Source organism: Vipera ursinii, assembly GCF_947247035.1.
Source record: "Vipera ursinii genome assembly, chromosome: W".
NCBI lineage: Eukaryota > Metazoa > Chordata > Lepidosauria > Squamata > Viperidae > Vipera > Vipera ursinii.
Window position 1 is genome coordinate 33,326,413 of NC_139522.1, and position 576,716 is coordinate 33,903,128.

Sequence of the window (576,716 nt, forward strand, 5' to 3'; positions counted from 1 at the left end):
CCTGAAGCAACGCAGAACGGACCGTGGTGGCTGGACGACAGGACCCAGCGACGATGGTGACGGCTTCTGCACCTGGCCCTGCGACCTCGGCGGAACCTGACTGGAGTCTCCTACGGCCCGCACACGGCGTTGGCAGACCCGTAAGGCCACATCCAGCTCGACCACGACCCGCAGCCACTCTTGGAGCCTAGGAGCGATTCCCCGGACGATACAAGCCCGTAGAAGATAATCGTCCAGTCCGGCCCGGAATTGGTGAACCAACATCCTCTCTGGCCAGGAACTGAGCCTGCCGGCCACTTCACGGAATTCCTGCACATAGGCTGTAGCTGGACGGCCATTCTGCCGCAGGCCAACGATTTCTGCCTCCGCTCGGTGCGTGCGCGTCACATCCTCGAACCGTGTACGCAGAGCTTCGAGGAGAAGACCGACGTCCCCCAGTTCACGGGCACGGTCACCGTAGAGGTTCGCCACCCAAGCCGCTGCCTCCCCTTGCAATGCCGTAGTGACGGCCATCACCATCCCCCACTGGGATGTATATAAAGGACCGTACTGGTCGAGATGGTGGATAGCTTGTCCGAGGAACAGGGCCAAACGATCAGGGTTGCCGTCAAAGGTCACGGGCAGCGGTGGTGGGCCCCAAACGGCAGGCCCTCCCCAAGGACCCGCCGGACCTCCCAGCCTCTGTGCAACCCCTGGTTGTTGCCACCCCAGCGCTCCTGCTGGTACAGCACCCCCCCTTGTTCCACCAGGTCCCGGAAGCCCCACGTCAGGAGCAGCCGCCGGGACCGGCGGTGGAAGGCCTGGGACCTGCGGGGTACCAGGAACCTGTGGGGCCCGAAAGCGGGGACTCGCCAAACAGAACCGGGTTTGGCTCCTGCGCTCTGGGTCGGTCCTGGTTTGTGTCCATCTACCGGTCTCCAGGTCGGTATCTGTAGGGGTCCACGGCCGAGGTTCTCCAAAATGGTCCCTCAGGACATCCATCGTGTAACTGCCAGGAGCCGTGGTGTAGCTCCACTCCTCTCCGCCTTCATCAGTGGCACGACGCTCTCTCCACTCCCAGAGGGACCCCTTCCCTCTAGACGGTTGGTTTTGTCCAGCCACTGGCTGACTCAAAACAGGGCTGAGCCACCATTCCCCAGGCTTCTCCTGGACAGCTGGTTCCGAGGCCTCAGCCCCCTTTGGCGCTGGTCCAAGGTCCCGGATCTTAGGGCGAACCACAGGTGGGGCCTCTGCCAATTCCCCCACCTCAAGGGGCACAGCAACCCCAGCTGGCTCCTCCTCTCCTGCCACAGGCACACCACCCTGGGTCCCCTCAGCCATGGCAGCAGGCGAAATGCAGAGCCCAACAGAAGGAGTGCTGTGCTAAATGAACGCTGACTTACTGTCAACTCCTCGTCTTCGCCGGTTCAACAAGCACACGGGAAAAACCACGACGAAGTACGGATGACTGGAAAGAGTACCTTTAATAGCAGGATCTCTAAACATGAATAAAGTCAGCGTTGGGAACCACTCGTCCCAACGCTTCTTTTAAATGTTTTTACTAATTGGGTAATAGCCCCACCCGTCAGCCCCACCCGTCAGCCCCACCCTCCTCTACGCAGACCAGCATCTGCGTAAAACTCCACCCCTCTATCCTATCGCCCCACGCCCCGCTTCCGCCTCTGGCGCCGAAGTCCATACTGCGCGTAGGAAGGTGTAAGTGCAATATCTCCCCCTCTCACCCCCTGGAATCCCTAACGTGCTCCCCTCCACCAACCCGGTGTTTCGGCTCACGCCCGTGTCAGGCCGCCGCACAGCTGTTATGGCTGGCGTGGCTTCCCCATGCGTGACGAGGCCCGCTGCCGGCCGCTGATCAACCGTGGGAGCAGGCGCGGCCACGGTGGTGATGCCCGGGATCGTCAGTAGCCGCCAAGCAGCTGACCGAAATGTTGCGGCCGGAGCTTTCCGCGACCGCGGATCAGCTGGTAGGAGCCGAGCAGCTGTCGGGCGCGGCATCGGCTGTGGCTGCGGGCTGCGAGCGGCGACCGGAACTCCCTCCCGGCGAGCATGTCGAGCCCGAGGGGCTCGACAGATGCTATCTAACCCACATTTTTCTATCTTATCAAGTAGTAGGTTGTGATCTACTTTATCAAATGCCTTACTGAAATCCAAGTAAATTAAATCTACAGCATTCCTCTGGTCCACTAGTTTTGTCACTTGGTCAAAGAATGCAATAAGATTTGTCTGGCATGATCTGTTTTTGACAAACCCATGTTGGCTTTTAGTGATAACTTTGTTCGCATCAAGGTGTTCGCTGATTTGTTGTTTATCTTTTCCAGAATCTTCCCAGGTATTGAGGTCAGGCTGATAGGTCTGTAGTTTCCTGGAACTATTTTTTTCCCCTTTTGTGAAGATGGGAACTACATCAGCTGTCTTCCAGTCCTCTGGTAGTCCCCCAGTGCTCCAGGATCTTTGAACAATATAGTTCAGTGGTTCTGAGATCACGTCTGCCAGTTCCTTGAGAACTTTGGGGTGTAATCCATCTGGTCCTGGTGATTTGAACTCGTCTAGACTGGACAGGTGCTCACTTACCATTTTCTTGCCTATCTTAACTTGTGTTTCTATTCTGTTTTTTATGGCACTGGTTTTGGTAGGTTGGACTGTTTTTTCCCTTTGTGTAAAGACAGATGCAAAAACCGAGTTAAATAGTTCTGCTTTCTCCCTGTTGCTTGTCACCTTCTTGCCATTTCCCCCACTAATGGGCCAATCATTTCCTTAACTTTTCTCTTGTTTTTTATATGTTGAAACTTTTTTTGTTATTTTTGACTTTGGTTGCAAGCCTTAGATCATTTTGAGCCTTAGCTTCCCTCACTTCATCTTTGCAGGCACGGGCTGTTTGCTGATATTCTGCCTTGGTTATGTGCCCCTCTTTCCACTTCTTATACTTGTCCTTTTTATCTTTCAATTTATCACAGAGTTCTTTATGCAGCCATGCTGGTTTCTTTTGGGAGCTGTCAGTGAGGACTGCCTGTAAAACTTCAAGAGGAGGGGATTCATTATGCAGGCTATGCATGCTTACTAAAAAAATATGTCCTGATATGGACAACAATGCTCACTCCCAAATGTGCATTATAGTGAGTAAGGATCAATCAGAATAGAGCTGGAAGGAACCTTGGAGATCTTCTAGTCAGTGTTGGGATTCAAATAATTTAACAACTGGTTCTCTGCAGAATTTCCCCCCCCTGCACGGAGCGCTCTGCCGCTGCTTCCCCCCAGGATAGAGAGCTCTGCCACTGCTGCTTCCCCCCAACCCCCCCGACAGAGCATTCCACAGCCACCGCTGCTTCCACCCCAGGATGGAAAGCTCCACCACCGCCGCTGATTCCCCCCAACCCCTCCCAGATGGAGCACTCCACTGCTGCCACTGCTTCCCCCTCCAGGACAGAGCGCTCTGCTGCCACTGCTGCTTCCCCATCCAGGACAGAACACTCTGCTGCTTCCCCCTCTAGGACGGAGAGCTCCGCTGCCACTGCTGCTTCCACCACCACCCCAATAAGGCAGGCACACACGAGCAAGCAGCACATCCGGGTCTTATTGTTTGAGAGCAATCCCGCTGCTGCGCCTCCACTTTGTTCAACTCGAATGGAGCCGAGGCACCCAAGCTGCTGGCGGCCGCTTGAGTGGGGAGGACAAGGAGGAGAAGAGCGGTGAGGGTTTGTGCCAGCTGTCCGGCCAGGCGAGGAGTAAGTAAGCCGGGTGATGGTGGCTGGCTGGCTGGCTGGGGAGGGGGGATCATGGCCACTCAGGGGGGATCTGCCAAGCCTCATGGCAGTGGCATTGGCGGGCATGATGTGGCTCGGCTAAAAGCGGCCGCAAAACAAGTGGGGTGACATGGGACAGATCCCCCATCACCTGCCCACCCACCCTCTTCCCTTTCATTCTCCTTCCAAGCCCTCTTTGCAGCTCTACCCACATAGCTACTGAAGCGCCAGGTGGAGCACTGGAGCTGGAAAGCCCCTGCTTTTCAGCTCTGTCACATTTCTCTGCCGCCGCAGAACTGGAGAGCTTGCCCTACCCACCACCGCTCAGATGCCCTCAGTTCCCAAACCATTTCTTTTCTAACCTTCTTTCCAGCTCTGACGCGGTCCTCTGCCGCCATGGGCAGTCCCACAAACAAAAGAAGTTTGTGGGACAAAAAAAAGTTCAATCAATGAATTCCAACTTCTCATGAAAAAAAAAAGATCTCGCAAAGTTGGAATTGATTGATTGGTGGCAGAGGACTGCGTCAGAGCTTGAGAGCTTGCCCCACTCACCACCGCCCAGATGCCCTCCCTTCCCAAAGCATTTCTATGCTAACCTTGTCCCACAAACAAAAGACATTTGCCAAAGTGGGCTGCAATATGTGCTGCAATGGAGAGACCAGAAGTGGGGCAGCCAGCGTGAGGGAAGGAGGAGTGGAGAGAAGAGGAAAAGCAGCTGAGTGAGAAGAGGCACCAAAAACAACAGAGTCCATGTTCCAACCTGCCACATGCTTGTCCCGCGTTAGCTATGCTCTCCATGGCTAACATTCGTGGCATTTCCACCAACCAATAGCCATGCCACCTCTTGGGAGGGAACTGAAAAAAGTGGAGTCTGTGTGTGCACTCGCCCTGTGTCCGCCATGCTCTACACAGCTGACCTGAGGTGTGGAGAGCATGGCTGAGGCGGAGTGAGCGTGTAGCAGGCACACACACAGACTCTGCCATTTTTGGCAGTGCTTCAGTGCCTGACCGGCCGGGACAGCTCCACTCCTCACTCAGCCTCTCTCATCTTTTTAAGTGGGAGAACTTGCACAATTGGTGGCTGACTAAATACTTTTTTGTCCCACTGTATCTTAATTGTTTTAACATTCAATCTTTTAGACAATCAATGACCTAATAAATTTTTCTCAATTTTAATTTTCCACTAATATTTAAATTTAACATTTAATATTTATCATTTCCAAATTTTAAATGACCCCAATTCCTATCACAATTCCTCCCAAAGCCTGGTGTTCAGGATACACATCTTATCTATGTAGGTTCCGCCATCTACATCAACAAATTAATAATACAAGCTAATATTCTTATTTTCTAATAATTCTCAAATATCTTAAAATCTTAAATTTAATAACCAATTTTTTTTATTTCCACATTTAGTATTTCCTCTTTCTTCCTCTCTGTATCTACTATCTCATATTTACGACTAATAGGGTTTTTTTAACTATTAATATTCCAATTTAATTTTTAGTGTTTATACTTCTAAATTTTACTTAACCAAAATTTTCTTTATCTCAACTTATAACAGTATCTTGTATTCGAATCCTAATTCGATCAATGACCCCCTAGTAAATTTTTCCCAATTTTAATTTTCCCTTAATATTTAAATTTAACATTTATCATTTCCAGATTTTTAATTGACCCCAATTTCTTTATCACACTTCATCTCAAAGTCTAATATTCAGGATACATATCTTATATATAGATTCTCACCATCTACATCACGGGTCGGCAACCCATGGCTCCGGAGCCACATGCGGCTCTTTCAGCCATCTCCTGCAGCTCCCAGTCCTCCGCCATGTGCAGTCCCCCCCAAAAAAGTTCAACCAATCAATTCAAACTTCTCATGAAAAAAAAACTCGCGAAGTTTGAATTGATTGGTTGAACTTCTTTGGTTTGTGGGACTGCCCACAAACCTCTTTTCTTCTTCGGACTCCACATGGCAGCAGCGGAGGAAGAGACTGGAGGACTGCTGGAAAGGTGAGTGGGCCCATTTTCCATCTGCTGCGCCTTCCTCGGGCTCCCCTCCTCTGAACACACTGCTGCCGTGTTGCCCGACTCTCTCCCCACCCCACTCTTTTGCGGCAGGGCCATTCGACCGTTTTTCCGTCTGCTGTGCCTTCCTCAGGCTCCCCTCCTCTGAACACAATGCTGCCATCTCGCCCGACTCTCTCCTGACCTCACTGGGCGAAATAGTGGAGGAAGGCAGCCCGAGGAAGGCTCAGCAGGTGGAAAAAGGGCTGGATGGCCCTGCTGCGAAAGAGTGGGGTGGGGATGGAGTTGGGTGAGATGGCAGCAGCCCTTTTTCAACCTGCTGCACCTTCCTCGGGCTCCCCTCCTCCAAAAACACTGCTGCCATCTCTCATGCCTTTCATTATTTTTCATGATGATGAGGGAATTGCAGGAAAAAGAGAGGGCCAACGAGCTCGAGGCTTGCAGGAGGGAAGAGCCGCACGATTGGATGGCTGGAGAGAAGCTGAGCAGGCAAACTTAAACAATGAAAGCAGAGTCCTTTCTGGCTTCTGCGCCGGTGCTGCTACCCTCTTCGCAGTGGTGGCAGCGGTGGCATCGCCTTCCATGCCGGTCCCATTGCAAGCTAGGTGTGCCCCGGCATGCTCACAGGAAGGACAGGAAAAAGGGGATGGGCTGTGCCGGTGTTGGGGTGGGGGGAGGAATAAGGTTTAACTGTAAAGGATCCATTTATTATTTATGAGGACAATCAAGCTGCGATAAAGATGGCAAATAATGCTGCAGTTAGAACAAGATCTAAACATACTGATCTTCGTTATCTAAATGTATGACAATGTGTTAAGGATAAATTAATACAGCTAGAGTATTGCCCATCTGATGTAAATATTGCAGACCATTTTACAAAGGTCCAAAGTGCTGTGAAACACAATAATAATTGTGAAAGAATGTGCATAAGATTGTAAATGTTATAAATTATCCTACCCAAAGGGGAGAATGTTAGGCATATGATGATAGCCTACATATTGGGTTGGAAATGTATAAACCATGATGATGTTGTAACTTTAAGAAGGTAATTGATCCATGGGCGTGTGAGGTTGCTCATGGCCATAAGAGGGAGCTAGAAATGTAGATTCTCTCTCTCACTGGATCTCTCTGAATATCTGAATTTGCTGATTGCTCTATTATTGCTTTTTTGCTCTGTATCTGCATAACTGTGTTTTTGACCTCTGGACTGGTAAGAAGACTTTGTATTAGGATTTGTACTTGGACTGTTATTTTTGTGTATGACCTGGACTGATTATTTTTGACTGTGCATTTTTGTTTTTACACCACCTTAAAGTAAACTACTTTCTATTTTCACAACTCAGTGTATCTTGTGGTTACTGTGATCTCTTACTGCTCTCAATACCCTTCCTTGTCTGTGCAATTCCTTGGTAGCACAAGGAGACCTCTGCACAACAATTCCTAACAGGACCTCCCACACATTCCCCTTTTAAACAGCAGTCTCATTGCCTTCTCCAGAGTTGCCTCATTGCTTTCCTTTGCTCAGGTCTGCTAGATTGCCTCCTGCTCCTAGCATCCCTGAACAGAGCCAGCTGTGGATCGTCTTTTTCCAAATTTTCATGCTCACACAGCTGGGTCTGAGGAGGAACAAGATGGGAGGGGCCTGGCTGAGAGTTCTGCGGTGCATCAGAACCTTCCTCTGACACCAAAGGCTCTCCAAACCCCTCCTCGTTCTTCCTCTTCAGAATTGTCCGACTCAGCTGCCGAAACCACAGGCTGACGCTGAATCACAACAGGTGAGGGGAATACCTGCCCCACTTGTTCCGTGGCCTCATGGCAGCGGCATTATGCAGGAGGAGGCAAATGGCCAGTTTTGGCATGGTGCAGCTGTTTTCCGCCTTGCGGATTGCACCCAATGCCACTGCAATGCGGCTCGGCCAAAAGTGGACATGGAACAAGTGGGTCAGGTTCCCCCCTCACCTGCCCATTCAGTTACAGCTTTGGTGGCTCTGTAGGCAGAGCTGTGAAGTTCTCTGACAGAGAAGAGAACTTCACATCTCTGCCTACAGAGCCACCAAAGCAGCAGGTGCTGGGGCCGGGCTGGGCCCAAATTTGCCCTCCCCAGGCTGTCCCCCAAATGGCAAGGGACCGGCCCCCACTGCCCCAGCCCTGGCCCACCTCAACCCAGCTGTGCACGCTCCCGGTGCACAAACAGGAAACAGCAAGCACTCAGGTGCTGGTGGTTTGCAGCAGCAGCTGCAGCTCATTTGCCTCACCCCGCCCCGACCAACCCCTCCCAGCCTCGCCTGTCACACCCGGCCATTTCCTGCTTTGCCAGGCCTCTCCTCGTCCAGCTCTGCTGCACTGCACCTTTCCTCGCTTAGGCCTTGGCATTCTGTAAGCCTACCACCCCAGGGCATGCCCGGCCTGTGGGATGAAAGGCATGGAGATGGGAGTGTGCAGTGGCACAAGCCGAGCATCGGCCGGCTCCCATTCACCCTCTCCACCATGTTGTAGGGCCAGAGAGGGGAATGCAGCAGTCATGCAGAGCCGCAGCCTGGAACTGCTGGCGGCTGACAACATGTGGTGGCTGGATAGAAAAGGTGAGAAGGAGGAGAAAGCAGGAAGTGTTTCTCTTTCTGTGTGTGTGTGTGTGTGTGTGTGTGTGTGTGAGAGAGAGAGAGAGAGAGAGAGAGAGAGAGAGAGAGAGAGAGAGAGAGAGAGAGAGAGAGAGAGAGAGAGAGGAGGGGAAAAGGAGGAGGAGGAAGCCGAAGTGTTACAAAAAAGGGGAGCCTCCCCCTTTATTCCTCCTTTCTTTTTTTCTAACCTCCTCCCACTCCATTCAGATGCAGCTGGAGGAAAAGGGGGAGAAAGCAGGGGGAGGTTTTGTGTGTGAGGGAGAGAGAGAAAGAGAGATTGAGCTAGCAGGGAAGCGAAAGTGTGGGGAAAGGAAAGCGTTGCAGAGTAAGCAAACTTACAAAAAGGGGCTCTCTCTCTCTCTGTCACACACACACACAAAAACACACACCACACACTGTGTCGGGGAGGTGGTGTGCAGGCAGGCGAGAGAGCAAACTCGCAGATGGGCTTTGTGGTCTATTCTTGCCACCTCCCCTCCCTAAAATCATAGAACTCTTTGGATTGAAGGTAAGAGGAATTGGCATGAGTTGAAATTAAAAGGCCGAGTCAACTCCCCCCCACACCAATTATTTTGTTGGAGACGTGGAAAGTGTTTCTTGCTTCTACTTCCTCTCATGTGCTCTTTTATAATTTAATCCAGCCTTACCCAAACTAATGTCTTTTGGGTGTCATGGGCCACAGTTCCCATAATCCTGTGGTTATGCTGGCTAGAAATGCAATGCCTTATTTTCTCAGCAGTATGCACCTAGGAGGCAGTAGGTCTGTGGGATTTAGATGTATTTAAACATTTGTTTCTTCTGCCTAATTTATTAAATCAACACCTAATTCGAAATTAAATGTTTCTGAGAAATCCAGGGTGGTTTACAAAAAAACTCTCAAAGACAGCTATTGTAAAGCATCACCAGCACTGCTTAAAACAATATTAGAAGTGTGTATTTTAAGAAAGAAAATTTTTAGTAGTAATTTACTTAGTGCTGTTTGACCATAAAATGTGGTGTTGTTCTACATATGCCTGGCTGAACAGTGTTTGGAGTTGCCTCTAAACGGGTGAGGGATGCACTGTTCATATTTTCCTTGGAAGAAAGTTCTGTAATTGGGGTGCTGTCTCTGAGAAGGCTCTGCTCATGGCCACTGTTCTATAAACCAAACCAGGGGGACCAACTGGTCTAAATGGATGGTAAACATAGATGATTAGGGGGCTGGAGGCTAAAACATATGACAAATGTTTGTGGGAATTGGGTGTGCCTAGCTTAGTGAAAAGGACTAGGGGTGGTGACATGATAGCAATGTTCTAATATTTGATGGCTACCACAGAGAAGAAGGGGTCAACCTATTTTTCAAAGCATCAGAAGGCAATAATAGATGGAAACTAATAAAGAAGAAAAGCAGCCTGGAACTAAGGACTTGTGAAAACAACCAGTGAAAAGGCTTGCCTTCAGAAGTTGTGGATGCTCCATCACTGGAGGCATTTAAGTAGAGATTGGATATTCCATTGTTTGGAATGGTATATGTAATGTATTGGGCTTGCTTGTTAACACCACGTGGTAACGGCTGGTAGGTTGCTAGAGCAGGGAGCTAGCTAACGGCTCCCAGCATCTCAGACAACCCGTTTCCAGCACTGCCATTGGTTGCCCCTAGGCGGCTATAGGTAGCTTCAAACCTATTGGCCGCCGCCTAGGAGCCAGGGTATAAATTGCTGCATCTGCAGCCCTGTTCTCTAGTTCAGATCCTGCAACCTATAAACCATGATCTTTGCTGAACTCACTCGCCTAGTCCATATTCCTTTGCAATGAACACAGTACACAACACTGGCAACGAGGGTGGGATCCTGTTTCTCCCTCGGAGCTGAAAGTCACTAGGGGAGAGGCAGCGCACGCCTGGCGGGAAAAGCAATTTCCCCCCCCCCTTATGGTCGGCTAGCTAAGTCACGCTAGCGACCACGCGCTCAGAGGACCAGTCCCTGAGCAATGGAGAGGCAGGATTTGGAGACGCAGAAGCCAGCCGTGAAGACCAGCACAATGCCTAAGGTCGGAAGGCTGCGAGAATTTAACATCAGGCAACCAGAAGAATGGCCCTTGTACCTGTCCGAGGTCGAAAACTACCTTCGGGCAAACCAGGTCGCAGAGGACGGACTGAAGGCTGCCACACTGCTCTGTGTGTGCAGCCCAGCGACATTCGATCTTGCGGACAACCTGTTCGCGCCCACACCATTGGAATCCGTCTCCTATGCCGAACTGAAGAAGAAGCTTGGAGAACATTTCCAACCAAAGATGTCGGTGATTGCATGGTGCTACGCCTTTGAACAATGAATACAGCGACCTGGAGAGACTGCATCCGAGTACATTGTGGCCTTGAGGCAGGCCGCACGCCTGTGCCAATTTTCAAACCTCAAAGAGCGACTGCGAGACCGGCTCATCTGTGGCCTCCGCGACCAAGAGCTGCAACAGAAACTATTCGCCAGAGAGGTCCTATCATTTGCGGATGCCCAGCAAGATTTCATGGCAGATGAAGCTGCCTGAGGAGCCGTCCGAGCTATCTGGCCCGCCAAAAAGACGCAATGAGAAGAAGCCGTCCACCACAAGCACGCAGAACTCACTGAGACACAGAAGAAGACGCTGAAGTCGACAAACTGCACAGACAGCCTGACCAACAGCACCGCAGCAGCAAGCAACAAGAGACTACACACAAAGCAGATCCCTTGCCTAGATGTCCAGTTTGTGGCAGCTGCCACCAACGCTCAGACTGCAGGTTCCGGACAGCCACGTGCCAGGCCTGCAGAAAAACTGGCCACATCGCATACGTTTGCAGAGGTCGCCAGAGGGACCGGCCATCGAATTGCCAGTCAGAAGATCCAACCAGTAGAGGTACTGGGGCCCCGGGGCCGTTCAGCGTGGGGTTTTGCTCAAGCTGTAGAAGTGTCTGCCGTACCGGGGCCCAACGCCCCCTTAAACCCAAGTATAGACTCCAGGTGGAGCTGCTAGGGGTCCCCTGTAAGATGGAGCTGGACACAGGCTCCGCCATTTCCATTATTTCTCTGGACACATTTAATTCCGTGTGCAGTCGCAGTAGGAGATGGGCCAAGCTGAGGCCCTCTGACATACTTTTAACAGATTTCCAGAATGCAAAAGTTGTAGTCAAGGGTGAAGCCACCTTGGCTGTTAAATTTAAAGGGTTTTCAGGGCACCTGGATGTTGTTGTAGTAGGGGGTCAGAGAACGAGCCTAATTGGGCTCGATTGGTTTGATGCACTAGGCATCCAAGTAACCGGTATCAACCGGACACAAGTCGCGAGTCTAGCGTCAGTTTGCGAGGACTTCGCGGACATATTTGATTCAGCCCTAGGAACTTACACGGGCCTGCCAATAGCATTTAAACTAGACCCAAATGTGGTTCCCATCAGGATTAAGCCTCGCAGGGTCCCCTTTGCCCTCAAGCACAAAATAGACACAGAACTAGACAAGCTTGTGGAACAGGGCGTGTTGCAACCAGTAGATGGTGGGGAGTGAGAAACTCCTATTGTAACACCACTTAAAGCCAATGGGGAAGTCAGAATATGCGCAGACTACAAATGCACAATTAACCGGGCCCTTAAACAGCACACATACCCAGTCCCAGTGGTGAGCCACATCCTGGCATCTTTGCAGGGTGGCACCACTTTTGAAAAATTAGATTTGGCGCAGGCCTATCAGCAACTACCTGTTGATGAGGCCACAGCCTCAGCACAGACAATTGTGACCCACAGGGGGGCTTTCAGAGTAAAGCACTTGCAATTTGGGGTCAGTGTAACCCCGGGCATTTTTCAGGGAATCATGGAACGCACACTCAAAGGCATCCCAGGGGTTTGCCCCTATTTTGATGATGTGCTTATTGCCGGAGAATCCACAGAAGTGCTAGCAAGGAAGCTCAGAGCCATCCTGCAGAGGCTGCATGAAGCAGGCCTGAAACTAAAAAAGAGCAAATGCAGTATTGGGGTTCCCTCGACTGAATTTTTGGGTTTTCTCATTGATGCTAATGGCATCCACCCAGCTGAGTCCAAAGTCAAGGCCATTCAGATGGCACCTAGCCCTAAAACAAAAGGAGAGCTGCAAGCATTCTTGGGCCTCCTCAATTTCTACCACATGTTCCTTCCTAACAAGGCCACAGTGGCAGAGCCACTTCACAGGCTCTTAGATAAAAAAGCTTCTTGGAAGTGGACCAGCATTCACGAAAAAAGTTTTCAGGAGTTAAAGGCACTTCTGTCGGTCAGTTCCACTATCACTCATTTCAGGGAGTCTAAACCAGTCTGTTTAGCATGTGACGCATCCCCATATGGGGTGGGGGCAGTCTTGAGTCACTTAGAGAAAGATGGAACCCAGGTTCCCATTGCATTTTATTCGAGGACGCTGTCCTCTGCTGAGCGTAACTATGCTCAAATTGACAAAGAGGCATTGGCCATTGTAGCTGGAGTTAAAAATTCCATAACTACTTATATGGCAGGGACTTCACGGTCTTCACAGACCACAAACCATTATTGGGGTTATTCACCACAGACAAACAGACACCCCACATATTGTCCCCTAGAATGCTGACATGGTCTATTTTTTTTATCGGCTTACACGTTTAAGCTGATTCACAAACCCGGCAAAGAAATGGGCCATGCAGACAGCCTGAGTAGGCTTCCACTGCCACAGATTGAACCAGATCCGGAGCCAGCGGCCAGCATATTATCCATTCAGGATTTGCCAGAGTTTCCTCTCCACGCTGGGGACATAGCTGCAGAAACAACAGCTGATAAGACACTAAGGAGAGTGCTTTCTTGGGTGCACACAGGGTGGCTAGATAAGAGGTCCTGAATTTCAGAGTTATTTTACTAGAAGACACAAGCTATCAGCTCACAAGGGTTGTATCCTATGGGTAAACAGGGTCATAGTCCCCACCTCACTAAGAGACAGGGTCTTGCAATCACTGCATGAAGGTCATCCGGGTATTGTCCGTATGAAAGCTTTAGCTAGAAGCTACTTGTGGCCAGGTTTAGACAAGGCCATTGAAGCCCAGGTGCATGGATGTTACACATGCCAGCAATCAAGGCCTGAAATGCCACACGCTCCAATTCACAGGTGGGAGGAGACTCACACTCCCTGGTCTAGAATTCACATAGACTTCGCTGGGCCCTTTCAGGGACAGCTCTTACTTATAGTGGTTGACAGCCACTCTAAATGGCTTGAAGTAATTCCAGTTGCTAACATGACTACTGCTAGGACCATCCAGGTGCTTAGGAAACTCTTTGCCACACATGGGCTACCAGATGTCTTAGTATCTGACAATGAAGCCCAATTTACAGCGGCAGAATTTCAGGCATTCCTGAGAGCAAACCTCATCAGGCATGCAATGTCGGCCCCATTTCACCCTTCTTCTAATGGTCAAGCCGAACAGATGGTCTGGACCACAAAAAAGTCACTGAAGCGTATAGTGACTGGGGACTGGCATCACAGATTGGCAGATTTTTTACTTTGCCAGCATTCCACGCCCTGCACGGCTACAAGGAAAAGCCCAGTAGAGCTGTGCTGGGGGAGGCGACTGATCACGAAACTGGACAGGTTGCATCCAGATAGGGTGGCAGCAGAAGCTTCATACCCAAAACCCCCGAGGGGGCTGCAAGTGGGTGATGGGGTGTGGGCCAGGAACTATGGGGATGGGAATTTGTGGGTGCCTGGAAAAATTACTAAAACATCAGGCCCCCTCTCTTACGAAGTGGGGATGGAGGGCGGGCAAGTTGTTCGGCGCCACATTGATCAGCTTAGGAAGCATTTCCCAGAATGGCCACGAAGCAAGAACTTCATCACAAGTCCTTACCAAGGTCCACAAACCGGCAGCCAAGCCACCCCATGCATAGACTATGAAGGCTCACACAGACCAAGCAATGAGGAGTTGGCCATAGAGGAGGGGAGACTGGACGTGCAACATGGGTCCCCTGATGGAGAAAGGCAACCTGATGGCTACAGCCGCTGTGCTAACTCTGCTGAACAAACTGACTCTGGGGTGGGCCAACCTGGAAAGGCCAGACAGAGAGCACCAAGCCACTCCGAATCACTTGAACTAAAAGACACTGGTCTACCCAGCCTGGCGGGCAAGCTGGTAGGCCAGGACATGCCTGGGTCCCCCAGGCGTTCCACAAGGCCACGCAAACCTCCTGCTTATCTGAAAGATTTTGTTCTGTAATAATAAAGCTATAATGTTGTATGTACCTTGTATTTAATGCTGACCTACGAGATTGTAATGGACAATGGAGCTATAATGTTGTAAGTACTTTATTGTGCTGCTAAGTGGAACCTATTCTCACCAATGTTAAGTCTTTGTAAAGTGTATTGCTGTAATTACTTTCTATTGTTGCTATCGTGTTGTTTGTTCTAAGTGGGGAGAGGTATAATGTATTGGGCTTGCTTGTTAACACCATGTGGTAACAGCTGGTAGGTTGCTAGAGCAGGGAGCTAGCTAACGGCTCCCAGCATCTCAGACAACCCGTCTCCAGCGCTGCCATTGGTTGCCCCTAGGCGGCAATAGGTTGCTTCAAACCTATTGGCTGCCGTCTAGGGGCCAGGGTATAAATTGCTGCATCTGCAGCCCTGCTCTCTAGTTCAGATCCGGCAAGCAATAAACCATGACCTTTGCTGAACTCACTCGCCTCATCCTCATTCCTGCGCAACGAACCCAGTACACAACAGTATACGTCCCCTGCTTGAGCAGGGGCTTGGACAAAAAACCTCAAAGGTTTCTTCCAACTCTCTTACACTTTGAGAGAAGCAATGCCAACCTCTCCCCCTCCCCTCGTCCCTTCCTGGGCACAGAGGGAGGGAGGGAAGGAAGGAAGGAGGGGAGGGAAACAGGAAGAAAGAAAGGGAAGGAAAGAAGGAAGGAGATGGGAATGAAAAGGAGGGAGGGAGGGGAGGGTAGGTTTTCATTGTTGTGAGCATTTCTGTTGAAGATTGGCAGGTGGGGTGGGGGGAGTTTGGTTTTTATTCCCCCCCATCTGCTGGGTGGTTGCAGCAGGTTTTGGTCACTTCACATGACCCTGGCACACTGTGACCATCATAAATATGAATCAGTCGCCAAGCATCTGAATGTAAATCACAAGACCCTGGAGATGCTGCAACTTTCCAGCTGCTCGGCACTTCTTCTGGGCTCAGCAGACGTGCCGGGATCAGTGCCGCTTTCCAGCTGATCTGCGCTACTTCAGGGCTCAGCAGAAGCACCAGGATCAGCCCCAAGCTCCAGCTGGAGCCTGGCGCTGATCCTGGCACTTCCACTCAGCCCTGACAGCTCCAAAGAAGCGCCAATCAGCTGGAAAGCGGCACTGATCTTGGAGCTTCCACTGAGCCCTGATAGCCCTGCAGCTCCAGCCACCTCTCATTCAGGCTTGTGCGGTGCTGCCACCAGTTCAGCTCATTCCCCTCCCCCACTACCACTTTTCTAGGATGGCCGCGTACCACCTGCCAGGTGTCAATGTACCACAGGTGGTACCCATACCACTGGTTGAAAAGCCCTGCCTTAAGAATAGGCAGGAAACCTTCTCCCATCTTCTCTCCACCCAAAATGGCCCTCAGGCATAGCTTAGGGAAACTATATCTCATTCAAAAGGATTTAATGTTGCCCATTCATAAAATCAGACTCCTATTCAGAAGATACTGTATAACAAAGCAATATCCAAAAGGACAGGCCAGTTAGATAAAGGACTGAAACTGATCACTCGGGCTAGGGCCAAATTATAAAAACAAAAACACTTATACCTACATTTCCCTTAGCCCTCAAGGATCAGCCACAACATCATACAGAACAAAAGAAAAACCTGCAACAGCAATTAGAGCAGGGGTCATCACTTTTATAAAAGGGCTCTTTTATGACTTGTGGACTTCAACTCCCAGAATTCCTCAGCATGCTGGCTGAGGAATTCTGGGAGTTGAAGTCCACAAGTGTCCTAGCACTCGCCCCGGTCCCATCTCCCCCTCTGCCGGAGACCCTCAGATCCACCTCAGTCCTGACCAGGCCCTCGATAAGAGTGATGTCGAGCTGACCACACCCACCCAGTAGGTCATGCCCATGCCATCCGCACCCACCCAGTAGGCCACACCTACCCAGTGGGCCATGCCCACCCAATGGGCCATGCCCATCCGGCACCCGATGATAAATAAGTGGGGTTTGGGTTGCACTTTGGGCATTCTGTCGTGATTCAGGGTCAGCCTGTGGGTTCGGCAGTTGGGTCGGACGACTCAGAGGAGGAGGAGGGGGGTGTTGAAGACCTTGCTGAGGGGGTTGAAGATCTTGCTGATGAGAGCCCTCAGCCAGGCCCCTCCCACTTGGTCACCATGGAGACCCAGCTGTGTGAGCCTGACAGCGTGGATGAAGATGACCCACAGCTGGCCCTGTTCAAGGATGCCCGACGCAGGAGGCAGTCAAGTAGGAGTAAACAGAGGAAGGCAATGGGGCTCCTCAGAAGGAGGCAGAGAGAAGCCATGCCCTGAACTCTATATAAGGGGAATGTGTGGGAGGGCTGGTTTGCTGAAGGCAACCGCTTGGATAGTTCCTGTTTCTTAAAGCTCCTGTTTCTTGGTTCGTGTCTTGTTTGTTTTTGTAGCTATAAATTTGGTAGGCGTAATTCCAGCCTCTTGCCTTCTTGGAAAAGGGGTTGTCCCTGCCTTTTCTGCAGGGCCGGTAGCAGGCTGGTACAGAACACATTCAGTCTCTAAAAGGTTCGTCATCACTGCACTAGGCCAATCAGATATGAACTAAATCATATCCCTGATGAATACACAGTAGAGGTGACAAATAGATTTAAGGAATTAGATTTGATAGAGTGCCTGAAGAACTATGGACGGAGGTTCACAACATTGTACAAGAGGTAGCAACTAAAACCATCCCAAATAAAAAAAAATGCAAGAAAGCAAAATGGCTTTCTGAGGAAGCTTTGCAAATAGCTGAGAAAAGAAGGGAAGCGAAAGGCAAGGCAGAAAGAGAAACATACACCCAATTGAATGCAGAATTCCAGAAAATAGCTAGAAGAGATAAGAATGCCTTCTTAAATGAACAGTACAAAGAAATAGAAGAAAACAATAGAATAGGGAGGACCAGAGATCTCTTCAAGAAAACTGGAGATATGAAGGGAACATTTCATACAAAGATGGGCATGATAAAGGACCAAAATGGCAGGGACCTAAGAGAGGCAGAAGAGATTTAATTTAATTTAATTTAATTTAATTTAATTTAATTTAATTTAATTTAATTTAATTTAATTTAATTTAATTTAATTTAATTTAATTTAATTTAATTTAATTTAATTTAATTTAATTTAATAATTTAATTTGTATACCGCTAGTACTAGTAGCGCCAGAAAGAATGAAGCGACTGGGCCAAAGCCGAAAGGACGCTCAGCTGTGGATATGTCTGGTGGTGAAAGGAAAGTCCGATGCTGTAAAGATTCTTTCTCCATAGGAACCTGGAATGTAAGATCCATGAATCAAGGAAAGCTGGACGTGGTCAAACAAGAGATGACAAGACTAAACATCGACATCTTAGGTATCAGCGAACTAAAATGGACAGGAATGGGTGAATTTAATTCAGATGACCATCAGGTATACTACTGTGGGTAAGAATCCCTCAGAAGAAATGGAGTAGCCTTCATAGTCAATAAAAAAGTAGGAAAAGCAATACTGGGATACAACCCTCAAAATGACAGAATGATCTCAGTTCGAATCCAAGGCAAACCATTCAATTGTTCTGAACCAGCCCTCTTCTGGCCTTGTAGTAAGGCAAACCCCTATTCAGAAAGAAGAGTCTGGAGAGCGTCCAAGGCTAAAAGGCATCTGCCAAGATTTAATTACGCAGTTAACAAAAACACAAGAGCTTGTCTTCTCAAGCGGAAAAGTTGCTTTCAGCAACCAGCCCCTCCCCAAACACTCCTTTTATAGAGAGCTCAGGGCGTGGTCTCCCTGTGCCTCCTCCCGAGGAGTCCCACAGCCTTTCTTTGTTTGTTCCTGCTCGACTGCCTCCTGCGTCGGGCGTCCTTGAACAGGGCCAGCTGTGGGTCATCTTCCTCCGCACTCTCGGGCTCACGCAGCTGAGAAGAGGTTCCCGGCTGAGGGCTCTGCAAAGCCTCCAAACCATCATCAGCCGGTTCGTTTCCCTCCCCCTCATCTGAGTCATCCGATACATCGGAGCCGGCTGTCGGACCCACAGGCTGGCCCTGAGTCACAACACTATCCCGCACCGCAGGGCCCTTCCCCCGGGTCTGCCGATCCGGATGCGGTCGGGATGGGAACTGTTCGTGAAAAGCAGTCACCATCACGAGGTCCTGATGGGGGAGGTTCCGCTTGGCGAAGTGGACAAGCCGGTTGTTCGGGGACCAACAAGGACCGATGGAAGACGGGGTGCACGCGCAGGGAACGTGGCAGAGTTAAACGAAAGGCGACCGGGTTGATGACGGCCTCGACTGGGAACGGTCCAAGGTAACGGTGGTCCAGCTTCCTCGCCGGCCAAGTGGATGGTAGGTTTCTGGTGGACAGCCAGACCCGATCCCCCACCGATAATGGAGGCGTATCCCTTCTCGACCGATCGGCGAACCTCTTGTAGTCGGCCTTGGCCTTCTCCAGCTGCCGTCGCACCAACCGATGGATCGCCTGTAATTCCGCCATGAATTCGTTCGCTGCCGGCTCCGGTGAGTCCACGGGAGAAAGGGGGAAAAACCTGGGGTGATAACCCACGTTGGCCAAGAACGGTGTCATCTACGTGGAGGTGTGCTGCGAGTTGTTAAAGGCAAACTCGGCTATGGCCAAATAGTCCACCCAATTGTCCTGCTGCAGGTTAACATAGCAGCGCAGATACTGCTCTAAGATGCCGATGACCTTCTCGGTACCCCCGTCGGTCTGAGGATGATGCGCGGACGAGAGGCAAACCTTAATGTCCAACGCCCGCATCAACTCCTGCCAGAAGCGGGCTGTAAACTGGGCCCCCCTATCGGAGACGACCCTATCGGGAAGGCCGTGCAGCCGGAACACCTGTTGGATGAACATGCGACTAGTGGCGCGAGCTGACGGTAAGCCGCGACAGGGGATGGAGTGCGCCATCTTGGTCAACATGTCCACCACCACAAACACTGTCGTGAAGCCGGAGGATGGGGGTAGATCCGTCAGAAAGTCCATGGACACAGCCCCCCAGGGTCTCTTGGGCGTTGGCAAAGGCTGCAGTAAACCAGGCGGGGCCCCTGTCGCTGACTTGGCCTGCCTGCATGGGACGCAGGAGGTGACATAAGACTGGACATCGTGTCGGACTCGGGGCCACCAGAAGGTACGGGAGACCAGGTTCAGAGTCTTGAACAGGCCAAAATGCCCCGCAGCCGGGTTATCATGACATTGGCTGAGGACGAGTCCCCTGAGTGGCCCTCCTGGAACATAGAGCCGGTCACGATAATACAGGAGTCCATCCGTGACCGACCAAGGCGAATCTGGCCCCACCTCTTCCTTCCGCTGAGCCACCCACGCCTCCTGCTGCTGCGCCTCCCGGATCCGAGCCCGTATATCCACCGGCTCCCGCACCGCAGCAAAAGACTCGACGGGGATCACTGTCCTGGGCGGAAGCTTGTCTTCCACTCGGGTGTACTCGGGCTTCCTGGACAGAGCATCCGCTCTCTGGTTGTGCCCGCTTGGTATGTACCGCACCCGGAAGTCAAACCTCGCAAAGAAGAGGGACCACCGGATCTGGCGTTGGTTCAAATTCCGAGCGGTCTGCAGGCTTTCCAGATTCTTGTGGTCCGTCCGGACCTCGATTTGATGCCGCGCCCCCTCCAGATGATGCCTCCAAGCCTCGAACGCCGCCTTGATGGCCAGCAGCTCCTTCTCCCAGATGGTATAGTTGCGCTCCGAGGGGTTCAATTTCCGAGAGTGATACGCGCAAGGGAAAAGGGTACCGTTGGGCGTCGCTGCCTGGAGTAACACGGCCCCAATGGCAATGTCGGAGGCGTCCGCCTCCACGACAAATGGCCGTTGCGGGTCAGGATGCTTCAAGATGGGCTCCTTCATGAAGGCGTCCTTCAAAGCTTGGAACGCCTGTTGTTCGGGGGCGTTCCACTGGAACCGAGTCTTCTTCTGCAGGAGCCGGGTAAGGGGGGCTGTCAAGGCAGCAAAGCCAGGAATGAATGTTCGATAGTAGTTGGCAAATCCAAGAAGTCGCTGAACATCCTTCACGCGACGTGGGGGTTGCCAACTCTGCAACGACTCAACTTTACTCGGTTCATGGCGATGCCCTCAGGAGAAATGCGGTGACCCAAGAAATCGATGGTCACCTGGTAAAACTGGCACTTCTCCAACTTGGCAAACAGCCGATGTTTCTGGAGGCGCTGCAGGACCTGACAGAGATGCTGATGATGCGCTTCACGCGACGGGGAGTAAATCAGGATGTCGTCCAGGTAAATCACGACAAACTGGTCCAACAGATCTCGAAAGATGTCGTTCATAAAATGCTGAAACACAGCGGGGGCGTTGGTCAGGCCAAACGGCATCACCGTGTACTCGAAATGTCCATAGCGAGTACCAAACGCCGTCTTCCACTCATCACCCGGCCGAACCCTGACGAGGTTGTAAGCTCCACGCAGGTCCAGTTTCGTGAAGATCTTAGCCTCCCGGAGTCGGTCCAAGAGCTCGGGGATGAGGGGCAGCAGGTAGCGGTTACGCACCGTGATGGCGTTGAGTTTCCGGTAGTCACAGCAGAGCCGTAACTCGCCCGACTTCTTTTTGACGAAGAGCACGGGCGCAGACACTGGCGAGGATGAGGGCCGGATGAAACCACGAGCCAAATTCTTTGTCAGGAAGTCCCGCAATGCAGCCAACTCGGGCTCCGACATGGAATACAAACGCCCCACTGGGAGAGGCGCATCAGGAACTAGATCAATGGAACAGTCATAGGGCCTGTGCGGGGGTAATTGGTCCGCCTCTGACTCGCTGAACACATCAGCAAAGTCGGACAGTTCGGGAGGCAAAGAAACTCCTGAGGAGCCCTCCACCTGGCCGGCACAGATATGACGGGTGTGGTCCACGCACTGCAAACTTGGGAAGGTGACCAAGTTCTGAGACCAATAGATCTGTGGATCATGCGCCCGGAGCCACGCCAGTCCCAGGACCACGGGGAAGTGCAGATCCGAAGTGATGTAGAACTGAATGGCCTCCACATGGGAACTGATAGCCATACTCACTGGTTGCGTGGCGGCCGTAATAGGCCCGGACAGGAGCACTCGACCATCAATAGTCTCCACTAGCATGGGCGGATCCACCGGACACTGAGGAACAGCCCATTTGGCCACGAAGGCTGAGTCCATAAAGTTAGTGGTAGCCCCAGAGTCAATTAAGGCATGGACCGGAATCCCCTCTGGCTTGCCAGGAAGGATCAGTCGTGCCTCCAAAATCAAATGCCGTGGAGGTTCACAGGCACCATCGGAATGGCGTCGCTCGGCATGGTCGTGGTGGGTCGTCCGATCTATCACACCGACTAGATCGGTCTCGGGCCGTTTCCCGACAGCAAAGCAGGGGACCTTCTCGGGGCCGGCTTGGTCACTGATGCCCGCTGACGCTTCTTTGGACAAGAAGCAGCCAAATGTCCAGGGTCCCCACAGTAAAAACACAACCCCTCCGATCGTCGTCTGTCCATTTCCGTCACCGATAGACGGGACCTGGCGGCACCCAGCTCCATTGGCTCCTCCCTCTGGACTGGGGGCTCACGCACAACAGGGGCAGCAGGGGTCTGTGCGGTGGCACGGCGACTCTTTCGCTGCTGCAGCCGGGCATCGATCCGCAGACAAAGATGGATCAGCCCATTCACATCTGAGGGAATGTCCACGCGGGCCAGCTCATCCAACATCTCCTCTGACAAGCCATCCTGAAAGGCATCCACAAGCGCAGCCTCATTCCAGGCGGAATCCTGGCTAAGCAGCCGGAAATCGCTGATATAGGCCTGTAGAGGGCGCTGACCCTGCCTCAAAGCTTTCAGGCGTCGGGTGGCAGTCTGCGCCTTAATCGGGTCCTCGTACATGAGGCGCATATGGTCACAAAACCCCCCAAAGTTATCCAACAAAGGGCTAGGCTGTGCCAACAGAGGCGTGCCCCAACGAGCTGCATCTCCCGACAGAAGGCTCAACACGAATCCCACCTTATCTCGGTCAGTGGGGAAATCAGCTGCTCTCACGCTGATAAAAAGCTGGCATTGTCCCAAGAAGGCAGGAAACAGTTCTGGAGTACCAGCAAATTTATCCGGCATAGCTATCTGACATTTCCTCCTGGGTGGGGGTGCAGCATGTACCTGAGCTTGCAGTTGAGCCACCTGAGCTGCCAGCAAAGTGAGTTGCTGGGTGAGCTGGGCATTCTCGGCAAGAAGCTGCTCCATCGTAGTAATAAGGGGTGGGGGGCTGAAAGCAAACTGTTCTGAACCAGCCCTCTTCTGGCCTTGTAGTAAGGCAAACCCCTATTCAGAAAGAAGAGTCTGGAGAGCGTCCAAGGCTAAAAGGCATCTGCCAAGATTTAATTACGCAGTTAACAAAAACACAAGAGCTTGTCTTCTCAAGCGGAAAAGTTGCTTTCAGCAACCAGCCCCTCCCCAAACACTCCTTTTATAGAGAGCTCAGGGCGTGGTCTCCCTGTGCCTCCTCCCGAGGAGTCCCACAGCCTTTCTTTGTTTGTTCCTGCTCGACTGCCTCCTGCGTCGGGCGTCCTTGAACAGGGCCAGCTGTGGGTCATCTTCCTCCGCACTCTCGGGCTCACGCAGCTGAGAAGAGGTCCCCGGCTGAGGGCTCTGCAAAGCCTCCAAACCATCATCAGCCGGTTCGTTTCCCTCCCCCTCATCTGAGTCATCCGATACATCGGAGCCGGCTGTCGGACCCACAGGCTGGCCCTGAGTCACAACATCAATATCACAGTAGTCCAAGTCTATGCCCCAACCACCAGTGCTGAAGAGGATGAAATTGACCGGTTCTATGAAGCCCTACAGCACCTTATAGAACTAACACCCAAAAATGATGTCCTTATCATCATGGGAGATTGGAATGCTAAAGTAGGAAGCCAAAAGATAACTGGAATAACAGGCAAGTTTGGCCTTGGAGTACAAAATGAAGCAGGGCACAGGCTGATAGAATTTTGTCAAGAGAATACGATGGTCATAGTAAACACTCTTTTCCAACAACCCAAGAGACGGCTTTACACATGGACATCACCAGACGGTCAACACAGAAATCAGATTGACTATATCAGGGGTCGGCAACCTCGGCTCTTTTATGACTCGTGGACTTCAACTCCCAGAATTCCTGTGCTGAGCTATGCTGGCTCAGGAATTCTGGGAGTTGAAGTCCACGAGTCATAAAAGAGCCGAGGTTGCCGACCCCTGGACTATATGCTCTGCAGCCAAAGATGGAGAAGCTCTATACAGTCAGTAAAAACAAGACTAGGAGCTGACTGTGGCTCAGACCATGAGCTTCTTGTTGCAAAGTTTAGGCTTAAATTAAAGAAAGTAGGGAAAAGTGCTAGGCCAGTCAGGTATGAATTAAATCATATCCCTGTTGAATATACAGTAGAGGTGACAAATAGATTTAAGGAATTAGATCTGATAGACAGAGTGCCTGAAGAACTATGGACAGAGGTTCGCAACATTGTACAACAGGTAGCAACCAAAACCATCCCAAAGAAAAAGAAATGCAAGAAAGCAAAATGGCTGTCTGAGGAAGCTTTGCAAATAGCTGAGGAAAGGAGGGAAGCGAAAGGCAAGGGAGAAAAAGAAAGATACGCCCAATTGAATGCTGAATTCCAAAGAATAGCTAGAAGAGATAAGAATGCCTTCTTAAATGAACAATGCAAAGAAATAGAAAAAAACAATAGAATAGGGAGGACCAGAGATCTTTTCAAGAAAATTGGAGAGATGAAGGGAACGTTTCATGCAAAAATGGGCATGATAAAGGACCAAAATGGCAGGGACCTATCAGAGGCAGAAGAGATTAAGAAGAGGTGGCAAAATTACACAGAAGAACTATACAAGAATGAGCTTAACGTCCCTGATAATCACAATGAGGTGGTCACTGAGCTCGAGCCAGACATCCTAGAATGTGAAGTGAAGTGGGCCTTAGAAAAGCTGAGCAACAACAAAGCTAGTGGAGGTGACAGTATTCCAGCTGAGCTATTCAAAATCTTAAAAGACGATGCAGTAAAAGTGCTACACTCAATTTGCCAGCAAATTTGGAAAACTCAACAGTGGCCACAGGATTGGAAAAGATCAGTTTACATTCCAATTCCAAAGAAAGGCAGTGACAAAGAATGTTCAAACTATCGCACCATTGCACTCATTTCTCATGCTAGTAAAGCTATGCTTAAAATTCTACAAGCTAGACTCCAGCAGTATGTGGATCGAGAACTACCAGAAGTACAGGCAGGATTTCGAAGAGGCAGAGGAACTAGAGATCAAATTGCCAACATACGCTGGATCATGGAGAAAGCTAGAGAGTTCCAGAAAAACATCTACTTCTGCTTCATTGACTATGCTAAAGCCTTTGGTTGTGTGGATCATAACAAACTCTGGCAAGTCCTTAAAGAGATGGGCATACCAGACCATCTTATTTGTCTCTTGAGAAACCTATATGCAGGCCAAGAAGCAACAGTGAGAACTGGACACGGAACCACTGATTGGTTCAAAATTGGGAAAGGAGTCCGGCAAGGCTGTATACTGTCGCCTTGCCTATTTAACTTATATGCAGAGCACATCATGAGAAAGGCAGGGCTAGATGAATCAAAAGTTGGAATTATGATTGCCGGAAGAAACATCAACAACCTAAGATATGCAGATGATACCACTCTAATGGCAGAAAGTGAAGAGGAACTAAAGAGCCTCTTTTTGCGAGTGAAGAAGGAGAGTGCAAAACTTGGGTTGAAACTAAACATTAAGAAAACCAAGATCATGGCATCTGGCCCTCTCAATTCCTGGCAAATAGATGGGGAAGAAATGGAGGTAGTGACAGATTTTATTTTCCTGGGCTCCAAGATCACTGCAGATGGGGACTGCAGCCAAGAAATTAAAAGACGCTTGCTCCTGGGGAAGAAAGCCATGGCAAATCTAGACAGCACACTAAAAAGCAGAGACATCACCCTGTCAACAAAAGTGCGTATAGTCAAGGCTATGGTCTTCCCAGTTGCAATGTATGGCAGTGAAAGCTGGACCATAAGAAAGGCTGAGCGCCAAAGAATTGAAGCCTTTGAACTCTGGTGCTGGAGAAGACTCCTGCGAGTCCCTTGGACTGCAAGGTGATCAAACCGGTCAGTCCTACAGGAGATCAACCCTGACTGCTCTTTAGAAGGCCAGATCCTGAAGCTAAAACTCAAATACTTTGGCCATCTAATGAGAAGGAAGGACTCACTGGAGAAGAGCCTAATGCTGGGAAAGATTGAGGGCAAGAGAAGAAGGGGACGACAGAGAATGAGGTGGCTGGATGGAGTCACTGAAGCAGTAGGCGTGAGCTTAAATGGACTCCAGAAGATGGTAGAGGACAGTAAGGCCTGGAGGAACATTGTCCATAGGGTCGCGATGGGTCGGACACGACTTCTCAACTAACAACAACAACATACCGCCCTTCTCCCGAAGGACTCCGGGCGGTGAACAGGGCAATACATAATAAAAAACAGGATACAAAAATTAAAATGTGATTAAACAACTATGCCCATAGTAATTGATACATATTAAAAATTAAAAGTAATTATAAAAAACCCAACCCCATCCCGTCAGACCAGGCCAGCTTGTTCAAAAAAGAAGGTTTTGAGATCGCGCCGGAAGGAGCGAAGGTCGGGGGCCATCCAGAGCTCGACCGGTAAGCGGTTCCATAGGTCTGGCGCGCCCACAGAGAACGCTCTCCCCCTGGGGGCCACCAATCGGCATTCTTTGATCAGAGGCACCCTGAGGAGGCCCTCTCTGTGGGAGCGCACTGGACGGAGGGAAGTTGACGCCGGCCTCAGGTGTTGCCGTAGGTAATCCAGATTATGAAGAGGTGGGAAAACTACACAGAAAAACTATACAAGAACGAGCTTAAGGTCCCAGATAACCACGATTGGGTGGTCACTGACCCCGAGCCAGACATCCTAGAACAGTGATGGCAAACCATTTAGAGACCGAGTGCCAAAACTGCAACCCAAAACCCACTTATGTATTGTCAGGTGCCGGGTGGGCGTCGCCCACTGGCTCGGTGTGGCACATTGGGTGGGTGTAGCCCATTGGGTGGGTGTGGCTGCGGTGGTAACAGCAGACTGGATGGGACTAAAAAGTTCAATCAATGAATTCCAACTTTGCGAGATCTTTTTTTCCCCCGCAACAAGTTGAAATTGATTGATTGATTGAACCTTTTTTGCACATGGTGGCAGAGGCCTAAAGCAAAAAGGTTTTATAAAACCCAGCTGAAGGCCTAGGACTGGGGCAACGGCGCGCGTGCCCGCAGAGAGGACTCTGTGTGTCACCTGTGGCACGCGTGCCATAGGTTCGCCACCACGGTCCTAGAATGTGAAGTGAAATGCTCCTTAGGAAATCTGAGCAACAACAAAGCTAGTGGAGGTGACAGTATTCCAGCTGAGATATTCAAAATCTTAAAAGACGATGTAGTAAAAGTGCTACACTCAATTTGCCAGCAATTTTGGAAAACTCAACAGTGGCCACAGGATTGGAAAAGGTCAGTTTACATTCCAATTCCAAAGAAAGGCAATGCCAAAGAATGTTCAAACTATCACATCATTGCACTCATTTCACATGCTAGTAAAGTTATGCTTAAAATCCTACAAGCTAGACTCCAGCAGTATGTGGATCGAGAACTACCAGAAGTACAGGCAGGATTTCAAAGAGGCAGAGGAACTAGAGATCAAATTGCCAACATACGCTGAATCATGGAGAAAGCTAAGGAGTTCCAGAAAAACATCAACAACCTAAGATATGCAGATGATACCACTCTAATGGCAGAAAGTGAAGAGGAACTAAAGAGCCTCTTGTTGCGGGTGAAGGAAGAGAGTGCAAAAGTTAGGTTGAAACTTAACATTAAGAAAAGCAAGATCATGGCATATGGCCCTCTCAATTTCTGGCAAATAGATGGGGAAGAAATGGAGGTAGTGACAGATTTTATTTTCCTGGGCTCCAAGATCACCGCAGATGGGGACTACAGCCAAGAAATAAAAAGACGCTTGCTCCTGGGGAGGAAAGTAATGGCAAATCTAGACAGCACACTAAAAAGCAGAGACATCACCCTGCCAACAAAAGTGTGTATAGTCAAGGCCATGGTGTTCCCAGCTGCAATGTATGGCTGTGAAAGTTGGACCATAAGAAAGGCTGAGTGCCAAAGAATTGAGGCCTTTGAACTATGATGCTGGAGAAAACTCCTGCGAGTCCCTTGGACTGCAAGGCATTCAAACCATTCAGTCCTAGAGGAGATCAACCCTGACTGCTCTTTAGAAGGCCACATCCTGAAGTTGAAACTCAAATACTTTGGCCACCTAATGAGAAGGAAGGACTTACTGGAGAAGAGCCTAATGCTGGGAAAGATTGAGGGCAATAGAAGAAAGGGGCGACAGAGAATGAGGTGGCTGGATGGAGTCACTGAAGTAGTAGGCGTGAGCTTAAATGGACTCCAGAAGATGGTAGAGGACAGGAAGGCCTGGAGGAACATTGTCTATGGGGTCGCGATGAGTCGGACATGACTTTGCAAGTAATAACAACAAACCTGCATTTGCACAACCAACCTACTTTCCTTCCCCTCTCTTTCCTTACATCTCACCCCAATTTAAATCCTATATTAGTGTAGACACTCTATCCATCTGATGAAGTGAGTATGGAAAATTATTCTTTTTAATTAAAATCTGTTTGTTGGAAAAGGTGCTACCTGATTTTTTTATTCTAATACTGAATATTTCAGTTTTAAAAGGCAGGGATCCAGTAGCATTTCATTTATTCTTTCTGTTATATCTTCAGTTCTTTAGGCATTAAGCGATACGAAGTGTTGAAACAGCAAACAAGTTTATTAACTCAGAACAGAAGCAGCCTAATGCTGCGCAGCTATTTATACGGTTAGCCTCTAGGCGGCAACCAACAGGTTTAAAGTAACAGTTTCCCATCCAGAACCTAATTATCAGCCTGGAAACAGCAAGTCTGGCTTTCAGTAACAGCAACCGTTACCCAACACAGAAATCTAGGTCGGACATTAAGCAAGTGATCAGACATTAAGCAAATGATTTAAAATAGTTATGGCCAATACATTACACCCCTTCCCCATAGATAGCTCAAACTCTCAATTGTTTGACATAATCTTTCAGATAGTTAGGCAGCCTTCTTGACCATTCAGAACGTCTAGGGGTTACAGGGATCTACTGGTCAACCTGCTTGCCTGCCAGGCTGGGTAGACCAGGACTCTGAGGTTCAGTGGAGTCGGGGTGACTTGAGTCCCTTTGGCTGGCCAGTCCCGGTCGGCCCAAACCAAAGTCCAATGGTGCAGCAAAGTCTGCAGGGCTGTCTCTCAGCTCAGTATGCTGGTCCAGTTCAGTGGGTACAGTTTGTGTGTCCGGAGGAGACTCTTCTACAGCCATTTCCCCATTTCCTAGAGGGAGAGTTGTAAGAGCGTGCAAGCCCCTCTGTAGGACCGCCGACACGCAGGGCCTGTGTGGGGCCCTCTTGAGAGTCATGTGCCAGCGGCTGGTCCGTTAGCCTCCAACACAGCTGGCCAATGTGCCGGCAAATGACTCGCCCATCTTCCAGGACCACCTCGTAAGAGAGTGGTCCTGACACCTTAACAACCACTGCTGCCACCCACAAAGCCCCTTGCCCATGATTCCTGGGTCCAAACCCAGTCACCAACTTGCAAACTTCTTGGTGCCTTTGCCTGGGCAGTGTCTGAGTTGACTCTGTCAGAGTGTAGCCTGTCCAGTTTGGTGATCAGGAGTAGGAAATTGGCCAGAATGTGGTGCAATCCCCTGTGACGATCCATTTCAGGGATTCCTTGGTTGTGCAGACCATGTGTTCCACTTGACCATTCGATGCTGGCTGAAAGGGAGCCAACGTGGCGTGCCTTATGAGATTTCCCCTGAGGAAGGTCTGGAATTCTGAAGCGGTGAACTAAGGCCCATTGTCTGAGACTAAGACGTCTGGAAGCCCATGTGTTGCAAATATTCTGCACAGTTCCTGGATGGTCCTGGCAGTAGTCATAGTGGGAACTGGTGCAACCTCTAACCATTTACAGTGGCTATCGACCACTATTAAAAACAGCTGTCCTTGAAAGGGCCTGGCAAAATCGATGTGGATTCTTGACCACGGTGTGTAAGTGTCCTCCCATCGGTGGACAAGGGCCTGCGGCATCTCCGGTCTGGATTGTTGGCATGTGTAGCAACCATGTACTTGGGCCTCAATAGCTTTATCTAGCCCTGGTCACCAAAGGTAGCTCCTCGCCAGTGCCTTCATCCAGACTATTCCCGGATGGCCTTCATGCAGAGACTCAAGAATTCTGGGTCTTAAAGAGCTGGGGACTATGACCCTACTTCCCCAAAGAATGCACCCTTTATGAGCTGAAAGCTCATCTTGTTGTGATTCAGGGCCAGCCTGTGGGTCTGGCAGCCGGCTCGGATGTCTCGGATGACTCAGATGATGGGGAGGAGGAGGGTGTTGAAGACGAACTTGCTGATGATGGCTTGGAGGCTTCGCAGAGCCCCCAGCCAGGGCCCTCTTCTCAGCTGCGCGAGCCCGAGAGTGCGGAGGATGATGACCCACAGCTGGCCCTGTTCAAGGACGCCCGACGCAGGAGGCAGTCAAGCAGGAACAAGCAGAGAAAGGCTGTGGGACTCCTCGGGAGGAGGCACAGGGAGGCCACGCCCTGAACTCTAAATAAAAGGAGTGTTTGGGGAAGGGCTGGTTGCTGAAAGCAACCGTTCCGTTTGAGGATTCTAGTTCCAGTGTTTTGTTTCTTGATCTGTTGTTTGTGTAATAAATCTTGGCAGACGCTTTCCAGCCTCAGACGCTCTCCAGTCTCTACTGTTTATACAGGGGTTGCCTTTCTGCAAGGCCGGTAGCAGGCTGGTTCAGAACAGTTTGCTTTCAGCCTCCCACCCCTTACTACTAAGATGGAGCAGCTACGTGCCGAGAATGCTCAGCTCACTCAGCAACTCACTTTGCTGGCAGCTCAGGTGGCTCAACTGCAAGCTCAGGTACATGCTGCACCCCCACCCAGGAGGAAATGTCAGATAGCAATGCCGGATAAATTTGCTGGCAATCCAGAACTGTTTCCTGCCTTCCTGGGACAATGCCAGCTTTTTATCAGCGTGAGAGCAGCTGATTTCCCCACTGACCGGGATAAGGTGGGATTCGTGTTAAGCCTTCTTTCGGGGGATGCAGCTCGTTGGGGCACGCCTCTGCTGGCACAACCTAGCCCTTTGTTGGATAACTTTGTGGGGTTTTGTGACCATATGCGCTTAATGTACGAGGACCCAATTAAGACGCAGACTGCCACCCGACGCCTGAAAGCTCTGAGGCAGGATCAACGCCCCCTACAGGCCTATATCAGCGATTTCCAGCTGCTTAGCCAGGATTCCGCCTGGAATGAGGCTGCGCTCGTGGATGCCTTCCAGGATGGATTGTCGGAGGAGATGTTGGATGAGCTGGCCCGCGTGGACATTCCCTCAGACCTGAATGGGCTGATCCATCTTTGCCTGCGGATTGATGCCCGGCTGCAGCAGCGAAAGAGTCGCCGTGCCACCCCACAGACCCCTGCCGCCCCTGTTGTGCGTGAGCCCCCAGTCCAAAGGGAGGAGCCGATGGAGCTGGGTGCCGCCAGGTCTCGTCTATCGGTGACGGAAATGGACAGACGACGATCGGGGGGGTTGTGTTTTTACTGTGGGGACCCTGGACATTTGGCTGCTTCTTGCCCAAAGAAGCGTCAGCGGGCATCAGTGACCAAGCCTGCACCGAGAAAGTCCCCTACTTTGCTGTCGGGAAACGCCCCGAGCCCGATGTAGACGGTGTGATAGATCGGGCGACCCCCAACAACCACACCGAGCGACGCCGTTCCGATGGTGCCTGTGAACCTCCACGGCATTTGATTTTGGAGGCACGTCTGATCCTTCCTGGCAAGTCAGAGGGGATTCCAGTCCATGCCTTAATTGACTCTGGGGCTACCACAAACTTTATGGACTCGGCCTTTGTGGCCAAATGGGCTGTTCCCCAGTGTCCGGTGGATCCGCCCATGTTAGTGGAGACTATCGATGGTCGAGTGCTCCTGTCCGGGCCTATTACGGCCGCCACGCAACCAGTGTGTATGGCCATCAGTTCCCATGTGGAGGCCATCCAGTTCTACATCACTTCGGATCTGCACTTCCCCGTGGTCTTGGGACTGGCGTGGCTCCGGGCGCATGATCCACAGATCTATTGGTCTCAGAACTTGGTCACCTTTCCAAGCTTGCAGTGCGTGGACCACTCCCGCCATATCTGTGCCCGCCAGGTGGAGGGTTCCCCAGGGGTTTCCTTGCCTCCCGAACTGTCCGACTTTGCTGATGTGTTCAGCGAGTCAGAGGCGGATCAATTACCCCCGCACAGGCCCTATGACTGCTCCATTGATTTAGTCCCTGATGCGCCTCTCCCAGTGGGGCGTTTGTACTCCATGTCGGAGCCCGAGTTGGCTGCATTGCGGGACTTCCTGGAAAAGAATTTGGCTCGCGGTTTCATCCGGCCCTCGTCCTCGCCAGTGTCTGCACCCGTGCTCTTTGTCAAAAAGAAGTCGGGCGAGTTCCGACTTTGCTGTGACTACCGGAAACTCAACGCCATCACGGTGCGCAACCGTTACCCGCTGCCCCTCATCCCCGAGCTCTTGGACCGACTCCGGGAGGCTAAGATCTTCACGAAACTGGACCTGCGTGGAGCTTACAACCTCGTCAGAGTTCGGCCGGGTGATGAGTGGAAGACGGCGTTTGGTACTCGCTATGGGCATTTTGAGTACACGGTGATGCCGTTTGGCCTGACCAACGCCCCCGCTGTGTTTCAGCATTTTATGAACGACATCTTTCAGGATCTGTTGGACCAGTTTGTCGTGATCTACCTGGACGACATCCTGATCTACTCCCCGTCGCGTGAAGTGCATCATCAGCATCTCCGTCAGGTCCTGCAGCGCCTCCGTGAACATCGGCTGTTTGCCAAGTTGGAGAAGTGCCAGTTCTACCAGGTGACCATCGATTTCCTGGGTCACCGCATTTCTCCTGAGGGCATCGCCATGGAGCCGAGTAAAGTTGAGTCGTTGCAGAGTTGGCAACCCCCGCATCGCGTGAAGGATGTTCAGCGACTTCTTGGATTTGCCAACTACTATCGAACATTCATCCCTGGCTTTGCCGCCTTGACAGCCCCCCTCACCCGGCTCCTGCAGAAGAAGACTCGGTTCCAGTGGAACGCACCAGAACAACAGGCGTTCCAGGCTTTGAAGGACGCCTTCATGAAGGAGCCCATCTTGTAGCATCCTGACCCGCAACGGCCGTTTGTCGTGGAGGCGGACGCCTCCGACATTGCCATTGGGGCCGTGTTACTCCAGGCAACGACGCCCAGCGGTACCCTTTTCCCTTGCGCGTATCACTCTCGGAAATTGAACCCCTCGGAGCGCAACTATACCATCTGGGAGAAGGAGCTGCTGGCCATCAAGGCGGCGTTCGAGGCTTGGAGACATCATCTGGAGGGGGCGCGGCATCAAATCGAGGTCCGGACGGACCACAAGAATCTGGAAAGGCTGCAGACCGCTCGGAATTTGAACCAACGCCAGATCCGGTGGTCCCTTTTGTTTGTGAGGTTTGACTTCCGGGTTCGGTACATACCAAGCGGGCACAATCAAAGAGCGGATGCTCTGTCCAGGAAGCCCGAATATACCCGAGTGGAAGACAAGCTTCTGCCCAGGACAGTGATCCCCGTCGAGTCTTTTGCTGCGGTGCGGGAGCCGGTTGATATACGGGCTCGGATCCGGGAGGCGCAGCAGCAGGAGGCGTGGGTGGCTCAGCGGAAGGAGGAGGTGGGGCCAGACTCGCCTTGGACGGTCACGGATGGACTCTTGTATTATCGTGACCGGCTCTATGTTCCGGGAGGGCCACTCAGGGGACTCGTCCTCAGCCAGTGTCATGATAACCCGGCAGCGGGGCATTTTGGCCTGTTTAAGACTCTGAACCTGGTCTCCCGTACCTTCTGGTGGCCCCGAGTCCGACACGACGTCCAGTCTTATGTCACCTCCTGCATCCCATGCAGGCAGGCTAAGTCAGCGACAGGGGCCCCGCCTGGTTTACTGCAGCCTTTGCCAACACCCAAGAGACCCTGGGGGGCTGTGTCCATGGACTTTCTGACGGATTTACCCCCATCCTCCGGCTTCACGACAGTGTTTGTGGTGGTGGACATGCTGACCAAGATGGCGCACTTCATCCCCTGTCGCGGCTTACCGTCAGCTCGCGCCACTAGTCGCATGTTCATCCAACAGGTGTTTCGGCTGCACGGCCTCCCCGATAGAGTCGTCTCCGATAGGGGGGCCCAGTTTACAGCCCGCTTCTGGCAGGAGTTGATGCGTGCGTTGGACATTAAGGTTTGCCTCTCGTCCGCGCATCATCCTCAAACTGACGGGGGTACCGAGAAGGTCATCGGTATCCTGGAGCAGTATTTGCGCTGCTACGTCAACCTGCAGCAGGACAATTGGGTGGACTATCTGGCCATAGCCGAGTTTGCGTTTAACAACTCGCAGCACACCTCCACGCAGATGACACCGTTCTTGGCCAATGTGGGTTATCACCCCAGGTTTTTCCCCCTTTCTCCCGTGGACTCACCGGAGCCGGCGGCGAACGACTTCATGGCGGAGTTACAGGCGATCCATAGATTGGTGCGACGGCAGCTGGAGAAGGCCAAGGCCGACTACAAGAGGTTTGCCGATCGGTCGAGAAGGGATACGCCTCCACTATCGGTGGGGGATCGGGTCTGGCTGTCCACCAGGAACCTACCGTCCACACGGCCGGCGAGGAAGCTGGACCACCGTTACCTTGGACCGTTCCCAGTCGAAGCTGTCATCAATCCGGTCGCCTATCGTTTAACTCTGCCACGTTCCCTGCGCGTGCACCCAGTCTTCCATCGGTCCCTGTTGGTCCCCGAACAACCGGCTTGTCCACTCCGCCAAGCGGAACCTCCCCCATCAGGACCTCGTGATGGAGGCAGCACCCCCGAGTACGAGGTCGCCAGCATCAGGGATTCCCGTTGGTTGAAAGGTCATTTCCAGTACCTGATCGAGTGGAAAGGGTACGGGCCGGAGGACTTCACATGGGAAGACGCGACCGCCGTTCATGCCCCTGCGTTGGTGACTGCTTTTCACGAACAATTCCCATCCCGACCGCATCCGGATCGGCAGACCCGGGGGAAGGGCCCTGCGGTGCGGGATAGTGTTGTGATTCAGGGCCAGCCTGTGGGTCCGGCAGCCGGCTCGGATGTCTCGGATGACTCAGATGAGGGGGAGGAGGAGGGTGTTGAAGACGAACTTGCTGATGATGGCTTGGAGGCTTCGCAGAGCCCCCAGCCAGGGCCCTCTTCTCAGCTGCGCGAGCCCGAGAGTGCGGAGGATGATGACCCACAGCTGGCCCTGTTCAAGGACGCCCGACGCAGGAGGCAGTCAAGCAGGAACAAGCAGAGAAAGGCTGTGGGACTCCTCGGGAGGAGGCACAGGTAGGCCATGCCCTGAACTCTAAATAAAAGGAGTGTTTGGGGAAGGGCTGGTTGCTGAAAGCAACCGTTCTGTTTGAGGATTCTAGTTCCAGTGTTTTGTTTCTTGATCTGTTGTTTGTGTAATAAATCTTGGCAGACGCTTTCCAGCCTCAGACGCTCTCCAGTCTCTACTGTTTATACAGGGGTTGCCTTTCTGCAAGGCCGGTAGCAGGCTGGTTCAGAACACATCTCTCCTCATGCAGAAACTCTGAAATTCTGGCCCTGGACATTTGTCCAATCATCCTGTGTGTACCCAATTTAACATGCGGCTAAGCATTTTGTCAGCTGCTGTCTCAGCAGCTACGTCTTCAGCATGGAAACTCTGGCAAATCCTGTATAGCCAGGATGCGTGTATAGCCAGGATGCGTGCAGTTGTCTTTAGCCAAGTTTTGCCCAGATGTATCGCCAATTGTTGTGAGAGAACTGTTATGGCTTTATATCTGTTGCCAGCTCGGGTGAGAGTAGAGCTGGCTTGGCTGGCTTGGCTTGGCTTGGCTTGGACGGGCTTGGCTTAATGGATTTTTATGTTTTGCCGCCCTGACTTGACAAGGTCAACAATATTCTTTTTTTTTATTTTATTGAAAAGTTTTACAGTACATTTTATCTTTAACAATCCCCCTCCCCCCACCCCTACCTAACCCTCCCTATCCGTCCCCCCCCTTCCCCCCTCCCCCCCGACTTCCCAGAGCTAAGTACAAGGTATAAAAACAAAGAACAATCATAAACATCCATATGCTAACAACAATAAACTATTAATTCTATCGCCCTCTAGCTCATATGAAATGACTACAAGCAATACTAATATTACATATAAAAAGAAAAAAAAGAAAAGAAAACTTATTCAAATGCTAAATGAAACTTTTTAGTCCCATATTTGTTCTGGATATAATCAATCCACTTTTTCCACTCCATAATATAACGTTCCTGCGAATGATCTTTCAAGTAAGCCGAAATCTTTGCCATTTCCGCCAGGTCAGAAACCTTTAGAGTCCATTCTTCTATAGTCGGCAGTTCCTCCTTTTTCCAATATTGACCTATTAAGAGTCTTGCTGCTGTGATTAAGTTCAACATCAACTTAATGTCCACAACAGTAGCATCTGTAATTATGCCCAATAAAAAGAATTGTGGACAAAACTTTATCCTTTGCTTGAAGATCTTCTGCATATTCCACCAAATTTTTATCCAAAAAGCCTTAACCTTTTTGCAGGTCCACCATATATGAAAATACGTTGCATCTTCGCCACCACACCTCCAACATTTAGGTTGATAATTCGGATACATACTTGCAAGCTTTTTAGGATCTAAATGCCATCTATAAAACATTTTAAAAAAGTTCTCTCTTAGGTTTTGGGCTTGCGTAAATTTTACGTTCCTCACCCAAATCTTTTCCCACGTGTCCATTGTAATAACTTCTTGAATATTCTGGGCCCATTTTATCATACAGTCTTTAACAAGTTCTGTTTCTGAGTCAATATCTATCAATGCAAGATAAATCCGTTTGATATGTGCTGGACCCTGATTTCTAATTTGCTTTATCAAATTTTCATCAGTCATTGAGAAACCAATTTTCTGATCTTCTTTCCACCTGGCACGTAATTGAGTATATTGAAACCAAGTTTGGACGATCTTCTCATCTCGCAAGAGATTGTACGGCTCAAACACCAGACGTTCCTTTCCAAACTTAAGATCTCCTTATACGTAGTCACATCGTGTTTGAAGCCAACATTTATGTTTTCTATTGCATGTTTCGGGATTGCCCACAACGGCATCTTGTAGTCTAACTTATGTCTATACTTCTTCCAAACTCTCAACAATGCCTGTCTTAAAATATGCACTTTAAACACATTATCTACCTTCTTATCATACAACAAATATGCATGCCAGCCAAATAACAAGTCGTGGCCCTCAAGATTTAATAATCTCCCTTGTGTCAAATTAATCCAGTCACTTATTCCTGACAACGCAGCAGCTTCATAATATAATTTAAAATTAGGCATTTTAAGACCACCTCTTTCACGAGTATCCTGCATAATCTTAAGTTTAACTCGTGGCCTTTTCCCTGCCCACACAAATTTATTGATACCCCGTTGCCATTCTTCCAAATTAGTCTTTTTTAAGGACCGGTATCATTTGAAATGAAAATAAAAATTTAGGCAGGACATTCATTTTCACTGCTGCAATTCTTCCCAGCAAAGACAATTGCAGTTTTTCCCAGCTCTCCAATTCTTTTTGAATTTTTCCCCATAACTTTTCATAATTATTTTTATATAACTTTGCATTGGAGGGTGACAAATACACCCCCAAATATTTAACCCTTTTAACAATCTCAAATCCAGTTAAGCCTTCTAAAAGGGCCTTTTGCGGTGCTGTCATATTTTTGGCCAAAATTTTTGTTTTTTGTACGTTAACCTTAAATCCAGAAACCTTCCCATATTGCATTATTATCTCCATCAGGTCCACAACAGAGTTTTCTGGCTGGGTCACCGTAACAACCAGATCGTCTGCAAACGCCCTCAATCTATAATCCTGATCTCTAATTTCAATACCCTTAATTTTTTCCGAGTTCCGTATTTTTATCAATAATATCTCCAATGTTAAAACAAATAACAAAGGTGATAACGGACACCCTTGTCTTGTGCCCTTCTAAATATTGCATACTTCAATCAGGCTATTGTTAACTATTATTCAGGCAGTTTGTTTTTGATATAATGCCCTAATTGGTTGTAAAAATTTATCCCCAAAATTCATTTTATCTAAAACTTTCATCAGAAATTGCCAATCCAATTGATCAAAAGCTTTTTCAGCATCTAAAAAAATTAGCGCCGCAGGGATCTGGTTGTTCCTTTCCAAAAACTCCACCACATCAACTATATGCCTCACATTATTTTTCATTTGTCTACCACTAATAAACCCAGTTTGATCCCCATGAATCATCTGTTGCAGAACCCTCATCAATCTGTTAGCTAACACCTTAGCAAATATCTTGTAGTCTGTATTTAAAAGTGATATTGGTCTGTAGTTTTTTACTTGAGTAGCATCTTGATCTTCCTTCGGAATCAAAGAGATAAAAGCAGTTCTCCAAGACGGAGGCACCCTTCCCCCCCCCCCTCTGAATTGTCTGAAACAATTCCCTTAATGGCTTTATCAACTCCAATTGTAAATTTTTGTAGTAGACCGCGGTCAGACCATCCGTACCTGGCGCTTTGTCCACCTTCAATTCCTAAATTGCTAAAAGAATTTCTTCTTCTGTTATCAATTGATTAATCTCCTCCTTTTGTTCTTGTGTAAGAACCGGGATGCTAGCATTCTTCAAATATACATCAATATCTGTTTCATTAATCTTCTCCTTAACATATAATTTGGAATAAAAATCCACAAAGGCTTCCTTGATAAGATCCTGTTGAAACACAACCTTTCCTTTGTATTCAATTTTATCTATACTAGAAGCCCTTTGTTTTTTCCTTAACCTGTAGGCTAACCACCTACCTGGTTTATTGGCATTGCAAAAAGTATTATGCCTAGCAAACCGTAGGTTAGTTGCCACCTGATCAGCCATCAACTTATCAAATTGTTCTCTTAGCAGGTTAATGACCTCCTTAATCTTCACATCCGATGGATTCAAAATTAGGGCCTTTTCTTTTTCCCTGATTTCATTCTCCAGTTCTTTCCTTCTGGCTTCCAAATTACGTCTATATTTATTATTCATATATATTAACACCCCTCTCATATAGGCTTTGCTAGCATCCCAAACCATGTCCATAGAGGTATCCTTATTCATATTAATTTCAAAAAAATCCTTCATCTGCTTTTTACATTCTTCCACATTTCTCTGATTTCTAAACAAATTCTCATTTACGCGCCAGAAGCGCCTATCTCTATTGTCCTTATTGATCTCTAACCAGACTGGACTATGGTCAGATATAGTTCTTGCACAAATCTTTATCTTCTTAGTCCTAGAAAAAAAATCATTAGTCAATAATATAAAATCAATCCTAGAAAAAGATTGATGTCTATCAGAAAAAAAAGTATAATCCTTTTCATGTAAGTGTGTATCTCGCCAAATGTCTCGCAATTCCAGGTCGTCATTCATTTCAAAAAAAGCTTTAGGCAATCTAGCATGACTCGGGGAACGCTTAAAGAAACCAGCTTTATCCAGCTGTACATCCAAGACACCATTCCAATCTCCCATAAAAATAAAAGATTTATAATCCAACTGGGTAATCTTTGTATGTAGTAAACTAAAAAAATCAGTTTGTTGTTGATTAGGAGCATACAGTCCAACTAAAAGCGTTTTTTTGCCTTCTAACAACAAATCTATCATAACATATCTTCCTTGTTTGTCTACTTCAATTAGTTCCGCTGTCAGAGTACTCTTGACATAGATAACCACTCCATTTTTCTTATTCATTGCAGAAGCAATAAATTGCGTGCCCAGCCTTGAGTTCAACAAATACTTTTGGTCCATAACCCTAATATGCATTTCTTGCAAACAAATAACATCAGTCTTAAATTGTTTTAAATATTGAAAAACTTTCTTTCTCTTCTGTGGTGAATTTAATCCATTAACATTCCAGGTTAGGAACTTAGTCGCCATTCTTGGCCTCCCGAAGCTTCTGGAGCACGTCTGCCAGGACCCCTTTAACTTCCTTAGGCCACGCCCCTCCCACAGCTTCACTGTAAGTACGCTTTGGAGGTTCCATAACTTTCTGCTGATCTTGCTCTTGCTCTTGTCTCACTCGTCTTAAGGCGGCACGCGTTATCCTCTGCTCTCCAACAGCTGCCGATAAAACTGTAATTTGATCCCCTCCAGCACCGTTCTCCTCTATCTGTATTCCTTCAGCATCTTGAGGCTTTCCCTCGCCATTTCCCTTTACAGATTCCAGAAGTGGTAGAGGGGTTGCTTTTAAAACTTTACTGTAAAAATCACGTGCCTGAGTCACTGTAACCAGACGATATCTTTTACCTTCGTGCATCACCACCATGCCCACTGGAATCTCCCATCTAAACTTGATGTCACATTTCTTAAGTTCCTGTGCTAGAAAGGCAAAATCTTTCCTTCTCCTTAAGATCTTTGGAGGAATCTCTTTTAAGACCAGAACTTCTTGCTCAGCAACCACAAACTTAGTATCATAAGCAACTTGAATAACTTCATCCCTAATTGCTCTCTTTGTAAAGTAAACCACCACATCTCTAGGTAGCTTCCTCTGCCTTGCAATCCATGAGTTCACATGAAAGATTTTACTTCCCTCAATTTCAACTGCTGACTGACCCAGTACCACTTCCAAAGCCTCAGAGACCTGCTGCTTTAAATCTTCTTTAGGATTCTCTTTCAAGCCCCTGATTCTGATAGCAAACTCCATCTGATGGTACTGGACGAGGCTCAAGTCTCCATCCATTTTATCCCTTATATTTTCATTCTCTAGTACTTTTGCTTCTAATATAGAATTCTTTTGACTAAGATCCTCCACTTTTTCATCCAAGCGTTGCACACATACAGCCACACCTTCAATTGTAGACAAGATGTCTGCCCTCATGATCTTGACTTCCGGTGACGGCGCGGCGCCGAAGACAGCCTCTCCGGGCTGCCCGCGGCTCAGCTGAGTTATTTTCGCCCGAAACAGCGCCGATCAGCTGTTCGGGCGAATTTGAAGCCCCCTCCTCGGGAGAAGAGGAGGGGGTGAGCTCCCAGGTAGGGGTAGAGTTCTCCAGGGCCGCCTGAGCTTATGGCTTGGGCGGCTGAAGGATTGAACTCCCCCGTAGCCTGGGCTGCTCCCAGCTGGCCAGCGCCTCTGCTCCTGATTTCTTGGAGCAGAGCCAGGCGTCTGCGACCACCCCTGCCTGAAGGAATGACTATGGATTAAAGGAGCAGGCAGAGCGATACAAGAGGAAAAGGTGAAGAGGATTATTATATTTTACTCTCCAGCTTGATGGACTTTTTTGGATTATAAATCTGAAGTGAAAGTGCGTCACAATTGGTAAAAGATGGCGGCTAAACCACCCCCTAAAACTCTTCGGAGTGCTGGAACTTCGCCGGTGCAACAATCATTATTGCAGGCGCTGCATCCTCCTGATGTATTGACATCAAAGGACTTACAAGATGCTCTTGAAAAACACACCCAGGTAATTTTGGAATCAATTAATGATAGATTTGCACAGATGGAGGAGAAATTGGAGAAATTGGAGGAGAGAATGGAGGAGAGGATGGAACAGAAGTTTAGAGTGATGAAGGTAGACATCTTGTCTTCAGTGTGTAAAGTGGCTCGTTGTGTGGAAGAATTGGAGGAAAAGCTAGAAGATTTGACTCAAAAGAATGCTATATTAGAAGCAAAAGTATTGGAGAATGAAGATAAAATGGAAAAGGAACTGAGTCTTGCTCAATATTACCAGATGCAGTTTGCCATTAGAATTAGAGGCTTAAAGGAGAATATTAAGGAAGATCTAAAGCAGCTGGTTTCTGAGGCTTTCGAAGTAGTATTGAAACAGCCAGCATCTGAAATAAAAGGAGGCATGGATAAAGTGTTTCGTGTGAATTCATGGATTGCTGGACAGAGAAAGTTGCCTAGAGATGTGGTGGTATATTTTGCAAAAAGGGAAACTAGAGATGAAGTTATACGAGCTGCTTATGATACTAAAGTTGTGATTGCTAATCAAGAAGTTTTGGTCTTAAAAGAAATTCCTCCAAAGATTTTAAGGAGAAGGAAGGATTTTACATTTCTTGTGCAAGAGCTCAAGCAACGAGATATAAGGTTCAGATGGGAGATCCCAGTTGGGTTGATGGTGACGCACGAAGGTAAAAGGTACCGTCTGGTTACTGTGATGCAAGCGCGTGATTTCTACAATAATGTTTTAAATGAAACGCCATTAACACTTCTGGAAGCTGAAAAGGGATCTGGAGAAGGAGTGCATCAAGAGGCTGAAGATGGTCAGATAGAAGACAACGGTGTTGGAGGAGATCAAGATATAACCTCGTTGGATGATCCTATAGAACAGAGGGTGACGCGTGCTGCTGCAAAACGATCTAAGAAGAGAAAATAGCAGAATTTGCAGAAGTCTATGGAATTTCTATGACGTATTTATAGTCAAGTATGGGAGGTGGGAAAAGGTTGGGGTGTAGACGCAATATATTTTTATATGTGGTGGTTTTGTGGAAAGGGTGAGGTTTTTTGGATTAAAGTTTGGTGGAATATACAGAAGATTCTCAAATGGAGGTTAAAGTTTTGTTCGCAATTTTTTTTTTTGTTTGGAATAATTATAGATGTGGCACTGGAAGAGGAACGGCCGATTATAAAAGAGTTGACTTTAAAGTTTTCTGATTTGGTTGAGGTGGTGAAGATTTTGGTTAATTTGAAAGATTATCTGTAAGAACGTTATATCATGGAATGGACAAAATGGATGGAGTCTATTTAGGATAAGTATAGGGTTGGGAAGTATTATGTAGTATTTGAATAACTCTTTTTTCCTTTTTTTTCTTTTTCTTTTTCTCTTTCTATCTTGGGTTTTTTTTTTCCTTTTTTTTGTTTTTAATATATATTTAATACTATTAAGGTTTGTTTTATCCTATATAAGCTAGAGAGTGTCTCTTTTTTATTTTAGTTTTTTATATATATTTAATATTGCTAAGGTTTGTTTTATCCTATATAAGCTAGAGAGTGATGGATTTTAGAATTTATAGTTGTTAGTATATGGTTGTTTATGTTTGCTTTTTTTTATATATACCTTGTATTTAGCTCTGGGAAGTCGGGGGGGAGGGGGGGAGGGGGGGAGGGAGTGGGGGGAGGAGGGAGGGGGGGAGGGGGGGAGGTAGGGGGGGAGGAGGGAGGGGGAAGGGGGGTTTTTTAAAGGAAAATTGTATCTTAAAACTTTTCAATAAAAAAAAAAAGATGTCTGCCCTCATTGCTTTAAACTTTTCTTCCATCTTCTCCTCCAGTTTCTCCTCCAGCTTTTCCATCATATCTGACATTAATTGTGAATGCTTTTCGAAGGCATCCTGTAAATCCTTAAGCGTCAATGCCGGAGCAGGTGCAGGAGGAAGCAGAGCTTGCAATGAAGTCTGTTGCACCGGGGAAGCCCCTGCACTCCGAAGAACTTTGGAGGCTTTTGTCGCCATCTTCCCCCACTTTCACTTGCTGCGCACTTTCACTTTAAAGCCATAAAATCCATTGAGCTAGAGAGTAAAGATAAGAGTCCACTTCACCTTGACCTCCTGTACCGCTCTGCCTGCGTCTTCATACTCAAGAGTCTTTCCTTCTGGCAGGGGTGGTTGCTAACGCTTGGCTCTGCTCCAAAAATCACGGAGCAGAGACGCTGCGCAGCCCGGAGCAAACCCAGGCTTCGGGGGGCTCAATCCTTCAACCACCCAAACTTAAAGCTCAGGCGGCCCCGGAGAGCTCAACCCCTACCTGGGGCCTCACCCCCTCCTCTTCTCCCGGGGAGGGGGCTTCCGAATCACCAAAACAGCTGATCGACGCTGTGTCAAATCCTCGTCTTCGCCGGATCACAAGCACACGAGAAAAACCACGACGAAGTACGGATGACTGGAAAGAGTACCTTTAATAGCAGGATCTCTAAACATGAATAAAGTCAGCGTTGGGAATCACTCGTCCCAACGCTCCTTTTATACATCTTTACTAATTGGGTAATAGTCCCACCCGACAACCCCACCCGTCAGCCCCACCTTCCTCTACGCAAACCAGCAGCTGCGTAAAACTCCACCCCTTCATCCTGTCGCCCCACGCCCCGCTTCCGCCTCTGGCGCCAAAGTCCATACAGCGCGTAAGAAGGTGTAAGTACAATATCTCCCCCCCTCACCCCCTGGAATCCCTAACGTGCTCCCCTCCACCAACCCGGTGTCTTGGCCCACACCCGTTTCAAGCCGCCGCACAGCTGTTACGGCTGGCGTGACTTCCCCATGCGTAGCAAGGCCCGCTGCCGGCCGCCGATCAGCCATGCGAGCAGGCGCAGCCTTGGTGTTGACGCCCGGGGTCCTCGTTAGCCTCCGATTAGCCGGTCGAGCCGCCCGCCGATCAGCCGTGTGAGCAGGCGCGGCCCGGGTGTTGACGGCCGGGGTCTTCGCTAGCCGCCGAGCAGCTGTTTGAGCCGGCCGCCGATCAGCTGTAAGAGCAGGGGCGGCTCCGGCGATGTCAGCCGAGGCTCCTGGTAGCCGCCAAGCAGCTGATCGGACTGTTGCGGCCGGAGCTTCCCTCGGCCGCGGAGCAGCTGTGTGAGCCGGCCACCGATCAGCTGTGAGAGAGACAGGGGCGGCTCCGACAATGTCGGCCGAGGTTCCTGGTAGCCGCCAAGCAGCTGACAGGCGCGGCTTCGGCTGTGGCTGCGGGCTGCGGGCGGCGACCGGAACTCCCTCCCGGCGAGCATGTCGAGCCCGAGGGGCTCGACACGCTGTTTTCAGTGATTCAACAAAGCTGCGGAGCGGACAGCCCGGAGATGGCTGTCTTCAGCGTCGCATCACCACCGGAAGAAGGTCAACAATATTCTTTAACATCTTTATTCTAACTTTATTCTAACTACCTAGCTGCCTACAAATAGCCCAAAGTGGACCGCTGGATTTATTTAATTATTATTAAACGCCTTAGTTACCCTAGTACCGTTCTGTTCGCCCTCAGGGGTGCCCCCCCATCCTGGGTGCGACCTGCCTCATTTTCCACTCTGCCTCTTGATGAAGGGCCCGATTGTTGGGACCCTGAGAGATGGCTGGGCAGGAACAGGGGCCTCAGGTATAAATTTAATAAGAGGCCCCTGGTTACTTTTCTAGTTAAATTTTTTGTGGGGTTAGGGAGAGGGGAGGGTCATGGTTGGTTGGAAATGGGGGGTAATCCACCAACCTTTGTTCAGGCCAGGCCTGGGACAGATCGCGTAGGGGGGGAGCCGGGGTTAGTTGCCTCCGGAGCTCCGGAGCGGGTCGTGGGATTACCTATTCCCACGACATTAGGGAATGGCAGCAGGTGTATGAACAGAGGGCCGTATCGATATCCGGGAGGGCATCCCCGCTATCTACAAGCAGTGAAGCGCTCCGACCCTCTGTCTTCACCCCAAGGCCCCGGTAGCAAGGATGTGCAGCCACCTGAGCTCCGGCTGGTGTACCTGAACGCCAGGTCCGTCGTTAATAAGGCTCCTCTCGTCCGGGATCTGGTCGAGGGTGAGCATGCGGACCTGGCTTGCATCACGGAGACCTGGTTGGGCCCAGAGGGTGGTATCCCCCTGGTTGATCTTTGCCCACCAGGCTTCCGGGTGCTACACCGGCCTTGGACTCAGGGTAGGGGTGGGGGAGTGGCTGTGGTTATGAGGGAGACCTTATGTCCGCAGGAGGCCACCGTTCTTCAGATAGTCGGGTGTGAATCTCTCTTACTGAGGTGTGGTCCTAGGGCGCAGTTGGGCTTGCTGCTGGTGTACCTTTCGCCTAGTCGTGCAGCAGCAGCCCTGCCTGAGCTTCTCGATATCCTCTCGGGGCTGGTGATTGAGTTCCCCTGGGAGGATCATCCGAGTTAGCTCGGGAGTTCATGGCTTCCATGATGGCCATGGACCTGACGCAAGTAATTCATGGACCGACTCATGTGGGAGGTCACACCCTGGATTTGGTTTTTCTATCTGGACGGTGGTTAGATGATCTTGGTGGGGGCTCCCCAATTGTTATGCCCCTGTCATGGACCGATCATCATCTCCTGCGGCTGATCTTCCGTTTTGCCACTCCCCACCGTGGGTGTGTTGAGCCAACTAGATGGTTCCGCCCCAGGCGTTTAATGGACCCTGAGAGGTTCCAGGCAGCGCTGGGCTCCCCACCTGCCTCCTCTGCTCACAGCTCGGCAGATGCCTTAGTGGAAGCCTGGGAAAGGACGGCCACGGAGGCACTTGACCGAGTTGTACCCTTGCGGCCCCTGACCCGGCACAGATCCCAGTGGGCTCCATGGTTCTCCGCGGAGCTCCGGGAGATGAAGCGTCGGAGACGGGGCCTAGAGAGCGGTTGGAGGTCCAGCCGATCTGAATCTGACCGATTGCGACTAAGAACCCATATTAGGTCTTATCTCGCAGCGATAAGGGTGGCGAGGTCTAATTACTTCGCTACTCTTATCGCATCCGCAGATAATTGCCCGGCCACCCTGTTTAGGGTGACCCGCTCCCTCCTTAATCAGGAGGTGAGTGAGGAACCCTTGCAGGGTCGTGCCGAGGAGTTTAGTCAACATCTGTTGGACAAAATCGCTCGGATTCGGACCGGTTTGGACTCCGACTGGGCAGAGTCTGACAATCAGGACACGGGTGGTCTTGTCAATGTTATCTGGGAGGAGTTCGATCCTGTGACTCCGGAGGAAGTGGACAGGATTATGGGGAGGCTGAGCTCCACCACATGTTTATTGGACCCGTGCCCTTCCTGGCTGGCTTATGCAGCCCGGGAGGGGACACGAGGCTGGTTCCAGGCGGTTATATCTGCCTCTTTGAGTGAGGGTAGTTTCCCCGCCGCCTTGAAGGAGGCGGTGGTGAGACCTCTCCTCAAGAAGCCTGCCTTGGACCCAGCTGTGTTAAATAACTTTCATCCGGTCTCCAACCTTCGCTTTCTTGCGAAGGTTGTTGAGAGTGTGGTGGCGCATCAGCTCCCTCTGGTTCTGGATGAAGCGGATTATCTAGACCCATACCAATCGGGCTTCAGGCCCGGGTACAGCACGGAGACGGCATTGGTCGCTCTGGTGAATGATGTCTAGAGGGCTCGGGACAGGGGATATTCCTCTGTCCTAGTCCTATTAGACCTCTCAGCGGCTTTCGATACCATCGACCATGGTATCTTGCTGCGGCGTCTCAGGGGATTGGGAGTGGGAGGCATGGTTCTTCAGTGGTTTTCCTCCTATCTCCTGGGACGTTCGCAGTCGGTGTTGGCAGGGGGGCAGAGGTCGACCGCGAGGCCTCTCACTTGTGGAGTCCCTCAGGGGTCGGTCCTCTCGCCTCTCCTGTTCAACATCTACATGAAACCGCTGGGTGAGATCATTCGTGGTTTTGGAGTTGGGTATCATCAGTATGCTGATGATACCCAGCTTTTCATTTCGACCCCAAACCACCCCAGTGATGCCCTCGACGTGATGTCCCGCTGCCTGGAGGCGGTTCGGGTCTGGATGGGGAGGAACAGGCTTCGACTCAACCCTGACAAGACTGAGTGGCTGTGCGTACCGGCATCTCGGGATATTCAGGATATCCCGTCTCTTTCTATGGGGGGTGAGTTATTACCCCCCGTAGATAGGGCTCGCAACTTGGGAGTCCTCCTAGACTCACAGCTTTCTTTAGAAGACCATATAGTAGCTGTGACTAGGGGAGCCTTCGCCCAGGTCCGCCTTGTGCGCCAGTTGCGGCTCTATTTAGACCGGGATGCCTTACGTACGGTCACTCACGCGCTCGTGACCTCTCGTCTGGACTACTGCAACGCTCTCTACATGGGGCTGCCCTTGAAGACCACTCGGAGGCTCCAACTGGTACAGAATGCAGCCGCGAGAGTTGTGTTGGGAGTTTCCCGACACTACCATGTTACACCTCTGCTCCGCGAGCTGCACTGGCTTCCAGTTGTCTTCCGGGTGAGATTCAAGGTGTTGGTAATGACCTACAAAGCCCTACATGGCATGGGTCCGGAATACCTTGGGGAGCACCTGCGGCCGGCGTCAACTTCCCTCCGTCCAGTACGCTCCCACAGAGAGGGCCTCCTCAGGGTGCCACCAGTCAAAGAATGCCGACTGGTGGCCCCCAGGGGGAGGGCGTTCTCTGTGGGCGCACCGGATTTATGGAACCATCTTCCGGTTGAGCTCCGGATGGCGCCTGACCTCCGCTCCTTCTGGCACGATCTAAAAACTTACCTCTTCGAACAAGCTGGCCTGGCCTGATGGGATGGGGTTGGGTTTTATTAATGTGTTTTAACCTACTTTTTAAATGTGTTTTAACTTATTGTAAGAGTTGTGGGCATTTTGTTTAATCTTTTTTAATTTTTGTATTTTGTCTTTTAACATGTACTGCCCTGTTCACTGCCCTGAGTCCTTCGGGAGAAGGGCGGTATACAAATAAATAAATAAATAAATAAATAAATAAATAAATAAATAAATAAATATGGTTCCACGTGTGGCAGGGGCAATCTTCTAAGGCCGTCTGCATGGCCCATTCCTTTGCCCAGTTTGTGAATCAGCCTGTAGCTGTAGGCTGAAAGGAATATAGACCACCTCAGCATTCGAGGAGACAGAATCTGAGGTGTTTGCTTGTTCATGGTGAACAACCCTAGAAGTGGCTTGTGGTCCGTAAAGACCGTGAAGTGGCGGTCATACAAATAGTCATGGAACTTTTTAACTCTGGCCACAATGGCCAAGGCCTCCTTGTCAATCTGTGTGTAATTGCACTCTGCAGATGACAGGGTCCTCGAATAGTAGGCGATGGGAGACTTTTCCCATCAGCCGACAAATGGCTCAACACAGCCCCAACCCCATATGGGGATGTATCACACGCGATGCAGACTGGCAGCTTCTCGTTAAAATGAGTGATTACAGAGTTCGAGGACAGCAGTGATTTGACTGCCTGGAAACTTCTTTCGTGGACACTGGTCCACTGCCACTGAGCCTTGTTGTCTAAGAGCCGGTGTAACGGCTCTGCCACTGCGGCCTTATGGGGGAGGAATGCATGATAAAAATTAAGAAGGCCCAAGAAGGCCTGAAGCTCTCCCTTGGACTTTGGGCTTGGGGCCTGCTGAATCGCTTTCAGCTTTGAGTCCACTGGATGAATGTTGTCGGCATCGATGCGGAACCCAAGGAACTCAGTTGACTCTATCCCAATCTTGCACTTTTCTTTTTTAAATTTAAGTCCCACTGTGCGGAACCACTGAAGGATGGCTCTACGACGTTCAGCCAGAACCTCTACAGATTCCCCGGCAATGAGAACATCATCAAAGTAGGGGCAGACTCCTGGAATGCCCTTGAGCGTACGCTCCATGACTCCCTGGAAAATCTGTGGGGCTACACTCACCCCAAACTGTAGGCGCTTGACCTTGAAGGCCCCCCCGATGGGTGACTATGGTTTGGGTGACTGCCGTGGCCTCATCCACCGGCAGCTGTTGGTAGGCCTGCGCCAAATCTAACTTGGCGAACACGCGGCCTCCTTGCAATGATGCCAAAATATGGCTGACAACTGGCACCGGGTACATGTGCTGTTGAAGTGCCCAGTTAACGGTACACTTATAGTCAGCACATATGTGTACTTCTCCATTGGCCTTAAGTGGTGTTACTATGGGGGTCTCCCACACCCCACTGTCTACGGGCTGCAATACCCCCTGACTGACCAGCTTGTCCAGCTCTGCGTTGATTTTGGGTTTTAAAGCGAAAGGCACTCAATGAGGCTTGATCCATATTGGCGCTACCAGGGGATCAAGCTTGAAGGGTATCAGAAGACCCTTGTACTCCCCTAGGCTTGAACTGAAAACATCCGCGAACTCTTGGCAGACTGAAGACAAGTCTTCCGCTTGTGTTCGGTGAATGCCGGTTACTTGAATGCCCAATGCATCAAAACAATTGAGCCCTATGAGGCTCGTGCGTTGGCCTTCCACCACTACAACATCTAGAGGACCTGCAAACTCCTTTAAATTCACCAGAAGTGTGTCTTCGCCCTTGACCGCCACTCGGGAGTCTGTGAGCAGTACATTAGATGGCCGAAGTTTGACCCATCTGTTGCTGTGGTTACAAATGTGCCTGAATGTCCCTATGGAGATGATGGACATGGCTGAGCCTGTGTCCAGTTCCATTTTGCATGGAACTCCCTGAAGCTTGACCTGAAGTCAAAGCTTCTGTTTAAGCGGGCAATGGGCACCAGTGCGGAACACGCTCCTTCAGCTGGAGCAGAACCCTACTCGGTGTTGCCCCGGGGCCCCGATATCTCTCCTGACTGGGTCTTCTTGTGGACAGTCCCTCTGGTGACCTCGGCAGATGGTGGCAATGTGGCCTGGTTTGCCACAGGCCCGGCACATGGCTGTTCAGAATCGGCATTCCGTGCGTTGATGGCGGCCTCCGCAGCCCATGCACCTAAGGAACGGAACTGCCTTCTCAGCTGACCGCAGTCCCTTCTCCTCGTGTTTCTGTAGCTTGTCTACTTCGTAGTCTGAGTTGGTGTCTTCCATCCGTTCGGCGTCCTCGTGATGGACAGCTTCGGTGCTTGAAGTGCTTTTGGAGGGCTGCAGTGCTTTAACGGCCCCTCCGGCGGCCTCCTTCAAGGCCTCCTGTAGCGAGAGAGTCTCCTTGGCGAACAGTTTTTGTTGGAGCTCTCGGTTCTGGAGTCTGCAGACCAAACAGTCTCTTAGTCTCTCCTACAAATCTGCGAATTTGCAGAGATGGGACACTTGATGAAGAGTGGTGATGAATTCTGTGGCCGTCTCGCTGGGCTGTTGCTCCCGCTGCTCAAAAGCGTGCCACCATGCTATGACGGATAATTTGGGCTCGAAGTGGTCTCGGAGCTTTTTCTTCAAGTCTGCGTAGGTGACGGACTCGAGCGGCATCGGTGCGACCAGGTTCTCAGCAATGTCGAAGGTGGTGGGGCCGCACACGCAGAGGAGGGTCGCGGCCTTCAGCCCGTCTTCGCTGACCTGGTTGGCGCAGAGGTAATTCTTGATGCGGGAAATGTAGGACACCCATCTCTCCGGGTGTGTGACATCAAACTCTTCGAGTTTCCCCACTTTTGCCATGGTGAGTTGCTTGCGTTTCTTGTTGCTTGCGTTGCCTTGTGCTGCTGGCTTCTGCGGAGGCCCTAGGATGGATCCTTCGGGTGAGGTGGTCACCAGCATGTCTTGCTGGCAGACTGAGGGGGGGGAACATGGTCCCTGCCAGGCTCTGTGCTGGCCTCACCCCCTAGTGACTTCAGACTCTCACGATGGAGCAGCACATCCCACCTTTGTCACCACTGTTATATCTTCTTTAGGTATTAAGTGAGACAAAGTGTTGAAACAGCAAACAAGTTTATTAAGTCAGAACAGAAGCAGCCCTAATGGCTTCTGTGCAGCTATTTATATGGTTAGCCTCTAAGAGGCGACCAATAGGTTTAAAGTAACAGTTTCCCACCCAGAACCTAATTATCAGCCTGAAGACAGCAAGTCTGGCTTTCAGTAACAGCAACGTTACCTAACACAGAAATCTATGTCAGACATTAAGCAAGTGATCAGACATTAAGCAAGTGATTTAAAACAGTTATGGCCAATACATTACACATTCATTCATTCATTCATTCAGTTTCTATAGGCACCCATCTCAGTCAATGACTCTGGGTGGCTTACAATTCAATATATATAACAATTCTATATATATGCCCCAGTCGATCATATTCTCTCTAGTCACGTCGCATCCACCTGCGTGCTTTTAGATTCCAGCGCCTCTTCTCCCGTTATTGCCTCCCCTTCCTGTTCCACTCGTATCTGGATGTTTATTGTTGTCAAATTGCCCTCCAGTTTATCTCGTCTTGTGGCTCTTGTCAGCTGTTGTGTACTTGCATATGGTAATGTTCTTCCCATCGTATGCATCACCCTATTGTCACTTAGCTTTTGAGCGAGTTGTGTTGATGTTTCCTCCTTTGCACTTGTTTTAATTCCTTGCTGTCGCATGAGTAGGTAACTTTGATCTTGTCTATCCCCCTCCCTCCTATGCGTGGGCGGTGGATCCTGGTCTTGAGTTGTTTAGTCATCTCCCCGATGTAATTACAGTGGCAGTCATTACATTTAACCCTATAGGATCTATGAGCATAAATTGGCCATTAGACAACACGAGTAACATTCACAGGTGTGGACCCATATGGCCAGCAACAACAACTCATTTGATCTTGCAGGAGCAGAGGCCATTGCCCAGGATACTTCCAAAGGTGGCCAATTACTCAAAGAGGCCTGGCTATCACACGAACATTCAATCAACCGCCACATAGACTTACTGCCGGCTTACCAGGCACTAAGAAAATATGAGCAACAATGCAAGAACTCACAATGAGTACAAAGAGCACCACCCATGCATAAGAGGGAGAGCTTCTGGCCCCCACCATCCCACACTTTTTGGCTGACAGGATCTGCAGCATGCTTATTCTGTTAGACCTGGGTGGATGGGTAGAGACTCTTTGAAAAAAGCGGTCCTGGGATTTCCTAGGACAGGGCTTTTCAACCTTTTCACCCAATGTACCACTTTTAGGATAAGGCAATATCCGAGTACCACCAGTCGCCCAGCAAGATGTCAAAAACTTGACCAAAAAAAAAAAAATAAAAGGAAAAAAGATAAAATACAAGTAGTCCTCGACTTACAATAATTAGCTTAGTGACTGTTTGAAGTGACAACGGCACTGAAAAAGTGACTTATGACCATTTTTCTCACTTATGACTGTTGCAGCATCCCCAGGGTTATGTGATTTACATTCGGATGCTTGGCAACTGATTCATACTTATGACGTTCTGTGTCCCAGGGTCATGTGATCAACTTTTGCAACTTTTTGACAAGTGAAGTCAATGGCTGGGGGGGATCGTGGCCAGCTCATCACTCAAGTTGCATGGTGCCTATGGGGGAGGGGAATCCGTGGGTCTCTGGTGGATGGGGGGTGGGGGGTGGGACTGCGGTGGGTACCTTCCTTCCCTCCCTCTCCCATTGTCCCTACATTTCTTCCTTTCCTCCCTCTTTGTCCCTTCCTTCCCTCCCTCTCTCCCACTGTCCCTTTCTTCTTTCTTCCTTCCTTCCCTCCCTCTTTGTCCCTTCCTTCCTTCCTCCATCCCTCCCTTCCCTCTTTGTCCCTTCCCTCCTTCCCTCCCATTGTCCCTCCATTCCTTCCTTCCCTCCCTCCCTCCCGCCCTCTTTGTCCCTTCGTTTTGCAAGCAGGAAATCTTGCACAAGAATTGCAGCCGGGGATATCTCTCTCTCTCTCTCTCTCTCTCTCTCTCTCTCTCTCTCTCTCTCTCTCACACACACACACACACACACACACACACCACTTTGCATGACTCACGCCTCAAGGGGGATTCCACTTCTTGCTTTTCCTGTTTGCAAAATGGGCTTCAATTGAGCTACGCTCTGACTTTGGGCGCCGTTCCTTGGGAATCTTCTTTCCCCACCCCAAAAAGTAGGGCTTTTACTTGCTTTTTGCGCTGTGAAAGGGTAAGTCGTGCAAAGTGCGGCAGTGTGAAAAGCAAGTAAAAGCCCTGCTTTTTGGGTTGGGGAGAGAGAATTCCCAAGGAACGGTACCCAAAGTCAGAGCGCAGCTCAATTGAAGCCCGTTTTGCAAAGGGGAAAAGCGAGAACTGGAATCCCCTTGAGGGGTGAATCGTGCAAAGCGTGGTGGTGCAAAAAGTGAGTAAAAGCAAAAGTCATGGGAACTGGTGCCCCCCCGGGACTGGCCGCCCTCCTCCCAGTGGGCAAAGGCAGTGAGGGGAGACCCCCTCACCGTGCTCCTCCCGCTTCGGCAAGACCCCCGCTTGCTCTCCCACCCTGCACGTAGACCTGCCACCTCGGCTTTCTCTGCAGGCACCAATCCCACCCCGGGAAAGGCTCTTACTGGAAAAATCTCCCCTCGAAACCGAGCAGGGTCACTGCTGCCTCCTTTGGGCATCCCTCCACAGCTGGAGTGCGTGGCTGCCCCCGCGGAGTGTCCCGGGCGTGGCACGGAAAGGGTTAACGCCCCGCAAAGACTCTCCACATGTTCCAGGCGCCCCAGGTGAACACGGAACTCCACTGACAGAAAGGGGGGTGGGCCCCCGATGCTCCCCCCTGAGATGAAGGGAAGCGGGGTGCCTGTGACGAGGAGACCAAAGTGGGGGGGCGGAGGAAGCTTGTTGCTTTCTCAGCTGACAGGCAGGCTGGTTGGGTGGTCCAACCTGCTGCAGCCTTCCCGGGACCCCAGCCGCAGGGACCCATGTCTCATGCCCCTGCTTTCCTGAACACGGCACGCTGGGGGCAGGCATGCACACCGTCCTGGGTGAAGGCCACTTTCTGGGGCCCTGCCGGCCAGCAGACACACTTCCCCCGCAACCCCGCTCCTTGCCATGGTCGCTCCTTCGGCCCTGGGGAGTGTCCTCCAGGAGGAAATAAAGTCACGCCCATGCACTGGCCTTGCTGCGTTAACCTCGTGCGCCCGGGAGGTGCTTTGGAGAACAGCTTACTTGTAAAGTAAGAAGAGGGGGGAAGGGTGACACAGATCCCACACGAGAAGAAATCAATCAGGTTGCTGCACAATGAGTCCCTGGGGCAGGCGGGGCCTCGCTCTGCACCTGAGCTCTTTGCGTGCCCTTGGTAGGGTTGCTTCAGGCCGCAGCCAAGCAGCATGTTTTCTGCAGGGTAAGTGAGCTGGGAAGGAGCGGAGCAGGGGCGGAGGCGGGGGGGAGGAAGGCGACGCTGGGTACCACCAGCAAGGTGCTCGCGTACCACCAGTGGTACGCGTACCACCAGTTGAAAAACCCTGTCCTAGGAGACATCATGTTTTCCATTTTCTTGAAGTCAGAGACATATGAGATGTCAACAATAGCTCCAGAAATGATGTGGATAAAGGCTTTTAGAAGCTAGGTAAAGAAACCTTGAAACCTTGTATCAAACAAAGAATCCTGCTTTTCCACCTGGATTTGTAAGTTATTAATATTAGGTTTTTGATAGACGAGACTATTTGTAGCTCAGAGTTGAACGGTGGGGTCCTTGGTGCTCTCTGACAGAGGTTGTTTTCTTGCAGACATTTTATTGCCAAACTAGGTAACATCATCAGTGTTGATAAGGAGTGGGGTTTGCTCTAATTTTATATTCTAGTGGCTTGCCCTGTCAGTGTTGGTGGGAGTGGTCTTGGTGGTTGCTTGATACGGCTGTTGTTTACAGTTAGCTTGTTTGGCAGTTCCCTGATTGGGGTATTGTTTGCTTCTTCATTGTTGGTTTAATGTTAATCTTGGTGTTAATGTTATTCTCTGCTCATCTGGGTGTTGATTGCTGGTGAGCAGGTGTTTGGATCTTTGTTTCCTTTCTGACTTTTTGATTGTCTCTTTTGAATGGTATGTAGATGCTGTTTATACCTATGTGCCTGTTGATGGCCGATTTGTCAGAATGCCAGGCTTCCAGGAATTCTCTACAATTTTTGGACTTGCCTTGGTCTAGGATGGTCACAGTTTCCCAGTTAAAACTATGGTTAAGTCTGTCCATGTGTTGTGAAATTAAGGAAAGTTCATCATGTCTTCTGACTGCTAGTTGCTGTTCATGGATGCACTCTGCCAGTCTTCTGCCTATTTGCCCTACACAGTGGCTGCATGTTGTTGATGACTCTTGTTTTTTTTCTTCTGGGGCTGCTGGGTCTTTTGGTTTATTTAGGATGTTTTGGAGGGCTTTAGTTGGTTTGTGTGCTATGGTGATGCCATGTGGTTGTAATAGTCTGTTGGTGTTTTCTGAGATGTTTTTGATGTATGGCAATGTTATCCTTTACAAAGCTTGTGTCGGTTGTGCTATATTGGGTTGAGTGGTCAGGCACTTTTTGATGAAGTTGCACTGATATCCATTTTGTTGGAAGATGTTGTATAGATGATCTATTTCCTTATTCTGATGTTCAGAGTTGCTGCAGTGTTTTTGTGCTTATCTGAATAGTGTTCTTACACAGCTTCTCATGTGGGAGGTTGGGTTGTTACTTTGGTAGTGGAGCACTTGATTGGTGTGGGTGGTTTTTTTTGATAGACTTGTCTTTCTAGTTTGCCATTGCTGTCTCTGCTGACTAGGATATCCAAGAAGGGTAGCATGTTGTTGTTTTCTTCTTCCCTTGTGAATTTAATTCTTTTGAAGATGTTGTTAATGGCTTTGTATGTATTCTCTAGTGGGTCCTTTTTATTATGGTGAAGGTTTCATCTACATATTGGATTCATATTTTGGGTTGTATGCTTGGGAGTGCTATCAATTCCAGGCATTGCACTATAGCCACCTCTATGAGTCCTGAAAGCAGTAATCCCATGGGTCTTCCTTTGATTTGTTGATATGTTTGTCCATCAAATTTAAAATATGTGGTTAGGCAGAGATTGGTAAGATCCATGATTCTGGGTGTTTCAATCTTGGTGCATTTTGTTAGGCTGGGTGTGCTGTGGAGCAGTGCTGTCATGGATTCTTTGGATAGTTCTGGATCTATGGATGTGAAAAGGGCTGTAATATCAAATGAGACCATGGTTTCATCTTCATCTATTGTCACATCTTTGATTCTTTGGAGGCACTATAGTGGGGAATTGATGGAGTATTTGCTTCCCCCTGTGAGGTGCCCAAGCTTTTTTGTTCATTCTTTTGCTATGTTGTAGGTAGGGGTCCTTGGTAATGATACAGTTGGATGGAGAGGTATGTCTGGCTTGTGTGTTTGGGGGCGACATAGAAGCATGGGAGGATGGGTCCACTGCTTCTCATAGGCCAATGTTCTTCTTGGGTAATTTGGACTTTCCTGGTGAGGTCAGTGAGACTTCTCTTGATCCAGTTGTCTAGTTTCTGTATTGTGTTAGTGTTCACTGGGATGTAAGTTTCTTTGTCTTCTAGTAATTCTTTTGCTTTTTGTATATATTATGATCTTTCCATTATAACTGTGGTTCAGCCTTTGTCTCCTGGTAGGATGATGATAGCCTGGCCCTTTTTTTAGATTTTTGACGGCTGCTCTGTCCTCTGCTTTGAGTTGGTTTTGCTCTTGTCTTCTTCTGGTCTGTGGTATGATGGTTTGTCTGATGTTTTCTTGGATCTCTGTGGGAAGTCTTATGGTTTTTTAAAATAATATTTTATTAATTTTCTATTATTACACTTCATTAGTGCTTAATGAACAACGTGTTGTCTGGGTTGATTTGTTTTGCTTAGTAATACAAGTTAAGTTCTTACTCTCTGTCCCGTTTTTCCAGCCATTGATAAAATAAGTTCCATGTTTGAAAATACAGTATTCTGTATCTTCTTTTTCTTTGATCCTCAATGTAAATCTGTCCATGTCAGCACAGTCCAGTATTTTCTTGATTATCTCTTCGTCCAATGGTGTTTCTTCATTTTTCCAGTGCTGAGCAAATACAATCCTCGCAGCTGTTAATACATGTAATGTTAAATATACACTTTGTTTAACAACTTTTTCTGGAATTATACCTAATAAAAAAGGTTCATGTTTAAAGTCTATATTTTTCCCTAACATTTTTTCTAACCAAGTATGTATTTTTGTCCAAATTTGTTTTGCTTTAATACATGTCCACCACAGGTGATAGTATGTACCAGGTTTTTTTATTACATTTCCAACATTTACTAGACATCTTTTTAAACATTTTTGCTAATCTGGCAGGTGGTAAGTACCATCTATAAAACATTTTATATAAGTTTTCTTTATACGAAGTTGCCATTGTCAGTTTATACTGTAGTTTCTTTCCCACAGATTTTGCCATTTCTCTTATTCTATATTGTATCCAAAAATTTTCGCCCATATTATCATTGTTTCTTTCACTTGTTCGTCTTCCATTTTCAAATTCAATAAAAAGTTATACAATTTCTTAATCAGTTTTTCATCAGCAACATCTGATCAAACATTGTCTAGTCTTTATAGAAACCATATATTTTTGCATCTTTATCATATCTTGATTGCATTTGCAGTCGAGGCCACCATGATAAGTCAATACCCTGATCTTCCAACTCTTGTTTAGATTTTAATTTCCCATCTGTATTCAGAATATCCTTATATGTTAAGATTTTCTCAGATTTAACTAAGTTTGGGTGTACAAATGCTTCCATCATTGATAGCCATCCTGGGATTTTTGTATAGATTTTGGTTTTATCTTTTCTCATACGGATAATAATGCATTTCTTATATAGTGGTTTTGGAAATATCTATGGATTTTATTCTTTTCATACCATAGAAATGTATGCCATCCAAGTTGCAAGTCATGTCCTTCTAAATATAATAATCTTTTATTTCTGAGGGTTATCCATTCTTTTAGCCATGTTATAGCACATGCTTGGTAGAATAAGACCCAATCCGGTAATCCAAATCCTCTGTTTTATTTAGCTTCTTGTAGCATTTTCCGTTTCATTCTAGCTTTCCTTCCTTGCCAAATGAATTTCAAGATCAGTGTATTCAGATCATCAAAAAGCTTTTTCTCTATTTTTATAGGTACTATTTGGAATAGAAAGAGGAGTTTTGGTAAAATATTCATTTTCATGGTAGCTATTCTTCCTAACACTGATAGTTGTAAATTTTTCCATTTTTCCAAATCTAATTTTATTTGATTTAGCAATTTTATATAATTATCTTCTTTTATCATTGCACATTTTGCTGTTAAATATATTCCCATATGTTTAACTTTCTTAACTATTTGTAAGTGTATTTTTTCTGACAGTTGTTGGGTTTTTTTTTTATTATCTGTAAGGTTTTTAACTATAACTTTGGTTTTTTTCTCTGTTTATCTTCAATCCTGCTACTTCTCCAAATTCTTTTATCCTTTTCAATAGTTTAGACGTTTTCTCTAATGATTCTTGTAAAATTAATACCAGGTCATCCGCAAATGCTTGTAGTTTAGCTTTCATGTTTTATTCCATTCCTTTAATTTCTGGATCTTGTCTGATATTTCTATTGAGAACTTCCAAAGTTGGTATAAATAACAGTGGAGATAGTGGACATCCTTGTCTTGTGCCTTTCTTTATGTTAAAGTTCTCTGTATAGTCCCCATTGACAATTACTTTTGCTGTTTATCGTATATTGTCTGTATAATTTTTTCTTCAAAGCCCATGCAATTTAATTGTTGTATCATAAATTGCCAACTTACATTGTCAAAGGCTTTTTGAGCATCTAAGAAAATTAGTGCCATTTGTTTTCCTGGGTGCATTTCATAGTATTCCAATGTATCTAAAATAATCCTTAAGTTGTTTTTTATTTGCCTCTTTGGTAAAAATCCATTTTGATATGGATGAATAAATTCAATCAAAAATCTTTTCAGTCTCTCTGCTATTATTGAAGCAAAGATTTTGTAATCCACATTTAGTAGTGATATTGGTCGATAATTCTTTTATCTGTGTCAAATCTGAGTCCTCCTATAGTATTAAAGTAATATTTGCTTCTGTCCATGTGTTTGGTAGTTTGGCCTCTAATAATACCTCATTGCAAACTTCTTTCATTGGTGAGCTTAATATATCTTGTAAACATTTATAGAACTCTGTTGGTAGCCTGTCTGGTCCCGGAGTTTTGTCATTTTTTGTTTTTTATAGCTTCCATCAGTTCCATCATTGTAATTTTTTCATTTAGCATATTTTAAAAGTTCTCTTGGATTTTTGGTAAATTAGCATTTTTCATATATTGTATTGTTTTTCCCCAAGAGATTTCTTCCATATCATATAGTTTTTCATAAAATTCTTTAACTATTTTTGTACTGTCATTTTGAAATTGTAAACCACCCTTCTCATCTTGCAATTTGTTTATCAATTTCCTCTCTCTTTCTTTTTTCAGTTTATAAGCCAGCCATCTTCCCAGCTTATTTGCATTTTCAAAAAAGTTTTGTTTTGCCCTTTTAATTTGTTGAGGCAATTCTTCTGACTCTATTAAGTTTAATTTGTGTTTTTTTGTCTCCATTTGTCTTTTCACAGCTTTCTTTTGCGGATATATTTGTAATTCTGACTCCAGTTTCTTAAATTTTTCCCTCAACATTGTACATTGTTGTTGTTTTTTCTTTGTTCTTTTTAGCCATATACGTTATAGGTAATCCTCTAAAATATGCTTTGGCTGTATCCCATACATTCTGGATTGATGTCTCTTCTTTTTTGTTTTCTTTAAAAAAGAATTCCATTTCCTTTATTGCTATTTCCAAAAATTGTTTCTCTTTTAATAGGGATTGGTTCAATGTCCATCTTAAGGCTTCCATCAAGTCCAGCTTAGTGAAGTATTGTGTAGTGGGTTCTGGACCACATGGAAGACAGCAGGCAGATGAGTACAGCAACAGCTCTTTATTGTGGGTAGTACTGTATTGAACAAAGGGGGTTACCTGTGCCCCTTATATACCTTGCCAGGTACGTTCTCGGCCAATCTGTTCATCTGAATCTCCCGCCAAAAACTAACCAGCCAATACGTTAACAGTACAGCACCACCTGGTGGTATTTACTGAGCTGCTGCTAAAACCCCATACATAACACCCCTTCCCCCTTAAACGAACAAACAATATATTTAATACAAAACATCATGCGTAATATTTTCCTGCAGTTACAATGGTTAATGGCAAACCATGACTTGACTCTAGGCCTGTCCCCCCCTCAAGATTGTACATAGTCTGTGAGATAGGCAGATGGCCTGTGAGCCCTGGATGACCGCCTCAGAGTTTGCCATTCATCCGGGACAGCAGAGTCAGTGGTTGAGTCCTGGCTCAGTGTTCCTGGTTGACCCATCCCCGGGTCAGCCCTTGCAACCACGCTGTCGTGATGGTCCTGGGCCTGTTGTTGTTGTTGGGGTTGATCGATCTGTGACCTTTCAGGAACCCGCTTCCTGATTTGATCTATGTGTCGTCTGATCTGACGGTCCCCTTCCACCCCTACAATGTAGGACAAGGGCCCAGTTCTGTCAACCACCACCCCCGGAATCCATGCATGTCCCGGCCCATAGTTCCTTGCCCAAACCAGGTCATTGGTGAGATGTTCTCTAGAGGGCTTGGGTTGCTCAGTCTCTGCAGCCACTCTGGTGATGAGGCGCCTGCCCCAACGAAGTTCCGCTGGGCTCTTCCCCGTGGCTGTGCAAGGTGTGGTGTGTTGTGCTAACAGGAATTGTGCCAACCTTTGATGCCAGTCGCCACTGTTGATGCACCTCAATGCATCCTTGGTTGTTCGTACCATGCGTTCTGCTAATCCGTTGGTCGACGGGTGGAAAGGCGCAGCTATGACATGCCTAATCAAGTTGGCCCTGGTGAATGCCTGGAATTCAGCAGAGGTGAATTGAGGCCCATTGTCTGAGACCAATACGTCAGGGAGGCCATGTGTGGCAAAGAGCCCCCTGAGCACTTGGATAGTTTTGGCCGTAGTCATGCTATTGACTGGTATCACCTCTAGCCATTTGGAATGGCTGTCTACCACCACTAGGAACAGCTGTCCTTGGAAAGGACCAGTGTAATCAATGTGGACTCTGGACCAGGGTGTGTGTGTAGCCTCCCATTTGTGTACAGGTGCATGGGGCATCTCTGGTCTGGACCTTTGACAGTCATGGCAACTATTAACCTTTTCCTTTATGGCCTTATCTAGACCTGGCCACCACAGGTAGCTCCTAGCTAACGCTTTCATCCTGACTATTCCTGGGTGTCCTTCGTGTAGTGACTTTATGACTTTGTTTCTCAGTGTCTCGGGAATAATGACCCTACTTCCCCACAAAAGGCATCCCTTGTGAGCAGACAGTTCGTGTCTTCTATTGAAGTAAACCTGGAATTCCGGGCCTGGACTCTTTTCTTGCCACACCGTGACTACCCAAGTCTGAACTCTGGTCAGGATTCTGTCTGCTGTTGTTTCAACGGCTATGTCTTTTGCACTCAGGTAGGTCCTGGATGGTCAGTATTTGGGCTGCAGGCGCCGGATCAGGTTCTGAATTTGCTAAGGGTAACCTGCTTAACCCGTCTGCATGGCCCCTATCTTTACCTGGTTTGTGAACCAGTTTGTAAGTGTATGCAGATAGGAATATGGACCATCTGAGCATCCTAGGCGACAGAATTTGAGGGGTTTGTTTGTCTGTTGTGAACAACCCCAATAAAGGCTTATGATCCTTAAATATGGTGAAATCCCTGCCATAGAGGTAGTCATGGAATTTTTTTACCCCGGCCACTATAGCCATGGCTTCCTTGTCAATCTGGGCGTAATTCCTTTCTACCCCTGACAACATACAGGAGTAGTATGCAATGGGCACCTGTTCCCCATTCTCCTCTACGTGGCTCAGTACTGCGCCGACTCCATAGGGAGATGCATCACAAGCAATGCAAATGGGCTTTGACTCTATGAAGTGGGTGACAGAGGAATTACTAGCTAGTAGTTCCTTTAGGTTTTTAAAACTCTTGTCATGGACCTTGGTCCAGTTCCATGCAGCTTGCTTGTCTAGAAGCCTGTGCAGAGGCTCAGCTATGGCTGCTTTGTGTGGGAGGAATGAATGGTAAAAATTCAGGAGCCCCAGGAATGCTTGCAGTTCCCCCTTGTTTTGGGGGGTAGGGGCCATTTTGATTGCCCTTACCTTGGATTCTGGCGGGTGGATTCCCTTGGCATCAATCCTGAACCCTAGGAATTCTGTGGATGCCACCCCAATGCTACACTTGTCTTTTTTGAGTTTGAGCCCTGCAGAGCGGAACCTACTTAAAACAGCCTGCAGTCTTTCAGCCAATACCTCCTCAGAGCTTCCAGCGATGACGACATCATCAAAGTAAGGGCACGCTCCCAGAATGCCCTTCAGAGTCTTCTCCATCATCTCCTGAAAAATTCCTGGAGCTACAGAGACACTGAACTGCAAACGGTTAACTCTGAAAGCTCTTCTGTGCGTTACTATGGTTTGAGCATCTGCCGTCTCCTTGGTAACCGGGAGCTGTTGGTACACCTGCGCGAAATTCCAGCTTCACAAAGATGGTGCCACCCTGGAGAGAGGCGAGGACGTGGCTGACCGTCAGAACCGGGTAAGCGTGCAGATTGAGGGCCTGGTTCACCGAGCACTTATAGTCAGCACAGATCCTCACCTCCCTGTTAGCCTTTAGTGGGGTAACTATAGGGGTATCACACTCTCCCCCTTCTACTGGCTCTAACACCCCTTGCTCCACTAGCCTTTCTAATTCGTTCTCAATTTTGTGTTTGAGAGTGAAGGGAACTCTCCGGGGTTTAATTCTAACAGGCATGATGTTGGGGTTCAGTTTAAATTTAATGGGTGGCCCGGTGTACCTTCCTAACTTGCCATCAAATACGTCTGCAAATGTTTTGCAGACGGATTCAAGGCTCTTGGCCTGGATGCTATGGATCCCAGAGATCCCTATGCCCAGAGCCCCAAACCAGTCCAGCCCCACTAGGCTAGTCCTCTGGCCCTCAACTACTAGGACATCCAAGTGCCCACAGAACTCCCTGAACCCCAACAGGGTGGCCTCTCCCTTAATTTTAACAGGTGCATTTTGAAAATCAGTTAATTTAAGATTGGTCAGTCTTAATTGTGCCCACCGCTTGCTCTGGCCGCACACTTGTTTAAACATCTTGTAAGAAATTATAGAGACAGCAGACCCTGAGTCGAGCTCCATCTTGCAAGGCACACCTTGCAAATGGACCTCTAATTTAATTTTGGGGGTGAGCAACCAATGGACCCCAGTGTGCGATATGGCTCTCAGACTCACGAAGGAATTGGAGGTGGTGACTAGGGGTTTTGTTCTGTACCAGCCTGCTACCGGCCCTGAAGAAAAGGCAGGGACAAACCCTTTTACAAGAAGGCAAGAGGCTGGAATTACGCCTGCCAAAATTATTACTACAAAAACAAACGGAACAAGACAAACCAAGAAACAGGAGCTTTAAGAAACAGGAACTTATCCGAGCGGTTGCCTTCAGCAAACCAGCCCTCCCAGACATTCCCCTTATATAGAGTTCAGGGCGTGGCTTCTCTCTGCCTCCTTCCGAGAAGCCCCATTGCCTTCCTCTGTTTACTCCTAATTGACTGCCTCCTGCGTCGGGCGTCCTTGAACAGGTCCAGCTGTGGGTCATCTTCATCCACGCTGTCAGGCTCACACAGCTGGGTCTCCGTGGTGACCAAGTGGGAGGGGCCTGGCTGAGGGCTATCATCAGCAAGATCTTCAACCCCCTCAGCAAGGTCTTCAACACCCCCCTCCTCCTCCTCTGAGTCGTCCGACCCAACTGCCGAACCCACAGGCTGACCCTGAATCACAACACTATCCCACACCGCAGGGCCCTTCCCCCGGGTCTGCCGATCCGGATGCGGTCGGGATGGAAATTGTTCATGAAAAGCGGTCACCAACGCAGGGGCATGAACGGCGGTCGCGTCTTCCCAGGTGAAGTCCTCTGGTCCGTAACTGTTGTGACTCAGGGCCAGCCTGTGGGTCCGACAGCCGGGTCCGATGTATCGGAGGACTCAGATGTGGGGGAGGAGGGAAACGAACCGGCTGATGATGATTTGGAGACTTTGCAGAGTCCTCAGCCGGGAACCTCTTCTCAGCTGTGTGAGCCCGAGAGTGCGGAGGATGATGACCCACAGCTGGCCCTGTTCAAGGACGCCCGACGCAGGAGGCAGACGAGCAGGGACAAACAAAGAAAGGCTATGGGACTCCTCGGGAGGAGGCACAGGGAGACCACGCCCTGAGCTCTCTATAAAAGAAGTGTTTGGGGAGGGGCTGGTTGCTGAAAGCAACTTTTCCGTTTGAGAAGTCAAGCTCTTGTATTCTTGTAACAGTGTAATTAAAACTTGGCAGGAGCCTTTTGGTCTTGGACGCTTTCCAGACTCTTCTTTTGATTAGGGGTGCGAGAAGAGGGCTGGTTCAGAACAGTTTGCTTTCAGCCACCCACCCCTTAATACTACGATGGAGCAGCTTCTTGCCAAGAATGCCCAGCTCAACCAGCAACTCACCTTGCTGGCCACTCAGGTGGCACAACTGCAGGCTCAGGTACATGCTGCCCCCCCACCCAGGAGGAAATGTCAGATAGCTATGCCGGATAAATTTGCTGGTAAACCAGAACTGTTTCCTGCCTTCCTGGGACAATGCCAGCTTTATATCAGCGTGAGAGCAGCTGATTTCCCCACTGACCGAGATAAGGTGGGATTCGTATTGAGCCTTCTGTCGGGAGATGCAGCTCGTTGGGGCACGCCTCTGTTGGCACAGCCTAGCCCTTTGTTGGATAACTTTGGGGGGTTTTGTGACCATATGCGCCTCATGTACGAGGACCCGATTAAGGCGCAGACGGCCACCCGACGCCTGAAAGCTTTGAGGCAGGGTCAGCGCCCTCTACAGGCCTATATCAGCGATTTCCGGCTGCTTAGCCAGGATTCCGCCTGGAATGAGGCTGCGCTCGTGGATGCCTTTCAGGATGGCTTGTCAGAGGAGATGTTGGATGAGCTGGCCCGCGTGGACATTCCCTCAGACCTGAATGGGCTGATCCATCTTTGTCTGCGGATCGATGCCCGGCTGCAGCAGCGTAAGAGTCGCCGTGCCACCCCACAGACCCCTGCCGCCCCTGTTGTGCGTGAGCCCCCAGTCCAGAGGGAGGAGCCAATGGAGCTGGGTGCCGCCAGGTCCCGTCTATTGGTGACGGAAATGGACAGACGACGATCGGAGGGGTTGTGTTTTTACTGTGGGGACCCTGGACATTTGGCTGCTTCTTGCCCGAAGAAGCGTCAGCGGGCGTCAGTGACCAAGCCTGCCCCGAGAAAGTCCCCTGCTTTGCTATCGGGAAACGGCCCGAGCCCGATCTAGACGGTGTGAAAGATCGGGCGACCCACAACATCCACACCGAGCGACGTTGTTCCGACGGTGCCTGTGAACCTCCACGGCATTTGATTTTGGAGGCACGACTGATCCTTCCTGGCAAGCCAGAGGGGATTCCGGTCCATGCCTTAATTGACTCTGGGGCTACCACTAACTTTATGGATTCGGCCTTTGTGGCCAAATGGGCTGTTCCCCAGTGTCCAGTGGATCCGCCCATGCTTGTGGAGACCATCGATGGTCGAGTGCTCCTGTCCGGGCCTATCACGGCCGCCACGCAACCCGTGTGTATGGCCATCAGTACCCATGTGGAGGCCATTCAGTTCTACGTCACTTCGGATCTGCACTTCCCCGTGGTCTTGGGACTGGCGTGGCTCCGGGCGCATGATCCACAGATCTATTGGTCTCAGAACTTGGTCACCTTCCCAAGTTTGCAGTGCGTGGACCACACCCGCCATATCTGTGCCGGCCAGGTGGAGGGTTCCCCAGGGGTTTCCTTGCCTCCCGAACTGTCCGACTTTGCTGACGTGTTCAGCGAGTCAGAGGCGGACCAATTACCCCCGCACAGGCCCTACGACTGCTCCATTGACCTAGTCCCTGATGCGCCTCTCCCAGTGGGGCGTTTGTACTCCATGTCGGAGCCCGAGTTGGCTGCATTGCGGGACTTCCTGACGAAGAACTTGGCTCGTGGTTTCATCCGGCCCTCGTCCTCGCCAGTGTCTGCGCCCGTGCTCTTCGTCAAAAAGAAGTCGGGCGAGTTACGGCTTTGCTGTGACTACCGGAAACTCAACGCTATCACGGTGCGTAACCGCTACCCGCTGCCCCTCATCCCCGAGCTCTTGGACCGACTCCGGGAGGCTAAGATCTTCACGAAACTGGACCTGCGTGGAGCTTACAACCTCGTCAGGGTTCGGCCGGGTGATGAGTGGAAGACGGCGTTTGGTACTCGCTATGGACATTTCGAGTACACGGTGATGCCGTTTGGCCTGACCAACGCCCCCGCTGTGTTTCAGCATTTTATGAATGACATCTTTCGGGATCTGTTGGACCAGTTTGTTGTGATTTACCTGGACGACATCCTGATTTACTCCCCGTCGCGTGAAGCGCATCATCAGCATCTCCGTCAGGTCCTGCAGCGCCTCCGGAAACATCGGCTGTTTGCCAAGTTGGAGAAGTGCCAGTTCTACCAGGTGACCATTGATTTCTTGGGTCACCGCATTTCTCCTGAGGGCATCGCCATGGAACCGAGTAAAGTTGAGTCGTTGCAGAGTTGGCAACCCCCGCGTCGCGTGAAGGATATTCAGCGACTTCTTGGATTTGCCAACTACTATCGGACATTCATCCCTGGCTTTGCTGCCTTGACAGCCCCCCTCACCCGGCTCCTGCAGAAGAAGACTCGGTTCCAGTGGAACGCCCCCGAACAACAGGCGTTCCAAGCTTTGAAGGACGCCTTCATGAAGGAGCCCATCTTGAAGCATCCTGACCCGCAACGGCCGTTTGTCGTGGAGGCGGACGCCTCCGACATTGCCATTGGGGCCGTGTTACTCCAGGCAGCGACGCCCAACGGTACCCTTTTCCCTTGCGCGTATCACTCACGGAAATTGAATCCCTCGGAGCGCAACTATACCATCTGGGAGAAGGAGCTGCTGGCCATCAAGGCGGCGTTCGAGGCTTGGAGGCATCATCTGGAGGGGGCGCGGCATCAAATCGAGGTCCGGACGGACCACAAGAATCTGGAAAGCCTGCAGACCGCTCGGAATTTGAACCAACGCCAGATCCGGTGGTCCCTCTTCTTTGCGAGGTTTGACTTCCGGGTGCGGTACATACCAAGCGGGCACAACCAGAGAGCGGATGCTCTGTCCAGGAAGACAAGCTTCCGCCCAGGACCGTGATCCCCGTCGAGTCTTTTGCTGCGGTGCGGGAGCCGGTGGATATACGGGCTCGGATCCGGGAGGCGCAGCAGCAGGAGGCGTGGGTGGCTCAGCGGAAGGAAGAGGTGGGGCCAGATTCGCCTTGGTCGGTCACGGATGGACTCCTGTATTATCGTGACCGGCTCTATGTTCCAGGAGGGCCACTCAGGGGACTCGTCCTCAGCCAATGTCATGATAACCCGGCTGCGGGGCATTTTGGCCTGTTCAAGACTCTGAACCTGGTCTCCCGTACATTCTGGTGGCCCCGAGTCCGACACGATGTCCAGTCTTATGTCACCTCCTGCGTCCCATGCAGGCAGGCCAAGTCAGCGACAGGGGCCCCGCCTGGTTTACTGCAGCCTTTGCCAACGCCCAAGAGACCCTGGGGGGCTGTGTCCATGGACTTTCTGACGGATCTACCCCCATCCTCCGGCTTCACGACAGTGTTTGTGGTGGTGGACATGTTGACCAAGATGGCGCACTTCATCCCCTGTCGCGGCTTACCGTCAGCTCGCGCCACTAGTCGCATGTTCATCCAACAGGTGTTCCGGCTGCACGGCCTTCCCGATAGAGTCGTCTCCGATAGGGGGGCCCAGTTTACAGCCCGCTTCTGGCAGGAGTTGATGCGGGCGTTGGACATTAAGGTTTGCCTCTCGTCCGCGCATCATCCTCAGACCGACGGGGGTACCGAGAAGGTCATCGGCATTTTGGAGCAGTATCTGCGCTGCTACGTTAACCTGCAGCAGGACAATTGGGTGGACTATTTGGCCATAGCCGAGTTTGCCTTTAACAACTCGCAGCACACCTCCACGCAGATGACACCGTTCTTGGCCAATGTGGGTTATCACCCTCGGTTTTTCCCCCTTTCTCCCGTGGACTCACCGGAGCCGGCAGCGAACAAATTCATGGCGGAGTTACAGGCGATCCATCGGTTGGTGCGACGGCAGCTGGAGAAGGCCAAGGCCGACTACAAGAGGTTCGCCGATCGGTCGAGAAGGGATACGCCTCCATTATCGGTGGGGGATCGGGTCTGGCTGTCCACCAGGAACCTACCATCCACTCGGCCGGCGAGGAAGCTGGACCACCGTTACCTTGGACCGTTCCCAGTCGAGGCCGTCATCAACCCGGTCGCCTATCGTTTAACTCTGCCACGTTCCCTGCGCGTGCACCCCGTCTTCCATCGGTCCTTGTTGGTCCCCGAACAACCGGCTTGTCCACTTCGCCAAGCGGAACCTCCCCCATCAGGACCTCGTGATGGCGACAGCACCCCCGAGTACGAGGTCGCCAGCATCAGGGATTCCCGCTGGCTGAAAGGTCGCTTCCAGTACCTGATCGAGTGGAAAGGGTACGGGCCGGAGGACTTCACATGGGAAGACGCGACCGCCGCTCATGCCCCTGCGTTGGTGACTGCGTTTCACGAACAGTTCCCATCCCGACCGCATCCGGATCGGCAGACCCGGGGGAAGGGCCCTGCGGTGCGGGATAGTGTTGTGACTCAGGGCCAGCCTGTGGGTCCGACAGCCGGGTCCGATGTATCGGAGGACTCAGATGTGGGGGAGGAGGGAAACGAACCGGCTGATGATGATTTGGAGACTTTGCAGAGTCCTCAGCCGGGAACCTCTTCTCAGCTGTGTGAGCCCGAGAGTGCGGAGGATGATGACCCACAGCTGGCCCTGTTCAAGGACGCCCGATGCAGGAGGCAGACGAGCAGGGACAAAGAAAGGCTATGGGACTCCTCGGGAGGAGGCACAGGGAGACCACGCCCTGAGCTCTCTATAAAAGAAGTGTTTGGGGAGGGGCTGGTTGCTGAAAGCAACTTTTCCGTTTGAGAAGTCAAGCTCTTGTATTCTTGTAACAGTGTAATTAAAACTTGGCAGGAGCCTTTTGGTCTTGGACGCTTTCCAGACTCTTCTTTTGATTAGGGGTGCGAGAAGAGGGCTGGTTCAGAACAGTAACCTTTCCATTCAATCAGGAACTGGAAACGACCTTTCAGCCAACGGGAATCCCTGATGCTGGTGACCTCGTACTCGGGGGTGCTGCCTCCATCACGAGGTCCTGATGGGGGAGGTTCCGCTCGGCGGAGTGGACAGGCCGGTTGCTCGGGGACCAACAGAGACCGATGAAAGACTGGGTGCACGCGCAGGGAACGTGGCAGAGTTAAGCGATAGGCGACCAAATTGATGACAACCTCGACTGTGATCTAACTTTCTCACCGGCCATGTTGACGGTAGGTTCCTGGTGGACAACCAGACCCGATCTCCCACCGATAGTGGAGGCGTATCCCGTCTTGACCGGTCAGCAAACCTTTTGTAATCGGCCTTGGCCTTCTCTAACTGACGTCGCACCAATTGATGGATCGCCTGTAACTCTGCCATGAAGTCGTTCGCTGCCGGCTCCGGTGAGTCCACGGGAGAAAGGGGGAAAAACCGGGGGTGATATCCCACATTGGCCAAGAACGGTGTCATCTGTGTGGAGGTGTGCTGCGAATTGTTAAATGCAAACTCAGCTATGGCCAGATAGTCCACCCAATTGTTTTGCTGCAGATTGACGTAGCAGCGCAGATATTGTTCCAGGATACCGATAACCTTCTCGGTTCCCCTGTCAGTTTGAGGATGATGCGCGGACGAGAGGCAAATCTTGATATCCAACGCATGCATCAACTCCTGCCAGAAGCGGGCTGTAAACTGGGCCCCCCTATCAGAGACGACTCTATCAGGGAGGCCGTGCAGCCGAAACACCTGCTGAATGAACATACGACTAGTGGCGCGGGCTGACGGTAAGCTGCGACAGGGGATGAAGTGCGCCATCTTGGTCAGCATGTCCACCACCACATACACTGTTGTAAAACCAGAGGATGGGGGTAAATCCGTCAGAAAGTCCATGGACACAGCCCCCCAGGGTCTTTTGGGTGTCGGCAAAAGCTGCAGTAATCCAGGCAGGGCCCCTGTCGTTGACTTGGCCTGCCTGCATGGGATGCAGGAGGTAACATAGGACTGGACTTCGTGTCGGACTCGGGGCCACCAGAAGGTACGGGAGACCAGGTTCAGGGTCTTGAACAGGCCAAAATGCCCTGCCGCCGGGTTATCGTGACACTGGCTGAGGATGAGTCCCCTGAGTGGCCCTCCCGGAACGTAGAGCCGGTCACGATAATACAAGAGTCCATCCGTGACCGTCCAAGGAGAATACCGCCCCACCTCCTCCTTCCGCTGAGCCACCCACACCTCCTGCTGCTGTGCCTCCCGGATCCGAGCCCGTATATCAACCGGCTCCCGCACCACAGCAAAAGACTCGACGGGGATCACTGTCCTGGGCAGAAGCTTGTCTTCCGCTCGGGAATATTCGGGCTTCCTGGACAGAGCATCCGCTCTTTGTGCCCGCTAGGTATGTACCGAACCCGGAAGTCAAACCTTGCAAAGAAAAGAGACCACCGGATCTGGCGTTGGTTCAAATTCCGAGCGGTCTGCTGGCTTTCCAAATTCTTATGGTCCGTCCAGACCTCGATTTGATGCCACGCTCCCTCCAGATGATGCCTCCAGGCCTTGAACGCCACTTTGATGGCCAGCAGCTCCTTCTCCCAGATTGTATAATTGCGCTCCGAAGGGTTCAGTTTTCGTGAATGGTACGCGCAAGGGAAGAGGGTACCGCTGGGCGTTGTTGCCTGGAGGAACACTGCCCCAATGGCAATGTCTGAGGCATCCGCCTCCACACCCAACAGCCGTTGCAGGTCAGGATGCTTCAAGATGGGCTCCTTCATGAAGGCTTCCTTCAAAGTCTGGAAAGCCTGTTGTTCTGGAGCGTTCCACTGGAACCGAGTCTTCTTCTGCAGGAGCCGGGTGAGGGGGGCTGTCAAGGCAGCAAACACAGGGATGAAAGTTTGGTAATAGTTGGCGAACCCAAGATGTCGCTGAACATCCTTCACGCAACGCGGGGGTTGGCAACTCTGCAAAGATTCAACCTTACTCGGCTCCATGGCGATGCCCTCAGGAGAAATGCGGTGACCCAGGAAATCGATGGTCACCCGGTAGAACTGGCACTTCTCCAACTTGGCAAACAGCCGATGTTCTCGGAGTCGCTGCAGGACCTGATGGAGATGCTGATGGTGCACCTCACGCAACGGGGAGTAGATCAGGATGTCATCCAAGTAGATCACAACAAACTGATCCAACAAATCCCGGAAAATGTCGTTCATGAAATGCTGAAACACAGCGGGGGCATTGGTCAGGCCAAACGGCATCACCGTGTACTCGAAATGTCCATAGCGAGTACGAAACGCCGTCTTCCACTCATCACCTGGCCGAACCCTGACGAGGTTGTAAGCTCCACGCAGGTCCAGTTTCGTGAAGATCTTAGCCTCCCGGAGTCGGTCCAAGAGTTCGGGGATGAGGGGCAGCGGGTAACGATTGCGCACCGTGATGGCGTTGAGTTTCCTATAATCGCAGCACAACCGCAATTCGCCCGACTTCTTTTTGACGAAGAGCACGGGTGCAGACACTGGCGAGGACGAGGGCCGGATGAAACCGCGAGCCAAATTCTTCTCCAGAAAGTCCCGCAATGCAGCCGACTCGGGGTCCGACATGGAGTACAAACGCCCCACTGGGAGAGGCGCATCAGGGACTAAATCAATGGGGCAGTCCTAGGGCCTGTGCAGGGGTAATTGATCCGCCTCTGTCTCGCTGAACACATCAGCAAAGTCGGACAGTTTGGGAGGCAAGGAAACCCCTCGGGAACCCTCCACCTGGCCGGCACAGATATGGCAGGAATGGTCCACGCACTGCAAGCTTGGGAAGGTGACCAAGTTCTGTGACCAATAGATCTGTGGGTCATGCGCCCGGAGCCACGCCAGTCCCAAGACCACGAGGAAATGCAGATCTGAAGTGATATAGAACTGGATGGCCTCCACATGGGAACTGATGGCCATACATAATGGTTGCGTGGCGGTCATAATTGGCCCAGACAGGAGCACTCGACCATCGATAGTCTCCACTAACATGGGCGGATCCACCGGGCACTGGGGAACAGCCCATTTGGCCACAAATGCTGAGTCCATAAAATTTGTGGTGGCCCCAGAGTCAATTAAGGCATGGACTAGAATCCCCTCTGGCTTGCCAGGAAGGATCAGATGTGCCTCCAATATCAGATGCCGTGGAGGTCCACAGGCAGCATCTGAAATACGTTGCTCAGTGTTTTTGTGGGACGCCCGATCTATCACACCGTCTACATCGGGCTCGGGGTGCTTCCCAACAGAAAAGTAGGGGACTTTCTTGGGGCAGACTCGGTCACTGATGCCCACTGTCGCTTCTTTGGGCAAAAAGCAGCCAAATGCCCAGGGTCCCCGCAGTAAAAACACAACCCCCCAGATCGTCGTCTATTCATTTCAGTCACCGATAGACGAGACCTGGCGGCACCCAGCTCCATTGGCTCCTCCCTTTGAACTGGGGGCTCACGCACAACAGGGGCTGCAGGGGTCTGTGGGGTGGCACGGTGACTCCTTCGCTGCTGCAACCGAGCATCGATCCGCAGGCAGAGATGGATCAGCCCATTCAGGTCTGAGGGAATATCCACACGGGCCAGCTCATCCAACATCTCCTCTGACAATCCATCCTGGAAGGCATCCACAAGCGCAGCCTCATTCCAGGCGGAATCCTGGCTAAGCAGCCGAAAATCGCTGATATAGCCCTGTAGGGGGCATTGACCCTGCCTCAGAGCTTTCAGGCGTCGAGTAGCAGTCTGCATCTTTATAGGGTCCTCATACATCAGACGCATATGACCACAAAACCCCACAAAGTTGTCCAACAATGGGCTAGGTTGAGCCAGCAGAGGCGTGCCCCAACGAGCTGCATCACCCGAAAGAAGGCTTAACACAAACCCCACCTTATCCCGGTCAGTGGGGAAATCAGCTGCTCTCACGCTGATAAAGAGCTGGCATTGTCCCAGGAAAGCAGGAAACAGTTCTGGAGTGCCTGTAAATTTATCCGGCATCGCAACTTGGCATTTTCTCCTGGGTGGGGGTGATGGTGGGGGTGCAGCATGAACCTGAGCTTGCAGTTGAGCCACCTGAGCTGCCAGCAAAGTGAGTTGCTGGGTGAGCTGGGCATTCTCAGCATGTAGGTGCTCCATAATAGTAGTAAGGGGTGGGTTGGCTGAAGGCAAACTGTTCTGTACCAGCCTGCTACCGGCCCTGCAGAAAAGGGAGGGACAACCCATTTTACAAGAAGGCAAGAGGCTGGAATTACGCCTGCCAAATTTATTACTACAAAAAAAAACGGAACAAGACAAACCAAGAAACAGGAGCTTTAAGAAACAGGAACTATCCAAGCGGTTGCCTTCAGCAAACGAGCCCTCCCACACATTCCCCTTATATAGAGTTCAGGGCGTGGCTTCTCTCTGCCTCCTTCCGAGAAGCCCCATTGCCTTCCTCTGTTTACTCCTAATTGACTGCCTCCTGCGTCGGGCGTCCTTGAACAGGGCCAGCTGTGGGTCATCTTCATCCATGCTGTCAGGCTCACACAGCTGGGTCTCTGTGGTGACCAAGTGGGAGGGGCCTGGCTGAGGGCTCTCATCAGCAAGATCTTCAACCCCCTCAGCAAGGTCTTCAACACCCCCCTCCTCCTCCTCTGAGTCGTCCGACCCAACTGCCGAACCCACAGGCTGACCCTGAATCACAACAGGTTTCCCGGTGCCTTTCGGTGATGCATCCTCGTCCCAGGAACGACTCCGACAGACCACTGCGATGTGGCCTGTTTTTCCGCAGACCCGGCACTTAGCCGAGCGGAATCTGCAGGCCACCCTCGCATGGTTTCCTCCACAGCCGGCACACTTGGGACTGGTCGCTCCGCCTCCAGAGGTAGTTTCGGTGCCGTTCCCTCTGGTGTATTCTTGCGATGGCGTTGGTCGCCGATGGGCCCCTTGGTCTCCGCGGTGTTGGATTTGTTGATTGTCCGGCCTCCAGTGTACCGCGTCAATTTCAGCTGCTTCATCTTCGTCTGCTCCGACTGATCCCCCAGAGCTGCTGCTGGGTCGGTGTGTGTTCTGTCCTGAGCCACTGGCCACCTCATATGCCAGGACCTCGTCCAGAACCTCTTGCAGGCTCATTGTAGGCTTCGCGGGCAATTTCTGTCGCAGCCGCTGCTCACTTAGACCAAAAACAATCCGGTCGCGAAGCCTCTCTTCTAAATTGGAAAACTTACAGAGACGGGCGGCCTGTCGCACGGCCGCTATAAAGTCGGCCGTCGGTTCGCCAGGTAACTGGATCCGCTGGATGAACCGGAAGCACCAGAACATTTCGGACCTCCGTGGCATGAAGTGCTTGTTTAGTTTGGCTGTGAGATCGCTATAGGAAACGGTTCCGATAGCTGTCGGTGAGCACAACCCGACGGCTATATTGTAGACGGCAGGCCCGCTGATGCACAGCAGGGCTGCCGCTTTCAAATGGTCTTCACTGATCCGGTTGATCAGCAGGTATCCTTTGACCTGGCCCAGGTGCCATTCCCAGCGTTTGGAATGGCTGACGTCAAATTCGCGGATCTGACCAAGTTTTGCCATGCTGTGTCCAGTCCTGTGGATGCTGCTTTGGTAGAAGGGAAGCAGAGAAAAATACTCTTTTCCTCCGTTCCTAGTGACTTTAGCCAGTGATTTCAGCTAGTAATTTCAGCTCTGAGTGAAGCAACATCCCATCCTCATCGCCCCTATTGTGTAGTGGGTTCTGGACCACATGGAAGACAGCAGGCAGATGAGCACAGCAACAGCTCTTTATTGTGGGTAGGACTGTACTGAACAAAGGGGGTTATCTGTTCCCCTTATATACCTTGCCAGGCATGCTCTCAGCCAATCCGTTCATCTGAATCTCCCGCCGAAAACTAACCAGCCAATACGGTAATGGTACAGCGCCACCTGGTGGTATTTACTGAGCTGCTGCTAAAACCCCATACATAACATGAAGATCTTCCCTTTGGATAGGTAACCCTCATGAGGGGGAGGGGATGCATATTCTTCATGCAGATACAATTCAGCCCCCAGTAATCAACAGACAATCTGAGAGACCCGTCTTTTCCTTGAAGAGCACAGGGGCAGCCATGCTTTATTTCACTGGCTTGATATATCCCCTGGCTAAGTTCTTGTCTATAAACCCCCAAAGTTCCTCTACCTCCTTCAGCGTCATGGAATACATTTTCAGCTTGGGTAATTTAGCCCTTGGCAAGATCTCAATAGCACACTCTGTGGGGCGGTGGAGTGGGGGTATGTCTGATTCCTTCTCACGGAATGCCTCTGCTAGGTCGCAGTATTCAAAAGGAACGAGTGGCTCTAAATCCTCACTTCCCTTTAGTGTATTCAGTGACTCTGCTTTCACTTTCTTAATTCCTAATCATGTCTGGCATTCGGTGCTTTTGCTGGCTTCTGCTGGCTAGCCGCTTTCTTCCTCATTTGCCACTTGTTGCTGTACCAGTCTACTGATGGAGTCCATTTCTTCAACCAGGCTAGTCCCAGGATTATGGTCTCAAGTAATTCCAGGAGCCACAATAAAAGAGATAGTCTCTACGTGGGTCCCAGCCCTAAGATTCACTGGCTCTGTTAGGCAAGTTGCTGGTGCAACGTGGGAGGAGACTGGATGGGCAATGGTTTCATAGCCCCCATCCTGAGTCCTGTGATCACTGCTCTCGGTGAGGTGGCTCCCCAGACTTCCAGCCCACTGAACCTCTCCCTCAGCTGCTCCATTGATGCTCGATGTGTCCCTGGGTTGGAGCACTCTCTCATGAGAAGAGAAGATGCTCTGATGCAATTGCCCCCACCCTTGCATTCCATCCCACCTTCCCACTTTTCTTTGTCAAGCTGCAAGCGAAGCAGAATATAGGTGAAAGTGCAAATCAGTCTTGACTGTGGCAGGTGGTAGCATGGCCGTTGATTTTTGTGTTGCTACAATCAAACTGGTGCTGTTTGGAGTTGTTGTGGGTAGAGATTAAGGATTTGGAATCGTGGCATTTGACTGCCAGCCGATGTTCATGGATCCTGGTTTTTAATTGACATGAAGTTTGTCCCACATAGAATTGGTTGCAATTGTTACAGTTGATTTTGTAGATTACATTGTTTCTTTCATCCTTCTGTATCTTGTCTTTGGTTCTGGATAATTCCTGCGGAGTGTGGCTGTGGATTTGTGGGCTATTGCTATTCCTAGAGGTTGGAGAATTCTGGTTGTCATTTCTGACACCCCTTTTGTGTATGGTAGGGTTAGTTTTGGGTTGGTGGTTGGCTGTCTGGTGTGGTTTGGGTGCAGTGTGTTGGAATATGAAGTTTTGGAGATAGCCATTATGAAGAAAGACCTCAAGCAGCCATTTCTCTTCCACTTTTCTTAGTGTTGTGGTGCTGCAGTGTGTCCTGGCCCTTCTGAAGAAGATCTGGACACAGCTTCTTTTGTGTGTGGTGGGGTGGAAAAATCAGGTCCCAGGGTCCACCAAATCAATACCAGGCAGGGAAGCATGTTTCTGTAATGGTAGAGATAACAGGCCTTGCTGTACCCCCTTAAAGATAGTATGCCTTGAATCCGGCTGCTGTTTGGGACCTTACTCCCAATTAGCAAGGCTTTGTTCACCGTCACAGTACAGGGCACAAAAATTGACATTGTAGTGTTGAAAATTGAAATGGTTTCTTTCATAAACTCCACTAAAGGTGGCATTGTCCAGAAATCCAATCACTAATTGTAACTGGCCCATAAATAAGTTTTCCTGATTACACACAAGTATGCCTGCAGGAATGCTGTAAACCTTCATCCCCACTTGGTCAATTGGGCATTTAGCATTGGAGGTGAGCAAGGCTTCTGTGTGACCCAAATGTATTCCTGTTGAAACTTTTACATGTTTTACAAAGAGAGATGCCAACAGGAGTAACACTTGTCATTCTCGTTGCCGACCTTCATCAGGCAGAACTCATTTCTGCTTCTTGTGAGTTTGACTTTCACATCAACACTTGTTCTGTTCCAGCCTACTACCGGCCCTGCAGAAAAGGCAGAGACAACCCCTTTACAAAAGGCAAAAGGCTGGAAGTAAGCAAGGCTGGAAGTAAGCCTGCCAAATTTATTTACACAAAATAGATCCAAAACTGAGCAAACTGAGCAAAACAAAATACGAACCACTAAAACAGAAGCTATTCAAACAGTTGCCTTCAGCAACCAGCCCTCCCACACATTCCCCTTTTAAACAGTTTCAAGGCGTGGCTTCTCTCTGCCTCCTTCCGAGGTGCCCCATTGCCTTCCTCTGTTTACTCCTACTTGACTGCCTCCTGCTTCGGGCGTCCTTGAACAAGGCCAGCTGTGGGTCATCTTCCTCCAAGCTGTCAGGCTCACACAGCTGGGTCTGAGTAATAACCAGATGGGAGGGGCCTGGCTGAGAGCTCTGCGATGCCTCAGAACTGTCCTCTGCAGGCTCTCCAAACCCCTCCTCCTGCTCCTCCTCTGAATCATCCGACCCAACTGCTGAACCCACAGGCTGACACTGAATCACAACAACACTGTTAATAAATAGTTTGTCTTGAAAAAAAATGCTATGCAGAGGTCCAAGCAGGTCCCATTTACAACTACAAGTCTGAACATGCTCTCTGGCTGTTCATGTCACAAACATGCATGGTATGAATGGCACACATGTGCTTCCCTGCACTGACAAGTCTGAACAGGCCCCTTTAAGCATGCTTATCACAAATAGGTAAAGGTAAAGTTTCCCCCACACATGCGTGCTAGTCGTTTCCGACTCTAGGGGCTGGTGCTCATCTCCGTTTCAAAGCCGAAAAGCCAGTGCTTGTCCGAGGACGTCTCCGTGGTCATGTGGCCGGCATGACTAGACGCCAAAGGCTGTTACCTTCCCACCGTAGTGGTCCCTATTTTTCTACTTACATTTTTACGTGCTTTCAAACTGCTAGGTTGGCAGAAGCTGGGACGAGTAACAGGCGCTCACTCTGTTACTGCTATGCAGCCATTTTATGTTTAAGCACCCACCCTAATAAGCCTCATTATTTTATTCGTAATACATTCTTGTGGAAGTGACATCATTGATTGATAGCCATGATAAGCTCCACAAAAAAAAGTATGTACTTATACTACTACATCACCTCCTTCAGGGCCCTGACAGGATGTGGGGGCTTATGTGGACATGGAGAAAACTAACGCCTAGACTATTGTAATGCTCTCTACATGGGGCTTCCCTTGAAGACTACTCGGAGGCTCCAACTGGTACAGAATGCGGCCGCGAGAGTTGTCTTGGGAGTTTCCCGGTACTCCCATGTTACACCTTTGCTCTGCGAGCTGCATTGATTACCAGTTGTCTTCCGGGTGAGGTTCAAGGTCTTGGTTATGATCTTTAAGTCCTTACATGGCATGGGATACCTTGAGGACCACCTGCTGCCGGCGTCAACTCCTGTTGTGACTCAGGGCCAGCCTGTGGGTCCGACAGCCGGCTCCGATGTATCGGATGACTCAGATGAGGGGGAGGGAAACGAACCGGCTGATGATGGTTTGGAGGCTTTGCAGAGCCCTCAGCCGGGAACCTCTTCTCAGCTGCGTGAGCCCGAGAGTGCGGAGGAAGATGACCCACAGCTGGCCCTGTTCAAGGACGCCCGACGCAGGAGGCAGTCGAGCAGGAACAAAGAAAGGCTGTGGGACTCCTCGGGAGGAGGCACAGGGAGACCACGCCCTGAGCTCTCTATAAAAGGAGTGTTTGGGGAGGGGCTGGTTGCTGAAAGCAACTTTTCCGCTTGAGAAGACAAGCTCTTGTGTTTTTGTTAACTGCGTAATTAAATCTTGGCAGATGCCTTTTAGCCTTGGATGCTCTCCAGTCTCTTCTTTCTGAATAGGGGTTTGCCTTACTACAAGGCCAGAAGAGGGCTGGTTCAGAACAGTTTGCTTTCAGCCACCCACCCCTTAATACTACGATGGAGCAGCTTGTTGCCGAGAATGCCCAGCTCACCCAGCAACTCACTTTGCTGGCAGCTCAGGTGGCTCAACTGCACGCTCAGGTACATGCTGCACCCCCACCCAGGAGGAAATGTCAGATAGCTATGCCGGATAAATTTGCTGGTACTCCAGAACTGTTTCCTTCCTTCTTGGGACAATGCCAGCTTTTTATCAGCGTGAGAGCAGCTGATTTCCCCACTGACCGAGATAAGGTGGGATTCGTGTTGAGCCTTCTGTCGGGAGATGCAGCTCGTTGGGGCACGCCTCTGTTGGCACAGCCTAGCCCTTTGTTGGATAACTTTGGGGGGTTTTGTGACCATATGCGCCTCATGTACGAGGACCCGATTAAGGCGCAGACTGCCACCCGACGCCTGAAAGCTTTGAGGCAGGGTCAGCGCCCTCTACAGGCCTATATCAGCGATTTCCAGCGGCTTAGCCAGGATTCCGCCTGGAATGAGGCTGCGCTCGTGGATGCCTTTCAGGATGGCTTGTCAGAGGAGATGTTGGATGAGCTGGCCCGCGTGGACATTCCCTCAGATCTGAATGGGCTGATCCATCTTTGTCTGCGGATCGATGCCCGGCTGCAGCAGCGAAAGAGTCGCCGTGCCACCCCACAGACCCCTGCCGCCCCTGTTGTGCGTGAGCCCCCAGTCCAGAGGGAGGAGCCAATGGAGTTGGGTGCCGCCAGGTCCCGTCTATCGGTGACGGAAATGGACAGACAACGATCGGAGGGGTTGTGTTTTTACTGTGGGGACCCTGGACATTTGGCTGCTTCTTGTCCAAAGAAGCGTCAGCGGGCATCAGTGACCAAGCCGGCCCCGAGAAAGTCCTCTGCTTTGCTGTCGGGAAACGGCCCGAGCCCGATCTAGTCGGTGTGATAGATCGGACGACCCACCATGACCACGCCGAGCGACGCCATTCCGATGGTGCCTGTGAACCTCCACGGCATTTGATTTTGGAGGCACGACTGATCCTTCCTGGCAAGCCAGAGGGGATTCCGGTCCATGCCTTAATTGACTCTGGGGCTACCACTAACTTTATGGACTCGGCCTTCGTGGCCAAATGGGCTGTTCCTCAGTGTCCGGTGGATCCGCCCATGCTAGTGGAGACTATTGATGGTCGAGTGCTCCTGTCCGGGCCTATTACGGCCGCCACGCAACCAGTGAGTATGGCTATCAGTTCCCATGTGGAGGCCATTCAGTTCTACATTACTTCGGATCTGCACTTCCCCGTGGTCCTGGGACTGGCGTGGCTCCGGGCGCATGATCCACAGATCTATTGGTCTCAGAACTTGGTCACCTTCCCAAGTTTGCAGTGCGTGGACCACACCCGCCATATCTGTGCCGGCCAGGTGGAGGGCTCCCCAGGAGTTTCTTTGCCTCCCGAACTGTCCGACTTTGCTGATGTGTTCAGCGAGTCAGAGGCGGACCAATTACCCCCGCACAGGCACTATGACTGTTCCATTGATCTAGTTCCTGATGCGCCTCTCCCAGTGGGGCGTTTGTATTCCATGTCGGAGCCCGAGTTGGCTGCATTGCGGGACTTCCTGACAAAGAATTTGGCTCGTGGTTTCATCCGGCCCTCGTCCTCGCCAGTGTCTGCGCCCGTGCTCTTCGTCAAAAAGAAGTCGGGCGAGTTACGACTCTGCTGTGACTACCGGAAACTCAACGCCATCACGGTGCGTAACCGCTACCCGCTGCCCCTCATCCCCGAGCTCTTGGACCGACTCCGGGAGGCTAAGATCTTCACGAAACTGGACCTGCGTGGAGCTTACAACCTCGTCAGGGTTCGGCCGGGTGATGAGTGGAAGACGGCGTTTGGTACTCGCTATGGACATTTCGAGTACACGGTGATGCCGTTTGGCCTGACCAACGCCCCCGCTGTGTTTCAGCATTTTATGAACGACATCTTTCGAGATCTGTTGGACCAGTTTGTCGTGATTTACCTGGACGACATCCTGATTTACTCCCCGTCGCGTGAAGCGCATCATCAGCATCTCCGTCAGGTCCTGCAGCGCCTCCGGAAACATCGGCTGTTCGCCAAGTTGGAGAAGTGCCAGTTTTACCAGGAGACCATCGATTTCTTGGGTCACCGCATTTCTCCTGAGGGCATCGCCATGGAACCGAGTAAAGTTGAGTCGTTGCAGAGTTGGCAACCCCCACGTCGCGTGAAGGATGTTCAGCGACTTCTTGGATTTGCCAACTACTATCGAACATTCATTCCTGGCTTTGCTGCCTTGACAGCCCCCCTTACCCGGCTCCTGCAGAAGAAGACTCGGTTCCAGTGGAACGCCCCCGAACAACAGGCGTTCCAAGCTTTGAAGGACGCCTTCATGAAGGAGCCCATCTTGAAGCATCCTGACCCGCAACGGCCATTTGTCGTGGAGGCGGACGCCTCCGACATTGCCATTGGGGCCGTGTTACTCCAGGCAGCGACGCCCAACGGTACCCTTTTCCCTTGCGCGTATCACTCTCGGAAATTGAACCCCTCGGAGCGCAACTATACCATCTGGGAGAAGGAGCTGCTGGCCATCAAGGTGGCGTTCGAGGCTTGGAGGCATCATCTGGAGGGGGCGCGGCATCAAATCGAGGTCCGGACGGACCACAAGAATCTGGAAAGCCTGCAGACCGCTCGGAATTTGAACCAACGCCAGATCCGGTGGTCCCTCTTCTTTCCGAGGTTTGACTTCCGGGTGCGGTACATACCAAGCGGGCACAACCAGAGAGCGGATGCTCTGTCCAGGAAGCCCGAGTACACCCGAGTGGAAGACAAGCTTCCGCCCAGGACAGTGATCCCCGTCGAGTCTTTTGCTGCGGTGCGGGAGCCGGTGGATATACGGGCTCAGATCCGGGAGGCGCAGCAGCAGGAGGCGTGGGTGGCTCAGCGGAAGGAAGAGGTGGGGCCAGATTCGCCTTGGTCGGTCACGGATGGACTCCTGTATTATCGTGACCGGCTCTATGTTCCAGGAGGGCCACTCAGGGGACTCGTCCTCAGCCAATGTCATGATAACCCGGCTGCGGGGCATTTTGGCCTGTTCAAGACTCTGAACCTGGTCTCCCGTACCTTCTGGTGGCCCCGAGTCCGACACGATGTCCAGTCTTATGTCACCTCCTGCGTCCCATGCAGGCAGGCCAAGTCAGCGACAGGGGCCCCGCCTGGTTTACTGCAGCCTTTGCCAACGCCCAAGAGACCCTGGGGGGCTGTGTCCATGGACTTTCTGACGGATCTACCCCCATCCTCCGGCTTCACGACAGTGTTTGTGGTGGTGGACATGTTGACCAAGATGGCGCACTTCATCCCCTGTCGCGGCTTACCGTCAGCTCGCGCCACTAGTCGCATGTTCATCCAACAGGTGTTCCGGCTGCACGGCCTTCCCGATAGGGTCGTCTCCGATAGGGGGGCCCAGTTTACAGCCCGCTTCTGGCAGGAGTTGATGCGGGCGTTGGACATTAAGGTTTGCCTCTCGTCTGCGCATCATCCTCAGACCGACGGGGGTACCGAGAAGGTCATCGGCATCTTAGAGCAGTATCTGCGCTGCTATGTTAACCTGCAGCAGGACAATTGGGTGGACTATTTGGCCATAGCCGAGTTTGCCTTTAACAACTCGCAGCACACCTCCACGCAGATGACACCGTTCTTGGCCAACGTGGGTTATCACCCCAGGTTTTTCCCCCTTTCTCCCGTGGACTCACCGGAGCCAGCAGCGAACGAATTCATGGCGGAATTACAGGCGATCCATCGGTTGGTGCGACGGCAGCTGGAGAAGGCCAAGGCCGACTACAAGAGGTTCGCCGATCGGTCGAGAAGGGATACGCCTCCATTATCGGTGGGGGATCGGGTCTGGCTGTCCACCAGAAACCTACCATCCACTCGGCCGGCGAGGAAGCTGGACCACCGTTACCTTGGACCGTTCCCAGTCGAGGCCGTCATCAACCCGGTCGCCTATCGTTTAACTCTGCCACGTTCCCTGCGCGTGCACCCCGTCTTCCATCGGTCCTTGTTGGTCCCCGAACAACCGGCTTGTCCACTTCGCCAAGCGGAACCTCCCCCATCAGGACCTCGTGATGGCGACAGCACCCCCGAGTACGAGGTCGCCAGCATCAGGGATTCCCGCTGGCTGAAAGGTCGCTTCCAGTACCTGATCGAGTGGAAAGGGTACGGGCCGGAGGACTTCACATGGGAAGACGCGACCGCCGTTCATGCCCCTGCGTTGGTGACTGCTTTTCACGAACAGTTCCCATCCTGACCACATCCGGATCGGCAGACCCGGGGGAAGGGCCCTGCGGTGCGGGATAGTGTTGTGACTCAGGGCCAGCCTGTGGGTCCGACAGCCGGCTCCGATGTATCGGATGACTCAGATGAGGGGGAGGGAAACGAACCGGCTGATGATGGTTTGGAGGCTTTGCAGAGCCCTCAGCCGGGAACCTCTTCTCAGCTGCGTGAGCCCGAGAGTGCGGAGGAAGATGACCCACAGCTGGCCCTGTTCAAGGACGCCCGACGCAGGAGGCAGTCGAGCAGGAACAAACAAAGAAAGGCTGTGGGACTCCTCGGGAGGAGGCACAGGGAGACCACGCCCTGAGCTCTCTATAAAAGGAGTGTTTGGGGAGGGGCTGGTTGCTGAAAGCAACTTTTCCGCTTGAGAAGACAAGCTCTTGTGTTTTTGTTAACTGCGTAATTAAATCTTGGCAGATGCCTTTTAGCCTTGGATGCTCTCCAGTCTCTTCTTTCTGAATAGGGGTTTGCCTTACTACAAGGCCAGAAGAGGGCTGGTTCAGAACAACTCCCCTCCGCCCTGTGCGTGCCCACAGAGAGGGCCTCCTCAGGGTGCCTCCGGTCAGGGAATGTCGACTGGTGGCCCCCAGGGGGAGGGCCTTCTCTGTGGGTGCTCCGGCACTATGGAACCAACTGCTGGTTGAGCTCCGGATGGCATCGGACCTCCGATCCTTCCGTCGCGGGTTGAAGACCCACTTGTTTGAGTTAGCTGGTCTGGCCTGAAGGGGAATATGGGTTTTTAATTGGTTTTATTATTTTATTATTGCTGTATTTTAATTGGGCATGGTTTAATTCTCTTTTAATTTTTGTATAGCTATTTATATATGCCCTGTGAACCGCCCTGAGTCCCTAGGGAGAAGGGCGGTATAGAAATCCAATAAATGAATGAATGAAATGAATGATTTCTGAATATATTCTCCTTACATAGCCAAGCAGTGGAATATGTCTAGGGTAGAATGTGTGAGAAAAAAGTGGAGATTAATTTCAGCATTCTGTGATCTAAGGGAATGGGCTGTAGTGGTTATTTTGCTCCAAAGGAGCAGCTGATGAGCATCTGCCACATATGACAATTTTTTAGACTGGTTCTTACTGGGTGATCTGAGCACCATGTACGTGTGCATGTATAATATATGTGTAGGTGTATACATGCACATGCTCACACCTATGAACACAGACACACGCAAAACAATTTTAGTATGGTAAAACATTAAAATGTACTTTTGATTTCTGTGATAAATTTAATTTAATTTAATTTAATAATTTAATTTGTATACCGCCCTTCTCCCGAAGGACTCAGGGCGGTGAACAGGGCAATACATAATAAAAACCAGGATACAAAAATTAAAAAGTAATTAAACTACAATGCCTGTAATAAATTAATACATATTAAAAGTTAAAACCGATTATAAAACCCAGCCCCAACCCATCAGACCAGGCCAGCTTGTTCAAAAAGAAAAGTTTTGAGATCGCGCCGAAAAAAGCGAAGGTCGGGGGCCCTTCAGAGCTCAACCGGCAAGCGGTTTCAAAGGTCTGGCGCGCCCACAGAGAACGCCCTCCCCCTGGGGGCCACCAATCAACATTCCTTGATCGGAGGCACCCTGAGGGTGCTCCCACCTCTGTGGGAGCGCACTGGACGGAAGGAAGTTGACGCCGGCCGCAGGTGTTGCCGTAGGTAATCCGGACCCATGCCATGTAGGGCTTTGTAAGTCATCACTAACACCTTGAACCTCACCCAGAGAGCAACCGGCAGCCAATGCAGCTCGCGGAGCAAAGGTGTAGCATGGGAGTATCGGGAAGCTCCCAGCACAACTCGCGCGGCTGCATTCTGCACCAGTTGGAGTCTCCGAGTGGACTTCAAGGGCAGCCCAATGTAGAGAGCATTACAGTAGTCTAGACGAGACGTCAAGAGCGCATGAGTGACTGTACGCAAGGCATCCCGGTCTAGATAGGGTCGCAACTGGCGCACCAGGCGAACCTGGGCAAAGGCCCCCCTAGTCACAGCTCCAATATGCTCTTCTAAAGAGAGCTGTGAATCTAGAAGGACCGCCAAGTTGCGCGCCCTATCTACGGGGGGTAATAGCTCACCCCCCATGGCCAGAGATGGAATAATCGGAATTTCCTGGGATGCCGGAACGAACAGCCACTCAGTCTTGTCAGGGTTGAGTCAAAGCCTGTTCTTCCCCATCCAGACCTGGACCGCCTCCAGGCAACGGGACATCACGTCGAGGGCATCACTGGGGTGGTTTGGGGTCGAAATAAAAAGCTGGGTATCATCAGCGTACTGATGATAACCAACTCCAAAACCACGAATGATCTCACCCAGAGGCTTCATGTAGATGTTGAACAGGAGAGGCGAGAGGACCGATCCTTGAGGAACTCCACAAACAAGGGGCCTCAAGGTCGACCTCTGCCCTCCTGCCAACACCGACTGCGAACGCCCCAGGAGGTAGGAGGAGAACCACCGTAAAACGATGCCTCCCATTCCCAACCCCCTGAGGCGCCGCAGCAGGATACCATGGTCGATGGTATCGAAAGCCGCTGAGAGGTCTAAAAGGACTAGGACAGAGGAACAGCCCCTGTCCCGCGCCTGCCAGAGATCATTCACCAGCGCGACCAATGCCGTCTCCGTGCTGTACCCGGGCCTGAAGCCCGATTGGTATGGGTCTAGATAATCAGCTTCCTCCAGGAACAGAGGGAGCTGATGCGCCACCACGCTCTCAACAACCTTCGCAAGAAAGCGAAGGTTGGAGACCGGACGAAAGTTTTTTAATACAGCTGGGTCCAGGGCAGGCTTCTTGAGGAGAGGTCTCACCACCGCCTCCTTCAAGGCGGCGGGAAAACTACCCTCCCTCAGAGAAGCAGTTATCACTGCCTGGAGCCAGCCTCGTGTCCCGTCCCGGGCTGCATAAATCCTGGTTGAGGTTACCAGATGTTCAGCAAAAGGAAGACATGTCCTCCTTTTTTGTCCTCATGTTCTTTGTCCAGCAGGCATAGCCTTAAAATCAAATATTGTTCAGCTTTTCAAGTATTTTTTGTCATTTAAACTTAAGTTCATTGTGAACTTGTTAATTATCAGCTTCTTTCTTTCCCACATCTGTCAACAGACTCAACAGCCTAGATTTACATTATTTATTTCCAGATTCCAGCAATTGACTTCAATCCATCCTCTTCTATGGTCCATGATTACTGTATGGTCTATGTCTATACACTGACTCAAAGCATACTTTTAGAATAGTGCACACTATTGTACAATAGCATATAGTTTATGAATAACATATTATTCAATTTATATAAAGGTTTATTCTTTATAAAAACTGCCTAGAGTTAGTATTTTAAAGTATAATTATGAACCAAAGTGTAGCCATGTTTAACCAAAGCATGAACTCTGTTACACACATAGCTTCTAGATGAAAAGCAGGCAAAAACAAAAACAAAAACAAGGGAAGACATAAATCCTTTATAACTGCAATTATCCAGTTTGGGTAGCAGTTCACCTTGTAGATAAACCTACATCCTTAGTTAGCAGTGTTAAGTCGTGGGCTCTTGGGTGCAGGAAGGAAGACATGAGGCTGATTACAAGATAACACATACATTATTCTTGCTAGAACTGTACCGAAACTTGAGCTGCAACCAGCCACAATATATAGTCTAGCCCCTAGGTGGCAGCCAATAGGTTTGAACCCACTCTTGCCACCTGGGGCTAACCAATTGCAGGACCGGAGACAGCTAGTCTGGGTTGCTGGAGAGCCGTTAGCTGCTCCAGCAACGCACGTGGTGTAACACCACAAGCCCAATACATAACACCCCTCCCCCCTTAGTTCAGACTATGACAACCATGACTTAGTCTTGACAGCTGTCAAGACTTATTAATCAACTCATATACAACTGTAGTGATAATAATAAAAATAATAAATAATAATAATAATTTCACTGTGGCTACAATGAGATTAAACAACGTCTAATGAACAGGCTTACACTGCAGTAATGGCAGTTTCACAATGCACAAGTTTCTGTAGTTAGTGGTACAGGTTTTACAACACTATACATCACTTTATTTTACAATGTAATCTGTGAGGTATGCAGGAGGCTTGCATGGCCTAGAGGAACGTCTTGGAGTTCCCATCCCTTTGTGGCCTACCAGCTTACCCAGTGGGCTGGGTAGACCCATGTCCCTTTGTGCTCCAGTGTTAAGGGGAATCAAAATGCTCTGGCTGGCCTCACCAGGTTGACCCACCCCAAAGTCAGTCTGTTCTGCAGAGTAGGCACAGCAGTTGCTGAGGTTCGGCTGGCTCGCTTGGTCAGGGGTTCCATGTTGCACTCCCGTGCTCCCTGATTCTTCCTCAGATTCCACCTCCGCTGAGAAGGAAAAACCCTGGTGGTTCCAGTGATGGCTGGCTTGGCCGCAGGTTTGAGGACCTTGGGAGGGACCTATGATGCAGTCCTCACTTAGTGGCCATTCTGGAAACCTTTTCCTGAGTTGATCAATATGCCTTCTGACAACTCGCCCTCCCTCCAACCCCACATCATAAGATAGGGGTCCGGATGCCTTGGTTATTTGACCAGGAACCCATAAATTCCCTTGACCATAGTTCCTGGCCCAAAACCAATCGCCCATGTGCAGCCCCCTCAGAAGCTTTGGTCGAGAGGTTTCTGCTGCCACTCTGTCTGGATGCAACCTGTCCAGTTTAGTAATTAAATGCCTCCCCCAACGTAGTTCTGCAAGACTTTTACCTGTAGCAGTGCAGGGTGTAGAATGCTGGCAGAGTAAAAAAATCTGCCAATCTGTGATGCCAGTCACCTGTGACAATGCACTTGAGTGCCTCCTTCATTGTCCTTGTTAGATGTTTTGTGCCAGCTATGGCAGTTCCCCAAAAGGGTCATCAGATGGGAGCAAAGAGGCTTCTTTGCTCCCACTGGTGGGTCAGGGGTCCCCGGCCCCTGCAGCCCCATTGGCGAGAGAGTTTTATGGTTAGGGAGGGGCTGAGACCCCCATAAATACCTCTGCTCAAGGGGCTGCTCTTTGTTCTATTCTAGTCTAGCTATGCTTGCTTGCTCTTTTTGTTCTCTCTCCTGCTAACTTATAATCCAGGCATGGAGGCCTCCATGCCAGGAAACTCTTTCTATTTACTTTATCGTTAAATAAAGCTTTGAATGATTGCATCTCTGCGTGATGCCTTTTTACTTGGAAGCACCTTAACGATCCATCGACCTCGTGAGACCATCTCACAAGTTGGAAGCAAGAGGATGGTTTAAGGCAACGTTTCCAAATCACGCAAGATGCCTGGAGGTTCAAAGAACCCATTTGAAACGGATTGCAGGAGGTCCCCGATTGTGACAAGGAGTCTTCAATCAAAGAGGGCAGCCCTGCCTCCAGCCCCTGACGCAAGCTCCGCTCCAGGTGAGAGCACAGATGCAGCGCCAGGGACCCCTTCGCACGCCTCCCTACATCTGCAAGCCACAGAGGGAAGCATGGAAGGCTTGCAGTCTACCCAAAACTGCCCAGACGCAGCAGAAACGGCCCGGGCCCAAGCCAAGCGCCGCGTGGGCCAGATGACTGAACAGGAACACGAGGAGTTGCTCTTAACACTCCTTACAGCACAAAGGACGCCACAAACCCCTCCACGAGGGATACCAGCGCAGAGGGCCTCTGGACGCCGGGTAAGTCCTCCCCCAGCGCCCACGAGGCCCCCCAACATGGCGCCGGCCACCCTGAGTGACCCTGCAACCCCGGAGCTTTTGGCGCAAAATTTCCCGCCAAACTCTAATCTGCAACGTCCGCCCCCAACCGGAAACAAGATGGCGGCCCCCAGGACACCCACATGGTCTAATAAAGATAGGCCTCAACCAAGCCTGGAGGCCCAGCAATCTGTAGCATCCAGCCGAAGTGGCACGGAAACTGCCTGGTCTTCCCCACCGGAAAGCCTCAAGGCCTGTGATGCCCCCAATGCCTGCCCAGCCGAGACTGCTGTAGCAGAGATTGGAGCAACTATCCGAACCCTGTTTGCAGCTCTGGAGGCCAAAACGACCGCAGCCTTAACATCGAGGGTAGCCAGCCTCCCTAGTTACCCTCCAAGGCCTCCAACCCTCTTCCCGGGGCCTAACTGCCGGGAGGCGTCTGGCTTGGAGCCTCCCAGCTGCATCCTGCAACCCCAGAGGGCCCCCAGTGAACCCCCGGGGCCTCCAACCTTCTCTTCGCCAACCAGCGATGGGCTTTTCAAGGCAATCCACTGCATCTCTGGGCCATCCCTGCCCCATCTTGCAATCCTCGCCCCCCGGTGAGTGTTCCAGTGCCGGGGGGCTTCAGGAGGAATCTTCAAGGTTCCTGCGGCCTTCAGCCCCTTTTCAAATCCAAATGCCGGCCGGCAGTCCTGGGCACCGCCCTCCCCCGGATCACATGTTTTCCGAGCATGCCCAGTCGGGGCCATTCAGCCCTGAGCAGGGGCAATCCAAAAATCAGAGAAAAATACCACCAACTGCCACCAGAGGGATCCCTCTTCCATTCACCTCAATGGACAGCTCTCAGATGTATGCAAATGAGCATAGCACTAAGAAGAACTCTCTTTCATCTGCCTCTCCCCTCCCAAATGATTTTGAAAAACTGCAACTTGGGGGGGGGGAGAATTACAACAGTTGGAATAGAGATGTGCAGGTATGTCTATTAAAGGATGGGACTCTAGAGATGGTTCTGAATCCTCCACCTCTTCCCTGGGAACCCCGAGAAGAGTGGTATCATAGACAAGCATACACCACTCTGCTGAGCTCACTGGATGGCAACTTGTTCCCTAGCATTCCAGATGGGCTCACAGCTGGTGAAGTTTGGCGGTTATTATACAATTTATTCAACAGCGACAGCATCGGTTCGATCACCAGACTCACAACTGAGTTTTACACAACCAGACTCAGATTTGGTGCTAACATGGCCGAACACCTAGGAAAATTAAAATGGCTCAGGGCAGAACTGATGTCCAGAAACTACCTTGTACCTGAGGAGAACATGGTCGCTGTCATTCTGGCTTCCCTGGACAAAAATTGGAGCAATTTCATTGTCTCACTGGAGGGGACCAGGAAGGAAGCCATGACTCTGTCCTACCTCGCAGGCAGGCTCATTGAAGAAGATAGAAGGCGAAGAGATGCAGGAGAATACGCCAGAGTCACCACTCAGCGAGCCAGAAGGGGGCACCACAACTCAGAGCAGGTTAATGCTCTACTTAAGTGTTTCATCTGTGGCTCTGAGGGACATCTGAAGAAAGACTGCCCCCATCACCAACAAGGCCCCAAGCGCGGTCCCAATCAAGGAAGGGGCAAGGGGCAAGGAAGGGGGCGTGGCGGGGGCAGAGGTAGTGCCAAGGGCAATTTTGTGCATATTTGTTCTCTCACCCCCACCACAAAGGCTGACAGCCCCACTGACTTATGGTTACTGGACTCTGGAGCTTCATCTCACATTACCAATATGAGTCAAGGGTTTAAAAGGTTAAAGAAAATTAACTCATCTGTCGAGGTGGCCAATGATGATAAGGCTTTAGTTGTTGGGGAGGGCACTGTCTCTGTACCCGGGCTGGGAAAGGTTGAAGGGGTATTGCATGCTCCCTCCATTGCCAACAACCTATTAAGCATTATCAAATTATGTGACGATGACAGGGTGGAAGTTTTATTTCGCAAAAGGGGAGGTCATGTCACCCGGAACAAGAGGGTCATTGGAAATATTGCCATCATAAATGGTTTGCCATACTTCTCCCCTGAGAACCCACCCACCTCAGAAGGGGCCTGCGCACGGAATGATAGAAAGCCCCCACAGCCAGCCCCAAGGCTGTTTAAGGAGCGCAAGGCTGAAGCGGTCGCACCCAAGCCACCTCAGCCAGCCCCAAGGCTTTCCAAGGGCAGTGTGGACAAGAAACCCGAACCTCAGCAGTCACCTACAGCACCGTTCAAGGCAACCAGAGCCAAGAGGGTGTCAGTGGGGAAGCCGCTCCACGATAAGTGTGCCAATGTCTTACACCGAAGATTAGGTCATGCGAGCTTCCCTGTAGTTAAAAAGATGGGAGAGTTTGCTGAGGGAGTCCAGCTCAAGGATTGTGAGGTGTTCCTGGACTGTGCCATTTGCAAGAAGACAAAGAGGAAGGTTGCTCCCATCCCTAAGGTGTCACTGCGTAAGGCCCAATACCCGTATCAACTAGTACATGTTGATTTGGTTGGGCCGTTCACACCATCCCTAGGGAAAAGACAGTATTTTCTCACTGCCGTTGATGATTTTTCACGGTACGGCCACGTGTATACCCTCACAGAAAAATCCGAAGCCTCTGACGCCATAAAGTCACTGTACAACTTTGTAGAGACCCAGTACAAGACCAAGATCGCACAACTGCAGAGCGATTGCGGGGCTGAGTTCATGTCCCAAGGACACACCAACCACGACATCACCTGAGACGACCACATACCCTGCCACCGACGAAAGTGAGGAACAAGACGAAGATGTCATCCTACCTGGATCAGATGGGGAGGATGAGCTGTCCAGTCCCATGGGGAAGACACGCCGTCTTCACCCCCAGCAACGCCTCAGAGACCCGCGGAAGAAAAGGGTGGTGAGTGGCAGAAGGTAAGGGGGTCAAAGCGGTCCAACAAAGGGATCCCGCCAAAGAGAACTGACATTGGGCACATCGCGTCCGTCAACAGTGTTGTGGTCACCCCAAAATCCTTCTCTGACATCCAGGAGCTGCCCATTGAAGAACAGGAGAAATGGCACCTCGCGATGGAGAGGGAAATGGCAAGCCTCAAAAGATTCAAGGTCTTCACCCCCCAGCAACCACCAAAGGAGAGGAAAGTCATTGGCACAAGGTGGGTTTACAAGGCCAAACCACTTGCCAATGGCCTCTACCTGTATAAGGCCCGTTTGGTAGCTCAGGGTTCGCTCAGCGCTACATGGAGGACTACGGGGAGACCTACTCTCCAACCATCCGGGCAGAGAGCGTCAAAGCCACCCTCATAACTGCAGCTGCTCTGGGGGAGGAAGTCTTTCAATTCGACATCCAGACGGCTTACGTCCATGCCAACCTGGACCGGCAGATCTACATGAGGGCCCCTCCTGGCTACCAACAGGAAGGGGGAAATACATGGTTACTCCACAAAGGGTTATATGGCCTCAAGCAGTCGGGAAAACTATGGTCTGACTGCCTTAGAAAAAGTTTAGAACGAGTTGGTTTCACTGCATCCCATGCAGATGAATGTGTTTTCACACGCAACTCCAAGGGTACCACAGAACGGGTGTTAGTTTATGTGGACGACCTACTATATGTAGGGCCTGACAAGGAAGGGTGTGATGAATTTGCCAAGGCCCTGGAGGAAAAGTTTACCCTGAAGTCTTTGGGGCGGGTTGACAAGTACTTGGGTGTGCACATCTTGGCCACTAAGGGGGGGTTCGCCCTATCTCAGAAAGAAAAGATAGAGGAGTTATTGGCCAAATGCAAAATGGCAGAATCTAACCCAACGCGTAGCCCGATACAAAGTGACTATTACAATCACACTCACAAGGACGGTCCTGAGTTCACAGATAATACGCTTTACAGATCTGTGATCGGCTCCTTGCTATATATCAGCAATTGGAGCAGGCCTGACATAGCTTTAGCTGTGAATCTACTGTCCAGGCATGTGGAACACCGAAAGGAATTCCACTGGACTGCTGTTAAAAGGGTACTTAGGTACCTCAGGGGCACGACCGATGCTCTCCTTGTGCTGGAACCAGAGAAGGGGAAGACGGCCCAGCTCTCCGCATACTCAGACGCAGACTGGGCTGGCGACACCAAGAGTAGATGGAGCACCTCTGGTTTCCTCATATTGCTAAATGGCTGTCCTATCCATTGGCATGTTAGGCAGCAAAAATGTGTTTCTTGCTCCACGGCCGAGGCTGAATATGCCAGCCTGTCAGACACGGCCAATGATTTGATTTGGTTCGATGCTCTGATAACGAGCATCTGGGCATCTCCTCCTCTGCCCATCCAAATTCAAGAGGATAATACAGTCGCAATTGCAATCTCGGGGGCATATGCAGTGGGCTCTAGGTCCCGCCACATAGACATACGCTATAAAAATGTCAGGCAACGTGCCAAAGAGGGCTTTATACATGTTGAACATTGTAACACAACTGACCAGATAGCTGATCTGTTCACCAAACCTGTTCCCATTGACCGGCACAACCTTCTGTGTAAGCGTTTGTGTTTGGTCTTCTGAACGTGTTTATGCATGTCTATGACACCTGCTCGCCCCCTCACACACATTCACTGGTCCCTGTCATTGGCTGGCAAGAAGGGAAATTGTTAGATGTTTTGTGCCAGCTATGGCAGTTCCCCAAAAGGGTCATCAGATGGGAGCAAAGAGGCTTCTTTGCTCCCACTGGTGGGTCAGGGGTCCCCGGCCCCTGCAGCCCCATTGGCGAGAGAGTTTTATGGTTAGGGAGGGGCTGAGACCCCCCATAAATACCTCTGCTCAAGGGGCTGCTCTTTGTTCTATTCTAGTCTAGCTATGCTTGCTTGCTCTTTTTGTTCTCTCTCCTGCTAGCTTATAATCCAGGCATGGAGGCCTCCATGCCAGGAAACTCTATTTACTTTATCGTTAAATAAAGCTTTGAATGATTGCATCTCTGCGTGATGCCTTTTTACTTGGAAGCACCTTAACAATCCATCGACCTCGTGAGACCATCTCACAGTCCTCACCATGCGTTCAGCTTGACCATTAGAAGATGGATGAAAGGGTGCAGACGTTGCATGTCTGATGAGATTAGCTCTAAGAAAAGCCTGAAACTCAGCAGCAGTGAATTGGGCCCCATTGTCAGAAACTAAGACATCAGGCAACCCATGTGTTGCAAAGAGTTTTCTCAGCACCTGGATGGTCCTAGCAGTAGTCATGTTAGGAACTGGAATTACTTCCAGCCATTTTGAGTGGCTATCCACTACTATCAGGGAAAGCTGCCCCTGAAAAGGCCCAGTGTAGTCTATGTGAATCCTAGACCAGGGAGTGTGCGTTTCCTCCCACCTGTGAACTGGGGCCTGTTGCATTTCAGGCCTCGATTGCTGGCATGTATAACAACCATGGACGTGACCCTCGATGGCCTTATCAAGGCCAAGCCACCAAAGGTAGCTTCTAGCTAAGGCTTTCATTCTGACAATGCCTGGATGACCTTCATGTAAGGAGTGTAAGACCCTGTCTCTTAGGGAAGTAGGAATTATGACTCTGTCCCCCCATAAAATGCAACCTTTATGTGCAGACAACTCATGTCTCCTGACAAAAAAACTTTGAAACTCAAGAGACTGGACTTTTTTCCAACCAGCTCAAGTATACCCATGACAACACTCTACTAAGTATTTTATCTGTGGCAGTTTCAGCAGCAATGTTCCCTGCATGGAGGGGAAACTCAGGTATGTCCCGTATGGACAGTATTCTAGCAGCAGGAGCTGGATCTCGATCCATTAGTGGCAGCGGTAGTCCGCTGAGACCATCAGCATGGCCCATTTCCTTCCCTGGTTTGTGAATTAGTTTAAAATTATATACAGACAGAAAAATAGACCATCTCAACATTCTTGAAGATAGTATGTGGGGGGTTTGTTTGTCTGTTGTGAACAGTCCCAACAGAGGGTTGTGGTCAGTGTAGACAGTGAAATCCCTGCCATATAAGTAATCATGAAATTATTTAATTCCAGCAACTATGGCTGTCAAGGTATAAATCACCTTAGTAGAGGGCGAAGGACCGTGCTTCAGAGGATGCATGATGTGCATGAAGGAAGGAAATAAAACACGACGCATAATCTTACTAAATACCTTTTCATTACAAAAACTAAATATATATTATAAAGAGAGCTAGCTGACTACATCCTAACATAACAGACAGTAACAGCAAAGTGAAAGACAATAAAAGAATAACTGTGAGAAACTTTTTCTAGGCATGCGCACAAAACAGTCTGAAACCATAACATAGCTGGACATATGAGAGTCACTATGGTTACATGATAAGATATCACCACAGGTGCAGAGAGCAGGGGAAATGTACAGTTAGAAATAAACTTTTCTGACGAACTAAAAAAACGTGCAGTGACATTCCCCTTCTTTCGTCAGCAAAGTGAAGACTCAGGTAAGGCACATCTTCTCACGCAGATACTCATGCTGGACCATAGGTAGTGGTTTGTTCAACATATCAGCAATTTGATCACGTGTAGGCACATACTGTAATGTCACAAAACCTTGTTTAACCAGTTGCCTTATGTTTTGATATCGGATGTCAATGTGTCTGGACCTTGAACCTGTAAAACGTGTTTCAGAAATATAAACCACAGATTCATTATCTTCCACCACAGTGATCGGTCGAATCGGATGTGTCTAGATATCTGTGACTAAAGCATCAAACCAGGTTAAAGAATTGCATGCATCAGACACAAAAGCATACTCAGCTTCTGTGTAGGAACAAGAAACAAAATTCTGTTTACGCACATGCCAGTAAACAGGACATCCATTTAAGAACATCATGTAACCTGAAGTACTTTTCCGTGACTTCTTATCACTTGCCCAATCTGAATCTGCATAACAACATAACTCTGCATAATCAGTATGTGTTGGTTCCAACAACTTCATGTCTTTTGTGTGTTTTAGATACCTCAATAACTTCTTTTTTTATAGAAAAGTTTTTCAATACATTTTATCTTTAACAAAACAACCCCTCCCCACCCCCAACCCCCCTTCCCAACCCAAGCCTCCCCCCTCCCCTTCCCCCCTCCCCGACTTCCCAGAGCTAAATACAAGGTATAAAAGTAAAAAACAATCATAAACTACCATATGCTAACAACAATAAACTATTAGGTCTATCACACTTTAGCTCTTATAAAATGACTACAAGCAATATACAGGTCACATCAATACTTATTCAAATGCTAAATGAAACTTTTTAGTCCCATATTTATTCTGGATGTAATCAATCCATTTTTTCCACTCCACGATATATCGTTGTTGCGAATGGTCTTTCAAATACGCCGAGATCTTTGCCATTTCCGCCAGGTTAGAAACTTTTAAAGTCCATTCCTCTATAGTCGGCAGTTCTTCCTTCTTCCAGTATTGCCCTACTAAAAGTCTTGCTGCCGTAATTAAGTTCAACATCAACTTAGTGTCCACAACAGTAGTATTAGTAATAATGCCCAGTAAAAACAATTGCGGACAAAACTTTATCCTTTTCTTAAATATCTTCTGCATATTCCACCAGATTTTAATCCAAAATGCTTTAACCTTTTTACAGGTCCACTATATGTGAAAATACGTTGCGTCTTCGCCACCACACCTCCAACATTTAGGCTGGTAATTCGGATACATACTTGCTAACTTTTTGGGATCTAAATGCCACCTATAAAACATTTTATAAAAATTCTCTCTTAGATTTTGGGCTTGCGTAAATTTTACGTTTCTCACCCAGATCTTTTCCCAAGTATCCATTGTAATAATTTCTTGAATATTCTGAGCCCACTTTATCATGCAATCTTTAACAAGTTCTGTTTCTGAATCAATTTCTATCAATGCAAGATATATCCGTTTGATATGTGCTGGACCCTGATTACTAATTTGCTTTACCAAATTTTCATCAGTCATTGAAAAACCAATTTTCTGGTCTTCTTTCCACCTGGCCTGTAGTTGCCCATACTGAAACCAGGTTTGAACAATCTTTTCTCCTCGTAAAAAGTTATACGGCTTCAAACGCCATACATTCCTCTCCAAACTTAAAATTTCCTTATATGTAGTCACATCATGTTTAAACCCAACATTTATGTTTTCTATTGCGTGTTTCGGTATTGCCCATAAAGGTATCTTATAATTTAACTTATATCTATACTTTTTCCAAACTCGCAACAAAGCATGTCTTAAAATATGCACCTTAAACACATTATCTACCTTCTTATCATACAATAAATATGCATGCCAACCAAATAACAAATCATGACCTTCAAGATTTAATAATCTCCCTTGTGTTAAGTTAATCCAATAACTTATCGCTGACAATGCAGCAGCTTCATAGTATAATTTAAGGTTGGGCATTTTAAGACCACCTCTTTCACGCGTATCCTGCATAATCTTAAATTTAACTCGTGGCCTTTTCCCTGCCCAAACAAATTTATTAATACCCTTTTGCCATTCCTCCAAGTTTGAATCCTTTTTAAGAATAGGTATCATTTGAAATAAAAATAGAAATTTCGGCAAAACATTCATTTTCACTGCTGCAATTCTTTCCAATAATGACAACTGTAATTTTTTCCAGTTGTCCAATTCTTTTTGAACTTTACCCCATAGCTTTTCATAATTATTTTTATATAACTTTGCATTTGAGGGTGACAAATATACCCCCAAATATTTAACCCTTTTGACAATTTCAAATCCAGTTAACCCTTCTAAAACAGCCTTTTGTATTACTGTCATGTTTTTAGACAGCATTTTAGTTTTTTGTATATTAACCTTGAATCCAGAAACTTTCCCATATTGCATTATTATCTCCATCAATTCTACAACAGAATTTTCTGGCTGGGTCACCGTAACAACCAGATCGTCTGCAAACGCCCTCAATCTATAATCCTGGTCTCTAATTTGAATACCCTTAATTTTTTCCGAATTCCGTATTTTTATCAATAATATCTCCAATGTTAAAACAAATAATAAAGGTGATAACGGACACCCCTGCCTTGTGCCCTTTTCAATATTGCATACTTCAGTCACACTGTTATTTACTATTTTACGGGCTGTTTGCTTTTGATATAATGCCCTAATTGGTTGTAAAATTTATCCCCAAAATTCATTTTATCTAATACTTTCATCAAGAATTGCCAATCCAATTGATCAAAGGCTTTTTCAGCGTCCAAAAAAATCAGCGCTGCAGGGATCTGGTTGTTTCTTTCCAGAAATTCCAACAAGTCAACTATATGCCTCACGTTATTTTTCATTTGTCTACCGCTTATAAACCCAGTTTGATCACCATGAATTACCTGTTGCAGTACCCTCATTAGTCTGGTAGCTAAGACCTTAGCAAATATCTTGTAGTCTATATTCAAAAGTGATATTGGTCTATAGTTTCTTGCTTGAGTGACATCCTGATCTTCCTTCGGAATCAAAGAAATGAAAGCAGTTTTCCAAGACGGAGGCACCCCTCCTCCCCTTTGAATTGTCTGAAACAATTCCCTTAATGGCTTTATCATCTCAGACTGTAAATTTTTATAATACACAGCAGTCAATCCATCCGTGCCTGGCGCTTTACCCACTTTCAATTGTTTAATTGCTAAAAGAATTTCTTCTTCAGTTATCAATTGATTCATCTCTTCCTTTTGTTCTTGTGTAAGAACCAGAATACTAGCATTCCTCAAATATACATCAATATCTGCTTCTTTAATCTTATCTCTAGCATATAATTTAGAATAAAAATCAACAAAGGTTTCCTTAATAAGTTTCTGTTGATACACAACCTTACCCTTATGTTCTATTTTGTCTATATTAGAAGCCCTTTGCTTCTTCCTTAGCATATAAGCTAACCATCTACCTGGTTTATTGGCATTACAAAAAGTATTATGTCTAGCAAATCGTAAATTAGTTGCCACCTGATCAGCCATTAACTTATCAAACTGTCCCCTTAATAAATTAATAACCTCTTTAATCTTTGCATCCGATGGATTCAAAATTAGGACCTTTTCTTTTTCCCTAATTTCATTCTCTAATTCTTTCCTCCTAAATTCCAAATTACGTCTATATTTATTATTCATATATATTAACACACCTCTCATATAAGCCTTACTAGCATCCCAAACCATCTCCATAGAAGTATCCTTATTCATATTAGTTTCAAAAAAACCTTCATCTGTTTTTTACATTCTTCCACATTTTCCTGATTTCTAAACAGGTTCTCATTTAGATGCCAGGAGCGCCTATCTCTGTTGTCCTTATCAATCTCTAGCCAGACTGGACTATGATCAGACATAGTTCTTGGACAAATCTTTATCTTCTTAATCCTAGAAAAGAAATCATTAGTGATTAATATAAAGTCAATCCTAGAAAAAGATTGATGTCTATCAGAAAAAAAGTATAATCCTTTTCTTGTAAATTTCTTTCTCTCCAGATATCTCGCAGCTCCAAATCATCCTTCATCTCAAAAAAGGATTTAGGCAATTTAGCATGACTTGGAGTACTTTTAAAAGAACCACTCTTGTCCATTTGTACATCCAAGACACCATTCCAGTCTCCCATAAAAATAAAAGATTTGTAATCCAACTGAGTGATCTTGCTGTGTAATAAACTATAAAAGTCTGCTTGTTGTTGATTAGGAGCATATAATCCAACCAAAAGCGTTTTTTGCCTTCTATTAACAAATCTACTATAACATATCTTCCTTGTTTATCTGCTTCAATTAACTCCGCTGTCATAGTATTCTTGACATAAATAACCACCCCATTCTTCTTATTCATTGCAGAGGCAATAAATTGTGTGCCCAGTCTTGAATTTAATAAGTACTTTTGGTCCATAACTCTAATTTGTGTTTCTTGTAAGCAAATAACATCAGTCTTAAATTGTTTTAAATATTGAAAGATTTTCTTTCTCTTCTGTGGTGAATTTAAACCATTGACATTCCAAGTTAGAAGCTTAGTCGCCATCCTTAGCGACCCGAAGCTTTTGGAGCGCGTCTTCCAGGATCCCCTTAATATTCTTAGGCCGCACCCCTCCCACAGCTTCGCTATAGGTACGCTTTGGAGGTTCCATAACTTTCTGCTGGTCTTGTTCTTGCTCGCGTCTCATTCGTTTCAAAGCAGCACACGTCATCCTCTGGTCTCTTGCTTCTTCCGATGATACTGAAATTTGATCCACTCCTGTAGCTTTCTCATCTGTCTGCGTTGTTTCTTCAGCACCTTGAGGCTTTCCCTCGCCATTCTTCTTTGTAGATTCCAAAAGTGGTATGGGGGTTGCTTTTAACACATTACTATAAAAATCACGTGCCTGCAGCACTGTAATAAGACGATGTCTCGTGCCTTCATACATCACCACCATACCCACTGGTATCTCCCATCTAAACTTGATATCACGTCGCCTGAGCTCTTGTGCTAAAAAAGCAAACTCCTTTCTTCTCCTTAAAATTCTTGGAGGGATCTCTTTTAAAACCAGGACTTCTTGCTCAGCAATTACAAGCTTAGTGTTGTAAGAAGCTTGGATAACTTCATTCCTGATTGCTCTCTTTGTAAAATAAACAACCACATCTCTGGGTAATTTCCTTTGTCTTGCAATCCACGAATTGACACGAAAGATTTTATCTATGTCTCCCACAATTCCATCCGCTGGCCATCCCAGCACCCCTTCCAGAGCCTCAGAGACTATTTCCTTCAAATTTTCTTTAGGATTCTCTTTTAAGCCTCTGATTCTAACAGCGAACTCCATCTCGTGGTACTGCACCAAGGTCAAGTAACTGTCAATTTTATCCACCACATTCTCAGTCTCTAACATTTTTGCATCTAATTTGATATTATTTTGGCTGAGATCTTCCACTCTTTCATCCAAGCGTTCGATACATATAGCCATGTCTTGAAATGCAAGCAAGATGTCCGCCCTTATTTCTGTTAACTTCTCATCCAGCTTTTCATCCATAATTTCAGCTAGTTTTTCTGTTAGCTTCTCATCCAGCTTTTCATCTATAATCTCAGCTATTTGCTGTGAATGCTTTTCCAAAGCATCTTGCAAATCTTTAACTGTCAGGGCTGGCATAGGTGCAGGTGCAGGGGGTAATAAAGCTTGCAACGAAGACTGCTGCACCGGGGAAGCCCCCGCGCTTCTAAGAACTTTGGAAGATTTAGCCGCCATTTTCCCCCACTATTACTTGCTACGCACTTTCACTTTCAAAGTCTGCAAAGTCCATTGAGCTAAAGATCAAAAGTCCACTTTCAAATTAATCTCCTGTATTGCTCTGCCTGCATCCCTCGTTCTCCAAAGTCCTTTCCTGCTGGCAGGGATGGTTGCGAACGCCTTGTTCTGCTCCTAAAAGCACGGAGCAGAAACGGTGCACAGCCCGGAGCAAACCCAGGCTTCGGGGGGGCTCGATCCTTCAGCCGCCAGAACTTTAAGCTCTGACGGCCCCGGAGAGCTCAACCCCTACCTGGGTACTCACCCACTCCTCTTCTCCCAAGGAGGGGGCTTCCGAACCGCCGAAACAGCTGATCGGCGCTGTTTTCAGTGATTCTACAAAGCCGCGGAGCGGACAGCCTGGGAATGGCTGTCTTCGGTGACGCCTTGCCACCCGGAAGTCCTATACCTCAATAACTTCTTAACACATGTCCAATGAAACTGTTTTGCCTTACCTACATGTCGCAATAAAAGATTAACGCTAAGTGCAATGTCGGGTCTAGTCCAACTACTAATAAACAGCAGTGACCCAATGACTGAGCGATATAGTGTTTGATCTTTGAACTCAGGACTTGGTTCATGTGCCAAATTGTGAAAATCGGTTTGCATGGGTATACTCACAGGCTTAGCGTCCTCCATGTTGCAGTGATGTAACAGTTGTTCAATCTTCTCTTCTTGTGTGAGACTAAACCCCTTCTGAGTTTTGACAACTTGAACACCTAAATAAGTGTTAATACATCCTAAAGACTTCAATGTGAAAAACTTTTGTAACGCTTTAGCAAAAACCTCACTCATCTGCTTATTTGGACCAATATAAACAATATCATCGACATAAACAAGAATTATACATATTACTGGATCTTGTAGTAAACATGCATTCATCTGTTTCGGACTTAATAAAGCCCATTGAATTTAGTTTGTCAGAAAGACATAAGTACCACATTCAACCAGACTGTTTCATACCATAAAGACTTTTGTGTAGAAACCAGGTATCCCCTTCTTGCTGTTGAAAACCTGGAGCACCTCTCATGTAGATGTCTTCATCTAGATCAGCATGTAGATAAACCGTTTCAACATCAAACTGGAAAACTTCTAGGCCAAGGATAGTTGCAGTGGCTAAGGCGATTTTCACACTCTCAGTCCGCACTGTGGGTGAGTATGTATTTGTATAGTCCTCAGGATAATGTTGAGCGAAACCCTGGGCTACAAGTCTAACCTTGTACAACGACTCACCATTCGGTTTCTTTTTGATCCTGTAGACCCATCGAGTACCAATAACTTTCTTGTTTGCTGGAGGGCTTGCAGGCGTAAACACTAGAAGTTTCTTTAGACTGTCCATTTCAGCCTGCATTGCCTCAAACCATTTATCTTGCTCTGATTCAGGAAGATGTTTGATCTGTGTGAACTTCTCAGGTGGAAGTGTAACATTACAAATCAAAGGTACAGGTGTTTTTGTTACTTGCCACAAATAACGTTTTGGAGGGATTCCCTTTGTGGACTGTCGCGTCGAGCGACCGATCAGGGTTCCGGCCTCAACTCTTAGAGCCCCGTAACAGGGGTGAGAATTTAGAGGGACCCTCGCAAGGGTGAACACCTTGAATATGGAAGGATTTTGCCCTTTGCCACCGACCCAGTGTGCCGGACGTTCCGACGGTCACACTTGGGAACTGCGATAGCGCAGGAACAGGATCCTAGGACAAACTGAGGCACCAACACAAGTTTGTTCAAGGTGAGAGAGCACAGAGTGCCCGGGGTGGATGGTGTTGCCCCCCAAACAGCTTTGCACAGCACTCTTTTATTGAGCAGTTTCATCAGGGAGGGGGAAGTACACACATGAGGAAGCAACATATGGAAGGTCATAGGAAAACATAGCTCATTGTATACAACTGCTAATGAAGAGGGCAAAGGTCATCACAGGAAACAATAAAGCATAACTTATCGTATACAAATGCTAACAGAGAAGACAAGGGTTATCACAGGAAGGCATAACTTGAGGCAAGGACAATTACAGGAGACAGGAAGCCATATCTTGAGGCAAGGGCAATTACAGGAGACAAGTCTTGTTATATACAATTGTAAATGGAGGAGGCAGAGGTATACAATTGTAAATGGAGGAGGCAGAGGTTTATCACTAGAGACAGGAATGCAGACAGGAGACAAGTCTTGTTATATACAATTGTAAATGGAGGAGGCAGAGGTTTATCACTAGAGACAGGAATGCAGAACTTTATAACTTTCAATATAGAAGGCAAAAAGGTCTTTGGGAGTCTAGGATAACTACAACTCCTCCTTTTCTGTTTTTTAAGGCCAATTACTGAGAAGGCCCCTCAATGTAGTCCAGAACTTTCTCTTCTAGGACACTTACGCGGGAAAAAGAGAAATCCTTCGATACCTCCTGTGCCGGCGCCAGTGTTCCTTTCAAAGAGTGTTGGTGTGAGGGTTCATCAGAGGTAAATTCTAAAAGAGGATGTTTGTATTCACTGTCAACAGTGTGTTTCATCAACAGAATGTCATCGCTAATGCTGCTCAGCCTTCGTTGTAGAAAATCTAAAAGTTTACCCATAACACATGGGCCAATTGCACATGCAAGTAATAATAAAATTAAAGGACCAGCTATGGCTGAGAAAAGGGTGGTCAGCCAGGGAGAGAAGTTAAACATTCCTTGATACCAAGTATAATGCTGGGAGCGTTCCTCTTCTCTGTCTTTCAATCGTTTGTTTAATTCTGCCATGGAGTCAAGCACAATACCTGAGTTATCAGTGTAAAAGCAACATTCTTCTTTCAAAGCTACACATAGGCCTCCATTCTTCAAGAAAAGCAAATCCAAGCCTCTTCTATTCTGTAAAACAACTTCAGATAGTGAGGTGAGAGAATTTTGGAGAACAACCATAGACTGTTCGATTCGTTTGAGGTCTGCATCAATTTCAATACTTAGCTTGCGGATGTTTTGGTCACCCAGGACCATACCTGCAATACCTGTTGTTGCACCAGTGGCTCCCAGGCCTAAGAGAATGGCTAAGGTCATAGTGGTGATTACCTCGCGCTTAGCTCGAAGAAAATATTGGGGTGGTTCCATACGGGAGATAAAGTCATTATCAGAAAAGACAGACATTTTTGGGAGAAGGTAAACCTGGATACAAAAGGCTTTTTGTGTGTGTAATATGTCTCCACTGACACATGCAGTGGCACCAGTGGAGCAGGCCCAGATGGATCCATTGGAAGGAATGAAGAACTGACCCTTAAGTCGTTTGGAAAGATCTGCTGTTGTAGAGTGAGTATACATTGTAGACCACCCCTCAGCTCCATAAGGAAGACCTGTCCTTTCATTTGGTAAAAATATCATACAAGATATATAAGCGTCAGATGAGGCATTAATACAATAGTGGGAGTAATTAGAAGGTACATATAATTTGGGAAACCAGGAGCCAAGTAATTCCTGAAAGTTGAAACCATTTCAAGTTTGGACAGGAACATGAGCTACAGAGTTCACATAGATGATGATGGTAGACTCGTTGTTAACAACAGGTTGTTCCTTCTGGGTCCATGCGATGGGCAAAAACAGTGTGAAAAGAGTCATTTTTGACTGGAACCAATGTCAAAGGTGTGAGCCATTGTAAAGAACGGGATGGGATAGCTGGTGAAGTGGAGGCACAATGAAATGCTGCAGGCTGAGTAGGTGGCAAAACTTTGACGTCTGGGGTAAGCTTTCAGATGGAATTGTGTTTTAGTGGCATCAGTCAGTGGTGTTAAAGCTGAAAAAAGTCACAAACCATGCTGTCACAAACCATGCTGTCATCTTTAATGGGTTCTGCAGTTGTGTTTGTGGAGGCATGATACGGACGAACGTGGTGACCGGGGATCCACAGCACTTTGTCTGGCAGTTGGGCAGCTGCGTAGCCTCTTCCCCAAGTGAGAAGGTCTGCAGGGCCTTTCCAAGTTAGGTCTGGAAGTTGGCGATACCACACTTTGGGTTTAGGCTGATCTGCAACTGGAGATGAAAAATGCTGCTCTGCAGCTGTGGTTAAGGGATAGCCAGTCAAGTTGGAAAAGTTTTTAGAGTGTAGAGGCAAAGATTAAGAGTTTCTTGCACTGCTGGGAGGTTGGGGTTTCGTTTTCCCCCGTTCTGATTTTTATAACGATCTAAAGCATGTTTCAAGGTTTGGTTAGCCCTTTCCACCAAGGCTTGGCCTTGGCTATTATATGGAATTCCGAATTTGTGTGTTATTTGCCAATGATGACAAAATTCTGCCATGGCTTGACTGCTATAAGCAGGGCCATTATCTGTTTTGAGTTCTTTTGGACATCCCAGCACTGCAAAGGTCCGAATACAATGATTAATGACATGTTTGGTGGCTTCTCCCCTTTGGGGGGTAGCCATGACGAATCCTGAAAAAGTATCAATTGAAACATGCAAATACTTCCATGGGGCAAATGGTGCATATTGTGTGACATCCATTTGCCAAATTTGGCAAGGCTCCAATCCCCTTGGATTTACACCCATAGGAATTGCAGTTGCTTGTTTGCTGCATGTTGAGCACTGCTGGCGAATTGCAATTGCTTCTGCAGCGGTGATGCCAAACTGCCTCTGCAAAGCTTTGGAATTTTGATGGAAATATGAATGACTTTCCCAGGGGGTGAGGGGTTGCAAAGAACAGGCTGAAGGTCCGGAGGCAGCCTGATCTGCAACATTGTTTCCCTCTTGCAAAAAACCTGGAAAAGGCTGATGACTATGAATGTGAGCAACAAAAATAGGATGTTGGTGTTCAGAAAGCAAATTTTGCAAGGTTAAAAAAAGTTGTAACAAATCTGGTTGAATGGATGGGGATAAATAAGATCCATAAATCACTTGAATTGTGTGATAAACATAAAAGCTATCCACAATAAGATTCAAAGGTTGAAAGGAAAAAAGTTGACAAGCCAAAATTGAAGCAGCCAGTTCAGCTTTTTGAGCTGACCGCTGGGGTGTTGTTTGCTTGGTTATCCAGTGACCATTTTCCAACCAGGCACAGGCGCCACACTCCTTGCTCCCATCTGCAAAAACTGTAACAGCCGAATGTAGGGGGTGAGGAGACAAGGGTGACAACCAGTTAATGGGTACAGTGCGAACAATTTGCAAACGATAATCGGGTGGTGGGTGGCAAGAAACCTTGCCATGCCAATCAGCTAAGGAAAATTGCAATTCACTCGAGGTCTGAAAAAATGATTCCCAAATTTGCAAAGACATAGGCACAAAAAGAGTGTCTATCTCCAGCCCAATCAAGGCTTTCGTTCGGTGACGAATTTTAAAAATCAATTGAGCCAATTGTGCTTCTCTGGTTAAAACAGAAACTTTGGGCGTATGGGATAAATGAATCCACTCCAAAAGTTTCAATTGGTTAGCACATTAAACAATAGCAGCAGTAAATAGTCCAGGCGTGACTCCCATCATGCAACATCCACCTCTCACTTTCTTCTACTTCCCATGTTTCTCCCTATCCATATTTCTATAGTACATTCTTGTTCCTTCAGCATTCTAAGGCTTGTGTTAAGGCATACAATTCATGCATGCAATTCACAAATCTGTGCAAACCAACTTAAAAACCACTTTTCTGTTTCTCCCTTCTATTATCCATTCATTCACTGCCCTTCTGCCACTCTGGCCTAACTTCTGTCTTTTCTGCTTCCACAGCTTCTATCAACTTTTGCATGAGCCAACTGTTTCCCTTAGCTATTAATCAATCCTCTACATTTCTCTTCTCCAAAAGTATTGAAGATTCAATGATCATATTTGGAGTCAGTGTATATGTTCCTCCTTTCCTGTATTAACAATCTCAGAGCCTGTTGTAAGGCATAAAATCCACAGGTTAGTGCTGATTAAGGGAGGGAAATTCTCCCAGATATCACCTTCCATCAATGTGTCCTGCACACAGACACAAAAACATCAAAAACAAAAAAAAAACAAAAACAAAAAACAACTCCACAAAAAGATCAGAGTAATTTCTTTTGGGTGATGTATAACTAAAACTCAAAGATTTCCAAAAACTTGTCCAACAAATAATCTCTCCTCTTACGAGTAAAAAAAAATTGCAAGCTGAAACTGCAAGAGTGGGCATCAAGTTTCACATCTACCTCCCTTTCTCAGACTGGAATTCTAAGCAGAGAAAAAAAAAATGGTTAAAATGACCGCCCCCCCCCCTCTTCTGCTGTCTCTCCCTTTCTCACTCTTAAAGTAACACAGCAGGGTTGGGGGGGAGTGAGTAAAAGAAACTTTACAAAAATCTCACCACTAAAAAAAATAGTTTGCTCTCCTTTACATGCATTTTCCATAAATTCTCTCACACATCCTCCATGGCTTTTACAACAATAAAATCTGCAATTTACTGTTCCTTTCACAGCCTGGGACGGGGTGGGGGGTGGTAGGTGGGTTTGAGGGCTAACACACTCACATTTACATATCAGCAAATTAACTCATTCACTTACATTCTGACTGCTTGCATAAACAATTTCACATACAAAAATTCCATTTCATACTTTCTCCAGACAAACCATACATTGTTAAATAAGGCCTTTTTGTTTGGTGTTATCAGAGAGGATTTTGACCCTCTTCCAAGTCTTGGAAATAACACAGAACAACACAGACAGACATATATACACAGATACTATTAAAACAACATTTATTTAGACATATGGCTTGTCCTACAAGAGGTGAGAAAAATCATGAGTTGATTCCAACCGAACATGGTTTCTATAGGGCCCTTTAACCATCTCCTATTTTTCTCACCATTCCAAGTCCAAGCTTAATGTTCCAAATGTCCATATATATATATAAAACAAAACAAAACAAAACACACATATCAATTTGGGGTTTTAGGCCAAAACAATAATCCAAAGAGCTAGATTAAAAGAAAAAGATGAATTGCAGGACCCCCTCCACCCGGGGCTAAATTTAAAGGATAAAGAGATGTTTCTTCAGGACATTCCATCAGAAAAACAGATGAAGTAAGAAGATTTGTTAATTGGCCTCCTGGCAATAAGGTTGGAGAAGAGGAGGCTAGGAATTCAGATGACGATGAAGAATGTAAGGAAGGTTTGTCAGAAGATGTTGTAGATGGTGCGGAAGGATAGGGTGGGGGGGCTTCAGATGAAGGCGGAAGATCAGAAGAGTGATCAAGAGGTTTTAGAGGTAGAAGATGTCAGATGGCAAAAGTTTTAATGCTGCCATCACTGCTTGCCATGCGGACAAAATGTCAGCAGGCGCCCTGGGATGACTGTGAAGATATTTACCTAGCTTTTCCCAGGTTATAACAGACAAAGTGCCTGATTCCGGATAAACCGGAACAAGGAGCACAACCCCCGGGCGTTTTGCAGAGCGTTCCCGGGCTTCTCGGCAAGCTGTGGAGTCAACACCAGGGGGAAGCGGCCAGACGGAGGGGGACAGCGCCATCGATGTGAACGTGGAGTATTACGAGCATGGTGATAGGCCAGAGGAGGGCCCCATGGTAAGTGCTCCGGTTAGCCCATTTTCAGTCCCGGTTATGTTAACAAACCCCGCCACGGGGGAGGTGATGGAGTTTAAGGCTTTAATTGATTCGGGTAGCACGAGGTGTCTCATTAGCCGGAAGGTGGTGGCCAAACTGGGTGTTGGGGTGGTACGGCTGAGGAATCCAATACGTTTCCAGCAGGTGGATGGGTCTCTTCTGGGGGGGGTGCCTATCACCCATGTCACAGAACTCGTGCAGCTGGATTTGGGGGAGCACTGGGAACGGTTGCGGTTCATCGTGGTGCCCTCCATGACGGAGGAGGTGATTCTGGGGCTAACGTGGCTAGACAAGTGGGGGCCGACCATCTGGTGGGAGGGGGTTGTCGACACCTGCGTTTAGGGGTTGGGCCACAGCCCCCTGATCATGAGCAGCCAGGCACGACTGGCCCACCAGGGAAGCCGGAGGAGAGTTGCAGGGCTGGGACAGAGGTACGCGTGCCACCAGAGTACACTGAATACCTCGAGGTTTTCAGTGAGCAAGAATGCGATCTCCTGCCTCCCCATCGACCGACGGACTGCGCGATTGAGCTGGAGCCGGGGGTCAAACTTCCTAAGCCCCGGATGTATGCCATGACCCCGCGGGAGATGACAGAATTCCGGAGTTATATCGACAAGAATCTTGCACGGGGGTTCATACAACCAGCTCGTTCGCGGATGGCAGCACCAGTTCTTTTTAGGGAGAAGAAGGACGGGGGGCTGCGTCTTTGTGTGGACTACTGGGGGGTCAACGCAGTGTGTGTTGAACATTTATATCCACTGCCCTTGATGAAAGACATGTTGTCCCACCTGGCTAAGGGGAGGGTGTTTACCCGCTTGGACTTACGCGAAGCCTATTATCGGGTGCGTATTAAGAGAGGAGACGAGTGGAAAACGGCGTTTAACTGCCCATTGGGCAGCTACCAATTCCGTGTAATGCCATTCGGACTCCAGGGGGCCCCCGCCGTGTTTATGCAACTAATAAATCAAGTTTTGCATGAACATTTATATAGGGGGGTGCTCGTATATCTTGACGACATCCTTATATATACGGAGACATTGGACCAACACGTTGCCCTTGTACGCCAAGTTCTGCGGAAACTCCTAGAGGCACGGTTGTATGTGAAATTATCAAAATGTGAATTTCACGCGTCTCGACTGGACTACTTGGGCTATCGGGTCTCGGCGGCCGGGATTGCAATGGATCCAAAGAAAGTGGAGGCTATATTGCAGTGGCAAGCTCCGGGGACCAGACAACAGCTACAGAGCTTCCTGGGGTTTGCCAATTTTTACCGCCAATTCATACCATCTTTTGCTGCAGTAGCTCTTCCATTAACAGACTTGCTAAAAACCAAGAAGTTAGCGGTGAAACCACGGCCAGGGTTGCGCGTAATGTGGACTATAGAATGCCAACCGGCCTTCGAGACCTTGAAAGGTTTGTTCACCCAAGAGCCCATACTTTTGCATCCCGACCCAGCAGCGCCATACGTTGTGCAAGCAGATGCTAGTGACGTGGCGGTCGGAGCTGTTCTATTGCAACACAACAGTAAAGGCGCATTGCAACCTTGTGCTTATGCATCCAAAAAGCTATCGACCACCGAACGCGCCTGGGCTATCTGGGAAAAGGAGGCCTACGCCGTTCGGTGGGCACTGGAGACGTGGCGGCATCTCCTAGAGGGGGCAGAAAAGCCCTTCGAAGTATGGACGGACCACAGGAACTTAGAAGCCCTACAAACCCCACGTAAGTTGGCCCCTAAGCATGTGCGGTGGGCCCTGTATTTCAGGCGGTTCAGGTTTACCCTGAAATACGTTCCAGGGGGGAAGAATTTCCTGGCGGATGCCCTCTCGCGGCTTCCGCAGTATGACAACCAGCGGGAGGAGGTGGTGCAAGCTCTTATCCCTCCTCTCGGCCCAGAGATGGTGCGGGCTGTACAGAACATGGGTGTGGATGACCTTGTACAACAGCTGAAAAAAGCTCTGGAAGAAGATGACTGGCTACAGCAGCACCCGCGGCTCCTAACCCAACGGGATGACCTGGCCTGGTATGGGAGTAAGATGTATGTGCCGCAAACCCTGCGAGAGACTGTGCTTTATAGGTGTCATGATGCCAAGCAGGCCGGCCACCTCGGGTTCCTGAAAACCCTGCACCTAGCTAGACGTCAGTTCTGGTGGCCCGGGATGAGGCGGCAGATCAAAGATTATGTCCAGCGTTGCCGCACGTGTGCTATGGCCAAACCCCAGCCCGGGAAGCCAGCGGGGCTTTTACAGATGGTGGCGGACCCTAACCGGCCATGGCAGGACATCGGGATGGATTTCATCGTGGACCTACCAGAGAGCCGGGGGTACACTGTTATCTGGACTGTGGTTGATCTGTTTTCTAAACAGGCCCATTTTGTTCCATTGAGGGGCTTGCTCTCGGCCCGGCGTCTGGCCTGGCTATTCATTACCCACGTGTACCGCTTACACGGGGCGCCTAGACGCATTATGTCGGACCGAGGAGTGCAGTTTACCGCCAGGTTTTGGCGTGAATTCCTCCAGTTCATCGGGTCATCCCAAGGGTTGAGTTCGGGGTACCATCCTTGCACGAACGGTGCTGCTGAACGGGCCAATGTGGCAGTGGAGCAATACCTACGCAGTTATGTCTCGTACCAGCAGGCAGATTGGGCTGACCTACTGGCGTTTGCAGAAATCGGCCATAACAACGCGGTGCACAGTAGCACTGGTCTCCCACCGTACACAGTGGTGTCTGGCTACGACTTCCCTCCTGTTCCCGAGTGCGACCAGGGATCGGCTTCCCCTTGTCAACCCCAGGAGTGGATGCTACAAATCAGAAAGGCATGGGCAGCAACCAAGGAGGCCCTGAACAAGCAAGCCAGTATCGTAAAGGCCCAAGCAGACAAGAAGCGCCAACCGTTCTATACCCCAGGGGTTGGGGACTGGGTGTACTTATCTACAAAATACCTGAGGTTACAAATACCTAGTAAGAAGCTGGGCCCTAAGTATATAGGCCCCTTCCAGGTCACCCACATTATCAACCCGGTCACGGTGCACCTTCGGCTGCCTAAATTCCTGGGCAAAGTGCATCCCGTGTTCCACGGCAGCTTGCTAAAACCAGCCCCCGTTCCTGTCCGGGGGGAGCCAGTAGGGCCGGGGCCCGTGGGTGATGGGCAATATGAGGTACAAGAGGTCCTAGACTCCAGGATGCGGAGAGGGTGACTGCAATACCTGGTGCTGTGGAAGGGATACCCGATTACTGAGGCATCCTGGGTGGCGGAATCAAACGTTCAGGCCCCTAGATTGGTTAAGGCGTTCCACCAGAAGCACCGTGGTAAACCCTTGGGAGGGGGTCGAGGGGAAACTGCTGCTCTCCTTAGTGCTTGTATGACTTCTATATCTTGCCTTCCAGGAGGAGCCTTGGTAGGAGGGGCCGACTGTCAAGCCCGAAGGGGTCGACTGTCGAGCCCGACATACTTACCGGGAGAGGGATTCAGCCGCAGCCCGCAGCCCTCAGCAACAGCAGCGGCCATGCCCAAATTCATCAGCTGTCCGGCGGGTGAGCAGCCGCGCGACGCCGAGAGCTCAGCCGCTCCCAAGCTCACCAGCTGCTCGTCGGGTGAGCAGCCGCGCGACGCCGAGAGCTCAGCCACTCCCAAGCTCACCAGCTGCTCGGCGGGCGAGCAGCCGTGCGACGCCGAGAGCCCAGCCGCTCCCACACTCACCAGCTGTACGGCGGGCGAGCAGCCGCGCGACGCCGAGAGCCCAGCTGTGCCCACGCCATCCAGCTGTCCGGCGGGCGAGCGCCGGACCCGCGGGCGTGCTGCAATCTGAGAGGCGGCTGAGGGCGGTCGTGAGTGGCTGCAGGGAGGCTACGCCAGGGCACCCAGCCGGGAGACAGTCCGCGCCGGCACAGTCAGCTGACAGGCGGGCAGAAACTGTTACCGGGGCCCGTATTGTTCAAGCAGCTGAGAGGCGGCCGGGGATGCCCACTGATGGTCGCGCAGTTCGGTCAGCTGAGCGACGGCCCAGAACAGCTACGGACGCCCGCGGAAGCAGCACATTTTCTGGAGCTGACGATGGCCTGGCGGTTGTGGCTATGGGCGATGGTCTTACAGACCCGGTGGCTGTTACTGTGGGCACGCCGGCAGCGATGCGGGGTGCTGAACAGCTGCGCTCGGACTTTGGGGGCTGCCAGGGGGTCATGGGTGTGGCGCGGGGAGACGCAGTGGTGGCGGGGAGCACGCTCAGGATGTTAGGAGGGGGGTGGGCTTGTACTTACCTTCACGCTGGGAAGCACGGTGCCGGTGGAGGGAGCTGGGCGTGGGTTGAAGGAGTAGGGGGGTGGAGTATTTACGCAGGCCAGGCGGATGCTGGTCTGCACAGGGGAGGGGTGGGGCCTAGGGGTGGGGCTGCTACCTAATTACAGGTATGGAATAAAAGGTGCGTTGAGGGCGTGTGGCTCTCAACGCTGACTTTATTAATGCTTGGAGATCCTGACATTAAAGGTGCTCTCTGCAGTCATCCGTACTTCGTCGTGGTTTTTCCTGAGTGCCTGTTATTCCCGGCGGAGACGAGGGTTTGACATCTCTTTCCTACAGGATAGACCATGGTGCTATTGTATTTTTGAACAAAATTAGCATTCTGCACTATATTAAAAAGTTCGTCCCTATGACCTGAAGAAACTTTGGAAAGTGGGGAGCCCATTACTCACGATTAGAAGCCTTCTCCGAGGTGCGTGGTAACAGGAGTGCAGGCAGTACACCCCTGGGCAGGAGTCGTACTGTGGAGTTGAAGCCGCGATCCCGGACGAGCCCCCAGTTGTCGCGTCGAGCGACCGATCAGGGTTCCGGCCTCAACTCTTAGAGCCCCGTAACAGGGGTGAGAATTTAGAGGGACCCTCGCAAGGGTGAACACCTTGAATATGGAAGGATTTTGCCCTTTGTCACCGACCCAGTGTGCCGGACGTTCCGACGGTCACACTTGGGAACTGCGATAGCGCAGGAACAGGATCCTAGGACAAACTGAGGCACCAACACAAGTTTGTTCAAGGTGAGAGAGCACAGAGTGCCCGGGGTGGATGGTGTTGCCCCCCGAACAGCTTTGCACAGCACTCTTTTATTGAGCAGTTTCATCAGGGAGGGGGAAGTACACACATGAGGAAGCAACATATGGAAGGTCATAGGAAAACATAGCTCATTGCATACAACTGCTAATGAAGAGGGCAAAGGTCATCACAGGAAACAATAAAGCATAACTTATCGTATACAAATGCTAACAGAGAAGACAAGGGTTATCACAGGAAGGCATAACTTGAGGCAAGGACAATTACAGGAGACAGGAAGCCATATCTTGAGGCAAGGGCAATTACAGGAGACAAGTCTTGTTATATACAATTGTAAATGGAGGAGGCAGAGGTATACAATTGTAAATGGAGGAGGCAGAGGTTTATCACTAGAGACAGGAATGCAGACAGGAGACAAGTCTTGTTATATACAATTGTAAATGGAGGAGGCAGAGGTTTATCACTAGAGACAGGAATGCAGAACTTTATAACTTTCAATATAGAAGGCAAAAAGGTCTTTGGGAGTCTAGGATAACTACAGTGGACCTCTTGGAACGTCTCGGAACAACCGTCCATTCTTCTTCTGTGTCGTCCTCGTCTTCATCATGGTTGCCACCGGCAGCATCGGCGGCTTGCGAACAGTAGGTTGAGAAGAACTCGTGGGAGGGACAACCTCCTGTGGATCTTGATCATCAGGTTGCGTGGCATCAGCAGCATTATCTCTAGGAAAATAAACTCCAGGATCGTTAGAATGAATCCTGGACCAGTCAGCGTCTTCCTCAAAAGTAGCAGATTGTGAAACCACAATAACATGATGAGAGTCAATGTATTTGCTCCATTTTGAATTATCATCAATACCCATAAATCTCATGCTTTTTGCTGCAGGACCCGCTTTCTTTCTTTGGGCCAAGGGAATATTCACCATAGCGTATGAACCAAAAATATGGAGATGTGAGAGATCAGGCTTGTGTCCATACAACATGAAATAAGGGGTCTGATTTATCACACTACTCCAAGTACGGTTGATGATATGGTTAGCATATTTGATAGCTTCACCCCAGTATGAAAGACCAAGGTTGGCATCTTCAAGAAGGCAACGCATCATGGTTTGCAAAACCCCATTTCTGCGTTCTGCCACTCCATTTTCAGCTGGAGTATAAGGAGCAGATGTCTGATGTACTATCCCATTCTCACGCATCCAGTCCTGGAAACACTGAGACATGAATTCAGCACCATGATCACTCTGGATTCTGGCAATGTTGACCTCGAATTCGGTATGGAGAAGACTAGCAAAGTCTTTAAAGATCTTTTCTTTCATAGGATATACATATCCATATCTAGAATAATTATCAACTATTGTCAAGAAATATCTTTTACCACCAAGTGTTGGTGCAAAAGGACCCACTATGTCAGTGTGTACCAAATCAAAAATGCGTGTTGACAGACGTGTAGCGTGTTTTGGAATTGCTGCTGCTTTGGATTTGGCTTTCTTGCAGACAGCACAGTCCAAGAACACCTTACACCCCTTTAGATCCAAACCTCTTGCGAACTCTGGCATCTTCAGAACATAGAAACTGGCATGACCCAATCTTCTATGCCACTTATGGATACACCTGGAATGCAAAGGTTTACCTGTTAGTGAATTCTCAACATTTTTATTAGGAACCCCAGGCTTGTCATGAGCAACCTGTGTCTTTTTGTATTTTTATTATCTTGTGGAACCTTTGGAGTAGCAACAGGATCTCTCTCTGTGGCATCTCTCTCTGGGCCTGTGCTTTTTGGAACGTGTATACTTGACTGCTCTTGCTGCTTAGACTTTGGTTTTATGTAATAAACACCACCAATCACCATGGTTTCAGCAACAATATCTCCATCTTTAACTATATAACTTGCTTTTTCAACATGATGGACCTGAAAATGAGAAAACCTAGACAAGTGACTCTGACTAAGCAAATTACTACTGGCAGACGGAACGTAGTACACATCAGGAATGAGAGCACAGAGCTCTTCAATATAAACAGTTCCTTTTCCCATGACCTGAACAGGATGATCTCAAAAAGAGTGAAGTTCACGAAGGTCAGGTTCAGGCTCGTGCATCTCTGTGTAAAGCTCTTTTCTGTAGGTAACATGTAATGCTGCTCCACTGTCCAAAGTCCAAAGAAGTCGTCTGTCGTACTCTGGTTGAGACTGTGGATCGTTGGTCACAACCAATGTGACAAGTGGAGCTTGTGGATCATGCCTGGAACCATGACCATGACCTTGTCATCCGCCTCTACCTATGCCTCCTCTGGAATCTGTTCCTCTGGGCTGGTACGTGACGGGTCCTGGAACTCTTTGGGGACAATCCCGGGTGGCGTGTCCCACACAATTGCAGATGTAGCATCTTGGCATCCTTGGAACGTAGGCCCTTCCACGGAAGGCACGCCTCACTGGAGCTCTTGATGCTGGTGGTTCCCTTAAATGTGGCGCAGCTTGCATAAGTGCCTCTTCTTCGGTTAAAATTCTGCATACATGATCCACTGTGTGTTGAGCAATAGGCACTTGATTAATCTTGGAAATAGCATCTTTCCACTCATGATTCAAAGAATTGATGATAATGCTGATCATTTGAAAATCATCAATAGGATAGCCTTTTTCACCCAGTTCTTTTCTAATTCCTTTCATTTTAGTCAAATGTGCTCCAATATGTTCACCAGGTTTTAATCTGGAACCATGGAACTCAGACAAAAGTAAACATGTAGACTCAATTGATGTAGGCCGATAACATGTCTCTAACTGAGTCCAAATTTGTTGGGCAGTTGCATCTTGTGAAAACGTGAGCTGCAATTCAGTGTCCATTGACATCAATAATGTTGTGCATGCTCTATTATCCATGTCCCATATGTCAGGAGTCCATGGCTGGGCAGGAGGATTAAACACCATCATGTGAGTACCTTCTCTGCGTAGCAAAAGTCCAACCTCACTGACCCATGCCCTGTAATTCTGTCCTGACTTCTTTAATTTTGAGTCACCAGCCAGTGGTACAATAGAAGGTGTTTGATGAGGAATATACAATTGAGGTACTGGCTGTGCAGGTTGTGCTATCCGACCATAACCTGCAGGGGGCACCAGTGGCGTCTGTGCCTGGACATGCAGCAGTTGCATTGAAGCTGCCGGTAGTCTTGGTGCTGGCTGTGACTGTCTTTGAGCTGCTATTCCACCCTGGCCAGCAGGAGGCGCTGGCGCTGGGGCTGGTGCATTAGCATAACCTGCAGATGACACTGGCCTTCACATATGAGAACCTAGTGGCAATTGCGTGTGGGCTAAATATGGCTGTGCTCTGTCAGGTAGAGAGACTTGCATAGAAGCAATATTAACAGGAGAAGCAATAGTAACAGGAATCCTAGCACCATCAGGGGCTGGAGCCTCAGATAACGGCAGAAATCTTGCATCTCTGAGCAAAGATTCCTGCATGGACAATTGCGAGAGTGAGAGCTCCAATTCATGTCTTAATGCAGCTTCACCAGTAGATGGTGCTATAACATTTGCTTCAGGCATCACTGTGGGTCTGTATGTCCTTTGGGACAGCCCATAATCATGTGACATAGGAGCCTCCAGTTCCCATTCGTCTGGCATGACACTCAATGATGGGCGTGACTTTGGCTTTCGGAAAGAAGGAGGCAATATGGCTTCTTCTTGTGGGTGTGGCAATATGGCCGGTTCTTGCTCATAACTCCTCTCATATTGCTGAACCATTGATACATATTCCTTTGCCTGCTGCAAACGCTTTTCAAAAACCTTAATTTGTTCACAGTAGCCTTGCATAGCCCTATCTCGCATAGTTTGCTTGGGGCTTGAAGGAGCAGAAGGAATTTTCTTCGGCTTAACTTTAGGTTTCGCTCCAAGCCCTTGAAATTCATCTTGAACCCCTGGAGTGTGAACATTTTCAAGAGCAGCTGCCAGGGAGCTTGGAATAGTAGAAAAAGGAGTGACTGATCTTGCATCGTCGACAGGAGCAGGTGCGTCTTCTCCAAGGCGTGTGGCTGAAGCGATCGGAGTTTGTAAAGTTGAAGGGAGATGCCCCACAGACAGGCTCCTAGCCTCCCTTTTCATCTGTGGCTTCCTTCCTGACATGTTTCAGCAGTTAATCACTGCCGCCTCGCTAGAACTAACTAACTTATAACAGCCGCAGAAACATGCATCTCTAAAAACATAAATCAAACCATCCTCGATACCAAATGTCAAGGTGTAAATCACCTTAGTAGAGGGCGAAGGACCGGGCTTCAGAGGATGCATGATGTGCATGAAGGAAGGAAACAAAACGCGACGCATAACCTTACTAAATACCTTTTCATTACAAAAACTAAATATATATTATAAAGAGAGCTAGCTGACTACATCCTAACATAACAGACAGTAACAGCAAAGTGAAAGACAATAAAAGAATAACTGTGAGAAACTTTTTCTAGGCATGCGCACAAAACAGTCTGAAACCATAACATAGCTGGACATATGAGAGTCACTATGGTTACATGATAAGATATCACCAGAGGTGCAGAGAGCAGGGGAAATGTACAGTTAGAAATGAACTTTTCTGACAAACTAAAAAAAACGTGCAGTGACAATGGCCAGGGCCTGTCAATCTAGGCATAGTTGCGCTCAGCAGAGGACAAAGTCCTTGATTAAAATGCTATAGGAACCTGTTTCCCATTTTTCTCTTAGTGGCTTAAGACCGCCCCCACCCCATAAGGAGATGCATCACATGCAAGACATACAGGTTTAGACTCTATGTAATGAGTTACAGTGGAGTTTTCAGACAGCAGTGCTTTCAAGTCCTGGAAAGTTTTTTCATGTAAATTAGTCCATTTCCAAGGAGCTTTTTTGTGAAGTAGCCTGTGGAGGGGCTCTGCTATTGCTGCCTTATGCGGTAGGAATGTATGATAAAAATTTAGGAGACCCAAAAATGCTTGAAGCTCTACTTTTGATTTGGGCCTAGGAGCCGTCTTAATGGCCTTCACTTTAGAATCAGTGGGGTGACTGCCGTTAGCATCAATTCGGAACCCCAAGAATTCTGTTGATGAAACCTCAATACTACACTTGTTCTTTTTTAATTTGAGGCCTGCTTTGCGAAGCCTCTGCAAAACAGCCCTGAGCCTTCTGGCCAACACTTCTGTGGATTCCCCTGCAATAAGAACATCATCGAAATACGCCCTGGATGCCCTTAAGTGTACGTTCCATAATTCCTTGGAAAATACCCAGTGCAACACTGACTCCGAAGTGTAAGCGTTTAACTTTGAACGCCCCTCTGTGAGTCATGATTGTTTGAGCCATGGCTGTGGCCTCGTCAACCGGCAATTGCTGATAGGCCTGTGCTAAATCAAGTTTAGCAAAAATGGTTCCCCCTTGCAAGGAGGGTAAAATATGGTTCACTACAGGAACCAGGTAAGCGTGTTGCTTGAGGGCCTTATTTAATGTGCATTTATAATCAGCACAAATGCGAACTTCCCCGTTGGACTTCAGTGGGGTGACAATAGGAGTTTCCCACTCCCCCCCATCAACAGGCTGTAACACGCCCTGTTCTACAAGCTTATCGATTTCGGAATCAATTTTGTGCTTTAAGGCAAAGGGGGCCTTGCGAGGTTTAACTCTAATTGGAACAACGTTAGGATCTAACTTAAAAGAAATAGGCAGCCCTGTGTATGTCCCCAGGGTTGAATCAAAAACATCCGTGTATTCTTTGCATACTGCCATGAGGTCTGCAATTTGTGTCTGGTTTATGCCAGTAATCTGAATACCTAAGACATCAAACCAATCAAGTCCAATAAGACTCGTTCTTTGGCCCCCTACTACTATTACATCCAGGTGCCCCAAAAACCCTTTAAATTTTACCAATAATGTGGCTTCACCCTTAACTTTAACGTGAGTGTTCTGAAAATCCGTTAAAATGATATCTGAGGGTCTTAGTTTAGCCCAATTGTTACTGTGCCTACACATGAAGTTAAATGTGTCTTGAAAAATGATTGAGACTGCAGAGCCGGAGTCCAATTCCATCTTACATGGAACTACTTGTAGCTCTACCAAGAGCTTAAGTTTGGGTTTGAGGGGGCGTCGAGCCCCGGTGCGGCATACGCTTCTACAGCTTCTGCAGAATCCCACACTAACTGGACCCTGGGCCCCAGTACCTCTCCTAGTTGGTTCTTCCGACTGGTGTTTGGGTTGCCGGTCTCTCTGGCGGGCTCTGCAAACCACCGCAATGTGGCCTGTTCTTCCGCAAGCTCTACACATGGCCGAGCGAAATCTGCAATTGGCGCGAAGATGGCTGCCTCCGCACCCCTTACATCTTGGTAAGAGAACTGCCTTGTAACCATCCTCTCGCTGGTGGTTGTTGCGGTTTTGTGCATTGGATTGCCTTTGAAGTCTGTTGATCTCAGGTTCTTCTTCTGACGATTCTCCGGCGCATTTGGCGACCTCTAGATGGACCGATTCTTCGACCTTTGAAGGTTTGGTAGGCTGAACAGTCTGCACTGCGCCCCCGGTGGCTTCATCTGCCATCACCTCATCCTGTGCCTTGGAAAAAGTTAAGTTGGGTCTAGCAAACAGTCGCTGCTGAAGTGTTCTATCCTGAAGGCCACAGATGAGCCGGTCTCTTATTCGTTCTTCTACGTTTGAGAACTTGCAAAGGCGTGTGGCCTGTCTTAGGCCCGCAATAAACTCCGAAGCTGTCTCCCCGGGTAGCTGCACTCTCTGGTCGAATTTGAATCGCCACGCCATCTCCGACATCTTGGGCTGGAAGTGCCCGGTTAGCTTCTTCTTAAGGTCTGCGAATGAGACTGCTTCGATGGGTGTCGGCACGAAGTGATTCTCTGCTAGGTCGAAAGTTGCTGGGCCGCACACACAAAGTAATGTGGTGGCCGTCAGGCCTTCCTCCACAATTTGATTTGCTCTCAGATAGTTTTCTACTTGCAAAAGGTAAGATGGCCATTCTTCCGGATGCTTCACGTCAAACTCTCTTAATTTGCCGACCTTCCGCATTCTCCCTTCAGATTCCTGCAATCTTCGGATCCTGCTTCTAGGTTCAGGGAATGTGTCCACTGAGCACGCGGCCGCTAGTGTGGCTTACTAGCCGGCCTGGGGGGGGAAAATGCCTCTTCCCTCCAGCGTGTGCTGCTGACCCCTCGTTGACTTCAGCTCTTAATTGGAGAAGCAGGATCCCACCTTCGTCACCACTGTTAAGTCGTGGGCTCTTGGGTGCAGGAAGACATGAGGCTGATTACAAGATAACACATACTTTATTCTTGCTAGAACTGTACCGAAACTTGGGCGGCAACCAGCCACAATATATAGTTTAGCCCCTAGGCGGCAGGCAATAGGTTTGAACCCACTCTTGCCGCCTGGGGCTAACCAATTGCAGGACCGGAGACAGCTAGTCTGGGTTGCTGGAGAGCCGTTAGCTGCTCCAGCAATGCACTTGGTGTAACACCACAAGCCCAATACATAACAAGCAGGATGTTACAAATCATGCCACAGACAAGGGAGGGAAGATAAGACAGGAACAAAAGGGGTTTTTGATCTAATAATTGGAGCGTTTGGTAATTGTAATGGTTGCTAGGCGGTCGGAAAGCATGTGACCAATTCAAACCTATCAATTGGGTTTCAATTGGAAGGATGTGGCATAATTCTACGGGACAAGGTATAAAAACCTATGCAAAAATTGATTCAAGTATGGACTCTGGGATTTGCAATTACCAAGAGATCCACCAGCTTTTGCAAAAGCTTTAATAAAACTTGTTTTGTTTTCCAACACCCTTGGAGTTGAATTTTTCTTCCTCACACTAGCATGTTGCTTAAAATTAAACATTTTATTACATTCCAAATATTACCAATACATGTGTTTCAGGATAATAAAATATGCTCACTTTTCACCCTTCTTTTAAGCATTTTTTATTTTAGTCAAAACATTAAAATACAAACTCCAAAAAAAGGAAAAAAATACAAAAAAAAGACTACACCAAAAAAGTGCACAAACAAAACAAAACAGACATACACATAAATTGTCCCCCCCCAGTTGAATACTGAAAAATATATTTCAAAGTTAATAACTCCTCTCCCCTTGTGAAGCAGGCACACAATTTGTAAATTTCTACAACACTACCCAACCCACTTAGCCTGACATCTATCTGGCACATGAAAACAGTTAACAGGTAAAACCAAAAGCTAAATTAAACTTCTAAACCCTCTGTTAACAATCTATTTATTGTATTTCACTTGCAGAAAGTCCACAACAGCTTCTGTAAGTCACAACAATCATTGTCTCTGGTCTGTCCAGGATCAACTATCCTCAATTGATTCTAAAATAGTAAGACTTTTCCTTAAAATATTTTTTGAAAGAATCAGTTAGAGTCCATCTTTCAAGCCAGGAAAAGAAGACATGAGGGAAGCTGCTGGAGAGGAGGTTCTGGTTTATTTCCCAATAACAGCAACAAAGTGTGTTCTTGGGGGCAGCTGGCAAACGGATTGTGAGTCAGTGGATTTTTATATGTTTCTGAGTTCTTTGTTATCAACATGTTGGTGTATGTGTGCGTATGTGTTCCTTCCATGTCCTCTGGACTGGAGACAATACTCTAATTCAGGGGTCTTCAAACTTGGCCCCTTTATGACTTGTGGACTTCAACTCCCAGAATTCCTCAGCCAGCATGCTGAGGAATTCTGGGAGTTGAAGTCCACAAGTCATAAAAGGGCCAGGTTTGAAGACCCCTGCTCTAATTGCTGTTGCAGGTTTTTCTTTTGTTCTGTATGATTTTGTGGCTGATCCTTGAGGGCTAAGGGAAATGTAGGTATAAGTGTTTTTGTTTTTCTAATTTGGCCCTAGCCCAAGTGATCAGTTTCAATCCTTTATCTAACTGGCCTGTCCTTTTGGATATTGCTTTGTTATACAGTATCTTCTGAATAGGAGTCTGATTTTATGAATGGGCAACATTAAATCCTTTTGAATGAGACATAGTTTCCCTAAGCCAGACATGTCAAACACAAGGCCAGGGGGCCGGATCCGGCCCGCGAAGTGGTTTCATGCGGCCCGTGAAGCTACCCTGGAAACAGTGAGGGAACAGCCCCCACTGCCTTGGCCCTGGCCCAGAGACCCTCCTTCTGCCAGAGACCCTCAGATCTGTCCCACTCCTGCCCAGGCCCCCATAGGCACCCTTGATGCGAACGATGTAGAGCTGGACATGCCCACCCACTAGGCCATACGCACTCTAGCCATGCCCACCCAGTAGGCCACGCCCACCCAGACCATACCCACCCGGCCCCCTGAGGGCAACCGCAATGCTGATGCGGCCCTCAATGAAATTGAGTTTGACACCCCTGCCCTAAGCTATGCCTGAGGGCTGTTTTGGGTGGAGAGAAGATGGGAGAAGGTTTTCTGCCGATTCTGAAGTCAGTGCTTTTCAACCAGTGGTATGGGTACCACCTGTGGTACATTGGCACCTGGCAGGTGGTACGTGGCCATCCTAGAAAAGTGGTAGCAGGGGAGGGGAATGAGCTGAACCGGTGGGAATGTTCCTATCCTTTTGGGGAATGTTGAACGGAAAATCATCAGGTCCAGTTCCAAGCCAGGAGTAACCAAAATGGAGGCTGAGATGCTGGGAATAAAATGGAGGCTGCTTAGAAAAGAAGGTTGCTGTTTATTTAGTTGCCAGAAACTTCAGTGACACAGCAAGTTTCTGGGGTGGCTGACAAAATGGAGTTGGTAGCGGAGAGTTTTTATACCTTCTTGGGCTTTGTATTTGAGGTTGTTCCTGTGCAATGTACTTTGACCTGAGCTTCAGTGTGCCCTTTTGGTATTCTAATGGTGGTGGGTTAATCCTATTATGTCCTAAACGTCATGTTCCTGTCCTTGGAGTCTTTGTTTTTCTAATCCCCTCAGTTCCAGCCTTCCTGCTCCAGTTTTCTTCAATGAATTACCAAATCTGCATTTCTAAAAGCTGGTTTCTGCTTGGGGAAGGAGACTGGGGGCTGGTTTCTCCATTATTCCTTTGCGGAAATATTCTGCCTTTTTAAATATTCCCCCAAATATTTCCTTCTCTAGGAGGGTGGGTGGGTGCTGACTTCCAACAGGAGATTCTCCTTGGGGAAATATTTTATTCTAGGGAGGGGGTTCCATTTACATATTAAATGGGAACTTTTCTAACAATTGGTATTGTTGTTGTTGTTAGCTGCGAAGTCGTGTCCGACCCATCGTGACCCTATGGACAACGTTCCGCCAGGCCTTCCTGTCCTCTACCATCTTCTGGAGTCCATTTAAGCTCACGCCTACTGCTTCAGTGACTCCATCCAGCCACCTCATTTTCTGTCGTCCCCTTCTTCTATTGCCCTCCATCTTTCCCAGTATTATTATTTTTATGTAATCTGTAGCTTTGGAGTGTTTTGTTGTGTATGGCTGATTTTTTTATGAATTCTGATTGGCCAGGAAGTATTGATTTATTAAAATATCTATTCTTTGACCACAAGAGGGAGCTAAGAAGATGAAGAAATATGGACTGAATCAGATTGCCAGAGCAGTGTTTGAGAAGTACTTAAATAGTCCTCTCCTGTTGTGATTCAGGGTCTGCCTGTGGGTTCGGCAGTTGGGTCGGACGACTCAGAGGAGGAGGAGGAGGGGGGTGTTGAAGAGCTTGATGAGAGTCCTCAGCCAGGCCCCTCTCATCTGGTCACGATGCAGACCCAGCTGTGTGAGCCTGACAGCGTGGATGAAGATGACCCACAGCTGGCCCTGTTCAAGGACGCCCGACGCAGGAGGCAGTCAATCAGGAGTAAACAGAGGAAGGCAATGGGGCTCCTCGGAAGGAGGCAGAGAGAAGCCACGTCCTGAACTGTATTTAAGGGGGAATGCGTGGGAGGGCTGGTTTGCTGAAGGCAACCGCTTGAAAAGCTCCTGTTTCTTGGTTTGTGTCTTGTTCTATTTGTTTTTGTAGCAATAAATTTGGCAGGCGTAATTCCAGCCTCTTGCCTTCTTGTAAAAGGGGTTGTCCCTGCCTTTTCTGCAGGGCCGGTAGCAGGCTGGTACAGAACATCAACCATGAATGGATAGATTTTTGTTTTCCTGCCAACAAACAGCTGATTTTGCCACCAAAGCTGGTTATTTGGTGGCTTTGCAGCCCATTTTTTGAAGGGGACACTAGGAAGGTCCCAAGACAACCTTCAGATGATCATGCAGATGGAGAAGAGGGGGGCTGGATGCCTGTAATTCTCAGTAAAGAGAAATTGGAAGGTCTGGTCTCTTGACACCTTTTCTCTTCAGCTGTTCATCTTTTTTAAGCACGTCTGGGTTTTAGTTGCACTTTTTGAAATTTTACAATCTATTGATTTATGAATAGTTGACTTCTGACCTATTTTATAACCCCTTGCTGGCATTTTACAACTTTTTTTGCTTTTTTATTATTTACCATTAAATTCAAAATTATTTTTTTTAACTATAAGGAAGTTGTGGTGTGTTTTACGCAGGATTATACTGCCTTTGAGACCTCTCTCCTCTCATGGACCCAATCACTCCCCATGGTTTACAGAGGAGTTGAGAGAGTTGAAATGGGAGAAGAGACATCTAGAGCAGGGCTTTTGAACCTTTTCAGCCATTGTACCACTTTTAGGATATGGCAACATCCGAGTACCACCAGTCTCCTGGCAAGGTGTCAAAAACTTGATGACCAAAAAAAAAAAGAAAAAGGAAAAAGTGATAAAGTACAGGTAGTCCTCGATTTACAACAGTTCGCTTAGTGACTGTTCAAAGTTACAATGGCACTGAAAAAAGTGGCCCCCAAGCCACAGCCGAGCAAGACACCTGCCTGCCTGCCCAGCGCGCTCTTCCTCCTATCCAAGGTTTTCATTGTTGTGAGAATTTCTGTTGAGGATTGGCAGCGGGGGTGGGGGTGGGTTGGTTTTTATTTCCCCCCATCTGCTGGGTGGTTGCAGCAGGTTTTGGTCACTTCACATGACCCTGGGACAGTGTGGCCGTCATAAATATGAATCAGTTGCCAAGCATCTGAATGTAAATCACAAGACCCTGGATATACTGCAACATTCCAGCTGAACGGTGCTTTTTCTGGGCTCAGCAGACGCGCTGGGATCAGTGTCACTTTCCAGCTGATCTGTGCTTCTTCAGGGCTCAGCAGCAGCAGCAGGATCAGCCCCAAGCTCCAGCTGGAGCCTGGCGCTGATCCTGGGACTTCCACTGAGCCTTGACAGCCCCGAAAAAGCACCAATCAGCTGGAAAGCAGCACTGATCCTGGCGCTTCTGCTGGAAAGCAGCACTGATCCTGGCGCTTCCGCTGAGCCCTGATAGCCCTGCAGCTCCAGCCATCTCTTGTTCAGGCTTGTGTGGTGCTGCCACCCGTTCAGCTCATTCCCCTCCCCCACTACCAGTTTTCTAGGATGGTCGCGTACCACCTGACAGGTGCCAATGTACCACAGGTGGTACCCGTACCACTGGTTGAAAAGTCCTGATCTAGAGCATTGCTGGTACTCAACAAAGGATGAACTCAACTGAACACATGTGATAGCTTCTATTAAGGCCTACTTTGTAGCAATAAGGGTGGCAAAGTGCCAGTACTTCTCCGCCCTTATTTCATTTGCAGATTGCCACCACACAGTCCTGTTTTGGGTGACCCATGCCCTCTTGGGTAAAGGAGGAGCTGAAAACATACTACAGCAATGTACAGAGGAATTTGCAGACCATCTGATTGATAAAATTGCTCGGATTTCTTCCTAGGATGCTGGCTTTGTCATAGGTCCAGAGGAGATGCTTGGGGAGGAGTCTCGCCCAGTTATCTGGGTATGGTTTGATCCTGTTGGTCCTGAAGAAGTGGGCAGGGTCTTCAGAACAGTGAGCTTGGCCACCTGCTCTTTAGATACATGCCCCTCCTGGCTTGTTAAAATGGTCTGATATCATGTGAGTGGGTCCTGGCAGTGGTTAATTCTTCTTTAAATGAAGGGATTGTTCCTTTATCTCTTTAAGAGGAGTTGCTTCATCCACTCAAGAAGCCATTGCTGGAGTTATGACGGCGCCTCAAAAACTTACTTACAGTGAAGCAGTGGGAGGAGCGCGACCAAAGAGAGTGCAGGTGATTTTGGAAGAGGCGCTCCAAAAGCTTCAGGTCGCAAAAGATGGCGACAAAGCTTCTAACCTGGAATGTTAATGGTCTAAATTCACCACATAAGAGAAAGAAAGTATTTCAATATCTAAAGCAATTTAAGAACGATGTTATTTGTCTACAAGAAACACATATTAGAGCTACGGATCAAAAGTATTTGTTAAACTCGAGGTTGGGTACACAGTTTATTGCTTCTGCGACTGATAAGAAAAATGGAGTGGTTATTTATGTTAAGAATACTTTGACAGCGACTTTAATTGAAGCAGATAAACAAGGAAGATATGTTATGATTGAACTATTAATAGAAGGCAAGAAAACGCTTTTGGTTGGATTATATGCTCCTAATCAACAACAAGGAGATTTTTACAATTTATTACATAGCAAGATCATCCAGTGGGATTATAAATCTTGTATTTTTATGGGAGATTGGAATGGTGTTTTGAATGTACAAATGGACAAGGGAGGTCTTTTTAAAAGCATCCCAAGTCATGCTAAACTGCCTAAATCTTTTTTTGAAATGAAGGATGACCTGGAACTGAGAGATGTTTGGAGAGAAAGGAATTTGCAAGAAAAAGACTTTACTTTTTTTTCTGATAGGCATCAATCTTTCTCTAGGATTGATTTTGTATTAATTACTAATGATTTTTTTTCTAGGATTAAGAAGATCAAGATTTGTCCAAGAACTATATCTGATCATAGCCCAGTATGGTTAGAGATAGAAAAAGATGATAGAGATAGACGGTCTTGGCGTTTAAATGAAAATTTGTTTAGATACCTTATGTAATATCAGTATTGCTTGTAGTCATTTTATATGAGCTAGAGTGCGATAGACTTAATAGTTTATTGTTGTTAGCACATGGATGTTTATGATTGTTCTTTGTTTTTATACCTTGTACTTAGCTCTGGGAAGTCGGGGGGGAGGGGGGAATGGGGGGAGGGATAGGGAGGGTTAGGTAGGGGTGGGTGGAGGGAGGGGGGATGTTAAAGATAAAATGTACTGTAAAACTTTTCAATAAAAAAAAAGAAAATTTGTTTAGATACCAGGAAAATGTGGAAGAATGTAAAAAACAGATGAAGGAATCTTTTAAAATTAATATGCATAAAGGTACTTCTATTGAGATGGTTTGGGATGCAAGTAAAGCTTATATGAGAGGTGTATTAATATATTTGAACAATAAACATAGACATAAATTGGAATTTAGGAGGAAAGAATTAGAGGATGAAATTAAGGAAAAAGAAAAGGCTTTAATTCTGAATCCATCTGATGGGAAGATTAAAGAGGTAATTACTTTATTAAGGGGTCAGTTTGATAAGTTAATAGCAGATCAAGTGGCAACTAATTTACGGTATGCTAGACATAATACTTTTTGTAATGCTAATAAACCAGGTAGATGGCTAGCTTATTTGTTAAGGAAGAAGCAAAGGGCTTCTAATATAGATAGAATAGAGTATAAGGGTAAAGTAGTGTACCAGCAAAGTCTTATTAAAAAGACTTTTGCTGATTTTTATTCTAAGTTGTATGCTAGAGATAAGATTAGAGATGTAGATATAGATGATTATTTGATAAAAGCTAAGATTCCTGTTCTTACGCAAGAACAAAAAGAAGGGATGAATCAATTGTTAACTGATGAAGAAATTCTTTTAGCAATCAAACAATTAAAAGTGGGTAAAGCCCCGGGTACTGACGGTTTGACTGCCGTGTATTATAAAAATTTACAGTTAGAAATGGTGAAACCTTTAAGGGAATTGTTTAAGACAATTCAAATGGGAGGAGGGGTACCTCCATCTTGGAAGACTGCTTTTATTTCATTGATTCCGAAGGAAGATCAGGATGCTACTCAAGCTAAAAATTATAGGCCAATATCGCTTTTGAATACTGATTACAAGATATTTGCAAAATTTTTAGCTAATAGATTAATGAGGGTATTACAACAAGTGATTCATGGTGATCAAACTGGATTTATAAGTGGTAGACAAATGAAGAATAACGTGAGACATATTGTAGATTTATTGGAATTTTTGGAAAGAAACAATCAGATCCCCGCAGCTTTGATCTTTTTGGATGCTGAAAAAGCCTTTGATCAATTGGATTGGCAATTTTTGATCAAAGTACTAGAGAAAAGGGAATTTGGGGACAAATTTCTACAACCAATTAGGGCAATATATCAAAAGCAAACAGCCCGTATAATAGTCAATAATAGTTTGACTGAACTATGTAATATTGAAAAGGGCACAAGGCAGGGGTGCCCGTTGTCACCTGTATTATTTGTTTTAACATTGGAAATATTACTGATTAAAATACGTGACTTGGGAAAAATTAGGGGAATTCAAATAAGAGATCAGGATTATAGATTGAGGGCGTTTGCAGATGATTTGGTTGTTACAGTAACTCAGCCGGATTATTCAGCTGTAGAATTGATGGAGATAATAATGCTATATGGGAAAGTTTCTGGATTTAAGATCAACATACAAAAAACTAAAATATTGTCTAAAAATATGACAGTATCACAAAAGGCTGTTTTAGAAGAGCTAACGGGATTTGAAATAATTAAAAAGATTAAATATTTGGGGATATATTTGTCAGCCTCAAATGTGAAGTTATATAAAAATAATTATGAAATGTTTTGGGGAAAAATACAAAAAGAATTAGATAGTTGGAAAAAATTACAATTATCCTTATTGGGAAGAATTGCAGCAGTCAAAATGAATGTTTTGCCAAAATTTCTATTTTTATTTCAAATTTATTTATTTATTTATTTATTTATTTATTAAATTTGTATACCGCCCTTCTCCCGAAGGACTCAGGGCGGTGAACAGGGCAATACATATCAAAAACAAGATACAAAAATTAAAAACGATTAAACAAAATGCCCATGAATAAGTTAAAACACATTAAAAGTAGGTTAGAACACATTAATAAAACCCAACCCCATCCCATCAGGCCAGGCCAGCTTGTTCGAAAAGGTAGGTTTTGAGATCGCGCCGGAAGGAGCGGAGGTCAGGCACCAACCGGAGCTCAACCGGAAGATGGTTCCATAAATCCGGCGTGCCCACAGAGAACGCCCTCCCCCTGGGGGCCACCAGTCGGCATTCTTTGACTGGTGGCACCCTGAGGAGGCCCTCTCTGTGGGAGCGTACTGGGCGGAGGGAAGTTGACGCCGGCCGCAGGTGCTCCCCAAGGTATTCCGGACCCATGCCATGTAGGGCTTTGTAGGTCATTACCAACACCTTGAATCTCACCCAGAAGACAACTGGAAGCCAATGCAGCTCACGGAGCAGAGGTGTAACATGGGAGTGTCGGGAAACTCCCAACAAAACTCTCGCGCCCACATTCTGTACCAGCTGGAGCCTCCGAGTGATCTTCAAGGGTAGCCCCATGTAGAGAGCGTTGCAGTAGTCCAGACGAGAGGTCACGAGGGCGTGAGTGACCGTACATAAGGCATCCCGGTCTAGATAGGGCCGCAACTGGCGCACCAGGCGAACCTGGGCGAAGGCCCCCCTAGTCACAGCTACTATATGGTCTTCTAGAGAAAGCTGTGAATCTAGGAGGACTCCCAAGTTGCGAGCCCTATCTACGGGGGGGTAATAACTCACCCCCCATAGAGAGAGATGGGATATCCTGAATATCCCGAGATGCCGGTACACACAGCCACTCGGTCTTGTCAGGGTTGAGTCGAAGCCTGTTCCTCCCCATCCAGACCCGAACCGCCTCCAGGCAGCGGGACATCATGTCGAGGGCATCACTGGGGTGGTTTGGGGTCGAAATGAAAAGCTGGGTATCATCAGCATACTGATGATACCCAACTCCAAAACCACGAATGATCTCACCCAGCGGTTTCATGTAGATGTTGAACAGGAGAGGCGAGAGGACCGACTCCTGAGGGACTCCACAAGCGAGAGGCCTCGCGGTCGACCTCTGCCCCCCTGCCAACACCGACTGCGAACGTCCCAGGAGATAGGAGGAGAACCACTGAAGAACCGTGCCTCCCACTCCCAATCCCCTGAGACGCCGCAGCAAGATACCATGGTCGATGGTATCGAAAGCCGCTAAGAGGTCTAATAGGACTAGGACAGAGGAATATCCCGTCCTGAGCCCTCCAGAGATCATTCACCAGAGCGACCAATGCCGTCTCCATGCTGTACCCGGGCCTGAAACCCGATTGGTACGGGTCTAGATAATCCGCTTCATCCAGAACCAGAGGGAGCTGATGCGCCACCACACTCTCAACAACCTTCGCAAGAAAGCGAAGGTTGGAGACCGGACGAAAGTTATTTAACACAGCTGGGTCCAAGGCAGGCTTCTTGAGGAGAGGTCTCACCACCGCCTCCTTCAAGGCGGCGGGGAAACTACCCTCACTCAAAGAGGCAGATATAACCGCCTGGAACCAGCCTCGTGTCCCCTCCCGGGCTGCATAAGCCAGCCAGGAAGGGCACGGGTCCAATAAACATGTGGTGGAGCTCAGCCTCCCCATAATCCTGTCCACTTCCTCCGGAGTCACAGGATCGAACTCCTCCCAGATAACATTGACAACACCGCCCGTGTCCTGATCGTCAGACTCTGCCCAGTCGGAGTCCAAACCGGTCCGAATCTGAGCGATTTTGTCCGACAGATGTTGACTAAACTCCTCGGCACGACCCTGCAAGGGTTCCTCACTCACCTCCTGATTAAGGAGGGAGCGGGTCACCCTAAACAGGGCGGCCGGGCGATTATCTGCGGACGCGATAAGGGTAGCGAAGTAATTAGACCTCGCCACCCTTATTGCTGTGAGATAAGACCTAATATGGATTCTTAGTCGCAATCGGTCGGATTCAGATCGGCTGGACCTCCAACCGCTCTCCACGCCCCGTCTCCGACGCTTCATCTCCCGGAGCTCCGTGGAGAACCATGGAGCCCACTGGGATCTGCGCCGGGTCAGGGGTCGCAAGGGTACAACTCGGTCAAGTGCCTCCGTGGCCCTCCTTTCCCAGGCTTCCACTAAGGCATCTGCCGAGCTGTGAGCAGAGGAGGCAGGTGGGGACCCCAGCGCTGCCTGGGACCTCTCAGGGTCCATTAAGCGCCTGGGGCGGAACCATCTAGTTGGCTCAACACACCCACGGTGGGGAGTGGCAAAACGGAAGACCAGCCGCAGGAGATGATGATCGGTCCATGACAGGGGCATAACAATTGGGGAGCCCCCACCAAGATCATCTAACCACCGTCCAGATAGAAAAACCAAATCCAGGGTGTGACCTCCCACATGAGTCGGTCCATGAATTACTTGCGTCAGGTCCATGGCCGTCATGGAAGCCATGAACTCCCGAGCTAACTCGGATGATCCTCCCAGGGATGGTAGATTGAAGTCACCCAAAACCATGAGTTTGGGGAACTCAATCACCAGCCCCGAGAGGATATCGAGAAGCTCAGGCAGGGCTGCTGCTGCACGACTAGGCGAAAGGTACACCAGCAGCAAGCCCAACTGCGCCCTAGGACCACACCTCAGTAAGAGAGATTCACACCCGACTATCTGAAGAACGGTGGCCTCCTGCGGACATAAGGTCTCCCTCATAACCACAGCCACTCCCCCACCCCTACCCTGAGTCTGAGGCCGGTGTAGCACCCGGAAGCCTGGTGGGCAAAGATCAACCAGGGGGATACCACCCTCTGGGCCCAACCAGGTCTCCGTGATGCAAGCCAGGTCCGCATGCTCACCCTCGACCAGATCCCGGACGAGAGGAGCCTTATTAACGGCGGACCTGGCATTCAGGTACACCAGCCGGAGCTCAGGTGGCTGCACATCCTTGCTCCCGGGGCCTTGGGGTGAAGACAGAGGGTCGGAGCGCCTCACCGCTTGTAGATAGCGGGGATGCCCTCCCGGATATCAATACGGCCCTCTGTTCATACACCTGCTGCCATTCCCTAACGTTGTGGGAATAGGTAATCCCACGACCCGCTCCGGAGCTCCAGAGGCAACTAAACCTGGCTCCCCCCTTACGCGATCTGTCCCAGGCCTGGCCTGAACAACGGTTGGTGGATTACCCCCCATTTCCAACCAACCACGACCCTCCCCCCTCCCTAACCCCACAAAAAATTTTGCTAAAAAAGTAACCAGGGGCCTCTTATTAAATTTAAACCTGAGGTCCCTGTTCCTGCCCAGCCATCTCTCAGGGTCCCAACAATCGGGCCCTTCATCAAGAGGCAGAGTAGAAAATGAGGCAGGTCGCACCCAGGATGGGGGGGCACCTCTGAGGGCAAACAGAATGGTACTAGGGTAACTAAGGCGCTTAATAATAATTAAATAAATCCAGCGGTCCACATTGGGCTATTTGTAGGCAGCTATGTAGTTAGAATAAAGTTAGAATAGAGATGTTAAAGAATATTGTTGACCTTGTCAAGTCAGGGCGGCAAAACATAAAAAACCATTAAGCCAAGCCCGTCCAAGCCAGTCCAAGCCAAGCCAAGCCAAGCCAGCCAAGCCAGCTCTACTCTCACCCGAGCTGGCAACAGATATAAAGCCATGACAGTTCTCTCACAACAAATGGCGATACATCTGGGCAAAACTTGGCTGAAGACAACCGGGATAAATCCACTTCAGCTGATCTCTCACATCAGAGGGTGGATTGATAGTTAATTGTTCTGCCCTCTCACTGCAGACAAGTCCCAGATCTGTCAGGGCCAATTCTTGGCCAACAATAACTCTTAAAGTTTCAGCTGATGCTCCATAAGCAAGAGAGAGAGGGGGTGCCGGTCGGCTGCTCCGAAGCATCAGAGTTGGTTCCTAGCCGCCGTATCCCACAGTATCTTGCAACTCCGAAAGAGGGGAAGGTCTCCACGGCACAAAACAGCAGTCCAACAGATGATCCAGGGCCTGGAACCATAACCATCTCAGTCGGGGGAAGGAAGGAGAAATTTCTTCGTTGCGGTATATACTGTGCTAGCTGAAACTCCGCCAGCTGAGACACCAGCTGAGACGCATAGTAAAACAGCAGGCAAACCTTGATCACTGCTCAAAGAGCTCCCTACATCTCCACAACCAGCACTAATCAGCTGTTAATAGGCGGCAATTAGTTCGAATCGCCATATCATTCCCCAGTCTTAAAACTCCAAGAGGGGGGGAGGTCTTCAGGTGCAAAACAGCACCCCATAGTTGACACAGACCTCAAAATCACCATCTCAGTCAGGGGGGGAGGAGGAAGGGAGAGGGGAGGTTTCCTCGCTGCGGCAGCAAGCAAGCTGAAACGCCGCCAGATGGAAGTTGCGGCGAAGTAACAGGAGGTCTTCAGGTGCGAAACAGCAGCCCATAGATGATACAGACCTCGAAAATACAGGTCTGTCTGATGCATATTTTTCAATCAAATGATGAAGAACTAAGCACTGATCTATGGTGCCTCTCCCCTCTCTGAATCCGGCTTGTTCTTCAGCAATCAGGTTCTCAAGGTCCAGCCACTCCTTTTGGAGGTGTTTGGCATATTTTTATTTATTTTATTAAATTTATATACCATAGAGTTTGCTGATTATATTTAGCAGACTTATTGGTCTGTAGTTGGCAGGGTTGTCTCTCTTTCGCTTTTTATAAATTGGGACAATTGCCAAGCCCCAATCCTCTAGGACATGGGCGGTGGAGTCAATATAGGTGAATAGTGCTGCCAGGACGGGTATCCACCACTCCATATTATTTTTTAGTAATTCGGCCGAGATGAAGTCAGCTCCTGGAGCCTTCCCGGTCCTGAGTTGGCCAATGAGGGATTTGATTTCAGACTCTGAAACTGGAGGCCACTCAGGTAAATCCTTCATTATAGACCTTGTACTCTCGCTGAAGGGGTCTTCATACATTCTCCGAAAATGGAGTTCCCAGGTTATAGGAGATATATGGCAGTGTAATGGGGTATAGATTCTTTCAGAGTGGCAAGCTATTAAACGCCAAAATAAAGAAGAGTTCTTTTGCTTTGCTGCCACGATGAGCTGTTCCCAGGAAGACCTTGTGTCTTGTCTCTTCTTGGATGCAATCAGTTGCTTGAATTGTTTTTTAAGTGTAAGTAACTCTTTAAGAATTGCTTTATTGCCATATCCAGTCTTGCTTTTGTACTCCTTATATGCAAAGTTAAGGGCTTTCTTGGCTTCAACGCAATCCTTATCAAACCATGGTTTGGAGGTGGTGCAGGACCTCTTAGCTGAGAAATTTCGGTCATGTGCTAATAATGGTTGTAGCTCATAGACCAGGGGTGTCAAACTCAATTTCATTGTGGTTGCCCTCGGGTGTGTGTGTATGTGTGTGTCTGAGATGGGTGTGACCTACTGGGGTGGGTGTGGCGTATTGGGTATGCATGGCCAGCTCGACATCACTCGCTTCAGGGGTGCCTGGGTAGGACTGGGGCAGATCTGAGGAACTCCGGCGGAGAAGGATGGGACTGGGGCGAGCACCCCCACCCACCCACATGGTATAGGAATGGCCGGCAGCAGCATATTAGTGCTGGCAATCTCTCCCCCTCCTGTAATGTCGCGTGCTTCACATAGAGACGGACACAGAGCTGGGGTAAAGATGAGTTTATTCTGAACAGAACGAACTGGGGAAACAGGGAAGCCTGGCGTCTATTTGTACCTGCCCAGGTGGATGGCATCCAATCAGTTCAAACCTGGGCTTCCTGCCAGTGCAGGTGACAATGGGTGTAGATCCTGGCTTCCCACCAGGCTGACCATGCCTGGGGCTGTCAACAGCTTAACTCATAGGCTTATCCTGAGTGAGCAGTTATCGCCCGGAGCTGTCCAACCCCTCTGCTGATCTGCACCATCAGCCTCCTGCTGTGCTGTCCCTTTGTGTATGCTGGGAGGCATACACTGCACCTCCCATGACCCCTTCCTGAGCGCGGGGGAAGGAAAGAGATGAGAAGGCGAAGGAAGGAAGGGAGGAAGAAAGAGAGGGTGGGAAGGAGGGAGATGTCTCATGGTTGCAAGGCTGGAGGTGCTGGTGGGGGGGTGTTGGCGCTGATTGACAACCTGGTTGCATCCATCACAGCCAGAACGTGCTCAGCCTAAGATCTACTGGAATCAGCAAGGAGCTGCCTTGCCAAGTGTGTGCACAAGAGACGGCCAGCACCGACGTCCTGTGTGAAGTCAGCCTGCGGGACAAGACAGCCAGGAGAGACGCTGGATTCTGCTTGCACGCGCACCCACATACCAGGGTAGGGCTGCCCGGTGAATTTAATGTCGGCTTGGGCCAGGCCAAGGTGCAGCGGGTCGGTCCTTTGCTGTTTCCAGAGCAGGTCCCCGGGCTGGATGGAACCACATGTCGGGCTGCATCCGGCCCACGGGCCTTGTGTTTGACATGTCTGCCTTAGAACAATAGGTTCTTTCCTGTTTTTCAGTTCAGTTTGACTTTCCTATTATCCCATTCAGCTAGTTTTCCTGTTAAACTAGGTATCTCCTCTTACAGCTGTTTTTGCAGCTTCTATTCTTCCATTTTCCACTCTGAAGACCCAGCTAATTTTTGCTACATGTCTACCTTACATCCTCCCTTTATGCTACCATTTCCTTGCTCCCACCTGTTGTAGTTTCTTTGGCAAACTTGTTTGTCTACTCAGTAAGTTTCCACTGCACAGTAGATTTGACTGTCTCTGAAGATTCATCATATTGGTGCACACTTACCAGTATCCTTTTGGGCTGGCTGCTGTGTTTGGGACTGGGTGGCGCAGTTTTGTGTTGGTTTGGCTCCTTTCTCTAAGGCCAGTCCCAATCGGTGTTGATAGGGAGTGAGAGGTCCAGCCCATGGCCGCTCCTCTGTGGCATACTGCAGGGCTCGGTACTCTCCCTGTTCTTTTTAAACATCTACACGAACCCTCTGGGTGAGATCATTCACCACCAGGGGTTGAGTATGCTGATGATACTCCACTTTATATCTCCATCCCTGGTAATCCATGTAATGCTGTTGTCACTGACTCGTGGTGCTTGGAGGCTGTGGGGGCCTGGATGGGGGACAACAGGCTTTGGCTGAACCCTGGCAAGACAGAAAGGGTTTGAGTGCACAGAGCTTTAACCAACTTAGTTCTGTATGGGGTTGCACAGACAGACCTGGTTTTCTGCAGGCCCCATTGGTCAAGAAATTCCAGCTAGTGGGCTCCAGGAAAAGGGGCTTCTCTGCTATGGCTCCTGTCCTTTGGAACATCTTACCCCCTGAGGTGAGATTGGCTCCCACCCTTCTGTCCTTCTGCAGGAGCTTGAAGACCTGGCTCTGCCAGATGGCTTGGGACCCCAATGGGGGAGTATCACATTGGAGGTGGTTGTTGAATTAAGAGGCAATCCCACCTCCCTCCCCATCTTTTAACTATATTTTATCTTGATTGGGATTTCTATTTTTATTCTTTTAAAGGTATTTGTTAGGATTTTAATATTTTAATACTGGAAGCCGCGCACAGTCGTTTCCTTACGAGATGGGTGGCAAATCAATAATAAATTGATTTGCTGCCAAATAATAAAGCCCAGTCCAACACAGTACCACTGAAAAAGAAAAACAAGAAATCCAAGAAGAAACCAGCATGGTTGCACAAAGATCTATCTGATAAACTGAAAGACAAAAAGAACAAGTACAAAAAATGGAAAAAATAGAAAGAGGGACAGATAACTAAGGCAGAATATCAGCAGACAGCCCGAATCTGCAAACTTGAAGTCAGGAAAGCAAAGGCTCAGAATGAACAAAGACTTGCAACAAAAGTCAAAGATAATAAAAACAGTTTCTTTCACCATATAAATAACAAAAAAAGTCAAGGAAACACTCAGTCCACTAAAGAGAGAAGATGGCAAGGAAGTAACAGGCAGTAGAAAGCAGAAAAGAAACTATAGGCCAGGGGTGTCAAACTGCCAGCCATGGGCCAGTTTCATCATACCGAAGCCTCGCCCACCCCATTGCTGGCAATGCAAAGAGTTGCAATACATTGCAACACGTCATGTGATGTGGCTAGTTTGACACCTGTGCTGTAGGCCAATCTACCAAAAACATAACTGTAAAAGACGAACTAGAAATAAAAAATAAAATAATCAAGAAAATGGTAAGAGAACACCTGTCTGACCTTGATGAATATAAATCACCGGTACCTGAAGAATTACATCCCAACGTTCTGAAGGAGTTGGCAGATGTTATCTCAGAACCATTGTATTGTATCTTTAAAAAATCTTGGCGCACGTGAAGTATTAGTACCGCTTTACAAAGCCTTAGTAAGACCATACCTGGAATACTGCATCCAGTTTTGGTCACATTACAAAAGAGATGTTGAAACTTTGGAAAAAGTGCAAGGAAGAGCAACTAAGATGATTAAGGGCCTAGAGGCAAAAACATATGAAGAACCAGTGCAGGATTTGGGAATGGCCAGTCTAGAGAAAAGAAGGACTGGGGGGGTGGGAAGAGACATGATAGCAGTATTCTAGTATTTGAGAGGCTGCCACAAGGAGGGAGTCAATTTATTTTCCAAAGCACCAGAAAGCAAGACAAGAAACAACGGATGGAAATTAATCAAGGAGAGAAGCAACCTGGAATTAAGGAGAAAGTTCCTAACAGTGAGGACAATTAACCAATGGAACAGCTTGCCTTCAGAAGTTGTGGGTGCTTCATCACTGGAGATTTTAAAGAAGAGACTGGACAACCACTTGTGTGAAATGTTATAGGGACTCCTGCTTGAGCAGGGGGCTGGACTAGAAAACCTGCAAGGTCCCTTCCAGCTCTATTCTGATTCTGAAATAAATAAGCAAGTAAAATAATAATAATTTTTTTTAAAAAATCTCCTTACGCGCATGCGCCTGGCAATTCAGGGTGTTTTTTTTTTGGTCAGTATGACCATAAAGTCATGGGAAAGAGAGGCTCGCTTTCCTCGGCTTATGTTAGAATCCGTGGCGTCACCGCAACGCCCTCCCCCTTCTCCCTCGCCTTGTCTCCAATGCGGCAGATTGGCCATTCGGCCGAGTCCACCATCTTCTGCACCGGAGCGGAACAGTCTTCCAGTATCCCAGAGTACAACGCGGCACTTTCAGCGGCGCTCTCCACCCGCCTCTGTTTTCTCTTCACCAGCCGGCCGCCATGTTGTGCTAGATTTACGCTTCGCGGCTGGCAGTCATTTCTGAAAGAGAGTAGCTCCTGCCGTTGGGAGAGGTACGAGGGTTGCGGGCTTTTACGCCGCGATCCGGCAAGATCCGACGCCATGGCAGCCGCCCTGGGAGGAGCAGGAGCAGGAGCAGGTGCGGATTTCCTTCTCGTACTCCCAAGACCAAGTGGGTGCGGCTGACGCGTGGGGAAAGCCGCGGGCCCCAATCGGGTGGGGGACGCCCTAGGGTGAGTGGGAAGAAGCAGCTGATCTCATTGATCTCGTGGGCTATCGGAGAAGAGATGCTGCTATTTGCGCCGCCAGCGTGTGTGTTTACTCGTGAGAAGACACGCTGGGCTATACAGGCGCGTTAGGCTTGTCCTGAGGGTGTGGGTGAGGGGTTGGATTGAGGGACACCTGGGGAGGGTTTCCGAGGTTTGAAAGTGCTACGATGAGGGAGGAAGCGGGAGGATTAAGGGATACTTGGAAGTGTTTCTTGGGGATGGGAAGGAAAAGATGTCACTGGTTTAGTGGCAGTACTTTGAGAGCCTGGTATTGCGGAGGTTGGTCTTGTGGCTAATAAAAGCGAAATAAAGGCATATGATGTCAGAGGTAGAATAAAGTGTTTGTGGTGGGCGTGTTACTGTGTTCCTTTTTTATTTCCTATTTCCTTCCATTTGACCTTGTTCTTTTGAGGGATTTGTTTTCCTCCCACCCGTCCTTATGCCTTTATTAGATACTCTCAGCATATCGAAGATTGTTCTGTTTATTCCTCCAATCTTTACCCTGATTTTTTATTTTTCAAGATCTGATTTTCTCATCATTTCGGCATACAGGTTGAATTAAAAAAGGGAGAGAATGCAACCTTGTCACACACACTTCTCTATCTTAAACCAATTGGTGTCTCCATATGGTGTTTGCTCAGTGGCTTCCTGATTTCTGTAGTAATTGCACCAACTAGACCAGATGGGCTTTATCTCTTCTCTATTCCTGGGATAGGGAACTATACTGAGCAGAGGAAGAGGAATATATATGGCATGGGAGAGGGCAACATCAAGATTAGCTACAGGAGGGACTAAAAAGAACTTGAACTCCTTGAACAAAGAAGTGAGAGATGGCCCAACTGTCAGGTGGCCCAGCTGAGAGGCAGCCCAGTGTCCCAAACTAGAGATGGCCCAGCGACCCATCTGAGAGGAGGAGAGGCAGCCCAGTGACCCAGCCTGACACCTGAGCGGAGCCAGTGCGGTGCAGAGAGAGGCCACTGAGCAGCGGTGAAACGGAGCTAGGTGGCAGCAAATCAGCGGCTGTGAGAGCAGTATGGCAGACCTTGAGCAGCAGCGGTGCAGAGCTACATGTCAGAGGAGCAAAGCATACCAAGGAGCAACTAAGACCACGGATTAGCAGTGGTTTAGAGCATCTCAGAGGACCAACTGAGCAGCATGTCAGATCAGCTGAGAGCAGCGTAGTGGACCAGCTAAGCAGAGTGCCCACACCAGCACATTGTACCTGAAAACCCTGGCAGTGGCCAGGCAACCAAAGGGTAAGAAAGCAGGGAAGAAAAGGATAAGTACAAAACACTTGTGAACAGGGAGGAAAGGGATAAACTTTCAAGTCAGGAAGTAGAGGGTTAAGAGCAAAGCATCTCCTAGATAACACATCACATGAGGTAGGGAGTAAAGAGAAGAAATAAAAAAAGGAAAACATAAGTAGAGAGTGATGGAAAGAATGAAAACACAAGTTATAAAGGAGGCGATACAAGAAAAATACCCATAAAGGACTTCCGGTTTGCCACTGCGGCCGTCGTAGGCACTTGGAAGGCGAGCTCCGTCTTTCATGTCCAATTTCCCTTCTCTGGGGAACCCTGGAAAGGGTCGAAAGTCACCCTGTAGGGGTGACGAGCAAGGAGGGGACCCCTGCTTGATTGCAGGAGGGCGGTAGCCCTTCCGCTCAATCCGGGGCAGCCCTCCAAACTGGCGGAGGAAAGACTGGCCATAGCAATATGGCCCATTATTAGGCTGCAGACAGCCAAAGTCAAACTCACTATCAAGCACTTCAAAAGCTACATGGATGAAACTGGGTGAGATCTGATCTTCTCTTTACCCTAAGTACCTTCTTTTCCTGCAAAAGCTGCTCGAAATATCTATCCCCCTGTGAGGAAAGAGGGAAGGGAATTTCTATCCCACCCTCTAAGAATAGGGGCATCTGACTGCCCAGGGGAATCAAAGCATTAAGAACAATTTTAATCTAATCAGATTTATATGTTCCTGAAACTTGGGGACCAAAAATTTTCCTATTTTTACTGGAGACTCTTGTTTTTATCTACAAAAAAGAAATAAAATTGGAAAAAGGATTAGAAAGATTTTGGACTTGAAAAACCTTAAACGGCATCAGTGACTTCTTGTGGCAAAGTCTGGTATTACAACTTGTTATTTTCTAAAAGAGACTTGGCTTGAAGCTCAGACCTTAGATAAGACCTTTCTGACCTTGGCACCACCTGTGAGAGACTTAGCTATAAGAGAACAGCTGGGTGGCATAGCTGACCTACTTGAACTGTGAATGTAAACCTTTACTCACTTTCAGAGTTATATGTGGGAAATTGCTTTCCTATCTCTTTACTTGAGGAATATTGGTCACTATATGAGATGTTGAAATACCTTGGACTACAAAATTTTGCTTGAGAAACAATTTTTACTAGAAAGACTATTTATAAACACATGAAAGAGATGGATGAAGACCAGGAAAAGATTCTTTCCATGTTGAAAGCAATACACGAAACCATTCTTTCAGCTTGTGATAAAATAAGACCTAACATAAAGGACCAAGACACCAGCTTAGATACACAAATTGAAACTTTGACTACAACCAAAGAACCAACAGTGCAGAAGATAACAGAAGTGGGACAATGAAATATTAAGACAGAGGACTCAATTGACCAACAAATACAGCTGATGGAAAATCCAGAAAAGGAAGCGACAACACTGAAAATGGAAATGACTTTCTATATAAATCAGAAGAAATTTGAGAAAGAAGAACAGATTGAATGGAAGACAAATATATCAGAGCAAGCATGGGGAACTGGAATAACAGGGAGACAATTCAATGAATACAAATGGGCTAGTCCTTCCAGAGAACTGGCAATTTAATGGTCTCCTTTATTTCAGATAACATATATAATAATAGAGGGAGATATATTTGACAATCTAAAAGCACTGATATGGAAGCCTAGTTGGCAAAGGAAGAAAGCCAGAATAAAGTTGAAGAAAATTGGGGTTTTTACTTATTAGAGGGGATTTCATATTATTAATTACAGGGTTAAAGGGAGATGTTGAGATAAGGGGAATCTTGGTCATTAGATTTAAAATACTTGGAAATTAGTTGAAAATAAGGTTTTATCTGTTTAATATTTAAAAATTAGACAAAGGGAAAAGAAAATTATTATGAATATGTTTGATTTATTGATTAACCCAGGTAATATACATAATGGTTTTGATTTATTAAAGGGGATATTGTATTATTAAGTAGATGATTTAATATGGTGGGAAATTGATAACTTTTATGAAATAGAACAAGATTACATTTAAATAGATAAAATGTGTATTTTAGATATTATATTTTGTTATGAATTGAGACAAGGGAAATCTTGGTTACCCAAAGTCTGAAAATTATAAATATCAAAGGTTAAATTGGAATAATGATGAGAAACTAAAAATTGGGTAAAAATTAATAACGGGATATGGATTGTTTATGAAGATTGAATGTTATTAAGGTATATATATAAGCTAAAAATTTATTGATAAATGTAATAATGATGTTTTTTATTGAGTTGATATAACTAGAACTGTACTAGCTTGAATATGAGACAGTTAATGTTAAGGGAAAAAGAAGAAATATCTGATGATATAACCTGAGATTTGTACTAAAGATTTTGTTATCGAACTATTGATTAACCCAGTCACCATGTTGCTTTTTAAGTACTTAAATATAAAATTGGAAAATTAATAAAATATTAAAAGAAAAATACCCATAAAGGACTCAAATGCTCAAAGTTTAGGGAACAAACAGGGTCAACTTGAAGTACTAGTACATGGAGGGAAATATATAGTTGCTGTTAGTGAATCAGAATAGAGCTGGAAGGGACCTTGGAGGTCTTCTAGTACAACCCCCTGCTAAAGTAGGAGACCCTATACCATTTCAGACAGGTGGCTGTCCAGTCCTTTTTTAAAAACCTCCAGCGATGAATCGCCCACAACTTCTGAAGGGAAGCTGTTCCACTGGTTAATTGATCTCACTGTTAGAAAGTTTCTCCATAATTCCAGGTTGCTTTTCTCCTTGATTAGTTTTCATCCACTGTTCCTTGTCCTGCCCTCTGGTGTTTTGGAAAATAAGTTGACCCCCTCCTCTTTGTGGCAACCTCTCAAATACTGGACTACTGCTATCATGTCCCCCCTAGTCCTTTTCTCTAGACTAGCCAAATCCAAATCTTGCGACCGTTCATGTTTTAGTCTCCAGGCATTTAATCATCTTAGTTGCACTTTGCACTTTTTCAAAGTCTCAATTTTTTTTGTAATGTGACCAAAACTACAGGTGAACCTCGAAAAATTAGAATATTGTGCAAAAGTTCATTTATTTCAGTAATGCAACTTAAAAGGGGGAACTAATATATGAGATAGACTCATTACATGCAAAACAAGATAGTTCAAGCTGTGATTTGTCATAATTGTGATGATTATGGCGTACAGCTCATGAAAACCCCAAATCCACAATCTCAGAAAATTAGAATATTACATGCAATCAATAAAACAGGGAGTCTACATAGAACAATATCGGACCTCTGAAAAGTATAATCATGCATATGTACTCAGTACTTGGTTTGGGCCCCTTTTGCAGCAATTACTGCCTCAATGCGGCCTGGCCTGGAAGCTATCAGCCTGTGGCACTGCTGAGGTGTTATGGAAGACCAGGATGCTTCAATAGCGGCCTTCAGCTCTTCTGCATTGTTTGGTCTCATGTCTCTCATCTTTCTCTTGGCAATGCCCCATAGATTCTCTATGGGGTTCAGGTCAGGCGAGTTTGCTGGCCAATCAAGCACAGTAATCCCACGGTCATTGAACCAGGTTTTGGTGCTTTTGGCAGTGTGGGCAGGTGCCACGTCCTACTGTAAAATGAAGTCAGCATCCCCATAAAGCTTGTCTGCGGAAGGAAGCATGAAGTGCTCCAAAATCTCCTGGTAGACGGCTGAGTTGACCCTGGACTTAATGAAGCACAGTGTTCTGTACCAGCCTGCTACCAGCCCTGCAGAAAAGGCAACCCCTTTAGAAACGGCAAGAGGCTGGAATTACGCCTGCCAAATTTATTACTACAAAAACAAGACACGAACCAAGAAACACGAACTATCCGAGCGGTTGCCTTCAGCAAACCAGCCCTCCCAGACATTCTCCTTATATAGAGTTCAGGGCATGGCTTCTCTCTGCCTCCTTCCGAGAAGCCCCATTGCCTTCCTCTGTTTACTCCTAATTGACTGCCTCCTGCGTCGGGCGTCCTTGAACAGGGCCAGCTGTGGGTCATCTTCATCCACACTGTCAGGCTCACACAGCTGGGTCTCCGTGGTGACCAAGTGGGAGGGGCCTGGCTGAGGGCTATCATCAGCAAGGTCTTCAAAACCCCCCTCCTCCTCTGAGTCGTCCGACCCAACTGCCGAACCCACAGGCTGACCCTGAATCACAACACACAGTGGACCAACACCAGCAGATGACATGGCTCCCCAAATCAATACAGACTGTGGAAACATCACACTGGACTTCAAGCATCTTGCAGTGTGTGCCTCTCCATTCTTCCTCCAGACGCTGGGTCCTTGGTTTCCAAATGAGATGCAAAGGTTGCTCTCATCAGAAAAGAGGACTTTGGACCACTGAGCAACAGACCAGGTCTGTTTTTCTTTAACCCAGGTAAGATGCTTCTGACCTTGTTTGTTTTTCAGGAGCGGCTTGACAAGAGGAATACGACATTTGAAGCCCATGTCCAGGATCCGTCTGTGTGTGGTGGCTCTTGATGCACTGACTCCAGCCTCAGTCCACTCCTTGTGAAAGTCCCCAACACTTTTGAATGGCCTTTTCTTGACAATCCTCTCTAGGCTGCGGTCATCCCTGCTGCTTGTGCACCTTTTTCTTCCACACTTTTCCCTTCCACATAACTTTCTATTAATGTGCTTTGATACAGCACTTTGGGAACATCCAACTTCTTTTGCAATTACCTTTTGAGGCTTTCCCTCCTTATGGAGGGTGTCAATGATGGTTTTCTGTACAACTGTCAGGTCAGCAGTCTTCCCCATGATTGTGATTCCTACTGAACCAGACTGAGAGACCATTTAAAGGCTCAGGAACCCTTTGCAGGTGTTATGGCTTAATTAGCTGATTAGAGTGGGACATTACTGAAATAAATGAACTTTTGAACGATATTCTAATTTTTCGAGTTTCACCTGTATATAAAACTAAAGAAATCCACAAAACCAAGGATGAAAACCTCCTAGAATCCATACAGGTCAATATAAAAGGGAAAAAGAATGACATTGCTATAGGTGTATACTACAGGCCACCCAACCAAGCAGAAGACATAGATGAAATATTTGCTAATCAATTAATGAATGTATGTAGGAAATATACCTCAGTAGTAATGGGAGACTTTAACTACCCTGATATCAACTGGGAGACAAACTCTGCAGCAAGTGGGAGATCAAAGAGATTCCTAACCAAACTAGCTGACAACTTTGTCATCCAAAAGGTAGAGGAAGGAAGTAGAGGAAAAGCGATACTGTACCTAATTCTTACTAATAGAAAAGAAGTGATAGAGGGTGTTGAAGTTGCTGGAACTTTGGGTGAGAGTGACTACGTCATATTGGAATGCAATACAGTGCAAACACAAGCAATAGAAAATAATCCAGCCAGTATCTTAAACTTAAAATCTTAAAGCCGATTTTAACAAACTCAGAACCTAAGAAAAATTCCACGGATGAAAATCCTTTTTTAAATTATTTTAATAGAAGTTTTATTGATTTTTTAGTTTTACATCCAGGTATTTATGAAGCAATAAGGTGGTTGGGTAGTTAAAAGTAAACAGTAGTAAATAACAAAGTCATTTGTAGATAGGTCAAGTTACATCATCAAGAATTCCCTCTCCAATTCCCTTAGTTATGATAGCGTAGTCAAATTAATCAAATTAATACATTTCTAATTGTAACACAATCAGTTAGAACAATTTTCAATATATTTTCACATATAAATATCCATGTCCTATTTTTAAGTTTTACCTAATTGGAATAAGATATTCCAAACTAGCCTATAATACAGGTGAAACTCGAAAAATTAGAATATTGTGCAAAAGTTCATGTATTTCAGTAATGCAACTTAAAAGGGGAAACTAATATACGAGATAGACTCATTAGATGCAAAGCAAGATAGTTCAAGCACTGATTTGTCATAGTTGTGATGATTATGGCTTACAGCTCATGAAGACCCCAAATCCACAATCTCAGAATATTAGAATATTGTGAAAAGGTGCAATATTCTAGGCTTAAAGTGTCCCACTCTAATCAGCTAATTAAGCCATAACACCTGCAAAGGGTTCCTGAGCCTTTAAATGGTCTCTCAGTCTGGTTCAGTAGGAATCGCAATCATGGGGAAGACTGCTGACCTGACAGTTGTGCAGAAAACCATCATTGACACCCTCCATAAGGAGGGAAAGCCTCAAAAGGTAATTGCAAAAGAAGTTGGATGTTCCCAAAGTGCTGTATCAAAGCACATTAATAGAAAGTTATGTGGAAGGGAAAAGTGTGGAAGAAAAAGGTGCACAAGCAGCAGGGATGACCGCAGCCTGGAGAGGATTGTCAGGAAAAGGCCATTCAAAAGTGTTGGGGACTTTCACAAGTAGTGGACTGAGGCTGGAGTCAGTGCATCAAGAGCCACCACACACAGACGGATCCTGGACATGGGCTTCAAATGTCGTATTCCTCTTGTCAAGCCGCTCCTGAACAACAAACAACGTCAGAAGCGTCTTACCTGGGCTAAAGAAAAGCAGACCTGGTCTGTTGCTCAGTGGTCCAAAGTCCAACTTTTGCATCTCATTTGGAAACCTGTCTGGAGGAAGAATGGAGAGGCACACGCTGCAAGATGCTTGAAGTCCAGTGTGAAGTTCCCACAGTCTGTGTTGATTTGGGGAGCCATGTCATCTGCTGGTGTTGGTCCACTGTGCTTCATTAAGTCCAGGGTCAATGCAGCCGTCTACCAGGAGATTTTGGAGCACTTCATGCTTCCTTCCGCAGACGAGCTTTATGGGGATGCTGACTTCATTTTCCAGCAGGACTTGGCACCTGCCCACACTGCCAAAAGCACCAAAACCTGGTTCAATGACTGTGGGATTACTGTACTTGATTGGCCAGCAAACTCGCCTGACCTGAACCCCATAGAGAATCTATGGGGCATTGCCAAGAGAAAGATGAGAGACATGATACCGAACAATGCGGAAGAGCTGAAGGCCGCTATTGAAGCATCCTGGTCTTCCATAACACCTCAGCAGTGCCACAGGCTGATAGCTTCCATGCCATGCTCATTGAGGCAGTAATTGCTGCAAAAGGGGCCCAAACCAAGTACTGAGTACATATGCATGCTTATACTTTTCAGAGGTCTGATATTGTTCTATGTGCACAGTTGTTCAATCTTCTTGTGTGAGACTAAACCCCTTCTGAGTTTTGACAACTTGAACACCTAAATAAGTTTTAATACATCCGAAAGTCTTCAATGTGAAAAACTTTTGTAACGCTTTAGCAAAAACCTCACTCATCTGCTTATTTGGACCAATTTAAACAATATCATCGACATAAACAAGAATTATACCTATTACCGGATCTTTTAGTAAACACGCATTCATCTGTTTCGGACTTAATAAAGCCCATTGAATTTAGTTTGTCTTAAAGACATAAGTACCACATTAAACCAGACTGTTTCAGACCATAAAGACTTTTGTGTAGAAACCAGGTATCCCCTTCTTGGTGTCGAAAACCTGGAGGACCTCTCATGTAGATGTCTTCATCTAGATCAGCGTGTAGATAAGCCGTTTCAACATCAAACTGGAAAACTTCTAGGCCAAGGATGGTTGCAGTGGCTAAGGCGATTTTCACACTCTCAGTCCACACTGTAGGTGAGTATGTATTTGTATGGTCCTCAGGATAACGTTGAGCGAAACCCTGGGCTACAAGTCTAGCCTTGTACAACGACTCACAATTCGGCTTCTTTTTGATCCTGTAGACCCATCGAGTACCAATAACTTTCTTGTTTGCTGGAGGGCTTGCAGGCGTAAACACTTGGAAGTTTCTTTAGACTGTCCATTTCAGCCTGCATTGCCTCAAACCATTTATCTTGCTCTGATTCAGGAAGATGTTTGATCTGTGTGAACTTCTCAGGTGGAAGTGTAACATTACAAATCAAAGGTACAGGTGTTTTTGTTACTTGCCACGAATAACGTTTTGGAGGGATTCCCTTTGTGGACCTCTTGGAACGTCTCGGAACAACCGTCCATTCTTCTTCTGTGTCGTCCTCGTCTTCATCATCGTCGCCACCGGCAGCATCGGCGGCTTGCGAAGAGGGAACAGTAGGTTGAGAAGAACTCGTGGGAGGGACAACCTCCTGTGGATCTTGATCATCAGGTTGCGTGGCATCAGCAGCATTATCTCTAGGAAAATAAACTCCAGGATCATTAGAATGAATCCTGGACCAGTCAGCGTCTTCCTCAAAAGTAGCAGATTGTGAAACCACAATAACATGATGAGAGTCAATGTATTTGCTCCATTTTGAATTATCATCAATACCCATAAATCTCATCCTTTTTGCTGCAGGACCCCCTTTCTTTCTTTGGGCCAAGGGAATATTCACCATAGCGTATGAACCAAAAATATGGAGATGTGAGAGATCAGGCTTGTGTCCATACAATATGAAATAAGGGGTCTGATTTATCACACTACTCCAAGTACGGTTGATGATATGGTTAGCATATTTGATAGCTTCACCCCAGTATGGAAGACCAAGGTTGGCATCTTCAAGAAGGCAACGCATCATGGTTTGCAAAACCCCATTTCTGCGTTCTGCCATTTTCAGCTGGAGTATAAGGAGCAGATGTCTGATGTACTATCCCATTCTCACGCATCCAGTCCTGGAAACACTGAGACATGAATTCAGCACCATGATCACTCTGGATTCTGGCAATGTTGACCTCGAATTGGGTATGGAGAAGACTAGCAAAGTCTTTAAAGATCTTTTCTTTCATAGGATATACATATCCATATCTAGAATAATTATCAACGATTGTCAAGAAATATTTTTTACCACCAAGTGTTGGTGCAAAAGGACCCACTATGTCAGTGTGTACCAAATCAAAAATGTGTGTTGACAGACGTGTAGCGTGTTTTGGAATTGCTGCTGCTTTGGATTTGGCTTTCTTGCAGACAGCACAGTCCAAGAACACCTTACACCCCTTTAGATCCAAACCTCTTGCGAACTCTGGCATCTTCAGAACATAGAAACTGGCATGACCCAATCTTCTATGCCACTTATGGATACACCTGGAATGCAAAGGTTTACCTGTTAGTGAATTCTCTAGTGAATTCTCAACATTTTTATTAGGAACCCCACGCTTGTCATGAGCAACCTGTGTCTTTTGTATTTTTATTATCTTGTGGAACCTTTGGAGTAGCAACAGGATCTCTCTCTGTGGCATCTCTCTCTGGGCCTGTGCTTTTTGGAACGTGTATACTTGCCTGCTCTTGCTGCTTAGACTTTGGTTTTATGTAATAAACACCACCAATCACCATGGTTTCAGCAACAATATCTCCATCTTTAACTATATAACTTGCTTTTTCAACATGATGGACCTGAAAATGAGAAAACCTAGACAAGTGACTCTGACTAAGCAAATTACTACTGGCAGACGGAACGTAGTACACATCAGGAATGAGAGCACAGAGCTCTTCAATATAAACAGTTCCTTTTCCCATGACCTGAACAGGATGATCTCAAAAAGAGTGAAGTTCACGAAGGTCAGGTTCAGGCTCGTGCATCTCTGTGTAAAGCTCTTTTCTGTAGGTAACATGTAATGCTGCTCCACTGTCCAAAGTCCAAAGAAGTCGTCTGTCGTACTCTGGTTGAGACTGTGGATCGTTGGTCACAACCAATGTGACAAGTGGAGCTTGTGGATCACGCCTGGAACCACGACCACGACCTTGTCGTCCGCCTCTACCTCTGCCTCCTCTGGAATCTGTTCCTCTGGGCTGGTACGTGACGGGTCCTGGAACTCGTTGGGGACAATCCTGGGTGGCGTGTCCCACACGATTGCAGATGTAGCATCTTGGCATCCTTGGAACGTAGGCCCTTCCACGGAAGGCACGCCTCACTGGAGCTCTTGATGCTGGTGGTTCCCTTAAATGTGGCACAGCTTGCATAAGTGCCTCTTCTTCGGTTAAAATTCTGCATACATGATCCACTGTGTGTTGAGCAATAGGCACTTGATTAATCTTGGAAATAGCATCTTTCCACTCATGATTCAAAGAATTGATGATAATGCTGATCATTTGAAAATCATCAATAGGATAGCCTTTTTCACCCAGTTCTTTTCTAATTCCTTTCATTTTAGTCAAATGTGCTCCAATATGTTCACCAGGTTTTAATCTGGAACCATGGAACTCAGACAAAAGTAAACATGTAGACTCAATTGATGTAGGCCGATAACATGTCTCTGAGTCCAAATTTGTTGGGCAGTTGCATCTTGTGAAAACGTGAGCTGCAATTCAGTGTCCATTGACATCAATAATGTTGTGCATGCTCTGTTATCCAAGTCCCATATGTCAGGAGTCCATGGCTGGGCAGGAGGATTAAACACCATCATGTGAGTACCTTCTCTGCGTAGCAAAAGTCCAACCTCACTGACCCATGCCCTGTAATTCTGTCCTGACTTCTTTAATTGTGAGTCACCAGCCAGTGGTACAATAGAAGGTGTTTGATGAGGAATATACAATTGAGGTACTGGCTGTGCAGGTTGTGCTATCCGACCATAACCTGCAGGGGGCATCAGTGGCGTTTGTGCCTGTGCCTGGACATGCAGCAGTTGCATTGAAGCTGCCGGTAGTATTGGTGCTGGCTGTGACTGTCTTTGAGCTGCTATTCCACCCTGGCCAGCAGGAGGCGCTGGCGCTGGGGCTGGTGCATTAGCATAACCTGCAGATGACACTGGCCTTCACATATGAGAACCCAGTGGCAATTGCGTGTGGGCTAAATATGGCTGTGCTCTGTCAGGTAGAGAGACTTGCATAGAAGCAATATTAACAGGAGAAGCAATAGTAACAGGAATCCTAGCACCATCAGGGGCTGGAGCCTCAGATAACGGCAGAAATCTTGCATCTCTGAGCAAAGATTCCTGCATGGACAATTGCGAGAGTGAGAGCTCCAATTCATGTCTTAATGCAGCTTCACCAGTAGATGGTGCTATAACATTTGCTTCAGGCATCACTGTGGGTCTGTATGTCCTTTGGGACAGCCCATAATCATGTGACATAGGAGCCTCCAGTTCCCATTCATCTGGCATGACACTCAATGATGGGCGTGACTTTGGCTTTCGGAAAGAAGGAGGCAATATGGCTTCTTGTGGGTGTGGCAATATGGCCGGTTCTTGCTCATAACTCCTCTCATATTGCTGAAACATTGATACATATTCCTTTGCCTGCTGCAAACGCTTTTCAAAAACCTTAATTTGTTCACAGTAGCCTTGCATAGCCCTATCTCGCATAGTTTGCTTGGGGCTTGAAGGAGCAGAAGGAATTTTCTTCGGCTTAACTTTAGGTTTCGCTCCAAGCCCTTGAAATTCATCTTGAACCCCTGGAGTGTGAACATTTTCAAGAGCAGCTGCCAGGGAGCTTGGAATAGTAGAAAAAGGAGTGACTGACCTTGCATCGTCGACAGGAGCACGTGTGGCTGAAGCGATCGGAGTTTGTAAAGTTGAAGGGAGAAGCCCCACAGACAGGCTCCTAGCCTCCCTTTTCATCTGTGGCTTCCTTCCTGACATGTTTCAGCAGTTAATAACTGTCGCCTCGCTAGAACTAACTTATAACAGCCGCAGAAACATGCATCTCTAAAAACATAAATCAAACCATCCTCGATACCAAATGTCAAGGTATAAATCACCTTAGTAGAGGGCGAAGGACCGGGCTTCAGAGGATGCATGATGTGCATGAAGGAAGGAAACAAAACATGACGCATAATCTTACTAAATACCTTTTCATTACAAAAACTAAATATATATTATAAAGAGAGCTAGCTGACTACATCCTAACATAACAGACAGTAACAGCAAAGTGAAAGACAATAAAAGAATAACTGTGAGAAACTTTTTCTAGGCATGCGCACAAAACAGTCTGAAACCATAACATAGCTGGACATGAGAGTCACTATGGTTACATGATAAGATATCACCAGAGGTGCAGAGAGCAGGGGAAATGTACAGTTAGAAATGAACTTTTCTGACGAACAAAAAACGTGCAGTGACACCCTCATCCCAGGCCTACCCCCATGACCAGTTCGTCTTCAGCCAATGAAGAGCCGCATAGGTGTTTTGAGAAATGCTGAGATGTTTGGAGAAGTCCTCATTCCATTCTCGGGGTGCGTGGCCTTGAGTGCTGCCACAAACTGGTTCCGTGATTCCCTGGTCTTTTTCAAGCTGTCATTCCCCCTCCCTATTTCCCATTGCATCTCCACACAGGTTTATTGCCCATATGTCCCCCCCATGCCCCCTCCCTATGGTCTTTGATGGCAGGATGCCATGGCAGTTTTCTTTTCCGTTGTGATCGGTAAGGGAGAAAGCCTAAACCCCTTTGTTGTACCACAGGGAAAAAAAAGATTAAAAGCAATTTGAAAAAAGTTGTTCTCCTAGAAGGACAGTGCAGAAACACAGCATGATTCCTCAAAAGAATATCAGTCCTGCTGTCTTAGAATCCAAGAATTTGGTTCATGTACAAATCATTAAATGCCTTCTGTTTATAGATGATGACTTTGAACATCATAAGCCTGGTGCAGAAAGGTCTTGGAGAAGGAGAACTGGGGATGATGATTGGGATAGGTAAGTCTCTTTTTTTTCTTTTATGCTGAGATGTTTTCTACTGTATGTCATTTGGTTTCACTCACATTCTAATTTACAGGGTTTTGAAAACGTATAACTACATTAATGAGTTTATCTGCCATGTGCATATCTGATACTCAGTTGTAAAGAAGTGTATGCCTGCTATGAAGAGTGGGCAGTGGTCAAGCACCGCTTTCTTTAATCAGGGTTGAATATTGCTGTGGAATACATGGGGGGAATGCATGGAGCTAAATAAAAAAAGGAGCAGTGTATTACATTTTTCCCATTTATCTAACTACCCCACCCCTGGAAGCAAAGCCCAGTTTTCAACAACTGTCAGAATATCATCAGAGTGGGGGCCCTATGGATCTCTGGAAGGATGCTGTTATAAAGAGTGGGTGCTGCACCAGAGAAGACAAGTTTCCTAGGGCCTGACAGATGATGCTCTTTAACTGAAGGGACCCGGAATGTGCCTAGTCTGTCCAATCTTACTGGGTGGGGAGATGCTATTGAAGATGGATGTTCCCTCAGATAAATTAGCCCCACGTGGAATTTTTATGCATACACAAATACTTTTCAGATTTAATAGGCCTTTAGTCTTATAAATACCCTCTTGAATCTTCCATTGAAATCAAGATTTTACTATAATATAATGTTCAGCAATGCTTGCTTTTGCAACTTGTTTACAACTGACTTCTATATATATATCCATTGGAATCAAATACTTCTGTTGAGAAATTCCATCAGATATAACTTATCTAGTTAAGAATCCATCTCTTAACTTGCTTACATTTTTCCTTACATTCAAATTTGCATTTGTCACTGTTCTTGGAATGCTGGTAGGAAGGATGAATACTCTTTTCTGCACATTTTTTTAAAAATGGGCTACTTTGATCTTGTGAGATTTTTCGGCATAGAAAAGATTTGTTGAAGAAAAAGTCTTCATCATGGTTCAGTCCAAGCTGGGGATAAACAACACAGCGACTGCTTTAGGAAGAAGGTTACAGTTTATTGAAGAGGAGAGCCAGACAGAAGGATGGTTCTAGCAGAAAAAAGGACTGAGCATATGTAGGGAGTGGGTTTTTATACCCTCTGGAGCCTTTTGTTTAGAGTTGTTTCCTGTTTCAGGCTTTGTATTTCCTGTGTCACGTATTCTGACCTGAGTCTGGGTGTGCCTTTCTGGTATTCTTGATGGTGGTGGGTTAATCCTGTTATGTCCCAAGGGTTATATCCTGCTTCCCTGGGGCTGTGGCTGATGTTGATTCTAGAGATCTTTCTTCCTAATCCCAGTTTCCTGACAAGATTATCACATCTGCATTCCTGCAAACTTGGTTTCTGCTTGGGACAGAGAGTCTTGGGGGCAGGGTTGGTTTCTGCTTTTTAAAATCCTTTAGGGAAATATATTCTGCCCTTTTCATATTTCCTTCTCTGGGGGGGGTGACTTCCCACAGATTCAAGCAGAGAAAGGCATTAACTTGTACCATGCCTTTTTGAATAGGCAAGGCTTTAAGTTTCCTCCTCAGTGCTATCTTTAAAGGCGATTATGATTATCCTACAGACATTTTAGAACAATATATATTGTAAGCCTTCTAACGTAACATATTTACAGCATATTTTCTGTTCCTTGCCTTGCTTGGGTTTTATGCTGTTCTGTGAAATCAGAAACAGATGATAATATTTTAAACCCTCCTTCCCCAATATGATATCCTCCAGATTTGGGGGTATATAGGTCCAAGAAGTATCAATAATCATGGCCTGGATGTCATCAAGTTACTAGAACTTGATGTAGAACTAGAAGCCAGCATGGATTTGTTAAAAACAGATCATGCCAAACCAATCTTATTTCATTCTTTGACAAAGTGACTAAATTAGTAGACAAGCGAAATGCCATGGACATAATATACTTGGATTTCAGTAAAGCATTTGATATAGTAGTCCACAGCCTACTTCTTGGTAACCCAGAAAAATGTGGGATAGCATTACCACCAGATGTATTTGTAACTGGCTGACAAACTGTACTCAACAAATAGTCCTTAATGGTACTACATCTACATGGAGGGAAGTAAGCAGTGGGGTACTTAGATGAGGGAATAGAAGGGGAACTCATCAAGGCTTCTGTTCTGTTTCCCCCCCCCCCCCGAGGTACAAACAGACAGACAAGCAGGCACAACTAGCAAGGGTTAATTGCTCTGGCTGAAGTAATTTGCCGTCTGATAAAGCCTTGGCAGCAAAATACAAGCAGTCTGCCAAAATAAACTCGTTACCTCAAGCGTCCGCTGAAATGAGATAACGTCCAAACAAACAGTCCAGAAATACAGAAATACAGAAACGTTGTCAAGAAGCCAGACCAGGGTTTCACACAGGTAGAAAATCTAATAGAGTTCCGAAGATGTGACCAGAGGTGGTTTGAATTATTGTTCATCACAAAGTCCTGAGAGCAGCCACATCCCCTTTTGTACCTTGTGGGGTGTGGCTCAGTGACTCAGCTAATACTTGGCCCTCCTACTCTTCTTACGCTGCTGTAAATGCTTGGCTCTGCGTCGTTCTGGGGAATCCAGCCATGATTCATCTTTGTCACTCCCCATCTGCTGCAGCTGCTCAGGCTCGTTCCCACCCTGGCTAATTACAGGCTGCTCCTGTCGGCCTTCAGATGGAGACAAAAGCCTTGCCAGAAAGGAGGGCCCCGGAGAGGGAGACCTTGCCAGAGGGGAGGGTCCCGGAGAGGGAGGCCTTGCCAGTTCCTCCCCATCATCCTCAGAGTCCTGTTCCTCAGGTGGGACAGGCTCGGGGGTCGGGGCCACAACAGCTTCCGGTTTGCCAACGCAGCTGCAATGGACATTGCTGGGGGACCCTGGTAAGGGTCAAAAGTCACCCTGTAGGGGCGACCAGCAAGGAGGGGGCCCCGCTGGATCGCGGGAGAGCGGTAGCTCTTCCACTAGACCCAACGTAGCCCTCCAAACCGGCAGACGAAAGACCGGCCATAGAAATATGGCTCGTGACTAGGCTGCAGAGAGCTGAAGTCACATCTACCACCAGGCACCTACAAAAGCAGTGCGGATGAGACTGGGTGAGATCTACCTCTATTAAATCCAACTACCTTTTATACCTGCATAAGCTGCCTAAAGTACTTTCCACCCTGTGGAGAGAGGGAAGGGAAATCCTATCCCACCCTCTAATAACAGCGGCGACTGACTATCCAGGGGAGTTTAAAACATTGAAAGTGTAAGGTTTTACAGGTAAAACTCGAAAAATTAGAATATTGTGCAAAAGTTCATTTATTTCAGTAATGCAACTTAAAAGGGGAAACTAATATATGAGATAGACTCATTACATGCAAAGCAAGATAGTTCAAGCCGTGATTTGTCATAATTGTGATGATTATGGTATACAGCTCATGAAAACCCCAAATCCACAATCTCAGAAAATTAGAATATTACATGCAATCAATAAAACAAGGAGTGTACATAGAACAATATCGGACCTCTGAAAAGTATAATCATGCATATGTACTCAGTAGTTGGTTTGGGCCCCTTTTGCAGCAATTACTGCCTCAATGAGCATGGCATGGATAACCGCAGTTTCAAACCCTCCAACTGTTGACTTTGCCACTGGACGTTGGGAGCTGGAACCTTTATATGGGAACAGTGAATCCACACCTTTATGCCAGGAACCTTCACAGCTGTTGAAGTGCTGAGTAGCACCTGGACCGGTTCTGACCACTTGGCAGCAACGCTCGAGGGGTTGAGTTCTTTCACACGGATCCACTCTCCAGGTTCCACAATAGGAGGCAAGTCTGGGATCACTGGAAGGGCAGCTTTGACCTGTTGGGAGATAGAAGACAACACCTGTGACAGTTTCTGCAAATACAAAGAAACATTCTCTTCCCCTTCATCCGCCCACATAACATATTTGGAAACAAAAGGTCTACCATACATCATTTCAAAAGGTGATAATTGGAGCTTCCCCCGAGGAGTTGCTCTTACACGAGTCAGGGCAATGGGCAAAATCTTGGGCCAAGTCAAGGAAGTCTCCTGGCACAACTTTGCCATGTGACTTTTCAAGGTCCTATTCATGCGTTCCACTTGAGCTGACGCCTGGGGCCTGTATGATGAGTGAAGGTGCCAATCAATGTGCAAAAGTTTGCACACCCCCTGAACCACTTGAGAGACAAAATGGCAGCCATTGTCAGACTCAGTGGATTTAGGAAGTCCAAACCTTGGCATGATCTGGTCAACAATAATCCGGGATACTTCACAAGCCTTTTGAGTGGTAGTAGGTATAGCTTCTGGCCATCCGGTGAACATGTCCACAAAAACCAAAAGATTCCTCTTGGCCCATTCCTTGGCATTTCTGTAAAATCTACTTGCCAGGCTTCTCCAGGATATTTAGCAACATGAAGGGCCCTCTTAGGTAGAGGTTTACCTCCTGTAGGGTTATTTTGTTGACAAATCTCACATTGGGTAGAAGCTTGCTGAGCCAGAGTTCGCAGGTTGTGATTGCAATACCTCTGTTTTAGCCAAAAATGAAGTTTCTTCAGGGAACCATGAAAAGCATCATGAGTTCGCTGTACAATTTTCCATACGAGGGCAGTAGGGAGCTGGATTTTATCAACTGCCCACCGTCCATTAATCCATTTCCCTCCATCTCTCAGTTGATCTCTTTGATCATATATGGGAGGGAAAGTGTCACAATCCTCTACTGGTACCAGGGGACAAGTCTTGGCAGTGGTGACAACTGGCTGATAGGCTGCCTGCCGAGCCCAATAGTCTGCAGCTCGGTTGCCCTTAGTTACAAAACCATCATCCACTTGATGTCCTTTACAGTGGATAATAGCAAGGTCCCTTGGCAGTTGGATTGCAACCATGAGCTCCTCCAAAAGAGCCTTCATTTTTAAGGACTTTCCATCAGCGCCTGTATAACCCCTCTCCTTCCATAAAGCAGCATGGGTGTGTGCGGCCAAAAAGGCATATCGGCTGTCAGTAAAAATGTTCACTCTCTTGCCCTGGCCCAACACACAAGCAGTGATCAAAGCTTTTAATTCAGCAGCCTGAGCTGAAAACAAGGCAGGAATGGCAGCAAGAGCAACAGGACGCTCATCAGTGACGATAGCATAGCCAGAGTATCGGACCCCATCTTCCACAAAAGAGGAGCCATCAGTCCAATATAACAGCTCTGGGTTTCCAAGGGGTTCCATTCTTAAATCAGCTCTAGCACCTGTGATTGATTGTAAAACTTCTAAGCAGTCATGGGGTTCTGCATTTTCTTCTGGAACAGGCAACAATGTAGCTGGCTTAAGGGTGTGACATCGGCAAAGTTGAACTTTTTCCTGTTTTATGATCTGGCTCACATACCGTCCAACTCGGGCAGAGGTGGCCCATGCTGGCAATTTTTGCTCCAATAATACTTGAACCACATGGGTGTGTGTGTAAACCTTCAAAGGAGCTCCCAATATGATTTTCTGACTTTCGGTGACCAGTTTGGCCACAGCCACAATAGCTCTGAGACAACCAGGCCATCCCTTCGCCACAACATCCATGGTTTTGGACAGGTAGCCCACAGGTAACTTGTCAGGGCCCACTTGTTGTATTAGGACCCCCAGGGCACATCCACCCTGTTCTTTGCAATACAGTTGAAACCCTTGAGACTGATCTGGTAAAACTAAACTAGTAGACTTAATTAAGGCATCCTTCAAGTGTCGCCATGCCTAGGTATGTTCACGAGTCCATTCCTATGTCATATCTTGTTGTGTTAGGGCATAAAGTGGTTTAGCAATCAGGGAATACATCGGGATCCACAATCTGGCATAGCCTGTGGTCCCTAAAAAGGTTCTAAGTTGTTTAACATTGGTGGGTAAAGGCAGGGCAGAGATGGCTTGAATTCTACTGGCATGGAGGCAACAGTGTCCTTCTTTTAAAACATATCCCAAATATTGAACTTGGGGGAGGACCCATTGGTTCTTTGGCTTAGAGACCTTATATCCTTGTTCAGCCAAAAAGTTCAAGAAATCGACTGACCCTTGTAGTAAAAAGTCCTTATCTCCTGCAGCAAGCAATAAATCATCCACATACTATAAGAGTGTATTCCAGGGGGCAGAAAAAGCCTCCAAATCTCTAGGCAAAGCAGAAGCAAAAGCAGTAGGACTGTTCTTGTAGCCCTGGGGGAGCCTTGTCCATGTCAATTGTCCCTTTACTCCTGTGTCTGGATCCTCCCACTCAAATGCAAAATAGTCTTGACACTCAAGGGCCAAAGGAATATAGAAGAAAGTATCCTTTAAGTCAATTACAGTATACCATCGTTGTTTTTGGCTGAGAGTGGTGAGTAAAGTATAAGGATTTGCCACCACAAGATGCCAAGCTTGAATTCGAGAATTTGCTTCTCTTAAGTCGTGAACCAGTCTCCAGGACCCATCAGGCTTGGGAACTGGGAAGATTGGAGTGGACCATGGAGACTGGGTGGCTTGTAAAATCCCATTCTTTAAAAAGGCTTGGATGAACCCCTGGATGCCAATTCATGCCTCCCTTTTTATTGCATACATGATAGCAGTGTTCCAATTTTTCAGGGGCTACCACAAAGAAGAGGGAGTCAAGCTATTCTCCAAAGCACCTGAAAGCAGGACAAGAAGCAATGCATGGAAACTAGTCAAGGAGAGAAGCAACCTAGAACTAAAGAGAAACTTCCTGACAGTTAGAACAATTAACCAGTGTAACAACCTGCCTCCAGAAGTGGTGAATGCTCCAACACTGGAAGTTTTTAAGAAGAGACTGGACAGCCATTTGCCTGTAATGGTATAGGATTTCTTGCCTGAGCAGGGGGTTGGACTAGATGACCTCCAAGGTCCCTTCCAACTTATGTAAGGAAACAGGTTGGGCCCCTGGGTGAAGATAGGCTTGGTGAGGGATAGCATAATGAGCAAATACTGGGATTCCATGAGACCAAACTTCAGGGGAAATGGAATCCGGAAAAGAAGCTGGAGGTGCACTAGCATCCAGATAATAAATATAAGCTTGCAAAGCTGGAAAATCCAAAGAAATACTCTGGGGTTGACAAGTGATTGTTGCTCCTAATTTCCCCAGCAAATCTCTGCCCAGCAAATTAATAGGGTACTGGGGTAAAACCAAAAATGAATGTTGAACCTTGGGCCCTTAGCTTGAAGTCACACACAAAGGGGTGGTGCAGGGAGCCATTTCAGTTTGCCCACTGACACCAACAATAGGAGTAGTCTGAGAACTCAAACAGTCTTTAGGTGCATGCTGCAAGACGCTGTAAATTGCCCCAGTATCTACAAGAAAAACCTCTTTCCTTTCCCCCAATCTGCAACTCCAAGAGAGGTTCGGGGGAGGAAACAAGACCTCTGGAGCCACATCAGTATTGGGAGGGATAGCCATCATTAGCATACATCTGCATTTTAGGATGGAACGGTTCAGCCTGTGGTGACAGCCAGGATGGGGGAGGTCTCCTGCTATTGGATGGAATTCTTCCCCTTCCCCTCCGGGAGCCTTGGCAATGTTCCTGTCCACGGCCCCGATTCCTTGGATATAACTTTTCCAGTGGCCTCGTTCTTTGCAAAGGGCACACTGGTCTCGCCCAAGGATACCCTGGTGAGGCTGGAGAGCGACGCCCAAAAGCTGGGCATGCTTCTTCATCTTGACATCCTCCCTCCCCTCTGCAGCCTCCTCCCTCTGGGCATAAACTCCAAAAGCAGTTTGTATTAAGATTTCAAAAGTTTGAGCACTGGGTGAAGCAAGTTTTTGCAATTTGCGCCAAATATCAGGAGCGATTTGTGCAACAAAAGCCATTTTTAAAAGTGGTTCACTGGTCGGGCTATCAGGATCAATGTCTGTATAACAACAAAATCCATCTTTTAATCGGTTGATAAAATCAGTAGGGCTCTCTTGTGCTGTTTGGAAAATCTGATTCACCCTATAGTAATTAACAGTCTTGGGGACCCCAGTTCTGATGCCATGAAGAATGGCTTTGTGAAAATTTAGTAAGGCACCATATCCCCCATCAGTATTAACATCACATTCAAAACATGGAACAAAAACAACTTCAGGTGCTGGCCACTGTTCAACGTCTCTTTCCCCATCATTGGTGGCTTCCTTCCATCCCTTAGTATATTCCTTCAAGGCTTTTTTCAAAACCTGGCGTTTGTCCTCAGCCCCCAACAATCCAGATAACAAAGTGTCTATATCAGGGACCGTTGGCTTGTGGGTGGCAAAAATCCTTTGTAATAAATCAATGTACTGCTGGGGGGATTTTCTAAACGGCGGCAAGTTAGCTTTCCAGTTAAAAAGGTCACTGGTGGTGAATGGGGTGTGAACCAGGACCATTCTTCCATTTGCTGCTGGCACCTGTTGCAGCGGGCATATTTTCTTCTCCAAGTGATTTTGTTTAGCGTAAACGTTGCCCTGTCTCATGTGAGAAGGGCTTTGAATCCGTGCAGCAGAGGACAATCCCTCATCAGGATCGTCATCTTCAGACACGGAGATAAGGGAGGCTGCGGGGGAAGCAGCAGCTGAACTCATGGACGGAGAAGAGACAGAGGGGGCTGCGGGGGAAGCAGCAGCTGAACTCATGGACGGAGAAGAGACAGAGGGGGCTGCGGGGGAAGGAGCAGCTGAACTCATGGGTGGAGCTTCAGATGCAGCCAGAGCAGTCAGAATCACATAAGGTGGGGGGGGGGGTAATCTTCAGGTTCAGGACAAGTTTGAATTTCTTTATTTGAAACTTATTTATTTCTGAGCGGACCGGACAGACCAAATTCAAAACCTCTGGAGGGACTAACAGGCCACATTTTTTTAAAATGTCCTGTTGGATACTCAAATTAAAGAAAAAACCTGCATATAATTCTTCATCCGTCCGCCCTTGTATAGCAAGAACATCTGTAAGCTTATTAATAATATCCAAGTTCACAGACCCTTTGCTTGGCCAAGGTTGTTGCCCAGGGCCCATAAAATATATGTTGGCCACACATCAACACAGAGCACCACCAGACATTTAACAGGGTTAAACTTAGCCAATTGTGGTTTCAAAATATCCCAGTTTTTCAAAACACATTGCAGAGGAGTATTTTTTTATTTAATTTGTTTCTTTAAATTACGACGATTCCCCTTTTTTTTTCAAGATAGTCTCTCGACTTCCTCCCTTTTCACTTAGTTAATTTGTAATTTAGTAATTAATTTTCTCTTTGGAGGATTAGTCGGGGAGATCAGCCCCCTATCTTATTTCAAAATTACCAAAACCTCTGCAAAAAAATTACATTCCAATTTATTTATTTTCCTTAAATCACTTTCCTGTATTACAAGACAGTTTCTCGACTCCCTCTTTTCTTACTCATTTCTTCATTTAAATCTTTATGCTTCATTTATTTTATTTTTATGCTTATCTTTACAGGCTAGTCAGAGTGATCAACCTCCTGTCTTATTCCAGGATTTCCAAAGTTTTTTTTAATCTCTCTTACTCACCAAGGCGCCTGTTGCAATTTCTCCCTTTCTCCCATCAGTGGAGAAGCATGAAACCTCGTTGAATTCTGGCATTCAGGTTCCTCAGACATGGATCCACCGCCAACAATGAAACACTAGAGTCTTCCAGGTCAAACACCTGGTAGCGCTCTAAGACTCACGATTCAGTCGCTGTCGGTTTCTTCCTGCCAAGAAATGAAAGTTCCTTTGGGATCCTAACAGGGATCTCTAAATGGGGGGGAGAGAGAGCCTTTGAAGCTTGCCCCACGTTGGGTGCCAGGATGTAAGGTTTTACACTTAGCCTCACAATTGCCCTAGCATTACTCAGGAATTTAAAAGAGCCAAAGGAAACTCTTGAGCCGAGGTTTCAGCAAGTAAACAACTTTTATTTTGATCAAAATAGAGTTGGGTGGCCACATCTCTCTTCGTGGCTGGTAGAGAGATGAAGGCAGCAACCAGGAAAGATGTCTTCTACCTTTTATACCCCTTCAGAACAAAGAGATCTGGTCTTGGTACTAGGAACCAAAAGGTACAGGAAAATAATTCCTACATGATGACTCATACACAACAACCCAGGCTCCACCACAGCTCCTTTTCCCCTCCCCTTTAACATGAGGCTTTTACTTTTCCTAAATACATAAAGCATCTGACTACAAAATAATGATTACAAAATAACAAAACAATGATTACATAGTAACAATACAAATATCAATATAAAATGGTTACTAATGGTTACTATATAAAATAGCTGCTAATGTCAAACTTATACTAAAATCATAAGCACAATAAAATCCCTTCAAAAGAATAACCTGATTTTAACAGATTTTAACTGACTTTTATGTTCCTAAATTTTGAGGATTAAAAGATTTATTTTCTACTCTATTTTATTGAAAATTTGGGTTTTTATCTACAAAAGAAGTAAAATTTCTAAGTGGTATGGGTGACACCTTGTGTTGTGATTCAGTGTCAGCCTGTACTCCCAGCAGCTGAGTCCGATGAATCTGAGGAGGAGGAGGGGTTTGGAGAGCCTTTAATGTCACAGGGAGGCTCTGATGCACTGCAGGACTCTCAGCCTGGCCCCTCCAGTCATGTTCCTCATGAGGCTCAGCTGTGTGAGTACGAGGTGTCAGACTTAGAAGAGTCACAGCTGAATCTGTTCAGAGATGCTAGAAGCAGAAGGCAATCCAGCAGAGCAGAGCAGAGAAAATCAATGAGGCAACTCAGTGAGAGAAGGAGAAGGCAGTGAGAAGTCACGCCTTGGGACTGATAATAAAAGAGGAAGGTGTGGGCGGGGCTGGTTGCTGAAGGCAACTGTTTTGAAACATTCTAAGGGAATCCTGGTCTGTTCTTGATAGTTCTGTTTAACTCTTGTTTGTTGACTCTTGTTTGATATTTTGATTCATTTATTGAAGGAAATATTCTGTTGCTTTTTTGTTTGAACTGTAAATAAATTTGGGTTGGGTTTTTCCAGCCTATTGACTGTAAAAAGGAAAAAGGGGTTGTCCCTGACACACAAACAGGGCCGGTCGTAGGCTGGAACAGAACACCTTGTCGCTAAACCTGAGATTACCATTTGTTATTGCCTAACAGAGACTTGGCTTGCAGCCCAGACTATAGATAAGATTCCTGTAAACTTGGAAGATATTAGCTTTGAGAAGCCCAGCTGTGTTCTACACTCAGTGATAAAACTACTCTTATTTTCTGACTGTAAAGCTTTTAATTCTATGTACTATTACAAAAACTTGTATGAAGACCAGGAACAGACTCTTTTTTTGATGAGAGCACTTATTAAAACTATTGTTACAGCTACTGATGAATTAAGAGGCTACAGAAAAGAACAAGATGTCAGCCCAGGTGTACAAATTCAAACTCTGACTACAATTAAAGAACCAACTGCACAGAATATAATAGAAGAAGTGGAACAATCAAATACTATTACAGAAGATTCAATTGATCAACAAATTGACTTAATGGAAAACCCAGAAAAGAGACTGACAATATGGAAAATGGAAAAGATTTTCTATACAAATCAGAAGAAGCCTGAGGAACAAGAAGAACAGATTGAAGGGAAGATAAACATTTCAGGACAACTATGTCGAACCGGAAAGAGAGAGAGATGTTTTGTTAGCACTTCCACAAAAATGAAGATTGGATGCCCTCCCTTGCTTCAAATAATATGTATAATAACAGGGAGAGCCGTTTGAAGATTTGACAGCACAGAGATGGAATGCAAGCTGGCAAAGAAAAAAAGTTAGAATAAGACTGAAGAAGAATGGGGTTTTTACTGATTAGTGAAGATTAAAAGAGAATATACTTAAATAGATAAGAAGTATACTTTGAAATTTAAACTTTATTATGAACTGAGATAAAGATAATTTTGAGCATTTAAAACTTGAAAATATAAATATCAAAAGTTAAAATTGAATATTGATTTGTCTACAAAGATTGAATTTAAATGCAATTAAGACACATAAGCTGAAAATCTGCTGAAAAATGTAATGAACCTGTTTTATTTAGCTGATACATAAAGAATTGTATTAGCTTAATATGAGATAGTAAACATTAAGAGAAAGAGGAAACTGATGTTGAAAAAGAGACATTTTGATTACTAAGGTTAAGATATTTGGAAACTAATAGAAAATAAGAATGTTATACTGTAATACTAATTAGATGGTGTAAGATGGTGTGAAATAGAATATGTTTGAATAGATAAGATGTGTATCTTGAATATTAGACTGTGTGATGAATTTGACAATGGGAACTTTGGCCACTCAAAATTTGGAAACTATAGAGACCGACTTCTGGGTGGCAAGGCTCCGTCGATGGCGGCCGTTTTGGCCGTCAGCCCCGTTGCTTTCCGTGGAACCACTAAAACAGCGACAATCAGCTGTTTTACGGCTCAGAAACCCTCTCCTCGGGAGAAGAGGGGAGGGTGAGCGTTCAGGTAGGGATAGAGCTCCCCAAGACCCCCAGAGTTTAAATTCTGGGGGTTGAAGGGTGAGAGCCCCCCCCGAAGCATGAATTTGCTCCGGACTCAGGGACTCCTCTGCTCCAAGGCTTTGGAGCGGAGCAGGACGCTGCAACCATCCCTGCAATCAACAATTAACTTTGGATTACTTGGATGCAGGCAGAGCTGTGCAGGAGAATATTGAAACAGCAAGTATTTGAACTTTAACTCTGGTTTACTTTGAAAGAAAAAGTTGCAAGTGGTGTGGAAAGTGAAAGTGCACAATGGAAATTAACTGGGTGTTAAGATGGCTTCTAAATCAACCAAAGCTTCTGTTCCTAGAAGTGCTGGTGCTTCACCAGTTCAGCATTCTTCATTACAGGCTTTGATGCCTCCTCCTGTGGCACCCGCACCCGCATTAACATTAAAAGATTTACAAGATGCTTTAAAAATACAATCCCAGCAAATAGCTGAACTTATTGAGAAGTATACTGAAATAAGAGCAGACATTTTAGCTGCATTTCAGGGGCTTGCAGTCTGTATTGAGCGCCTGGATGATCGTGTGGAAGAGCTGAATCAAAATAATTTGAGATTGGATGCTAAAATGTTGGAAGCTGAAAATAAGATGGAAAAGATTGATGATGATGTAGTTATGATACAGTATAGAGATATGGAGTTTGCTGTGAGGATTAGAAGATTGAAAGAGGACCCAAAGGGAAATTTGAAAGAGTTATTGGCACAAGCCCTCGAACCGATCTTGGAGCGTCAAGCGGAAGATATTATGGGGGGGATTAATGGGCGATATAGACAAAATATTTTGTGTTTATTCTTGGATTGCCAGACAAAGAAAATTACCTAGAGATTGATCAGAAATGTGATTATCCAAGCCTTTTATAATAATATATTTAAAGTTGCTGAGCAAGAAGTTTTACTTCTGAAAGAGATTCCTCCAAGAATTTTAAGGAAAAGAAAAGAATTTGCTTTTTCAGCAGATGAATTAAAGAAACGGCAGCTTCAGTTTAGATGGGAGATACCAGTAGGCTTGGTGGTGAATTATGCTGGCACGAGATATTGTCTTAATACAGTTTTGAAGGCACAAGATTTTTACTCTAACATTGAAGGCAGGTCCTCCACCATCTCCAGAATTCAAGGGAAGGAAGGAAGAAGGAGAGCGTCAGACTCAAGTGGAGATTAAACAAGGAGATGAAGGAGTTACTTCGCAGATGGTTAAAGAATCTCAGCTAATTGTAGAAGTTGAGCAGCCCCAGACGTCGACAGAAGAGGTTAAAGAACAAAGAATGACATGGGCTACAATTAGACAAATGAGACAAGAACAAGAACAACAAAAAGCTGCAATCATATCTCAAGAATTTACTTATAGTGAAGCTTTGGGAGGAGCGAGACCGAAGAGGCAGGTCCAGGTGGTTCTGCAAGAGGCGCTCCGAAAGCTTCAGGTCGCAAAAGATTTAATTTAATTTAATTTAATTTATTGAGATTTTTATACCGCCCTTCTCCCAAAGGGACTCAGGGCGGTTCACAGATGGCGACAAAGTTTCTAACCTGGAATGTTAATGGATTAAATTCCCCGCACAAGAGAAAGAAAGTTTTTCAGTATTTGAAACAATTTAAAAATGTTATTTCTTTACAAGAAACGCATATTCGTGCAGTTGATCAAAAATATCTGATAAACTCTAGATTGGGTATACAGTTTAGTGCGCCTGCTCCAGATAAGAAAAATGGAGTAGTCATTTACGTGAAGAAGAATTTAACAGCTAACTTATTTGAAACAGATAAACAAGGAAGATATATTATAATTGAACTTTTAATAGAAGGCAAGAAAATACTTTTGGTTGGATTATATGCTCCTAATCAACAGCAAGGAGAATTTTATAAACTTTTACATAGTAAGATAATTCAATGGGATTATAAATCGTGTATTTTGATGGGAGATTGGAATGGTGTCCTGGACACACAGAAAGACAAAAAAGGTCTTTTCAAAAGCATACCAAATCATGCTAGATTGCCTAAATCTTTTTTTGAGATGAAAGATGACTTGGAATTGAGAGATGTTTGGAGAGAAAGAAATTTGGAAGAAAAAGTTTTTACCTTTTTTTCTGATAGACATCAATCCTTTTCCAGGATTGACTTTGTATTAACTACTAATGATTTTTTTCCTAGGATCAAGACGATTAAGATATGTCCAAGAACTTTATCAGATCATAGTCCAGTATGGTTGGAATTGGAAAAAGAGAGTGGAGAGAGGAGGTCTTGGAGATTGAATGAAAATCTGTTTAGATATTTAGAAAATGTGGATGAATGTAAAAAACAGATGAAAGAATTTTTTGATACAAATATGTATAAGGTTACTTCTATTGAAATGGTTTGGGATGCAAGTAAAGCTTATATGAGAGGAGTGTTAATATATTTGAATAATAAATATAGGCGTAAATTGGAATATAAGCGAAAAGAGTTAGAGGAGGAAATTAAGAGGAAAGAGAAGGCTCTAATTTTGAATCCATCTGATAAGAGGATCAAATAAGCAATTACTTTGTTAAGAGGTCAGTTTAATATGTTGATGGCAGATCAAGTGGCAACCAACCTACGGTATGTTAAACATAATACTTTTTGTAATGCTAATAAGCCAGGTAGGTGGTTAGCTTATTTGTTAAGGAAGAAACAAAGGTCACGGAACATAGATAGAATAGATCATAAGGGAAAAGAGGTGTTTCAGCAAAATCTTATTAAAAAGGCTTTTGTTGAATTCTATTCTAAGTTATATGTTAGGGATAAGATTCAAGATAGATATTTACAAGAAGTGAGTATCACTGTTCTTACACAAGAGTAAAGGGAAGGGATGAATCAACTGATAAATGCTGAAGAAATTATTTTAGCAATTAAACAATTAAAGGTGGGGAAAGCACCAGGAACAGATGGCTTGACTGCCGTTTATTATAAAGATTTACAGTTAGAAATGGTGGAACCTTTAAAAGAATTATTTAGAACAATTCAATCCGGAGGAGAAGTGCCTCCATCGTGGAAAACAGCTTTTATATCACTGATTCCGAAGGAAGATCAAGATCTTACCCAAACCAAAAATTATAGGCCAATATCGCTCTTAAATACTGATTACAAGATATTTGCAAAAATTTTAGCAAATAGATTAATGAAGGTTATGCAGCAAATGATTCATAGTGACCAAACAGGATTTGTAAGTGGTAGACAAATGAAAAATAATGTGAGACATATTGTAGATTTATTGGAATTTTTGGAAAGAAATAACCAGGTCTCTGTAGCGCTGATTTTTTTGGATGCTGAAAAAGCTTTTGATCAATTGGACTGGCGATTTTTATTTAAGGTACTGGAGAAAATGGAGTTTGGGGAGTTAGGGCAATATATCAGAAGCAAACAGCTCAAATAATAATTAATGGTAGTTTGACAGAAGTATGTAACATTGAAAAGGGGACAAGACAGGGGTGTCCATTGTCACCTTTGTTGTTTGTTTTAACATTGGAAATATTATTAATTAAGATAAGAGACTCAAATAAAATTAAGGGAATTAAAATAAGAGGTCAAGATTATAGATTGAGAGCGTTTGCGGATGACTTGGTTATTACATTAAGTCAACCGACTTAGTTGTAGATTTGATGGAGATAATATTATATGGAAAAGTTTCTGGATTTAAGAGAAATACGCAAAAAACTAAAATACTGTCTAAAAATATGACTACAGAACAAAAGGTTTTAGAAGAACTAACTGGATTTGAAATAGTTAAAAAGACTAAATATTTGGGGGTATATCTTTCAGCTTCAAATGTGAAATTATATAAAAATAATTATGAATTGTTATGGTTAAAAATACAAAAAGAGTTAGATAGTTGGAAAAAATTACAATTATCTTTATTGAGAAGAATTGCAGCAGTGAAAATGAATGTTTTGCCAAAGTTTTTATTTTTGTTTCAAATGATACCTATACTTAAAAAGGATTCAAACTTGGAGGAATGGCAGAAAGGTATTAATAAATTTGGGCATGGAAAAGACCAAGAGTAAAATTTAAGATAATGCAAGATATACGTGAAAGAGGTGGTCTTAAAATGCCCAATTTTAAATTATATTATGAGGCTGCTGCTTTATCATTAATTAGTGACTGGTTTAATTCAACACAAGGGAAATTATTGAATATTGAGGGTTGTGATTTGTTATTTGGTTGGCATGCATATTTATTGTATGACAAGAAGGTGGATAATGTTTTTAAGACGCACATATTAAGGTATGCTCTGTTGCAAGTTTGGAAAAAATATCAATATAAGTTAAATTATGAAATACCAATTTGGGCAATACCTAAACATGTAATAGAAAATATAAATGTGGGATTTAAACATGATGTGACTACATATAAAGAAATTCTTAGGATTGAAAGGAATGTATGGCAATTGAAGCCATATAATATTTTAAAAGAAGGGAAAATAGTACAAACTTGGTTCCAGTATGGGCAGTTAGAAGCTAGATGGAAGGAAGATCAGAAAGTTGGTATTTCGATAACTGATGAAAATTTGGTAAAACAAATTAGAGATCAAGGTCAAGCACATATAAGAAGAATATACAATGCATTGATAGAAATAGACTCAGAAACGGAACTTGTTAAAGACTGTATGATAAAATGGGCCCAGAATTTTCAGGAGGTCATAACAATGGATATCTGGGAAAAGATATGGGTTAGAAATGTAAAATTTACACAGGCTCAAAATTTAAGAGAGAATTTTTATAAAATGTTTTATAGATGGCATTTAGATCCTAAAAAATTAGCAAGTATGTATCCGAACTGTCAGCATAAATGTTGGAGGTGTGGTTGTGATGATGCAACGTATTATCATATATGGTGGACTTGTAAAAAAAAGTCAAAGCTTTTTGGATTAAAATTTGGTGGAACATGCAGAAGATATTTAAGAAAAAGATAAGGTTTTCTCCACAGTTATTTCTGTTGGGTATTATTACAGATTGTACTATTATAGATACTAAATTGATGTTGAATTTAATTATGGCAGCAAGACCTTTAGTAGCGCAATATTGGAAGAAGGAGGAACTGCCTACTATAGAAGAGTGGACTTTGAAAGTTTCAAACCTGGCGGAAATGGCAAAGATTTCAGCATATTTGAAAGAACAATCACAACAGAGATATATTGTGGAATGGAGAAGATGGATCGAGTATATTCAGAATAAATATGGGACTAAATGTTTCATTTAGCATATGAATAAGTATTAGTTTTATATGATGTATTATTAGGTATTCAATATTATTTTATTTATTTATTGATATATTTTATATACCGCCCTATTCCTGAAGGACTCAGGGCGGTTTACAGGGCGTATTAAGCAATACAAATAAATACAATTAAAATAGAATTAAATTAAGGCTAGACCGCAATTAAAACAAATTAAAATTTAAAATTTAAGTTAAATTAAAAACCCCTCAGTCCAGGCCAGAAAGATCAAATAACCAAGTTTTCAGGTCCCGGCGAAACGAGCGAAGGTCCGGGGCAGTCCGAAGTTCCACCAGCAGTTCATTCCATAGGGCAGGCGCGCCCACAGAGAATGCCCTCCCCCTTGGAATCATTCCCTAACCGGCGGAAACCTAAGAAGGCCCTCCCTGTGGGAGCGCACAGGACGATGGGAGGCTGATGCTGGCAGCAGGTGCTCCCTGAGATAGTCCGGGCCCATGCCATTTAGGGCTTTATAGGTCATCACCAGCACCTTGAATCTCACCCGGAGAGTAACTGGAAGCCAATGCAGCTTGCGGAGAAGAGGTGTTACATGAGAGTATCGGGAAACTCCCATTACTACTTGCGTGGCTGCATTCTGCACCAGCTGAAGCCTCCGAGTGGTCCTCAAGGGCAGCCCCATGTAGAGAGCGTTGCAGTAGTCCAACCGGGAGGTCACGAGCGCATGAGTGACTGTGCGTCGGGCATCTCGGTCCAGGTAGGGCCGCAACTGGCGCACCAGGCAAACCTGGGCAAAGCCCCCCCTGGTCACGGCTCCTATATGGTCTTCAAAACTGAGCCGCGAATCCAGGAGGACGCCCAAGTTGCGAGCCCTATCAACGGGGGGTAACACCTCACCCCCCATCATTAATGATAGACAAAAATGGTTCACCCAAGATGCCGGTATGCACAGCCACTCACTCTTGGCAGGATTGAGTCAAAGCCTGTTACTCCCCATCCAAACCCGAACCGCCTCCAGGCAACGGGACATCACGATGAGGGCATCACTGGATTGGTTCGGAGTGGAAAGAAAAAGCTGGGTATCATCAGCGTACTGATGATACCGCACCCCGAAACCACGAATGATGTCACCCAGCAGCTTCATACAGATGTTGAACAGGAGGGGAGAGAGGACCGACCCCTGAGGAACTCCACAAACGAGAGGCCTCAGGGCGGATCTCTGCCTTCCCGTCAACACCGACTGCGAACGGCCCAGGAGGTAGGAGGAGAACCACTGTAGAACAGTGCCCCCCACTCCCAGTCCCCTGAGACGTCGCAGTAAGATACCCTGGTCAATGGTATGAAAAGCCGCTGAGAGGTCTAATAGGACTAGGACAGAGGAACAACCCCTGTCCCGAGCCCGCCAGAGATCATTCACCAGCGTGACCAATGCCGTCTCCGTGTTGTACCCGGGCCTGAAGTCCAATTGGTATGGGTCAAGATATTTAGTTATGTTTAAGGGGAGTTAAAGTGTGATAGAATTTAATGTGTTTTTTTAGTTAGTTAGCATATTTTAGCTTAAATTTGTAAAAGTTAATACCCTGTATTCAGGTCTGGGAAGTCGGGGGGGGGGAGGGCGAGGGAGGGTAAGTGGGGGGGAGGGGGAGGGAGGGAGTTTATGTTTTTAAAATGTATTCTAAAACTTCAATAAAAAAATTGAAACTATAATCAATAAATGTTAAATTTAAATGTTGGGAAACTAAAAATTGGGAAAAGTGATTGTCTATAATTAATTGTAAAGATTGAATGTTAAGATAACTAGGATATGTATAAGTTAAAAATTATTGATAACTGTAAAAGTGTTATTTTTATTCAATTGATATAATAAGAATTGTATTAGTTCAATTAAGAGACAGTAAATGTTAAAGGAGAAAAGAGAGGAAATATTTAATGTGGTACTTTGAGATTTGTATTATAGAAATTTGTATGTTATTGAATTAGCAGTCAACCCAGACGCCATGTTACTTTTGAAATACATGTAAAAACAGAAAATCAATAAAACTTTTTTTTAAAAAAGGGGAACTCATCAAATTTGCAGATGACAGTAAGCTAGCAGGAATAGCCAACACCCCAGAAGACAAACTCAGGATCCAAAAAGACCTTGGCAGACTTGAACAATGGCCCTATCCACCAAAATGAAATTTAATGTGGAGAAAAGCAAGATTTTACCGTTATGCAGAAAAAAATCCAAAGATACAAGTATATATTAGGCGAGACGTGGCTCAAAAACAATAACTGTGAGAGGGACCTTGGAGTACTAGTGGATGATCACTTAAACATGAGATAGCAGTTTGCGGCAGCAGCCAAAAAAGCTAATACAATCCCTGGTTGTATAAACAGAGGCATAGAAACAAAATCACATGAAGTATTAGTACTGCTTTATAGAACCTTAGTAAGATCACACCTGGAATACTGCATCCAGTTTTGGTTACCACATTACAAAAAAGATGTTGAAACTTTGGGAAAAGTGCAGAGAAGTGCAACTAGGATGATTAAAGGCCTGGAGGCTAAACACATATGAAGAACGGTTGCAGGAACTGGGTATGTCTAGTCTACAGAAAAGAAGGACTAGGGGTGACATGATAGCACTATTCCAGTATTTGAGGGGCTGCCACAAAGAAGGGGGGGTCAACTTATTTATCAAATCACCAGAAAGACAAGAAACAATGGATGGAAACTAATCAAGGAGAGAAGCAACTTGGAATTATGGAGAAACGTTCTAACAGTGAGATCAATTAACCAGTGGAACAGCTTCCCTTGAGAAGTTGTGGGTGCTTCATCGGTGGAGGTTTTTAAGAAAAGACTGGACAGCCACCTGTCTGAAATGGTATAGGGTCTCCTACTTGAGCAGGGGATTGGACTAGAAGACCTCCATGGTCCCTTCCAGCTCTATTCTGGTTAAGTTGCTTTAGTAAATTAAAGAAGTATATAATTAGGCCACATCTGTACTAAGTGCTTTCTTGGAATTGGATAGTAAGGAGCAAAAGAACTGAATGCCATCATTTTATAGATTACACTCTGCAACTATGTTTACCTCTCCCAATTGTTTTATTTAAATGTTGGATAGAAAGGCACCACTCCTTTACTTCAGGATACATTTACTACTGTCCCATACCCAACTTCCTATCATTCCCTGGCCACCTTTGTTAACCAAGTAGGATAGAGATCTAATCCACAGGTGGCAGAGTTAATATCACAGAGGACCATGTCTGTTTAATCAGGATCCACAGGTTCTTACTGATCCCAAATAACTCTGAGAGATTGATTTGTTTGTTTATTTACCTCAAATCAGTGACTCAGGGCAGCATATAAATTAAAACAATTCCTTAGTCCAAACATCCAAGGTTAAGACAATAATCCCATTTTATATAAAAACGTTTAACCAACAGAGCTCACCCAACCTTCTGACCCAAATGCCTGGAGGGACATCAAGGTCCTCAGAACATTACAAAAGTTAAACACTTGACAGTGGCCCAGCTAAGAAGCTTCGGGCTCAATTTTCTTTAAAAGGAACTGAGTAACTGTAAACAATGTTGCTGGATGCTTTTCCATGGCTGAAATAAGAGTAGAGAAGTAATCTTGCTTTTCTCACCATCACGGCATAGGATTGACATTGAAGTCTTGCCTGTGTTTGATCAAATTCATTCTTCCATCTTATACCAAGATTTTTTTAGGAGTCCCTTCTGTCACTCCATTTCCTGGAGCTCCCCCCAAAACCAAGGTGCTCCCATGGATTGGTGACTAGAGAGAGGCAATTTAGCAATCCAATGTAATGGATGTCCCAGAAGCTGCTCCAATGACAAGGAAGACGCAGGGGACTCTGAATCAAGTGGGGTTGGGCAAGAGGAGGAGGAGAGGCCAGGAACCTCAGAAGAGGGTAGAGATGCAGCTGTAGCCAGGAGGCTCAGAAGACCAGCCAGAAGCAGAGGGCAGAGAAGGCGCAGCTGCAGTTGGTCAGCAGGGATGAGGAGAAAATGCCTCTTCCACCGGATCCAAGGGCACACAGGGCTGAGAAGAAGGAGGCACAATGGAGGTTGTTGAGACTACTTGTGAGGAGGCAGCCTTGTCCCTCCTCATGTGCTGCACTGGCTAGCAGCTATTTAGCCCAGCATGCAGAGCGAAGCATTGCTGGAAACATGCATTTCTTGCTGTGCGTCTGATCTGCCATTGTGACTCTTGCCTTTGGACTTAAGCCTTGACCCTGCAACTGGACTTTGGACTTTGCTTCTTGGACTTTGGACTTGGATTTTGGTTCTGAGATTTGTGCTCAGACTGTGGACATGCCTTGGGATTTTGAACCTGATGGATGACTTTACAGACTTGCTCTGAGTTCTTGGACTTGAGGATTGGACTCATTGGGTTTTGCGCTAGTTCCTGTGTGGGATGAATCCTGGGGAATACTATCTGGGGCTGGTGAAGTCTCAGTAAAGACTTCAAACCCTCGTGGTGTGTGCATGTGTGAGAGGGACAGGACACCCATCAAGCACTGGTGTGTCAACCTCTCATTCCAGAACTAGCTACCAGCATTTTGGGAAACTCCCTAAATGCACCTCAGTAACTAAAGGGTTTCATTAGGCAAGTGGAGTGGACTGACTAAGTAGAGGTAGTTCTCAACTTACGACTGGTTGCTTAGTGTCTATTCAAAGTTACAACAGACCCCCCCTCCAAAGTACTTATGGCTTGGTTCTGACATTCCAGTGGCTGCCCCCTGGTCACATGATCACATTTTGGGTGCTTGGCAGCCGGCCTGCATTTACGGCCATTTGCATCCCTATAGGACACGGGTGTCAAACTCAATTTCATTGAGGACCGCATCAGCATTTTGGTTGCCCTCAGGGAGCCAGGTGGGTGTGGCTAGCATGGGCATGGCCTACTGAGTGGGTGTGGCCTACTGAGTGGGCATGGCTTACTGGGTGGTCATGGCTCACTGAGTGGGTGTGGCCAGCTTGACATTGCTCACATCAGGGGCACCTGTGCAGGCCTGGGATGACTCCAAGGGTCTCCGGCAGAGGAGGGTAGGACTGGGGCAAGCGCCGGGACATGGTCCACCGGAGGAGCTTCACCATCCCTCTCAGGCCGTGTGGGGGGCCCCCCCAGACGGAGGTCAAGTGCCCAGCCCTCGAGTTCAGGGACCCCACAGCCCAGCCTAGCCTAGCCCCATTTCCCCAAGGGGCGCCCAGCTGCGCTTACCACCTCCTTGAGTCTGCTGCTGCTGTGCTCGCTCTCCTTGGCCAAGTTGCTCATGGTGTTGTGGGAGGGCAAAATGTGTGGGTCAGAGGGAGGCCCACTGCCTTGCCCCGAGAGGAGACCCGGCTTTGTAACCAAAGCATCCTCAGCAACAGGATGGGAGACCACCAGGAGAGGTCAGGAGGAGGGGACAAGGGGATGGTGAAAGGGCAGCAGGGTTACTCGTGGCCAAGTGCTAAGGCAGGACTTCCCTCAGACCCTTCCTCCCTCTCATTATAATCTATCTTCCTTCATTCCTTCCTTCCTTTCCCCCCTTTCTTCTTTTTCATTCCCTCTTCATTCTCCTTTCCTTCTTCTTCCTTCCCCTCTTTCCTTCTTTTTGTTTGTCTTTCCTCTTTCCCTTTCTCTTTTCCTGTCCCTTCTTGGATGCTCAAATGCAAAAGGGGAAACATTTCTCGATGCCTCTTTGCCTTGTGATCAAATGCCACTTTTGCTAGTAGTCTGTGGCCACTTAAAAGACCAAGAACAAACCAGGCTGAGTTTATCCCATGCTTGCATTTAGTGGGGGTGTTAGGCATATGGTGTTAGCCTACAATGTTGGGTTGAAAATATATTAACCATGATGTTATGTCTTTAAGATGTTAATTGGCCAATGGGTGTGTAAGTGTTCTCATGGCCATAAGAGGGAGCTAGTAACGTAGCTTCTCTCTCTCTCTCTCTCTGAATTCACTGCTCTCTACTATTACTGTTTTTGCTCTGTTACTGTGATAAACCTGAACTGTGTATTGACCTCTGGACCGGTAAGAAGACTTTGTATTTTGGATTACTTCTTGGACTGTTGCTATTGTGTATGACCTGGACTGTTTTATTTTTGACCGTGCATTTTTGTTCTTACACCACCTCAAAAGTAAACTACTTTTTGCTTTTACAACTCAGTGTACTCTTGTGTTTACTGTGGGACTCTTACTGCTCTCAGTACCCTTCCTTGTCTGTGCAACTCTTTGGTAGCACAAGGAGATCTCTGCACAACAAATTCCTTAACAGGGGGCATCCACAGACAACAGTACAGCAGAACTGTCAAAATGATGGCTGTGATAGTTGATCAGAGCTTCTCTGTTTTTTATGTGCAACAGCTTTAGCATTTAGGAACAGAGGTAAGTTAGTTGCTTTTCTATTAATACACAATCCTTTAAAGAACTCTCCTGCAGGGACCCTGCCATGGTCTAATTCAGACTAGAAATATAGCAAAGGAAAATATTTTCCCCTACTCTGCTTTGTCCTGTTTTCCCCACTGGAAATGGCTGTTTGCAACACATAAGGAAGGGATACTTTCCTAAGAGTTCACAATTCAAGAATACCAATGTTAACTTGGATTGCCAATAAAGTCCTGTCTGTGACAAAAGAGAACACAAAATTGCTTTCTCCTTTGAGCCTAAGTCTCAATGGATCCAGTATTGAAGCAGAACTGCATGAACTGGGACATCTCCAACCAAGTTGCCTCTCCTTCCTTCCTTTTTTCCCGCCCTCCTTTCCTTCCTGCATTCCTCCCTTCCTCCCTCCTTCAGTTCCTTCCTCCCTCCGTTCCTTCGCCTTCTCATCTCTTTCCTTCCTCTGCGCTCAGGAAGGGATGATGGGAGGGGGAGAGATTGCCAGAGATTGCTATCCCACATGGGCGGGCGGGAGCTGTCCCGGTGAAAGAAAAGCCTTGTGGCTGTGAGGCTGGAGCTGCTGGTGGGAGGGGTGGCAGCACTGATCTACATACAACCTGGTTGCGTCCATCAAAGCCAGAATGTGCTCCACGGGGCAGCCCCGCCTCCTGGATGTCTGAGCAAGCGGAGTTCGGCATTCCTGCTGGCTGTCTTGCCCTGCAGGCTGACTTCACCCAGGATGCCGGCATTGGCTGTCTCCTGTGTGCACACCCGGGGGGCAGGACAGAGGCGGCAGGGCAGCTCATTTCATTTCATTTCATTTATTTGATTTCTATACCGCCCTTCTCCCAAGGGACTCAGGGCGGTTCACAGGGCATATATAAATAGCTATACAAAAATTAAAAGAAAATTAAACCAATGCCCAATTAAAATACAACAATAATAGAATAATAAAAACCAATTAAAAAAACCCCATATTCCCCCATCAGGCCAGACCAGCTAATTCAAATAAGTGGGTCTTCAACCCGCGACGGAAGGATCGAAGGTCCGATGCCATCCGGAGCTCAACCGGCAGTTGGTTCCATAATGCCGGAGCACCCACAGAGAAGGCCCTCCCCCTGGGGGCCACCAGTCGACATTCCCTGACTGGAGGCACCCTGAGGAGGCCCTCTCTGTGGGCACGCACAGGGCGGAGGGGAGTTGACGCCGGCAGCAGGTGGTCCTCGAGGTATCCCGGACCCATGCCATGTAAGGACTTAAAAACCATCACTAAGACCTTGAACCTCACCCGGAAGACAACTGGTAACCAATGCAGCTCGCGGAGCAAAGGTGTAACATGGGAGTACCGGGAAACTCCCAAGACAACTCTCGCGGCCGCATTCTGTACCAGTTGGAGCCTCCGAGTAGTCTTCAAGGGAAGCCCCATGTAGAGAGCATTACAATAGTCTAGGCGAGAGGTCACAAGCGCATGAGTGACCGTACACAGGGCATCCCGGTCCAGATAGGGCCGCAACTGGCGCACCAGGTGAACCTGGGCGAAAGCCCCCTTAGTCACGGCCACTATATGATCTTCCTTGCTGATTCCAGGGCTGCTCCATGGAACCTTTGTTCCTTTCTTCCTTCCTTCTCTCCTTCTCATCTCTTTCCTTCCTCCGTGCTCAGGAAGGGGTGATAGGAGGGGGAGAGATTGCCAGCACTGCCATGGTACTCAGTCCATGAAAGCCAGAATGCTCTCAGCCTTAGCCTTGGAACCAGAAAGGAGCTGCCCCACCACCTCTGTCCTTCCCCCCGGGTGTGCGCACAGGAGACGGCCAGCACCAGCATCCTAGGTGAAGTCAGCCTGCGGGGCAAGACAGCCCCCAGGGACGCCAGACTCCACTTGAATGCACGCCCAGGGAACCAGGCGGAGCTGCCCCGTGGATCTAACATTGAGCGCGTTCTCACTTTGATGGAAACAACTAGGTTGTAGATCAGCATAACCCCCCCTCCCACCAGCACCTCCAGCCTCGCAGCCACAAGGCTTTTCCTTCACTAGGACAGCCCCCACCCACATGGGTTAGCAAGACTGGTGACAACATGGCAGCACTGGCAATCTCTCCCCTTCCCATCACCCCTTCCTGAGCGCGGAGCAAGGAAAGAGATGAGAAAGAAGGAATGAAGGTTCCACGGAGCAGCCCTGGAATCAGGGAGCTGCCCTGCTGCCTCTGCCCCGCCCCCTGGATGTGCACAAAGGAGATGACCGGCTCTGGCATCCTGGGTGAAGTCAGCCTGCGGGGCAAGACAGCCAGCAGGGACACCAGACTCCGCTTGCACGTGCACCCAGAGGGCAGGGTGGGGCTGCCCCATGGATCTAAGGCTGAGCGTGTTCTGGCTTTGATGGACGCAACCAGGTTGTAGATCAGTGCCCATGCTATGCAGGTTCTGAGGTTTTGTTTGATATCAAAATACAGGAAACCGTAAGTTGCCTTCAAACGTACGTGTTTATTCAGCTGAATAGAGATGGGCTTCTCTAAAAAGAGGAAAAGCCCCACATAGCAAAAATGTCCTATTTTTATACCCACTTTGGTTACATAAGCAATTCACCCAGCAAAGCTGATACACATAAGATTATGAGAAAGTACCAATATATATTAAATAATAAAATGCCTATATGGGCAATACCTAGACATGCAATAGGAAATATAAATGTGGAGCAGAAACAAGATGTGATTAATTATAAAGAACTTAGGATGGAAGGGAATATTTTGAAACTGAAACCTTTAAATGTTTTAAAGGAAGAAAAGATAGTACAGACTTGGTTTCAGTTTATACAATTACAAGCTAGATGGATAGAAGATCAGAAAATTGGTATAATAAAAGTTGATGAAAATTTGATAAAGCAAATTAGAGATCAAAGTCAATCGCATATAAAAAGGTTATATAATGCTCTTATAGAGATTGATTCAGAATCAGAGTTAGTTAAAGATTGTATGATAAAATGGGCTCAGAATATTCAAGAGCCCATAATGATGGATACTTGGGGAAAAATTGGGTTAGAAATGTAAAATTTACACAAGCACAAAACCTAAGAGAGAATTTTTACAAGATGTTTTATAGATGGCATTTAGATCCTAAAAAGTTAGCATGTATGTATCCAAATCAACCACCTAAGTGTTGGAGATGTGGTAGTGAAGAGGCAACTTATTATCATATATGGTGGACATGTAAAAATGTTAAAGCCTTTTGGATAAAAATATGGTGGATTTTTCAGAACGTTTTTAAGAAAAAAGATTTACTCCGCAGCTATTTTTATTGGGGATTATTTCGGATTGTACTGTTATAGAAACTAAATTAATGTTACACTTAATAACGGCAGCCAGACTGTTGGTGGTGCAACATTGGAAGAAAGAAGATTTACCTACAATAGAACAATGGATACTTAAAGTAATGGACGTAGCTGAAATGGCAAAAGTTTCAGCATATTTGAAAGAACAGTCACAAGAAAAATATATTTTGGAATGGAAAAGATGGATTGATTATATTCAGAACAAATATGGATGGGACTAAAAAGTTTCAAATAGCATATGAATAATTCTTAACAATTATAGAAGTGTTATTATAATTACTTTAGTTTTGTTATAAGGGAGTTAAAGGGTGAAAGGTTTGTTAACGTTGTAATAGATATTTAGCATATGTTTGCATAAGATTGCTATATGTAATACCCTGTATTCTGCTTTGGGAAGTCCGGGGGGAGAGGGAAGGGGGGAGGGTTGATGGGGAGGGGGGGGTTATTATTAAAATTTTGTAAAACTTTTCAATTAAAAAAAAAGATTATGACTTCGCCCTTTAGGGCTGGCACGTTATAGATAAAGTAGAAGTAGCTAGCATGTTCCCTTTTGGGTGTTTCCCCAGGACACCATCTGTTTGTTCTGGGTGTTTCCCCAAGACACTATCTGTCCCTGGGTGGGTTAGAATATTGGGTGTTTCCTTTGCTGTCCTTTCATGACCCAGCATTCAGAGGCCTCCAAGTAACCAGAGAAAGAGGGGTCATCTGCATGTATTCACTATTGATACTGTCCCCTAAGTCCCAGTCATCACCCAGTCGGCCTCGGCCAAGCCAAGGTGCAGCGGGCTGGTCCTCAGATCTGCATTTCCCCGTGGTCTGGGAATTGGCGTGGCTCCGGACGCATGACCCACAGATATATTGGTCACAGAACTTGGTCACCTTCCCAAGCTTACAGTGCGTGGACCACACCCGCCATATCTGTGCCGGCCAGGTGGAGGGTTCCCCAGGGTTTTCCTTGCCCTCCGAACTGACTGATTATGCTGATGTGTTCAGCGAGACGGAGGCGGATCAATTGCCCCCCGCACAGGCCCTATGACTGTCCCATTGATTTAGTCCCTGACGTGCCTCTCCCAGTGGGGCATTTGTACTCCATGTCGGACCCCGAGTTGGCTGCATTGTGGGACTTTCTCGACAATTTGGCTCGGGGTTTCATTCGGCCCTCATCCTTGCCAGTGTCTGCACCCGTGCTCTTCGTCAAAAAGAAGTCGGGCGAATTGCGGCTTTGCTGTGATTATAGGAAATTAAACGCCATCATGGTGCGCAATCGATAACCACTGCCCCTCATCCCTGAACTCTTGGATCGGGTCCGGGAGGCAAAGATCTTCACGAAACTGGACTTGTGTGGAGCTTACAACCTTGTCAGAGTTCAGTCGGGTGATGAGTGGAAGATGGCGTTTGGTACTCGGTACGGACACTTTCAGTACACGGTGATGCCGTTTGGCCTGACTAATGCCCCCGCAGTGTTTCAGCATTTTATGAATGACATTTTCCGGGACTTGTTAGATCAGTTTGTCATGATCTACTTGGACAACATCCTGATCTACTCCCTGTTGAGAGAGGTGCACCATCAGCATCTCCGTCATGTCCTGCAGCGACTCCGAGAACATCGGCTGTATGCCAAATTGGAGAAGTGCCAGTTCTACCGGGTGACCATCGATTTCCTGGGTCACTGCATTTCTCCTGAGGGCATCGCCATGGAGCCGAGTAAGGTCGAGTCTCTGCAGAGTTGGCAACCTCCACGTCATGTGAAGGATGTCCAGCTACTTCTTGGGTTTGCCAACTACTATTGGGCTTCCGTCCCCAGGTTTGCTACCATGACAGCACCCCTCACTCGGCTCCTGCAGAAAAAGACTGTTTCAGTGGGAGGCTCCAGAACAACAGGCTTTCCAGGCTTTGAAGGAAGCCTTCATGAAGTAGCCCATCTTGAAGCATCCTGACCCACAACGGCTGTTTGTTGTGGAGGCGGATGCCTTTGACATTGCCATTGGGACGGTGTTATTCCAGGCGATGACGCCTGGCGGTGCCCTCTTCCCTTGCACATACTACTCACAGAAATTGAATCCGGCAGAGCGCAACTATACCTTCTGGGACTAGGAGCTACTGGCCATCAAAGTGGCATTCGAGGCCTGGAGGCATCATCTGGAAGGGGCGCGGCATCAAATTGAGGTCCGGATGGACCATAAGGATTTGGAAAGCCTGCAGATCGCTCGGAAATTGAACCAATGCCAGATTTTGTGGTCTTTTCTTTGCGAGGTTCAATTTCCGTGTAACGTACATACTCAGTGGTCGCAACCAAACAACGGATGCTCTGTCCAGGAAGCCTGAATATTCCTGATTGGAAGACAATCTTCTGCCCAGGAAAGTGCTCCCCATCGAGTCTTTTGCTGCAGTGTGCAAGCCGATAGATGTACGGGCTCGGATTTGGGAGGCCCAGCAGCAGGATGTGTGGGTGCCTCAGCGGAAGGAGGAGGTGGGGCTAGATTCCCCATGGACTGTCACAGATGGACTCTTACACTATTGTGACCGGCTCTATGTTACGGGAGGGCCACTCAGGGGACTCATCCTTAGCCAGTGTCACAATAATCCGGCGGCGGGGCATTTTGGCATGTTCAAGGCCCTGAATTTGGTCTCCCATACCTTCTGGTGGCCCCGAGTCCGACATGACGTCCAGGCCTACGTCACGTCCTGTATCCCGTGTAGGCAGGCCAAGTCAGTGATGGGTCCCCCACCCGGATTACTGCAGCCCTTGCCGACACCCAAAAAACCCTGGAGGGCTGTGTCCATGGTCTTTCTGACGGATTTACCCCCATCTTCTGGATTCACGATGGTGTTCGTGGTGGTGGACATGCTGACCAAGATGGCGCATTTCATCCCATGTCGTGGCTTACCGTCAGCCTGCGCCACCTGTCGTACAGTATGTTCATCCAGCAGGTGTTTTGGCTGCACGGCCTCCCTGATAGGGTTGTGTCTGATAGAGGGGCCCAATTTACAGCCTGTTTCTGGCAGGGATTGATGCAGGCATTGGACGTCAAGATCGGCCTTTCATCCGCGCATCATCCCCAAACTGATGGAGGGACTGAGAATGTCATTGGAATCCTTGAGCAATATCTGTGCTGCTATGTAAATCAGCAGCAAAACAAGTGGGCGGACTAGCTGGCGATAGCTGAGTTCACGTTGAACTCGCAGCACACCTCCACACAGTTGACACCGTTCTTGGCCAATGTGGGATATCACACTCTTTCCCCGCTAGAGTCACCGGTACCAGCAGCGAACGACTACATGGCAGAGTTACAGGCGATCCATCGATTGGTGCAGTGACAGAGAAGGCCAAGGCTGACTACAAAAAGTTTGCTGATCGGTCGAGGCGGGATACGCCTCCACTATCGGGGGATTGGGTCTGGCTGTCCACCAGGAATCTACCGTCAACCCAGCCAGGCAAGAAGTTAGACCACCGATATTTAGGACCATTACCAATCGAGGCTGTCATCAATCTGGTCGCCTATCGCTTAACTCTACCATGTTCCCTGCAGGTACATCCGGTCTTCCACTGGTCTCTGTTGGTCCCTGAGCAACCGGCCTGTCCACTCCGCCGAGCAGAACCTCCCCCACCAGAACATCGTGACAGAGACAGCGTCCCTGAGTACGAGGTCGCCAGCATTCAGGACTCCCATTGGCTGAAAGGTCACTTTCAGTACCTGATCGTGTGGAAAGGCTACGGACCAGAGGAGTTCACTTGGGAGGATGCGACCACCGTTCATCCTCCTGCCTTGGTGTCCGCCTTCCATGAACAATTCCCATCCCAACTGCATCCAGATCGGCAGACCTGGGGGAAGGGCCCTGCGGTGCGGGATAGTGTTGAGATTCCATGTCAGCCTGTGCTCCCAGCAGCTGAGTCCGAGGAATCTGAGGAGGAGGAGGAGGGGTTTGGAGAGCCTTCGGTGTTGGAGGGAGGCTCTGAGGCATTACAGGACTCTCAGTCAGAGGAACAGCCGGGCCCCTCCATTCGTGTTCTGTATGAGGCTCAGCTGTGTGAGGACTCGGACTCTTCACAGATGAATCTATTTAGAGACACTTGAAGTAGAAGGCAGCTTAGCAGAGCAGACCAGAGAAAGTCTATGAGGAGATGGCATTGAGAAGCCACGTCTTGGGGCTGCTAATAAAAGGTTAAGGTGTGGGCGGTGCTGGTTGCTGAAGGCAACCGTTCATAGAACTCCAAAGGAAATCCTGGTCTGTTTGTGTTCTTGCTGAGCTTCTTGTTTACCTCTTGTTTTTGCTGTTTGAACCATTTATTTGCTAAGGAAAATATTCTGCTGCTTTTTGTTTTGAGGACTTAATTATTTTGAACTGTATATAAATAAAAGGGTTGGTTTTTTTTCCAGCCTATTGATTTAAAAAGAAAAGGGGTTGTCCTTGACATGCAAACAGGAATGGTCTGGAACAGAACACTGCCCTTGCAAATTTTCCATGAGAACTCAGACTTTCAAGAGACTATGCAGGAGGGGGACAGCAGCTCTGAAGAGCCCATGGAGGAGGGGGGCACTAGGTTGGAGGGGGAAATGATGTAGGAAATGACCAGGCTGAGTCTGAGGGAGGGGTCAAACACTTCATCTGTTTGGAGTCGCTCTGCTCCTACAAGAGACCTAAGTCCAGCCCCTCTTGAATTCCGCTGACTCTTATCTAGTGTCAATTTGCCTTGAGCATTAATAGGTCATATTCTTGTACATAGGTAGCATGGAACAAATTTGTAGTATTTTTGAACTCTATCTTGGCTCCTGATTTGTTGCACCTGACAGTCCCGCTAACACTTTACCTTGATTTACAAAAGATTTTCTGAAAACTAGTGTTTACTTCCAATTTTCAGCAAAAATGTCCAATAGCAAACAGGTTCACTTAACAACCATGGTATTCGCTTAATGACCACTGCAAATAAAGTCTGTAAAATTGGATTGGTCACCTAGATGACCATATTTACAACTGTCATAATTTATGACCGTAATGTGCAGGCTCTATTATGGTCATAGGTTGAGGACTACCTGTAGGTCCTTCCTCTAGTCTATATGGAATTCCATGATGCTTGTTAATTCTATGATAACTATTTATTAATCTGACTGTGGCAAGGTAATGATTGAAATGTCATGCACTCTCAGATCATGTATCACTTGGGTTAATTAAGTTTAACAATCTTCCTTTGGCTGATCCTTGATGATGTGCCATCAAATCACTGTTGACTGTTAGTGACCACATAGATTTTCTCCTTGAGAATCTGTCCCTAACCTGGTCTTTCAGGTCTCCCAACAGTGTACTTATATCCACTGTAACTGAGTCTGTCCACTTTGCTGCTTGGCATCCTCTTCTCTTTCCTTCTAACTGTCCCAGTCTTATCCAGAGAACTAGGTCTTTGCATAATGTGCCTGAAGTATGCTGATTTTACCAACTATCTTTATGCAGAACAAATTTACATTTTTTCATTAAAAAGGTTTATGCTGTAAAAAGTAGCTTATCTTGTAAAGAATTAAAACAAATCACACTTTTGAATTAGACTTGGTTGTTGACTTGGTACACTTCAGCTTTGTTAGGTGTTAGTGGGAGAAAATGTTTCAGAGAATTCAGAGTGAATTAGTGTGCTATTGAAGTAGAAACTGTCTTTCTTTGGAATTAATCAGAATTCTAACTTACATTTAGCAGAATTACAGAATAACACAGTTGGAAGGGACTTTGGAGGTCTTCTAGTCCAGTGGCCCCCAACCTTTTGGGTACCAGGGACCAGTTCCATGGAGAGGTTTTCCTGAGGACTGGCAGGGGCATGGTTTTGTGTGCTGCCTGCATCCCATGGATGGGGCTTCACTTGTTTGTGCGGCCCAGTTTCTGGCATGCCACGGACTGGTGCCAGTCCACAGACCAGTAGTTGGGGACCCCTGTTCTAGTCCAAACCCCATGCTCAGGCAATTCTGTTTCTCTGCTTTAGTTGACTTAAGTGTAGAAATGTGTCTCTTTCATTTTCTGAAAAATGAGGTTACCCTCTTTTTAGTCTGCATTGCTGTTGAGATCTTCAAGTATATTTTGGGTAAAGTAGAATGGTACTGACAAAGAAACTGCTGCATTTTTGTGACTGTTTTGAAGAATTGATTACTGTATCTCTTTTTTTTTCTAGTGAATTAGATGATGACTTACTAGGAGAAGATTTATTGACTGGCAAAAAGGTAAATCTGTCTGTTTAAAGTATAAAGGTAAAGGTTCCCCCGCACATGCGTGCTAGTCATTTCCAACTCTAGGGGCCGGTGCTCATCTCCGTTTCAAAGCCGAAGAGCCAGCACTTGTCTGAGGACGTCTTTGTGGACATGTGGCCGGCATGAGCAGACGCCAAAGGCGCACAGAACGCTGTTACCTTCCCACCGTAGTGGTCCCTATTTTTCTACTTGCATTTTTACATGCTTTCGAACTGCTAGGTTGGCAGAAGCTGGGACGAGTAACAGGCACTCACTCTGTTACGCGGCACTCGGGATTCGACCCGCCAAACTGCTGACCTTCTGATCGACAAGCTCAGCGTCCTAACCCACTGAGCTACCGCGTCCCTCTGTTTAAAGTATAGGCTTGCATATATGGGGAAATAATTTGATTACTTAACTTTGTATTAAACTACAACAGTGCAGCTCCTGACTGTTTAGAATCATCTGTCTCCTGCTGTTCCAGTAAAGAACTCCAAATGCTCTGTTGGAGCCTTGGCTGTTTGTTATCAGTTCATTTTTATTAATTTGTGTCTAAGTATAGTACTAAAACTGTTTTTCCCCACAACAGCAACATGTCTGTGAGGTGGGCTGAGTGAAGAGATTCTTGGATTCAGGACAGCTTTTATCTTGTCTGCCTACCACAGATCCCTTCTGGGAATTATTGTTTCCAGATCCAGAAGAAAGTAATTGAGGGAGACAGAAGAGGAAGAATCTAGTGTCAGATTTCCTCTTTCAAGACTGGATACTTCACAGATAATACTTCACATATTGCTCCCCAGATGTGGAACTGATGACTGTCATATGTAGGCCTTTTTATCTGCCTAGAGAAATTACTGTGGTAATTATTACAGCTGTTTACATTGCACCTGATGCCAATGTCAGCAGGGCACTTTCCAAGCTGTATGACATCACCAGGCAGCAGCAAACTCACCCAGAGGGCGCTCTTGTCATGGCTGGGGACTTCAATCAAGCTTGTCTGAAGACAGTTCTCCCCAAGTTTGTACAGTATGTGCAATTTTCCACCAGAGGGAAGAACACTTTAGACCACGTGTACTCTAATCTGAAACAGGCATACAGAGCATTCCCTCTTCTGCCACCTGGGTACATCCGACCATCTTTCACTTCTGTTGTGCCCAAAGTATGTGCCTCTCAGGAAAAGAACTCGGGCAGTCACGAAAAGGGTCAAAACCTGGCCAAGTGGGTGCTCTCAGTCAGTTGCAGGACTGCTTTGAAACCACTGACTGGAGTGTATTCAAAGATCAAGACCTGAATGCATACACGGATGCCATACTCTCTTATATTAAAACATGCACTGATAGTGTGACAACAGAAAAGTGCATTAGAGTTTACGGGAACTGCAAACCCTGGATGACTGCAGAGGTACGAACACTCATGAGAGCCCGAGATTCTGCCTTTAAGGCAGGGGACAGGGACACATACAGAGAGGCCAGGGTAAATCTCAGAAGAGGCATTAGGATGGCAAAACAACAATATAAACACAAGGTGGAGAACCACCTAGCAGACAACAATCCGAAGCAAGTGTGGCAGGGACTGCAGCACTTAACCAACCACAAGGGCAGTATGAGGAACACGGTTAATACCGATGCCTCGTTGGCAGAGGAGCTGAATATCTTCTTCGCTCGCTACGAGGTGAAAAGACCAGACCCCGTAGCCTCTGCTGGCTGGCCTTCTGATTCTCAGCAACTCACCCTGTTTGAAGACCAAGTAAGGACTGTATTGAAGTCTGTGAATCCCAGCAAAGCTGTGGGCCCAGATGGGGTGCTGGGGATAGTGGTTAAGAACTGCCGACCAATTAGCAGGGGTCCTGACAAGGATCTTTAACATCTCCTTGCAAACGGCATGTGTACCATCGTGCTTGAAAGCAGTTACCATTGTCCCAGTCCCAAAGAAAACTGCAGTTGAGTGCCTGAATGACTACAGACCTGTTACGTTAACATCTGTAGTCATGAAATGCTTCGAAAGACTGGTTCTCCAACATCTTAGGACATGCCTCCCACTGGATTTCAACAAACATCAAATTGCCTAGAGGAGGAACAGGTTGACAAACAATGCCATAGCTACTGCTCTACACTCTGTAGCAAGTCATCTTGAGAAACCTGGAAGTTATGTCAGGATGCTTTTTGTTGATTATAGCTCGGCTTTCAACACCATTTTGCCGAGCACTCTCATTGAAAAGCTGACTGACTTGAAATTTTCCCCCTCCATCTGCGATTGGATTCAAGACTTTCTCAGGGACCGGTTACAAACAGTGAGGGTCGGGTCTGCTTTATCCACCCCCCTGAAGCTTTGCACCGGCTTGCCACAGGGCTGTGTGCTTAGCTGCTACCTGTACTCATTGTACACATATGATTGTGTGTCATCCGACCCATCTACTGCAATAATTAAGTTTGCAGATGATACTACTGTAGTGGGTCTTATTACAGGTGGGGATGAGACAGCATACAGGGGGGAGGTACAAAAACTATCCATATGGTGTTTCAACAACAACTTGCACCTGAACATCGGCAAGACGAAAGAGATGGTGCTAGACTTCCGGAGGAAAAAGGAGGAACCTGCCCCACTTTACATCGGTGGGGGGGCTGTGTGGAGAGAGTTTCCTCCTTTAAATTTCTGGGAGTCTGCCTCTGTGAAGATCTTACCTGGAAAGTTAATACAACCCAGGTGGTCAGAAAGGCCCAACAGAGACTTCACTTCCTCAGGGTCTTGCGGAAGAACAGGGTAGAACAACGGCTAATGACCCTCTTTTACCGGTCTACTATAGAGAGCATCCTCTCGTACTGTATTGTGGTTTGGTATGCTGGTCTGACAGCCGTGGATAAGAAAGTATTACAGAGGGTGGTGAGCACAGCACATGACATTGTGGGCTGTCCCCTGACACCACTGGATGACATCGCCAGGGCTCGCTGCCTTGGAAGAGTGAGGAAAATTCTCAGGGATGACTCACACCCTGGTCGGTATCTCTTTACTCTCCTACCATCGGGTAGGAGATATAGGAGTATAGCCAGCCGTACCAACAGGCTGAAGAACAGCTTTTATCCATGGGCTGTTAGGCTTTTGAACGGGAAATAATTTTATAAACTTTATGCATGATTGACTTGCGAGGCCGGTGTGTTGTGCAATTAGCTCACATGGTGTAATAAGATGGAGGGTTTGTGTCACTGAGTTGGTGGGGGCACAAAGGGAGGCTCAGCCAATCTCAATGTATATACATGGTTGTACTTTGACAATAAAGGTTCATTCATTCATTCAAAATAAAGGAAATTTATGGCCTTTTACAAGCTTCTAAAATCAGTTCAAGGGTTGTTTGTTTTTTTCCAATTTTAGACTCAGTCAGATATATCAGATGAAGAACTGAATGATGATCTTCTGCAAAGCGATAATGAAGAGGATCAACATTACAGGTTTGTGTACCAAATAATGTAACTTGTTTTCTAGATCATTACATTCAGATTAGTTATTTTTATTCCTATGATAGAATAGCACATATAATGTGCTATTAGGGATAAATGCATTAACATTTGAGGCTCCAAAAGTGATACACGAACATTGTTGTTTCTGTGCAAGTATATGAATAGGAATTCAACTCATGTTTGGCTGAGTATTAAAACAGAAAATAATGGTAGTATAGGACCTGATTTCCCAGATGCATTTTTTCAGAACTGTGGTAAACTCCACAAATTTAATTGCTTCTAGGAAAACTTTAGGAATAGCTATTTTAATGAAAAACTCTATTTATAGGAGTCGTGGTGGCGCAGTGGTTAGAATGCAGTGTTGCAGGCTAATTCTGCAACTGTCGGGTTCGATCCTCACTGGTTCAAGGTTGACTCAGCTTTCCATGCTTCTGAGGTCGGTAAAATGAGGACCCAGATTGTTGGGGGCAATATGCTGACTGTAAACCACTTAGAGAGGGCTATAAAGCACTGTGAAGCGGTATATAAGTCTAAGTGCTATTGCTATATTCACCTTGTAGGGGAGATGGGTGGCATAAAAATTTAATAAAAATAACACAAATAATTATATAACTTTTCTTTCATGTAAGTATTAGGCATGTAATTGTTAGTAAGTGTAGCTGATTAAAAAAATATCTGTGCTAAAATGCCTCCAAGAAGAAACAGGATGCCTGGTCTGCTACATGTATGCATAATCTTAACTGCAAAGTTGAATTAACAACTGCTGTTTTATTCATTTGCATTAAGAATACATTTGTACAATTCTGTTTTTTAATTGAATTGTCATGTTGAATATCTTGGGTACATTGTCAGTATATTTTATCTTTTTACCTTCTTGTTCATTTTGAATATACTTATATCTTTTCCCATCTACTTGTAGGTGGGGGAAAATAAGATCATTCAACCAGTCAACCTTTGCATGATTTTTCTTTTGAGGGCTTGTTTAAGAGTTTCCCCTGAAGTGTTCTAAGTTGTCTTCTGCTTTGTGTTAAGCAGTTGTGGCAGTACAGTGGGCTTCAGAACTCTTGTTGTATCAAAACACTTGCAATTTTTATGAAACATTATTATACAATCAAATGAACATACTGAAATATGTACAGTCATAGAGAAAAACAATATAGATCAATGTGATTGAAATTAGTCCTAGAGAATCAAGGAGAGAAGCAACCTGGAATTAAGGAGAAACCTCCTAACAGTGAGGACAATTAACCAGTGGAACAGCTTGCCTTCAGACGTTGTGGGTGCTTCATCACTGAAGGTTTTTAAGAAGAGACTGGACAGTCGTTTGTCTGAAATGGTATAGGGCAGGGGTGTTAAACTGCTGGCCCGCGGGCCGGACGCATCATCCGGAAGCCATGCCCACCCCATTGCCGGCAATGGCAAAACTGTCCCGATACGTTGCACAATGTCACGTGACATCGCGAGTTTGACATGTCTGGTATAGGGTCTCCTGCTTGAGCAGGGCACTGGACTAGAAGACCTCCAAGGTCCTTATCCAAGCTCTATTCTGATTGATTGATAGCAGTATCGCCTGATATATTAAAGCAAAGAATTGATCTCACTTCTTTCTCCTTTGCACAATTGTTCAACCTCTGATGTTTTATAAGAAGTTTAATAACTGTGGGGCCCTTGGTGCTCTCTGAGCTTGGTTCAACCAAGCTCTGAGAGCACCAAGGACCACATAGTTCAACCCTGAGCTACAAGTATTCTCTTTTATTGGTAGTTATAATTGTCTTGAATCAGTTCTGCCTGTTAATTAAAGTATACTGTAGCAAATGCCATATAAAAGTATGTTTATAATTGAGAAAGCTATATAACAACAGAACAATTCTGACACTGAACTCCTTATTCAGGAATCAGCTTGCTCAGAGGGGACTGACAGGCACAACTCATTATAACAGTTGAATTGTGGTCTCACTAACTTTACAGCCAGGACAGAACTGCATCTTTGAAACCTGTCTGGCTGTTACTGCCTTCTAATTTGTTCATTTCCATGACTTTTGCATGCCATGTTTTTTGTGAATGACCAATTAAAATCGCATTGGGAAGATCCAAGTTTAGTTCCAGCCTCAGCTATGGCATTACGCTGGGTGACTTTGAATCAATCACACTGTCTCATCCCAACCTACCTCCCAGGGTTATAGTTGTGTGTGGTGAGGGAAATAAAGGAGGGAGTGCCCCATATGCTGCTTTGAGTTCCTGAAGGGCAGACAGGATATAAACAAACAAAAAAAATATAGTTTTTGGACAGAGAGTAAAAAGAAACTCTTAGAGAATCATTACTTTATGCATTGAAAGTTGGTATGTTTTATTGGCAAACCCCCTCAACTATTCTTTTTTAATTGACTGAATTTATAGGTCTTTATGGACATTTTTGTCAGAAAATTGCTCTTCAAATTTTATATAGGACCTATTAAGGACACAATTCAAATAGGAGATGTTGATGCTCATAAGGACTAAATGCAAATTCCTCCATATTGAAGTATATTAAGGCAGGGCTTTACAACCTTTTCGCCTATTGTACCACTTTTTGACAGCAAGGTGTCAAAAAGTTGACCCCCCCGCAAAAAAGGGAAAAAATGATAAAGTACAGGTAGTCCTCGACTTACAACAATTCACTTAGTGACTGTTCGAAGTTACAACGGCACTGAAAAAAGTGACTTATGACCATTTTTCAAACTTACGGCTTGCAGCATCCCCAGGGTCATGTGATTTACATTTGGATGCTTGGCAACTGATTCATACTTATGACGTTCAGTGTCCCAGGGTCGTGATCACCTTTTGCAACTTTTTGACAAGCAAAGTCAATGGCTGAGGGGGGCGTGGCCAGCTCATCACTCAGGTTGCAGGGTGCCTGTGGGGGGGGGAATCCGTGGGTCTCTGGTAGAGGGGGGTAAGACTGGGGTGGGTGTCTTCCCTCCCTCTCTCCCATTGTTCCTTCCTTCCTTCCTTCCTTCCTTCCTTCCTTCCTTCCTCTCACTTTCTACCCTTTCCTTTTTCTTTCCTTCTTTCCTCACCTTTCTCCCTCTCTTTTCCCTACTTGCTCTTCTTCCTTGCTTTCTCTCACATTTCTCTCTTCCCTTTCCTTTTCTTCCCTTCCCTTTTTCATCCATTTATTTCTTTTCCTTCCCTTCCCCATCCACATACTTTTCATTTCCCTCCCTCCCCATTTGGTCAGCCAGTAAAATTGTCTGACAGATCCCTCCAGGGGAGTTAAAAAAAAGGAAGGACAAGGGGGTTTCTCTGGGGACGTCAGGATGCCACCTTACTACCTGACAGATAGAGACTCGGGGTTGCTCCTCTTTTTGATCCTGGCTGGGAAAAGGGGCGTGTGTGTGTGTGAGGAAAAAAGATGGGACTGAGGCGCAGGATGCATCTCCCCACTCCAGAGAGCCCCGCTTTGCCCAGCGTGTTGCTCCCGGCCTTATTCGCAGGAGAGGAATGCTGCCTGCCGCGCTGCCTTGGGACCCTCCGCGGAAGCCAAGAGGGCTGGGAGCGAAAGCGCGGCTTTGGCCAGGGAGTTCAAGGAAAGGGCGCCTGCCCAGAGGTCCCACCTGCACCAACCAGGCAAGCGCAGGGAAGCGGAGCCGGGCGGCCGCCTCCCCTACCTGGCCATGAGGGAGCAGCACCTGCCCTGCCTCTCCCTCCCTCCGTGCCCTATTCGCAGGAGAGGAACGCCACCTGCCGCGCTGCCTTGGGACCCTCCGCGGAAGCCAAGAGGGCCGGGAGCAAAAGCGCGGCTTTGGCCGGGGAGTTCAAGGAAAAGGCGCCTGGGAGTGCTCTGGGGGCGAACAGCCAAGGGCATCTGGCCCGGCCCTCCACAGCTCGGCTGCGCTACTGTGAGGCCCGTTGGGGGTGGCACGCTCTGTTTTCCCGGGCTCAGCTGGCAGAGGGCGAGCGGTGCCAACCAAGCGAACGTAGGGAAGCGGAGCCGGGCAGCTGCCTTCCCCTGCTGGGCTCGGTGCCTCCCCTACCTGGCCACGAGGGAGCGGCGCCTGCCCTGCCCTGCTCGCCTTGCTGGGCAGCGGCGGCTCCTCCCCGCCCACCTGCCGCCCTTCGTTGGCCACCAGGTAGAGAAGTCCGGCCGAGGCCGAGCAAAGGTCGCGGGCACTTCGCGGGGCGCGCCGGCTGTCGGAACTGCACTGCCTGTGCACCCCCCTCCAGCTCCGGGGCTGCCTGCAGACTAACCTCCGCCACTTTGCGCCCCTTCGGCTGTGCGCCCAGCCATGTCGCTGATGGAGCTCTACAGGGGGTTGCCGGTGAGGAGAACGGGGGAAAGGCTCCCGGTGTTCTGCTGGCCTCCCAGAGAGAGCAGGAGGGGGGTGGCGAGCCTGGAACCAGCCCTGACCACTCCGGGAGGCCAGTGGAACGCTGGGAGCTCTCTGCAGAGGGCGGATCCGGCATCACGCTGTGGGGAGGGGAATCCCAGTGGCGTCCTCGTGGCTGCAGGCATGGACCCCCCTGCAGTGGAGACCCCGCAGAAACCCTGTTTGAGCGTTCAGGAGGAAAGACAGGGCTCCCTCCCTTCATTCGGTGAGCGCAAAAGACGTCTGGATGGAACAAGCGTAGCCAGGTTCTGCCAGCCCCCACCCCCGCCCAGATGCCCTCACCACCCCCAAGCATTTTTTTACTAACCTGCTTTCAGCTGCATTCTGTTTCTCTGCTTCTCCCCTTCGCTACGTGTTTGTGGGACTATGGTAAAAAAGAAACAAAAGTTCCGTGAGACTTTCTAACTTCTCACGAGATCTCGCGAGAAGTTAGAAAGTCTCATGGAACTTTTTTTGTCCCACAAATACACGAAAAGAAGCGAATGGAGAAACGGAATGCAGCTGAAAGCAAGTTAGTAAAAAAACGCTTTTTACTTTTTTTTTAACCTTTTTTTATAGTGCTGTTCAACCGGTCCCACGCGTACCACCAGCCATGTGCTCGCGTACAACCGGTGGTACGCGTACCACTGGTTGAAAAGCCCTGTATTAAGGCATACCCTGTTTAAAAATATTTTATTACAGTAATTTGTAAATCTAAAACATTGGTGCTTGGCAGTATTAATGCAGCTTGTATAAAGGATAACTAATGTTGCACTAAGTGGAAAATAGATGCTGATCACCTTCTGCATATTTTTATTTATTTATTTATTTTAATTCCATTTATATCCCGCCCTTCTCCGAAGACTCAGGGCGGCTTACAAGCTTAGCAGTAGCCTTCATTCTATGTATATGCCTGCTGATTAGGGCTTTCATACACCCCCCCAAGCGGCATTATTACAAAGTCAGCTTAATTGCCCTCAACAATCTGGGTCCTCATTTTACCTACCTCGGAAGGATGGAAGGCTGAGTCAACCTTGAGCCTGGTGGGACTCGAACCTGCACTGATTGCAGGCAGCTGGTGTTACTTAAGGAGGCATTAGCCCACTGCTCCACCATATTTGTTAGCCTGGGTTTTAAAACTGCACATTGGCATAAGTACAGGTAGTCCTCAACTTACAACCACAAATGAGTCCAAAATTTATGTTGCTAAATTCATTAAGTGATTTTTGTCCCTTTTTATGACTTTTCTTGCCACATTTGTTAAGTGATTCACTGCAGTTGTTAAATTAGTAACACGGTTGTTAAGTGAATCTGGTTTCCCCATTGACTTTGCTTGTCAGAAGGTTGCAAAAAGTAATCACATGACCCAGGACACTGTAACCACCATAAATGTGAGTCAGTTGTCAAGCATACAAATGTAAATCACGTGACCATGGAGATGCTGCAACGGTCATAAATGTGAAAAATGGTCATAAGTCACTTTTTTCAGTGCCATTGTAACTTTGAATGATTACTAAGCAAAGTGTTGTAAGTCAAGGACTATCTGTATTCAGACCCTTTGCAACAACACTTGAAAGTTAGCTCAGGTGCCTCCCATTTCTCTTGATAGTTGCTGACATGTTTCTACACCTTGATTGGGGTCTACCTGTGGTAAATTAAATTGACTGGACATGATTTGGAAAGGCACACACCTCTCTATAGAAGGCCGCACAGCTGACAATGCACACTGTAGCAGAGCAAAAGCCATGAGGGCAAAGGAACTGCCTGCAGAGCTCAGAGACAGGATTATTGCAAGGCACAGATCTGGGGAAGGCTTCAATAAACTTTCTGCTGCACTGAAAGTTTCTAAGAGCACAGTGGCCTCCATAATTCTCAAATGGAAGAAGTTTGGCACAACCAGGACTCTTCCAAGAGCCGGTCACCCGGTCAAATTGAGCAATTGAGGGAGAAGGGCCATAGTAAGAGAGGTGACCAAGAACCTAACGGTCACTCTGACTGAGCTCCAGAGATCTTGTGTGGAGATGGGACGGAGTTCCAGAAGGACAACCATCACTGCAGTCCTCCACTGATCTGAGCTTTATGGCAGAGTGGCTAGACAGAAGCCTCTCCTCAGTGCAAAACACATGAAAGCCCGCTTGGAGTTTGCAAAAAAGCACCTGAAGGACTCTCAGACTGTGAGGAACAAGATTCTCTGGTCTGATGAAACCAAGATTGAACTGTTTGGCCTCAATTCTAAATGTTATGTCTGGAGGAAACCAGGCACAGCTCATCACCTGCCCAATATCATCCCAACAGTGAAGTATGGTGGTGGCAGCATCATGCTGTAGGGGTGTTTTCCAGCAGCAGGGACTGAGAAGACTAGTCAGGGTTGAGGGAAAGCTGAATGGAGCAAAGTACAGGGATATCCTCAATGAAGACCTATTCCACAGCACTCAGGATCTCAGACTGGGCTGAAGGTTCACTTTCCAACATGACAACGATTCTAAGCACACAGCCAAGACAACACAGGAGTGGCTTAGGGACAACTCTGTAAATGTATTAGAGTGGCCCAGCCAGAGCCCTGACTTGAACCCTATTGAACATCTGTGGAGGGACCTGAAAATGGCTGTCCACCGACGGTCGCCATCCTACCTGATTGAGCTTGAGAGGATTTGCAAGGAAGAATGGCACAAAATCCCCCAATCCAGGTGTGCAAAGCTTGTTGCGTCATACCCCAAAAGACTCAAGGTTGTAATTGCTGTCATAGATGCTTCAACAAAGTACTGAGTGAAGGGTCTGAATACTTATGCTAATGTAATATTTCAGTTTTTAAAATAGATTTACAGACATTTTTTAAAATTATGTTTTCACTTTGTCATTATGTGGTACTGAGTGTAGTTTAATGAGAAAAAAAATGAATTCCAGCAACTGTAGAATCAGGCTGCAGCATAACAATTGAAAAGTGAAGGGTGGTCTGAATACTTTCTGAATGCACTGTGTGGTTGCTTTGATCACTTTGGTCAAATAGTCTACAGTTGGTGATAAACAGTAATATAAATATGCATATTATGAGTTTGTGGCATGAAATCAAATTTATTTATTTATTTAAGGAAATTTGTATGGCTGCCCAACTCATTCTCAGTGACTCCAGGCAGCTTACAAAGATAAAATTCTCATATTAAAAACAATAAAAAGTGATAACCCAACCCCCCACCCCCCTGGCGACAGTCAGTCAAACAAGCCATTTGATGAGCTCTGTCCCACTTGGGGTTCCCCAGGCCCATTGGCAAAACCAGGTCTTCAGGGCCTTGTGGAAGAGTTTCAAAGTGGGGGCCAGTCTAATCTCTGTGGGGATGATGTTCCAAAGGGAGGGAGCCACCATGGAGAAGGCCATTCTTCTTGGTCCCACTAGTTGTACCTCCTTAGGAGAGGAGACCTGCAACTTTCCCTGCCTCCCCTCTCTGGTAGGTCAGGTAGATGTGACTGGGAGAAGACGGTCTTTCAAATAACCTGGTTCCAAGCCATGTAGGGTTTTAAGGTGACAACCAGCACCTTGAATTGGACCTGGAAGCAAATCAACAGCCAATGCAGCTCCTGCAGGAGAGGTGACACATGCAAACCTAGGCCAGCACAAAACCATGTGGGCTGCTGCATTTTGTACCAATTGAAGCTTCCATATACTTTTCAAGGGCAGCTCCTTGTAGAGAATTTTTTTCTAGTTAATGTGGAGACTTGCATTCCATGCAAAATCCATGTGCTTAGTATTAATGTGTTGGTTTAAATTAAAAACAATCTTTTTTTTTGCTGTATTGTAGTACTCAAGATGTCACTGTGAGTCTTAATGCTGCATCTAGCATGGTTACATCATTTGAGCTCTCAGAGAATGCTAATGACCCATCCATTGAACAAGACTCAGAGTATGAACACGGAGAAGATGAAATTATTTATGACAAATCAGATGTTCCTGAAGAATATGCAGAGGAGTATTCAGAAGAACAGTATGAAGGCCAAGAGGCTGAGTTGACAGAAGACCAAATAGGCTATGGGGAAGACCAGGGTGAAGAAGAGAATTATAACGATGAAGTGCTGGATCTTGAAATCAATGAACCTCTAGATGAATTTCCAGTGAGTTTTTTTCTACTATTTTAGTTTTTGAGATAACATTGCTACAATGCTTAAGTTTTTAAACTGATTTGAAATCTGTTTACCTCTCTTGGGACCAGAGCAAAATTAGACGTATTATCACTGACTGCCAATTTCTTTATCTAAACTGTGACAAAATTTGTGTTGAACTGTAGGTAATGCTCTTTTGTCCTTCTGTTGAGAATCATGACCTTGAAGATTGTATCCTTAAGGAAGAAAACAGCTTTGTGTGGTGGAGCCGCAGTGCCAGTTGTTAGAAGTACTTAATGCAAAAGCATTTAACCAGGCTTTAGACAAGATCTGATAGTCCTTCAAAGGTGAAAAGTTCATTGACCTGCTAAAGACATCTTTAAGGTGCTAATATTCCAAAGTGATTCATGTTCTGCTCACTCATTTTAACAGTGAGAGAAAGAATAACAACAACAAAAAACCTGAAAAACGCATTTCAAAAAAGCTATAAATTGATTTGCATTTTAATGAGTGAAATAAGTATTTGACCCCTTCGCAAAACATGACTTAGTACTTGGTGACAAAACCCTTGTTGGCAATCACAGAGGTCAGACGTTTCTTGTAGTTGGCCACCAGGTTTGCACATATCTCAGGAGGGATTTTGTCCCACTCCTCTTTGCAGATCCTCTCCATGTCATTAAGGTTTTGAGGCTGACTTTTGGCAGCTCAAATCTTCAACTCCCTCCACAGATTTTCTATGGGATTAAGGTCTGGAGACTGGCTAGGCCACTCTAGGACCTTAATGTGCTTCTTCTTGAGCCACTCCTTTGTTGCCTTGGCCATGTGTTTTGGGTCATTGCCATGCTGGAATACCCATCCACAACCCATATTCAATGCCCTGGCTGAAGGAAGAAGGTTCTCACCCAAGATTTGATGGTACATAGCCCCGTCCATCGTCCCTTTGATGTGGTGAAGTTGTCCTGTCCCCTTAGCAGAAAAGTACCCCCAAAGCATAATGTGTCCACCTCCATGTTTGACGGTGTGGATGGTGTTCTTGGGGTCCCAGGCAGCATTCCTCCTCCTCCAAACACGGTAAGTTGAATTGATGCCAAAGAGCTCGATTTTGGTCTCATCTGACCACAACACTTTCACTCAGTTCTCCTCTGAATCATTCAGATGTTCATTGGCAAGCTTCAGACAGGCCTGTACATGTGCTTTCCATTTGCAAATAATTGCCCCAACTGTTGTCACCTTCTCACCAAGCTGCTTGGCAGTAGTCTTGTAGCCCATTCCAGCCTTCTGTAGGTCTACAATCTTGTCCCTGACATCCTTGGACAGCTCTTTGGTCTTGGTCATGGTGGAGTTTGGAATCCGATTGATTGATTGCTTCTGTGGACAGGTGTCTTTTATACAGGTAACAAACTGAAATTAGGAGCACTCCCTTTAAGAGAGTGCTCATAATCTCAGCTCATTACCTGTATAAAAGACACCTGGGAGCCAGAACTCTTGCTGATTGATAGGGGATCAAATACTTATTTCACTCATTAAAATGCAAATCAATTTATAACTTTTTAGAAATGTGTTTTTCTGGATTTTTTTGTTGTTATTCTGTCTCTCGTTAAAATAAACCTACCGTTAAAATTATAAACTGATCATTTCTTTGTCAGTGGGCAAATGTACAAAATTAGCAGGGGATCAAATCTATATAGTTTCAGTGGTTTGCTGGATCAATTGCCCTGAGTTGAAATGAGAATACATTTATTACCATTTATTAGAAGTATTTCTCAATTAAAAAACTTTGGCAAATGTAAATGGATATGGTAAATGGTCCTTTATATTTGCTTTAAAGCCTATGTGTAAATCACATAATCAAATGCTGTATGTTATTCTTAGACGCATAAGACAATAAATGAGAAAGTACAGTTCATGGAAAATAACAGGTATTTTATTGCTCTCAAATTAGTCAGATAAATAAAACCGAAATCCTACATTTTAAAGGAATTAATATGAGCAATTTTCATTTTATGGAGTAGGATATATATGCTTTAAATCAGTAGATGTAATTTTTCCTAGCTTTTTTTAAAAAAAACTGCAGTAATTATTTCCATGTATTATAATCTTGGGTTTTTTAATCTTCTAAATTAACTATTGACCCAAAAAGTAAATAGCTATATCATATGTACTGTATATAATTTTAAATGTGCTCTTTGGAATTAGTGCAGATCTAGCTCTCAGTTATTTAAACATAGAAGTAATGTTACATTTCACCCTTCATAACCTGTTTGTGACCATGTAGATTCCAACTTTTCATCCTAAGTAAGTTTTAGTTGCAACTAGGTATATAGTTGTTGTCACAGTTAATTACATTTTCTCTTAAGCACCATTCACTATTTAAATCTGATTAACTGATAAACACTGGTTTATGTAAATCAGTTGTATTTAAGATAGATTTAAAAAGCTGGAGATGGAAAACCTACAGAAGTATATAAGTTTGTGACTTCTTTCTGGTCTGTTAAGCAGGGCAAACAAGTCAAGAAGTTTGCATATATACCATCCCCTTCTGAATAAATAAGCAGTGATATATTTAGAAACTAAAATTAGTTTAAAAGAAAGCCTTCCTTGTGCATTTCTTTCAGGATGAAGATTATATGCAGCAAGTAATCAAACAAGAATATGTAGCCGAAGAAGAGGTTGTTGATACCCAGACACCTCCAAATGAGTCAGAAGAGGTACTGCAGAAAATCTGAAATATTAAAAACAAAACATTTAAATATTTTAGATAGAATTTTCAATTTGGTATTTACCCTTGGCATTGTTTTTTGTCAATATTTCTATTGCTAAAGTCGGTATAAAGAGAAACTATGAACCTATGTTAGCTTTTAGAAGAATTACATACCAGGATGGTCAACATTCCTGAATGCTCATTTTCAGGGAAAAACTTGAGATAAGAAAATGAGCGCTGCACATGCTACTCCTGTCTGAGCAGCTTCTCCACTGTTTCTCATTTTTAGCAGCCCTTACAAATAGCAGTGGAGTAATAGAGCTCAGTCCAGTTATTAGCCAACTTTCCATTTACTTTTTATATCTGAATTTCCTTAACCCTGTCTATAGTAGTGCTTTTGACACAAGAAAGAAATGCACAGTACTTACTTTCTTCTTTACTCTTCTTTGTGACCAGTAATTCAAAACGGCTTAGGAGTACTCCAGAGCTAGCTGTACCACATTGCAGCACCTTTTGCTTGATATAAAATCTTTGATCTTTTTTCACGTTGTTTTGAGGGAACCAAGTCATCTCTTTCTAGCATTACTTATATGTAGTTGAAACAGTTTCATTCATTTGCTAACAGTATTGTCATGAATTATTGTTAATCCATAGAAAACATGACCTATCTGCTTGCAAATAAATGTTAAAAACCTCAAATAACAGCTCAGTTGTGTTTGAGTGACATTTTTGTAAGTCAGTCTTTGTCTACAGAGTTTTGTTGAAAGTTCTCGTTCTCTGCTTGATTTGATTTCCTTCTCCCCTGCACCAAAGGAGAAACAGTCATAGAAGTTAGTGATGAAGCCTAAATCTTGGCTAAATGTGTAATATAAGTTCTATATACTGTAGTCTCCATTCCAAAAGAATTCTGATCCTTGACATTTCAAAACTTGCAGATGAACAGATGTCTTGTTAGGAGATAGAGACAAGAAATTTGGAGTGACTTAAGGCAGCCATCTATGAGAAGACCAGTTATTACCTGAGCAATAAGTTCATTTTTCTGTGATGCATTTATTTTCTTTTATGCAAGAGGTTAGCTGCCACTCTTAGCTTTTACTGCCTGTATTTGAGGGAAGGGATTATATTTGGGTTTAAGGTTTACCTCATACTCAGTTTCTTTTGAAGTCAGGAGTGGGAGTTTTAGCTGGATTGTTTGACAGGCATTTTTTTTCTCTATCACCTTAAAATAAGGGCTCACCACCCAAGTTAGGGTTTTTCTTAGAATCCTAGTTTGTTTACTTGGTATTTAAAGCCTGTGTTTTTATTCTTTTAAGCATGTTGAGGCACTTCCCGCAACAGAAAATACAGAACTCTAGATTGGAAATAAAATTGTGGGGATTGGAAAAAATATCTCTTTTTTTGTAAAAGTTTTATTAATTTTTAAAAATCACAGTCTTTAGTGCTTAGTAAACAACATGTTGTCTGGGTTCAAATATTTAACATTAACTTCTTCAATATAAATCTGTTCAATACTACACAATCCAGTACTTTTCCCCTGATCCTTCTTTCTTCTCCATATTTTTTTCATTTTCCCCTCATTACACTGTTACAATTTTTGGTACTGTTAATGTATACAGAGTTAAGTATAAGCATCTTCATCATATTTTACTAACATACAAATAATAATATCAATTCATAAGTCAATAATGTCAGTTCATTAATATCCTGTTTTTTGTGCTCTTGTTAAGGTTTGATTTCCCATCAGTATTTGAAATATCTTTATCAGTTATGATTTTCTCAATATTAATTACATTTATATAGCTAAAAGTTTTATTCAAATCAATCCTCTTATCTTCATATTTCCCATATCAAAAAAAAGAAAAGAAAATGCTATCTTAATTCTAAATCATATCTTTCATTATAAAAGTCTAATTGTATCTAAGGGTCATCCTTTCTTTAATCGTATTCAAACAAGTATTTAAACATACAATGCCCCCTCTAAAAGGTCAAATCTTCTGTTTTTTAAATATGACTTTTTCTTTCTTTCTTTGCCAAGTAGCTTTCCAAGCCAGAGCAATTTGATCACCCAGGAATTTTCTTTCTATTTTTGTAAAAATTGCTTGGCATCAGGAAGACAATTTATGTAGGGTATTTTTTTTTTGGGGGGGGGGGAATTCAGCCCATTTATATTCCTTAAACAACTTCCAGTTCCTTTCTCCCTCCATTTCTCTTTTCATTCCCTGTCTGCCAAGTTGTGATATTTCCCCTAACAGCTCTATATTCCATTTTTAAAAATCATCTTTTTTGCCATCAGATATATTTTGCAGACCTAAGGGGTAAAAGGTCTTTTGCATTTTCATTGTTATAGCTTAGTCTTGCAGTATTTTGTTTGTATATAGTCATTTATATTTCCCTTCTTTTATCTCTTCTGTCTCTAAATCCATTTCCTCTGTTTCATCTTCTGATTTCTGGTTTATTTGTTCATACTTTGTAGTCGTTATCTGGGAACTTTCTAGTTGTAGATTTAATTTGGAGATTTGCTCATTTATATTGTCTAAATTGTTTTTAGTCTCATTATGATTTCTTTTTATTTCCTCTTTGCATTCAACAATTGTTTAGTGAATTAGTTGTACCATAGAATATATTTCTTTCTGAAAGGTGTTTGTTTTTTCTTGAGGCATCATTCCTGGAGATCCTCTAGTTAGTATCACCAGTCTCAGTAAGAGTAGATCAAAGTTTCCTCTAGTTTTCTAGTCTTTATATGTATCCTTTATAATCCAATAGATTCCAAAGTATAGATTCAGTCCTGAAAGCAATATTTTATAGTAATCCTTTGTCTCAGGTGTCCAAAACTTGTCAATCAGACAAGGTTGTAATCCACAATGTTCGTAGTGTTCAAAATGTTCAACCTCTCTGAAAATAGCTCAAAAGTCTCTCCCAGCCAGGCGTAGTCCAAGGTCAAATTTTTCTTTCTCTCCCACTAGCTCTTGAAGTTAAAAGTCCAAGTTCAGTAGGTATTTATAATTCAAGAAGGTCAGGGTGATAAGTGTGCCAAAATATTTTCCTTTATTGCCAGCTGTTCTCCCAAGCTAGGAATCATGAATCAGCCAGGAAGCAAATTATAGTGCTATACACAAATCCACCACTAGATGTCATTCAAAGTCCATTTTCCACTCTTAAAACAAAGGATTGATTTCTTATGTTTCACCTCAATGGGTTTTTTTTCAAAGAGAAAATCTTGACAGTTATCTCAGTTCTCAAATTTATCAAAACTGTAGCTTTATATTACTTCCACTTCAGTATTGTATGTTGCTGTCCCCCATAAAATTAAAATACCACTTCCATTTACATTTGGAGGTTTTTAGCTTCTTGGTAGCCTTTCCCAGGAAATTCAGTTGTAAAATAGTAGAGAAAGGATCAATATTCTCACCCAGTTCCAAACATGCTGTTTACGATGTATTAATTAGTGCTTTTTTCTCCTTCGGTTTGCAGCAGCTAATGGCCGGCCACAGGAATGTAGCTGGTCTTTCCCCTGCTGGTTTGGAGGGCTTTTCTTGGGTCGAACGGAAAGACCACTGTCTCTCCGTGTTCAACAAGACACCCCTCCTCTTAAATGCCTCTTCGGGGCGACTTTAGGCCCTTTTTAGGGGCCCCAGCAGGGAAAAATCAGGCACGAAAGGCAGAGCCCTGCCTTCCTGCATCCCGTCCCACCGTGACGCAAACCGGAAGCTGGAAAAAAAATCTTAAAGGCACCATTAGATCTTTTTTTCTTGTTCAATCATTCCTAACATATTAATTTCAGTAATTTAAGAAGGTAGCCTATGAGTATTAAGACAATAGCTTACATCATTCAAACTTTCTGTTCCAAGTAAGAGAATATTTTAAGGCTTTGACTGCACAGAGGAATCTTGCCAAAGTCACCCAACTGAAATTGCTATACTCCCCCTCCATTTAATTTAATTTAATTTAATTTAATTATGGGACTTATATGCCGCCCTATCTCCCGAAGGACTCAGGGCGGCTAACAACAATAAAACAACAATAAAACAATAAATACAAGTATTAAAAGAAATTAAATTTACAAAGCCCCACTAAAAACCAATAAAAGTTAAAACAAAATTAAAACCCCCGTCTTCAGTCCAGGTCGGCCAGTTGGAAAAGCTATGTCTTTAGGTCACGATGAAAGGACCGGAGATCTGGGGCCATCCGAAGTTCTCGGGGGAGCTGATTCCAGAGGGCAGGCGCCCCAACAGAGAAGGCCCTCCCCCTGGGGGTCGCCAGCCAACATTGTCTGGCCGACGGCACCCTGAGGAGACCCTCTCTGTGTGAGCGCACAGGGCAATGGGAAGTCGTTCCTGGCAGCAGACGGTCCTGTAAATATCCCGGGCCTAAGCCATGTAGGGCTTTATAGGTAAGAACCAGCACCTTGAACCTCACCCGAAGGGCAACCGGCAACCAATGCAGCCCACGCAGGCGGGGTGTAATATGGGAGTATCGGGATACTCCCATCACAACCTGCGTGGCCACATTCTGCACCAGCTGAAGCCTCCGGGTGGTCTTCAAGGGCAGCCCCATGTAGAGAGCGTTACAGTAATCTATACGGGAGGTGACGAGTGCATGAGTGACTGTACATAAGGCATGTCGGTCCAGATAGGGGTGCAACTGGCTCACCAGGCGAACCTGGGCAAATGCCCCCCTGGCCACGACTCCTATATGATGTTCTAAATTGAGTCGTGCATCCAGGAGGACGCCTAAGTTGCGCGCCCTATCAACGGGAGGCAACATCTCTCCCCCCATAACCAAAGATGGTAAATCTTGGACAACACAAGATGCCGATACGTAGAGCCACTCGGTCTTGGCCGGGTTGAGTTGGAGCCTGTTCTTCCCCATCCAGATTTGTACCGCTTCCAGGCAACGGGACATCACGTCGAGGGCATCACTGGGTTGGTTCGGAGTGGAGATGAAAAGCTGGGTATCATCAGCATATTGATGATACCTCACTCCGAAACCACGTATGATCTCACCCAGTGGCTTCATATAGATGTTGAACAGGAGGGGAGAGAGGACCGACCCCTGAGGCACCCCACAATCAAGGGGCCTCGGGGTTGACCTCTGTCCTCCTGCCAACACCGTCTGCGAACGGCCCAAGAGGTAGGAGGAGAACCACCGTAGAACAGTGCCTCCCACTCCCAACCCCCGGAGACGTCGCAGCAAGATACCATGGTCGATGGTATCAAAAGCCGCTGAGAGATCTAATAGGACCAGGACAGAGGAATAACCCCTATCCCGAGCCTGCCAGAGATCATCCACCAGCGCGACCAATGCCGTCTCCGTGCTGTACCCGGGCCTGAAACCCGATTGGTACGGATCCAGATACTCAGTTTCCTCCAGGACCAACGGGAGCTGCCGTGCCACCATGCTCTCAACAACCTTCGCAAGAAAGCAAAGGTTGGAGACAGGACGAAAATTATTTAAAATAGCTGGGTCCAGAGCAGGTTTCATTCAAATGTTATTGCTACTACAGTTCCAAGAATTTTATTAACTGATTTTCTATTTGGTTATGCTTTATTGGAAGGTTATTCAGTTACAAGAAGTGAGCAGTGAGAAAGATTTCCAAACTTTTGTTAAGAGTTATGGCTGTGATCCTAAATATACTTACTGTAATGGTATGTGGCACCAGGTTACCTGAAAGATTGCCTTTTTTCAAGAGTCTCTAGCAGTACAACTCGATCTAGCAGAATGGGCATGCTGCAGATCCTGTCAGCCACCCATAAGGTGGTTTAGCCATAATTGTTATCAGCTGAGTTTAAGCATGTGTTAATTAGATCAATTCTTTTCCTATACTATTTTAGTCCATTGGGTACAGAAATTTCACCTAGTACTATAATTTTGAACAGTGTGAAATTTATGAAAAGATTGGTATTTTATTATTGCACGATGAAGTAAACATAAAAGTGTCGTGATTTAGAGTCATTTAGATACCATATATAGGCAGCATACATGATGTTACATATGAAGGACTTCACACACTAATTTAAAGTTTTCTTTTAATTTGAAAGCCTTGTAAATGTGAAGGTCAGTATTCTATCCTGTCCTCCTCTGTTACAGGCAGTTATTGAAAATCTGGAGTTTCAAGAAGAGACAAAAGAAGAATCAGATGAGGAGGAAGAAGATGATGAAGAGTCTGGTCGGTTACGTTTCAAAACTGAACGGAAAGAAGGGACAATTATTAGGCTATCAGACGTAACAAGGGAGCGGAGAAACATTCCAGAAACTTTGGGTAAGACTTTTGAGAAATAGTTAGAAAACTAGATTCTTTTTTGGGTACAACAACAAACTAACATATTACATGCAGAATTTTTATGAAAATCACTGAATAATAATATAAACATTAAATAATATGAATCATTGTGCACAAGGCGTGAATTATAAGCACAATGAGGATGAAAAGTAAAATGTATGAAGTAAAAACAATGGTAATATGCAGTTCAAAAGCACCTTTATAGTGTTAAACTGTGTATGGCTAGTTGTCTGCTTACGTCCATTGGTTCAACAACAGTTACAGTGCTGAAAAACTGGATGTACAATTGGTCCTCAAAGTTCCTGCCATTATACTATCCCTGTGGACATGTGCTTGTGGTCTAGGCACCCAGGTGGCCGGCTTGCAAATATGACTACAGGGAGCTGTGGTCATGTAATTGCCATTTGTGACATTCCAAAGCGAATTCAATGGGGAAGCAAGCAGGAAGTGTCACAGGTTGCTCTGGTAATTCACTCCTGCTTTTTGTCCTGCCTGTAGCACTGTGTGGCCTGTGCTGGGCCTCTCCTGCCCTCCCCTGAGTTCCGTATGGCAACCCTTGCATTCCTTACCTGGGACCCTCACTTCTTCCCAATTGTTAAGCTGCACATCTTGGGGTTACAACAGCAACCAGGACTGCCAGGATTGTCATTGCTAAGTAATGTGACATCACATGATTTCATGCTTTATGACCGCATCACTTAGCAATTGCAATTTTGCTCCCAATTGTTGTAACCTGAGGACTACTTGTATTCAAGATGGGAAGTTGTTAAAGGTCTTGCGGCAGTGTTATTTTTAGTTATTTATTCAACTTATATGCCACCCATTTCACCTGGAGGTGACGCTAGGCTAGAGGTCTCCAACCTTTCTCGGTTGGTGGACCGGAGGGAAAGGGAGGGGGAAGCATTTTACGTGTGCGCACACAAATACACAAACGGGGCCATGAGCACGCGTGATGCAAACAGGGCGGTGGTAGTGCCCGTGTGACACTCGCTAGCACCGCCTCATTTTTGCTGCGCGAGGGCTAACTGCACTGTTTCACGTTTTTTGCGGCACCCCATATGCATAGTGGTGGTGCCCCGTTTTTGCTGCGCGGTGCCCTGTTTGCATAGCGGTGGTGGCGCTAGTGAGGGTGAGTGCGGCACACACATTTGTGTGCACTGGCCAGGCTGTTCTGCGGCCTGCTGGCCAGGAGGCCACAGCCCAGTAGTGGGCCCCAGACCGCAGGTTGGGGACCCCTGCTCTAGGCAGCTTACAATAATTAAAAACCAATAAACATTAAACCTTCAAAGCTATAAATACAGTAGTAACATCAAACTAGCTTAAAATTTACAAAGATGAGAAGGAAGGGAGCAAGATGCACATGGGGGGGAGGTGGGGTCTTATCTTAGATGTGCTTCCATTTGGACCCTAGGCCAGATGGAAGAACCAGATCTTCACACCCTTTTGGAAGGCCAAAAGGGGGGTGCAAATCTCACACCTGGGGGGGGGGGTGGAGATGTTCCAAAGGGCAGGAACCATGCAAGAAAAGGCTCTTTTCCTTGAGCCTGCCAGCCAGAATTCCTTAACAGAGGGTCCGCAGCAGGCCCCTTCTGCTAGACAAAGTGGGGCAGGAAAGTCCCATTGGGGTAAGACATCTCCTCAGATAGCCTGAACCCATGCCATGAAGGGCTTTAATAGGGTTATATATGTAAAATAATATAATCTGGTAAATTTGGATATGCCTTATTCTTCCTAATATGGGAATAAACATGTTAAGGTGTCACATAGTGTCTGCTCAGCTTCACAGTCAAATCAGCATTTATGGAAGGATTGGCTGATTAAAGATGATACTGAAAAAAATCTCAGTTTAATGTCATAGCAAGGTGGAATCAGGTTTACTAATGAATTAGTTAGAATCTCAGTGTGACATCCTGTGAAACTACACACAAATAGGACATATTTGAAGTGTCCTGTGTGAGATTATCCATCACCGTGGACTGAGATATCATCAGTATGCTGATGATACTCAGCTGTATGTCTCAGCCCGTGGTGAGTTAAGCAATGCTGTGACCTCCCTCTCGCAGTGCCTGAAGGCTGTTAGGGGCTGGATGGGGAGCAACGGGTTGAAACTGAACCCTGGCAAGACTGAGTGGCTCTTGGTTTGGGGTTCTTTGGCCCATGGAGAATTGCCACCTTTGGTCTTGGATGGGGTAGTACTGCGTAATCTGGGGGTACTCCTGGACTCGTGACTCCTGTTCGAAGAACAAGTGTCAGTCGTGGCCAGGAGGGCCTTTGTGCAACTGTGGATTGTGTGCCAGTTATGCCTTTTCCTGGACCAGCAATCCCTACTCACAGTCACTCATGCCTTAGTCACCTCCTGTCTTGACTATTGCAACGCGGTCTACATGGGGCTTCCCATGAAGAGCATCCAGAAGCTCCAGTTGGTGCAAAATGCAGGAACCCACAAGATTTTGTGCAGACCTCATTGTGCAGATGTGTCACCTCTCCTGCGGGAGCTGCAGGTATATCCAGTATATTTTGCCAGTAGTGCTGTGGAACATCCAGGTGCTCTTTTGCAAACTTCAAACGTGGACAGATGAAACCAAAATTGAGTTGTTTGGGAAAAACACACTACACTATGTGTGGAGAAAAAATGGCTCAGCACACCAACATCAAAACCTCATCCCCACTGTAAAACATGGCGGAGGGAGCATCATGGTTTGGGGCTGCTTTGCTGCCTCAGGGTTTGGACGGATTGTTGTCATTGATGGGAAAATGAATTCCAGAGTTTATCAGGACATTTTGCAGGAAAACGTACAACCATCTGTCTGCCAACTGAAGCTCCGCAGAGGATGGGTGATGCGACAGGACAATGACCCAAAGCATACAAGTAATTCAACAAAACAATGGCTTCAACAGACCAGAATACGCCTTCTGGAGTGGCCCAGTCAGAGTCCTGACCTCAACCCGATTGAAATGCTGTGGCATGACCTTAAGAGAGCGATTCACACCAGACATCCCAAGAATATTGCTACACTGAAACAGTTTTGTGCAGAGGAGTGGTCCAAAATTACTCCAGATCGTTGTGCAGGTCTGATCTGCAACTACAGGAAACGTTTGGTTGAGGTTATTGCTGCCAAAGGAGGGTCAACCAGTTATTAAGGCCAAAGGTTCCCATACTTTTTCCACCCTGCACTGTGAATATTTCCATCTTATCTTCAATTAAAACATGACAACAGCTAATGTTTGTGTAGTATTATTTTAAGCAGACTGTGTTTTTCTATTGTTGTGACTTACATGACTTTTAGAGCGCATTTTATGGCCAATTCATGCAAAAAACCACATAATCCCAAAGGGTTCACATACTTTTTCTTGCAACTGTATGTCTGAGATAGGCTCTCAGCTAATTAAGCTCCATGAACTTTGTTTTAGATTAATGAGGGATATAGAATTTATGGTTTTCTGGGTGTTGTGGGACTCTAACTCAGGGCTTTTCAACCTTTTCAGAGATTGTACCACTTTTAGGACATGACAATATTTGAGTACCACCAGTGTTTAGCAGGTGTCAAAAACTTGATGACTAAAATAGGGCGGGGATTTTGGGTTTTACTGATTAGATTTATTTGTTGTTATACAAATGGCTAGTTTATAATATTATGGAAAAGTAAAAAGTTGAGATTCAGTGTTAATGCTTCCTTCTACTGCAGCAAACAAAGTCAGAAATCAATGCCTTTTTTTTCCCTTCTCCCCCTCACTCTTTTCCTTTTTTCTTTCACCCTTCCCTTGCAAAAGCCCCTCGCTCTCTCTCATACACACTTCTCCCAGAAAGCTTTTCCTCTGTCTCTCTCATACACTTCTCCCAGAAAGCCTTTCCTCCGTCTCTCTCATACACTTCTCCCAGAAAGCCTTTCCTCCGTCTCTCTCACACATAATTCTCCCAGAAAGCCTTCCTCTGCTGGTCTCTCACACTTCTCCCAGAAAGGCTTTCCTCTGCCTCTCTCACACATACTTCTCCCAGAAAGCCTTTCCTCTGCCTCTCGCACATTTCTCCCAGAAAGCCTTTTCTCTGTCTCTCACACACACTTCTCCCAGAAAGTCTTTCCTCTGTCTCTCTCATACACTTCTCCCAGAAAGCCTTTCCTCCATCTCTCTCACACATACTTCTCCCAGAAAGCCTTTCCTCTGTTGCTCTCACACTTCTCCCAGCAAGCCTTTCCTCTGCCTCTCTCACACATACTTCTCCCAGAAAGCCTTTCCTCTGACTCTTGCACACTTCTCCCAGAAAGCCTTTTCTCTGTCTCTCTCACACACTTCTCCCAGAAAGCCTTTCCTCTGTCTCTCTCTCATACACTTCTCTCAGAAAGCCTTTCCTCTGTCTCTCTCACACATACTTCTCCCAGAAAGTCTTTCCTCTGTCTCTCTCATACACTTCTCCCAGAAAGCCTTTCCTCCGTCTCTCTCATACACTTCTCCCAGAAAGCCTTTCCTCTGCCTCTCTCACACAGACTTCTCCCAGAAAGCCTTTCCTCTGACTCTTGCACACTTCTCCCAGAAAGCCTTTTCTCTGCTGGTCTCTCACACTTCTCCCAGAAAGGCTTTCCTCTGCCTCTCTCACACATACTTCTCCCAGAAAGCCTTTCCTCTGTTTCTCTCACACATATTTCTCCCAGAAAGCCTTTCCTCTGACTCTCTCACACATACTTCTCCCAGAAAGCCTTTCCTCTGACTCTTGCACATTTCTCCCAGAAAGCCTTTTCTCTGTCTCTCACACACACTTCTCCCAGAAAGCCTTTCCTCTGTCTCTCTCACACATACTTCTCCCAAAAAGCCTTTCCTCTGCCTCTCACACATACTTCTCCCAGAAAGCCTTTCCTCTGACTCTCACACACTTCTCCCAGAAAGCTTTTTTTCTGTCTCTCACACACACTTCTCCCAGAAAGCCTTTCCTCTGTCTCTCTCTCATACACTTCTCCCAGAAAGCCTTTCCTCTGCCTCTCTCACACATATTTCTCCCAGAAAGCCTTTCCTCTGCCTCTCACACACTTCTCCCAGAAAGCCTTTCCTCTGTCTCTCACACACTTCTCCCAGAAAGCCTTTCCTCTGTCTCTCTCTCACATATTTCTCCCAGAAAGCCTTTCCTCTGTGTGTCTCTCATACACCTCTGCAAAGGTCTACCCAGGGCAAAGAAATCAAAGCCTTACCAGAAGTAACAGAGTGTAGAGGTAAACCAGAGGGAGTTGGCAGTAGATGAAGCCAGCACAGCTATAGAATTGTTTTCATTCCGAAACCTGGCACCCTCTCTGCCTCAGAAAGAACAAAGCTCTCAAACTAAAGAAGTAGAAGATTTGAAACAAAGACTAACTGAGCATCTAGAACAGCACAAAAACATCAGAATAAGGTTGCCTGCATTGAAGCTTGTTTCAAAGTAACAGCTAGCGCAAGCATTAAAAAAGTCATTAAAAATGTTAAACATTTTTCTTATGAATGTGTCAGTGTTACAGTGAGGGAACGTACATTTCCCCACTGACAAAGAAATGATCACTGTATAATTTTAATGGTAGGTTTATTTTAACACTGAGAGACAGAATAACAAAAAATCCAGAAAAACACATTTCAAAAAAGTTATAAATTGATTTGCATTTTAATGAGTGAAATACGTATTTGATCCCCTATCAATCAGCAAGATTTTTGGCTCCCAGGTGTCTTTTATACAGGTAACGAGCTAAGATTAGGAGCACTCTTTTAAAGGGAGTGCTCCTAATCTCAGTTTGTTACCTGTATAAAAGACACCTGACCACAGAAGCAATCAATCAATGAATCAGTCAGATTCCAAACTCTCCACAATGGCCAAGACCAAAGAGTTGTCCAAGGATGTCAGGGTCAAGATTGTAGACATACAGAAGGTTGGAATGGGCTACAAGACATATTGCCAAGCAGCTTGGTGAGAAGATGACAACAGTTGGTGTAATTATTGACAAATGGAAGAAACATAGCATAACTGTCAATCTCCCTCGGTCTGGGGCTTCATGCAAGATCTCACCTCGTGGAGTTTCAATGATCATGAGAATGGTGAGGAATTAGCCCAGAACTACATGGGAGGATCTTGTCAATGATCTCAAGGCGGCTGGGACCATAGTCACCAAGAAAACAATTGGTAACACACTACGCCAGTGATAGCGAACCTTTTAGAGACTGAGTGCCCAAACTGCAACTCAAACCCCACTTATTTATCGTCAGGTACCGGATGGGCGTGGCCCACTGGGTAGGCATGGCCTACTGGGTGGGCATGGCTGGCATGGGCGTGGCCTACTGGGTGGGCATGGCCAGCTCGACGTCACTTGCATCAGGGGCACTTGTGCGGGCCTGGGCATTACTGGGGCGGATCTGAGGGTCTCTGGCGGAAGGGGGGGTGGGACCGGGGCGAGTGCCAGGGCATGGTCCACTGGAGGAGCCTCACTGAGCCTCAGGCCATGCAGGGGGGCCCTGGACGGTGGCACAGATTGCCTGGAGCCCTGGGCAGCGGAGGTCAAGTGCCCAGTCTGTCCCTTGAGCTCCCATGGCACCAGGACCCCACAGCCCTGCCTACCCTAGCCACACTTCCCCAAGGGGGTGTCCAGCTGCGTTTACCTCCTCCTCAAGGCTACTGCTTTTGTGCTCACTCTCCTTGGCCAGGTTGCTCATGGTGGGTGCAGGAGGGCAAAGTGCGTGGGTCAGAGGGAGGCCCACTCCCTCTCCATGCAAGGAGACCTGGCTTTGTAAACAAAGCATCCTCAGCAATAGGATGGGAGACCACCAGGGGATGGCAAAAGGCCAACAGGGCTGTTGGTGGCAAAGTGCTAAGGCAGGACTTCCCTCAGACCCTCCCTCCCTCTTATTCCAATTTTCCTCCCTCCCTCCCTCCCTCCCTCCCTCCCTCCCTCTCCTTCCCATCTCCTCCTTTCCTTCCCTTTCTTTCTTCCTGTTTTCCTTCCTTCCTTCCTTCCTTCCTTCCTTCCTTCCTTCCTTCCTTCCTTCCTTCCTTCCTTCCTTCCTTCCTTCCTTCCCTCCCTCCCTCCCTCCCTCCCTCCTTCCCTCCCTCCCTCCCTCCCTCCCTCCCTGTGACTAGGAAGGGACGAGGGGAGGGGGAGAGGTTGGCAGTGCTTCTCTCAAAGAGTAAGAGAGTTGGAAGAGACCTTTGAGGTCTTTTGTCCAAGCCCCTGCTCAAGCAGGGGACGTATACCATTCCAAACAATGGAATATCCAATCTCTACTTAAAAGCCTCCAGTGATGGACCATCCACAATTTCTGAAGGCAAGCCTTTTCACTAGTTAGTTGTTTTCACAAGTCCTTAGTTCTAGGCTGGTTTTCTTCTTGATTAGTTTCTATCTATTATTGTCTTCTGATGCTTTGGAAAATAGGTTGACTCCTTCTTCTCTGTGGCAGCCATCAAATATTAGAACATTGCTATCATGTCACCACCCCTAGTCCTTTTCACTAAGCTAGACACACCCAATTCCCACAAACATTTGTCATATGTTTTAACTTCCAGCCCCTTAATCATCTATGTTTACCATCCATTTAGACCACAGGGTCCCCCTGGTTTGGTTTATAGAACAGTGTGTCACGTCCTTAAACCGTCCTGGCCTCCTCCAACACCAACACAGGGAAAGGAATGCAGGTAACCGAAAAACAGGAACGTAAATCAAACATGCTGAAATGCAAAGTTAGCACTGGGAGTTGTTTGCTCCCAGTGCTACCTAAATACCCCTCCCCCGCTGCTCTTCCCTTCCCGGCAGACCAGCATCCTCTTCAGCTAAGTACAAATCCCTCCCCCTTCCCTCGCTGCAGCGTTTGTCCTTCTGCTCCATGCAACTCTCTGCCTCGCTAGCTCCGCCTGTCATGGTTCCAATGAATGAGACAAATCAAATTGCAGGCATATTATTTATCTAAAAAGTCTTAGTAATGAAACGAAACATCGACACTCATGGAGGGATGCCAGAATCTTGAAATCTCCTCCCCCCAAACCCATCATAACACACATACAATCCCTGCCCTTATCTACACGTCATAAATCACATTATCCAATTAGTTTTACATATGAGATTTCACTTCCCATTCTGTACGTGGCTTTTGCAATCTTATTACAACTTCCGGGTGATTCATCCCTCCCAAATAAAGCAATTAAAATAACAGGCTGTCTCTTATATTGTCAGTGCAAAAACATGTCAATGTTTGCAGCATTGACATCGATGTTTGGTAAGTCACCCCCTGTCCCCTGGGAGCACAGCCGGCTGAGAAGGGAGGGGGAAGGTCCAGTTCCCCAAAGTGCCTATTCTGTTGTTGAAGGCATCCCCGTCTGCTCGGCTGTGCTGGAGCTGGTCTCCGAGCCCCTCAGCTGATCGGCGGCAGCAAACGGTGCCGGCACTTCCAGCAGGTCGGCATCCCTGGCAGGTTGGAGGCTGCCACCGAAATCCCTTGCTGCCTGCCGGCTGTGGATCCACTGTCCCAGCTGTCCAGCTGATTGTCGGGTCCCTCGGCCGTGCGGCGGTGTGCTACAGAGCAGAGCAGAGGAAGCACAGAAGAAACACACACACCCCGACGCAGGCAGCAGGAGGGAACATTGAGCTGCTGATGAGCGATGGCGGTGGCCTGTTCTGGCGCTCCAGCTGGCCCGCAGAGCAGCTGACGGCCGTTCCTACAGGCTTCCCCCCCCCACCCGTTGAATGTCGAGCTCGGGGCTTGACACAGTGGCCATGAGCAGAGCCTTCTCAGAGACAGCACCCCAATTATAGAACTTTCTTCCAAGGAAAATATGAACAGTGCATCCCTCACCCGTTTAGAGGCAACTCCAAACACTGTTCAGCCAGGCATATGTAGAACAACACCACATTTTATGGTCAAATAGCACTAAGTAAATTACTACTAATATTTTTCTTTCTTAAAATACATACTTTTAATATTATTTTAAGCAGTGCTGGTGATGCTTTACAATACACACACAAAAACTCCCCCTTCTCGCCCTTTTCCTCCAGCTGCACCTGAACGGAGTGGGAGGAGGTTAAAAAAAAAGAAGGGGGTCTATAATTCTTATAGACCTATATCACTCTTAAATACAGATTAATGCTAGTCTTGAAACAGACGGTTCATACCGATCAGTCTGGATTTATAACTGGAGATATATGAAATATAATGTAAGACAAATAGTTAACTTAATTGAGTATTTGGATAAGAATAACCAAGTCCCCGCAGTATTGATATTCTTGGATGCTGAAAAAGCTTTTGATCAGTTGAACTGGCAATTTTTATTGAAAGTTGTGGATAAGATGAATTTTGGGGATAAATTTTTGCAATCTATTAAGGCCATATATCAACAACAATCAGCACAAATTATAATTAATGGGGGTTTAACAGATGCATTTTAAATTGAAAAAGGTACAAGACAGGGGTGCCCCTTGTCACCATTACTGTTTGTTTTAACATTGGAGATCTTATTGATTTGGGAATCAACTAAAATAAAGGGAATAAAAATAAAGCAGAATGATTATAGGTTAAGAGCATTTGCGGATGACTTGGTTGTTACATTATCTCAACCGATTCAATCGGTTATAGATTTGATGGAAATCATAATACAATATGGGAAAGTTTCGGGTTTTAAGGTAAATAATAATAAGACTAAAATATTATCTAAAAATATGACTATGAATGAAAAGGATATGTTAGTAAAACTGACAGGTTATGAAATTATGAAAAAGGTTAAATATTTGGGGGTATATATTACAGCTTCTAATGTGAAATTATATAAGAAAAATTATGAGATGTTATGGTTAAAAGTACAAAAGGATTTAAATAATTGGAAAAAATTACAATTATCCTTGTTGGGAAAAATTGCAGCTGTTAAAATGAATGTTTTACCAAAGTTTCTCTTTTTTTTTCAAATGATACCTATTTTGAAAAAAGATGCTAATTTGGATGAATGGCAGAAGGGTATTAACAAATTTATTTGGGCGGGGAAAAACCCGAGAGTTAAATTTAAGATTTTACAAGACGCTCGGGAAAGAGGAGGACTTAAGGTGCCTAATTTGAAATTATATTATGATGCAGTGGTTTTAACATTGGTTAGTGATTGGCTTAATTTGACCAATAAAAGTATACTTTATCTTGAGGGATGGTATTTATTATATGGGTGGCATGCATATCTGATTTATGATAAAAAGGTTGACAAGGCTTTTAAATCTCATATTTTAAGAAGTGCTTTATTGCGTGTTTGGAGAAAGTATTATTATAAGCTGAATTATAAAATACCAATTTGGGGGATTCCTGGACACGCAATAGAGGGGGTATCTATGGATGTGAATTTGGAGATGATTTCTTATAAGCAACTACTTAGATTGGTAGGGAATGATTGGCAACTAAGGTCGGTAGCCGAGTTAAAGCTAGAAAATATTGTACAGTCTTGGTTTCAGTATACTCAATTGCAAGCTAGGTGGAAGTTAGATCAGAAGGTTGGTTTGACACTGATGGATGAAAATTTGGTAAAACAGATCAAAGATCAAACTCGAGTGCATATAAAGAGAATTTATAATGCTTTAATAGAATTGGATTCGGAAACAGAATTGGTAAAGGATTGTATGGTAAAGTGAGCTCAAAATATTCAAGAACCGATTCCATTGGATGTGTGGGAGGTAATTTGGGTTAGAAATGTAAAATTTACTCAAGCCCAAAATTTAAGAGAAAATTTTTATAAAATGTTTTATAGATGGCATTTGGATCCTAAAAAGTTGTCTTGTATGTATTCTAATTTACAGCCCAAATGTTGGAGATGTGGTAATGGGATGGGATAATATTGTAACTTTTATAAAACTTTTCAATAAATAATAAAAAAGAAGGGGGGAAGAAAGGCTCAACTTGTGCCACTGGGTGCTCCCATCTCTGTGCCTTTCACCCCACAGGCCAGGTGTGCCCTGGGGAGCTAGTCTTACAGGACGCCAAGGCCCAAGTGAGGAAAGGCGCAGTGCAGTAGAACCGGATGAGGAGAGGCCCGGCAAAGCGGGGAATGGCCGGGTGTGACGGCCGAGGCTGGGAGGGATGAGGCGGGGCAGGGTGAGGCAAATGAGCTGCAGCTGCTGCTACAAATCACCAGCTCCCAAGCGCTCGCTGTTTCCTGTGCGTGCACTGGGAGGGCGCCCAGCTGGGGTGGGGTGGGCCAGGGCTGGGGCAGCGGGGGCTGGTCCCTTGCTATTTCTGGGACAGCCCCGGGGCGCCAAATTTGGGCCCTCCTCGGCCCGGCACCTGCTGCTTTGGTGGCAGCACTGCCTACAGAGCCACCATACGTCGGAAACTTGACACAGTAGCTGGATGGACAGGTGAGGGGGGATCTTGTTCCACGGGTGCATTGTAGTGGCATTGGGCACAATACATGAGGCAGCAAACAGCCGTGCCATGCCGAAACTGGCCATTTGCCACCTCTTGCGCAATGCCGCTACCATGAGACCGCGGAACAAGTGGGGAAGAGATGAACTTTGCAGCTCTGCTTACAGACCCACCAAAGGAGCAGGTGAAGTGCCGGAGGCTCAGGAAGGGGCTGGGCTGGCATGGGACGGGCATGTGCCCCACCCTCCCACCACCATGCAGTGTAAGGTTGCTGCCCCCGCCCAGATGCTCTCGCCTCCTCCAAGCGTTTTTTTACTAACCTGCCTTTCAGCTGCATTCCGTTTCTCAGTTTCCTTCTCCGCCTTCGCCGCGTGTTTGTGGGACTATCGATAAAAAAAAAGTTCCATCAGACTTTCTAACTTCTTGAGATCTCGCGAGAAGTTAGAAAGTCTCATGGAACTTTTTTTTTTGTCCCACAAAGACATGGCGAAGGCTGAGAAGCGAATGGAGAAATGAAATGCAGCTTAAATGCAGGTTAGCAAAAAAAAAAAATGCTTGGGGGAGGCAAGGGCATCTGGGCGGGGGCGGGCGCGGCAACCTTACCATGGGTGGCTTCAGCAGGTGGCTTAACCAGTCTCCAGACCTTAATCCCATAGAAAATCTGTGGAGGGAGCGAAAGGTCAGCTTCGAAACCTTAATGACTTGGAGAGGATCTGCAAAGAGGAGTGGGACAAAATCCCTCCTGAGAAGTGTGCAAACCTGGTGGCCAGCTACAAGAAACATCTGACCTCTGTGATTGCCAACAAGGGTTTTGCCACCAAGTACTAAGTCATGTTTTGCGAAGGGGTCAAATAATTACCGGTATTTCACTCATTAAAATGCAAATCAATTTATGGATTTTTTTTGTTGTTATTCTGTCTCAGTGTTAAAATAAACCTACCATTAAAATTATGACCATTTCTTTGTCAGTGGGGAAACGTACAAAATCAGCAGGGGATCAAATAGTTTTTTCCCTCACTGTATGTCTTAAATGCTGCTTTTTTAAATTAAAATAAAAATCTTTTGGGCTAAAAGCATTTTAAAGCAGGTATGTGTGAATTTGAAATAGATTATTTAGGAACAACAGTTCAATGAATCATAAAGGTGAGAGAACAAAAAAGGATAACATGATCCCTTTCTTCCAGTGGCTTCTTGTGTTTTATTGAATACTTCTGAAATGAGTCCCATCTTACCAAATACAGGTCATCCTAAATTTACGACCAGTTGCTTAATGACTATTTGAAGTTACAACAGACTACCCCTAAACCTACTTATGAACTAACTTTGAAGTTGTTATGGCTATACACACACTACGGTCATGTGATTTCATTTTGGGTGCTGGGCAACCGGCTCATTTTACAGCCCTTTGCAATGTTGCATGGTCATGTGACCATGATTTTTTATTTTTTTTGCCAGTTTCTGATGTTTACTTCCGGTTTCCGGCAAAAAATACCCTTTGTGTAAAATGGATTCACTTAATGGCTGTGCTGTTTGCTTAATGATTGCCACCAAAAATGCTGAAAAAATTGGTCTGGTCACATGATACTTCAACTTACGACTGCAATGACGTCCAACTGTAATTCTGGGCTCAATTATGGTCATAAGTTGAGGATTACCTGTATATTTGTTATATCCATGAATTAATTACTGAATTTTTGCAAGTTATAGGAGAAAGAAAGGTTAAAGTAAAACTATTTATTCTTACATTAAAAATAAGTAATAAAAGTATTCTTGAGAAAATAAAGTATTTTATTATCGCTAGACTGTAAACATGCATTTCCTTTTGCAGGTTAAAAGGATGCGATCACATTCTTTAAATGTTAATAGTTTGTCTTAATGTATGTGCCATGCTAATTGAGTGTAGAAACATAGAAAACTGATGGCAGAAAAAGACCTTGTTGTCCATCAAGTCTACCCTTTGAGTTTTTTTGCTGTTTTGTTTTCTTTTTAATTATGGTTTGTCACACAGTCAGCCAGATGTTCAGACTGGATTTGGCATTTTTATCCACCTACCGAGTCCTTCCCAAGGACCTGGGATAGGCAGATGTTGATGTTTTGTGGTGTTAGAGGTATTGTCGCAGGTTGTAAGCTGTTCCGAGTAAAACTGCCTTTCACGATTGTTGGTGAATTTGTCTATGCCAATGGTGTTCAAGTTGTGCTCCAGTTGCTTTGGGATTGTACCCAAGGCATCTGTGACTACTGGTACTACCTTTGCTTTCTTTTGCCACAGTTGTTATATTTATATTTGCAGGTCTTTGTATTAGAAACACAAAATAGAAATAAGTTAATTTTAATTTTTTATTTTAATTTATTTTTTGTCAGATAATAATAATAATAATAATAATAATAATAATAATAATAATAATAATAATAATAATAATAATAATAACAAAGTTGGAAGGGACCTTGGAGGTCATCTAGTCCAACCCCCTGCTCAGGCAGGAAACCTTATACCATTTCAGGCAAATGGCTGTCCAGTCTCTTCTTAATGGACATGTGTTTATCCCAAGCGTGTTTTTACACACATGCCCGTGTTGCTACTGTAGTGAAAGTGTTATTAGTTCATGACTCTTAATCCTTCTGGCAAATAGTAAATTATCTTTTGTTTCATTTAATAGAACTTTCTGCAGAAGCCAAAGCAGCATTACTTGAATTTGAAGAGCGGGAAAGACAGCTAAAACAAGGGCGGTATGGCTCCCGAAGAGGAGGAAGACGAGGAGGGTCATTAATGTGTCATGGGATGGCAGAACAAAGAAGAGACAGCAATGAAAGGGGAAGAATTGAGGATCACAGGCCTGCTTTACTGCCAACCCAGACAGCTGTTATGGTACCCTAAATGCAGTAGTGATGGTTGGCGTGGGGAATTAAAGTAGTGGAATGCCTGCTTGGGTTTAGCTGCTTAAACATGAATGCTTGATTCAGAGCCTTATTCTGATGACTCTTAAACTTGGGAGAACTGGGATTTATCATCTGAAAATCTGTTTTAGGATTTGTGATGGTTCTACTCTTGATACTTCCTGCAGTTCTCCCATCATGAAAACAGAGGAATCTTGTTGATAAATGTAGGTTTAGAATTCTGAATTGTAATATAGGTAGTCCTTGACTTACAACCATTCATTTAGGGACTGTTCAAAGTTACAGTGGCACTGGGAAAAGTGACTTATGACTAGTCCTTAAACTTAACAACTATCAAAGCATCCCCATGGTCATGTGATCAAAATTCAGGTGCTTGGCAACTGGCATGTATTTATGACAGTTGCAGCATCCTGGGATCACATGATCGCCATTTGTGCCTTTCCCAGCTGGCTTCCGACAAGGAAAGTCAAAAAGGGAAGCTGGATTCACTTAATGACCATGCGATTCACTTAACAATTGCAGTGATTTGCTTAACAGCCATGGCAAAAAGGGTCATAAAATTGAGTACGATTCACTTAACTGTCTTGCTTAGCAACAGAAATTCTGGCCCCAATTATGGTCATAAGTTGAGGACTATCTACTAATGTGCATAAGAAACTAATGCTAAGTTGTACCCAGGAAACAGTCTTCTGTGCATTCTGTCTGCATGGGTGTTCAACAAGGTTAGGATGTCTCCACTTTTCATTTGCCCATTTCCTAAGAAAAACTGTTTGAAGGCACCCTATGAATATGTAGGTACTATCAGTAGCCATGAATCTGCTTAATCCCATATAAAACGTCTCCTGTATTCCTTGTGGATACATTTTTAAAATTTTTCCAAGTAATGGATATATTACTTTCTGTTTTTAATTTCAGACACATTCAGACAGGATATTTCGTCATCAGCAGCCCATTAGGAATCTTTTCCAGCAGCGGCAGCCGCAGCAACAACCACAGCAGCAGCAACAACAGTCACAAGGTCTGCTCCCTGTCCCCACTCGGCATCATACACCACCCCCTCCCTCTCAAGGAATTCATATGCCATCCCAAGTAGAAACCCCAAGAATACTGATGACTCCTCCTTCAGTGGCATCCCAACAGCCAAAAAACATACACATAAATCCACACTTCAAAGGAACTGTAGTAACACCTGTTCAAGGTAAGGATTTTTTTTCAAAGGAAGTCAAAGGTTTTTTATCCTTATAGGGGCATTAATATAAAATTAAATGGGAAAAGCCTATTGCTTAGAAGTAAAGCATGTATTTGGATGTAAACGTACTTGGTTTTTTAGAATCACTTTGGAGGTACCACTGAGAAAGAGATAGAAGCCAAGAAAGCTGCTGTTGATCATCATCAACTATGCTAATCAGCGTAGATCAAATATCTTTGTTGGTATTCGTTGGCTTTTGATATTACCTTTATTTTCATAGTACAGCGGATTTTTATACAGAATTCCTCAGATTCACCCCCTGGAATTAGATGATGGGAAGGACTTCTAGTGGAAGAACTGTAGAAAAAAAATCACCAGTAGCTTTGTGGATAGTACTGGGCAAAAGATTAGAGGTTGGGATGTAGAATGCTGCAGAACTTTTATTGTTTGCTATTGCTCAGTTTTGTTGGTTTTTATATTTTTGTTATATTGTGCTTCATACTGATTTGTACAGGTAGTCCTTGACTTACAAGCATAATTGAGGCCAAAGTTTCGGTTGCTAAGGAAGACATTTGTTAAGTGAATTTTGCTCCATTTTACAACCTTTCTTGCCACAGTTGTTAAGTGAATCACTGCAGTTGTTAAGTTAGGAACACAGTTGTTAAGTGAATCTGGCTTCCCCATTGACTTGCTTATCTGAAGGTTGCAAAAGAGGATCACATGATCCTGGGACACTGCAGCCATCATAAATATAAGTCAGTTGCAAAGTATCTGAATTTTGATAACGTGACCACAGGGATGCTCCAATGGTCGTAAGTGTGAAAAACAGTCATAAGTCACTTTTCAGTGCTGTTGTAACTTTGAACGGTCACTAAATGATCTGTTCTAAGTTGAGGACTACCTGTACATGTCTGAGAGCCTCTGGAGTGAGGCGGTTTGTAACTCTTTTATTTATAAACTCCCCAGTGTTGCTGTGTCAATGAGATGGGTGGCATAAAAATGTAATAAATAATAAAGAAAATAAACAAGGGAACTGCAGAATAGACTGGTAGGATAGGAAGAGATAGGAAAGGGTTATCTTTGTGGATATGAAATATGTGTTTCAGGTATACAATGGAAGACAGATTGATATAAATTTAAACCAGGAGTTATGTTTCTGTGCTGTATTGAATAAGACAGCTTGTAATGATTTGTTTTTCTACCATTTTTCTGTAGCTGGTTGATTAAAAAAAATAAGCCACATTATTATTTTTCCTTGGAAAGAGTTCACAGTATGTTCTTGAAACAGAAAAAAACCAATACCTAGAGTTTTGTTAATGAGTTCAGGGATATCATTCTTAAATTATAATCAAATAAAACTTTAGCACAAGTTTACTTTATCTTGCCAGAGTAATTCTGATGCAGAAATTTCCATCAAGTCAGTGTGCTTTTGTAATTTACAGGTGAAACTCGAAAAATTAGAATATCGTGCAAAAGTTCATTTATTTCAGTAATGCAACTTAAAAGGGGAAACTAATATATGAGATAGACTCATTACATGCAAAGCAAGATAGTTCAAGCCATGATTTGTCATAATTGTGATGATTATGGCATACAGCTCATGAAAACCCCAAATCCACAATCTCAGAAAATTAGAATATTGTGAAAAGGTGCAATATTCTAGGCTAATTAAGCCATAACACCTGCAAAGGCTTCCTGAGCCTTTAAATGGTCTCTCAGTCTGGTTCAGTAGGAATCACAATCATGGGGAAGACTGCTGACCTGACAGTTGTGCAGAAAACCATCATTGACACCCTCCATAAGGAGGGAAAGCCTCAAAAGGTAATTGCAAAAGAAGTTGGATGTTCCCAAAGTGCTGTATCAAAGCACATTAATAGAAAGTTATGTGGAAGGGAAAAGTGTGAAGAAAAAGGTGCACAAGCAGCAGGGATGACCGCAGCCTGGAGAGGATTGTCAGGAAAAGGCCATTCAAAAGTTTTGGGGACTTTCACAAGGAGTGGACTGAGGCTGGAGTCAGTGCATCAAGAGCCACCACACACAGACGGATCCTGGACATGGGTTTCAAATGTCGTATTTGTCTTGTCAAGCCGCTCCTGAACAACAAACAATGTCAGAAGCGTCTTACCTGGGCTAAAGAAAAATGAATGAATGAATGAATCTTTATTGTCAAAGTACAACTATGTATACATTGAGATTAGCTGAGCCTCCCTTTGTGCTCCCACCCCCCAACACACAGTGACAACAGACCCTCCATCTTACTACACCATGTGAACCAACTACACCACACACCGGCCTCCCAAGTCAATTCTGCATAAAATTCACACAAGTTATTTCTCATTCAAAAGCCTAACAGCCCACGGATAAAAGGTGTTTTTCAGCCTGTTGGTGCGGCTGGCTATACTCCTATATCTCCTACCCGATGGTAGGAGAATAAAGAGATACCGTCCAGGGTGTGAGTCGTCCCTGAGGATTTTCCTCACTCTTCCAAGGCAACGAGCCCTGGCGATGTCATCCAGTGGTGTCAGGGAACAGCCCACAATGTCTTGTGCTGTACTCACCACCCTCTGTAATACTTTCCTATGCGCAGCTGTCAGACCAGCATACCAGACCACGATACCATACGAGAGGACGCTCTCTATAGTAGACCGGTAAAAGAGGGTCATTAGCCGTTGTTCTACCCTGTTCTTCTGCAAGACCCTGAGAAAGTGAAGCCTCTGTTGGGCCTTTCTAGCCACCTGGGTTGTATTAACTTTCCAGGTCAGATCTTCACAGTGGTCCAAAGTCCTCTTTTCTGATGAGAGCAACTATTGCATGTCATTTGGAAACCAAGGACCCAGAGTCTGGAGGAAGAATGGAGAGGCACACACTGCAAGATGCTTGAAGTCCAGTGTGAAGTTTCCACAGTCTGTGTTGATTTGGGGAGCCATGTCATCTGCTGGTGTTGGTCCACTGTGCTTCATTAAGTCCAGGGTCAACGCAGCTGTCTACCAGGAGATTTTGGAGCACTTCATGCTTCCTTCCGCAGACGAGCTTTATGGGGATGATGACTTCATTTTCCAGCAGGACTTGGCACCTGCCCACACTGCCAAAAGCACCAAAACCTGGTTCATTGACTGTGGGATTACTGTGCTTGATTGACCAGCAAACTCGCCTGACCTGAACCCCATAGAGAATCTATGGGGCATTGCCAAGAGAAAGATGAGAGACATGAGACCGAACAATGCAGAAGAGCTGAAGGCCACTATTGAAGCATCCTGGTCTTCCATAACACCTCAGCAGTGCCACAGGCTGATAGCTTCCAGGCCAGGCCGCATTGAGGCAGTAATTGCTGCAAAAGGGGCCCAAACCAAGTACTGAGTACATATGCATGCTTAATGTTAGGCATATGGTGATAGCCTACATAGTTGGGTTGAAAATATATAAACTATGATGTTGTGACTTTAAGATGTTAATTGGCCAATGGGTGTGTAAGTGTTCTCATGGCCATAAGAGGGAGCTAGGAACGTAGCTTCTTCCTCTCTGAATTCACTGCTCTCTCTACTATTACTGTTTTGCTGTACTGTTGGTTTACTACTGTGATAAACCTGAACTGTGTATTTAACCTCTGGACTGGTAAGAAGACTTTGTATTTGGAATACTCCTTGGACTGTTACTATTGTGTATGCCCTGGACTGTTTTTCTTTTTGACCATGCATTTTTGTTTTTACACCACCTCAAAAGTAAAATACTTTCTGTTTTCACAACTCGGTGTACTCTTGTGGTTACTGTGTGACTCTTACTGCTCTCAGTACCCTTCGTTGTTTGTGCAACTCTTTGCTAGCACAAGGAGACCTCTGCACAACAATACCTAACACTGGTTATGGGCCCAGCCCTGTACTGAGAGTTAGTACACACAGTATCCTAGCTGAGTTTGTGTTAGCTATCTTGTGTAACAATGGCACAAGAACAGTCAACTGGCATCTCCTGGATAACCCGGTTGGATGGGTCACACTATGTTACCTGGTCCACACAATGTTGCTTGCTTTTGCGCAAGGAAGGACTATGGACTGTAGATAGTAACCCACCAGATACTACTGCTTGGAATCCAGACAATGAGGATGATGCAAAGAAGATAGACGACTTTAAACGTAACAACAAAAACGCACTTTGCATCATTGGACTAACACTGAATGACCAGCAGCTTGTCCATATTCGTGGTGAGGAGTCTGCTGCTAAGTGTTGGGACATTTTGCGAAGACTTTATGTTCGTGACAGTGTGGGTACACATATACACCTTACACGTAAGCTGTTTAGGGCTCGTCTGCAGAAGAATGGAGATATGCTGACCCATTTAAATTACATGAAGGCAACTTTTCAAGAGCTTCATGAAAAGGAGCTGATTTTTTCAGAGTTGCATCAGGTCTATATTATTCTGTCCTCTTTGGATGAAAGTTATGATGAGTATGTTTCATCTTTGGAAGTCCTGACCAGACAGGAACTGACTTTGGCTAACATTACTGGGAGACTGCTGGAAGAGTCCAGAAGAAGGCGTGGCAGAGACCAGCTGAGAGAGTCACAGCCACTAGAGGAGCAGCAATTTACCACTGCTTACAACGTCAAGAAATGTTATTCTTGTGGGGCTAGAGGGCATATAGCCAAATTCTGTAGAAAGGGTAGAAAACAGAATGTGAATAGCGGTGGGAAAGCAAAGAAGGGCATTGGTTTGGCTGTTTCTGTTGAACCAACATCCAGAAAGAATAAGCTGTGGGTGGTTGATAGTGGGGCTTCACAATGTATCACCAAAGTTAAAGAGAGGTTTGTTCATATGAAAAACAGCAATCAACATGTTTCACTGGCCAATGGTTGGAGGATGAAGGCCTCTGGTGAAGGTAATTCCTATTGTCCATGCATTGATGAACAGTTACCTATGTTGTATATACCTAAGCTAAGATTTAACCTTTTATCCGTAAGGGAATTGGTTAAGGTTGGGTTTGTGGTAACGTTCAAAGGGGAGAAATGTATGATAGAAAGGAATGGAACCTGTGTAATTGCTAACCTAAAAAATGGTTTGTTTGTTCTCACTGGTAACCCGGTTAGTACGGTTAATGCTAACTCTATATGTGAGAACAAGAAGCCGCATGACGAGTGCATATATTTACTGCATAGGCGGTTAGGGCATGTGAACTTTAACTCACTACGTAGAACAGTTGAGTTAGTACAAGGCATAAAACTGAAGCCATGTAAGAAATACCTGAATTGCAATGCCTGTAATCAGGAAAAGAGTAAGGCAACTCCTGCAAACAGGTTAAACGGTTTCAAGACCACTGTCCCTTTGTATTTGCAGATCTAATTGGACCCATGAAGCCTAGTTTAGGAGGATCATGTTATATTTTAAGTATTCTTGATCATTACTCTCGTTATGGTTTTTGTTATCTGCTTAAGTCAAAGGCAGACACTTTCCAACATTTTTCAAACTGGCTTAAGTTTGTCGAGAGGAAAACAAAGAGAAAAGTTCAGTGCATAATAACTGATAATGGCACTGAATTTACAAACAAGCAGTTTGTAGATATGCTAGAATCAGCTGGCATTGAGCATAAACGTTCAGCCCCTTATAGGCCTCAACATAATGCATTTGTTGAGAGACGTGAGCAAACGTTACAAGCCATGATGAGAACCATGTTAAAAGATTCTGGCTTAACAGATAGACTGTGGGGGGAGGCAGCAAAATGTGCAAACCATGTTCTAAATGTAGTGGTTAATTCTTCTACCGGTAAAATACCATATATGTTATGGCATGGTAGAAAACCAAACCTGGATTATCTGCACACGTTTGGCACCCCAGCATGGGTCCACATTCCTGCTCAACTCAGGAGTAAAGGCCAACATAGGGCTAGGCCACAGGTCGGCAACCTGCGGCTCCGGAGCCGCATGTGGCTCTTTGAGGCATCCCATGCGGCTCCCAGGCCTCCTCCCTCTTTTTTTTGAAAAAAAAAGTGGCACTAAAAAAAAATAATCAATTTAAACTTCTCACAAAAAATCTTCAAAAGTTTAAATTGATTGGTTGGTTTGTGGGATGGCCCACAAACCGTTTGTGGGACTACCCACAAACCTCTTTGTTTTTTTAACTGCACTTGGCAGAGTGGAGGAAGAGACGGGAGAACTAAAAAGGTGAGTAGGGTGGAGTTTTTCCCGCCCTTCTCCTCACCATGGGAGAAGGCTCGCTAGCAGCCTCGGCAAGGAGAAGGAAGGGGCAATTTTCTCCCCCCCCCCTTCTCCCTTGCCGTGGCTAGCAGCCTCGGCAAGGAGAAGGAAGGGGTGATTTTCTCCCCCCCCCTTCTCCCTTGCCGTGGCTAGCAGCCTCGGCAAGGAGAAGGAAGGGGCGATTTTCTCCCCCCCTTCTCCCTTGCCGTGGCTAGTAGCCTCGGCAAGGAGAAGGAAGGGGCGATTTTCTCCCCCCCTTCTCCCTTGCCGTGGCTAGCAGCCTCGGCAGGGAGAAGGAAGGGGCGATTTTCTCCCCTTCTCTCTGCAAGGCTTGAAACAGTTCCTCCATAAACATGTAACCGAATCATTACTTGACTCTTTCACAAAAACTAGTACATTAATCTCTAGTTTGCACATTAGTTTCTAGCTTCATAAAAATGTTCTGCACTTGGTTTTCCACTAAGGAAGCAAAGAAGACATATCCAAATTTTAAGGGTTTTATTTAAACTTCATTTGTGAAGCATGTAACATTAACCTTGATAATCATAAGCAGCTAACATTGCTTTTTCATTTTGTGCAATTACTGTATTAAATTTGTATGTATATTTGGAGCCGATCTTGAGCTGACTTTACTACTTTTAATTCCTCCCTTCTGTTTATTGTGATATTTAGTTGTATAGCTAAAGCACATTTATTCTTAAAAGCTTTTCCATTGGTATTTTGGGTCACTGGACCTACTTCTTAACTTCTTAAATCCAAATGATTGATATTTTTATTAGGTCCAGTTTTCAAGTGTTTCCATAGCTATAAAATTCCTATCTTGTGAAGCTTCTAGAGCAGACCTTACGAGCAAGTTACCACTATTATTGCAGAGAGGTTATCCTTGTTTGGGATTGTGGTCTTGAGTTGGTAAAGGGATTTCTAGAGAGCTGCAAACCGAGTATTTTATAAGGGACTTTATATTTCACACAGATTGTGCAACCCTCTAATAAATGTTTCAGACTCTGCAGGGGGAGCTCCTCCTCTCCCCCTGCCCCCCCAAGAGATGGAATTGCAGCTTCTCTTGCTTGGTGGGCTTCGGGAGTGGGGCAGGAAGACCCTTGGCTCCTTCCCTCCCTCTTTCTCTCTCTTTCTCCTCCTCCTTCTCACCCTCTGCTCTTGGATCAGGCTGTGAGGCTCGGCTGGATGGCTTTGGGTGGTCCTGGCAGCTGACATGGGATCTCTGTGTGTGCGTGTGCGCGCGCACGTACGTTGTACATAGACCGGAGAGGCGCACAGGCCGGCGTGTGGGTGGGAGGCCCGCGTGGTGTATATTACTTCCCCTTTTTCCCAGCCCCCCTGCCCCCTCCTCGATCTGTAAAGAGGTTCCGTAACCCCGTGGGGATATTTGGGTGTTTTCCCCCCTTCCCCTCCCCCCCCCCTCTCTCTCTCATCTCCCCTTCTTGGTGTCTCCCCGTTCTTCTCCGTCTGCACCCCCCTCCCCCCGTCCTCGGAATCCTTCAGAGAACCCCTTCCCCATCCCCTCCTTTTCAGAATTTCAAAGGTGTATTTTGTTTTTCCCCCCTTTTTATCTCTTTGATTTTTCTGTTTTTCTTCTTCTTTTGCTTATAAATGAATAATAACAGTCACCAAATGGGAGGGGCGTTTACTCGTTCCCAAGCAGCTGAGGGGAAACGGTCTTGGAGCTGCTCACAGCCACCTGTGTGCAAGGCTGGCTTTTTAAAAAGGATTTTACCTTAAGAACCTGGGTAAGGAGGCGCAGGTGGGGCTGCCAGCCCCAAGGACTCGGGTAGGCAACCTTGGCTCTTTTATGACTTGTGGACTTCAACTCCCAGAATTCCTGAGCCAGCCAAGCCGAGGAGAAATGGAGAGGTTTCCATGCTGGCTCAGGAATTCTGGGAGTTTAAGCCCAGGACTCATAAAACAGCCAAGGCTGCCTACCCGTCACAAGGGGAAACCAGATTCACTTAACAACCTGAATACTAATTTATCAACTGCAGTGATGAACACACACCAAAGAAGTGATGGGAAGAGGGGGGGAGCGCCCCGTTTCTTCTTCAAGCAAAAACTCTGTGCAGAAGCCGGATTGGGGAGGGGGATGAGGAGGAGGAAGAGCTGTGATTAACAAACTGCCAGCCAAACTCTTTGGGAGTGGGGGCGCAGGATGGAGAGGAGGGCAGCTTGCCTTGGAGAAAGAGGGGGGAGCCAATTTTAAAGGTTGTCCAGCTAAAAGGGAGCAAAGAATCTGGGCTGGAGTGCCTTGGAAAGGCGAGCAGGCAGCGCATCTGCACGGGCTGGTTGGGCTTTCTGCAGGTTTTGCCTGCAATTAAGGCAGGGTGAGTTTTTTGGCTCTGGGGAGGCTGGGGGGAGGGGGAGCTGCTTGTGGGGGGACATGCCTGCTCACATAAGTGCAAATGTGTTTCTTCTGCATGGAAGCTGCTTTGCTGAAGGTTATATCTTCTTTCTTTCCTTCCTCTTCTTCCACGTTCTTCGCCTCTCTGCTTTGTGCCGCCTCTGGGGATAGAGGGGGAAATTTGCTCTGCACCTTTTCCTCGTGTTTGTGTGTGTGTGTGTGTTTGAAGTCTCCGTTTGCCTGCCTGGCAAGGCGGGGAAAATTTGCTCGGCCTCCTCTCCGGTGTATGTCTTGCTTAGGTAAGCTCCACTTTAATCAAATCCTGTTCTGCGCATGTCCGCGCACGTGCGCATGCGCACGCGTATTTTGCGGCTCCCAGGGTTTTTTTAGTGAGAGAACCGGTTCCAAGTGGCTCTTTCACCGATTCAGGTTGCCTACCCCTGGGCTAGGCAATTATACTTTGGTTTTGCCCAAACTACTGAGGATTATGATGAGGTATTTGCACCCAGTCTAAGGGCAACTACTTTAAGAGCGGCTTTAGTACTGATGATACCCAACTCCAAAACCACGAATGATCTCACCCAGCGGTTTCATATAGATGTTGAACAGGAGAGGCGAGAGGACCGACCCCTGAGGAACTCCACAAACGAGAGACCTCGCGGTCGACCTCTGCCCTCCTGTCAACACCGACTGCGAACGTCCCTGGAGATAGGAGGAGAACCACTGTAAAACCGTGCCTCCCACTCCCAATCCCCTGAGACGCCGCAGCAAGATACCATGGTCGATGGTATCGAAAGCCGCTGAGAGGTCTAATAGGACTAGAACAGAGGAATGTCCCCTCTCCCAAGCCCTCCAGAGATCATTCACCAGCGCGACCAATGCCGTCTCCGTGCTGTACCCGGGCCTGAAACCCGATTGGTACGGGTCTAGATAATCCGCTTCATCCAGGACCAGAGGGAGCTGATGCGCCACCACACTCTCAACAACCTTCGCAAGAAAGCGAAGGTTGGAGACGGGACGAAAGTTGTTCAATACAGCTGGGTCCAAGGCAGGCTTCTTGAGGAGAGGCCTCACCACCGCCTCTTTCAAGACGGCGGGGAAGCTACCCTCATTCAGAGAAGCCGGTATAACTGCCTGGAACCAGCTGCATGTCCTCTCCCGAGCTGCATAAACCAGCCAGGAAGGGCACGGGTCCAATAAACATGTGGTGGAGCTCAGCCTCCCCATGATCCTGTCCACTTCCTCCGGAGTCACAGAATCAAACTCCTCCCAGGTAATATCGACAAGACCGCCCGTGTCCTGATCGCCAGACTCTGCCCAGTCAGAGTCCAGACCGGTCCGAATCCGAGCGATTTTGTCCGACAGATGTTGGTTAAACTCCTGGGCACGACCCTGAAAGGGTTCTTCCCTCACCTCTTGATTCAGGAGGGAGCGAGTCATATGAGGACAATCAAGCTGCGATAAAGATGGCAAACAATGCTGCAGTCAGAACAAGATCCAAACATACAGATCTTCATTACCTGAATGTAAGACAATGTGTCAAAGACAAATTAATACAACTGGAACATTGTTCATCTGATGTAAATATCGCAGATCATCTCACTAAAGTCCAAAGTGCTGTGAAACACAATATTAGTTGTGAAAGAATTGGCATAAGATTGTAAGAGGTTATATATTATTCTACCCAAAGGGGAGAATGTTAGGCATATGGTGATAGCCTACATAGTTGGGTTGAAAATATATAAACTATGATGTTGTGACTTTAAGATGTTAATTGGCCAATGGGTGTGTAAGTGTTCTCATGGCCATAAGAGGGAGCTAGTAACGTAGCTTCTCTCTCTCTCTGCATTCACTGCTCTCTCTTCTATTACTGTTTTGCTGTACTGTTGGTTTACTACTGTGATAAACCTGAACTGTGTATTTGACCTCTGGACCGGTAAGAAGACTTTGTATTTGGAATATTCCTTGGACTGTTACTATTGTGTATGCCCTGGACTGTTTTTCTTTTTGACCATGCATTTTGGTTTTTACACCACCTCAAAAGTAAAATACTTTCTGTTTTCACAACTCAGTGTACTCTTGTGATTACTGTGTGACTCTTACTGCTCTCAGTACCCTTCGTTGTTTGTGCAACTCTTTGCTAGCACAAGGAGACCTCTGCATAACAATTTCTAACACTTATACTTTTCAGAGGTCTGATATTGTTCTATGTACACTCCTTGTTTTATTGATTGCATGTAATATTCTAATTTTCTGAGATTGTGGATTTGGGGTTTTCATGAGCTGTATGCCATAATCATCACAATTACGACAAGTCACGGCTTGAACTATCTTGCTTTGCATGTAATGAGTCTATCTCATATATTAGTTTCCCTTTTTAAGTTGCATTACTGAAATAAATGAACTTTTGCACGATATTCTAATTTTTCAAGTTTCACCTGTAGATGAGCAGCAGTAAAAGCAGGTTGTATATATTTCCACTCTTGGTGACCCAAGTGATGCTGTGGCTGTCCTCCTGCGGTGTCTGGAGGCTGTGCAGGCCTGGATGGGGGACAACAGTCTTCAACTGAACCCTGGCAAGACCAAATGGCTTTGGGTACATGAGGCTTTGGGATCCCGGACTTTGTCATCTTTGACTCTGGATGGGTTGGCACTGCCCCAGACAGATCCTGTCCACAACTTGGGGGTTCTCCTGGACTTGCGACTCCTGCTTGAGGAGCAGGTGGCAGTCATGGCTAGGAGAGCCTTTGTACAACTTTGTGTTGTGCACCAGTTGCGGCCTTTCCTGGATCAGAATTCCTTGTGCTCAGTTATTCAGTCCGTGGTCATCTCATGGTTGGACTATTGTAATGCACTCCACATGGGGCTACTCTTGAAGAGCATCTGGAAGCTACACTTGGTGCAGAGTGTGGCAGTGTGGGCAGTTTTGGGCCCCCAGGAATGGCTCCTGTAACACCACTGGTCCATGAGCTGCATTGGCTGCTAGTCTGCTTCCAGGTGCAATTCAAGATGTTGGTGATTACCTTTAAAGCCCTTCATGGCATGGGTCCAGGCTACTTGAGGGACTGTTTCAACCCACTGAGATTGGCCCATCTCACTCGTGCTGGCAGAGGAAGCATGCTGTGGGTCCTGTCAGCCCGATTTTTCTGGCTGGCAGGGTCCAGGAGGAGGGCCTGCTCTGCTGTTGCTCCTGCCTTCTGGAACATCTTGCCCCCGATGTGAGGCTGGCCCCAACCCTCCTATCCTTTTGTCCTGGCTCTGCCATTTGGCTTGGGGTCCCAATGGAATAGCGCAGTGAAGGTGGTTTATCGAGTAACAACAGATCCCACCTCCCCCATTCTGCCCCTGCCCTCCCCATGTGTTGTTAGATTTTAATGTTTTGTTTTAATTTATGTTTTAATGTACATGTATAAATACACTTTTTATGACTGTAAGCCTCCCAGTTACCCTGTGGTAAGATGGGCAGCCAATACATTTTATAAATATATAAAATATATATTGACTGCTTACTTCTAGAACAGCTAATTCAGTTCAGACTCCTTCACACATGTTTTTCTAAATTTTGTATATTTCCTTTTTCCATTTGCTCCATTTGCAAAAATTTAAATCATTTGATTGCCTTATCTTAGGAGGTGCAACACGTGTGAATGATATTCTAATATAGAACATGTTTACTCAGGAATATATGCAACTGATCTTATTTTCTAATAAATGTAAATGCTACTATAATGCATAATTGAATTAATGTGAATTAACCAATGGAATTGGTGTGGTATCTGGAATTTTGGGAAACCACGGCATGCCTCTAATGCTGTTCTGTCAAGATTTTGTCTCTCATTCAGTAATGTGTGAAAGAAACCAAATATTTCAAATTGCCTATGCCTTGTTTAATTTTGTAGCCTATCCCATCAGCATCCTAATTACCCTGTTGCATGGTGTTAATACATTTCGTCTGCCTGCAGCTGTTGAAGAGAATGGGATAGCAGCTGCTTGTGAATGTGGCTGCATATGAAAATGGCCTGGATTTTTGGCTAAAACAAATTGATTTAAAAGGTGTGCTCCTTGTTTTTAGTGCCGTTGCTGCCAATCCCAACCCAGCCAAGATCTGCTGTAGGACCCCAGAGATTTCCTGTGAGTAGCAGCTGTTCCTTCTTCTCTGATATGGATAAGCATACATTTGTAAAGAAATATTATTATGGGGAATAAAAGTGGTGCCAATGAAATATAATTTTAAAGATTTGCAAATATTGACAGTGATCTGTGAGCTAGAAAATTGTTAAAAGCTTAAAGGTCAATTATTTTTTCTGACTGGAATTAATTTTAATTGTAAAATGTTCCAGTGGGGAGTTTAAAAAAAGCACATGATGACTGGGTTTAAAATAATAAGAAATCCAGCCATTAGAGTCCTTTCAGACTAAATAGTATTGCTTTTCTTTAATAAAAGGGCATTCAATACTGCAAGTTTAAAATACAAATTGCATATTTCTAATGTAAATGTGAAGATTATTGTTTTTCATTTTGTAGTGACTTTAGTGCCAGAAGGTGATTTGATATCTCTGTCATCTCCTTGTCTTTTTTCTCCTAAACAGAGTAGCCAGGTCATTCTCATAGCTGATCAACTACACTTGGTTGATTTGCCTCTCTGGATGTCACTGAATATTCCCCACTTCTCTTCCCATTCATATTTTTGTAGTATGTGAATTTCCCAGTTTTTTTTCTAGTTTTGTATTCCTTCGGTTACAGTTTCTTTATACTGTGCATCAAGACACGTAACAGGAATGTTCAGTTATGTTTCTTCATTCACCATACTGGAACTACATCATATTTTAGTCCCTTTTCAGCATTTACTGTATACAAGTAAATAATTCACACAGTAGATTAACACTCAGAAATTGGGAAATATATATCAGAAATATGGGAATGTATTCTCATGGTATTATAATCAAAAGTCTAATGTACATTATTGCTGTTTTTACTGTACACCATTTTGAGTTCACTTTTTTAACTTAAAAAAATAAACCAATCTACATGTGATGAGGTGATTTTTGTTCTAAATACCTGCAGCCATCTTCTTCATAGTTTGTTATTTTGCAGGAATAAGTCAGAATTGTAAAGAATTTTAGTCTGTGTGGGAACATGCTGTGTGGTAGTATATGTTGCTTAATGGCTCTTTGTAAGTTCTCTACTAAAGAGATGGTGGATGATGGTGGAAGAATCCAAGTGCAGCTTTCCAGTTTATACAGTGTTAAATGAAACTCAAAGCCTGATGGTGTTATTATTTATGCACTGTGGAAAGTGCAAGCAGTTGGCACATTTATGAGTTATCTTACAACTTGTGAATTTTGATGGAATTAATCTTCTTTTGGATCCAGAATGTTAGAATTATTACATGCTGGTCATTTTTTCCCTAAAGAATGTGCATACAGGTGAAACTCGAAAAATTAGAATATTGTGCAAAAGTCATTTATTTCAGTAATGCAACTTAAAAGGGGAAACCAATATGAGATAGACTCATTACATGCAAAGCAAGATAGTTCAAGCCGTGATTTGTCATAATTGTGATGATTACGGCATACAGCTCATGAAAACCCCAAATCCACAATCTCAGAAAATTAGAATATTGTGAAAAGGTGCAATATTCTAGGCTCAAAGTGTCCCACTCTAATCAGCTAATTAAGCCATAACACCTGCAAAGGCTTCCTGAGCCTTTAAATGGTCTCTCAGTCTGGTTCAGTAGGAATCACAATCATGGGGAAGACTGCTGACCTGACAGTTGTGCAGAAAACCATCATTGACACCCGCCATAAGGAGGGAAAGCCTCAAAAGGTAATTGCAAAAGAAGTTGGATGTTCCCAAAGTGCTGTATCAAAGCACATTAATAGAAAGTTATGTGGAAGGGAAAAGTGTGGAAGAAAAAGGTGCAAAAGCAGCAGGGATGACTGCAGCCTGGAGAGGATTGTCAGGAAAAGGCCATTCAAAAGTGATGGGGACTTTCACAAGGAGTGAACTGAGGCTGGAGTCAGTGCATCAAGAGCCACCACACAAAGACGGATCCTGGACATGGGCTTCAAATGTCGTATTCCTCTTGTCAAGCCGCTCCTGAACAACAAACAAGGTCAGAAGCGTCTTACCTGGGCTAAAGAAAAGCAGACCTGGTCTGTTGCTCAGTGGTCCAAAGTCCAACTTTTGCATCTCATTTGGAAACCTGTCTGGAGGAAGAATGGAGAGGCACACGCTGCAAGATGCTTGAAGTCCAGTGTGAAGTTTCCACAATCTGTGTTGATTTGGGGAGCCATGTCATCTGCTGGTGTTGGTCCACTGTGCTTCATTAAGTCCAGGGTCAACACAGCCGTCTACCAGGAGATTTTGGAGCACTTCATGCTTCCTTCCGCAGACAAGCTTTATGGGGATGCTGACTTCATTTTCCAGCAGGACTTGGCACCTGCCCACACTGCCAAAAGCACCAAAACCTGGTTCATTGACCGTGGGATTACTGTGCTTGATTGGCCAGCAAACTCGCCTGACCTGAACCCCATAGAGAATCTATGGGGCGTTGCCAAGAGAAAGATGAGAGACATGAGAACGAACAATGCAGAAGAGCTGAAGGCCGCTATTGAAGCATCCTGGTCTTCCATAACACCTCAGCAGTGCCACAGGCTGATAGCTTCCATGCCACGCCGCATTGAGGCAGTAATTGCTGCAAAAGGGGCCCAAACCAAGTACTGAGTGCATATGCTTTTGCACGATATTCTAATTTTTCGAGTTTCACCTATACGCATTATTGGGTTTTTTTATTCCATTTTCCCCCCTGAAAGATTTCAGTTTGTTTTTCAGTAGAATTGTATGTTATATTAAAGATGGGAAAAATTCTGAAGTGATTTATCTTGGTCTGATTTTTTTAAAATCTCAAAAAAACGGCATTTTCATAGGGATGTGTAGACTTTTTATATCCACTGTAGCTGAAATATCTATGATAAATAACTACTGTTATAGACATTGGTTAACCTTATTTGATTTGTGATGCCCAAGTTGGGTGACAGCATCTAACTAACTTTGTCTGACCTCAGAGAAATTAAGCAGATTCAGCCTGGCTAATAGGAGATGGAATCAGCTGTAGGCTGCTTTAAGAAGGTTAAAAAAAATCCCAGAAGAGGTGCCCATGAAATCGCCAGGAGCTGAGCTTGAGTTGGGGATATCATTATCCTTACAAAAGAAATTGATAATCTGTGTTACATGATTTCATAACAGAGTTCAAGAAAGTAAGATAATTATGTTATCTTACTTTAAGTAAGATAATTAAGTAAGATAATTAAGACCTACAATTATGTAGGTCTTATAGCTTCCTTTTTCCATTGCAGGGAAGAGATAGGCTGAGGGATCCTTGGTGCTCTCTGAGCTTGCTTGTTTTCTTGCAGATGTTTCATTACCCTAACTAGGTAACATCATCAGTGCTAGTAAGGAGTGTTGTTTGCGTTTATATTCTGGTGTCTTGCCTGTGGGTGGGGGTGGTCTTAGAGATTCTTTGGTTGGGCTGTTTACTAATGGCTCCATGGCAGTTTCTTGATTGGGGTATTGCTTACTTGATTGTTGGTCTGAAGTTGACCTTGGAGTTAATCTGTGCTGATCTGAGTGCTGATTACTGGTGGAAAGGTACTGGAGTCTCTTTCCTTGGGGCTAGTTGATTCTTTTTTGCATAATCTATACAGTGAGGGGAAAAAAGTAGTTGATCCCCTGCTGATTTTGTACATTTGCCCAGTGACAAAGAAATGATCACTGTATAATTTTAATGGTAGGTTTATTTTAACAGTGAGAGACAGAATAACAAAAAAATCCAGAAAAATGCATTTCAAAAAAGTTATAAATTGATTTGCATTCTAAAGAGTGAAATAAGTATTCTACCCCTTCGCAAAACATGACTTACTACCGTATTTTTCGGACCATAAGACGCACCTGACCATAAGATGCACCCAGTTTTTAGAGCAGAAAAACAAGAAAAAAAATATTCTGAACCAAATAGTACCGGTATACTAAAATATTTATTATAATAAAGCAAAATACGGTAATGTTTAACAGCGTAAACTCAACAGTGGTGTTAAGAACCATCATCATTTCCATTAACAAATGAGGAAAGACTTAGAGGCTCAAGCACTTTTCTAGTTTTCTGGAAACCCTAAAAACTCATCATCACTAGTGTCAGAATTTATGAAGCTCTGTTGCTCACAATCACTTATATCGCTTTCTTCGCTATCTTCATATATGATATTATCTTCAGTTCCATCTAAGGCATTGCTAATGCCACATTTTTTGAATGATCGTGCAACGATTTCCTCCTTCACTGACTGCCATGATGTTTTAACCCATTCACAAACCTGAGTGATAGTGGGCCTCTTCATCCAGTAGGAGTCAGATCATGATTCCCAGCAACCATCCATTTGTTCCACTCTTCTCTCATAAAGACTTTAAATGGTTTGTTGATTGAAACGTCGAGAGGTTGCAACTGGCTGGTAAGACACCCAGGAATTACAGCTAGATGAGTCTTCACCTCTTTAAATCTGTTTTTTGTTGTTTCACTAATATGTGCTCTGAACTGGTCAAGCACTAACAAAGCAGATTTTTTCAGAAGTCCTCCAGGACGTTTGGACCACACTTTTTCAATCCATACTTTCATTCCATTTTTATCCATCCATCCTTTTTCATGAACATGCACAACTCCTTGTGGAATAACATCTTTTGGAAAGGTTTTCCTTTTGAAAATTAGCATCGGTGGCAATTTGGTGCCCTCAGCACAGCAGGACAACACAGCAGAGTAATGTGTTTTCTCATGTCCTGAGGTTTTCACGGTTATTGTTTTGGCACCTTTGAGGTCAACCGTCTTATTAGATGGCACATCAAAGGTTAGCGGGACTTCATCCATATTCCCAATCTGGTCCATTGGAAAGTCATATTTTTTCCTAGCATCAATTACAAATTTATGAAAAGACAGAATCTTTGATTCATATTCTTGTGGCATTTTTTGTGCAATTCTAGTTTTAGTGCGCATAGCAAGGCCGCTTCTCCTCATAAATCTGTAGCACCATGATGGTGAGCCAGTAAAATCCTTAATGCCTTTCTCTACAGCAATGCGTTTGGCTTCATAGATAATTATTTTTGTAGAAACTGAGAAGCCCATATTCCGGTGATGTGTGATCCATTCTTTCATGTCCACTTCTAACTGTGGCCATTTTTCAGCGTGCCCACGAAAAGTGTGCTTACCGGTAATTTTATCAAGTTTTTGCAGCTGATCTTCCTGTTTTCTCCACTCTCTTATCATTTTTTCAGTTGGAGGTGGCCCAAAATGTCTCTTCGCTGCTCTGTTTCCATGTTCTTTTGCATATTTTACTACCTCCAGTTTAAACGGAATTTTATATGCTAATCTTTTCATCTTTGACATTTTGTACCGTTAGAGAAATGGTGTTTTTCTGAGGAAAATAGAGTAGTAAAGAACTGTCAGTTCTTATGAGAGACATATCACCACACACATCAGTACTGTAATTTGACTCATACCGCTTGGTATTACTATTAAAGGGCACCAACCAACCTGTCAGGTAGGGCTTTGCATGGCAGGAGAGACTATGTGTGTTTCTCCTGCCATGACAAGCTCCTTGCCTGCCTGTCAGGGCACTGTGCCGCATCACATAGTCCCAGCTGGGACGTTACCTGGTACTGTACCTAGCTGCCTCCTGTCTCAACATTCTAATCCTGTCAGTCTGTCAGTGTCACACACACACACACACGCAGGAGAGGTGTGCGCTGTGCCGATCATGTGAACTGACTGACTGACATTGAGACTCCAGGAGGCGGGACTTCCCCCTAACACACAGCAATCCACAGCATGTGAACGGCAGCGGACAGTAAGCGGGTCAGAAACAGCAAGTAAAAGCTAATTACAACGTTCCATGCAAGTTATATACTCACCCCCACAAACATTAAGCTGCAGATCATAAGGGCATCATTTGCACACTGACGTTCTGGCACGCATGTTTCCATTTTGACATGGTTACAGACAACTGCCTGATGTTCAAAGGTTGGCACAGATGCACACTACGGTAAATGAAAGAGAAACACGGGTTCTTCTTCCTCTTTGCGAGTTGTCATTTCAGACGTGGTAAGGTCAGGTTCCCGCAACGGAGGAATGCTTCAAAGGCAGGCAATACTGAGAAGAAAGAGAGAGAGAGAGAGAGAGAGGGAGAGGGAGAGGGAGAGGGAGAGGGAGAGGGAGAGGAAGGGAAAGAGAAAGAAAGTGAGAGAAAGAAGGAAGAAAGAAAGAGTGAGAGAAAGAAAGAGAGAGAGAGAAAGAAAGAAGGAAGGCAGGAAAGGAAGGAAGGAAGAAAGAAAAGAAAGAAAGAAAAATCTAATCTCAGCTCATTACCTGTATAAAAGACACCTGGGAGCCAGAACTCTTGCTGATTGACAGGGGATCAAATACTTATTTCACTCATTAAAATGCAAATAAATTTATAACATTTTTGAAATGCGTTTTTCTGGATTTTTTTGTTGTTCTGTCTCTCACTGTTAAACTAAACCTACCATTAAAATTATAGACTGGTCATTTCTTTGTCAGTGGGCAAATGTACAAAATCAGCAGGGGATCAAATATTTTTCCCCCCGTTGTAGATGTTGTTAATGTCTATGTGTCTATTGATGGCTGATTTGTCAGAGTGCCAGGCTTCTAGAAATTCCCTGGCATTTTCAAATTTGGCCTGGTCTAGGATTGTCACTCTAGTCGTTTCCAACTCTAGGGGCCGGTGCTCATCTCCGTTTCAAAGCCGAAGAGCCAGCGCTTGTCCAAGGACGTCTCCGTGGTCATGTGGCCGGCATGACTAGACGCCAAAGGCGCACGGAACGCTGTTACCTTCCTACCGTAGTGGTCCCTATTTTTCTACTTGCATTTTTACGTGCTTTCGAACTGCTAGGTTGGCAGAAGAGTTGGAAATGACTAGCACGCATGTGCGGGGGAACCTTTACCTTTTTACCTTTAGGATTGTCACATTTTCCCAATTGAAATTATGGGTAAATCTCTCTATATGTTGTGACATTAAAGAATTTTCGTCAGCCTTCTGACTGCCAGCTGCCAGTCTTCCACCTGTTTGTTCTACATAGTGGTTGTTGCAGTTCTTACATTGTATGTTGTAGATCAGAGGTCCCCAACCTTTTGGGCACCAGGGGCCAGTTCTGTGGAGAGAGATTTTTCTGCGGACCAGAGGGGGCGTGGTTTCATGTACTGCCTACATCCTGTGGATGGGGCTTCGCTTGTTTGCATGGCCCAGTTTGTGGCATGCCATGGCCCAGTGCCGGTCCACGGACTGGGGGTTGGGGACCGCTGTTGTAGATGACTCTTTTTTATTCTGGGGTTGCTGGGTCTTTGGGTTTACTTAGGATGTTTTGAAGGGCTTTGGTTCGCTTATGTGTGCTGATTCCATGTGGTTATAGTAGTCTATTTGCGGTTTCTGAGATGTTCTTGATGTATGGCAGTGTAATTCTTTTTAGGGTTTGTGTTGGTTGTGCTGTATTGGGTTGAGTGGTCAGGGAGTTTTTGCGTGGTTATCCATTTTGTTGGAATGTTTTGTATAGATGCTCCATTTCCTTTTTCTGCTGTTCTGGGTTGCTGCAGTGTGTTTGGGCTCATTTAAATAAAGTCCTTACACAGCTTCTCTTGCGGGAGGTTGGGTTGTTCCTTTGGTAGTGGAGCACCTGGTTAGTATAGGTAGTTTTTCAGTAGACCTGTGTTTCTAGTTTGTCATTGTGGTCTCTGCTGATCAGGATGTCTAGGAAGGGTAGTGAGTTGTTTTCTTCTTCTCTAGTAAACTGGATTCCTTTAAAAATGAAGGAGAATATTTGTAGCTCAGGGTTGAAAAGAGGGGTTTTTTGGTGCTCTCTGAGTTTGCTTGTTTTCTTGCAGATGTTTCATTACCCATATGAAAATGCTCATATGCCATCTGTATCACCCCCTTGCCATCCATTCCACAGACAAAAGTCTCCCCTGATCTAACAAACCATGGACATAGTTATAAAAACCACCTAAAGCCCTTTCATCTCATGTAGGCTGAAATTGAGAAAGCACGTCTCTCCAGGAAGCAAGCCAATATCGGCGAATTAAGCATAAAGCAAAATCCCCTCAAGGTAGGGAAATCTCTTAATCACCATACTGGTCCTCAACAACAGACCCCTCATGCCAAATCCCTGATTCCATATCCCTCACAAAATTCCATACCTAAAGATGATCAACATGCCCCACAGGTGAGAGATAACATTTCCTCATTACCGGACTTCACATGTCTCCAGGGCGAAAAGACCTCAACTGACACATCTACAAACCTCACGATCAAAGCCCACTGTTACAAATATTACTGTGCCCAGCCTTCCAATTTTGTACCCTACCTTCGATTGCTTCATGTTACGCTGTCAAATAAAACTGCCCTCTTCAAGCAGCTGCCCAGTGTTTTTATTTGTGACCCAGCCTGGATTTGAACTCAGAATTTTCTTCTGACAATTTGGCAACCACAAAGGGACTCCAAGGCTAACCTAGCTGGCAGGACCAGGACGAGGTAACTTCAACTAGCTGGCATCGGACCGCTTTGTCTGGAGGGTGCTACCCTGGATCCTGGCCATCCCAGCACAGGTAGTAAAGAGAGTTTTGGTTTGAGGCCAAAACAGCTGCTTGAACCAGAGGCTTCTAGTCGGTAAGTACCCCACAAAATCTGCATCTTTTGTGCCTAGTGAATGTATGTGTGCATGTTATCCCCTTTGTGTTCTACTACTGCCCATAGTCTGCATTCCATGCCAACCCAAATTCCTGTGAGCCTGTATCGGGCAGTGACTGGGAGACCTTGAAATGGCAAGGGAGGTTGACAGAATGCAGCACGCTCCAGCAGGTTGCAAAAGGAAGGAGTGCCTGTCTTCTTTTCTGGGCAATTACCAGCCTGCTCTCTGACTAGAGTCCAATTAATTAGTTGTGTCAGTACTTCATAAGGAAAGTCCTCCGGGGTGCCCAAAGGACACCTGAAATTTGGGTGGATAATAGGAATGGTCAGTATTTAATTTAGGAAGTCCCTCCAGGTGTGGGAAAGCATCCCAAATTTTGGCAGATCATGCGTGTCAGGGTCTATGGGGAATTCGAATCTGCGGTCTCCCCGGCTTCCCTGTTGAGAAGGTTGTTTATTGCCTGGGATGGACAGTGGTTACTCATCCAGGCGGGGATGAGCAAAAGCTGTGCATGGTGGCTGTATAAAGAATGGGCAAAAATAAGAGATGCAGCTGATAACATAATTTGGCCTTACTGGGGTACCTTTGACTATGTGGTATTGAAATCTCTAACACCAAAACTAAAACCGTCGCAATTACCCTATTGGTATTGCTGGGCAAAGCTTTCTGACCCAGTAACCACAGCCCCCAGTTCTAGCATGGTCACCCCAACCTCCCATTCTTATTGCTGACTGCACCCAAGGCATGCCTAGTGTACCTCCTCCTCGCTCGGAAATGGGTGACCAAGATGGAAAAGTGACAGGAAAATTCATGGTGCCCCTCTTGCAGAAACCCATACCTGGCTCTGAACCAGAGGACAGCTAGAATTGGTAACACACTACGCTGTGAAGCATTGAAATCCTGCAGTGCCGGCAAGGTCCCCCTGCTCAAGAAAGGACATGTACAGGCCCGTCTGAAGTTTGTCAGTGAACATCTGAATGATTCAGAGGAGAACTGGGTGAAAGTGTTGTGGTCAAATCTTGGATGAGAACCTCCTTCCCTCAGCCAAGGCATTGAAAATGGGTCATGGAAGGGTATTGCAGCATGGCAATGACCCAAAACACACAGCCAAGGAAACAAAGGAGTGGCTCAAGAAGAAGCACATTGAGGTCCTGGAGTGGCCGAGCCAGTCTCCAGACCTTAATCCCATAGAAAATCTGTGGAGGGAGCTGAAGGTTTGAGCTGCCAAACGTCAGCCTCGAAACCTTAATGACTTGGAGAGGATCTGCAGTGAGGAGTGGGACAAAATCCCTCCTGAGATGTGTGCAAACCTGGTGGCCAACTACAAGAAACATCTGACCTCTGTGATTGCCAACAAGGGTTTTGCCACCAAGTACTACCGTAAGTCATGTTTTGCGAAGGGGTCAAATTTGTTGTTATTCTGTCTGTCACTGCTAAAATAAACCTACCATTAGAATTATAGACTGATCATTTCTTTGTCAGTGGGCAAACATACAAAATCAGCAAGGGATCAAATACATTTTCCCTCTCTGTACCCATTCACTTAGGGTGACTGATGAGGGGGGTTTCCTTGGGTATTCTGGCATAGGCACAAACTCCATCGCTGTAGCTACTTTAAAGGGGGTGAGCCCTGTGCTACTATGCACTGCATTGTTGTACACCACTTCAGCAAATGGCAGGAGTTCCACCCAATTTGATAGTTGACATACCAACGTAGGTACTGTTTGTCATGGCGTTAGCTCATTCTGTGGCCCCATGTGTACTCAGATGAAAAGGCGAACTGAGGCCTTTAGAGCACCTTATTAGCCTTACAAATTCACGCCAAAATTTTGCTGTAAACTGAGTCTGAGATGATCTGCTTTGGCACTCCATGCAATTGGTAGATGTGTTGTAGAAGCATCTTGCCCAGCTTCTGGGCTGATGGGAGGTTTGAACAGGCTATGAAGTGAGCTTGCTTGGAGAACAGGTTGGCTACAGTCCAGATTACCCTATTGCCCCCATTTTCTGGAAGCTCAACTATAACATTGGATGTTCTTGCTTTGACAACATATGGAGATGCAGCCATTTTCCTTCTTATGTTTTACTCTTAGAGTTAGAATTAGATGATACTGGGGGGAGGAGGAGGAATGTGTATGTGAGTTAGTTAGATATAACAATATTGCAGCAGTATGAGAGTCAAGGTTTTTTTAAAGAAATAGGAGATGATAAGAAATGGCAGGTTGGAGAACTGGAGGGAAAGCCTGTGTTTCAAATTAATTGGAGAATGTGATTTATGACTGTTAATTAAAGGAGGGATTTGCACTAGATACTATGTGTTCAGGGGAGGGGAATTCAGATTTTGGTTTCATCTATGTTTGTGCCGATGCTGTTACTCGAATAAATATTCTTTAAGGAAAACAATGCCTCGAAGTTCTTTGAAGAGTTTCATCTGTCAGAACCATGACATTAAGCGAAAATCTCCAACTTTCCTAACTATAGGGGTCCTGAGCCCCAGTCGCTGTCCCTAGAATCGAGGGATAAGCTGACAAAGATTTGGGGAACAGCTGATCTGGTTGTCGGAATGGGCCTTGCCCAGTGGAGACGCCAGACACCTTGAGATGGCCTGGCCACCCTCAAGTGCTTCAAAGGCAGACGAGGTTGAGCTACCGCAAAGTGATTCCTGCATATTGCGTTCCCCAGACCACTGGAGAGCTACCAGATCGTCTGCCACTGAGGACTAGGGAGAGTGGAAGTATCTGTCTGCAGCTCGTTGTCAGTGGAGAAGTTGGTGGAAAAATTTGAGGGGCTAGAAATGAGAAGCAGAGAGCAACCTTCCAATTCCCCACATGCCAGTGATGAGGATGATCGATGAGGCAGCCATCAACTCCTGCCGAGAGGAACGCCCAGCCCCTCCTTCGCAGATCAGGTGGCCTTCCTGTCCCTGAAGCCCCGTACCAGGGCCTCCAGCCCCCCAGAGAGAGACAGCTCCAGTTGCCGCCCCTCCAGAAGCCCCGACTGCCACCGACGAGATGAGGGCTCGGGCAGTTGCGAAAACAGCAAATCCCCAGACCGGTGTGCATATCGATCACCAAGTCTGGTCCTGTTGTGATTCCGTGTCAGCCTGTGCTCCCAGCAGCTGAGTCCAAGGGATCTGAGGAGGAGGAGTTTGGAGAGCCTTCGGTGTCGGAGAGAAGCTCTAATGCATCACAGGACCCTCAGTCAGAGGAACAGCCGGGCCACTCCAGTCGTGTTCGTTATGAGGCTCAGCTGTGTGAGTAGGAGGGTTCAGACTCAGAGGAGTCACAGCTGAATCTGTTTAGAGACGCTAGAGGCAGAAGGCAGTTGAGCAGAGCAGACCAGAGGAAGGAGAAGGCATTGAGAACCCACGCCTTGGGGCTGTTAATAAAAGGAGAAGTTGTGGGCAGTGCTGGTTGCTGAAGGCAACCGTTCATAGAAATCCAAAGAAAATCCTGGTCTGTTCTTGCTAATCTTCCTGTTTGACTCTTGTTTGAGGTTTGAATCATTTATTTTTGTTAAGGAAAATATCCTGCTGCTTTTGTGTTTGAAGGACTTTCTTATTTGGAACTGTAAATAAATTTAGGTTGGGTTTTTCCAGCCTATTGATTTAAACATAAAAAGGGGTTGTCCTTGAAGCAAACTGGGATGGTCGTAGGCTGGAACAGAACATATCCCCCTACAGCAGTGGGGAATATGGCAGCCCCCGCAGGTGGGAGATCAGCAATCTCTGAGCCTGCAACAGCTGATAGAGGCCTTGCAGCAACTTGGGGTGGTGTAGAGGCCAGGAGGCCAGCAACCAGTGGGAGGATGGCCGCAGCAAGGGGGATGGTCACCGCCCCCGAATGTACAGCAAACGCAGAGGGGCCCACAAATGATGGAGATCCAGCAACAACCCCCTCCAAGGCCACACGGGATGTTACAGCAATTGAGGATGCCACAGCTCCTGGCAAACCAACAGCAAAGGGGATGGCAACAACCCCCCCAGGCAGCAACCATTGGGGGGCCTACAGAAACAGAGGATGCCACAGCTGCTGGCAGACCAGCAGCAGTGGGGACAGCAACAACTCCCACCCAGGCAGCAACCATTGGGGGGCCTACAGCAACTGAGGGGGGGCCACAACTCCTTGCTGACCAGCAGCAGGGAGGACAGCAGCAGCCTCTACTCAGGCAACAACATTTGGGAGACCTAAGGCAACTCAGGATGCCACAACTGCCAGTACTGCAACCACAGAAAGTGGGGTGGCAACAGCCCCCGAACGTGCAAACCCTGGGAATGCGACAGCAGCCATGGTGGGGTCAGCAGCAACTGGGGGTGCAACAGTGGGAGGCCCAGCAGCCAATGATTGCTCCACCTTTCAGAGCAATGTTCGATGGGGACCCAGAAAAGCCTGATTTTTTTTCTCAAAACAAGTGCGGTCTCATTTGAACCGCTGAGCCTATCTCTACCTGGACCCAGCCACTATGGTCGATGTGGTTGCGTCCAGTTTAGAGGGAGAGGCATCCAAATGGCTGAAAAATTTATATAATGAGGAAGCCCCCGAATTGGAAGACCCCCACCTCTTCCTCCTAGGACTGAGAGCAAGCTTTGAGGACCCATCCATTGCCCTCAAAGCAGAAGAACAAATCCATAAGATAAAACAAACCGGCAGGCCTGCTCTGGTGTACGTATGAGAGTTTCACAAGATAGCTGGTCGCATAGAGAGGTGGCCTGAGCAGTCCCTAGTCCAGGGATAGGCAACCTTGGCTCTTTTATGACTCGTGGACTTCAACTCCCAGAATTCCTGAGCCAGCCAATCTGGCTCAGCAATTCTGGGAGTTGAAATCCACGAGTCATAAAAGAGCCAAGGTTGCCTACCCCTGCCCTAGTCCATCACTTCAAAGAAGGGCTAGACGATCACCTCTCTCAGGCTTGCATCTATTGAGCAGTACCTGATCAGCTGCAAGAATGGTACCAGACAGCGGTAAAACTAGACGTTCAGCTCTCCCACTATAAGAAGCCTCCCCCACCTGAAGCTGAGTCAAGGCCAGAGCAACCCAAACGGCAACACCACCCCCCACCCCCTGAAAACCTTCAACTGCCGCAACTGCTGAAAGACCCAGGCCACCTGCAGGCCCGCCAATCAAATGGTTCTGTTGTGACTCAGGGCCAGCCTGTGGGTCCGACAGCCGGCTCCGATGTATCGGAGGACTCAGATGTGGGGGAGGAGGGAAACGAACCGGCTGATGATGATTTGGAGGCTTTGCAGAGTCCTCAGCCGGGGACCTCTTCTCAGCTGCGTGAGCCCGAGAGTGCGGAGGAAGATGACCCACAGCTGGCCCTGTTCAAGGACGCCCGATGCAGGAGGCAGTCGAGCAGGAACAAACAAAGAAAGGCTGTGAGACTCCTCGGGAGGAGGCACAGGGAGACCACGCCCTGAGCTCTCTATAAAAGGAGTGTTTGGGGAGGGGCTGGTTGCTGAAAGCAACTTTTCCGCTTGAGAAGACAAGCTCTAGTGTTTTTGTTAACTGCGTAATTAAATCTTGGCAGAAGCCTTTTAGCCTTGGACGCTCTCCAGACTCTTCTTTTTGAATAGGGGTTGCGAGAAGAGGGCTGGTTCAGAACAGTTTGCTTTCAGCCACCCACCCCTTATTACTACGATGGAGCAGCTTCTTGCCGAGAATGCCCAGCTCAACCAGCAACTCACCTTGCTGGCCACTCAGGTGGCACAACTGCAGGCTCAGGTACATGCTGCCCCCCCACCCAGGAGGAAATGTCAGATAGCTATGCCGGATAAATTTGCTGGTAAACCAGAACTGTTTCCTGCCTTCCTGGGACAATGCCAGCTTTATATCAGCGAGAGAGCAGCTGATTTCCCCACTGACCGAGATAAGGTGGGATTCGTGTTGAGCCTTCTGTCGGGAGATGCAGCTCGTTGGGGCACGCCTCTGTTGGCACAGCCTAGCCCTTTGTTGGATAACTTTGGGGGGTTTTGTGACCATATGCGCCTCATGTACGAGGACCCGATTAAGGCGCAGACTGCCACCCGACGCCTGAAAGCTTTGAGGCAGGGTCAGCGCCCTCTACAGGCCTATATCAGCGATTTCCGGCTGCTTAGCCAGGATTCCGCCTGGAATGAGGCTGCGCTCGTGGATGCCGTTCAGGATGGCTTGTCAGAGGAGATGTTGGATGAGCTGGCCCGCGTGGACATTCCCTCAGATCTGAATGGGCTGATCCATCTTTGTCTGCGGATCGATGCCCGGTTGCAGCAGCGAAAGAGTCGCCGTGCCACCCCACAGACCCCTGCCGCCCCTGTTGTGCGTGAGCCCCCAGTCCAGAGGGAGGAGCCAATGGAGCTGGGTGCCGCCAGGTCCCGTCTATCGGTGACGGAAATGGACAGACGACGTTCGGAGGGGTTGTGTTTTTACTGTGGGGACCCTGGACATTTGGCTGCTTCTTGTCCAAAGAAGCGTCAGCGGGCATCAGTGACCAAGCCGGCCCTGAGAAAGTCCCCTGCTTTGCTGTCGGGAAACGGCCCGAGCCCGATCTAGACGGTGTGAAAGATCGGGCGACCCACAACGACCACGCCGAGCGATGCCGTTCCGACGGTGCCTGTGAACCTTCACGGCATTTGATTTTGGAGGCACGTCTGATCCTTCCTGGCAAGCCAGAGGGGATTCCGGTCCATGCCTTAATTGACTCTGGGGCTACCACTAACTTTATGGATTCGGCCTTTGTGGCCAAATGGGCTGTTCCCCAGTGTCCAGTGGATCCGCCCATGCTTGTGGAGACCATCGATGGTCGAGTGCTCCTGTCCGGGCCTATTACGGCCGCCACGCAACCCGTGTGTATGGCCATCAGTACCCATGTGGAGGCCATTCAGTTCTACGTCACTTCGGAACTGCACTTCCCCGTGGTCTTGGGACTGGCGTGGCTCCGGGCGCATGATCCACAGATCTATTGGTCTCAGAACTTGGTCACCTTCCCAAGTTTGCAGTGCGTGGACCACACCCGCCATATCTGTGCCGGCCAGGTGGAGGGTTCCCCAGGGGTTTCCTTGCCTCCCGAACTGTCCGACTTTGCTGACGTGTTCAGCGAGTCAGAGGCGGACCAATTACCCCCGCACAGGCCCTACGACTGCTCCATTGACCTAGTCCCTGATGCGCCTCTCCCAGTGGGGCGTTTGTACTCCATGTCGGAGCCTGAGTTGGCTGCATTGCGGGACTTCCTGACAAAGAACTTGGCTCGTGGATTCATCCGGCCCTCGTCCTCGCCAGTGTCTGCGCCCGTGCTCTTCGTCAAAAAGAAGTCGGGCGAGTTACGGCTTTGCTGTGACTACCGGAAACTCAACGCTATCACGGTGCGTAACCGCTACCCGCTGCCCCTCATCCCCGAGCTCTTGGACCGACTCCGGGAGGCTAAGATCTTCACGAAACTGGACCTGCGTGGAGCTTACAACCTCGTCAGGGTTCGGCCGGGTGATGAGTGGAAGACGGCGTTTGGTACTCGCTATGGACATTTCGAGTACACGGTGATGCCGTTTGGCCTGACCAACTGTGTTGTCATGCTGTGTTTCAGCATTTTATGAATGACATCTTTCGGGATCTGTTGGACCAGTTTGTTGTGATTTACCTGGACGACATCCTGATTTACTCCCCGTCGCGTGAAGCGCATCATCAGCATCTCCGTCAGGTCCTGCAGCGCCTCCGGAAACATCGGCTGTTTGCCAAGTTGGAGAAGTGCCAGTTCTACCAGGTGACCATTGATTTCTTGGGCCACCGCATTTCTCCTGAGGGCATCGCCATGGAACCGAGTAAAGTTGAGTCGTTGCAGAGTTGGCAACCCCCGCGTCGCGTGAAGGATATTCAGCGACTTCTTGGATTTGCCAACTACTATCGGACATTCATCCCTGGCTTTGCTGCCTTGACAGCCCCCCTCACCCGGCTCCTGCAGAAGAAGACTCGGTTCCAGTGGAACGCCCCCGAACAACAGGCGTTCCAAGCTTTGAAGGACGCCTTCATGAAGGAGCCCATCTTGAAGCATCCTGACCCGCAACGGCCGTTTGTCGTGGAGGCGGACGCCTCCGACATTGCCATTGGGGCCGTGTTACTCCAGGCAGCGACGCCCAACGGTACCCTTTTCCCTTGCGCGTATCACTCTCGGAAATTGAATCCCTCGGAGCGCAACTATACCATCTGGGAGAAGGAGCTGCTGGCCATCAAGGCGGCGTTTGAGGCTTGGAGGCATCATCTGGAGGGGGCGCGGCATCAAATCGAGGTCCGGACGGACCACAAGAATCTGGAAAGCCTGCAGACCGCTCGGAATTTGAACCAACGCCAGATCCGGTGGTCCCTCTTCTTTGCGAGGTTTGACTTCCGGGTGCGGTACATACCAAGCGGGCACAACCAGAGAGCGGATGCTCTGTCCAGGAAGCCCGAGTACACCCGAGTGGAAGACAAGCTTCCGCCCAGGACAGTGATCCCCGTCGAGTCTTTTGCTGCGGTGCGGGAGCCGGTGGATATACGGGCTCGGATCCGGGAGGCGCAGCAGCAGGAGGCGTGGGTGGCTCAGCGGAAGGAAGAGGTGGGGCCAGATTCGCCTTGGTCGGTCACGGATGGACTCCTGTATTATCGTGACCGGCTCTATGTTCCAGGAGGGCCACTCAGGGGACTCGTCCTCAGCCAGTGTCATGATAACCCGGCTGCGGGGCATTTTGGCCTGTTCAAGACTCTGAACCTGGTCTCCCGTACATTCTGGTGGCCCCGAGTCCGACACGATGTCCAGTCTTATGTCACCTCCTGCGTCCCATGCAGGCAGGCCAAGTCAGCGACAGGGGCCCCGCCTGGTTTACTGCAGCCTTTGCCAACGCCCAAGAGACCCTGGGGGGCTGTGTCCATGGACTTTCTGACGGATCTACCCCCATCCTCCGGCTTCACGACAGTGTTTGTGGTGGTGGACATGTTGACCAAGATGGCGCACTTCATCCCCTGTCGCGGCTTACCGTCACCTCGCGCCACTAGTCGCATGTTCATCCAACAGGTGTTCCGGCTGCACGGCCTTCCCGATAGAGTCGTCTCTGATAGGGGGGCCCAGTTTACAGCCCGCTTCTGGCAGGAGTTGATGCGGGCGTTGGACATTAAGGTTTGCCTCTCGTCCGCGCATCATCCTCAGACCGACGGGGGTACCGAGAAGGTCATCGGCATCTTAGAGCAGTATCTGCGCTGCTACGTTAACCTGCAGCAGGACAATTGGGTGGACTATTTGGCCATAGCCGAGTTTGCCTTTAACAACTCGCAGCACACCTCCACGCAGATGACACCGTTCTTGGCCAACGTGGGTTATCACCCCAGGTTTTTCCCCCTTTCTCCCGTGGACTCACCGGAGCCGGCAGCGAACGAATTCATGGCGGAGTTACAGGCGATCCATCGGTTGGTGCGACGGCAGCTGGAGAAGGCCAAGGCCGACTACAAGAGGTTCGCCGATCGGTCGAGAAGGGATACGCCTCCATTATCGGTGGGGGATCGGGTCTGGCTGTCCACCAGGAACCTACCATCCACTCGGCCGGCGAGGAAGCTGGACCACCGTTACCTTGGACCGTTCCCAGTCGAGGCCGTCATCAACCCGGTCGCCTATCGTTTAACTCTGCCACGTTCCCTGCGCGTGCACCCCGTCTTCCATCGGTCCTTGTTGGTCCCCGAACAACCGGCTTGTCCACTTCGCCAAGCGGAACCTCCCCCATCAGGACCTCGTGATGGCGACAGCACCCCCGAGTACGAGGTCGCCAGCATCAGGGATTCCCGCTGGCTGAAAGGTCGCTTCCAGTACCTGATCGAGTGGAAAGGGTACGGGCCGGAGGACTTCACATGGGAAGACGCGACCGCCGTTCATGCCCCTGCGTTGGTGACTGCTTTTCACGAACAGTTCCCATCCCGACCGCATCCGGATCGGCAGACCCGGGGGAAGGGCCCTGCGGTGCGGGATAGTGTTGTGACTCAGGGCCAGCCTGTGGGTCCGACAGCCGGCTCCGATGTATCGGAGGACTCAGATGTGGGGGAGGAGGGAAACGAACCGGCTGATGATGATTTGGAGGCTTTGCAGAGTCCTCAGCCGGGGACCTCTTCTCAGCTGCGTGAGCCCGAGAGTGCGGAGGAAGATGACCCACAGCTGGCCCTGTTCAAGGACGCCCGATGCAGGAGGCAGTCGAGCAGGAACAAACAAAGAAAGGCTGTGAGACTCCTCGGGAGGAGGCACAGGGAGACCACGCCCTGAGCTCTCTATAAAAGGAGTGTTTGGGGAGGGGCTGGTTGCTGAAAGCAACTTTTCCGCTTGAGAAGACAAGCTCTAGTGTTTTTGTTAACTGCGTAATTAAATCTTGGCAGAAGCCTTTTAGCCTTGGACGCTCTCCAGACTCTTCTTTTTGAATAGGGGTTGCGAGAAGAGGGCTGGTTCAGAACAGGTTCTGATGCGGACAGCAGAGACATCGCACAGCGAATTGCCCAGTCCCCTACACCCAACAGCAGAATAGACCAGGACCAACAGCAAGAAAGAAACCTGCCCAGCAGCCGAGAGATAAATCCAACTGGATCACACAGGAACCTGTTGCTCAAGTCACATCCCCCACAGAGGAGGACGCCGGGACTCAGGCTGCACCCACCCCTGCTCTACCCTCTTTCGACAGCGACGGCGAAGGAAAGAATGACTGGTTGGTGAGTCTACACGTCACACCTTTCTCACTACCTGCCAAACTCATAATCCCCAAGTCGGGGGCATAGGTAGATTTAAAAGTGCTAGTCGATTCTAGATGCTCCCACTGCATCATTAGCTTGCCATTTGCCATTAAAATGGGGATACGAGCAAAACTGCTCTCCAAACCCGTGAGGTTTCAGCAAGCCGATGGCTCCCTGATGGGAGGGACTTTAGTCACGCAATTAACGGAGCCCCTACGCCTAGAAATAGGTGAGCACTGGGAGTTTATTCGCTTCCTGGTGGCTCCAAAAATGACTGAGGCTGTGATCCTAGGATTAGCCTGGTTGGACAAATGGAAGCCGTTTATCTGGTGGGAGAAAGGAAGGAGAACTGTGAGGCTACCTATAGGGCCCAAGCCCACCATTGATTCAACAGATGTTACAGGAAACTTTAGCCCACCCAATGAGTGAGTGCACATGGCCGCCTCACTGCCACCAGGCGACCCACTCATCCCCAGTGAGTACTGGGACCTAGCGGAGGCATTTAGTGAGAAAGAATGCAATGCCCTGCCTCCTCACCGATTGCTCCATCGAATTGTTGCCGGGGGCCAAACTTCCACAACCGGGAATGTACGCTATGCCACCCCTCGAAATGGAGGAGATGCAGCGATACGTGGACAAAAATTTAGCGAGGGGATTTATTGAATGGGCCAAGTCTACTGTGGGAGCCCCTGTGCTGTTTAAAGAAAAAAAAAGATGGGTCTCTTTGTCTCTGCATGGACTATAAATCTCTGACCGCGGTGAGTGTGGAAAATAAATACCCCCTTCCCTTCCTAAAGGACTTACTAACCCACCTGGCTAAGGGAAGTGTCTTCACTAAATTAGACCTGAGAGAAGCATATTAGCGGGTGAGAATAAAGGAGGGAGATGAGTGGAAAACTGCCTTCAACTGCCCCATAAGAAGCTATCAATTCAAAAGTCATGCCATTTGGGCTGCAGGGGCCCCAGCCGTATTCATGCAGTTGATTAATGAGGTCCTACATGATCATTTATACAAAGGGGTTCTGGTGTATCTTGATGACATCCTGATATACAGCACGAATATGACTGATCATGTATAGCTGGTGAGGGAAGTGTTAAAGAAACTATTAAATGCCAAGCTTTATATCAAACTGTCAAAATGTGGATTTCACCAGACCCGATTAGATTATCTTGGCTATAGAATTTCCAATGAGGGCATTGAAATAGACCCAACCAAAGTGAAATCTGTAATTGAATGGCAGCCCCCAAAGACTCGCAAACAGCTCCAGAGCTTTCTAGGGTTTGCTAACTTCTACCGTCAATTCATCCCCTCCTTTGCCGAGATCGCCCTAACCCTTACAGAAGTACTCAAAACAGGCAAAGGAGGAGGGAAGCCACAACCGGCCCAACCACTAGCATGGATTATGGACTGTCAAACCGCTTTTGAGAATTTAAAAAGACTATTCGCTGTTGAACCGCCGATGCCAGCGACGTGGCCGTCGGAGCTGTATTACTGCAAAAGAACCAAAGTGGAGCCTTGCAACCCTGCGCCTACACCTCGAAAAAATTTACTGAAAGCGAAAGGAAATGGGCAATCTGGGAGAAGGAGGCGTTTGCAATTAAGTGGGGGCTATTAAACTGGCGAAGGGAGCAAGGTGCCTTTTGAAGTATGGACAGATCACAAAAATCTAGAAGCACTGAAAACTCCTCGCAAACTGTCCCCAAAGCAAGTGCAGTGGGCACAGTACTTTAACCGTTTTAACTTCACTCTAAAGTACATACCGGGAGGGAAAAACTTCTTAGCTGATGCTCTATCCAGACTGCCCCAGTACAAAAGCAAACGCAAAGAGGTTAACCAGGCAATTATCTCCAATCCACAAATTGATGCTCAACTCACACCTTGCAGGGCCCCTAATCCTGATGACCCTGGGGCAAAGAAAATAAAATGAGAACTCCTCACTGATCAATGGTTCAAAGACAATCAAACCTCCCTAACATGCAGGGATGGTCTGCCTTAGAAGGGGGGGAAATTTTACTTGCCAGAAGCCCTCCGTCTCAACGCTCTCAAACACAGCCATGACGTAAAACAGGCTGGACACTTTGGATATTTAAAAACTCTATAGCTTATCCACTGGCAGTTTTGGTGGCCGGGGTTAAAACGGGATGTGGAAAATTATGTCAGGAGTTGTACTGTATGTGCCACCATGAAAAGAATTCCAGGGAAAACCCCTGGGTTACTGCAGCCGGTGGCAGACCCTTCTCAACCATGGGAAGAAATTGCTATGGACTTTATAGTAGACCTACCTGAAAGTAGAGGAAATACTGTCATCTGGACTGTGATACACCTGTTTTCGAAGCAGGCTCATTTCATCGCCTGCAAAGGACTCCCATCTGCCCAACGACTGACTAAATTGTTCCTGAAACATATCAACCGGCTGCATGGTGACCCTAAGCGAATAATTTCAGACAGGTGGGGTGCAGTTCACAGCGAAATTTGGAGGAGTTTCCTTAACTTAATTGGATCATCTCAAGGCCTATCACCTGTCTAACAATGGGGCTGCAGAATCCACTAACAAAATGGTGAAGCAATATCTCAGATGCTATGTTTCCTACCAACAAACTGGACTGACCTCCTCCCTTTTGCCGAGGTGGCCTACAATAATTCTGTTCACAGCAGCACTGGCTACACGCCTTTCAGAGTAGCTACAGGAAAAGAGTTCAGCCCAATACCCAAATACCCTGAAGCACCCTCCGCTTCTCAGACACTTGATCAATGGGTGAGGGGTGGGAAGAAGTTTGGAAAGCCACAAAAGCTGCTTTAAAAAAGACTTCTGAGACCTAGAATAAGGCTGATAAAAAGAGCGCCTCTCAAAGAACATTCCAAGTTGGGGAAAACGTTTATCTATCGACTAAATATTTATGCTTCAAATTACCCAGTAAGAAATTAGGACCAAATTTCTTGTGGCCTTTCCCCATCGTAAAGATCATCAACCCAGTCACAGTAGAATTAAAACTTCCTAGGCCTTTAGGGAGAATTCACCCTTTCTTCCATTTCAGCTTGTTGAAACCTTTTCGAGGCTCCACTTTAAGACCTCCCCCTAAGAAGGCACCCGGGCCCTTCGTAGTGGTGGGCCAGACCCATTATGAAGTGAAACGTATTCTTGACTCTAGAATTTTTAAGGGGAAATTGCAACACCTAGTACAATGGAAGGGATACCCATTGTCTCAAGCTACTTGGGTGAAATCTAGCGATGTGAAAGCCGACAGACTCATCAAAAGCTTCTATAGGAAACACCCTAACAAATTGAGAGACAATCCCTAACATATGCTTTTGTTTACGTTACAGGATCTATCCTTTTTGTAAGGGGGGTGGATGTCAATACTGCTAACATTGGATGTTCTTGCTTTGACAACATATAGAGATGCAGCCATTTTCCTTCTTATGTTTTATTTTTAGAGTTAGAATTAGATGATACTGGGGGGAGGAGGAGGAATGTGTATGGGAGTTAGTTAGACATAACAATATTGCAATAGTATGAGAGTCAAGGTTTTTTGAAATAAGAGATGATAAATGGGTTGGAGAACTAGAGGGAAAACCTGTGTTTCAAATTAATTGTAGAATGTGATTTATGACTGTTAATTAAAAGGAGGGATTTGCGCTAGATACTATGTGTTCAGGGGAGGGGAATTCAGATTTTGGTTTCACCTATGTTCGTGCCGATGCTGTTACTCGAATAAAGATTCTTTAAAGAAAACAATGCCTCAACGGCAATGAAACGGGCAGTTGGCGGGCCGTGTCGGAAGGTATCCCCCCACCCAGCTGATTGTCGAGCCTGGGGCTTGACACCTTGCCACACAGTCAATTCCTCTTTGTGGGCACGAAACCATGTGTTGGTTTGTAGCTCTTTCTTCATTTGTTGTGTTAAGGTGTTGATGGGATCCAGGGATTTCCATTTTGCTTGCTGCCTAGTAGTCACCTGTGCTGCCAGTTGTTTTGTGGGGATAATTGGGTTCACCACTTCTTTTCAAGTACTTTTATACTGAGGCATATGGGACAGGGTGTCAGCTATGAAGTTTCCTCCCCTGGAACGTATTTCATTTCAAAGTCAAACCGATTGAAGTATTTGGCCCACCGTACTTGTTTGGGGGAGAGTTTCCGAGGTGCCCTCAATGCCTCTAGGTTCTTCTGGTCAGTCCACACCTCGAAAGGAATTTTACTCCCCTCTAGGAACTGTCTCCACGTCAGCAATGCCCAACGCACTGTGAATGCTTCTTTTTCCCATACGGCTCAACGCCTCTCAGTTTCATTAAGTTTATGGGACGTGTACACACACAGTTGTAGAATCCCGTCTTTATTCTTTTGAAGGAGCACCACCCCCACAGCCACATCGCTAGCATCCACTGGAATCACAAATGATTCCTTGGGGTTGGGGTGTTTCAGGACCGGTTCAGCAGCAAATTGTCTCTTAAGCTTTTTGAACGCCACTTGGCATTCCATTGTCCAGTTCAATGGATGGCTGGGCTGGGGTCTCTCCCCACCCTCTCCTGTTTTGAATAGCTTTGTAATCGTCAAGGCAATCTTCACAAATGCTGGAATGAACTGTCTATAGGAACTTGCGCATCCCAGGATGCTCTGTAGCTGTTTTCTGGTTCGTGGGGCTTGCCACTACAAAATGGCTTTCACTTTCCCCAGGTCCATTTCTACCAGATATGCAGATATGATATTGTTGCCATTATGGAAACCTGGTGGGATGAAACCCACAAATGGAACACACAGCTAGAGGGATTTAAATTATTTAAAAGAAACAGACTAAACAAAAGAGGAGGTGGAGCTGCTCTCTATATAAGAAATAACTACATCTCTACAGAAAATAGAGCACAACAATGATGAAAACTGTCTTGAATGCATTTCGGTCAATATAAAAGAGGGAAAAATGACATTGCCATAGGTGTATACTATAGGCCACCCAACCAAACAGAGGTAATAGATGAACTTTTTGCTACTCAGTTAACAAAGGTATGTAAAAAGCACATCACAATAGTAATGGGGGACTTTTAATTACCCTGACATCAACTGGGAGACAAACTCTGCACCAAGTGGAAGATCAAACAGATTCCTGACAAACCTAGCTTTGTCTCACAAAAGGTAGAGAAGGGAACTAGGGGATCAGCCATATTGGACTTTATTCTCATTAACAGAGATGAAATGATAGAAGGTGTTGAAGCCACAGGAACCTTGGGGGGAGTGATCATGCAATATTGGAATTCAACATTATGCAAGGACAAGCAATAAGAACATAGTCAAACTAGAGTCTTGGACTTTAAGAGAGCTAATTTGAATAAACTTAGAGCTTGGGAAGGATTCCATGGCTAAGAATCCTCAAGGGGAAACAAGAAGCTTGGGAAATTTTGAAAAGTGAGATTATAAATGCCCAGTCTAGCACAATATCAACGAAGAAGAAAAATAACAGCTCTCAAAAGAAACCAGCATGGCTGCATAAAGAACTCTGATAGATCGAAAGACAAAAAGCACAAGTATAAAAAGTGGAAAAGGGGCACCATAACTAAGGCAGAATATCAGCAAATAGCCTGAGCCTGCAAAGATGAAGTGAGGAAAGCTCAGGCTCAAAATGAACTAAGACTTGTGACAAAAGTCAAAAATAACAAAAAAAAGCTTCTTTCAACATGTAAAAAAGAAGAAAAAGGTTAAGGAAATGATTGGTCCATTAGTGGGAAAAAGTGGCAAGAAGGTGACAAGCAACAGGGAGAAAGCAGAACTTTCGTCTTTACACAAAGGGAAAAAACAGTCCAACCTATCAAAAACAGTATTGTAAAAAACAGATCAGAAACACAAGTTGGGATGGGCAAGAAAATGGTGAGCACCTGTCCACCCTGGATGAGTTCAGATCACCAGGTCCAGATGGATTACACCCCAAGGTTCTGAAGGAACTGGCAGATGTGATCTCAGAACCACTAAACTATAACTTTCAAAGATCCTGAAGCACTGTGGATCTACCAGAGAAGTGGAAAAGAGCTGATGTAGTTCCCATCTTCAAAAAAGATAAAAAATGGATCCAGGAAATTACAGACCTATCAGCCTGACCTCAATACCTGGTAAGATTTTGGAAAAGATAAGCAACGAATCGGCGAACACCTAGAGGCAAACAAAGTCATTACCAAAAATCCAACGGGTTTGTCAAAAACACATCATGTCAGACAAATCTTATTGTATTCTTTGACCAGGTGACAAAATTAGTGGACCAGAGGAATGCTGTGGATATAATTTATGTGGACTTCAGTAAGGCATTTGATAAAGTAGACCACAACCGACTACTTGATAAGATAGAAAAATGTGGGTTAGACAGCATCACCACCAGATGGATTCGTAGCTGGCTGACTGGCCATACTCAGCGTGTGGTCCTCAATGGAGCTGCATCTACATGGAAGGAAGTGTGTAGTGGGGTGCCCCAGGGCTCTGTTCTGGGCCCAGTGCTCTTCAACATCATCAGCGATTTGGATGAGGGAATAGATGGGGAACTCATCAATTTTGCAGATAGCAAGCTGGCAGGAATAGCCAACACTCCAGAAGATACAGTTGCAAGAAAAAGTATGTGAACCCTTTGGGATTACGTGGTTTTTTGCATGAATTGGCCATAAAATGCGCTTTAAACTTCATGTAAGTCACAACAATAGAAAAACACAGTCTGCTTAAAATAATACTACACAAACATTAGCTGTTGTCATGTTTTAATTGAACATAAGATGGAAACATTCACAGTGCAGCGTGGAAAAAGTATATGAACCTTTGGACTTAATAACTGGTTGACCCTCCTTTGGCAGCAATAACCTCAACCAAACGTTTCCTGTAGTTGCAGATCAGACCTGCACAACGACCTGGAGTAATTTTGGAACACTCCTCTGCACAAAACTGTTTCAGTGTAGCAATATTCTTAGGATGTCTGGTGTGAATCGCTCTCTTAAGGTCATGCCACAGCATTTCAATCGGGTTGAGGTCAGGACTCTGACTGGGCCACTCCAGAAGGCGTATTCTGTTCTGTTGAAGCCATTGTTTTGTTGAATTACTTGTATGCTTTGGGTCATTGTCCTGTTGCATCACCCATCCTCTGCGGAGCTTCAGTTGGCGGACAGATGGTTGTACGTTTTCCTGCAAAATGTCCTGATAAACTCTGGAATTCATTTTCCCATCAATGACAACAATCCGTCCAGGCCCTGAGGCAGCAAAGCAGCCCCAAACCATGATGCTCCCTCCGCCATGTTTTACAGTGGGGATGAGGTTTTGATGTTGGTGTGCTGTGCCATTTTTTCTCCACACATAGTGTTGTGTGTATTTCCCAAACAACTCAATTTTGGTTTCATCTGTCCATGTTTGAAGTTTGCAAAAGAGCACCTGGATGTTCCACAGCACTACTGGCAAAATATACTGTGGACAGCTAATGTTTGTGTAGTATTATTTTAAGCAGACTGTGTTTTTCTATTGTTGTGACTTACATGACGTTTAGAGCGCATTTTATGGCCAATTCATGCAAAACTCCACGTAATCCCAAAGGGTTCACATACTTTTTCTTGCAACTGTACACTTTGTGCTACAAAAATTAAAGTTTTTTTCTGCATGAATCTTATTTAGCTAAGCAAAAAATAATCCATGCAATCATAATGTTCAGACGTGAACATTGGGCACTATCTAACAAAATGAAATTCAATGGTGAAAAAAGTAAGGTTCTACATTTAGGCAAGAAAAACCAAATGTACAGGTATAGTATAGGTTGTACCTTGCTCAATAGTGGGGGCAGGAACTGGCAGGGTGTCTCCGCCCCAGCATGCGTCCCTCTTGGCTCCTCTTTGGGCGGCCTTTGGTTCCCCCGTGTCTCTTGTATTCCAGTAAGTCTAGCTCCACGTTTGTCGCCAGCTGATACCAGTCGTAGATTCGCTCTGGTGTTCCTTGGGGCAGGCATGTGTGGTATAATACTCTCTTTAGGCTGTCTTGGAAGTAGTAGACCAAGAGCTGTTCTGGCCAGTGTCTCAGCTTTCCTGCCTGTCTCCAGAATTCACAAATGTGTGGTCTACTCCCTTTCTTGATGAAGCGGTTCTTAGACTGCTTGTTTGACCTGCGTTTTTTCCCCAAATCTGGCCCTGAGCTCCCTCAGGAATGCATTAGGGTCTCCCAACTTGGGAGGGTCCCTTGTCATGGAGGGCCATCACCCACTCTGCTGCTTTCTCCCTTGAGATTTGTCATGGTGGCATTTACACAAGTCGTGTCATCAGCGTACGCCAGTCTGTACCGATCCAGAAGTGCCCACACCTGGTTCAAGAAGACCACCAATTTCTCTTGGCTCCCATCAAACGTTGCCTTGATTGGTGGAGGCTCCAGAACCCCTGGGCCAGCCCAATAGCCCTGCGACCACCCCACTCCATAAGGAAAAGGCCATGGCTAGGCGCCGGCAGCCACTGGTTATGATGGCGGCTGGCCAGTGGCTACACATGGCTGTCATCTGCTGGATTCCAACGGCTGCCTGCCCTGGAGCCAGGCCAGGTTGGGGGTGGTGTTCCACAGGGGGCTGGCCGCTTCCCCAGTCTCAGTGGGTCCTGTCTTCTGTCGGGGTGGCGGCAACGGAGGTGGGATGGTTGCTGAGGATTGGCCGGACACTGTCCCAGAAGGCTCCCCTTTTTTCGTACTGGCTTCATCCCCCACACCTTCAATCTGCTGAATTTCTCCCTCAGCTGCTTGACCCATGAGCTGCGGAAAGCTGCCAAGTAGCACCACTCCACCTGTTCTTCCCAATCTGCTGCTCTTTCCCTTCTGTCTCAACTCCTGGGTGAATGTCACGGCTAGAGAAATCAGAGGGAACTCGATCTCGGACACCTTTGGCATGACAGCCCTTCACAACTCCACTCCCATCTGGCAGAGGTCCCCTGCTGCTCCGGTTTCCTGTGCCACTGGTTGCCTGGTCTTCTCCACTCACTCTTTCACGCAGGTCACTATCATATAGGTACTGGAGTCCACTTGGCCTGTAGTCAGGGTCTCCTTCACTGGTCCCATCCCGATCTTGGCCATCTGCTCTCCTTTACGTTCCACCCCTGCCATCTTCTTCTGAGTCTTCACAATTCTTCCAGAGGTAACCAGACAGGCTGTAGGAGCTCAGGACTCCTAGGTTATATTTGCTTCAAGGGAGAGCTGGTTTAATGTCAAAGTTCCAACTAACAAACCCAACCAAGTAAGCACTGACGAGACGATTCAATCTCTTTGTGCAAAACTTTATTGAGTACAACATTTCGGCACGATTGAAAGCAAAATCAGCTCTGGTTATTTCCCGTTATAATTAAAATATAGAATTCTCCCTCCCCCCATTAGTGCAGGTCACATTGTCCAATCAAGTGTTAAAATATTGTTATGGGAAAGTGTCTTTGTTTGTTGGCAGACACCTGTTGAAATGTCCTTGGTTCACACGGTTGGTTTTCTTCTAGTCTGGAGTCTGCATTCCATTTCACCCCCTCTCCTCCCCCCAGGTGCATTGGCAAGTTAAGAAGCAGTAATGGCAGCAATATTGTGCGCACACTTCAAGTTTGACACATGGTATATATCACATTTTACAAGTCCAGAACAACTTACGATCCTCACAGTCTGCTAACTTTGAGTTCCTCTAAATTGGTATTAGATCAGTTCATGAAGGACAGGATATGAATGACTAGTGATGATGGTGACTACTTATTTTCTCCTGTATGAATGTACCATACCATAAATTTTATTTATTTAATTTATATAGGTGCCCATTTCAAACAGTGACTCTGGGTGGCATACATCATAAAAACATAAAAGAATGAGTCCTCCTGAAAACTGTGCACTGAACGGTGGGGCAATTTTTTCTCCTGCTGATAAACAGCTGATTTTGCTTCCAAAGCCAGTTCTTTCGAAGCACACTCCCCAGATTTAAACTGGAGCAACTAGGAACGACCCAAGATGACCCTCAGAAGACCGTGTATTTGCCTGGGAAGAGAATTTTAGACGATTGCAATTCTCAGTAAGAGTGGTTGAAGGATTGGGTCTCCATCTTTCCCTCTCAGTGTTTTTTTTTAGGCACACCTCAGTTTTAATGTCATGTTTTGAACTCTTTTTTGTTTGTTTGTTTTTGGCTTACATCTGTAACTGTTAATTAGCTGGTTGAACGCTGTCTTATCTTGTACCCCCTTGCTTGATTATAAATGAATTATTTTTTACCTGTTTTTACTGATTTATCTTGGAGTTATGAAACACTCACTTTTGCCACATAGAAGTCGACAGTGTGAAGACTTTCCCCTTGGCAGTGACTTATTGTTATTGCTTGACAAGAGATGAAGAAGTAGCTATTTCATATGTTAAACTTGTGTATTGCTTTAAGAGATTGAGTTTAAAGTTGGGCGGGGGGGGGGAAGAGTAGGATTGTACCTTCAAGGCCATCTTGAAATTAAAGAAGATAAGACCTTGGCGGGTTTTCTAACAGAAGGGAAACTGATTCTTTAAATTAATTGGAGAATATGATTAATGACAAAATTAGAAAGGTGGCAACTTGTGTTTTAATATATTGTGCAGGGGGCGGAGATTTCAGATTCCAGCTTCCTTCGAGCAAGCATTTGCCGGTGTATTAGGCTGAATAAAGGACTTTTAAGGTAAACAATGCCTCGTAGTCACTTGAAAAGTCCATACGTCGGAAACTTGACATCAAGCTGGAATCTACCAACTTTTTAAACTAATTAGGGAGTCCCGACCTCCCGTCGCTGTCTCCAAGTTTGGGAGGCAGTCTGGCAAAGAGTTGGGGAAGTTCCCACAATGGAGGAAGAAAAATTGCCTGAAGCCAGCTCCCCGGCACCAGCAGCCACCCCAATGGGGGAAGGGCCGGTGAAGAAGCCGGCAGGCAAAGAGTTTCAGCAATCCTCCCAGCTGGGAGCTAGACCCAAACAACCAGGAGAATTGGTCTGGTCGTCAGAGTGTATTAAGCCCAGCAGAGACTCCAGGCGCCTCGGAGAAGCCTTGCCATCCCCAAGGGCTTCAAAGGCAGAGGAGGTGGGACGACAACAAAGAGAATCCTGCACATCGTATTCCCCAGACCGGTGGGGAGCAGCCAGGCCAGCTGAGATTGAAGACTCGGGTGAGTGGAAATATCTGTCTGCAGCCCAAACCCAATCAATTGACAATTTAGCAGAAAGGTTTGAAGAACTAGAAGTGAGAAGCGCAGAACAGCTCCTACCAAAAGAGGCCCCCAGCCCCCTTTTCGCAGAGCTAACGGACCTCCAACCCCTGGAGCTCCCTGCTAGGACCTCCAGTCCCACAGAAGAAGAGGAACTAGGACCCCTCAGCAGTGGGCAGTGGGCAGAAGGAGGGGCAGCAACCTCTGAGCCTAAATCAGCTGATAGAGGCCTTGCAGCAGATTGGGGTGTTGCAGAAGCCTGGAGAGCAACAGCCAATTGGGGGACAACAATCCCATGGAGACTGGTCACCACCCATGAGTGCCAAGCAACCACTGAGGGGCCCACAAGTGAGGGAGGCACCACAGCCTTTGAGACTAACACAACTGTTAGTAGATCAGCAGCAGAGGGCGCCACCATTCCCTGCAGCCAAAATCCAGAGTAGACAACAGCAACCCCGGCCCGTCCAACAACCATTGAGGGGCCTACAACAGCAGATGGTGCCACAACGTCCTGCCGACCAACAGCACCCTCCCCTCAGACAACCACAGCAGGGAAGGCAATAGCAGGGCCCAAACGTGCAACCCCTGGGCCTACAACAGCACCAATGGGGTAGATGGCATTTGGGAGCCCAACAGCAGCAGTGGAGGCCTTGGCAGCCGGTGAATCAACAACCAGGAGGGGGCCAGCAGCAACTGGGGGCACAACAGCAGCACAGGGGGGCCCAGCAACCATTGATCCAACAACCAAGGGGGGGACAGCAGCAATGGGGCCCCCAGCAGCCGTTGAACCAACAACTAGGGTGGGGCCAGCAGCAATGGGGCCCCCAGCAAGCAATGATGAGCCCACCCTTCAACCTTTGATGGGGACCCAGAGAAACTGATTTTTTTCCTCAACCAAGTACGCTCTCACTTGAATTGCTGGGGTCACACTTACCCGGACCCGGGTGCGATGGTCGATGTGATTGCATCCAACCTAGAGGGAGAAGCATCCGAATCGTTGAACAGTTTATATAACGAGCAGGCCGGCCTGCTCTAGAGTATGTGCAGGAGTTTCAAAAGATGGCAGGTTGGATAGAGAGATGGCCTGAGCAATCAATAATTCATCTTTTTAGAGAAGGGTTAGACGACCACCTTTCTTAGGCATGTATCTACCGAGCTGTGCCCGACCAGCTGCATGAATGGTACCAGGCAGCGGTACCATTGGATTTCTACTGCAAGGATTTTGTATTTCACAGGTAGTCCTCGACTTACAACAGTTCATTTAGTGACTGTTAAAGGTTACCACGGCACTGAAGAAAGTGACTTATGACCATTTTTCACATTTACAAATGCTGCAGCATCTTCATGGTCATGCGATCAACATTAAAATGCTTGGCAACTGGTTCATATTTATGACGGTGGTAGTGTCCCAGGGTCATGTGATCACTTTTAGCGACTTTCTGACAAGCAAAGACAATGGGGAAACCAGATTCACTTAACCATGTTACTAACTTAACAACTGTAGTGATTCACTTAACTATGGCAAGAAAGGTTGTAAAACGGGGCAAAACTCACTTAACAAATGTCTTGCTTAGCAACATAATTTCTGGGCTCATTTGTGGTTGTAAGTCGAGGATTACCTGTACTAGTTTTTAAGGGAACTTTGTTTTGTTTTGCTTTTGTATATATCTCTGATCTTTTTTTTCTCTCTTTAAAGCAGTGGTGGCAAACCTATGGCATGCGTGCCAGAGGCGGCACTCAGAGCTCTCTTTGTGGGCATGCGTGCCATGTCCCGGAGATGGCAACCGTCCCTCTTCAACCAGCTGCCCAGGGTCCTACATGGCCAGATGCATTCCAGTACAGCTGGTTTCCCTCCTCGTCCCCTCCCTCCTGGCCTTGCATGCTCTCCTTTTCCCGGGCACGACCCACTGCATTGCCTACTCAGCTGTCAGACAACTGTCCAGCTCAGGCGGCTTCTCTGAACTGCTGGCGGCGGGCTGCGGAGACCAAGGGTGCACCAGTTGAGGAGCCAGCAGGCTGTGGCTACTGATGGACATTGTCGGCCCCCATGTGCTTGCTGGCCTCTGTGAACAGGAGCCAAAGGTGTCAGGCAGCAGCTGCCCTGGCCCCAGCCTCGCCTTGCCCTGTGGCAATGGCACCCCCGCCCTGCCTCGCCTCGCTTCACCCCGCAGGACGAGCCTCCTGCCCACTGCCCCACCTGCCAGACCCCCTGGATCTCCCCCTACCCTGTCTGGCCCCCACAGGCGTCCCTCCCCATGAGCAACATCGAGGTGACCACGCCAACTTTGGTGACACCCACCCAGTCTGCCATGACCGCCACACCCACCCAGTGGGCCACTTCCCACTTGGCACCCGGCGATAAATAAATGGATTTTGGGTTCCAGTTTGGGCACTCGGTCTCTAAAAGGTTCGCCATCACTGCTTTAAAGAAACAGAACACTTTTTTAATCCATTCTCTATTGTGGGAAATATCTTAATTTTTCTTGTGGTCATTTTGTTATGGAAGTTCTACTTCTTTTATCCTTGAGAGGAATTACCTACATTTTATTGTGAAAGTCCAGCCATAAAAGAGATCTGGACTATATTAAAAATGAAAATAATAAATTAAGGATTTTGAAGATTATACATCATATACTTTTTATAATGTCCACAAAAAGAGATACAAAAGGAAGGTGAGAGCCACATTAACTTAAAGTCAAAGCCTTCTTGGAAGCCTTTGAAAAAAATGCTTTTCAATTTACAAGCTCTGAATGAAAATTTATATGAAAGGTTTGATGAGTTGACAACTGTTATAAATCAACCTATGACACTTAGATACAGGTAACAGCAGCTAAATCAGATTTGCAATTGGGTAAATTGGAAGTCAGTTTCTTGCTGAAAGAATTGAAGGAGAACGAGATTTGTTTCAGAATTGCAGGCTTGTTGGAGAAGGCTGAAAGGGGATTGAATTTAAAAGGCTTAGCAATGACAAAATGGATCAGTGGTGAACTGGACTTTCTTAGGAAAATTGGTGAAGATTGTGGAATAGACTTATATTCAACCAGAAGTGTGTGTGACTCAGCCTTCCATCCTTCCGAGGTAGGTAAAATGAGGACCCAGATTGTTGGGGGCAATTAAGCTGACTTTGTAATAATGCCGCTTGGGTGTGTGTGTGAAAGCCCTAATAAGCAGGCATATACATAGAATGAAGGCTACTGCTAAGCTTGTAAGCCGCCCTGAGTCTTCGGAGAAGGGCGGGATATAAATGGAATTAAAATAAATAAAAAACTGTCAAGAGATGCTGTGTTTCAACTTGTAGGAAGACTGTTTGAGGAACAAAGGCTGTGGATGTCGAGCCCCGCAGGCTCGACAATCAACGAGGGGTGGCACACCACACATGTTCCTGAGCCTGGGGTGTTGAATGTGTTAAGGGACCCAATTTCTGGCTATATTGCTAACTGGCCAAGTCTCTCCAAGCTTCTGCCTTAGTGTATTTTGGGGTTTAAAGTGTGTATGTATATTGTGCTGGTTGAAAATCCTCCTGAGGTTTTCAGATATTCCTGCAATGTCAGAGTAGGACTTTTGGTTTTGCGCCGTAGCGCCCAGTTGTGCGATCACGGGCCTTTGCAGCCCACAGCTAGTTTGGCCCTGCCAGGGGACGCTAAATGGGTCTAAGTCGCCCCGGAGAGGCGGCGAAGAAAAAAGGGTGCCCTGATGATTCTGGAACAACAGCGGTCGTTTTGCTTGATTCGGGGAAAGCCTTCTAACCTGACAGGAGAAAGGCTGGTCACACTTTATTGACCAGCCCAAGCTACTTGCAGCCGAAGTCCAAAAGCACTAACCAGAACAACAGTGAAAAGCGTGCTTGAAACTGGGTGAGGAATTTGACCTTCTCTCTCCTATTTTATATCTGATTTCCTGGAAAAGTTCCCCAAGAAGCAGAAAGCCTCCCAAAGTGAGAAGGGAGGGGATTATACCCCACCCTTCTATAGACGGAAGCAGCGAATTAAACCTTAAATACTACAGTTTGGATAAATTTGAAAGCTAAGAAAATTGTTAAAACTCTATACCTGAAAAAGCATTGATGAAATTTTATATATATATACTGCTCAAAAAAATAAAGGGAACACTTAACACAATGTACTGTATTTAATAGTAGGATGTCTTATTTTCTGTTCCCTCTATTTTTTTGAGCAGTACTCAAAAAAATAAAGGGAACAGAAAATAAGACATCCTACTATTAAATACAGTACATTGTGTTGTTTAAGTGTTCCCTTTATTTTTTTGAGCAGTGTGTGTGTGTGTGTGTGTGTATGTATGTGTGTGTGTGTGTGTATATGTGTGTGTGTGTGTGTGTGTGTGTGTAAATTATTCAAATTGCTAATAAAGAATTTGGGAGGCTGAGATGATCATTTCGAACTTGTTATGTTCTCATCAGTCAGTCATACCCTTTATCTGAGATTCGAACCTGGGCTGATTATATATTAGGCAGTTGTTTTAACTTCCTGAGCCACAGGTTCTTTCTCTCTTTTATTAGCTAGAAGGCAAGGGAAATATGTGTTAAGAATTTGTCAAGGCTTTTTGAATGCACCTTGACTGACTGATGAGAACATAACAAGTTTGAAATGATCATGTCAGCCTCCCAAATTCTTTATTAGCAATTTGAATAATTTACACAAATAATGAGCTGTCATAAGTTGACTATATCGTGTGGATAAGCCTTGAGTCAGGCCAAAGCAGGAAAGAAAGAGTTAATTAGCAAGGTGCACTCCCCAATGAGGAAAAATCCTCGGTCGTATACAAGATGTCATGCCAGAATTGCAATTGGAATTACATTGGGGAGACAGCAAAACGACTGAGGACTAGGGTGCATGAACATAAGCTTGCTATTAGAAGACAAGAACAACATTCACAGGTATGGGCACACATGGCTACACACAACCACGTCTTTAATCTAGCAGGGACCGAGGCAATTGCCAGCGACAACACTAAAGGCGGCTGCTTGTTTAAGGAAGCTTGGTTTTCAAACCACTCCTCTATCAACCGGCATATAGACCTCCCCCTGCATACCAGGCACTAAGAAATTGGGAAGAGGAACAACGTGCGCGATATGAAGATAAACAGCGCAAGCATTCACAAAGTACCTCGTATCAAATCCAAGATTGCACCAACACACAACCACCCTGCAATGTTGAACACAGGGAAGAAGAGCAACAAGCATTTAAGACCCCTGGCATGAGAACACGGGCAATGACCAGAGCTATGGCTACAACACATGGAACTATCAGCAATTCACTTTTAACAACAGATACCCAGAGACAACTGCATCCCCTAAAAACGAATGCGCGACAACTCAAATACGGCCGACCTCAACAAACAGACCGGTGACGCGCTCCATGAGAAGAGTGCAGACACCAACAGTATAAACACGATCTCCCCACCCCAGCATCTCTATCCTGACGACGTTGGCAGTTAGCCAACGAAAGCTTGATTTTTTAGCAATAAAAACTGTTTTAGTTTTTTAATTCCATACCAGTGTTCGTTTGTTTGTTAATTTTAACATGCCTGGGATTCGCATTTTTAATCTTATCAAGGAATATATATATATATATATATTCGGGTTTTTCCCCGCGTAGAACTAAAGGTGTAGGGGCGACGTTTCGACGGAATCCCATCCGTCATCATCAGGCTGGTGGCTTCTGCTTCCTTCTTCTGGGAGAAGCATGTGGCTGTTTGTTCCTCTTTTTTAAACTGCCAGAGGGGTGTGTTCTGTGGGTGGAGGTGTGCTCTGATTGGGTGGGGGAGTAAGTGTGTTCTGATTGGGTGGGAGTGTGTTTTGAATGGTGGGTGTGTTCTGATTGGGTGGGGGTTTGTTTTGAGTGGATGGGCTGGTCTCAGCTGCCAGCCTTAGACCTGAGCTGGTGAGTTGTGCTGCTTTTGTTCGGCTTCGTGTTTGTGGTGGTGCCATGTTTTTATAGTGGGTGTCAGTTTGCTTATTGTGTGGTTTGGAGGGGTTTAAAGTGGCTGATGTTGCAGCTGTAGTTAGGTTTCTGTTTTGTGGTTTTACCTCGTTATCATTGTGGGTTCGGATTTGCTTTTTGAATGGTTGTGTGGTGGTGATGTCATGTGGTGTTATCATGACTTTGGGTCTATATATATATACACACACACATATATATATATATATGTGTGTACACACACACACACAAATAACACTTTGTTTTAAAAAGTTGAAAAATGAACAGTGACATCTAGTGGAGGATTAGAGAAAACTATAGCTGCATTGACCCAGAATTTGGCAAGACGCCTAGAAATAGCAAAAAAACTGGGAACAAAGCATTGAGCTATCTACTACTGAGTGAAACTACATATGTTTAGAAACTGCTGACCTTCTGGGATTATAAACACACTGAGGTGCATTCTTAAACCTAGGAACTGTTTGCAGAGATAGAAAAATCTTGGCCTTTGGCTAAACTTCTAAAGGAGAAATTACTGGAAAACGCTTAGATGGTCAAATACTTTGGACTGAATCCTGACTGGTTAATAATTATAAGACCCCTGAAAAGAAGAACTGTCACAAAATATTGCTTTCAGTGGTGGCTTGACAATTGGAAACGTATTGGATTAGAAAACCATTATATAAAGATAAGAACTACGTAAGATTTGGCTGTTTGGATTTTAAGATGGGTTGGCTTGATAAACCTAATTAAAAAGATTATGACACCACTGAAAAACTACTTAGAGGGGAGAGATAAAACGGATATTACATACCTATCTGAAAGTGATAGAAAACCATACCCAACACCTTCTCCTGAAGACCCCAGTTTGGAGCTTCAAAGATGTGCAGGAAAAATGACTCAAGACAAAACAAATACATTCCAGGAGAAAATATACACAATACTGCGACAGATTCAAATGATAATTGTTTCAAATCATGATGAGATTAGAAATAAGTTTGACAGTATAAATGAACATATCTCGAACTTAAACCTACAATTAAATAATACTCAAAGAATGAACAAACAAATCAGACAACAGAACAAATTAAATGAAAGTGACTTAAATAGAAAAGCTATAAATGAAGAAAACTACAATTTAATACCCAAAAAAAATCTGCAAAACCTCACAATAATAAAGAAGACAAAAAGATGCTTTATCCTACAGGACTTCAAAACAAGGATCTGTTCTGTACCAGCCTGCTACCGGCCCTGCAGAAAAGGCAGGGACAACCCCTTTTACAAGAAGGCAAGAGGCTGGAATTACGCCTGCCAAATTTATTGTTACAAAAACAAATGGAACAAGACAAACCAAGAAACAGGAGCTTTAAGAAACAGGAACTATCCAAGCGGTTGCCTTCAGCAAACCAGCCCTCCCACACATTCCCCTTATATAGAGTTCAGGGCGTGGCTTCTCTCTGCCTCCTTCCGAGGAGCCCCATTGCCTTCCTCTGTTTACTCCTAATTGACTGCCTCCTGCGTCGGGCGTCCTTGAACAGGGCCAGCTGTGGGTCATCTTCATCCACGCTGTCAGGCTCACACAGCTGGGTCTCCATGGTGACCAAGTGGGAGGGGCCTGGCTGAGGGCTGTCATCAGCAAGATCTTCAACCCCCTCAGCAAGGTCTTCAACACCCCCCTCCTCCTCCTCTGAGTCGTCCGACCCAACTGCCGAACCCACAGGCTGACCCTGAATCACAACAGGATCAAAAAGAACTAATAAAATGGATTAAAGAACTCTCAGAAGAATCATTATTTAATTAATTAATTAATTAATTAATTGGATTTCTATACCGCCCTTCTCCCGAAGGACTAACAATAAATACTTAAAAATACCCCAAACCATTAGACCAGGCCGGCCTGTTCAAATAAGTAGGTTTTCAGATCACGGCGGAAAGAGCGAAGGTCAGGAGCCATCCAGAGCTCAACTGGTAATTGATTCCAAAGGGCTGGCTTGCCCACAGAGAATGCTCTCCCCCTGGGGGCTGCCAGCCGACACTCTCTGACCGACGGCACCCTGAGGAAGCCCTCTCTGTGGGAGCGCACAGGACAAAGGGAAGATGACGCCGGCAGCAGGTGCTCCTGTAAGTAATCCGGACCCATGCCATTTAGGGCTTTATAGGTAATCACCAGCACCTTGAATCTCACCCGGAGGGCAACTGGAAGCCAATGCAGCTCGCGGAGAAGAGGTGTTACATGGGAGTATCGGGAGACCCCCATCACAACTCGCGCGGCTGCATTCTGCACCAGGTGAAGCCTCCAAGTGGTCCTCAAGGGCAACCCCATGTACAGAGCATTGCAGTAGTCTATACGAGAGGTCACAAGCGCATGAGTGACCATACGCAGGGCGTCCCGGTCCAGATAGGGTCGCAACTGGCGCACCAGGCGAACCTGGGCAAAAGCCCCCCTGGTCACAGCTCCTACATGGTCTTCCAAACTGAGCTGTGAGTCCAGGAGGACACCCAAGTTGTGAGCCCTATCTACAGGGGGTAGCACCTCACCCCCCATGGTTAAAGATGGAATGGACTGAATTTTCTGAGATGCCGGAACGTACAACCACGCAGTCTTGTCGGGATTGAGCCGAAGCCTGTTCCTCCCCATCCAGACCCGAACCGCCTCTAGGCAACAGGACATCACATCGAGGGCATCACTGGGGTGGTTTGGGGTAGAGATGAAAAGCTGGGTATCATCAGCATACTGATGATACCCCACTCCAAAACCACGAATGATCTCACCCAGCGGCTTCATATAGATGTTGAACAGGAGAGGCGAGAGGACCGACCCCTGAGGAACTCCACAAACGAGAGGCCTCGAGCCGACCTCTGCCCTCCTGTCAGCACCGACTGCGAACGTCCCAGGAGGTAGGAGGAGAACCACTGGAGAACAGTGCCCCCCACTCCCAACCCCCTGAGACGCCGCAGTAAGATACCATGGTCGATGGTATCGAAAGCCGCTGAGAGGTCTAATAGGACTAGGACAGAGGAACAACCCCTGTCCCGAGCCCGCCAGAGATCATTCACCAGCGCGACCAATGCCGTCTCCGTGCTGTACCCGGGCCTAAAGCCCGATTGGTACGGGTCCAGGTAATCAGCTTCCTCCAGGAACAGAGGGTGCTGATGCGCCACCACACTCTCAACAACCTTCGCAAGAAAGCGAAGGTTGGAGACCGGACGATAGTTGTTTAAAACAGCTGGGTCCAAGGCAGGCTTCTTGAGGAGGGGTCTCACCACCGCCTCCTTCAAGTTCTCAAAGAAGCAGTTATCACTGCCTGGAGCCAGCCTCGTGTCCCCTCCCGAGCCGCATAGACCAGCCAGGAGGGGCACGGGTCCAATAAACACGTGGAGCTCAGCCTCCCCATGATCCTGTCCACATCTTCCGGAGTCACAGAGTCGAACTCTTCCCAGATAACATCACCAAAACCGCTCGTGTCACCTCCGTCAGACTCTGCCCAGTCAGAGTCCAGACCAGCCCGAATCTGAGCAATTTTGTCCGCCAGATGTTGGCTAAACTCCTCGGCGCGACCTTGCAAGGGCTCCTCCCTCACCTCCTGATTGAGGAGGGAGCGGGTCACCCTGAACAGGGCGGCCGGGCGATTATCTGCGGACGTGATGAGGGCAGCAAAGTAGTTAGACTTTGCCGCCCTCATCGCCGCGAGATAAGACCTCGTAGAGGACCTTAGTCGCAATCGGTCGGATTCAGACCAGCTGGATCTCCAACAGCTCTCTAAGCCCCGTCTCCGACGCTTTAAAACATGGGAGACAAAAACCTGATACTTTACTTGACTTGTCTTTTTTGTCCCCAACAACACTTACAAAAATACAATCTGGCAAGCCAAACTTAATGATTTGGAAAGCAACCTGGCAAAAGAAGAAGATTAAAATTGGAGTCAGGAGACGCAATTCATTCTATCAGATGGAATATATGACTAATCACTTGTTTGAATACAGTATAGATATAGATATAGATAGATATATAGATATATGATATAGAGATAGATACATACATAGATATATACAGTAGGTAGATACATAGAGATATATAGATAGACAGACAGACAGACAGACCTTTTAATGGGGCCCTATACTAAGAGGATTGAGATATATAAGTAGTATAATACTTTTAGACTATATGAAATGTTAAAACATTGAGAGGGTCTATTTAAATGAAAAGTTTGGATATTTAAAGGTAATGAATTTTGAGAAAAGTATGCCTGATAAGAGTGGTCTGAATACTGAGGGGAATCTAAGCTTCAATAAGAATCTTGAAAACAGGACATATAATGACTTAATAAGATGACTTTTATAAATACAATGGAAACAAGCTGATTAAAAACATGTTATATGTTGATGTTATTATATGCATAAATACTAAAAAAATGTTTATATTCAACTTGGTATATACTGAAAATATTAAGAATTATATTTGTTTAATGTAGACAAAAGGAGAATATTACAGGAAGAAGAGAGGATCGAGAAATATATTACCAACATATTAATTGTAGGAATTAATTATCATTGTTTGTTTTAAATATAGGAACCGAGACAACACACTGTTCATGAAGCACTAAAGATTGTTATTGTAAAAAATCAAATATAAAATCAAATATATATATATATATATATATATATATATATATATATATATATATATATACACACACATATATACATATATACACATATACACACATATATATACATATACACACACATACATATATATATACATACATACATATACATACACATACATATATACAGGTGAAACTCAAAAAATTAGAATATCATGCAAAAGTTCATTTATTTCAGTAATGCAACTTCAAAGGGGAAACTAATATATGAGATAGACTCATTACATGCAAAGCAAGATAGTTCAAGCCGTGATTTGTCATAATTGTGATGATTATGGCGTACAGCTCATGAAAACCCCAAATCCACAACCTCAGAAAATTAGAATATTGTGAAAAGGTGCAATATTCTAGGCTCAAAGTGTCCCACTCTAATCACCTAATTAAGCCATAACTCCTGCAAAGGGTTCCTGAGCCTTTAAATGGTCTCTCTATCTGGTTCAGTAGGAATCACAATCATGGGGAAGACTGCTGACCTGACAGTTGTGCAGAAAACCATCATTGACACCCTCCACAAGGAGGGAAAGCCTCAAAAGGTAATTGCAAAAGAAGTTGGATGTTCCCAAAGTGCTGTATCAAAGCACATTAATAGAACGTTATGTGGAAGGGAAAAGTGTGGAAGAAAAAGGTGCACAAGCAGCAGGGATGACCGCAGCCTGGAGAGGATTGTCAGGAAAAGGCCATTCAAAAGTGCTGGGGACTTTCACAAGGAGTGGACTGAGGCTGGAGTCAGTGCATCAAGAGCCACCACACACAGACGGATCCTGGACATGGGCTTCAAATGTCGTATTCCTCTTGTCAAGCCGCTCCTGAACAACAAACAACGTCAGAAGCGTCTTACCTGGGCTAAAGAAAAACAGACCTGGTCTGTTGCTCAGTGGTCCAAAGTCCTCTTTTCTGATGAGAGCAACTTTTGCATCTTATTTGGAAACCAAGGACCCAGCGTCTGGAGGAAGAATGGAGAGGCACACACTGCAAGATGCTTGAAGTCCAGTGTGAAGTTTCCACAATCTGTGTTGATTTGGGGAGCCGTGTCATCTGCTGGTGTTGGTTCACTGTGCTTCATTAAGTCCAGGGTCAATGCAGCCGCTATTAAAGCATCCTGGTCTTCCATAACACCTCAGCAGTGCCACAGGCTGATAGCTTCCATGCCACACCGCATTGAGGCAGTAATTGTTGCAAAAGGGGCCCAATCCAAGTACTGAGTACATATGCATGCTTATACTTTTCAGAGGTCCGGTATTGTTCTATGTACACTCCTTGTTTTATTGATGCATGTAATATTCTAATTTTTTGAGATTGTGGATTTGGGGTTTTCATGAGCTGTATGCCGTAATCATCACAATTATGACAAATCATGGCTTGAACTATCTTGCTTTGCATGTAATGAGTGTATCTCATATATTACTTTCCCCTTTGAAGTTGCATTACTGAAATAAATGAACTTTTGCACGATATTCTAATTTTTCGAGTTTCACCTGTATATTATTTTCCCCTTTTAAGTTGCATTACTGAAATAAATGAACTTTTGCACGATATTCTAATTTTTCGAGTTTCACCTGTATGTGTGTGCATATGTATATGAAGGGTTCAAGGGATCATTGTTAGACACCAGAAAATTAAAGTAGCTTCATTTTTAGCTGCTTAGGTTGTGTTAAATAGCAAATAAATATCATGGTTTTAAAAGATAAGTGTCGGGAGCATAAAGTAAACATACAGACTTTGGGATCACTGGGATAGAAGTTCAATAATTATATGGATTTCAGTAAGCTTGAAAATAAATGGCATTCTTGCAGGGCTGCTGTGATTAAAACATTTTGAGTTCCCTGTAAACATGTTGTCCTTAGAATCTGGGTTCACAGTCACAACAAAAGATGGTGGTCATTTGTGCAGATTATAAATAGATACTTTCATCTGTTAGACATTTTCTTCCAAAAGTAAATGGACTAGTGAAGAAATGCTATAAGAAGAATTGTGCTTCATTTCTGCCTCATCCCCCCTTTTTTTTATCCTGCAGGGCCCTCCAGATTTTCAACAAAACCCTCCTGAACCTGTTCCTACCAATTTCAACCAAGCCCCCCGACTTTCCCTCCAAGATCAGTGGCGAGGGCCACCACCCCCTCTTCCGCCCCCACCACCACAGGAGAGAGAACCTTTCTTCATGGGAGGTATGGCCATTGTCTTACCAGTGGGAAGAGACCTTTTCCTTGGTTCTTAGGGAGGGATTGGGCATGAACTACAAAGCCAGAATCTTCTTACCATTTGGTCAATCCCAAAACTGTCCCGTCTTCCTTTGTTTGAAGTCCAGCACTTACCAATTACATGCATACTCTTGAAGCAACATGACTGTTACTCCAGCTCTTTCATATACACTGTTTACCTTGTTAATGTATCCTTACCGCAGAAAATTTTCAGGAAGTTATGCACTAACTGCAGAATGATTTATTGTCAAGCACAAAAGACCAGGTCCACATGTGAAGGTCAATTAAACTGATTTATTGCTAATCATGCCTATGCACAGGAATCTTCTCAATGTTTAACACCTGGTTGGAGTTAGATAAGGGTCAATGGAATTCAAGGGAGGTTAGACTTAGTTCGCTTGTGGCTGTGTAGGGATTCTAGGCTGATCCCTCTTTTAACTCTGCCTCCAGGTTCTACCACTCCTTCTCCTACATTTATCTACAGAACTGGTGACTTCTAGTTGGAGTAGAGAGTATTGGGTTAATTGAAGAAATTGTTGGACATGATCCTGGCAATTCTCCATGAGACTTTAATTTCCAGTAGGTTTGAGCCAAAACTGGTGTTGTGCTTGGCAGATGGGTTGGTTTCATGCCATCTCATTTTGATTTTTCCAACAGAGCTGAGATTTCCCAGCCATCACTTGTTTGAGCAGCGGAGCCCTCCTCCACCACCGCCCCCCCTTCTTAACAGTGTGCATCCTGTGCCCAGCCAAAACTCACTTGCATTCAGCCAGCCTGGACCAGGTTTCAGCCAGCAGGGGCAGCAACCAATGTTTCCAAGAGAAAGGCTGGTAAGGCCAAATCTGCAGCCTCAGGGCCCTATGGGAATCCTTCACTTCAGCCAGCATGGAGCAGCCAATGTACGACCTTTTCTTCCCCCAAGGCAGTCCTTCCTGCAGGTACCAGGGCAGCCGTTCTTAAACCCTCTCACCCAAGCCAGCATGCAGGTATGTAATGATCAGGACAGCCCTCCTCATCTCTGTTGAGTGCTTCTATGACCATTGTAGCCTGAACTTTCAAAGTCTGTGTAGGTCCTCCAGTATAGTTGTTCTTCCTCATTGTTCCCTTTTTGCCTTTTGAAGGAGCATGATTTTAGATAGTAATACAGATCTGCTATCCGCAGTCACTTAAAAATAAAGATGGCAACTCTCTTATTTTTTTTATTTTTTTTTTATTTTAATTCCATTTATATCCCGCCCTTCTCCGAAGACTCAGGGCGGCTTACAAGCTTAGCAGTAGCCTTCATTCTATGTATATGCCTGCTTATTAGGGCTTTTGCCCCCCCCCAAGCGGCATTATTACAAAGTCAGCTTAATTGCCCCCAACAATCTGGGTCCTCATTTTACCTACCTCGGAAGGATGGAAGGCTGAGTCAACCTTGAGCCTGGTGGGATGCGAACCTGAACTAATTGCAGGCAGCTGGTGTTACTTTAAGGAGGCATTAGCCCACTGCTCCACCAAGGCTCTTGTCTGGTACTTGGGGAGAATATAACTAGTTTTTACTGTGTCTTTTTGGCTCTACTTCTAAACCCTCTAAAGTGAGTTGTGGATATTGACCGGCCTAACATAGTTATGCTGTTAGAGGGATTCTGGGAGTTGTAGTCCCAACCTATTGGGAGTGTGGCGGGGAACTGTTACAGGTTATTATATTTAGTCTTAGCTTAGAACATACATTGCTTAAGCAGAATGCTGAGAGAAGCTCCTTTGTAAACAGCTTGAATGCTTAGCATTTGAAGCAATTTAAACATGCCTTTTTATTATTGTGCCAAGCATAACAACATTACTCTCATTAGTGGCCAGCACTAATTGAATTATAAGGGCTAGCTCAGGGGTCTTCAAACTTGGCTCTTTTATGACTTGTGGACTTCAACTCCCAGAATTCCTCAGCCAGTGCCTGGCTGAGGAATTCTGGGAGTTGAAGTCCACAAGTCATAAAAGGGCCAAGTTTGAAGACCCCTGAGCTAGCTGCTTTAAAGAGAAGACATTAAAAAGTGTTGATTTTTGTAAAGCTGTTCCCAGACCTAATAGGATTAGAAGTTTGTAATATGGCATTCTGTTACATATTCCTTGGTTTCCTAGATTGATTTACTCCAGGAGAGATACTGAAGTCTATTTCATGAAAACATGTTTTTGTACTGTGAGTCACTTAAGCATGCATCTAAAAACATTAGGTCTGGAACACTACAATGCTTAGAGCTCCCTCTCTTGGTGCTTTGCTTTCTTCTATGAAAGCTTGAATAACAAACACCAGGTTCTAGTAATTTATTTGCTGATCCATATTTTAGAAAGATTCTGTATTTTATTATCAAAAGTGTTCAAATTCCAGTTGTGATCTTCACCTTCACCCCAAAAAGGAGGAGCTCCAGTATACAGTAATACCTTCATGCAGGAAAGCCCTTAGGTTAATTGAATTTATCAGATTAGAACTGGGTGGGAAATGGGCTGTGCAGCTCTTTAGATCTGAAGATTGAAAGTTGGTCAGAGCAAACAGGTTCAAACTTTAAAGTAGACAATACAGGTAGTCCTTGACTTAACAACCACAACTGGCCCAAAATTTGCATTGCTAAGCAAGGTGGTTGTTGAGTGAATCATGCCTGATTTTATGACCTTTTTCCCACAGTTGTTAAGCAAATTTCTGCAGTTGTTACATGAATCATATAGTTGTTAAGCGAATCCAGCTTCCCCTATTGACTTTGCTTGTCGGAAACTGGCTGGGAAGCTCACAAATGGTGATCACATGACCCCAGGATTCTGCAACTGTCTTAAATACTTGCCATTTGTCAAGCACCTGAATTTTGATCACATGATTGTGGGGATGCTGCGATGGCTATAAGTTTGAGAACCACTCATAAGTCACTTTTTCAGTGCTATTGTAATTTCAGATGGTTGCTAAACAAATGGTTGTAAGTCAGGGACTACCTTTAATGTCTTTGCCCTGGATTACCAAGATTCTGCTGCTGTGTAATCCTAGGAAAATTTATTTTTTGTTTAAAGAGTTGCAGTCGGCTACCACACGTGCCAAAGCATTTTTTGTCTTCAGCTCCCAATTTCTGAACAACCTTACTTTCTGTTAGAGGTTTTTTGTTTCCTTGTTAAGTGCTGATTCTGTCTCGCTAGTAGATGGGGTACAAGCATGACCTTACAACTGCCATGTTTTCAAATCTACAGGGTCATTTGCACCCTCCTATGCAGCCACAGCATCCCCAGCCACCGCCACAACATCCCCAGACGCCCCAACAGCACCCCCAGCCTCACCACCAGACGCACCAGTCCCACCAGCAGCACCACCTGCTGCCTGTGCCTCCCCAGCCTCTGATTCCGGTGGCCCCATCCCAGTTCAGGCTGCACCTGCAGACTTCACAGCAACAGCCAAGTGGCAACTGGATGCAGTGCCAGCAACGGCAAGGTCTAGTAAAGGCCAGGCATGTAAGTGTCCTTTCCATACAGTAAAAAGAGTGTGAGTTCTGATCTCTTTTACTGCTTGCCCCGTCTACTTTCCTCTGTTTGTATTTATTTAATTCATCTTTTCTACCCCACCAAATTAATAGACTCTAGGTGGCTAGAATCTGTGTAACATTTTCATTTTTAATATTTATTTGTATCCCACTTTTATTTTTATCCCACTTTTCCTCTGGAAGTTTGAAGGAAGTAGGGCTGGTGCTTTCCACTAGTTGTTACGTATTTAAATGTATTGGCTGCCCAACTCCAATGGATTTGGGGTGGTATATGAAAGTAGGGGAAAAAACATAAAAGCAGCAAAAAGCTTTATACAGTGGATATAAAAAGTCTACACACCCCTGTTAAAATCCCAGGTTTTTGAGATGCCCACTGTGTCAGATGGGCAGCCCACATAAAAATAATCTAATAAACAGCAAAGCAAAAAAGTGGCCTTAGACCAAGCATGTCAAACTGCTGGCCCATGGGCCGGATCCATCTTTTTTTTTAATCCCATTTATATCCCGCCCTTCTCTGAAGACTCAGGGCGGCTTACAATCTAAGAAGCACAAATCAATGTGCTTAGCAATAGCCTTCATTCTATGTATATGCCTGCTTATTAGGGCTTCCCCCCCCCCAGCGGCATTTTTACAAAGTCAGCTTATTGCCCCCAACAAACCGCGCCCACCCCATTGCCAGCAATGGGGGAAAAGTCGTGATACGTCACGCGACATCATGTGACAAGTTTGACATGCCTGCCTTAGACAAATCATAAACATCAACCTAAGGCCTGGGACCAAAGCCAGACTTTCAAAGCTTTCTGGAAGCCTAGGAGAGAGGGCACTCTCCTTATCTCTGAGGGGGGATTTTCCAGAGGGTGGAGACCCCAACAGCGAAGCCACGCTTCCTTGGTCCCACACAATGACAAGGTTTAATAGAGGGGATTTTGAGCACACCCACTGTGCCAGTACCTATCAGGTGGGCAGAAACTATTGGAGACCACTGGTCTCTCAGATACCCAAACTGTATGCAGTATACAAATTATAGTTATACCAGGTGAACTCTTTCTGGTAAATTAGACTGAGAGACTTGTCCAGTTATCTATAGAAGAGTAGGGGGTTGAACCAACGTTGGTCCATGTTTACTCTCTTAACCACTGCAAATTGCTCTGAGGATAATTGTATCCTACCTGCTTGCCTTTCTTTTCTCATTCCACACTCCCTTCTGTATCCCTTGTGAACTACATTTTAATATGACTCCCATTCACTGATCTGTTGACAGATTCGTATGGTATGGAAACAAGCTACCATCATATAGGTTGTCTTTGAGTTGAGTGGGGCTCTCAAGTGAAAGATGCTAGGAACTGGAAGTTAGTAGTTTATAAGCTGCTACAGATTACCTACTGTTACCATGGATTCTGAATTCAGTAATATCAGGAGGTGTAAGCAGTGTCTCATTCATCCCACCACCGGACCTGCCCCACCCAATTAGAGATAGCCTGGAATGAAAGGAGCTGGGGTTGCTTTCACTGGTAATTTTGTAACCCCCTCCCCCATGAGTCATGAGTAAGGCTGAAAGAAAGAAAATGCCTTCCTCCTTCTAATAATAAAAGAAAACACAAAGGCAGTTTAGAAACAGCAGCTTTTAATTTACAAAGGTGTAGTTTATCTGAAGGGGGTTATACCCAGTGGTGGGATTCAAATATGTGAACAACCGGTTCTCTGTGTGGATGCCACTTCTGGAAGTCCATTCTGGGCCTGGGCAACAACAAATTAGCTACCGGTTCTGCTGAAGTGGTGCGAGCTGGCTGAATCCCACCACTGGTTATACCACATAATTCCCATGACACAAACTGACACCCAAAGTACTTACAGTATTTATTAGAGAACACATGGTAACAAAGAGAAGCATGGATCAGCATCACAAAAAATAGCATGTTTAAAGAAAGTAATAATAAAATAAGCTCATCTAAAACAGCTACTGAGCCTACTGGAATAATAGTTGTGAAACTATAAACAATCAGAATAGAGCTGGAAGGGACCTGGGAGGTCTTCTCTAGTCCAACCGCCTGCTCAAGCAGGAGACCCTATACCACAGGTCTGCAACCCGTGGCTCCGGAGCCGCATGCGGCTCTTTCAGCCGTCTCCTGTGGCTCCCAGTCCTCTGCTACGTGTAGTCCAAAAAAAAAAGTGGGACTAAAAAAGTTCAACCAATCAATTCAAATACGCAGGGTAGGTGCATATCTCGCCTTGGCTCCACTCTTCAGTCAAACCCTGTTCTGTGTGTGCGCACATGTACGCACATGTGCACACATTTTTTGCGGCTCCCAGTTTTTCCTTTTGTGAGGGAACCGGTTCTGAGTGGCTCTTTCACTGTTTCAGGTTGCTGACCCCTGCCCTATACCATTTCAGATAGGTGGCTGTCCAGTCTTTTCTTAAAAACCTCCACTGATGAATCACCCACAACTTCTCATGACAACCTGTTCCACTGGTTAATTGAACTCACTGTTAGGAAGTTTCTCCTTAATTCCAGGTTGCTTCTCTCTTTGATTAGTTTCCATCCCTTGTTTATTGTCCTGCCTACAGGTGTTTTGGCAAATAAGTTGACCCCCTCGTCTTTGTGGCACCTGTCAAATACTGGAATACTGCTATCATGTCACCCCTAGTCCTTCTTTATAAAGCGGTACTAATACTTCACTAATATTTAAGTGATCCACTAGCACGCCAAGGTCCCCCTCACAGTTACTGTTTTTGAGCCAGGTTTCACTTAATCTGTACTTGTACCTTTGGTTTTTCTTGCCTAAGTGTAAAACCTTGCTTTTCTCCACATTAAATTTCATGTTGTTGGATAGGGCCCATTGTTCAAGTCTGTCAAGATCTTTTTGGATCCTGAGCTTGTCTTCTGGGGTGTTGGCTATTCCTGCCAGCTTTGTGTCATCTGCAAATTTGATAAGTTCTTCTATTCCCTCATCCAAGTCATTTATGAAGATACTAAAGAGTACTGGGCCTAAGATGGAACCTTATGGTAACCCACTGCTTATTTCCCTCCATGTAGATATAGTACCATTAAGGACTACTCGTTGAGGACAGTTTGTCAGCCAGTTACAAATCCATCTGGTGGTGATGCTGTCTACCCCACATTTTCCTAGCTTACCAAGAAGTAGGTTGTGATCTACTTTGTCGAATGCTTTGCTGAAGTCTAAATATACTATGTCCACAGCATTTCACTGGTCTTCTAATTTAGTCACTTTGTCAAAGAATGAAATAAGATTGGTTTGGCATGATCTGTTTTTAACAAACCCATGCTGGCTTTTAGTTATAACTTTATTTGTTTCTAGATGTTCACAGATCTGTTTTTTTATTATTTTTTCCAGTATCTTCCCAGGTATTGATGTTAGGCTGATTGGTCTGTAGTTTCCTGGGTCTGTTTCCCCCCCTCCTTTTTTTTGAAGATGGGAACCACATCGGCCCTTTTCCAATCCTCAGGTAATTCCCCAGTGTTCCAGGATTTTTGAAAGATGTGGTACAATGGTTCTGAGATAACATCCACCAGCTCTTTCAGAACTCTGGGATGTAATCTGTCAGGTCCTGGTGATTTATATTCATCAAGATCAGATAGGTGTTCCCTAACCATTTTCTTGCTTATTGTAATTTTTATTTATTGTCTTTAACAGTTAGGTTTTTGGTAGGTTGGGCTATAGTTTCTTTTTGCATGAAGACTGATGCAAAGAATGAGTTAAGCAGTTCTGCTTTCTGTCTGCTGCCTGTTACTTCCTTGCCATCTTCTATAACAACAACAACAACAACAATAATAATAATAAAGTTGGAAGGGACCTTGGAGGCCATCTAGTCCAACCTCCTGCCCAGGCAGGAAACCCTATACAATTTCAGACAAATGGCTGTCTAGTCTCTTCTTAAATACTTCCAGTGTTGGAGCATTCACAACTTCTGGAGGCAGGTTGTTCCACAGATTAATTGTTCTGACTGTCAGGAAGTTTCTCCTTAGTTCTAGGTTGCTTCTCTCCTTGACTAGTTTCCATCCGTTGCTTCTTGTCCTGCTTTCAGGTGCTTTGGAGAATAGCTTGACTCCCTCTTCTTTGTGGCAACCCCTGAGATATTGGAACACTGCTCTCATGTTACCCTTCACCTTTCTCTTCATTAAACTACAGGTGAAACTCGAAAAATTAGAATATCGTGCAAAAGTTCATTTATTTCAGTAATGCAACTTAAAAGGGGAAACTAATATATGAGATAGACTCATTACATGCAAAGCAAGATAGTTCAAGCCATGATTTCTCATAATTGTGATGATTATGGCTTACAGCTCATGAAAACCCCAAATCCACGATCTCAGAAAATTAGAATATTGTGAAAAGGTGCAATATTCTAGGCTCAAAGTGTCCCACTCTAATCAGCCAATTAAGCCATAACACCTGCAAAGGGTTCCTGAGCCTTTAAATGGTCTCTCAGTCTGGTTCAGTAGGAATCACAATCATGGGGAAGACTGCTGACCTGACAGTTGTGCAGAAAACCATCATTGACACCCTCCACAAGGAGGGAAAGCCTCAAAAGGTAATTGCAAAAGAAGTTGGATGTTCCCAAAGTGCTGTATCAAAGCACATTAATAGAAAGTTATGTGGAAGGGAAAAGTGTGGAAGAAAAAGGTGCACAAGCAGCAGGGATGACCGCAGCCTGGAGAGGATTGTCAGGAAAAGGGCATTCAAAAGTGTTGGGGACTTTCACAAGGAGTGGACTGAGGCTGGAGTCAGTGCATCAAGAGCCGCCACACACAGACGGATCCTGGACATGGGCTTCAAATGTCGTATTCCTCTTGTCAAGCCGCTCCTGAACAACAAACAACGTCAGAAGCGTCTTACCTGGGCTAAAGAAAAACAGACCTGGTCTGTTGCTCAGTGGTCCAAAGTCCTCTTTTCTGATGAGAGCAACTTTTGCATCTCATTTGGAAACCAAGGACCCAGAGTCTGGAGGAAGAATGGAGAGGCACACACTGCAAGATGCTTGAAGTCCAGTGTGAAGTTTCCACAGTTTGTGTTGATTTGGGGAGCCATGTCATCTGCTGGTGTTGGTCCACTGTGCTTCATTAAGTCCAGGGTCAACGCAGCCGTCTACCAGGAGATTTTGGAGCACTTCATGCTTCCTTTAGTTTTCCCTTTTAAGTTGCATTACTGAAATAAATGAACTTTTGCACGATATTCTAATTTTTCAAATTTCACTTGTATGAGATAGACTCATTACATGCAAAGCAAGATATTTCAAGCCGTGATTGAGCAAGGTACCACCTATACTATACCTGTGCATTTGGTTTTTCTTGCCTAAATGTAGGACCTTACTTTTTTCACCATTGAATTAGATAGCGCCCAATGTTCAAGTCTGTCGAGATCCTTCTGGATCTTAACCCTACACTGAGGAGAAAAAGTATTTGATCCCCTGCTGATTTTGTACGTTTGCCCACTGACAAAGAAATGATCAGTCTATAATTTTAATGGTAGGTTTACTTTAACAGTGAGAGACAGAATAACAACAAAAAAATCCAGAAAAACGCATTTCAAAAAAGTTATAAATTGATCTGCATTTTAATGAGTGAAATAAGTATTTGATCCCCTATCAATGAGCAAGGTTTCTGGCTCCCAGGTGTCTTTTATACAGGTAATGAGCTGAGATTAGGAGCACTCTCTTAAAGGGAGTGCTCCTAATCTCAGCTTGTTGCCTGTATAAAAGACACCTGTCCACAGAAGCAATCAGATTCCAAACTCTCCACCATGGCCAAGACCAAAGAGCTGTCCGAGGATGTCAAGGACAAGATTGTAGACCTACACAAGGCTGGAATGGGCTACAAGATTATCGCCAAGCAGTTTGGTGAGAAGGTGACAATAGCTGGTGCAATTATTCGCAAATGGAAGAAACACGGCATAACTGTCAATCTCCCTCGGTCTGGGGCTCCATGCAAGATCTCACCTTGTGGAGTTTCAATGATCATGATAATGGTGAGGAATCAGCCCAGAACTACACAGGAGGATCTTGTCAATGATCTCAAGCTAGCTGGGAGCATAGTCACCAAGAAAACAATTGGTAACACACTATGCCGTGAAGGACTGAAATCCTGCAGCGCCTGCAAGGTCCCCCTGCTGAAGAAAGAACATGTACAGGCCTGTCTGTAGTTTGTCAATGAACATCTGAATGAGGAGAACTGGGTGAAAGTGTTGTGGTCAGATGAGACCACAATCAACCTCTTTGGCATCAACTCAACTCGCCGTGTTTGGAGAAGTAGGAATGCTGCCTGTGACCCCAAGAACACCATCCCCACCGTCAAACATGGAGGTGGACACATTATGCTTTGGGGGTGTTTTTCTGCTAAGGGCACAGGACAACTTCACCGCATCAAAAGGATGAAGAACAGGGCCATGTACCATCAAATCTTGGGTGAGAACCTTCTTCCCTCAGCCAGGGCATTGAATATGGGTCATGGATGGGTATTGCAGCATGGCAATGACCCAAAACACTCGGCCAAGGCAACAAAGGAGTGGCTCAAGAAGAAGCACATTAAGGTCCTGGAGTGGCCGAGCCAGTCTCCAGACCTTAATCCCATAGAAAATCTGTGGAGGGAGCTCAAGGTTCGAGCTGCCAAACATCAGCCTCGAAACCTTAATGACTTGGAGAGGATCTGCAGTGAGGAGTGGGACAAAATCCCTCCTGAGATGTGTGCAAACCTGGTGGCCAATTACAAGAAACATCTGACCTCTGTGATTGCCAACAAGGGTTTTGCCACCAAGTACTACCGTAAGTCATGTTTTGCGAAGGGGTCAAATTTGTTGTTATTCTGTTGTCACTGCTAAAATAAACCTACCATTAGAATTATAAACTGATCATTTCTTTCTCAGTGGGCAAACATACAAAATCAGCAAGGGATCAAATACATTTTCCCTCTCTCTACCCATTCACATAAGGTGACTGATGAGGGGGGTTTCCTTGGGTATTCTGGCATGGGCACAAACTCCATCACTGTACATCACTTCAGCAAACGGCAGGAGTTCCACCCAATTTGATAGATGACATAGCAACGTAGGTATTGTTTATTATGGCGTTAGCTCATTCTGCGGCCCCATGTGTACTCAGATGAAAAGCCGAACTGAGGCCTTGAGAGCACCCTATTAGCCTTACAAATTCACGCCAAAAATTTGCCGTAAACTGAGTCTTAGATGATCTGTTTTGGCACTCCATGCAATCCGTACATGTTGCCATTACTGAAACATGGTGGGATGAAACTCATGACTGGATTGTACTGATGCAAGGATACAAATTATTCAAAAGAAACAGACCTAACAAAAGAGGAGGTGGAGTTGCATTATATATAAAATCACTACATCTCTACAAATACACAAAACCAAGGATGAAAACCACCTAGAATCCATATGGGTCAATATAAAAGGAAAAAAGAATGACATTGCTATAGGTGTATACTACAGGCCACCCAACCAAGCAGAAGAAATAGATTAACTTTTTGATAAACAGCTAACAAATGTATGTAGGAAACATACCACAGTAGTAATAGGAGATTTAACTAACCTGATATCAACTGGGAGACAAACTCTGCAGCAAGTGGGAGATCGAACAGATTCCTAAACAACCTAGTTGACAACTTTGTTATACACAAAGTAGAGGAGGGAACTATAGGAAAAGTTATACTGTACCTAATTCTTACTAATAGAGAAGAAGTGATAGAGGGTGTTGAAGTTGCCGGAACTTTGGGCGAGAGCAACCACGTCATATTGGAATTCAATATAATGCAAACAGATAGAACATAATCCAGCCAGAGTCTTAAACTATAAAAGAGCTCATTTTAACAAACTCAGAGGCTAAGAAAAAATCCATGGATGAAAATCCTAAAGGGGAAAACAACTCAAGAAGCGTCGGAAACACTGAAAAATATGATTATAAAAGCCCAGTCCAACACAACACTACTGAAAAAGAGAAAACAAGAAATCCAAGAAGAAACCAGTATGGTTGCACAAAAATCTCTTTGATAAACTGAAAGACAAAAAGGACAAGTACAAAAAATGGAAAGAGGGACAGATATCTAAGGCAGAGTACAGGTAGTCCTCGAGTTACGAGTGTAATGGAGCCTGCCTATTCCACTTGTAACTCAAAAACTTTTTACAGTGAATCTTGTACTTTGAATGAGATCACTTCCTTGCTCGTTAAGATGCACGTGGCTTGTTAAGTGCACATGAGTTATCTCAGCGTGGGGAAGGGCATGGGGGCCTAGTGATGGAATAGGCCCCCAAGGCCTCCCCCATCCATTAAGATACCTCATGCTTCCCCTTCCCTTCCTGCTGTGCTGGACTCACTTAGCTTGAAAAGATCTGTCTCCTCTCTGCCGCGGTTTCTGCCTTTGAGGGAGAGGAGAGTCGATGAAAGCTCCTGGGTGCCCGTAATATCGCGCAAGTTCAGGCACTGATACTCTTTTGCAGAGAGTGAGCTTGAACTCTCGTCTTGTTTGCTCCTGCCCCCAACTCCTTTCCGCCACTGCCAGAACAATTTTCACCAGGACAGAGACCTTGGGGAAACTGGAAGCTCCATCTGCATGCAAATGCATGCTTAGAAACGGAGCACCTCGCTTCATGGCTCCATTTTCGCTAGAAAAAGCCATTTCTCAAGCCTCTTCCTGGCAAAAACAATCCTCCGGAGGGAGGCTGTTTTCACAGGATAGCTCTCAATAAGGCTGGCTCGCTCTGGACGCTTGTTTTTGTAGGATTGCTCTCAATAAGAGCGAGGTGCACTTTGGCTCCATTTGTTCTGTACCAGCCTGCTACCGGCCCTGCAGAAAAGGCAGGGACAACCTTTTTTACAAGAAGGCAAGAGGCTGGAACTAAGCCTGCCAAATTTATTAACATAAAAACATAAACAGAGCAAAGAGAGCAAACACGAACCATGAAACAGGAACTATTCAAACGGTTGCCTTCAGCAAACCAGCCTTCCCACGCATTCCCCTTTTAAACAGTTCAGGGCGTGGCTTCTCTCTGCCTCCTTCTGAGGTGCCCCATTGCCTTCCTCTGTTTACTCCTGATTGACTGCCTCCTGCGTCAGGCGTCCTTGAACAGGGCCAGCTGTGGGTCATCTTCATCCACGCTGTCAGGCTCACGCAGCTGGGTCTGCATCGTGACCAGGTGGGAGGGGCCTGGCTGAGGGCTCTGTGGAGCCTCAATATTATTCTCAGCAAACTCTCCAACACCCCCCTCCTCCTCCTCTGAATCATCCGACCCAACTGCCGAACCCACAGGCTGACCCTGAATCACAACACTATCCCGCACCGCAGGGCCCGTCCCCTGGGTCTGCCGATCCGGATGCGGTCGGGATGGAAATTGTTCATGAAAAGCGGACACCAAAGCAGGGGCATGAACGGCGGTCGCGTCCTCCCAGGTGAAGACCTCTGGTCCGTAACCTTTCCATTCAATCAGGTACTGGAAACGACATTTCAGCCAATGGGAGTCCCTGATGCTGGCGACCTCGTACTTGGGGGTGCTGTCTCCATCACGAGGTCCTGATGGGGGAGGTTCCGCTCGGCGGAGTGGACAGGCCGGTTGCTCTGGGACCAACAGAGACCGATGAAAGACTGGGTGCACGCGCAGGGAACGTGGCAGAGTTAAGCGATAGGCGACCGGATTGATGACAGCCTCGACTGGGAACGGTCCTAAATAACGGTGATCTAACATTCTCACCGGCCGTGTTGACGGTAGGTTCCTGGTGGACAACCAGACCCGATCTCCCAACGATAGTGGAGGCGTATCCCGTCTTGACCGGTCAGCAAACCTTTTGTAATCGGCCTTGGCCTTCTCTAACTGACGTCGCACCAATCGATGGATCGCCTGTAACTCTGCCATGAAGTCGTTCGCTGCCAGCTCCGGTGAGTCCACGGGAGAAAGGGGGAAAAACCGGGGGTGATATCCCACATTGGCCAAGAACGGTGTCATCTGTGTGGAGGTGTGCTGTGAATTGTTAAATGCAAACTCAGCTATGGCCAGATAGTCCACCCAATTGTTTTGCTGCAGATTGACGTAGCAGCGCAGATATTGTTCCAGAATACCTATGACCTTCTCGGTTCCCCCGTCAGTTTGAGGATGATGTGCGGATGAGAGGCAAATCTTGATATCCAACGCATGCATCAACTCCTACCAGAGGCGGGCTGTAAACTGGGCCCCCCTAGCAGAGACGACTCTATCAGGGAGGCCGTGCAGCCAGAACACCTGCTGAATGAACATACGACTAGTGGCACGGGCTGACGGTAAGCCGCGACAGGGGATGAAGTGCGCCATCTTGGTCAGCATGTCCACCACCACATACACTGTCGTAAAACCAGAGGATGGGGGTAAATCCATCAAGAAGTCCATGGACACAGCCCCCCAGGGTCTTTTGGGTGTCGGCAAGGGCTGCAGTAATCCAGGCGGGGCCCGTCGCTGACTTGGCCTGTTTGCATGGGATGCAGTAGGTGACATAGGACTGGACGTCGTGTCAGACTCGGGGCCACCAGAAGGTACGGGAGACCAGGTTCAGGGTCTTGAACAGGCCAAAATGCCCCGCCGCCAGGTTATCGTGACACTGGCTGAGGATGAGTCCCCTGAGTGGCCCTCCTGGAACGTAGAGCCGGTCACAATAATACAAGAGTCCATCCGTGACCGTCCAAGGAGAATCTGGCCCCACCTCCTCCTTCCGCTGAGCCACCCACACCTCCTGCTGCTGTGCCTCCCGGATCCGAGCCCGTATTTCAACCGGCTCCCGCACCGCAGCAAAAGACTCAACGGGGATCACTGTCCTGGGCAGAAGCTTGTCTTCCACTCGGGAATATTCGGGCTTTCTGCACAGAGCATCCGCTCTTTGATTGTGCCTGCTAGGTATGTACCGAACTCGGAAGTCGAACCTCGCAAAGAAAAGAGACCACCGGATCTGGCGTTGGTTCAAATTCCGAGCGGTCTGCAGGCTTTCCAAATTCTTATGGTCCGTCCGAACCTCGATTTGATGCCACACTCCCTCTAGATGATGCCTCCAGGCATCGAGCGCCACTTTGATGGCCAGCAGCTCCTTCTCCCAGATTGTATAATTGCGCTCCGACGGGTTCAGTTTTCGTGAATGGTACGCGCAAGGGAATTGGGTACCACTGGGCGTCGTTGCCTGGAGTAACACTGCCCCAATGGCAATGTCGGAGGCGTCCGCCTCCACACCAAACGGCCGTTGCAGGTCAGGATGCTTCAAGATGGGCTCCTTCATGAAGGCTTCCTTCAAAGTCTGGAAAGCCTGTTGTTCTGGAGCGTTCCACTGGAACCGAGTCTTCTTCTGCAGGAGCCGGGTGAGGGGGGCTGTCAAGGCAGCAAACCCAGGGATGAAAGTTCGGTAATAGTTGGCGAACCCAAGAAGTCGCTGAACATTTTTCACGCGACGCGGGGGTTGCCAACTCTGCAAAGACTCAACCTTACTCGGCTCCATGGCGATGCCCTCAGGAGAAATGCGGTGACCCAGGAAATCGATGGTCACCCGGTAGAACTGGCACTTCTCCAACTTGGCAAACAGTCGATGTTCTCGGAGTCGCTGCAGGACCTGATGGAGATGCTGATGGTGCACTTCACGCGACGGGGAGTAGATCAGGATGTCGTCCAAGTAGATCACGACAAACTGATCCAACAAATCCCGGAAAATGTCGTTCATGAAATGCTGAAACACAGCGGGGGCATTGGTCAGGCCAAACGGCATCACCGTAGACTCAAAATGTCCATAACGAGTACCAAACGCCGTCTTCCACTCATCACCCGGCCGAACCCTGACGAGGTTGTAAGCTCCACGCAGGTCCAGTTTCGTGAAGATCTTAGCCTCCCGGAGTCGGTCCAAGAATTCGGAGATGAGGGGCAGAGGGTAACGATTGCACACCGTGATGGCGTTGAGTTTCCTATAATCGCAGCAAAGCCGCAATTCGCCCGACTTTTTGACAAAGAGCACGGGTGCAGACACTGGCGAGGACGAGGACCGGATGAAACCGCGAGCCAAATTCTTCTCCAGAAAGTCCCACAATGGAGCCACCTCGGGATCCGACATGGAGTACAAACGCCCCACTGGGAGAGGCGCATCAGGGACTAAATCAATGGGGCAGTCATAGGGCCTGTGCGGGGGTAATTGATCCGCCTCTGTCTCGCTGAACACATCAGCAAAGTCGGACAGTTCGGGAGGCAAGGAAACCCCTGGGGAACCGTCCACCTGGCCGGCACAGATATGGCGGGAGTGGTCCACGCACTGCAAGCTTGGGAAGGTGACCAAGTTCTGTGACCAATAGATCTGTGGGTCATGCGCCCGGAGCCACGCCAGTCCCAAGACCACGGGGAAGTGCAGATCTGAGGTGATATAGAACTGGATGGCCTCCACATGGGAACTGATGGCCATACATAATGGTTGCGTGGCGGCCGTAATTGGCCCAGACAGGAGCACTCGACCATCAATAGTCTCCACTAACATGGGCGGATCCACCGGGCACTGGGGAACAGCCCATTTGGACACAAATGCTGAGTCCATAAAATTTGTGGTGGCCCCAGAGTCAATTAAGGCATGGACTGGAATCCCCTCTGGCTTGCCAGGAAGGATCAGACGTGCCTCAGATATCAGATGCCGTGGAGGTCCACAGGCAGCATCGGAAAGACGTCGCTCAGTGTTGTTGTGGGACGCCCGATCTATCACACCGTCTAGATCGGGCTCGGGGCGTTTCCCGACAGAAAAGTAGGGGACTTTCTCGGGGCAGACTCGGTCACCGATGCCCGCTGTCGCTTCTTTGGGCAAAAAGCAGTCAAATGCCCAGGGTCCCCGCAATAAAAACACAACCCCCCCGATCGTCGTCTGTTCATTTCAGTCACTGATAGACGAGACCTGGCGGCACCCAGCTCCATTGGCTCCTCCCTTTGAACTGGGGGCTCACGCACAACAGGGGCTGCAGGGGTCTGTGGGGTGGCAACCGAGCATCGATCCGCAGGCAGAGATGGATCAACCCATTCAGGTCTGAGGGAATATCCACACGGGCCAGCTCATCCAACATCTCCTCCGACAATCCATCCTGGAAGGCATCCACAAGCACAGCCTCATTCCAGGTGGAATCCTGGCTAAGCAGCCGAAAATCGCTGATATAGCCCTGTAGGGGGCGTTGACCCTGCCTCAGAGCTTTCAGGCGTCGAGTAGCAGTCTGCGTCTTTATAGGGTCCTCATACATCAGACGCATATGATCACAAAACCCCACAAAGTTGTCCAGCAATGGACTAGGTTGAGCCAGCAGAGGCGTGCCCCAATGAGCTGCATCATCCGAAAGAAGGCTTAACACAAACCCCACCTTATCCCGGTCAGTGGGGAAATCAGCTGCTCTCACGCTGATAAAGAGCTGGCATTGTCCCAGGAAAGCAGGAAACAGTTCTGGATTGCCAGTAAATTTATCTGGCATCGCAACTTGGCATTTTCTCCTGGGTGGGGGTGATGGTGGGGGTGCAGCATGGACCTGAGCTTGCAGTTGAGCCACCTGAGCTGCCAACAAAGTGAGTTGCTGGGCGAGCTGGGCATTCTCAGCACGTAGCTGCTCCATAATAATAGTAAGGGGTGGGATGCTCAAGGCAAACTGTTCTGTACCAGCCTGCTACCAGCCCTGCAGAAAAGGCAGGGACAACCCCTTTTACAAGAAGGCAAGAGGCTGGAACTAAGCCTGCCAAATTTATTAACATAAAAACATAAACAGAGCAAAGAGAGCAAACACAAACCATGAAACAGGAACTATTCAAACTTTTGCCTTCAGCAAACCAGCCCTCCCACGCATTCCCCTTTTAAACAGTTCAGGGCGTGGCTTCTCTCTGCCTCCTTCTGAGGTGCCCCATTGCCTTCCTCTGTTTACTCCTGATTGACTGCCTCCTGCGTCGGGCGTCCTTGAACAGGGCCAGCTGTGGGTCATCTTCATCCACGCTGTCAGGCTCACACAGCTGGGTCTCCGTCGTGACCAGGTGGGAGGGGCCTGGCTGAGGGCTCTGCGGAGCCTCAAGGCCATCATCAGCAAGCTCTTCAACACCCCCCTCCTCCTCCTCTGAGTCGTCCGACCCAACTGCCGAACCCACAGGCTGACCCTGAATCACAACACCATTTTCGCCAGGAAGGGGCTTGAGAAATGGCTTTTTCCTGGCGAAAAGAAGACTCCAGAGCGAGCTTCTTTTCCATTTTTGCCGGGAAAAGCCGTTTCTCAAGCCTCTTCCAGGCACAAACAGAGCCAAACAGCAAGACGCGCTCGCTCAGGAGGCTTGTTTTCGACAGGAAGGGGCTTGAGAAATGGCTTTTTATTTATTTATTTATTAAATTTATATGCTGCCCTTCTCCCTAAGGACTCAGGGCGGCTCACAACAATAAAAATTAAGAGACATAAAATACAAAAATTAAAAAAGAATTAAACAATGAATATAAGAAATACGGGGCAATTTACACAATAAAAACCAAATCAAAAACCATGGTCAGTCCAGGCCCGCTTGTTGGAACAACCATGTCTTCAGGTCACGGTGGAAGGATCGAAGGTCGGGGGCCGTCCACAGCTCCGGAGGCAGTTCATTCCAGAGGGTCGGCGGGCCCACAGAGAAGGCTGTCCCCCTGGGGGCCGCCAGCCGGCATTGCCTGGCCTACAGAACCCTGAGGAGGCCAACTCTGTGGGAGCGAACCGGGCGATGGGAGGTTGACATTGGCAGCAGGTGGTCTCGCAAGTACCCCGGGCCTAAGCCATGTAGGGCTTTAAAGGTAATTACCAGCACCTTGAATCGTACCCGGAGGGCAACCGGAAGCCAATGCAGCTCGCGCAGGAGGGGTGTAACATGGGAGTATCGAGATACTCCCATAAGCACCTGCACGGCTGCATTTTGCACCAGTTGAAGCCTCCAGGTGCACTTCAAGGGCAGCCCCATGTAGAGAGCATTGCAGTAATCCAGGCGAGAAGTGACAAGGGCGTGGGTGACCGTGCATAGGGCATCTCGGTCCAAAAAGGGGCGCAACTGGCGTACCAGGTGAACCTGTGCAAAAGCCCCCCTGGTCACGGCAGCCAGATGGTCTTCCAAATTAAGTCGTGAATCCAGGAGGACACCCAAGTTGCGGGCCCTTTCTGAGGGGGGCAATAACCCCCCCATAAGAAGAGATGGAACCTGCTGGACAGTATGAGATGCCGATATCCACAGCCACTCGGTCTTGGAGGGGTTCAGCCTGAGCCTGTTCCTTCCCATCCAGACTTGCACCGCCTCCAGGCACCGGGACATCACGTCAAGGGCATCACTGGGTTGGCTCAGGGTGGAGATAAACAACTGGGTATCATCGGCATATTGGTGATACCTCACCCCAAAGCCACAGATGATCTCACCCAGCGGCTTCATATAGATGTTGAACAGGAGGGGGGAGAGAACCGACCCCTGAGGAACCCCACAAGAAAGGGGCCTCGGGGTAGATCTCTGCCCCCCTGCCACTACAAACTGCGAACGGCCCGAGAGGTAGGAGGAGAACCACCGTAAAACAGTGCCTCCCACTCCCAACCCCTCGAGCCTTCGCAGCAGGATACCATGGTTGATGGTATCAAAAGCCGCTGAGAGGTCAAGTAGGACCAGGACAGAGGAGCAACCCCTGTCCCGGGCCCGCCAGAGATCATCTACCAGTGCGACCAATGCCGTTTCCATGCTGTAACCGGGTCTGAAATCGGACTGGTACGGGTCCAGATAGTCCGCTTCATCCAGGAATTGCGGAAGCTGACGCGCCACAACACTCTCGACAACCTTCGCTACAAAGCGAAGGTTGGAGACAGGACGATAGTTATTCAACGAGCCCGGGTCCAGAGCAGGCTTCTTGAGGAGGGGCCTTACCACTGCCTCTTTTAAAGTGGAGGGGAAGACACCCTCTGTCAATGAAGCATTGACAACTGCCTGTAGCCAGCCCCCTGTCACCTCCCCGGCGGCCGAAACCAGCCAGGAGGGACATGGGTCCAATAAACAAGTTGCAGTGCTCAGCCTATGCATAATCCTGTCCACATCATCCAAAGTCACAGGGTCAAACTCACCCCAAATGGTATGATCAAGACCTGCCCTCTCCACTCCGTCGGATTCCGCCCAGTCGGAGTCCAAACCAGTCCGGATCTGAGTGATTTTGTCCTGCAGATACTGTACAAATTCCTCAGCCCTACCCTGCAAGGGGTCATCCCTCGGTCGCTGATTAAGCAGTGAGCGGGTCACTCTAAACAGGGCGGCTGGGCGGTTATCTGCGGACGCAATGAGAGCGGAAAAGTAAACACGCTTTGCCGCTTCCATCGCCACTAGGTAAGACTTAAAACAAGTTCTTAGCCGTGTTTGATCAGATTCGGATCTGCTGGACCTCCAACAGCTCTCTAGGCATCTTTTCCGGCGCTTCATCTCTCGGAGTCCCTCGGTAAACCAGGGGGCTACCCGGGATCTGCGCTGGGTCAGAGGCCACAAAGGCACGACTCGATCCAAGGCCCCGGCAGCAGCCCTCTCCCAGGCTACCACTAGGACCTTGGCAGAGTTGTGGGCAAGGGAAGCAGGAAATGTCCCAAGCTCCGTCTGGAACCTCTCAGGGTCTATCAGGTGCCTGGGGCGGAACCACCTTTCTGGCGAAAACAAGCCTCCAAGCCCTGATGCTGGGGGAGTGAGGCAGCAGCAGCCAGAACAGACCCTTCCCCATCTTCCCTCGCTTCCCCAAATCGTCCCTTCACTAACCTCCTCTCCAGCTCCGTTCTTCACCACTACATGCAGGGCAACAAAAGAAGCCTGTGGGACTACCGGTAAAAGAAAAAGTTCAATCAAACCTTCCAACTTTGCGAGATCTTTTTTTTTTTGTGAGAAGTTGGAAAGTCGGATTGATCTTTTTTTTTAGTCCCACAAACTTTTGTTGCCCTGCACATGGAGAACGGAGCTGGAAAGGAGGTTAGTGAAAGAATGTGGATGCCCTGGGGTGGGGGTTAGGATTTGGCATTGTGGATTGTGGAGTGTTTGTGCTCTGGTGGGGCTATTCAAAACAGGGATTCCCTGCGTTTTGAAGCACCCTGTGTGACTGCACAGAAAGGAGCGCTCCGTTTCTCAAGTGCCCCATTCCAGGCATATGGAGCTTGCAATCTCTGCCAGATCTCCGTTGGGATAAAAAATGTTTCAGCACCTATGGAGCACTTCCAAAAGCAGGGACTGGCTGCGTTTGAAAGCACTCTATAGGTGCTGAAAGTCTGGGGAGGGGGGATCATGGCTGCTCAGGTGGTTGCGTCTGCTTCCAGCTTGGATGCAGGTGTAAGGGATCTGACCCCGCAATGCCTCGCCAATCAGTTGAAGGCTTCGTTCCTGCCATCAAACTAAGGCTGGTGCACGTGAGCAGGCAGCGCACCTGGGCCATTGACGGCATTGGTTCCTGTGCCTGGCCAACTCCAATTCCACGCTTTACCCCATAGGCTTGCAAACGAAGCAAACACTCTCTCCCCCCCCCAGAGAATTGTCGGTGCGAAAAGCATTTCCAAGCTGACTCTCCTCTCCCTCAAAGAGAAAGAAACTGCAGCAGAGGAGACAGATTTTGCAAGGTGAATGCGGCAGGAAGGGAGGGGGAAGCAGTTGTGAGGAGCAGGGAGAGGAATAGGGTGAATATTGCAGAGCCTCTGCGGACAGTTGCTTGTAAGGGCAAACAACTGCTGTGGTGCTGCAATAGTTGTAATTTTGGGATTTGCTCATAAACACTAGGGGGCACTGATCATGTAACTTCCAACAAGCGTTAAGCGAATGACCGTAACTCAGGGATTACCTGTATCAGCAGATAGCCTGAATCTGCAAAGGTGAACTCAGGAAAGCAAAGGATCAGAATGAACAAAGACTTGCAACAAAAGTCAAAGTTAATTTAAAAAGTTTCTTTCAACATATAAACAATAAGAAAAATGTCAAGGAAACAGTAAGTCCACTGGCAAACAAAGTCATTACCAAAAGCCAACATGGGTTTGTCAAAAAAAGATCATGCCAAAGAAATCTTATTGCATTATTTGACCAGGTAACAACATTAGTGAACCAGAGGAATGCTGTGGATACTAGGACTTCAGTAAGGCATTTGATAAAGCAGACCACAACCTACTACTTGATAAGATAGAAAAATGTGGGTTAGACAGCATCACCACCAGATGGATTTGTAGCTGGCTGACCAGCTGTACTCAGCGTGTGGTCTTCAATGGAACTGCATCTACATGGAGGGAAGTGTGTAGTGGGGTGCCCCAGGGCTCTGTTCTGGGCCCAGTGCTCTTCAACATCTTCATTAATGATTTGGATGAGGGGATAAATGGGAACTCATCAAATTTGCAGACGATACCAAACTGGCAGGAATAGCCAACACTCCAAAAGATACAGTGAGGTAAAAAAGGAATTGATCCCCTGCTGATATTGTACATTTGCACACTGATAAATGATCAGTCTGTAATGTTAATGGTAGGTTTATTTTAACAGAGACAGAATAACAAAAAAAATCCAGAAAAACGCATTTCAAAAAAGTTATGAACTGATTTGCACTTTAGTGAGTGAAATAAGTATTTGACCCCTTCGCAAAACATGACTTAGTACTTGGTGGCAAAACCTTTGCTGGCAATCACAGAGGTCAGATGTTTCTTGTAGTTGGCCACCAGGTTTGCACACAGCTCAGGAGGGATTTTGTCCCACTCCTCTTTGCAGATCCTCTCCAAGTCATTAAACATCAGCCTCGAACCTTCAGCTCCCTCCACAGATTTTCTATGGGATTAAGGTCTGGAGACTGGCTAGGCCACTCCAGGACCTTAATGTGCTTCTTCTTGAGCCACTCCTTTGTTGCCTTGGCCATGTGTTTTGGGTCATTGCCATACTGCAATACCCATCCATGACCCATTTTCAATGCCCTGGCAGTGGGAAGGAGGTTCTCACCCAAGATTTGATGGTACATGGCCCCATCCTTCGTCCCTTTGATGCGGTGAAGTTGTCCTGTCCCCTTAGCAGAAAAACACCCCCAAAGCATAATGTGTCCACCTCCATGTTTGACGGTGGGTATGATGTTCTTGGGGTCACAGGCAGCATTCCTCCTCCTCCAAACACGGTGAGTTGAGTTGATGCCAAAGAGCTTGATTGTGGTCTCATCTGACCACAACACTTTCACCCAGTTCTCCTCTGAATCATTCAGATGTTCATTGACAAACTACAGACAGGCCTGTACATGTTCTTTCTTCAGCAGGGGGACCTTGCAGGCGCTGCAGGATTTCAGTCCTTCACGGCATAGTGTGTTACCAATTGTTTTCTTGGTGACTATGGTCCCAGCTGCCTTGAGATCATTGACAAGATCCTCCTGTGTAGTTCTGGGCTGATTCCTCACCATTCTCATGATCATTGAAACTCCATGAGGTGAGATCTTGCATGGAGCCCCAGACCGGGGGAGATTGACATTTATATTGTGTTTCTTCCATTTGCAAATAATCGCGCCACCTATTGTCACCTTCTCACCAAGCTACTTGGCGATAGTCTTGTAGCCCATTCCAGCCTTGTGTAGGTCTACAATCTTGTTCCTGACATCCTCGGACAGCTGTTTGGTCTTGGCCATGGTGGAGAGTTTGGAATCTGATTGATTGCTTCTGTGGACAGGTGTCTTTTATACAGGGAACAAGCTGAGATTAGGAGCACTCCCTTTAAGAGAGTGCTCCTAATCTCAGCTCATTACCTGTATAAAAGACACCTGGGAGCCAGAAATCTTGCTGATTGATAGGGGATCAAATACATATTTCACTCATTAAAATGCAGATCAATTTATAACTTTTTTGAAATGCGTTTTTCTGGATTTTTTTTGTTGTTATTCTGTCTCTCACTGTTAAAGTAAACCTACCATTAAAATTATAGACTGATCATTTCTTTGTCAGTGCGCAAACGTCCAAAATCAGCAGGGGATCAAATATTTTTTTCCCTCACTGTACATCAATTCTGCTCTATTGAGTAACCCTGAATTTTGACTTATTTGAGATATGTGTTACAGGATAAGTTTTTAATAAGTTTTTTTCTTTCAGAACACACCAACGCAAAGCATTGTAAAACGTCCAAACCAGCAGATCCAGTCATCTACCCTAAGGAATAGTAATTTGCGTGAATTGCCAATAGCACCTTTGCATGCTATTGAGGCTGCTAACAAACAACGAACTTCAGCTCCTGCTGCTCAAGTGAAACCGATTACTAGCACCACACCTGTTACAAGGCCTTTTACAGGTGTCAAGAACCAACTGGGAAGGACTGAGACCAAGCCTAGAGCAGTTATTCCCATGACTCAACCTAAAACGGAGGTCCTATCTGAACCAGAGGTAGGGGTTCCTTCTAGCAAAGGCCCATTCGGGTACTTATCTTCCGTTTAACAGTGGTTTTGAGGAAAGGTCACTTGAGATAGACTCTGTACTCTACTGTACTTGTGTTATACTGTTATTACCTGCCAAAATATGTTCTTTTTAAATGTTCAGGAACTTTAAAAAGTTTTGATTTAACCTATCATTTAGGAAGAAGAGGTGTTTGTTAAGTGTTGTGTTTCAGTATCAGCCTGTGCTCCCAGCAGCTGAGTCTGAGGAATCGGAGGAGGAGGAGGAGGAGGGGTTTGGAGAGCCTTCAGTGTCACAGGGAGGCTCTGATGCACTGCAGGACTCTCAGCCTGGCCCCTCCAGTCATGTTCCTCATGAGGCTCAGCTGTGTGAGTACGAGGTGTCAGACTCAGAAGAGTCACAGCTGAATCTGTTCAGAGATGCTAGAAGCAGAAGGCAATCCAGCAGAGCAGAGCAGAGAAAATCTGTGAGGAAACTCAATGAAAGGAGAAGGCATTGAGAAGCCACGCCTTGGGACAGATAATAAAAGGGGAAGGTGTGGACGGTGCTGGTTGCTGAAGGCAACCGTTTGGAGACATTCAAAGAGAATCCTGGTCTGTTCTTGCTAATCTGTTTGACTCTTTTTTGTTGACTCTTGTTTGATGTTTTGAATCATTTATTGAAGAAAATATTCTGCTGTTTTTTTGTTTGAAAGACTTTATCATTTTTGAACTGTAAATAAATTTGGGTTGGGTTTTTTCCTATTAATTTGTCAAAAGGAAAAAGGGGTTGTCCCTGTCACACAAACAGGGCCAGTCGTAGGCTGGAACAGAACATTAAGCCTCAATGACTATTAAATCTGAATGGTACTGTTGTACATACGTAAAAAGTCAGATTGCTATTTTGCACATGTCTAAAAATATACAGCATGTTTGCATTGCAAATGGAAGCTAAGGAAAACTCCTTCCCACCAATTTTTCTGCTGGCCTACATCTCCACTCTTCCCAGCTTTTATTTGATGGATAGTGTTAGGCATATGATTAAGCCTACCTGGTTGGGTTGGAAATATATAAGCCATGATGTATGGTATCACTTTAAATGTGATGATTGGCCAAGGGTGTGTTTGCTTCCCAACGGCCATAAGAGGGAGCTAGGGACGTAGTTTCGCGCTCTCTGCTCTCGCTGTTTTTTCACTGTTAGTTACTCTGTTACTGCTATTGTTGGTTTGCTACTGTGTTAAACCTGAACAACTGTGTTTTGACCTTTGGACCGGTAAGAAGACTTTGTATTTGGAATACTCCTTGGACTGTTACTATCGTTTATCTGTTCTTTACACGTGTATGACCTGGACTGTTTATTTTTGACTGTGCTTTGTATTACACCACAAAGTAAAGTATTCTGTTTTTCACACCTCGGTGTATCTGTGTGGTTACTGTGTGAACTTTGCTGCTCTCAGTACCCTTTTTTGTCTGTGCAACTTCTTGTTAGCTCAAGGAAATCTCTGCACAATTCCTGACATTGGTTATGGGCCCAGGAATGTACTGAGAGCTAGTATACACAGTACCATATCAAGAATCTGCTGAGTTTGTGTTAACAATCCAATTTTAAACGATGGCACAAGAACAGTCAACAGGCATCTCCTGGATAACCCGGTTAGATGGGACAAACTATGTTTCCTGATCCACAAAATGCTGCTTGCTTCTGTGCAAGGAAGGACTATGGGCTGTAGTGCATAACCCACCAGATGTGACTGCCTGGGATCCAGAAGATGAAGACGATGCAAGGAAGATAGAGAAATTTAACTGTGACAACGAAAAAGCTCTTTGCATAATTGGACTAACACTGAATGACCAGCAGCTTGTCCATATCCGTGGTGAGGAGTCTGCTGCTAGGTGTTGGGACATTTTGCGAAGAATTTATGTTCGTGATAGTGTGAGTGAACATGTACACCTTACGCGCAAACTGTTTAGGGCTCGTCTTCAGAAGGATGGAGATATGTTAGCTCATCTGGTATTCATGAAGAAAACTCTGCAAGAGCTACATAAAAAGGAGCTGATTTTCTCGGAGCTGCATCAGGTGTATATCATTCTTTCATCTTTGGATGAAAGCTATGATGCGTATGTCTCTTCTTTAGAAGTCCTGACCAGAGAGGAACTAACATTAACAATCATAACTGGGAGATTGCTGGAAGAGTCCAGAAGAAGGCAAGACAGAGACCAGCTGAGAGAGACACAACCACAAGAGGAACAACAGTCTACTACTGCATATACTGCTAAGAAATGTTATTCTTGTGGGGCTAAAGGGCATATTGCTAGATTCTGTAAGAAGGGCAGGAAACAGAATGCAGATAGCAATAGGAGAATAAGAAAAGATGTTGGTTTAGCTGCTTTTGGTTCTTCAACATCCTCAAACCATGATTTGTGGGTGGTTGATAGTGGGGCTTCTCAGTGTATAACCAAGACTAAAGAGGTTTGCTCACATGATTAAGAGTAAACAGTATGTGTCTTTAGCAAATGGCTGGAGGATGAAAGCCTCTGGTGAAGGTAGTGCATACTGTCCACATATTAATGAACATTTATCAATGTTATATGTGCCTAAACTAAAGTTTAATTTGTTATCTGTGAAGGCATTGGTACAGGCTGGGTTTGTGTTTAGGGTGACTCGCTCCCTTCTTAATCAGGAGGTGAGGGAGGAGCCCTTGCAGGGTCGGGCCGTGGAGTTTAGTCATCATCTGACGGACAAAATCGCTCAGATCTGGGCCGGTTTGGACTCTGACTGGGCAGAGTGTGACGTGGAGGAATCGGACGGTCTTGAGCATGTTATCTGGACTGAGTTCGATCCTGTTTCCCCTGATGATGTGGACAGGATTATGGGAAGGCTGAGCTCCACCACCTGTTTATTGGATCTGTGTCCCTCCTGGCTGATTTATGCAGCTCGGGAGGAGACACGAAGCTGGTTCCAGGCAGTAATATCTGCCTCTGTGAGTGAGGGTGTCTTCCCCGCCGCTTTGAAGGAGGCGGTGGTGAGGCCCCTTCTCAAGAAGCCTGCCCTGGACCCAGTGATTTTAAATAATTATCATCCGGTCTCCAACCTTCGCTTTTTGGTGAAGGTTGTTGAGAGTGTGGTGGTGCATCAGCTTCCTCTGTTCCTGGAGGAAACTGATTACCTTGACCCGTACCAATCGGGCTTCAGGCCCGGGTACAGCACGGAGACAGCAGTGATCGCGCTGGTGAATGATCTCTGGCGGGCTCGGGACAGGGGTTGTTCCTCTGTCCTAGTACTATTAGATCTCTCAGCGGCTTTTGATACCATCGACCATGGTATCCTACTGCGGTGTCTCAGGGGGTTGGGAGTGGGAGGCACTGTTTTGCAGTGGTTCTCCTCCTATCTCCTGGGCCGCTCGCAGTCGGTGTTGACAGGAGGGCAGAGATCCGCCCCGAGGCCTCTCGTTTGTGGAGTTCCTCAGGGGTCGGTTCTCTCTCCCCTCCTGTTCAACATCTATATGAAGCCGCTGGGCGAGATCATTCATGGTTTCGGGGTGGGGTATCATCAGTATGCTGATGATACCCAACTTTTTTTCTCCACCCCGAACCAACCCAGCGATGCCCTCGCCGTGATGTCCCGTTGCCTGGATGCGGTCCGGGTCTGGATGGGGAGAAACAGGCTTCGTCTCAATCCTGCCAAGACTGAGTGGCTGTGTGTACCGGCATCTCCGGTTAACCAGTCTATTCCACCTTTAATGATGGGGGGTGAGGTGTTACCCCCTGTTGATAGGGCTCGCAACTTGGGCGTCCTCCTGGATTCGCGGCTCAGTTTTGAAGACCATATAGGAGCCGTGACCAGGGGGGCCTTTGCCCAGGTTTGCCTGGTGCGCCAGTTGCGGCCCTACCTGGACCGAGATGCCCTACGCACAGTCACTCCCGGTTGGACTACTGCAACGCTCTCTACATGGGGCTTCCCTTGAGGACCACTCGGAGGCTTCAGCTGGTGCAGAATGCAGTCGTGCGGGTTGTGATGGGGGTTTCCCGATACTCCCATGTAATACCTCTGCTCCGTGAGCTGCATTGGCTTCCGGTTGCCCTCCGGGTGAGATTCAAGGTGCTGGTGATGACCTATAAAGCCCTAAATGGCTTGGGTCCGGGATATCTGAGGGAACACCTGCTGCCGGCATCAAGCTCCCTTCATCCTGTGCACTCCCACAGGGAGGGCCTTCTCAGGGTACCGCCGGCAAAAGATTGCCGGCGGGTAACACCCAGGGGGAGGGCCTTCTCTGTGGGTGTGCCTGCCCTTTGGAACCAGCTGCCCATAGAGCTCAGGACTTCCCCTGACCTTCGTTCATTCCGCCGGGAACTGAAGACCTGGCTCTTTGAGCTTTCCGGCCAGGACTGAGAATTTTAATTGTAATTTTATTTTAATTGGGTTTTAATTGGAGTTTAATAGGGGTTTTATTATATTCAAGGACTAATTTTAATTATTTTAATTGTTCTTAACTTTTGTAATTTGTATTGTCATTTTAAATTCCTTGTGTCCTACGGGAGAAGGGCGGTATATAAGTCCAATAAACATAAACATAAACCTTCAGGGGAGATAAATGTATTATTGAAAAAAATGGTACCAGAGCTACCGCTACCCTGAAGAACGATTTATTTGTTCTCACTGACAACCCAGGAATCATGGCTAACGCTAGTTCTGTCTATGAGAACAAAAAACCACATGATAACTGTATCCATCTTCTTCATAGATGTTTAGGGCATGTGAATTTCAATACGTTACAGAAGACTGTTGAATTGGCTGAAGGGATAAAACTGAAACCGTGTCAGATGTATTTAAACTGTAACACGTGTAGTCAGGAGAAAAGCAAGGTAACCCCTGCGAACAGGGCTAATGGTTTTAAGACCACAGTACCTTTAGAGGTAGTATTTGCTGATATCATTGGCCCTATGAAACCAAGTATTGGTGGAGCATGCTGTATCCTGAGTATCATGGACCATTATACACGTTATGGTTTCTGTTTCCTAATGAAAACAAAAGCAGACACGTTTCAGCATTTCTCAAACTGGCTTAAGTTTGTAGAAAGGAAAGCAAAACGAAAGGTTCAGTGCATCGTAACAGATAATGGCACTGAGTTCACTAATAAGCAGTTTGTAGCCAAGTTGCAATCAGCTGGCATTGAACATAAGCGTTCTGCCCCTTACAGGCCACAACACAATGCGTTTTTTGAAAGACGAGGGCAAACGCTGCAAGCTATGATAAGATCAATGTCCGATTCCGGATTACCTGAGAAACTGTGCGGAGAGGCAGCAATGTGTGCTAACCGCATCTTAAATGTTGTGGTTCATTCCACAACTGGTGAACTACCATACACACGTTGGCATGGTAGAAAACCAGATCTAGGTTACTTGCACACATTTGGGCCCCCAGCATGGGTTCATATTCCAGCACAACTGAGGCGAAAGGGACAGCATAGAGCAGGGGTGTCAAACTCAATTTCATTGAGGGCCGCATCAGCATTGCGGTTGCCCTCAAGGGGCCCGGTGGGTATGGCCAGGGTGGGCGTGGCCTACTGGGTGGGTGTGGCTAGAGTGCGTATGGCCTACTGGTTGGGCATGGCCAGCTATACATCGTTCGCATCAAGGGTGCCTATGGGGGCCTGGGCAGGAGTGGGACAGATCTGAGGGTCTCTGGCAGGAGGAGGGTCTCTGGGCCAGGGCCAAGGCAGTGGGGGCCGTTCCCTCACTGTTTCCAGGATGGCTTCACGGGCCACATAAAACCACTTCGCGGGCCGCATCCGGCCCCCGGGCCTTGTGTTTGACATGTCTGGCATAGAGCAAGGCAATTGTTTTTTGTAGGCTATGACTCCAACCACAGGTCTTTTAGATTTTGGGAACAAGGTACCCCTACTGTGTATTGTAGTGCTAGTGCTAAGTTTCTGGAGCATGTAGGCTGGAACAAGCTAGAGCAGGAAAGTGTTGGTGTTGATCCTATTGTGTTTAGTGACACCCCTGTTGCCGTTAAAAGATGTGATGATAAACCTTCTATAGCTGTGAGAGAGGAAACGATAGGGGTGGTAGAGGAAGCAGAAGAGGAGAGTCCGATACCAAGTCCTGTAGTGCCTAGACGTTCGACACGCGAAAGGCGTCCACCTGATAGATACCAGGCCAGTGTTGTATGTCAGGTGAATGTAGAACCGTCTAATTTTGAGGAAATAAAAATGTATCCTGAGAAAGAGCAAAAGGCATGGAAGTCAGTGATGGATAAGGAGTTAAGATCCTTGCAGGATCTAGAGGTATATGAAGATGTGAAGCTTCCACCTGGTGAACGTGCAATAGGTTGCAAATGGGTTTATAAATTGAAGAGGGGTGTAGATGGGACTGTTACCCATAGGGCTCATTTAGTTGCTCAAGGATTTGCTCAAACCACCGATGGCTATGATGAGGTGTTTGCACCTAGTCTGAGGGCTATTATGTTGAGAGCAGCATTAGTGTGTGCAGCTAGAAACCGGTATAAAATAAACCACGTAGACGTAGAGACAGCATATTTGCATGCTCCCTTACAGCACACTATCTACCTAACAAAACCACCAGGAGTAAACAAGGATCAGAAAACTGATTGTTGGAGATTAAAGACAAGTCTTTATGGCTTAAAACAATCTGGTTTTGAGTGGAATAAGTGTATTGTTAATGAATTGGTTGCGATGGGCTTTGTAGCCAGTATCGCTGATCCATGTTTGTTTAGGAAGGAAAGGGACAGTATAATGTCTTTATTATTGCTTTTTACTGATGACATAGCAATAATTACGAAGACTGAGCAAAAAGCACTGAACATTGTTGCTAGCTTACATAAGAAATTCAGAATCAGGAACCTAGGAGAGATCAATAACTATTTGGGTCTGGATATTGTGAAGTCCGATAAAGGTTATAAGATTTCACAGGCTAGCAAGATAAGTCAGTTATTGAAGAGATACAACATGGAGCTCTGTAAGCCAGCAAAAACTCCAATGTCTCAGGACTTTAGAAACACTGATATTGAAAGTCCTGTTTTTGACAAAAAAGTTTATCAATCATTAATTGGTAGTCTATCATATCTGAGCAACTGGTCAAGACCAGACATTTCATATAGTGTAAACCAATTAGCGAGATACAATGCTGCACCGACTGGTAGACACTGGCAAGCAGCAAAACGAGTATTGAGATACTTAAAACAGACCATACACTACTCGTTGTATCTGGAACCCAATCGTGATTTAGTTCTCACAGCTTATGCAGATGCAAGTTTTGCTTCTGATGCAAGCGCTCGAAAATCAACCTCAGGTTTCATTATAATGCTAGGTGATTCGATCATAGGGTGGAAATCCATTAGACAGAAGCACATTAGCCTGTCTACGATGGAAGCCGAGTTTTCTTGTTTATCAGTTTTGTGTACTGAATTACTGGTTTATTATAAACAGATATTACTGGACATGGAACTAACTGTTAATAGTCCATTTCTTGTGTATGAGGATAACCAGGCTGCGATTAAGATGGCAAGCAATGCTGCCGTCAGGACAAGGTCTAAACATACCGATTTACGTTACCTAAATGTTAGACAATGTATTAAGGACAAACTGATGCAGTTGGAATACTGCACAACTGATATTAATATCGCAGACCATTTCACCAAAGCTCAGGGTGCTGTGAAGCACAAAGCCAGTTGTGAAACTTATGGCCTCAGATTGTAAGAAGCAACATATTGTCCTACCCAAAGGGGAGAATGTTAGGCATATGATTAAGCCTACCTGGTTGGGTTGGAAATATATAAGCCATGATGTATGATATCACTTTAAATGTTCAGGAACTTGTTTTTTTGTTTGAAAGACTTTATCATTTTTGAACTGTAAATAAATTTGGGTTGGGTTTTTTCCTATTAATTTGTCAAAAGGAAAAAGGGGTTGTCCCTGTCACACAAACAGGGCCAGTCGTAGGCTGGAACAGAACATTAAGCCTCAATGACTATTAAATCTGAATGGTACTGTTGTACATACGTAAAAAGTCAGATTGCTATTTTGCACATGTCTAAAAATATACAGCATGTTTGCATTGCAAATGGAAGCTAAGGAAAACTCCTTCCCACCAATTTTTCTGCTGGCCTACATCTCCACTCTTCCCAGCTTTTATTTGATGGATAGTGTTAGGCATATGATTAAGCCTACCTGGTTGGGTTGGAAATATATAAGCCATGATGTATGGTATCACTTTAAATGTGATGATTGGCCAAGGGTGTGTTTGCTTCCCAACGGCCATAAGAGGGAGCTAAGGACGTAGTTTCGCTCTCTCTGCTCTCGCTGTTTTTTCACTGTTAGTTACTCTGTTACTGCTATTGTTGGTTTGCTACTGTGTTAAACCTGAACAACTGTGTTTTGACCTTTGGACCGGTAAGAAGACTTTGTATTTGGAATACTCCTTGGACTGTTACTATCGTTTATCTGTTCTTTACACGTGTATGACCTGGACTGTTTATTTTTGACTGTGCTTTGTATTACACCACAAAGTAAAGTATTCTGTTTTTCACACCTCAGTGTATCTGTGTGGTTACTGTGTGAACTTTGCTGCTCTCAGTACCCTTTTTTGTCTGTGCAACGTCTAGTTAGCTCAAGGAAATCTCTGCACAATTCCTGACAGATAGAGTTGCTCATCTTACAGCAGTGATTCTGTGTGATGTAGAGTCCCATCACAGCAGTACCAACCATTATTGAGGCTCAGTGGCTTAAAGTCGCTGAAGATGGTCTCTGCTCCAGCGGTTCAAGTCCTAGCACCATGTGGTGGAGTGAGCACCCATCACTTGCCTCAGCTTCTGCCCACCTAGCAGTTTGAAAGCATTCTACATGTGAGTATATAAATAGGTACCACTTTGGTGGGAAACGTGGCAGTGTTTTGTGCCAACAGTCAGACCCCTGTCAGTGCTAGACCTGCTCAGATGCAATGCCTGACTCTGAGGCAATGTAAGTGGTGAGAGAAGGTCTTGGATGACACTGCTTATCTTTCTGATGTGGAGCAAGTTTGCCCCCTGTGGTGCACCATAAATAAGTGTGTCAGGGTGAACTAAACGAGCTAGCACTTTTTGGCAGCCAAATAACTACTATGTACTAACATTGTAGTCTTCTGGCTAATTGTAACATCACCATATGCTAAATAAATAGTACAAACCATTAAAACAGTACAAACTCATGATGCCTCAATAAGTTCCAAAACAGAACCATATCACCAACACCAACAAAGCTCACCTAACTGCCTCCCCTCCCACCAAAGCCTAGAAGAACAGACAGGTCTTCAGAGCCCTACAAAAGGCTAACAGGGTTAGGGCCATCGGAATCTGCAGTGGGATCCTGTTCCGCCAGGCAGGTGCAGCCACAAAGGAGGCTTTCCTAATCCAGATTTTACAGTACATTTCTGCTGATCTGGTTCCTGGCCTCCCTTCCTCCCAGTCTTTCAAGTGAACTTCCCACTGTCCTCTCCATTTTTCACAACCTTCCTCCAATGCCAAGTGGCCCATTGCCTTAATTTCCCAGTATTTTTCTGCCAGACTCCCACTGGCTTTCTCATCCTTGACCTTCCCACCAATCTCCCTGCCAGTTTCCCAAGTGCTTTGCTGCTGTGCTTCCAACTGGCCTACCCACCAATTTTCCAAGTCCCTACCCTGTTGTCTTCAATACTGTCTATCGTGAGGGACACAGTTCTATAGCAGTTCTTGTTCCTGGATGGACACTTCTTGTTCCAGTCAGTGGCATGGGGGAGAGGTCTCCTTTGTAGGATGTTGCACAGTTTCTCCCCTCTACTATTCAATATCTAAATGAAGCCACTGGGAGAGTTCATTTACCAATACAGAGTGAGGTACTGTCACATGCATTTTTTTTTGTAATGGTTGCCATAATAATCTGTAGAAATAATTAAATGAGTACAGTTCCTTTATTCTAATTTGGAACGTGGTATCGTAAACCTTTGTGCATACAATTTCCATGGGACTTTTGGTTCCCTGTATTTTTGAGTTACTAAATAAAAGACCGCCTAAGTCACATAATAAAGAAAATAAATCCCATTTAGCCTAAAAACAGACTTTCTCTTTGCTAATACATAAAAATGAGCAGATACCAAAAACTAGCAGCTGTTGCTATTGCACTAAATTATAACTGTACTAAAAGATTAATGAGGTGGATGGATGGAGTCACTGAAGCAGTAGGTGTGAGCTTAAATGGACTCCAGAAGATGGTAGAGGACAGGAAGGCCTGGAGGAATGTTGTCCATGGGGTCGTGATGGGTTGGACACAACTTCGCAACTAGCAACAACAACAACTAAAAGATTTAGCTCTGTGGGATTTTTAAAGCTTTGATTTAATCTTTACAGCAGGGAACAGTAACTCAAGAGATGGCATTGCATTTAGTGATAATTCATTTAGGTATTTAAACAACAGAGCACCAAAAGTTGGGACACTCATGTTTAAGGTACTACATCTTCCCAAATAAATATACTTTCCTTTGAGAAGCAAGCCGGGGGCCACAGTCCAGAGTAGGTAAGGTCAGAGCAAGAAGCAAGACTGCTTTTATTGAACATTTCATTAAAATTATTACTAAAGTTACTCTTCAGTCATGTTTTTAATCATTTCCCCCTTCTATTTTATTAAATATAACATTTGATAGCAATATTTGTAAGCCTCTGAGAGTCATACCTGAGGCTTTCAGGGATCCCAGACTATATGCTTTTGCTATAAATGTTAACCACTGAAGTCTTTTCTGACTTAATGATATCTTAGATTTTATATAGGCTATAAAGTAACAATACCCACTTAGGGAAATTGTCCTCTTTGGTAGTAAAGAATTTAACCCTAGACTTTTTTGTGGCGGTAGGAAGTTTTGAATTTGGGTGCAGTGGCCACCTTCACATTATTTGGATCAGACACTTGGAGCCAGTGTGATGCTACAAGCCTGATGCTGCATATGACAGGTTTAGATTTAGGTCTTGCTGTGCTATGGCTCTGAATTTCTGGGAGTGGTGCTTTGGGGAAATGCAGTAAAGAGAAGAACCTTGCAAATTCGTAATGCCACGCTAACAATTAGGAGACTCAGGAGCTTTGATGTTTTAGTCATCTCATTTGTCAATTCAATTTGAAAGAAAAGATTTTTGTCTTATGAAAGTAGCTCTTGAAGTGTGTGTTAGTTCAGGTGTTGTGTTGCATTCTCATTTCTCTGCTTTCTCCAAAGCTGCTGTTTTTGTCAGACAAGAATTTTTTTTCATCCATGTTATTTTCCAATAAGTCTAGTCTCATTTATGAATCTATTCAGGTTGTTTGTTTAACCTAAAGCAATCTCTGGGGTTTCCCAGGTGGGCCAAAGAAATGGATAGAATTGTTATGAATATGCGAGTGGGAGTATTCAGTAATAAACAATGCATATTTAGGATTTTTACACATTCTATAAAAAGAATAGTCACAATTTCACTTAGTGATTATTACATTGATTCAATTAATATTATGTCTCTTTCCTCTCTGAATGCATAATAGTTTTCTTAGCAGTATAAAATTAATAATAGAAAATGGTGTATTTATATCATCAGTATTCCTTAGTGGAAATTTTACATAAATAATATAACTAGTTAAATTTATTGTCAAAGAAAAGTATATTTATTATACAGTGTATATGGTTTGTAGCTTTCTGTAGGAGTGAAGACTGCTGTTATATTTAAAAAGCAGCAATTTACATTACAGTATTAAAGTATGTTGAACCTGCAAATTTAAAAACAACAAAAAGAATTTTCTTTTGCTTTTGATTTCCCAGTAGCTTTGAATAAAGATATATATCCTGCTGGAGTTTTAAGTCTACTGGAAAGATGATTTGGCACACAAAGGTTATAATACTTTCTAAAAAGCTTAAGGCTGGGATATTAAAGCCATTCCTGATATTAATATTCCAACCTTGTATTTGGCAACATTTTAATTCTGAAGAGAGTACATGAGTTCAAGGTCAGAGAGATTGAATTTCTCTATTCATTATAAGTAATTATTGTGTGACAAATGAGTTTCAGATCAGGCTGAAAATTATGTAAGAAAAATCAATATTTCTGTTCAGGGCCTTTCAGGTCATTTACCATCCTACCTTTTGTTAGTTTGTCAGAAAAGAGCAAGATAAAACATGTGTGACAGTGGGCTACCTCATATTGTTACTGCTTCCATCTGAAAAAGTACTTGAGTTCTTGAATTATATTAATGGTTTAATTAGTTTCAGCAATTTCTAAATGAGTTCCGATTTAGAAGGCTTCAGTTTCAGCTTTTTGATTTACTGTATTTAAAAGTCCAAAATCTGAGTAGTATATTCTTTGCCTTTTCATTGCTTGTTTGATTAATAGCTCATAAAACTTTGTTAGCAGCTTTGTCGTTAAAGACATTGCCTGGTGTTTCAGTTAATTTAAAAATACCACTGGGAAAATGTGTCATCTTTTTAACAAGTGTCTCTTGCTTCTCCTCCTCCTCCTTCAAAGTTGGTTTTTACCATGCATAACTTTCTTTTCTGGCTATCTTGCAGTTTCCTGATGAAGATGAAGAAACTAGACTGTACTGTTTGAAGATCGAGGAACAGAAACGCCTCAGGGAAGAGATCTTGAAACAAAAGGAGCTCAGGCGGCAGCTTCAAGCTGGGGCCCGAAAAAGAGAATTGCTGGAAAGGCTGGCACAGCAACAACAAGGCTCTTCAGGCCAACAGCAGGAGGAAGACCCTTCACAGCTGCCCACCAATGGAAATCCATTGCTTTCCCTTCCTGGTGCACAGTCCCGCCAAAATGTGAAATGCAGGCTAATGGTTAAAAAACAAGAGCTAGTCGTTCCAGGTTCCACAGCTGTTCAGCCTAAGCCTGTAAATGTTCTCCAGGCTGGAGACAGTGTGCAATGTCAAGGACAGCAAATAAAAACTATAAAGCAGCTAAGGCAGGCTAGGACAGTGCCTGAAAATGAGCTCCAGCTGCCCAATAAAGCTTTGCAAACAAAGCTTCCCGCTGCTGTGCACTTGAACCTGTCCCAGATTGCTCGGGTGGCATCAGTGCAAGGCCAGCCTCAAGACCTAAAGCCTGGGATGAAAAGAACTGTCATGCAGCGGGCAAACAGTGGGAGTGGCGATGGGCCCCATATTGGCACCAAAGTCAGAGTGATAAAATTGTCAGGAGGGGTAAGTTACCAGGCATGTCTGTCTCTTATTTCTGTGTGGTTGGTTTCTGATCTCCATCTGTCGTCTTCTTGTCATTTTCAGAAGCTCAAAGTAAGTGATCTGGAAAAGAATAAGCTAGCCAACACCCATGTTTGAACTGGCATACTTGCATGTGGAACAATAGATACAGAGATACACAGTGGATATAAAAAGTCTACACAACCCTGTCAAAATGCTAAGTTTTTGAGACGTAAAAAAAATCAGACCAAGTTAAATCACTTCAGAATAATGTTTTCCACCTTAACATGTAAGCTGTACACGACAATTGAAAAACAAACTGAAATCTTGAGTCCTCCAAAAAGTGGTGTGCTGAATTGGGGGGGGGGGGAAGGTGTCCTCCTGCTGAAAAACAGCTGACTTTGCTGCCATAGCCAGTTCTTTGGCAGCATGCTCCCTGAGTTTTGAATGGAAGTAATTAGGAATAACACATAATGACCCACAAATGACTGTGTACCTGCCTGGGAAGAGAATCCAGAGGATTGCGATTCTCAGTAAGAGCAGCTGGAGTGGTTGGGTTTCCATCTTTTCTTGTCGCTGTTTGTATTTTTAGGTGCCCCTGTTTTTAATACCACATTTTGATTTTTGATCTGCACTTTTAATCGTTAATAGCCTGGCTGAATGCTGATGTGTTTTTACACCCTCTTGTTGGATTACAATGTGAACTTTCACCATTTTATTTTGGAGTTAAAAAAATACTTCCACTTTTGCCACAAGGAAGCTGACAGCATAAGGGTTTTCCCCTTTTGTAGTGAAAGTCATTTGATCTGACTTATACTGGATTCTTATTGTAAGGATTTTGTATTTTATTAGTTTTTAAAAGAACTCAGTTGCTTTATTTTACTTCCGTATATATATCTATCTGTCTTTACTTCAAAAGATGGCAACTTTCGCTTTTTTTCTCTCTCTACTGTGAGAACTTTTATCTTAGCTTCTCCTGCAGTTGTTTTGTTATGGAACACTCACTCTCTTTGCCCTAAAGAAAGAACTGTTTATACTCTACCACGAAAGCTTGGTTATAACAAGGATTTGGATCATATTGAAATTAAAGTAACAATAAATTAAGGACTTGGGACATTACCTATTATATACTTTCTACAATGCCCCTAAAAAGAGATTTAAAAGAAAGATAGGAGCTGGATGACTTTAAATGTTAAAGCCTTGTTGGAAACTTTTTTAAAAAAAATATTTCTGTTAAGCACAGGATATCAGGAGCCAAGGCGGTTCAAATGAAAACAGGTTTATTGCATGCTAACACTCTCTACAAGAACATGAACTACTAGTGGTCAAAGCGAATTGGCAGTAGATAAGAGTAATTGGAAGTCAAGGTGGGCTGGACTTAGTACTCTTGTGGGCACGAAGGGACTTTAGACTGATGACGTGCTTGACCCCTGCCTTGGACTCAGCCTGGTCATCTTCTACATCAGGGCTTTTCAACCGGTGTACGCTAGCACCTGGCCAGTGGTACATGGCATCGCTTCCTCCCCCCGCCTCCCCCCGCGCTCCGCTCCTTCCCAGCTTACTTGCTGCCGGAAAGCATGCTGATTGGCAGCGGCCTGCAGGAACCCTACAGAGGGCACACGCAGGCGCAGAGCAAGGCCCCACCCTCCCCAGGGACTCGTGCAGCAACTGGATACATTTCTGATTGGCACTTCTTCAGGGCACACATGGCCAGGAAGGCGCGTTGGAGTCCCAGGTACCGGTAAGGCGATCAGCCTGCTCCTCCCCCATCACCTGCCAGCCCCGGGAGAGCCCCGGGTGAGCGCCTCGCCAGCCGCCGAACCCTGCCTTTTGAGCAGGAGCGGCCTTGCCCTGCTTTCCCTTGGCTGCCTCCGCGGGTGCCACTGTAGCGCAGAGAGGCCAGTCCCCATTCGGCTCGCAATCCCTGGGAGAGCCCCGCGCGAGTGCCTTGCTGGCTGCCAAACCCTGCCTTTCAAGCAGGAACAGCTGTCAAGCCCCAGGCTCGACAATCTACCAAAGGGGGGGATCTGCACAGCAACCCAGCTACCTGGCCTGCCAGCCGCTCATTGCTCCGCAAATCAGCTGGGAGGCTGAGACCCTGGATTTGAGCCGCTGAGCAGAGGAGAGCACCGCTGATCAGCTGGGAGGCTGGGACTCCGAATCCCACACCACCGGCCAGCTGGAAGTCCTGGTGGGCGGCCCCGACGCCACCGAACAGTGTGGGTGGTTTCTGAGCGGTGCCGCCTTCTGAGCGGGCGTGGGCAGCCTCCAAGCAGCCTGCGTGGGTGGTTTCCGAGCGGCACCAGCCTCTGAGCAGGCGCAGGTGACTTTGATGCGCCCCACGCAGGCGGTCTCCAAGCACCCTGTGCAGGTGCTTTCCGAGCAGCGCCGGCTTCTGAGCGGGCGCGGGTGGCCTCCAAGCACCCCGCATGGGTGGCTTCCAAACGACATCGGCCTCTGAGTGGGCGCGGGTGGCTTCTGATGCACTCTGCATGGGCGGCCTCCAAGTGCCCCGCGTGGGTGGTTTCCGAGTGGCGCCGGCTTTGAGCAGGCGCGGGTGGCCTCCAAGCGGCCTGTGCGGATGGCTTCCGAGCGGCGCCAGCTTTTGAGCGGGTGCAGGCAGCCTCCAAGCGCTCCTCATGGGTGCTTTCCGAGCAGCGCTGGCTTCTGAGCGGGCGCGGGCAGCCTTCAAGTGCCCCGCACGGGTGGCTTCCAAACGGCATCAGCCTCTGAACGGGCGCGGGTGGCTTCTGATGCACCCTGCATGGGTGGCCTCCAAGTGCCCTGCGCAGGTGGTTTCCGAGCGGCGCCAGCTTTGAGCGGACGTGGGTGGCCTCCAAGCGGCATGTGTGGATGGCTTCTGAGCCGCACCGGATTTTGAGCGGGTGCGGGCAGCCTCCAAGTACCCCGTGTGGGTGCTTTCAGAGCGGTGCTGGCTTCTGAGCGGGCGCCGGTGGCCTCCAAGCGCCCCGCGTGGGTGCTTTCCGAGCAGCGCTGGCTCCTGAGTGACCGCGGGCGGCCTCCAAGGACCCCGCACGGGTGGCTTCCAAACGGCATCGGCCTCTGAGCAGACGGGGGTGGCTTCTGATGCACCCTGCACGGGCGGCCTCCAAGTGCCCCGTGTGGGTGGTTTCCGAGCGGCGCTGGCTTTGAGCGGGCACGGGTGGCCTCCAAGCTGCCTGTGCAGATGGCTTCCGAGTGGCGCCGGCCTTTGAGCGGGTGCGGGCGGCCTCCAAGCGCCCTGCGCGGGTGCTTTCCGAACAGCACCGGCTTCTGAGCGGGTGCGGGTGGCCTCCAAGTGGCCTAAGCAGGTGGTTTCTGAGCGGGCGCTGGTGGCTTCCAATGCACCCCGCGCGGGCAGCCTCCAAGTACCCCACACTGGCTTCTGAGCGCCCCACAAGCAAGTGGAAAGCAAGCAAGTGAGCAAGGCAGGGGTGTGGGATCGGGGTGTACAAGTACAGCTGAGCTGCGTTTCTCCATGTTGTTTTGTTGTTTTTTGCAAAGTTGCCCCGGGTCAGTGGAAAAGCCTCCAGTCTCCCTGCTGCAAGCATGGGAAGCACCAGAGCTCCTGATGAACCGCGTTTAAGGGAGAGAGAAAGAGAGCCGAGCTTGACCTACGCGGCTGGGCTGTTTCTGCTTTTCCCTTGTAACTTGGAAGAATAACAGCAATAATAAGAGGAAAAGTTCTTGCATGGTTTCCAGCCGTTTCCTCTCCATCCCCACCCAACTCCATCCCAAGAAGCAGTATTTGTTTCTGCTTTTCCTTTGCAACCTGGAAGAATAACAGCAATAATAAGAGGAAAAGTTCTTGCATGGTTTCCTCTCCGTGCCCACCCCACTGCATCCCAAGAAGTATTTGTAGTTTGGACTAGCATGCTGCTTGGCTGCTCTCCTCCTTTGCTCACGGAGCGCGCGCGCTGCCCTTTGCAAAAGACGGAGCCCCCGCGGTTTTGCATTGGAAGGAGATTACTTCGCCCGAAGGAAGGGTGACTTGGTGGCAATTCATGTTTGTCTCCCTTCCTTTGGAAGAGGGAGAAAAGCATCGCTCTCTTCCTTCGGGCGAGTGAAAATTAACTTGATAACAGTAGCAATGCGGCCAGAAATGGGCATCTCTCAACAGCACTGGGGAGTGTTATGGGAAGAACAATGTACACAGAGAGGATCGGGAACGCTGGGCTCTGGTAGGGAAAAAATGACTGGGAGAAGTAGCCAGTTCATAATGTACGTGCCTGAAAATGGGAGATGGGCAGGTTGTCTGAGGTTCAGTATTTGTAGTTTGGACTAGCAGGTTGCTTGGAAGGGAGGGAGAGAAGGAAGGAAGGAAGGAAGGGACAAAGAGGGAAGGAAGGAAGGTAGGAAGGAAGGACAATGAGAGGGAGGGAGAGACAATGGAAGGAAGGGAGGGAAGAAGGAAGAGAAAGAAAAGGGAAGGACAATGAGAGGGAGGGAGAGACAATGGAAGGGAAGGAGGAAGAGACAAAGAGGGAAGGAAGGAAAAGAAGGAAGTGACAATGGGAGAGAGGGAGTGAAGAAAGGCACCCACCCCCCCTCCACCAGAGACCCACAGATTCCCCCCCACACAGGCCCCTGGCAACCTGAGTGATAAGCTGGCCATGCCACACACCCCGGGCATTAATCACATGACCCAGGGACACTGTGAATGTCATAAGTATGAATCAGTTGCCAAGCATCCGAATGTAAATCACATGACCCTGGGGATGCTTGAACAGTCATAAGTGTGAAAAATGGTCATAAGTCACTTTTTTCAATACCGTTGTAACTTTGAATAGTCACTAAGCGAAATGTAAGTCGAGGACTACTTGTACTTTATCATTTTTTTCCCTTTTTTTTGGTCAAGTTTTTGACACCTTGCTAGGCGACTGGTGGTACTCGGATATTGCCTTATCCTAAAAGTGGTACAATGGATGAAAAGGTTGAAAAGCCCTGTTCTACATCACCCACCCCTCCACCTTGCCCCCCCTCCTCTTCCATGGGTTCTTCAATGTTGCTTTCCACCTCCTGCATCAATTCTTCAAAGTCCAAGTTCTCATGGGAACTTGGCAAGGGTGGAAGGGAAGTAGTTTCAAAGGAATCTGCTTCCCCCTTATTTGAAGGAGTTGGTGAGCCAGGTGGTGATTGCTGAAACATAAACGCATCATTACAAGGTCCCTCCCCTTCCCTGCCCAGGAGGTGAAGGCCAGAGGTGGAATGCCCATCATAAGCGAGTGCCCCCCCCCCGTTTCTCCCTCCACTGTGACTGGTGATGAAGCGTTGTGTGTGTTGGGATATCGGTGATCTTGGGAGGGGGCAACTTTGGATAGCAAGGATCAGTGAAAGACTGGGTGCACCTTCATAGAGGGAGGCAATTGGAGGTAGAAAGCTAAAGGGTTGACTTGTCAGAGAACCTTGAATGATATCACAAATTTAGCATCTAACTTCTTGGAAGGTCTTGAAGATGCTAAGAACTTGGTAGACAGCCAAACCTCATCTCCTACTACAGTGACTCCTCCCACTGGTGGGCATCCACCGTCTTCTTGTAAGACTGTTTTGCTTGGTCGAGCTGCTGCTTCAAGAGGTCTTGATCTTATTCCTGTAATAAGTTAACTGTCCCTGGGACAGTTGAGTCCAGTGCAGGGTGGTCTGGCAACACTTTAGGGCAGACATGTCAAACTCAAGGGCCGCAGGCCAGATGTAGTTAGATGTGGCCACCCTGGAGACAGCGAGGGGCCAGCCCCTGCCACCTTGGCCCCATCCCATCCCATTCTAGCTAGGCATGCACACAGGAGGCAAGCACATGGGGGCTGGTGTGCAGCTGACTTGATGAGCACCATCTTGCCCTGCAGGTTAACCGTGTTCCAGCACCAGGTGCCTCTGCTGCCTCCATGGCCCGCTTGCCAGCCCGGCGTCACCCACGGGTGCTTCCCTTTCACCAGCATGGCCCTCGCTTCCCACCCCGCCCCTGCATGGAAAAGCCACGGCCACTGGCAGCGCTGGGACCCTCTTGCCCTTCCCTCATCCCTTCCTGGGTGTGGAGGGAGGAAGGAAGGAAGGAGATGGGAATGAGAAGGAGGCAACGAAGGTAGGATGAAGGAAGGAAGGAAAGGAAGGAAGGAAGGAAGGAAGGAAGGAGATGGGAATGAGAAGGAGGGAGGCAGGTGTTATGGTTCCGACTAACGAGACAGTTCAAAGAACATTCCATGATTGTTTATTCTAAAAAGTCTATGATAATGAGAACGAAGCATCGGCACTCATGGATGGATGCCAAAATCTGAATTCTCCTCCCCTGAACACATCGTATCATACACAATTCCCTCCCTTAATTACATGTCATGAATCACATTCTCCAATTAGTTTAACATACAAAGTTTCACTTCCTTTCTGTAATGTGCCATCTCTTATCTTATCAAAACATCCAGATTAACTTCCTCCCCTTCAGTGATTCAAAGCAAAACAGTTAAAGCAAAAGGCTGCCTCTTATATTGTCAAAGCAAAAACATCGAGGACTTCCGGGTGGCAAGGCTCCGTTGACGGCAGCCATTTCGGCTGTCAGCCCCGTTGTCTCCGTAGAGCCGCCAAAAACAGCGACGATCAGCTGTTTGGTGGCTCGGAAACCCGCTCCTCGGGAGAAGAGGATGGGGTGAGCGCCCAGGCAGGGGTAGAGCTCCCCTAGACTGCCAGAGTTTAAACTCTGGTGGTTGAAGGGTGTGAGCCCCCCCCACGAAGCCTGAGTTTGCTCCGGACTCCAGGATGCCTCTGCTCCAAGGCTTTGGAGCAGAGCAGGACGCTGCAACCATCCCTGCCATCGAGAGGAAATTGGGGATTACTTGGATGCAGGCAGAGCTGTGCAGGAGAATGCTGTAATAGCAAGTATTTGAACTTTAACTCAGACTACTTTGTGGAAAGGTTGTAAACGATGCGGAAAGTGAAAGTGCGCAATAGAACTAAGTGGTGCCAAAATGGCTACCAAATCAACTAAAGTTCCTAGAAGTGCGGGGGCTCGCCAGTTCAGCAATCTTCATTACAGGCTTTGATGCCTCCTCTCCCGGCACCCACACCCGCACCAGCTTTAACAATAAAAGATTTGCAGGATGCTTTGCAAGAGGCTTTGAAAAAACAATCTCAACAAATAGCTGAGTTTATTGAGGAGAAGAATACAGAAATAAGGGCAGATATTTCGGTTGCATTTCAAGGGCTCGCTGTTTGCATTGAACGTTTGGATGAGTGGAAGAACTTAGCCAAAATAATATGAGATTAGATGCCAAAATGATGAATGCTGAAACTGTGATGGATAAGATTGATGATGATTTAACATTGGTGCAGTACCGCAAGATGGAGTTCGCTGTGAGAATCAGAGGTTTGAAAGAAGATCCTAAGGAAAATTTGAAAAAAGTACTCTCAGAAGCTCTTGAACAGATTCTGGGGCGTTCAGCAGAAGATATTATGGTGGATATAGATAAAATATTCCGTGTTAATTCCTGGATTGCAAGACAAAGGAAGCTACCTAGAGATGTGGTGGTTTATTTTACAAAAAGAGCAATTAGAAATGAGGTTATTCAAGCTTTTTATAATAACAAATTTACAGTTGCAGAGCAAGAAGTTTTAATTTTGAAAGAGATCCCTCCAAGAATTTTAAGGAGAAGGAAAGAATTTGCTTTTTTGGCAGAAGAATTAAGGAAACAGGATATCCAGTTCAGATGGGAGATTCCAGTAGGCATGGTGGTGATGCACGCAGGCATGAGATACCGCCTTAACACAGTTTTACAGGCATGAGATTTTTATGCTAATATTTTGAAGGCAGGCCCCCCCACCATCCACGGAATTTAAAAGGAGGAATGGTGAAGGAGAGCGTCAGCTACGAAGGGAGAGTATACAAGGTGCTGAAGGAGCTACACAGCTGAAAGATGGAGAATCCCAGCAAACTACAGGAGTGGATCAGATTTCAGTACCAATGGAGGAGGTCAGAGACCAAAGAATGACACGTGCTGCAGCCAGACGAATGAGACAAGAGCAAGAACAACAGAGAGTCATGACTACATCTCAAAAACTTACTTATAGTGAAGCAGTGGGAGGAGCGAAGCCGAAGAGAGTGCAGGTGATTTTGGAAGAGGCGCTCCAAAAGCTTCAGGTCGCAAAAGATGGCGACAAAGCTTCTAACCTGGAATGTTAATGGCTTAAATTCACCACATAAAAGAAAGAAAGTATTTCAATATCTAAAGCAATTTAAAAATGATGTTATTTGCTTACAGGAAACACATATTCGAGCAGCTGATCAAAAGTACCTGATAAACTTTAGGTTGGGCACACAGTTTATTGCCTCTGCTCCTGACAAGAAAAACGGAGTTGTTATTTACGTTAAGAATACTTTAACAGCTACTTTACTTGAAGCAGATAAACAAGGAAGATATGTTATAATTGAACTATTAACAGAAGGCAAGAAAATACTTTTGGTTGGATTATATGCTCCTAACCAACAGCAAGGAGATTTTTACAAATTATTACACAGTAAGATTATCCAGTGGGATTATAAATCTTGTATTTTTATGGGAGATTGGAATGGCGTTTTGGATGTACAAATGGACAAAAGAGGCTTTTTTAGAAGTACGCCAAGTCATGCTAGACTGCCTAAATCATTTTTTAGATGAAGGATGACTTGGAATTGAGAGATGTGTGGAGAGAAAGGAACTTGCAAGAAAAAGACTTTACTTTTTTCTCTGATAGGCATCAATCTTTTTCAAGGATTGACTTTGTATTAATTACTAATGATTTTTTTCTAGGATTAAGAAGATCAAGATTTGTCCAAGAACTATATCTGATCATAGTCCAGTATGGTTGGAGATAGAAAAAGATAATGGAGACAGACGGTCTTGGCGATTAAATGAAAACTTGTTTAGATATCAGGAAAATGTGGAAGAGTGTAAAAAACAGATGAAATAATTTTTTAAAATTAATATGCATAAAGGTACTCCTATGGAGATGGTTTGGGATGCAAGTAAAGCTTATATGAGAGGAGTGTTAATATATTTGAACAATAAACATAGACGTAAATTGGAATTTAGGAGGAAAGAATTAGAGGAGGAAATTAAGAAAAAAGAAAAGGCTTTAATTCTGAATCCATCTGATGGGAAGACTAAAGAGGTAATTACTTTACTAAGAGGTCAGTTTGATATGTTGATGGCAGATCAAGTGGCATCTAACTTACGGTATGTTAGACATAATACTTTTTGTAATGCTAATAAACCGGGTAGGTGGTTAGCTTATTTGTTAAGGAAGAAACAGAGAGCATGCAATATAGATAGAATAGAATACAAGGGTAAAGTAGTGTACCAGCAGAATCTTATTAAAAAGGCTTTTGTTGATTTTTATTCTAAGTTGTATGTTAGAGATTTGTTTATTTATTTATTTAATTGGATTTGTATACCGCCCTTTCCCGAAGGACTCAGGGCGGTTTACAGGGAATTAAAACAAGAAATACAAAAATTAAAAACAATTAAAAAGATTATAATAGTCCCTGAGAGAATAAAAATCCTAATTAAAATTAAAATTAAAGTTAAAATTCTCAGCCTGGGCCAGAGAGCTCGAAGACCCAGGTCTTCAGGTCCCGGCGGAATGAACGGAGGTCGGGGGCAGTCCTCAACTCTACGGGCAGCTGGTTCCAGAGGGCAGGCGCACCCACTGAGAAGGCCCTCCCCCTGGGCGTTACCCGCCGGCAATCCTTTACCGGCGGAACCCTGAGAAGACCCTCCCTGTGGGAGCGCACTGGACGAAGGGAACTTGATGCTGGCAGCAGGTGTTCCCTCAAATATCCCGCACCCAAGCCATTTAGGGCTTTATAGGTCATTACCAGCACCTTGAATCTTGCCCGGAGGGCAACCGGAAGCCAATGCAGCTCACGGAGTAGAGGTGTTACATGGGAGTATCGGGAAACCCCCATCACAACTCGTGCGGCTGCATTCTGCACCAGCTGAAGCCTCTGAGTGGTCCTCAAGGGCAGCCCCATGTAGAGAGCGTTACAGTAGTCTAAACGGGAGGTCACGAGCGCATGAGTGACTGTGCGTAGGGCATCTCGGTCCAGGTAGGGTCGCAACTGGCGCACCAGGTGAACCTGGGCAAAAGCCCCCCTGGTCACGGCTCCTATATGGTCTTCAAAATTCAGCCGGGAGTCAAGGAGGACGCCCAAGTTGCGAGCCCTATCAACGGGGGTAACACCTCACCCCCCCCCCATCGTTAAAGGTGGAATGGTCTGGTTAACCCGAGATGCCGATATGCACAGCCACTCAGTCTTGGCAGGATTGAGACGAAGCCTGTTTCTCCCCATCCAGACCTGGACCGCCTCCAGGCAACGGGACATCACGGCGAGTGCATCGCTGGGTTGGTCCGGGGTGGAAAGAAAAAGTTGGGTATCATCAGCATACTGATGATACCCCACCCCGAAACCACGAATTATCTCACCCAGCGGCTTCATATAGATGTTGAACAGGAGGGGCGAGAGAACCGACCCCTGAGGAACTCCACAAACAAGAGGCCTTGGGGTGGATCTCTGCCCTCCCGTCAACACCGACTGCGAGCAGCCCAGGAGATAGGAGGAGAACCACCATAAAACGGTGCCTCCCACTCCCAACCCCCTGAGACACCGCAGTAGGATACCATGGTCGATGGTATCAAAAGCCGCTGAGAGATCTAATAGGACTAGGACAGAGGAACAACCCCTGTCCCGAGCCCGCCAGAGATCATTCACCAGCGCGACCAATGCCATCTCCGTGCTGTGTCCGGGCCTGAAACCCGATTAGTACGGGTCCAGATAATCAGTTTCCTCCAGGATCAGATTCGAGATGCAGACATAGATGGATATTTGCAGGAAGCTAATATCCCTGTTCTTACACAAGAACAAAAGGAAGGGTTGAATCAATTGATAAGTGATGAAGACATTTTTTTAGCAATTAAGCAATTAAAGGTGGGTAAGGCACCGGGAACTGACGGTTTGACTGCCGTCTATTATAAAAATTTACAGTCAGAAATGGTGGAACCTTTAAGAGAATTGTTTAGGACAATTCAATTGGGAGGAGAAGTGCCTCCATCGTGGAAAACAGCTTTTATTTCGTTGATTCCGAAGGAAGATCAAGATGTTACCCAAGCCAAAAACTATAGACCAATATCGCTTTTAAATACTGATTATAAGATATTTGCAAAAATTTTAGCTAATAGATTAATGAAGGTAATGCAGCAAGTGATTCATAGTGATCAAACTGGATTTATAAGCGGTAGACAAATGAAGAATAATGTGAGACATATTGTAGATTTACTGGAATTCTTGGAAAGGAATAATCAGGTCTCCGCAGCGCTGATTTTTTTGGATGCTGAAAAAGCCTTTGATCAATTGGACTGGAAATTTTTGGTGAAAGTATTGGAGAAAATGGAGTTTGGGGAAAAATTCTTACAACCTATTAGGGCAATATATCAGAAGCAAACAGCTCATATAATAGTTAATAGTAGTTTGACAGAAACATGTAATATTGAAAAGGGTACAAACAGGGGTGTCCGTTATCACCCTTACTGTTTGTGTTAACATTGGAAATATTATTGATTAAAATACAAGATTCAAATAAAATTAAGGGAATTAAAATAAGAGATCAGGATTATAGATTGAGAGCGTTTGCAGACGACCTGGTTATTACAGTAAGCCAACCGACTTACTCAGTTTTAGAGTTGATGGAGATAATAATGTCATATGGGAAAGTTTCTGGATTTAAGATAAATACACAAAAAACTAAAATACTGTCTAAGAACATGACTATAGAACAAAAGGTTGTTCTAGAAGAGTTAAAGGGATTTGAAATAGTTAAAAAGACTAAATATTTGGGGGTTTATTTGTCAGCTTCAAATGTGAAGTTATCTAAGAATAATTATGAACTGTTATGGGCAAAAACACAAAAAGAATTAGATAATTTGAAAAAATTACAATTATCTTTACTGGGAAGAATTGCAGCAGTGAAAATGAATGTTTTGCCAAAGTTTTTATTTTTGTTTCAAATGATACCTATACTTAAAAAGGATTTAAATTTGGAGGAATGGCAAAAAGGCATTAATAAATTTGTTTGGGCAGGGAAAAAGCCACGAGTTAAATTTAAGATAATGCAAGACACGTGCGAAAGAGGTGGTCTTAAAATGCCTAATTTTAAATTATATTATGAGGCTGCTGCTTTATCATCGATAAGTGACTGGTTTAATTTAACACAAGGGAGATTATTAAATCTTGAGGGTCATGATTTGTTATTTGGCTGGCATGCATATCTATTGTATGACAAGAAGGTGGATAATGTGTTTAAGATACATATATTAAGGTATGCTCTGTTGCATAGGGGAGGGAAAGGAGGGTTTTTTTCTTTTTTTGTTCCTTTTTTTATCTTAAAAACCTCGTCCGGAGAGCAGGAGATTCAAGCAACCGAGACGAAAGCTGAGTTTCCAAAACGGTTTAATGAGCAAAAGCAAACGATCTTCAAACGGAACAAAGCCAGCGTTGGCTGCTACCCGCATCCAACGCTGTTAAATACACACTGCATGTATACACCCACGCCCCACCCAGCCGCACCCACTTCCGCCCATTCCCTACTTAACTCCCGTTTCCCCCAAACACCTCCTTTTGCGATACGCCCCACCACCCGGCACCCTCTACCTCCCAGGTGAGTCCTCTCGCGAACGCCAGTCTCCACCCCCACCCCCGTCTCTGATCCCGCCACCTTCCCTCCTGTTGTGGACACACCTCTACCCTGCTGTCCGGCCCCCCCTCGGAAAGCTGGCAAGCCCCCAGTCCGTTCTTGATGCAACCGAGCTTCGCTGCTGAGAGCCCCGCCCGCCAATGCCACAAGGCCCGAATTGCTATTCGACCTGGGCCCATGGCCCTGCGAGGCCACCATAGCCGGCAGGGCGGAGCTGTTTTCAGGATCCTGTGAGGCCTCCGTAGCTGGCAGGGCGGGGCCGGGTTGCTCCACGGGCGTGCGCGCAGTCGGGGCGTCTGCCGGCTCGGCGGCCGTGTGTGGAGGCCGTTGACGCTGCCGCAGCTGTTAAACACTTTCCCGATCCGAGCCGGCCCGATCAGAAGAAGCAGGAGCGGAAGAGACCAGCGCCGGTGAGTGTCGCGCCCGTGGTGCCGCTGGGCGTCGAGCCCGCGGGGCGCGACAAATGTATTGTAAAACTTCAATAAAAAAAGAACATCCAATGTTTGCAGCATTGACATGTGGCCCCCCTTACAAAAATGATAGATCCTGTAATATAAACAAAAGCATATGTCAGGGGTTATCTCTTGGTTTGTTGGGGGTTTTTTAATGAAATTTTTTGATGAGTCAGTCAGCCTTCACATTGCTAGATTTCACCCAAGTAGCTTGAGACAATGGGTATCCCTTCCATTGTACTAGGTACTGCAATTTTTCCCTTAAAAATTCTAGAGTCAAGAATACGTTTCACTTCATAATGGGTCTGATCCGGTACTACGAGGGGTCCAGGTGCCTTCTTAGGGGGAGGTCTTAAGGTGGAGTCCCGAAAAGGTTTCAGCAGGCTGCAATGGAAGACAGGGTGAACTTTCCCTAAAAGCCTAGGGAGTTTTAATTCTACTGTGACGGGGTTGATGATCCTTACGATGGGGAAAGGCCCCAAGAATTTCGGTCCTAATTTCTTGCTGGGTAATTTGAGGCATAAATATTTAGTTGACAGATAAACCTTTTCCCCAACTTGGAATTTTCTTTGGGGAACCCTCTTTTTATCAGTGTGTTTTTTATAAGTCTCGGAAGTCTTTTTAATGCTGTTTTCGTGTTCTTCCAAACCTCTTCCCACCCCCTCACCCATTGATCAAATGTCTGGGAAGCAGAGGGCACCTGAGGGTAGTCAGGCATCGGGTTGAACTCTTTTCCTGTGGCTACCCTGAAAGGCGTGTAGCCAGTGCTGCTGTGAACAGAATTATTGTAAGCCACCTTGGCGAAAGGGAGGAGGTCAGTCCAGTTTGTCTGTTGGTAGGAAACATAGCATCTGAGGTATTGCTCCACCATTTTGTTAATGGATTCTGCAGCCCCATTGGTAGCTGGATGAAAAGCAGGTGATAAGCCTTGAGATGATCCAATTAATTTAAGGAAACTCCTCCAAATTTCGCTGTGAACTGCACCCCCCCCTGTCTGAAATTATTCGCTTAGGGACGCCATGCAGCCGGTAGATACGTTTCAAGAACAGTTTAGTCAGTCGTTGTGCAGATGGGAGTCCTTTGCAGGCAATGAAATGAGCCTGCTTCGAAAACAGGTCTATCACAGTCCAGATGACAGTATTTCCTCTACTTTTAGGTAGGTCTACTATAAAGTCCATAGCAATTACTTCCCATGTTTGAGAAGGGTCTGCCACCGGCTTCAGTAACCCAGGGGTTTTTCCTGGAATTCTTTTCATGGTGGCACATACAGTACAACTCCTGACATAATTTTCCACATCCCGTTTTAACCCCGGCCACCAAAACTGCCAGCGGATGAGATGTAGAGTTTTTAAATATCCAAAGTGTCCAGCCTGTTTTACGTCATGGCTGTGTTTGAGAGCGTTAAGACGGAGAGCGTTAAGATGGAGCGTTAAGACATGCCGCCCCTCCTACCAGGGCCCCTCCTGAAGGGGAAGACACAAAAGGTAAGCAAACGTCCACCCTGTCCGCGGTGTCCCCCCGACCCCCCCTCGGCTTGCCAGGGTGCAACCGGTGAAATGCTCGCTCCAACCGAGGAGCATGGACATCTGCATTCCCCACCCACGTCGCTTCCTCCACAGGATATCCCTTCCACTTGATGAGGTACTGGACGCCCCGCCTACGAACCCTGAAGTCAAGGATTTCTTGGACCTCATAGTGGTCGCCATGAGTGGGCCCAGGCCCACCCTCCCCCACTGCCGTGGCACCCGAGGTGACAGGCTTCAGTAGGCTACTGTGGAACACTGGGTGAAGTTTGCCTAGGAACTTCGGTAGTTGTAGCCGTACGGTTACGGGGTTAATTAGCTGTACCACCCGGAATGGTCCGATGTATTTGGGCCCTAGCTTTTTACAGGGAACCTGGCTACGTATATACTTGGTAGATAGGTAAACTAAGTCCCCCACTTTCGGGACTGCGAACGCCTTTCGCTTCCTATCAGCCTGCTCCTTATATGTTATCGCAGCCCGTTCCAACGCTTTTTTCACTGCACCCCAGACCCCCTCAATCTGCCTCATCCATTCCTGTGGCTGACAAGGATCCTCATGTTCTGGGCTACATTCAGGGATGGGGACAAAATCGTTACCCATAACCACTTTGAAGGGGGAAAACCCCGTACTGCTATGTACAGCGTTGTTATACGCTACTTCCGCAAACGCTAAAAGATCCACCCAGTTGGTTTGCTGGTACGATACGTAGCAACGTAGATATCGCTCAACGGCAGCATTGGCCCGTTCTGCTGCGCCATTGGTGCTAGGGTGGTACGCCGTACTGAGTCCTTGGGTTGAGCCGATGAATTTAACAAATTCCTTCCAGAAACGTGCCGTAAATTGAACTCCCCGGTCCGAAATGATACGGCGTGGCACTCCATGTAAACGGTAGACGTGGGTTACAAAGAGCCAAGCCAATCGACGTGCTGAGGGCAATCCTTTACAGGGAATAAAGTGGGCCTGCTTAGAAAATAAGTCTACCACCGTCCAAATAACGTTATGGCCCTTGCTGTCGGGTAACTCAACAATGAAATCCATAGCTATATCCTGCCATGGACGAGTAGGGTCAGCTACCCTCTGTAGAAGGCCCAAAGGTTTTCCCACCATAGGTTTTGTGGTGGCACAAATGTGGCATCGCCGTACATAGTCCTCCACCGTTTTTGCCATGTGCGGCCACCAAAATTGCCGACGTGCCAAATGCAGGGTCTTCAGAAACCCATAGTGCCCAGCTTGCTTGGTGTCGTGGCACCGATACAGCACTCGCTCCCTCAAAGGGGCTGGTACATAAAGTCGAGTCCCATGCCAAGCCAAGCCATCACGCATGGCTACGAACTCTGGGTGGGTCTGTAGCCAGGTATCCCCCTGAAGGGCCTTTCGAAGTTCTTCGCAGAACTCGTCCTGCGCTGCTAGAGCGGTGTCCCCCTCCTGATCTGGACCTCCGGTAGGCACAAGCGCTTGCACAACCTCCTCCCTCTGCCCCTCAAACTGTGGCATACGCAACAGCGCGTCCGCCAGGAAGTTCTTCCCCCCCGGAACATATTTCAATGTGAAGCGGAACCGACGGAAGTACAGTGCCCACCGTACATGCTTGGGGGACAGCCGTCGGGGTGTCTGCAATGCCAGCAGATTCTTATGATCCGTCCACACCTCAAACGGGTGGACAGCCCCCTCCAAATGATGTCGCCACAGTTCCAATGCCCAGCGTACCGCAAAAGCCTCCTTCTCCCATATTGCCCAGGCACGTTCTGCAGGAGACAACTTTTTAGACGCATAAGCGCATGGTTGAAGCACCCCGTCGTTGTTTCGTTGGAGAAGGACGGCTCCGAGGGCAACATCACTTGCGTCGGCTTGGACCACGAAAAGCAGGGCAGGGTTTGGGTGTCGTAAGATCGGTTCTTTAGCAAAAAGAGCTTTTAACGTATCAAAAGCTCGTTGGCACTCTGCAGTCCACCCCACCCGTAATCCAGGACGTGGTCGTACGTTTAGTTGTCGTGTGCGAAGAAGGTCCGTAAGTGGCAGGGCTATGGCCGCAAAACAGGGTATGAATTGGCGATAAAAGTTCGCGAAGCCTAGAAACCCTTGTAACTGCCGCCGTGTCTGCGGGGCCTGCCACTGCTGGATGGCCTCCACCTTTTTTGGGTCCATTTCTACCCCCCCTGCAGAGATTCTGTACCCCAAATAATCAAGTCGCTGCCGGTGGAACTCGCACTTGGATAGTTTCACAAAGAGCCGTGCGTCCCGCAATTTCGTTAACACCCGCCTAACCAAGGCGACGTGCTCCTCCATCGTCTCAGTATACACCAGGATGTCGTCCAGGTAAACCAAGACCCCACGATATAAGAATTCATGCAAGACCTGGTTAATCAATTGCATGAAAACGGCAGGGGCACCCTGTAGCCCAAACGGCATCACTCTGAACTGGAAACTACCCAGAGGACAGTTGAACGCCGTCTTCCATTCGTCCCCTGCTTTGATTCGAACACGATAATAGGCCTCCCTGAGGTCCAGTTTGGTAAAGACCCGACCTTTAGCCAAGTGGGCCAACAGGTCTTTCATTAGTGGAAGCGGGTAAAGGTGCTCAACGCACACCGCGTTCACTCCGCGATAGTCTACGCACAGTCTAAGCCCACCATCCTTTTTCTCACGAAACAGCACGGGCGCCGCCATCCTAGACCGTGCTGGCTGGATGAATCCCCGCTCCAGGTTCTTGTCGATGTACCGCCGGAGTTCCTGCAGTTCTTTCGGGGACATGGCGTACATCCGGGGTTTTGGTAGCCTAGCACCCGGTTCCAGCTCAATGGCGCAGTCCGTGGAGCGATGAGGTGGTAGCGTGTCGCACTCTCGTTCATTAAAAACGTCCAACAGGTCGGAACATTCACGGGGTACCTGAGCCTCTTGTGCTAACTCACCCGCACAGACCCTCTCCCGTTCCCCCGTGTGTGGTGGTCCCAAAAATGCGTGCTCTCGCGGAGGCTGTGGGCCCAACCCCAACCGGAGATGGCGGCTACCCCCCTCCCACCAGATCGTAGGACCCCACCGATCCAACCATGTAAGCCCCAGTATAACTGCCTCGGTCATAGAAGGCACCACTATAAATCGCAAAGTCTCCCAGTGATCGCCCATCTCCAATCGGATCAGTTCAGTGACGTGAGTAACAGGCGCCCCCCCCCCAAAAGAGACCCGTCCACCTGCTGAAAGCGTAGCGGGCTAGTTAGTCGCTTCACCGTGACTCCCAGCCTTGCCACCACCGCTTGGCTCACTAGGCACCGTGTGCTACCTGAGTCAACGAGAGCTTTAAATGCCGTCCTCTGACCGGTGCGGGGACTGACCAGCACCACAGGGAAAACAAAGGGACAAACCGGAGCACTTACCATTGGATCTTCGTCTAGATCCTGTTCCTCTGGACTCTCGTACGGTGGAGGCTGTGTTTCTACCGGCGTCTCCACCCGAACAGGAACAGTTGGTCTGGAGACATCTCCGCCTAGTTGGTGAGCGGCCCGTGTCCGCTCCATGGATCTCCGAGTCCCGGTCCCCCGTGCTGGGGAAGCAGAAGGGGCTGGCCTGGCAGGAGGCAGAGGGCAATCAACTGCCCGGTGTCCTGGCTGGTCACATCTGAAACACCTCAGAACGGCCCACGCTGGCTGGGAGGAAGGCCGTGTAGACGCTGCTACAGATGGCTCTGCCACTTTCGTCTTCTCGGCCGGCCGTCGGCTTCCAGAAGGAGGTTCAAACCGGCCTCGCACGTCCTGTAAACCCACGTCCAGCTCCACGGCCACACGGTACCACTCCTGCAGTCGTGCTGGAACGCCGCGGACCACACAAGCTCGACGGAGAGCCCCGTCCATGCCAGCCCTAAAATGGTGGACAAGAAGACGCTCCGGCCACGAACGCAACTTCCCGGCCACCTTACGGAACTCCCTCACATACTCCAGCGCAGATCTGCCTCGCTGCCGTAGAGAAAGGATGTCGGCTTCGGCCCGTTGCACCCGGGAAATGTCCTCGAAACGAGCCCGCAACGACTCCAAAAACAGGCCAACATCCCCGAGCTCCCGAGCGTGGTCACTTTATAAATCGGCTGCCCAAGCCGCTGCCTCCCCTTGCAGGCAAGCTGTTACTGCCACCACCATAGCCCGCTGGGACACATAAGCCTGGGCATACTGGTCCATATGTCCTATCACCTGGCCCAGGAACATCGCCAGGCGGTCAGGGTGGCCATCATAAGTAACTGACAAAGGTGGAGGTCCCCATACCACTCCGGGTCCCCACGAAGCCACTTGCGGGCCCAGCACAGGAGAGGCTCCAACTGGCCGTGTTGTCGATTGCCCGGGCCTATCGTCCGTCCCTGACCACATCCCTGCAGCACCTCGCCCGAGGCCTACAGGAGCAGAGCCCAGACCAGGTTGGTTCAGGTGGGCTGGCGCATCCAAAGGCGGAGCCCCGGCAGGGGACCAATGGCCCGGCTCCTGGCCACCAGCCTCCCCGAACCTGGTCCGCAGAATGTCCATAGTCTGGTTACCAGGGGTGGTGGAATAACTCCACTCATCCCCCTCGTCCTCCACAAGGCAGCGCTCCCTCCATACTGACGAAGGACCCCTCAGCCGAGGTTCGTGGGCCTCCTCATATCCTCTATGGCCCAGGGCAAGACCCGGCCTCCTCCCTCTGCCGAGGCTCTGGGCCCCTGCCTCCCTTGGCTCCACCAAGCGATCCTCGAGCAACGATGGCCGCTACCTAGGCCGAACCGCCGGAAGCACAGCCTCTCCGACATCCACTGTCCTGGGGGAGGCTGCACCAGCCCCGGCCCCCATCTCAGGCCCGGCCCCCTTCTCCGAAGCAGCCGCCGAGGCGGGCCCCTGCGATCCCTCCGCCATACAACTCACCCACTTGTCGCTCAGAAGGGAAAATGAAAGGGTGAGCAACGCTGGCTTTCTCTCAAACCTCGTCCGGAGAGCAGGAGATTCAAGCAACCGAGACGAAAGCTGAGTTTCCAAAACGGTTTAATGAGCAAAAGCAAACGATCTTCAAACGGAACAAAGCCAGCGTTGGCTGCTACCCGCATCCAACGCTGTTAAATACACACTGCATGTATACACCCACGCCCCACCCAGCCGCACCCACTTCCGCCCATTCCCTACTTAACTCCCGTTTCCCCCAAACACCTCCTTTTGCGATACGCCCCACCACCCGGCACCCTCTACCTCCCAGGTGAGTCCTCTCGCGAACGCCAGTCTCCACCCCCACCCCCGTCTCTGATCCCGCCACCTTCCCTCCTGTTGTGGACACACCTCTACCCTGCTGTCCGGCCCCCCCTCGGAAAGCTGGCAAGCCCCCAGTCCGTTCTTGATGCAACCGAGCTTCGCTGCTGAGAGCCCCGCCCGCCAATGCCACAAGGCCCGAATTGCTATTCGACCTGGGCCCATGGCCCTGCGAGGCCACCATAGCCGGCAGGGCGGAGCTGTTTTCAGGATCCTGTGAGGCCTCCGTAGCCGGCAGGGCGGGGCCGGGTTGCTCCACGCGCGTGCGCGCAGTCGGGGCGTCTGCCGGCTCGGCGGCTGTGTGTGGAGGCCGTTGACGCTGCCGCAGCTGTTGAGCGCTTTCCCGATCCGAGCCGGCCCGATCAGAAGAAGCAGGAGCGGAAGAGACCAGTGCCAGTGAGTGTCGCGCCCGTGGTGCCGCTGGGCGTCGAGCCCGCGGGGCGCGACAAATGTATTGTAAAACTTCAATAAAAAAAGAACATCCAATGTTTGCAGCATTGACATCTGGCCCCCCTTACAAAAATGATAGATCCTGTAATATAAACAAAAGCATATGTCAGGGGTTATCTCTTGGTTTGTTGGGGGTTTTTTAATGAAATTTTTTGATGAGTCAGTCAGCCTTCACATTGCTAGATTTCACCCAAGTAGCTTGAGACAATGGGTATCCCTTCCATTGTACTAGGTACTGCAATTTTTCCCTTAAAAATTCTAGAGTCAAGAATACGTTTCACTTCATAATGGGTCTGATCCGGTACTACGAGGGGTCCAGGTGCCTTCTTAGGGGGAGGTCTTAAGGTGGAGTCCCGAAAAGGTTTCAGCAGGCTGCAATGGAAGACAGGGTGAACTTTCCCTAAAAGCCTAGGGAGTTTTAATTCTACTGTGACGGGGTTGATGATCCTTACGATGGGGAAAGGCCCCAAGAATTTCGGTCCTAATTTCTTGCTGGGTAATTTGAGGCATAAATATTTAGTTGACAGATAAACCTTTTCCCCAACTTGGAATTTTCTTTGGGGAACCCTCTTTTTATCAGTGTGTTTTTTATAAGTCTCGGAAGTCTTTTTAATGCTGTTTTCGTGTTCTTCCAAACCTCTTCCCACCCCCTCACCCATTGATCAAATGTCTGGGAAGCAGAGGGCACCTGAGGGTAGTCAGGCATCGGGTTGAACTCTTTTCCTGTGGCTACCCTGAAAGGCGTGTAGCCAGTGCTGCTGTGAACAGAATTATTGTAAGCCACCTTGGCGAAAGGGAGGAGGTCAGTCCAGTTTGTCTGTTGGTAGGAAACATAGCATCTGAGGTATTGCTCCACCATTTTGTTAATGGATTCTGCAGCCCCATTGGTAGCTGGATGAAAAGCAGGTGATAAGCCTTGAGATGATCCAATTAATTTAAGGAAACTCCTCCAAATTTCGCTGTGAACTGCACCCCCCCTGTCTGAAATTATTCGCTTAGGGACGCCATGCATACGTTTCAAGAACAGTTTAGTCAGTCGTTGTGCAGATGGGAGTCCTTTGCAGGCGATGATATGAGCCTGCTTCGAAAACAGGTCTATCACAGTCCAGATGACAGTATTTCCTCTACTTTTAGGTAGGTCTACTATAAAGTCCATAGCAATTACTTCCCATGTTTGAGAAGGGTCTGCCACCGGCTTCAGTAACCCAGGGTTTTTTCCTGGAATTCTTTTCATGGTGGCACATACAGTACAACTCCTGACATAATTTTCCACATCCCGTTTTAACCCCGGCCACCAAAACTGCCAGCGGATGAGATGTAGAGTTTTTAAATATCCAAAGTGTCCAGCCTGTTTTACGTCATGGCTGTGTTTGAGAGCGTTAAGACGGAGGGCTTCTGGCAAGTAAAATTTCCCCCCCTTCTAAGGCAGACTATCCCTGCATGTTAGGGAGGTTTGATTGTCTTTGAACCATTGATCAGTGAGGAGTTCTCATTTTATTTTCTTTGCCCCAGGGTCATCAGGATTAGGGGCCCTGCAAGGTGTGAGCTGAGCATCAATTTGTGGATTGGAGATAATTGCCTCATTAACCTCTTTGTGTTCGCTTTTGTTTTGGGGCAGTCTGGATAGAGCATCAGCTAAGAAGTTTTTCCCTCCCAGTATGTACTTTAGAGTGAAGTTAAAACTGTTAAAGTACTGTGCCCACCGCACTTGCTTTGGGGACAGTTTGCGGGGAGTTTTCAGTGCTTCTAGATTTTTGTGATCTGTCCATACTTCAAAAGGCACCTTGCTCCCTTCACCAGTTTAATAGCCCCCACTTAATTGCAAACGCCTCCTTCTCCCAGATTGCCCATTTCCTTTCGCTTTCAGTAATTTTTTTTGAGGTGTAGACTCAGGGTTGCAAGGCTCCACTTTGGTTCTTTTGCAGTAATACAGCTCCAACGGCCATGTCGCTGGCATCGGCGCTTCAACAGCGAATAGTCTTTTTAAATTCTCAAAAGCGGTTTGACAGTCCATACTCCATGCTAGTGGTTGGGTCGGTCGTGGCTTCCCTCCTCCTTTGCCTGTTTTGAGTACCTCTGTAAGGGGTAGGGCAATCTCGGCAAAGGAGGGGATGAATTGACGGTAGAAGTTAGCAAACCCTAGAAAGCTCTGGAGCTGTTTGCGAGTCTTTGGGGGCTGCCATTCAATTACAGCTTTCACTTTGGCTGGGTCCATTTCAATGCCCTCATTGGAAATTCTATAGCCAAGATAATCTAATCGGGTCTGGTGAAATCCACATTTTGACAGTTTGATATAAAGCTTGGCATTTAATAGTTTCTTTAACACTTCTCTCACCAGCTATACATGATCAGTCATATTCGTGCTGTATATCAGGATGTCATCAAGATACACCAGAACCCCTTTGTATAAATGATCATGTAGGACCTCATTAATCAACTGCATGAATACGGCTGGGGCCCCTGCAGCCCAAATGGCATGACTTTGAATTGATAGCTTCTTATGGGGCAGTTGAAGCCAGTTTTCCACTCATCTCCCTCCTTTATTCTCACCCGTTAATATGCTTCTCTCAGGTCTAATTTAGTGAAGACACTTCCCTTAGCCAGGTGGGTTAGTAAGTCCTTTAGGAGGGGGAGAGGGTATTTATTTTCCACACACACCACGTTCAGAGATTTATAGACCATGCAGAGACGAAGAGACCCATCTTTTTTTTTCTTTAAACAGCACAGGGGCTCCCACAGTAGACTTGGCCCATTCAATAAATCCCCTCGCTAAATTTTTGTCCACGTATCGCTGCATCTCCTCCATTTCGAGGGGTGGCATAGCGTACATTCCCGGTTGTGGGAGTTTGGCCCCCGGCAACAATTCGATGGAGCAATCGGTGAGGAGGCAGGGCATTGCATTCTTTCTCACTAAATGCCTCCACTAGGTCCCAGTACTCACTGGGGATGAGTGGGTCGCCTGGTGGCAGTGAGGCGGCCATTGGGTGGGCTAAAATTCCCTGTAACATCTGTTGAATCAGTGGGGGGATCGGGCCCTATAGGTAGTCTCACAGTTCTCATTCCTTTCTCCCACCAGATAAATGGCTTCCATTTGTCCAACCAGGCTAACCCTAGAATCACAGCCTCAGTCATTTTTGGGGCCATCAGGAAACGAATAAATTCCCAGTGCTCACCTATTTCTAGGCGTAGGGGCTTCGTTAATTGTGTGACTAAAATCCCTCCTATCAGGGAGCCATCAGCTTGCTCGAACCTCACAGGTTTGGAGAGTAGTTTTGCTCATATGCCCAGTTTCATGGCAAATGGCAAGCTAATGATCCATCGGGAGCATCCAGAATGAACTAGCACCTTTAAATCTACCTGTGTGCCCGAGTTAGGGATTATGAGCTTGGCAGGTAGTGAGAAAGGTGGGACGTGTTGGCTCACCATCGGGTCGTTCTCTCCGTTGTTGCTGTCGAAAGAGGGTAGAACGGGGGCAGATCCAGCTTGAGTTCCGGCGTCCTCCCGTGTGGCGGATGTGACCTGGGCAACAGGTTCCTACGTCATCCGGTTGGATTTCTCTCCCATTAGCCGCTGTGCAGGTTTCTTTCTCGCTGCTGGTCCTGGTCTATTCTGCGATTGGGGGTAAGGGACTGGGTAATTCACTGCTCAATGTCCCTGCTTTCCGCACCGGAAACACTTAATTGCCCGGCCTACAGGTGCCCTGGATCTTTCAGCCATCACAGTAGTTGGAGATTTTCGTGGGGGTGATTGCCATTCAGGTTGTTCTGGCCTCGGCTCGGCTTCAGGTGGGAGAGGCTTTTTATAGCGGGCGAGCTGAACATCTAATCTTACCACTGCCCATTACCATTCTTGCAGCTGGTCAGGTACAGTTTGGTTTATGCAGGCCTGAGAAAGGTGGTCGTCCAACCCTTCCCTGAAATGATGAATTATGGATTGCTCAGGCCATCTCTCTATATGACCGGCTATCTTGCGGAACTCCTGCACATACTCCAGGGCAGGCCGGCCAGCTTGTTTTATCTTGTGGATTTGTTCTGCTTTGAGGGCCATGGATGGGTCCTCAAATCTTTCTCTCAACCCTAGGAGGAACAGGTGGGGGTCCTCCAATTCAGGGGCTTGCTCATTATATAAATTGCTTAACCATTCGGATGCTTCTCCCTCTAGGCTGGACGCAGTCACATCGACTATAGCACCTGGGTCCGGGTAGAGACAGGCCCAGCAGTTCAAATGAGAGCGTACTGGGTTGAGGAAAAAAATCAGTTTCTCTGGGTCCCCATCGAAGGTTGCTCTGAAGGGTGGGGACATCATTGGTTGCTGGAGCGCCCATTAGTCCTGCTGTATGCCTAGGGGTTGCACATTCGGACCCTGCTGCTGCCACTCTTGCTGTGGTTGTCTCTCAGGCCATGCGGAGGACCCCCAGAGGCGTGGACTGCCTGGACCCCTGGGCAGTGGAGAGGAAGCGCCTAGCCTGGCCCTCGAGCCCCGCTTCCCCGAGAGGGTGCCTGGCTGTGCTTACCTCCTCGAGTCTTCTGTGGTCGTTCTCCTTCGCCAGGTTGCTCATGGTGGCTGTCTGGAGGTACCCACACCAGTCCTGTCCTAATGCTTGCCTCCTGCCCATCCCTGGCCTTAGGAGCTGGGCGCAGAGCCAAGGGACATGCAGCAGCAGAAATCAAAGTCTGTGGGTCAGAGGGAGGCCCACTACCTCTCCATGCAAGGAGACCCGGCTTTGTAAGCAAAGCATCCTCAGGGATAGGATGCGAGACCACCAGGAGAGTCCAACAGGTGGGGGCAAGGGGATGGCGAGAGGGCAGCAGGGCTGCTGGTGTTCAAGTGCTAAGGCAGGACTTTCCTCAGACTTTCCCTCCCTCTCATTCCAATCTCCTTCCTACCCTGATGTCAGTGCTGCAAACATTGGATGTTCTTGCTCTGACAATATAAAAACCTTTTCGGGACTCCACCTTAAGACCTTGCCCTAAGAAGGCACCTGGACCCCTCGTAGTACCGGGTCAGACCCATTATGAAGTGAAACGTATTCTTGACTCTAGAATTTTTAAGGGAAAATTGCAGCACCTAGTACAATGGAAGGGATACCCATTGTCTCGAGCTACTTGGGTGAAATCTAGCGATGTGAAGGCTGACCGACTCATCAAAAAGTTTCATAAAAAAACCCCAACAAACCAAGAGATAACCCCTGACTAATAATAATAATAATAATAATAATAATAATAATAATAATAATAATAATAATAATAATAATAATAATTTCATTTCATTTCATTTATTGCATTTCTATACCGCCCTTCTCCCTAGGGACTCAGGGCGGTTCACAGGGCATATATAAATAGGTATACAAAAATTAAAAGAGAATTAAACCATGCCCAATTAAAATACAGCAATAGTAAAATAATAAAACCAATTAAAAAACCCATATTCCCCTTCAGGCCAGACCAGCTAACTCGAACAAGTGGGTCTTCAACCCGCGACGGAAGGATCGGAGGTCCGATGCCATCCGGAGCTCAACCGGCAGTTGGTTCCATAGTGCCGGGGCACCCACAGAGAAGGCCCTCCCCCTGGGGGCCACCAGTTGACATTCCCTGACTGGAGGCACCCTGAGGAGGCCCTCTCTGTGGGCACGCACAGGGCGGAGGGGAGTTGACGCCGGCAACAGGTGGTCCTCGAGGTATCCCGGACCCATGCCATGTAAGGACTTAAAGATCATAACCAAGACCTTGAACCTCACCCGGAAGACAACTGGTAACCAATGCAGCTCGCGGAGCAAAGGTGTAACATGGGATTACCGGGAAACTCCCAAGACAACTCTCGCGGCCGCATTCTGTACCAGTTGGAGCCTCCGAGTGGTCTTCAAGGGAAGCCCCATGTAGAGAGCATTACAATAGTCTAGGCGAGAGGTCACGAGCGCATGAGTGACCGTACACAGGGCATCCCGGTCCAGATAGGGCCGCAACTGGCGCACCAGGCGAACCTGGGCGAAAGCCCCCCTAGTCACGGCTACTATATGGTCTTCCAGGGTAAGTCGTGAGTCTCGGAGGACTCCCAAGTTGCGAGCCCTATCCACGGGGGGTAAGAGCTCACCCCCCATAGAAAGCGATGGAACATTTTGAATGTCCCGGGATGCCGGAATGTACAGCCACTCAGTCTTGTCAGGGTTGAGTTGAAGTCTGTTCCTCCCCATCCAGACCCGTACCGCCTCCAGGCAACGGGACATCACAGCGAGGGCATCACTGGGGTGGTTTGGGGTCGAAATGAAAAGTTGGGTATCATCAGCATATTGATGATACCCAACTCCAAAACCACGAATGATCTCACCCAGCGGTTTCATGTAGATGTTGAACAGGAGAGGCGAGAGAACCGACCCCTGAGGAACTCCACAAACGAGAGACCTAGGGGCCGATCTCTGCCCCCCTGCCAACACCGACTGCGAGCGTCCCAGGAGATAGGAGGAGAACCACTGAAGAACTGCGCCTCCCACTCCCAATCCCCTGAGACGCCGCAGCAAGATACCATGGTCGATGGTATCGAAAGCCGCCGAGAGGTCTAATAGGACTAGGACAGAGGAATATCCCCTATCCCGAGCCCTCCAGAGATCATTCACCAGAGCGACCAATGCCGTCTCCGTGCTGTACCCGGGCCTGAAACCCGATTGGTAGGGGTCCAAATAATCCGCTTCATCCAGGACCAGAGGGAGCTGATGCGCCACCACACTCTCAACAACCTTCGCAAGAAAGCGAAGGTTGGAGACTGGACGAAAGTTGTTCAATACAGCTGGGTCCAAGGCAGGCTTCTTGAGGAGAGGTCTCACCACCGCCTCCTTCAAGACGGTGGGGAAATAACCCTCCCTCAAAGAAGCAGATATGACCGCCTGGAGCCAGCCTTGTGTCCTCTCCCTAGCTGCATAAACCAGCCAGGAAGGGCACGGATCCAATAAACATGTGGTGGAGCTCAGCCTCCCCATAATCCTGTCCACTTCATCAGGGGTCACAGAATCAAACTCCTCCCAGATAACATTGACAAGACCGCCCGTGTCCTGATCGCCAGACTCTGCCCAGCTGGAGTCCAAACCGGTCCGAATCCGAGCGATTTTATCCGACAGATGTTGACTAAATTCCTCGGCACGACCCTGCAAGGGATCCTCCCTCACCTCCTGATTAAGAAGTGAGCGAGTCACCCTAAACAGGGCGGCCGGGCGATTATCTGCAGACGCGATGAGGATGGAGAAGTAATTACACCTCGCCACCCTCATCGCTGCAAGATAAGACCTAATATAGGTTCTTAACCGCAACCGGTCGGATTCAGATCGGCTAGACCTCCAGCAGCTCTCTAGGCCCCGTTTCCGACGTTTCATCTCCCGGAGCTCCGCGGAGAACCATGGAGCTCGCTGGGATCTGCACCGGGTCAGGGGCCGCAAGGGTACAACCCGGTCAAGTGCCTCAGTGGCTGCCCTTTCCCAGGCTTCCACTAAGGCATCCGCCGAGCTGTGAGCAAGGGAGGCAGGTGGGGACCCCAGCGCCGCTTGGAATCTATCAGGATCCATTAAGCGTCTGGGGCAGTACCATCTAATTGGCTCCGTACCCCCACGGCGGGGGGTGGCAAAACGGAAGACCAGCCGCAGGAGGTGATGATCGGTCCATGACAGGGGCATAATAAATGGAGAGCCCCCACCAAGATCATCCAACCACCGTCCAGATAAAAAAATCAGGTCAAGGGTGTTGCCTCCCTCATGAGTTGGTTCAGAAATTACTTGCGTCAGGTCCATGGCCGTCATGGAAGCCATGAACTCCCGAGCTAGCTCAGATGAGCCTCCCAGGGATGGTAGATTGAAGTCTCCCAAAACTATAAGTTTGGGAAACTCAACCACCAACCCCGAGAGGATATCGAGCAGCTCGGGCAGGGCTGCCGCTGCGCGACTAGGCGAAATGTACACCAGCAGCAAGCCCAACTGCGCCTCAGAACCAAATCTCACAAAGAGAGACTCACACCCGACTATCTGAGGAACGGTGGTCTCCCGCGGACATAAGGTCTCCCTCATAGTCACCGCCACACCCCCACCCCTACCATGAGCTCGTGGCCGATGTAGCACCCGGAGGCCTGGTGGGCAGAGGTCAACCAAAGGGACCCCACCCTCTGGGCCCAACCAAGTCTCCGTGATGCAAGCCAGGTCCGCGTGCTCACCCTCAACTAAATCCCTAACGAGGGGAGCTTTGTTAACCACGGACCTGGCATTCAGGTACACCAGCCGGAGCTCAGGAGGCTGCACATCCTCGCTCCCGGAACCTCGGGGAAGAGGCAGAGGGTCGGAGCGCCTCACCGCTTGCAAATAGCGGAGACGGCCCTCCCGGTAACGATACGGCCCTCTGTCTATCCACCTGCTGCCATTCCCCGTCGTGGGAATCGGTAATCCCACGACCCGCTCATGAGCCCCGGAGACAACCACACCCCGTTCTCCCCCCGAGCGGTCGGACCCAAGTCTGACCTGAGCCATGGTTGATTGGCCACCCCCCATAGCCAGACAACCCCTATCTCCCACCCCTCTCCCTAACCCCATAAAAATTTCGATAAAAAAGTAATCAGAGGCCTTCTATTAAATTTGTGTTGACGGCCCCTGCCCCTGCCCAGCCATCTCTCAGGGTCCCAAAACTCATCGAGGTTAAGAGTGTTTAAGAAGGTGGGTCGAACCCAGGAGAGGGGGGCACCCCTGAGGGCGTACAAGTCCGTGCTGGTGTATTGTCGCATGAGTCTAGCAAGTCCAGGATAGGCATCCCATTAGTTATGTCCATGGGAGGATCGAAACATGAAGACAGATATCTGGGTCCCCACCCAACTTCACTGCCACTCAGTTGGGTGCCCCCAGAGACAGGCCGCCCCCCGCCCTCTCACGACGGGTTGCAACTCTGTTCCTGGGGGTGGACCAGATATCCTCTGGGTAGGCAAACCCCATAGAGCTCCCACCTCTATGGGGCTGCAAATGGAAAAGTCAAGCCACTCTCCCACCGTGGCCGGTACCCAGGTGTGTCCAAAATCCAAGGGGAGGGGGGGGTAGGCAGGAAGATGATAAGTATATATGTCCAAGGCAAAAAGGGTAGGCAGGCCAGGATAGTAAGGATGGTCTAGAGTCGCCGTCGTGGCTGCAGAAGCAGTCCAAAAGCGGTGCAGGAACCACGTCATCTTTGCTCCATTATGATGACCCGCGGTCGTCTTCTCCGCCGCTAAATGGCCCGAAGACACCGTCACCGCCAAGATGACTGACAATCGCCTTCTCCACCGCCAAAACGGCCTGAGGGCGACACCGCCGCTGAAAGCGGCCCGAGGCGACCTGGGGCAACATGGGCACCCCACCGCCGGCGAGAGGGCCAAAAGCCCAAAAAGCGCCAAAGCCAGCCACCGGCCACCGCGAACGGGCCACACAGTCCCAGAAACGCCGGTGCCGCCGAAAGCAGGCCCCAGAAACGTCCCACCAGCTGTTGGCCGCCGAAAACGGCCAGAACACACCACCGTCGCCGCCGAACGCGTGCTGCCGCCGCCGAGCGCGGGCCGCCGCCGGCACCAAGCGCGGCCCGAAGACCACCGCAACCAGCACCGGAGACGACGCCCACGCCGTCGCCGCCATCGCCGCCGCCCGAGCAGACTCACGGGCGTCCTCGCCAACCGGAGCCAGTCTGGGAACGTCAAATGCGGCCCAAAACGGCCCGAAGCAGCAGGAAACGCCGGCGTCGGCCACAAGCAGCTGCAGACGGTTCGGGAAAGGAACAGCAAAAGGAAACAGCCGGAGGACAGCAGGGCCAGGAGACGGGCAGCTCGGTAAATAAAGTCTAAGTAGGTCACTGCCAGCTTCGTCGACCTCCTAGTTGCCTAGCTGCCTAATGCCATAAGCCCCCAATCCCCATCTCAGAAAGCCCGAAGGCTCGTGAGGGGCTCCCAAGGGACGCCTAGCAGCTGGAGCTCGTGGAGCTCAGCCGAGCACGTCCACCATCTTGGGCATGCGTCTTCTTCCAATAATAATAATAATAATAATAATAATAATAATAATAATAATAATAATAATAATAATAATAATAATAATAATAAAAGAAAAAGAAGTTGGAAGGGACCTTGGAAATCATCTAGTCCAACCCCCTGCTAAGGCAGGAAACCCTATACCATTTCAGACAAATGGCCGTCCAGTCTCTTCTTAAAAACTTCCAGTGTTGGAGCATTCACCACTTCTGGAGGCAGGTTGTTCCACTGGTTAATTGTTCTAACTGTCAGGAAGTTTCTCCTTAGTTCTAGGTTGCTTCTCTCCTTGACTAGTTTCCATCCGTTGCTTATTGTCCTGCTTTCAGGTGCTTTGGAGAATAGCTTGACTCCCTCTTCTTTGTGGCAGCCCCTGAGATATTGGAACACTGCTATCATGTCACCCCTCACCCTTCTCTTCATTAAACTACACATACCCAATTCCAGCAACCGTTCCCTATACGTTTTAGCCTCCAGTCCCCCAATCATCTTTGTTGCTCTTCTCTGTACTCTTTCTAGAGTCTTGACATCTTTTTTACATCGTGGTGACCAAAACTGGATGCGGTATTCCAGGTGTGGCCTTACCAAGGCATTGTAAAGTGGTATTAGTACTTCATGTGATCTTGATTCTATCCCTCTGTTAATGCAGCCTAGCACTGTGTTGGCTTTTTTGGCAGCTGCAGCACACTGCTGGCTCATATTTAAGTGATTGTCCACTAGGACTCCGAGATCTCTCTCACAGTTACTACTATCGAGCAAGGTACCACCTATACTACACCTGTGCATTAGATTTTTCCTGCCTAAATGTAGAACCTTACAATTTTCACAATTGAATTTCATTTTGTTAGATAGTGCCTAGTGTTCGAGTCTGTCCAGATCCTCCTGTATCTTAAGCCTATCTTCTGGAGTATTGGCTATTCCTGCCAGCTTGGTGTCATCTGCAAATTTGATGAGTTCCCCATCTATCCCCTCATCCAAATCATTGATGAAGATGTTGAAGAGCACTGGGCCCAGAACAGAGCCCTGGGGCACCCCACTACACACTTCCTTCCATGTAGATGCAGTTCCATTGAGGACCACACGCTGAGTACGGCCTGTCAGCCAGCTACGAATCCATCTGATGCTATCTAACCCACATTTTTCTATCTTATCAAGTAGTAGGTTGTGATCTACTTTATCAAATGCCTTACTGAAGTCCAAGTATGCTTTTGTTTATATGACAGGATCTATCCTTTTTGTAAGAGGGGCCGGATGTCAATGCTGCAAACATTGGATGTTCTTGCTTTGACAATATAAGAGGCAGCCTTTTGCTTTAACTGTTTTGCTTTTAATCACTGAAGGGGGGGATGTTAATCCGGATGTTTTGATAAGATAAGGGATGGCGCATTACAGAAAGGAAGTGAAACTTCGTATGTTAAACTAATTGGAGAATGTGATTCATGATGTGTAATTAAGGGAGGGAATTGTGTATGATACGATGTGTTCAGGGGAGGAGAATTCAGATTCTGGCATCCATCCATGAGTGTCGATGCTTCGTTCTGATTATCATAGACTTTTTAGAATAAACAATCATGGAATGTTCTTTGATCTGTCTCGTTAATCGGAACCATGACATCATGCCAGAATCTATTTTCTTTCAAACAACCTGGGGGTCCTGGGCCCCAGCCTCTGTCTCTAGCAAAGATTCAGGGAAAAATCTTCATCATTGGAAAAGAGAATCGGCTTGGCCTTTGGCATGCTGTGCACACGCGCACACACACACACACCATTCCAAGCTCGGAGACCTTTATCCAGATCTGAGCTTGCCAACTGCCAATCATGCCTAGGCTTGGGGAGAAGGTCCTCTCCTTCCTCTCTGGATAAAAGTCCCCAAACTTGGAATGCTGTGTGTGTGTGTGTGTGTGTGTGTGTGTATACACACACTTGGCTGCCAGCAGTTTGGGGAGGCGAGGAGCTTGTGGGTCACCAAATTGTCCCCATGTCAAGTTAGCCGTTGTGATTTGTTCCGTCCCAACCGAGCCATCCTGAGTGAGTTGCGCCCAGCGAGCAGCGTCGAGCTGGCCACACCCACACAACCATGGCCCCCTAGTCGCAGTGACCCGGCTGTGACCACCCAGCCCTACGTACAGAAAAACCACCCATAGTAACTAGGTGCTCCACTACCAAAGCAACAACCCAACCTCCTATAACAGAAGCTGTGTAAGGACTTTATTTAAACAAGCCGAAATACACTGCAGCAACCCAGAATAGCAGAAAAAGGAAATGGAGCATCTATACAACACATTTCAACAAAATGGATACCCACGTCAAAAAGTCCCTGACCACTCAACCCAATACAGCAAAGCCAACACAAATCCTAAAAAGAATTACACTGCCATACATCAAGAACATCTCAGAAACCGCAAATAGACTACTACAACCACATGGAATCAATGTAGCACACAAGCCAACTAAAGCCCTTCAGATCATCCTAAGCAAACCAAAAGACCCAGCACCCTCAGAAGAAAAAACAGGAGTCATCTACAACATACAATGTAAGAACTGCAACAACCACTATGTAGGGCGAACAGGCAGAAGACTGGCAGAACACATCCATGAACACCATCTGGCAGTCAGAAGGCATGATGAAAATTCTTTAATTTCACAACATATAGACAGATTTAACCATAATTTCAATTGGGAAAATGTGACAATCCTAGACCAGGCCAAATCTGAAAATGCCAGGGAATTCCTAGAAGCCTGGCACTCTGACAAATCAGCCATCAATAGACACATAGACATTAACATCATCTATAGACTATGCAAAAGAGTCAATCAACTAGCCCCAAAGAAAAAGACTCCAGCACCTTTCTACCAGTAATCAGCACTCAGATCAGCATAGATTAACTCCAAGGTCAACTTCAACAATCAAGTAAGCAATACCCCAATCAAGAAACTGCCAAAGAGCCATTAGTAAACAGCCCAACCAAAGAATCCCTAAGACCATCCCCACCCACACAGACAGGCAAGACACCAAAATATAAACTGACAGCAAACAGCACTCCTTACTAACACTGATGATCTTCCCTAGTTAGGGTAACAAAACATCTGCAAGAAAACAAACTCAGAGAGCACCAAGGACCCCTCATTTCAACCCTGAGCTACAAATATTCTCTTTCAATGATTGATAGTTGTATACAATTCTCAGAGGGGGTCCTCACCTTTGCCAGGTGTGCTGTGATCTTGCATCTGTGATATGAAAAAGATAGGAGCCAAGGCTGGAGATTGGGATGGTCATATGAATCCCTTTTGCAAATTAATAGTCCAAATACTGTTTCAGGGTTTCTAATTCTTTAGTAGACATTTGGTATGGCATCTTAGCAGGAATTTTGGCGCCAGAGACCAGGTTTATGGCATAATCACAGTCTCTATGGGGGAAGGACAGAGGCTTCTTCCTCCCCAAAGACATCAGCAAACTCTGCGTACTTGTTTGGGAGATTGGAAATCTGTTTGTTAGTCTTAAGGGGTGGCTGGTGTGTGTGGGGGGGGGGTTAGATGGCTGATTGCAGTGAGAAAGACAATGAGGGCTATCAAAGGCAAAAGAGTGGTTCTTCCACTTAATATTGGGGTCATGATGTTTCAAACAAGTAGTTCTCAACAGAAGATCAAGGTGGGTCAGCCACTAAAAGGGTTAACTTTTCTGAGTGCTGGTCTATAGTCAGTTGCAAAGGCACTGTGGTGTGAGTGACTGGACCTGCTTTTAAGATTCGGAAGTCAATAGATTTACTTGCAATGGAAGCTTCAAAGGGACAGTGGGGATCTTGTGCTTCTGAACTGTTGTGAGGCTTATAAAGTTGGCTGTTGCCCCAGAATCTTATCAAAACGGGGATGGTCATTTCCTGAATGTTGTGGAGAGTTAGGGTAGAATCAAGTTTTAATAACATACCTTGGTGTGAATGCAAGTGAGCCTTGTTCGGTGCCCCCCTGCCCCTGTGAGCTTGTGTAGGAGTTTACATGGTCTTGTGGCTTGCCATCCAGGAGGTAAGTAGCAGAGATGTTCCCAGGCTGCAGGTTTCCTCTTCTGGGAGGTTTAGTAGGGCAGTCCTTGACCATGTGTCCGGGTTCTCCATAGCACAAACAGAGGGCTAATTCTGTGTTGTTAATGTTCTGTGGCTGGGGCTTGTCTGGCTGTCCCAATTTGCATTGGCTCATCTTTCTCCCAATTTGCATCAGCTGTTCACCCTCCAAGAACATGCAGGTCATTAAGCAGAGTATGGGGTGTCTCCTGGATGGGAGGGGCCATTGGAGGACTAGTACAGCCCCAGGCCCACCTGCCCTGACCCTCCAAAGTCCTCCCCCAAGACACCCCAAGCTCCACTTTAATAGAGGGGGAGGGGTATGACATTATCTATCTCCAGTCTACAACACAGTCCTTTCAGCAGCTCCAAGAAGGCTCCACACCCATTTACACCACTCAGGTGACCTTGAGAACACAGATAAACTTCCAAGTGGCCTCAACAACTCTGAAACAGACATGTCAAACTCGTGACGTCACACAACGTATCGGGACTGTTTTGCTATTGCTGGCAATGGGGTGGGCGCGGCTTCCGCGTGACATCTCCGGCCCACAGGCTGGCAGTTTGACACCCCTGCTCTAAAAGAATGTAAATGACCAGCTGTCTGCAAGGAATATAAATCCTTCCATTCCCCACCGATCAGAGCTGAAGAAGCTTCTTGGATGAGAAGCGAAATGTCTTCAAAGAAAAACAAGAAAGTCCAGTTGCCTCTTTAAAAAAGCACCTTTGGCACAATGATTGTTGAGGAAAGCAAGCAGTTTATTAAAGCTTGTGAAGTCACTTTTAATGGGAATATGGTTATGGCACAAATTGGTCCTCAGTATAGAGACAAAAAAGTACCATTTCCACAATATATGAGTGCGGAGTTGTGTTTTCAACCCCTGCCCCTGCAATGCAGTACTTCACAACTCAGACCAAGTTTATTTTCTTTAAATGCGTTAACCAGCATGTACATCCCTCTCCCCTTCATGGATTACTGCCTTGTCGTGGCGAAGGGGCTTGCATAATTCAATGAAGCTATGAGCTATGCCATGCAGGGCCACCCAAGACAGAAAGGTCATAGCAGAGAGTTCTGACAAAACATGATCCACTGGAGAAGGAAATGGCAACCCACTCCAGTATCTTTGCCATGAAAACCCTATGGACAGTACCAAAAGGCAAAACGATATGACGCTGGAAGATGAGCCCCTGAGGTCGGAAGGCATCCAATATGCTACTGGGGAAGAGCAGAGGGCTAGTACTAGTAGTGCCAGAAAGAATGAAGCGACTGGACCAAAGCTGAAAGGACACTTAGCTGTGGATGTGTCTGGTGGTGAAAGGAAAGTCTGATGCTGTAAAGATTTTTTCTCCATAGGAACCTGGAATGTAAGATCCATGAATCAAGGAAAGCTGGACATAGTCAAAAAAGAGATGACAAGACTGAACATCGACATCTTAGGTATCAGCGAACTAAAATGGGCAGGAATGGGTGAATTTAATTCAGATGACCATCAGGTATACTACTGCGGGCAAGAATCCCTCAGAAGAAATGGAGTAGCCTTCATAGTCAATAAAAGAGTAGGAAAAGCAATACTGGGATACAATCCTCAAAATGACAGAATGATCTCAGTTCGAATCCAAGGCAAACCATTCAATATCACAGTAGTCCAAGTCTATGCCCCAACCACCATAGCTGAAGAGGATGAAATTGACCGGTTCTATGAAGCTCTACAGCACCTTATAGAACTAACATCAAAAAATAATGTCCTTATCATCATGGGGGATTGGAATGCTAAAGTAGGAAGCCAAAAGATAACCGGAATAACAGGCAAGTTTGGCCTTGGAGTACAAAATGAAGCAGGGCACAGGCTGATAGAATTTTGTCAAGAGAATACGATGGTCATAGCAAACACTCTTTTCCAACAACCCAAGAGACGGCTCTACACATGGACATCACCAGACGGTCAACACAGAAATTAGATTGACTATATGCTCTGCAGCCAAAGATGGAGAAGCTCTATACCAGGGGTGTCAAACTCAATTTCATTGAGGGCCACATCAGCATTGTGGTTGCCCTCGGGGGGCCGGGTGGATATGGCCAGGGTGGGCGGGGCCTACTGGATGGGTGCAGCTGGAGTGCGTATGGCCTACTGGGTGGGCATGGTGTTGTGATTCAGGGTCAGCCTGTGGGTTCGGCAGTTGGGTCGGACGACTCAGAGGAGGAGGAGGGGGGTGTTGAGCTTGCTGATGATGGCCTTGAGGCTCCGCAGAGCCCTCAGCCAGGCCCCTCCCACCTGGTCACGACGGAGACCCAGCTGTGTGAGCCTGACAGTGTGGATGAAGATGACCCACAGCTGGCCCTGTTCAAGGACGCCCGACGCAGGAGGCAGTCAATCAGGAGTAAACAGAGGAAGGCAATGGGGCACCTCAGAAGGAGGCAGAGAGAAGCCACGCCCTGAACTGTATAAAAGGGGAATGTGTGGGAGGGCTGGTTTGCTGAAGGCAACCGCTTGAATAGTTCCTGTTTCATAGCTCCTGTTTCATGGTTGGTGTCTGTTTTATGTTAATAAATTTGGCAGGCTTTATTCCAGCCTCTTGCCGTTTGTAAAGGGGTTGTCCCTGCTTTTTCTGCAGGGCCGGTAGCAGGCTGGTACAGAACAGTTTGCCTTCAGCCTCCCACCCCTTACTATTATTATGGAGCAGCTACGTGCTGAGAATGCCCAGCTCACCCAGCAACTCACTTTGCTGGCAGCTCAGGTGGCTCAACTGCAAGCTCAGGTCCATGCTGCACCCCCACCATCACCCCCACCCAGGAGAAAATGCCAAGTTGCGATGCCGGATAAATTTACTGGCAATCCAGAACTGTTTCCTGCTTTCCTGGGACAATGCCACCTCTTTATCAGCGTGAGAGCAGCTGATTTCCCCACTGACCGGGATAAGGTGGGGTTTGTGTTAAGCCTTCTTTCGGGTGATGCAGCTCTGCTGGCTCAACCTAGTCCATTGTTGGACAACTTTGTGGGGTTTTGTGATCATATGCGTCTGATGTATGAGGACCCTATAAAGATGCAGACTGCTACTCGTCACCTGAAAGCTCTGAGGCAGGGTCAACGCCCCCTACAGGGCTATATCAGCGATTTTCGGCTGCTTAGCCAGGATTCCGCCTGGAATGAGGTTGCGCTCGTGGATGCCTTCCAGGATGGATTGTCGGAGGAGATGTTGGATGAGCTGGCCCGTGTGGATATTCCCTCAGACCTGAATGGGCTGATCCATCTCTGCCTGCGGATCGATGCTCGGTTGCAGCAGCGAAGGAGTCGCCGTGCCACCCCACAGACCCCTGCAGCCCCTGTTGTGCGTGAGACTCCAGTTCAAAGGGAGGAGCCAATGGAGCTGGGTGCCGCCAGGTCTCGTCTATCGGTGACTGAAATGAATAGACGACGATCTGGGGGGTTGTGTTTTTACTGCGGGGACCCTGGGCATTTGGCTGCTTTTTGCCCAAAGAAGCGACAGCGGGCATCAGTGACCGAGTCTGCCCCGAGAAAGTCCCCTACTTTTCTGTCGGGAAACGCCCCGAGCCCGATCTAGACGGTGTGATAGATCGGGCGTCCCACAACAACACTGAGCGACGTCTTTCCGATGCTGCCTGTGGACCTCCACGGCATCTGATATCTGAGGCACGTCTGATCCTTCCTGGCAAGCCAGAGGGGATTCCAGTCCATGCCTTAATTGACTCTGGGGCCACCACAAATTTTATGGACTCAGCATTTGTGGCCAAATAGGCTGTTCCCTAGTGCCCGGTGGATCCGCCCATGTTAGTGGAGACTATCGATGGTCGAGTGCTCCTGTCTGGGCCAATTACGGCCGCCACGCAACCATTATGTATGGCCATCAGTTCCCATGTGGAGGCCATCCAGTTCTATATCACCTCAGATTTGCATTTCCCCATGGTCTTGGGACTGGCGTGGCTCCGGGCGCATGACCCACAGATCTATTGGTCACAGAACATGGTCACCTTCCCAAGCTTGCAGTGCGTGGACCACTCCCGCCATATCTGTGCCGGCCAGGTGGACGGTTCCCCAGGGGTTTCCTTGCCTCCCGAACTGTCCGACTTTGCTGATGTGTTCAGCGAGACAGAGGCGGATCAATTACCCCCGCACAGGCCCTATGACTGCCCCATTGATTTAGTCCCTGATGCGCCTCTCCCAGTGGGGCGTTTGTACTCCATGTCGGACCCCGAGTTGGCTGCATTGCGGGACTTTCTGGAGAAGAATTTGGCTCGCGGTTTCATCCGGCCTTCGTCCTCGCCAGTGTCTGCACCCGTGCTCTTCATCAAAAAGAAGTCGGGCGAATTACGGCTTTGCTGCGATTATAGGAAACTCAACGCCATCACGGTGCGCAATCATTACCCGCTGCCCCTCATCCCCGAACTCTTGGACCGACTCCGGGAGGCTAAGATCTTCACGAAACTGGACCTGCGTGGAGCTTACAACCTCGTCAGGGTTCGGCCGGGTGATGAGTGGAAGATGGCGTTTGGTACTCGCTATGGACATTTTGAGTACACGGTGATGCCGTTTGGCCTGACCAACGCCCCCGCCGTGTTTCAGCATTTCTTGAACGACATTTTCCGGGATTTGTTGGATCAGTTTGTCATGATCTACTTGGACGACATCCTGATCTACTCCCCGTCGCGTGAGGTGCACCATCAGCATCTCCATCAGGTCCTGCAGCAACTCCGAGAACATCGGCTGTTTGCCAAGTTGGAGAAGTGCCAGTTCTACCGGGTGACCATCGATTTCCTGGGTCACCGCATTTCTCCTGAGGGCATCGCCATGGAGCCGAGTAAGGTTGAGGCTTTGCAGAGTTGGCAACCCCCGCGTCGCGTGAAGGATGTTCAGCGACTTCTTGGGTTCGCCAACTATTACCGAACTTTCATCCCTGGGTTTGCTGCCTTGACAGCCCCCCTCACCCGGCTCCTGCAGAAGAAGACTCAGTTCCAGTGTAACGCTCCAGAACAACGGGCTTTCCAGACTTTGAAGGAAGCCTTCATGAAGGAGCCCATCTTGAAGCATCCTGACCCGCAACGGCCGTTCGTCGTGGAGGCGGACGCCTCCGACATTGCCATTGGGGCGGTGTTACTCCAGGCAACGACGCCCAGCGGTACCCTCTTCCCTTGCGCGTACCATTCACGAAAACCGAACCCTTCGGAGCGCAATTATACAATCTGGGAGAAGGAGCTGCTGGCCATCAAAGTGGCGTTCGAGGCCTGGAGGCATCATCTGGAGGGAGCGTGGCATCAAATCGAGGTCCGGACGGACCATAAGAATTTCGAAAGCCTGCAGACCGCTCGGAATTTGAACCAACGCCAGATCCGGTGGTCTCTTTTCTTTGCGACGTTCGACTTCCAAGTTCGGTACATACCTAGCGGGCACAATCAAAGAGCAGATGCTCTGTCCAGGAAGCCCGAATATTCCCGAGTGGAAGACAAGCTTCTGCCCAGGACAGTGATCCCCGTCGAGTCTTTTGCTGCGGTGCGGGAGCCGGTTGATATACGGACTCAGATCCGGGAGCCACAGCAGCAGGAGGTGTGGGTGGCTCAGCGGAAGGAGGAGGTGGGGCCAGATTCTCCTTGGACGGTCACGGATGGACTCTTGTATTATCGTGACCGGCTCTATGTTCCGGGAGGGCCACTCAGAGGACTCATCCTCAGCCAGTGTCATGATAACCCGGCGGCGGGGCATTTTGGCCTGTTCAAAGACCCTGAACCTGGTCTCCCGTACCTTCTGGTGGCCCCGAGTCCGACACAACATCCAGTCCTATGTCACTTCCTGCATCCCATGCAGGCAGGCCAAGTCAGCGACAGGGACCCCGCCTGGATTACTGCAGCCCTTGCCGACACCCAAAAGACCCTGGGGGGCTGTGTCCATGGACTTTCTGACGGATTTACCCCCATCCTCTGGTTTTACAACAGTGTATGTGGTGGTGGACATGCTGACCAAGATGGTGCACTTCATCCCCTGTCGCGGCTTACCGTCAGCCCGCGCCACTAGTCCTATGTTCATTCAGCAGGTGTTTCGGCTGCACAGCCTCCCTGATAGAGTCGTCTCTGATAGGGGGGCCCAGTTTACAACCCGCTTCTGGCAGGAGTTGATGCATGCGTTGGATATCAAGATTTGCCTCTCGTCCGCGCATCATTCTCAAACTGACGGGGGAACCGAGAAGGTCATCGGTATCCTGGAACAATATCTGCGCTGCTACGTTAATCTGCAGCAAAACAATTGGGTGGACTATCTGGCCATAGCTGAGTTTGCATTTAACAATTCGCAGCACACCTCCACACAGATGACACCGTTCTTGGCCAATGTGGGATATCACCCCCGGTTTTTCCCCCTTTCTCCCGTGGACTCACCGGAGCCGGCAGCGAACGACTTCATGGCAGAGTTACAGGCGATCCATCGATTGGTGCGACGTCAGTTAGAGAAGGTTTGCTGATCGGTCAAGACGGGATACGCCTCCACTATCGGTGGGAGATCGGGTCTGGTTGTCCACCAGGAACCTACAGTCAACACGGCCGGTGAGAAAGTTAGATCACCGATATTTAGGACCGTTCCCAGTCGAGGCAGTCATCAATCCGGTCGCCTATCGCTTAACTCTGCCACGTTCCCTGCGCGTGCACCCAGTCTTTCATCGGTCTCTGTTGGTCCCCGAGCAACCGGCCTGTCCACTCCGCCGAGCGGAACCTCCCCCATCAGGACCTCGTGATGGAGGCAGCACCCCCGAGTGCGAGGTCGCCAGCATCAGGGACTCCCGTTGGCTGAAAGGTCGTTTCCAGTACCTGATTGAATGGAAAGGTTACGGACCAGAGGGCCCTGCGGTGCGGGATAGTGTTGTGATTCAGCGTCAGCCTGTGGGTTCGGCAGTTGGGTCGGACGACTCAGAGGAGGAGGAGCGGGGTGTTGAAAAGCTTGCTGATGATGGCCTTGAGGCTCCTCAGAACCCTCAGCCAGGCCCCTCCCACCTGGTCACGATGGAGACCCAGCTGTGTGAGCCTGACAGCGTGGATGAAGATGACCCACAGCTGGCCCTGTTCAAGGACGCCCGACGCAGGAGGCAGTCAATCAGGAGTAAACAGAGGAAGGCAATGGGCACCTCGGAAGGAGGCAGAGAGAAGCCACGCCCTGAACTGTATAAAAGGGGAATGTGTGGGAGGGCTGGTTTGCTGAAGGCAACCGCTTGAATAGTCCTGTTTCATAGCTCCTGTTTCATGGTTGGTGTCTGTTTTATGTTAATAAATTTGGCAGGCTTTATTCCAGCCTCTTGCCGTTTGTAAAGGGGTTGTCCCTGCTTTTTCTGCAGGGCCGGTAGCAGGCTGGTACAGAACACATGGCCAGCTCTACATCATTGGCATCAAGGGTGCCTATGGGGGCCTGGACAGGAGTGGGACAGATCTGGGGGTCTCTGGCAGAAGGAGGGTCTCTGGGCCAGGGCCAAGGCAGCGGGGACTGTTCCCTCACTGTTTCCAGGATGGCTTTGGGGGCCACGTGAAACCACTTCGCGGGCCGGATCTGGCCCCCGGGCCTTGTGTTTGACATGTCTACTCTATACAGTCAGTAAAAACAAGACTAGGAGCTGACTGTGGCTCAGACCATGAGCTTCTCATTGCAAAGTTTAGGCTTAAACTGAAGAAAGTAGGAAAAAGCACTAGGCCACTCAGGTATGAATTAAATCACATCCCTGTTGAATATACAGTAGAGGTGACAAATAGATTTAAGGAATTAGATCTGATAGACAGAGTGCCTGAAGAACTATGGACAGAGGTTCGCAACATTGTACAACAGGTAGCAACCAAAACCATCCCAAAGAAAAAGAAATGCAAGAAAGCAAAATGGCTGTCTGAGGAAGCTTTGCAAATAGCTGAGGAAAGGAGGGAAGCGAAAGGCAAGGGAGAAAAAGAAAGATACGCCCAATTGAATGCAGAATTCCAGAGAATAGCTAGAAGAGATAAGAATGCCTTCTTAAATGAACAATGCAAAGAAATAGAAAAAACAATAGAATAGGGAGGACCAGAGATCTTTTCAAGAAAATTGGAGAGATGAAGGGAACATTCAATGCAAAAATGGGCATGATAAAGGACCAAAATGGCAGGGACCTAACAGAGGCAGAAGAAATTAAGAAGAGGTGGCAAAATTACACAGAACTATACAAGAATGAGCTCAATGTCCCTGATATTCACAATGAGGTGGTCACTGACCTCGAGCCAGACATCCTAGAATGTGAAGTGAAGTGGGCCTTAGAAAAGCTGAGTAACAACAAAGCTAGTGGAGGTGACAGTATTCCAGCTGAGCTATTCAAAAACTTAAAAGACGATGCAGTAAAAGTGCTACACTGTGGCAAGTTCTTAAAGAGATGGGCGTACCAGACCATCTTATTTCTCTCTTGAGAAACCTATATGTGGGCCAAGAAGCAACAGTGAGAACTGGACACGGAACCACTGATTGGTTCAAAATTGGGAAAGGAGTCCGGCAAGGCTGTATACTGTCGCCCTGCCTATTTAACTTATATGCAGAGCACATCATGAGAAAGGCAGGGTTAGAGGAATGAAAAGTTGGAATTAAGATTGCCGGAAGAAATATCAACAACCTAAGATATGCAGATGATACCACTCTAATGGCGGAAAGTGAAGAAGAACTAAAGAGCCTCTTGTTGCAGGTGAAGAAGGAAAGTGCAAAACATGGGTTGAAACTTAACATTAAGAAAACCAAGATCATGGCATCCGGCCCTCTCAATTCCTGGCAAATGGATGGGGAAGAAATGGAGGTAGTGACAGATTTTATTTTCCTGGGCTCCAAGATCACTGCAGATTGGGACTGTAGCGAAGAAATTAAAAGACGCTTGCTCCTGGGGAGGAAAGCAATGGCAAATCTAGACAGCACACTAAAAAGCAGAGACATCACCCTGTCAACAAAAGTGCGTATAGTTAAGGCTATGGTCTTCCCAGTTGCAATGTATGGCAGTGAAAGTTGGACCATAAAAAAGGCTGAGTGCCAAAGAATTGAGGCCTTTGAACTCTGGTGCTGGAGAAGACTCCTGCGAGTCCCTTGGACTGCAAGGCGATCAAACCGGTCAGTCCTAGAGGAGAACAACCCTGACTGCTCTTTAGAAGGCCAGATCCTGAAGCTAAAACTCAAATACATTGGCCACCTAATGAGAAGGAAGGACTCACTGGAGAAGAGCCTAATGCTGGGAAAGATTGAGGGCAATAGAAGAAAGGGATGACAGAGAATGAGGTGGCTGGACGGAGTCACTGAAGCAGTATGTGTGAGTTTAAATGGACTCCAGAAGATGGTAGAGGACAGGAAGGCCTGGAGGAACGTTGTCCATAGGGTCGCGATGAGTCGGACACGACTTCGCAGCTAACAACAACAACATCCCTCTCACCAAAGGAGCACGGTGGCTCACATTGTTAAGATGCTGGGTTGACCAGCAGCAAGCCTTCATTTGAGATCCGAGTGCTGCTGTGGGACGGGGTGAGCTCCCATCCTTTGCTCCAGCTCCTGCCAGGGACATGAAAGGAGCCCCCAACTGGGTGTCCCCCAGGCAAAAGTGATGTCCGTGGCTAATCCTTTCAACACGGAAGCTGTTTGGTCCTTCTGGCACAAGTGCGATGCGATCCCTCTCACCTTTGGGTGGTTATTTGAATTAGCTTTTGAAAAGTTTACATGGGTAAACACAGCATTATCACTGTTAATAGAAACCTGTGCAGTGAGGTCTGAGGGCTGTAAGATTGGTAACAGTGCCAATGACAGTAAGGTATGGCCTTATCAAAAGGAGAATTCATAAGAGGCTGCCCTGGGACACTCCACCACTGTCCTCTGTATCCTGACAATGTTATCTGTCCTCTCAGTCCTGAGTACCAAATGTCTATCATGAGTATAGAAATTAATGTCACCTGAAGACATGCCATTGATGTTTTAGAGAGTTTTTCATAATACCTTTACAGAAAGAGTTGTCAGTTTGTCGGATTTAGATTTTGGGGTTTAGCTGAAGATAAGGAAAATTTTTCATCAGGTTTAATACAAATTAGCAGGGCTACAAAGACTGAGAAATATGGTTAGGGAATTTGTTAAGTGGAATAATGGTGCTTTAATGTCTGATAGGTGTAATCAACAGTTGAGTTTTCTATAGAAAATTGTTTTCTAATCAACTTGCTCACTACAAAATGCACACTAGTGATATTGTTTAGATGTGCAGTTTTAAGAACTAATACAAGGTTTGATCTGTCAAATTGCACAAAGCTATGACAGTATCAGTGGGGCAATATTTTATGAGGACATTCTCAAAGTATTTGTTATAAATAAAATTGTCCAGCTAATATTGGTAGCAAACCAAATTCATCTTCATTGTGAAACTGTCAAGGTATTTGTGATAAAAGTACAGTTTACAAAATTCCGGTGCTCCTTCGTTGCTCTTATTTAGTAAAGTCTTTTCTAATATGATCAGAGCTTACATTTCTAAATAAAATAAAATAAAATTCATTCATGAGTAATACAATGGCCTTTCCTCAAGAGGTTTCTTAAGGAAAACTTAAGAAAAGGCTGGCTAGCCTTGAATCGATTATGGCGTGGAAGCAGCTAAAAGGAAATGCTCCATAAAACTTTGCAGTATTTATTCCAGTGGCTCCCAACCTTTTCTATACCCCATACCCCTAGAACTCTTCTGATATATTCTTGCACCCCTTAGAAAAGTTCAAAATGACAGAAATGATTTATGCATATACACTATAATTTTGAAAACCCAAGTTTTCGCACCCCCTGGAATATCATCTCGCACCCCCAGTTGGGAACCCCTGATCTATTCTATAGCAAGTGCATTAATCTGGCAAGATTCCTGTCAATAGGTGAGTAGAAATAAACATTCCACTTTGATCAGCTCCTTGTGTAGTTTCTGGTTCCTTGCGCGTGAAAGGAGGTGAGCATGTGCTGAAAAATAGTAAAAGAAAATTGGGGGCTTGGGTAGGTATACCTTTCTTGAATTCAAGTGCAGTGGTGGAAAAGTGAAGGGAAGATGCTGGAAATATTGATGGGCAGGCTGATACAGAGGTCATGCAGAGATGGAGAGAAGAGAGGAACAGGTTTATCAACCTTCCTCTAGTTCCCCTGTCAGATGAAGGAGCCATCTGACAGGGAAACTAAGGCAATATAATCCATAAGCTATCTGGGTTTGGTTTGAACAGATTTTTACTTCCTGGAAAAGTCTGGATGACCTTTTAAGCCAGAATGTGCTTGACCAGCTTACCCTATAGTAAGATGGGTGGCCAATAAATTGTATAAATAAAAAATAAAATAAAAAATCATACTTGAATAAAAACACATTTTCCATTTTGTGTATATTTTCAAATGTTTGACATTCACCAGTATGAGGTATTTTCATGTCATAAGCAATACATGAAAATAAGAAGTCCTCAGCGTTTTGTTACATAGAGTAAGAGATATAGGAGTATAGCCAACCGTACCAACAGGCTGAAGAACAGCTTTTATCCATGGGCTGTTAGGCTCTTGAACGGGAAATAATTTTATAAACTTTATGCATGATTGACTTGTGAGGCTGGTGTGTTGTGCAATTAGCTCACATGGTGTAATAAGTTGGAGGGTTTGTGTCACTGTGAGTTGGGGGTGGGGGCACGAAGGGATGCTCAGCCAATCTCAATGTATACATGGTTGTACTTTGACAATGAAGGTTCATTCATTCACACATATGAGAAACGTGAGGGTTATATCAGAGGCCGAGAAGCAAGTCAGCGGCTGATGTCAAAGAACGAATCAAAACAAGACTTGATGAAACTTTCTCCGCAGCTATTTCTGTTGGGTATTATTACAGATTGTACTGTTATAGAAACTAAATTGATGTTGAATTTAATAATGGCAGCAAGTCTTTTGGTATCGCAATATTGGAAGAAAGAGGATCTGCCTACTATAGAAGAGTGGACTCTTAAAAATATCGAACCTAGCAGAAATGGCAAAAAATTCAGCATATTTGAAAGATCAATTGCAACAAACATACATTTCGGAATGGAGAAGATGGATTGATTACATTCAGAATAAATATGGGACTAAAAAGTTTCATTTAGCATATGAATGAGTATTAGAATTTAATAAGATGCATTGTTATTTAGCTGTGTTTAATGGGAGTTAAAGTGTGATAGGATTTAAAGTGTATTTATAGATAGCGTATTTTAGCTCAAGCTTGTTAGATGCAATACCCTGTATTCAGCTCTGGGAAGTCAGGGGGGGAGGGGGAGGGAAGGGTGGGCTTTATGGGGAGGTGGGGGGAAGTTGGGGGGAGGGGGAGGGTAGGGTGGGTTTATGGGCAGGGGGTTCAATTTATGTTTAAAATGTACTGTAAAACTTTTTTAATAAAAAAAGACTTAATGAAACTCACTTAAACATTTTTGTAACTCAGATAATTGCTTTCTGATGTTAGTTTATGATTGCATGGATTATTTTTTGCTTAGCTAAATAAGTTTCATGCAGAAAAAAACTTTAATTTTTGTAGCACAAAGTGTACAGTTGCAAGAAAAAGTATGTGAACCCTTTGGGATTACGTGGAGTTTTGCATGAATTGGCCATAAAATGCACTCTAAACGTCATGTAAGTCACAACAATAGAAAAACACAGTCTGCTTAAAATAATACTACACAAACATTAGCTGTTGTCATGTTTTAATTGAACATAAGATGGAAACATTCACAGTGCAGGGTGGAAAAAGTATGTGAACCTTTGGACTTAATAACTGCTTGACCCTCCTTTGGCAGCAATAACCTCAACCAAACGTTTCCTGTAGTTGCAGATCAAACCTGCACAACGATCTGGAGTAATTTTGGACCACTCCTCTTCACAAAACTGTTTCAGTGTAGCAATATTCTTGGGATGTCTGCTGTGAATCGCTCTCTTAAGGTCACGCCACAGCATTTCAATCGGGTTGAGGTCAGGACTCTGACTGGGCCACTCCAGAAGGCGTATTCTGTTCTGTTGAAGCCATTGTTTTGTTGAATTACTTGTATGCTTTGGGTCATTGTCCTGTTGCATCACCCATCCTCTGCGGAGCTTCAGTTGGCGGACAGATGGTTGTACATTTTCCTGCAAAATGTCCTGATAAACTCTGGAATTCATTTTCCCATCAATGACAACAATCCGTCCAGGCCCTGAGGCAGCAAAGCAGCCCCAAACCATGATGCTCCCTCCGCCATGTTTTACAGTGGGGATGAGGTTTTGATGTTGGTGTGCTGTGCCTTTTTTTCTCCACACATAGTGTAGTGTGTTTTTCCCAAACAACTCAATTTTGGTTTCATCTGTCCACAGTATATTTTGCCAGTAGTGCTGTGGAACATCCAGGTGCTCTTTTGCAAACTTCAAACATGCTGCAATATTTTTTTTGGACAGCAATGGCTGCCTCCGTGGTGTCCTCCCATGTACTCCATTCTTGTTTAAAGTTTTCCTTATTGTAGATGTGTCAACAAAAATGTTAGCATGTGCCAGAGATTTCTGTAGGTCTTTAGCTGACACTCTAGGATTCTTCTTTACCTCATTAGGATTCATTTACCTCACTGTGCTCTTGCAGTCATTTTTACAGGACGACCACGCCTAGGGAGAGTAGCAACAGTGCTAAACTTTCTCCATTTGTAGACAGTCTGTCTTACCATGGACATATGAACATCAAGGCTTTTGGAGATACTTTTGTAACCCTTTCCAGCTTCATGCAAGTCAACAATTCTTGATCGTAGGTCTTCTAAGAGCTCTTTTCTGCGAGGCATGGTTCACATCAGACAGTGCTTCTTGAGACCAGTAAACCCAAAACAGGTGTGTGACAGCTGTCAGCAACACATCCAATATCATCACACTGGTTGGAGTCAAGGTTGGCTCACTCCTGGCTCCAATTAGCTCTTGGAGAAGTCATTAATTTTAAGTTTAAGTTTATTATATTTGTATACCGCCCTTCTCCCGAAGGACTCAGGGCAGTGAACAGGGCACATATAAAATACAAAGTACAAAAATTAAAAGAGAATTAAATACAGGGCCCAAGCTAAAACAATAAATAATAATGTAAAACCACAATAAAAAACCCCAACACATCCCCCATCAGGCCAGGCCGGCTTGTTCAAATAAAAAGGTCTTCAGATCGCGTCGGAAGGAGCGAAGGTCAGGCACCGTCCGGAGCTCAACCGGCAACTGATTCCATAAGTCCGGGGCGCCCACAGAGAAGGCCCTCCCCCTGGGGCCACCAGACGACATTCTCTGACCGGTGGCACCCTGAGGAGGCCCTCTCTGTGGGAACGCACAGGGCGGAGGGAAGTTGACGCTGGCAGCAGGTGATCCCCGAGGTACTCCGGACCCATGCCATGTAGGGCCTTGAAAACCATTACCAAAACCTTGAATCTCACTCGGAAGACAACTGGCAGCCAATGCAGCTCGCGGCTAGGGGTTCACATACTTTTTCCACCCTGCACTGTGAATGTTTCCATCTTATGTTCAATTAAAACATGACAACAGCTAATGTTTGTGTAGTATTATTTTAAGCAGACTGTGTTTTTCTATTGTTGTGACTTACATGACGTTTAGAGCGCATTTTATGGCCAATTCATGCAAAACTCCACGTAATCCCAAAGGGTTCACATACTTTTTCTTGCAACTGTAATTTTGAGAAGATAACGTTAACAGTATTTGGGTTACAAGAGACTTTTGTGGGGTATATGATCAGATGTGGATTTACCAAGCTAAACGTTGTGCAATTGCAAAAATAACAGCAGATTTGAATTCTTGGTGTAAAAACACATATTTTTAGAACCCCTCACTGAAAAAAAATGCAAAAATTAATTTTCACCCCATTAGATGACACGCCCTTATTATTTATTAAAGCATGGTCTTAGTACTTGTGAATCTGTTATCCAGGTTCTGTTGTATAGTAGTTGTTGCCAAAAATATGTAGTTTTTTTTAAAAAATCTTAAATAGAATGTTTTCGACTTTCCTACAGGGTGGTGAGAATGTTGACTTTTCTCATCTGGAAGGACCGCCTCACCGGCTTCTGCAGCCATCAGAGCAGAGACATCAGCCAATCCGGAAGGTCACACTGACAAAGGGGACAGTGCAGCAACTGCATCAGCCTCATCAGTACCATCTATCACAGATTCACTCTACATTTCCTCAAGGACTAAAAAATATCCCAGGGATACATCAAGTGAAAAAGGTATTGATTCTGGTTTGTACTGATATCTTCATTGGTTGCTTGAAGAAATAAATTTTCAGGGTTATTGAGACACTGAAAAAGAATTTATCTCAGTGGAATAGATTTGTGAGTTCTTTTGACTTCAGATAAGGCTTTGGATGATTGAAATATTCCTATGTCTAAGGTGGTTCTCAGCATTTCCATATCTTATACTTCCCAGATAAGTTAGGTTCCAATTTTTAACATCTTGAGAAGCCTCAAACAAAATTCATGGGAAATGTGGTAACTGTATTGGGGACTGTTGATCTAAAACCCTTTTGTAAGATCTTTGGAACTGTGCATTTTCATGTAGTATAAAAAGCTTGGGGGCCTACATTTTGCAATCTCTAGTTCTTTATTGCCATAACATATATCAGAGTTGTTGGGACTTGTCTTATGGAACACCTGTAAAGTGGGAAGGGTTAACTTGAGTTGAGGACACTATTGGAAATAAAAGATTTCATGAATGAAAGAGTTGTTGCTGTAGCAAGCCTTAGTGTTTTAGGAGTGTTTTCTCCTAAGGATGGAACTTTTTGTTACATTGCAGTTTTCCTATGATTTTGGAAATCATTGGAGCCCTGGTGGCACCGTGGTTAAGTGCAGTATTGCATGCAAACTCTACCCACAGCCTGGAGTTTGATCCTGACTGGCTCAAGGTTGACTCAGCCTTCCATCCTTCTGAGGTTGGTAAAATGAGGACCCAGATTGTTGGGGGCAATATGCAAATAATACTGACATTGTAAACCACCCAGAGAGTGCTGTAAAGTGCTATGGAGCAGTATGTAAGACAGAAATGCTATGCTGCTGTGCTGTTTCCTATCTGTACTATTAAAAGTCTCTTGTCTGTTTGTTTATAAACTTCAATTGGATGAAACAGTTCATCATAGGGCAACAATTTTTGAATCAACATACCTCAAAAAGGCTAACTTACATAAAGCATCCAAAATCTGGGAGCCATGACTCCAGTGGGATTGAAATTAGGCAAAGTTATGGCCATTTGAGTGCTGCCACGGTTAGCCACAGTCACATGATCATCATTTCAAATGTTTCCTGCCAGCGTCCTACAAGGAAACTCAATGGGGATGTCAGCAGGAAGTCAGAAGTTGTTCCCGCTCCCACTGCTTTTTTACCTGCATGTGGTCATTCTGTTTCTCTGTTTAGCTAAGGAAATAATTCTGAAATGATGACTCGGTGGGTCATCGGCTGTCTAGTTCATAATATTAATGAGAGTGAATCTAAGAGAAATGTGACTGCCATGCCAATAGCTGTGTTTACTAGTGGAACTTTAGTAATTTGTCCTCCAACCCTTCTAAGAGAATATATAATTTTTGTGTTAATCTGTAAGATTCTGTAAGCAGAAGCATGAAATCAAATACTTTTTTTCTCACCAGGGTATTCCACATGGGAGAGGCAGGGGGATCACAGGCCAGATGGGCCGAGGCCGCTTGATGCCAAGTAAACCAAATCTGCGTGTGGTAGAGTGCAAACCTCAGCCCTGCATCGTGTCAGTGGAAGGGCTTTCTTCATCCACCACAGATATTCAGCTGAAAAACCTGCTCATGTCAGTAGGACCCATTCAGGTAGATCATCTCCCATTTTTGTTACTTTTGCCAGAAATCTTAAATCCTACAAAGCTCTATACCAGTGTTTCTCAACCTTGGCAACTTTAAGATATCTGGACTTCAACTCCCAGAATCCCTCAGCCAGTGGGATTCTGGGAATTAAAGTCCAAATACCTTAAAAATGCCAGGGTTGAGAAACACTTTGAAAGAAGAGGCACAATATTTGGTATCTGGCTGTTAACTACATATATTTAAAGATGCCCACCACCAAAGTATCTGAAAGGGGGAAAAAATTCGGATAACTAAATCATACTCACTTGCAGACCAGTGGATGCTTTTGCAATCTTGACCTGGTCACTGATTTCACCCATTTTCTGAATTTGACATTACATATGAACAAACCAAATGGACTGGGTTTCCATAGCACCAATAAGCCCCAAGAGAATTAACTAAAAATAAAACTGACCATGCTTAACAGGTTACACAAATGCAGCCACCAAGTCTTTAGGTTGGTTAAAATGGTATGAAATGGTATAGGGTTTCCTGCCTGAGCAGGGGGTTGGACTAGATGACCTCCAAGGTCCCTTCCAACTTTATATTATTATTATTATTATCTTTATTATAAAAATTTTTCCTTACCCCTCCCCCCTGAACTATGAGCGGTGGTTTAAGCTTTGGGGAAATTAAAACTGACTTATAACAATACTGTGATGCAGACTGAGTCATAAAAGGATAACTTGGAAAACTTTTGGTTTTATAGATCCTTTTTGTTTATTTCTGGTTTGGAAAACAACGGGTTTTTAACTTCTTAAACTTTTTCAAAGTATGGTGGGAATGGACATCTAATGACATCTAGTGGCAAAACTGAGAACTATATAAAGTTTGCTCTCATTGGAGTAAAACTTGGCTGTATGCCCAGACATTTTAAACATCTTGGTCTCCTTGGAATTTAAAGTCCTGAAGATTGTGGCTGGAAAAGAAAGACTCTTTTTGGATTGCCCTGTCTTACAGGATGGACTATAATTATAAATAAAAACTATGTTTGAAGTCATCGGACTTCCCTGGATTACAAATACAGCTTAACCTGGAATCTTTACAAGCTGTTTTGAAAGAGCGAGTAACAAGAAACCCCTCTGAACAGAATACTTTAGATTACAAATTTTGGGTTTTTTTTCTCTTTTTCTTCTTTTTTCTATTTTTTCTTTTTGCCCTTCTCTTTTTTACTATTCACTATTTTTATTGTTTACCTCTCCTATTTGTTAGGAGCTTATTGGATTATATATTTTTTATTGAAAAGTTTTACAGTACATTTTTAAAAAGAAAGAACTCCCTCCCTCCCCCTCCCCTACCCCTTACCCTCCCTTACCCTCTCCTCCTCCCCCCCCCCCCGGACTTCCCAGAGCTGAATACAGGGTATAAACTTTACAAACTTAAACTAAAATATGCTAATAAGCTAAAATAAAACATTAAATTCTATCGCACTTTAACTCACCTTAAACATACTAAGAAATAACTAATAACTAATAATACATCATATAAAACCAATACTTATTCAAATGCTAAATGAAACTTTTTAGTCCCATATTTATTCTGAATATATTCAATCCATCTTCTCCATTCCACAATATATCTCTGTTGCGATTGTTCTTTCAAATATGCTGAAATCTTTGCCATTTTCGCCAAGTTGGAAACTTTCAAAGTCCACTCTTCTATAGTAGGCAGTTCCTCCTTCTTCCAATATTGCGCTACTAAAAGTCTTGCTGCCGTAATTAAATTCAGCATCAATTTAGTATCTATGACCATAAAATCTGTAATAATATCCAACAAAAACAACTGTGGAGAAAACCTTATCTTTTTCTTAATTATCTTCTGCATGTTCCACTAAATTTTAATCCAAAAAGCTTTAACTTTTTTACAAGTCCACCATATATGATAATACGTTGCATCCTCACAACCACACCTCCAACATTTAGGCTGGCAATTCGGATACATACTTGCTAATTTTTTAGGGTCTAAGTGCCACCTATAAAACATTTTATAAAAATTCTCTCTTAAATTTTGAGCCAGTGTGAATTTTACGTTTCTGACCCAAATCTTTTCCCACGTATCCATTGTTATAACCTCCTGAAAATTCTGGGCCCACTTTATCATACAATCTTTAACAAGTTCTGTTTCTGAGTCAATTTCTATCAGTGCATTATATATCCTTCTTATATGTGCTTGACCTTGATCTCTAATTTGTTTTACCAAATTTCTATCAGTTATCGAAATACCAACTTTCTGATCTTCTTTCCATCTTGCTAATAACTGCCCATACTGAAACCAAGTTTGTACAATCTTTTCTTCTTTTAAAATATTATATGGCTTTAATTGCCATACATTCCTTTCTATCCTTAAAATTTCTTTGTATGTAATCACATCATGTTTAAATCCAACATTTATATTTTCTATTGCATGTTTAGGTATTGCCCAAATTGGTATTTTATAATTTAACTTATGTCTATATTTTTTCCATACTCGCAACAGAGCATACCTTAATATATGTATCTTAAAAACATTATCCACCTTCTTATCATACAATTAATATGCATGCCAACCAAATAACAAATCATAACCCTCAATATTTAATAATCTTCTTTGTGTTAAATTAAACCAATCACTAATCGATGATAAAGCAGCAGCCTCATAATATAATTTAAGATTAGGCATTTTAAGACCACCTCTTTCGCACGTGTCTTGCATTATCTTAAATTTAACTCGTGGCTTTTTCCCTGCCCAAACAAATTTATTAATACCTTTCTGCCATTCCTCCAAATTTGAATCCTTTTTAAGTATAGGTATCATTTGAAACAAAAATAAAAATTTTGGCAAAACATTCATTTTTACTGCTGCAATTCTTCCCAGTAAGGATAATTGTAGTTTTTTCCAACCATCTAGCTGTTTTTGTATTTTTAACCATAACAGTTCATAATTAATTTTATATAATTTTACATTTGAAGCCGAAAGATATACCCCCAAGTATTTAATCTTTTTAACTATTTCAAATCCCGTTAACTCTTCTAAGACAACCTTTTGTTCTATAGTCATATTTTTAGACAATATTTTAGTTTTTTGCGTGTTTATCTTAAATCCAGAAACTTTCCCATATGACGTTATTATCTCCATCAATTCTACAACTGAATAAGTCGGTTGACTAACTGTAATAACCAGGTCATCCACAAACGCTCTCAATCTATAATCTTGATCTCTTATTTTAATTCCCTTAATTTTATTTCAATCTCATATTTTAATCAATAATATTTCCAATGTTAAAACAAGCAGCAAAGGTGACAACGGACACCCCTGTCTTGTACCCTTTTCAATATTACATATTTCTGTCAAACTACCATTAACTATTATTTGAGCTGTTTGCTTCTGATATATTGCCCTAATAGGTTGTAAAAATTTTTCCCCAAACTCCATTTTCTCCAATACCTTAAATAAAAATTGCCAATCCAATTGATCAAAGGCTTTTTCAGCATCCAAAAAGATCAGCGCTGCAGAAACCTGGTTATTTCTATCCAAAAATTTCAATAGATCTACAATATGTCTCACATTATTCTTCATTTATCTACCACTTATAAATCCAGTTTGGTCACTCTGAATCATTTGCTGCATTACCTTCATTAATCTATTTGCTAAAAATTTTGCAAATATCTTGTAATCAGTATTCAAAAGCGATATTGGCCTATTAGTTTTGGCTTGGGCCCTTGAAATGCAGCCAAAATGTCTGCTCTTATTTCAGTATTCTTCTCCTCAATAAGTCCAGCTATTTGTTGGGATTGTGTTTTTAAAGCATCTTGTACAGCATCTTGCAAATCTTTTATTGTTAATGCTGGTGTGGGTGCCACAGGAGGAGGCATCAAAGCCTGTAATGAAGAATGCTGAACTGGCGAAGCACCAGCACTTCTAGGAACTTTAGTTGGTTTAGAAGCCATTTTAACACCCAGTTAATTTCTATTACGCACTTTCACTTTCCATACCGCTTGCAGCTTTTTCTCTCAAAGTATTCAGAGTTAAAGTTCAAATACTTGCTATTACAGCATTCTCCTGCACAGCTCTGCCTGCATCCAAGTAATCCACAATTAATTATCGATATCAGGGATGGTTGCAGCGTCCTGCTCTGCTCCAAAGCCTTGGAGCAGAGGCATCCTGGAGTCCGGAGCAAACTCAGGCTTTGGGGGGGCTCACACCCTTCAACCAGCAGAGTTTAAACTCTGGTGGTCTAGGGGAGCTCTACCCCTACCTAAGCGATCACCCCCCCTTCTCCCAAGGAGCGGGTTTCCGAGCCACCAAACAGCTGATCGTCGCTGTTTTTAGCGGCTCCAACGGAAAACAGCGGGGCTGATGGCCGAAACGGCCGCCATCGACGGAGCCTTGCCACCCGGAAGTCCTGGATTATAAATTTTAACTTACTTGGTGGATTACAACATATGATTTAAAGATAAAGATGAGCGCTCCTAACTTATCTAAAATCTTCTGCTCCCTCTTCGGCTTCTGCAAGTCCAGTCTATCAGAGATCAATTGATACAATGTTTCAACAAGAAAAGACTGATACCTTCCAAAAGGACACTCAAGCGACCCTACAAGCAATTCAAGAGGTAATCTCTACTCACATGGCGGTCACATTGAGAAACCATGAGGAGTTGAAAAGTGATTTTGAAAAAATGAATAAAAAAATTAACAATATGGATTCTCAATTTGAAAATTTTAAACAGATGATCACAGCTAATCAACAAAGAATTCAAAAAATAGAAGATAAATCAACTGAAGTTGACCAGAAACTAGAAATTCTAAAAGATGAAAATCAGAAGCTGATCCAAATAAATCAAGAACTAGAAGACTCGATAGCTGGGATAGAGATGGAAAAAGCCTCATACTGTTTAAGATTTCAAAATATAATGGAAGATAAGGAAGAGGATCTCCTAGGCCAGGGCTTTTCAACCGGTGGTACGCATACCTTTGGTGGTATGCGAGCACCTGGCTGGTGGTACGCGGTGTCCCCTTCCTCCCCCCCACCCCCGCTCCACTCTTTCCCAGGTCACTTGCTGCTGGAAAACATGCTGCTTGGCGGCGGCCTGCAGGAACCCTACCAAGGGAGCGCGCAGGCGCAGAGAGAGGCCCCGCCCTCCCCAGGGACTCATTGTGCAGCAACCGGATTGACCACTTGCTTGCAGAAAACATGCTGCTTGCAAGTTGCATTGTCCCAGGGAGATCATGTGATCCCCTTTTGCGACCTGAGAAACAAAGTCAAGCCAGATTCAAACAACTCTGGGACTAACTTAACAATTGCAGGGATTCACCGAACAAATATGGCAAGAGAAATTCGTAAAATGGGGCAAAATTACAACGGCTGAGTGGCTCTGGAGCGCCGCCATGGGGCGCCTGCACGCGATTCCCCCCAGCCCTCAGTTTCCCCCTTGGGCAAAGGGGAGGCAGAGCAACTCCCCACCGGCTTCCTGGCAGGGCTGCTCAAACGCGGGTAGGGAGGACTTGCGCTCTCCAGGAACAAATGCTGCCGGCCGCGAAGGGAGCCACGGGGGGCACCGCGGGTGGTTCTGGCAAAGGAGACAGGGAGATCCGGGCAGCTCCAACCTGTGACCCCCGCCCATCCCTTTACCTGCCTGTAGAGCTCTGTCAGCAACATGGCCGGACCAGCGGGGCACACAGCTGAAGGGGCGCAAAGAGGAGGAGGTAAGTCTGTGGCCAGCCCTGGAGCAGGAGCGGCGGCCAGGGGAGGGGGGCACAAGCGGCACAGTTCTGACAGCCGGCGCGCCCCACGGAGAAGCACCTGCAACCTTTGCCCGGCCTCTGCCCAACTTCTGTACCCGATGGCCGGCGAAGGGTGGCGGGCGGGAAGGGAGGGAGCAGCTGCAGCCTGGCGAGGCGGGCGGTGCTCTCTTGTGGCCAGGTAGGGGAGGCACCAGGCCCACAGGCACTGCTTGACCTCTGCCAGCTGAGCCCAGGAAGCCAGAGTGGGCCTTGTAGTGGCACGGCCGGGCCGGATGTCCTCGAGGGAGCCCTCCGGCTCTTCGCCCCCGGAGCACTCCCAAGCACACTTTCCTTGAACTCCCCGGCCAAAGCCACGCCTTTGCTCCCAGCCCTCTTGGCTTCTGTGGGGGGTCCCGAGTTAGTGCAGCAGGTAGCCTTCCTCTCCTGCGAATAAGGCCGGTGTCATGGTTCCGATTAATGAGACAGTTCAAACAACATTCAGGCATTATTTTATCTAAAAAGTCTTAATAATGAAACGAAACATCGGCACTCATGGATGGATGCCAGAATCTGAATTCTCCTCCCCCTGACACCCCACATCATACAGAATCTCCCTCCCTTATTTACACGTCATAAATCACATTGACCAATCAATTTAACACACGAATTTTCACTTCCCTTCTGAAGCGTCTCCCTTATCTTGTCAAAACATCCTGATTGCATTTCTCCAGCGTTTTAGTGATTCAAAACCCAACAGTTAAAGCAAAAGGCTACTTCTTATATTGTCAGTCCAAAAACATGTCAATGTTTGCAGCATTGACATCCACCCCCCTTACAAAAGGACAGATCCTGTAATGTAAATAAAACAGAAGTTAGGGGCTGGCTTTTGGTTTGTTGGGGTGTTTCTCATAAAACTTTTTGATAAGTCTGTCAGCTTTCACATCACTAGACTTCACCCAAATGGCTTCAGACAATAGGTATCCCTTCCATTGTACTAGGTACTGCAATTTTCCCTTAAAGATTCTAGAGTCAAGAATAAGTTTCACTTCATAATGGGTCTGAGTTTCAATTTTACTGTGATCGGGTTGATGATTCTCACTATGGGGAAAGGCCCCAAGAATTTCGGTCCCAATTTCTTGCTGGGTAATTTGAGATGTATATATTTAATTGACAGATAAACCTTTTCCCCGACTTGGAATGTTCTTTGGGGGACCCTCTTTTTATCAGCCTGTTTTTTATAAATCTCGGAAGTCTTTTTTAACACCATTTTCGTGTTTCTCCAAACCTCTTCCCACCCCCTCACCCATTGATCAAGTGTCTGGGAAGCGGAGGGCACCTGAGGGTAGTCAGGCATCGGGTTGAACTCTTTTCCTGTGGCTACTCTGAAAGGTGTGTAGCCAGTGCTGCTGTGAACAGAATTATTGTAGGCCACCTTGGCGAAAGGGAGAAGGTCAGTCCAGTTTGTCTGTTGGTAGGAAACATAGCATCTGAGATATTGCTCCACCATTTTGTTAGCGGATTCTGCACACCATTGGTAGCTGGATGAAAAGCAGATAATAAGCCTTCAGATGATCCAATTAATTTAAGGAAATTCTTCCAAGATTTTGCTGTGAACTGCACTCCTCTATCTGAAATTATTCGCTTAGGGGCGCCATGCAGTCGGCAGATATGTTTCAGGAACAATTTAGTCATTGTGCAGATGGAAGTCCTTTACAGGCGATAAAATGAGCCTGCTTTGAAAACAGATCTATCATAGTCCATATGACAGTATTTCCTGTACTTTTGGGTAGGTCTACAATAAAGTCCATAGCTCTTTCTTCCCATGGTTGAGAAGGGTCTGCCACCGAATGCAGTAGCCCAGGGATTTTCCCTGGAATTCTTTTCATGGTGGCACATACGGTACAACTCCTGACATAGTTTTCTACATCTCGTTTTAGCCCCGTCTACCAAAATTGCCAGCGGATGAGGTGTAGAGTTTTTAAATATCCGTAGTGTCCAGCCTGTTTTACATCATGGGTCGTTGGAGTTAGCTCAGGAGTTCATGGCTTCCATGATGGCCATGGACCTGACCCAGGTAATTCAGGGCCCGACTCGTGGGGGGGTCACACTCGACCTGGTGTTTTTATCTGGACAGTGGTTGGATGATCTGGGAGGGGGTTCGCCAGCTATTGTCCCCCTATCATGGTCCAATCATCATCTCCTGCGGCTGGTCTTCTGTTATGCCACCACCCCCCGCTGGTGGTTCCGCCCCAGGCGCCTAATGGACCCAGAACGGTTCCAGATGGCACTTGGGTCTATACCCATCACCCTCATTCACAGCCTGGCCGATGCCTTGGTGGATGCCTGGGAAATGGCAGCCACCAAGGCACTCGACCGTGTTGTACCCTTGCGACCCCTGACCCGGCGCAGTTCCCGCTGGGCTCTATGGTTTTCTGTGGAGCTCCAGGAGATGAAGCGTCGGAGACAGGGTCTAGAGAGCGGTTGCAGGTCCAGCCGATCCAAATCTGACCGATTGCAGTTAAGATCCTTTATAAGGTCTTATCTTGTGGCGATGAGGACGGCGAAGGCTAATTCGCTGCCCTCATCGCGTCCGCAGATAATCGCCCGGCCGCCCTGTTTAGGGTGACTCGCTCCCTTCTTAACCAGGAGGTGAGGGAGGATCCCTTACAGGGTCGGGCCGAGGAGTTTAGTCATCATCTGATGGACAAAATCGCTCAGATCCGGGCCGGTTTGGACTCTGACTGGGCAGAGTCTGACGTAGAGGAATCAGACGGTCTTGAGCACGTTATCTGGACTGAGTTCGATCCTGTTTCCCCTGATGTGGACAGGATTATGGGGAGGCTGAGCTCCACCACCTGTTTATTGGACCCATGTTCCTCCTGGCTGGTTTATGGGGCCCGGGAGGAGACACGAGGCTGGTTCCAGGCAGTAATAACTGCTTCTTTGAAGGAGGGTATCTTCCCCGCCGCCTTGAAGGAGGTATCTTCCCCGCCTCCTCAAGAAGCCTGCCCTGGACCCAGCTGTTTTAAATAACTATCATCTGGTTTCCAACCTTCGCTTTTTGGCGAAGGTTGTTGAGAGTGTGGTGGCGCATCAGCTTCCTCTGTTCCTGGAGGAAACTGATTATCTGGACCCGTACCAATCGGGTTTCAGGCCCAGGAACAGCACGGAGACGGCATTGGTCGCACTGGTGAATGATCTCTGGCAGGCTCGGGACAGGGGATTTTCCTCTGTCCTAGTCCTATTAGATCTCTCAGCGGCTTTTGATACCATCGATCATGGTATCCTACTGCAGCGTCTCAGGGGGTTGGGAGTGGGAGGCACCGTTTTACGGTGGTTCTCCTCCTATCCTGGGCCGCTTGCAGTCAGTGTTGACGGGAGGGCAGAGATCCGCCCCGAGGCCTCTCGTTTTTGGAGTTCCTCAGGGGTCAGTTCTCTCTCCCCTCCTGTTCAACATCTATATGAAGCTGCTGGGCGAGATCATTCGTGGTTTCGGGGTGGGGTATCATCAGTATGCTGATGATACCCAACTTTTTTTCTCCACCCCGAACCAACCCAGTGATGCCCTCGCCATGATGTCCCGTTGCCTGGAGGCGGTCCGGGTCTGTATGGGGAGAAATATGCTTCGTCTCAATCCCGCCAAGACTGAGTGGCTGTGCATACCGGCATCTCGGGTTAACCAGACTACAGGGAGTGCAGAATTATTAGGCAAATGAGTATTTTGACCACATCATCCTCTTTATGCATGTTGTCTTACTCCAAGCTGTATAGGCTCGAAAGCCTACTACCAATTAAGCATATTAGGTGATGTGCATCTCTGTAATGAGAAGGGGTGTGGTCTAATGACATCAACACCCTGTATCAGGTGTGCATAATTATTAGGCAACTTCCTTTCCTTTGGCAAAATGGGTCAAAAGAAGGACTTGACAGGCTCAGAAAAGTCAAAAATAGTGAGATATCTTGCAGAGGGATGCAGCACTCTTAAAATTGCAAAGCTTCTGAAGCGTGATCATCGAACAATCAAGCGTTTCATTCAAAATAGTCAACAGGGTCGCAAGAAGCGTGTGGAGAAACCAAGGCGCAAAATAACTGCCCATGAACTGAGAAAAGTCAAGCGTGCAGCTGCTAAGATGCCACTTGCCACCAGTTTGGCCATATTTCAGAGCTGCAACATCACTGGAGTGCCCAAAAGCACAAGGTGTGCAATACTCAGAGACATGGCCAAGGTAAGAAAGGCTGAAAGACGACCACCACTGAACAAGACACACAAGCTGAAACGTCAAGACTGGGCCAAGAAATATCTCAAGACTGATTTTTCTAAGGTTTTATGGACTGATGAAATGAGAGTGAGTCTTGATGGGCCAGATGGATGGGCCCGTGGCTGGATTGGTAAAGGGCAGAGAGCTCCAGTCCGACTCAGACGCCAGCAAGGTGGAGGTGGAGTACTGGTTTGGGCTGGTATCATCAAAGATGAGCTTGTGGGGCCTTTTCGGGTTGAGGATGGAGTCAAGCTCAACTCCCAGTCCTACTGCCAGTTTCTGGAAGACACCTTCTTCAAGCAGTGGTACAGGAAGAAGTCTGCATCCTTCAAGAAAAACATGATTTTCATGCAGGACAATGCTCCATCACACGCGTCCAAGTACTCCACAGCGTGGCTGGCAAGAAAGGGTATAAAAGAAGGAAATCTAATGACATGGCCTCCTTGTTCACCTGATCTGAACCCCATTGAGAACCTGTGGTCCATCATCAAATGTGAGATTTACAAGGAGGGAAAACAGTACACCTCTCTGAACAGTGTCTGGGAGGCTGTGGTTGGTGCTGCACGCAATGTTGATGGTGAACAGATCAAAACACTGACAGAATCCATGGATGGCAGGCTTTTGAGTGTCCTTGCAAAGAAAGGTGGCTATATTGGTCACTGATTTGTTTTTGTTATGTTTTTGAATGTCAGAAATGTATATTTGTGAATGTTGAGATGTTATATTGGTTTCACTGGTAAAAATAAATAATTGAAATGGGTATATATTTGTTTTTTGTTAAGTTGCCTAATAATTATGCACAGTAATAGTCACCTGCACACACAGATATCCCCCTAAAATAGCTATAACTAAAAACAAACTAAAAACTACTTCCAAAAATATTCAGCTTTGATTTTAATGAGTTTTTTGGGTTCATTGAGAACATGGTTGTTGTTCAATAATAAAATTAATCCTCAAAAATACAACTTGCCTAATAATTCTGCACTCCCTGTATTCCATCTTTAACAATGGGGGGGTGAGGTGTTACCCCCCGTTGATAGGGCTCGCAACTTGGGCGTCCTCCTGGATTCACAGCTCAGTTTTGAAGATCACATAGGAGCCGTGACCAGGGGGCTTTTGCCCAGGTTCGCCTGGTGCGCCAGTTGCGACCGAGATCCCCTACGCACAGTCACTCATGCGCTCGTGACCTCCCGTTTAGACTACTGCAACGCTCTCTACATGGGGCTGCCCTTGAGGACCACTCGGAGGCTTCAGCTGGTGCAGAATGCAGCCGCGCGAGTTGTGATGGGGGTTTCCCGATACTCCCATGTAACACCTCTACTCCACGAGCTGCATTGGCTTCCGGTTGCCCTTCGGGTGAGATTCAAGGCTGAGAGTTTTAATTGGGGTTTTTATATTTTTTCAGGGATTTAATTTAATCTTTTTAAATTGTTTTTAATTTTTGTATCGATGTTTTAAGTACCCTGTAAACCGCCCTGAGTCCTACAGGAAAGGGGGGTATATAAATTCAATAAAATTCTAAAAAAATTGTAAATTCCCAAGGGCAGTTGAAGGCAGTTTTCCACTCATCCCCCTCCTTTATTCTCACCCGGTAATATGCTTCTCTCAGGTCTAATTTATTAACGACACTCCCCTTTGCCAGGTGTGTTAGTCTTTCAGGACAGGGAGAGGGTATTTATTTTCCACACTCACAGCGTTAAGACCTTTATAGTCTACACAGAGACAAAGAGACCCATCTTTTTTCTCTTTGAACAACACAGGGGCTCCCACAGTAGACTTGGCCCGTTCGATGAATCCCCTTGCTAGGTTTGTATCCACATACCACTGCATCTCCTCCATTTCAAGGGGGGACATAATTGTTCTGAACCAGCCCTCTTCTGGCCTTGTAAAGGCAAACCCCTATTTAAGAAGAAGAGACTGGAGAGCTTCCAAGGCTAAAAGGCATCTGCCAAGATTTAATTACGCAGTTAACAAAAACACAAGAGCTTGTCTTCTCAAGCGGAAAAGTTGCTTTCAGCAACCAGCCCCTCCCCAAACACTCCTTTTATAGAGAGCTCAGGGCGTGGTCTCCCTGTGCCTCCTCCCGAGGAGTCTCACAGCCTTTCTTTGTTTGTTCCTGCTCGACTGCCTCCTGCGTCGGGCGTCCTTGAACAGGGCCAGCTGTGGGTCATCTTCCTCCGCACTCTCGGGCTCACGCAGCTGAGAAGAGGTCCCCGGCTGAGGACTCTGCAAAGCCTCCAAATCATCATCAGCCGGTTCGTTTCCCTCCTCCCCCACATCTGAGTCATCCGATACATCGGAGCCGGCTGTCGGACCCACAGGCTGGCCCTGAGCCACAACACTAATGTACATTCTTGGTTTTGGAAGTTTGGCCCCCGGCAACAGTTCAATGGAACAATCATTGGGCCGGTGTGGGGCAAGGTATCACAATCTTTCTCACTAAATGCCTCCGTTAGGTCCCGATACTCGCTGGGGATGAGCGGCTCGCCTGGTGGTCGTGAGGCAGCCATGTGCACTCGCTCATTGGGTGGGGTAAAATTCCCTGTAACATCTGTTGAATCAATGGGGGGATCAGGCCCTATGGGTAGTCTCACAGTTCTCATACCTTTCTCCCACCAGATAAACGGCTTCCATTTGTCCAACCAGGCTAATCCTAGAATCACAGCCTTAGTCATTTTTGGAGCCACGAGGAAGCGAATAAATTCCCAGTGCTCACCTATTTCTAGGTGTAGGGGCTCCGTTAATTGCGTGACTAAAGTCCCTCCCATCATGGAGCCATCAGCTTGCTCGAATCTCACAGGTTTGGAGAGCAGTTTTGCTCGTATGCCCAGTTTCATGGCAAATAGCAAGCTAATGATGCATCAGGAGCATCCAGAATCAATTAGCACCTTTAAATCTACCTGCATACCCGACTTGGCAGGTAGAGCGAAAGGTGGGACATGTCGGCTCACCATCGGGTCATTCTCTCCTTTGTCATTGCTGCCGAAAGAGGGTAGAAAGGGGGCGGGTCCAGCCTGACAACCAGCTAATCTCTGCTAACTGCTTGGATTCTGCCCCCAAATGGAAGTCCTGCAAAAACCCATCTTCCCACAGCATGCTGTCTGTTAATTCCTGCTCTGAGCTGTCAGCAGCTGCCAGGTCACCGTCTCCAAGCCAATTCTCTTTTCCCATGATAAAGATTCTCCTCTGAATCTTTGCCAGCCTCTCTCAAGGCTAGAGACAGCGGCAGGTTGTTTGAAAGAAAATAGATTCTGACATGATGTAATCATTCCGATTAATGAGACAGTTCAAACAACATTCAGGCATTGTTTTATCTAAAAGGTCTTAATAATGAAACGAAACATCGGCACTCATGGATGGATGCCAGAATCTGAATTCTCCTCCCCCTGACACCCCACATCATACAGAATCTCCCTCCCTTATTTACACGTCATAAATCACATTTACCAATCAATTTAACACACGAATTTTCACTTCCCTTCTGAAGCGGCTCCCTTATCTTGTCAAAACATCTGGATTGCATTTCTCCAACGTTTTAGTGATTCAAAAGCCAACAGTTAAAGCAAAAGGCTGCTTCTTATATTGTCAGTGCAAAAACATGTCAATGTTTGCACCACTGACAGCTGGGAGTAACATGCTGGGGAAAGCGGGCCTCTCCGGAGTGGGGAGACGCATCCTGTGCCCAAGTCCCGTCTTTTTTACACACACACACACACACACACACACAACCTTTCCCAGCCAGGATCAAAAAGAGAAGCAGTCCTGAGTCTTTACCTGTCAGGTAGTAAGGTGGCATCCTGACATCCCCGGAGAAACCCCCTTGTCCTTCCAGGAACATTAAGGAGGTCCGGCAAGACCAGGTGGTCCTCCAGGTCACCCGATTCCCACAATTCTTGGTGAGAGAGGACACCTAGCCCCCCACCCGCTGGAGGGTGCCCGGTTGAGAAAGCTGTCTTGTCTCTCCTTTTTTCTTGTTTTTTTAACTCCCCTGGAGGATCTGTCAGACAATTTAACCGGCTGACCAAATGGGGAGGGAGGGAAAGGGAAAGTACGTGGATGGGGAATGGAAGGAAAAGAAATAAATGGATGAAAAAGGTAAGGAAAGAAAAGGGAAGGGAAGAGAGAAATGTGAGAGAAAGCAAGGAAGAAGAGCGAGTAGGGAAAAGAGGGAGAAAGGTGAGGAAAGAGAAAGGAAGGGGTAAAAGATGAGACGAAGGAAGGAAAGGAAGGAAGGAAAGGACAATGGGAGAGAGAGAGGGAGGGAAGGAAGACACCCACCCCAGTCCCACCCCCCTCTACCAGAGACCCACAGATTTCCCCCCACAGGCACCCTGCAACCTCAGTGATGAGCTGGCCACGCCCCCCCACCCATTGACTTCGCTTGTCAAAAAGTTGCAAAAGGTGATCACATGACCCTGGGACACTGAACGTCATAAGTGTGAATCAGTTGCCAAGCATCTGAATGTAAATCACATGACCCTGGGGATGCTGCAACATTCATAAGTCATTTTTTTCAGTGCCGTTGTAACTTCAAAAAGTCACTAAGTGAATTGTTCTAAGTCGAGGACTACCTGTACTTTATCATTTTTTTCCTTTTTTTTTTGGTCAAGTTTTTGACACTTTGCTGGGCGACTGGTGGTGCTCGGATAGTGCCTTATCCTAACAGTAGTACAATGGGTGAAAAGGTTGAAAAGCCCTGTCCTAGGCCAGGGGTAGGCAACCTAAAACACTCAAAGAGCCACTTGGACCCGTTTCCCACCGAAAAGAAAACACTGGGAGCTGCAAAACCCTTTTGACATCTAAAATGAAGATAACACTGCATATATTGTTTTTTACCTTTATGCTCTGTATAAAAAAACTATAGTGTGCTGCATTTATGAAATCAATGAACTGCTACAAAGAAAACAATTTTTTATTTCTGCATGCAACAAAAGCATTTTGAACTCCCCCAAAAAAGATGCTGGGTCGAAGGTTACTTTGAAATAAAATACTCAAATGTCTATTTGAGTCCTCCTCGTATTTATGAAATAAAAAGCCAGTGCAAACTATAAAAACTACAAACAGAAAAATAGAAAAGAAAAAAATTGGAGGGGGGGGGAAAGGACAGGAGAAAGCGGAGAAAAAAACTTTTCTCCATCCCAACAGGTAAAAACAATTTTAGTAGCTTATCTACCATCTTTAAATACTGCATAATTATCCCCATACCTCACCTCTTAATTAAAAAAAACATCAAAATATTTCATTAAACGTTCTTTACTAAAAGTCCAGTAAGGACAACCATATTCATATTTTCTCTATCTCTCTCCCTCTCCCTCCCTTCCTTTCTCCCTCTCCCTCCCTCCCTCTCTCTTTCTGCCCTTGGTCTGCCAGTCCTCTTCCCCCACTCAGTGTATTTGTATGTTGTGTGTATGAGAGAGAGAGACACACAGAGACGGAGAGAGGCACTTGCACTTCCCTTCTTTCTCTCTCTCTCTCTCCCTCCCTCCCTCTCTTTCTGCCCTTGGTCTGCCAGTCCTCTTCCCCCACTCAGTGTGTTTGTGTGTTGTGTGAGTGAGTGAGTGTGAGAGAGAGAGTTACTTGTGGTTCCCTTCTCTATCTATCTCCCTCTCTCTCTCTCTCTCTCTCTCTCTCCCTCTCCCTCCCTTTCTCCCCTCTCCCTCCCTCCCTCCCTCTCTTTCTGCCCTTGGTCTGCCAGTCCTCTTCCCCCACTCAGTGTGGTTGTGTTTTGTGTGTGTGTGTGTGTGTGTGAGAGAGAGAGACAGGCACTTGCGCTTCCCTTCTCTCTCTCTCTCTCTCTCTCCCTCCCTCCCTTCCTTTCTCCCCCTCCCTCCCTCCCTCTCTCTTTCTGCCCTTGGTCTGCCAGTCCTTTTCAGTGTGTTTGTATGTTGTGTGTATGAGAGAGAGAGACACAGAGAGAGACAGAGAGAGGCACTTGCGCTTCCCTTCTCTCCCTCCCTCCCTCCCTCCCTCTCTTTCTGCCCTTGGTCTGCCAGTCCTCTTCCCCCACTCAGTGTGTTTGTGTGTTGTGTGAGTGAGTGAGTGAGTGTGAGAGAGAGAGAGAGACAGAGAGAGTTAATTGCGGTTCCCTTCTCTATCTCTCTCCCTCTCCCTCCCTCTCTTTCTGCCCTTGGTCTGCCAGTCCTCTTCCCCCACTCAGTGTGGTTGTGTTGTGTGTGTGTGTGTGTGTGTGAGAGAGAGAGAGAGAGAGAGAGAGAGAGAGGCACTTGCGCTTCCCTTCTCTCTCTCTCTCTCTCTCTCTCTCTCTCTCTCTCTCTCCCTCTCTCCCCCCCTCCCTTTCTCCGATCTTCTGCTCACCTGGCAAGCTGGCTTCACGCTGTTCTCGGACAAGCTGACACACATTCTTATTGGGCTGGCTCTCCTGCTGCTTCCTGCTTCCTGTGGAGCCGCAGCAAAGGCAGGAGCCCCACCCAATAAGCTTGTCAGCTTCTCGAAGGACAGTGTGAGTTACACAGAGAGAGAGAGAGAAGGGAAGTGCAAGTGCCTGTTTCTGTCTCTGCAAACTGGGAGCTGCAGGAGAAGGCTGAAAGAGCTGCATGCGGCTCCAGAGCCGCGGGTTGCCGACCCGTGTCCTAGGCTTGATAACCGAATTATTGGCAAACGCATTAGGAACTGGGAAACAGCAAATGGAAGGAGAATTAGACCAGATCTATCGAGTCAACTCAAACTATGCTAGAAGAAATAAAGTCCCCAGGGAAGTGCATGTTAGATTTCTTAAAAGATCTACAAGAGATGAGATTTTGAGAAAAGTAAGAGACGAACCTTTGAAATACAAAGAAAAAGAAATTGTAGTCTTCAAACAAATTCCTAAGAGAATAAGAGAATCCCGAAGAGAATATCAGTTTCTAACTAGGAAATTAATTGAAAAAGGAGTGAATTTCAAATGGCTGATTCCAGAAGGGATTTTAATTTACTGGGATACGAAAAGATATAGACTGGACACACCAGTTAAAGCAATGGAATTCTTCGACAACCACAGAACATTTTTGGAAAGAGGTGACCCTGAAACAAAGAAACAAGAAGAAATGGCAGTAGAAGCAGTAGTCAAAGAGAGGAGGAAGAAATTAAAAGCACATATACAGAAGAAGGAGCAAGACCAAGAGATCAGAGACAGATAAGATTGACTAGAAGATTCAGACCTAGATATAACTGAAATAGATGGAGGAGAGTGGGATTTTGTCAATGAATATAAATGGACTAAAGTCTCCTTCAAAAGGGAGAAAAAACTTTGTTGTTGTTGTTAGCTGCGAAGTCGTGTCCGACCCATCGCGACCCTATGGACAACATTCCTCCAGGCCTTCCTGTCCTCTACCATCTTCTGGAGTCCATTTAAGCTCACGCCTACTGCTTCAGTGACTCCATCCAGCCACCTCATTCTCTGTCGTCCCCTTCTTCTATTGCCCTCAATCTTTCCCAGCATTAGGCTCTTCTCCAGTGAGTCCTTCCTTCTCATTAGGTGGCCAAATTATTTGAGTTTTAGCTTCAGGATCTGGCCTTCTAAAGAGCAGTCAGGGTTGATCTCCTCTAGGACTGACCGGTTTGATCGCCTTGCAGTCCAAGGGACTCGCAGGAGTCTTCTCCAGCACCAGAGTTCAAAGGCCTCAATTCTTTTGCGCTCAGCCTTTTTTATGGTCCAGCTTTCACTGCTATACATTGCAACTGGGAAGACCATAGCCTTAACTATACGCACTTTTGTTGACAGGGTGATGTCTCTGCTTTTTAGTGTACTGTCTAGATTTGCCATTGCTTTCCTCCCGAGGAGCAAGCGTCTTTTAATTTCTTGGCTACAGTCCCCATCTGCAGTGATCTTGGAGCCCAGGAAAATAAAATCTGTCACTACCTCCATTTCTTCCCCATCCATTTGCCAGGAATTGAGAGGGCCGGATGCCATGAACTTGGTTTTCTTAATGTTAAGTTTCAACCCAACTTTTGCACTCTCCTTCTTCACCCGCAACAAGAGGCTCTTTAGTTCTTCTTCACTTTCTGCCATTAGAGTGGTATCATCTGCATATCTTAGATTGATATTTCTTCCAACAATCTTAATTCCAACTTTTCATTCCTCTAACCCTGCCTTTCTCATGATGTGCTCTGCATATAAAGTTAAATCTTTTTTTATTAAAAAGTTTTACAGATACATTATAAACATAAGACCCACCCCTCCCCCACCCCCACCCAATTTCCCCTCCCCCTGCCCCCCGACTTCCCAGAGCGTAATACAGGGTATTAACCCTAACAATCTTTAACTATAATATGCTAACTAACTATAATAACACTATAAATCCTATCGAACTTTAACTCTCCTTAAAAGTAATTAAATAATAATAAATCTTATAAATCTAATACTTATTCAAATGCTAAATGAAACTTTTTGGTCCCATATTTATTCTGAATATAATCAATCCATCTTCTCCATTCCAAGATATATCTTTGTTTATTTATTTTATTTTATTTATTTTATGAAATTTCTATACCGCCCTTCTCCCAAAGGACTCAGGGCGGTGTACAGGGCAATAAAATGCAACATACAAAAGTTAAAAAGAAAATTAAATTAATTGGCCCTAACAATAAATAGTTAAAATAAACTCAAAACCTTAGTCCAGGCTGGCCTGTTCAAACAACCTTCAGATCACGGTGGAAAGAGCAAAGGTCGGGAGCCGTCCGGAGCTCAACAGGCAGTTGATTCTAAAGGGCTGGCGCGGCCTCAGAGAATGCTCTCCCCCTGGGGGCCGCCAGCCGGCAATCCCTGACCAACGGCACCCTGAGGAGGATGAAGGGAAGTTGACACCGGCAGCAGGTGCTCCCATAGGTAGTCCGGACCCATGCCATTTAGGGCTTTATAGGTCATCACCAGCATCTTGAATCTCACCCGGAGGGCAACCGGAAGCCAATGCAGCTTGCGGAGGAGAGGTGTTACATGGGAGTATCGGGAAACCCCCATCACAACTCGCATGGCCGCATTCTGCACCAGTTGAAGCCTCCGAGTGGTCCTCAAGGGCAGCCCCATGTAGAGAGCATTGCAGTAGTCTATCCGAGAGGTCACCAGGCGAACCTGGGCAAAAGCCCCCCTGGCCACAGCTCCTACATGGTCTTCCAAACTGAGCTGTGAGTCAAGGAGGACACCCAAGTTGCGAGCCCTATCTACGGGGGGTAACACCTCACCCCCCATAGTTAAAGATGGAATGAACTGAATTTCCTGAGATGCCGGTACGTACAACCACTCAGTCTTGTCGGGATTAAGCTGAAGCCTGTTTCTCCCCATCCAGACCCGGACCACCTCCAGGCAACGGGACATCACGGCGAGGGCATCACTGGGGTGGTTTGGGGTAGAGATAAAAAGCTGGGTATCATCAGCATACTGATGATACCCCACTCCAAAACCATGAATGATGTCGCCCAGCGGCTTCATATACATGTTGAACAGGAGAGGCAAGAGGACCGACCCCTGAGGAACTCCACAAACAAGAGGCCTCGGGGCCGACCTCTGCCCTCCTGCCAACACCGACTGCGAACGACCCAGGAGGTAGGTGTTCTGAACCAGCCCTCTTCTGGCCTTGTAAAGGCAAACCCCTAATTAAGAAGAAGAGACTGGAGAGCTTCCAAGGCTAAAAGGCATCTGCCAAGATTTAATTACGCAGTTAACAAAAACACAAGAGCTTGTCTTCTCAAGCGGAAAAGTTGCTTTCAGCAACCAGCCCCTCCCCAAACACTCCTTTTATAGAGAGCTCAGGGCGTGGTCTCCCTGTGCCTCCTCCCGAGGAGTCTCACAGCCTTTCTTTGTTTGTTCCTGCTCGACTGCCTCCTGCGTCGGGCGTCCTTGAACAGGGCCAGCTGTGGGTCATCTTCCTCCGCACTCTCGGGCTCACGCAGCTGAGAAGAGGTCCCCGGCTGAGGGCTCTGCAAAGCCTCCAAATCATCATCAGCCGGTTCGTTTCCTTCCTCCCCCACATCTGAGTCATCCGATACATCGGAGCCGGCTGTCGGACCCACAGGCTGGCCCTGAGTCACAACAGTAGGAGGAGAAACACTGCAAGACAGTGCCACCCACTCCCAACCCCCTGAGGCGCCGCAGTAAGATGGTCGATGGTATCGAAAGCCGCTGAGAGATCTAATGGGACTAGGACAGAGGAACAACCCCTGTCCCGAGCCCACCAGAGATCATTCACCAGCGTGACCAATGCCGTCTCTGTGCTGTACCCGGGCCTAAAGCCCGATTGGTACGGGTCCAGGTAATCAGCTTCCTCCAGGAACAGAGGGAGCTGATGCACCACCACACTCTCAACAACCTTCGCAAGAAAGCGAAGGTTGGAGACTGGACGGTAGTTGTTTAAAATAGCCGGATCCAGGGCAGGCTTCTTGAGGAGGGGCCTCACCACTGCCTCCTTCAAGGCGGCAGGAAAGCTACCCTCCCTCAAAGAAGCAGTTATTACTGCCTGGAGCCAGCCTCGTGTCCCCTCCCGAGCCGCATACACCAGCCAGGAGGGGCACGGGTCTAATAAACACGTGGTGGAGCTCAGCCTCCCCATGATCCTGTCCACATCTTCCGGAGTCACAGGGTCAAACTCTTCCCAGATAACATCACCAAGACCGCTCGTGTCTCCTCCGTCAGACTCTGCCCAGTCAGAGTCCAGACCGGCCCGAATCCGAGCGATTTTGTCTGCCAGATGTTGGCTAAACTCCTCAGCACGACCCTGCAAGGGCTCCCCCCTCACCTCCTGATTAAGGAGGGAGCGGGTCACACTAAACAGGGCGGCCGGGTGATTATCTGTGGATGCGATGAGGGCAGCGAAGTGGTTAGACTTCGCCGTCCTCATCGCCGCGAGATAAGACCTGGTGAAGGTTCTTAATCGCGATCGGTCAGATTCAGACCGGCTGGATCTCCAACAGCTCTCTAGGCCCCGTCTACGACGCTTCATCTCCCAGAGCTCCACGGAAAACCACGGAGCCCACTGGGATCTGCACCGGGTCAGGGGCCGCATGGGCACAATGTGGTCAAGTGCCTCTTTGGCTGTCCTTTCCCAGGCTTCCACCAAGGCATCGGCCAGGCTGTGAACGAAGGCGGCAGGTGGAGACCCAAGCACCACCTGAAACCGCTCTGGGTCCATTAGGCACCTAGGGCGGAACCATCTGGTCGGTTCCGTGGCCTGACGACGGGGGGTGGCGAAACGGAAGGCCAGCCGCAGGAGAAGATGATCGGTCCATGAGAGGGCCATAATAGTTGGAAATCCCCCACCCAGATCATCTAACCACCATCCAGATAAAAAAACAAAATCAAGCGTGTGACCCCCCCCATGAGTTGGGCCCTGAATAACTTGCATCAGGTCCATGGCCGTCATGGAAGCCATGAACTCCCGAGCCAACTCTGATGATCCCCCCAGGGATGGCAGATTAAAGTCCCCCAAAATCATAAGCTTGGGGAACTCAATCACCAACCCCAAGAGGATGTCGAGAAGTTCAGGCAGGGCTGCTGCTACGTGACTAGGCGGAAGGTACACCAGCAGCAAGCCCAACAGCCCTAGGGCTACATCTCAAGAGGAGTGACTCACACCTTAGTATCTGGACAACGGTGGCCTCCCGTGGACATAAGGCCTCCCTCACAATCACCGCCACACCCCCACCCCTACCCTGAGCCCGAGGCCAGTGGAGCACCCGGAAACCTGGTGGGCAGAGTTCAGTCAGAGGGACACCGCCCTCTAGGCCCAACCAGGTCTCCGTAATGCAAGCCAGGTCCACACACTCCTCCTCAACCAAATCTCGGATGAGAGGAGCCTTATTAACTACGGGCCTAGCGTTAAAATACACAAGCCTAAGCTCAGGTGACTGCTCACCCTCGCTCCCGGAACCACGGGTCGAAACTGGAGAGTCGGAGCACATCACCGCTTGAAGAAAGCAGGGACGTGCTCCCGGATGTCGATACGGCCCTCCGTAGAAGCGCCTGCTACCATTCCCAAAAGCCGTGGGGATCGGCAATCCCACACCCCGCTCCGGAGCTCCGGAGGCACCCGACCTAGGCCCCATCCCGCCGTGATCTGTCCCGAGCCTGGACTGAACAGCGGTTGGTGGACACCCCCCAAGTTCCAACCAAGACCGCGATCTCTCCCCACTCCCTAACCCTTTAAAATATCTGGATAAAAAACAAACCAGGGGCCTCTTCCTAAATTTATACCGGAGGCTCCTATCCCTGCCCAACCATCTCTCAGGGTCCCAACAATTGGGCCCGTCATCAAGAGGAGAAGTGAAAAAAAGGCGGGTCGCACCCAGGAAGGGGGGGCACCCCTGAGAGCAAATAAATCCGTGCTAGAATAAGATAGGTGAGCCATAATTGTCCATGTGAGTCCAGCAAAAGCAGTCCCATGATCGATAAAGATGGTCCAGAATCAGAAGGTAGATAGACATCCAGTCCGCCAAACCAGCTCCACTCTCACTCGAGCTGGATAACCTCCGAAGCAGGTCGGCCACCGTCCTCTCACGACCGTAACAGGCCTGATCGGGGAAGCGGAACGGAATAAATGTCCAGGGGAAGGCATACCTCCCATAGAACTCTCACCTCCAGGGAGGGTAGCGATGGTAGTGATGGTACATCTGAGCCACCCTCTCACAGTGACTCAGCTCCTGGGTCCTTCAGAGTCCTTTGGGGTCGCGGAAGACAGAAGCACTAAGCAGCAATTGTCCAATGGCATAAAAGCCATCTGATAACATAATAGAAAAGATGTCCCGGCTGCAAAAAGTCCTTCTCGGTAGCAGGAAAAGGGTCAGGCAACAAGCGGGTCCAACACCGGCCAACGGAATACAACAGGCCTGAATCCAGCATAACACGCCACACCAAGGGGAGCCATGGAAAACCATAGCTCCAAAACACAATTGGCAGGCTAATGTTAGCCTAAACAGGCCAACACTCAGCCCGCCTGACCACGCATCCATGGTTACCTTAGGGCAGGTGGGGGGAAAATTAAAATCAAAGTCCCCACGAATCTTCCGCAGGCCACAAACTTGGTCTGGATGGCTTCACAGAATGAGGGCGACGCAAAGATGGCCTGTGCCGCCCAAAAGCCAGCAACACAGACGGTTAACAATCCAACTCAAGGCCGTAGGTCCCCACGCCGGAACGGCCACAGCACTCCGACTCACCTCCCTGCCGGCCGTTCCTGCCGTTCTTCCACCATCCTTAGCTAAGCATATTTTAAGCCGCGGCTCTATCGGCTCCGAAAATCAGCTGGTCGGAGCCTTGCAAGCTGCGGCTCTTCTGGCCTCAGCCGGGGCCTCTCAGACAGTCGCAGGAACACAGGACCCGTTTTCTGATACGGAGGGCTATGCCGCCGCAAGAAAACGACGACGTGGAGCCATCTGTCCGTCCGTCCCAGCCCTAACATGGAGAGCAAAAACGCTGCCGTAGGGCTCCCAGGGCTGCAACAATAGCTGGAACTCCTCACGGAGCCCAGCCGAGCACGTCCGCCATCTTGGGCATGCACAGAATCCCATTAAACGTTCGCAACTTTGTTGCGAATGGTCTTTCAAATATGCTGAAATTTTTGCCATTTCTGCCAGGTTCGAAACTTTTAAAGTCCATTCTTCTATAGTAGGCAAATCCTCCTTCTTCCAGTATTGTCTTGCTGCCGTTATTAAATACATCAATTTAGTTTCTATAGCAGTACAGTCTATAGTAATACCCAGCAAAAATAATTGTGAAGAAAACTTTTATCTTTTTCTTAAATATCTTCTGCATATTCCACCAAATTTTAATCCAAAAAGCTTTAACTTTTTTACAAGTCCACCATATATGATAATACATTGCATCATCACAACCACACCTCCAGCATTTAGGCTGATAATTTGGATACATACATGCCAATTTCTTAGGATCTAAATGCCATCTATAAAACATCTTATAAAAATTCTCTCTTAAATTTTGTGCCTGTGTAAATTTTACATTTCTGACCCAGATTGTATCCCAAGTATCCATCGTTATTGGCTCTTGAATATTCTGGGCCCATTTTATCATACAATCTTTAACAAGTTCCGTTTCTGAATCTATTTCTATCAATGCATTATATATCCTTCTTATATGTGCAGGACTTTGATCTCTAATTTGTTTAACCAAATTTTCATCTACTATGGAAATACCAATTTTCTGATCCTGTTTCCATCTAGCTTGTAACTGCCCATACTGAAACCAAGTTTGTACTATCTTTTCTTCTTTTAAAATATTAAATAGCTTTAATTGCCATACATTTCTTTCCAATCTAAGAATTTCTTTATATGTAATCACATCATGCTTAAATCCCACGTTTATATTTTCTATCGCATGTTTAGGTATTGCCCAAATTGGAATTTTAAAATTCAACTTATAACGATATTTTTTCCAAACTCGCAACAGGGCATATCTTAATATATGTGTCTTAAAAACATTATCCACTTTTTTGTCATACAATAAATAAACATGCCAACCATATAACAAATCATATGCTTCAATATTCAGTAATCTCCCTTGTGTTAAATTAAACCAATTAATTGATGATAGTGCCGCCGCCTCATACTATAATTTAAAATTGGGCATTTTAAGACCACCTCTTTCACATACATCTTGCATTATGTATGCCATAATCATCACAGTCTATCTCATACATTAGTTTCCCCTTTTAAATTGCACTACTGAAATAAATGAACTTTTGCACGATATTCTAATTTTTCGAGTTTTACCTGTAGAGGCTATAAAAAGGCAAAAAAAAGGATAAGACTCCTGGCCCAGATGGATTACCTGCAGAGTTTTATAAACCACTACAAGAAGTATTAAGTCCGATTTTGAAGGAACTGTCTAATGAAATTCCCCTGGAGGCTAAAATACCAAATACATGGATTGAAGCTAATATTACTTTAATACCTAAAGAAGACTCTGATTTAACACAAATAAAAAATTATAGACCAATATCATTATTAAATGTAGATTACAAAATCTTTGCTTCAGTAATGGCAGAAAGACTAAAGAAATTTTTGATCAAATGTGTACATACAGATCAAAATGGTTTCTTACCTAAAAGACAGATAAAAAATAATCTAAGAATGATTCTTGATGTGTTAGAGTATTATGAAATTCATTCAGGGAAACAGATGGCTTTAATATTGCCTGATGCACAGAAAGCGTTTGACAATGTAAACTAACAATTTATGTTTCAGCAATTTGCAGAAATGGACTTTGCAAAAAACTTTATAAATGTAATCAAAACAATTTATTGTAAACAGACAGCCAAAATAATTGTAAATGGAGATCTTAAAGAAAACATCAATATTAAAAAGGGCACAAGACAGGGATGCCTACTATCTCCATTACTATTTATACTAACATTGGAAGTACTGAACACAAACATTAGACAAGATACAGAAATTAAAGGACTGGAGATAAAAGATGAAAAATATAAATTACAAGCATTTGCAGATGACTTGGTCTTTATACTGGAAGATCTACTGGAAACAAGCACTAAACGTCTGGAGAAAATAGAAAAATTTGGAGAAGTGGCAGGGTTGAGAACAGAGGAAAGACTAAAGTGCTAATAAAGAATTTAACACAAACAAAAAAATCTACTAACAATAAATACAAATCTTCAAATAGTTAAAAAAAGTTAAGTACTTGGGAATTTATCTAAGATCAAGATGCATAACAGTAAAAGAAGATAACTACGTAAGACTGCTAAAACAAATAAAATTGGATTTGGAAAAGTGGAAAAACTTCCAACTTTCAATGTTGGGGAGAATAGCAACAGTGAAAATGAATATCTTACCCAAAATGCTCTTTTTATTTCAAACGATTCCTGTAAGGCTGGGAAATGCCTTCTTTGATGAACTGAATACAATAATATTGAAATTCATCTGGCATGGAAAAAAAGCTAGAATTAAAGTGAAAATACTACAAGAAGCAAAAGACAGTGGAGGATTTGGACTCCCGGACTGGAGGTTATACTACCAAGCAACTATTCTAACATGGCTTAAAAAATGGATAATGCTTAGAGATAAAAGACTATTGTACCTAGAGGGGTATGACCTACAAATATGATTCCATTACATTCCCATGATAACAAAACTGCAGTGATAGTTCACAAATGGATCATTGATCCACAAAGGTGTTGCATACCATCTTGTGCCTTAATGATAAAAATCTGCAGTTACCTGGATGAGTAAATGTTTGCAACTAGTATTAGGATGGTAACCTACAGTGAGGGAAAAAATTATTTGATCCCCTGCTGATTTTGTACGTTTGCCCACTGACAAAGAAATGATCATTCTATAATTTTAATGGTAGGTTTATTCTAACAGTGAGAGACAGAATAACAACAAAAAAATCCAGAAAAACGAATTTCAAAAAAGTTTCAAATTGATTTGCATTTTAATGAGTGAAATAAATATTTGATCCCCTAATCCAGGGCTTTTCACCCATTGTACCACTTTTAGGATATGGCAACATCCGAGTACCACCAGTCGCCTAGCAAGGTGTCAAAAACTTGATGACCAAAAGAGAAAAAAAAGGAAAAAATGAAGTACAGGTAGTCCTCGACTTACAACAGTTCGCTTAGTGACTGTTTGAAGTTCCAATGGCACTGAAAAAAGTGCCCCCCAAGCCACAGCCGAGCAAGACAACTGCCTGCCTGCCCGGTGGCGCTCTTCCTCCTGTCTGAGGTTTTCATTGTTGTGAGCATTTCTGTTGAGGATTGGCAGTGGGGGTGGGGAGGGGGGTTGGTTTTTATTCCCCCCATCTGCTGGGTGGTTGCAGCAGGTTTTGGTCACTTCACATGACCCTGGGACAGTGTGGCCGTCATAAATATGAATCAGTTGCCAAGCATCTGAATGTAAATCAAAAGACCCTGGAGATGCTGCAACATTCCAGCTGATTGGCGCTTCTTCTGGGCTCAGAAGCATCAGGATCAGCGCCGAGCTCCACCTGGAACCTGGTGCTGATCCTGGCGCTTCCACTGAGCCCTGACAGCCTCGAAGAAGTGCTGATCCTGGTGTTTTCGCTGAGCCCTGACAGCCCTGCAGCTCCAGCCATCTCTCACTCAGGCTTGTGCGGTGCTGCCACCGGTTCAGCTCATTCCCCTCCCCCGCTACCAGTTTTCTAGGATGGTTGCGTACCACCTGCCAGGTGCCAATGTACCACAGGTGGTAACTGTACCACTGGTTGAAAAGCCCTGCCCTAATCTCAGCTTGTTACCTGTATAAAAGACCTGTCCACAGAATAAATCAGTCAATCAATCAGATTCCAAAGTCTCCACCCTGGCCAAGACCAAAGAGCTGTCCAAGGATTTCAGGGACAATATTGTAGACCTACACAAGGCTGGAATGGGCTACAAGACTATCGCCAAGCAGCTTGGTGAGAAGGTGACAACAGTTGGTGCGATTATTTGCAAATGGAAGAAACACAGCATAACTGTCAATCTCCCTTGGTCTGGGGCTCCATGCAAGATCTCACCTCGTGGAGTTTCAATGATCATGAAAATGGTGAGGAATCAGCCCAAAACTACATGGGAGGATCTTATCAATGATCTCAAGGTAGTTGGGACCATAGTCACCAAGAAAACAATTGGTAACACACTACACTGTGAAGCATTGAAATCCTGCAGCGCCCGCAAGGTCCCCCTGCTCAAGAAAGCACATGTACAGGCCTGTCTGAAGTTTGCCAATGAACATCTGAATGATTCAGAGGAGAACTGGTTGAAAGTCTTGTGGTAAGATGAGACCAAAATCGAGCTCTTTGCATCAACTCAACTCGCCGTGTTTGGAGGAGGAGGAATGCTGCCTGTGACCCCAAGAACACCATCCACACCGTCAAACATGGAGGTGGAAACATTATGCTTTGGGGGCATTTTTCTGCTAAGGGGACAGGACAACTTCACCACATCAAAGGGACGATGGACGGGGCTATGTACCGTCAAATCTTGGATGAGAACCTCCTTCCCTCTGCCAGGGCATTGAAAATGGGTCGTGGATGGGTATTCCAGCATGGCAATGACCCAAAACACACGGCCAAGGCAACAAAGGAGTGGCTCAAGAAGAAGCACATTAAGGTCCTGGAGTGGCCTAGCCAGTCTCCAGACCTTAATCCCATAGAAAGTCTGTGGAGGGAGCTGAAGGTTCGAGCTGCCAAAGGTCAGCTTTGAAACCTTAATGACTTGGAGAGGATCTGCAAAGAGGAGTGGGACAAAATCCCTCCTGAGAAGTGTGCAAACCTGGTGGCCAACTACAAGAAACATCTGACCTCTGTGATTGCCAGCAAAGGTTTTGTCACCAAGTACTAAGTCGTGTTTTGCGAAGGGGTCAAATACTTATTTCACTCATTAAAATGCAAATCAATTTGTAACTTTTTTGAAATACATTTTTTTGGATTTTTTTGTTGTTATTATGTCTCTCATTGCTAAAATAAACCTACCAGTAACATTATACACTGATCATTTCTTTGTTAGTAGGCAAATGTACAAGATCAGCAGGGGATCAAATAAGTTTTCCGTCAGTGTATATACAGGTGAAACTCAAAAAATTAGAATATCGTGCAAAAGTTCATTTATTTCAGTAATGCAACTTAAAAGGGGAAACTAATATATGAGATAGACTCATTACATGCAAAGCAAGATAGTTCAAGCCGTGATTTGTCATAATTGTGATGATTATGGCTTACAGCTCATGAAAACACCAAATCCACAATCTCAGAAAATTAGAATATTGTGAAAAGGTGCAATATTCTAGGCTCAAAGTGTCCCACTCTAATCAGCTAATTAAGCCATAACACCTGCAAAGGGTTCCTGAGCCTTTAAATGTTCTCTCAGTCTGGTTCAGTAGGAATCACAATCATGGGGAAGACTGCTGACCTGACAGTTGTGCAGAAAACCATCATTGACACCCTCCATAAGGAGGGAAAGCCTCAAAAGGTAATTTCAAAAGAAGCTGGATGTTCCCCAAGTGCTGTATCAAAGCACATTAATAGAAAGTTATGTGGAAGGGAAAAGTGTGGAAGAAAAAGGTGCACAAGCAGCAGGGATGACCGCAGCCTGGAGAGGATTGTCAGGAAAAGGCCATTCAAAAGTGTTGGGGACTTTCACAAGGAGTGGACTGAGGCTGGAGTCAGTGCATCAAGAGCCACCACACACAGACGGATCCTGGACATGGGCTTCAAATGTCGTATTCCTCTTGTTAAGCCGCTCCTGAACAACAAACAACATCAGAAGCGTCTTACCTGGGCTAAAGAAAAACAGACCTGGTCTGTTGCTCAGTGGCCCAAAGTCCTCTTTTCTGATGAGAGCAACTTTTGCATCTCATTTGGAAACCAAGGACCCAGCGTCTGGAGGAAGAATGGAGAGGCACACACTGCAAGATGCTTGAAGTCCAGTGTGAAGTTTCCACAGTCTGTTGATTTGGGGAGCCATGTCATCTGCTGGTGTTGGTCCACTGTGCTTCATTAAGTCCAGGATCAACGCAGCCGTCTACCAGGAGATTTTGGAGCACTTCATGCTTCCTTCCGCAGACAAGCTTTATGGGGATGCTGACTTCATTTTCCAGCAGGACTTGGCACCTGCCCACACTGCCAAAAGCACCAAAACCTGGTTCAATGACCGTGGGATTACTGTGCTTGATTGGCCAGTAAACTCGCCTGACCTGAACCCCATAGAGCAGACATGTCAAACACAAGGCCCGGGGGCCGGATCCAGCCTGCGAAGTGGTTTCATGTGGCCCGTGACACCATCCGGGAAACAGTGAGGGAACGGCTCCCACTGCCTTGGCCCTTGCCCAGAGACTCTCCTTCTGTCAGAGACCCTGGAAAAAATTATGGGGTGCCAACAATTTCGGCCATGACTGTATATGAACCAGAAAGTAATCAGATGAAAACAAAGGTACACTTCACAGTGCATGCTAGCAGAATTTAGGGAATTGTATTTTAATTCTTTATTGAACAAAAGGATGGGTGAGAAAATGACTGACATAGAGAATTAATAGTCAAGTTAATTATGTTGTGTCATAGGGTGCAAACCAAAATCAGTCCTCTATTTCTCTGACTCATTTTGGAGAATAAAAGGTTCCTTTTTCCTCCCCACACATTATTTATCTGAAGGAGATGAATAGTTATATTGAGGGGTCCTTGGTGCTCTCTGAGCTTTCTTGTTTTCTTGCAGACATTTCATTACCCTAACTAGGTAACATCATCAGTGCTAGTAAGGAGTGCTGTTTGCTGTCAGTTTATATTCTGGTGTCTTGCCTGTCTGTGTGGGTGGGGATGGTCTTAGGGATTCTTTGGTTGGGGTGTTTACTAATAGCTCTTTGGCAGTTTCTTGATTGGGGTATTGCTTACTTGATTGTTGGTCTGAAGTTGACCTTGGAGTTAATCTATGCTGATCTGAGTGCTGATTACTGGTGGAAAGGTGCTGGAGTCTCTTTCTTTGGGGCTAGTTGATTGTCTCTTTTGCATAGTCTATAGAAGTTGTTAATGTCTATTTGTATATTGATGGCTGATTTGTCAGAGTGCCAGGCTTCTAGGAATTCCCTGGCATTTTCAGATTTGGCCTGGTCTAGGATTGTCACATTTTCCCAATTGAAATTATGGTTAAATCTGTCTATATGTTGTGAAATTAAAGAATTTTCATCATGCCTTCTGACTGCCAGTTGGTGTTCATGGATGCGTTCTGCCAGTCTTCTGCCTGATTGTCCTACATAGTGGTTGTTGCAGTTCTTACATTGTATGTTGTAGATGATGTTGTACAGTGTAATACTTTTTAGGATTTGTGTTGGTTATGCTGTATTGGGTTAACTGGTCAGGGACTTTTTGATTAAGTTGCGTAGGTATCCATTTTGTTGGAATGTGTTGCATAGATGCTCCATTTCCTTTTTCTGCTGTACTTTATAATTTATTTAAATTAGCCATTCACAGATTGTCTTACACCTGGATTATTTTTTCACTAAAACAATTTGACTGAAATATTTAAGTTAAATATAAGTGAAGCTAAAGGCTTTGTACCACAGAATTTGAGGTACTGTACTACCATTTTCTTTGCATCTGTGAAGAAAACAGTCCATTTGGAGGACTGTAAAAGTATCCTAATTCTTGCATCCATGTATCATAAAATGTATAAATCCTTAGAATTAAATCCAAAAGAGCATTGCTTCCAAGTTACCTTGACTCTGAAATGTTGGGACACCAGCAGTAATCTCTAGCATGCTAAGGGAAACCATATGCTCTGTGAATGCAAGAAACCCAGTTCTATATGCACATTTTTGTGTACTCATCTAGAAGATTTTTAGACATTTCCTGCATCAAAAACACACAGAAGAGGAGCAGCTGTTGTTCAAATCATGAATTCAACTTTCAGTTGTCATCTTGAAAGAACTTGAGAATGATCTGCAGGTATTTCAACTTGGTTCTGTTAGGCCTACTTTGAATGTTTTCAGCATTTTCTCACATGTTCCTTTAAAACTTTGTCTTTCCCCCCACTTTCTTTGTTTCCATTTTAACTTACAGGTGAAACTCGAAAAATTAGAATATCGTGCAAAAGTTCATTTATTTCAGTAATGCAACTTAAAAAGGGAAACTAATATATGAGATAGACTCATTACATGCCACCACACACAGACGGATCCTGGACATGGGCTTCAAATATCGTATTCCTCTTGTCAAGCCGCTCCTGAACAACAAACAACGTCAGAAGCGTCTTACCTGGGCTAAAGAAAAACAGACCTGGTCTGTTGCTCAGTGGTCCAAAGTCCAACTTTTGCATCTCATTTGGAAACCAAGGACCCAGAGTCTGGAGGAAGAATGGAGAGGCACACACTGCAAGATGCTTGAATTCCAGTGTGAAGTTTCCACAGTCTGTGTTGATTTGGGGAGCCATGTCATCTGCTGGTGTTGGTTCACTGTGCTTCATTAAGTCCAGGGTCAATGCAGCCGTCTACCAGGAGATTTTGGAGCACTTCATGCTTCCTTCTGCAGATGAGCTTTATGGGGATGCTGACTTCATTTTCCAGCAGGACTTGGCACCTGCCCACACTGCCAAAAGCACCAAAACCTGGTTCAATGACCGTGGGATTACTGTGCTTGATTGGCCAGCAAACTCGCCTGACCTGAACCCCATAGAGAATCTATGGGGCATTGCCAAGAGAAAGATGAGAGACATGAGACCGAACAATGCAGAACAGCTGAAGGCCGCTATTGAAGCATCCTGGTCTTCCATAACACCTCAGCAGTGCCACAGGCTGATAGCTTCCATGCCATGCTCATTGAGGCAGTAATTGCTGCAAAAGGGGCCCAAACCAAGTACTGAGTACATATGCATGCTTATACTTTTCAGAGGTCCGATATTGTTCTATGTACACTCCTTGTTTTATTGATTGCATGTAATATTCTAATTTTTTGAGATTGTGGATTTGGGGTTTTCATGACCTGTACGCCATAATCATCACAATTATGACAAATCACGGCTTGAACTATCTTGCTTTGCATGTAATGAGTCTATCTCATATATTAGTTTCCCCTTTTAAGTTGCATTACTGAAATAAATGAACCTTTGCACAATATTATAATTTTTCGAGTTTCGCCTGTATATAAGCAAGTTAATGGATATATGGAAAACTGAAATGTTTGAATCAGCAGCATCCAAGGGGAACGGTCAAAAATTAAGGTGATGTTTGCAGCAGCATTTTCAAACCTCTCTCCAACACCTCCATAGCTCTCCCACCCACCCCCCAGTTCTCTAATAAAAATATAGCCTCAGAATGGATTTTGATATTTTTTAGACCATCTTAGTGTAAGGTTTTACACTTAGCCTCACAATTGCCCCAGCATTACTCAGGAATTTAAAACAGCCAAAAGAAACTCCTGAGCCGAGGTTTCAGCAAGCAAACAACTTTTATTTTGATCAAAATAGAGTTGGGTGGCCACATCTCTCTTCGTGGCTGGTAGAGAGATGAAGGCAACAACCAGGAAAGATGTATTCCACCTTTTATACCTTTCCAGAACAAAGAGATATGATCTTGGTACTAGGAAACAAAAGGTACAGAAAAATAATTCCAAGATGATGATTCATACACAGCTCCAGCATAACTCCTTTTCCCCCTCCCCTTACCATGCTCTTTTCATGTAAGCAATCGCCTGTACCTAAAGCATGAAACATTTGCTTTTATATAACTAATTTCCCAATATAAAGCACCTACAAAACTGCTTGCACATAAACAAACATATATGTATGATTACAAAGTATCACTACTAATATCAATATTACTAACATCAACCTTAAACATAATAAAATCCTTTCATTAGTTTTAAATATGGAATTGTAGTGATCTTTTAGGTTGAGAGAATGTGGTAGTTTTTCTCATAGTACCTAAGTGAGCACATGGACATCAGATTCTGCATTCAGATGGATTGATTTGCAAATTAACTACTAGCCTTGTGGCTTCTACGTACTTTAACTCAACTTTTTACAACAGTTGGTGAGTTATTCCAAACACTGATGTTCTTTAAAGAGCATATTTCTTTTCCTTTTTTGTCTTCTATAGAGTTTACAGATGTTGCCTCAACAACGAAAGGCCATTGCAAAATTTAAAGAGCCTTCTGATGCTTTAAAATTTCAACAGAAGTTTCACAGGTAAGTATTACGCATAGGTTTTCTCATATATGAACTATTTTACTCTTCCTCAACATTTTTCAATGTTAGATGTCTTTTATTACAATCCCATTGTCCCTAACCAATCTGGTGAAAAAGACAAAAGTTATAGCTCACTACAGCAATTGGAAAAACTATAAATTCTTTACAGCCAATTCACTTTACAAAGACCTTTTATCTTCTTGAGATTGGAGAACTGATTAGAGCTGATTCAACTGTAGCAATGATAGTTGATCAGGCTGAAAGCAAGCTTTGTATCCGTGTTCAATTTTTGTTTCTCTGTCTTAATATACTTTTTTTCAACAGTTTTCCATGACATCAGGAACAAATGTCATTTTATGTGCAGTGTATAAATCAGGATATCAAATTGTTTTGTATCATGATTTGTAAGCAGAATGTAAAGTTGATTCAAATTCTGGATGTTATAGTTTAACAAGCCAATGCCTCAGTGAAAAAGTTGGGTGCTTGACTAAACTGGGTCCAGGATATTTGAAGAACTGTCTTTCCCTAGTGGGACTGGCCTGCCCCACACATTCCGGCAGAAGAGGCCTACTGTGGACCTCATCAGCCAAGGAATTTTAGCTGGTGGGGTCTAGGAGAAGAGCCTTTTATGTCGTGGCCCCCACCCTTTGGAACATCCTGCTGCTGGAGGTGAGGTCTGGGCCTTAAGACCTGGCTCTGCTAGTTGGTGTGGGGCCCTGTTGGAGACACTTTAGGCTGGACATGGCTGGTGCAGTGACATAAGAGGGCACCACCCCTGCTCTGCATGAGCCCTTGGGGTTTTTAGTCTATTCTTGCAATTTTAACTGTTCCTATATTCAGTGCTTTTTTTGTAAAAGAAAAAGGTGCCGGAACTCACACATGTCATACAACCCGCCTTGCCTACCCTACAAGGTTCCATCCAAAAAAGGTGCCGGAACTCCGTTCTGAGCGTTCTATGAGAAAAAAAGCCCTGTCTATATTTATAATTGATTTATAGATCTATTTTATTGCATTGTAAGCCACCCAGAGTCACTTTGGATAGTGTGATGGGTGGCACATAAATTTAATAAATGAATGAATAAATAAATCTGTCAATGAAACAACCTAGACTTTTCATAGTTTGAAGCACTTGCTTATGAAACATGGCTGCATCTGAACCAAGCCTAAAATTGCATGAGAGCGTGTAACTAAACAAGTTCCTTAATGCATTAAAAAAATACAGCTGCCTTAAATCATTGTGCGTTCATCTTTTTTTCCAGGCACATGATAGATCTCTCCCATATCAATGTGGCACTGATAGTGGAGTGACCCACTGAGCATAAGTTGGCTTAAAATAAAGCAAGTTATGGAGGAAGTCAGAAGGGTAGAATCTTCCTGTAATTTCTGGTGCCAGCTTTACAGACTCCTTCTGAAACTTCAAATTATTTTGCGACAGCTGCTGACAGCAACCGCCTTGCTACAAATGAAGTTTGATTTCAAGATTGAAAAAGATCTGTATTGAACATACATAATTACAGATCTCATGTATGAATAGTGTACATGGATGTTTTCAGGCAATTACTATGTGATCACAATGACTTGGAACAAAAGAACATTGACTCTTGAAAAGTTTTTTATGTTTTTTCTTAGAAAAGAATATTTGATAATGGTTGCCCTTATCTTCAGTGTGAGGTGTTGAAATCAGAATACACCCATTATCTAGTGTTTGTAGCTAAGCATATAGATACCTATAATATAGAATAAAAGTTGGTCTATGTAATTTGTGGATTTTTTTTCCCAAGAGGCTCTGAAGCTCATTCTTGAAAGCTCTTATTTCTAGTAAGGTGAATATAGTTTGTTGTGCATAAAAGTCCCTCTCAGTGTTCCTAGCATTATTTCTTACCAACCCTATTTTGGACAAATAGTCTCACCAATTTGATGTCCTTATGTATGAAGGATGCTTGTATTCAGACTCCAGAATCTTGGATCGACACATTTTTTAGCCTTCTCTTGTGCTTAGAGTGCTTGAATGGGTAGGAACTAACTGAAAGCTGCTGGTGGTGAGAATGTTTACATATTCAAGTCCAGGAAATCCATTTGGGTTAGGCTTGTTGGGAAGTGAGTCACTGGTGTTGAGCTTCATATTTTAATTTATTTTTTGTGTAATAATTGGCAGTAATGTTTGATAATGGTAGAGTCTGCCAAATTGTACTCTAGCACTGTTCCCACGTCACCTGGTGAATTATGAGAACATTTCCTGTGTGAGATGTGGGCTGTTCTGAAAATAAGTGCAGACTTTATGGAAGTTGTTTTTATACTAAATAAACTCTTTCCTCCAAAGAAAGGTGCTTGTGACAATGTTCCCTGCTCCCTTTAGTTAGTAAGAGTTTACTACTCTTAGAAATCTATTCAATGGTTATGTATTTGAGGCCATTAAACATAGTCAGAGCTGATAAGGATTATAACTTAGACAGTGAGTTTGAGCATATAGAAAAATATAGTCAAATAATGTTCTCTCAGGACTGCAAGTTATATGACATTGAGAAGTAGTGATGTTTCTTTTCTAATTATTCAAAATATTCTGAACAGATGAAGGCTTTTAAAACTGTTCCCAGTTAAAGAGAAAATGTGGGAATTGGCTATAAGCAATCAAAGTATAAAAATACATCATGTCTTCTAAAGGCAAAGCTGGGTTTTTTCCTCCACTGGTGGTACCACAGCTATAGCATCTTTGGTATAATGTAGGGTATGAAGATATGTTAAAGATGTTTTATCAACTAGCTAGAAAAAAAAGTCTTCATCTTGCGGAGTATCCTACCTTGAATTTGACCATACCATAGAGGTGAGTTTTGCTGTCTTTTATTATTTACATCTCTTAATTTGTGTTTGTTAAGAAAACTGGGATTTTAGTTTATGGTGCAATTTAGGCTAGCTTTTATCTGCTTAGAATTGTGTTAAAAACTAACAGTCCCTCAGGGTCAAAAGAGAGAGACTATCATACCTTTGCCCATCTCAGGACATGTTACAGTCTTCCCACAAAACTAAGATTGCAGTTTAGGACTTAACATGTAAAGTAATATTCTTTAAAAATATGTCTTCACTGCACAGCTCAGGTACAGTTTCTCCATAACAAACAAGCACAATACTCAGATAGTTCTGAAAACAGAGTAGGTTGAAACTGAATTCACTACGCAGTAAAGAGCTGGGCTCAGTCATTGGCAAGGCTGCATCACTTTGGCAGGATTAAATGCAACAATGCCTGCCAGAAGAGGGGATTTTATAATGTCCCACCTCTACATGACATTTGAGGTCAGAGGAAACTTTTATTTATTGTATCAGTAGATCTTTGATTAGGCTGGATAACCTTCAAACAGCTTAGGGCATTGTGAAGACTGGGAACATTAATTAATGCTTTAAGGTTTATAACTTCTGTATATGGGAAATCTATGGTGTGGCATTTAAAATAATGGTGTTGACTTTTGTATGATTTGTCTGAGGCCAATTTCTTATACATGATGGCAAATGCCTAGTAGGTGTATAATATGCTCACCATTTTGGTAGAGGGGATTCTCAGATATGGGAAAGAGAAAGAAGAAGACAGCTTGTGATTTTTTTCTCTGTGTCTCTTTGTAGTGAGCAGAAGGAAACCTGTAGTATGGGGTGATAGGCACCAAATCTCTTGCTTGAATTGTCTTTCAATATTACAATACCTTGACTGATTAATGCCAAATTAAACTGAGTTTGGCATGATCATAGTAATGTTGGTTCCTAATTTTGAGGTGCCTTCCACAAAAGCAAATCACAGTAAAAATAGGAGACCCTGTTCTTTGCATAATGCTTCCTGACCCTATCTCCACATCTTTTGTAGAAGATCTGTTGCAACCATTATCTTGTTCTTTCTTTATCATGTGTTCTTTTAAAGATGCAAAATGCAGGGATTGCATTTAATGTATTGTGTAAATATGAGACTTTTTAACAAAATTTAAATGAAGCTGTTCACATGAAAGCTTATTTGGTGGGGTGGGGAGGAAGGCAGTTGTATTGTCTTATCATAGTTGAATGGAAATGGTTCCATAAATGATGTTGTTGTTGTTATGTTTGGTGTAACTCTTCTGTTTTTTTATAAAGATGCCAGTAAGTCAATACATGTCTCTTGACCTGTGTATTATTTGTTCTGGGACTTCAAAAGCATACATTTGGCATAGATGTTTAGCCAGTGACCACTGTATGTGGAAACTTTTTTCTCATATAGAGATAACTTTCATTTAATTTGGCAACATTTTCTAGGTCACTTTAGTTTTTATACCCATACCAATGAAAAAGTGTAGTCAAGTTATGTGTAGATGCTGAAGTATTGACTATATAGTTCAAAGTTAAATGGCCACTATAGTATTTATTAATTCATGTATTTTTCACATTCATTTTGGACAAGGTTGGATAATTTTAATTTCATAAGAAATTAAATATAATCTGCATAATGGTGTTTTTGTCCAGGGTAAAATGAGGGTGATTTACTCTTGGCTCACCTATCATGAGAAGATTACAGAAAATCTTCCCTATATAATTATTGTGTTTTACACTTCTTCAAATTTTCAAAAGTTGTTCTCAAATATTGGTCATAAAGGAGAGACATTCAGCAGAAGTCAAATGTATAATTATTAGATATTGCTAGGACCTAAAAACCTACAAAAATAGCTAGAGTGTATAGAGATGGATATACCAACTATTTGTAGTTTTTATCAAACTAGACTGACTGAACCACTATTGATCAGGTGTTGGCCTTTAGATAGCCTCTAGTATGAATTATGTGGCAAGAATATAAGCCACTATTGAAGAGACCTAGTGTGAGTTATACAGTATATCATTGAAGGCTTACATATATTAAATTAGAGTGAGTTGATCAGCTTTATGGGAAAATGCTAACATAAGATGACATTTCTCCTTCATTCTTCCCTGGTTTCTTGTTTTTTCCAGATGTGGCCCAAATGATGAAACTAAGGGATTGGTGTATTCCTTTTCAGCAACTGACTTTAAATGGTACAGTCAATATTTCATTACCAAGAGGGCTCACACTGAACACAGAAGAAATGAAGAAGCAATGTTACCTTGTGGTGACACTTTTCAAAGAAAGAAGTGATACTAGAAATTTCATAGTTCATTCAAATGAGTTTTGACAACTTAATGGATCTTGATATTAATCTTGCAGAAACTTTTAGCTGACATCAGGAAGTCAAATTAACTACATCTATGGGATTTATCTTAGATGTTAGTTCACTTATTCTAAGTATTTATTTGGATAGGATATTTATTTGGGTAGGATAAACTCCTATTTCAGTTTTCATGATTGTATTCATGAATTGTATAGCTTTATTTGGTGGTACTTTTATGGACATTCCCTAGTATTAGGAAAACTTTAATAAGATGTGTTATTCATATCTTTTCAGAGTAGACTCTTAGTATCACAGGCATTATCTTTTCATTAACTAGGATGTCAGTCTAACATACATATGGATGGGGAATGGTTCTTGTTTTTTTTTTTGTTTTTTGTTTTCTTTTATTGCCTGCTTATAAACTTTCTCACTGTCTTCTAAGCTTTATTTTGCAGCTGCCATTTTGGACAAAACAAAGGGTTGGAGAATTCTTTTAATGCATCCAAGATAGTGCAGTTGGCTTTTAAAGCCGTAACATACCTCTGAGTAGCGTGGCTGAGGTGTACCTGCATTAAGGTCACCACAAAATAGCAAAGATCCATACTATTTATCAGAGTATTGCATTTGCAAAGTATTACAAAACTATTTTAAATCCTAAGGATTTTGTGTAAGGTTATTTGTAACCCATTTTTATTATATATAGCACTGCAAAAGTGTTAGGCAGTTGTGCAAAATGCTGTAAATTAAGAATGCTTTCAGAAATAGAGCTGTTGATAGTTTATTTTTATCAATTAACAAAATGGAAAGTAAATGAACAGAAGAGAAATCCAAATCAAATCAATATCTGGTGTGACCACCATTTGCCTTCAAAACAGTATCAATTCTTACAGTTGCACAAAGTCAGGGATTTTGTAGGATTAGGGTCAGGTGTATGATGAACCAATTATACCAAGCAGGTGCTAATGATCATCAATTTCATATATAAGTTGAAATACTGTCATTAACTGAAACACAAGAAACTCTGTAGGAGGCTTATAACTGGGTGAGGAACAGCCAAACTGCTACTAAGGAGAGGTTGTAGAAGACAGTTTCATGTCACAGGTCATACACCATGGCAAAACTGAGCACAGGAATAAGACAAAAGGTAGTTACACTGCATCAGCAAGGTCTCTCCCAGGCAAAGATTTCAAAGCAGACTGGGTTGTCAAGATATGTTGTTCAAGCTCTTTTGAAGAAGCACAAAGGAATGGGTAACATTGAGGACTGTAGATGCAGTGGTCGGTCAAGGAAACTTAATGCAGCAGATGAAAGACACATCTTGCTTACTTTCCTTTGACATTGGAAGATATCCAGCAGTGCCATCAGCACAGAACTAGTGGAAACCAGTGGGACCCAGGAACACCCATCTACTGTCTGGAGAAGGCTGGCCAGAGGTGGTCTTCATGGAAGAATTGCACCCTTCGATGTGGAAACAATGTTAAGTGACTCAACTATGTATGAAAACATAGGAACTGGGGTGCAGAAAAATGGCAGCAGGTGCTCTGGACTAATGAGTCAAAATTTGAAATATTTGGCTGTAGCAGGAAGCAGTTTGTTCACCCAAGGGCTGGAGAGTGGTACAATAATGAGTGTCTGCAGGCAACAGTAAAGCATGGTGGAGGTTCCTTGCAAGTTTGGGGCTGCATTTTTGCAAATATAGTTGGAGATTTTGTCAGGATCAATGGTGTACTCAATGCTGAGAAATACAGGCAGATACTTACCCATCATGCCATATCATCAGGGAGGCGTGTGATTGGCCCCAAATTTATTCTGCAGCAGGACAACAGCCCCAAACATACAGCCAATGTCATTTAGAACTATCTTCAGTGTAAAGAACAAAAAGTCCTGGAAATGATGGTTTGGCGCCCAGAGAGCCCTGATCTCAATATCATTGAGTCTATTTGTGATTGTGTGAAGAGACAGAAGGATTTGAGGCAGCCTACATCGACAGAAGATCTGTGGTTAACTCTCCAAGATGTTTGGAAGAACCTTGAAGGAACCTTGCCGAGTTCCTTCAAGAACTAGAAGATGCTGTTTTGAAGGCAAAGGGTGGTCACACCAAATTTTGATTTGGATTTCACTTCTGTTCATTTACTTTCCATTTTGTTAATTGATAAAAGTAAACTATTAGTACTTCTATTTTGAAACCTTTCTTAATTTACAGCATTTTTGCACAACTGCCTAACACTTTTGCACAGTACTGTATGTTATGTGTGAAATTAGGCATTTTATAGAATGCCTAGGAAATCTATAGAATGCCAAAAGTGGGACGTTGAAGTATGAAACACTTAATATTTCACACATTTCCTGGGCATTCTGTGCAATGCCAAAAGGCAAACTGGCAAAATATAAAATACTACCGCTAAAATGCCATTCTAGCCTTCCTTGTTGCAACAAGTAGGTCAATAACTGGTCTTTTTCTTTTTTCCAGTAAGAAAGTCCTATACTTTATTTTGCATTTTTTCTTTCATTTTCATATTTGTCTTTTCAATAAAGGGTTAGGGTTAACTCTAATCCTAACCCTTTTCAGGACTCTCTTTCATGCTTTGCCTAAATAGTTCTTGTCATTCTGCATAATGTCTACATATTATATACAATACCTAGGGAAAGTATATAGCATAAATTAACACAGATATTTCATATTCTTCCTAAAAACATCATGCTTTCTATAGATTTCCTAGGCATTCTGTACAATGCCAGCTTTTCACACATTGCCAGTAACATATATATTTAATAACTTGTTACTAATATGAGCCTTGGGTCCTAATGTACAGAACATTGATTCATATTGGATCTCATGTATGTCATCTTTTGGTATAAATCTGGTTGGGCGGGATCATTTTTAACTGTGATATTCAAAGCATATATTCCACTTTCCATACTCAGCTTTGGTAGTGCTACCCCTTTTCATATTATTTAAAATCTTTGGTTGAGAATGTCAGGTTAAAAAAATGATAAAACTCAATGTTGCCCTTTGCTGTTGGTTTAAAAACAACCTCACCAAAAGAAGACAATGTGTTAACCTTTCCTCATGGGAGAAAGTTGTTAATGAAAAATCTGTAGTACACTCTAGCAAACCAGTAAGCAGGAATCCCAAAACCAGATCATCATTAAACAGATCATCTGGCCGAATGCTGTTTGGTGCTACTCTTAATTTGGTGCTACAGAAAATATGTTTCTTCAGAGAAATTATTGTTAATTAGAATACAACTGTATGGTTATCTGCTTGATTTATATGCATAATACTGGTCTTTTCTATGAAGCTTGTTTCATTTCCCATTTTATGTAAGTGAAAATGAAGATTTACTTTTAAGTAACTGCATAATTTTCCTTTCAGATTATAGGGAAAAGAAATGATTCCTGACTCTCTTCCAGTGCTTAACCTTGAAATGAATCTTATTTTTTTTACAGATGGAACCACTATGTCAGACCCATCTTTATAGGAGATCTTTAAGTTTTCATATCTTATTCATTGTTAAAATTTTATTTTATTATTTTGCTTAGCAGTTGTCTTAATTTTAAATCATGCCTATGGCATTTTTCCAATCATGATTTTTCATTCATTGGCCCTTTGTACCAAACTGTTATAGGGGTTAATCAAGCCATCCAGTTTGCTGAAATTCCTAAGGATGGGACTACAGCTCTTTCAGGTCCCAATGTTCTCCTACCAAGGACTTAATTCTTTCTTCAATATGATAACTCTCCATCTTTGTTCTTCTTTCGCAGCTTGTTTTCTTTTTTTAGGGAGAAAAATAGAACCCGATGAGTTATGTTAAATTGTTGAGTTCTTACTGAGCTAAGGAAACTATTTAGGACCATGGAGTGTAATTTTTGTATGTGATTAGCGTGGCATAAAGCAGGAACATGCTGCTTTGGCCATTTCAAGGCTTTTCTAGGATTTGCATGGTTTCTTCAGGGCTGCACTCCAAAAGTGGCCAGGGATTGCAGGCCAGTCATTCAGATTGGGCCTATTTGGAGAGGACAGTTGCAGAATTGTAAGAAGGGAAATGGGTCCATTGAGCATTTGAAACCCGCTACCTCCCCCCCCCCAAAATAAAATAAAGGGGGCATTTCCCCCCTTACTTTTAGGTGCTAAAATGAGTGGTAAGTGCTGCTCATATGACTGTGTTCCAATTGTTATTGGTGATCCAGTGTCATATTGCAGATCAGTCATTCACTTTAGTTCTAGAGCAGTGTTTCTCAACCTTAGCAACTTTAAGATATGTGGACTTTAACTGGGGAGCTGAAGTCCACATGTCTTAAAAGTTGCCAAGGTTGAGAAACACTGTTCTAGAGTATCCTGTGTCTCATGTTAAAATATTCAATCTCCTTTCCCCTTCACCTCCTGCTTCTTGAGATCTTCTAGTGTTTCATCTTGTGGCATAAAAATTTTTGCATTCAAGTAAATTATTTTACTACGCCATGGCAAGCAGTGCTACCACCTGACTTCTCAGAGGCACTAAATGTACCTCAAAATATCTGGAATCAGAGGTGCACTCTTGGATTCTGTTCTTTCAGCAAATCATAAATTTACATTTAGAAGAATTAGTGGTGTATGTCTAGCATAGATAACACACAGCTATCCAGTCTAGATATTTTGGGATTGTAACCTTTAAGTATTGAAAACCTGACGCATCTAGAAGACACCAGGTTGAAAAGGGCTGTTCTTAGAGATCCATCTCTTTATACCAAACCCTGACACAGAATCCATCAAGTTCTATGACTGCAAAACACAACATTCTGGGTTCTCTGGAATGGTCCATTCCAGATAATGAATTTTGCACATAACGAAACTCCTTACGTGTGGACTTTGAATACTTGTAGCTTCCTAACCTATACTAATATTTTTCCTTTACAGGTTTTCTCCTTTTTTTAGGAATGATTTATATACTGGACAGCTGAATAATCTATTTAATAAGAATTTATGTGTATTTCTTATTTGTAAAGGAAAGTGGCATCCATGACCTGTTCCAGCAGAATACTGTATTATTAATCTTTTCCTTTTTCAAGGGGCTTCTAGTTTTCGTTGAATACAGTGTTAGTAATAGCTTTGTAATATTTATCATGTAATAGAGTAAGACTTGTGAATCCTAGATTACTGTTACTGAGTGTGATCCTTCTTAACCTGTAATGTTGTGAAATACTAGATATGCCTGTATAGAACTAGAAAAGTTGTTCAAACGCATTCTGCTTTAATGTTGACTGTGAAACATGTTTTCTGGGACAAATGCAGTAAGGTCTGTCTTCCTACTGACCCTGTAGGGGGTGGGGGTAAGGTGTTTTTGCCTCATGTTTATAGCACCCTTAGCTACCCAAATAACTTTGCAGATGTAAAGATGTAAGTCTTGTGCATTTTTTTGCTATTTCTCTTCTTGTTTTAGAACGATTATCTACAGAGTTTATTATACTGCAGAAACTGCTTTACAGTTTGTGATTCATGATTTTCAGCTGTCACGCTTATGAACAGATTCAATTAACCTTGTTTTTTAAACCTATGCACTGTATTTGAAATGTGAAAATAAAGAGGGTTTCTTTGTAACCTCTTGTTCTGTGGATTTTGTTAAAAACTTTCTCAAATGTGTTTTTTTCTGATGTAAATACAGTATACCAAAGCTGTTCTAGCATATTCTCAAGGTAATGAATACCAAGTCATGCGCTGCTGTATTATTAAAGCTATAAGGGAGAAGAAATCAAATTAATTTTGTCTGAACTAAGATGTCTCAAAGGTGCTTTTTCAAAAGGCAACTGGACTATGTTTTTTCCTTGAGGAAGAAGACATTTGCTTCTCATCCAAGAAGCTTCATTAGTTCTGACTGGATGCTGGGGGGAGGGGGAATGGAAGGATTAGTTTTGAACTAAGTGAGAAGTTTATACTCTCAGCTGAAGTATTGCAAGATAAATTGCCAAAAACTGGATTTAAGAAAACTTGAATAAGGTCAAAGCAAAAATAATATAAAACAGAACAACTCAGCAATCTAAAAGCAATACAAAAAATAAAAAATCATATAGAAATCAGCAATATTCATAAGACATACAGCCAAGGTAAGAGCATCCAGCAATAACGCAATACAGCCACTGAACTGGCTCTAGGACATTCTGGGTCCCCATGCCCATTGGCAAAAACATGTTTACAGAGTCTTTAAGAAGGCCAGCAGGATCCAGGCCAATCTGATCTCCAGAGGCATGATCTTCCAAGACTTTCTCCCTGGACCCTGCCAGATGACATTCCCTGGCTGAGATTGTTGTACAGGTAGTCCTCACTTAATGACTGTACTGTTTACCAACTGTTTAAACTTACAAAAACACCAAAAAAGTACATTTACAACTGTTCTTCATATGTATGGCCTTCACAGTGTCCTGCAGTTACATGATTGCCATTTGAGAACCCAGAAGTCACATGATAGCCATTTGAGAACCCAGAAATCAGCAGTAAAATCAGAAGTCAGGGTCATGTGATGTCTCACTTAACAACCGCATTGCTTAACAATTGAGTTGCCAGTTCCAATTGTGGTTGCTAACCAAAGATTACCTGTACCCCCATGGCCATGAGGTCTACTTAGCGATGGTCAGGTGTGATGGAATTTGCTGCCCAGTGTCATTTGGAAGGCTGCTGGTTGCCCATCTCTGGCCTAGAGCTCTCTTGGTGCCAAATAGGAAAGGACAGAGCATGTGGCTGGAAAAAGGGTAGAATGCTGTGCTATCTAGGCTTGCAAGTATCCTGTCTTTAAATTATCACCTATCTTCTAAACCAGGGCTTTTCAACCAGTGGTACGGGTACCACCTGTGGTACATTGGCACCTGGCAGGTGGTATGCGGCCATCCTAGAAAAGTGGTAGTGGGGAAGGGAATGAGCTGAACCGGTGGCAGCACTGCAGAAGCCTGAACGAGACATGGCTGGAGCTGCAGGGCTATCAGGGCTCAGCAGAAGCGCCAGGATCAGTGCCACTTTCCAGCTGATTGGTGCTTCTTCGAGGCTGTCAGTGCTCAGTGAAAGCGCCAGGATCAGTGCCAGGCTCCAGCTGGAGCTTGGGGCTAATCCTGGTGCTTCTGCTGAGCCCTGAAGAAGCGCAGATTAGCTGTAAAGTGGCACTGATCCCGGCACTTCTCCTGAGCCCAGAAAAAGCGCCAATCAGCTTGAATGTTGCAGCATCTCCAGGGTCTTTTGATTTACATTCAGATGCTTGGCAACTGATTCATATTTATGACAGTCACACTGTCCCAGGGTCATGTGAAGTGACCAAAACCTGCTGCAGCCACCCAGCAGATGTGGGAATAAAAACCAAACTCCCACCCCACCCCACCCCCACTGCCAATCCTCAACAGAAATGCTCACAACAATGAAAACCTTGGACAGGAGGAAGAGCGCGCTGTGCGGGCAGGTAGGTGTCTTGCTCAGCTGTGGCTTGGGGGGCACTTTTTTCAATGCCATTGTAACTTCGAACAGTCACTTAGCGAACTGTTGTAAGTCGAGGACTACCTGTACTTTATCACTTTTTTCCTTTTTTTTGGTCATCAAGTTTTTGACACCTTGCTAGGCGACTGGTGGTACTCAGATGTTGCCATATCCTAAAAGTGGTACAATGGCTGAAAAGGTTGATAAGCCCTGTTCTAAACAACCCTGCATAAAGTGGATTATCTGGACCCTTTTCAGTTGGATTTCAGACCTGGATACAGGTGAAACTCAAAAAATTAGAATATCGTGCAAAAGTTCATTTATTTCAGTAATGCAACTTAAAAGGGGAAACTAATATATGAGATAGACTCATTACATGCAAAGCAAGATAGTTCAAGCCGTGATTTGTCATAATTGTGATGATTATGGCGTACAGCTCATGAAAACCCCAAATCCACAATCTCAGAAAATTAGAATATTACATGCAATCAATAAAACAAGGAGTGTACATAGAACAATATCGGACCTCTGAAAAGTATAAGCATGCATATGTACTCAGTAGTTGGTTTGGGCCCCTTTTGCAGCAATTACTGCCTCAATGCGGTGTGACATGGAAGCTATCAGCCTGTGGCACTGCTGAGGTGTTATGGAAGACCAGGATGCTTCAATAGCGGCCTTCAGCTCTTCTGCATTGTTCGGTCTCATGTCTCTCATCTTTCTCTTGGCAATGCCCCATAGATTCTCTATGGGGTTCAGATCAGGCGAATTTGCTGGCCAATCAAGCACAGTAATCCCACGGTCATTGAACCAGGTTTTGGTGCTTTTGGCAGTGTGGGCAGGTGCCAAGTCCTGCTGGAAAATGAGGTCAGCATCCCCATAAAGCTCATTTGCGGAAGGAAGCATGAAGTGCTCCAAAATCTCCTGGTAGACGGCTGCGTTGACCCTGGACTTAATGAAGCACAGTGGACCAACACCAGCAGATGACATTGCTCCCCAAATCAACACAGACTGGAAACTTCACACTGGACTTCAAGCATCTTGCAGTGTGTGCCTCTCCATTCTTCCTCCAGACTCTGGGTCCTTGGTTTCCAAATGAGATGCAAAAGTTGCTCTCATCAGAAAAGAGGACTTTGGACCACTGAGCAACAGACCAGGTCTGTTTTTCTTTAGCCCAGGTAAGATGCTTCTGACGTTGTTTGTTGTTCAGGAGAGGCTTGACAAGAGGAATACGAGATTTGAAGCCCATGTCCAGGATCCGTCTGTGTGTGGTGGCTCTTGATGCACTGACTCCAGCCTCAGTCCACTCCTTGTGAAAGTCCCCAACACTTTTGAATGGCCTTTTCCTGACAATCCTCTCCAGGCTGCGGTCATCCCTGCTGCTTGTGCACCTTTTTCTTCCACACTTTTCCCTTCCACATAACTTTCTATTAATGTGCTTTGATACAGCACTTTGGGAACATCCAACATCCAACCTTTTGAGGCTTTCCCTCCTTATGGAGGGTGTCAGTGATGGTTTTCTGCACAACGGTCAGGTCAGCAGTCTTCCCCATGATTGTGATTCCTACTGAACCAGACTGAGAGACCATTTAAATGCTCAGGAAGCCTTTGCAGGTGTTATGGCTTAATTAGCTGATAGAGTGGGACACTTTGAGCCTAGAATATTGCACCTTTTCACAATATTCTAATTTTCTGAGATTGTGGATTTGGGGTTTTCATGAGCTGTACGCCATAATCGTCACAATTATGACAAATCACGGCTTGAACTATCTTGCTTTGCATGTAATGAGTCTATCTCATATATTAGTTTCCCCTTTTAAGTTGCATTACTGAAATAAATGAACCTTTGCACGATATTATAATTTTTCGAGTTTCGCCTGTATATAAGCAAGTTAATGGATCCCTGCTTTCCAGATGCAGCATCATGGAGATGGTCAAAGCAAAAGAGTACAAAAGCCTTCCCTAAGCTTTGGGAAAGGAGATAGGATTAAGAAGAGATTCGGGCTGACTCCTCCCTGATTCAATTGGGTATAAAAGGGTGGGGAGGAAAAACACAATCAGACTTTGCAAGAGTATGTTAATATACCAGTAGAAGAGAATATTTGTAGTTCAGGGTTGAACTGTGGAGTCTATGGTGCTGAGCTTGGTCATTTTCTTGCAGACATTTCATTACTGAACTACGTAATATCTTCAGTACTAGCTAGAGAAAACCTCAACCCTAGCACTGAAGATGTTACCTAGTTGGGTAATGAAAGATCTGCAAGAAAGCAACAGAGCTCAGAGCACCAAGGACTCCACAGTATGTTAATATAGCTTCAATAAAGCTTAGCTCTAGCCTTGTGGAGTCTGTTTCCTGATCTAGATAATGTTGAAGCACTGATAGTGGAGTGCTTCAGGACTCTACTTTTTCCCCATTGCTATTTAACATCTACTGTGTGAGATCACCAACATGGGGTAAGATATCAGTGTGATGATGATGCCCAACTATAAATCTCTGCCAGCCCATCGTTGGCCAGCCGGGCACACCAAGCTTGGGCCTCAGATGGATGGAGGCCGGAAGGGAGCGAGATCCATGGCTGCCCAGCTTCTCCGCCTGAGAACACATGCGGGGAGAGGCACCCCCCGGCTTTTAAATGGGATATAATCTCTGAACTTATGCAGAATTGACTTGGGAGGCTGGTGTGTGGTGTAGTTGGTTCACATGGTGTGGTAGGATGGAGGGTTTGTTGTCACTGTGTGTTGGGGGGAGAGAGCACGGGGGGAGGGTCAGCTAATCTCAATGTACACATGTTGTACTTTGACAATAAAGGTTTATTATTATTTTCCACCATGTGGCCATATTTTGTATGCATCTTTGGACAGTGTTATCAGAACATGGAATATTACGAATAGCAGCAGTCATTTTTTCATCAAAGAGAATTGAAACAATTGCAATGGCAGAGGGAACCATGACTTCTTCAACGATTGTGTGAGGGTTATTTCGTTTAGCTGCTATCAAGGACAATTCATAAGATGCTTCCAGACATTTTTTTGAGATGGTTGTAGACTTCATGAAAGCAGCACGGCATTTTATAAATTCACGAAAAATGCTACTGGCTTTTCAGTGTGCTCTTTATGTTTTGTTGTAAAATGTCTCTGGAACAAAGAAGGCTTCATGGAATGCTTGGATAATATTTTGTTTCAGATAACACAAACAGGAAGCTGGTGATGGTTTTCTTCCAGGAAATAAAATCTATGATGAATGTATGATGATTTTCTCCATATTTATTAATATGCACCACTATTTTGGTGGTCAGGTGGCTAATTGGCCCTTCTTCCTCTCTCCTCTTTCTCATCACTGCCTGCTGGCCTCTCCTTCCACAGCCTCTGCTCATTGGCTTGATCCCTCTGCTTGTCTCAGAGAAGCCTCTCCTCTTCTCCCTTTCTCCTCACTGCTTCTCTCACAAAAAAACTTCCCTCTCTCACTTACAAACTTACTTCTCCCCAAAAGCCTTCTGTCTCACACACACACACTTCTCCCCAAAAGCCTTCCCTCTCTCGCTCGCACACACACTTCTCCCCAAAGCCTTCCCTTTCTCACACACAAACTTCTCCCCCAAAGCCTTCCCTCTCTCACTCAAACAAACACTTCTCCCCAAAGCCTTCCCTTTCTCACACACAAACTTCTCCCCAAAAGCCTTCCCGCTTTCTCACACACACTTGGCCTTCTGACAGACAAGACCAAACATATCAGAACTCCAAGGCTTGAAATTTCCTCAAAGAACATGTTTCTTTTTTTAATAATATTTTATTGATTTTCTCATTTTACAATTGGGTATTTAAAAAGCAATGTGATGACTGGATTGATCAATAGTTCAATAGCGTACATAAGTCTTTAGTATAAATCTCATGTTACAACATCAAATATTTCCTCTGTTTTTCCATTAATATCTACTATCTCATATTGGGCTAGTACAATTCTTATTATTATCAACTAGACCGGCCTCGGACTCAGGGTAGGGGTGGGGGAGTGGCTGTAGTTATGAGGGAGACCTTATGTCCGCAGGAGGCCACCGTTCCTCAGATAGTCGGGTGTGAATCTCTCTTATTGAGGTTTGGTCCTAGGGCGCAGTTGGGCTTGCTGCTCGCGTACCTTTCGCCTAGTCGCGTAGCAGCAGCCCTGCCTGAGCTTCTCGATATCCTCTCAGGGCTGGTGATTGAGTTTCCTAAACTAATGGTTTTGGGAGACTTCAATCTACCATCCCTGGGAGGAGTATCTGAGTTAGCTCGGGAGTTCATGGCTTCCATGACGGCCATGGACCTGACGCAGGTAATTTATGGACCAACCCATGAGGGAGGCCACACCCTTGACTTGGTTTTCTTATCTGGTCGGTGGTTAGATGATCTTGGTGGGGGCTCCCCAATTGTTATGCCCCTGTCATGGACCGACCATCATCTCCTGCGGCTGGTCTTCCGTTTTGCCACCCCCCACCGTGGGGTTGTTGAGCCAACTAGATGGTTCCGCCCCAGGCGCTTAATGGACCCTGAGAGGTTTCAGGCAGCGCTGGGGGCCCCACCTGCCTCCCCAGCTCACAGCTCGGCGGATGCCTTAGTGGAGGCCTGGGAAAGGACGGCCACGGAGGCACTTGACCGAGTTGTACCCTTGCGGCCCCTGACCCGGCGCAGATCCCAATGGGCTCCATGGTTTTCCGCGGAGCTCCGGGAGATGAAGCGTCGGAGACGGGGCCTAGAGAGCGTTTGGAGGTCCACCCGATCTGAATCCGACCAATTGCGACTAAGATCCCATATTAGGTCTTATCTCGCTGCGATGAGGGTAGCGAGATCTAATTATTTCGCTGCCCTCATCGCGTCCGCAGATAATCGCCCGGCCGCCCTGTTTAGGGTGACCCGCTCCCTCCTCAACCAGGAGGTCAGTGAGGATCCCTTGCAGGGGCGTGCCGAGGAATTTAGTCAACATCTGTCGGACAAAATCGCTCGGATTCGGACCGGTTTGGACTCCGACTGGGCAGTATCGGATGATCAGGACACGAGTGATCTTGTCGATGTCATCTGGGAGGAGTTCGATCCTGTGACTCCGGAGGAAGTGGACAGGATCATGGGGAGGCTGAGCTCCACCACATGTTTATTGGACCCGTGCCCTTCCTGGCTGGTTTATGCAGCCCGGGAGGGGACACGAAGCTGGTTCCAGGCGGTTATAGCTGCTTCTTTGAGTGAGGGCAGTTTTCCCGCCGCCTTGAAGGAGGCGGTGGTGAGACCTCTCCTCAAGAAGCCTACCTTGGATCCGGCTGTTTTGAATAACTTTCGTCCGGTCTCCAACCTTCGCTTCCTTGCGAAGGTTGTTGAGAGTGTGGTGGCACATCAGCTCCCTCTGGTCCTGGATGAAGCGGATTATCTAGACCCGTACCAATCGGGCTTCAGGCCTGGGTACAGCACGGAGACGGCATTGGTCGCGCTGGTGAATGATCTCTGGAGGGCTCGGGACAGAGGATACTCCTCTGTTCTAGTCCTATTAGACCTCTCAGCGGCTTTCGATACCATCGACCATGGTATCTTGCTGCGGCGTCTCAGGGGATTGGGAGTGGGAGGCACGGTTCTTCAGTGGTTCTCCTCCTATCTCCTGGGACGTTCGCAGTCGGTGTTGACGGGGGGGCAGAGGTCGACCGCGAGGCCTCTCGCTTGTGGAGTCCCTCAGGGGTCGGTCCTCTCGCCCCTTCTGTTCAACATCTACATGAAGCCGCTGGGTGAGATCATTCGTGGTTTTGGAGTTGGGTATCATCAGTATGCTGATGATACCCAACTTTTCATTTCGACCCCAAACCACCCCAGTGATGCCCACGACGTGATGTCCCGGTGCCTGGAGGCGGTCCGGGTCTGGATGGGGAGGAACAGGCTTCGTCTCAATCCCGACAAGACGGAGTGGCTGTGCGTACCGGCATCCCGGGATATTCAGGATATCCCACCCCTCATTATGGGGGGTGAGTCATTACCTCCTGTAGATAGGGCTCGCAACTTGGGAGTCCTCCTAGATTCACAGCTCTCTTTAGAAGACCATATTGTAGCTGTAACTAGGGGGGCGTTCGCCCAGGTTCGCCTGGTGCGCCAGTTGCGGCCCTATCTAGACCGGGATGCCTTGCGCACGGTCACTCATGCGCTCGTGACCTCTCGTCTTGATTACTGCAACGCTCTCTACATGGGGCTACCCTTGAAGACCACTCGGAGGCTCCAGCTGGCACAGAATGCAGCCGCGAGAGTTGTGTCGGGGGTCTCCCGATACTCCCGTGTTACACCTTTGCTCCGCGAGCTGCATTGGTTGCCAGTTGTCTTCCGGGTGAGGTTCAAGGTGTTGGTAATGACCTACAAAGCCCTCCATGGCATGGGTCCAGAATACCTTGGGGAGCACCTGCAGCCGGCGTCAACTTCCCTCCGCCCAGTACGCTCCCACAGAGAGGGCCTCCTCAGGGTGCCGCCGGTCAAAGAATGCCGACTGGTGGCCCCCAGGGGGAGAGCGTTCTCTGTGGGTGCACCGGACTTATGGAACCATCTTCCGGTAGAGCTCCGGATGGCGCCCGACCTCCGCTCCTTCCGGCGCGACCTTAAAACCCATCTCTTTAAGGAAGCGGGCCTGGCCTGATGGGATGGGGTGGGTTTGTTATTATGACTTTAATTTTAAATTTGTACTATTTGTACTATGGGCATTGTTTAATCATGTTTTAATAATTTTAACTTTTGTATTTGTCTTTTACATATTGCCCTGTTAACCGCCCTGAGTCTCTTGAGAGAAGGGCGGTATATAAATTAATTAAATAAATAAATAAATAAATAAATAAATAGATAAAAATATCTTTGTTACAGTTATCAATAATTTTTAGCTTATACATATCTTAATTGCATTTGCACTTAATCCTTATATACAATCAATGTCCTGTTATTGCTTTTTTTCAGGGTTTAATTTCCCATCAATATTCAAATTAACACTATTATTTATGATTTCCAAGTATTTTATATTTAGGTGATCAAAGTTTCCCTTATCTCAACTTCTCCCTTTTCCCCTTTTCTTTTTTTTTTTATTGAAAAGTTTTAAAATACAATTTTCCTTTAAAAAACCCCCCTTCCCCCTCCCTCCTCCCCCCCTACCTCCCCTCCTCCCCCCCCTCCTCCCCCCTACCTCCCCCCCTCCCCCCCCTACTTCCCAGAGCTGAATACAAGGTATATATATATTAAAAAAAGCAAACCTAAGCAACCATATACTAACAACTATAAATTCTAAGATCCATCACTCTCTAGCTTATATAGGATAAAACAAACCTTAACAATATTAAATATATATATAAAAAAAACTAGAATAAGAAAAGGACACTCTCTAGCTTATATAGAATGGAACAAACCTTAATAGTATTAAACATATATTAAAGACAAAAAAAGGAAAAAGAAAAAAAAACCCTTCTCAACCCTATACTTATCCTAAATAAACTCCATCCATTTTATCCATTCCATGATATAACATTCTTACAAATAATTTTCCAAATTAACCAAGGATCCCAAATCAAAAAACTTTAAAGTCAACTCTTCTGTAATCGACCGTTCCTCTTCCAGTACCACATCTATAATTATTCCAAACACAACAAAAAAGAAAAAAAAGAAAAAAAAGAAAAAAGATTGCAAACAAAACTTGAACCTTCATTTGAGAATCTTCTGTATATTCCCCCAAACTTTAATCCAAAAAAGCTCACCCTTTCCACAAAACCACCAAATATAAAAATATATTGCGTCTACACCCAAATCTTTCCCCCCTCCCCTACTTGACTACTTGACTATATCGTAAAAGTTCCAAAGACTTCTGCAATTCCTGCTACTTTCTCTTCTTAGATCGTTTTGCAGCAGCACGCGTCACCCTCTGTTTTATAGATTCATCCGACGAGGTTGTATCTTGATCTCCTCCAACACCGTTGTCTTCTATCTGACCATCTTCGGCCTCTTGATGCACTCCTTCTCCAGATCCCTTTCCAGCTTCCAAAAGTGTTAATGGCGTTGCATTTAAAACATTATTGTAGAAATCACGCGCTTGCATCACAGTAACCAAACGGTACTTTTTACCTTCGTGCGTCACCATCAACCCCACTGGGATCTCCCATCTGAACCTTATATCTCGCTGCTTGAGCTCTTGCACAAGAAATGTAAAATCCTTCCTTCTCCTTAGAATCTTTGGAGGAATTTCTTTTAAGACCAAAACTTCTTGATTAGCAATCATAACTTTAGTATCATAAGCAGCTTGTATAACTTCATCTCTAGTTTCCCTTTTTGCAAAATATACCACCACATCTCTAGGCAACTTCCTCTGTCTGGCAATCCATGAATTCACACGAAACACTTTGTCCATGCCTCCTTTTATTTCAGATGCTGGCTGTTTCAACACTATTTCAAAAGCCTCAGAAACCAGCTGCTTTAGATCTTCCTTAGTATTCTCCTTTAAGCCTCTAATTCTAATGGCAAACTGCATCTGGAAATATTGAGCAAGACACAGTTCCTTTTCCATTTTATTTTCATTCTCCAATACTTTTGCTTCTAATATAGCATTCTTTTGAGTCAAGTCTTCTAGCTTTTCCTCCAATTCTTCCACACACCGAGCCACTTTACACACTGAAGTCAAGATGTCTACCCTCATCGCTTTGAGCTTCTGTTCCATCCTCTCCTCCATTCTCTCCTCCAATTTCTCCAATTTCTCCTCCATCTGTGCAAATCTAATATTAATTGATTCCAAAATTACCTGGGTATGTTTTTCAAGAGCATCTTGTAAGTCCTTTGATATCAATACATCAGGAGGATGCAGCGCCTGCAATAATGATTGTTGCACGGGAGAAGTTCCAGCACTCCGAAGAGTTTTAGGGGGTGGTTTAGCCGCCATCTTTTACCAAATATGACGCACTTTCACTTCAGATTTGTAATCCAAAAAAGTCCATCAAGCTGGAGAGTAAAACATAGTAATCCTCTTTACCATTTCCTCTTGTATCGCTCTGCCTGCTCCTTTAAATCATAGTCATTCCTTCAGGCAGGGGTGGTCGCAGATGGCTGGCTCTGCTCCAAGAAGTCAGGAGCAGAGGCGACGGCCAGCTGGGAGCAGCCCAGGCTACGGGGGAGTTCAATCCTTCAGCCGCCCAAGCCATAAGCTCAGGCGGCCCTGGAGAACTCTACCCCTACCTGGGAGCTCGCCCCCTCCTCTTCTCCCGAGGAGGGGGCTTCGGATTCGCCCGAACAGCTGATCGGCGCTGTTTCGGGCGAAAAAACAACAGCTGAGCCGCGGGCAGCCCGGGAAGGCTCCCTCCGTCGCCGCGGAGCCACCGGAAGTCCCTTGGAGCATTCCCCTTTTCCCCTTTTCATAGCAAAGTCTAACATTCTGGTTACACATCTTATCTATTTCATTATAGTATTACTCTGTTTTCTAAAAATTATCTATTTCCCACCATGTTAAACCATCTAATTAATAATACAGTATCCCCTCTAATAAGTCAAAACCATTATAGGTGTTGTCTGAGTTAACCAATAGTTCAGTAATATACATAATTTTTTAGTTTAAGTCTAATATTAGAACATTGAAGAATAATAACTATAACAATAACAATAACAAAACAACAACAATAATAATAATAATAATAAAGTTGGAAAGGACCTTGGAGGCTGCTCAGGCAGGAAACCCTATACAATTTCAGACAAATGGCTCTCCAGTCTCTTCTTAAAAACTTCCAGTCTTGGAGCATTCACCACTTCTGGAGGCAGGTTGTTCCACTGGTTAATTGTTCTGTCAGGAAGTTTCTCCTTAATTCTAGGTTGCTTCTCTCCTTGACTAGTTTCCATCCATTGCTTCTTGTCCTTCCCTCAGGTGCTTTGGAAAATAGCTTGACTCCCTCTTCTTTGTGGCAGCCCCTGAGATATTGGAACACTGCTGTCATGTCCCCCCTCATCCTTCTCTTCATTAAACTAGACATACCCAATTCCAGCAACTGTTCCTTGTATGTTTTAGCCTCCAGTCTCCTAATCATCTTTGTTGCTCTTCTCTGTACTCTTTCTAGAGTCTCAACATCTTTTTTACATTGTGGTGACCAAAACTGTAAACAGTATTCCAAGTATGGCCTTACCAAGGCATTGTAAAGTGGTATTAATACTTCATGTGATCTTGATTCTATCCCTCTGTTAATGCAGCCTAGCACCGTGTTGGCTTTTTTGGCAGCTGCAGCACACTGCTGGCTCATATTTAAGTGATTGTCCACTAGGACTCCAAGATCCCTCTCACAGTTACCACTGTTGAGCAAGGTACCACCTATACTATACCTGTGCATTTGGTATTTCTTGCCTAAATGTAAAACCTTACTTTTTTCACCATTGAATTTCATTTTGTTAGATAGTGCCCAGTGTTCGAGTCTGTCCAAATCCTCCTGTATCTTAAGTCTATCTTCTGGAGTATTGGCTATTCCTGCCAGCTTGGTGTCGTCTGCAAATTTGATGAGTTCCCCATCTATCCCCTCATCCAAATCATTGATGAAGATGTTGAAGAGCACTGGGCCCAGAACAGAGCCCTGGGGCACCCCACTACACACTTCCCCCCATGTAGATGCAGTTCCATTGAGGACCACACGCTTAGTACGGCCGGTCAGCCAGCTACGAATCCATCTGCTGGTGATGCTGTCTAACCCACATTTTTCAATCTTCTCAAGTAGTAGGTTGTGATCTACTTTATCAAATGCCTTACTGAAGTCCAAGTAGATTATATCCACAGCATTCCTCTGGTCCACTAATTTTGTAACTTGGTCAAAGAATGCAATAAGATTTGTTTGGCATGATCTGTTTTTGATAAACCCATGTTGGCTTTTAATAATGACTTTGTTTGCCTCTAGGTGTTTGCTGATTCGTTGTTTGATAATCTTTTCCAGAATCTTCCCAGGTATTGAGGTCAGGCTGATAGGTCTGTAGTTTCCTGGATCTATTTTTTCCCTTTTTTGAAGATGGGAACTTTGAGAACTTTGGGGTGTAATCTATCTGGTCCTGGTGATTTGAACTCATCTAGGCTGGACAGGTGCTCACTTACCATTTTCTTGCCTATCTTAACTTGTGTTTCTATTCTGTTTTTTATGGCACTGTTTTTGATAGGTTGGACTGTTTTTTCTCTTTGTGTAAATACATATGCAAAAATGAGTTAAATTAGGGCTTTCACACACACCCCAAGCGGCATTATTACAAAGTCAGCTTAATTGCCCCCAACAATCTGGGTCCTCATTTTACCTACCTCGGAAGGATGGAAGGCTGAGTCAACCTTGAGCCTGGTGGGATGCGAACCTGCACTAATTGCAGGCAGCTGGTGTTACTTAAGGAGGCATTAGCCCAGTGCTCCACCAAGGCTCACCAAGGTTTATCTTCCACTTGGTGCAGAGTTTGTCTCCCAGTTGATGTCAGGATAGTTAAAGTCCCCCATTAGTTAGCTGACTAGCAAAAAGTTCATCTATTTTCTCTTTTTGGTTGGGCGGAATACTTCCTCTCTCTTTCCAATAATATCTATTATCTCATATTGGGCAAACAGAATTCTTATTTTCAAGTATAAACATCTTTATTACATTTATGAATAATTTTTAGCCTGTACATATCTTTATTGCATTTGCATTTAATATCCTTATATAAACAATGTGCTATTATTGCATCCCCCCCACAAACTTTAATTTCCCATCAATATTAAAAAAAAACACTATTATTTATGATTTCCAAATACTTTATGTTTAGGTGACCAAAGGTTTCCCTTATCTCAACTTCTTCCTTTTTCCCTTTTCATACCAAAGTCTAATAGTCTAGTTACACATTTTACCTATTTAATTAGAATGTTACTCTATTTTCTATAAGTTATCTATTTTCCACCATATTCAACCCTCTAATTAGTAATATACCGTATTTTCCGGCGTATAAGACGACTGGGCGTATAAGACGACACCCTACATTTCCTGTTAAATTATAGGGTTTGGGCTATACTCGCCGTATAAGACTACCCCTCTTCCAACGCACACCAAATAAAAATTAAAAAACATCAGATTTGATTTTAATGTTGTTGTTGTTGTTAGTTGCGAAGTCGTGTCCGACCCATCGCGACCCTATGGACAATGTTCCTCCAGGCTTTCCTGTCCTCTACCATCTTCTGGAGTCCATTTAGGCTCACGCCTACTGCTTCAGTGACTCCATCCAGCCACCTCATTCTCTGTCGTCCCCTTCTTCTATTGCCCTCAATCTTTCCCAGCATTAGGCTCTTCTCCAGTGAGTCCTTCCTTCTCATGAGGTGGCCAAAGTATTTGAGTTTTAGCTTCAGGATCTGGCCTTCTAAAGAGCAGTCAGGGTTGATCTCCTCTAGGACTGACCAGTTTGATCGCCTTGCAGTCCAAGGGACTCACAGGAGTCTTCTCCAGCACCATAGTTCAAAGGCCTCAATTCTTTGGCGCTCAGCCTTTCTTATGGTCCAACTTTCACTGCCATACATTGCAACTGGGAAGACCATAGCCTTGACTATACGCACTTTTGTTGACAGGGTGATGTCTCTGCTTTTTAGTGTGCTGTCTAGATTTGCCATGGCTTTCCTCCCGAGGAGCAAGCGTCTTTTAATTTCTTGACTACAGTCCCCATCTGCAGTGATCTTGGAGCCCAGGAAAATAAAATCTGTCACTACCTCCATTTCTTCCCCATCTATTTGCCAGGAATTGAGAGGGACGGATGCCATGATCTTGGTTTTCTTAATGTTTAGTTTCAACCCAACTTTTGCACTCTCCTTCTTCACTCGCAACAAGAGACTCTTCAGTTCCTCTTCACTTTCTGCCATTAGAGTGGTATCATCTGCATATCTTAGGTTGTTGATATTTCTTCCAGCAATCTTAATTCCAACTTTTGATTCATCTAGCCCTGCCTTTCTCATGATGTGCTCTGCATATAAGTTAAATAGGCAAGGCGACAGTATACAGCCTTGCCGGACTCCTTTCCCAATTTGGAACCAATCAGTGGTTCCGTGTCCAGTTCTCACTGTTGCTTCTTGGCCCATATATAGGTTTCTCAAGAGACAAATAAGATGTTCTGGTACGCCCATCTCTTTAAGAACTTGCCACAGTTTGTTATGATCCACACAATCAAAGGATTTAGCATAGTCAATGAAGCAGAAGTAGATGTTTTTCTGGAACTCTCTAGCTTTCTCCATGATCCAGCGTATGTTGGCAATTTGATCTCTAGTTCCTCTGCCTCTTCGAAATCCTGCCTGTACTTCTGGTAGTTCTCGATCCACATACTGCTGGAGTCTAGCTTGTAGGATTTTAAGCATAACTTTACTAGCATGAGAAATGAGTGCAATGGTGCGATAGTTTGAACATTCTTTGGCACTACCTTTCTTTGGAATTGGAATGTAAACTGATCTTTTCCAATCCTGTGGCCACTGTTGAGTTTTCCAAATTTGCTGGCAAATTGAGTGTAGCACTTTTACTGCATCATCTTTTAAGATTTTGAATAGCTCAGCTGGAATACTGTCACCTCCACTAGCTTTGTTGTTGCTCAGCTTTTCTAAGGCCCACTTCACTTCACATTCTAGGATGTCTGGCTCGAGGTCAGTGACCAACTCATTGTGATTATCAGGGACGTTAAGCTCATTCTTGTATAGTTCTTCTGTGTAAGTTTGCCATCTCTTCTTAATCTCTTCTGCCTCTGTTAGGTCCCTGCCATTTTGGTCCTTTATCATGCCCATTTTTGCATTGAATGTTCCCTTCATCTCTCCAATTTTCTTGAAAAGATCTCTGGTCCTCCCTATTCTATTGTTTTCTTCTATTTCTTTGCACTGTTCATTTAAGAAGGCATTCTTATCTCTTCTAGCTATTCTCTGGAATTCTGCATTCAATTGGGCGTATCTTTCTTTTTCTCCCTTGCCTTTTGCTTCCCTCCTTTCCTCAGCTATTTGCAAAGCTTCCTCAGACAGCCATTTTGCTTTCTTGCATTTCTTTTTCTTTGGGATGGTTTTGGTTGCTACCTCTTGTACAATGTTGTGAACCTCTGTCCATAGTTCTTCAGGCACCCTGTCTATCAGATCTAATTCCTTAAATCTATTTGTCACCTCTACTGTATGTTCAACGGGGATTTGATTTAATTCATACCTGACTGGCCTGGTGCTTTTCCCTACTTTCTTCAGTTTAAGCCTAAACTTTGCAACAAGAAGCTCATGGTCTGAGCCACAGTCAGCTCCTGGTCTTGTTTTTACTGACTGTATAGAGCTTCTCCATCTTTGGCTGCAGAGCATATAGTCAATCTGATTTCTGTGTTGACCATCTGGTGATGTCCATGTGTAGAGCCGTCTCTTGGGTTGTTGGAAAAGAGTGTTTGCTATGACCATCGTATTCTCTTGACAAAATTCTATCAGCCTGTGCCCTGCTTCATTTTGTACTCCAAGGCCAAACTTGCCTGTTAGTCCGGTTATCTTTTGGCTTCCTACTTTAGCATTCCAATCCCCCATGATGATAAGGACATCATTTTTTGGTGTTAGTTCTATAAGGTGCTGTAGGGCTTCATAGAACCGGTCAATTTCATCCTCTTCAGCCATGGTGGTTGGGGCATAGACTTGGACTACTGTGATATTGAATGGTTTGCCTTGGATTCGAACTGAGATCATTCTGTCATTTTGAGGATTGTATCCCAGTACTGCTTTTCCTACTCTTTTATTGACTATGAAGGCTACTCCATTTCTTCTGAGGGATTCTTGCCCGCAGTAGTATACCTGATGGTCATCTGAATTAAATTCACCCATTCCTGTCCATTTTAGTTCGCTGATACCTAAGATGTCGATGTTCAGTCTTGTCATCTCTTGTTTGACCACATCCAGCTTGCCTTGATTCATGGATCTTACATTCCAGGTTCCTATGGAGAAAAAATCTTTACAGCATCGGACTTTCCTTTCACCACCAGACATATCCACAGCTGAGCGTCCTTTCGGCTTTGGCCCAGTCGCTTCATTCTTTCTGGCGCTACTAGTTCTAGCCCTCTGCTCTTCCCCAGTAGCATATTGGACGCCTTCCGACCTGAGGGGCTCATCTTCCAGCGTCATATCGTTTTGCCTTTTGGTACTGTCCATAGGGTTTTCATGGCAAAGATACTGGAGTGGGTTGCCATTTCCTTCTCCAGTGGATCACGTTTTGTCAGAACTCTCTGCTATGACCTGTCCGTCTTGGGTGGCCCTGCATGGCATAGCTCATAGCTTCATTGAATTACGCAAGCCCCTTCGCCACGACAAGGCAGTAATCCATGAAGGGGGAATTGATTTTAATATAGTAATTTTAATTCAAATGCTTATGACATGCAGGTGCTTAGTAGGAAAACTGTCACTTATAAACATAAGGCTGTTTGTCATCAAACATGTAAACATAAAACAGTGCAAGTGGATTAAACAACAACAACAATAATAATAATAATAGGAAGAAGAAGAAGAAGAAGAAGAAGAAGAAGAAGAAGAAGAAGAAGAAGAAGAAGAAGAAGAAGAAGAAGAAGAAGACGCTATAAGGGACCTTGGAGGTCATCTAGTCCAACCCCCTGCTGAGGCAGGAAACCCTATACCATTTCAGACAAATGGCTGTCCAGTCTCTTCTTAAAAACTTCCAGTGTTGGAGCATTCACCACTTCTGGAGGCAGGTTGTTCCACTGGTTAATTGTTCTAACTGTCAGGAAGTTTCTCCTTAATTCTAGGTTGCTTCTCTGCTTGACTAGTTTCCATCCATTACTTCTTGTCCTGCTTTCAGGTGCTTTGGAGAATAGCTTGACTCCCTCTTCTTTGTGGCAGCGCGTGATTCCAGCAACCATTCCCTATTTTCCTAATTCATTCTAAAGCTTTCCCTGCGCAGAGCCTTAAGTAACACAAGCTGCCTGCAATTAGTGCAGGTTTGCATCCCACCAGGCTCAAGGTTGACTCAGCTTTCCATCCTTCCAAGGTAGGGAAAATGAGGACCCAGATTGTTGGGGGCAATAAGCTGACTTTGTAATAATGCTGCTTGGGGGGGGGTGAAAGCCCTAATAAACAGGCATATACACAGAATGAAGGCTATTGCTAAGCACATTGATTTGTGCTTTAAATTGTAAGCCACCCTGAGTCTTCGGAGAAGGGCAGGATATAAATGGGATTTTTTTAAAAAAAAGACCAAATGGGAGATCCACTCCAGGTTTTCCAGCCAGCCCGCCCAGTTCCTGAGTCAAATGTGTCCTTAGAGCTAAGCCGCTGCTCTGGCTGCTGCCTTCCCCACCTGCCTTTCAAGTTGGGATATACTACAGCTGCTCTTCAACTTTAGAAGAAAAGACACCCAGACCCCAGCCTGTAAAAAATCAGACTGCAGCTTCTTCTCCAATTGGTCCTGCTTTCCCTGCGCAGACTAAATGGGAGATCCACTCCAGGTTTTCCAGCCAGCCCTGTCCCTAAATTTTCAGCACCCGGCGTATAAGACGACCCCTGACTTTTGAGAAGATTTTCATGGGTTAAAAAGTAGTCTTATACGCCGGAAACTACGGTAATATCCCCTCTAATAAATCAAAGCCATTATTTTCTTCAGCCTTACTCCGGCTTTCTTCCTTTGCCAGCTAACCTTCCATGTCAGTGCCTTTGAATCATCAAATAGTTCTCCCTCTATTTTTATATATATTATTTGGAAGAAGAAAGGCCATTTGGTTGAAGTTTGTTTGGAAGGACGAGCCCATTGGTATTCATTAAATCGCCTCCCTATTCCTCCAATTTCCCACAATTGTCCTGATATGTTTATCTTCCATTCAATCTGTTCTTCTTCCTTTTCCTCAAATATATTCTGATTTTTTAATTTGTAAAAAGTCTTTTCCATTTTCAATGTTATCACTCCCTTTTATGATTTTTCAGTTGGCTGGGTCTGTTGGTCAGTTGGGTCCTCTGTCTTAGTCTTTAGTTGTTCCAATCTTCCTTTTGTTTTCTACGTTGTTAGTTCTTCGCTTGTAGTCAAGATCTGGGTTTGTATATTTAAGCTAGCACATTGTTCCTTTGTATTGCTTCTTATTTTGTCACAAGCTGAAAGGATGGTTTCATGTATTGATTTCAACATGGAAAGGATTTTTTCCTGATCTTCATCCATATTCTTTTGATAGTATGTTAAGTTGAAGACTTTAGAATCACACGTTAAAAATAATTTTTGTCTTTTGTAGCTGGGTATGGGACATCTATTTCACATTTTATAGGTGGTCTTTATAGTAGAAATTGTTTATCAAGTAAGAGTTTATAATCCAAGGTGTTCCATCATCTCGTGTAATAACATATGCTTCTCATGCAGGGAAATAGAAAAGCAATTCAAGCAGGCCAGATACGCCTCCCAGAAATCCCTTCTTTGCAGCTGGGTTTTTCAAAGGTGGTAACTGTCAAGGTCAAACAAATTTTACCTGAAGTCTGGGCTTCAAGTCAAGTCTCTTTTAGGCAATGACAAATTGTAATACCATAATTCAGCACAAGATGTCACCAATGCCGTTTTAAGCTTTTTAACTCCAAAACTTATATGGTGGTTTTTCAAGTCTTATTTAAAAAAAAGTCTCCAATAAGAAAAAGAACACTTTTAGTCCCCAAGTTTCAAAAGAATATACATCCAATTAAATTAAAATTAATCTTATAGTTCCTCTGTTTCCCCTGGGTAGTTAGTTGCCACTTTTCTTAATAATAAATTGGCAAAAAGAGAACTCAATGTATACCTAAATAATAAATTGCTCCCATATGAGGCTACACCAAAATACCTGGGTGTCACCCTAGACAGGACTCTGTCTTTTAAAAAACATATTCAAAATTTGGCTGCCAAGGTTAACAGCAGAAACAACATTCTGCAAAAACTATGCGGAACAACTTGGGGAGCTTCAGCTCCAACTCTTTGATGCGCAGCCCTTGGGCTTTGCTACTCTTTAGCGGAATACTGCGCACCTGTATGGATAAACAGCCCACATACAAGACTTGTCGATGCTCAACTTAACCATACGATGAGATTAATTACTGGGTGCATAAAATCTACACCTATTCACTGGCTACCAGTTCTTAGCCATATACTCCCCCCGCACTTACGACAAGAAGCTCTCATTCGGGAGTATAGTAAGATCCTGCTAAACTCCTCCCTACCCATTCATGGTTATACCTCTGTTCTCTCTTTTTTTTATTGAAAAGTTTTAAAATACATTTTTAAAACCTATACCCCATCTACCCCACCCCTCTCCCCATCCCTCCCATCCCAACACCCCTCCCCCGACTTCCCAGAGCCGAATACAGGGTATTACATCATACAATCTTATTCTAAAATATTCTAATTACTATAATTACTCTTTAAACCCTATTGCACTTTAACCCTTAACCATAGAAAAGAAAAATAATATAGCCTCTAATTACAATAACTAAAAACTATTCAAATGCTAAATGATACTTTGTAGTCCCATATTTGTTCTGAATAAAATCAATCCATCTTTTCCATTCCACTATATATCTCTGTTGCGAGTGATCTTTCACATATGCCGAGATTTTAGCCATTTCTGCCAAGTTCGAAACTTTCAAAGTCCATTCTTCAATAGTAGGCAGGTCCTCCTTCTTCCAGTATTGCGCTACCAAAGGTCTTGCAGCTGTTATTAAATTCAGCATCAGTTTAGTTTCTTTTCTTTTTTTTATTGAAAAGTTTTACAATACATTTTATTTTTAACAAAACACAACCCCTCCCAACCCCCTTCCCACTCCCCAACCCTCCCCCGCCCCTCCCTCCTTTCCCCCTCCCCCCTCCCCGACTTCCCAGAGCTAGATACAGGGTATAACAATACAAACAATCATAATCTACCTTATGCAAACAACCATAAACTATTAAATCTATCGCACTTTAACTCTTATAAAATAACTACAAGCAGTATAAATATCACATCAATAATTATTCAAATGCTGGATAAAACTTTTTAGTCCCAAATTTACTCCACAATATATCTCTGTTGCAAATAGTCTTTCAAGTACGCTGAGATCTTTGCCATTTCCGCCAGGTTGGAGACTTTTACAGTCCATTCTACGATAATCGGCAGTTCTTCCTTCTTCCAATATTGCCCTACTAAAAGTCTTACTGCCGTAATTAAATTCAACATCAGCTTAATGTCCACAACAGTAATGTCAATAATAATGCCCAATAAAAACAATTACAGACAAAACGATCTCTAATTTACTTTATCAAATTTACATCCGTCATTAAAAAACCAATTTTCTGATCTTCTTTCCACCTGGCCTGTAATTTTCCATACTAAAACCAAGTTTATACAATCTTTCCTTCTCTTAAGATATTATACAACTTCAAATGCCATACATTCCTTTCCAAACTTAAAATTTCCTTATATGTAGTCACATCATGTTTATATTTTCTATTGCGTGTTTCATTATTACCCATATAGGCTTCTTACAAGTTAACTTGTGTCTATACTGTTTCCAAACTCGCAACAGAGCATGTCTTAAAATATATACCTTAGACACATTATCCACCTTCTTATCACACAATAAATATACATACCAACCAGATAACAAATCATGACCTTCAAAATTTCAGCAAGACATTCATTTTCACTACTACAATTCTACCCAGTTAACTTTTCATAATTATTTTTAAATTAAAGCAACATAAAGTATTACAAAACATAATTATTTTTATATAACTTTACATTTAAGGGTGACAAATATATCCCCCAATATTTAACCCTTTTAACAATTTCAAATCCCGTTAGCTCTTCTAAAACAGCCTTTTATGATACTATCATATTCTTAAACAACATTTAAATTTTTTGTATGTTAACCTTAAATCCAGAAACTTTCCCTTATTGCATTATCTCCTTCAGTTCTACAACTAAATCTTCAGGCTCGTCTCATTCGTCTAGAAACAGCGCACGTCATCCTCTGGTTTCTGGCCTCCTCCGATGATACTGAAATTTGATCCACTCCTGTAACTTTCTCATCTATCTGCATTGTTCCTTCAGCGCCTTGTAAATTCTCTCTGCGTCATTCAGACTCTCCCTCACCATTCTTCTTTGTAGATTCCAAAAGTGGTATGGGGGCTGCTTTTAAAACATTACTATAAAAATCACGTGCCTGCAACACTGTAGTAAGACGGATGTCTCATACCTTCATACGTCACCACCATACCCACTGGTATCTCCCATCTGAACTTAATATCACGTCGTCTTAATTCTTGCGCCAAAAAAGCAAATTCCTTCCTTCTCCTTAAGATTCTTGGAGGGATCTCTTTTAAAATCAAGACTTCTTGCTCAGCAATTGCAAATTTAGTATTGTAAGAGGCTTGAATAACCTCATTTCTAATCGCTCTCTTTGTAAAATAAGCCACCACATTTCTGGGTAATTTCCTTTGTCTTGCAATCCACGAATTAACACGGAAAATTTTATCTATATCTTCCATAATTTCATCTGCTGGTCGCCCCAGCACCCCTTCCAGAGCCTCAGAAACAATTTTCTTCAAATTTTCTTTAGGATCCTCTTTTAAGCCTCTAATTCTCACAGCAAACTCCATCTCATGATACTGTACCAAGGTCAAATCACTATCAATTTTCTCCACCACATTTTCAGTTTCTGTCATTTTTACATCTAATCTGATATTATTTTGGCTGAGATCTTCCACTCTTTCATCCAAACGCTCAATACATATAGCCATGCCTTGAAATGCAGATAAAATGTCTGCCCTTGTTTCTGTTAATTTCTTATCCATAAGCTCAACTAATTGTTGCGATTGCTTTTCCATAGCCTCTTGCAACACATTCTGTAAATCTTTAACTGTAAAAGTTGATGCAAGTACAGGTACAGATGCAGGAGGAGGGGGCAATAAAGCTTGTAACAAAAACTGCTGCACCGGAGAAGCCCCCGCACTTCTAAGAGCTTTAGAGGATTTGGTAGCCATTTTCACCCACTATTGCCTGCTACGCACTTTCACTTTCAAACTCCGCAAAGTCCATTGAGTTAAAGATCATAAATTCCCTTTCACCTAGATCTCCTGTGTCGCTCTGCCTGCATCCCGGTTCTCAAAGGTTCTCTCTTGCTGGCAGGGATGGTTGCTGACGCCCGGAGCAGAGGCGCCCCGCAGTCCGGAGCATACCCAGGCTTCGGGGGGGCTCAATCCTTCAGCCGCCAAAACTATTAGCTCTGGCGGCCCCGGAGAGCTCTACCTCTACCTGGGCGCTCACCCCCTCCTCTTCTCCCGAGGAGGGGGCTTCTGAGCTGCCAAAACAGCTGATCGGCGCTGTTTTCGGCGGCTCTACGGAGCCGCGGGGCTGACAGCCTAAGAATGGCTGCCTCCGGCGACGCCTTGCCACCAGGAACAGCATCAGTTTAGTTTCTATAGCAGTACAATCAGTGATAATACCCAACAAAAACAATTGTGGTAAAAATCTTATCTTTTTCTTAAAAATCTTCTGCATATTCCACCAAATTTTAATCCAAAAAGCTTTAACTTTTTTACAAGTCCACCATACATGATAATACGTTGCATCATCACAACCACATCTCCAACATTTTGGCTGACAATTTGGATACATACATGCTAATTTTGGGGGATCTAAATGCCATCTATAAAACATTTTGTAAAAATTCTCCCTTAAATTTTGTGCCTGTGTAAATTTAACATTCCTAACCCATATTTTCTCCCAAGTATCCATTATTATTGGTTCTTGAAAGTTCTGGGCCCATTTTATCATACAATCCTTAGCCAATTCCGCTTCTGAATCAATTTCTATCAATGCATTATATATCCTTCTTATATGCGCTCGACTTTGATCTCTAATTTGCTTTACCAAATTCCCATCTGATATTGAAATACCAATTTTCTGATCTTCTTTCCATCTAGCCTGTAACTGCCCATACTGAAACCAAGTTTGTACTATTTTTTCTTCTTTTAAAATATTAAAAGACTTCAGTTGCCATTCATTCTTTTCCAATCTAAGAATTTCTTTATATGTTATCACATCATGTTTAAATCCCACATTTATATTTTCTATTACATGTTTAGGTATTGCCCAAATAGGAATTTTATAATTCAACTTGTATCGATATTTTTTCCAAACTCTCAACAAGGCAGACCTTAATATATGTGTTTTAAAAACTTTATCCACTTTTTTATCATACAATAAATAAGCATGCCACCCATATAACAAATCACACCCTTCAATATTCAATAAACTCCTTTGTGTTAAATTAAACCAATCACTAATTGATGATAATGCTGCCGCCTCATAATATAATTTAAGATTGGGCACTTTGAGACCACCTCTTTCACGTACATCTTGCATTATCTTAAATTTAACTCTCGGTCTCTTCCCTGCCCAGATAAATTTATTAATACCTCTCTGCCCTTCCTCCAAATTTGAATCTTTTTTTAAGTATAGGTATCATTTGAAATAAAAATAAAAATTTTGGTAAAGCATTCATTTTCACAGCTGCAATTCTTCCCAATAAAGACAGTTGTAATTTTCTCCAACTATCAAGCTCTTTTTGTATTTTTGACCATAAAAATTCATAATTATTCTTGTATAATTTAGTATTTGAAGCTGAAAGATATACCCCCAAATATTTACCCTTTTTAACTATTTCAAATCCCGTTAATTTTTCTAAAGCTACCTTTTGCTCTATAGTCATATTTTTAGACAATATCTTAGTTTTTTGTCTATTTACCTTAAATCCAGAAACTTGTCCATATTGTAAAAATATTTCCATTAAATCCAAAACTGATTGAATTGGTTGACTTAACGTAATAACCAAGTCATCTGCAAATGCCCTCTATCTATAATCTTGATCTCTAATTTTAATTCCCTGTATTTTCTTTGAATCACGTATTTTAATCAATAATATTTCCAATGTTAAAACAAACAACAATGGTGATAATGGACAGCCCTGTCTTGTACCCTTTTCAATTTTACAAGCTTCTGATAAGCTACCATTAATTATTATTTGAGCTGTTTGTTTGTGATATATAGCCCTAATAGGTTGTAGAAACTTATCCCCAAAGTGCATCTTCTCTAACACCTTAAATAAAAATTGCCAATTCAATTGATCAAAAGCTTTTTCAGCGTCCAAGAAAATCAGCACTGCAGGGACTTGGTTATTTCTTTCTAAATATTCTAATACATTTACAATGTGTCTCACATTATTTTTCATTTGCCTACCACTTATAAATCCTGTTTGATCAGTATAAATCATTTGTTGCATAACCTTCATCAATCTATTTGCTAAAATTTTTGCAAATATCTTATAATCATTATTTAACAACGATATAGGTCTATAATTTTTGGTTTGTACAGGATCTTGATCTTCCTTTGGAATCAACGTTATAAATGCTGTTTTCCATGATGGAGGTACCTCCCCTCCAGATTGAATCATTCTAAACAATTCTTTTAAAGGTTCCACTATCTCTAATTGTAAATTTTTATAATAAGTAGCAGTCAATCCATCTGTCCCAGGTGCCTTTCCTACTTTTAATTGTTTAATTGCTAGAATAATTTCTTCAGTGGTTATCAATTGATTCATCTCTTCCCGTTGCTCTTGTGTGAGCGCCGGGATCTTCACTCCTTGCAGATAACTATCTATGTCTACACCTTGACTTTTATCCCTTGCATACAACTTCGAATAAAATTCTACAAAGGCCTTTTTAATAAGATTTTGCTGAAATACTTCTTTACCCCTATATTCTATCTTATCTATATGACGAGATCTTTGTTTTTTCCTTAATAAATAAGCTAACCACCTGCCAGGTTTATTTGCATTATTAAAAATATGATGTTTAGCATATCTTAAATTAGTTGCCACCTGGTCCGCCATTAGCATATCAAACTGACTTCTTAACAAATTAATTGATTCTTTTAGCCTCTTATCAGATGGATCCATAGTAAAGGCTTTCTCTTTCCTCTTTATTTCCTCCTCCATTTCTTTACGCTTAAGTTCCATTCTACATCTATATTTATTATTCAGATATATCAAGACACCTCTCATGTAAGCTTTACTTGCATCCCATACCATTTCAAAAGAGGTGCCTTTGTGCATATTCATAATAAAAAATTCTTTCATCTGCTTTTTACATTCTTCCACATTTTCTACATATCTAAATAAATTTTCATTTAATCTCCATGATCTTCTATCACCGTTACCCTTATCCAATTCCATCCAAACTGGACTATGGTCCGATAAAGTTCTTGGACATATCTTAATCTTCTTAATCCTAGAAAAAAATCATTAGTAATCAATATAAAATCAATCCTCGAAAAAGATTGATGTCTGTCAGAAAAAAAGTAAAATCCTTTTCATCCACATTTCTTTCTCTCCAAATGTCTCTCAATTCCAAATCATCTTTCAAATCAAAAAAAATCTAGGCAATCTAGCATGATTAGGAGTATTTTTTAAAAAACCTTTCTTATCCTTCTGCGTGTCCATCACACCATTCCAGTCTCCCATTAAAATACAAGACTTGTAGTCCCATTGAATTATTTTGTTATGTAGCAATTTATAAAATTCTTCTTGTTGATTAGGAGCATATATTCCAATTAAAAGTATTTTCTTCCCTTCAATCAAAAGTTCAATAATAATATATCTTCCTTGTATATCTGCTTCTATTAATTTGGCTATCAAACCCTTCTTCACATATATTACTACACCATTTTTCTTCTCTGGAGCAGATGCAATAAATTGTGTACCCAGTCTCAGATTTATCAAATATTTCTGATCAGATACGCGAATATGCATCTCTTGCAAACATACAACATCATTTTTAAAATGTTTCAAATACTGAAATATTTTCTTCCTCTTTTGTGGTGAATTCAAGCCATTAACATTCCAGGTCATGAATTTTGTCGCCATCCTTTGCGACTTGAAGCTTCCGGAGCGCCGCCTGAAGATCTTCAGAAATCTGACTCTTCGGCCTCGCTCCTCCCACTGCTTCACTTGATTCTTGAGTTGTAATCATCAAACATTGGTCCTGTTCCCATTGTTGTTGTTGTGCCTTACGTCTAGATGCAGCCCGTGTTATTCTTTGAGTCAAAGTTTCTTCTGCTAAAGCCAAGGGTTGCACAATTTCTGAAGATTGCTGTTTTTCTTGTAACTGTTGCACTCCTTCATCCTTTTCTTCTTTATCTTCTGTAGAGGGCGGTGAACCTGCTTTCAATACATTAGTATAAAAATCTCGTGCCTTCAAAACTGTATTAAGACGATATCTTATTCCAGCAAAATTCACCACAATCCCCATTGGAATCTCCCATCTGAACTGAAGCTGTTGTTTTTTCAATTCTTCTGCCAAAAAAGCAAATTCTTTCCTTTTTCTCAAAACTTTTGGGGGAATCTCTTTCAGAATCAACACCTCTTGACCAGCAATTGTAAATCTCTTATTATAAAAAATTTGGATAATCTCATTTCTTATCCTCCTCTTCGTAAAATACACCACCACATCTCTTGCCAATTTCCTCTGCCTGGCAATCCAAGAGTTAACTCTGAAGACTTTACAGTATCTATCTCCCCAAAGAATTCTTCGGGTTTAAACCCCAAAATAGGTGCCAAAGCATCCACCAGCATCTCTTGCAAGTTCTCCTGAGAATTCTCTTTCAAACCTCTGATCCTTAGGGCAAACTCCATATCTCTATACTGTATCAACAGAACCTCTTCCTCCGTTTTATCCATTTTAAATTCAGCTTCACCCATTTTAGCCTCCAACAACAAATTATTTTGTTTCACTTCTTCCACCCGTTCATTCTGTGTGAAGTGCTAAGAGAATGTCCTCCCGCATTTCCTTGTTCTTCTCCTCAATAAGCTCAGCCACCTGTTCAGTTATTTTTTCAGTTATTTTTTCAGACTGAGTGGCTAAAGCCACTTTTAAGGCATCTTGCAGGTCTTTTAATGTTACAGGTGGAGAAGCTGCAGGGGATGATGTCAAAGACTGCAGTCCAGATTGCTGAACAGGCGATGTCCCTGCACTTTTAGTAACAGGGATTCTAGGAGGCTTAGAAGCCATTTTAAAGGCACTTAACTCTCCTTTCACACTTTCACTTCTCTTCTCCTTTAAGAACTAAAACCACATCTTGTAAGTTCAGGCAGAGCAAATTTAAAGTCCAATTCCTCCTCAATCTCACAGCAAACACTTTCACTATAAAAAAAAGTGAGAGAGGGAGAAAAAGAAAAAAAAAGAAAAACCCCTTCACCTCTTATAAAAAAGGAAAAAAAGTTCTTCCCCTCTCTCATCCCTATTCACTCAGACGCTATTTTCCCTTTCTTTTCCAAATAGTAAGCAGGACGAAAAAAGAATTGTTTTTCGAGGGTTAAAGCCTTGTACTTGCTGTTTATACGACTCCTGTCTCCGCTCTGCTGCAACAATGTTTCTAGATGTCAATCAAATCTGGCAGGAGTGGATTCAGTGTCTTGTTCTGCTAAAAGCAGAAGAGTCCTCCGCTCCGGAGACTCCCAGGCTTTGGGGGGGGCCTCACCCTTCAAGCCCCAGAACAAACACTCTGGGGCTCTAAGGGGGCTCTACCCCTATCTAGGAACTCCCCCTCCCCTCTTCACCCAAAGAGTGGGGTTTTCACACCGCAGAGCAGCTGATTGTCGGCTGCTCAGTGGTTTAAACAGAAACGAAGGGCCGGCAGTCGATTCCGACCGTCCGCGACGCTGGAGAGCCACCCGGAAGTCCATACCTCTGTTCTCTTAAGATGTCGATTAAAGTCAAGAAATCAACCACTCCTCACAGCACTTAAGCTGCTGGCCGAACATCAGAGCACCACACAAAAGTGGATGGAAGCATGGAATAGCTATACCTCCCAAGATATTTTTGAGCATATTAGTCCTAATAATATACCTCCAGGGTTCAATTTACCCCGAAAACATATGGGTGACATACAATAGAATTAGAACAACTCATGGGGTGTGTGCCGACTCTTTGTATAAGTGGGGAAAGACATCTTCAGCGCAATGTGATTGCGGGGCTCCCCGACAGACTATCCAACATATAGTGAGGGAATGCACTAATAGAAAATACCCAGGAGATTTTAAGGACTTCCTCTGCATAACAATGGTAGCTACTGACTGATTTCCAAACTCGACACTAAACTCTGAAATGTTATTTCTGTTTTCCTCTTAGGTTTTATTACTGCTTCTTTTTAATTGTTTTAACTGTTTTAACTTGTAAATATGAAATGTTTTTAATATTGTGTGTGACCTAAATAATACACTAAATAAAATAAAATACACTAAATAAAATAATTAGAGGATGGGGAAAAATTCCCTTCCCTCTCTCCTCACAGGGGGAAAGATGCTTTTGTTGTGATTCAGGGTCAGCCTGTGGGTTCGGCAGTTGGGTCAGATGATTCAGAGGAGGAGCAGGAGGAGGAGGGGTTTGGAGAGCCTGCAAAGGACAGTTCTGAGGCTTTGCAGAGTTCTCAGCCAGACCGCTCCCATCTGGTTACTACGCAGACCCAGCTGTGTGAGCCTGACAGTGTGGATGAAGATGACCCACAGCTGGCCCTGCTCAAGGACGCCCAACGCAGGAGGCAGTCAATCAGGAGTAAACAGAGGAAGGCAATGGGGCACCTCGGAAGGAGGCAGAGAGAAGCCACGCCTTGAACTGTTTAAAAGGGGAATGTGTGGGAGGGCTGGTTTGCTGAAGGCAACCCTTTGAATAGCTCCTGTTTTAGTGGTTCGTGTTTTGTTTTGCTCAGTTTGCTCTGTTTTGGATCTCTTTTGTGTAAATAAATTTGGCGGGCTTACTTCCAGCCTTTTGCCTTTTGTAAAGGGGTTGTCCCTGCCTTTTCTGCAGGGCCGGTAGTAGGCTGGAACAGAACAGCTTTGGGCAGCTTTTACAGGAAAGAAAACTTAGAATCTTAAAGAGAGGATCAGGTCTCACCCAGTTTCATCTGCGTTGCTTGAAAGTTGCTTGGTGGTACTTTTGACCAGCAGCTTAGTGACCAGCCATATTAATATGGCAGGTCATTCCCCTGCTGGTTTGGAGGGCTTCCCCGGATCAAACAGAAGGGCTACTGCCCTCCCGCAATCAAACGGGGGTCCCCTCCTTGCTCATCACCTCTACAGGGTGACTTTTGACCCTTTCCAGGGTCCCCCAGCGGAGTGAATTCAGACGCGAAAGATGGAGCCTGTCTTCCTGCATCTGCAGGGCTGCGATGGCAAGCTGGAAGTCCTCAAAGAACATGTTTCTAAGTTACATAGTATCAGCACAATGAACCAAGTCTGAAATCCCCTTCAAAGAGAGACAATATTTTTTTTATTGAAAAGTTTTAACATACAATTTTTCTTTAAAAATCCCCCCTCCCCCTCCCTTCTCCCTCCCCCCCTACCTCTCCCCCCTCCCCCCCTCCCCCCCCCGAGTTCCCAGAGCTAAATACAAGGTATATATAAAAAAAACAATCATAAACAACCATATACTAACAACTATAAACTCTAAAATCCATCACTCTCTAGCTTATATAGGATAAAACAAACCTTAGTAATATTAAATATATATAAAGAAACTAAAATAGAAAAAGAAAAAAAGAAAGAAGACTTATTCAAATGCTACATGAAACTTCTTAACCCTATACTTGTTCTGGATAAACTCAATCCATTTTCTCCATTCCATAATATAGCGTTCTTGCGAGTGATCTTTCAAATAGGCCGAAATCTTCGCCATCTCTGCCAGGTCGGAAACCTTTAAAGTCCACTCTTCTATGGTCGGCAGTTCCTCTTTCTTCCAATACTGACCTATCAAAAGTCTTGCTGCCGTAATTAAATTCAACATCAACTTGGTGTCCACAACTGTAACATCTGTAATTATTCCCAACAAAAAAAGTTGCGGACAAAACTTTATCCTCTGTTTAAAAATCTTCTGCATGTTCCACCAGACTTTTATCCAAAAAGCCTTAACCTTTTTACAAGTCCACCATATGTGAAAATATGTTGCGTCTTCATCACCGCACCTCCAACATTTAGGCTGATAATTCGGATACATACTTGCAAGCTTTTTAGGATCTAAATGCCATCTATAAAACATTTTGTAAAAATTCTCTCTTAGATTTTGAGCTTGTGTAAATTTTACGTTCCTCACCCAAATCTTTTCCCACGTGTCCATTGTGATAACTTCCTGGATGTTTTGGGCCCATTTTATCATACAATCCTTAACAAGTTCTGTTTCTGAATCAATCTCTATCAATGCAAGATATATCCGTTTAATATGTGCTGGTCCCTGATTTCTAATTTGCTTTATCAAATTTTCATCAGTCATTGTAAAACCATTTTTCTGGTCTTCTTTCCACCTGGCCCGTAACTGAGTATATTGAAACCAGTTTTGAACAACCTCCTCTTCTCGCAAGAGGCTATATGATTTCAAACACCAGACATTTCTTTCCAAGCTTAGGATCTCCTTGTACGTAGTCACATCATGTTTGAAACCAGCATGTATATTTTCTATTGCGTGTTTTGGAATTGCCCACAGTGGTACCTTGCAATCTAGCTTATGTCTATACTTCTTCCAAACTCTCAACAATGCCTGTCTTAAAATATGCACTCTAAACACATTGTCTACCTTCTTGTCATACAACAAATATGCATGCCAGCCAAACAACAAATCGTGGCCCTCAAGATTTAATAATCTCTCTTGTGTCAAATTAATCCAATCACTTATTCCTAGTAATGCAGCAGCTTCATAATATAGTTTAAAATTGGGCATTTTAAGACCACCTCTCTCACGAGTATCCTGCATAATCTTAAGTTTAACTCGTGGCTTTTTCCCTGCCCAAACAAATTTATTGATACCTCGCTGCCATTCCTCCAAATTAGAATCTTTCTTAAGAATCGGTATCATTTGAAATAAAAATAAAAATTTAGGCAGGACATTCATTTTCACTGCTGCGATCCGTCCCAACAAAGACAATTGCAATTTTTCCCAACTCTCCAATTCTTTTTGAATTTTCCCCCATAGTTTTTCATAATTATTTTTATATAACTTTGTATTGGAGGGCGACAAAAGCACCCCCAAATATTTAACCCTTTTAACAATCTCAAATCCAGTTAATCCTTCTAAGAGAGCCTTTTGCGAAACTGTCATATTTTTGGCCAGAATTTTGGTTTTCTGTATATTAACTTTAAATCCAGAAACCTTCCCCTATTGTGTTATTATCTCCATCAGGTCCACAACAGAGTTCTCTGGCTGGGTCACTGTAACAACCAGATCATCTGCGAATGCTCTCAATCTATAATCCTGATCTCTAATTTGTATCCCCTTAATTTTTTCCGAATTCCGTATTTTAACCAATAATATCTCTAATGTTAACACAAATAACAAGGGCGATAACGGACACCCTTGCCTTGTGCCCTTCTCAATATTACATGCTTCTGTCAGACTATTATTAACTATGATTTGGGCAGTTTGTTTTTGGTATAATGCCCTAATCGGTTGTAAAAATTTTTCCCCAAAATCCATTTTGTCTAAAACTTTCAACAAAAATTGCCAATTCAATTGATCAAAGGCTTTTTCAGCATCTAAAAAAGGGATCTGGTTGTTCCTTTCCAAAAACTCTAACACATCAACTATATGCCTCACATTATTTTTCATTTGCCTACCACTAATAAACCCCGTTTGGTCCCCATGAATCACCTGTTGCAGAACCCTCATCAGTCTATTAGCCAAAACCTTAGCAAATATCTTGTAATCTGTATTTAAAAGCGATATCGGTCTATAATTTTTAACTTGAGTAGCATCTTGGTCTTCCTTCGGAATCAAGGAAATAAAAGCTGTTCTCCAAGACGGTGGCACCTTTCCCCCCCTCTGGATTGTCTGGAACAGTTCCTTTAACGGTTTTATCATCTCTAATTGTAGATTTTTGTAGTAAGCCGCAGTCAAACCATCCGTACCTGGTGCTTTATCCACCTTCAATTCCTTAATTGCTGTAAAAATTTCTTCTTCTGTAATCAATTGATTAATCCCCTCTTTTTGTACTTGCGTAAGAACCGGGATGCTAGCATTCTCCAAATATATATCAATGTCTTTTTCATTAATCTTCTCCTTAGCATATAATTTAGAATAAAAATCCACAAAAGCATCCTTGATAAGGTCCTGTTGAAACACAACCCTTCCTTTATGCTCAATTTTGTCTATATTAGAAGCCCTTTGTTTTTTCCTCAATCTATAAGCTAACCATGTACCTGGTTTGTTAGCGTTGCAAAAGGTATTATGCCTGGCAAACCACAAATTGGTTGCCACTTGGTCAGCCATTAATTTATCAAATTGTCCTCTTAACAGTTTAATAGCCTCCTTAGTCTTCACATCCTCTGAATTCAAAATCAAAGCCTTTTCTTTTTCCTTTATTTCATTCTCCAGTTCTTTCCTCCTAGCTTCCACAGCACGTCTATGTTTATTATTCATATATATCAACACCCCTCTCATGTAGGCCTTGCTAGCATCCCAAACCATATCCATAGAGGTGCCCTTATTCATATTAATTTCAAAAAAATCCTTCATCCGCTGTTTGCATTCTTCCACATTTCTCTGATTTCTAAACAAATTCTCATTTACGCGCCACGAGCGCCTGTCTCTATTCTCCTTATCAATCTCTAACCAAACTGGACTATGATCAGAGATAGTTCTTGCACAAATCTTCACCTTTTTAGTCCTCAAAAAAAAATCATTAGTCAATAAAATAAAATCAATCCTAGAAAAAGATTGATGTCTGTAAGAATAAAAAGTATAATCCTTTTCCTGCAAATGTCTCTCACGCCAAATATCTCGCAGTTCCAAGTCATCCTTCATTTCAAAAAAAGATTTAGGCAGTCTAGCATGACTTGGGATGCGCTTAAAAGCTCCAGCCTTGTCCATCTGTACATCCAAAACACCATTCCAGTCAATAGAGACAATATTGAAAAGTTAAAGTTCCCTCCCCAATGCTATGCAATCAGCTATGTTCCCCAAAAGAACAGTTTGGTGGGCTTTCTAACCAATTGCTGACGCCCACCATCTAACTGACAAAGCTGACCTTGGTTCGCATGGGACAGTAAAATGTTTGGACTAGTAGAAATACTCTGCACCCACTCCAATTCTTGTGGCAACCAAAAATGAGCAAAATGGCTGCATCTAGGATCGTTGTAGAGTTGACACACTTCTCCCCAAAACCCTTCCCTTTCTTTCTCAGACACACTTTCCCCAAAACCCTTCCTTCTCTTTCTCACACACTTCTCCCCAGAAGCCTTCCCTCTCTCTGACAAACACTTCTCCCAAAAAGCCTTCCCACACTTTCTCACACACACTTCTCCCCAAAAGCCTCCCCTCCCTTTGACACACACTTCTCCCCAAAAGCATTCCCTCTCTCTCATACACACTTATCCCCAAAGGCCTTTCCTCTCTTTTTCAGACTTCTCCCCCAAAGCCATCCCTCTCTTTCTCACACACACTTTTCCTGAAAAGCCTTCCCTCTCTTTCTCACACACTTCTCACCAAAAGCCTTCCCTCTTTCTCACACACACTTCTCTCCAAAAGCATGCCCTCTTTCACACACACACTTCTCCAAATGCCTTCCCTCTTTCTCACACACACTTCTCCCCAAAAGCCTTCCCTCTTTCTCGCACAAACCTCTCCACAAAAGCCTCCCCTCTCTCACACACACTTCTTCCAGAAGACTTCCCTCTCTTTCTCACACACTTCTCCCCAAAAGCATTCTCTCTCTGACAAACACTTCTCCCAAAAAGCATTCCCTCTCTTTCTCACACAATTCTCTCCAAAAGCCTTCCCTTGATTTTTACAGACTTCTTCCCAAAAGCCTTCCCTATTTCTCACACACAGTTCTCCCCAAAAGCATTCCCTCTGTCTAAAACATACTGTCAATGCTGCAAACATTGACATGGTTTTGCACTGACAATATACGAGACAGCCTTTTGTTTAAACTGCTTCGCTTTGAATCTTGAAGAGAGGGAAACTTCAACGGCTATCTTGAGAAAATAAGATTAAGCCACGTGCAGAAGGGGAAGTGTAACTTCATATGTAAAACTAATTGGATAATGTGATTTATGACGTGTAGATAAGGGTGGGGATTGTGTGTGTGTTATGATGGGTTTGAGGGGAGGAGATTTCAGATTCTGGCATCCCTCCATGAGTGCCAATGCTGTCTCCAGTAAGAGAGATAAGCTGGCAAAGATTCAGGAAAGAATCCTCAGGATGGAAAGGGAAAGCCTGGCTGCTGGCGAAACTTCTGAAGAGGAAATAATAGATAGTTTTCTGTGGGAAGATAAATTTGGGCCAATCTCCAAACCTCAGCAGATAATTGAGCTTGTCCGGTCATCAGGCTGGAACCACTCCAGTGGAGACTATGGAAGCCAACTGCTACAAGAGGCCCCAGAAGCAGAATGGGGGAGAGATGCCAGATCATCAGCCACTGAGAATCTGGGTGAGTGGAAAATCCTGTCTGCAGATCAGACTGCCTGCCAGCCCCAGGAGTCCCCTGCCAAGCCCTCCAGACCCATAGAGACAGAGGACCCCAGCCTCTGCAGCAATGGGAGGTTGGGAAATCCCCACAAGTGAAAGGCCAACAACCTCTGAGCTTCCCCAGCTAATAGAAGCCTTGCAACAACTGGGGGGTGGTGCAGAAGCCTGGAGATCAGGAGCTGGTGGGAGGACAACAGGAAGGGTGGAAGCAGAGGACCCAAACGTGCAACCCCTGAACATACAGCAGGACCAGTGGGGCCAGCAGCAGTGGGGGCCCTGGCAGCCATTAAATCAGCAACCTGAGTGGGGCCAGCAGCAATGGGGGCCCCAGCAACCAATGATGAGCCCACCCTTCAGAGTAACCTTCGATGGGGACCCAGAGAAACTGATTTTTTTTCCTCAACCAAGTTCACTCTCACTTGAATCGCTGGGGTCACCTTTACCCGGACCCGGGTGCAATGGTCGATGTGATTGCATCCAGCCTAGAGGGAGAAGCATCCGAATGGTTGAAAAAGTTATATAACGAGCAGGCCCCTGAATTGGAGGACCCCCACCTTTTCCTCCTGGGGCTGAGAGAAAGATTTGAGGACCCATCCATTCCCCTCAAAGTGGAAGAACAAATCCATAAGATAAAGCAAGCTGGAGGCTAAAGGGAGAGAAATCCAACCATATGAGACAGGAACCTGTTGTCCAGGTCACATCCCCCACACGGGAGGACGCCGGAACTCAAACTGGATCCACCCCCATTCTACCCTCTTTCGACAGCGACAATGAAGGGGAGAATGACCCGATGTTGAGTCGATGCATCCTACCCTTTTTATTGCCTGCTAAACTCATAATCCCTAAGTCAGGGGCACAAGTAGACCTGAAAGTGCTAGTCGATACTGGCTGCTCCCAATGCATCATTAGCCTGTCATGTGCCTTGAGACTGGGCATACAGGCTAAGCCGCTCTCCAAACCTGTGAGGTTTGAGCAAGCCGATGGCTCCCTAATGGGAGGGACTTTATGCACATAATTAACAGAGCCCTTACGCCTGGAAATAGACGATCACTCGGAATTTATTTGCTTCCTGGTAGCTCCAAAAATGTCTGAGACTGTGATCCTAGGACTAGCACAGTTAGGCAAATGGAAGCCATTTATCTGGTGGGAAAAAGGAATGAGAACTGTGAGATTACCCATAGGGCCCGATCCCCCCATTGATTCAACAGATGTTACAGGGGATTTTAGCCCACCCAATGAGCAAGCGTACATGGCTGCCTTATGGCCACCTGGTGAGCCGCACATCCCCAGCGAGTACCAGGACCTAGCGGAGGCGTTTAGTGAGAAAGAATGCAATACCTTGCCTCCTCACCGTCCCAATGATTGTTCCATTGAACTGTTACCAGGGGCCAAACACCCCCGACCAAGATTGTACACTATGTCCCCCCTTGAAATGGAGGAAATGCAGTGGTATGTGGATACAAACCTAGCAAGGGGATTCATTGAACGGGCCAAGTCTACTGTGGGAGCCCCTGTGTTGTTCAAAGAGAAAAACGTTGGGTCTTTTCATCTCTGTGTTGACTATAAAGGCCTGAACGCTGTGAGTGTGGAAAATAAATACCCTCTCCCCCTCCTGAAAGACTTACTAACCCACCTGGCAAACGGGAGCGTCTTCACCAAGTTAGACCTGAGAGAAGCATATTACCGGATAAGAATAAAGGAGGGGGATGAGTGGAAAATGGACTTCAACTGCCCCTTGGAAAGCTACCAATTCAAAGTCATGCCATTTGGACTGCAGGGGGCCCCATCCGTATTTATGCAGTTGATTAATGAGGTCCTACATGAACATTTATACAAAGGGGTTCTGGTGTATCTTGATGACATTCTGATATACAGTACAAATATGACTGATCACATAAGACGTGTCAGAGAAGTGTTAAAGAAACTATTGAATGCCAACTTTATGTCAAATTGTCGAAATGTGAATTTCACCAAACCCGATTAGATTATCTTGGCTATAGTTTTTCCGACGAGGGCATCGAAATGGACCCAGCCAAAGTGAAAACTATAATTGAATGGCAGCCCCCAAAGACTCGCAAACAGCTCCAAAGCTTCCTAGGTTTTGCCAATTTCTACTGTCAACTCATTCCCTCTTTCGCCAAGATTGCTCTACCCCTTACAGAACTACTCAAAAAAAGGCAAGGGAGGGGGAAAACCGCTACCTGGCCAGCCACTAGCATGGACTATGAGTTGTCAGAAAACTTTTGAGAATTTAAAAAGACTATTTGTGGCTGAAACGGTCCTAAAGCACCCCTGCCCAGGGGAGCCCTTTGTAATTCAATCAGATGCCAGCGACATGGCAGTCAGAGCTGTGTTACTACAAAAGAATAAAAGTGGAGTCCTACAACCTTGTGCCTACACCTCTAAGAAATTCACGGAAGGCAAAAGGAGATGGGCAGTCTGGGAGAAGGAGGCCTTCGCAATTAGGTGGGGGATATTAAACTGGAGACACTATTTAGAAGGGAGCAAGTTGCCTTTTGAAGTATGGAGAGATCACAAAAATTTAGAGGCACTAAAAACTCCCCGCAAATTGTCCCCAAAGCAAGTGTGATGGGCACAGTACTTTAACCATTTTAACTTTACTTTAAAGTACATACCGGGAAGAAAAAACTTCCTCGCTGATGCGCTATCCTGACTGCCACAGTACAAAAGTGAATGCGAAGAGGTCTACAAGGCAATTATCCCCAGTTCACAACCTGATGCACAACTCACGCCTTGCAGAACCCCTAATCCTGATGACCCAGGAGTGAAGAAGATAAAATGAGTGCTCCTTACCGATCAATGATTCAAAGTTAATCTAACCTCCCTAACATGCAGGGAAGGTTTGGCATACATGGGGAAAAATTGTATCTACCTGAAACCCTCCAACTCAATGCTCTCAGACACAGCCATGATGTAAAACAGGCTGGACACTTCGGATATTTAGAAACTCTACACGTCATCCGCTGGCAATTTTGGTGGCTGGGGCTAAAACGAGATGTGGAATACTATGTCAAGAGTTGTACCATATGTGCCACCATGAAAAGAATTCCAGGGAAAACCTCTGGGCTACTGCAGTCGGTAGCAGACGCTTCTCAACCATGGGGAAAAATAGCTATGGACTTTATTGTAGACCTACCCAACATATGACTGTGATAGATCTGTTCTCGAAGCAGGCTCATTTTATCACCTGTAAAGGACTCCCATCTGCACAACAACTGACTAAATTGTTCCTGAAACATATCTACTGACTGCATGGTGCCCCTAAGCGAATAATCTCAGATAGATGAGTGCAGCTCACAGCGAAATTTTGGAGGAATTTCCTTAAATTAATTGGATCATCTCAAGGCTTATCATCTGCTTTTCATCCAGCTACCAATGGGGCTGCAGAATCCATTAACAAAATGGTGGAGCAATACCTCAGATGCTATGTTTCCTACCAACAGACAAACTGGACTGACCTCCTCCCTTTCGCCAAGGTGGCCTACAATAATTCTGTTCACAGCAGCACTGGCTACACGCCTTTCAGAGTAGCCACAGTAAAAGAGTTCAGCCCGATGCCTGACTATCCTCAGGTGCCCTCTGCTTCCCAGACACTTGATGAATGGGTGAGGGGGTGGGAAGAGGTTTGGAGAAATACAAAAATGGCATTAAAAAGACTTCTGAGACTTATAAAAAACAAGCTGATAAAAAGAGGGCTCCCCAAAGAACATTCCAAGTGGGGAAAAAAGTTTATCTGTCAACTAAATATATACATCTCAAATTACCCAGCAAGAAATTGGGACCGAAATTCTTGGGGCCTTTTCCCATTGTGAAAATCATGAACCCAGTCACAGTGAAATTGAAACTCCCCAGACTTTGGGGAAAAATTCACCCAGTGTTCCATTGTAGCTTACTGAAACCTTTTCGAGCCTCCACTTTAAGACCTTCCCCTAAGAAAGTACCTGGACCCCTCATAGTAGCGAGTCAGACCCACTATGAAGTGAAACGTATTCCTGACTCTAGAACTTTTAAGGGAAAATTGCAGTACCTAGTACAATGGAAGGGCTACCCATTGTCTGAAGCCATTTGGGTAAAATCTACCAATGTGAAAGCTGACAGACTTATCAAAAAGTTTTATGAGAAATACCCCAAACAAACCAAAAGCCAGCTCCTAACTTGTGTTTGTTTACATTACAGGATCTGTTCTTTTTGTAAGGGGGGGCCGGATGTCAATGCTGCAAACATTGACATGTTTTTGCACTGACAATATACAAGACAGCCTTTTGTTTAAACTGCTTCGCTTTGAATCTTGAAGAGAAGGATACTTCAACGGCTATCTTAAGAAGATGAGATTAAGTCGCGCGCAGAAGGGGAAGTGTAACTTCATATGTAAAACTAATTGGATAATGTGATTTATGACATGTAGATAAGGGCGGGGAGTGTGTGTGTGTTATGATGGGTTTGTGGGGAGATTTCAGATTCTGGCATCCCTCCATGAGTGCTGTTTCATTTCATTACTAAGACTTTTTAGATAAATAATATGCGAGCAATTTGTTTGAATTCTCTCATTTATCGGAACCATGACACACACTTCTCCCCAAAAACGTTGCCTCTCTTTCTCACACACACTTCTCTCCAAAAGCATTCCCTCTCTCACACACACACTTCTCCAAAAAGCCTTTCCTCTTTCTCACACACACCTCTCCCCAAAAGCCTCGCCTCTCTCTCTAACACTTCTTCCAAAAGACTTCACACTTTCTCACACACACCTCTCCCCAAAAAGCATTCTCTCTGACAAACACTTCTCCCCAAAAGCTTTCCCTCTCTGACACACACTTCTCCACAGAAACCTTTCCCTCTCTTTCTCACACACTTCTCCCCAAAACCATTTCGTCTCTCTCACACACACTTCTCCAAAAAGCCTTCCCTCTTTCTCACACAAATACTTCTCCCCAAAAGACTTTACTCTTTCTCACACACACTTCTCCCCAAAAAGCCTCCCCTGTCTCTCACACATTTCTCCCAAAAGACTTCTCTGTTTCTCACACACTTCTCCTGAAAAGCATTCCCACACTTTCTCACACAGACTTCTCCCCCAAAGCCTTGCCTGTATTTCTCACACACACTTCTCTCCAAAATCCTTCCTTCTCATTCTCACACTCACTCTTCCATTTGAAAGCCTTCACTCTCTCATTTTAACACACTTCTCCCTGAAAGCCTTCCCTCTCTCGCTCAAAAAAATACTTCTCCCCAAAAGCCTTCCCTCTCTTTCTCACACCATTCTCTCCCAAAGCCTTCCCTCAATTTTTACAGACTTATTCCCAACAGCCTTCCCTCTTTTTCATACACACTTCTCCCCAAAAGCATTCCCTCTGTCTAAGACACTTCTCCCCAAAAGCATTCCCTCTCTCACACACACACTTCTCCAAAAAGCCTTCCCTCTCTTTCTCACACACACTTCTCCCCCAAAGCCTTCCCTCTTTCTCACACACACCTCTCCCCAAAAACCTCCCCTCTTTCACACACACTTCTTCCAAAAGACTGCACTCTCTTTCTCACACACTTCTCCCCAAAAGCATGCTCTCTCTTTCTCACACACACTTCTCCCCAAAAGCTTTCCCTCCTTCTGACACACACTTCTCCCCAGAAACCTTCCCTCTCTTTCTCACACACACTTCTCCCCAAAAGCATTCCATCTCTCTCACACACACTATTCCAAAAAATCTTCCCTCTCTTTCTCACACACTTCTCCTCAAAAGCCTTCTCTCTTTCTCACACACTTCTCCTCAAAAGCCTTTCCTCTTTCTCACACACACTGCTGCCCAAAAGCGTTCCCTATCTCACACACAGACTTCTTCCCAAAAGACTTCCCTCCCTTAACACTCTTCTCCCCCAACGTCTTCCCTCTCTCACACACATTTCTCCCCAAAAGCCTTCCATCTTTTTCATACACACTTCTCCCCAAAAGCCTCCCCTCCCTCTGATACAGACGTCACCAGCTGCTGATCTCCTGGCTTCTGCACTACCCCCAGCTGTTGCAAGGCCTCTATTAGCTGTGGCAAGCTCAGAGGTTGCTGTCCATCCACCTGCAGGGGCTGCTAAACTCCCCATTGTTGCAGGGGCCTCAGACTGGGATTCTCTCTCTCTGTGGGGCTGGAGGCCCTGGCAGGGAATTTCAGTGGCTGGAAGGCTGTCTGATCTGCAAAGGAGGGTCTGGAGGCTTCTCTCAGCAGGAGATGATTTCTGCTTCTCTGCTCTAGCCTCTCAACTCTTTCTACTGTCTGGCTACAAGCTGCAGACAGGCATTCCCACTCACCCAAGTCCTCAGTGGCAGGGGTCCTGGTGGCTCCCCTCCAGTCTGCTTTTGAAGCCTTTGAGGGTGGTAAGGCAGTCTCGTGGCTTCTAGAGTCTCCACTGGGCTGGGCCCAATCTGACGACCAGATCAGCTCTCCTAACTGCTTGGCTTTTGCCTCCAGCTGGGAGTCCTGCAAAAGTTCTTCCTCCCCCTGCTTGCTGTCTGTCGCTTCCCCCCCTGGAGTAGCAGCTGCTGCCGGGTTGCTGGCTTCAAGCAGTTTCTCTTTTCCCATGATGAAATCTTCTCCTGAATCTTTGCCAGCTTCCCTCAAGTCTAGGGACAGCGACTGGGGTTCAGGACCTCTAGTTAGTGGAAAATTTGTAGATTTTGGCTTAATGTCATGGTTCTGACAAATGAAACTCTTCAAGGAACTTCAAGGCATTGTTTGCCTTAAAGAACCTTTAATAGAATAGCATACGTTCGGCACATACATGGTTGAAGCCGAAATCTGAATTCCCTTCCCCTGAACACATACTATCAAAGCACAATTCACTCCCCTAATTTACAGTCATATATCACATTTTCCAGTTAGTTTGAAATGCAAGCTTTCCCTCCCGTTCTCCAACCCACCATTTCTTTATCATCTCTTATTTCAAAACAGCCTTGAAAAATGCTCTACTGCTATGTTATTATGTTTAGCTAACCCCCATACACATTTTTCCTCCCCCCAACATCATCTAATTTTAACTCTAAAAGTAACACACAGGTTAAAGAGAAAATGTCTGCATCTTCATATATTGTCAAAGGAAGAACATCCAATGTTAGCAGCATTGACAGCAACTTAGTATTGCATTGGCTTTTTTGGCTGCTGCCACACACTGCTGGCTCATATTTAATTGATTGTCCATTAGGACTCCAAGAGCCCTCTCACAGTTACTGTTATTAAGCCAGGTGTCATGGTTCTGACAAATGCAGTACTTCAAAGAACTTCAAGGCATTGTTTACCTTAAAGAATCTTTTATTATACTCGCATAGCTTTGGCACTTACATATTAGAAGCCAAGATATAAATTCTCCTCCCCTGAACACATCTTATCAAACACAATTCCCTCCCTTAATTTAATGTCATTAATCACATTCTCCAATTAGTTTAAAATGCAAACTTCCCCTCCTGTGTAACAACCCGCCAAATTCTTATCTTCTCTTATTACAAACAGTCTTGAGATACATTCTCCCTACTCCCCCCCAGCGTCCACTAATTCTAGCTCTAAAAATAATATATGAGTTAAAGGAAGGCTACATCTCCCTATGTTGTCAAGCAAGAACATCTGATGTTAGCAGCATTGACATCCGCCCCCCCCTTACAAAAAGGATAGACCCTGTAGCGTAATTAAAAGCCCATGTTAGGGACTATCTTTCGGTTTGTTGGGGTGTTTCTTTTGATGAGTCGCTCGGCTTTCACATCACTAGATTTCACCCAAGTGGCTTCAGACAATGAGTATCCCTTCCATTGTACTAGGTACTGCAATTTCCCTTTAAAAATTCTAGAATCAAGAATACGCTTTACTTCATAGTGGGTTTGACTCGCTGCTATGAGGGGCCTGGGTGCCTTCTTAGGGGGAGGTCTTAAAAGAGGATTCTCGAAAAGGTTTCAACAATCTGCAATGAAAAACGGTGAATTCTCCCTAAAAGCCTAGGGAGTTTTAATTCTACTGTGACTGGGTTGATGATCCTTACAATGGGGAAAGGCCCCAAGAATTTTTGTCCTAATTTCTTACTGGGTAATTTTAGGCATAAATATTTGGTTGACAGATAAACCTTTTCCCCAACTTGGAATGTTCTTTGAGGGGCTCTCTCTCTTTTTTAAAAATTATTATTATTTTTTAATATATATATATACAATTTTATTTTCCCATTTCTTCCACAAGCAAGTCAACAAATATATTGCCATACATAAATACATACACATAAGTTTGGGTGCTGCTCGTCCATTTCCCCTTTCACTGTATCCACCCTCCTTCTCTCTCTTCCCTCTTCTCTACTTTCTTTCTCCCTTTCTCCTTTCTTTCCTACTTCCCTTTTCTTCCTCTCCTCTCCTCTTTCCCTCACCACTCCCCTCCCGTTTCTCCCCACTTCTCCTCCTCTTTCCCTCCAACTTTCCTACTTCCTTCCCCCTCCTCTACTCTCTTCCCTCTCTCCTCTCCTTTCTTCCCTCCCATTCCTCTTCCGATACAATTCAGGGGTAAGGTCCGAGCAGCTCCTCTCCTTAGATTTTCAATGTCTATATTAGGTATGATAATATCCTTATCTCCTCATTTTTCTTCCAACTAAGTTAGTGTTAGCTGTCTTTTAAGCATATTCTCTTTTTCACCCACTCATAAAATTTTCCCTAAATTTCATAATGCTCTGACTCTGTCTTATCTTTAATTATCATTGTTAATCTATTCATTTCCGCACATTGCATTATTTTCCTGATCACCTCTTCTTCTGGAGGAGCTTTCAGTGCCTTACAGTTTTGTGCAAACACAATCCTAACTGCAGTGGTTATATGAATAATCAAATATGTGTTCTCTTTGCTATATTTCTCTGGTAAAATACCCAACAGGAATATTTCTGGTCTTAATTCTATATGTTGTTGTATCATCTTTTCTATCCATGATTTGATTATGTTCCAATAGGTTTTAGCTTCTGCACGCGTCCTCCACATATGATAGAAAGAGCCTGGTATTTGATGGCATTTTCAACATTTCATAGATCTGTCCTTAAACATTTTAGCTAGTCTTTCTGGAGACATATGCCATCTGTAGAACATCTTGTACATATTTTCTTTATACGCTGTCGCCATTGTCAGTTTATAGTTTCTTTCCCACAATTGCTGCCATCTATCTAATTCAATCGTATATCCAAAATTTCTTGACCATTTTATCATTGACTCCTTAACTTGCTCCTCCTCTAATTCCCTATATAATAAGTAGCTATACATTTTTAAAATCCATTTTTCTTCAGTTCCCGTATTTCATCTAACTCTGTTCTCCCCAAATTAAAACAATCTATTTTAGCATCTTTTTCATATCTAGATTGTATTTGCTTTCTCATGTACCAATCCATCTTTATTCTTTGTTCCTCTAATTGTTGTTTGGTTTTCAGCTTCCCCGTGTCTGTTACTAGGTCTTTATATCTTATAATGTTTCCCATGTTAAACATATTGGGGTGTATTAACGCTTCCATCGTTGAGAGCCAATCTGGAATCCTCAAGTAATGCTTCCTCTTTATTTTCTCCCAAACCATCAATAAAGAATTCCTGATATAATGTCTCTGGAAATAGCTGTGTATTCTATTTTTCCCATACCATATGAACGAATGCCATCCCAGCTGTAAATCATGTCCCTCTAATGTCAATAATCTAGTATTCCTCAGTAAAATCCATTCTCTCATCCATGACATTACTGCAGCCTGGTAATATTCCCAATTAGGTAAGCTAAACCCACCTCTGAGTCTTGCATCCTGTAACATTTTTAAATTAATCCTTGCCTTTTTCCCCCTGCCAAATATATTTCAAAATTATTTTATTTAGCCCCTCAAAATATTTCTTTTCCAATCTTATTGGTATTGTTGAAAACAAAAACAACAATCGTGGTAATATATTCATTTTGATTATTGAAATCCTACCCATTAATGATAGTTGTACCTTTTTCCATTTATCCAAATCTACTTCGATGTCTTTTCAATTTGTAATAATTATCTTCTTTAATTGTTGTACATCTTGCTGTCAGGTGAATCCCCAGATATTTTACCTTCTTTGCAATCTGTATCTCTAACTTTCCCATCAATTCTTTTTGTTTTTGTTTTTCAGTAATATTTTTCAGTAACATTTTTGTTTTATCTTTATTAATCTTCAAACCTGCTACCTCGCCATATTTTTCTATTTGTTCTATTAATACAGGTCCTGTCTCTAGTGGCTCCTCCAAGATAAATACTAAATCATCTGCGAAAGCTTGTAGCTTATATTCTTCTCTCTTAACTTTCATACCTTTTATATCCTTATTCTGTCTTATAGTTCTAGTTAGTATCTCTAGTGTCAATACAAACAATAATGGGGATAAAGGGCATCCCTGCCTTGTTCCCTTCATAATGTTAATCTTTTCAGTCATATCTCTATTAATCATTATTTTGGCTATTTGCTTATTGTAAATTGCTTTAATTACATTTATAAATTTCTCCCCAAAATCCATAATCTGTAGTTGTCTTATCATGAATTGCCAATTCACATTGTCGAATGCTTTCTGTGCATCCAAAAACATCAATGCCATCTGTTTTTTGGGATGTGTTTCATAATATTCTGTGTTTAATATAATTCGCATATTGTCTCTAATCTGTCTTTTGGGCAGGAACCCATTTTGATCCATATGTATAAATTCGTTTCCTTTCAGCCATGATTGATGCGAATATTTTATAGTCCACATTCAGCAAGGAAATCAGTCTATAGTTCTTTATTTTCTGTATTTCCATTTCTTCCTTTGATATCAGGGTAATAAGTGCTTCCGACCACAAATCTGGTATCTTAGCTTCAGAGAGGAGTTCATTATAGAGTTCCAGCATTACATTGCCTAACAGTTCCTGCAATGTTCTATATAGTTCCGCTGGTAACCCATCTGGTCCTGGTGTTTTTCCATTCTTTTGTTTTTTAATTGCTTCTGTTAATTCCATCATTGTTATTTTCTCTTCTAGTAGCTTTTTAAATTTCTCTGATACTTTAGGTATCTCTGTTTTTTCCAAGAATTGTTTTATCCTATCATCTGAAACTACTTGTTGCTTATATAAATTCTCATAATATTCCCAAGCTATTTTTTTCTTTTCTTCATTCCGATGTTGTAAAGTTCCCTCGGCATCTTCCAGTTGTTTAATCCATCTCTTCTCTTTCTCCTTTTTAATTTTATATGTCAACCATCTCCCTGGTTTGTTTGCATGTTCAAAAAAGGTTTGTTTAGCTGCCTTTATTTTCCTTGCCACCTCTTCATTTTCTATTAAGTTCATTTTATGCTTGTTCAACTCCATTAAATTTTTAATTTTTTTGTTTTGTGTATCTTTCTGTAATTCTTTCTCAAGAGTGTTATGTTCTTCCTCCAGTTTTTCCCTAATTTGTCTTTTCTGTTTATTCTTTTTCCCCATATAAAATATAGCAAGTCCTCTCATGTACGCTTTCGCCGTATCCCAGACATTTTGAAGTGAGGTATCTTCTGTTTTGTTTTCCTTAAAGAAAAAAGTCATTTCTTTTTCCATATATTGCTGGAAGTCTTTTTCTATGATCAATACTTTGGGCAGCAAGAAGAAAGGCTGAGAGTGGAAAGAGTAATCAGACAGCAAGGAGATGAGACAGAGAAGCAATGCAGTAAGTATAGCATAGAACAGGAGGAAAGGGTGTTGAGAGAAGGGACAAGAGCAAAAGATGCAAAAGAGCAAAGAGAGATGAGAATAATGAGAGCAACTAAAACTTCAAATAAATAATCATGGAAGAAGAAATAAAAGCAATTTTGATAAACGTAAATGGACTAAATTCAACTATAAAAAGAAAAAGAACACTAAAAAAATTGGGGAAATTAAAAATGGATATATTTTGTTTACAAGAAGTTCATATTAAGAAACAACATAAAAATCTACTAGAATATCCAAAATTGGGAGAATTATATACCTCACTTGCAGATCAGAGTAAAAGAGGTGTGGTATTATATATTCAAAAAGCAATACAAACTACACTGTTATATTCAGATGAAGAAGGGTGAATTTTAATGGTGGAAGTAATTATGAATTATAAAAAAACTTTATTGGTAGCGATTTACACCCCAAATGAAAACCAAGAAAAATTTTATTCAAAATTACACCAGAAAATAATAGAATTGGAATTCGAAAGCATATGTATGATTGGAGATTTCAATACGATTGTAAAGGCCAGGCTGGATTATAATATGACAAAAAAATAAGACCCTAAGGAGAACACTTCCAAAATCTTTTCATAATATGGTGGACGAATTAAATATACTAGATGTTTGGTGAGAAAAATATCCGGAAAAGAAGCAATATACATTCTATTCTAATAGACATCTGTCCTGGTCTTGTTCCAAGACTCTTTGCACAGGTGTATGTCATCCTACCAAAGATGTACGAGGGAGTGCATCCTGTGTTGTATGTACTTCTTCCAAACAAACAACGTGCTGTATATGAATGCTCTTCGAGTTTGTGAAAAACCTGGTGCCTGACGCCCAGTCACAGTTTATTCACCGCGATTTTGAAATGGATGCCATGAATGCCATCAGGGAATGCTTCCCAGAAATAGCTCTGAAAGGCTGCTTTTTTCATCTAGCACAGAACATGAGGAAGCATTTGGTTACATATGAGGAGGTTAGAGAAGAGGAGGGGGAGTTGCACTATATGTAAGAGATCACTACGTATCTACAGAAATGCACATGATCAAAGATGAAAACCCCCAAGAATATATATGGGTCAATATAAAAGGAAAAAAGAGTGACATTTCCATTGGTGTATACTACAGCCCACCCAACTATTCAGAAGAAATAGATATTTTTTTTTACCAACCAGTAAACAAATTTATGTAGGAATCATACCACAGTAGTAATGGGAGACTTTAACTAGCCTGATATCAATTGGGAGACAAACTCTGCAGCAAGTGGGATATCAAAGATTCCTAACCAACCTAGCCAACAACTTTGTCATCCAAAAGGTAGAGGAGGGAACTAGAGGAAAATCTATATTGGACCTAATTCTTACTAATACAGAAGAAGTGATAAAGGGAGTTGAAGTGACCACGTCATATTGGAATTCAATATAATGCAAACACAAGCAATAGAACATAATCCAACCAGTGTCTTAAACTTTAAAAGAACTGATTTTAACAAACTCAGAGAGAGCCTATGAAAGATTCCATGGATGAAAATCCTAAAGGAGAAAGCAATGCAAGAAGCATGAGAAACTGAAAAATGCTATCATAAAAGCCCAGTCCAGCACAATACCACTGGAAAAGAAAAACAAGAAAGTCAAGAAGAAACCAGCATGGTTGCACAAACATCTCTCTGATAAACTGAAAGACAAAAAGGACAAGTACAAAAAATGGAAAGAGGGACACATACCTAAGGCAGAATATCAGCAGATTGCACGAATCTGCAAAATTGAAGTCAAGAAATCAAAGGCTCAGAATGAACAAAGACTTGCAACAAAAGTCAAAGATAATAAAAAAAGTTTATTTCCCCAAGAAGCAAAAAACCTCCCAAAGTGAGAAGGGGGGGGATTGCCTCACCGTTCTATAGATGGAGCAGCAAATTAAACCCTTATGGGGAATAAATATTACCACAGTTTGGATAAATTTGAAAGCTAAGAAAATTGTTAAAACTCTAAACCTGAAAAAGCATTGATGAAATTATATATATATAAAAAGAAGAACAAAAATAACTTTGTTTTAAAAAGTTGAAAAATGAACAGTAACATCTAGTGGAGGATTAGAGAAAACTATAGCAGCACTGACCCATAATTTGGCAAGACACCTAGAAACAGAAAAAAAAAAGCTGGGAACAAAGCATTGAGTTATCTACTACTGAGTGAAACTACATATGTTCAGAAACTGCTGACCTGGGATTATATACACACACACAATTTATTTTTAAAAAAACATAAATCATTTAATAATTGGTGAACAGTGTGTTGTCTGGGTTACATTTGTAAAACAATCATTAACAATTAATTTTTATAATCCATATTCTACATAATTTTAGTTGATTTCCTCTTTCCCCAAAATATCCTCTTTTGCAGACATTGAGTTAATACAATTCTTATTGTTTTGATAAATAACAATTGAATATATAATTTTTCCCAATATTCCTAAAAATAATAATCATATCAGTATAATATTTCTTTTCTATTCAGTCATTCTGGTTGCCTTATCATAGATCCCGTTACAATCCTTATTTTAGTTTATTTCTCCCACCAAATTCTAGATATTCTTACTGATGAAGATTTTCTCAAAAAATAATTACATTTACATTTACAAATTTAACTCTATTTTTTCCGTATAAGCCATCTCACACTTTTACATGTCTTAAGAAATAGATAAAACAATGAAAAAAAAGGAAAGGAGAGCAAGAGTAAGAAAACATAAGAAATAACATACTGTTGTTGTTAGCTGCGAAGTCGTGTCCGACCCATCGCGACCCTATGGACAACATTCCTCCAGGCCTTCCTGTCCTCTACCATCTTCTGGAGTCCATTTAAGCTCACGCCTACTGCTTCAGTGACTCCATCCAGCCACCTCATTCTCTGTCGTCCCCTTCTTCTATTGCCCTCAACCTTTCCCAGCATTAGGCTCTTCTCCAGTGAGTCCTTCCTTCTCATTAGGTGGCCAAAGTATTTGAGTTTTAGCTTCAGGATCTGGCCTTCTAAAGAGCAGTCAGGATTGATCTCCTCTAGGACTGACCGGTTTGATCGCCTTGCAGTCCAAGGGACTCGCAGGAGTCTTCTCCAGCACCATAGTTCAAAGGCCTCAATTCTTTGGCGCTCAGCCTTTCTTATGGTCCAACTTTCACTGCCATACATTGCAACTGGGAAGACCATAGCCTTGACTATACGCACTTTTGTTGACAGGGTGATGTCTCTGCTTTTTAGTGTGCTGTCTAGATTTGCCATGGCTTTCCTCCCCAGGAGCAAGCGTCTTTTAATTTCTTGGCTACAGTCCCCATCTGCAGTGATCTTGGAGCCCAGGAAAATAAAATCTGTCACTACCTCCATTTCTTCCCCATCTATTTGCCAGGAATTGAGAGGGCCAGATGCCATGATCTTGGTTTTCTTAATGTTAAGTTTCAACCCAAGTTTTGCACTTTCCTTCTTCACCCGCAACAAGAGGCTCTTTAGTTATTCTTCACTTTCTGCCATTAGAGTGGTATCATCTGCGTATCTTAGGTTGTTGATATTTCTTCCGGCAATCTTAATTCCAACTTTTGATTCATCTAGCCCTGCCTTTCTCATGATGTGCTCTGCATATAAGTTAAATAGGCAGGGTGACAGTATACAGCCTTTCCGGACTCCTTTCCCAATTTTGAACCAATCAGTGGTTCCATGTCCAGTTCTCACTGTTGCTTCTTGACCTGCATATAGGTTTCTCAAGAGACAAATAAGATGGTCTGGTACTCCCATCTCTTTAAGGACTTGCCACAGTTTGTTATGATCCACACAATCAAAGGCTTTAGCATAGTCAATGAAGCAGAAGTAGATGTTTTTCTGGAACTCTCTAGCTTTCTCCATGATCCAGCGTATGTTGGCAATTTGATCTCTAGTTCCTCTGCCTCTTCGAAATCCTGCCTGTACTTCTGGTAGTTCTCGATCCACATACTGCTGGAGTCTAGCTTGTAGGATTTTAAGCATGACTTTGCTAGCATGAGAAATGAGTGCAATGGTGCGATAGTTTGAACATTCTTTGGCACTGCCTTTCTTTGGAATTGGGATGTAAACTGATCTTTTCCAATCCTGTGGCCACTGTTGAGTTTTCCAAATTTGCTGGCAAATTGAGTGTAGCACTTTTACTGCATTGTCTTTTAAGATTTTGAATAGCTCAGCTGGAATACTGTCACCTCCACTAGCTTTGTTGTTGCTCAGCTTTTCTAAGGCCCACTTCACTTCACATTCTAGGATGTCTGGCTCGAGGTCAGTGACCACCTCATTGTGATTATCTGGGACATTAAGCTCATTCTTGTATAGTTCTTCTGTGTAATTTTGCCACCTCTTCTTAATCTCTTCTGCCTCTGTTAGGTCCCTGCCATTTTGGTCCTTTAACATACTACTTAAAGCTATATCCCTCCTACGCTAATATATATTTATTTCCTCAATTTCTTATTCTTTTTAACCATAATGAAGAATGTATACTGCTCAAAAAAATAAAGGGAACAGAAAATAAGACATCCTACTATTAAATACAGTACATTGTGTTGTTTAAGTGTTCCCTTTATTTTTTAGCAGTATATTTAATCTTTAATCTTTAAACATTCCATTCAATACATCTAGTCATCTAGTCCTTTCACTGTTATTCAAAATATTTTTATCCATTATAATTTTCTTAAATTCAGTCACATTTAAGTATCTAAAACATTTCCTTTACTTAAGTCATTTCAACTTTTTAATATTACTCACATCAAGAAAAAGAACACAAAAGAGAAAAAAGCATACTATATTATTTAGAGAATTTATCCCTCTTAGAATAGCATATATATTCCAAAATTTTTCTATTTCTTTAACCATATTCAAACAAATGTTTCTTTTTTAAGTATTCCCTCTGATAAGTCCCATCATCTATTTTCTTGGTTTCCACCTTAGACTTTTTCCTTTGCCCAGTATCTTTCTTAATCAATGTATTTTGCTGAATCAAAAGGTTTTTCCATATGTTTGTAAATGTTGCTGTAGATATAAAAAGTAAAACAGTATCTTTGTTAGGGACATTTGCCCACTCATTTTTATTGGGAATCATTTTCCTTCTTTTTCTCTCTGCTTCTCTTGTCGCTTTTTGTCTCTCCAGTTCCAGTGTTTTCCCTGGTATCTCTGTAGTACATTTTATCCAGTCTTCTTTCTTGTCCTCAAGTTTGTTTTGTAGTGTTGAGATATAAGTCGTCTTTTCCAAATCTAGTATTTCTTGTAATTTTTTTTCCACTTGGATTAAATCATACTCCTTTGTTTTGTATAATTCCATCTTTAAGTCTCTATCCTCGAATTTATGTTCAGTCATCTGTTTTGTCTGTTCCTTCTCTGTTGTGTTTTCCTGAGGGGGGTTTTTTGGTATAAAAGTGAATTGGAGATGAGGTGATTTATATTTTAAAAGTTATTCTGAATTTCTTTGTGATTTGAGATCATTGTTATTTGAATTAGTTGCAACATATCATATATCTCCTCTTGAAAAATATGGCTTGATAAGACTAATTAAAACTAATTAAAAAGATTATGACACCGTTGGAAAACTACTTACAGGCGAGAGATAAAATGGATATTATATACCTATCTAAAAGTAATAAAAAAACATATCTAACACCTTTTCTTGAAGAACCCAGTTTGGAGCTTCAAAGATCTGCAGAAACAATGACTCAAGACAATACAAATACATTCCAGGAGAAAATATACACAATGCTGCGACAGATTAAAATGATTATTGTTTCAAACCATGATGAGATTAGAAATCAGTTTGACAATATAAATGAACATATCTCTAACTGAAACCTACAACTAAATGACACTCAAAAAATGACAACAAAGAATGAACAAACAAATCAGAGAACAGAATATAAATTAAATGAAAGTGACTTAAATAGAAAAGCTGCAAATGAAGAAAACTACTATTTAATACAAAAAAATCTGCAAAACCTTACTATAATAAAGAAGACAAAACAGATGCTGTCAATGCTGCAAACATTGGATGTTTTTGCTTTGACAATATAAAGAGGAAGCCTTTTCCTTTAAATTGTTTTGCTCTTAGAATTAGATGAAGCTGGGGGGAGGAGGAAGAATTTTTCCCCCGGTTGTTTTTAATAAGATAAGAAATGGCGCATTACAGAACGGAAGGGAAGCTTTGCCCTTCAAACTGATTGGAGAACATGATTTATGACTGCTAATTGGAGGAGGGAATTGTGCCAGATATTAGGTGCTGAAGGGAGGGGAATTCAGACCTTGGCATTCCACCATGCTGTGCCGACACTTTGTTTTCACTATTAAAGACTTTTTAGAATAAACAATGCCCGAAAGTTCTTTGAAGTGTTTCATTAGTCGGAACCATGACATCATACCAATATCTACTTTCTTTTCAAACTATCTGGAGTCCTGAACTCCAGCTGCTGCCTCTAAGCTTGAGAGGAGCTGGCAAAGATTCAGGGGAAAATTTCATCATGGGAAAAGAGAACCAGCTTGAAGATGGTGACCCGGCAACTGCTGATACCCCAGAGGGGGAGGCAACAGACAGCATGCTGTGGGAAGATGAGTTTTGGCAGAATTCCCAGCTGGAGAAAAAACCCAAGCAGCTAGGAGAGCTTATCTGGTCATCAGGCTGGACCCAGCACAGCAGAGACTCCAGAAGCCTCGAGACTGCCTTACTGCCCTCAAAGACTTCAAAAGCAGAATGGTGGAGAGCTACCAGATTGTCTGCCACTGAGAATTTGGGTAAGTGGAAAATCCTGTCTGCAGACCAGACAGCCCTCCAGCCCCAGGAGTCCCGTGTCAGGCCCTCCAGCCCCACAGAGAGAGAGAACTCCAGCCTGGGGCCCCTGCAGTAGTGGGAGGTTTGGGAACCCCCACAAGTGGAAGGCCAACAACCTCTGAGCTTGCATCAACTAATAGAGGCCTTGCAACAAATTGGGGTGATGCAGAAGCCAGGAGAGCAGCAGGGGGAATGGCAACAACCCCCACCCACCCAACAATCAGGATGGGGCCAATGGCAGCTGGAAGTACAAAAGCCACAGTGGGAGCCCCAGCAGCTAATGATGACTCCACCCTTTAGAGCAACCTTCAATGGGGACCCAGAAAAGCTGATTTTCTTCCTCAATCAAGTGCGCTCTCATTTGAACTACTGGGCCTATGTCTACCCGGACCCAGGCGCCATGGTCGATGTGATTGCATCCAGCCTAGAGGGAGAAGCATCCGAATGGCTGAACAATTTATATAATGAGCAAGCCCCCGAATTGGAGGACCCCCACCTCTTTCTCCTAGGGCTGAGAAAAAGATTTGAGGACCCATCCATTGGCCTAAAAGCAGGAGAACAAATCCACAAGATAAAACAAGCCGGCAGGCCCGCCCTGGAGTATGTACGACAGTTTTGCAAGATAGCAGGTCGGATAGAGGGGTGGCCTGAGCAATCCCTAATCCATCAGTTCATTGAGGGATTAGATGATCACCTCTCTCAGGCCTGCATCTATCAAGCAGTACCTGATCAGCTGCAAGAATGGTACCAGACAGCAGTAAGGCTAGACGTTCAGCTCACCCATTATAAGAAGCCTCCCCCACCTGAATTCGAACTGAAGCCAGAGCAACCCGAACAGCAATCACCCCCACGAAAACCTCCAACTACTGCGATGGCTGAAAGACGCAGGCCACCTGCAGGCCCGTCAATTAAGTGTTTCCGGTGCAGACATCGAGCAGCAAACTGTCCAGTCCCCTACCCCCAACAACAGAGCAGACTGGAGCCAGCAGCGAGAAAGAAACCTGCACAGCAGCTAACAAGAAAGAAATCCAACTGGATCATGAAGGAACCTGTTGCCCAGGTCACATGCCCCACACAGGAGAACACCAGGACTCAGGCTGGATCCATCCCCGCTCTAACCTCTTTCGAAAGCAACGACAAAGGAGAGAACGACCCGATGGTGAGACGACACGTCCCACCTTTCTCACTGCCTGCCAAACTCATAATCCCTAAGTCGGGTACAGAGATAGATTTAAAGGTGCTAGTTGATTCTGGATGCTCCCGATGCATCATTAGCTTGCCATTTGCCATGAAACTGGGCATAGGAGCAAAACTGCTCTCCAAACCTGTGACATTTGAGTAAGCCGATGGCTCCCTGATGGGAGGGACTTTAGTCACGCAATTAACAGAGCCCCTGCACCTAGAAATAGGTGAGCACTGGGAGTTTATTCGCTTCCTGGAGTCCCCAAAAATGACTGAGGCTGTGATCCTAGGATTAGCCTGGTTGGACAAATGGAAGCCATTTATCTGGTGAGAGAAAGGAATGAGAACTGTGAGACTACCTATAGGGCCTAAACCTCCCACTGATTGAACAGATGTGGCAGGACAATTGAGGCCACCAACTGAAAAAGTGCACATGGCTGCCTCACCGCCAACAGGCGAACCAACCATCCCCAGTGAGTACCGGGACCTGGCAGGGCATTTAGTGAGATAGAATGCAACACCTTGCCCCCTCACAGACTCAATGATTGTTCTATCGAACTGTTGCCGGGAGCCAAACTCCCACGACCAAGAATGTACGCTATGTCCCCCCTTGAAATGGAGGAGATGCAACGATACGTGGATAAAAACCTAGCAAGGGGGTTCATTGAACGAGCCAAGGCTACTGTGGGAGCCCCTGTGATGTGCAGGTTCAGAGGTTTTGCTTGATAACAAAATACAGGAAACCAGAATTTGCCTTCAAAAAATACGTGTTTATTCAGCTGAATAGAGACGGGCTTTTCCAAAACAAATGCGGAAAGCATCACATAGCAAAAATGTCTTATTTTTATACTATTTGGTTATATAAGCACTTCACCCAGCAAAGCTGGCACTCAGTAGATTAAGACTTTGCCCCTTAGGGCTGGCATACTATAGATAAGAAACTAGAAAGCAGAGGTAGCTAGCAGGTTTCTTTTTAGGTGTTTCCCTAGGACACCATCTGTGCACTCTGGGTGTTTCCCCAAGACACCATCTGTTCACGAGTGAGGCCACCTGCAGGCCCGTCAATTAAGTGTTTCCGGTGCAGACATCGAGCAGCAAACTGTCCAGTCCCCTACCCCCAACAACAGAGCAGACTGGGGCCAGCAGCGAGAAAGAAACCTGCACAGCGGCTAACAAGAAAGAAATCCAACTGGATCATGAAGGAACCTGTTGCCCAGGTCACATGCCCCACACAGGAGGACACCAGGACTCAGGCTGGATCCATCCCCGCTCTAACCTCTTTCAAAAGCGACGACAAAGGAGAGAACGACCTGATGGTGAGACGACACGTCCCACCTTTCTCACTGCCTGCCAAACTCATAATCCCTAAGTCGGGTACAGAGATAGATTTAAAGGTGCTAGTTGATTCTGGATGCTCCCGATGCATCATTAGCTTGCCATTTGCCATGAAACTGGGCATAGGAGCAAAACTGCTCTCCAAACCTGTGACATTCGAGTAAGCCGATGGCTCCCTCATGGGAGGGACTTTAGTCACGCAATTAACAGAGCCCCTGCACCTAGAAATAGGTGAGCACTGGGAGTTTATTCGCTTCCTGGAGTCCCCAAAAATGACTGAGGCTGTGATCCTAGGATTAGCCTGGTTGGACAAATGGAAGCCATTTATCTGGTGAGAGAAAGGAATGAGAACTGTGAGACTACCTATAGGGCCTAAAACTCCCACTGATTGAACAGATGTGGCAGGACAATTGAGGCCACCAACTGAAAAAGTGCACATGGCTGCCTCACCGCCAACAGGCGAACCAACCATCCCCAGTGAGTACCGGGACCTGGCAGGGCATTTATTGAGATAGAATGCAACACCTTGCCCCCTCACAGACTCAATGATTGTTCTATCGAACTGTTGCCGGGAGCCAAACTCCCACGACCAAGAATGTACGCTATGTCCCCCCTTGAAATGGAGGAGATGCAACGATACGTGGATAAAAACCTAGCAAGGGGGTTCATTGAACGAGCCAAGGCTACTGTGGGAGCCCCTGTGATGTGCAGGTTCAGAGGTTTTGCTTGATAACAAAATACAGGAAACCAGAATTTGCCTTCAAAAAATACGTGTTTATTCAGCTGAATAGAGACGGGCTTTTCCAAAACAAATGCGGAAAGCATCACATAGCAAAAATGTCTTATTTTTATACTATTTGGTTATATAAGCACTTCACCCAGCAAAGCTGGCACTCAGTAGATTAAGACTTTGCCCCTTAGGGCTGGCATACTATAGATAAGAAACTAGAAAGCAGAGGTAGCTAGCAGGTTTCTTTTTAGGTGTTTCCCTAGGACACCATCTGTGCACTCTGGGTGTTTCCCCAAGACACCATCTGTTCACGAGTGAGGCCACCTGCAGGCCCGTCAATTAAGTGTTTCCGGTGCAGACATCGAGCAGCAAACTGTCCAGTCCCCTAACCCCAACAACAGAGCAGACTGGGGCCAGCAGCGAGAAAGAAACCTGCACAGCGGCTAACAAGAAAGAAATCCAACTGGATCATGAAGGAACCTGTTGCCCAGGTCACATGCCCCACACAGGAGGACACCAGGACTCAGGCTGGATCCATCCCCGCTCTAACCTCTTTCAAAAGCGACGACAAAGGAGAGAACGACCTGATGGTGAGACGACACGTCCCACCTTTCTCACTGCCTGCCAAACTCATAATCCCTAAGTCGGGTACAGAGGTAGATTTAAAGGTGCTAGTTGATTCTGGATGCTCCCGATGCATCATTAGCTTGCCATTTGCCATGAAACTGGGCATAGGAGCAAAACTGCTCTCCAAACCTGTGACATTCGAGTAAGCCGATGGCTCCCTCATGGGAGGGACTTTAGTCACGCAATTAACAGAGCCCCTGCACCTAGAAATAGGTGAGCACTGGGAGTTTATTCGCTTCCTGGAGTCCCCAAAAATGACTGAGGCTGTGATCCTAGGATTAGCCTGGTTGGACAAATGGAAGCCATTTATCTGGTGAGAGAAAGGAATGAGAACTGTGAGACTACCTATAGGGCCTAAACCTCCCACTGATTGAACAGATGTGGCAGGACAATTGAGGCCACCAACTGAAAAAGTGCACATGGCTGCCTCACCGCCAACAGGCGAACCAACCATCCCCAGTGAGTACCGGGACGTGGCGGGGCATTTAGTGAGATAGAATGCAACACCTTGCCCCCTCACAGACTCAATGATTGTTCTATCGAACTGTTGCCGGGAGCCAAACTCCCAAGACCAAGAATGTACGCTATGTCCCCCCTTGAAATGGAGGAGATGCAACGATACGTGGATAAAAACCTAGCAAGGGGGTTCATTGAACAAGCCAAGGCTACTGTGGGAGCCCCTGTGATGTGCAGGTTCAGAGGTTTTGCTTGATAACAAAATACAGGAAACCAGAATTTGCCTTCAAAAAATACGTGTTTATTCAGCTGAATAGAGACGGGCTTTTCCAAAACAAATGCGGAAAGCATCACATAGCAAAAATGTCTTATTTTTATACTATTTGGTTATATAAGCACTTCACCCAGCAAAGCTGGCACTCAGTAGATTAAGACTTTGCCCCTTAGGGCTGGCATACTATAGATAAGAAACTAGAAAGCAGAGGTAGCTAGCAGGTTCCTTTTTAGGTGTTTCCCTAGGACACCATCTGTGCACTCTGGGTGTTTCCCCAAGACACCATCTGTTCACGAGTGAGTTAGAACATTGGGTGTTTCCTTTGTTGTCCTTTCATGACCCAGCATTCAGAGGCCTGCAAGTGACCAAAGAAAGAGGGGCCATTTGGACAAATTCACTGTCCCCTAGGTCCTGGTCATCAAATTCCCCCCTTTTGTGCTGCGAGCGAAGCGGAGGAGCACGATCTCCAATCTGAAGGGACAGAGGATAAACCTCTGTATTACGTTGTCCACATTGTTTAGAGCAAACAGAGATGATTAGGGGCAAGCAGTGAAGGACACAGCAGGAAACAAGAACAAGAAAAACTACAAAGAGAAGACCAAGGAATAATCCCTTAATCCATCCCCATTCTGGGAGCCAGCTGGTAAGAAATGAAAACATACCATGGAAGACCTCCCATATAGCATTAGTAGAAGTCTTCAAATCTTTAGGGTAATTCCTAATGCCTTCTTCCATGAGAGAAATAGTATGACTAATGTTAACTTGATAATCAGTTATAAAGGTACAACAGTGTGAGTGGACCAAAGCACACACCCCACCTTTTGCAGCCAGTACCATATCCAATGCTTGACGATTCTGTACCACCACTTCCCTTATTTTCCCTTGTTCCTTATTCAGTTGCGTAAATGCTTGTATGGTGTGGTTAAACATTTCCTCTGTCCAGTCACCCAATTCTACAATAGAGTTATAATTCAAACCAACTCCTTTTTTTTTATTGAAAAGTTTTAACATACATTTTATCTTTAACAGTCCCCCCTCCCCCTCCCTTCTCCCTCCCTCCCTACCCCTCTCCCCCTCCCCCCCCGACTTCCCAGAGCTAAGTACAAGGTATAAAAACAAAAAAAAACGATCATAAACACATATGCTAACAACCATAAACTCTAAAATCTATCACTCTCTGGCTCATATAGGATAATACAAACACTATTAATATTAAATATATATAGAAAAAAAGGGAAAAAAGAAAAAGAAAAGGAAGACTTATTCAAATGCTACATGAAACTTTTTAGTCCTATATTTGTTCTGGATATACTCAATCCATTTTCTCCATTCCATAATATAACGTTCTTGCGAGTGATCTTTCAAATAAGCCGAAATCTTTGCCATCTCTGCCAGGTCAGAAACCTTTAAAGTCCATTCTTCTATGGTCGGCAGTTCCTCCTTCTTCCAATACTGACCTATTAAGAGTCTTGCTGCCGTAATTAAATTCAACATCAACTTAGTGTCCACAACCGTAGCATCTGTAATTATTCCCAACAAAAAAAGTTGCGGACAAAAGTTTATCCTTTGCTTGAAAATCTTCTGCATATTCCACCAAATTTTTATCCAAAAGGCCTTAACCTTTTTGCAAGTCCACCATATGTGAAAATATGTTGCATCTTCATCGCCACACCTCCAGCATTTTGGCTGATAATTCGGGTACATACTTGCAAGCTTTTTAGGATCTAGATGCCATCTATAAAACATTTTATAAAAGTTCTCTCTTAAATTTTGAGCTTGTGTAAATTTTACGTTCCTCACCCAAATCTTTTCCCACGTGTCCATTGTAATAACTTCTTGGATGTTTTGGGCCCATTTTATCATACAATCCTTAACAAGTTCTGTTTCTGAGTCAATCTCTATCAATGCAAGATATATCCGTTTAATATGTGCTGGTCCCTGATTTCTAATTTGCTTTATCAGATTTTCATCAGTCATTGTAAAACCAGTTTTCTGGTCTTCTTTCCACCTGGCCCGTAGCTGAATATATTGAAACCAAGTTTGAACAATCTTCTCATCTCGCAAGAGGCTGTATGGTTTCAGACACCAGACATTTCTTTCCAAGCTTAAAATCTCCTTATACGTAGTCACATCATGTTTAAAACCAACATTTATATTTTCTATTGCGTGTTTTGGAATTGCCCACAAAGGTATCTTACAGTCTAACTTATGTCTATACTTCTTCCAAACTCTCAGCAATGCCTGTCTTAAAATATGCACTCTAAACACATTATCTACCTTCTTATCATACAACAAATATGCATGCCAGCCAAACAACAAATCGTGGCCCTCAAGATTTAATAATCTCTCTTGTGTCAAATTAATCCAATCACTTATACCTGCTAACGCAGCAGCTTCATAATATAATTTAAGATTAGGCATTTTAAGACCACCTCTTTCACGAGTATCCTGCATAATCTTAAGTTTAACTCGTGGCCTTTTCCCTGCCCAGACAAATTTATTGATACCTCGCTGCCATTCCTCCAGATTAGAATCTTTCTTAAGAACCGGTATCATTTTAAATAAAAATAAAAATTTAGGCAGGACATTCATTTTCACTGCTGCGATTCGCCCCAACAAAGACAATTGCAGTTTTTCCCAACTCTCCATTTCTTTTTGAATTTTTCCCCATAATTTTTCATAGTTATTTTTATATAATTTTGTATTAGAGGGCGACAGAAGCACCCCCAAATATTTGACCCTTTTAACAATCTCAAATCCAGTTAACCCTTCTAAAAGGGCCTTTTGCGATGCTGTCATGTTTTTAGCCAAAATTTTAGTTTTTTGTACATTAACTTTAAATCCAGAAACCTTCCCATATTGCATTATTATCTCCATCAGGTCCACAACAGAGCTCTCCGGCTGGGTCACTGTAACAACCAGATCGTCTGCGAACGCTCTCAATCTATAATCCTGATCTCTAATTTGTATACCCTTAATTCTTTCCGAGTTCCGTATTTTTACCAATAATATCTCCAATGTTAACACAAATAACAAAGGCGATAACGGGCACCCTTGCCTTGTACCCTTCTCAATATTACATGCTTCTGTCAAGCTATTATTAACTATTATTCGGGCTGTTTGTTTTTGATATAATGCCCTAATTGGTTGCAGAAATTTATCCCCAAAATTCATTTTATCTAAAACTTTCATCAAAAATTGCCAGTTCAATTGATCAAAGGCTTTTTCAGCATCTAAAAAAATTAGCGCCGCAGGGATCTGGTTGTTCCTTTCCAAAAATTCCAACACATCAACTATATGCCTCACGTTATTTTTCATTTGCCTACCACTAATAAACCCAGTTTGATCCCCATGAATCACCTGTTGCAGAACCGTCATCAATCTATTAGCCAACACCTTAGCAAATATCTTGTAATCTGTATTTAAAAGTGATATCGGTCTGTAGTTTTTTACTTGAGTAACATCTTGGTCTTCCTTTGGAATCAAATAAATAAAAGCAGTTCTCCAAGACGGAGGCACCTTTCCCCCTCTCTGGATTATCTGGAACAATTCCTTTAACGGTTTTATCAACTCTAATTGTAAATTTTTGTAGTAAGCCGCAGTCAGACCATCCGTACCTGGCGCTTTATCCACCTTCAACTCCTTAATTGCTGTAAGAATTTCTTCTTCTGTAATCAATTGATTAATCTCCTCTTTTTGTACTTGCGTAAGAACCGGGATGCTAGCATTCTCCAAATATACATCAATGTCTTTTTCATTAATCTTCTCCTTAGCATATAATTTAGAATAAAAATCCACAAAGGCTTCCTTAATAAGATCCTGTTGAAACACAACCTTTCCCTTATGTTCAATTTTGTCTATATTAGAAGCCCTTTGCTTTTTCCTTAGTCTGTAAGCTAGCCATCTACCTGGCTTGTTAGCATTGCAAAAAGTATTATGCCTGGCAAACCGCAAATTGGTTCCCACCTGGTCAGCCATTAGTTTATCAAATTGTCCTCTTAATAGCTTAATAACCTCCTTAGTCTTCACATCCAATGGATTCAGAATCAAGGCCTTCTCTTTTTCCTTAATTTCATTCTCCAATTCTTTCCTTCTAGCTTCCAAAGTACGTCTGTGTTTATTATTCATATATATCAACACCCCTCTCATATAGGCCTTGCTAGCATCCCAAACCATGTCCATAGAAGTATCCTTATTCATATTAATTTCAAAAAAATCCTTCATCCGCTGTTTACATTCTTCCACATTTTTCTGATTTCTAAACAAGTTCTCATTTATGCGCCACGAGCGCCTATCTCTATTGTCCTTATTGATCTCTAACCATACTGGACTGTGGTCATAAATACCTCTTGCACAGATCTTTACCTTCTTAATCCTAGAAAAAAAATCGTTAGTCAACAAAATGAAGTCAATCCTGGAAAAAGATTGATGTCTATCAGAAAAAAAGTACAATACTTTTCAGGCGGGTGTGTGTCACGCCAAATGTCTCGCAGTTCCAAATCATCCTTCATTTCAAAAAAAGATTTAGGCAGTCTGGCATGACACGGAACACGCTTAAAAAAACCAGCCTTATCCATCTGTACATCCAAAACACCATTCCAGTCCCCCATAAAAATAAACGATTTGTAATCCAACTGAGTAAGCTTTGTATGAAGTAACCTAAAAAAGTCAGCTTGTTGTTGTTGTTGATTAGGAGCATACAGTCCAACTAAAAGCGTTTTTTTGCCTTCTAGCAACAAATCTATCATAACGTATCTTCCATGCTTATCTGCTTCAATTAAGTCCGCTGTTAAAGCACTTTTAACATAGACAACCACTCCGTTTTTCTTATTCATTGCAGAGGCAACAAATTACGTGCCCAACCTTGAGTTCAATAAATACTTTTGGTCCATAGCCCTAATATGCGTTTCTTGCAAGCATATAACATCAATCTTAAATTGTTTTAAATATTGAAAAACTTTCTTTTCTGAGGCGAATTTAGTCCATTAACGTTCCAGGTTAGAAATTTAGTCGCCATGCTTGTCATCCCGAAGCTGTTGGAGCACATCTTTAATAGCCCCTCTGTCTCCTTTGGGCCGCGCTCCTCCCACTGCCTCGCTGTAAGTACGCTTTGAAAGTTCCATAAACTTATGCTGGTCTTGTTCTTTTATTTGTTTTGCTCATTTTAAAGCAGCACGCGTCACCCTCTGCTCTCCAGCATCAGCCAACGAAGTTATAATTTGATCCCCTCCAGCACCATTCTCCTCTGTCTGTCCATCTTCGGCCTCTTGAGGTTTTCCTTCTCCAGATCCCTTTGCAGCTTCCAGAAGTGATAGTGGGGTTGCTTTTAAAACATTATTGTAGAAATCATGCGCCTGTGTCACAGTAACCAGACGGTATCTTTTACCTTCATGCATCACCACCAATCCAACTGGAATCTCCCATCTGAACCTTATATCACGTTGCTTAAGTTCCTGCACAAGAAATGCAAAGTCCTTCCTTCTCCTTAAAATCTTTGGAGGAATTTCCTTTAAAACCAAAACTTCTTGGTCAGCAACCACTACTTTAGTATCATAGGCGGCTTGAATAACTTCATCTCTAGTTTCTCTCTTTGCAAAATAAACCACCACATCTCTAGGTAGCTTTCTCTGTCTAGCAATCCATGAGTTTACACGAAAGACTTTATCCATGCATCCCTTTATTTCAAATGCTGGCTGACCCAATACTGCTTCCAGAGCCTCAAAAATCAGCTGCTTTAGGTCTTCTTTGGTATTTTCTTTTAAGCCTCTGATTCTAACAGCATACTGCATCTGATGATACTGAACAAGACTCAATTCTCTGTCCATTTTGTCTCTTAAATCTTCATTCTCCAGTACCTTTACTTCTAATATAGCATTCTTTTGAGTCAGATCTTCCACTTTTTCATCCAAACCTTGCACACATTCAGCCACACTTTCCACTGTAGACAAAATGTCTACCCTCATCGCACTGAATTTCTCTTCCATCCTCTCTTCTATCCTCTCCTCCAGTTTCTCCAATTTCTCCTCCACCTTTGCCAACTTATCACCCAGTGTTTCTAAGATTACCTGGGCTTGTTTTTCAAGAGCATCTTGTAAATCCTTCGATGTCAATGCAGCAGGAGGAAGCAAAGCTTGCAACGATGTCTGTTGCACCGGGGAAGTTCCAGCACTCCGAAGAGTTTTTGAGGGAGGTTTAGCCGCCATCTTTTTACTTTCACTTGTTGCGCACTTTCACTTTAAGTTTAAAAAGTCCATTAAGCTAGAGAGTAAAAATAAAAGTCCTCTTCACCTTGTCCTCCTGTACCGCTCTGCCTGCTCCTTTTTATTCCAGGGTCTTTCCTTCTGGCAGGGGTGGTCGCAAACGCCTGGCTCTGCTCCAAAAATTCCGGAGCAGAGACGCTGAACAGCTGGGAGCAACCCAGGCTACGGGGGAGTTCAATCCTTCAGCCGCCCAAGCTTTAAGCTCAGGCGGCCCCGGAGAACTCAACCCCTACCTGGGGCCTCACCCCCTCCTCTTCTCCCGGGGAGGGGGCTTCAAATCCACCCGAACAGCTGATCGGCGCTGTTTCGGGTGAAAACAACACAGCTGAGCAGCGGGCAGCCCGAAACGGCTGTCTCCGGCGCCACGCCGCCACTGGAAGTGAATTCAAACCAACTCTTATAGCTGGAATCAAGGCTCGTGCAATGGCATTTCCCAGTCCATAAGGTACTGGATGGTGTTCAATATGTTCTTCATGCTCAAGGTGGTCTTCGTCCCGCCAATTGCGGATACGAAAATTCCAATCATGATGTGGGATAACATGAACAGAAAGAAAGATAATTCCTATAGTACATGTACCAGACCAATAAGCTGGCAGAGATTTATAGGCAAACCGACCACAAAGAAACCACCAATCTGGATGGTTAGCAAGATAAATGCCTGGTTTGCCTTCCAACCCCTCAGGCATATAGGCTCTGATACCAGACACATAAGCCATTAGTCGCATTGCTGCGAACAAACTAAAGAGAGCAGAGGGGTCCTTCTTATGATCGAGGCCGAAGCTCTGATGACATCCATACCAATCATCCCACATATTAGTACTGACCTTCCATGTGACTATGCAAGGTGAATAGACCCCCAATTTATATCTGGTAGAGGAATTAAAATGACTGAAGCAGGCTGTTGCAGGGTGCTGGGTACGTGGCCCCAAGTGACCAAAGAAAGAGGGGCCATTTGGACAAATTCACTGTCCCCTAAGTCCTGGTCATCACCTGTGTTGTTCAAAGAAAAAAAAGATGGGTCTCTTCATCTCTGTGTCGACTATAAAGGCCTTAACGCGGTGAGTGTGGAGAAAAAATACCCCCTCCCCATCCTGAAAGACTTGTTAACCCACCTAGCTAAGGGGAGTATTTTTACAAAATTGGACCTGAGAGAGGCATACTACCGGGTGAGAATAAAAGAGGGAGACGAGTGGAAAACTGTCCCTTGGGAGTCTACCAATTCAAAGTCATGCCATTCAGACTGCAGGGGGCCCCATCCGTATTCATGCAGCTGATTAATGAGGTCCTACATGATCACTTATACAAAGGTGTTCTGGTGTATCTTGATGACATCTTGATATACAGCACAAATATGACTGATCATATAAAGCTAGTGAGAGAAGTGTTAAAGAAACTATTGAAAGCAATCTAAGATTGGAAAGAAATGACTGGCAATTAAAGCCATTTAATATTTTAAAAGAAGAAAAGATAGTACAAACTTGGTTTCAGCATGGGCTAGATGGAAACAAGATCAGAAAATTGGTATTTCTATAGTAGATGAAAATTTGGATAAACAAATTAGAGATCAAAGTCCTGCACATATAAGAAGGATATATAATGCATTGATAGAATTAGATTCAGAAACGGAACTTGTTAAAGATTGTATGATAAAATGGGCCCAGAATATTCAAGAACCAATAACGATGGATACTTGGGAAACAATATGGGTCAGAAATGTAAAATTTACACAGGCACAAAATTTAAGAGAGAATTTTTATAAGATGTTTTATAGATGGCACTTAGATCCTAAGAAATTGGCATCTATGTATTCAAATTATCAGCCTAAATGCTGGAGGTGTGGTTGTGATGATGCAACGTATTATCATATATGGTGGACTTGTAAAAAAGTAAAAGCTTTTTGGATTAAAATTTGGTGGAATATGCAGAAGATATTTTTAAAAAAGATAAAATTTTCTCCACAATTATTTTTGCTGGGTATTACTATTGACTTTACTGCTATAGAAACTAAATTGATGCTGAATTTAATAACGGCAGCAAGACTTTTGGTTGTGCAATATTGGAAGAAGGAGGATTTGCCTACTATAGAAGAATGGACTTTAAAAGTTTCAAACCTGGCAGAAATGGCGAAAATCTCAGCATACTTGAAAGACCATTCGCAACAAAGATATATTTTGGAATGGAGAAGATGGATTGATTATATCCAGAATAAATACGGGACCAAAAAGTTTCATTTAGCATTTGAATGAGTATTAGATTTAGAAGATTTGTTATTATTTAGTTATTTTTAATGAGAGTTAAAGTGCGATAGGACTTAAAGTGTTATTATAGTTAGTTTGCATATTATAGTTTAAGATTGTTAGGGTTAATAACATATTAATAACATAATAACATATAATATTTGCTCTGGGAAGTCGGGGGGGGAGGGAGAGGGAGGGGGAATTGGGTGGGGGTGGGGGGGATGGGTTTTTATGTTTCTTATGTTTAAAATGTATCTGTAAAACTCTTTAATAAAAAAAGAAACTATTGAAAGCCAAGCTTTATGCCAAATTGTCGAAATGTGAATTTCACCAGACCCGATTAGATTATCTTGGCTACAGAATTTCCAACGAGGGCATAGAAATGGACCCAGCCAAAGTGAGAACTATAATTGAATGGCAGCCCCGAAAGACTTGCAAACAGCTTCAGAGCTTTTTAGGTTTTGCCAACTTTTATCACCAATTCATCCACTCCTTTGCAGAGATTGCTCTGCCCCTTACAGAACTATGAAAAACAGTCAAAGGAGGAGGGAACCCACGACCGGGACAACCACTAGCTTGGACGATGAACTGTCAAACAGCTTTTGAGAATTTAAAAAGACTATTTGCTGCTGAACCAGTCCTAAAGCACCCATGCCCAGGGGAGCCCTTCATAATCCAAGCTGACGCCAGTGATGTTGCAGTCGGAGCTGTATTACTGCAAAAGAAGAAAAGTGGAGTCCTACAACCTTGTGCCTACACCTCCAAAAAAATTCACTGAAAGCGAGAGGAGATGGGCAATCTGGGAGAAGGAGGCCTTCGCCATAGGTGGAGACTGTTAAACTGGCAACACTATCTAGAGGGGAGCAAGGTGTCATTTGAAGTATGGACAGATCACAAGAACCTAGAGGCACTGAAGACCCCCCACAGACAGACTGGACTGACCTCCTCCCTTTGGCCGAGGTGGCTTACAATAATTCTGTTCACAGCAGCACCTGCTACACGCCTTTCAGAGTAGCCAGAGGAAAAGAGTTCAGCCCAATACCTCAATACCTTCATGTGCCCTCGGCTTCCCAGACACTTGATCAATGGGTGAGGGTGTGGGGAGAAGTTTGGAGAAACACGAAAACGGCATTAAAAAGACTTACGAAACCTATAAAAAGCAGGCTGATAAAAAGAGGGTTCCCCAAAGTACATTCCATTACATTACAGGATCTATCCTTTTTGTAAGGCAGGCTGGATGTCAATGCTGCAAACATTGGATGTTTTTGCTTTGACAATATAAAGAGGCAGCCTTTTCCTTTAAATTGTTTTGCTCTTAGAATTAGATGAACCTGGGGGGAGGAGGAAGAATGTTTCCCCCGGTTGTTTTTAATAAGATAAGAAATGGCACGTTACAGAACAGAAGGGAAGCTTTGCCCTTCAGACTGATTGGAGAACGTGATTTATGACTGCTAATTGGAGGAGGGAATTGTGCCAGATATTAGGTGCTGAAGGGAGGGGAATTCAGATCTTGGCATTCCACCATGCTGTGCCGACACTTTGTTTTCACTATTAAAGACTTTTTAGGATAAACAATGCCCGAAGGTTCTTTGATGTGTTTCATTATTTATTTTATTTATTTTATTTTAATCCCATTTATATCCCGCCCTTCTCCGAAGACTCAGGGCAGCTTACAATTTAAGCACAAACCAATGTGCTTAGCAATAGCCTTCATTCTATGTATATGCCTGCTTATTAGGGCTTTCGCCCCCCCCCCAGCAGCATTATTACAAAGTCAGCTTATTGCCCCCAACAATCTGGGTCCTCATTTTACCTACCTGGGAAGGATGGAAGGCTGAGTCAGCCTTGAGCCTCATTAGTCGGAACCATGACAGATGCTTTATCCTCCAGGACTTCAAAACAATTCTGAGGATAAAAAAGAACAAATAAAATGGATTAAAGAACTGTCAGAAGAATCATCAAAATGTGGGAGACAAAAACCTAATACCTTACTTGATTTGTCCTTTTTGTCCCCAATAACACTTACAAAAATACAACCTAGCAAACCAAACTTACTGATCTGGAAAGCTACTTGGCAAAAGAAGAACATCAAAGATGGAGTCAAGAGACGTGATTCAACTTATCAGATGGAATATTATATGACTAAGCATTTCTTTTTTTGAGTGCCAGTGCCGTGGCGGGACGACATCCTTTGGAAGCTCCCAAAGGATTGTCACTTTTCAGCTGTTTGGGGGATCTGTGTGAGTTTCAGACAGATCAGAGCTCTCTTGTAGGGACGGTGAAGAAGGGAGGCACAGTTTTGGCAGCACAGGAGAGATCGCAACCTCCTGGAGAGCCGACAGAAGCTTCCCGGACCAGCAGCTGTCAGACTGCCATTGTGAGCCATCACAAGCCAGGGCAGCCACTTGGAAGATCTTGAAAGTAAGTTTGGAGGATTGCCTGGGTGAGAAGTTTGAGAATCCTTAAATGCTGGAAACTGTGTGTGGGGGGGAAATAAGAAGAATTTGAAGCTGTGGAGAAGTGGGGGAGGGGAGAGGAGTTTTTAAACTGCTCCTCTCCTGGAACTGCAGCAACAATGGAAAGCAAAAGAAGGCAATGAATTAAGTATCTTGGCTGAGAATACCCTTGAAGCTTAAGAAAAAAAGGGAGAGTAAGTGACCTTGAATGACAGCTGCTGAACTCACTGATAAGAAGTTTACAGAGTCTGATTTTGTTTTTAGTTTGCGGAATGGTGGATTGTTTTTTACTTTAATTTTTTTTTTCTTTTGGACTAAGGCACAGAGACTCTGAAACGAACAAAGAGCATAACCTGTATGGATTAATTTCTTTCTTTTTTAGATATAAGGATATTTGGCTTTTTCCTTTTCTTTTTCTTTCCTTTTCCCTTTGTACTCACCTTTACTTGTCGCTGAAATTTTTTGTACTCTTTTTTTTTTGGAGTACATTGGATTATAATACCCTATCAACATTTGGATTACAAACTACTGGAGAAAATGAAGAAGACTACAACACACCCAGCAACAGCTGCCCTAATATCACAGAGTCCGGTGGCACAGAAATCACTGGACAACACAATGCAGCAAGATAGATCCAACATGGAATTGAAAAATATGATACTGGCTCTACACAGAGACTTCAAAGAAGGGATTGGCAAACTAGAAGAGGACCTAAAAGAGGTCAAAGAACTGATGGAGAAAAATGAACAAAGATTGCAACAAGCGGAAGAAAGAACTGAATTAACAGATAAGAGACTAGAGGAGATTGATAACTGACTTACATTAACAGACAGGAACCAGGAGAAAATGATTATTGCTTTAGAGATGGATAGAGCTGATTATTTTTTAAGATTCCAAAATGTTGAAGAAGAAAAGGGAGAGAACCTAGCAGATGTAATGGCGAGAATATTAGCAGAAGCATTGGAGGAAAGCAAGGAAAAGATAATTAATGATATAGATGAGATATTTAGTATATACACTAGATATGCAACGAGAAATACTCTCCCCAGAGAGGTGCATATAAGATTTACTAAAAAAGCATTAAGGGTAGATATACTACAGAAGCTGAGAAATGTTAAAATAAAATATAAAGGAAGAGAGATAGTAATGTTAAAACAGATCCCAAGGAGAGTGAGAGACCTGAGAAAGGAGTATCAATTTCTGACAAAATGCTTAATTAAAAAAGGGATAAATTTTAGATGGTTAATACCAGAAGGAGTAACAATAAATTGGCAAGTCAAAAATAACAAAAATGCTTCTTTCAACATATAAAAAACAAGAAAAAAGTTAAGGAAATGATTGGTCCATTAGTTGGGGAAAGTGGCAAGAAGGTGACAAGCAATAGGGAGAAAGCAGAACTATTTAATTCGTTTTTTGCATCGGTCTTTACACAAAGGGAAAAAATAGTCCAACCTACCCAAACCAGTGCCATAAAAAACAGAATAGAAACGCAAGTTAAGATAGGCAAGAAAATGGTAAGTGAGCACCTGTCCAGCCTAGACGAGTTCAAATCACCAGGACCAGATGGATTACAGCCCAAGGTTCTCAAGGAACTGGCAGACGTGATCTCAGAACCACTGAACTATATTTTTCAAAGATCCTGGAGCACTGGGGAACTACCAGAGGACTGGAAGAGAGCTGATGTAGTTCTCATCTTCAAAAAAGGGAAAAAAAATAGATCCAGGAAACTACAGACCTATCAGCCTGACCTCAATACCTGGGAAGATTCTGGAAAAGATCATCAAACAACAAATCAGCGAACACCTTGATGCAAACAAAGTCATCACTAAAAGTCAACATGGGTTTGTCAAAAACAGATCATGCCAGACAAATCTTATTACATTCTTTGACCAAGTGACAAAACTAGTGGACCAGAGGAATGCTGTAGATATAATTTACTTGGACTTCAGTAAGGCATTTGATAAAGTAGATCACAACCTACTACTTGATAAGATAGAAAAATGTGGGTTAGATAGCATTACCACCGGATGGATTCGTAGCTGGCTGACAGGCCGTACTCAGCGTGTGGTCCTCAATGGAACTGCATCTACATGGAAGGAAGTGTGTAGTGGGATGCCCCAGGGCTCTGTTCTGGGTCCAGTGCTCTTCAATATCTTCATTAACGATTTGGATGAGGGGATAGATGGGGAACTCATCAAATTTGCAGACGACACCAAGCTGGCAGGAATAGCCAATAGTCCAGAAGATAGGCTTAAGATACAGAAGGATCTGGACAGACTCGAACACTGGGCACTATCTAACAAAATGAAATTCAATGGTGAAAAAAGTAAGGTTCTACATTTAGGCAGGAAAAATCAAATGCATAGGTATAGTATAGGTGGTACCTTGCTCAATAGTAGTAACTGTGAGAGGGATCTCGGAGTCTTAGTAGACAATCACTTCAATATGAACCAGCAGTGTGCTGCAGCTGCCAAAAAAAGCCAACACAGTGTAGGCTGCATTAACAGAGGGATAGAATCAAGATCAAGTGAAGTACTAATACCACTTTACAATGCTTTGGTAAGGCCACACCTGGAATACTGCATCCAGTTTTGGTCACTACGATGTAAAAAAGATGTTGAGACTCTAGAAAGGGTACAGAGAAGAGCAACAAAGATGATTAGGGGACTGGAGGCTAAAACATATAGGGAACGGTTGCTGGAATTGGGTATGTGTAGTTTAATGAAGAGAAGGGTGAGGGGTGACATGATAGCAGTGTTCCAATATCTCAGGGGCTACCACAAAGAAGAGGGAGTCAAGCTATTCTCCAAAGCACCTGAAAGCAGGACAAGAAGCAACAGATGGAAATTAGTCAAGGAGAGAAGCAACCTAGAACTAAGGAGAAACTTCCTGACAGTTCGAACAATTAACCAGTGGAACAACCTGCCTCCAGAGGTAGTGAATGCTCCAACACTGGAGGTTTTTAAGAAGAGACTGGCCAGCCATTTGCCTGAAATGGTATAAGGTTTCCTGCCTGAGCAGGGGGTTGGACTAGATGACCTCCAAGGTCCCTTCCAACTTTATGATGATGATGATGATGATGATGATGATGATGATGATGATGATGAAAAGAGACATACATGTGAGGTGATCTCACGATGGATCGTTAAAGGTGCTTCCAAGTAAAAGCATCACGCAGAGATGCAATCATATTAGCTTTATTCAATGATAGATCAAAGAGAAAGAAATACTTGGCATGAAAGCATTCATGCCTGCATGTGAGAGAGAAATAAAATAAAAGCAAGCTAGCATTACATAACTAAAACAGAAGAAGGACTAGGAGCTAGGAGTAGAGGTAGAACTGGAAGGAGAACTGGAACAAAGAGCAGCCCCTCGTGCAGAGGTATTTATGGGGGGTCTTGGTCCCTCCCTGACCATAAAACTCTCTCGCCAATGGGGCTGTCGGGTCTGAGTCCCTTGGCTCATCAGTGGAAGCAAAGAAGCCTCTTTGCTCCCATCTGATGACCTTTTTGGGGAACTGCCAATGGCTGGCACAAAACATCTAACACTTCCCCTTCTTGCCAGCCAATGACAGGGACCAGTGAATGTATGTGAGGGGCGAGCAGGTGTCATGGACATGCATAAAAACATTCAGAAGGCCAAACACAAACGCTTACACAGAAGGTTGTGCTGGTCAATGGGAACAGGTTTGGCAAACAGATCAGCTATCTGGTCAGCTGTATTACAGTGGTCAACATGTATAAAACCCTCTTTCGCAAGCTGCCTGACATTTTTATAGCGTATGTCTATGTGGCGAGATCTAGAGCCTACTGCATAAGCGCCCGAGATTGCAATTGCGGCTGTGTTGTCTTCTAGAATTTGGATGGGCAGAGGAGGAGATGCCCAGATGTTTGTTATCAGCTCATTGAACCAAGTCAAATCATTGGCCGTGTCTGACAGGCTGGCAAATTCAGCCTCGGCTGTGGAGCAAGAAATAAATTTTTGCTGCCTAACATGCCAATGTATTGGACAGCCATTTAGCAATATGAGGAAACCAGAAGTGCTCCGTCTACTTTTGGTGTCGCCAGCCCAGTCTGCGTCTGAGTAAGCGGAGAGCTGGGCCGTCTTCCCCTTCTCTGGTTCTAGCATAAGGAGGGCATCAGCTGTGCCCTTAAGGTATCTGAGCACCCTTTTAACAGCAGTCCAGTGGAATTCCTTTGGGTGTTCCACGTGCCTGGACAATAGATTCACAGCTAAAGCTATGTCAGGTCTGCTCCAATTGCTGATGTATAGCAAGGAGCCAATCACAGATCTGTAAAGCGTGTTATCTGTGAACTCAGGACCGTCCTTGAGAGTGTGGTTGTAAAAGTCGGTTTGCATTGGGCTATGCGTAGATTTAGATTCTGTCATTTTGCATTTGGCCAGTAATTCCTCTATCTTTTCTTTTTGAGATCGAGCGAACCCCCCTTTAGTGGCCAAAATATGCACACCCAAGTACTTGTCAACCCGCCCCAAAGACTTCAGAGTAAATTTTTCTTCCAGGGCCTTGGCAAATTCATCACACCCTTCCTTGTCAGGCCCTACATATAATAGATCGTCCACATAAACTAACACCCGTTCTGTGGTACCCTTGGAATTGCGTGTGAAAACACATTCATCTGCACGGGATGCTGTGAAACCAACTCGTTCTAAACTCTTTCTAAGACAGTCATACCATAATTTCCCTGACTGCTTGAGTCCATATAACCCTTTGTGGAGCAACCATGTATTTCCCCCTTCTTGCTGGTAGCCAGGAGGAGCCCTCATGTAGATCTGCCGCTCCAAGTTGGCGTGGAGGTAAGCCGTCTGGATGTCGAATTGGAAGACTTCTTCTCCCAGAGCGGCTGCAGTCACGAGGGCGGCCTTGACGCTCTCTGCGTGGACGGTTGGAGAGTACGTCTCGGCGTAGTCTTCCATATAGCGCTGAGAGAAGCCCTGGGCTACCAAATGGGCCTTATATAGGTAGAGGCCATTGGCAAGTGGTTTGGCCTTGTAAACCCACCTTGTGCCAATGACTTTCCTCTCCTTTGGTGGTTGCTGGGGGGTGAAGACTTTGAGTTTCTTTAAGCTCTGCATCTCCTTCTCCATCGCGAGCTGCCATTTCTCCTGCTCTTCGATGGGCAGCTCCTGGATGTCAGAGAAGGATTTTGGGGTGACCACAACGCTGTTGACAGACGCGATGTGGCCAATGTCAATTCTCTTTGGCGGGACCCCTTTGTTGGACCGCTTTGACCTCCTTACCTTCTGCCACTCACCGCTCTTTTCTTCCGTGGGTCTCTGAGGCGTCGCTGGGGGTGAAGACGGCGTGTCTTCCTCCGTGGGACTGGACGCATCTTCGTCTTGTTCCTCACTTTCGTCGGTGGCAGGGTACGTGGTCGCCTCTGGTGATGTCGTGGTCGGTGTGTCCTTGCTGGGTCGGTTGGCATATGGGCTCAGATCACTTGAGTGGATCTGAGTCCAATTGGAGTCCTCTTCGAAAGAGGCAGATTGGGAAGTCACAGGCCTGCCCCCTTCTCCCAGGAAACGATAGGCCTTGGAGCCAGGAGCATAGCCCAAGAACCTTAGTCTCTGGGAAACAGATCTCCCCTTCTTCCGCAGCTGCTTGGGGATGTGCACCCATGCGTAGGAACCAAACACACGCAAATGTCCCAGGTTTGGTTTCCTACCGTGAACCAGGAAATATGGGATCTGGTTCACAACACTGTTCCAGGTGTGGTTTAAGGTGTAATTGGCGTACTGAATTGCCTCCCCCCAGTATGATTCTGCGACATTAGCGTCTGCAATCAGACTACGCATCATGGTTTGTAGGATTCCGTTTCTTTTCTCAGCTACACCATTTTGCGAGGGGGTGAATGGTGCAGTAAGAAAATGGCGGATGCCCTTACGCCTTACCCAGTCCTGGAACTTTTGAGACATGAACTCAGCCCCGCGATCGCTCTGCAATTGTGCGATCTTGGTCTTGTACTGGGTCTCTACGAAGTTGTACAGTGACTTTATGGCGTCAAAGGCTTTGGATTTTTCTGTGAGGGTATACACGTGGCCGTATCGTGTAAAATCATCAACGGCAGTGAGAAAATACTTTTTCTTTCCTAGGGATGGTGTGAAAGGCCCAACTAGGTCAACATGTACTAGTTGGTACGGGTACTGAGCCTTACGCAATGACACCTTTGGGGTAGGGGCAGCCTTTCTCTTTGTTTTCTTGCAAATGGCACAGTCCAGAAACACGTCACAATCCTTGAGCTGGACTCCCTCAGCAAATTCTCCCATCTTTTTAACTACAGGGAAGCTTGCATGACCTAACCTTCTGTGTAATAAGTGTGCACACTTATCGTGGAGCGGCTTCCCCACTGACACCCTCTTGGCTCTAGTTGCTTTGAGTGGTGCTGTAGGTGCCTGCTGAGATTCAGGCTCCTTGCCCACACTGCCCTTGGAAAGCCTTGGGGCAGGCTGTGGTGGCTTGGGAGAAAAATATGGTAAGCCATTTATGATGGCAATATTTCCAATGACCTTCTGGTTCCGGGTGACATGACCTCCCCCCTTGCGAAATAAAACTTCCACTTTGTCATCGTCACATAATTTGGTAATGCTTAATAGGTTGTTGGCAATGGAGGGAGCATGCAAAACACCTTCAACTTTTCCAAGTCCAGGTACAGAAACAAAGCCCTCCCCAACAATTGAAGCTGTATCACCATTTGCCACTTTGACAGATGAGTTAATTTTCTTTAACCTTTTAAAACCTTGACTCATATTAGTAATGTGAGAAGAAGCTCCGGTGTCCAGTAACCATAAGTCAGTGGAGCTATCAGCCTTTGTTGTGGGGGTGAGGGAACAAGTATGCAGAAAATTTCCTTTGCCCCTGCCACGCCCCCTTCCTTGCCCCTTGCCCCTTACTTGATTGGGACCACGTTTAGGGGCTTGATGTTGATGGGGGCAGTCTTTCTTGAGGTGCTCCTCAGAGCCACAGAGTAGAGCATTAATTTGCTGTGAGTTGTGGCGCCCCCTTCTGGCTTGCTGAGTGGTGACTCTGGCGTATTCTCCGGCATCTCGTCTCCTCCTATCCTCCTCGATGAGTCTCCCTGTGAGGTAGGACAGATTTATGTCTTCCCTCTTGACCGCTTCGAGTGAAACAATGAAATTGCTCCAACTCCTGTCTAGGGAAGCAAAAATGATCGCGACCATGTTCGCATCAGTTACTGGGAAATTTCTGGACATCAATTCTGCCCTGAGTGCCTTTAATTTTGCAAGATGTTCAGGCATGCTGGCACCAAACCTCAGTCTGGTTGTATAAAGCTCAGTTGTATATCTGGTGATGGAACCAATGGTATCGCTGTTGAATAAATTGTATAATAGCTGCCAAACTTCATTAGCTTTGAGACCCACTGGGATGCTGGAGAACAAGTTATTATCCAGCGAACTGAGCAGAGCAGAGTAAGCCTGCAAATGTCGCCACTCTTCTTGACGTCCCCATGGGGGAGGGGGTGGTTTCTGAACCATTTGTAGAGTCCCATTCTTTAAGAGATATACCTGTATATCTCTACTCCAACTGTTATAATTCTCTCCCCCCAGTTGCAGCTTTTTAAAGTCGCTCGGAAGATTTGCTGTTGGAAAAAAGTCCCTCTCAGATCCGTTTGCAAAAATCTCAGAAATGTCCATCGACATAAAAGGGAAAGGGAAAGGGATCCCTCTAGTGGTCGAGGAGGGAATTTTTTCTTGATTATTTAGTAACTCCAAATGGGCGTGTCCGGAAACCATGTGATCCAGGGGAGGGCGTTGTTCAGGATTTCTCCCTTCTTCCCATGAGGCATTGGGGGGGCGGAGCCCAGATTTGCCAGTCTGCATTTGAGTCTTTATTTTATCCTGCAATGATTCCTCCTGAGAATTGCAAGCACATGGATTGCCTGAATTGCCTGATCGCTGGTCCTGAAGACCTGAAGAGAAGGTGGGAGGCCGCGGGGGTTGATTGTTGGGAGGCTCCAGGCTGGACCCCCCCCCGGCAGTTGGGCCCTGGGGAGAGGATAGGAGGCCTTGGAGGGGGGGTGGGCACCCCCGATGCTGGGGCCGCTGTCTTGCTGGCCTCTAGGGCTGTAGTCAGGGCTTGTATGGCTGTCTCAAGAACTGTTGTAACAGTTTTGGCTGGACAGACCTCATTGCCATCATAGGATTTTAGGCTTTGTGGTGGGGAGGACCCAGGAATTTGCATGCTATTTTGGCCGTATGCCAGGGATTGCATGCTATTTCTGCTGGATGCCAGGGATTCCATGCTATTTCGGCTGGATGCCAGGGATTGCTGGCTTTCCAGGCTTAAAAAAGGCTTGTCTTTGTTAGACCGTGTGGGCTTACTGGGGGCCGCCATCTTGTTTCCTGTGCCAGACCATGTGGGCGGAGCCATCTTGTTTCCGCTTGCCCAGGAAGCTGTAGCTCACAGCTGGGCAGGGGGGTTCGCGCCAAAAGCCCTGGGGTCCCGGGGTCACTAAGGGTGGCGGGCGCCATATTTGGAGGCCTCGTGGTTGCTAGGGAAAGGCTCACCAGGGGTTCTGAGGCTTTCTGCGCTGTTTCCTGGGCTGCCTTCCCCCTCCCCTGCATTGCAAAAATCTTTACAAGCAGCTCTTCACGTTCCTGTGCAGTCAGCTTACTCACGTGGCTTTTGGCTTCAGCCAGGTCCGTCTCTGCAGCATCTGAGCAATCTTGGGCAGTCTGCAAGCCTTCTATGTTTTCCTCTGTGGGGTTCAGGGGTAGAAAGGCATGCAGGGCACTCCCAGATGCTCTGCTGGATGCTCTGACGGGGTGGAGGTCATCTGTGCTCTCACCTGCAGCGGTGGTTGCTTCAGGAACTGAAGGCTTGGATGTAGGCAGGGATGTCGTCTGTGATCGATGACTTCTGGTCATGATAGGAGAAGTCCTGCCATCTGTTATAAATGGATTTGAGCCGGGTCTTCCAGACATCTTGTTGGCTGGCTTGGAAGCGTTCCTTTAAACCATCCTCTGGCTACCAACTTGTGAGGTGATCTCACGATGGATCGTTAAAGGTGCTTCCAAGTAAAAGCATCACGCAGAGATGCAATCATATTAGCTTTATTCAATGATAGATCAAAAAGAAGGAAATACTTGGCATGAAAGCATTCATGCCTGCATGTGAGAGAGAAATAAAATAAAAGCAAGCTAGCATTACATAACTAAAACAGAAGAAGGACTAGGAGCTAGGAGTAGAGGTAGAACTGGAAGGAGAACTGGAACAAAGAGCAGCCCCTCGTGCAGAGGTATTTATGGGGGGTCTTGGTCCCTCCCTGACCATAAAACTCTCTCGCCAATGGGGCTGTCGGGTCTGAGACCCTTGGCTCATCAGTGGAAGCAAAGAAGCCTCTTTGCTCCCATCTGATGACCTTTTTGGGGAACTGCCAATGGCTGGCACAAAACATCTAACAATACAGTAGACTGGACACAATAGAGAAAGCAGAACTTTTCTATGATCAATACTTTGGGCAGCAAGAAGTAGAAAGGCTGAGAGGGGAAAGAGTAATCAGACAGGAAGGAGACGAGACAGAGAAGCAACGTAATAAGTATAGCATAGAACAGGAGGAAAGGGTGTTGAGAGAAGGGACAAGAGCAAAAGATGCAAAAGAGCAAAGAGAGATGAGAATAACGAAAGTAACTAAAACTTCAAATAAATAATTATGGAAGAAGAAATAAAAGCAATTTCGATAAACGTAAATGCACTGAATTTGGCTATAAAAAGAAAAAGAACACTAAATAAATTGGGGAAATTAAAAATGGATATAATTTGTTTACAAGAAGTTCATATTAAGAAACAACATAAAAATCTACTAGAATATCCAAAACTGGGAGAATTATATACCTCACTTGCAGATCAGAGTAAAAGAGGTGTGGTATTATATATTCAAAAAACAATACAAACTACATTGTTATATTCAGGTGAAGAAGGGCGAATTTTAATGGTGGAAGTAATTATGAATTGTAAAAAAAAAACTTTATTGGTAGCGATTTACGCCCCAAATGAAAATCAAGAACCTTTTTATTCAAAATTACACCAGAAAATAATAGAATAGGTATTCAAATGCATATGTATGATTGGAGATTTCAATGCTATTGTAAAGGCCGGGCTGGATTATAATATGACAAAAAAAATAAGACCCTAAGGAGAACACTTCCAAAATCTTTTCATAATATGGTGGATGAATTAAATATACTAGATGTTTGGAGAGAAAAATATCCGGAAAAGAAGCAATATACATTCTATTCTAACAGACACCTTTCCTGGTCGAGAATAGATATGATATGGACATCAATAGACTTATTTACAAGTACACAAAATATAAACATAGAAACAAGCACATGGGCGGACCACAATCCAATCACAATTACATGGAAAGGGAAAAAAAGAACAAGATGGACATTAAATCAAACTGTATTGAATGAAAAAGACTTCCAGCAATATATGGAAAAAGAAATGACTTTCTTCTTTAAGGAAAACAAAACAGAAGATACCTCACTTCAAAATGTCTGGGATACGACGTAAGCGTACATGAGAGGACTTGCTATATCTTTTTTTTTAATTGAAAAGTTTTACAATACATTTTTAAAAAGAAAGAACTCCCTCCCTCCCCCTCCCCTACCCCTTACCCTCCCTTACCCTCCCCTCCCCCCCGACTTCCCAGAGCTGAATACAGGGTATAAACTTTACAAACTTAAACTAAAATACGCTAACAATCTAAAATAAAACATTAAATTCTATCGCACTTTAACTCACCTTAAACATACTAAAAAATAACAAATAACTAATAATACATCATATAAAACCAATACTTATTCAAATGCTAAATGAAACTTTTTAGTCCCATATTTATTCTGAATATATCCAATCCATCTTCTCCATTCCACAATATATCTCTGTTGCGATTGTTCTTTCAAATATGCTGAAATCTTTGCCATTTCCGCCAAGTTGGAAACTTTCAAAGTCCACTCTTCTATAGTAGGCAGTTCCTCCTTCTTCCAATATTGTGCAACTAAAGGTCTTGCTGCCGTAATTAAATTCAGCATCAATTTAGTATCTATGACCGTAATATCTGTAATAATACCCAACAAAAACAACTGTGGAGAAAACCTTATCTTTTTCTTAAATATCTTCTGCATGTTCCACCAAATTTTAATCCAAAAAGCTTTAACTTTTTTACAAGTCCACCATATATGATAATACGTTGCATCCTCACAACCACACCTCCAACATTTAGGCTGGCAATTCGGATACATACTTGCTAATTTTTTAGGGTCTAAGTGCCACCTATAAAACATTTTATAAAAATTCTCTCTTAAAGTTTGAGCCTGTGTGAATTTTACATTTCTTTTTTTTTATTAAAGAGTTTTACAAAAACAAAATTTTACAATATATCCCCAAATCCCTCCCACCCCAAACCCACCCACTTTCCCCCCCCACTTCCCAGAGCTAAATACAGGATTATAGTTACAATAATCATATTCTAAATAAAAATTATGCATAATATACAATTAACCAAATTCATAATGTGCTTTAACTCCCCTTTAACATAACTACAAACAAAGTACCAATAACAATATCCCACTAAAATCTACTCATAAGCTAAATGGAACTTTTTAGTCCCTTATTTGTTCTGAATATAATTTATCCATCTCCTCCAAACTGAAATATATCTTTCCTGTGAATGATCTTTCAAATAAGCAGAAATCTTAGACATTTCTGCAAGATTCGAAACTTTAAACACCCATTCTTCTATAGTGGGCAAACTATCCTTCTTCCAATATTGTCCCACCAGTAACCGTGCTGCTGTTATCATGTTCAACATCAAGTTAGTTTCTTTAACATCACAATCTACAACAATACCCAATAAAAACAATTGCGGAGAAAACTTTATCTTTCTCTTAAAAATCTTTTGAATGTTCCACCAAATTTTAATCCAAAAAGCTTTTATATTTCTACAAGTCCACCACATGTGAAAATAGGTAGCTTCTAAACTACCACATCTCCAACATTTAGACTGTAAATTAGGATACATGTTGGACAACTTCTTGGGATCCAGATGCCATCTATAAAACATTTTATAAAAATTTTCTCTTAAATTTTGAGCCTGAGTAAATTTAACATTTCTAACCCAAATTATCTCCCAGGTGTCCAACGAAATTGGTTCCTGAATATTTTGTGACCACTTTATCATACAGTCTTTAACCAGTTCCGTTTCCGAATCCAATTCAATTAAAGCATTATATATCCTCTTTATATGTGCACAATTTAAATCTCTAATTTGTTTTACTAAATTTTGATCTGTAATTGTGATGCCAACCTTTTGATCTGACTTCCACCTAACTTTCAATTGGGTATATTGAAACCAAGAGTAACTTATGTTTTCTTGTCTTAACTCCTCTAATGATTTAAGTTGCCAATCAGTCCCTTGCAATCTAAGTAGTTCCTTATAAGAAACCATGTCCATACTCACTCCCATAGATACGCCCTCTATCGCGTGTCCAGGAATTCCCCAAATCGGTATTTTATAATTTAACTTATAATAATACTTTTTCCAGACACGCAATAAAGCACTTCTAAGAATATGGGATTTAAAAGCCCTGTCCACCTTCTTATCGTAAAGCAAATATGCATGCCATCCATATACCAAATCCCATCCCTCAAGATGAAGTATTCTCTTGTTAGTTAAATTAAGCCAATCACTAACCCACGTCAAGGCAACCGCATCATAATACAATTTCAAATTCGGCGCCTTGAGTCCCCCTCTTTCCCTAGCATCTTGTAAAATCTTAAATTTAACTCTTGGTTTTTTCCCCGCCCAAATAAATTTGTTAATACCCTTCTGCCATTGATCAAGGTTGGCATCCTTTTTCAATATAGGTATCATTTGAAACAAAAAGAGAAACCTTGGTAGAACATTCATTTTAACAACTGCAATTCTTCCCAGTAATGATAATTGTAATTTTTTCCAATTATTTAAGTCCCTTTGTACCTTCGACCATAGTGTTTCATAATTATTCTTATACAATTTTACATTTGAGGCTGCAATATATACTCCTAAATATTTAACCTTCTTCACTATTTCAAAACCTGTTAATTTAGATAACATATCCCTTTCACTCATAGATAAGTTCTTAGATAATATCTTAGTCTTATTACTATTCACCTTAAACCCAGAAACCTTACCATACTGAGTTATAATTTCCATCAAATCTATAACCGACTGTAACGGTTGGGATACTGTCACAACCAAGTCATCAGCAAAAGCTCTCAATCTATAATCATTCTGTTTTATTTTAATTCCCTTTATCATAGAGGACTCTCAAATTTTGATTAATAAAATCTCTAATGTTAAAACAAACAATAATGGTGATAGGGGGCAACCCTGTCTTGTACCTTTTTCAATTTTAAAGGTCTCTGTTAATCCCCCGTTAACTATAATTTGTGCAGTTTGTTGTTGATATATAACTTTAATAGCATGTAGAAAACCTTCTCCAAAATTCATCTCCTCAACAACTCTTAATAAAAATTGCCAATTCAATTGGTCAAAGGCTTTCTCTGCATCCAAAAATATCAATGCTGCGGGGACTTGGTTGTTCTTATCCAAGTATTCAAGCAGGTTAACAATTTGTCTTACATTATATTTCATATACCTCCCAGATATAAATCCCGATTGATCACTATGAATCATTTGTTTCAAAACTTGCATTAATCTATTGGCCAATACTTTAGCAAAACTCTTATAATCTGTATTTAAAAGCGATATAGGTCTATAATTTTTAGGTTGAGTAAGGTCTTGATCCTCCTTTGGAATCAACGATACAAAAGCTGTCCTCCATGATGGAGGAACTACACCTCCAGTCTGAATTTCATTAAACAAAATCTTTAAGGGTTCAATCATTTCAGGCAACAACTTTTTATAGTAAATTGCTGTTAATCCATCCGTTCCCGGAGCCTTGCCCAATTTCAACTGTTTAATAACTAAGGAAATTTCTTCTGATGTAATTGGGCAGTTCATCTCAAGTTGTTGTTCTTGTGAAAGTCTTGGAAAATGATTTCCCTGTAAATACTTGTCTATATCTAAAGCTTGTATATTTTCTTTAGAGTATAATTTCGAGTAAAAATCTAAAAAACTCCTCTTAATCAAATTTTGTTGGTAGACTTCTTTGCCTTTATATTCTATTTTATCTATAGTACGTGATTTCTGTTTTTCCCTTAATTGATAAGCCAACCATCTACCAGGCTTATTGGCGTTGCAAAAAGTATTGTGTTTGGCATAGCGCAAATTAGTTGCTACTTGATCAGCCAGTAGCATATTAAATTGTTCTTTCAATAAATGTATTGAGATCCTTAGGTTATTATCCAATGGATTCAAAATGAGCTTTTTCTCCTTAGTTTTAATCTCTTCCTCAATATCTAAACGTTTTTGCATTTGCTTACGCCTATAAGCATTATTCATATAAATCAAAACCCCTCTCATATAGGCTTTACTAGCATCCCAAACCATTTCCATCGAGGTACCTTTATGCATATTTGTGACAAAAAATTCTTTCATATGTTCTCTACATTTCTGCAAAAACAAGTCATTTGTAAATAAATTCTCATTCAGCCTCCAGGATCTCCTACTAGCGTCTTCAGCGAAGAACTCCAACCAAACAGGACTATGGTCAGACATTGTCCTAGGAAAAATCTTAACGTTCTTAACCGAAGAAGAAAGATCAGTAGCAATCAAAATAAAGTCAATCCTGGAGAAAGATTTATGTCTATCCGAAAAAAGTAAAATCTCTGTCTCTCATATTCCTTTCCCGCCATACATCTCTTAATTCCAGATCTTCCTTCAAATCAAAAAAAGGTTTAGGCAATTTTGAATTAAAAAAGTTTTTAGAAGATCCCTTCTTGTCTTCAGATGGCACCCAAACCCCATTCCAGTCCCCCATCATTATAACAGATTTGTAATCCAGTTCAATTAGTCTCTGATGTAAAAATTTAAATTTTTTTTGCTGTTGTTGATTTGGAGCATATAATCCAATAAGAAGAACTTTCTTTCCTTGTAATATTAATTCAATACTAACATATCTCCCTTGTTTATCCGATTCAATCAATCTTGCCGAGAAGTCTTTTCTTAAGTAAATAACCACTCCAGCCTTCTTGTCCGGAGCAAACGATGCAAAATGTGTTCCCAATCGGGAATTAAACAGATATTTTTGATCTTTTAATGCAATATGTGTCTCTTGTAAGCAAACAATGTCATTTTTATGTTGTTTCAGATAAAAAAATACTTTCTTTTCTGTGGTGAATTTAAGCCATTAACATTCCATGTCAGGAACTTCACCATCTCTGGTGACCATGAGCCTTTGGAACAAGGCCTGAAGATCAGCTGTTGCTCTCTTAGGACGTGCTCCTCCCACAGGCTCTGAAACAACCACATCTTGCGTAGCTGGACCAGTTACAGGCTTTTGTTTTTGCTCTTTTTCCATACGCTTATATGCAGCTCTTGTCATCCTCTGTTCTTTTGGATCTTCCTTTAATGCCAAACTCTGCTCCATGGCCTCCGCCTTCTGCATCTCCTCGAGAGGCAATGACATTGCCCCTTCACTCAATTGTTTATCATCTTGTCTTGCTTCTGTTCTTTTAATTCGGGGAGACGGTGGTAAACCTGCTTTCAGGACCTTGGTGTAGAAATCTTTTGCTTTTAAAATTGTATCCAATCTGTATCTGGTCCCTGCATAATTTACCACAATTCCAATAGGTATTTCCCATCTGAACTGGATTTGTCGCTTCTTAAGCTCATCAGACAAAAAGGCAAAGTCTTTCCTCTTTCTAAGAATTTTTGAAGGTATCTCCTTTAAGGTATCTCCTGGCTTGCATCACGGAAACTTGGTTGGGCCCAGAGGGCGGTATTCCTCTGGTTGATCTTTGCCCACCAGGTTTCCGGGTGCTGCACCGGCCTCGGGCTCAGGGTAGGGGTGGGGGAGTGGCTGTTGTTATGAGGGAGACCTTGTGCCCACGGGAGGCCACCGTTCCCCAGATAGTCGGGTGTGAGTCTCTCTTTTTGAGATGCGGCCCTGGTGCGCAGTTGGGCTTGCTGCTGGTGTACCTTTCGCCTAGTCACACAGCAGCAGCCCTGCCTGAGCTTCTCGATGTCCTCTCTGGGTTGGTGATTGAGTTCCCGAAACTTATAGTTTTGGGGGACTTCAATCTACCATCTCTGGGGGGATCATCTGAGTTGGCTCGGGAGTTCATGGCTTCCATGACGGCCATGGACCTGACGCAAGTTTCAGGCCCGGGTACAGCACGGAGACGGCATTGGTCGTGCTGGTGAATGATCTCTGGAGGGCCCGGGACAGGGGGCATTCCTCTGTTCTGGTCCTATTAGACCTCTCAGCGGCTTTCGATACCATCGACCATGGTATCTTGCTGCGGCGTCTCGGGGGATTGGGAGTGGGAGGCACGATTTTACAGTGGTTCTCCTCCTATCTCCAGGGACGCTCGCAGTCGGTGTTGGCAGGAGGGCAGAGGTCGACCGCGAGGTCTCTCATTTGTGGAGTTCCTCAGGGGTCGGTCCTCTCGCCTCTCCTGTTCAACATCTATATGAAACCGCTGGGTGAGATCATTCGTGGTTTTGGAGTTGGGTATCATCAGTATGCTGATGATACCCAGCTTTTATTTTCGACCCCAAACCACCCCAGTGATGCCCTCACCGTGATGTCCCGTTGCCTGGAGGCAGTTCGGGTCTGGATGGGGAGGAACAGACTTCAACTCAACCCCGACAAGACCGAGTGGCTTTGCATACCTTCATCCCGGGTTTATTCGGACATTCCACCTCTCACTATGGGGGGCAAATTATTACCCCCCGTAGATAGGGCTCGCAACTTGGGAGTCCTCCTAGATTCACGGCTCACCCTGGAAGACCACATAGGAGCTGTGACTAGGGGGGCTTTCGCCCAGGTTCGCCTGGTGCACCAGTTGCGGCCCTATCTAAGCCGGGATGATCTATGCACGGTCACTCACGCGCTCGTGACCTCTCGACTAGACTACTGCAACGCTCTCTACATGGGGCTGTCCTTGAGGACCACCCGGAAGCTCCAACTGGCACAGAATGCAGCCGCGAGAGTTGTGTTGGGAGTTTCCCGATACTCCCATGTCACACCTCTGCTCCGTGAGCTGCATTGGTTGCCAGTTGTCTTCCGGGTGAGATTCAAGGTACTAGTTATGGTATTTAAAGCCCTACATGGCAGGGGTCCGGAGTACCTTAGGGAACACCTGCTGCCGGCGTCAACTTCCCTCCGCCCTGTGCGTTCCCACAGAGAGGGACTCCTCAGGGTGCCACCGGTCAGAGAATGTAGATTGGTGGCCCCCAGGGGGAGATCTTTCTCTGTGGGCGCCACGGAGCTATGGAACCAGTTACCGGTTGAGCTCCGGACGGCGCCCGATCTTCGCTCCTTTCGCCGCGATCTGAAAACATACCTGTTCGAACAAGCTGGCCTGGCCTGAGGGGGGATTGGTGGGGTTTTTATTATCATTTTATTGGGTTTTATTAATGTATTTATTGTTTTTATGGGCATGTATTTAATTACTTTTTAATTTTTGTAACTTTGTGTTTTATTCTTGCCCTGTACACCGCCCTGAGTCCTTCGGGAGAAGGGCGGTATAGAAATATTAATAAATTAAAATTAAATTAAATTAAAATCATAATATCTTGGCCTGCAATCTGAAATTTTTCCCGATAAAAAGCCTGGATAATAGAATTTCTGGTTGATCTCCTGGAAAAATAAATCACTACGTCTCTAGGTAGACTTTTTTGCCTAGCAATCCAGGAGTTAACCCTAAATGTCTTATCCATTTCTTTAAGTAGTTCTTCAGGTTCACATTTCAAAACAGGAGCCACTGCTCGTGCTATTTCCCATTCCAAATCTTCTTTAGGATTCTCTTTGAGGCCTCTGATACGCAAAGCAAACTCCATGTTCTTATATTCTGATATAGTAACCTCATCTTCTGTTCTATCAATCTTGGCCTCTGCTCTATCAATCTTCTGTTCAGCATCAATAATTTTATTTTCCAAATTCTCCACATACTCCATAACTGAGTCCACACGAACATCCAGGCATTCTATATGTGCAGCCAAACCCTGGAGTGCAAGCACTATATCTTCCCTGATCTGGTTGTTTTGATTAACAAATTCTTCCCTTGTTTTCTGTATTTCTTGCTGCAAAACATGTGTAGACTGCATCACAACTTGCTGAATGTCTGTCAGTGTAAATGCAGGAGGTGGGGGAGAGGGTGGTTGTACTGTAGGTTTCATCGAAGTCTGCCCTGCAGCTTGTGGTATAGGTGAGGAAATAACATTCTTAGAAAGTGGAGGCCCTCCCCCACGTCTCGCAGCCATCTCTTAAGTTTCGATTTCCTCTTTCACCCAGCAGAATCAAAGTTCAGGAAAAAAAAGGGAACAAAAAATAACAATTATCTCAAAGTTCTTAACCTTCAATAAGAAGAAAAGGGAACAGGCTTCCAAATAAGCAAAATCCGATACTGGATAAAGTCAGTTGCAAATTGTGTCTCTTGCTTTGTAGCAAAATATAACAATTTTCAAACACAGCCCCCTAACCCATGGATTTTAGCACTCGAGTCTCTTCCACTAGATTAGTTAAAGAAACCCTTACCCCCTAAGCACATGTATTGTTTGTTATGAAAATACTGATGTAATTAAAGTAAAATGCATCTAAATACAAGTTTATTTTCAAACACTTTATTGAGTGCGAACATGCATTACACATTCTCCACATTTTCAGCAGGTCTATGAATACAAATCTACAATAGTCTCCTGTTTATGCAGCCGCATTTCTAATTCTTTCCACATTGTAAATGCACTCAAGTGATATGAACTGCGCTCATGCTCTAGTAATCTAGGGCTTAACTTTCTCCATGCATTAAATCCACTTGACTTTCCAAATGAACTTTTCCCTTTAGCCTTCTGAAAAAGCATGCAAGGAAAGCAATATGCAGCATTGTTTACAGGAGAAAACACCAACCATGTCCTTAACATAGTCTCACCATTCTCCAAATGTATGTAGAACCAATCCTTGGAAAATGACCTGCCATTACTGTCTCTTGGAAACCATGCATCCTTATTCTGCAGTTCCTCTGTCCCTCGCCTGACAAGTTCAGTTTTCAAGGTTTCATCCATGGTTTCAGGCCAATAGCCAATATCAGTATAAACTTTTTGGTCAATATTTTCTGGCAGATTTGGCTGAGTATAAACATCCTTAGATGAAACTGTCTCTGCTTCTAATGCAGGAACAGGAATGTCCACCGACACAGGATCAGGATTATGAGTCTCCTGTGGTGCTGCTGATGGTCCTGCTGTAATTTCAGCAGTACTCACCAAAAACCGGTGAAGGCTTCCAGCTAACTTAGCTTGTTGCTCTGTCTCTATCTTTCTCCTTTTCCTGCCTTGTGCACCAGATTCTTTTTTGTATGGCATGATATAGGTGTAGTATTCTGCTAAAATTCTAAAAAAAGAAAAAAAAGAAAATCACTTTCTTGCCTTGCTGCACTTTTAGCACCCCTTCATTGTATAACCATTTCTTTACTCTTAACATAATGTTTATTCACCTTCATGCCTATTGCCTTAGTCTTTCAGCAAAAAAAATAAATAAATTAAAGGTTGCTAGACCCACTGGCTTACATCAACTTATGTTGAGCTGGAGCAGCTACATATGGATCAAAATCTGTCTCATCACTGTTGAACCAACCAAACTTCAATCCAGCTTCTTCTTGCTGCTGCCTGGTCTGGTCTGGTGTGGTTCTCTCCCGTGCTCAGCGCTGCACTGGGTGGCCGCTGCACTGTCCCTCCCCCAGATAGTCCCTCGCTCTCTCTCCGCACCGCACCGCACGCCTGGCACCCCCTCCTCCACAGTGGGCAGCGACCCGGCGGCTCGGATCGGATTCGCACAGCCAGCACTGCAGTGAGAGAGAGTGAGTGAGCCAGGCAGGGGCAGAGAGCTGCGAGTGCAAGCGCACACCCCCAGATGTTGCGCCCGGTGCGGCCGGTCCCCCCTGCACCCCCCACGCTACGCCACTGATATATGTATCTTAAAAACATTATCCAACTTCTTATCATACAATAAATATGCATGCCAACCAAATAACAAATCATAACCCTCAAGATTTAATAATCTCCTTTGTGTTAAATTAAACCAATCACTAATTGATGATAAAGCAGCAGCCTCATAATATAATTTAAGATTAGGCATTTTAAGACCAACTCTTTCACGTATGTGTTGTATTATCTTAAATTTAACTTGTGGTTTTTTCCCTGCCCAAACAAATTTATTAATACCTTTCTGCCATTCCTTCAAATTTGAATCCTTTTTAAGTATAGGTATCATTTGAAACAAAAATAAAAATTTTGGCAAAACATTCATTTTTACTGCTGCAATTCTTCCCAGTAAGGATAATTGTAATTTTTTCCAACCATCTAGCTCTTTTTGTATTTTTAACCATAACAGTTCATAATTATTTTTATATAATTTTACATTTGAAGCCGAAAGATATACCCCCAAGTGTTTAATCTTTTTAACTATTTCAAATCCCGTTAACTCTTCTAAAGCAACCTTTCGTTCTGTAGTCATATTTTTAGACAATATTTTAGTTTTTTGCGTGTTTATCTTAAATCCAGAAACTTTCCCATATGAGGTTATTATCTCCATCAATTTTACAACTGAATAATTTGGTTGACTAACTGTAATAACCAGGTCGTCCGCAAACGCTCTCAATCTATAATCTTGATCTCTTATTTTAATTCCCTTAATTTTATTTGAATCTCATATTTTAATCAATAATATTTCCAATGTTAAAACAAACAGCAAAGGTGACAACGGACACCCCTGTCTTGTACCCTTTTCAATATTACATATTTCTGTCAAACTACCATTAACTATTATTTGAGCTGTTTGCTTCTGATATATTGCCCTAATAGGTTGTAAAATTTTTTCCCCAAACTCCATTTTCTCCAATACCTTAAATAAAAATTGCCAATCCATTTGATCAAAGGCTTTTTCAGCATCCAAAAAGATCAGCGCTGCAGAAACCTGGTTATTTCTATCCAAAAATTCCAATAGATCTACAATATGTCTCACATTATTCTTCATTTGTCTACCACTTATAAATCCAGTTTGGTCACTCTGAATCATTTGCTGCATTACCTTCATTAATCTATTTGCTAAAACTTTTGCAAATATCTTGTAATCAGTATTTAAAAGCGATATTGGCCTATAATTTTTGGCTTGGGTAATATCTTGATCTTCCTTCGGAATCAGCAATATAAAGGCTGTTTTCCATGATGGAGGCACTTCTCCTCCCAATTGAATTGTCCTAAACAATTCTCTTAAAGGTTCCACCATTTCTGACTGTAAATCTTTATAATAGATGGCAGTCAAACCATCTGTTCCTGGTGCTTTCCCCACCTTTAATTGCTTAATTGCTAAAATAATTTCTTCATCATTTATCAATTGATTCATCCCTTAGCTTCGCTCTTGTGTAAGAACAGGGATATTAACTTCTCGTAAATATCTATCTATATCTACATCTTGAATCTTGTCTCTAACATACAACTTAGAATAAAAATCAACAAAGGCCTTTTTAATAAGATTCTGTTGAAACACCACTTTACCCTTGTAATCTATTCTATCTATATTAGGTGACCTTTGTTTCTTCCTTAACAAGTAAGCTAACCACCTACCCGGCTTATTAACATTACAAAAAGTATTATGTTTAGCATACCGTAAATTGGTTGCCACTTGATCTGCCATCAACATATCAAAGTGACCTCTTAATAAAGTAATTGCCTCTTTAATCTTCCCATCAGATGGATTCAAAATTAAAGCCTTCTCTTTCCTCTTAATTTCCTCCTCTAATTCTTTTCACCTATGTTCCAATTTACTTCAAATATATTAACACTCCTCTCATATAAGCTTTACTTGCATCCCAAACCATTTCAATAGAAGTACCCTTGTACATATTCATATTAAAAAATTCTTTCATCTGTTTTTTACACTCTTCCACATTTTCTTGATATCTAAACAAATTTCATTTAATCTCCAAGAGCGCCTGTCTCCATTGTCTTTTTCTATTTCCAACCATACTGGACTATGATCTGATATAGTTCTTGGACATATTTTAATCTTCTTAATCCTAGAAAAAAGATAACTAGTAATTAATGCAAAATCAATCCTGGAAAAAGATTGATGCCTATCGGAAAAAAAGGTAAAGTCTTTTTCTTGCAAATTTCTTTCTCTCCAAACATCTCTCAATTCCAAATCATCTTTCATCTCAAAAAAGGATTTAGGCAATCTGGCATGACTTGGTATACTTCTAAAAAGGTCTTTTTTGTCCATTTGTACATCCAAAACACCATTCCAGTCTCCCATAAAAATACAAGATTTATAATCCCATTGAGTTATCTTGCTATGTAATAGTTTATAAAATTCTCCTTGCTGTTCATTAGGAGTGTATAATCCAATCAAAAGTATTTTCTTGCCTTCTATAATTCAATTATAACATATCTTCCTTGTTTATCCGTTTCAATTAAATTAGCTGTTAAATTATTCTTAACATAAATAATACTCCATAAATAATACTCCATAAATAACTACTCCATTTTTCTTGTCAGAAGCAGACGCAATAAACTGTGTACCCAGCCTAAAATTTATCAAATATTTTTGATCAGCTGCTTGATTATGCGTTTCCTGCAGACAAATAACATCATTTCTAAATTGTTTTAAATACTGAAATACTTTCTTTCTCTTGTGCGGGGAGTTTAATCCGTTAACATTCCAAGTTAGAAACTTTGTCGCCATCTTTTGCGACCTGAAGCTTTCGGAGCGCCTCTTCCAAAACCACCTGCACTCTCTTCGGTTTCGCTCCTCCCACTGCTTCACTGTAAGTAGGTTTTTGAGATATAATTGTAGCTTTCTGTTGTTCTTGTTCTTGTCTCATTCGTCTAATTGCAGCCCATGTCATTCTTTGTTCTCTAACCTCTTCTGTTAACACCTGGGTCTGATCCACTCCTGTAGTTTGCTGGGATTCTTTATCCTTCTGCAGAGTATTTTTTTATTTTTTTTATTTTAATTCCATTTATATCCCGCCCTTCTCCGAAGACTCAGGGCAGCTTACAAGCTTAGCAGTAGCCTTCATTCTATGTATATGCCTGCTTATTAGGGCTCCTTCAGCTCCTTGTATACTCTCCATTCGCGACTGTCGCTCTCCTTCACCATTCCTTCCTTTAAATTCTGAAGATGGCGGAGAGCCTGCCTTCAAGATATTAGAATAAAAATCTTGTGCCTGCAAAACTGTATTAAGATGATATCTCGTGCCTGCATACATCACCGCCATACCTGCTGGAATCTCCCATCTAAACTGAATCTGCCGTTTCTTTAATTCATCTGCCAAGAAAGTAAATTCTTTTCTTTTCCTTAAAATTCTTGGAGGAATCTCTTTCAGAATTAAAACTTCTTGCTCAGCAACTGTAAATCTGTTGTTATAGAAGGCTTGGATAACCACATTTCTAATTGATCTCTTTGTAAAATAAACCACCACATCTCTAGGCAACTTCCTTTGTCTTGCAATCCAAGAGTTAACACGAAATATTTTGTCTATATCCCCCATAATATCTTCTGCTGGACGCTCCAAAACCGATTCAAGGGCCTGTGCCAGTAATTCTTTCAAATCCTCCTTAGGATCTTCTTTCAAACCTCTGATCCTCACAGCAAATTCCATGTCCCTGTATTGTATCATAACTACATCATCATCAATCTTTTTCATCACATTTTCAGCATCCAACATTTTAGCATCTAATCTCATATTGTTTTGACTGAGCTCTTCCACGTGCTCATCCAAACGCTCAATACAAACTGCAAGCCCTTGAAATGCAGCCAAAATGTCTGCTCTTATTTCAGTATTCTTCTCCTTAATGAGTTCAGCTATTTGTTGGGATTGTGTTTTTAAAGCATCTTGTAAAGCATCTTGCAAATCTTTTATTGTTAATGCTGGTGCGGGTGCGGGTGCCACAGGAGGAGGCATCAAAGCCTGTAATGAAGAATGCTGAACTGGCAAAGCACCGGCACTTCTAGGAACTTTAGTTGGTTTAGAAGCCATTTTAACACCCAGTTAATTTCTATTATGAACTTTCACTTTCCACACCGCTTGCAGCTTTTTTTCTCAAAGTATTCAGAGTTAAAGTTTAAATACTTGCTATTACAGCATTCTCCTGCACAGCTCTGCCTGCATTCAAGTAATAGCCAAAATGATGATAAATGGAGATATGACTGAAAAGATTAATATTATGAAGGGAACAAGGCAGGGATGCCCTTTATCCCCATTATTGTTTGTATTGACACTAGAGATACTAACTAGAACTATAAGACAGAATAAGGATATAAAAGATATGAAAGTTAAGAAAGAAGAATATAAGCTACAAGCTTTCGCAGATGATTTAGTATTTATCTTGGAGGAGCCACTAGAGACAGGACCTGTATTAATAGAACAAATAGAAAAATATGGCGAGGTAGCAGGTTTGAAGATTAATAAAGATAAAACAAAAATGTTACTGAAAAATATTACCGAAAAACAAAAACAAAAAGAATTGATGGGAAAGTTAGAGATACAGATTGTAAAGAAGGTAAAATATCTGGGGATTCACCTGACAGCAAGATGTTCAACAATTAAAGAAGATAACTATTACAAATTGAAAAGACAAATCGAAGTAGATTTGGATAAATGGAAAAAGGTACAACTATCATTAATGGGCAGGATTGCAATAATCAAAATGAATATATTACCACGATTGTTGTTTTTATTTTCAACAATACCAATAAGATTGGAAAAGAAATATTTTGAGGGGCTAAATAAAATAATTTTGAAATATATTTGGCAGGGGGAAAAGACAAGGATTAATTTAAAAATGTTACAGGATGCAAGACTCAGAGGTGGGTTTAGCTTACCTAATTGGGAATTATATTACCAGGCTGCAGTAATGTCATGGATGAGAGAATGGATTTTACTGAGGAATACTACCTGTAGATTATTGACATTAGAGGGACATGATTTACAGTTGGGATGGCATTCATTCATATGGTATGGGAAAAATAGCTATTTTTCTATTAATAGCTATTTCCAGAGACATTATATCAGGAATTCTTTATTGATGGTTTGGGAGAAAATAAAGAGGAAGCATTACTTGAGGATTCCAGATTGGCTCTCAATGATGGAAGCATTAATACACCCCAATATGTTTAACATGGGAAACATTATAAGATATAAAGACCTAGTAACAGACATGGGGAAGCTGAAAACCAAACAACAATTAGAGGAACAAAGAATAAAGATGGATTGGTACATGAGAACGCAAATACAATCTAGATATGAAAAAGATGCTAAAATAGATGGTTTTAATTTGGGGAGAACAGAGTTAGATGAAATACTTATGGGAACTGAAGAAAAATGGATTTTAAAAATGTATAGCTACTTATTATATAGGGAATTAGAGGAGGAGCAAGTTAAGGAGTCAATGATAAAATGGTCAAGAAATTTTGGATATACGATTGAATTAGATAGATGGCAGCAATTGTGGGAAAGAAACTATAAACTGACAATGGCGACAGCGTATAAAGAAAATATGTACAAGATGTTCTACAGATGGCATATGTCTCCAGAAAGACTAGCTAAAATGTTTAAGGACAGATCTATGAAATGTTGAAAATGCCATCAAATACCAGGCTCTTTCTATCATATGTGGTGGACGTGTGCAGAAGCTAAAGCCTATTGGAACATAATCAAATCATGGATAGAAAAGATGATACAACAACGTATAGAATTAAGACCAGAAATATTCCTGTTGGGTATTTTACCAGAGAAATATAGTAAAGAGAACACATATTTGAATATTCATATAACCACTGCAGCTAGGATTGTGTTTGCACAAAACTGGAAGGCACTGAAAGCTCCTCCAGAAGAAGAGGTGATCAGGAAAATAATGCAATGTGCGGAAATGAATAGATTAACAATGATAATTAAAGATAAGACAGAGTCAGAGCATTATGAAATTTAGGGAAAATTTTATGAGTGGGTGAAAAAGAGAATATGCTTAAAAGACAGCTAACACTAACTTAGTTGGAAGAAAAATGAGGAGATAAGGATATTATCATACCTAATATAGACATTGAAAATCTAAGGAGAGGAGCTGCCCGGACATCACCCCTGAATTGTATCGGAAGAGGAATGGAAGGGAAGAAAGGAGAGGAGAGAGGGAAGAGAGTAGAGGAGGGGGAAGGAAGTAGGAAAGTTGGAGGGAAAGAGGAGGAGAAGTGGGGAGAAACGGGAGGGGAGTGGTGAGGGAAAGAGGAGAGGAGAGGAAGAAAAGGGAAGTAGGAAAGAAAGGAGAAAGGGAGAAAGAAAGTAGAGAAGAGGGAAGAGAGAGAAGGAGGGTGGATACAGTGAAAGGGGAAATGGACGAGCAGCACCCAAACTTATGTGTATGTATTTATGTATGGCGATATATTTGTTGACTTGCTTGTGTAAGAAATGGGAAAATAAAATTGTATATATATATATATATTAAAAAATAATAATAATTTTTAAAAAAGAGAGAGAGCCCCTCAAAGAACATTCCAAGTTGGGGAAAAGGTTTATCTGTCAACCAAATATTTATGCCTAAAATTACCCAGTAAGAAATTAGGACAAAAATTCTTGGGGCCTTTCCCCATTGTAAGGATCATCAACCCAGTCACAGTAGAATTAAAACTCCCTAGGCTTTTAGGGAGAATTCACCGTTTTTCATTGCAGATTGTTGAAACCTTTTCGAGAATCCTCTTTTAACACCTCCCCCTAAGAAGGCACCCGGGCCCCTCATAGCAGCGAGTCAAACCCACTATGAAGTAAAGCGTATTCTTGATTCTAGAATTTTTAAAGGGAAATTGCAGTACCTAGTAGCTCCTCCAGAAGAAGAGGTGATCAGGAAAATAATGCAATGTGCGGAAATGAATAGATTAACAATGATAATTAAAGATAAGACAGAGTCAGAGTATTATGAAATTTGGGGAAAATTTTATGAGTGGGTGAAAAACAGAATATGCTTAAAAGACAGCTAACACTAATTGTTGTTGTTAGCTGCGAAGTCGTGTCTGACCCATCGTGACCCTATGGACAACGTTCCTCCAGGCCTTCCTCTCCTCTACCATCTTCTGGAGTCCATTTAAGCTCACGCCTACTGCTTCAGTGACTCCATCCAGCCACCTCATTCTCTGTCGTCCCCTTCTTCTCTTGCCCTCAATCTTTCCTAGCATTAGGCTCTTCTCCAGTGAGTCCTTCCTTCTCATTATGTGGCCAAAGTATTTGAGTTTTAGCTTCAGGATCTGGCCTTCTAAAGAGCAGTCAGGGTTGATCTCCTCTAGGACTGACTGGTTTGATCGCCTTGCTGTCCAAGTGACTTGCAGGAGTCTTTTCCAGCACCATAGTTCAAAGGCCTCAATTCTTTAGTGCTCAGCCTTTTTTATGGTCCAGCTTTCACTGCCATACATTGCAACTGGGAAGACCATAGCCTTGACTATACGCACTTTTGTTGACAGGGTGTTGTCTCTGCTTTTTAGTGTGCTGTCTAGATTTGCCATGGCTTTCCTCCCCAGGAGCAGGCGTCTTTTAATTTCTTGACTACAGTCCCCATCTGCAGTGATCTTGGAGCCCAGGAAAAAAAAATCTGTCACTACCTCCATTTCTTCCCCATCTATTTGCCAAGAATTGAGAGGGCCGGATGCCATGATCTTGGTTTTTTTAATGTTAAGTTTCAACCCAAGTTTTGCACTCTCCTTCTTCACCCGCAACAAGAGGCTCTTTAGTTATTCTTCACTTTCTGCCATTAGAGTGGTATCATCTGCATATCTTAGGTTGTTGATATTTCTTCCGGCAATCTTAATTCCAACTTTTGATTCATCTAGCCCTGCCTTTCTCATGATGTGCTCTGCATATAAGTTAAATAGGCAGGGCGACAGTATACAGCCTTGCCGGACTCCTTTCTCAATTTTGAACCAATCAGTGGTTCCGTGTCCAGTTCTCACTGTTGCTTCTTGGCCCATATATAGGTTTCTCAAGATACAAATAAGATGGTCTGGTACGCCCATCGCTTTAAGAACTTGCCACAGTTTGTTATGATCCACACAATCAAAGGCTTTAGCATAGTCAATGAAGCAGAAGTAGATGTTTTTCTGGAACTCTCTAGCTTTCTCCATGATACAGCGTATGTTGGCAATTTGATCTCTAGTTCCTCTGCCTCTTCAAAAACCTGCCTGTACTTCTGGTAGTTCTCGATCCACATACTGCTGGAGTCTAGCTTGTAGGATTTTAAGCATAACTTTACTAGCATGAGAAATGAGTGCAATGGTGTGATAGTTTGAAGATTCTTTGGCACTGCCTTTCTTTGGAATTGGAATGTAAACTGATCTTTTCCAATCCTGTGGCCACTGTTGAGTTTTCCAAATTTGTTGGCAAATTGAGTGTAGCACGTTTACTGCATCGTCTTTTAAGATTTTGAATAGCTCAGCTGGAATACTGTCACCTCCACTAGCTTTGTTGTTGCTCAGCTTTTCTAAGGCCCACTTCACTTCACATTCTAGGATGTCTGGCTCGAGGTCAGTGACTATCTCATTGTGATTGTCAGGGACGTTAAGCTCATTCTTGTATAGTTCTGCTGTGTAATTTTGCCACCTCTTCTTAATCTCTTCTGCCTCTGATAGGTCCCTGCCATTTTGGTCCTTTATTATGCCCATTTTTGCATGAAACGTTCCCTTTATCTCTCCAATTTTCTTGAAAAGATCTCTGGTCCTCCCTATTCTATTGTTTTCTTCTATTTCTTTGCACTGTTCATTTGAGAAGGCATTCTTATCTCTTCTAGCTATTCTCTGGAATTCTGCATTCAATTGGGCGTATCTTTCTTTTTCTCCCTTGCCTTTCACTTCCCTCCTTTCCTCAGCTATTTGCAAAGCTTCCTCAGACAGCCATTTTGCTTTCTTGCATTTAATAATAATAATAATATATAAAGTTGGAAGGGACCTTGGAGGTCATCTAGTCCAACCCCCTGCTCAGGCAGGAAACCCTATACCATTTCAGGCAAATGGTTGTCCAGTCTCTTCTTAAAAACCTCCAGTGTTGGAGCATTCACCACCTCTGGAGGCAGGTTGTTCCACCGGTTAATTGTTCTAACTGTCAGGAAGTTTCTCCTTAGTTCTAGGTTGCTTCTCTCCTTGACTAGTTTCCATCCGTTGCTTCTTGTCCTGCTTTCAGGTGCTTTGGAGAATAGCTTGACTCCCTCTTCTTTGTGGTAGCCCCTGAGATATTGGAACACTGCTATCATGTCACCCCTCACCCTTCTCTTCATTAAACTACACATACCCAATTCCAGCAACCGTTCCCTATATGTTTTAGCCTCCAGCCCCCTAATCATCTTGGTTGCTCTTCTCTGTACCCTTTCTAGAGTCTCGACATCTTTTTTACATCGTGGTGACCAAAACTGGATGCAGTATTCCAGGTGTGGCCTTACCAAAGCATTGTAAAGTGGTATTAGTACTTCACTTGATCTTGATTCTATCCCTCTGTTAATGCAGCCTAGCACTGTGTTGGCTTTTTTGGCAGCTGCAGCACACTGCTGGTTCATATTGAAGTGATTGTCTACTAAGACTCCGAGATCCCTCTCACAGTTACTACTATTGAGCAAGGTACCACCTATACTATACCTATGCATTTGATTTTTCCTGCCTAAATGTAGAACCTTACTTTTTTCACCATTGAATTTCATTTTGTTAGATAGTGCCCAGTGTTCGAGTCTGTCCAGATCCTTCTGTATCTTAAGCCTATCTTCTGGAGTATTGGCTATTCCTGCCAGCTTGGTGTCGTCTGCAAATTTGATGAGTTCCCCATCTATCCCCTCATCCAAATCATTAATGAAGATATTGAAGAGCACTGGGCCCAGAACAGAGCCCTGGGGCACCCCACTACACACTTCCTTCCATGTAGATGCGGTTCCATTGAGGACCACACGCTGAGTACGGCCTGTCAGCCAGCTATGAATCCATCTGGTGGTAATGCTATCTAACCCACATTTTTCTATCTTATCAAGTAGTAGGTTGTGATCTACTTTATCAAATGCCTTACTGAAGTCCAAGTAAATTATATCTACAGCGTTCCTCTGGTCCACTAATTTTGTCACTTGGTCAAAGAATGTAATAAGATTTGTCTGGCATGATCTGTTTTTGACAAACCCATGTTGACTTTTAGTGATGACTTTGTTTGCATCAAGGTGTTCGCTGATTTGTTGTTTGATTATCTTTTCCAGAATCTTCCCAGGTATTGAGGTCAGGCTGATAGGTCTGTAGTTTCCTGGATCTATTTTTTCCCCTTTTTTGAAGATGGGAACTACATCAGCTCTTTTCCAGTCCTCTGGTAGTTCCCCAGTGCTCCAGGATCTTTGAAAAATATAGTTCAGTGGTTCTGAGAGCACGTCTGCCAGTTCCTTGAGAACCTTGGGGTGTAATCCATCTGGTCCTGGTGATTTGAACTCGTCTAGGCTGGACAGGTGCTCACTTACCATTTTCTTGCCTATCTTAACTTGTGTTTCTATTCTGTTTTTTATGGCACTGGTTTGGGTAGGTTGGACTGTTTTTTCCCTTTGTGTAAAGACAGATGCAAAAAACGAATTAAATAGTTCTGCTTTCTCCCTATTGCTTGTCACCTTCTTGCCACTTTCCCCCACTAATGGACCAATCATTTCCTTAACTTTTTTCTTGTTTTTTATATGTTGAAAGAAGCTTTTTTTGTTATTTTTGACTTTGGTCGCAAGCCTTAGTTCATTTTGAGCCTTAGCTTTCCTCACTTCATCTTTGCAGGCACGGGCTATTTGCTGATATTCTGACTTAGTTATGTGCCCCTCTTTCCAATTCTTATACTTGTCCTTTTTATCTTTCAATTTATCAGAGAGTTCTTTATGCAGCCATGCTGGTTTCTTTTGAGAGCTGTTATTTTTCTTCTTTGTTGGTATTGTACTAGACTGGGCCTTTATTATCTCACTTTTCAAAATTTCCCAAGCTTCTTGAGTTGTTTTCCCCTTTAGGATTCTCATCCATGGAATTCTTCCCATGGTCTCTCTAAGTTTATTGAAGTTAGCTCTTTTAAAGTCCAAGACTCTAGTTTGGCTGTGTTCTATTGCTTGTGCCTCCAGAATGTTGAATTCCAATATTGCATGATCACTTCCCCCCAAGGTTCCTGTGGCTTCGACACCTTCTATCATTTCATCTCTGTTAGTGAGAATTAAATCCAATATGGCTAATCCCCTAGTTCCCTTCTCTACTTTTTGGGAGAGAAAGTTGTCTGCTAGGTTTGACAGGAATCTGTTTGATCTTCCACTTCTTGCAGAGTTTGTCTCCCAGTTGATATCAGGGTAATTAAAGTCCCCCATTACTATTGTGATGTGCTTCTTACATACCTTAGTTAGCTGACTAGCAAAAAGTTCATCTATTTCCTCTGCTTGGTTGGGCGGCCTATAGTATACACCTATGGCAATGTCATTTCCCCCCCTTTTATATTGACCCAAATGCTTTCAGGTTTACAGTTTTCGTCATTGTTGTGCTCTATTTCTGTAGAGATAAGGTTATTTCTTATATAGAGTGCAACTCCACCTCCTCTTTTGTTTAGTCTGTTTCTTTTAAATAGTTTAAATCCCTCTAGCTGTGTGTTCCATTGGTAGGTTTCGTCCCACCATGTTTCCGTAATGGCAACAATATCATATCTGCCCTCATTTACCTGAATTTCTAGTTCACCCTGCTTACTGTTCATACTCTGTGCAGTAGTGTATAGACATTTGAGTCCTTTATGACTGACGCTGTGTTTACTTGCTGCATAACTTGTGTGGTGCCTGGCTTCCCCTATTTTCTTAGATTGCCGGGGACAGTGATGTACTGTATCAATTAGCTCACTATCCCCATTATTTAGTTTAAATGTTCCTCCAAAAAAGCTGTGATTTTATTGCCAAGTAACTCAGTCCCTTTCTTGGATGGATGCAGACCATCTCTTTTATACATTTTTTCATTGGACCAGCTACAGACATCATGACTAATATAACCAAAGCCTTCTCCTTTACACCACTCCTTTAGCCACATATTAAATTCTGCTATACGCTGGCCTTTTCCATTTTGCTCCTTATACAATGGTAAAACCTCTGAAAAAGTAAGCCTACAGCCTATTCTGCTAAGTTCCTGCCCCAAGCTCTGGAAATCATTCTGCACAGAGAGTACATCTTTTTGGGACAGATCATTAGTGCCAAGATGTACAATAGCCTCCACATCACAGTCCTTGCTGGCATTCTTGATTATTTTGGAAATACGCTTCTTGTCCCTACTGGCAGTAGCACCTGGAAGACACCTGACCTCTTTCAAAACCTCTGTGTCCTTTCCTAAATTTACATCCCTTATAATTGAATCACCAACCAGAAGGTGGCTTCTCTTTTTAGATGCCTTTCTGTTCTTGCATGACTGGTGTGTAATACCCGATTCACACTTCTCCCTGTCGAAAACAAGTTTTTCATCTTGGACCACGATCCCCTGCTTATTTGAGTTATTATCACAGATACCTTTACCTGTCTCCTTAATGTCCTTATTAAGGTCAGAAAGGGCACTGTATCTGTTGTGCAGGGACACAGCGAAAGCTTTGGGTTTATGGTTCACAGATCTCACCCTGCCAGATCCCACGGTTGTCCACACTGCCCTTCTCCTGCAGGATCTTTGTGGTAGAGGGGGCTGATAGCACGGAGGCTCAATAGGGTAGAAGGGCTGAACTGGACACCTAATTTCTGCCTGAAGAGCACAGATTACAGACCCTAAATAAATAATCTGTCCTTGTAGACTAGTGATTTGTTTACAGATAGGACAGTTTCCAAGTTTGAAAAGGGTACTGCGAAAGACAGCTGCAAAACAGGTGTTGCACTGAACTAAGCCAGACATGCTGAGTTACAACGAATCTCAGATGCACTTGCCCTGAATGTACCGCTGCTGTTTTTGATATTTAGTTATATAATTCGCGCGCCGTTAGGCACGCGGGCCGCTCCTTTTTTGGTGCTGCCCTTGCAAAACGTACAGCATGGAGCACTTCCCAGCAGCTCTGAAAGTTGAAATTCTGCTGAAAAGCAATGGAGAACCAATGAGGACCCCAAATGCAGTTCAAATACAATGCAAACCAATCAGGGCTCTAGCTCCTTTTTTGGTGCTGCCCTTGCAAAACTTACAGCATGGAGCACTTCCCAGCAGCTCTGAAAGTTGAAATTCTGCTGAAAAGCAATGGAGATCCAATGAGGACCCCAAATGCAGTTCAAATACAATGCAAACCAATCAGGGCTCTAGCTCCTTTTTTGGTGCTGCCCTTGCAAAACTTACAGCATGGAGCACTTCCCAGCAGCTCTGAAAGTTGAAATTCTGCTGAAAAGCAATGGAGATCCAATGAGGACCCCAAATGCAGTTCAAATACAATGCAAACCAATCAGGGCTCTAGCTCCTTTTTTGGTGCTGCCCTTGCAAAACTTACAGCATGGAGCACTTCCCAGCAGCTCTGAAAGTTGAAATTTCTTTTTCTTTGGGATGGTTTTGGTTGCTACCTGTTGTACAATGTTGCGAACCTCTGTCCATAGTTCTTCAGGCACTCTGTCTATCAGATCTAATTCCTTAAATCTGTTTGTCACCTCTACTATATATTCAACAGGGATATGACTTAATTCATACCTGAATGGCCTAGTGCTTTTCCCTACTTTCTTCAGTTTAAGCCTAAACTTTGCAATGAGAAGCTCATGGTCTGAGCCACAGTCAGCTCCTGGTCTTGTTTTTACTGACTGTATAGAGCTTCTCCATCTTTGGCTGCAGAGCATATAGTCAATCTGATTTCTGTGTTGACCGTCTGGTGATGTCCATGTGTAGAGCCGTCTCTTGGGTTGTTGGAAAAGAGTGTTTGCTATGACCATCGTATTCTCTTGACAAAATTCTATCAGCCTGTGCCCTGCTTCATTTTGTACTCCAAGGCCAAACTTGCCTGTTAGTCCGGTTATCTTTTGGCTTCCTACTTTAGCATTCCAATCCCCCATGATGATAAGGACATCATTTTTTGGTGTTAGTTCTATAAGGTGCTGTAGGGCTTCATAGAACCGGTCAATTTCATCCTCTTCAGCACTGGTGGTTGGGGCATAGACTTGGACTACTGTGATATTGAATGGTTTGCCTTGGATTCCAACTGAGATCATTCTGTCATTTTGCGGATTGTATCCCAGTATTGCTTTTCCTACTCTTTTATTGACTATGTAGGCTACTCCATTTCTTCTGAGGGATTCTTGCCCGCAGTAGTATACCTGATGGTCATCTGAATTCACCCATTCCTGTCCATTTTAGTTCACTGATACCTAAGATGTCGATGTTCAGTCTTGTCATCTCTTGTTTGACCACGTCCAGCTTGCCTTGATTCATGGATCTTACATTCCAGGTTCCTATGGAGAAAAAATCTTTACAGCATCGGACTTTCCTTTCACCACCAGACACATCCACAGCTGAGCGTCCTTTCGGCTTTGGCCCAGTCGCTTCATTCTTTCTGGCGCTACTAGTACTAGCCCTCTGCTCTTCCCCAGTAGCATATTAGATGCCTTCCGACCTGAGGGGCTCATCTTCCAGCGTCATATCGTTTTGCCTTTTGGTACTGTCCATAGGGTTTTCATGGCAAAGATACTGGAGTGGTTGCCATTTCCTTCTCCAGTGGATCACGTTTTGTCAGAACTCTCTGCTATGACCTTTCCGTCTTGGGTGGTCCTGCACGGCATAGCTCATAGCTTCATTGAATTACGCAAGCCCCTTCACCACAACAAGGCAGTAATCCATGAAGGGGAACACTAATTTAGTTGGAAGAAAAATGAGGAGATAAGGATATTATCATACTTAATATAGACATTGAAAATCTAAGGAGAGGAGCTGCCCGGACATCACCCCTGAATTGTATCGGAAGAGGAATGGAAGGGAAGAAAGGAGAGGAGAGAGGGAAGAGAGTAGAGGAGGAGGAAGGAAGTAGGAAGGTTGGAGGGAAAGAGGAGGAGAAGTGGGAGAAACAGGAGGGGAGTGGTGAGGGAAAGAGGAGAGGAGAGGAAGAAGAGGGAAGTAGGAAAGAAAGGAGAAAGAGAGAAAGAAAGTAGAGAAGAGGGAAGAGAGAGAAGGAGGGTGGATACAGTGAAAGGGGAAATGGACGAGCAGCACCCAAACTTACGTGTGTGTATTTATGTATGGCGATATATAATACCTACAGCATTACTGGTATAACAAATGTTAAATACTTGAAAAAATGTTTGTGGTATATTAAAGGAACTGTGAAAATAAATAAATAAATAAATAATAATAAAGACTAAGCATTTGTTTGAATATGTTTAATACAGTATATATAGGTTTGGATATAAAGAGGCCTTAGAGAAAGATTATTAGATGGTGTATTATAGGATTAAATATTGTTGGAATATAGCCAAAAGAATAGATAAAGCTTGTAAAGGGGCCCTATAGTAAGAGGAATAAGATATATAAGTAGTATAATACTTTTAGAATATATGAAATGTTAAAAAATTGAGAGGGTCTATTTAAATGAAAAGTTGGGATATTTAAAGGTAATGAATTTTGAGAAAACTATGACTGATAAGAGTGGCTTGAATACTGAGGGGAAACTAAGCTTCAGTAAGAATCTTGAAAACAGGACATATAATGATTTAATAAGATAACATTTATAAATACAATGGAAATAACCTGATTAAAAACATGTTATATGTTGATGTTATTATTATATGCATAAATACAAAAAAATGTTTATATTTAACTTGGTTTGTATTGAAAATATTAAGAATTATATTTGTTTAATGTAGACAAAAGGAGAATATTACAGGAAGAAGAGAGGATGAAGAAATATATTACCAGATATTGATTGTAGAAATTATAATTGTTTTAAATATATGAACCCAGACAAAACACTGTTCCCGAAGCACTAAAGATTGTTATTGTAAAAAATTAATATATTTTTTTAAAATAAAATCACATGAAGTATTAATACTGTTTTATAAAGCCTTAGTAAGGCCATACCTGGAATACTGTATCCAGTTTTGGTTACCGCATTAAAAAAGAGATGTTGTGACTTTGGAAAAAGTGCAAAGAAGAGCATCTAAGATGATTAAAGGCCTGGAGACTAAAATATATGAAGAACGGTTGCAGGATTTGGGTTTGGTTATTTTAGAGAAAAAAAGGACTAGGGATGACATTATAGCAGTATTCCAGTATTTGAGAGGTTGCTACAAAGAGGAGGGTGTGGACTTATTTTCCAAAGCACCAGAGGGCAAGACAAGAAACAATGGATGGAAACTAATCAAGGAGAGAAGCAACCTGGAATTAAGAAGAAAGTTCCTAACAATGAGGACTATTAACCTGCTTGCCATCAAAGGTTGTGGGTGCTTCATCACTGGAGGTGTCTATGGAGATTTTCAGTCATCCAGGTCATATTTGTCCCAAAGATGCTTTTTTATTAGGCAACTGGACTTTCTTGTTTTTTCTTTAAAGATGTTTCGCTTCTCATCCAAGAAGCTTCTTCAGCTCTGACTGAATGGTGGGGAATGGAAGGATTTATACTCCTTGCAGACAGCTGGTCATTTGCATTCCTTTAGAGGCCACCTTAGGGAAATGAAACACAAGTTGTCTCCACTCCAGGATTGACTCTATGCCTGCCGAAAGGGCAGTTTTGCTTCTGACCCACCCACCCCCATGCCAGAAACCACATGCCACTGTTCACCTGCCGTGTCCCCCTGACCGCCCCTGCGATCTCCTATTACATGCTGGCAGGCAGAAGCCCCATGGTCTAAAAGTCCCATTCTGTCTCCTCCACGCTCAGGAAGGGGTGAGGGGAGGGAGAGGGGGAGGGACTGACAGCGTTGCCGGTGGTTGTTCCTTTCCAAAAACTCCACCACGTCAACTATATGCCTCACATTATTTTTCATTTGTCTGCCACTAATAAACCCAGTTTGATCCCCATGAATCATCTGTTGCAAAACCCTCATCAATCTATTAGCTAAAACCTTGGCAAATATCTTGTAGTCCGTATTTAAAAGTGATATTGGTCTGTAGTTTCTTACTTGAGTAACATCCTGATCCTCCTTCGAAATCAAGGAAATAAAAGCAGTTCTCCAAGACGGAGGCACCCTTCCTCCCCTTTGAATTGTCTGAAACAATTCCCTTAATGGCTTTATCAGCTCCAATTGTAGATTTTTGTAATAGACCGCAGTCAGTCCATCCATACCTGGCGCTTTGTCCACCTTCAGTTGCTTAATTGCTAAGAGAATTTCTTCTGTTATCAATTGATTAATCTCTTCCTTTTGTTCTTGTGTAAGAACCGGGATGTTGGCATTCTTCAAATATACATCAATGTCTGTTTCATTAATCTTATCTTTAACATATAATTTGGAATAAAAGTCCACAAAGGCTTCCTTAATAAGATCCTGTTGAAACACAACCTTGCCTTTATATTCTATTTTATCTATGTTAGAAGCCCTTTGTTTTTTCCTTAACCTGTAAGCTAACCACCTACCTGGTTTATTGGCATTGCAAAAAGTGTTGTGCCTAGCAAACCGTAAGTTAGTTGCCACTTGGTCAGCCATCAACTTATCAAATTGTCCTCTTAGCAAATTAATAACCTCTTTAATCTTCACATCCGATGGATTCAAAATTAGGGCCTTTTCTTTTTCCCTAATTTCATTCTCCAATTCTTTCCTCCTGACTTCCAAATTACGTCTGTATTTATTATTCATATATATTAACACCCCTCTCATATAGGCTTTACTAGCATCCCATACCATGTCCATAGAAGTATCCTTGTTCATATTAATTTCAAAAAAGTCCTTCATCTGCTTTTTACATTCTTCCACATTACTCTGATTTCTAAACAAATTCTCATTTACGCGCTAAGAGCGCCTATCTCTATTATCCTTGTTAATCTCTAACCAGACTGGACTATGGTCAGATATAGTTCTTGCACAAATCTTTGTCTTCTTAATCCTAGAAAAAAAATCATTAGTCAGTAGTATAAAATCAATCCTAGAAAAAGATTGGTGTCTGTCAGAAAAAAAAGTATAATCCTTATCATGTAAATGTGTTTCTCACCAAATGTCACGCAGTTCCAAATCATCCTGCATTTCAAAAAAAGATTTAGGCAATCTAGCATGACTCGGGGCATGTTTAAAAAAACCAGATTTGTCCAGTTGTACATCCAAGACACCATTCCAATCTCCCATAAAAATAAAAGATTTATAATCCAACTGGGTAATCTTTGTATGTAGTGAACTGTAAAAGTCAGCTTGTTGTTGATTAAGAGCATACAATCCAACTAAAAGTGTTTTTTTGCCTTCTAACAGCAGATACATAACATATCTTCCTTGTTTATCTACTTCGATTAGTTCCGCTGTCAAAGTATTCCTGACATAAATAACCACTCCATTCTTCTTATTCATCGCAGAAGCAATAAATTGCGTACCCAACCTTGAGTTCATCAAGTACTTTTGGTCCATAACCCTAATATGCGTTTCTTGCAAACAAATAACATCAGTCTTAAATTGTTTTAAATATTGAAAAACTTTCTTTCTCTTCTGTGGTGAGTTTAATCCATTGACATTCCAGGTTAGGAACTTAGTCGCCATTCTTGGCATCCCGAAGCTTCTGGAGCACGCCTGCCAGGACCCCTTTAACTTCCTTAGGCCGTGCCCCTCCCACAGCTTCACTATAGGTACGCTTTGGAGGTTCCATAACTTTCTGCTGATCTTGCTCTTGCTCTTGTCTCACTCGTCTTAAGGCGGCACGCGTCATCCTCTGCTCTCTAACATCTGCCGATGAAGCTGTAATTTGATCCCCTCCAGTACCATTCTCCTCTGTCTGTATTCCTTCAGCATCTTGAGGCTTTCCCTCGCCATTTTTCTTTGCAGATTCCAGAAGTGGTGGAGGGGTTGCTTTTAGAACTTTACTGTAGAAGTCACGTGCCTGAATCACTGTAACCAAACGGTGTCTCTTGCCTTCATGCATCACCACCATGCCCACTGGAATCTCCCATCTAAACTTGATGTCACGTTTCTTAAGTTCCTGTGCCAAAAAAGCAAAATCTTTCCTTCTCCTTAAAATTCTTGGAGGAATTTCTTTTAAAACCAAAACTTCTTGCTCAGCAACCACAAGCTTAGTATCATAAGCAACTTGAATAACTTCATTCCTAATTGCTCTCTTTGTAAAGTAGACCACCACATCTCTAGGTAACTTCCTCTGCCTTGCAATCCATGAATTCACACGAAAGATTTTGTCTATACTTCCCTCAATTTCAGCTGCTGGCTGTCCCAGTACCGCTTCCAAAGTCTCAGAGACCATCTGCTTTAAATCTTCTTTAGGGTTCTCTTTTAAGCCTCTGATTCTGATAGCAAACTCCATCTGATGGTACTGGACGAGAGTCAAATCTCCATCCATTTTATCCATTATATTTTCATTCTCTAATACTTTTGCTTCTAGTCTGAAATTCTTTTGACTAAGATCCTCCATTTTTTCATCCAAACATTGAATACAAACAGCCACACCTTCAATTGCAGGCAAGATGTCTGCCCTCATTGCTCTAAACTTCTCTTCCATCTTCTCCTCCAGCTTCTCCTCCAGCTTTTCCATCTTATCATCCATCATGTCTGATATTTGTTGTGAATGCTTTTCCAAGGCATCCTGTAAATCCTTAAGCGTCAGTGCCGGAGCAGGTGCAGGAGGAAGTAAGGCTTGCAACGAGGTCTGTTGCACCGGGGAAGCCCCCGCACTCCGGAGAGTTTTAGAAGTTTTAGTCTCCATCTTCCCCCACTTTCACTTACTGCGCACTTTCACTTTTAAAAGCCATAAAGTCCACTGAACTAGAGAATAAAAGTCCACTTCACCTTGACCTCCTGTACCGCTCTGCCTGCTTCTTCACACTCGAAAGTCTTTCCTTCTGGCAGGGGTGGTTGCTAACGCTTGGTTCTGCTCCAAAAAACACGGAGCAGAAGCGCTGCGCAGCCCGGAGCAAACCCAGGCTTCGGGGGGGCTCAATCGTTCAGCCGCCCAAACTAAAAGCTCAGGCGGCCCCGGAGAGCTCAACCCCTACCTGGGGCCTCACCCCCTCCTCTTCTCCCGGGGAGGGGGCTTCCGAATCACCAAAACAGCTGATCGGCGCTGTTTTCAGCAATTCAACAAAGCTGTGGAGCGGACAGCCCGGATATGGCTGTCTTCAGCGTCGCGTCGCAAAAGATTTTTATACTTATGTCCTGAAAGCAGGTTCACCACCATCTCCACGACTCAAGAGAATAGAAGAAAGGCTGGAAGATAAACAACCAGTTGAAGGTGCAATGTCACTGGCTGTTGGAGATTTACCACAGGCTGTGCCTATTGAACAGAGTTTGGTGTTAAAGGATGATCCAAAGGAAGAGGATGACTCGGGCTGCGTATAGATGTAAAGAAAAGGAGCAGAAGCAGAAGGCTAATTCTGGATTAATAACACAAGGCCCGATTACTACAGAGCCTGTGGGAGGGGCACGACCGAAGAGATCAACGGCTGATCTTCAGGCACTGTTCCAGAGGTTCCAGGCCACTAAGGATGGCAAAGCTTCTGACATGGAATGTTAATGGCCTGAATTCACCACAGAAAAGAAAAAGTATTTCACTACCTGAAACAACATAAAATGACATTGTTTGCTTACAGGAGACTCATATTGCTGCAAAAGATCAAAAGTATTTGATTAGTTCTCAGTTGGGATCACATTTTATAGCTTCTGCCCCAGATAAAAAGGGGGGAGTGGTTATTTATGTAGATATTGAAAAGGAGTGGAGAAAGTACTGAGCCCTGTGGTACACCACAGAATAGCAGCTGAGGGCTGGACCTCTCATTCCCTATCACTACCAACTGGGAACTGCCACAAAGAAAGTAGCCAAACTAGCACAGAACTGTGCCACCCAGCCCCAGCCCCTGCAGCCAGCCCAAAAGGATACCATGGTTGATGGTATCAAAAGCCACCGAGAGGTCAAGGAGAGCGAGGGTGGTTGCACTACCCACATCTTGCTCTCACCAGAGATCGACAAGTACAACCAATGTCATTTCTGGCCTGAATCCAGAGTGAAAGGGGTCCAGATAATTGAATGTTCTATGACAGTTTCACAGCTACTTTAACATTTCCAGTATTTTTTTTAAAAAAAATAGGGAATTCTGAAGTCCAAAACACAAATTACCTGCAGGGTTGGTTCATGATTTTTTTAAAAAAAATATTACTACTACTGGCTTTTTCTTAAAAAGTGAATGAGGCAACAGTCACATTGCCTAACTGTATACTTGTCATGGCCCAATTGGAACTCAGTTTGGAGGAGTTGGAACCGGGACCAACCACCTCCACCTTTCCTGGTGGAGACCAATGACAGTTGACCACTTCACTCTGGACCTGTGGTTGCTGCCATGAAACCCCTCCAGATGCAAATTGGCTCGCATGTGAAGAAGCTTGAGTTCTACGTGGCAGCAGACCACTATACGCAGATCCTGTGATCATCAGGGTTTGTGGATTTCACCAGCCCCAAGTGTACGGTACATCTCCTCCATACCTGTGCGGGGGAGATGACCGGTGGCCAGTCATTGGATCTACCCTGAGATCTTGGACTATGTTGATGTGTTTGGGGAAAAAGAGGCAGATAGGTTGCCACGTCATTGACTATGATTGCTCGATAGACTTGGTCCCAGATACGAAACTGCCAGTGGGCCAGATTTACTGCCTATCCGAACCCGAGTTGGTGGCTCTCTGGGAGTTAACTGGAGAAAAACCTGTGGAAGGGTTTCATCTGCCCCTTGACGTCACCTTTGGCTGCTCCCATGCTCTTTGCAAAGAAAAAAATCTGGGGAGTTAAGACTCTGTCTTGTCTATTGCAAACTGAACACTATCATTGTGTGCAATCGATACCCTTTGCTGGTGATTCCCGGGCTTCTAGAGAGGCTACACCAGGCCAGCATTTTCACCAAACTGGACCTCAGGGGAACCTACAATTTGTGTGAATGAGAGAGGGAGATGAGTGGAAGACAGCCTTCTGGACACCCTATGGCCACTTTGAATACATGGTGGTGCCCTTTGGCCTGACCAACACTCCCAGAGTCTTCATGCACTTCATGCATGATGTGTTCTGGGATCTGTGGATGTGGTCATCTACCTGGAAGACATCTTGATCTACTCTCCTTGAGACAGCACTGGAAGCACATCCATCTGGATTTGCAGTGACTACGAGAGCATCAACTCTTCACGAAGTGCGAAAAGTGCGAATTTGCACAAATGACCATTGACTTCCTGGGCCACCACATCTCCCCCGAGGGCATGGAAATGGATCCTGAGAAATTGGAGGCACTAGGAACCTGGCACACTGCAGAGACTGTGGGGAGCCATCTCTATGGATTTCATCACCAAGCTGCCACCATCTAAGGGAGCTACCACTATGTTGGTCGTGGTAGACATGCTCACCAAAATGGCCCATTTTATCCTGTGTTCAGGACTGCCCATGGCTCAGACCACAGCCCAGTTATTCATTTGCCATGTATTCCAGCTGCATAGACTGCCAGATTGGGCCGTGACAGATCGTGGAGTAAAATTCATGGCTCGGGTTTGGCAGGCTGTACTGAAAGAACTCAAGATCCAGGTGTGTCTCTTCCTGGCCCATCATCCTGACACCGATTGCGTTACTGAACAAATGAATGCCATCCTTGAACAATATCTACATTGTTTCATTAATCAGCAGCAAGACAACTGGGCAGACATGCTAGTGGTGGCTAAGTTTGCATATAATAACTCGCAGCACACCTCCACCCAAGTGACCCCATTCTTTACCAGTTAAGGTATCCACCCGTGCCTTTTCCCCTTAGCCCCATCAGACTCTGCAGTGCCAGCAGTGAATGTGTTTTACAAGAGCTTCGGGCTGTGCACCAGGTGGTGAAACAACAGCTCTATAAGGCCATGGAGGACTACAAGAAGTTTGCTGACTGCCACTGCAGAGACGTTCTATCAGTAGTCGTGGGGGATTGGGTTTGGCTGCACCTGCCTTCAAATTGTCCTTCTAAAAAACTGGACCACTGTTATCTGGGCCCATTTCCCATCGAAGCCATGATAAACCTAGTCAACTTTGGCTAACCCTGCCTGGTGTTCCATCGGTCCTTACTAGTTCCTGTGGCAGCAGACAGTCCCCAATGTCCTGCTGCACCACCACCTGGTCCTGTGGCTGCACAGGACCATCCAGAGTATGAGGTGGACAGTAGTCAGGATTCCCGTTGGATGTGAGGATACTTCCAGGACTTGGAAGGGCTATGGACTGAAGGACTTCACGTGGGTGGAAGTCACGGATCTGCATGCCCCTCATCTGGTTTGGTTATTCCACACCAAGTACCGAGAACGCCCAGGTATGCATGGTCCCAGGGGGGGGGATAGTGTCATGGCCCCATCGGATCCTGCTTCAGAGGAAAAGGAGGAGTTGGAACCAGGACCATTTGACAGAGATGGCACATCTCCCCTGGAATGTCTGGAGAGTCCAGGGGCTAAGGACAATGCTATCCCAGGCCCCTCCAGCATTGGGGGAAGTGGTCGACCAGATGGGGAGCTGCCTGCCTTCACAAGCACAGGGTAGGATTGGCTGCAGACAGGCAGTGCTGATGAGAGGCAACAGATCCCCTCTGATGAGGAACAGCTGCCTCCCCCACTTGATCTCAGGGCATGGAGAGTGGAGCGGAGGGGAGCTTAGAGGGCTGTGAGGTTGCTGGTGAGGAAGCTGCCCCTCCCCTCCTCATAAGGAATACCTGGATCAGGCTGATTTAACCAGAGGCTGGGGGAGGTTGCCTTCACCGGGAGCAAGTGTTTGCTTTGGCACACACTTCCCCAGCCTTTGTGAACTCTGCTGCTTTGACTTCAGATCATGTTTCTGCCCTGTGGACTCTGAATCTTGTTTGTGAACTACAGACTTTGCCTTGTGGACTTTGAATCTTGTTTATGGACTGCAGACTTCCTCCTTGTCTTGTGAATCAGCTCTGGTGACTTGGATCTAGTTTGTGGGATTGGGTTGCACTGAGTGTGGGTGGCTACCTTTGGGAAAGTTTGGGGTGGAGCTTTACCAGCAGTTGTAGGGCCATCTGTCATGGGAAGCAGTGCAATAAAAAAATTTATTGGTGCCTGTATCTGCCTATGCCACCTGGGTCATAACAATACTGTTACAGTTGCTTACTGCTTACTCTTGAAAGGCAGGCTTATTTAACACAGAGTTAAAGCTTGTTTCATTTTGTTGAAACAAAATGCTTTTGTTTCAGCTTTTAGATTAGATATTACAATTAAAAGGTAAAGGTTCCCCCGCACATGCGTGCTAGTCATTTCCAACTCTAGGGGCCGGTGCTCATCTCCGTTTCAAAGCCGAAGAGCCAGCGCTTGTCCGAAGACGTCTCCGTGGTCATGTGGCCGGCATGACTAGACGCCAAAGGCGCACGGAACGCTGTTACCTTCCCACCGTAGTGGTCCCTATTTTTCTACTTGCATTTTTACATGCTTTCGAACTGCTAGGTTGGCAGAAGCTGGGACGAGTAACAGGCGCTCACTCTGTTACGCGGCACTCGGGATTCAACCCATCAAACTGCCGACCTTCTGATCGACAAGCTCAGCGTCCTAACCCACTGAGCCACCGCGTCCCTCTAGATATTACAATTACACAGACTAAATAAAATAAAAGGGGGAAAAATGACATTGCCATAGGTGTATACTATGGGCCACCCAACCAAACAGAGGAAATAGATGAACTTTTTGCTAGTCAGCTAACTAAGGTATGTAGGAAGCACATCACAATAGTAATGGGGGACTTTAACTACCGTGACATCAACTGGGAGACAAACTCTGCACCAAGTGGAAGATCAAACAGATTCCTGACAAATCTAGCAGACAACTTTCTCTCCCAAAAAGTAGAGAAGGGAACTAGGGGATTAGCCATTTTGGATCTAATTCTCACTAACAGAGATGAAATGATAGAAGGTGTCGAAGCCACAGGAACCTTGGGAGGAAGTGATCATGCAATATTGGAATTCAACATTATGGAATCACAAACAATAGAATACAGTCAAACTAGAGTCTTGGACTTTAAGAGAGCTAATTTCAATAAACTTAGAGAGAGCTTGGGAAGGATTCCATAGATGAGAATCCTAAAGGGGAAAACAACTCAAGAAGCTTGGGAAATTTTGAAAAGTGAGATAATAAAAGCCCAGTCTAGTACAAAACCAACAAAGAGGAAAAAATAACAGCTCTCAAAAGAAACCAGCATGGCTGCACAAAGAATTCTCTGATAAAATGAAAGATAAAAAGGAGAAGTATAGAAAGTGGAAAGAGGGGCACATAACTAACTCAGAATATCAGCAAATAGCCCGAGCCTGCAAAGACGAAGTGAGGAAAGCTAAGGCTTAAAATGAACTAAGGCTTGCAACCAAAGTCAAAAATAATGAAAAAAGCTTCTTTCAACATGTAAAAAACAAGAAAAAAGTGAAGGAAATGATTGGTCCACTAGTGGGTGAAAGTGGCAAGAAGGTGACAAGCAACAGGAAGAAAGCAGAACTATTTAACTCATTTTTTGCATCTGTCTTTACACAAAGGGAAAAAACAGTCCAAACTTATCTAGGCTGCACAGGTGCTCACTTACCATTTTCTTGCCTATCTTAACTTGTGTTTCTATTCTGTTTTTTATGGGACTGCCATAAAAAACAGAATAGAAACACAAGTTAAGATAGGCAAGAAAATGGTAAGTGAGCACCTGTCCAGCCTAGATGAGTTAAAATCACCAGGACCAGATGGATTAGACCCCAAGGTTCTCAAGGAACTGGCAGATGTGATCTCAGAAACACTGAACTATATTTTTCAAAGATCCTGGAGCACTAGGGAACTACCAGAGGACTGGAAAAGAGCTGATGTAGTTCCCATCTTCAAAGAAGGAAAGAAAATGGATCTAGGAAAATACAGACCTATCAGCCTGACCTCAACACCTGGGAGGATTCTGGAAAAGATAATCAAACAACGAATCAGTGAGCACCTAGAGGCAAACAAAGTCATTACTAAAAGCCAACAAGGGTTTGTCAAAAACAGATCATGTCAGAGAAATTTGCTTTTAAACTGCTTTTAAACTCTTTGCTTTTAAACTGCCAGAGGCTGCTGGGGAAAGCTACAATACTGTGAGTTAAGGTGGGTGGAGGAGCAAAGTAGCTTTTAAACTGCCAGAGGCTGCTGGGAAAAGCTGCAATACTGTGAGTTAAGGTGGGTGGAGGAGCAAAGTAGCTAAGCCCTTGCTGATTGGACCCTCTTTGCTTTTAAACTGCCAGAGGCTGCTGGGGAAAGCTACAATACTGTGAGTTAAGGTGGGTGGAGGAGCAAAGTAGTGGCCCTTGCGCCTAACGGTGTGCGAATCATATAACTAAAAATCAAAAATAGTGGTGGTACATTCAGGGCAAGTGCATCTGAGATTCCTTTCATCTCAGCATGTCTGGCTTAGTTCAGTGCAACACTTGTTTTGCAGCTGTCTTTCGCAGCACTCTTTTCAAACTGGGAAAATGTCCTATCTGTACACAAATCACTAGTCTACAAGGACAGATTATTTATCTAGGGTCTGTAATCTGTGCTCTTCAGGCAGAAATCAGTTGTTCAGTTCAGCCCTTCTACTCTACTGAGCCTCCGCGCTATCAGCCCCCTCTACCACAAAGATCCTGCAGGAGAAGGGCAGTGTGGACAACCATGGGATCTGGCAGGGTGAGAGCTGTGAACCATAAACCCAAAGCTTTCGCTGTGTCCCTGCATAACAGATACAGTGCCCTTGCTGACTTTAATAGGGACATTAAGGAGACAGGTCAAGGTAGTTGTGATGATAACTCAAATAAGCAGGGGACCATGGTCTGAGATGAACTTGTTTTTGACAGGGAGAAGTGTGAATCAGGTATTACATATCAGTCATGCAAGAAAAGAAAGGTACCCAAAAAGAGAAGCCACATTCTGGTTGGTGATTCAATTATAAGGGATGTAAATTTAGGAAAGGATACAGAGGTTTCAAAAGAGGTCAGGTGTCTTCCAGGCGCTACTGCCAGTAGGGACAAGAAGCGTATTTTCAAAATAGTCAACAATGCCAGCAATGAATGTGATGTGGATGCTATTGTACATCTTGGCACTAACGATCTGTCCCAAAAGGATGTACTCTGTGTGCAGAATGATTTCCAGAGCTTGGGGTAGGAACTCAGCAGAATAGGCTGTAGGCTCACTTTTTCAGAGGTCTTACCAGTATATAAGGAGCAAAATGGAAAAGGCCAACATATAGCAGAATTGAATATGTGGCTAAAGGAGTGGTGTAAAGGAGAAGGCTTTGGTTATATTAGTCACGATGTCTGTAGCTGGTCCAATGAAAAAATGTACAAAAGAGATGGTCTGCATCCATCCAAGAAAGGGACTGAGTTACTTGGCAATAAATTCACAGCTTTTCTGGAGGAACATTTAAACTAAACAATGGGAACAGTGAGTTAATTGATATAGAACATCACTGTCCCCGGCAATCTAAGAAAATAGGGGAAGTCAGGCACCACACAGGTTATGTAGCAAGTAAAGACAGGGTCAGTCATAAAGGACTCAAATGTCTATACACCAATGCACAGAGTATGAACAGTAAGCAGGGTGAACTAGAAATTCAGGTAAATGAGGGCGGATATGATATTGTTGCCATTACGGAAACATGGTGGGACGAAACCCACAAATGGAACACACAGCTAGAGGGGTTTAAATTAGTTAAAAAGAAACAGACTAAACAAAAGAGGAGGTGGAGTTGCTCTATATATAAGAAATAAATTTATCTCTACAGAAATAGAGCACAACAATGATGAAAACTGTAAACTTGAATGCATTTGGGTCAATATAAAAGGGGAAAAATGACATTGCCATAGGTGTATACTATAGGCTGCCCAACCAAGCAGAGGAAATAGATGAACTTTTTGCTAGTCAGCTAACTAAGGTATGTAAGAAGCACATCACAATAGTAATGGGGGACTTTAATTACCCTGATATCAACTGGGAGACAAACTCTGCACCAAGTAGAAGATCAAACAGATTCCTGACAAACCTAGCAGACAACTTTCTCTCCCAAAAAGTAGAGAAGGGAACTAGGGAATTAGCCATTTTGGATTTAATTCTCACTAACAGAGATGAAATGATAGAAAGTGTCGAAGCCACAGGAACCTAGGGGGGAAGTGATCATGCATTATTGGAATTCAACATTCTGGAAGCACAAGCAATAGAACACAGCCAAACTAGAGTCTTGGACTTTAAGAGAGCTAATTTCAATAAACTTAGAGAGACCTTGGGAAGAATTCCATGGATGAGAATCCTAAAGGGGAAAATAACTCAAGAAGCTTGGAAAATTTTGAAAAGTGAGATAATAAAAGCCCAGTCTAGCACAATACCAACAAAGAAGAAAAATAACAGCTCTCAAAAGAAACCAGCATGGCTGCATAAAGAACTCTCTGATAAATTGAAAGAGAAAAAGGACAAGTATAAGAAGTAGAAAGAGGGGCACATACCTAAGGCAGAATATCAGCAAATAGCCCGTGCCTGCAAAGATGAAGTGAGGAAAGCTAAGGCTCAAAATGAACTAAGGCTTGCGACCAAAGTCAAAAATAACAAAAAAAGCTTCTTTCAACATGTAAAAAACAAGAAAAAAGTTAAGGAAATGATTGGTCCATTAGTGGGTGAAAATGCCAAGAAGATGACAAGCAACAGGGAGAAAGCAGAACTATTTAACTCGTTTTTTGCATCTTTCTTTACACAAAGGGAAAAAACAGTCCAACCTACCAAAACCAGTCCCATAAAAAACAGAATAGAAACACAAGTTAAGATAGGCAAGAAAATGGTAAGTGAGCACCTGACCAGCCTAGATGAGTTAAAATCACCAGGACCAGATGAATTAGACCCCAAGGTTCTCAAGGAACTGGCAGATGTGATCTCAGAAACACTGAACTATATTTTTCAAAGATCCTGGAGCACTGGGGAACTACCAGAGGACTGGAAAAGAGCTGATGTAGTTCCCATCTTCAAAGAAGGAAAGAAAATGGATCCAGGAAACTACAGACCTATCAGTCTGACCTCAACACCTGGGAGGATTCTGGAAAAGATAATCAAACAACAAATCAGCGAACACCTTGATGCAAACGAAGTCATCACTAAAAGTCAACATGGGTTTGTCAAAAACAGATCATGCCAGACAAATCTTATTGCATTCTTTGACCAAGTGACAAAATTGGTGGACCAGATGAATGCTGTAGATATAATTTACGTGAAGTACTAATACCACTTTACAATGCCTTGGTAAGGCCACACCTGGAATACTGCATCCAGTTTTGGTAACTACGATGTAAAAAAGATGTTGAGACTCTAGAAAGGGTAAAGAGAAGAGCAACAAAGATGATTGGGGGACTGGAGGCTAAAACATATAGGGAACGGTTGCTGGAATTGGGTATGTGTAGTTTAACGAAGAGAAGGGTGAGGGGGTGACATGATAGCAGTGTTCCAATATCTCAGGGGCTGCCACAAAGAAGAGGGAGTCAAGCTATTCTCCAAAGCACCTGAAAGCAGGACAAGAAGCAATGGATGGAAACTAGTCAAGGAGAGAAGCAACCTAGAACTAAGGAGAAATTTCCTGACAGTTAGAACAATTAACCAGTGGAACAACCTGCATCCAGAGGTGGTGAATGCTCCAAGACTGGAGGTTTTTAAGAAGAGACTGGACAGCCATTTGCCTGAAATGGTATAAGGTTTCCTGCCTGAGCAGGGGGTTGGACTAGATGACCTCCAAGGTCCCTTCCAACTACTTCTTCTTCTTCTTCTTCTTCTTCTTCTTCTTCTTCTTCTTCTTCTTCTTCTTCTTCTTCTTCTTCTTCTTCTTCTTATTATTATTATTATTATTATTATTATTATTATTATTATTATTATTATTATTGCATTCTTTAACCAAGTGACAAAATTAGTGGAGCAGAGGAATACTGTGGATATAATTTACTTGGACTTCAGCAAAGCATTTGATAAAGTAGATCACAAACTACTACTTGATAAGATAGAAAATTGTGGGTTAGACAGCATCACCACCAGATGGATTCGTAGCTGGCTGACCAGCCGTACTCAGCGTGTGGTCCTCAATGGAACCGCATCTACATGGAGGACAAGAAGCAACGGAGGGAAACTAATCAAGGAGAGAAGCAACCTAGAACTAAGAAGAAACTTCCTGACAGTTCCAACTTTTATGATGATGATGATGATGATGATGATGATGATGATGATGATGATGTAGTAAACTGATAGAAAACAATCTGGAAAAAGAAACCACCATCTTCTGTTGACCAAGTTGTCTTTAAATAAAAGCATGATTCAAAACTTAGGGGTGGCATACATAGTATCTGCTGGGTGTGAATTTGCTGGTGAGAACATTTTATTCCATGATGTAATCTTTTTCATAGGATAGCTGTTCCAAGCATGCTTTGCAGTTGTCCAGCTCCAGTATGCTCTTTTCAGGGTATGATGACCTCAAGTGAACACTGTATTCAACTTGGTCACTGTCAAAGCTGACTCGGATAGTATCCCTGTCTGCCGTTTTCCTTTCAGCTTGACAACAGAAATGGAAGGGGTGTGTGTGGAAGCCTTTGGGGGATTTGAGAGGGGCTGAGGAATCAAGTGAGCCAGCTGGGCCCTGTGAAAGTTCCTTCACTTTAAGGTTATGTTATGTGAACTCTTCAAACGGTACAGTTTTCCAAAATACAAAGAAAGCGTTGGATTGGTGAACAATGGACAGTGGGAGGCCTAAAGGGGAAAAGGGGAGCTTTGCCTATGCAGCTGTCTGGAAACTTTTAGAATTGACTTTACTTCACCTGTACCTATATGGATCTATCAGTAAAATTATACTCCTGGTAAAATCATGTCCCAGGAGTTTCTTTTCCTGCATATGCTAATGGGACAGTTGACATTAAGCCAATTCTCTTAATGTAACCTGCCTGGACCTCACCAGGAGGTCAACAACCTTAAGATGTCAACGGTTGACAAAGAGTCAGTGGAAAAGATGCTGGAAGAAATCCCAGCCTGGGAGGCTCTGGCTGCTCAGCAAACTGGAATGGGAACTCAGCCAGCTGGCGCGCATCCTAAACAGAGAGCTATAGTAAGAAACATGAGCAGCAGCCTGCTGGAACAAAAGGAACACCCAAAGGATGCCCCGTACCAGGGACCAAGAAACTGCTGGGCGATGAATATGGGCAAGGCAGTGGAAGCAGAAGACCCCCTAATCCATTTGGGGGTCAATGTGGTCTGAGGGAGTAAGTGGAAGGTGAGGCGGCCAGTTGAGTGGGACTATCAACCCCCCCGTCCGACAAGGCAAAAGAATGCGACCGGAACGAGAGCTGGTTCTTCTGAGCAACGTTTATTCCGCTCCATAAACATTCACCCGGAGACAAATGAAGTCAGCGTTGGTTGCACAGCACAACCAACGCTGCTAAATAGCCGGTGAGGCCGACATCCATCACCACGCCCAAACAAGCCAACAACCTACACCTCCTACTTAAGCACCCCCCCGGCCTCCACCCTTTGGACCCTGCTCTCCATGTGGACCTCCGTCCCGTACTGCAGGTACGTACCCTCCCTGTCCCCGACCCACCACCACTGCAGACGGTAAGCCACCCCCCACCCAGGGCAACCCCCCTCACATCCCCGAGTCCTTACACCCCCCGAACCGTCCTTACACAGGTCCCCCAACCGTCGCAGCCTGCACAGCCTGGGCCGTCTTCTGGCGCCGCTCGCCCCGCAGCTCATCGGCAAGGCCGGCAGCAGGCGGCCTTCGTGCTGATGACACAGGCAAAGCTTCGGAGCGAGCCGTCTGCTGGGGAGGGTTTCCAGGGGGATACTGTGGGGGATACTGTGCAGGCGCGCGTTCCCCTGGCCCGCCAGAAGTCGTCTGGGCTGAACCCGGCCCGCCGGAAGGCCCTGGTGGCCGCTGGGTCGTCCTGGCAGCCGCGCTCTTCCCTGAGCCGCCGGTAAGCCTCGGAGGCGGAAGGGCCGGATGTGGGCGTCTGCGGCTCTTCTTTGGCCCGCTGGAAGGCCCCGGTGGCTGCTGGGACGTCCCGGCAGCCGCGCTCTTCCCCGGGCCGCCGGAGAGCCTCGGAAATGGAATGGCTGGTTGTGGGCGTCGGCGGCTCGTCACGAAGCCTGTCGCGCGCATCTGCCAGCCCACTGGTGAGTCATCCCGGGGCCTCGCCGGGTGTCGGGCCTGCCACCCCCCCTACCAAGGGTCCTCCTGCAGGGGTAGAAGACAAAGGTAAACAGCCGTCCACCCCACGCATACCTTTACCCCTCCACCCGCCTGGCCTGCCAGGGTGGGCACTGTGGAACGCCCGGACTAGGTGAGGCGCGTGGACATCCTTTCCCTAACAAGCTACTATGAAATACTGGGTGGATTTTACCCAGGAACTTCGGTAAGCGTAACCGCACTGTTACCGGGTTAACCACCTGAACCACCCAAAACGGCCCAAGGAACTTGGGTCCTAGCTTCCTGCAGGGGACCTGGAGCCGTACGTACTTGGTAGACAAGATGCCAAGTCCCCCACCCTTGGGGTGTCGAATGGTTTACGCTTCCTGTCCGCCTGCTCTTTGGCTGCAGCAGCAGACCGTTCCAACGCCCTTTTTGCTGGACCCCAGGCGTCCTCAATCTGTTTCATCCACTCCTGCGGCAGGCATGGGGACCCCTCCTCCTGGACGCATTCAGTGATGGGAACAAAGTCGCGTCCGGAAACTACCCGGAAGGTACTGCTGTGGACGGCGTTGTTGTAAGCCACTTCGGCAAGTGCTATCAGGTCCACCCAATCGGTCTGTTGATACGAAACGTAGCTCCTAAGGTACCGCTCTATGGCAGCGTTGGCGCGTTCTGCTGCCCCGTTGGTGCTGGGGTGATAGGCTGTACTCAGCCCCTGAGACGAACCGATGTACCGCAGAAAGTCCCTCCAGAACCGTGCCGTGAACTGCACCCCCCCGGTCCGAGATCACACGGCGCGGCACTCTGTGTAAACGGTAGATCTGTGTGACGAACAACCACGTCAGCCGCCGGGCCGATGGCAATCTCTTGCAAGGGATGAAGTGTGCTTGCTTGGAGAACAAGTCGACCACTGTCCAAATGACGGTCTGCCCCTTGCTCTCCGGTAGATCAACAATAAAATCCATGGCTATGTCTTGCCATGGCCGGGTGGGGTCAGCCACTTGCTGCAGTAAGCCCAAATGTTTCCCAACCTGGGGTTTTGCGGTAGCACAGACATGGCATCGCCGCACATAGTCCTCGATGGTGTTCTTCATACGTGGCCACCAGAATTGTCGGCGCGCCAGGTGCAGGGTCTTTACGAACCCAAAATACCCCGCCTGCCTGGCGTCGTGGCAGCGGTAAAGGACCCGTGCCCGCATAGACTCAGGTACGTACATCCGCGTCCCGTGCCACGCCAGGCCTTCCCGCATGGTCAAAAGTCCTGGGTTGTTCCGTAGCCAATCGTCCTCCTGGAGGGCCCTTCGGAGTGCCTGGCACAGTCCTTCCTCTGCCACCCACCCTACATCTCCTGCCCAGACCCCCCCCCTCTGTCCCTGCCGGCACAAGCGCCTGCACCACCTCCTCCCTCTTGCTGTCAAATTGCGGCATGCGAGACAAAGCATCCGCTAGGAAGTTCCTTCCCCCCGGCACGTATTTCAGAGCAAACCGGAAGCGACGGAAATACAACGCCCACCGGACGTGTTTGGGCGACAGCCGTCGAGGGGTCTGCAGGGCCTCCAAGTTCTTATGGTCTGTCCACACCTCAAACGGGTGGGAGACCCCTTCCAGGTGGTGCCACCAAGTCTCCAGGGCCCAACGAACCATGAATGCCTCCTTCTCCCACACCACCCAGGCTCGTTCAGTGGGAGTCAGCTTTTTGGAGGCATAAGCGCAAGGCTGAAGCACCCCTGCATGGTTCCATTGGAGGAGGACGGCCCCAAGAGCAACATCGCTCGCGTCCGCCTGCACCACATAGGGCAGGTCGGGATTCGGATGCAGCAAAATGGGTTCCTTGGCGAAGAGGGTTTTCAGTGCTTCGAAGGCCCGCTGACACGCCGTGGTCCACGCCAGCTTGAGCCCTGGCCGTGGTTGTACCTTCAATTGCCGTGTCCGTAGGAGGTCCGTAAGAGGTAGGGCAATGGGCGTGAAAAACGGGATAAACTGCCTGTAGAAGTTTGCGAAGCCTAAGAAGCTCTGCAGTTGTCGACGAGTCCGTGGGGCCTGCCATTGTTGGATGGCGTCCACTTTCTTGGGATCCATCTCCACCCCAGCTGCCGATATGCGGTACCCAAGATAATCCAGTTGGGCCCTATGGAATTCACACATGGACAACTTTACGTAAAGCTGCGCCTCCCGTAGCTTCGTTAACACCTGCCGCACGAGAACGACATGCTCCTCCATGGTGTCAGAGTAGATGAGAATGTCGTCCAGATACACCAGGACTCCATGGTACAGGAACTCGTGTAGAACCTGGTTGATTAACTGCATAAATACAGCTGGGGCCCCCTGCAGCCCGAACGGCATTACCCGGAATTGAAAACTGCCAAGGGGACAATTGAACGCGGTCTTCCATTCGTCCCCAGCCCTGACCCTAATCCGGTAATAAGCCTCCCTCACCGTCCCCCAAACCTGTCCCTGAGTTCATCCATGGTGTGGCTACCTGGGGCGGTGGAGTAGCTCCACTCCTCTCCGTTGTCCTCTGTGTAGCACCGCTCCCTCCACTCCGAGGACGTCCCTCTGGGCCGGGTCGCCTGTCCCTGGTCGGGTTCTTTGTGCCCCAAAGCAGAGCCCGTCCACCACTCGCCTCCGTGGGCCCAATCCCCAGCCTCCTGGGAGCCCACAACAGGCCCCTCGAGAGGGGGAGGCCTTTCCTTTTGCCGCACCGAGGGCAACGCCTCCTCCCCCACCTCCACCGACTCAAGCAGCCCAGCGGTGGCTCCGGCCACCTCCTCTGTGGCAGCCGACAGTGCAGCTCCCTCCAATATGACCCCACCTGAAAATCTCTCAGCCAGAAAAAACTAACACTGACTTACTATCAGCCCCCTGTCCAACGAGGCAAAAAAATGCGACCGGAACGAGAGCTGGTTCTTCTGAGCAACGTTTATTTCACTCCATAAACATTCACCCGGAGACAAATGAAGTCAGCATTGGTTGCACAGCACAACCAACGCTGCTAAATAGCCTGCGAGGCCGACACCCATCACCACGCCCAAACAAGCCAACAACCTACACCTCCTACTTAAGCACCCCCCCCCGGCCTCCACCCTTTGGACCCTGCTCTCCATGTGGACCTCCGTCCCGTCCCGCAGGTACGTACCCTCCCAGTCCCCGACCCACCACCACTGCAGACGGTAAGCCACCCCCCAGCCAGGGCAACCCCCCTCACAGCCCTGAGTCCTTACACCCCCATCACCCCCCACAGGTCCCCGAACTGCCGCGGACTGCACAGCCTGGGCTGTCTTCTGGCGCCGCTCGCCCCGCAGCTCCTCGGCAAGGCCGGCAGCAGGCGGCCTTCGTGCTGATGACACAGGCAAAGCCTCGGAGCGAGCCGTCTGCTGGGGAGGGTTTCCAGGGGGATACTGTGGGGGATACTGCACAGGCGCGCTTTCCTCCAGCCTGCCACAAGTCGTCCGGGCCGAACCCGGCCCGCTGGAAGGCCCTGGTGGCTGCTGGGTCGTCCTGGCAGACGCGTTCTTCCCCGGGCCGCCGGTAAGCCTCGGAGGCGGAAGGGCCGGATGCGGGCGTCTGCGGCTCTTCCCCGGCCTGCCGGAAGACCCCGGTGGCTGCTGGGACATCCCGGCGGCCGCGCTCTCCCCCGGGCCGCCGGAGAGCCTCGGAGGCGGGACGGCCGGATGCGGGCGTCTGCGGCTCTTCTTCGGCCCGCCGGAAGGCCCCGGTGGCTGCCGGGACGTCCTGGCGGCCACGCTCTTCCCCGGGCTACTGGAGAGCCTCGGAAACAGAAGGGCTGGTTGTGGGCGTCAGCGGCTGGTCACGAGGCCTGTCGCAGGCATCTGCCGGCCCACTGGTGAGTCGTCCCGGGGCCTCGCCGGGTGTCAGGCCTGGCGGGCCCGACAGGGATGAGCCGGCTGAGTAGAAGCTCCTGATTGTCACCCGCAGCCCCTCAATGGAGCAGCTGACAGAGTTTTGGTGGCTTGGAGAGCAAGGGGGCTGCATCACCATGGGCTGCGGCAGTGATGATCAGGACAGGAAGTGTGAAATCACTGACTACTCTGTCCCCACCTCTCTGGCAACCAGGCTTTTTGAGGAGGGGTCTCATCACCGCCTCCTTCAAGGCGGCGAGAAAGATACCCTCCTTCAAAGAAGCAGTTATTACTGCCTAGAACCAGCCTCGTGTCCCCTCCCGGGCCGCATAAACCAGCCAGGAGGGGCACGGATCCAACAAACAGGTGGTTGAGCTCAGCCTCCCCATGATCCTGTCCACATCATCAGGGGAAACAGGATCGAACTCAGTCCAGATAACATGCTCAAGACCATCCGATTCCTCCAAGTCAGACTCCGCCCAGTCAGAGTCCAAGCCGGCCCAGATCTGAGCGATTTTGTCCGTCAGATGATGACTAAACTCCTCGGCCCATCCCTGTAAGGGATCCTCCCTCACCTCCTGGTGAAGAAGGGAGCGAGTCACCCTAAACAGGGCGGCCAGGCGATTATCTGCGGACGCGATGAGGGCAGTGAAGTAATTAGCCCTCGCCGTCCTCATCGCAGCAAGATAAGACCTTATTTTAATTTAATTTAATTTTTATTTTTATTAAATTTATATACCGCCCTTTCCCGAAGGACTCAGGGCGGTTTACAGGGTATTTAAAATCAAACAGTACAAAATACAAAAGTTAAAAAAACAATTAAAAAAAGATTAAATTATCCCTTAACTAAAAACCTCAGTTAAAAATTCTCAGCCTGGGCCGGAGAGCTCAAAGAGCCAGGTCTTCAGGTCCCGACGGAATGAACGAAGGTCAGGGGCGGTCCTAAGCTCCACGGGCAGCTGGTTCCAGAGGGCAGGCGCACCCACAGAGAAGACCCTCCCCCTGGGTGTTATCCGCCGGCAATCTTTTACCGGTGGCACCCTGAGAAGACCCTCCCTGTGTGAGCGCACTGGACGAAGGGAGTTTGATGCTGGCAGGAGGTGTTCCTTCAAGTATCCCGGACCCAGGCCATTTAGGGCTTTATAGGTCATCACCAGCACCTTGAATCTCACCTGAAGGGTAACCGGAAGCCAATGCAGCTCGCGGAGTAGAGGTGTTACATGGGAGTATCGGGAGGCCCCCATCACAATTCGCGCGGCCGCATTCTGCACCAGTTTATTTATTTATTTATTTATTTATTTATTTACATTTTTATACCGCCCTTCTCCCGAAGGACTCAGGGCGGTGAACAGGGCATATCATAAAACTACAAAAATACAAAAGTTAAAAAAGAATTAAATTATTGCCCACAGTAAAAACAATAAAAAATATATATAAATATTAAAACCCTAAGTAATTCCCCATCAGGCCAGGCCAGCTTGTTCAAATAAATGGGTCTTTAACCCGCGCCGGAAGGAGCGGAGATCCGGTGCCATCCGGAGCTCAACCGGCAGCTGATTCCACAAAGCCGGAGCGCCCACAGAGAAGGCCCTCCCCCTGGGGGCCACCAGCCGACATTCTCTGACTGGAGGCACCCTGAGGAGGCCCTCTCTGTGGGAACGCACGGGGCGGAGGGGAGTCGACGCCGGCAGCAGGTGGTCCCCGAGGTATTCCGGACCCATGCCATGTAAGGACTTAAAAACCATCACTAAGACCTTGAACCTCACCCGGAAGACAACTGGTAACCAATGCAGCTCGCGGAGCAAAGGTGTAACATGGGAGTACCGGGAAACTCCCAAGACAACTCTCACGGCCGCATTCTGTACCAGTTGGAGCCTCCGAGTGGTCTTCAAGGGAAGCCCCATGTAGAGAGCATTGCAATAGTCAAGACGAGAGGTCACGAGCGCATGAGTGACCGTACACAGGGCATCCCGGTCTAGATAGGGCCGCAACTGCCGCACCAGGCGAACCTGTGCGAAAGCCCCCCTAGTCACGGCTACTACATGATCTTCTAAGGTAAGCCGTGCATCTAGGAGGACTCCCAAGTTGCGAGCCCTATCTACGGGGGGTAAAGACTCACCCCCCATAGAAAGTGATGGAACATTTTGAATGTCCCGGGATGCCGGAATGTACAGCCACTCAGTCTTGTCAGGGTTGAGTTGAAGTCTGTTCCTCCCCATCCAGACCCGAACCGCCTCCAGGCAACGGGACATCACAGCGAGGGCATCACTGGGGTGGTTTGGGGTCAAAATGAAAAGTTGGGTATCATCAGCATATTGATGATACCCAACTTCAAAACCACGAATGATCTCACCCAGCGGTTTCATGTAGATGTTGAACAGGAGAGGCGAGAGAACCGACCCCTGAGGAACTCCACAAACGAGAGACCTAGGGGCCGATCTCTGCCCCCCTGCCAACACCGACTGCAAACGTCCCAGGAGATAGGAGGAGAACCACCGAAGAACTGTGCCTCCCACTCCCAATCCCCTGAGACGCCGCAGCAGGATACCATGGTCGATGGTATCGAAAGCCGCCGAGAGGTCTAATAGGACTAGGACAGAGGAATATCCCCTATCCCGGGCCCTCCAGAGATCATTCACCAGAGCGACCAATGCCGTCTCCGTGCTGCACCCAGGCCTGAAACCCGATTGGTACGGGTCCAGATAATCCGCTTCATCCAGGACCAGAGGGAGCTGATGCGCCACCACACTCTCAACAACCTTCGCAAGAAAGCGAAGGTTGGAGACTGGACAAAAGTTGTTCAAGACAGCTGGGTCCAAGGCAGGCTTCTTGAGGAGAGGTCTCACCACCGCCTCCTTCAAGACGGTGGGGAAATTACCCTCACTCAAAGAAGCAGATATCACCGCCTGGAACCAGCCTCGTGTCCTCTCCCTGGCTGCATAAACCAGCCAGGAAGGGCACGGATCCAATAAACATGTGGTGGAGCTCAACCTCCCCATAATCCTGTCCACTTCATCAGGGGTCACAGAATCAAACTCCTCCCAGATAACATTGACAAGACCGCTCGTGTCCTGATCATCAGACTCTGCCCAGCTGGAGTCCAAACCGGTCCGAATCCAAGCGATTTTATCCGACAGATGTTGACCAAACTCCTCGGCACGACCCTGCAAGGGATCCTCCCTCACCTCCTGATTAAGGAGGGAGCGAGTCACCCTAAACAGGGCGGCCGGGCGATTATCTGCGGACGCGATGAGGGCAGAGAAGTAATTGCACCTTGCTGCCCTCATCGCTGCGAGATAAGACCTAATATAGGTTCTTAACCGCAACCGGTCGGATTCGGATCGGCTGGACCTGCAGCAGCTCTCTAGGCCCCGTTTCCGACGCTTCATCTCCCGGAGCTCCGCGGAGAACCATGGAGCTCGATGGGATCTGCACTGAGTCAGGGGCCGCAGGGGTACAACTCGGTCCAGTGCCTCAGTGGCTGCCCTTTCCCAGGCTTCCACTAAGGCATCCGCCGAGCTGCGAGCGACGGAGGCAGGTGGGGATCCCAGCGCTGCCTGGAACCCGTCAGGGTCCATTAAGCGTCTGGGGCGGTACCATCTAGTTGGTTCCGCATCCCCACGGTGGGGGGTGGCAAGACGGAAGACCAGCCGCAGGAGGTGATGATCGGTCCATGACAGGGGCATAATAAATGGAGAGCCCCCACCAAGATCATCCAACCACCGTCCAGATAAGAAAACCAAGTCAAGGGTGTGGCCTCCCTCATGAGTTGGTTCAAAAATTACCTGCGTCAGGTCCATGGCCGTCATGGAAGCCATGAACTCCCGGGCTAACTCAGATGACCCTCCCAGGGATGGTAGATTGAAGTCACCCAAAACTAGAAGTTTGGGGAACTCAATCACCAAACCGGAGAGGACATCGAGTAGCACGGGCAGGGCTGCCGCTGTGTGACTAGGCGAAACGTACACCAGCAGCAAGCCCAACTGCGCCCCCGAACCAAACCTCAAAAAGAGAGACTCACACCCGACTATCTGAGGAACGGTGGTCTCCCGCGGACATAAGGTCTCCCTAATAACAACAGCCACTCCCCCGCCCCTACCTTGAGCCCGAGGCCGGTGTAGCGCTCGGAAACCTGGTGGGCAAAGGTCAACCAAAGGGACCCCACCCTCTGGACCCAACCAGGTCTCGGTGATACAAGCCAGGTCCGCATGCTCACCCTCCACCAGATCCCGCACAAGGGGAGCCTTATTAACCACGGACCTGGCATTCAGGTACACCAGCCGGAGCTCAGGAGGCTGCACATCCTCGCTCCCGGCACCTCGGGGAAGAAGCCTCCGGGTGGTCCTCAAGGGCAGCCCCATGTAGTAGTTGCAGTAGTCTAAACGGGAGGTCACGAGCGCATGAGTGACTGTCCGTAGGGCATCTCGGTCCAGGTAGGGTCGCAACTGGTGCACCAGGCGAACCTGGGCAAAAGTCCCCCTGGTCACGGCACCTATATGGTCTTCAAAATTGAGCTGTGAATCCAGGAGGATGCCCAAGTTGCGAGCCCTATCAACGGGGGGCAACACCTCACCCATCGTTAAAGGTGGAATGAACTGGTTAGTCCGAGATGCCAATATGCACAGCCACTCAGTCTTGGCAGGATTGAGACGAAGCCTGTTTCTCCCCATCCAGACCTGGACCGCCTCCAGGCAACGGGACATCATGGCAAGGGCATCGCTGGGTTGGTTCGGGGTGGAAAGAAAGAGTTGGGTATCATCAGCGTACTGATGATACCCCACCCCGAAACCACGAATGACCTCACCCAGTGGTTTCATATAGATGTTGAACAGGAGGGGAGAGAGAACCGACCCCTGAGGAACTCGACAAACGAGAGGCCTCGGGGCGGATCTCTACCCTCCTGTCAACACTGACTGCGAACAACCCAGGAGATAGGAGAACCACCGTAAAATGGTGCCTCCCACTCCCAGCCCCCTGAGGCGTTGCAGTAGGATACCATGGTCAATGGTATAGAAAGCTGCTGAGAGATCTAATAGGACTAGGACAGAGGAGCAACCTATGTCCCGAGCCCGCCAGAGATCATTCACCAGCGTGGCCAATGCCATCTCCGTGCTGTGCCCGGGCCTGAAACCCGATTGGTACGGGTCCAGATAATCAGTTTCCTCCAGGTACAGAGGGAGTTGATGCGCCACCACGCTCTCGACAACCTTCGCCAGAAAGCGAAGGTTGGAGACTGGACGATAATTATTTAAAACAGCCGGGTCCAGGACAGGCTTTTTGAGGAGGGGTCTCACCACCGCCTCCTTCAAGGCGGCGGGGAAGACACCCTCCTTCAAAGAAGCAGTTATTACTGCCTGGAACCAGCCTCGTGTCCCCTCCCGGGCCGCATAAACCAGCCAGGAGGGGCACGGATCCAACAAACAAGTGGTGGAGCTCAGCCTCCCCATGATCCTGTCCACATCATCAGGGGAAACAGGATCGAACTCAGCCCATATAACATGCTCAAGACCGTCCGATTCCTCCACATCAGACTCCGCCCAGTCAGAGTCCAAACCAGCCCGGATCTAAGCGATTTTGTCCATCAGATGATGACTAAACTCCTGTTCTGTACCAGCCTGCTACCGGCCCTGCAGAAAAGGCAACCCCTTTACAAACGGCAAGAGGCTGGAATTACGTCTGCCAAATTTATTACTACAAAAAAAAAAAAACACGAACCAAGATACAGGAGCTTTGAAACACTATCTGAACGGTTGCTTTCAGCAAACCAGCCCTCCCCACACATTTCCTTTATAAAGAGTTCAGGGAGTGGCCTCTCTCTGCCTCCTTCCGAGAAGCCCCACAGCCTTCCTCTGTTTAGTCCTACTTGACTGCCTCCTGCGTCGGGCGTCCTTGAACAGGGCCAGCTGTGGGTCATCTTCATCCACACTGTCAGGCTCACACAGCTGGGTCTCCATGGTGACCAAGTGGGAGGGGCCTGCCTGAGGGCTATCATCAGCAAGATCTTCAACCCCCTCAGCAAGGTCTTCAACACCCCCCTCCTCCTCCTCTGAGTCGTCCGATCCAACTGCCGAACCCACAGGCTGACCCTGAATCACAACACTATCCCGCACCACAGGGCCCTTCCCCCGGGTCTGCCGATCCGGATGCAGTCGGGATGGAAATTGTTCATGAAAAGCGGTCACCAATGCAGGGGCATGAACGGCGGTCGCGTCTTCCCAGGTGAAGTCCTCTGGTCCGTAACCTTTCCATTCAATCAGGTACTGGAAACGACCTTTCAGCCAACGGGAATCCCTGATGCTGGCGACCTTGTACTCGGGGGTGCTGCCTCCATCACGAGGTCCTGATGGGGGAGGTTCTGCTCGGCGGAGTGGACAGGCCGGTTGCTCGGGGACCAACAGAGACTGATGAAAGACTGGGTGCACGCGCAGGGAACGTGGCAGAGTTAAGCGATAGGCGACCGGATTGATGACAGCCTCGACTGGGAACGGTCCTAAATTTTATTTTATTTTTATTTTAATTCCATTTATATCCCGCCCTTCTCCGAAGACTCAGGGCGGCTTACAAGCTTAGCAGTAGCCTTCATTCTATGTATATGCCTGCTTATTAGGGCTTTCACACACACCCCAAGCGGCATTATTACAAAGTCAGCGTATTGCCCCCAACAATCTGGGTCCTCATTTTACCTACCTCGGAAGGATGGAAGGCTGAGTCAACCATCCTTGAGCCTGGTGGGACTCGAACCTGCACTGATTGCAGGCAGCTGGTGTTACTTAAGGAGGCATTAGCCCACTGCTCCACCAAGGCTCTTTTAAATATCGGTGATCTAACTTTCTCACCGGCCGTGTTGACGGTAGGTTCCTGGTGGACAACCAGACCCGATCTCCCACCGATAGTGGAGGCGTATCCCGTCTTGACCGATCAGCAAACCTTTTGTAATCGGCCTTGGCCTTCTCTAACTGACGTCGCACCAATCGATGGATCGCCTGTAACTCTGCCATGAAGTTGTTCGCTGCCGGCTCCGGTGAGTCCACGGGAGAAAGGGGGAAAAACCGGGGGTGATATCCCACATTGGCCAAGAACGGTGTCATCTGTGTGGAGGTGTGCTGCGAATTGTTAAATGCAAACTCAGCTATGGCCAGATAGTCCACCCAATTGTTTTGCTGCAGATTGACGTAGCAGTGCAGATATTGTTCCAGGATACCGATGACCTTCTCAGTTCCCCCGTCAGTTTGAGGATGATGCGCGGACGAGAGGCAAATCTTGATATCCAACGCATGCATCAACTCCTGCCAGAAGCGGGCTGTAAACTGGGGCCCCCTATCAGAGACGACTCGATCAGGGAGACCGTGCAGCCGAAACACCTGCTGAATGAACATACGACTAGTGGCGCGGGCTGACGGTAAGCCGCGACAGGGGATGAAGTGCGCCATCTTGGTCAGCATGTCCACCACCACATACGCTGTCATAAAACCAGAGGATGGGGGTAAATCCGTCAGAAAATCCATGGACACAGCCCCCTAGGGTCTTTTGGGTGTCGGCAAGGGCTGCAGTAATCCAGGCAGGGCCCCTGTCGCTGACTTGGCCTGCCTGCATGGGATGCAGGAAGTGACATAGGACTGGACGTCGTGTCTGACTCGGGGCCACCAGAAGGTACGGGAGACCAGGTTCAGGGTCTTGAACAGGCCAAAATGCCCCGCCGCCAAGTTATCGTGACACTGGCTGAGGATGAGTCCCCTGAGTGGCCCTCCTGGAACGTAGAGCCGGTCACGATAATACAAGAGTCCATCCGTGACCGTCCAAGGAGAATCTGGCCCCACCTCCTCCTTCCGCTGAGCCACCCACACCTCCTGCTGCTGTGCCTCCCGGATCCGAGCCCGTATATCAACCGGCTCCCGCACCGCAGCAAAAGACTCAACGGGGATCACTGTCCTGGGCAGAAGCTTGTCTTCCACTTGGGAATATTCGGGCTTCCTGGACAGAGCATCCGCTCTTTGATTGTGCCCGCTAGGTATGTACCGAACCTGGAGGTCAAACCTCGCAAAGAAAAGAGACCACCGGATCTGGCGTTGGTTCAAATTCCGAGCGGTCTGCAGGCTTTCCAAATTCTTATGGTCCGTCCGGACCTCGATTTGATGCCGCGCTCCCTCCAGATGATGCCTCCAGGCCTCAAACGCCGCTTTGATGGCCAGCAGCTCCTTCTCCCAGATTGTATAATTGCGCTCCGAAGGGTTCAGTTTTCGTGAATGGTACGCGCAAGGGAAGAGGGTACCGCTGGGCGTCGTTGCCTGGAGTAACACCGCCCCAATGGCAATGTCGGAGGCGTCCGCCTCCACGACAAACGGCCGTTGCGGGTCAGGATGCTTCAAGATGGGCTCCTTCATGAAGGCTTCCTTCAAAGTCTGGAAAGCCCGTTGTTCTGGAGCGTTTCACTGGAACCGAGTCTTCTTCTGCAGGAGCCGGGTGAGGGGGGCTGTGAAGGCAGCAAACCCAGGGATGAAAGTTCGGTAATAGTTGGCGAACCGAAGAAGTCGCTGAACATCCTTCACGCGACGCAGGGGTTGCCAACTCTGCAAAGACTCAACCTTACTCGGCTCCATTTCTCCCTCAGGAGAAATGCGGTGACCCAGGAAATCGATGGTCACCCGGTAGAACTGGCACTTCTCCAACTTGGCAAACAGCCGATGTTCTCGGAGTCGCTGCAGGACCTGATGGAGATGCTGATGGTGCACCTCACGCGACGGGGAGTAGATCAGGATGTCGTCCAAGTAGATCACGACAAACTGATCCAACAAATCCCGGAAAATGTCATTCATGAAATGCTGAAACACAGCGGGGGCATTGGTCAGGCCAAATGGCATCACCGTGTACTCAAAATGTCCATAGCGAGTACCAAACGCCGTCTTCCACTCATCACCCGGCCAAACCCTGACGAGGTTGTAAGCTCCACGCAGGTCCAGTTTCGTGAAGATCTTAGCCTCCCGGAGTCGGTCCAAGAGTTCGGGGATGAGGGGGAGCGGGTAACGATTGCGCACCGTGATGGCATTGAGTTTCCTATAATCGCAGCAAAGCCGCAATTCGCCCGACTTCTTTTTGACGAAGAGCACGGGTGCAGACACTGGCGAGGACGAGGGCCGGATGAAACCGCGAGCCAAATTCTTCTCCAGAAAGTCCCGCAATGCAGCCAACTCGGGGTCTGACATGGAGTACAAACGCCCCACTGGGAGAGGCGCATCAGGGACTAAATCAATGGGGCAGTCATAGGGCCTGTGCGGGGGTAATTGATCCGCCTCTGTCTCGCTGAACACATCAGCAAAGTTGGACAGTTCGGGAGGCAAGAAAACCCCTGGGAAACCCTCCACCTGGCCGGCACAGATATGGCGGGAGTGGTCCACGCACTGCAAGCTTGGGAAGGTGACCAAGTTCTGTGACCAATAGATCTGTGGGTCATGCGCCCGGAGCCACGCCAGTCCCAAGACCACGGGGAAGTGCAGATCTGAGGTGATATAGAACTGGATGGCCTCCACATGGGAACTGATGGCCATACATAATGGTTGCGTGGCGGCCGTAATAGGCCCAGACAGGAGCACTCGACCGTCGATAGTCTCCACTAACATGGGCGGATCCACCGGGCACTGGGGAACAGCCCATTTGGCCACAAATGCTGAGTCCATAAAATTTGTGGTGGCCCCAGAGTCAATTAAGGCATGGACTGGAATCCCCTCTGGCTTGCCAGGAAGGATCAGACGTGCCTCAGATATCGGATGCCGTGGAGGTCCACAGGCAGCATCGGAAAGACGTCGCTCAGTGTTGTTGTGGGACGCCCAATCTATCACACCGTCTAGATCGGGCTCGGGGCGTTTCCCGACAGAAAAGTAGGGGACTTTCTCGGGGCAGACTCGGTCACTGATGCCCGCTGTCGCTTCTTTGGGCAAAAAGCAACCAAATGCCCAGGGTCCCCACAGTAAAGACACAACCCCCCCGATCGTTGTCTGTTCATTTCAGTCACCGATAGATGAGACCTGGCAGCACCCAGCTCCATTGGCTCCTCCCTTTGAACTGGGGGCTCACGCATAACAGGGGCTGCAGGGGTCTGTGGGGTGGCACGGCGACTCCTTCGCTGCTGCAACCGAGCATCGATCCGCAGGCAGAGATGGATCAGCCCATTCAGGTCTGAGGGAATATCCACACGGGCCAGCTCATCCAACATCTCCTCCGACAATCCATCCTGGAAGGCATCCACAAGCGCAGCCTCATTCCAGGCGGAATCCTGGCTAAGCAGCCGCAAATCGCTGATATAGCCCTGTAGGGGGCATTGACCCTGCCTCAGAGGTTTCAGGCGTCGAGTAGCAGTCTGCGTCTTAATAGGGTCCTCATACATCAGACGCATATGATCACAAAACCCCACAAAGTTGTCCAACAGTGGGCTAGGTTGAGCCAGCAGAGGCGTGCCCCAACGAGCTGCATCACCCGAAAGAAGGCTTAACACAAACCCCACCTTATCCCGGTCAGTGGGGAAATCAGCTGCTCTCACGCTGATAAAGAGCTGGCATTGTCCCAGGAAAGCAGGAAACAGTTCTGGAGTGCCTGTAAATTTATCCAGCATTGCAACTTGGCATTTTCTCCTGGGTGGGGGTGATGGTGGGGGTGCAGCATGAACCTGAGCTTGCAGTTGAGCCACCTGAGCTGCCAGCAAAGTGAGTTGCTGGGTGAGCTGGGCATTCTCAGCACGTAGCTGCTCCATAATATTAGTAAGGGGTGGGAGGCTGAAAGCAAACTGTTCTGTACCAGCCTGCTACCGGCCCTGCAGAAAAGGCAACCCCTTTACAAACGGCAAGAGGCTGGAATTACGTCTGCCAAATTTATTACTACAAAAAACAAACAAGACACGAACCAAGATACAGGAGCTTTGAAACACTATCTGAACGGTTGCTTTCAGCAAACCAGCCCTCCCCACACATTCCCTTTATAAAGAGTTCCGAGAAGCCCCACAGCCTTCCTCTGTTTACTCCTACTTGACTGCCTGCTGCATCGGGCGTCCTTGAACAGGGCCAGCTGTGGGTCATCTTCATCTACACTGTCAGGCTCACACAGCTGGGTCTCCATGGTGACCAAGTGCGAGGGGCCTGCCTGAGGGCTATCATCAGCAAGATCTTCAACCCCCTCAGCAAGGTCTTCAACACCCCCCTCCTCCTCTGAGTCGTCCGACCCAACTGCCGAACCCACCGGCTGACCCTGAATCACAACAACTCCTCGGCCCGTCCCTGCAAGGGACCCTCCCTCACCTCCTGGTTAAGAAGGGAGCGAGTCACCCTAAACAGGGCGGCCGGGCGATTATCTGCGGACGCGATGAGGGCAGCGAAGTAATGAGCCCTCGCCGTCCTCATCGCAGCAAGACCTTATAAAGGTTCTTAACTGCAATCGGTCAGATTCAGAATGGCTGGACCTCCATTCGCTCTCTAGACCCCGTCTCCGACGCTTCATCTCCCGGAGCTCCGCAGAGAACCATGGAGCCCAGCGGGATCTGCGCCGGGTCAGAGGTCGCAAGGGTACAACACAGTTGAGTGCCTCAGTGGCCGCCCTTTCCCAGGCATCCACCAAGGCATCAGCTGGGCTGTGAGTGAGGGCGATAGGTATAGACCCAAGCGCCATCTGGAACCGTTCAGGGTCCATTAGGTGCCTGGGGCGGAACCATCTAGTTGGTTCCGCCGCCCAGCAGCGGGGGGTGGCATAACGGAAGACCAGCCGCAGGAGATGATGATCGGACCATGACAGGGGAGTAACAACAGGTAAACCCCCTCCCAAATCATCCAACCACTGTCCAGACAGGAACACCAGGTCGAGAGTGTGACCCCCCACATGGGTCGGGCCTTGAATTACCTGGGTCAGGTGAATGGCTGTCATGGAGGCCATGAACTCCCAGGCTAGCTCCGATGACCCTCCCAGGGAAGGCAGGTTGAAGTCTCCCAGCACTATAAGCCTGGGGAACTCCACCGCCATCCCTGAGAGGGTGTCGAGCAGCTTGGGCAGAGCTGTTGCCACACAGCTGGGCGCCAGGTATGTAAGCAACAAGCTCATCTGAACCTGAGAACCAAATCTCAGGAGGAGGGACTCACTCCCGCCAATCTGGACAATGGTGGTCTCCCGCGGACATAACGTCTCCCTGATAACCACCGCCACCCCACCGCCCCTACCCTGAGCCCGTGGCTGGTGTAGCACACGGAAACCTGGGGGGCATAACTCAGAGGGACCCCTCCCTCTGAGCCCAACCAGGTTTCTGTAATGCATGCCAGATCCGCGCATTCCTCCTCGATCAAATCTCGAACGAGGGGAGCCTTATTAACAATGGATCTGGCATTTAGGTAAACCAGCCTGAGCTCAGGGGCCTGATCACCCTCACCCCTAGGGAAAAGGGTGCTAACTGGAGGGTCGGAGCGCGTCACCGCTCGCAAGCAGCGGGGGCGCGATCCCAGATGTCGATACGGCCCTCCGTGCATACACCTACTGCCATTCCCTATCGTCGTGGGGATTTTAAGCCCCACCCCAACACATCCAGAACCAGCCGCCTCTAACCCAAGCCCCGATCCGCCGGGACCCCAAAGGTTCTTAGCTGCAATTGGTCAGATTCGGAACGGCTGGACCTCCAACCGCTCTCTAGACCCCGTCTCTGACGCTTCATCTCCCGGAGCTCTGCAGAAAACCATGGAGCCCAACGGGATCTGCGCCGGGTCAGAGGTCGCAAGGGTACAACACAGTTGAGTGCCTCAGTGGCCGCCTTTTCCCAGGCATCCACCAAGGCATCAACTGGGCTGTAAGTGAGGGCGATGGGTATAGACCCAAGCACCATCTGGAACCGTTCAGGGTCCATTAGGCGCCTGGGGTGGAACCATCTAGTTGGTTCCACCGCCCAGCAGCGGGGGGTGGCATAACGGAAGACCAGCTGCAGGAGATGATGGTCGGACCATGACAGGGGGGTAACAACCGGTAAACCCCCTCCCAAATCATCCAACCACTGTCCAGATAGGAACACCATGTCGAGAGTGTGACCCCTCACATGGGTCGGGCCTTGAATTACCTGGGTCAGGTCCATGGCCGTCATGGAAGCCATGATCTCCCGGGCTAGCTCCGATGACCCTCCCAGGGAAGGCAGGTTGAAGTCACCCAGCACTATGAGCCTGGGGAACTCCACCGCCAACCCTGAGAGGGTGTCGAGCAGCTCGGGCAGAGCTGTTGCCACACAGCTGGGCAACAGGTATGTAAGCAACAAGCTCATCTGAACCCGAGAACCACATCTCAGGAGGAGGGACTCACTCCCGCCAATCTGGACAATGGTGGTCTCCCGCGGGCATAAAGTCTCCCTGATAACCACCGCCACCCCGCCGCCCCTACCCTGAGCCCGTGGCTGGTGTACCACACGGAAACCTGGGGGGCATAACTTGATCAGAGGGACCCCTCTTTCCGAGCCCAACCAGGTTTTCGTAATGCATGCCAGATCCGCGCGTTCCTCCTCAATCAAGTCACGAACGAGGGGAGCCTTATTAGCAACGGATCTGGCATTAAGGTAAACCAGCCGGAGCTCAGGGGCCTGATCACCCTCACCCCCGGGCAAAAGGGTGCTAGCCGGAGGGTCGGAGCGCATCACCGCTCGCAAGCAGTGGGGGCGCAATCCCGGATGTCGATACGGCCCTCCGTGCACACACCTGCTGCCATTCCCTATCGTCGTGGGGATTTGAAGCCCCACCCCAACACATCCAGAACCAGCCGCCTCTAACCCAAGCCCCGACCCGCCAGGACCCCAAACCGGCCCGGACTGAGTGCTGGTTAATAATCCCCTCCCCTCCCTCACCCTCCCTAACCTTTTAAAATAACCGGCTAAAAAATTGATCGGAGGCCTCTTGATACGTCTCCGCTCGAGGCCCCTATCTGAGCCCAACCACCTCTCGGGGTCCCAACACTTGGGCCCGTCATTAAGGGAAGTGCAGGAAAGGGCAGCAGGTCGAACCCAGGAGGGAGAAACCCCCCTGAGGGCATACAAATTGGCTCCAGAGTAGTGCAAGGGAACCATAAATAATGAAAAATGTCAACATAGGGCTGATGTTAATAATGGGTGGATCGATGGTATTGATAGCATAAAGTCCAGTAGATGTTTCACAGTCCAATTAGTCCAACTCAGCTCTCACCTGGGTGGAACTCAGAAAAAAGAAACCCCAACCGTCCTCTCACTACGGCTGAGGCATCTAGCCTGTCATGGACAAAGTGAGGAATCCCGGGGTAAACCTGCCCCAACTGGTCTTTCACACCAGTGGGGCGGTTGATGAACAATCCAAGACCGTCCTCCCACCACGGTCCAGTCCCAGGTCCAATCCAGAATATTAATGGGAAGCACTAGCCCCCAACCGGGCATTAAAGCGTAATCCTGGCCGATCTTAGGGCCACAGTAGTGCCTGCCAGCCAGCATAAGGAGAAGGGCCAAGCCCCGGCCGATCTTCAGGCTGTCGGCCATTACCGCCATTCCGGGGAGGGGGGGCAAAGACATCCCCCCTACAAACACCGTACAACGGCCAGAAGGCATTTCCGTCCCCAAATCCAAGCATCTACCAGCAAATCCAGCAAGTGCACGGTGGTAGGATAAAACCATGGCCAATTTCCAGGCCGGGAAGCCACCACCGCCATTCAGGGGAGAGGGAGGGCTCCGCGCTACCGAAACAGCGCCAGCCAGCTGATATAGTTCCCAGCTCCAAACTGAGTTCCCGGATCGCTCGATCGTCGCCACCGCTCCCCCGACAAGCAGGAACCGGAGAGAGCCCGCAGCAACCATCTGGGAGGCCCGGATGACAAGCCCGACCACAAACAATCTCCGAGCCGGTAGGCAGACGCCGCTATCCAGAGGGGGAGGGAAAGCCCAGCGCCACGAAAAGCGGCGCCCAGCCAGACCTCTCTGCATCCAACTCCCCCTCAAAGCTGTTCACCACATCATGCCCCAGTCGGGTCTCCCCAACCGACCCATGCAAAGCCCGCCGCGGAGCGCCCGGAGCTCAGCCTGCAGCCACCGCCATCTTGGGCAAAAAAAAAACACACACAAAAAAAAACAAGACCTCTGCAGCCTGGCTAGCTACCTGAGGGATTGGTCTGAATGCATGCTGGTATCCTACTTCCAAGAAGGACTGAATAAAGAGCTGTACCAAAACTGCCTGCCCCGAGGGGTACTGCGCAACCTACAGGCATGGTTCCAAGTGGCCACCAAAGTGGAGATCAAGCTGATAGAGTTCCGCAAGCACACAGCGCAAGAGGACCAGCCCCGTCAGGTGCCTGAGAGGTGTATGGTCTCTAGAGGAGGAAAGGGGGGTGCAGCCCTGGCCAGAGAAGGCAGGTCTCACCAGAGCCCCGTAGCTTACTTCTGTTGTGGAAAAGAAGTCCATCAAGTGGCAGACTGCCTCACACCACATCCTGCATCCGCCCCTCTAACTCTGGGCCAGCCAAGGAAGAAGCCACCAGTGAAGCCAAAAGAGAAGATGTGTGTGGGGTAATAGGTCGTTGAGTTCTCTTCTCCATCTAGCAAGGAGGGGAGAACTCTCCCCCCACCTGAGCGGGTCCAGTCTTTTATGAAAGTGATGACTTGATGGTAAGTGGCACCATTATCCCTATGACAGCTAGGGTGATTTTGGTGGCCTCCTCAGGAGTAAGGGGAGCCCTCACAGCATTATTGCGTTTGGGGTGCACCAGGTGCTTGATTAGCCCCCAAGTGGCGGAGGAACTGGGGATGAGACTGAGGAAGTTTTCCCAGATCAACAGGTCAATAACAGGCTGTGTGCCAGGTACCTGCCTAACCAAACTGGTAAAGCTTAAGTCTGGGACTCATGTAGAAACCATTACATTTATTGTAGCCCCTAGAATGACTGAAACCATGGTCCTGGGGTTGGCATGGTTGAAAAAGTGGAACCCATACACTGAAGGGCGGCGGTGAGTCAGGTCTGCTGATTCCAGCGTAATACCACAACCTAGCAGACGTTTTAGCGAAAAGGAGTCCGACATGCTTCTGCCTCACTGACCCAATGACTCTGCAATTGAAATCATGCCAGGAACCAAGGGGGTTCATCCAGCCAGCAAAGTCAAGGATAGCAGCCCCTGTACTATTCCAGGAGAAGAAGGATGGAACCCTGAGCCTGTGCGTAGACTATAGAGGGCTGAACGGCATTTGCATGGAGAATACCCCCTCCCCCTGATGAGGGACATGATAAGCTATCTGGCCAAGTGGAAGATCTTCACTAAACTGGACTTGGGTGAGGCGTACTACCAGGTGAGGATTAAAGAGGGAGACAAATGGAAAATAGCATTTAATTGTCCCCTGGGTTGTTACCAGTTTTTAGTGATGCCATTTGGGCTTCAAGGGGCACCAGCTGTGTTCATGCAGTTAATAAATGAGGTTCTGCATGAGCATCTGTACAAAGGGGGCTTGGTGTACCTGGACAATATATTAATAAACACAGAGACCCCAGAAGAGCATGTGAAATTGGTCAGAGCAGTCCTTAAAAAGCTAGAAAAGTTTTACCTTTCCGCAAAGCTATCTAAGTGTGAATTCTATAAGACTTGCCTAGACTACCTGCGGTACCAAATTTCCAAGGAGGGAGTACAGATGGATAACAACAAGGTGAATGCCTTGCCACTTTTGAGAAGCTAAAGTGTCTCTTTGCTGCGAAGCTGGTCCTAAAACACCCTGACCCAGACGAGCCTTTTGTAATACAGGAAGATGCTAGCGATGTGGCGGTAGGCACAGTCCTACTTCAGAAGAATACCAAGGGAGAACAACAACCTTGCACCTATGCATCCTGCAAACTGTCTGATACTGAAAGGCATTGGGCTATAGGGAGAAGGCGGCTTACACCATCCGCTGGGCTCTCCTAACCTGGAGGCAGTTTTTTGAGCGCAGCAAGGTTCCGTTCAAAGTGTGGACCGATCACAAAAACCTGGAAGCATTGAAAACCCCCTGAAAACTATCCCCCAAGAGGTCTGATGGGCTCACTATTTCAACTGCTTCAACTTCACCCTCCGGTATATACTGGGAGGGAAAGGTTTCCTGGCGGATGTGCTTTCCACATATAGTTCACGAGAGGAGGTGGCTAATTCCATCATTCCATCCAACCAGTTTGCGGCGCTAGCCTTTACAAGGCAGCAGAAAGTGTCCCAACTGAAATCAATCAAGGACTTAGCACAACCCTTGAAGGATGCCCTGGCAGGGGATGAGTGGTTCCAGCAGCACAAAGGTGATTTATCCCTAAATGAGGGGTTGGCATGGAAGGGGAGTAAAGTGTATGTACCAGCAAGCCAGAGAACTTTAATCTTGCAGAGGAGTCATGACACTAGTGAAGAGAGAGTTTTGGTGTCCAAAAATGAAAAAGGACATGGAAGCGTATGTGGCCAGCTGCCCTGTGTGTGCATTGATGAAATGGTTGCCTGGAAACAGCCCCCCCGGACTACTGCAACCAACCCCATGAACCCCTGGGAGGAGATCTCCATGGACTTTATTTTGGACCTGCCAGAGAGTGCTAGAAATACTGTAATTTGGACTGTTACTGATTTGTTCTCTAAATAGGAACATTTTGTGGTGTGCCCCAGGATTTCTTCAGCCTGGTCCTTGGCTAAGTGGTTTGTGCAGCATATCTACAGTATCAATTGCATGGGGTCCTGAAACGCATCATATCAGACTGAGGGATTCAGTTCACATCAAAATTTTGGCATGAATGCCTGAAGCTAATAGGCTCCTCCCAAGGGCTTAGCTCCACTGATCATCCTTCTACTAATGGAGCTTGTGAACGTACTGTACGGATTCTGTTCTGGAGCAATACCTGCAATGTTATGTAAATTACTAGCAGACCAATGGGGCTGAGCTTCTGCCTTTTGCAGAAGTGGCATATAATAACTGTACATAGTAGTACAGGATTTATCCCATTTTCGGTGGATACTGGGGTAGAGTTTATGCCAATGCCAGAAATCCCTCAGGAGAAACCATCCTCAGCATCCTTGGCTGAGTGGATGGAGACGTTAAGGGATATGTGGGTGACAGTGCGCAAAGTGTTAGAGAAGGCTAGGGAGGCTCAAAAGAGAAAGGCAGACTGGAAGAGGGCACCCCAGAAGGAATTTAGAGTGGGTGATAAAATGTATCTGTCTACTAAGTTTCTGAATCTAAGGCAACCCTGTAAGAAGCTGGGACCCATAGGACCTTTCCAAATTATTTGGATCATAAATCTGGTGACTGTACAGTTGCAGTTGCCAAAAAGCCTCAGGCAAGTTTATCCAGTATTCCACTGTAGTCTGTTAAAGCCTTTCCATAGCTTGGCATTGAGACTTGTTACAGAGCCACCTCCCCCTCCGATCCTAGTGAGAGAAGAGCACTATGAAATCAAGGAGGTCCTTGATTCCAGGCATCATAAAGATAAGGGTAAAGTGGCAAGGCAATGCAAAGCAACCCCAAAGCATCCCCCCGCCCAACAGAATGGCAGGCTCCAAAGAATGGTTATAGAAACATGTATAGGATAGAAAGAAATGTAATAATTTCTTTGGGGACCTGACATACAGTGCCCCCCTAAAAACAACAGATCCACCTGTAAAACAAAGAGAGAGAGGAAACAGAGAAAGGCATATTAATCAGGCTTATCAGGATACTTAGAGTAAAATTGTTTGAGTAACCCAGGAGCCTTAATATGTTTCTTATATACCAGGGGTTGCGAACCTATGGCACGCGTTCCACAGGTGGCACGCGGAGCCATCCCTGTGAGCACGTGAGCCATTGCCCTGGAAGGAGGTGGGGCCAGGCTCCTCCCCTCCACCTCTCCACGTGCGCCTGCACTCTCTCTCTCTCTGCACTCTGAGTCGGAGCAGCTGCAAGAGCTGGGCAGATCCATGCTGGATGGTGGAGGCAGCTGCCAGCGCGAGTCCAGGTAAGCCTGAAGAGCGGCAGAAGCCTTTTCCAAGACTCTGGAGCTCAGATCGGGCCGCTGGTGTGCTGCAAAATCGGCCCATGGCCATGGATTTGAGGTCCGGAAGGAAGGCAGGGAGAGCCGTGTGGGGGGTGGGGGTAAGAAAATGGTGGCAGTGGCACAGCGATCCGTGCAGGGGAGGGAAACAGTGGCGGTGGCAAGGAGATCTGTGCGGTGGGGGAAAATGGCAATGACATGGCAAAATGGCAATGACATGGCAATGACATGGCAAATGACATGGCAGAGATCCAGGGGGTCTCTGGTGGGTGGGGTGATGGGCAAGAGGCTCGTCCTATGGGGTGAGGCGAGGCGAGGCGAGGCAGGGCGGAGGTGCCATTGACTAAACTTTCCCACCTGCATGGGCAATGCCTGTCCTGAGATGAGCCCGCGTGCACCTTCACACATGGTCTGGCAACGTGGAAGTACAAGCGTTTGGAGAGAAACTCCTCAAGAAGAAGAGCATGCTCGTACTCCCCCACCCGGCCGGGGCTTTTCCAGCCCCGCCCTCTGCTCTCAAGGCACCAAACACCCTGCTTCCATTGAGACTGCGGCAGGGGGGATGGACCGGTGGTTTAGCAACGGAGACATGGAAGCTGTAGGCCAGCCAATGCGTGCATGCGTGCGTGGAGTGGTTATCAACAGTGGCAGCAACAACAGTAGTCCTGTGCAATGAAAGGGGTGCATGCAGTTTGGGCGGTGTCAATTGTGGTGGGGGAGCGGCTGCTTCCTGGAAGATGGGGACCAGAATCAGCTGCAGCAGGCAGGGGATAATAAAAGCTAAAAATAAAAATAAAAGTCTAAAAAGGGCCGACAATTTCTGACTGAGGGGGCACAGAAAGGATGGCATTTGTGGAAGGGGGGGCTATGCAACAACACCAGCTTGACAATGCTGGAGGAGATGTGGTTTAGGCCGTGCACTTAAAGGGGAGCGACCCCCACTGTGCTTGGGTGGTTCTCTCCAAGAAGTTCCAGCACCGCTTTGAGCCCTGCATTCTCATGGCCCACAGTGGTTTGTTGCCAAGGCCGTGTTGATGGAGCTGGTGCCCCCGAATGGAGAAAGTGGGTGTCCTGCCAGGCCCGACTCCCCCGTTAGCAGCAGGAACTTCCCGGTTCCTCTGCTCCCCATGATGGGGAAAATAGTCCCGGAAGTATCTCCAGATGGTCCAGGCCACGGGTCGGCAACCCGCGGCTCCGGAGCCGCATGCGGCTCTTTAAGCTGTCTCATGCGGCTTCCAGGCCTCCTCTGCCATTCTGCAAAAAAGTCCCATTGAGAGAATGGGGCGGCAGAGGTTTGGAGAGCTGATGCCTTTCGGGGCCAAAAGAAATGCAAACGAAGGCAGCAGCTCTCCAAACGGGGCAACGGCGGTTTGGAGAGCTGCGCGCGCAGCTCTCCAAACCTCCTCCACCCCGTTTCCAAGGCTGCCGGCTTCGTCCATGTTTGAGGAAGCCAGCAGATCTCCAAACAGCTGGTGGCGGTTTGGAGAGTTGCGCGCACAGCTCTCCAAACCTCCTCCCCGTTTGCAAGGCTGCTGGCTTCCTCAAACATGGACGAAGCCGGCAGATCTCCAAATGGGCGGAGGAGCTCCAAACCTCCAGCGCCCCGTTTGGAGAGCTGCTCCCTTCCGTGTTTCTTTCAAATGCGGACGAAGGAAGCAACTCTCCAAACGGGGCGCCGGAGGTTTGGAGACCTGCGCAGCTCTCCAAACCGCCACCGTCCCGTTTGCAGAGCTTCCGCCTTTGTCCATGTTTGAGGGTGGCAGCAGATCTCCAAACGAGTGGCGGCGGTTTGGAGAGCTCCATGTGCAGCTCTCCAAACCTCAACCATCCTGTTTGCAGTTTCCGCCTTCGTCAAACATGATCTCCAAACTGGCAGCAGTGGTTTGGAGGCCCTGGGGGGAGGGGCAGGGCGCTCTGACGGTGCCCGGGCTGAAAACAGCGCCGCGACCCAGCGCCCGTCGCCAGGGAGACTCGCCGCCGCTGCCGCGCAGGTGCCTCCCAAGGCTGCAAGCTTCGCACGGGAAGCCCGGCGTCTGGGGAAGCGGCAGCGAAAGGGCCGCCTCCCTTTCCCCCCACCCGGCTTCAGTTGGGAGTTTTGTGCTCTCGAAGGTGGCGAGGACTTTTTGGGCTAGCTAGCAGAAGAGAAGCCAGGCCCTTCCTCCTCGGGAGCCATGAGCAGGTGTGGGAAGTGGTGCAAGCACGGCCTCGTGAAATTTGCCCGCACCCTCTTCAAACTCATCATGGGCAGGCTTAGCAAAGGTAAAGGCGAGGAGTAAAGGTGACGTGGGAATGGCAGGCGGCAGAGGGAGGGAGGGAGGGAAAGGAGCGAGAAGACCAGCCGACGCCATTCGCCAATCGTTGGGTTTAGGGAGCGGAGTGTAAGGGTTCCCGGTTCCCTTCGGAGAGGGCGTTTGCTGCGCTTGTGGCGTTTTGCAGGCCGAGAAAGGTTTGCTAACTGTTTGTTGGGTCACTTCTGGGCGATCACGGGGGCCCTGGATGATGTGGAGTTTTGCAGCAAAGCCTGGTAGGAAAAGGCTTCATCGGGACACACTTTCCTGCTTAGGCGGCTTCCGAAGCTACGAATCACCCTTTTCAGTTTGCAGCAGTAGTGGCAGCAGCTGGAAGGCGGCGTGAAAACCGGTCCGCGAACCTCTTGTTTCCTGGGGGGAAGAGTTGGAGCCTGTTGTTTTGTGCATGCATGCGCATGCGCGCACATGCGCACTCTTCTTTGCGGCTCCCAGTTTTTTCTTTTCTGAGGGAACCGGTTCCGAGTGGCTTTTTCACTGTTTCGGGTTGCCGGCCCTTGGCCCAGGCAAAGCGGCGCCCCCTGCAAGATGGCGTCTCCCAGTCCAGGCAGAGCCAGGTTGTAGCTTAATTTGGTAAAGCCCCTGGCAGCACTGGGCTACAAGAGAGGCAGTGGGTGACCCTCTCCTCCACCTCACCAGCCCCCGAGCAGTGGCAGCTGTGGCACTCTGAACTTGCTCAGGAGCCCATCATTCTGGCTACTCGCACCCGTGGACAGCCCCAGCTGAGAGGAAGTGGTGGTGCCCTGCAGGGCTGGAGCAGTCGGGGTGTGGGAAGGCAGCCCCACACAAAGCAAGGCCAGCTGCCACCCGCAAGAGCCAAGCCAGGCACTGTAACTGCCTGCCTGCCCCTGCCTCGGGCTCTTTGGAGTAATGGTTATTACTAAAAGGCACGTCCTGAGAAGGTCCTTTCCATAGGATGAACCAAGTACTAATCATCAAGTCTCCCGCCAGGGTGAATCCTGCGTCTCTCTACCCCCCCGGATCTTGCAATCTACAGCTTTCACTTGCAGGGTGTGAATTGTTTCGAGGGATTGCAGTGCACAAGGCTTTGTTGGTGCCTTTCCGTGGCTTGTATCAGAAAGTCCGCAGCAGAGCATGGAGCAGCATAAGCAGGGGACAGCCCTCTCTCTGGGAAAAAGCAACAAGTGGCACCGGCTTGCTTGCAGGCCTGCCGTTCTCCATTCCGCCCATCCTAATCCGATTTCAGATGAGCAGTGCCAAGGAGAGGCCTCCTGCCTCCCTCCCCCTCCGCCCCTCCGGGCAGCCCCTCCCCACTCTAATTCTCACCCTGTAGCTCAGAGTAATGTGCTTGTCCTGGTCCTGCCCCTTCGATGGGCTTTGGTGGTGATCACTGGCTGCTGCGCTCGGAGCCAGGACAGCACCAGGGAGGGGCCGATCTTAGGAGGAAAGCACTCCACAGTTTCAGTGCCATGATCGGGTTGCAGCTGCCGCTCGTAGGAACAAATGAGTCGATTATTATAAAGGTCATGCATCTCCCTGAGCCCATCATTTGCTCACCGTTGTCTCTGCCTCCTGCCTTTTCTTAAACTGCCGTCTTTGCGGATCTAGCCTCTTCCTCCTTTCACGCTCCGCTTACAGGGTGCTGTCCACTGTCTCTTTTGATTTCCCTTCTCGTCGCCGGATATTTTCCATCCATTTCTATGAGTCAGGGCTTTGTGTGGAGATCGGCTGCCTGTGCCCACCAGACACGCACACCAGGTCCACTGCCCCACACTGGCCATGACCGCCGGCCAGCGCTGCCTCACCTGTGACCTCCCCTGTGGCTGGGACACAGCTAAGTTTGCTGCCGCCGGCACTGTCCCATCCTCACCCAGCGCTAGGAAGAAGACCCACTTGAGGATGGCGACCATTTGGAGGCACCGCCAGAGCGGCAGGCACAGTGGAGCGAACCACAACCACATGGCCAGTGTGATGGCGTCGGGCTCCTACAGGTTGCCTGCCAAGCACAGCTACAGCTTATCATGGAGGGACGAGTTCCTCCTCCTCCTCCATGAGGCCCCGCCCTGCCCACCCATAAGCGAGGTGTGGCTGCACTGCTGTGGGGGGGAGGGGGCACCTCCCCAATGGCAGCTCCAGCCTGGCTGGCCTTCGACCAGTGATGGCGAACTTTTAGAGACCATGTGTGCTGGAGCGATGGTGCGTGCCCACAGAGAGGGCTCCATGTGCCACCTTTAGCACACATGCCATAGGTTCACCACCACTGCCCTAGGGTTCATGGAATACATCTTTGGCTTCACGAGCTTTGCCCCTGGGACAATCTCAATGGCACAGTCTGTGGGTCGGTGGGGTGGGAGCTCATCCAACCTCTGCTCACTGAACACTTTGGCTAGGTCCTAGTATTCTGGAGGGAGGCTCTGTAGTTCCTGCCCACTGAGGCTAATTCATGGCGTAATCCATGCCTCCCACTCTCATCCTTGGATGGGGGAGGTGCCCTCTTCTTCAGGAATTTCAGGTGTCCCTCCCTCCAATCGACTATGGGGTTCCATTTCTTTAACCATGTCAGTCCCGGCACTAGCGGCCACTCCATGCCAGGAGCCATGACAAACACCAAAGTCTCTGAGTGGCCTCCCATGGTTAAATGCAGGGGCTTGGTAGCAAAACTGGTTGGAACCCCCCCTGCGACAGACCCGTTGAGCTGAGAAAAGGTGATTGGAGTCTTCACTCTCCTCAGGGGTGCTCCCATTTTCCCTACCACCTTTGGACTGATTAGACAATGGGTGCACCCTGAGTCCAGTAAGGCTGCTAGCTTTACTTTCTTCCCAGTGCCCAGTATGGATAGTTCTAGGGGTATGGTTATTGAGTCGATCGGCCCACTTACCAAGGGGTTGGAGTCGGAGTCGCTCTCTGTCACTCCCGAGTCATCATCCGGCAGAGTCGGAGCTCAATCCTCAGGGCCATGGGCCCAGGGGAGCTCTACGACCTCCACGGTTCTCAGGGCTGATTCTCTTGGGTGCAGAGTGGCTTTCGTGGATCTCCCACTCGGTTGCTGGTCTCCCCTCTTTCCTTGCACTTTGCTGTGACAGTCGACTGCTTGGTGGCCCTCTTTTCCACATTTAAAGCAAGCAGTGAAGGGGGGTTTTCCTGTGGGGTCCTGGCAATTTCTCCTCTCCTGTCTGGCTGCAGCTTACTGCTCGTTCTCACCGGGTGGTGCTGGTGTTTGCATTGATCTATTTCCAATTCTTCTACCAAGAGGCACCAATCGTACAATCACCCTGACTATTCTGTTCCAGCCTATGACCGGCCCTGTTGGAATGTCAGGGACAACCCCTTTTTTATATTCAATAGGCTGGAATTAAGCCAACCAAATTTATTAGCAAAAACTAAATGAAACAGTTCAAAACAGAGTTAAACAAATACAGACCGAGACTATATCAGAAGCTCTTCAAACGGTTGCCTTCAGCAACCAGCACCTCCCACACATTCCCCTTTTAAACAGCAGTCTCAAGGCGTGGCTTCTCTTTGCCTTCTCCCGAGGTGCCTCATTGCTTTTCTTTGTTCACTTCTGCTTGTCTGCCTCCTCCTTCGAGCGTCCCTGAACAAAGCCAGCTGTGGATCATCTTCTTCCAATCTTTCAGGCTCACAGCAGCTGGGTCTGAGGAGGAACAAGATGGAGGGGCCTGGCTGAGAGCTCTGCAGTGCATCAGAACTTTCCTCTGCAACCAAAGGCTCACCAAACCCCTCCTCCTCCTCCTCTTCAGAATTGTCCGACTCAGCTACCGAAACCACAGGCTGACGCTGAATCACAACACTGACGCTCCATGGGCCACACAGGCACTGTACAGGTCTTTGTTCAGTCCATCCTGGAAGCAACTCACCAGGATGTCCTCTGGCCAGTGTAGATGACTGGCCAGCTGTCTGAATTCCTCCGTGTATTCAGCTACTGGTCGCCGTCCCTGTTTCACTGTCTTTATGCGATCGCCGGCTTTCCGATCTGCAAGGCAGTCTTCAAAGTGACACTGGAGGGCTGCCATAAATCGATTGAAATTCCTCAACTCTGGAGCATTGCAGTTATACAGCGTCACCATCCAATCAGCCACAATATCCTCCAGTGCCAGGGTGACCACCCTGACTTTCTCCTCATCTGCTGGCAACATTCTCCCATATATTTGCATGTAGATGAAGACCTGGGCAAGGAAGAACCCCAATCTTTTGGGATTCCTGTCGAATTTCACCCCCAACGGTATCGGCTTCACTTCCACGGGCTGGGGTGGGCCCTCTCTGTGTCTTTGGGGATGGTGCACTCGCTGTAGAGCTGTTGTGGGGGGGGGCAGCCACTGCTGCTGCCTCAGTCACCACTGGTTCTTCTTCCTCAACTCACTCCTCCGCTTCTTCCTCCGACCCTGGGTGTGTTCTGTACCAGCCTGCTACCGGCCCTGCAGAAAAAGCAGGGACAACCCCTTTACAAACGGCAAGAGGCTGGAATAAAGCCTGCCAAATTTATTAACATAAAACAGACACCAACCATGAAACAGGAGCTATGAAACAGGAACTATTCAAGCGGTTGCCTTCAGCAAACCAGCCCTCCTACACATTATGTCACTGCACGTTTTTTTGTTGTTCGTCAGAAAGTTCAATTCTAACTGTACATTTTCCCCTGCTCTCTGCTCCTGTTGTGATAACTTATCTGGTAACCATAGTGAATCCCATATGACTAGCTATGTTATGGTTTCAGTCTGTTTAGTGCGCATGTCTAGAAAAAGTTCCCAGAGTTTATCCTTATTGTTTTATTCACTTTGCTGCTACTGTCTGTTACGTTAGGATGTAGTGAGCTAGCTCTCTTTATAATATATATTTAGTTTTTATATTTTTGTAAGTAAAAGGTATTTAGTAAGATTATGTGTCGTGTTTTTATTGCCTTCCTGCATGCACATCATGCATTCTCTGAAGCACGGTCCGTCGCCCTCTACAAAGGTGATTTTTACCTTGACATTTTGGTATCGAGGATGGTTTGATTTATGTTTTAGAGATGCATGTTTCTGCGGCTGTTATCAGTTAGTTAGTGCTAGCGAGGCAGCGGTGATTAACTGCTGAAAACATGTCAGGAAGGAAGCCTCGGCTGAAAAGGAGCTTGTCTGTGGGGCAGCTCCCTTCAACTTTAAAAACTCCGATAGCTTCAGCCACACGCCTTGGAGAAGACGCACCTGCTCCTGTCGACGATGCAAGGTCAGTCACTCCTTTTTCTACTTTTCCAAGCTCCCTGGCAGCTGTTTTTGAAAATGTTCACACTCCAGGGGCTCAAGATGAATTTCAAAGGCTTGGAGCAAAACCTAAAGTTCAGCCGAAGAAAATTCCTTCTGCTCCTTCAAGCCCCAAGCATACTATGCGAGATAGGGCTATGCAAGGCTACTGTGAACTAATTGGGGTTTTTGAAAGGTGTTTGCAGCAGGCAAAGGAATATGTGTCAATGGTTCAGCAATATGAGAGGAATTATGAGCATGAACCGGCCATATTGCCACACCCACAAGGAGAAGCCATATTGCCTCCTTCTTCCCCAAAGCCAAAGTCACGCCCATCATTGGGTGTCATGCAAGACGAATGGGAACTGAAGGCTCCTATGTCACATGATTATGGGCTGTCCCAAAGGCCATACAGAGCCACAGTGATGCCTGAAGCAAATGTTATAGCACCATCTACTGGTGAAGCTGCATTAAGACATAAATTGGAGCTCTCACTTTCGCAACTGTCCATGGAGGAGTCTTTGCTCAGAGATACAAGATTTCTGCCATTATCTGAGGCTCCAGTCCCTGATGGTGCTAGGATTCCTGTTACTATTGCTTCTCCTGTTAGTATTGCTTCTATGCCAGTCCCTCTACCTGGCAGAGCACAGCCATATTTAGCCCACATGCAATTGCCACCGGGTTCTTATATGCGAAGGCCAGTGTCATCTGCAGGTTATGCTACTGCACCAGCCCCAGCGCCAGCGCCTCCTGCTGGCCAGGGTGGAATAGCAGCTCAAAGACAGTCATAGCCAGCACCAAGACTACCGGCAGCTTCAATGCAACTGCCGCATGTCCAGGCACAGACGCCACTGGTGCCCCCTGCAGGTTATGGTCGGATTGCACAACCTGCACAGCCAGTACCTCAATTGTATATTCTCATCAAACACCTTCCATTGTACCACTGACTGGTGATTCAAAATTAAAGAAGTCAGGACAGAATTACAGGGCATGGGTCAGTGAGGTTGGACTTTTGCTACGCAGAGAAGGTACTCACATGATGGTGTTTAATCCTCCTGCCCAGCCATGGACTCCTGACATATGGGACTTGGATAATAGAGCATGCACAACATTATTGATGTCAATGGACACTGAATTGCAGCTCACGTTTTCACATGATGCAACTGCCCAACAAATTTGGACTCAGTTAGAGACATGTTATCGGCCTACATCAATTGAGTCTACATGTTTACTTTTGTCTGAGTTCCATGGTTCCAGCTTAAAACCTGGTGAACATATTGGAGCACATTTGACTAAAATGAAAGGTATTAGAAAAGAACTGGATGAAAAAGGCTATCCTATTGATGATTTTCAAATGATCAGCATTATCATCAATTCTTTGAATCATGAGTGGAAAGATGCTATTTCTAAGATTAATCAAGTGCCTATTGCTCAACGCACAGTGGATCATGTATGCAGAATTTTAGCCGAAGAAGAGGCACTTATGCAAGCTGCACCACATTTAAGGGAACCACCTGCATCAAGAGCTTCAGCGAGGCGTGCCTTCGGTGGAAGGACCTACGTTCCAAGGATGCCAAGATGCTACATCTGCAATCGTGTGGGACATGCCACCCGGGATTGTTCCCAACGAGTTCCAGCGCCCGTCACATACCAGCCCAGAGGAACAGATTCCAGAGGAGGCAGAGGTAGAGGCGGTCGACAAGGTCGTGGTCGTGGTTCCAAGCGTGATCCACAAGCTCCACTTGTCACATTGGTTGTGACCAACGATCCACAGCCTCAACCAGAGTACGACAGACGACTTCTTTGGACTTTGGACAGTGGAGCAGCATTACATGTTACCTACAGAAAAGAGCTTTACACAGAGATGCACGAGCCTGAACCTGAACTTCGTGAACTTTACTCTTTTTCCAATCATCCTGTTCAGGTCATGGGAAAAGGAACTGTTTATATTGAAGAGCTCGGTGCTCTCATTCCAAACGTTTACTATGTTCCGTCTGCCAGTAGTAATTTGCTTAGTCAGAGTCAGTTGTCTAGGTTTTCTCATTTTCAGGTCCACCATCTTGAAAAAGCAAGTTATATAGTCAAAGATGGAGATATTGTTGCTGAAACCATGTTGATTGGTGGTGTTTATTACTTAAAACCAAAGCCTAAGCAGCAAGAGCAGGCAAGTATACAAGCTCCAAAAAGGGAGAGCACAGGCCTAGAGAGAGACGTCCCAGAGAGAGATCCTGTTGCTACTCCAAAGGTTCCTAATAATGATAAAAATACAAAAAAGACACAGGTTGCTCACAGCAAGCCTGGGGTTCCTAATAAAAATGCTAACGTTGAGAATTCACTAACAGGTAAACCTTTGCATTCCAGGTGTATCCATAAGTGGTACAGAAGATTGGGTCATGCCAGTTTCCGTGTTCTGAAGAAGATGCCAGAGTTCGCAAGAGGTTTGGATCTAAAGGGGTGTAAGGTGTTCTTGGACTGTGCTGTCTGCAAGAAAGCCAAATCCAAGGCAGCAGCAATTCCAAAACGCGCTACACGCCTGTCAACACGCATTTTTGATTTGGTACACACTGACATAGTTGGTCCTTTTGCACCAATACTTGGTGGTAAAAGATATTTCTTGACAATCGTTGATAATTATTCTAGATATGGATATGTATATCCTATGAAAGAAAAATCTGAGACCTTTCAGATCTTGAAAGACTTTGCTAGTCTTGTCTATACCTTGTCAACATTGCCAGAATCCAGAGTGATCGCGGTGCTGAATTCATGTCTCAGCGTTTCCAGGACTGGATGCGTGAGAATGGGATAGTACATCAGACATCTGCTCCTTATACTCCAGCTGAAAATGGGGTGGCAGAACGCAGAAATGGGGTTCTGCAAACCATGATGCGTTGCCTCCTTGAAGATGCTAACCTCAGTCTTCCGTACTGGGGTGAAGCTATCAAATATGCTAATCATATCATCAACCGTACTTGGAGTAGTGTGATAAATCAGACCCCTTATTTCATGTTGTATGGACACAAGCCTGATCTCTCACATCTCCATATTTTTGGTTCCTATGCTATGGTGAATATACCTTTAGCCCAAAGAAAGAAAGGGGGTCCTGCAGCAAAAAGGATGAGATTTATGGGCATTGATGATAATTCAAAATGGAGCAAATACATTGACTCTCATCATGTTATTGTGGTTTCACAATCTGGTACTCTTGAGGAAGATGCTGACTGGTCCAGGATTCATTCTAACGATCCTGGAGTTTATTTTCCTAGAGATGATGTTGCTGATGCCACGCAACCTGATGATCAAGATTAACAGGAGAATGTTCCTTCCACGAGTTCTTCTCAACCTACTGTTCCGTCTTCGCAAGCCGCCGATGTTGCTGCTGGCGACAATGAAGACGAGGACGATGCGGAAGAAGAATGGACGGTTGGCCCGAGACGTTCCAAGAGGACCACAAAGGGAATCCCTCCAAAACGTTATTCGTGGCAAGTAACAAAAACACCTGTACCTTTGATTTGTAATGTTACACTTCCACCTGAGAAGTTCACACAGATCAAACATCTCCCTGAATCAGAACAAGATAAATGGTTTGAGGCAATGCAGGCTGAAATGGACAGTCTAAAGAAACTTCAAGTGTTTACGCCTGCAAGCCCTCCAGCAAACAAGAAAGTTATTGGTACTCGATGGGTCTACAGGATCAAAAAGAAGCCGAATGGTGAGTCGTTGTACAAGGCCAGACTCGTAGCCCAGGGTTTCACTCAACGTTATCCTGAGGATTATACAAATACATACTCACCCACAGTGCGGACTGAAAGTGTGAAAATTGCTTTAGCCACTGCAACTATCCTTGGCCTGGAAGTTTTCCAGTTCGACGTTGAAACGGCATATCTACACGCTGATCTTGACGAGGACATTTACATGAAAGGTCCTCCAGGTTTCAGACAGCAAGAAGGGGATACCTGGTTTCTACACAAAAGTCTTTATGGTCTGAAACAGTCTGGTTTAATGTGGTACTTATGTCTTTCTGACAAACTAAATTCAATGGGCTTTATTAAGTCCGAAACAGATGAATGCGTGTTTACTAAAAGATCCGGTAATAGGTATGAGATAATTCTTGTTTATGTCGATGATATTGTTTATATTGGTCCAAATAAGCAGATGAGTGAGGTTTTTGCTAAAGCTTTACAAAAGTTTTTCACATTGAAGTCTTTAGGATGTATTAACACTTATTTAGGTGTTCAAATTGCCAAAACTCAGAAGGGGTTTAGTCTTACACAGGAAGAGAAGATTAAACAACTGTTACATCACTGTAACATGGAGGACACTAAGCCTGTGAGTATACCCATGCAAACTGACTTTCACATTTTGGCACATGAACCAAGTCCTGAGTTCGAAGATCAAACACTATATCGCTCAGTCATTGGGTCGCTGCTGTATATTAGTAGTTGGACTAGACCCGACATTGCACTTAGTGTTAATTTGTTATCACGACACGTAGGCAAGGCAAAACAGTTTTATTGGACATGTGTTAAAAAGTTATTGAGGTATCTAAAACACACCAAAGACATGAAGTTGTTGTTGGAACCAACACATACTGACTATGCAGAGTTATGTTGTTATGCAGATTCAGACTGGGCGAGTGATAAGAAGTCACGGAAAAGTACATCAGGTTACATGATGTTCTTAAATGGATGTCCTGTTTACTGGCATGTGCGTAAACAGAATTTTGTTTCTTGTTCCTCTACAGAAGCTGAGTATGCTTGTGTGTCTGATGCATGCAATTCTTTAACCTGGTTTGATGCTTTAGTCACAGATATCTGGACACATCCGATTCGACCGATCACTGTGATGGAAGATAATGAATCTGTGGTTTATATTTCTGAAACACGTTTTACAGGTTCAAGGTCCAGACACATTGACATCCGATATCAAAACATAAGGCAACTGGTTAAACAAGGTTTTGTGACATTACAGTATGTGCCTACACGTGATCAAATTGCTGATATGCTGAACAAACCACTTCCTACAGCCCAGCATGAGTATCTGCGTGAGAAGATGTGCCTTACTTGAGTCTTCACTTTGCTGACAAAAGAAGGGGAATGTCACTGCACATTTTTTTGTTGTTCGTCAGAAAGTTCATTTCTAACTGTACATTTTCCCCTGCTCTCTGCACCTGTTGTGATAACTTATCTGGTAACCATAGTGAATCCCATATGACTAGCTATGTTATGGTTTCAGTCTGTTTAGTGCGCATGTCTAGAAAAAGTTCCCAGAGTTTATCCTTATTGTTTTATTCACTTTGCTGCTACTGTCTGTTACGTTAGGATGTAGTGAGCTAGCTCTCTTTATAATATATATTTAGTTTTTATATTTTTGTAAGTAAAAGGTATTTAGTAAGATTATGTGTCGTGTTTTTATTGCCTTCCTGCATGCACATCATGCATTCTCTGAAGCACGGTCCGTCGCCCTCTACAAAGGTGATTTTTACCTTGACACATTCCCCTTTTATACAGTTCAGGGCGTGGCTTCTCTCTGCCTCCTTCCGAGGTGTCCCATTGCCTTCCTCTGTTTACTCCTGATTGACTGCCTCCTGCGTCGGGCGTCCTTGAACAGGGCCAGCTGTGGGTCATCTTCATCCACGCTGTCAAGCTCACACAGCTGGGTCTCCTTCGTGACCAGGTGGGAGGGGCCTGGCTGAGGGCTCTGCGGAGCCTCAAGGCCATCATCAGCAAGCTCTTCAACACCCCCCTCCTCCTCCTCTGAGTCGTCCGACCCAACTGCTGAACCCACAGGCTGACCCTGAATCACAACAGGGTGTCCCTTCATCTGGGCTTTTAGTTCCTCAAAGGACTCCCTCATGTATTCCATGGTTTGTGTCAGAATCCATTTATATTTCATTTCTAACTCTCTTTTTTGTGCAAACCCAAATCTCAACCCCCCCCCCCCCGGATTCTGCCATTCCCAAGGAGGAGAGGGAACAAGCAGGGGTTTTTATTACTTTCACTTCCTTCCTCAAATGTAATATTTTGTTTATTCCACCTGCCTGCTATCCATCACAATAAGATCAATGAGAGGCATTTTCCCTCTCATCTTACGGGCAACTAAGAAAGGGGGTGGAATGAAACCCTCAAGAATCTGGTTTGTTTCTCCGGATGGAATGTGAGGGGGTGGAAATGATTCTGCTATGAATGGAGTGATGTTTCTCCTCTTCCCACAGGGGCTTACCACCTGGAACTTGGCTGATCCGGAACTGACTGAATGAACTGTGGGGTGGGGCTTGCTTGGGGACATTTAAAAATATCGATCTGTGAAGGGATTTCTCAGATCTTGTCTATTATACCCACTATCTTCTATTTTTTAGTAAAAGTTCCTGCTTCGACAACCTTGTCTCCAAGAGTCCTTCTTTCTTAAGATGTGGATTGAAGTGGGTTCTGACAGTTTGCTTTAGGGCTGCTTCCACCAGCTCCACTTTGGAATCCATTTTCTCTTTCTCGGGGGGCGGGGTACGCTCTGGATTTTTCTTTTTAGCTTTCTTCTTTTTGCCGCCTCATGTGACGGTCACTTTCTGAGCCCTTCCTTCCCAATCTTCTTTCTTTCCAACCCCGAGTGACCACCTACCTCAATTGCCTTCTGCCAAGGGTCCAGCTTCTTCCAGGTCCCTGGAAGTGCCTTCCTTGGGGTCTGACAGAGTGACGGCTTCTCTCCAAATCTGTTTCAGCCTCTTCCATTTCGCTGATAGGGACAGGTTGATTGCGACCCACCTCAGTAGGGTGCCTATCTCTCCGGGTTGCACAATATGCAGACCTCGCTTTATGTAAACATCTGCCTCAACTAGATCTCCCAAGAAAGCAGAACTCTTGAAACAGGCATTGTCTCAAAAGGAACTTATATTAGGAGCTAAGTGATAGCAAGGAATCAAAGCAAGGTCTGAGGAAAAATCCTGAGCAAGCAGTATATCAAAAGCAATATTCGTTACTCCTCCCCCAAGGGTCCCACTGTCCATTTGAATCTCAGCCAATCCACAGGTGGTATATTGTTTTGGAAACTGGCTCCGTTGGTGCACTCTTCAAGGTCTCGGTTTTGTTTCCCTCTGGCTCCAAGTGCAAACCGTCTTCCAGATAAGCGTGATGTTATTCAGCAGCATTCCTTCCCCTAGGGGAAGGGTAAAGTGGCAAGGCAATGCAAATCAACCCCCAAAGCATCCCCCCTCCCAACAGAATGGCAGCCCCCCAAAAATGGTTATAGAAGCATGTATAGGATAGAAAGAAAAGTAATACATTTCTTTGGGGATCTGACAGCAACATCACTTTCGTTGTCTTGGATGATGAATTATTCTTCAGGATTAGGTTGCTTAAGAATTGGTTCCCCCATGAACAGTCTTTTTAGTTGCTCAAATGCCGCTTGACATTCTATAGTCCATGGCCAAGGTTGACAGGGCTGGGGCCTTCCCCCCCTTTCCAGTTTTCAGTAGCTTGGTGATTGGCATAGCTATTTTTGTGAAAGAGGGTATGAACTGTTAGTAAAAATTTGCAAATCCCAAAAAAACTCTGAAGTTGTTTGCGGGTTCATGGAGGCTGCCATTCTAATACCATCCTTGACTTTGGCAGGGTACATTTCCACCTCCTCACTGGAGATCCAGTACCCAAGGTAATCGAGGCGCATCTGATGAAACTCGCACTTTGAAAGCTTAGTGTAGACACTCACTTTTAGCAACTTCTTGAGCACTTCGCAGACTAACTTGACATGCTTTTCCATGATCTCAGCATAAATGAGGAAATTGCCAAGGTAAACTAAGATTCCCCCTTGTATAAATAATTGTTCAGCACCTGGTTAATAAACTGCATAAATACAGGACAAGCTCCTTAGAGGCCAAAAGGCATCACCCTGAATTAGAAACTTCCCAAAGGGCAACTGAAAGCTGTCTTCCATTTGTCCCCTTCTTTAATTCTCACCTGGTAATAAGCCTCTCTCAAGTCCAGCTTCGTAAAAATCTTCCCTTTGGCTAGGTGGCCTAGCATGTCATTCATCAGAGGAAGGGGGCATGTTTTCTACGCTGACAACCCTTTAAAGTCCACGTGCCAACGCTGCAAATATTGGATGTTTTGCTTTGACAATATAAAGAGGAAGCCTTCCTTTAAATTGTTTTACTCTTAGAATTAGATGAAGCTGGGGGGGAGGAGGAAGAATGTTTTCCCCGGTTGTTTTTAATAAGATAAGAAATGACGCATTATAGAACAGAAGGGAAGCTTTGCCCTTCAAACTTATTGGAGAACCTGACTTATGACTGCTAATTGGAGGAGGAAATTGTGCAATATATTAGGTGCTGAAGGGAAGGAAGTTCAGATCTTGGCATCCACCATGCTGTGCCGATGGTTTGTTTCATGATTAAAGACTTTTTAGGATAAACAATGCCTGAAAGTTCTTTGAAGTGTTTCATTAGTCGGCTGTGGGAGCCCCCGTGTTGTTTAAAGAAAAAAAATGATGGGTCTTTTCATCTCTGCGTAGATTATAAAGATCTGAACGTGGTCAGTGTGGAAAATAAATACCCCCTCCCCCTCCTGAAGGACTTACTAACCCACCTGGCAAAGAGGAGTGTCTTCACTAGATTAGACCTGAGAGAGGCACATTAGCGGGTGAGAATAAAAGAGGGAGACGAGTGGAAAACTGCCTTCAATTGCCCCATGGGGAGCTATCAGTTCAAAGTCATGCCATTTGGACTAAAGGGGGCCCCATTTGTATTCATGCAGTTGATTAATGAAGTTCTACATGATCACTTATACAAAGGGGTTCTGGTGTATCTTGATGATATCCTGATAAACAGCACGAATATGTCTGATCATGTAAAGCTGGTGAGAGGAGTACTAAAGAAGCTATTGAATGCCAAGCTTTATGCCAAATTGTCAAAATGTGAATTTCACCAGACCCAATTAGATTATCTTGGCTACAGAATTTCCAACGAGGGCGTAGAAATGGACCTAGCCAAAGTGAGAACTATAATTGAGTGGCAGCCCCCAAAGACTCGCAAACAGCTTCAGACCTTTTTAGGTTTTGCCAACTTTTATCGTAAATTCATCCCCTTTGCTGAGATTGCCCTACCGCTTACAGAACTACTCAAAACAGGAAAAGGAGGAGGAAAACCGCTACCGGACCAACTACTTACATGGACTATGAGCTGTCAAACAGCTTTTGAGAATTTAAAAAGACTATTTGCTGCTGAACTGGTCCTAAAGCACCCCTGCCAAGGGGAACCCTTTGTAATCCAAGCTGACGCCAGCAAGGTGGCAGTTGGAGCTGCATTACTGCAAAAGAACAAAAGTGGAGTTCTACAACCCTGTGCCTACACCTGTAAAAAATGTACTGAAAGCGAGACGAGATGGGCAATCTGGGAGAAGGAGGCCTTCGCAATTAGGTGGGGGCTATTAAACTGGTGACACTATCTAGAAGGGAACAAGGTGCCTTTTGAAGTATGGACAGATCACAAAAATCTAGAAGCACTCTGAAAACTCCCTACAAATTGTCTCCAAAACAAGTGCAGTGGGCACAGTACTTTAACCGCTTCAACTTCACTCTAAAGTACATACCGGGAGGAAAAAACTTCCTAGATGATGGGCTACCCCGATTGCCCCAATACAAAAGCAAACGTGAGGAGGTTAACGAGGCAATTATCTACAGTCCAGAAACTGCTGCTCAACTCACACCCCGCAGAGCCCCTAATCCTGATGACCCTGGGGCAAAGAAAATAAAACAAGAGCTCCTCACTGATCAATGGTTCAAAGATAATTAAACTTCCCTAAAATGCAGGGATGGTTTGGCTTACAAGGGGGGGGGAAACTGTATGTGCCTGAATCGCTCTGTCTTAATGCCCTCAAACACAGCCACGACATAAAACAGGCTGGACACTACGGATATTTAAAAGCTCTACACCTCATCTGCTGGCAATTCTGGTGGCTGGGGCCAAAACGAAATGTGGAAAACTATGTTAGGAGTTGTACTGTGTGTGCCACCATGAAAAGAATTCCAGGGAAACCCCCTGGGCTAGTGCAACCAGTGGCAGACCCCTCTCAACCATGGGAAGAAATAGTTATGAACTTTATTGTAGATCTACCTGAAAGTAGAGGAAATACTGTCATCTGGTTTGTGATAGACCTGTTCTCGAAGCAGAATTAAAACTCCGTAGGCTTTTAGGGAGAGTTCACCCTGTCTTCCATTGCAGCCTGCTGAAACCATTTCGGGACTCCACCTTAAGATCTCCCCCTAAGAAGGCACCCGGGCCCCTCATAGTTGTGGGTCAGACTCACTATGAAGTGAAACGTATTCTTCACTCTAGAATTTTTAAAGGGAAATTGCAGTACCTAGTACAATGGAAGGGGTACTCGCTGTGTGAAGCTACTTGGGTGAAATCTAGCGATGTGAAGGCTGACCGACTCATCAAAAAGTTTCATGAGAAAAACCCCAACAAACTGAGAGATAACCCCTAACATATGCTTTTGTTTACATTATAGGATCTATCCTTTTTGTAAGGGGGTGCGGATGTCAATGCTGCAAACATTGGATGTTTTGCTTTGACAATATAAAGAGGCAGCCTTTTCCTTTAAATTGTTTTGCTCTTAGAATTAGATGAAGCTGGGGGGGGAGGAGGAAGAATGTTTCCCCCGGTTGTTTTTAATAAGATAAGAAATGGTGCGTTACAGAACAGAAGGGAAGCTTTGCCCTTCAAACAATTTCTTATCAATGTACTCCCTTAGTTCATTCATCTCCCTGGGTGTCATAGAGTACATCTTAAGCTTTTGGAGTTTAGCTCCTGGCAGAATTTCAGTTGCTCAGTCGGTAGTTCGGTGATGGGGAAGAGTGTCACTGTTATGGTTCCAACAGATGAAACTCTTCAAAGAGCTTTGAGGCGTTGTTTACCTTAAAAAATCTTTATTCGAGTAGCATAGAATCGGCACATATATAGGTAAAGCCAAAATCTGAATTCCCATCCCCTGAGCGCATAGTATCAAAGCACAATTCCCTTCTCCAATTAACAGTCATAAATCGCATTCTCCAATTAGTTTGAAATGCAGGCTTCCCTTCCAATTCTCCAACCCGCCATTTCTTATCATCTCTTATTTTAAAAAACCTTGATTCTCACACTGTTCCAGTATTGTTATGTCTAACTCCCATGCACATTCCTCATCCTCCCCCCCCAGTATCATCTAATTCTTACTCTAATTCTAAGAGTAAAACATAAGAAGGAAAATGGCTGCATCTCCATATGTTGTCAAAGCAAGAACATGCAATGTTAGCAGTGTTGACATCCGCCCCCCCCTTACAAAAAGGACAGATCCTGTAATGTAAACAAAAGCATATGTTAGGGACTTTCTCTCGGTTTGTTAGGGTGTTTCTTGTAGAACCTTTTGATGAGTCTGTCAGCTTTCACATTGCTAGATTTCACCCAAGTAGCTTCCTGAGTCTTCGGAGGGCGGGATATAAATGGGATAAAAAAAAAACAACTTCGTTGGAGATGCCCCAGTTCATGCAGTTCTGTGTCCCTCAAAGCCAGAATGCGCTCAGCCTTAGATCCATGGGGCAGCCCTGGAACCAGCGAGAGGCCACCTCTGCCCCGCACAACTTGTGGGGCAAGATGATCAGAAGGGGCGCCACGTTCCATGCGCTTGCTGCCTCCTTTTGCCTACTAGCAAAAGTGGCATTTGATCACAAGGCAAGGAGGCATCGAGAAATGTTTCCCCTTTTGCATTTGAGCAGGAAAGTAGAAAGGGAAAGAGGAAAGACAAACAAAAAGAAGGAAAGAGGGTTCTTCCTTCAAGAGGGAAGGAAAAAGAAGAAAAGGGGAAGGAAGGAAGGAAGGAAGGAAGGAAGGAAGGAAGGAAGGAAGGAAGGAAGGAAGGAAGGAAGGAGATTATAATGAGAGGGAGGGAGGGTCTGATGGAAATCCTGCCTTAGCAGTTGGCCACGAGCAACCCTGCTGCCCTTTCTCCATCCTCTTTTCCCCTCCTCCTGACCTCTCCTGGTGGTCTCCCATCCTATCGCTGAGGATGCTTTGGTTATAAAGCCGGGTTTCCTCATGGGGAGAGGGAGTGGGCCTCCCTCTGACCCACACATTTTGCCCTCCCGCATACACCATGAGCAACTTGACCAAGGACAGTGAGCCAACCAGCAGCAGCCTTGAAGAGGAGGTAAGTGCAGCTGGGTGCCCCCTTGGGAAAGGCTGGACTGGGTTCTTGCCCTCCATTGCCCAGGGCTCCGGGCAGCCTGTATCACTGGGGGTCCTCCACATGGCCTGAGAGGGACAGCAAGGCTCCTCTGGTGGACAAGGCTATGGTGCTTGTCCTGGTCTCGCCTTCCTCGGCTGGAGACAATGGATCCCCCCAAGCCCCACCCGGGCCACCACAGGCACCCCAACATGAGCGACGTTGAGCCGGCCATGCCCACCCTGGCCACGCTCACCCCTGCTATGCCCACGCCGGCTCCCCAAAGTCAACCACAACCGTGATTCGACCCCCAATGAAATTGAGTTTGACACCTCTGCTCCAAAGAGTTACACTATTACAAAGTAAAAGTTCCCACCTCAGGGCTATGCAATGATTATGTTACCCAATAGAATAGTTTGGCAGGCTTTATAACAAAACATCCAACCCTCTTCTTCCCAGCGAATGAGTGACCTTGGTTCCCATGGGACACAATAGGTTCGTTGCAGAGTTGACATATACTCTTCCTAAAATTATGTCCCAGGAGTTTCTTTTCCTGCATATGCTAATGGGACAGTTGACAGTCACACTATAGCTAT

The 576,716-nt window shown here is 45.8% G+C and overlaps 2 protein-coding genes across 5 annotated transcripts; one reads left to right on the top strand and one right to left on the bottom strand.

Annotated features, from left to right (window-relative positions):
* The first annotated feature begins 139,202 nt into the window (after nt 1-139,202).
* LOC310648253 (RNA-binding protein 33-like) lies at nt 139,203-405,168 on the top strand. 4 transcript variants are annotated; one of them, XM_083375996.1, is made up of 19 exons: nt 139,203-139,405; nt 153,324-153,399; nt 186,873-186,921; nt 190,294-190,370; nt 198,520-198,829; nt 201,433-201,525; nt 207,606-207,777; nt 221,784-221,992; nt 222,937-223,219; nt 235,816-235,874; nt 278,962-279,112; nt 279,803-280,131; nt 282,353-282,610; nt 302,711-302,998; nt 315,535-316,170; nt 365,620-365,832; nt 367,242-367,430; nt 400,958-401,046; nt 402,306-405,168. In XM_083375996.1, the coding sequence occupies exons 1-19, from the start codon at nt 139,369-139,371 to the stop codon at nt 402,352-402,354; spliced, it is 3,567 nt and encodes a 1,188-aa protein (XP_083232122.1). In that variant the 5' UTR covers nt 139,203-139,368; the 3' UTR covers nt 402,355-405,168. The 4 variants fall into 4 exon arrangements, with proteins under 4 accessions (XP_083232122.1, XP_083232124.1, XP_083232123.1 ...); XM_083375998.1 differs by lacking the exon at nt 402,306-405,168 and adding an exon at nt 393,878-393,969 and having other exon boundaries at nt 400,958-400,991; XM_083375997.1 differs by lacking the exons at nt 400,958-401,046; nt 402,306-405,168 and adding an exon at nt 393,878-394,462.
* Nucleotides 405,169-420,803: 15,635 nt separating this feature from the next.
* Nucleotides 420,804-422,627, bottom strand: LOC310648207 (uncharacterized protein). The gene is made up of 2 exons (XM_083375956.1): nt 421,315-422,627; nt 420,804-421,279 (listed from the first exon to the last, which is right to left on the bottom strand). The coding sequence occupies exon 1, from the start codon at nt 422,504-422,506 to the stop codon at nt 421,454-421,456; it is 1,053 nt and encodes a 350-aa protein (XP_083232082.1). The 5' UTR covers nt 422,507-422,627; the 3' UTR covers nt 420,804-421,279; nt 421,315-421,453.
* Nucleotides 422,628-576,716: the final 154,089 nt, after the last annotated feature.

Excerpts from the sequence above, each read along its gene's own strand:
- LOC310648253 (XM_083375996.1), top strand. The coding sequence starts at position 139,369 with ATGGCAGCCGCCCTGGGAGGAGCAGGAGCAGGAGCAG. Across the intron at positions 280,132-282,352 it reads TCACCCAAGCCAGCATGCAG|GGTCATTTGCACCCTCCTAT; the intron begins GTATGTAATGAT and ends TCAAATCTACAG. Across the intron at positions 367,431-400,957 it reads TGTCAGTAGGACCCATTCAG|AGTTTACAGATGTTGCCTCA; the intron begins GTAGATCATCTC and ends TGTCTTCTATAG.
- LOC310648207 (XM_083375956.1), bottom strand. The coding sequence starts at position 422,506 with ATGGCGGCTAAACCACCCCCTAAAACTCTTCGGAGTGCTGGAACTTCT.